Here is a 576,716-nt window from a genome sequence, read left to right as displayed (position 1 = left end):
TTCAGGGTGCGCCGTCTTCTTCATCCACGTCTCCTCTTCCTCCGATGTCCTCGGGTCCCGTCTTCCTTTCGGCGCTCGCGAACTGATATTGATAAAACAAATGGCCTGGGCACATGCGCAGTAGCATGCGGCTTCTACTATGGCTACTGCGCATGCGCCCAGGCCATTTTTTTTTTATCAATGTCAGTTAGCGAGCGCCGGAGGAGGACGGGACCCGAGGACATTGGAGGAAGAGGAGGCGTGGATGAAGACGAAGACACACCCTGAATGCCCGCCCAGCGTGCACGATGCGTAAGTAGATCATTCTTTTTTAGGTTTTGCTGATAGAGCCCCTCTAAAGTTTGTATAATGAAAAGTAATGCAATTTTTCAATATATTTCCTGTTTCAATTCCTTATGATTTTTAGATCTGTGCTTGCTATTATTTATTGTCTACTTCCAGTGTTTTTCATTGAGTTTATGCAATCTTTTTTCTTTATTTCTTAAATATATAGGGAAAGTCCTTGCACTTACACAACTAAAAATAACATGCTGTTTTACTTGTAAAATGCGTACACCTTTGAAAACGCAGTTTTTTTCTACCACACTGTGTGGATGAAATTATATCTCATTAAATCTCATTCACTTTGCTGGTACTATAAAATGCAGGAATATTTTCCCAGTCTTTTTACACGTGAGGCATCATCCCAAGTGTGTTTTTAACCACACCTACATATACATAGCTTATATTTGCAGGATGTATAGTAGTTTACATAATTAATACAGTAAATTACTGCACTGACTAACTTCAGATATGTAAAGTTGATTTTCTATTAACTTTGTATAAAATGCACCAAAATACAGTGTACTAATATTGCTGACATATATTAAATAGAGATGAGCGAGTAGTATTCAATCGAATACCTCGCTCCCATAGGAATGCGTGTAAGCGGCCAAACACCAAGGAGTTAAGCGCAGTGAATATTTGATGTGCTTAACCCCTTGGTGTTCTGCCGCTTACACGCATTCCTATAGGAGTGAGGTATTCGATCGAATACTACTCACTCATCTCTTATAGTAATACATGAATATGGTAAATTTATAATCACATTCACCAATCTCTTATAAATGAGAGGGCCTGCAAGATAGTACTCACTCACAAAAGGAATTTGAATATTTCTTGGATAAGCACCCCAGGGTAGCTCAATTTTACATGCTACTCAAGGTGCATAACAACTGTGAACATCCACCATGGAGGCCTATTGTTTTGAGCTTGGGGAACTATGCCAAAAATGAAACCAGCTGGACCAGGAATCGAGGGCAATGTACATCAGCTACCAGTGGTGTAACAAGTGACTTGTGGGCCCAGGTGCATACTTTTGTCCAGAGCCCCCCCTCACCAAGTGGTCACCCCCCACAGTATTACATGCCCAGCAGTGTCCCTTCCTTACAGTATAATATGCTCTCAACAGCTCCCCTCTGCTCTGAGGGAATTATTATAATCTGGGGTCTCCTCAGACCCCAGAGCATAATAATTGGAGGACCAAGGAAGGTGAATAAAAATAAACACTAATACTCACCTTGCCTCACCTGGACATCCTGTCTCCAGCTGTTTTCAGCATCTTCAGCCATCTCCCGACATCTCTGCTGAAGACTGTGATTGGTCCTCAGTGGTCACATGGAGGCGCACAGACGTCATTATGCCGCTATGCCCCAATAACAGGCTTCAGTCAAATGACGGAAGAGTGCCGAAGAGGACGCTGAGTCCAGGAGAGGAGAGTATATCTAGTTATTTATTTTAACTCACCTCCCTGAGCTAGTATCTATTGAAAAGGAGCCCGGCGATATAGTGAGGCCCCTTTTCATTTAAAACATATATATAAGTCAGGGAAGCAGGCTTTCCCCGACCACTGTGATAATGGTACCAGGCCCTGGCCATCTCCAGCTAGCCACGGTCTCTACCTTGCCGAAAGCATAGATCAGGCAGAAGGGGTTCAATAACCACCTCTGCACAAAAATACTTTAGTAGCATGCATAGAGCAAGCATACCTCTCGATAGAAGTTAGTGTCTTTCAAGGAGCCTTCCTCAGTGTAAGAAATAGCATGTAGAATCATAGGCTGCACGTGCAGTGTTCTATTTAAACTATTAAGCGCACGCATGCCTTAGACCAGACCTGGGCAATGTACAGCCCGCGGGCCACATCTGGCCCTCTGCCTTGTTCTGTCCGGCCTGCATAGCTTTTGGAACTTTGCTCAAGGACCTTTGATGACATCATCACAGCCTATCACTAGGATAGGCTGTGACTCGTTAGTGGGCGGAGCCACACAGGACAGTGTGAAACAGCAAGCTGTGTGACATTTGGAGGGGAACATTATAATGTGGGGACATATAATGTATGGGTGACTGTAGGAGGATTATACTGTGTGGGGGCACATGGAAAAATGATTGAGAATGGGCGGAGTCAGCGTAGAAGTGGGTGAAGCTAAATTTTCCACGGCGCGCATGGCCCTCTAGAACCATTACAATTTCTCATGTGGCCCCATGGGAAAATTAATTGCCTACCCCTGCCTTAGACTCACGCATGTTCCTTTGACATGCAGACACAACTTGGCCAAAATAGTAAAAATACCTCAAGAAGGGGTTGGGGCATCTAAATAATCTTTTAATCCAGCTTCTATTAAGTAATTAGAGGCATCGTCTTGAGTTTTTATGTGTGGGCGTGTCCCTAGTTGAGCACATGCAAATCCCGATACGGCCTCTTCAGGTAACTTTAGCAATGACGGGAGCCACTCAGCGCGCATGCACTCTAAACATTTACATGGCTCCGGGGCCAAGATGATGTCAGAGGGTTCGTACACCCTCAGCAAACCCCGGGGTTGGAATTTGCACATGCTCAGACTATTGAACCGCTGGTGGTTTAGTCTGTAGCTATTCATTAGTGTAGCGGTGACTTAGATGAATAGAGTATTGGCTCCATCAATCAGACTTCTTTGCAACCTAAAGTCTAAAGCAGGGGTAGGGAACCTTTGGCTCTCCAGCTGCTGTGAAACTACAACTCCCAGCATGCTCCATTCACTTCCATGGGAGTTCCCAGAACAGCAGAGCCAGTATGCATGCTGGGAGTTGTAGTTTTGCAACAGCTGGAGAGCCGTACGTTCCCTACCCCTGGTCTAAAATGTCTCTATATTTATTAAATGGCTTATTGGGTACTAAATCTGTATGACCAACCATGGCTTGATATAAAGAAATTACAATTGGTATAGTGTGTAAAATGAAATAAAATCATATATATAAAGCAAAAATAAAGATATAAATTGATCACATAAATACTAGAATACTAGAATGGTAAAAAAAAAATAGATAAGATATAGATAAGATACGATAATAAGAGCGCATCAAAATTATACAAAAGCAAATATACACACAATAAATATTAACATTTTATATTAACTTTATATTATTATATTATAATATTTAACTTTTATATTAAGAGCATTGTCTGAATGAAAAGAAAAAAAAATATCACTAATGGGCTCATTCTGGATAGATAAGGAAACATATGATGGGGTCTGACCATTATAGAATTAATTTGATATGTCCTCAAGTGCTTCATTCAAGCCTTCCAGGGTCAGCGTATTTAATTCGTAAATTCAGAACATTTCTTTATTTTTAAGTCGTTCAAGCCTAGAAGAGTTGATTGGTCTTTGTTCTAATGGAGTAATGCTGAAGTATGAAATGTTCCTATTATGTTTTAATTTGGCATGGTGAGAAACACTATGTATATCATACCCGTTAGTGACGTTGGATCTATCTTTATTGATTATCCGGCGGAGACACATTGGCCTACATACTGCAGGCTGCAAGGGCATGCAATAATGTAGACAACATAAGTAGATGAGCAATCTAATTTGTTTTTGATGGAGAACTTTTCCCTTGTTGCATAACTAGTAATCACTTTTTGTATGTTATATTATGACAGCATATGAATTTGCTATGCCCACACCTAAAACCTCCATTGTTGAGGGCCACCCTCTTTTTCTCCTTCTCAGTGGGTTTATTCTTCAGCTTGCTTGATGCAATTATATATATATTTTTTTACAGTTTTAGCTCTACGATAGGTGTTTCCAGAGTTTCTAGGTAACACCCTTTTCAAATGTTGGTCATTGAGCAATATATGCCAGTACCTCTGCAGAACCTGCCCAATCGAGTTATGTGCTACACTGTACGTGGTGGTGAAGTTATGTTTATAGTTATCACTGATCTTTTTCTCTCTTGGTATGAGGCACTCAACTTGTGAAACATTTTTTGCTCTTTCTTGGGCCGACTCAACCATGGAACCAGGGAAATTGTTTTATTTGAACCTCTGAGCCATGACCTTACTCTGTACCAAAAAAATCACTTTCTTTAGTGCAATTTCTCTTGATGGATAAGACGTGAATGCCTGGAAGGATTCCAGTGTCCCTTTCCATATAAATAAGGGTGATATATAGATGACCTTTTGTTTATGTGGAAAGGCACATTGAAATACTTCCATGCATTTACGTCTTATCTGAATGATAATGAATGGGGCTTAGAGTTCACAGGGAAAATGTTATGGTTTGGGGATCTCTGACCACGGACTGTCCCCCGACTGATAACTTCTCAGTCCAGTAAAGGAAAAACACACCAAAAAAAAAAAAAAAGGAAAAATCGGAAGTATGAGCAGTTTGGACTTCTAGTGTGGATCCTCCTACACCCTGCCTAGCACAACTAAAAGTAGCCGTGGGCCCAACTAGCTTGCCTGAATGGGCACTAGCACAGCCGGAGAATTAGCTAACCTATAAAGTGAAATAGAGCCCCTGTCTAGCTTCATGTTTATGAAGGCGAGGCAGATACAGAACAAGCCCCCCACGGATGTCCAGACTTGGACTAACGGTGAAAATGAGTAATGCAAAGCATAGGGAGAAATAAACGTGAAACACAGAATAACTGAACTAAGCAAGGAATAGGGAAAAAAACAGAACTTAGGATCACACACCAAAAACCCCTACCAAAAAAAAATTCCAAACCTTCAAACAGAAAAATACCTAGGGCTCACTGCGCCCGGAACACTATGCTTGGATAGGAGCTCAATACTTAATAAACCAGTACTGTGTGAACAGGAGCAAGAAACTGGATGGGCCGGGATGCAGATGGTAGCAGCTTCAGACAACAGGCCATTTCTGGAGCACAGGAACAGAAGTTTAAGACCGGCATCAGATAGCATGTACAACAGCCTTATGTAGTAACGAGAATGCCTTGCCCATAGCCTGTAAGGTATTCAGCACTGCGGAGAACTTAACCCCTTCAGAGGCCAAGACACACCAGGCACTGATCCACCAGGCAACTCACCACGTGATCCACGCCCGAGTGCCAGAGCAGAAACAGCATGTCTGGTGTGAACATTCCCCTGCCATGTATCAGGTGATTCATGCGCCGAATGCCATCCGGACACTCCGCGCCCGAACCCAACAGGCTGAGACTGCTGAGACCGGGTCATAACAGAAAATTCATCTTAGAGAAATAGAGTATTTAGATCTAGATTTAATGGGAAGTGTGGAAGGTATCCAGACAAAAACTTTCTATAAGAAAGTCGATTGCAATAGCTTGTTGAACTACAATAGCTTACACTACCATAAGTGGAAAAAAAACATCCCATTTAGTCCGTTCAAGAGACTATGGCATCACAGCCAGTCTTAGACTTTATGACACAGTCCCGTTTTTTAAATATGACAAGTGTCACTTTTTGTGGTAATAACTTTGAAACACTTTAACTCTTCCAGTTGATTGTCATGTTTCTTCTAAATTTGGGTCAATAGGTTTTGTGTTTATTTATGAAAAAGTAGGGAATTTGGTGAAAATTTAGAAACATTTGCAATTTTCAAAGTTTGAAATTATCCTCTTACTATGGAATCAAACCACTCAAATTAGTTAAACATAATTTACCATATCTCTGATTTAATTTGACATAAAATTTTAAACGTTCCGTTAATGGAGCTTGGAACAGGGAGAGCGCTATTTGGCTGTTGGAGGGCAGATTTTGCTTTGATCAGTTTCAGGTACCATTTCGCATTTGCAGAGCCACAATAGTGGAAACCCCCGAAATGTGACACTATTTTGAAAACTAGACCCCTCAAGAAATTTATCAAGGGGTATAATGAGTATTTTGACACCATAGATGTTTCACAGAATTGGGCTGTGAAAATAGAAGATGAAATTTTTTCCATTTAAATGTTGTTTTAACAACTCCAGCTTAACTTTTGTGTGTTATTTTTATGTTCTCTGACCCAAGGCTTCAGTAGTAATTATATTACTATATGGCAGCATATTGTATGCTTAAAAAAAAAAAAACTCTTACAATATTCTGGCATAGAGAGATATATCTCTATGTACCAGTATATTATTCAGGGAAGTAAATATCACTTTTGATGCATTGGATCACAAAAAATTCAGCTTGTTAAAATAGCAGAGTTGTGGCTCTGTTATTGTGTTGTTGCCTGCTATGCAAGAGGCAGTGGCTTCAAATCCTAAAGTAGAATTATATATTTATAGAAATATATAGTTATATAGGTATTGTACAGTTATGCAGCCTCCACGAATCTAAAAAAAAATAAATATATCTGTTATTTAAGCATTTTTTTGTTGTGTTCATTCAGTATATAGTCCAGCCTGATTTAATCTAAAAAAAAACCACTACAAAATGCTGTTGTTATTTAAGGCGGACCTTTCCTGAAATAGTTGTTTATAAAAAAAAAAAAAAAAAAGACATACACAGTGTCAAAATTGTTGCCAATCAATAAAATTAACTTGAGTGTTTGCAGTAAAAAAAAAAACAAAAAAAAACTGGGAAAAACAGAATAGTACAGGCAAGAACTAACAATAAGAATGTGGCTGGAAACTGGCTTAGCTACCCTGCCAGTATTAGCAGTGTTGTCGTCCCTAATGAAAATAAAGATGTTTTTAAAAGCAATGAACCACAAATATTTAGTGATGGTTCTGTGTGTTCCTCCTTAACATCTAATTTACCATGCTGTCTTTCTTTACTGTTAACCATGTCTTCTTCATTATCTTCACTAACACAGATCCCACTCTCTATTAGTCAAGTGGCATCTGCTGAGATATTTCTCATAGCCCAAGACTTCCTCCTCTTTTCTTTCTGGTGAGTTCCATGGGAACTCTACGCAGGCTGTAAAAGAAGTGCTGGTATTTTGGAATGCATTAGTTTAAAGACCACTAGGGGGGTCTAATAATTACAGTATAAAAAACAAATTAAAATTTCGAATCACTCCCCTTTCACTTGTGGAGGAGTAGGCTCAGCGGTAGCAGCAGTGGACCCAAACAGTCAGAGACAGACACACAAAAATCTGGTATAAACAGGTTTTACCCTGTACGTTTATTTTTCAAAAACTGGCAGAAACAAAAACAGGTCTTAACTTCAGACAAAAACAATAAAACAAAACCTGCTAACTTGAGTTGCTAACTAAACACTGGAACACTAACTATATGTGTGGCTTGCTCCAGCCACACGGAAAAAAACAAAACAGAGGCTGTGTTCACGCAGGACTCTCACCAGAGGTCAGGTTGTAACAGGACCCGGCACCTCCTCTCTCCCTGAGGAACTGCACAGGACTGAGGTCTTGACAGGGTTTTATAGGGCCTTGATGAGCCCCAGCTCCCACCTGTGCATGAGAGCTCCTTCTGCTGTAGGACAAGAAGTGGTTAAGTGCACAGGTGAGCTTTAGATACAGCCCTATGTAAACCTCACTCACCACACATACATGAGGAATCTGGGGGAGATATAGCGTCCTTCTAGAACTTTCCCTGTCGCCATCTCACACCCTATAATACATATAAAAGTAAAAAATTACTGTGAAACACATTGGGTATCCCTGTGTTTAGAAATGCCCGGTTTATAAACTTATAGAAATATTTTTCACCATACAATGAATGCTGTAGCAGGACAAAAAAAATCAAAAGTGCTCAACTGCTGCTATTTGCTGCTTCGTATCTGATAAAAATTTTAACAAAAAGTGATCAAAGCAATAGACGTTCCCCAAAATGGTATAACTATAAAGTACACCTGGTCCCGCAAAAAAAAAAAAAAAAAAAAATGCCCTATGCATCCCTGCACACGGAAATATAAAAAAAAGTTATGGGTTTCAGAATAAGTAAACTTTTAGAAAAATTTTATCTTTGAAAGTTCTGAGATTTTTGTTAAGGCGTTGAATGCAAATAAAACTCTATAGAGTATATAAATGCCTCCGACGGGAAGAGGTTAATCATAAAGCTTTCATTCAGTCCTATTGCTTCCTGTGTATAAAATCCAACACCCAGCCATGAAGCCTGCCTTTTCTTTCTGAAAGAATGGCTTGTTGTAAAGAGCTCACTGAATTCCAGTTTTGTTCTGTAATAGGATGTCACCACTGCAAGAAGTCACTGCATGGCATTTCATTACTGTTACATATTCCCCAAACATAAGCAATGTTGTTAAAGATTGGGATTATGTGGGAAACGCAATAACTCAGCCATGAAGTGCCAGACCCTGTAAAGTGAAATAGCTGGGTGCGAGCTTAGAGGTGCACACTGCTCAGTGACTGCAGATTTCCAAACATTCTCTCCTATTAATATCGGCAAATAAAACTGAAGGTAGAGAGCTTCATGACATGGGTTTGAATGGAAAAGCAGCTACATGCAAGCCAAACATCACTAAGCACAACACCAAGTGTACATTGGAGTTGTGTAAAATACCCTGTATGGACTCTGGAGCAGTGGCAAGTGTTCTGTGAATCATACTTGTCTATCTGGCACCGAGATTGACAAGTCTGGGTGTGACAAATGCCAAGGGAATGTTACCAGCCTGCCTTCAATATGACCGCTAGAAGAGGTAGTGGAGGATGGATAATGCTATGGGTTTATTTTGCAGGGGTTGACCTACACCCCATACTTCTAATGAAGGGAAATCTTAATGCTTTTATAATGGAAGACACTTTTTATGCTTCCAACTTTGTTGGAGTAGCTTGGAGAAGGTCTTTTTCCACCATGACTGTGTTCAGTGCACAAAGTAAGGCCCATAAAGGCCTGGCTGGTGAATTTGGTGTTACAGAGCATAATCAGCCCACATATAGCCTAGACCTAAATCACAAATCACCATTGGAATGAACCAGAACAGAGATTGTGGGCCAGGCCCTCTGGTCCAATACCAGTATTTGACTCCTCAAATGCTTTTCTGGATAAATGGGCAAAAGATCCCAAAATCTTGTAGACAGTCTTCCCAGAACAGTAGCAGTTGTTTTAGCTGCAGGAAGAGGTGCATGGACATGTCTATATTAATGCTTATGCTTTTGCCATGACATGTTTTAAATGTTTTAAATGTTCCTTTAAATGTAATGTGTAGGTGTAGTAATATTTTTGTCTATATATTATCATTTTTAATGATCAGTATGCTCTAATATAATGTCCCAATCTGAACACTACAAAAGGGAAAAGCTAACCACATTGCCTTATATGTGTTTGGGAAAGTGTGTGCTATCATATACATACTGTCATTGTGAATTTAAGTGTAATATGTTACAATTCCTTTCATGGGCCAAAAGTGAGATGATGATACAATCCTTGCTTTAGGAAGTGTGTGTGTGTGTGTGTGTGTGGGGTTTATAGGAAGGGGTTCCTTGGTTATAGGAAGAAGTGTGAGCTAGTGGTGTTAGACTGGATAGTTAGTCAGCAAAGTGTTATTCTGCATAGAGATGAGCGAGTAGTATTCGAATACTACGGTATTCAAAATACTCATACTCAATCGAGTACCACTCGCTATTCGAATGGAAAAATTCGATGCAGAACCAGCGTTGATTGGCCGAATGCTATACAGTCGGCCAATCAACGCTGGTTCTTCTCCTACCTTTCTCTGTGCAGCGTCCCCGCGGCATCTTCCGGCTCTGAATTCACTCTTCCATGCATCGGGCCTGGGCAGAGCCGATTGCGCATGCCCGCGCTACAAGACTGTAAGCGGCCATTTTCTTGTAGTGCGGGCATGCGTAGTCGGCTCTGCCCAGGCCCGATGCCTGGCAGAGTGAATTCATTTGTTGCTCATTTGGTGGATGTAGTGTGCAAGAAGAGACTATGAGGATTATGGTTATATGATCCTTCTAGCAGCTATAACCCTGCTTGTTAGCCTCCGGTCAGACATAACACCCCGCAGACAGAGCATTGCAGACATCTTTGTGGTTTGAAATAGAGACTGTGTGTACTCTTTATAGAAAGGAAGAGCGTCCCTGTAAGAAAGACTCTGGATGATCAAGGAGTATCAGGTCTCGGCTTCATGTGGAAGTTCCAAAGAATTGTGCCTCTGTGATATGGATGAAATTCTGCTGTTTGCTATCTGTTAACTATCAGTAACCTGTATCTGCAATTTGTAAAGTGCTGCGGAATATGTTGGCTATATAACTGAAATGTATTATTATTATTTGGAGAGGTGAAAGACTATTTAATCATTGGAGAAGATGAATAGAAGCTTCACAGGCTCGGTTCACATCTGCGTCTGGTATCTGTCTGCTTGCAAACTGTTTTAAGAGAAAAACTGTTTGGTACAAAAAGGATTTCCAAATGTTTAGGGCAAGTTCACACCTGCACCTGGTCTCCGCTTTCAGGTTTCTGTTTTCTGCCGAGAGAAACTGGACAGGAGATGGAAATCTGGCAGTCAGTTTTCAAACCCATTCACTTGAATGAGTTTGCAAAGTGACTGTCCGTGAGCATCTTCTGCCTCTCCGCAGCAAAACCATTTTTTTTTAACCGGACACAAAGTCGGACATGCAGGACTTTGTAAACCCATTCAAGTGAAAGAAAGAATTGCAATTTATTTACTGACTGTTGAAAAAGGACATACAAAGTCTGAGAGAGTAAATCAGACAGAATTTAAATACAAATAGGTGTCACATTATGAAAGAATTATTATAAGACTGGAGTCCATAAATAGGTCACGAAGTTCTTGCAGATGCCAGGTGACTAGTCTGTAGGAAAATTACCGTCAGGAACTGTTGCACGTGGTTAAAGCTCAAGTTTTCCAAAGCTTTTTGTCTATTTGTACAATATGTTTGTACATGGGATGGATATATAATATGTAAATATAGAGAGATAGATAAAGATACATTACTGTGGCTATATAATATATTTAACTGCTTTTATTGACTTTTAATGAATATCAATTTAGTTTGTTTTTGTAACGCAGATAGCAGGAAATAAAGAAAAAACGTGAAGATTCTTTGTGGGTTTGGAAAATCTATATCCATTTCAGCCAAATGTGCTTGGGTGGATTTTACAGTCCATTGCAGCACTATTTTTTAAAGAGAATTCTTACTTGCTTTTAAATTTTCTAAAAAAAATTAAATAAATAGCAAAACAAAATAAAAAAAATAATATGTATTTTAAAGGTCCAAGCACTTGTAAATAACTTGTAAAAACTTGGGTTTAAAACTAAACCTTTACTCTAAATCAGAGGTTCCCAAACTTTTTTTTCTTGTAGGCCACTTTCAGTGGACCCCCTGCTGCTACAATTCTACCATATTCCCAAAACTTGTCAAAAAATGCGAAGATTAGATCTAACGATGGAAATTTGCGTTGCGTCTGAGATCCCTGGGGGTCCACCTGGACCACTTTGGGAATCACTGCTCTAAATATACATAGGGGTTAATACCAAAAATTACTATCTATTAACATAGCATGTTGGGTTCAAAGAACACACACATCTATGAAGTCCAACCTATAACCTTATGGTTGTCCAGAAGAAGATAAAACATGCCTTTTCCCTCATGTCAGGGAAAAAAAATCCTTCCCGATTCCATATCTGGAAATCAGTATAAACCCTGGATCATGTTGTCATCTCCAAAATCTAATAGCCCTAACCTGTAATATATTTCCTTTCAAGAAAGGCACCCAGATCCCACATTTTTTGGATATATATAAAACCCGTTGAAGCTTATGACAGAGAAGAAAGCTGTAATGTACTGCAGGATGTTCCAGCACTGGAAGCGTGATTAAGAAAAGATAATCCTTTAATAGCCCCACCCTGTGGGAAATTAAAAAAAACATACAAAGCTCAGAATAGAAGATTGAAAAGAGTCATAACATCTAAGAAGAAAAAACTTCAGGATCATTTAGTTCTCTGTGCGAAGTGATCTTTGCTTAGCCTGATCGTGGTTTGGAAGAAGGACCTCTGATGGCATTCTCTCACACTTGGGTTGAAGCAGTCGGTCACTGACAGTACTGCCCAGTGCTGTCACAGTCTCATACATAGGATGGGAGTTGTTCTCCAGCATGGAACTCAGTATGGACAATATCCTTCTGTCACCTACCACTTGTACTGGGTCCAGGAGATTCCCCAGGACCGAGCTGGCCCTTCTAATCAGCCTGTCAAGTATATGTCTCTCCCGGCTGGTATGCTACTCCCCCAGCAGGTCACTCTGAAGAAGATGGTTGATACTACTACAGAGTTGAAAAAGGCCCTAAGAAGTGGCCCCTGAACTCCAAAGGCCCTCAGCCTCCTGAGCAGGTAGAGCCTGTTGTGACCCTTTCTGTGCAGCGCCTCCAGGTGATCAGTCCAGTCCAGCTTATTATTGAGGAGCACACCCATGTACTTATAGATCTTGTCTATCTCAATGCCTCTCCCCTAGATGTCCACCAGATTCAAGGAACGTCTCTGCTTACTAAGGTCCACCACAATCTCCTTGGTCTTCTTAGCATTAATCCTGTGGTCGTTCCACTGGCACCATTCCACAAAATCCCATTTTAAGTCTCTGTACTCCCTATCGTCTCCTTCTGTGATGAGGCCTACTATTGCAGAGTCGTTGAACTACTTTTGTAAGTTGCAGCTAGAAGAGTTGCACCTAAAATCTGCAGTGTACACTGTGAAGAGGAAAGGGGCAAGAACTATACCTTGTGGTGCCCCTGTACTACAGATCACTGTGTCAGACACACAGCCCCAGGCTCTCACATACTGAGGTCGGTTTGTGAGATAGTCTAGGATCCAGTTGAACAAGTGATGCTCCAGCAAGATTCAACTTGTCCATCAGTAGTCCTGGGTGAATGGTGTCAAAAGCTCTGGAAAAATCAAAGAGCATTATTCTTGCAGTGTTCCCTGGTTTCTCCAGGTGAGAATAGAATTACATCACTCTTCATCCATCAGATCTATATCAGAGTGTAACAGCAGATGGTCTCAGCTGTTCCATTCATTAAGGGATCATGGTAACATGACTACAAGATTTTTTTTTTTTTTAAAAAAGGGGGCACTTACTGCATTTGCTGCTGAGGGGTACTTATTTTAGAACAAGGACCTATTATTTGGCCTATAATTCAGCTTTTTCTCCAGATCACTTTTATACATGCATGGATTGCCTGAATCTGAATGTTTATTTTGAATAGGGTTAGGGCCCTGATGGCTAACCTATGACACGTGTATCACAGGTGACACGCTGAGGCGTTTTTGCTGATACGCAGCAAGCTGACAGCATCCGAAGGTGGGGAAACTCTCCTACTTCCTTCTGAGAGTCCGGCAGTTCTCCTGCTGAGAGCGCTGTGTGAACGGTGAATATTTTACCTCTGTTGGTGGAGTTTGTATTAGGCAGTGAAGCCAGAGCTTATATATAAAAAAAATATAACTTTTTGCTATTAGAGCTACAAATAATCACAAAATTATAGATTTTTCTAAAAGTGACACCATCCGAGTTATGTGTTTTTTTTTTTCTTCTTTTAATGAATTTAGACACAGTTGGCCATCACTGGGCTAGGGAAATAAGAACTCCATTTCTTCCAGGACGATGAAATGCTCTTCTGGATAAATACAAAGGTTCCCCAAATCTTGCAGAAAGCTTCCCCAGAAGAGTGGTTTAAGCTGCTTTAGCTACAAGAGGGGTGGATGAACAAGTCCATATTAATGCTTATTAATTTAGAATGGGATGGTATGAAAACCCTGCAATTGGACAAAAGCATGGATACATCTATATGTAACATATGGATGTAGCAATGGTTTATCCATATATTATAATTTTTAATGTGCAGTATTATCTAATGTAAAGTCCTAATGTGAGCACTACAAAAGGGAGTTGTTAACTACATTGTTGTATGTATGCTTGGGAAACTGTGTACTTCCATATTTATACAGTATTTGTGACTATGGGTAATATGTCACAATACCTTTAATGGAGCAAACCAATGGGCTGAAAGTTGAGCTGGTGATACAAGCCTTTATATAGTAGGGTGAAAGTTTCTTCCCTCCGCAGTTACACAGAGAAATGAGCTTGAGGCCAAGTTAGGCTGGCCCATAATAGTTAAAGTCAACAAAGTGTTATTTTTCAGTCAGATGAGACTGACTATAGGTGGCTTGTAAGTCTCAGGTCACAAAGGGCCCCCTTTTGGATCTCTACCCTATAGGCAGAGCATTGCATACACGTTTGTGGATTGAAAAAGAAAGACTTTGTGCACTCTTTATAAAAACGTAAAAACGCAGCTTTTTTTGTTGCAGATTTTGTTGCATTTTTTTTGAGTCAAAGCCAGGAGTGGCTACAAATGGAATGGGAAATATATAGAAAGCTCTTATACTTGTAACTTTCACTCACTCTAGTGCTGGCTTTGGCTAAAAAACTGCAACAAAAAAAAGCTGCATTTCAGCAACGTGGAGTCTCAGCCTAAAAGGGAGACACTTAATGTTTAAGGAGTAAGGTCGTCCGGTCTAAGCTTCAGACAAATGGAAGTTCCAAAGAACTGTGCCTCTGGATGGAATTTTGCTGTTTATCATCTGTTCCTTATCAGACATTTGTTAGTTATCACTTTCTGCAACAATGCCTCTGAGTCTTAATCCTGCACTGACCGTCAAGAGCATCCCAACCACCATCAGGCTCAGGAATGCTTACTACTAGGATATACCCAAGGAGATATTACTACCACCATCATATAACCTACAGGCCCATACTCCATGCACATTCCTTATGGAGCAAAGGAGGGTCTGGTTGAGATTCTAGCTACTGTAAATACTTGTCCCTTATAGCTTCTAGTGCATCCAAACTCCTTGGTCTCCTCTGCTAAACTGTTGCACTAGCAAGTTGCAGCAGCTTTGGGCAACATTCACACTAATTATTTATTTTGCAAATTAGAATGCAGTGGATGTTATACACCCTAGTGTTATTCCATGTGCCATCCATGCCTGATCCTCATGCTATCTGGGTGTAGTGTGCTATTCCTGTGTCATCTCTTTTCTTTTGCATTCACAAAAACAAGATGGTCTTTATTTTTCAGCATCACCTGGTAATGTATCTGTATTATATCAGCTGTGCTATCAATCCCATGTGTCTCAGCACATGGACATATTCTCCCAAATAATTGAAGAGACAAAAAACACACAGGCTATGTAGTAGGCTATAGTGTTATCTCCTTCATTATATGATATGAGCTGTCTTCTACAGTATCAGCTCCAAAAAAAGAGCTCTATTGGGAGGCATTTTTTGGAGGCTGATTTTGAGGCAGATTCCTGACCAAATTCCTGACCAAAAAACTCTGTGTACACTCAGCCTAAAACTAAACCTTTACTGTAATTATACAGACAGGTTAGTACCAAGAATAATCTAATATCAAAGTAGAAAGGTTTTTCTTCTTCAGACCAAATAAAGTCCAATTTATAGCCCTGCAGGGTTGTCCCAGAGGCAGGCAAAAAATTCCCATGAGACTGATGCCAATTGCCTCCTGTCAGGGGAAAAATTCCTTTCTGACTCTAAATCCAGCAATGAGTATAAAATCCTGGAACAAATTGTCATCAATCACAATCTTTTCTGCATTCACACAGAGTTTTTTGGTCAGGAATTTGGTCAGGAAACTGACTCCAATTCCTCCTCCAAAAAACACCTCACCATACAGTCCTATAGTGAGGCGTTTTTAGGAGGAGGAATTTGAATCAGTTTCCTGACCAAAAAACTCTGTGTGAATGATATATCTAACCTGTAGTATTTTTACTTTGGCAGCAAGTTCCATAGTCTCACTTGTCCTTCTATGTTGCTGATAAAATAGTCTTTTCATATGCCTAGTAAATACAGGTAGATCACTGGAAAGGTCTTTGTACTGTCTCTTCATGAAGTTGCCTTTTGTTAAAGGGAGTCTCTCAAAAGGAAAATCTGTATCAAATTAATTACAAAACTTTGGAGGGTTGTTTTTACACATAAGTGGTGACTACGGGGTACTAGTTATAAGGCAACACTATTATCTATTTCTGTAAAGGAGGGACTATTTATAAGGTAACCCTCTTATTTATAAGGGGGACGATTCCTGATAATGGGACTATTAAAGGATGTCAAGAACTGGAACAGGTGAAGGTGGTAGAGGGTTCTATTTAAGTTGTTTTTAACTTGTTCACAGTTTTACTTGCTCAAAGGCTTGGTTATTTGGGTGAAAGGTCTGACTGAGTATTACGGTTCTGTGTATATATGTGAAAATAATAATTTTTAACGTGAAAGAACCACTAGACTGCAAGACACTGCAGTGAGGTCCACGGGCCCCCTCAGGGGCAGCCGAGTGCCTGAAAGGCTAACTGTCAGTTAACTGCACTGGCTGTGGTGTTAGTGCGGTTCAAATGTGATCAGACTGCAAACAAACTCTCACCAGTTAACCTCAGAGGGAGAGTGCACCTGTGTAAGGCTGCTGGCTGAAGATGAATGAAGCCTTGCAACAGACCTCTGCTAAATCACAGCAGAGGAATAGGCGCTAGTAAAAGCTTCAGCCTGCTACACAGGAAAGGCTGCCAGGGGTTAAGCATCACCCCTGGTCAGCAGTATAAAGGGCTCCAACAGCAAGGATTTATAGAGTAACTAGACAGTTCAATAGGCTTTACAGATTCCCACTGGCAGAGCCAAGGAATCCTAACTAGATCCCTAGACTGCTCCTGCCTTTCACTGGAACCTAGCCCTGACCTCCTGTCTCAAAGTATTATAGTCAAAGTGTGAGCACCGGGCGGGTGTCGGCTCACACTATGTAAAGGCAAGTCCTTGCCCACAGGAGCGGTGGCATAACGTCACCGGACATGCTCAGTATGGGCAGAATGGGACTTAGTATGTGAGCGCCTCCAAAAGGTCTGAGCACGCTCAGTAGGGGAAGAACGGGACTAAGCCTTTGAGCGCCTCCAAAAGGTCCGAGCATGCTCAGTAGGCAGAAAGCTGGACTTAGAGTCCATACAGCTCACTGCACGACTCTGAGGGCGAGGGTTGGATTGGCCCGCAGGTGGCGTGGTGCACTGGACGGGGAACCTGCAGGACCCCATCCTAACACTGAGGTGCACACAGGATAAAGCTGCCCATACATAACAGATAACTGATTTGGCCAACAGCTTTTCTTCCAGATCACCTATGTACATGCACGGATCACCTGAATCTGAATGTTTATTTTAATAGGGCTGGTCGAATAGCAGCTCCAGCAGTGCCCATCTTCCAGGACGATGATAATTTGTGAATAAGCTGCTCAGTTTCCTTTCATTGTTAGGACTAGAAAGAAAAAGTCAAAAGCACCTTCTATTGTCTTGATAAAGAAAATTACAATCTACATAGTGGGAATTGGAAGATGGGAGTAGTAGTGGCAATAATTATGTGACTGGATAGGCCAAGTGCCCTCAACCAATCTCCTCCAGGCTGGAAACTAATGAGAGGGGCCTGCCTGCTACCGGAGGTTGCGGTAGTAGATCCCCAAGGGTGCTTCCAGATGGAGAGGGGAAGTGCTCTGATGGAAATCGCAGGAATGACTCAGGAGGCAGTAATACAGTAAAACTGAATAACTTTACTGTGAAAAGCTGCAGAACTGTGAACCAGGGCAGCTTCCCGAAGTGGGGTGTAGTCTGCCAATTGTTGGGTATGCCCAGACTTGAGAATGAGGGATGCTCAGACCAAATCGTAAGAAAGTGACTTGTTCTCAACTCCAACAAATTCCTGACAGATAGGACTCCTCTTCTCCTGGCATGATGTCTAGTGGTTAGACAGCACAGTATTCCCTGTCTCAGTGGAGCCTCTAAGCAGACTTGGGTTGTGTAATACCTCTTCCTCAGCGACATAGAGCTAACCCTCATTGTAATCGCCACCACTCTCACAAACTGTTCTTTAGAGGCTTTTGTCTCCCCAAATCCCACCCAATGGCCTGTGATTGGTTATGGCTGAACCAAGTGAAGGGGTACCCACAGTGAGGTAAACCAAGGGGAAAACACACGAGGGAAGCTACAAATACAGTCCTATGAAAAAGTTTGGGCACCCCTATTAATCTTAATCATTTTTAGTTCTAAATATTTTGGTGTTTGCAACAGCCATTTCAGTTTGATATATCTAATAACTGATGGACACAGTAATATTTCAGGATTGAAATGAGGTTTATTGTACTAACAGAAAATGCGCAATATGCATTAAACCAAAATTTGACCGGTGCAAAAGTATGGGCACCTCAACAGAAAAGTGACATTAATATTTAGTAGATCCTCCTTTTGCAAAGATAACAGCCTCTAGTTGCTTCCTGTAGCTTTTAATCAGTTCCTGGATCCTGGATGAAGGTATTTTGGACCATTTCTTTCTACAAAACAATTCAAGTTCAGTTAAGTTTGATGGTCGCCGAACATGGACAGCCCGCTCTCAAATGATCTGAAAACAAAGATTGTTCAACATAGTTGTTCAGGGGAAGGATACAAAACGTTGTCTCAGAGATTTAACCTGTCAGTTTCCACTGTGAAGAACATAGTAAGGAAATGGAAGACCACAGGGACAGTTCTTGTTAAGCCCAGAAGTGGCAGGCCAAGAAAAATATCAGAAAGGCAGAGAAGAAGAATGGTGAGAACAGTCAAGGACAATCCACAGACCACCTCCAAAGAGCTGCAGCATCATCTTGCTGCAGATGGTGTCACTGTGCATCGGTCAACTATACAGCGCACTTTGCACAAATAGAAGCTGTATGGGAGAGTGATGAGAAAGAAGCCGTTTCTGCATGTACGCATCAGCAGATTCTTGAGAATAATGTTCAAGAATCAGTGACGAAGTTGAAGTTACGCCGGGGATGGATATTTCAGCAAGACAATGATCCAAAATACTGCTCCAAATCAACTCAGGCATTCATGCAGAGGAACAATTACAATGTTCTGGAATGGCCATCCCAGTCCCCAGACCTGAATATCATTGAACATCTGTGGGATGATTTGAAGCGGGCTGTCCATGCTCGGCGACCATCTAACTTAACTGAACTTGAATTGTTTGTCCAAAATACCTTTATCCAGGATCCAGGAACTGATTAAAAGCTACAGGAAGCGACTAGAGGCTGTTATCTTTGCAAAAGGAGGATCTACTAAATATTAATGTCACTTTTCTGTTGAGTTGCCCATACTTTTGCACCGGTCAAATTTTGGTTTAATGCATATTGCACATTTTCTATTAGTACAATAAACCTCATTTCAATCCTGAAATATTACTGTGTCCATCAGTTATTAGATATATCAAACTGAAATGGCTGTTGCAAATACCAAAATATTTAGAACTAAAAATGATTAAGATTAATAGGGGTGCCCAAACTTTTTCATAGGACTGTACATACAATATACATATTCCATACACAGAGGCACATACAATAAAGACAATAGAAACACTACACAATATAAAGACAACGGACTCTCTGTGACGCAGCAGAGGGACACTGAAGTTTTTTTTTAGTCCAGGAGTTGTTGGACTCTGGTAGCCTGGTCACTCTGGTGCATGCCAGCTTGATAGCCGGGGACTTTATCCCGGACAAACGTATGAGTGTTTATTGCATCCATGGGGATGTCAAGGACTACCCCATGTCCAGGGTCACAATAGAGACTATAGTAGGATCTGTTTATTATGAAGTGGGTGTTGTAAAAAAACCTGATGCATAATGTGATTTTGGGAAGTGATTTCCCTTTGTTCTGGGATTTGTGGGGAAAAGGTACAACCACACAGCCAAAGAAAGAGTAAATTTAAAACTTAACTTTTAATTTTTAAGATAAAAAACAAAAACAAACAAAAAAAAAAAGCCCCAATGTGCGCTAAAAATTGAGAAATGATACACACTATACGGAATGATGGTGTCCGTGTGCGTTAATAAATTCCTCAATACATAACTGTAGTCACTGTATAGAAGGATAGTGACCCAATTAGGAGAATGTAGATAGGAGAGCCATGAGCAACTGCCCCTCAGTCATCCATATATATATAGCACCCTAACCTGTACTGGTTATAACAGTCACTCTAAACCCCTGTGATTAATTAAACACCTGGGGAAGGAAAGGGTATATGGATCTGGCATAAAATAGAGATTACTGCTCTCCTATTCTGACCTAATGTGGGCTATATACTCCTCATAGCTCCTCTACGCGTTTCGCCAATGTATATTGCATGGCTCCTCAGGAGGACGATATTAAATATATACAGCCGCTATTGTTTGCAGTTAAAACTGCAGTTCCTGCATCCTTGATGGTAGGAAGCAGTAATGTGCATAGCAAAGTTATTATATGTAGTATGTGTATTAGTTTACATATTTGCTGGTGTTTAAGTTACTGCACTGACTAGCTTCAACTACGTAAAGTTGATTTTGTATAAATTTTGTATAAAATGCACCTTGCAAACTGAGAACAAAATACACAAATAATGCCAACATACAGTAATGCCTCAATATGGTGCATGAATAATCAGACCGGTCCATATTAATAGGCATCATAAACATAATTAGATACTTTGGCTATGTGCCAGAGTTATGTATGAATTATCTGGTGCATCTTTACACTGCTACGCCTTCTCCAAGCACGCCATGTCCTCTTGGCAGGCTAGTTAGCAAATTGAACAAGAAAATCCACACAAATATTTTTTATAAAAAAGTATAAATAGATTCTTATTGAAATTTCATAAAAACATATACTTGACAATACAATACAGGGGGTACAAGGATTAAAGAGTCCATAAATAATACCAGAATACCACCAAAATAGTGATGCACTTGGGTATAGGGATATATAACTATAATCAACTGGTGTAATAGATTTTGTCAGAAGCAAAGAAATGTAATGTAATCAAATACCCAGGGGCGTAATGACAACCTGCCAGATGCTACTATAAAATATGTAATTAGCAGTATACCCATAAAGGGTTAAATCAATGAATAATATAGTAAAGCCCAAGATGGAAGTAAAAAATGCCACATTTCCAAAGGATATACTGACAGACATCTAAAACTACAAAAAAATGTAACAGCAGTAACATGTGCAGTAACTGTGCACCACCACACCGCCTGACGTGCGTTTCGCCTTGCTACAGTTGCAATCAGGTGGGTGAGGGATATGAATCTGTTTGAGCAACCTGAAAGTGGACATTATGAGGAGTATTAGAGGGCCACTAGGGAGGCATTAGCCACTAAGGGACATTATACTATGTGGGGACCATTGAGGGGGCATTAGAATTTGTACAGCTATGGTATTTCTAGGTGGTGGCGATGTTGGGGTGGGGGGTCACTTATGAAACCCTTGATGAGCATGCACAATGTGTTAAAACAGCCCTGGGTTTCACCATATGAAAGATTAATTACAAGACTGAATACATAAATAGATCACTGACTTCTTGCAAATGCAAAGTGACTAGTCTGTAGGAAAATTACAAGTAGAGACTGTTGTATGTAGTCAAATTATGGACATATAATTATATGTCTACAATAAAGTTAGGCGTTTGCCAAAGTTTTTTGGCTATTGAGACTTTTTTAAATTTGTGTATAATGTTAGATGGATAATATCTATCTATCTATCTATCTATCTATCTATCTATCTATCTATCTATCTATCTATCTATCTATCAAATTATACAGGTTTTATTTTACTTTTAGTTTTCAGGAATGAGAATTTAGTTTGTCTTTTTAATGCTGACCACGACCAAATATGCAGTTTGGTTCAAATATCAGTAGATAGGAATAGAGATGAGCGAACAGTGTTCTATCGAACTCATGTTCGATCGGATATTAGGCTGTTCGGCATGTTCGAATCGAATCGAACACCGCGTGGTAAAGTGCGCCATTACTCGATTCCCCTCCCACCTTCCCTGGCGCCTTTTTTGCTCCAATAACAGCGCAGGGTAGGTGGGACAGGAACTACGACACCGGTGACGTTGAAAAAAGTAGGCAAAACCCATTGGCTGCCGAAAACATGTGACCTCTAATTTAAAAGAACAGCGACGCCCAGCTTCGCGTCATTCTGAGCTTGCAATTCACCGAGGACGGAGGTTTCCGTCCAGCTAGCTAGGGCTTAGATTCTGGGTAGGCAGGGACAGGCTAGGATAGGAAGGAGAAGACAACCAACAGCTCTTGTAAGAGCTAAATTCCAGGGAGAAGCTTGTCAGTGTAACGTGGCACTGACGGGCTCAATCGCCGCAACCCAGCTTTCCCAGGATCCTGAATGGAATACACTGTCAGTGTATTCCCGTATACCCGATATATACCCCGATACCCGTTCCAACGGTGTGCCCCCCCACCTTCACCCCAGAAATACCCTGCAAGTCCCCTAGCAATAGAATTGGGGCTATATACACCCACAATTTTTACTACTGGTATACAGTGCCATTGTCTGACTGGGAATTCAAAGAATATATTGGGAATACAAATACCCTCATTTCTTGCTACTGCCATATAGTGCCAGTGTCTGACTGGGAATTCAAAGAATATATTGGGGTTACGTGCACCCACAATTTTTACTACTGGTATACAGTGCCATTGTCTGACTGGGAATTCAAAGAATATATTGGGAATACAAATACCCTCATTTCTTGCTACTGCCATATAGTGCCAGTTTCTGACTGGGAATTCAAAGAATATATTGGGGTTACGTGCACCCACAATTTTTACTACTGGTATACAGTGCCATTGTCTGACTGGGAATTCAAAGAATATATTGGGAATACAAATACCCTCATTTCTTGCTACTGCCATATAGTGCCAGTGTCTGACTGGGAATTCAAAGAATATATTGGGGTTACGTGCACCCACAATTTTTACTACTGGTATACAGTGCCATTGTCTGACTGGGAATTCAAAGAATATATTGGGAATACAAATACCCTCATTTCTTGCTACTGCCATATAGTGCCAGTGTCTGACTGGGAATTCAAAGAATATATTGGGGTTACGTGCACCCACAATTTTTACTACTGGTATACAGTGCCATTGTCTGACTGGGAATTCAAAGAATATATTGGGAATACAAATACCCTCATTTCTTGCTACTGCCATATAGTGCCAGTGTCTGACTGGTAATTCAAAGAATATATTGGGGTTACGTGCACCCACAATTTTTACTACTGGTATACAGTGCCATTGTCTGACTGGGAATTCAAAGAATATATTGGGAATACAAATACCCTCATTTCTTGCTACTGCCATATAGTGCCAGTGTCTGACTGGGAATTCAAAGAATATATTGGGGTTACGTGCACCCACAATTTTTACTACTGGTATACAGTGCCATTGTCTGACTGGGAATTCAAAGAATATATTGGGGTTATAAATACCCTCATTTCTTGCTACTGCCATATAGTGCCAGTTTCTGACTGGTAATTCAAAGAATATATTGGGGTTACGTGCACCCACAATTTTTACTACTGGTATACAGTGCCATTGTCTGACTGGGAATTCAAAGAGTATATTGGGAATACAAATACCCTCATTTCTTGCTACTGCCATATAGTGCCAGTTTCTGACTGGTAATTCAAAGAATATATTGGGGTTACGTGCACCCACAATTTTTACTACTGGTATACAGTGCCATTGTCTGACTGGGAATTCAAAGAATATATTGGGGTTATAAATACCCTCATTTCTTGCTACTGCCATATAGTGCCAGTTTCTGACTGGTAATTCAAAGAATATATTGGGGTTACGTGCACCCACAATTTTTACTACTGGTATACAGTGCCATTGTTTGACTGGGAATTCAAAGAGTATATTGGGAATACAAATACCCTCATTTCTTGCTACTGCCATATAGTGCCAGTTTCTGACTGGGAATTCAAAGAATATATTGGGGTTACGTGCACCCACAATTTTTACTACTGGTATACAGTGCCATTGTCTGACTGGGAATTCAAAGAATATATTGGGGTTATAAATACCCTCATTTCTTGCTACTGCCATATAGTGCCAGTTTCTGACTGGTAATTCAAAGAATATATTGGGGTTACGTGCACCCACAATTTTTACTACTGGTATACAGTGCCATTGTCTGACTGGGAATTCAAAGAATATATTGGGGTTATAAATACCCTCATTTCTTGCTACTGCCATATAGTGCCAGTTTCTGACTGGTAATTCAAAGAATATATTGGGGTTACGTGCACCCACAATTTTTACTACTGGTATACAGTGCCATTGTCTGACTGGGAATTCAAAGAGTATATTGGGAATACAAATACCCTCATTTCTTGCTACTGCCATATAGTGCCAGTTTCTGACTGGGAATTCAAAGAATATATTGGGGTTACGTGCACCCACAATTTTTACTACTGGTATACAGTGCCATTGTCTGACTGGGAATTCAAAGAATATATTGGGGTTATAAATACCCTCATTTCTTGCTACTGCCATATAGTGCCAGTTTCTGACTGGTAATTCAAAGAATATATTGGGGTTACGTGCACCCACAATTTTTACTACTGGTATACAGTGCCATTGTCTGACTGGGAATTCAAAGAGTATATTGGGAATACAAATACCCTGATTTCTTGCTACTGCCATATAGTGCCAGTGTCTGACTGGGAATTCAAAGAATATATTGGGGTTACGTGCACCCACAATTTTTACTACTGGTATACAGTGCCAATTTCTAACTAGGAATTCAAAATGCGCAAGGCTCCCGGAAAGGGACGTGGACGAGGCCGTGGGCGAGGTCGGGGGAATGGTTCTGGGGAGCAAGGTAGCAGTGAAGCCACAGGGCGTCCCGTGCCTACTCCTGTGGGGCAGCAAGCATTGCGCCACTCCACAGTGCCAGGGTTGCTTGCCACATTAACTAAACTGCAGGGTACAAACCTTAGTAGGCCCGAGAACCAGGAACAGGTCTTGCAATGGCTGTCAGAGAACGCTTACAGCACATTGTCCAGCAGCCAGTCAGACTCTGCCTCCTCTCCTCCTATTACCCAACAGTCTTGTCTTCCTTCCTCCCAAAATTCCGAAGCTTTACAGAACAATAACCCAAACTGTCCCTGCTCCCCAGAGCTGTTCTCCGCTCCTTTCATTGTCCCTCAACCTGCCTCTCCACGTCACGATTCCACGAACCTAACAGAGGAGCATCTGTGTCCAGATGCTCAAACACTAGAGTCTCCTCCATCTCCGTTCGATTTGGTGGTGGATGACCAGCAACCCACCCTCATCGACGATGATGTGACGCAGTTGCCGTCAGGGCATCCAGTTGACCGGCGCATTGTGCGGGAGGAGGAGATGAGACAGGAGTTGGAAGAGGAAGTGGTGGATGATGAGGACACTGACCCGACCTGGACAGGGGGGATGTCAAGCGGGGAAAGTAGTGTGGATGTTGAGGCAGGTGCAGCACCAAAAAGGGTAGCTAGAGGCAGAGGCAGAGGTCAGCAGCTTAGGCGAAGCCAGGCCACACCCGGAATCTCCCAAGATGTTCCAGTTCGTACCCAGCCCCGAAAAACTCCCACCTCGAGGGCACGTTTCTCGAAGGTGTGGAGTTTTTTCAAGGAATGCGCCGAGGACAGATATAGTGTTGTCTGCACAATTTGCCTCTCGAAATTGATTAGGGGCTCTGAGAAGAGCAACCTGTCCACCACTTCAATGCGCCGTCATTTGGAATCCAAGCACTGGAATCAGTGGCAGGCAGCAACGGCAGGACAAAGGCCGCCTGCCGTTCACGCCACTGCCACTGCCTCTGCCACTGCCTCTGCCTCTGCCACTGCCACTGCTGACTGTGCTGGCGATGCACTCCAGAGGACGAGCCAGGACACCACTTCATCTGCCTCCGCCACTTTGTTGACTTCTACCTCATCCTCCCCTGGTCCTGTCTTATCTCCTTCTCCTGCACCATCAAAGGCACCATCAGGCGTTTCTTTACAACAACCCACCATCTCTCAGACATTGGAGCGGCGGCAGAAATACACTGCTAACCACCCACACGCGCAAGCCTTGAACGCCAACATCGCTAAACTGCTGGACCAGGAGATGTTGGCGTTCCGGCTTGTTGAAACTCCCGCCTTCCTGGACCTGATGGCAACTGCGGCACCTCGCTATGCCGTCCCTAGCCGTCACTACTTCTCCCGGTGTGCCGTCCCCGCCTTGCACCAGCATGTGTCACTCAACATCAGGCGGGCCCTTAGTTCCGCGCTTTGCACAAAGGTCCACTTGACCACCGACGCGTGGACAAGTGCATGCGGACAGGGACGCTACATTTCACTGACGGCACACTGGGTGAATGTAGTTGAGGCTGGGACTGCTTCCCAAACTGGCCCGGTGTACCTCGTCTCCCCGCCTAACATTCCTGGCAGGGACACGAGAAGAACACCCCCCTCCTCCTCCTCCTCTACCGCCTCCTCCTCCGCCACCGCCTCCTCCTCCGCCACCGCCTCCTCCTCCGCTGTTAGATTGACCCCAGCTACGAGTTGGAAACGTTGCAGCACTGGCGTTGGTAGACGTCAGCAGGCTGTGCTGAAGCTGATCAGCTTGGGGGACAGACAGCACACTGCCTCCGAGGTGAGGGATGCCCTCCTCGATGAGACGGCAATATGGTTTGAGCCGCTGCACCTGGGCCCAGGCATGGTCGTTTGTGATAACGGCCGGAACCTGGTAGCAGCTCTGGAGCTTGCCGGACTCCAACATGTTCCATGCCTGGCCCACGTCTTCAACCTAGTGGTGCAACGTTTCCTAAAGAGCTACCCCAATGTTCCAGAGCTACTGGTGAAAGTGCGGCGCATGTGCGCCCACTTTCGCAAGTCGACAGTAGCCGCTGCTAGCTTAAAATCTCTCCAGCAACGCCTGCATGTGCCACAACACCGGCTTTTGTGCGACGTCCCCACACGCTGGAACTCAACGTTTCAGATGTTGAATAGAGTGGTTGAGCAGCAGAGACCTTTGATGGAATACCAGCTACAAAACCCTAGGGTGCCACAAAGTCAGCTGCCTCAGTTTCACATCCATGAGTGGCCATGGATGAGAGACCTTTGTGACATCCTACGGGTCTTTGAGGAGTCCACAAGGAGGGTGAGCTCTGAGGATGCGATGGTGAGCCTTACAATCCCGCTCTTGTGTGTTCTGAGAGAATCCCTGATTGACATCAGGGATAACTCAGATCACACAGAGGAGTTAGGGATAGCATCCGATCCGTCACAGCTGGAGAGTAGGTCCACACATCTGTCCGCTTCACTGCGTTTAATGGAGGAGGAGGAGGAGGAGGAGGAGGAAGAAGAGTTGTCCGATGATGTGATGGTGATACAGGAGGCTTCCGGGCAACTTCGAATCGTCCCATTGTTGCAGCGCGGATGGGTAGACATGGAGGATGAGGAGGAAATGGAGATTGAACTTTCCGGTGGGGCCAGAGGAGTCATGCCAACTAACACTGTGGCAGACATGGCTGAGTTCATGTTGGGGTGCTTTACAACCGACAAGCGTATTGTCAAAATCATGGAGGACAACCAGTACTGGATCTTTGCTATCCTTGACCCCCGGTATAAAAACAACATCTCGTCTTTTATTCCGGTAGAGGGGAGGGCCAATCGCATCAATGCTTGCCACAGGCAATTGGTGCAGAATATGATGGAGATGTTTCCAGCATGTGACGTTGGCGGCAGGGAGGGCAGTTCCTCCAGTAGGCAACCAAGTTCTCACCGGTCCACACAAACGAGGGGCACACTGTCTAAGGTCTGGGACACCTTGATGGCACCCCCTCGCCAAAGTGCCGCCACGGAGGGTCCTAGTGTCACCAGGCGTGAGAAGTATAGGCGCATGTTGCGGGAATACCTTTCCGACCACAGCCCTGTCCTCTCCGACCCCTCTGCGCCCTACACGTATTGGGTGTCGAAGTTGGACCTGTGGCTTGAACTTGCCCTATATGCCTTGGAGGTGCTGTCCTGTCCTGCCGCCAGCGTCCTATCTGAGAGGGTGTTCAGTGCAGCCGGTGGCATCATCACTGACAAGCGCACCCGTCTGTCAGCTGAGAGTGCCGACCGGCTCACTTTGATAAAAATGAACCACCACTGGATAGAGCCTTCATTTTTGTGCCCACCTGTGTAAAGCACCCCAACATGAAACTCCATGTCTGTACTCAACCTCTCCAATTCCTCCGCATCCTCATACTCATCCACCATAAGCGTTGCACAATTCTGCTAATACTAGGCTCCCTCCAACATGATTTCCCCCAACTCTGCTGGTTAGAGGCTCCCTCCACCCTGATTTCCACCAACTCTGCTGGTTAGAGGCTCCCTCCACCCTGCTTTCCCACAACTCTGCTGGTTAGAGGCTCCTTCCACCATGAATTTGCCCAAACTGGGCTGTTTAGAGGCTCCCTCCACCATGAATTGGTCCAAACTGGGCTGGTTAGAGGCTCCCTCCACCATTAATTGGTCCAAACTGGGCTGGTTAGAGGCTCCCTCCACCATGAATTTGCCCAAACTGGGCTGTTTAGAGGCTCCCTCCACCATGAATTGGTCCAAACTGGGTTTTTTAGAGGCTCCCTCCACCATGAATTGGTCCAAACTGGGCTGGTTAGAGGCTCCCTCCACCATGAATTGGTCCAAACTGGGGTGGTTAGAGGCTCCCTCCACCATTAATTGGTCCAAACTGGGCTGGTTAGAGGCTCCCTCCACCATTAATTGGTCCAAACTGGGCTGGTTAGAGGCTCCCTCCACCATTAATTGGTCCAAACTGGGCTGGTTAGAGGCTCCCTCCACCATGAATTTGCCCAAACTGGGCTGTTTAGAGGCTCCCTCCACCATGAATTTGCCCAAACTGGGCTGGTTAGAGGCTCCCTCCACCATGAATTGGTCCAAACTGGGGTTTTTAGAGGCTCCCTCCACCATGAATTGGTCCAAACTTGGCTGTTTAGAGGCTCCCTCCACCATGAATTGGTCCAAACTGGGGTGGTTAGAGGCTCCCTCCACCATTAATTGGTCCAAACTGGGCTGGTTAGAGGCTCCCTCCACCATTAATTGGTCCAAACTGGGCTGGTTAGAGGCTCCCTCCACCATGAATTGGTCCAAACTGGGTTTTTTAGAGGCTCCCTCCACCATGAATTTGCCCAAACTGGGCTGGTTAGAGGCTCCCTCCACCATGAATTGGTCCAAACGGGTTTTTAGAGGCTCCCTTCACCATGAATTGGTCCAAACTTGGCTGTTTAGAGGCTCCCTCCACCATGAATTGGTCCAAACTGGGGTGGTTAGAGGCTCCCTCCACCATTAATTGGTCCAAACTGGGCTGGTTAGAGGCTCCCTCCACCATTAATTGGTCCAAACTGGGCTGGTTAGAGGCTCCCTCCACCATGAATTGGTCCAAACTGGGGTTTTTAGAGGCTCCCTCCACCATGAATTGGTCCAAACTTGGCTGTTTAGAGGCTCCCTCCACCATTAATTGGTCCAAACTGGGCTGGTTAGAGGCTCCCTCCACCATGAATTGGTCCAAACTGGGTTTTTTAGAGGCTCCCTCCACCATGAATTTGCCCAAACTGGGCTGTTTAGAGGCTCCCTCCACCATGAATTTGCCCAAACTGGGCTGGTTAGAGGCTCCCTCCACCATGAATTGGTCCAAACTGGGGTTTTTAGAGGCTCCCTCCACCATGAATTGGTCCAAACTTGGCTGTTTAGAGGCTCCCTCCACCATTAATTGGTCCAAACTGGGGTTTTTAGAGGCTCCCTCCACCATGAATTGGTCCAAACTTGGCTGTTTAGAGGCTCCCTCCACCATTAATTGGTCCAAACTGGGCTGGTTAGAGGCTCCCTCCACCATGAATTGGTCCAAACTGGGTTTTTTAGAGGCTCCCTCCACCATGAATTTGCCCAAACTGGGCTGTTTAGAGGCTCCCTCCACCATTAATTGGTCCAAACTGGGCTGGTTAGAGGCTCCCTCCACCATGAATTGGTCCAAACTGGGGTTTTTAGAGGCTCCCTCCACCATGAATTGGTCCAAACTTGGCTGTTTAGAGGCTCCCTCCACCATGAATTGGTCCAAACTGGGGTGGTTAGAGGCTCCCTCCACCATTAATTGGTCCAAACTGGGCTGGTTAGAGGCTCCCTCCACCATTAATTGGTCCAAACTGGGCTGGTTAGAGGCTCCCTCCACCATGAATTTGCCCAAACTGGGCTGTTTAGAGGCTCCCTCCACCATGAATTTGCCCAAACTGGGCTGGTTAGAGGCTCCCTCCACCATGAATTGGTCCAAACGGGTTTTTAGAGGCTCCCTTCACCATGAATTGGTCCAAACTTGGCTGTTTAGAGGCTCCCTCCACCATGAATTGGTCCAAACTGGGGTGGTTAGAGGCTCCCTCCACCATTAATTGGTCCAAACTGGGCTGGTTAGAGGCTCCCTCCACCATTAATTGGTCCAAACTGGGCTGGTTAGAGGCTCCCTCCACCATGAATTGGTCCAAACTGGGGTTTTTAGAGGCTCCCTCCACCATGAATTGGTCCAAACTTGGCTGTTTAGAGGCTCCCTCCACCATGAATTGGTCCAAACTGGGGTGGTTAGAGGCTCCCTCCACCATTAATTGGTCCAAACTGGGCTGGTTAGAGGCTCCCTCCACCATTAATTGGTCCAAACTGGGCTGGTTAGAGGCTCCCTCCACCATGAATTTGCCCAAACTGGGCTGTTTAGAGGCTCCCTCCACCATGAATTTGCCCAAACTGGGCTGGTTAGAGGCTCCCTCCACCATGAATTGGTCCAAACGGGTTTTTAGAGGCTCCCTTCACCATGAATTGGTCCAAACTTGGCTGTTTAGAGGCTCCCTCCACCATGAATTGGTCCAAACTGGGGTGGTTAGAGGCTCCCTCCACCATCAATTGGTCCAAACTGGGCTGGTTAGAGGCTCCCTCCACCATTAATTGGTCCAAACTGGGCTGGTTAGAGGCTCCCTCCACCATGAATTGGTCCAAACTGGGGTTTTTAGAGGCTCCCTCCACCATGAATTGGTCCAAACTTGGCTGTTTAGAGGCTCCCTCCACCATTAATTGGTCCAAACTGGGCTGGTTAGAGGCTCCCTCCACCATGAATTGGTCCAAACTGGGTTTTTTAGAGGCTCCCTCCACCATGAATTTGCCCAAACTGGGCTGTTTAGAGGCTCTCTCCACCATGAATTGGTCCAAACTGGGTTTTTTAGAGGCTCCCTCCACCATGAATTGGTCCAAACTGGGCTGGTTAGAGGCTCCCTCCACCATGAATTGGTCCAAACTGGGGTGGTTAGAGGCTCCCTCCACCATTAATTGGTCCAAACTGGGCTGGTTAGAGGCTCCCTCCACCATTAATTGGTCCAAACTGGGCTGGTTAGAGGCTCCCTCCACCATGAATTTGCCCAAACTGGGCTGTTTAGAGGCTCCCTCCACCATGAATTTGCCCAAACTGGGCTGGTTAGAGGCTCCCTCCACCATGAATTGGTCCAAACTGGGGTTTTTAGAGGCTCCCTCCACCATGAATTGTTCCAAACTTGGCTGTTTAGAGGCTCCCTCCACCATTAATTGGTCCAAACTGGGCTGGTTAGAGGCTCCCTCCACCATGAATTGGTCCAAACTGGGTTTTTTAGAGGCTCCCTCCACCATGAATTTGCCCAAACTGGGCTGTTTAGAGGCTCCCTCCACCATGAATTGGTCCAAACTGGGGTGGTTAGAGGCTCCCTCCACCATTAATTGGTCCAAACTGGGCTGGTTAGAGGCTCCCTCCACCATTAATTGGTCCAAACTGGGCTGGTTAGAGGCTCCCTCCACCATGAATTGGTCCAAACTGGGCTGGTTAGAGGCTCCCTCCACCATGAATTGGTCCAAACTGGGGTGGTTAGAGGCTCCCTCCACCATTAATTGGTCCAAACTGGGCTGGTTAGAGGCTCCCTCCACCATTAATTGGTCCAAACTGGGCTGGTTAGAGGCTCCCTCCACCATTAATTGGTCCAAACTGGGCTGGTTAGAGGCTCCCTCCACCATGAATTTGCCCAAACTGGGCTGTTTAGAGGCTCCCTCCACCATGAATTTGCCCAAACTGGGCTGGTTAGAGGCTCCCTCCACCATGAATTGGTCCAAACTGGGGTTTTTAGAGGCTCCCTCCACCATGAATTGGTCCAAACTTGGCTGTTTAGAGGCTCCCTCCACCATTAATTGGTCCAAACTGGGCTGGTTAGAGGCTCCCTCCACCATGAATTGGTCCAAACTGGGTTTTTTAGAGGCTCCCTCCACCATGAATTTGCCCAAACTGGGCTGTTTAGAGGCTCCCTCCACCATGAATTGGTCCAAACTGGGGTGGTTAGAGGCTCCCTCCACCATTAATTGGTCCAAACTGGGCTGGTTAGAGGCTCCCTCCACCATTAATTGGTCCAAACTGGGCTGGTTAGAGGCTCCCTCCACCATGAATTTGCCCAAACTGGGCTGGTTAGAGGCTCCCTCCACCATGAATTGGTCCAAACTGGGTTTTTTAGAGGCTCCCTCCACCATGAATTTGCCCAAACTGGGCTGGTTAGAGGCTCCCTCCACCATGAATTGGTCCAAACTGGGGTTTTTAGAGGCTCCCTCCACCATGAATTTGCCCAAACTCTGCTGGTTAGAGGCTCAATCCACCCTGATTTTCAAAACAAATGTTGGTGCCAACCTCAACTTACTACAAGGGCCAAATTCACTGCTGGTGACAAGCTCTCCTCACTGCAAGTGCCAAATACACATGTTTCAAGGTGTTTTCCTACTGTCAGAGAGGTGGTATTGAGTGTGTAAAGTGTGTAGTTGTTAGGCTGTGATGTTGGGGTAATAGAGGGTCTTTGGTGTGTTAGATGCCCCCAGACATGCTTCCCCTGCTGTCCCAGTGTCATTCCAGAGGTGTTGGCATCATTTCCTGGGGTGTCATAGTGGACTTGGTGACCCTCCAGACACGGATTTGGGTTTCCCCCTTAACGAGTATCTGTTCCCCATAGACTATAATGGGGTTCGAAACCCGTTCGAACACACGAACATTGAGCGGCTGTTCGAATCGAATTTCGAACCTCGAACATTTTAGTGTTCGCTCATCTCTAGATAGGAAGACAAAAAAGAAAAAAAGAAAAAGCGTAAAGATTCTTTGTGGGTTTGGAAAACCTTCATTCATTTTACTAAAATGTGTTGGGGTGGGAGGGAATCCCTTGCAGCACTTTATTAAAGATAATTCCTTCTAATTTTTCAAAAATAGAAAACGAAGCAAAACAAAATAAAAGACAATCTAATGCATATTTTAAAGGTTGAAGCACTTATATAATTTAATAACTTTTATGTGCTTAAAACTGAACCTTTATTCTAAATATACAGAGGGGTTAATACCAAAAATGATCATTTAGTAACATAACAGATAAGATATGAAGAAAACACAAGCCTAGAAAGTCCAATCTATAAGTTATAACCCTACAGTGTTGATCCAGAAGCAGACAAAAAACCCAATGAGATGTAGGTGCATGGTGGTAGTTGGTAAGACAGCAGCTCCTGAGCATTTGGCCTAATAGCGGCATGAAAAGGATCCACATGGATCACCTGCACTCTGGAGCTTGGAGGAATAATGACATGCCACAAAATTAAGAAAGGCCCGATCAAACTGACATAAATTCTTCCGAAGTCTGGTAGAGCTATGCAGGATGGCATTGACATGCTTCACTTACCAGCTCCATTAGCAGCACCTACTCATAGTGGATCTACATCTACAGCAGAAGTGTGAGTGCTCGATTCGATGGGGATTTCTCCCTTGTAAAAGTGACAATAATTCTGTGCAGTGGCCTTCGGTGGAGTGGAACTGACCTCTATGTTCTCCTTGGTTAATGCCCATGATCTATAAGGTATTTGACATATTCAGCATCCCACTAAGCATGAGGATACCTTTTTCTCCCATCTGCATCAGATTTACACCAGAATTGATTATTTTTTGGTTAGTAAATCTTTCATTTCTAGAATGGATAAAACTACCATCAATGGTATACGCATTGCCCCATAGAATATAAAAAGTAATTTTTCACAGCCAAGTACATGGCACTTAGAAAACCCATTAAGTCAAAACAAAATAGTTTTTTACCGGAGGTCCAAAAATCTTACAACAGCCAATAGACCTTTGTTTTGCAGTATGGAAGTATGTAAAGTACACATGCCCCATGAAAAAAAAAAACTGTTGGGAGTGTTAAAAATATTTTAGTTATATCTTTATCTGTTTACACAGATCCATCAATAGATGTGTAATACTGTGTAAGCAGCCATTTTTCTTGTGGCAGGTGGGCATGCGCAGTCGGCTTTGGCCTAGGCCCGAGTCCTAGAAGTTTGAAGCCAACCCCCGGAAGAATACTCGGTGAAGAGGACGTTCCTGAAGAAGATGGAGGTGGTGCTGGAGAGTTCTCTTGCAGCATTGGGGATGCCCCCAGTGCTGCGAGAGAACTCATTTGCATACCGATGGAAAACGGGATTTTAACCGAACGGCGGGTGGAGAAGACATCTAAAGGTAGGATATGAATAGCCTTTCTTAAGGCTATTCTGACATGTTAGGGAGAAAAAAAAAGTTTTAAAAAACGATCTCTAGTTGGATGCAAAACAGCTGTGGAAAAAAATGTCATTTTTTTATGGCCATTACACTCCACAGTTATGTGAATATAGCCTTTTGCTTTTGTTTATGTATTTAGACTAGGTATCTAATGAGCGTAGATTACTCTTTTCAGTTTGTTTATGATTAGTATCAAGAAGCATAATTAAAACTCTTTGTAATATGTATAGGACAACCAAAATAGTCCAGGGAAACAAGTCTGCCTTTTTCTTAAGGCTTAAAGGGGTTGTCCCATCTCAAGGATCCTATCTATACTGCTAGCTTATGTGGATTTAAGACTTTTCCTAAATACATTGCTTCAGCAAAACTGCTTTGTTTGACTACTATCTGAGATTATTCACTTCATTGTTATCTCCATAACCACAGACCTGGGGATCGTCTTATCGCTCCACCCAGTACAAGTGACATAGCTCCCTGCTCTCAGGAGGGGAAGGGGAGCTGAGTGCTCGAAGCAAGCTTGTATTTCTGAGCTGTTTATCTCCTGCTCTTCCAGTTATCAGGTCCAGTTACAGTCATGAAGAGGACTCCACTGTTAAAGAAAATAATCACTATAGTCTTTTCTAATTAATTGCTAATATATTGTAATCTCATAGTGTACATGTATGCAGCTAGTTCAATTATTGCTGACTGTCATGTGGCCTTATTATATAAACAGGGATGTTCACCTATGATCTGGTTACATTGTTTTAGATAGATGACTCAAAATAGTTTGATAAGGGCTTCCTTGTAGTGGGATGGGCCTGATGTAGGCCACATAATGTTCTTTAAGTAAACTATAAGTCACATGTATAATGATGCTAATTATCCCATGAGAATGATGTTGGCTGTAAGAGGGTGTTGGTTGGCTGGTTGCCAGAAATCTGGGACATTTGGCAAACTTCTCTGCCCTATTGGAGGTCTCTATATTAGAGGTCTCTTTGTTTAGTATATTATCTCTATCTTTAATACTCTTTTTGCTGTAACCTCACTTCTAAATAAACTTTCATCTGCTTTATCCACCTGAGAAATGGTTTATATCTGGGTTTTATGTAAAAGTTTCCATAACACCACAACCTCGCCCAAAGTATGCATTATCACTCCATTAATCTCTCCAGTATGTGAAGTAACCTGTAGTCTAATCTTTTGTCCTTAGAGTCCCATATGAAGTGGCAATTGGGTGAGAGCAGCACAATTTGTGGCATCAGAATGGGATATCCAGGCGTGTGTCGACCACATCTCATTTAAAGTTTAGGCTCCTCATCCATGCTTCTTGTAGTATATTGCTTTCTAAAGCCTGATGGTATTGTTCAGTTTGACACCATATTCAATGACCGTAGGATGGGTGGCCCACAGCCAGTTTTAACAATTTCCTATCCTGTCCTATCTCAGAATAGGAATCAAAACTCCCCCTCCTATATTATTATCAGCAATTATTCCAAACAGTCAAACTTTCGGTTCCACTGTTAATGGGATACCGTAAACTCTATTGTTTAAAACGTAGAACTTCACGCCAAAAGGGTTCCAGGCTTTTAGTAGGAGCAGAAAAATACCATTGAGGGCACAAACTGATGTAGCAATATAGAGATAATCATCCTAATATAAATATGCAAATCAGATTACATCAGGGATGAGGCTTGATGTGCATGATTTTCATTGGCTTCTAGCCACAAAAGTACAGTATGTCCTCCTATTAAAGTCCTGACTATTATTGGTGTGGATTTATGACACAATTTATGTCAGGAAACTGATGTAAATGATGATAAACTTGATGGGACTGAGAGCCCTGTCCCCACCAGACCCCTCTCCCTGCCTAAAGTATAATTAAAAAAAACATTCCACACTGTATAAAAGTATGTATCAGATAATTAGGGAAGAGGGGGCCTTTAACCCCTTAAGGACACAGCCCAAAAGTATGTTAAGGACCAGGCCTATTTTTTCAAAATTGACATGTGTCACTTTAAATGCCAATCACTTTGAGACGCTTTAACTTACACAAGTGATTTTGAGAATGTTTTCTCGTAACACATTATACTTCATGTTAGTGGTAAACACTAATCAATATTTTTGTATTTACTTATTAAAAAAATAGGAAATTTGATGGAAATTTTGAAAAAATTGCAATTTTCAAAATGTGAAATTCTCTGCTTTTCAGGCAGATAGTTATACCACCCAAATACAGTAATAAATATTATCTCCCATATCTCTGCTTTATATCGGCATCATCTTTTGATTGTATTTTAATTTATTTTGGACGTTACAAGGCTTACAAGTGTAACAGCGATTTTCCAGATTTACAAGAAATGTAACTATGTTTGTTTTTTTGTTCGTTTTACACACTTTATTTTTTTTTTAAAAAAAAACTTTTTTACATTTTTTTATTTGTGCTGCAAGCACACTAGAACCAGCGATCAGAGAGGATCGCTGGTTCTATACTAACTACAGACTGCAATACACGTGTATTGCAGTCTATAGAGGAAGGTAGCTATGCAGATGCATAGACTAGCTTCCTCTCTTCCTGGCATCCAAGGGGTTAACCCTCCCCCCATCGGAGCTTGATCCGATGGGGGGAGGGATTAAGGAGCAGCATGTAGCTGTAAATTACAGCTAACACAGACTCCTTATGCAGCCGGCAGCATGCTTTATAGCCGGCCAAACCCCTAGGGTGCCATGATCACTATGGATCATGGCACCTTAAGGGTTAAACAGCGGGAGTCGGTGCAATCACCGTCCCTGCTGCTACAGGCAGGGCCGCCATCAGGAATTTTGGGGCCCCATACAGCCTAAGTGTCTGGGCCCCCCCCCCCTCCCCGCCATTTTAAAACTACCTTATTTTGCATCATACCAATTATGTATTACATTTCCCGTTATTTAGCAGCATTACGAGGCTTAATCAGATTCTATTTGCAGGTAAAATCTGCTACGTGTGACAGCGTCTATAGAGAGCCAGCACCATTTATAATAGCCCTCCTAATAAATCCTCAGGGCTTTTTCACATTGCGTTTTTGGCCTCCCTTGCCGGGATACGTTGGTAACCAGTCAGAATCAGCTGTCAACTTATCCCTGCACGAAGAACTGGCCATTAAAAAAAAAGGGGGGCCTGCAGTTCTCCGTGCAGGGATAAGTGGGTAGCTGATTGTGACTGGTTACCAACGTATCCCGGCAAGGGAGGCCAAAAACGCAATGTGAACACTCCTTTAAAGTGAAAGTCCCACCCCCAAACAGGCTGCTATGCTAGTAGTATAGCAGCCTACATCATTATTATTCTCCAGCTAAAAACTTATATATTATATATTATTGCCCCAGTTCCCTCTCCGCAGTGCCGCACACCCGATGTCCCAACAATCCCCCCTGTCCACCTTCTAACATCTTTCCATTGCCCCCTGTACCCATATCTCCCAACTTTTGAAGAACCAAAAGAGGGACAAAATGTTTGCACGCCATGGGAAATTTAGCCCCACCCACTGTTATGTTGACTCCACCCACTCATTAATTTTCCATTTGCCCACACACTGTATAATCCTCCTACATTCACCCGTAAATTATATGTCCCCCCTCCGTCTCTCCCCCAGCTTCATATACACCCTTCATCTGCCCCGAGATTCATGTCCCCCCCATCTCTGCCCCCAGATTCATGTCCTCACATCTCTGCCCCCAGATTCATGTCCCCCCATCTCTGCCCCCAGATTAATGTCCCCTCCATCTCTGCCCCCAGATTCATGTCCCCCCATCTCTGCCCCCAGATTCATGTCCCTCCATCTCTGCCCCCAGATCCATGTCCCCTCCATTTCTGCCCACAGATTCATGTCCTCACATCTCTGCCCCCAGATTCATGTCCCTCCATCTCTGCCCCCAGATCCGTGTCCCCTCCATTTCTGCCCACAGATTCATGTCCTCACATCTCTGCCCCCAGATTCATGTCCTCACATCTCTGCCCCCAGATTCATGTCCTCACATCTCTGCCCTCAGATTCATGTCCCTCCATCTCTGCCCCCAGATTCATGTCCCCTCCATCTCTGCCCCCAGATTCATGTCCCCTCCATCTCTGCCCCAGATTCATGTCTCTCCATCTCTGCCCCCAGTGTCATGCCGTCCTCTCCATCTGCCCCCAGTTTCACGTTCCACATTACACTTAGCTTCTCCTTCGTTCCCCCGCTGCTCTCTGCGCGCCTCTCTCTCTCTTACTGGCGCACAGTTGTAGACGCGATGTGACGTCATCACATCGCGTCTACACTGCCGGGTAGCCGGCGGCAGCGGCGAAGTGAGAAGCTGACACAGGTCAGCTCCTCGCTTCAGCGGCTGAAGCGAGCTGACCTGTGTCAGCTCCTCGCTTCGCCGCTGCCGCCTCTCTCGCTGACACATATGCGGCTGAAGCGAGGAGCTGACCTGTGTCAGCTCCTCGCTTCGCCGCTGCCGCCTCTCTCACTGACCCGGAACCCGGCTCAGCCGCATATGTGTCACCGAGAGAAGCGGCAGCGGCGAGGAGCTGACACAGGTCAGCTCCTCGCTTCTGCCGCGTATGTGTTCAACTCAGATCTGTGTCCTCTGGACGCAGATCTGAGTTGAAACAGGACATACAATGACTCCTGCCGGCGCCAGGGGGCCCGTGCCCCCCCATTTTTAAATTTGGCCGGGCCCCTGACGCCAGTAGCAGTAGTACTGGCCTATCGGCGGCCCTGGCTACAGGGGAAGCCTGGCTGTCAGATACAGCCGGCCTCCCATGGAGATCGCACGGGCTCTGCTTCTGAGCCCGTGCGATCTCCATCACGTACATGCACGTGGGAATGCGGGAACTAACCACATTCCCTGACGTACAGGTACGTGATTTAGCGTTAAGGGGTTAATTATAACTCCTGACCTGATTGAGTTGGACTAGTAGACACAACTTTATGGATGCATATGAACACTGGACAGTCTACCACCAGCCTGGTAGATACAACCTTAACAAATAGATCAACAACAATATTGAGGCTAGAATTGTACATTGTAAGAGTTTAGGTACGAGGGACACCTGAAAAGTTGTAACCCACCCATGAAATCTTTTTCACATGGTCTAGTTTTGTAATGCTTTATGTTATTTAGTTATTTGAAAGGTTTCATGAGCAATCTGGATGTATTTAGATTTTTTTTTTTTGTTTCAGGTACAGCATTTTAAAGTTAGGTAGTGAAGCTGAAATATGGAAATAGAGAATTGAGAAAGCTATCCATGACAGCTTTGTCAGAAGGAAAACAACTTCTAAAAAGGTGCCTTTTCATCTGTGGGAATAGGTGGTAGTCCAAAGGAGCCAAATCAGGGGAATAGGGCAGGTGCGGAAGCCACAGGAGTGTAGTAGTCTGAGCGGTTTCTGTTGTTTACATGTATATCAATATACAGGGTGTCTGGAAAGTAAGTATACAACATGAAAGGGCAGAATTTAGCTGGTATATGAAGCGTTTTTTATTAATGAACATGTGACTGGAAATGCACCGTGGCAGCGCTGCAGGTAGACCTTTGTTGCTCCGGCCCCCTCACTCGCCGGATTTTTCCCCACTTGATTTTTTTCTTGTAGGGACATCTCAAGTCCATTGTGTACTCAACGCCTGTGCCAACCCACAAAGAGCTTGTGAACCAGAACCAAGCTGCATTAATCACAGTGAGGGCCGCGCCAGGAGTCTGTGAACGTGTGCATCAATCCATCTCCCGTCGTTGCAATGCTTGCATCGAAGCAGGGGGCCAGCACTTCGAGCAATTCTTGTAAATAAGTAACAGTGATTAATCTGATTTCCCATTAAAGCGCTTTCTCTTCTTCGTTTCTCCTTTCACATGGTGCAGTGAGGGATAGAAAACTGACATCTCTGTCTACCTGTAGCTCCACAATGGTGCTTTTCCATTCACATGTTCATTAATAAAAAACTCTTCATGTACCACCTAAAGTCCACCCTTTCATTTTGTCTACTTTCCGGACACCCTGTATTTTGGGATACAGGGGTGGGGGTGTAGTCTGCCCAAACTTCCAGGCTTGTTTGGGAGTTTTCAATAGATTATTTGGGTGCATTACCATATGCACATTTGTAGATCCCGTGCTGCCATACCATTCTGCCTTGCCAGAGTCATAGTGCTTACTGGTGGGAATGTACCAACTTGTGAAGAGCTTATATTTATCGTAGTGGTATTTGCAGCACTGTCATACTAGATATCCTGCTGGGACTGCCTGTGTCCCCCAATGTGTTAATTTGGTGCTTTCCACTAGATTGTCAACCTAGGGACTCTGTGGTCTCCCTATATTTGAGCCCACTGAGAGACATTTTTGGATAGTGGAAATGACCTTCTATATACAGCCTAGAGAAAAATGTTATTGGCTCAGAATTGTTTGTAATTTATTTTTATGCAGTTATATTAAGTTAGGATTTACCTTCCACTTTAGTCCACTGGTTTAAAGGGATCCTATCATACAAACACATTTTTTTCTTAGTAACACATTGGAATAGCCTTAAGAAAGGCTATTCATCTCCTACCTTTCGTTGTCTTCTCCACGCCGCCATTCTGTAGGAATCCCGATTACAATACTGGGTAAACTGTGGCCCGCCCCTCAGTGCTGCGAGAGAACTAATTTGCATACCAACAAGAACCGGGATTCCTACGGAATGGCGGCGTGGAGAAAACAACGAAAGGTAGGAGAAGAATAAGGCTATTTCTTAAGGCTATTCCGACATGTTACTAAGAAAAAAATGTGTTTGTATGATAGGATCCCTTTAAATACCTCCCTATCCCTCAAACTGATGAGCTGCCCTAAAAAATTTTGAAATTAATCCCATAATTGCATATACCGTATTTTACGGACTATAAGGCGCACTGGACTATAAGCCGCATTGCCCATGAGCGCCTTATAGTCCGTCTCAGTTCATATATAAGGCGCACCGGACTATAAGGCGCAGTCCGGTGCGCATTATATGTTATTGAAAGCGGCGGCACGCAGACTTTGCCAGCGGCCGCTTAACCCCCGCGTGCCAGCCGCTTCTATTGGAAGCGCTCGGCAGGCGAGGAGTTAAGGGGCTCTATCAGCAAAATCATGCTGATAGAGCCCAACCGTAAAAGTTACATTAAACTACCCCCCCGTTTTAACATAAAACCCTGAAACAGAATGTGAAACTTACCGAGCGGTGCAGGGTGGGCGGGCATTCAGGCCTCCTCTTCCTCCGATGTTCCGTCCTCCTCCTCCGGCGCTCGCGAACTGATAATGGCCTGGGCGCATGCGCAGTAGCCGTAGTAGAAGTATTATGATATTGCGCATGCGCCCAGGCCATTATCAGTTAGCGAGCGCCGGAGGAAGTGGTCAGGACATCGGAGGAAGAGGAGGCCTGAATGCCCGCCCGCCCACCCTGCACCGGTCGTTAAGTTTCACATTCTGTTTCAGGGTTTTATTTTAGGGGGGGGTTAATATAACTTTTAAGGGTGCATTCACACTACGGAACGCCGGCGTGTATCACAGCCGTACACGCCGGCGTGACAGCAGGGCTGCCGGACACTTCCCATTCATTTCTATGGGAGCCGGCATGTGAGCGCTCCCCATAGAAATGAATTGAAAAAAGCAGTCCATTCATTTCTATGGGGAGCGCTCGCATGCCGGCTCCCATAGAAATGAATGGGAAGTGTCCGGCAGCCCTGCTGTCACGCCGGCGTGTACGGCTGTGATACACGCCGGCGTTCCGTAGTGTGAATGCACCCTTACGGTGCCTTTTATGTATGTATGGAAGCGGCACGCAGACTTTGCCGCCGCTTCCATCCATATATAAGGCGCACCGGACTATAAGGCGCACTTACGATTTCTGAGAAAATCGTAGGTTTTTATGTGCGCCTTATAGTCCGGAAAATACGGTATTCTATTATAATATTAAACACTTTTGTAAATACTTAAAATATAAATTAAAGCTGAACTTTTATTTGTAACTTATTTATCAGAGTAGGTTATATATACAGTATTTTCAAGCTACAGTGAACTTCATATATATAGTTTCCTAAAATGATAAGACTTTTTGATAACCTCTTAAGTGATGATGACCGCACCCCATAATATAAAATATATGACTAATGCTAGTGCATTTAAATATTGTATTTCTTCATGGTAGAGCTTCACATGTGGATTCTTGCCAAGTTTACATCTGTTAAATTCCATAAGGATATTGGCAATTGAAATTGCGTTGACTTGCCATATGGTTTAATTAGGAAGTTGCACCATAAATTTTGGAACTTGGTTATTTTCTGGTAATAGTATATAATTATGCAGATAAAATGCTATTTTCCTTAAGTCAACGGAACAGTGCGATCTGTATGTTACTTGCTGACGCAAGCTTAGCATACCCTCCCTCCTCCCAGCCCTCCTATAGCCTATAGGAGCTTCATTCTTAGAGCACAAACATGGGTGCAGCTTAACTACTTCATGATCAGGTTATTTTCCATGGTTCATGGCTGTAAACATTTTCAGTGTTTTTAGTACATATGGTTTTTTAAGGCTTTAACATTTTATTTCATTTGGTTTACTCAAATAATGTTATTTGTTTTTTTTTTTGTATTAAATACAGAGAGCAGAGTTGAAGAAAAAGTTGTATTCAAACCCAAGTGAGTCGACCAGTTGTTCTGTCCTTGCTTTTTTTTCCCGGCATTTATATATTTAAATAATTTTTGGAGGTTAGTTTTGCTTTTCCATAGTCACCTTCATTTCATTAAGTATTTTTGCAGATTGCAATTCTCAAAGGGTACAGTTGACCCTTCAGATTTATATTTTTAAAATGCCCTTTTTTAATGTTCATCTCTCTGATCCTAGTCTGAAGTGCAGCCCATAACCTGGGAAAATTGGCCTTTTTAAAATTAAGGAATTTTGTCCTCCCAACCTTTGTTTGTTTTTTACAATTTAAGTGGAAAATGATTAAATTATGATATTACCAAAGTTTTCACTAACAGTGACATTTCCAACAAGTCCCTGTTGGAGTAATTCTATAATCAATTTCATATAAACCAAGATTTGTATATTCTCTTTACTTAGTATATTCATTATAATATACACTCACCGGCCACTTTATTAGGTACACCATGCTAGTAACGGGTTGGACCCCCTTTTGCCTTCAGAACTGCCTCAATTCTTCGTGGCATAGATACAACAAGGTGCTGGAAGCATTCCTCAGAGATTTTGGTCCCTATTGACATGATGGCATCACACAGTTGCCGCAGATTTGTCGGCTGCACATCCATGATGCGAATCTCCCGTTCCACCACATCCCAAAGATGCTCTATTGGATTGAGATCTGGTGACTGTGGAGGCCATTGGAGTACAGTGAACTCATTGTCATGTTCAAGAAACCAGTCTGAGATGATTCCAGCTTTATGACATGGCGCATTATCCTGCTGAAAGTAGCCATCAGATGTTGGGTACATTGTGGTCATAAAGGGATGGACATGGTCAGCAACAATACTCAGGTAGGCTTTGGCGTTGCAACGATGCTCAATTGGTACCAAGGGGCCCAAAGAGTGCCAAGAAAATATTCCCCGCACCATGACACCACCACCACCAGCCTGAACCGTTGATACAAGGCAGGATGGATCCATGCTTTCATGTTGTTGACGCCAAATTCTGACCCTACCATCTGAATGTCACAGCAGAAATCGAGACTCATCAGACCAGGCAACGTTTTTCCAATCTTCAATTGTCCAATTTCGATGAGCTTGTGCAAATTGTAGCCTCAGTTTCCTGTTCTTAGCTGAAAGGAGTGGCACCCGGTGTGGTCTTCTGCTGCTGTAGCCCATCTGCCTCAAAGTTCGACGTACTGTGCATTCAGAGATGCTCTTCTGGCTACCTTGGTTGTAACGGGTGGCTATTTGAGTCACTGTTGCCTTTCTATCAGCTCGAACCAGTCTGGCCATTCTCCTCTGACCTCTGGCATCAACAACGCATTTCCGCCCACAGAACTGCCACTCACTGGATGTTTTTTCTTTTTTGGACCATTCTCTGTAAACCCTAGAGATGGTTGTGCGTGAAAATCCCAGTAGATCAGCAGTTTCTGAAATACTCAGACCAGCCCTTCTGGCACCAACAACCATGCCACGTTCAAAGGCACTCAAATCACCTTTCTTCCCCATACTGATGCTCGGTTTGAACTGCAGGAGATTGTCTTGACCATGTCTACATGCCTAAATGCACTGAGTTGCCGCCATGTGATTGGCTGATTAGAAATTAAGTGCTAACGAGCAGTTGGACAGGTGTACCTAATAAAGTGGCCGGTGAGTGTAGTAATTGTATATTAAGGAACGTTGAGAAATAAGAAAACGCATAATGACCTTTATACAGACTTTCTATTTTCAATGATTCATGCCTGTTAAAATTTTTGCAACTGATTTAATTACACAAAGCTTACACAATATTTCAAGGTCTGAAACATTACATGGATGGCGGGATATCACAAGGCATTGTTAAAAACAAGGAATTTTCAGAAATAGAAATACTCAGAATTAGCATACACTTACACCTATTTTATTCCAATAACCTATCTCAAGTGTATTATTTGGTTATTTTGTTTGTTGTATACTATCAAATAAAGCAAGAGGGCTTGGTTAATTTAGAGCTCTTGAGGTATAGGCCAATAAAATAATCTGCCTGGAGCAGGGGTGAACCTGGGCTTTCTGCCGACAGGGGCGTGGCCGAGTGGAGCGAGCGGTGTTCGCAGGCAGAGAGCAGGTAGGGAGAGTGTGAGTGTGAGGGGCGGCCGCTGGAGCAGCGCTGCGTCCAGCAGGGCCACCCCAATACACCGCTCACTTCCCGTGTCGGGCTGCAGACACGGTGACGCTAAGCCAGTCCAGGACAGCTTGTTCTGGACTGTCTTAGGTCAGCAAAAATGCCGCGCTCCCGAGGCCCTGGCATAGTGCCGCATGAAGCGGTCGCTTCAGGTCGCCTCATGGGAGGTGCGGCGCTGGCCTGGAGAAGCAACTTTATCATCTCACATTATTAGAAATACTCAGATCAGCAGAACATCTCTAGTTGGATCTTCTACAAGCTGGACCCTGCAATAAGTTGATGAATTTTCTCCCCTTTGCAGACAATGCAGAACCATGACCCTTGTCAATATGCAGGTAGTTAAAATTTCTAATTAAGACCACTGTACCTGCTTGTGACAAGCATTGTGCTTATACAACGGATCCTCTAACTCCTCAGTTATGTTTGAGGGGTCTATAGGTGAAAAAGTATTTTCTCAGTAGTCATCCTTATGCAAATCCGCCCACAAGGAATCCACATCCTCACAATCTTCACCTTCATTATTACCCAAATTTCCCTCTTTCACACTCACTTTCATGTCACTTCTAACATACAGTACATACACATTCCACCTCCCTTCCTTTTAGCCCGTTTTTTAATGAGAGAGTTTAAAACCCTGCATATTAACATCCCAGTCATGTGAATCTAGCCCCATTTCAGCCACACCAACTATACCAATGTTTTCCTCCTGGACCAGGGCCTCAAGCTCCCCCAGTTTGCTCACCAGGCTTCTTGCAATTGTGAACATAAACTTTAACTTCCCATCCAAATTCACATATTTATATGTTATAGGTATATGTTTTTTTACTGGTACACAAAATGAACCGTGCATAAATCCTAGGGTTTGATCGAACCCTGGTTAAGAACCACTGGTCTATACTGTTCAGTTGTAATAACTGGATCTTCTTATCAACTATTCTAATCCCCCTCCACAATCCATTTCTCCACCTACCACAATAGTCTAACCCCTTTCTGGCCTATCTACTCCTATATTGTCCTGGCAACTCTCCCCTTGTTACTAGTTTATGTGTACCACCCCTGCTAGAATTCTCTCCCCCAGCACAGCAGACCCCCTTCCAGTCTCCCCAGGACCTACATTGATCATGTTTTGAAATTCATGGGCATCACCGGTCACTTTCAGAGGGCCGTTTGCGCCCTCTATTGCGACCCCATCATGTACTTTCTCGATTTCCCAACACCTATCCGAATTTGTTATAGCACTCAACAGGGTTTCCCCCTGTCTCAAACCTTGTTTGTATTTGCAATAGAGCCCCTGGCAATTGCTATCTGTTCTCACCCTGATATTAAGTTAATGCAGATTGGAGATTACAAATAAAAAGTCTAACCTTTTCTGCAGATGACATGCTGTTAACTAGTTATGCTTCAAAACCTGATTAATAGAGATGAGCGAATACCGTTCGATCGAGTAGGTATTCGATCGAATATTAAGGTGTTCAACATATTCGATTTCAATCAAATACCACACAAAAAGCGCAGTCAAAATTTGTATCCCCTCCCACCTTCCCTGGTGCTTTTTTTGCACCAATAACTGTGCAGGGAAGGTGGGACAGGAAGCAGAAAAATGTAGGCATCAATAAAAAAATAGGAAAAAGTCAGATTTATAAGAACAGTGGCAGCCATATTCGTGTCAGATGCGGCTTAGTGAGATAGAGAGAGACATTATGCTGAGGGTCAGAGAGAATTTAGCTACTGCTAGGCAGGAAAAATTGAATCAACAGCTCTTTTCAGAGCTACACTGCAGGAAGAGTGTATATACTCAACTGTATATGCACTCAACCTGCCAAAATTTTACAGACGCCCTTTTTACAGCTCAAATTGATTACAAGTGGTATACACTATATACCTGTCCCATAGGGTTGAGAAGAAAGCTTTATATTGTCATCACCTGTACACATCTGAAAATGCATCAGGGTATCACAAAAGGACAGGGATGGGTACGAGGACGGGGACGTGAAAATCCAGCTGGGGATCCAGGCTGCAGTTGAGCTACTGCGGATCCAATGGCTACTGGAGAGGAGAGGGGCAGCCAGCAGTGCCCTCATCCACAACGTCAAGCAGGGTGCAGGGTACTCCCGCTGATGAGGCCCGAGCACCAGGAACCGATGTTACAGTAGATAACAGATATTGCTTCCAGTGGCATTTGCACCAGCCAGTCAGCCACTACCTCCAGGCGTGTAGTAACACAACAGTCTGCCTCTCCTGGTGATGTAGTGGCTGTGGACCTGCAACCAGCATGTCCCGTCAACAGTACTAATGATGAGACATAGTTCCATGTTTCTGTGCCAGCTCACAAGTTCCTCGTTCTACTCCTCGTCCTCCTCCTCCTCCTCCAACACTACCACCATCACCGTTAAAAACTACACCTGTGTTGCAGCGTTTCCAGCTCATAGCTGAGGTCGATTTAACGGCGGAGAAGGAGGAGGGTGGTATTTCAGCACTCCTGCCAGGAATATTGGGTGGGGAGACAAGGCAGGCCGCCACAGTTTGCGACCCAGTCCCAGCCTCAACTACATTCAGCCAGTGTGCCGCGATTGTGATGCAGCGTCCTTGTCCGCATGCACTTGTCCACGCGTCGGTGGTCAAGTGGAACTTTGTGCAACTTAACGCAGAACTTAGGGCCCGCCTGATGTTACTGGACACATGCTGGTGCAAGGCTCACCCTAAGGGCCAAAAACACTGCTGGTGAATTTTGTTCCATTCCAAAGGACTCTGTATTTAGATTTGGCTCAGTCGCAGCTCCAGAACATGCCTTTGAAGGCAAGGTTTCCTTTAGTGGCTCCATCTCAGCAGGATGATGATAGTGAAGCTTGGTTAAATCTGGTGTCAGAAGGGAAAGTGGTTTCTGATCTACATTTAAAGTACTGGAGCATGTTGTTTGGAATATTAACACCTGATCAGAACCCTGTAGAGGTAATGTAGAGTCCGATATTAGAGGACCATTACCGGTTGTAGTAGTTGCAGCCAATTACAATAAGTACAATGAAGTAATACTCACAGGAGACGTCTCCCCACATTTCCCGTCTCTTCCCTTTGGACCGCCATAACCACTTCTTTCAGCGGTGACTTGACTCTGTAAAGTTTGAAACACAGACATCTTTGACTCCTCACTTCTCTATGCACCCAACCCTATATAGATAGATAGATAGATAGATAGATAGATCCCACAGCGGCCCCTGCAGCCTATATTATGCCCCACAGACCCCAATAGACTGTGGGGCATAATAGAGATTGCAGGGGGGCCGCTGCGGGGCATAATAGAGGTTACAGGGGCCACAGTGGACCCTTCAAGCTCTATTATTATACTCGGGGGTCTTTTCAGACCCCCGAGTATAATAATTGGAGCCCATGGGGAGATGAGAGAACATAATAAACATTGTTACTCACCTGTCCGGGATTCAATGTTAAAGAGGACCTCTCAGGGGTTTGGCAAAGGCAGTTCTATATTCCGCTTGGAAAGCCTACGTTCTTCCCGGCTCACACAGTACAGCGCTATAGGTGCTGCTGGGAAGAAGGACGTTCCTGACAGACTATCAGGAAAGCCCTTCTGACTGTGAAGAGCTACAGTACCGGCACCGATAGCTCTTCACCTGGGGCACAGATCAGGAAAGCCAATAGTGCCCTGAATTCAGCGCACTGTCGGCTTTCCAGCGGTATATAAAAATGCCTTTGCCCAAACCCATGAATGGTCCTCTTTAATCCTAGAAAAGACCCCCGAGTATAATAATAGCGGCAGTGGGATCGCGGCCTGGCCCGGGCCTATTCATTGCCAGCCTCCGCGGTCTATAGTACAAGGGGAAGCGGGGGTGGCAGTGAGCAGGTTCGGGGAGGTTGGTAAATAGGCCGCTATACTGGAGATACTACAGCAGGTAGAGGCCTATTATAAAACAAATTTTTTTTTATTATACTTACCGATCGCGCTGCTGCTGCTCCCGCTGCCTCTGCGATGCTCTTCTCTCAGCAGACATCAGACGTCTACGTATCAGCATAGGCAGCGTGATGATGCCGCCTACGCTGATACGTAGAAGTCGGAACCAGCGGCAGCTCTCCTTGCGGTTCAAAGAAAAAAAAAAAAAAATGTTAAAAAAAAAAAAAAAAAATAGTCCGGGCTGCTGCCCCCTCCCGTGCGCCACCTGAAGTGAGCGCCTCATCTCGCCTCATTAGAGGTGCGGCACTGGCTGAGAGGCTATCAGCTGATGTTAAGTGGTGCCAGAACGTCACATTGACTCACAATACACGTGTCTCTTCTGTGTAAAAAACAATGCTGTATAAGATTAGCCAAATATAAATAACATATGCATATGTATTTATATTCCCAACAAAACATTGTATAAATCTCATGCATTATTCCTCCCACACAGTGAGCACAGTAGAAAAATCAGATGTAATTTAAAATAGTACAAATGAAAAGCACATCTAGTGTTGCAAACAATAAGCCCTCAACAATGATGGAGAAATATGGTTTGTAGAAGATGGTGATGCAAAAGCAAATAATTTTTTTTTTTAATAACATTAGAGCAATATAAAAATCTAATAATTTGTCGGAATTGTACCAATGTGTAGACTAAAGGAAACATGTTATTTCTACCATGTGAGGAAGTGCTTAAAATTTCAAATGGAAATTGGCTTTGCTACACGAACTACCAGATTGTAGAACACGGCGCCATGCAGAATATAGTGGTAAATTGGGCAAAGAAATAAATGATAGGCTACTGGCAAAGTGCAGCAAGTGATATTACGATGAATTTTATTATATTTTTGTGCTATTAATAAGCAGAAGGTGTGGCATTTTGCAATAATAAGATCAATGCCTAGCATTCTCATGTCGTAACTGAATTATACTTACATTTCACATTGACGAAAAGCAATGATGCAGTTAATTTCATCATAATGACATACCTTCTAGATGTCATAATTCTATTCTAATTTACATGGGAATAAAGTCGATTTTACTTTTCTTATATCTTCTTGCAAACCTACTAGTTTATGTATGACAATATGTAATTGAATCCGTGAGATATTGAGGTGTATTCATGAGATACTGATCTTTTCATGAGTAGGGACACAATACTTTTCCGGAAATGTGGTACTGTAATGCTACAGTAATATTCCAGCTAAGTGCTGATCCCCTGAACAGAACCAGACCCTGAAGTGTAATATAAATATGTAAAAAGGAAAAACCGCCAGACGCTCTTTCATACTATTGTTGACTGTAAATAACAAGACAAGCAATCAATGCACAAAGGATAAAGCACATATGGCAAGTAACTGCAGTTACCCGAAACTTACAGACATGAGCCAGCGGGCTTCATTCCAGTTTCCACAGGCAACACTCTCTACCTTATTCCAGGACTGACCTGGTGATGTAGTAGCTGCTTTATGGCACAACACAGACTGTACAACCTACACAAAAAGGCACATAGTTCTAATGCAGTGAACCTTTTCCCCGCCATAACTGAGGTCTCATGCTACAGCTAATGCAAGGTCATAACACATAAACATTTTATGTCTGCAAAGGAAATATAGCAATATGCACTTTGTCACAGTCAGAATATCTGGACACCAGTACAATTAAACACAAACTCAAATATACAATGTCACTCGTCTTCGGTGGAGACACTGTATATGGCCAACTATGGTCACCCAACTAAGGGAGCCTAACTATGAGGTTGATCTTTGGCTACTTACAGTACGACCGATGCTACTATTACTAATTATATAATTAATTGCAGAGACTTTGATGTTCAAAAATTTGCACTGCTGGTCAATTTCTCAAAGGAAAATTTCTACGTCATGAGGAGGAGGTTTGTTCTGTGTTCTGCTGTGACTTTCCATCCAAACTGTTGATGGAAAATAAGCAGCAAATTCTGGCACATGTGAATGTTTTCTAACTATTGCAGGACTCACCACAATGATGCTTAGTGACTGCCTCAGGTTTTGGGGGCCCTTGGGTGAAAATGGCCTCCTGTCAGTCATGGTAAGAGGCACGCTTAGTTAAATTCAGTGAGTGATGTGGTTCATACAGAACATTATACAGTATATACCCTTTCCAAGTGGACAAAGAAAGTTTCCATCTTTTTAACATTATTTTGAATGTATAAAACATTAAGTATCACTACACTTTTTAACAAACCTTCAATGGGTAAAAGACAATTTAAGATTTTATATAGCAAGAAAAAAGAACAAAAACGGGAGGGCACTCACCACATGGCAGAATATCTTCTTAAAAACACAGTCCTTTATTTAGAGTGCATTAAAAACATCTCCTGGGAGAGAGCAATAGCAAGCGCTTTAGAGAGTGTGAAACGGCTGTTGCCTCTTTGCCTACGATGCTATCGCTCCCTCCTAGGAGATGTTTTTAATGCACTCTAAATAAAGGACTGTGTTTTTAAGAAGATATTCTGCCATGTGGTGAGTGCCCTCCCCTTTTGGTACTTTTTTCTTGCTATGTTTACTTACACTTTGGATTGCTGAGCACCAGTGTAAACTGTTTAGTGTAAACCAGGACATAGTATCGGCTTTGTCTTCTGGCAGGCACCACCTTTCCCTAATAGATCTCATTGAATTACAATGAGTTTTATTATTTAGTGGATTTACATTTGATTTTTGTTGTAATGATTGCTCATGACAACTATAGATAGACATGCTTATTGATATTAGACAGCAGAGTAAGAATAGTGAGGAGCGCCAAGTCCAAGGGCAGGAAAAAAGGCACAGTGGACTATTTTATGAACTTGAACAAACAAATATACATTATTAAAACTTTCACTGCTTGTCTATCACTTATCTGCAGCCAATCACATACCAGTTGTTCAGCTCTGCGCATGTCAATTACAGAAGAAGTACTATATATCACTTGGAAAAGACAGCAGCTACAGAGACGTCATAGAGGAGAAACAAGGGATTGACAGAGGTTGTGGATGGACAACAGCAAGTATGTCAAGGGAATTGACAGACTATAAGGCTCTTTTGCTTTTCTCAGTTGAGCAGTGGTCCCCTTAAATTCAGTGAGCCCTGGTATCTGTCTTGGTTTTCTCGATGCAGATGCTAGCCTTGCTGATGCCCTACTGCTGACAACACAACCCGGTTCCCCACTACTTCGTGGTCTCTGTCTGAACTGAGAGAGAGCAATAGAGACTTGGTGGATTGGTGAGAGAGTCTCTACTCTTTTTTTTTTTGTCAGCTCATTTTATCCACTATTCAACCCAATTTGGCTATTCAAGTTTTCCCTTGTAAGTATATTATTATATGCATTTGCAGGGCTATTTGCAGGTTCAATCACAATTTTTCAGGGATGGACACTGACACAAATAGTATATGGAGGCTCTTATTTTCTATCTTCTAATCTGCTGACAATGGGTTGCTAGAGACATAAAACACCTAATTTATGGATTTATAGAAAAAACCTCACTGATGATCCAATTCACCAATTATTTTAATAAAGGAATGAGTGTAATCTGTTACATACTATGCAATAGACAGGGTGCACCTAATAAAGAATGCATGATCTACTAGAATCTACACAGGGTTGTTCAGTATAAATTATTATTATTTTTTTTTTCAAATTATATAAGACAGTGTCAAAAGAAGTTTTACTTGTATGTAATAATTTGCATGCATAATATGTGTCTTTATAGCTGCAGGTTTGGCATCAAATATAAAATAAACACCTATGTTGAGGAAGTATTTTGGCTGCTCTGGGACAGATCAGTAATTATAGCTGCGGAGATAATGAGGAGGTGTGCTAAAATTCTGAGGAGGATGCTAAACTAGTTCAGATACCATAGATGATTATATAAATAGGAATCCCGATCACTGATTATGTCTATTCTTTACTCTGCAAAGCATAAGGAGTGATTTTAGCCCTAAAACATGAAGTCCAAAGAACCCCAAGGCCACCGTGCAATGATTAATGAAGGCGAGGAGAATGAAATGGTGAGTTGTATATTCCATATAATATTTTGGAAATGTGTTTGCTCCATATCAGATCTGGATTAAAGTAACTCATATTTAAAATTTTTATTTTTATTGTCATTGTGAATGAAAAGGCAAATTAAAAATCCAACAAACTATTAGTCCTGTGACTTGTATAATATACCCCAGCATGTTTGGTACCAACCCTTATCCTATATGAATTCTCAGTTGCAGAAGTCATCAGTTATACATGTTATACCCATTACTGATACATCTCACATGGACTGCAAGGATTGTATTCATTTTAATAACAGCAACTGAATATCTCAGATATTTATAAATTATCAGTAAAATATTTGCAATATCTTTCCACAGTTGTCCATAAGACTCATGTAATACATGAAAAAACACATACTGGGAAACTTTTCCAAGCACTGCCTATTTGAGAAGTCTATAAGCTATCCAAACAAGATTTCTTATGACAGATGTAGAGATCCACCATACTCTATATAATGTACATTGACCATCTCCTTTCAGAAGACCACCATTGTAAAAGACAACTTTTTAAGACAGTTTTCATAGCAGAGACTTTATGATTATAAGTAAAAGGCTGATATTTGCAAAACATAAAACAATAGTTGATTTTATTGTTCTGCCTCCCTCGATCATAGCCCTGTAATGAGCATAGCTCATAATTCTCTTAGTGTATACTCCAGTATCTCTGATTTAGGATATAGTCTGACTACTTTTGCTGTTACATATGATATGTAATGGGGTCTTGGCATAATGACCTGGTAAACTGTATTGGCTTTAGCATTTAGTTATTACTGTTAGGGGTGCTGGTTTTATGCCACTGATATATTTGCCACACGTTTAGGGGGTTATTCAGTGAAACTGCACATCTGAATTGACTATTGATACATGATTCATACCACTTTCTAATGCAGTTATATACATTTCTCATAGCCATGGTTTGTGATCAATAAACTTAATGTAAAGTACACTAGATGTAATATTACATTAAATAGCATAACTTGGGGTGGATTGCCTCTGTTACCCACAGCATGACAACACAGCTTTCATGTTTTAACTGGAAATATGATATAAAAGCTGCGCCATGCTTGGTTGTTCTGGGCAACAATAGATTTTATTCTAGACAAGTAAATAAATCTACCCCATTGCATTAAATGGTTTGTTTTGTTCACATGAACAGTCCCCATATGATCAGGGGTTGTCACTGGGGGAACCAACTTATGACTGTTCATTTTTCTTGAAGTGATTCAGATGAGATGAGATGAGATGTTTAGATAAGTGGTCCATCAGCTGTAGATATTTGGGAAGGCTCTCCATTTTGGCTGATAGAGGGGTATCTTTACCAGAGCCCCCTCTTCTGATGCCTTAACATGGGTGGTCTAAGGTACACATCTCTCTAAAGAAACCCTGCAGGTCACACTAAACATTTTACAATAAATGCATAATGCATAGTAGAATATTTTCATTCTATTGGTGTGACTCCTCTGATTCTCAGTCCCCTCTTTCATTTCTGTGAAATCTCCCCTAGATTTCCATAATCAAAAATGTTTGCCCCAATCTTCCACATTGTAATCTAATTCAAAGGTTCTTTAATTCAGATACATTGGTTGGATTTTGATGCATTCATTGCTTTATTCATTTGCTGGTTGCCAATTAAATATTTGATATATTATATATGACAACATCTTTTAGATTTAAAGGGAGACTACCACCAATGATAACACTTCTAAACCACTTACATGCTGTGGTAGGGGGTATTAGTGGTAAAGTGAACATACCTTGTTGTGTCAAAGTCCAATAATACTACTGAATCTGAAAATCTACTTATAACCCAAATGCAAATGAGTTGTTTTAATGAAGCCTGGGCACTGCCCCTAACATAAAGAGTGACAGGTCATGATGTACAGGAACCATAGGTGAAAATGGGTGCTTCAGCAAATGCAGCTACACCCTGGGTGCACAAGTCATTTCCATGCTGATTAATAGTTGTCAGGAGGAAGATTGCAGTTTCACAGGGTTGCAGTAAAAGCACAGATAACAGCACTTAGGTGGTTTAGAAGCAGTTTTGGAGATGGTTGGCTTCATTTAAAAGAATGCTTAACACAGGAAACATTGGGAAAAAAAAGTATTCCAGTCAATCCTTCCCTAATCTCCATTCTCTTTTTCCTATTTTATTCTATGGTGCCAAACAAACTGAGAAATATAAAATCTCAAGATAAAATTTTTGTGTTCTCCAGGAACTCATTCATGTCCTCTCTCGTTCCCTACACAGTCTTACAACAGCATCCTTCTCCCTTTGCCCTGTTTCCCATAGGACAAAATATCAAGTTGTGCCCCTTTTCTAATTTCCACTCCCTCTTTCCAACCACAGCTAAAGATTTAACTGCGAGAGATTAACCCTGTTTAGTCTGCCACATAATCTATGCAATCTTAACCCCAAAAGTGTTTGTTCCATTCAAGTCATGACTTTGACTAAGAAATAGAGATGAACGAACAGTGTTCTATCGAACTCATGTTCGATCAGATATTAGGCTGTTCGGCATGTTCGAATCGAATCGAACACCGCGTGGAAAAGTGCGCCATTACTTGATTCCCCTCCCACATTCCCTGGCGCCTTTTTTGCTCCAATAACAGCGCAGGGTAGGTGGGACAGGAACTACGACACCGGTGACGTTGAAAAAAGTAGGCAAAACCCATTGGCTGCCGAAAACATGTGACCTCTAATTTAAAAGAACAGCAACGCCCAGCTTCGCGTCATTCTGAGCTTGCAATTCACCGGGGACGGAGGTTTCCGTCCAGTTAGCTAGGGGTTAGATTCTGGGTAGGCAGGGACAGGCTAGGATAGGAAGGAGAAGACAACCAACAGCTCTTGTAAGAGCTAAATTCCAGGGAGAAGCTTGTCAGTGTAACGTGGCACTGACGGGCTCAATCGCCGCAACCCAGCTTTCCCAGGATCCTGAATGGAATACACTGTCAGTGTATTCCCGTGTACCCGATATATACCCCGATACCCGTTCCAACGGTGTGCCCCCCCACCTTCACCCCAGAAATACCCTGCAAGTCCCCTAGCAATAGAATTGGGGCTATATACACCCACTATTTTTGCTACTGCCATATAGTGCCATTGTCTGACTGGGAATTCAAAGAATATATTGGGCTTACATATAACTTCAATTCCAGGGAGAAGCTTGTCAGTGTAACGTGGCACTGACGGGCTCAATCGCCGCAACCCAGCTTTCCCAGGATCCTGAATGGAACACACTGACAGTGTATTCCCGTATACCCCATATATACACCCCAAATCCCCATTCCAACGGTGTGCCCCCCCACCTTCACCTCAGAAATACCCTGCAAGTCCCCTAGCAATAGAATTGGGGCTATATACACCCACAATTTTTGCTACTGGTATATAGTGCCATTGTCTGACTGGGAATTCAAAGAATATATTGGGGTTACGTGCACCCACAATTTTTGCTACTGCTATATAGTGCCAGTTTCTGACTGGTAATTCAAAGAATATATTGGGGTTATGTGCACCCACAATTTTTACTACTGGTATACAGTGCCATTGTCTGACTGGGAATTCAAAGAATATATGGGGGTTACGTGCACCCACAATTTTTGCTACTGCTATACAGTGCCATTGTCTGACTGGGAATTCAAAGAATATATTGGGGTTATGTGCACCCACAATTTTTACTACTGGTATATAGTGCCATTGTCTGACTGGGAATTCAAAGAATATATTGGGGTTATGTGCACCCACAATTTTTACTACTGGTATATAGTGCCATTGTCTGACTGGGAATTCAAAGACTATATTGGGGTTATGTGCACCCACAATTTTTACTACTGGTATATAGTGCCATTGTCTGACTGGGAATTCAAAGAATATATGGGGGTTACGTGCACCCACAATTTTTGCTACTGCTATACAGTGCCATTGTCTCACTGGGAATTCAAAGATTATATTGGGGTTATATGCACCCACAATTTTTGCTACTGCTATATAGTGCCAGTTTCTGACTGGTAATTCAAAGAATATATTGGGGTTATGTGCACCCACAATTTTTACTACTGGTATACAGTGCCATTGTCTGACTGGGAATTCAAAGAATATATGGGGGTTATGTGCACCCACAATTTTTGCTACTGCTATACAGTGCCATTGTCTCACTGGGAATTCAAAGAATATATTGGGGTTATGTGCACCCACAATTTTTACTACTGGTATATAGTGCCATTGTCTGACTGGGAATTCAAAGAATATATGGGGGTTACGTGCACCCACAATTTTTGCTACTGCTATACAGTGCCATTGTCTCACTGGGAATTCAAAGAATATATTGGGGTTATGTGCACCCACAATTTTTACTACTGGTATATAGTGCCATTGTCTGACTGGGAATTCAAAGAATATATTGGGGTTATGTGCACCAACAATTTTTACTACTGGTATATAGTGCCATTGTCTGACTGGGAATTAAAAGAATATATTGGGGTTATGTGCACCCACAATTTTTACTACTGGTATATAGTGTCATTGTCTGACTGGGAATTCAAAGAATATATGGGGGTTACGTGCACCCACAATTTTTGCTACTGCTATACAGTGCCATTGTCTCACTGGGAATTCAAAGATTATATTGGGGTTATGTGCACCCACAATTTTTGCTACTGCTATATAGTGCCAGTTTCTGACTGGTAATTCAAAGAATATATTGGGGTTATGTGCACCCACAATTTTTACTACTGGTATACAGTGCCATTGTCTGACTGGGAATTCAAAGAATATATGGGGGTTACGTGCACCCACAATTTTTGCTACTGCTATACAGTGCCATTGTCTCACTGGGAATTCAAAGAATATATTGGGGTTATGTGCACCCACAATTTTTACTACTGGTATATAGTGCCATTGTCTGACTGGGAATTCAAAGAATATATTGGGGTTATGTGCACCCACAATTTTTACTACTGCTATACAGTGCCATTGTCTCACTGGGAATTCAAAGAATATATTGGGGTTACAAATACCCTCATTTCTTGCTACTGCCATATAGTGCCAGTTTCTGACTGGTAATTCAAAGAATATATTGGGGTTACGTGCACCCACAATTTTTGCTACTGGTAGATAGTGCCATTGTCTCACTGGGAATTCCACAAATAATTTGGGGATTCATTCACCCTACATCTCAGGCTCTTGCCATATTCACCCAGGTTGTCAGTGCTGCACCAGCTCGTTCCCAGACAGCTCGGCCCGAAAAACATGTTACCTATATAGAGGATTTGGACAATGAAGACAACATGTTCTAAATCTAATGTCTGCACCTTCTCCAGAATTAAAATAAAGGCAGCGTTTAACTTTCAAATAGCACTGCACAAAGGAAGAGCTTATCAGCTTGTCTCATGACATGCTACTGAAAAGTGTCATTTGTGTATCTTAATGTAAATATAGTTGTATAAGCTTTTTGGGTTTTAGGCACTGCCAAGTTATTTATTACCACCCGCTCCCTTATAATGATGATGACGCCAAAGTCACTGTGGGTGTTCAGAGCTCACAGCTTTGGTTGACATTTGTCTTGCTCTCTGTCGGTACCAGCTGTCTTTTTGGATACCGTAAAGTTATGTTGACTTTATTAACAGCTATAGAAGCTTTAGCCAGGTTGTGACGGTGTGTAACCCTAACAACACTAAGTGGGATACACATTAATAGTCAGTCTATGTACACTAAACGTATCACTGAAGTAATTTTTTTTCCCTCTCCCCTAATATAAGAAAGGAACAGACATTAGACCTAGACCGGGGTTCGAGGCTTGTAAAAATCCAGTATTATTTGTTCTTCATGATGTGAAATATGTGTTGAAAAGCAACTCAAGATGAAGTCAGCCATATGTGCCAGTGTGTTACTTGGCATGCCTTTGCTGGCCCCAACTGTAAGGGTCACTCTCCATTTCCTCCATTTTCCACTCCCCTTCACACCATTTGTGGTGAAGCAATGGGATGCACTGAAGTGCACCCTCTAGCCTCGTGTGGGACAGGGACATCAGATGCCACTCCAACCCCCTCGTCTTCCTCCGCCAGCCAACGGTGCGAAGATGAGAGGAGTGTGCTCTGAATGTTTTCTGCCTAGCAGAGGCTAGTTCTCACTTACGAAAATGGCCCCACTTTGACCTGTATATCAGGCACAATGGTGTAGGTTTCAAAGAAACATGGCACCAACAAGTTGGAAAACGTGGGCCATGCGTGGACCGTGTTTGAGTCTGGCAAGCTCCAGATCTCCTACCAGGTTCCAGCCATTATCACAGGCGCAAAAATGCCAGGCCCCAGGTGTAGCAGGGAAAAAAAAATGCCATCTCAGCCAGGATGGCATCCCTGACCTCGGAGGCACTGTGCTGTCTGTCCCCCAAGCTGATGAGCTTCAGCACCGCCTGCTGACGTCTCCCCACACCAGTGTTTTAGCGTTTGCCGCTAGTAGCTGGGGTGGAGGTTGCAGCGTCGTAGGGTTTCAGTCTACTCCTGCCATGAATTTTGGCCTGGGAGAGGAGATAGGCCACCCCAGTTTGCACCCGGGGAACAGACTCCACCACATTCACCCTGCCTGTCATTAAAGATAAGCACTGCAGCATCCCTGACCACAGGCGCTTGTCCATGTGTCGGTGGTCAAGTGGACCTTGCAGCAAAGCGCAGAGCTCTGGGCCCGACTGATGTTATGGGACACATGCAGGCGCAAGGCAGGGACAGCACACCAAGAGAAGTAGTAACGGCTAGGCCCAGCATAGGGAGGTGCCCCAGCTGCCATCTGCTGACGGAAGGCCAGAAGCATAAACAAACACCAACATCTCCAGGGCCAGCAGTTTATCGAAGAGGCTGTTAAAGGCTTGGGCATGGGGGTGGGTTGTGTTGTACTTCTGCCTGCAATGAAAAGCTTGGGAAATGTGGAGTGGCTGGGAAGAGGCGCATGATGGTGCAGGCCAAAAGGGCGCATGAGGGTGAACTCCCCAATGTGTCAGAGATAGGTGTGTAGGTGTCCTTGCATCATATACTTGCACCATATTTGGCTTTGGAAGTTAATTTTGTGCCAAAAAGTGGTTAAGACAGCGATCCCTCAGCTACTCCCGTTACACTGTCTATTGAAGTTACCATCTGTGGAAGTGGACCACCATTTCTAAGATCCCAAAGGAAGCAGGCAAGAGATGTGCAGTTCAGAAAAAAAGATGAGAAAATAAGTGTAGGCTGTAGAGCACAGAGGGATCGGAGAGGACAGAGCTGGTGTCGGCCAGGTATTCCCACAACATGCGCCTATACTTGTCCCTCCTGGTGACACTAGGCCCCTGAGTGGCAGTAATTTGTCCAGGGGGGCCATTAACGTGTTCCAGACCTAGGAATAAGTCTTCCAACAGGGTAGAGTTTTGCATGCCTTTGCTTCTACCCACTGTTTTTGCTGCTTAGCTTCCCTCCACATCTACACTGCTTTCACCCCTAAACATCACCCCAGTTTATGCCTTTGTTTCTACCCTGTTTTTTTTGTTGAATTAGCTTCCCTCCACATCTACACTGCTTTAGCCCCTAAACATCACCCCAGTTTATGCCTTTGCTTCTACCCTGTTTTTGTTGTTGAATTAGCTTCCCTCCACATCTACACTGCTTTAGCCCCTAGACATCACCCCTGTCCATGTGGGGTCGGTGGCCTCGTCATCCACCAACTCCTCTTCCAATTGCGCACTTCCCCCTTACTGCAAACCGCACATGACCACAGCTTGCCCTGATGGCAACTGTGTCTCATGATCCCCACTGAGGTCCAGACAAGTCGGTGGCGGGTCCAAAACCCCAAAATTGGAAGGAAATGGCGGATGCTGCAGTATTTCTAACACCTGTTCCTGGTGCTCGGGCCTGGTCTGTGTTGTACCCTGCACCCTGCTTAACGCAGCTGCCATATCCGAAGTTGTGCTGAGTGCATGCTAATGTTTCGTGTCCAGTGCAATGGATGGGATGGGATTTCACATAAGTCTGCCACCCATGGCCACTCATGGTTGAGCAACTGAGGGAGTTGACTTTGACGAACCCGAGGGTTTTGGAGTTGGAACTACATCAAAGGTCTGTGCTGCTCACACACTCTGCTCAACACATGATATGTTTAGTGCCAGCAGTGTGGAGACGTCGCACAACAGCCGTTGTTCCAGCAGGTACAGGCGTTGTAGGAGTGCATAGAGGCTAGCAGCGGCAACTATAGACTTTAAAAACTATCCGCACAAGCGCCACACTTTCACCAGTAGCTCAGGAACATTGGGGTACCTTTTTCAAAAGATTAGCAGCAATGAGTTAAAAACGTGGCCCAGGCATGGAATATGTTGCAGGCTGCCAAGCTACAGAGCCAATCCCAGGTTACGGCCATTATCACACATGACAACATGCCTGGGCCCAGGTGCAGTGGCAAAAACCACATTGCCGTCTCATCGAGGATGGCATGACTCACTTTGTAGGCAGTGTGCTGTCTGGCCCCCAAGCTGATGAGCTTCAGCACGGCCCGCTGACGTCTCCCCACACCAGTGTTGCAGCGTTTCCAGCTCGTAGCTGGGGTCAATTTAACAGCGGAGGAGGGTGGTGTTTCAGCCCTCCTCCCAGGAATGTTGTGTGGGGAGACAAGTCAGGCCACCACATTTTGCGACCCGGTCCACGCCTCAACTACATTCAACCACTGTGCCCAAATTGAAAGGTAGTGTCCCTGTCCGCATGCACTTGTCCATTCGTAACTGGTCACATGGAACTTTAGGGCTAAGCGCTGAATTTAGGGACCGCCTCATGTTTGGGGGAAAGTGCTGGTGTGGACGGCACAGTGTGGTGGCGCAGTAGACACTCTGCCCAAAAAGGGCAGAGTGTCCCCCAGCCGGGATTCCAACATCTCCTGGGCCAGATTTCTTGATATGAGGCCGTTGAAGCCTTGGGCATGTGGGTGGGTTGCGCTGTACTTTAGCATGAAATGAAAGGCTTGGGAGATGGGGAGTTGCTGGGAAGAGGCGCATGATGGCGCGGGCAAAAGGAGAAATGGCAGGAAAAGGTGAGGATAAGGGTGAACTCCCCAAAGTGTCAGAGGCAGATGTGGAGGTGTCCTGGCTGCTGGTCTGGACTGCAGCGCCAGCCCTGTCAACAGTGGGAGAGGCAGTGGCCGCCAGGCCAAACGACGATTATCCTGCGCTTGCTCTCACCCACTGAGCCCAGGGCTTGCCTTCCAAATGATGGCACCCGCAAGAGGTGGTGAGATTCCTCTCCGCAGATCTCCAACCCATCTTGGACTTGCAAATTGCACTAAATTTGTCATGTAACTGACATGTATATGATGAGTCTATCCATTGTCTGTTCATTTTGGTGAAAGTCAGCCTGTCAGCTGACAGACAGCTGTGCTTGTCAGTGATGATGCCACCGGCTGCTTGTACCCCCAGTTTTTGCTGCTTAGCTTGCCTCCACATCCACACTGCTTTTGCCCCTACACATCACCCCTATCCATGCCTGTGCCTCTAGCCATAAGTCTGCCACCCATGGAAACTCATGGTGCAGAAAGTGAGGGAGCTGACTCTGAGGAACCCTTGGGTTTTGTAGCTGGTACTCCATCAAAGGTCTCTGCTGCTCACACACCCTGCTGAACATACGGTATCTAGGGTTAGAGCGTGTGGTGACCTCGCACAACAGTAGGTGCTTCAGGCAGATGTAGGCCTTGCTGGAGTGTATTGCGGCTAGCTCCAGGTACTGTAGACTTGGGAAAGTGGGTGTCCAAGTGCTGCACTTTCACCCTTAGCTCAGCTAATTTGGGGTATGTTTTTAAAAATCATTGCACCACTACACTGAACACATTGGCCAGGCATGGAACGTGTTGGAGGCTGGCAAGCTCCAGAGCCCTCCAACAAGACAAAAAAGCCTGGCCCCAGGGGCAGCGGGGATAAACAAATTGCCATCTCATCCAGGATGGCATCCCTGACCTCAGAGGCAGTGTGCTGTCCGTCTCCCAAGCTGATGAGCTTCAGCCCAGCCTGCTGACGTCTCCCCACACCAGTGTTGCAGCGTTTTCAGCTCGTAGCTGGGGTCAATCTAACAGCGGAGGAGGAGGAGGGTGGTGTTTCAGCCCTCCTCCCAGGAATGTTTTGTGGGGAGACAAGTCAGGAAAATTCTTGAAACGGGAGAGTTTTGCATCTTTGCCCTTGCTGCCTATGGACATCCCTTTGCCTCTAGCCACCATTTTCCCTGCTTTGCTTGCCTCCACATCCACACTGCTTTTGCCCCTAGACATCACCCCAGTCCATGCCTTAGCTTGTACCCCCAGTTTTTCCTGCTTAGCTTGCCTCCACATCCACACTGCTTTTGCCCCTAGACATCACCCCAGTCCATGCCTTAGCTTGTACCCCCAGTTTTTCCTGCTTAGCTTACCTCCACATCCACACTGCTTTTGCCCCTAGACATCATCCCTATCCATGCCTCTGCCCCTAGCCATAACTCTGCCACCCCTGGAAACTCATGGTGCAGAAACTTTGGGAGCTGACTTTGAGGAACCCTTGGGTTTTGTAGATGGAACTCCATCAAAGGTCTGTGCAGCTCACACACCCTGCTCAAGATATGGTATTGTAGGGTTTCAGCGTGTGTGAATGACAGACAACAGCCTGTGTTTGGACAGATGTAGGCCTTGCTAGAGTGTTTTTAGGCTAGCAGCGACTCCTGTGCACTTGCAAAAGTGGGCGCACAAGCGCCGCATTTTCAACAGTAGCTTCGGTACATTTGGGTATGTTTTTAAAAAACTTTGCACCACTAGGTTAGACGTGGGCCAAACATGGAACGTGTTGGAGGCTGGCAAGCTCCAGAGCCGCTACCAGGTTCCAGCCATTATCACAGGCGTAAAAATGCCAGGCCCCAGGTGTAGCAGGGAAAAAAAAATGCCATCTCAGCCAGGATGGCATCCCTGACCTCGGAGGCTCTGTGCTGTCTGTCCCCCAAGCTGATGAGCTTCAGCACCGCCTGCTGACGTCTCCCCAGACCAGTGTTTTAGCGTTTGCCGCTAGTAGCTGTGGTGGAGGTTGCAGCGTCGTAGGGTTTCAGTCTACTCCTGCCATGAATTTTGGCCTGGGAGAGGAGATAGGCCACCCCAGTTTGCACTCGGGGAACAGACTCCACCACATTCACCCTGCCTGTCATTAAAGATAAGCACTGCAGCATCCCTGACCACAGGCGCTTGTCCAAGTGTCGGTGGTCAAGTGGACCTTGCAGCAAAGCGCGGAACTAAGGGCCCAGCTGATGTTGAGTGACACGTGCTGGTGCAAGGCGGGGACGCCACACCGGGAGAAGTTGAGACGGCCAGGAACGGCATAGTGAGGTGCCACAGTTGCCATCAGGTCCGGGAAGGCGGGAGTTTCAACAAGCCGGAACGCCAACCTCTCCTGGGCCAGCAGTTTAGCAATGTTGGCGTTCTAGGCTTGCGTGGGTGGGTGGTTAGCGGTGTATTTCTGCCGGCGCTCCAATGTCTGAGAGATGGTGGGTTGTTGTAAAGAAGCGCCTGATGGTGCCTTTGATGGTGCAGGAGAAGGAGATAAGACAGAAACAGGGGAGGATGAGGGAGAAGTCAACAAAGTGGCGGAGGCAGATGAAGTGATGTCCTGGCTCGTCCTCTGGAGTGCATCGCCAGCACTGTGAGCAGAGGCAGTGGCATGAACGGCGGGCGACGTTTGTCCTGCCGTTGCTGCCTGCCACTGATTCCATTGCTTGGATTCCAAATGACGGTGCATTGAAGTGGTGGACAGGTTGCTCTTCTCAGGGCCCCTACTCGATTTCGAGAGGCAAATTGTGTAGACGACACTATATCTGTCCTCGGCGCATTCCTTGAAAAAACTCTACACCTTCAAGAAACGTGCCCTCGATGGGGGAGTTTTTCTGGGCTGGGTACAAAAGGGAACATCTTCGGACATTCCGGGTCTGGTCTGGCTTCGGCAAAGCAGCTGACCTCTGCCTCTGGACATGTCTCTGCCTCTAGCTACCCTTTTTGGTGCTGCACCTGCCTCAACATCCACACTACTTTCCCAGCTTGACATCCGCCTTGTCCAGGTGGGGTCGGTGTCCTCGTCGTCCACCACCTCCTCTTCCAACTCCTGTCTTGCCTCCTCCTCCTGCACAATGTGCATGTCAACTGGCTGCCCTGACAGCAACTGCGTCTCATTGTCGTCGATGAGGGTGGGTTGCTGGTCATCCGCCACCAAATCGACCGGAGATGGAATGGAGGAGACTCTAGTGTTTGAGCATCTGGACACAGATACTCGTCTGTTAGGTCCATGGAATCGTGAAATGGAGGGGCAGGTTGCGGTACAGTCAAAGGAAGGGAGAACAGCTCTGGGGAGCAGGGACAGTTGGGGTTATTGTTCTGGGAAGATTGGGAATTTTGGGTGGAAGGAGGACAAGACTGTTGGGTAAGAGGAGGTAGAGGCTGACTGGCTGGTGGACAATGTGCTTTAAGCGTTATCCGACAGCCATTGCAAGACCTGTTCCTGGTTCTCGGGCCTACTAATCTTTGTACCATTCAGCCTAGTTAATGTGGAACTTTTGTGCAAAGCGCAGAACTTAGGGCCCGCCTGATGTTAAGGGACACACGCTGGTACAAGCCTCAACTCACCCTAAGTGCCAAAAACACTGCTGGTGCAAGGCTCTACTCATGCCAAGGGCCTCAATCTCTGCTGGTAGCTCAGCTTAAGGTCCTGTAACTTTGTTTGGAAGGGCTCATGTTAAGGGCTAGAAAAGTGAATTTTGGAAGGTCTTACCACATCACACACACACACACACACACACACACACACACTCAAAATGACAGTTAAGGGTGAGGGCTTTTGGAATTCCCATTGCCTATTTAATTTGTGGTTGTCATGGGGAACGTGATTTAAAGGGGTGGTTGTTACTGTTTGTTGAGCTTAAATTGGGGTTTGTGTCCATCCATTTGGGGAGTAAAGAAGGTTTCCAGGTATTTTCCCACTTTGATAGAGGTTTTTTTGAATGTGTAAAGTGTGTAGTTGTTAGGCAGTGATGTTGGGGTAATAGAGGGTCTTTGGTGTGTTAGATGCCCCCAGACATGCTTCCCCTGCTGTCCCAGTGTCATTCCAGAGGTGTTGGCATCATTTCCTGGGGTGTCATAGTGGACTTGGTGACCCTCCAGACACGGATTTGGGTTTCCCCCTTAACGAGTATATGTTCCCCATAGACTATAATGGGGTTCGAAACCCGTTTGAACACACGAACATTGAGCGGCTGTTCGAATCAAATTTCGAACCTCGAACATTTTAGTGTTCGCTCATCTCTACTAAGAAACCAAATAAATCATTGCTTTGATATCAGCAGAATGTTTAGCTTGTTTTTTGTGTTGTTTTAGATATGGTTACATCATTTCAATAATGAATTAATAGTTTAATGACTTCCTGGATGAAGTTATTAAACTGGGCATCATTATGAAGCATACATAGCTGAGCCTGGCTTTCTGTTAAGGCTGGGCTATCCAGGGTAAGGTGTGGCAGGCAGGACATATACCCAGGGAGCAAGTGAGAGGGCGTAAAGGGAGGCGCAAGCTCGCAGAAGAGAGGACCAGCCAAAAAGAAGAAATACTGCTATATAGCTTATTGCTACTGCAGCCTGAACACCAGAGTTCTGATACTTCCTGCCAATGTCAATGTTAATAACTAGAGATGAGCGAACACTAAAATGTTCGAGGTTCGAAATTCGATTCGAACAGCCGCTCAATGTTCGTGTGTTCGAACGGGTTTCGAACCCCATTATAGTCTATGGGGAACAGATACTCGTTAAGGGGGAAACCCAAATCCGTGTCTGGAGGGTCACCAAGTCCACTATGACACCCCAGGAAATGATGCCAACACCTCTGGAATGACACTGGGACAGCAGGGGAAGCATGCCTGGGGGCATCTAACACACCAAAGACCCTCTATTACCCCAACATCACTGCCTAACAACTACACACTTTCCACATTCAAAAAAACCTCTATCAAAGTGGGAAAATACCTGGAAACCTTCTTTACTCCCCAAATGGATGGACACAAACCCCAATTTAAGCTCAACAAACAGTAACAACCACCCCTTTAAATCACGTTCCCCATGACAACCACAAATGGAATAGGCAATGGGAATTCCAAAAGCCCTCACCCTTAACTGTCATTTTGAGTGTGTGTGTGTGTGTGTGTGTGTGTGTGTGTGTGTGTGTGATGTGGTAAGACCTTCCAAAATTCACTTTTCTAGCCCTTAACATGAGCCCTTCCAAACAAAGTTACATGACCTTAAGCTGAGCTACCAGCAGAGATTGAGGCCCTTGGCATGAGTAGAGCCTTGCACCAGCAGTGTTTTTGGCACTTAGGGTGAGTTGAGCCTTGTACCAGCGTGTGTCCCTTAACATCAGGCGGGCCCTAAGTTCTGCGCTTTGCACAAAAGTTCCACATTAACTAGGCTGAATGGTACAAAGATTAGTAGGCCCGAGAACCAGGAACAGGTCTTGCAATGGCTGTCGGATAACGCTTAAAGCACATTGTCCACCAGCCAGTCAGCCTCTACCTCCTCTTACCCAACAGTCTTGTCCTCCTTCCACCCAAAATTCCCAATCTTCTCAGAACAATAACCCCAACTGTCCCTGCTCCCCAGAGCTGTTCTCCCTTCCTTTGACTGTACCGCAACCTGCCCCTCCATTTCGCGATTCCACGGACCTAACAGACGAGTATCTGTGTCCAGATGCTCAAACACTAGAGTCTCCTCCATTCCATCTCCGGTCGATTTGGTGGCGGATGACCAGCAACCCACCCTCATCGACGACGATGAGACGCAGTTGCTGTCAGGGCAGCCAGTTGACATGCGCATTGTGCAGGAGGAGGAGGCGAGACAGGAGTTGGAAGAGGAGGTGGTGGACGACGAGGACACCGACCCCACCTGGACAAGGCAGATGTCAAGCTGGGAAAGTAGTGTGGATGTTGAGGCAGGTGCAGCACCAAAAAGGGTAGCTAGAGGCAGAGACATGTCCAGAGGCAGAGGTCAGCTGCTTTGCCGAAGCCAGGCCAGACCCGGAATGTCCGAAGATGTTCCCTTTTGTACCCAGCCCAGAAAAACTCCCCCATCGAGGGCACGTTTCTTGAAGGTGTAGAGTTTTTTCAAGGAATGCGCCGAGGACAGATATAGTGTCGTCTACACAATTTGCCTCTCGAAATCGAGTAGGGGCCCTGAGAAGAGCAACCTGTCCACCACTTCAATGCACCGTCATTTGGAATCCAAGCAATGGAATCAGTGGCAGGCAGCAACGGCAGGACAAACGTCGCCCGCCGTTCATGCCACTGCCTCTGCTCACAGTGCTGGCGATGCACTCCAGAGGACGAGCCAGGACATCACTTCATCTGCCTCCGCCACTTTGTTGACTTCTCCTTCATCCTCCCCTGTTTCTGTCTTATCTCCTTCTCCTGCACCATCAAAGGCACCATCAGGCGCTTCTTTACAACAACCCACCATCTCTCAGACATTGGAGCGCCGGCAGAAATACACCTCTAACCACCCACCCACGCAAGCCTAGAACGCCAACATCGCTAAACTGCTGGCCCAGGAGAGGTTGGCGTTCCGGCTTGTTGAAACTCCCGCCTTCCCGGACCTGATGGCAACTGTGGCACCTCACTATGCCGTCCCTAGCCGTCTCAACTTCTCCCGGTGTGGCGTCCCCGCCTTGCACCAGCACGTGTCACTCAACATCAGGTGGGCCCTTAGTTCCGCGCTTTGCTGCAAGGTCCACTTGACCACCGACACTTGGACAAGCGCCTGTGGTCAGGGATGCTGCAGTGCTTATCTTTAATGACAGGCAGGGTGAATGTGGTGGAGTCTGTTCCCCGGGTGCAAACTGGGGTGGCCTATCTCCTCTCCCAGGCCAAAATTCATGGCAGGAGTAGACTGAAACCCTACGACGCTGCAACCTCCACCACAGCTACTAGCGGCAAACGCTAAAACACTGGTGTGGGGAGACGTCAGCAGGCGGTGCTGAAGCTCATCAGCTTGGGGGACAGACAGCACAGTGCCTCCGAGGTCAGGGATGCCATCCTGGCTGAGATGGCATTTTTTTTTCCCTGCTACACCTGGGGCCTGGCATTTTTACGCCTGTGATAATGGCTGGAACCTGGTAGCGGCTCTGGAGCTTGCCAGCCTCCAACACGTTCCATGTTTGGCCCACGTCTAACCTAGTGGTGCAAAGTTTTTTAAAAACATACCCAAATGTACCGAAGCTACTGTTGAAAATGCGGCGCTTGTGCGCCCACTTTTGCAAGTGCACAGGAGTCGCTGCTAGCCTAAAAACACTCTAGCAAGGCCTACATCTGTCCAAACACAGGCTGTTGTCCGTCATTCACACACGCTGAAACCCTACAATACCATATCTTGAGCAGGGTGTGTGAGCTGCACAGACCTTTGATGGAGTTCCATCTACAAAACCCAAGGGTTCCTCAAAGTCAGCAACCAAAGTTTCTGCACCATGAGTTTCCAGGGGTGGCAGAGTTATGGCTAGGGGAAGAGGCATGGATAGGGATGATGTCTAGGGGCAAAAGCAGTGTGGATGTGGAGGCAAGCTAAGCAGGAAAAACTGGGGGTACAAGCTAAGGCATGGACTGGGGTGATGTCTAGGGGCAAAAGCAGTGTGGATGTGGAGGCAAGCTAAGCAGGAAAAACTGGGGATACAAGCTAAGGCATGGACTGGGGTGATGTCTAGGGGCAAAAGCAGTGTGGATGTGGAGGCAAGCTAAGCAGGAAAAACTGGGGGTACAAGCTAAGGCATGGACTGGGGTGATGTCTAGGGGCAAAAGCAGTGTGGATGTGGAGGCAAGCTAAGCAGGAAAAACTGGGGGTACAAGCTAAGGCATGGACTGGGGTGATGTCTAGGGGCAAAAGCAGTGTGGATGTGGAGGCAAGCTAAGCAGGAAAAACTGGGGGTACAAGCTAAGGCATGGACTGGGGTGATGTCTAGGGGCAAAAGCAGTGTGGATTTGGAGGCAAGCAAAGCAGGGAAAATGGTGGCTAGAGGCAAAGGGATGTCCATAGGCAGCAAGGGCAAAGATGCAAAACTCTCCCGTTTCAAGAATTTTCCTGACTTGTTTCCCCACAAAACATTCCTGGGAGGAGGGCTGAAACACCACCCTCCTCCTCCTCCGCTGTTAGATTTACCCCAGCTACGAGCTGAAAACGCTGCAACACTGGTGTGGGGAGACGTCAGCAGGCTGGGCTGAAGCTCATCAGCTTGGGAGACGGACAGCACACTGCCTCTGAGGTCAGGGATGCCATCCTGGATGAGATGTCAATTTGTTTATCCCCGCTGCCCCTGGGGCCAGGTTTTTTAGCTTGTTGGAGGGCTCTGGAGCTTGCCAGCCTCCAACACGTTCCATGCCTGGCCCACATGTTCAATGTAGTGGTGCAATGATTTTTAAAAACATACCCCAAATTAGCTGAGCTAAGGGTGAAAGTGCGGCACTTGGACACCCACTTTCCCAAGTCTACAGTACCTGGAGCTAGCCGCAATACACTCCAGCAAGGCCTACATCTGCCTGAAGCACCTACTGTTGTGCGAGGTCACCACACGCTCTAACCCTAGATACCGTATGTTCAGCAGGGTGTGTGAGCAGCAGAGACCTTTGATGGAGTACCAGCTACAAAACCCAAGGGTTCCTCAGAGTCAGCTCCCTCACTTTCTGCACCATGAGTTTCCATGGGTGGCAGACTTATGGCTAGAGGCACAGGCATGGATAGGGGTGATGTGTAGGGGCAAAAGCAGTGTGGATGTGGAGGCAAGCTAAGCAGCAAAAACTGGGGGTACAAGCAGCCGGTGACATCATCACTGACAAGCACAGCTGTCTGTCAGCTGACAGGCTGACTTTCACCAAAATGAACAGACAATGGATAGACTCATCATATACATGTCAGTTACATGACAAATTTAGTGCAATTTGCAAGTCCAAGATGGTTTGGAGATCTGCGGAGAGGAATCTCACCACCTCTTGCGGGTGCCATCATTTGGAAGGCAAGCCCTGGGCTCAGTGGGTGAGAGCAAGCGCAGGATAATCGTCGTTTGGCCTGGCGGCCACTGCCTCTTCCACTGTTGACAGGGCTGGCGCTGCAGTCCAGACCAGGAGCCAGGACACCTCCACATCTGCCTCTGACACTTTGGGGAGTTCACCCTTATCCTCACCTTTTCCTGCCATTTCTCCTTTTGCCCGCGCCATCATGCGCCTCTTCCCAGCAACTCCCCATCTCCCAAGCCTTTCATTTCATGCTAAAGTACAGCGCAACCCACCCACATGCCCAAGGCTTCAACGGCCTCATCTCAAGAAATCTGGCCCAGGAGATGTTGGAATCCCGGCTGGGGGACACTCTGCCCTTTTTGGGCAGAGTGTCTACTGCGCCACCGCACTGTGCCGTCCACACCAGCACTTTCCCCCAAACATGAGGCGGTCCCTAAATTCAGCGCTTAGCCCTAAAGTTCCATGTGACCAGTTACGAATGGACAAGTGCATGCGGACAGGGACGCTACCTTTCAATTTGGGCACAGTGGTTGAATGTAGTTGAGGCGTGGACCGGGTCGCAAAATGTGGTGGCCTGACTTGTCTCCCCACACAACATTCCTGGGAGGAGGGCTGAAACACCACCCTCCTCCGCTGTTAAATTGACCCCAGCTACGAGCTGGAAACGCTGCAACACTGGTGTGGGGAGACGTCAGCGGGCCGTGCTGAAGCTCATCAGCTTGGGGGCCAGACAGCACACTGCCTACAAAGTGAGTCATGCCATCCTCGATGAGACGGCAATGTGGTTTTTGCCACTGCACCTGGGCCCAGGCATGTTGTCATGTGTGATAATGGCCGTAACCTGGGATTGGCTCTGTAGCTTGGCAGCCTGCAACATATTCCATGCCTGGGCCACGTTTTTAACTCATTGCTGCTAATCTTTTGAAAAAGGTACCCCAATGTTCCTGAGCTACTGGTGAAAGTGTGGCGCTTGTGCGGATAGTTTTTAAAGTGTATAGTTGCCGCTGCTAGCCTCTATGCACTCCTACAACGCCTGTACCTGCTGGAACAACGGCTGTTGTGCGACGTCTCCACACTGCTGGCACTAAACATATCATGTGTTGAGCAGAGTGTGTGAGCAGCACAGACCTTTGATGTAGTTCCAACTCCAAAACCCTCGGGTTCGTCAAAGTCAACTCCCTCAGTTGCTCAACCATGAGTGGCCATGGGTGGCAGACTTATGTGAAATCCCATCCCATCCATTGCACTGGACACGAAACATTAGCATGCGCTCAGCACAACTTCGGATATGGCAGATGCGTTAAGCAGGGTGCAGGGTACAACACAGACCAGGCCCGAGCACCAGGAACAGGTGTTAGAAATACTGCAGCATCTGCCATTTCCTTCCAATTTTGGGGTTTTGGACCCGCCACCGACTTGTCTGGACCTAAGTGGGGATCATGAGACACAGTTGCCATCAAGGCAAGCTGTGGTCATGTGCGGTTTGCAGTAAGGGGGCAGTGCGCAATTGGAAGAGGAGTTGGTGGATGACGAGGCCACCGACCCCACATGGACAGGGGTGATGTCTAGGGGCTAAAGCAGTGTAGATGTAGAGGGAAGCTAAATCAACAAAAAACCTGGGTAGAAGCAAAGGCATAAACTGGGGTGATGTTTAGGGGTGAAAGCAGAGTAGATGTGGAGGGAAGCTAAGCAGCAAAAACAGTGGGTAGAAGCAAAGGCATGCAAAACTCTACCCTGTTGGAAGACTTATTCCTAGGTCTGGAACACGTTAATGGCCCCCCTGGACAAATTACTGCCACTCAGGGGCCTAGTGTCACCAGGAGGGACAAGTATAGGCGCATGTTGTGGGAATACCTGGCCGACACCAGCTCTGTCCTCTCCGATCCCTCTGTGCTCTACAGCCTAAACTTATTTTCTCATCTTTTTTTCTGAACTGCACATCTCTTGCCTGCTTCCTTTGGGATCTTAGAAATGGTGGTCCACTTCCACAGATGGTAACTTCAATAGACAGTGTAACGGGAGTAGCTGAGGGATCGCTGTCTTAACCACTTTTTGGCACAAAATTAACTTCCAAAGCCAAATATGGTGCAAGTATATGATGCAAGGACACCTACACACCTATCTCTGACACATTGGGGAGTTCACCCTCATGCGCCCTTTTGGCCTGCACCATCATGCGCCTCTTCCCAGCCACTCCACATTTCCCAAGCTTTTCATTGCAGGCAGAAGTACAATACAACCCACCCCCATGCCCAAGCCTGTAACAGCCTCATCGATAAACTGCTGGCCCTGGAGATGTTGGTGTTTGTTTATGCTTCTGGAGACCCAGGCCTTCCGTCAGCAGATGGCAGCTGGGGCACCTCCCTATGCTGGGCCTAGCCGTTACTACTTCTCTTGGTGTGCTGTCTCTGCCTTGTGCCTGCATGTGTCCCATAACATCAGTCGGGCCCAGAGCTCTGCGCTTTGCTGCAAGGTCCACTTGACCACCGACACATGGACAAGCGCCTGTGGTCAGGGATGCTGCAGTGCTTATCTTTAATGACAGGCAGGGTGAATGTGGTGGAGTCTGTTCCCCGGGTGCAAACTGGGGTGGCCTATCTCCTCTCCCAGGCCAAAATTCATGGCAGGAGTAGACTGAAACCCTACGAAGCTGCAACCTCCACCCCAGCTACTAGCGGAAAACACTGTAACACTGGCATGGGGAGATGTCAGTAGGCCGTGCTGAAACTGATCAGCTTGGGGGACAGACAGCACAGTGCCTCCGAGGTCAGGGATGCCATCCTGGCTGAGATGGCATTTTTTTTTCCCTGCTACACCTGGGGCCTGGCATTTTTGCGCCTGTGATAATGGCTGGAACCTGGTAGCAGATCTGGAGCTTGCCAGACTCAAACACGGTCCACGCATGGCCCACGTTTTCCAACTTGTTGGTGCCATGTTTCTTTGAAACCTACACCATTGTGCCTGATATACAGGTCAAAGTGGGGCCATTTTCGTAAGTGAGAACTAGCCTCTGCTAGGCAGAAAACATTCAGAGCACACTCCTCTCATCTTCGCACCGTTGGCTGGCGGAGGAAGACGAGGGGGTTGGAGTGGCATCTGATGTCCCTATCCCACACGAGGCTAGAGGGTGCACTTCAGTGCATCCCATTGCTTCACCACAAATGGTGTGAAGGGGAGTGGAAAATGGAGGAAATGGAGAGTGACCCTTACAGTTGGGGCCAGCAAAGGCATGCCAAGTAACACACTGGCACACATGGCTGACTTCATCTTGGGTTGCTTTTCAACACATATTTCACATCATGAAGAACAAATAATACTGGATTTTTTCAAGCCTCGAACCCCGGTCTAGGTCTAATGTCTGTTCCTTTCTTATATTAGGGGAGAGGGAAAAAAAATTACTTCAGTGATACGTTTAGCGTACATAGACTGACTATTAATGTGTATCCCACTTAGTGTTGTTAGGGTTACACACCGTCACAACCTGGCTAAAGCTTCTATAGCTGTTAATAAAGTCAACATAACTTTACGGTATCCAAAAAGACAGCTGGTACCGACAGAGAGCAAGACAAATGTCACCCAAAGCTGTGAGCTCTGAACACCCACAGTGACTTTGGCGTCATCATCATTATAAGGGAGTGGGTGGTAATAAATAACTTGGCAGTGCCTAAAACCCAAAAAGCTTATACAACTATATTTACATTAAGATACACAAATGAAACTTTTCAGTAGCATGTCATGAGACAAGCTGATAAGCTCTTCCTTTGTGCAGTGCTATTTGAAAGTTAAACGCTGCCTTTATTTTAATTCTGGAGAAGGTGCAGACATTAGATTTAGAACATGTTGTCTTCATTGTCCAAATCCTCTATATAGGTAACGCGTTTTTCGGGCCGAGCTGTCTGGGAACGAGCTGGTGCAGCACTGACAACCTGGGTGAATATGGCAAGAGCCTGAGATGTAGGGTGAATGAATCCCCAAATTATTTGTGGAATTCCCAGTGAGACAATGGCACTGTATACCAGTATTAAAAATTGTGGGTGCACATAACCCCCATATATTCTTTGAATTCCCAGTCAGACAATGGCACTGTATACCAGTATTAAAAATTGTGGGTGCACATAACCCCCATATATTCTTTGAATTCCCAGTCAGACAATGGCACTGTATACCAGTAGTAAAAATTGTGGGTGCACATAACCCCCATATATTCTTTGAATTCCCAGTCAGACAATGGCACTGTATACCAGTATTAAAAATTGTGGGTGCACATAACCCCCATATATTCTTTGAATTCCCAGTCAGACAATGGCACTGTATACCAGTATTAAAAATTGTGGGTGCACGTAACCCCCATATATTCTTTGAATTCCCAGTCAGACAATGGCACTATATACCAGTATTAAAAATTGTGGGTGCACATAACCCCCATATATTCTTTGAATTCCCAGTCAGACAATGGCACTGTATACCAGTATTAAAAATTGTGGGTGCACATAACCCCCATATATTCTTTGAATTCCCAGTCAGACAATGGAACTGTATAGCAGTATTAAAAATTGTGGGTGCACGTAACCCCCATATATTCTTTGAATTCCCAGTCAGACAATGGCACTGTATACCAGTATTAAAAATTGTGGGTGCACATAACCCCCATATATTCTTTGAATTCCCAGTCAGACAATGGCACTGTATACCAGTAGTAAAAATTGTGGGTGCACATAACCCCCATATATTCTTTGAATTCCCAGTCAGACAATGGCACTGTATACCAGTATTAAAAATTGTGGGTGCACATAACCCCCATATATTCTTTGAATTCCCAGTCAGACAATGGCACTGTATAGCAGTATTAAAAATTGTGGGTGCACGTAACCCCCATATATTCTTTGAATTCCCAGTCAGACAATGGCACTATATACCAGTATTAAAAATTGTGGGTGCACATAACCCCCATATATTCTTTGAATTCCCAGTCAGACAATGGCACTGTATACCAGTATTAAAAATTGTGGGTGCACATAACCCCCATATATTCTTTGAATTCCCAGTGAGACAAAGGAACTGTATAGCAGTATTAAAAATTGTGGGTGCACGTAACCCCCATATATTCTTTGAATTCCCAGTCAAACAATGGCACTGTATACCAGTATTAAAAATTGTGGGTGCACATAACCCCCATATATTCTTTGAATTCCCAGTCAGACAATGGCACTGTATACCAGTATTAAAAATTGTGGGTGCACGTAACCCCCATATATTCTTTGAATTCCCAGTCAGACAATGGCACTGTATACCAGTATTAAAAATTGTGGGTGCACGTAACCCCCATATATTCTTTGAATTCCCAGTCAGACAATGGCACTATATACCAGTATTAAAAATTGTGGGTGCACATAACCCCCATATATTCTTTGAATTCCCAGTCAGACAATGGCACTGTATACCAGTATTAAAAATTGTGGGTGCACATAACCCCCATATATTCTTTGAATTCCCAGTGAGACAATGGAACTGTATAGCAGTAGCAAAAATTGTGGGTGCACGTCACCCCAATATATTCTTTGAATTCCCAGTTAGACAATGGCACTGTATACCAGTAGTAAAAATTGTGGGTGCACATAACCCCCATATATTCTTTGAATTCCCAGTCAGACAATGGCACTGTATACCAGTATTAAAAATTGTGGGTGCACATAACCCCCATATATTCTTTGAATTCCCAGTCAGACAATGGCACTGTATACCAGTATTAAAAATTGTGGGTGCACATAACCCCCATATATTCTTTGAATTCCCAGTGAGACAAAGGAACTGTATAGCAGTATTAAAAATTGTGGGTGCACGTAACCCCCATATATTCTTTGAATTCCCAGTCAGACAATGGCACTGTATACCAGTATTAAAAATTGTGGGTGCACATAACCCCCATATATTCTTTGAATTCCCAGTGAGACAAAGGAACTGTATAGCAGTATTAAAAATTGTGGGTGCACGTAACCCCCATATATTCTTTGAATTCCCAGTCAGACAATGGCACTGTATACCAGTATTAAAAATTGTGGGTGCACATAACCCCCATATATTCTTTGAATTCCCAGTCAGACAATGGCACTGTATAGCAGTATTAAAAATTGTGGGTGCACGTAACCCCCATATATTCTTTGAATTCCCAGTCAGACAATGGCACTATATACCAGTATTAAAAATTGTGGGTGCACATAACCCCCATATATTCTTTGAATTCCCAGTCAGACAATGGCACTGTATACCAGTATTAAAAATTGTGGGTGCACATAACCCCCATATATTCTTTGAATTCCCAGTGAGACAAAGGAACTGTATAGCAGTATTAAAAATTGTGGGTGCACGTAACCCCCATATATTCTTTGAATTCCCAGTCAAACAATGGCACTGTATACCAGTATTAAAAATTGTGGGTGCACATAACCCCCATATATTCTTTGAATTCCCAGTCAGACAATGGCACTGTATACCAGTATTAAAAATTGTGGGTGCACGTAACCCCCATATATTCTTTGAATTCCCAGTCAGACAATGGCACTGTATACCAGTATTAAAAATTGTGGGTGCACGTAACCCCCATATATTCTTTGAATTCCCAGTCAGACAATGGCACTATATACCAGTATTAAAAATTGTGGGTGCACATAACCCCCATATATTCTTTGAATTCCCAGTCAGACAATGGCACTGTATACCAGTATTAAAAATTGTGGGTGCACATAACCCCCATATATTCTTTGAATTCCCAGTGAGACAATGGAACTGTATAGCAGTAGCAAAAATTGTGGGTGCACGTCACCCCAATATATTCTTTGAATTCCCAGTTAGACAATGGCACTGTATACCAGTAGTAAAAATTGTGGGTGCACATAACCCCCATATATTCTTTGAATTCCCAGTCAGACAATGGCACTGTATACCAGTATTAAAAATTGTGGGTGCACATAACCCCCATATATTCTTTGAATTCCCAGTCAGACAATGGCACTGTATACCAGTATTAAAAATTGTGGGTGCACATAACCCCCATATATTCTTTGAATTCCCAGTGAGACAAAGGAACTGTATAGCAGTATTAAAAATTGTGGGTGCACGTAACCCCCATATATTCTTTGAATTCCCAGTCAGACAATGGCACTGTATACCAGTATTAAAAATTGTGGGTGCACATAACCCCCATATATTCTTTGAATTCCCAGTGAGACAAAGGAACTGTATAGCAGTATTAAAAATTGTGGGTGCACGTAACCCCCATATATTCTTTGAATTCCCAGTCAAACAATGGCACTGTATACCAGTATTAAAAATTGTGGGTGCACATAACCCCCATATATTCTTTGAATTCCCAGTCAGACAATGGCACTGTATACCAGTATTAAAAATTGTGGGTGCACGTAACCCCCATATATTCTTTGAATTCCCAGTCAGACAATGGCACTGTATACCAGTATTAAAAATTGTGGGTGCACGTAACCCCCATATATTCTTTGAATTCCCAGTCAGACAATGGCACTATATACCAGTATTAAAAATTGTGGGTGCACATAACCCCCATATATTCTTTGAATTCCCAGTCAGACAATGGCACTGTATACCAGTATTAAAAATTGTGGGTGCACATAACCCCCATATATTCTTTGAATTCCCAGTGAGACAATGGAACTGTATAGCAGTAGCAAAAATTGTGGGTGCACGTCACCCCAATATATTCTTTGAATTCCCAGTTAGACAATGGCACTGTATACCAGTAGTAAAAATTGTGGGTGCACATAACCCCCATATATTCTTTGAATTCCCAGTCAGACAATGGCACTGTATACCAGTATTAAAAATTGTGGGTGCACATAACCCCCATATATTCTTTGAATTCCCAGTCAGACAATGGCACTGTATACCAGTATTAAAAATTGTGGGTGCACATAACCCCCATATATTCTTTGAATTCCCAGTGAGACAAAGGAACTGTATAGCAGTATTAAAAATTGTGGGTGCACGTAACCCCCATATATTCTTTGAATTCCCAGTCAGACAATGGCACTGTATACCAGTATTAAAAATTGTGGGTGCACATAACCCCCATATATTCTTTGAATTCCCAGTGAGACAAAGGAACTGTATAGCAGTATTAAAAATTGTGGGTGCACGTAACCCCCATATATTCTTTGAATTCCCAGTCAGACAATGGCACTGTATACCAGTATTAAAAATTGTGGGTGCACGTAACCCCCATATATTCTTTGAATTCCCAGTCAGACAATGGAACTGTATAGCAGTAGCAAAAATTGTGGGTGCACGTCACCCCAATATATTCTTTGAATTCCCAGTCAGACAATGGCACTGTATACCAGTAGTAAAAATTGTGGGTGCACATAACCCCCATATATTCTTTGAATTCCCAGTGAGACAAAGGAACTGTATAGCAGTATTAAAAATTGTGGGTGCACGTAACCCCCATATATTCTTTGAATTCCCAGTCAGACAATGGCACTGTATACCAGTATTAAAAATTGTGGGTGCACATAACCCCCATATATTCTTTGAATTCCCAGTCAGACAATGGCACTATATACCAGTATTAAAAATTGTGGGTGCACATAACCCCCATATATTCTTTGAATTCCCAGTCAGACAATGGCACTGTATACCAGTATTAAAAATTGTGGGTGCACATAACCCCCATATATTCTTTGAATTCCCAGTGAGACAATGGAACTGTATAGCAGTAGCAAAAATTGTGGGTGCACGTCACCCCAATATATTCTTTGAATTCCCAGTCAGACAATGGCACTGTATACCAGTATTAAAAATTGTGGGTGCACATAACCCCCATATATTCTTTGAATTCCCAGTCAGACAATGGCACTGTATACCAGTATTAAAAATTGTGGGTGCACGTAACCCCCATATATTCTTTGAATTCCCAGTCAGACAATGGCACTATATACCAGTATTAAAAATTGTGGGTGCACATAACCCCCATATATTCTTTGAATTCCCAGTCAGACAATGGCACTGTATAGCAGTATTAAAAATTGTGGGTGCACATAACCCCCATATATTCTTTGAATTCCCAGTGAGACAATGGCACTGTATACCAGTAGCAAAAATTGTGGGTGTATATAGCCCCAATTCTATTGCTAGGGGACTTGCAGGGTATTTCTGAGGTGAAGGTGGGGGGGCACACCGTTGGAACGGGGATTTGGGGTGTATATATGGGGTATACGGGAATACACTGTCAGTGTGTTCCATTCAGGATCCTGGGAAAGCTGGGTTGCGGCGATTGAGCCCGTCAGTGCCACGTTACACTGACAAGCTTCTCCCTGGAATTGAAGTTATATGTAAGCCCAATATATTCTTTGAATTCCCAGTGAGACAATGGCACTATATGGCAGTAGCAAAAATAGTGGGTGTATATAGCCCCAATTCTATTGCTAGGGGACTTGCAGGGTATTTCTGGGGTGAAGGTGGGGGGGCACACCGTTGGAACGGGTATCGGGGGTATATATCGGGTATACGGGAATACACTGACAGTGTATTCCATTCAGGATCCTGGGAAAGCTGGGTTGCGGCGATTGAGCCCGTCAGTGCCACATTACACTGACAAGCTTCTCCCTGGAATTTAGCTCTTATAAGAGCTGTTGGTTGTCTTCTCCTTCCTATCCTAGCCTGTCCCTGCCTACCCAGAATCTAACCCCTAGCTAACTGGACGGAAACCTCCGTCCTCGGTGAATTGCAAGCTCAGAATGACGCGAAGCTGGGCGGCGCTGTTCTTTTAAATTAGAGGTCACATGTTTTCGGCAGCCAATGGGTTTTGCCTACTTTTTTCAACGTCACCGGTGTCGTAGTTCCTGTCCCACCTACCCTGCGCTGTTATTGGAGCAAAAAAGGCGCCAGGGAAGGTGGGAGGGGAATCGAGTAATGGCGCACTTTACCACGCGGTGTTCGATTCGATTCGAACATGCCGAACAGCCTAATATCCGATCGAACATGAGTTCGATAGAACACTGTTCGCTCATCTCTATTAATAACTAGAGATGAGCGAGTACTATTCGAAACTCCCGTTTCGAATAGCACACACCCATAGGAATGAATGGATGCAGCCGACACTGAGGGGGTTAAGCGGCCGGCCGCCGGCAAAGTTGGCGCGTTGGCCGCTTCCATTCATTCCTATGGGTGTGTGCTATTTGAAACGGCCGTTTTGAATAGTGCTCGCTCATCTTTATTAATAACCCTTTAATGACACATGCTCTCTGCTGGTACTCTGTATCTATTTCTATATTTTTTTGGCAATCCAAAGGAAATGGTTTTATTCTGCTTGCAACAGGAACAAAAATAACAAACCAGTCTAGCACACACACAGGTCAATACCTCACTTCTTGTACCCTGACTACCTTCTGAGGGCAAGAACTTTTACTGGGGTTTCTCAGCAATCTGCCTCACACTAAGCTTAAACTTGGAATCCAGCCCTCTTGGGACAGACCCCCTGTCTGTCTCCCACTAGTCCACAAACCACCTGCTCCCTGCAAGTCACCAGCAGCATGGTCTATGGAGTTGGGTCCCTGGTATGTTATGGTCAAAGTCAACCCTGTTTCTGAGTCACTCTCCAGCGCTCTCTAGGTTCACACTCTCAGGGACCATTGACACTGAGGAAAATGGTGAGGAATTTGGTGTGGAATTTTCCACGCTGAAAAAAAGCCTTCCATTGATTTCAATGGCTTCTGCTAGCTTTTTTTCCACTAGCGGAATTTGAAATCAATCAATCATTGAAATCATTGGGAGGCTTTTTTTTCAGCGTGGAAAATTCCACATCAAATACCTCACCATTTTCCTCAGTGTCAATGGACCCTTACAGTTACACATATATCTACACTCTTGGAAGGATCATTCTGTGCTGAGCATAAATGTTTATGGAGGAGCCAGGAGGGAGAGGTCTAATGAGTATCTGACTTATGTATGTGGATAGTTTAAACATATGAGAAAATCCCACACATTTCTAAAAATCAAACATATTTATTAATACAAAATAAAATTACATAGAAAAAATGAATTACATAAATGCATATAATGGAGAAAGAAGCATAAATACAATTTCACTAGGGTTGAGCCGATCTTGACTTTTCAGGATCGATTTTGAAATTCAATTTCCGATCATTTTTCATTCGAACCCGATCTCGATCCCAATTCCGATCCCAATGCAAGTCAATGGGATTTTTTTTTACTAATCGGAGATCGGATTTTAAAAACAATCCTATTCACTATACAGCATGGAATCTAACAATTGAACGCTTTGTTAGAATCCACGCTGTGTAGTGAATTTTTTTAATCACTAAGTAGGCAGAGGATTTTTTTTTTTAATCCTCTGGCTACTTATTCCCCCCTGGTGTCCACTTACCTGCAGAGATGACTGGTCCAGTGCCCGGTGTTCTCGTTCTTCTTCGCCTCGCTGCCCCCTGCCTCCCAGGTTAGGAGAGTGTGGGCAGGTTAGGAGACTGTGGGCGGGTACTGGAAGGGGGGATGTCATGTCTCCCCACCCTGTACCCGCCCACCCACACTCTCTTAAGCCACAAGCCCCGCCTTCTTCCTAGCTCTTTAAACACTAACCTGGAAGGCGGGGCCAGCAAGGCGAAGAAGAACGAGAACACCGGGCACCAGACCAGCCATCTCTGCAGGTAAGTAACTACTAGAGATGTTAGCTAGTCTCCCATTAGAATGAATGTACGCAGCCGGCGCGCAGGGGGTTAAGGCTGTGTGTCGGCTGCTTCCATTCATTCCTATGGAACCGCAGCGGAGCCTTCACACTGAGTATAGACTCCGCTTAGAATTGAAGTAAATATCAATGTAGCTAACCAATGAAATCCTCCACGCAGGTGGAGGTGTCTGTGTCTTGGAGGATTTCATTGGTTAGCTACCTTGATAATTATCTCAGTTCTGTTTATTATCACGTATATGTGGCCTCTTATTTATGATGTTGTTGCTAGAAATGCTATGCTATATACTAATCCTTATTGGAGGCTTGTAAACAATTAACTACTATTAGGAGACTCTTTTTACATTCACGCATATACAGGATTCATATCATATAGTTAGTGTTTATACCTGGGTCAGTGACCACGGCTTCATTGTGGGCATTGCTGATATCTAGATTTTATTTATGGTTCTTTCCCCATTATTTTTTATTTATGTGATTATTTTTTCTATGTAATTTTATTATGTATTAATAAATATGTTTGATTTTTATAAATGTGTGAGATTTTCTCATATGTTTAAACTATGATTTCTAATCCCATTCTATTTGAGGAGATTGGCCTCACTATATAGTCTATTATGCATATGGATAGATTAAATGGGTTGTACTGGATTAAAAAAAAATATAGCAGCTTTTTTCAAAAACAGCACCACACCTGTCCATAGGTTGTATGTCATATTCCATTTAAGTGAACAGGGTGGGGCTGCCATACCACACATAACCTGTGGTCAGGTGTGCCCCTGGATTTTGTAAGAAAGTAACTTAAATTCTAATCCTGTAAAATTACCTACATGTCATATAGAGATTAAGATCTGTGCTACTGGTAATAACATTAATTATTAACATTTATTTATCATTAAAAGATTGTACATTTTACCTTTCTAAGCCATTTCTTTAGAATACAAATCCACAGGTGACTAGCATGTTTACATCCATACCAGCACCACTAGATAGCTAAATCAGCACTTCATTGGAAGAAGCAGACATAAAGCACAATTATATCTCAGCTTCCTAGACCTACGGAGGTAGGGAGTGTTGCTTAACTGTATAAATATGTGTCGTTTAGCTTATTATAATTGAGGTTACATAAGGTAAGGAAGAATAAAGCCACCATTCTATTTCTTTATTTGTATTGGTCACAGAGCTTTATTGTGTTAATGTAATACCTGGAATAAGAGCTTAGCAGTCGGGAGTGTGTCCAATATCATTAGAATGCGTCAGAAGACATCCTCAGATGACCCTTCTAACACCTGTAAAGGGTTATAACTTATGATCGTTTATGTGGTTGTGTATACCCTGACAGATACCCTCATGCCCATGACAAATGAAGCTTTAGTTCTGGTCCAATGCCTATTTTCTCTTGCCCTACTAAACTATACCGCTTTACTACACACTTTTGTGATACGTCCTTCTTTGAACAGCTTCTCTTTATGAAAAGCAGGGCTTATATTATTAATGATTCCAGGGCAGTAGTAACTAATCTGGGCCTAGAACATGTTAGCGTGCATTACCATATGTAATGTTCCATAGCTACAACGTCATGATAACAGCTATAAAAATCCTGCAGGTAAATTGTATATAGCTATTGTAACAGAGCAGGTATCGTAGTGCATAGAGACTGTAAGCTGCATACTAAAGATGTCATACAGGCATCATGCACTACCAGTTCCAGTAACCGCTCTACAGGCCCTTTGCCAATGTAGATGAGTCCTTAGCCTGAGGCGTTATATTATCCTTATTATCCTGATGCAGCATTATATTGCTAAATACCATTTGCATTGGACTATTGAATATACAGTAAATGATGACAGCTCCAGTTAGTCTATAAACTATCATGATAAAGGATACAAACTGACATTACAGCTATTCACAAATCAGTTTTGGACAGTATGCCTTACCTTAAATTTTTTCTGTATTCTGTTAACAGGAAATCTTTGGTTATAGAATAAGTGTGCCTTGGATTGTCTTGTGTGTGATCGGCTACTGTCTATCGGGTGGTATTCTTCTGCTTCTCTTTTATTGGAAACCTGAATGGAGTGTCTGGGCAAACTGTGTCCCTTCATCTTTGAAGGAAGCAAATGTGGTTTTACTAAGAACAACGGTAAGTATTGATTCTGTCTTTCGTGTTTACATCCAAACAGCTCAAAAATATTTTGAGTACCGAGAAACAGTATTAGGTCCAGCTCACATCTGCATTTGGGTTTCTGTTCAGGGAGTCTGCTTGGGGACCCCCCAAACGAAAACCTACGTGCATAAAATAGTGGTTACCTAAAGAAACCTGTGGACCCCATAGATTATAATAGGATTCATGTGGTTTCTGCTCGGTGTCCATATAAAACATGCGGAGAGAAAAAGTCCTGCAAGTAGCACTTTTCTCTCCACAGGATTTGTGTGGAAACCAAGCAGAAACCACATGGACCCCATTATAGTCTATGGGGTCTGCGAGTTTACTTAGGTAATCATTTTTATATGCGTATAAGTTTTCAGTCGGGGGATCCCCACGCAGACTCTGTGAACGGAAATCCGAATGCAGATGTGAAGCACGCCTTAAATTCGCAGTTATGTTTTTAATACTGCATCAGATATCGAACAAATATTTGCAATCAATTGAACAGCTATAAGTATTTGCTAACAGTTGTTACTGTTAGATTCAAGCACAGACCATAAAAGCCTGAAGTTTTAGCCAGCATTTACAATATTTAAGATAAAACAAATTGTCAGGATATTTATTTTAGTAATTGGAGTTCTCCTGCGGATCTAAATACAATGAGCTGTTAGAAGCACACTATATTTGTTCAGAGATGCCTGGTAAAAGTAACGTCCTTCAGTTATGATGGGCTTTGTAAAAATTTTAAGTGATACTATTCTATTTTATGGGAATTGTCATCAGTACAATATATGGTATTACATTTCATAGGCACTGCTGATAGCAATGTTCTCATATAAAATATATAATTGAATGTTAGTTCACATCTGCCTTGGTATCCCATCCAGGGGAGTCCGCATGGGGACCCCCTGAACAGAATACCAAACACAATTGCAGGCATTTTGCAGTAAAAGCACCCAGATCCCCATAGACTATAATGGGGTCCGTGTGCTTGTCACCAGATCTCCACAAAATCTACTTTCCAATCCACATGATTCATGCGGGCAGCGCATGACAAGCACAAGGACCCCATTATAGTCTATGGGAACCATATCCTTTTACTGCACAGCACTTGCAATTGTGTTTGGTATTCCGTTCGGGAGGTCCCCATGTGGACTTCCCTGGAAGGAATACCAGCGCAGATGTGAACGAGGGGTTAGTTGTCAGATATTGATGTTTGATTGTTGAAGGGGGTTACTGTTGTAGCAATGTCAAAAAGATATATATATATATAATGAATGCATTATATAATTACTGGGTATGCTTTTTATTTTGGGTGTCACTGTATTTTGATATTAAAAATGAAAGACTAATTAGAATATTTTAATCTCCTATAATTTAATAGGATGAACGAAAAAAATACACGAGGAAAAAGGTGCGGTACATTATTCTGGACCAATATAAAGATTCACTTTTATGTGACGCACAATGCTCTGTCATGTCTGATACAAATTCCATAGTGAATAGAGCAATAAGGAGGCCAGATCTTAAAGTAAGTCATTAATCTATTTTGGAGTGAAACTAATGTTATGAAAAATTTTTTATTGTATGACAAATGGTGCAGATTTTGGCAAACAAGCACACTGGGCTCACTCCATAGTGCCTATCTAGTTTAGTGGGCTATTAACACACATCCACCTCTCTGGAAGGATTGAGAAATCCTGTTCTTGGGATTAATAGTGGTCCTAGTGGTTGTTCTCTCACTAGATATACACTTATGGCCAGGTATAGGGGGTGCAGTTGTATCAGTCAATACCCGGTCCTGGACCTTGATCGGCCCCAAAAGTCCTTCTGATTCATCAAATATATCTCCATTTTAAATGGCACAAGGCAGGTAAGGCCCCACTACAGATTTTGCATCGAGGTCCAGGTGTTTTCTCTATTTATGGTAGATTCTATTGAAAATGCCTATGTTGACAAAAAACTCAGTGACAGAATCAGTTAAAGTAGTGTAGTATAGTAAAGTATATGGACATCACAGGCACAAGTTTTGTACTTTGTACTAAGTATGAATGCAAAGATGTGAACTTTTTTGGAAATTATGTCAATCTCTTATTAAATTTTGTCAAAAATATCAATTTCTTAATCTGCGCAATTCATTGCTCTTTGAAAAAGGGAATAATTTCTGGACATTCCTTTATTATTAAGGAGTACATGTTAATGACTTGTTAGACACCTCTTTCCTTAATTATATATCCATCTTTTATCCATTTTGTTTCTTAGAATTGCAATCTGTTAATAGTAGTGCTAACAGACACCAAGTTTAACATACTACACAGAGCTAAGAATAAGCAAAGAGAATACAGTGAGACTTGTAAGTGAGAAACTTGGCATGAGACGGATATGCAACAGGAAGCTACACAGATGTCAATTACCCTGGCCTCATTGACTTGGCACAAACAATAGCCTGATGCAAGCCCATATTATTATTGTCAGGTTAACCAAGTGTAAATGAATAGGTACATTATACAGTAAATTCTAAGAAATCTGGAAGAGCTATGTGACAGGAGTGAGAGCTTGGGAAATTCTTTTGCCATTTACCCACACATCAGAAGTTCTTAAATTGGTTTTGATAATGAAACAATATATAAATAACCTGTAATGGTATTATGATCATCATTCTATAGTATTACTCTAAATGAAATAATAATAACAATAAAACACGTACCTGTACAGCATTTGTAAGGTTCTTTGAAGTCATCTAAAAAAAAAAGAAATGTAGTGATATGTGAAAATTATTAGGTTTATTTTTTTTACTTCTGTGCTATATAGTAAATTTTTATTTGATTCTCAATAGTTTATATACAACAAAATCAGTTTGATATAGTTCCTGTTTATTTTCTTCATCTTTATTTTTAAGACAAATCTTTTGTTACAGGTAAAGTTTATACGGGTACAGAAAATTCGATATGTCTGGGATAACTCTAAAAATAAATATGAGAAAATTGGGTATGTGAATAGATACTAGTATAAGTGTAAGATATAGAATAGTGGAGTACAGTGTGAAGATCATTGGTATATTAATAAGAGTACTATAATGTAATAATGTTTTCATCCTTTGACATCATGTACACTCAGTACATACATTTTGGGAATATAAGAATAACAGAATTTTTAGCCACATCACAGTCCTTGCCATGTCTTGTAATAAATAGTATACTCATTGATTAGCTTTACCTTCTGTGATGTTATCACTGTAGTCACTAACTTTACATTTTAGTGATGTGTTATTTATTCCATAAATTCTGCACTTCCTAAGCAAGCAAATATATTTGTATAAGATATATATATATATATATATATATATATATATATATATATATATATATTTATATATATATATATATATATATATATATATATATATATACACATACTAGCATTATATGCACTTATTTCCTATTTTTAAACTATATATATATATATATATATATATATATATATATATATATGTATATATATCCTATTAATATTATAAATGTGAAAGTTTGTGGGTTTGTGGGTTTGTGTGTTTGGATGTTTGCATGTTCGGATGTTTGTTCCTCAATCACGGAAAAACCGCTTGACCGATTCGGCTGAAATTTTCCACAAACATAGTTAACACACCCGATTAAACAATAGGCCACTTTTCGTCACAATAGCGCACATACGTTTGTGCCAGGACCCCCACAAAACCCAAACTCACACCACCATCTCTGCAATCTCACACACTTTGGACCATAGCAAGCCACAAAATTCCTATTGCCCTCTGCAGCCTCGCCCCTAACCCCACACAATCTCATATACATAGACTTTACCACTTTGCCCTTCACCTTAACGATACTCCAGGAGGCTCTCTTTAATGCTCCGGAGCAGCCATGTTTGCCGACCCCCACCGCTCTGACAATCCGCGACACCCCCCACCCATGTCAATACCCCTAGGCAGTCTAAAAAATGCAAAAAAATTATTTTTTAAAAAGTAAAAAAAAATATAAAAAAAAAAATAAAAAGGATTAAAAATTCAAATCACCCCCTTTTCCCTAGAACACATATAAAAGTACTTAAAAACTGTGAAACACATACATGTTAGGTATCCCCGCGTCCAAAATCGCCCGCTCTACAAAGCTATACAAATATTTTTCCTGTTCGGTAAACGCTGTAGTGGGAAAAATGGTCAAAAGTGCCAAACCGCCATTTTTTCACTGTTTTGATTCTGATAAAAAATTGAATAAAAAGTGATCAAAGCAATAACATTTCCCGAAAATGGTAGAACTACAAAGTACACCCGGTCACGCAAAAAAAGACGCCCTATACATCCCCGTACACGCACGTATAAAAAAGTTACGGCTGTCGGAATATGGCGACTTTTCAAAAAAAAAATTTTAAACACAGTTTTGGATTTTTTTTTAAGGGGTCAAAATGTAAATAAAACCATATAAATTTGGTATCCCCGGAATCGTAACGAAACACAGAATACAGGGGACATGTCATTTTGGTTGCACAGTGAACGCCGTAAAACCAAAGCCCGTAAGAAAGTCGCAGAAATGCATTTTTTCTTCAAATCCACCCCATTCTGAATTTTTTCCCTGCTTCCCAGTACATTATATAGAATAAATAATGGTGGCATCAGGAAGAAAAATTTGTCCCAGGAAAAATTAAGACCTCATATGGCTCTGAGAGCGGAGAAATAAAAAAGTTATGGGGTTTAGAAGGAGGGGAGTCAAAAACGAAAATCAAAAAATGCCATTGGCGGGAAAGGGTTAACTTCAAATACTTCTGTCCCAAAGTCACTATGTAAAGTTTCTCACAACACCGTGTATATAGCAGCTCTAATACAAATTAACTTCAACACAAAAGTCTCACGTATTCTCTGAATTACAGAAACAACAAGATACAAAGTTACATTTCATATCCCATCCCTTATACACAATACGAAAACCTTACCCATGCCTGTATATACCCACTGCTACAATCACCGCAGACGAAGTCGCGGGTACCAGCTAGTATATATATATACAGTCCTATGAAAAAGTTTGGGCACCCCTATTAATCTTAATCATTTTTAGTTCTAAATATTTTGGTATTTGCAACAGCTATTTCAGTTTGATATATCTAATAACTGATGGACACAGTAATATATCAGGATTGAAATGAGGTTTATTGTACTAACAGAAAATGCGCAATATGTATTAAACCAAAATTTGACTGGTGCAAAAGTATGGGCACCTCAACAGAAAAATGACATTAATATTTAGTAGATCCTCCTTTTGCAAAGATAACAGCCTCTAGTCGCTTCCTGTAGCTTTTAATCAGTTCCTGGATCCTGGATAAAGGTATTTTGGACAAACAATTCAAGTTCAGTTAAGTTAGATGGTCGCCGAGCATGGACAGCCCGCTTCAAATCATCCCACAGATGTTCAATGATATTCAGGTCTGGGGACTGGGATGGCCATTCCAGAACATTGTAATTGTTCCTCTGCATGAATGCCTGAGGATTTGGAGCAGTGTTTTGGATCATTGTCTTGCTGAAATATCCATCCCCGGCGTAACTTCAACTTCGTCACTGATTCTTGAACATTATTCTCAAGAATCTGCTGATACTGAGTGGAATCCATGCGACCCTCAATTTTAACAAGATTCCCGGTGCCGGCATTGGCCACACAGCCCCAAAGCATGATGGAACCTCCACCAAATTTTACAGTGGGTAGCATGTGTTTTTCTTGGAATGCTGTTTCTTTTTGGACGCCATGCATAACGCCTTTTTTTATAACCAAACAACTCAATCTTTGTTTCCAAAATGAAGCTGCCTTGTCCAAATGTGCTTTTTCATACCTCAGGCAACTCTATTTGTGGCGTACGTGCAGAAACGGCTTCTTTCTCATCACTCTCCCTGACAGCTTCTCCTTGTGCAAAGTGCGCTGTATAGTTGACCGATGCACAGTGACACCATCTGCAGCAAGATGATGCTGCAGCTCTTTGGAGGTGGTCTGTGGATTGTCCTTGACTGTTCTCACCATTCTTCTTCTCTGCCTTTCTGATATTTTTCTTGGCCTGCCACTTCTGGGCTTAACAAGAACTGTCCCTGTGGTCTTCCATTTCCTTACTATGTTCCCACAGTGGAAACTGACAGGTTAAATCTCTGAGACAACGTTTTGTATCCTTCCCTTGAACAACTATGTTGAACAATCTTTGTTTTCAGATCATTTGAGAGCGGGCTGTCCATGTTCGGCGACCATCAAACTTAACTGAACTTGAATTGTTTTGTAGAAAGAAATGGTCCAAAATACCTTCATCCAGGATCCAGGAACTGATTAAAAGCTACAGGAAGCGACTAGAGGCTGTTATCTTTGCAAAAGGAGGATGTACTAAATATTAATGTCACTTTTCTGTTGAGGTGCCCATATTTTTGCACCGGTCAAATTTTGGTTTAATGCATATTGCGCATTTTCTGTTAGTACAATAAACCTCATTTCAATCCTGAAATATTACTGTGTCCATCAGTTATTAGATATATCAAACTGAAATGGCTGCTGCAAATACCAAAATATTTAGAACTAAAAATTATTAAGATTAATAGGGGTGCCCAAACTTTTTCATAGGATTGTATATATATATATATATATATATATATATATATATATATATATCTATACATATATATATATATATATATATATATATATATACTAGAGGGAGGACCCGGCTTCGCACGGGTATATTACATTTTATGTTTGTGTAGTGGCCCCATAAGAATTGTCCAATTTTGCACTTGTGTATTTTGTATGTTGTTTGTGTGTATGTCCATAAGTATCTCATTTTGAATGTCAGTGAAAAACCTGTGATCAGTTGTTATGGATACCTGGAGTAAAGCTGTATCTAATCCTTCCCCGTGTAGTACTGTGTTTAGATGCAAGTATCCAATCCTTGTTGGTGTGGTACTTTGTGCAGATGTACATATATAATCCTCCCCGTGTGGTATTGTGTGAAGAGGCGTGTATCTAATCCTCCAGTAAGTGAAACTGTGTGCAGACGCGCGTATCTAATGACTCTGGCGTGTGGTACTGTGTGCAGATGCGCGTATCTAATACTCTGGCGTGTGGTACTGTGTGCAGATGCGCGTATCTAATCCTCCCCATATGGAACTGGGTGCTGAGACGCATATCTAATTCTCTGGCATGTGGTACTGTGTGCAGAGGCCTGTATCTAATCCTCCAAAGTGTGGTACTGTGTTCAGATGCACGTATCTAATCCTCACCTGTGTGGTATTGTGTGAAGAGGCGCGTATCTAATCCTACGGCATGTGGAACTGTGTGTAGACACGCGTATCTTATCCTACAGCATGTGGTACTGTATGCAGATGTGTGTATCTAATCCTATGCTGTGTACAACTGTGTGAAGATGCATGTATTTATTCCTCTGGCGTGTGGATATGTAAGCAGACGCACATATCTAAACCTACGGCATGTGCTACTGTGTGCAGACCTGCTTATCTAATCCTCTGGTGTGTGGAAATGTGTGCAGATGCATGTATCCAATCCCCAGGCGTATGGTACTGTGTGCAGAGGCGCATATCTAATCCTCCGGCGTGTGAAACTGTGTGCAGACGCACGTATCTAATACTACGGCATGTGGTACAGTGTGCAGACGTGCATTTCTAATCCTCCGGCGTATGGAACTGTGTGCAGATGTGCATACCCAATCCTCTGGCATGTGGTACTGTGTGCAGATGCGCATATCTAATCCTTTCCTGTGTGATAATGTTTGTAGAAACGCGTATCTAATCCTCTGGCGGTGGTACTATGTGAAGACATGCGTATCTAATCCTCCAGCGTGTTGAACTGTGTGCAGATGTGCATATCTAATCCTCCCCGTGTGGTACTTAGAGCAGACACACATATCTAATCCTTCAGTGTGTGTAACTGTGTGCAGACCTAACCCTTGGTCGTGTGGTACTGTGTGCAGATGCACATATCTAATCCTCCCCTGTGTGGTATTGTGTGAAGAGGCGCGTATCTAATCCTACGGCATGTGGAACTGTGTGTAGACGTGGGTATCTAATCCTACGGCATGTGGTACTGTGTGCAGATGCGCGTATCTAATCCTACGGAATTTAGTACTGTGTGCAGATGCGCTTATCTAATCCTCTGGCGTGTGGTACTGTGTGCAGACGCGCGTATTTAATCCTCCCCTGTGTGGTATTGTGTGAAGAGGCACGTATCTAATCCTACGTCGTGTGGAACTGTGTATAGACGCACGTATCTAATCCTACAGCATGTGGTACAGTGTGCAGACACACGTATCTGATCCTACGGCATGTGGTACTGTGTGTAGACGCGCGTATCTAATCCTATGGCATGTGGTACTGTGTGCAGACACGTGTATCTAATCCTATGGCATGTACAACTGTGTGAAGACACATGTATCTAATCATCCCCTGTGTGGTATTGTGTGAAGAGGCACGTATCTAATCCTACGGCGTGTGGAACTGTGTGTAGACGCGCATATCCAATCCCCCAGCTTGTGGTACTGTGTGCAGATGCGCATATCTAATCCTATGGCATGTGGTACTGTGTGTAGACGCGCGTATCTAATCCTCCCCCGTGTGGAACTGTGTGCAGACGCGCGTATCTAATCCTCCCCCGTGTGATACTGTGTGCTGAGACGCGTATCTAATTCTCTGGCTTGTGGTACTGTGTGCAGAGGCATGTATCTAATCCTCCAAAGTGTGGTACTGTGTGCACACACACGTATCTAATCCTTCCCTGTGTGGTATTGTGTGAAGAGGCGCGTATCTAATCCTTCGGCGTGTGGAACTGTGTAGACGCGTGTATCTAATCCTACTGCATGTGGTACTGTGTGCAGACGCGTGTATCTAATCCTATGGCATGTACAACTGTGCAGACAGGTGTATCTAATCCTCTGGAGTGTGGAACTGTATGTAGATGCGTGTATTTAATCCTACAGCATGTGGTACTCTGTGCAGACGTGTGTATCTAATCCTATGGCGTGTACAAATGTGTGCAGACGCGCGTATCTAATCCTCTGGAGTGTGGAACTGTGTGTAGACGCCTGTATCTAATCCTTCGGCATGTGGAACCGTGTGAAGATGCACGTATCAAATCCTTCAGTGTGTGGAACTGTCTGCAGAAGCGCATATTTAATCCTCTGGTGTGTGGGATTGTGTGCAGACCCGTGTATCTAATCCTCTGGCGTGTGATACTGTGTGCTGATCTGTGTATCTAATCCTCTGATGCGTGTATCTCAGTTTGGATATCAGTGTTGTATTGTGCATGTGGAGTGACCATGTGTATTGCAGTTGGAATATGAGTGAAAGTCTTGCAGGTTTGTATTGGCTAAGGGGGGGGGCACTGTGTTTGGAATGCTTATCTCAGCAATGGTACGTCCGAGCGAGTTGGAGTCTCCTCTTAAACCTTCCCGGATATCTGAAGTATCTCTGTACCAAATTTGGTGAAGATCGGTCCAGTCGTTTGGTTCGCATTAGAGAACAGACAGACGGACAGACGGACAGACGGACAGACGGACAGACGGACAGACGGACAGACGGACAGACGGACAGACGGACAGACGGACAGACGGACAGACGGACGGACAGACGGACAGACAGACAGAAATTCATTTTTATAATATAGAGATATATAGTTTAAGTGTAAGAAACATATGCATAGTATCTATCTATCTATCTATCTATCTATCTATCTATCTATCTATCTATCTATTTAACTATTATCTTGTTTTTGCAATTCCAGAACTTTAGAAGATGAACACTCTTGTCATAGCATACATGCAAAGTATGGATCTGGTCTGAAAAAAGAAGAACAAGAAATCAGGTAAAAGGGCTGTAAAAGGTTTAACAAAGAGCAATTTATTTGGTTATATAAAAATTACTCTTCCTTAACAATATATTACTGTCTTTTGATTACAAAGTGATCATTCTTGAAAACTTTATTTGAAGACTATATTTTGAAGATATACTTATTCCTCCTCCACCATTTAGAAATATATAGTCTAGTTGAATACATTTTTTAAAGAATGATCTTGTGAGTTAACATAAGTTTTTGAAACTACTGAGTAGTTTTCTTCCAAAATACTAGAGAAAGTACCTGATGTTGCCAAGGTATAAAATGTCAGGGAGATCACCTTGAAACTGTCACCCCGAAAATTGAAGCTGAGGTAGTCAGTGTGCCAGACAATAATTGTAAGGTTGTCGATCCCTACATGAAAGTCATAACACAAACCATAAGATACGTATGAGTTATACTTACATTTCATTGTGATCCCTATCCCTAACTTTCTTTGCAAAGACGATGTATCTGTAGTCAATATGAGGGGACTTTTAGCTGAACTGAAGCCTTGGAATGTTATGCAGTAAGCCTGTGTCTTGAGGGGGCACAGGATACAATTAATGTGTGAGAAAATCTCAGTTATGTTGACCCAAACACTGATAGCATTGTAAATATATCTGTCATTCTGTGACAGATTACAGCAGTGATGGCGAACCTTTTAGAGACTGAGTGCCCAAACTACAACCCAAAACCCAATCATTTATCACAAAGTGTCAATAAAGCAATTTAACCTTAATACTGTGCGGATCCACAATTGTGGACAATGACAGACCCACAAAATACAGTCATGTGAATGGGGCTTTACAGAACTTCAATGATACAAAACAACTTTGTACTGAAAGGTAGAAGTTTGCACTTGGTACTTTTGAACAATTAATGTTCACTATTTACATCACACAGATCTATTTTATATTAACTGTGCAATGTAATTAAGGCCTGTAATAAAATCACATGTCTGCTTTAAAACAGATACTTTGTGACATAAATAGAGAAGTGCCCCCCACATAGTACAATATGCCCCTCAGTGGCCTCCAAACAGTACAATATCCAACACAGGGGCACCAACACAGTACAATCTGCTCCACAGTGGTTCCAACACAGTACAATCTGCAACACAGAGGCCTCCACACAGTACAGTCTGCTCCATAGTGATCCACACACAGTACAATCTGCTGCAAAGGGTATCCAGCCAACTACTACCAGATGACAATTGCATTTTGCTTATTTTTTATCACAGCTTTGTAGGCTGAGCAGAACTGATGTGATAAGCTAAACTATATTCTTAATTTTTAACTCTTCTAGGAGAATTGTATGTGGACACAACACTATAGAAGTTGAAGTGGCTCCCCTCTGGAAATTATTCATTAATAAAGTATGTATATGACAATTGTGCATTACTGCATTTTAACCCATTAAGGGCGCAGAATAGTTTGTACATGAATGCTTGGCGAATTTTTTCATATTTTCCATCTTCTCATCTTCTCCTTACAAAATGTAACTTTTTTTTATTGTTCTATCAACACAACTTAGCTTATTTTTTGCATGACAAGTTGTACTTTCATTTGACACCATTTTGGGGTACATATGATGATTAATTGGCTTTTATTAACATTTTTTTCTTGGTCCATTTGAAAAAAAAAACAATTCTACAGTTATTTTTGGTTGTTTTTTTATTAGGTGTATTATGTTTTACCAGTTTTGCTTAATAAAATATATATATATTTTTTTTTTGTAAATGAACGATTTTCCTGGGGTCACTGTGTTCTGACATCTATAGCTTCTTTTTACTGTTTAGTTGCTGGAAATGTGTCAGGATTCTTTACTTTGATTCCTTTTTATTGCTATTTTTTTGGGAAGTAAGATGGTTAAAATACAATAATTTATGCACTGTAGTATATGTTTTTTATGGCATTCAATGTACAGGATAAAAAATACTATTTTTGGATAGTGGGCACCTATACGCACATGATACGTAACATGCTTGTTTACTTTATTTTGCTTACATTATATGTGTTTTAAATTAAAAGATTTTTCCTAATTTATTTATTTTGTAACTTAATTTTGATCTGCTGAGCACCAGTGCAATGTACTGCAATATGTGTAATAGGGAAAGTCAATCAGAGCCATTGGCGGGCAGGATTGATCTTGCCCCTGAACTATCAGGATGCCATGATTGCTAATAAATGAGTATTTTCCAACATTGGTGGCTAATTATGTTATTATTTCTGTTGCAAACAGGTATTGAATCTATTCTATATATACCAGTTCTTTACTGTGGTCCTGTGGCTGGCAGAAGGGTACTTGGGCTATGCCATTGCTATCCTCCTCTTATGCATTTGTACGATTACCTTATCTCTCATGGAACTAAGACAGGTATTGTTTATTTACTAAGAAGAAAAGAGAAACCATAAAATTGCTAATATAAAGTATATATTGAAGGGTAGTCTTGGATTTTTGCAATCAGGAAAACGTGGGCTTCATGACCAACGTTGTTTCTTACAAAGGAAACTTCAGAATGTGACCAAGGGAATCTTCAGACTGTACATTTTTACCATGCTTAGTTAGTCCTATCACCTGAGAATAATATGAGCAAGAACAACATGTGAATTTGTTCTTCTTGAGCTATTGGGTTCCTTCCAAACTCCAAGTCATGATAAATTACCTGGAATTCTATGTCACCATTTTAAGTTGTGAGTTTCATTGGGGACAGGAACTGAAGTAAGTTATGACAATCTCTATGCAGAAATTAGGTATATTTTTACACTATGTAACATAAAACTAATAATAAATGCCCCCTATTATAATATACAGTGCTTGTGGTTGAACATGACTTTTATTTTCTCTGTTTTGTTTAATAGCAATCTTCAAAGCTTCACAATTTGGTCAAAGCTCATAACAACATGAAGGTGGATGTCTCTCGGAGAAATGAAGGTAGGATTACTTCGTAATTTTTTACTATATTCTATAAGTGTATATTAGCGGTGACATTATAAACTTTTTGTTTGTAAGTACAAATTAGATAAGCAAACATGTGGCAGAAGGATCTCACTGATAGGTGCATCACCCATGTAGGAGAATTTCATACAAGAATACAAGGTCCTGTTATGATGTGTCTCTGATTTTACAGAAATAAGGATCATGTATAGGGCATGCACCATTTTGCACATTACACAGTTTTATATTTTTACAGTATACTGTGATCACATTATGTTATTAATTTTGATGGATCAGAATGATTTTACAGGAGGAGCTGCCAGTTCTACGATCATATCTGTTTAGAAAATAATTGCTTTCCATATTGTAATTGTGGAGCCTGTTTCCTGATAACTGTGTTTACTTATTCCTATTAACATGTAAGAATAAATTGACAATAAATTGACAACAGGGTGTTAGCAGTTAAGGGAGTTTCTGAAACTCTACACTAAGTGGGGAGTTTGGTAGACTATGCAGCGACATACCCAGGGTTGGACTAAGTTTCTTGGAGTCACCAGATAAAATGATTCTAGGACCCATCCTCCAATAAAGAAATAGACTATAGTACCCTTCAAATTTGAGTGTTTTCTGCAGAAACATTATTTTTTTAGACCCTGAGGATCGTCTTGTACTCTGGTGGGCCAGTCTGACACTGAACACACTACAATGACAAAGTGAATGGTAACACGCAGTAGAACCAGAAGAAAAGATGGATGTATTTACTAAAACAAGATCCGATAGTGAATATAGAGTGCACATTCACAAGCGTTTGACAATGGCCCTTCTCCATTAACCTACTATTTGAAATTTCTGGTACCTGGAGCTCAAGTTCAATCCGCTTATCATACACTTTTCATTAACATGAACTTTGCATTCAATGCATTGAGCTTTATATTAGACTCATAGAATTTTAAAAATACTATCTATAAATTTAAGGTTTAATTCAATTTAGAAAGTAGGCTTAGCATAGAGCAGGTCTCTGTAAACTGAATGATAGCTGCAGTGAGGACTTTCCAATAGTGTGTGCTGTATGCCTGCTGCCAGAATGGAAATTTCTGGGGCTACTGGGTGGGTGAAGAATCACTCATCTGTACCATTTACTTTTGAGCAAAGTGGTTTTAAACATAGTAACACAATAGATAACTATTATACATAATATTAATAATTTTCATTTTCTGGAATGTATCCCTGTGGAATACCAAGCCTAAAATAATTTACATTTAATTTACATTTACGATATAATTAGTCCATGTGAATGTGACTGGCTCAGCAGTTTGGGCACAGCCTTGTCACATGCACATGCACAGAGTAGCATTGTGACATATGCTAAGCTGGCTATTGGGCTGCAGCAAGTTTAGAGTCTTTTTGCTATATTGTTTGTGGAGTCCTATGATTGAACATAAAGATAGATAATCAATATTACACTCAATGTAGTCTTTTCATATAACTTGGTTTACGTTTTAGCTTACTTTTGTGTTGTGTAATGTTTAGGCTACAAATTTACGTAAGAATAGGAAAAAGAGAAGAAAATCTTGAATTATGAATAACATGGACTTCTGTTTGTTGTTAATGGTACAAGGTTATAAGAACAAAATTAATGTGAATTCTCCATTTATTGCAGATTGCAGTGAAACCGAGTGTCAACAGCTAGTTCCAGGGGACATAATTGTTTTATCAGGCAAAAATTTTTTCATGTCATGTGATGCCATTTTGATCAATGGAACTTGTATTGTCAATGAAGGAATGTTAACAGGTAGGTAAAAGCATTGACTGTTAGGCTGGGTCCATATCTGCACACCCAGGTCAAATCCATCAGAAATTGCTGCAAGCCCTAATTTTTCAACAGGCTATGTCAATTGAAAAGAATGGATATTGGACAGACACTCTGTGGACCGCATTAAACTGAATGGGCTCCCTCAGGCTCTGTTTGCAGACCATTTTTCCATTCCTCTGGTCCTCCGGCAGATCAATAGAAGGGACTTCCTAGTGGAGAAGCCTTAGCAAGTACAGATTAGATATCTTACAAGCTCCTGTAATAATATATATATTTACCACCAGGTGAATGTATCCCTGTGACAAAAACACATTTACCACATGCAGATGACACAATGCCATGGAAACAGTACAGTGGAGAGGATTATAAGCGCCATGTCTTATTCTGTGGTACTGAAGTGATAAGGACAGAGTCCACTGCACAAGGCCCAGCCAGAGCTGTAGTCTTAAGGACTGGTGAGTTATAACTACAAATAAATTGCATTCTTCCACGGTTTTCCTGTACATAGCTAGATCCGAATTAGCAGTGCAGGCTCTTTGTATATTGGTTCGAAAAATGTAAATGGATCACTCTAGAGAAATGAAATACAATATCATGATTAATCCTGCATTTATTCTGCTTTGTCCATCAATTTACTATTTTTTTTATTTTTTTTTAGGCTTTAATACAACGAAAGGGGATATGGTGCGGTCCATATTGTATCCAAAACCCTTAAACTTTAAGCTGCACAGAGACGTTAAATGGTTTTTCATATTTTTAGGATTTCTAGCCGTTGTTGGCATTGTGTACTCAGTGATCATATTTGTACAGAGAAAGGTACATTTAATTTTCATTGTTTATATGAAATTGTAATAGTAATCACAAAATGATTGTTTGATCCGGTAGTCGCCATATCTGGTTACTGTAGGTCTGCCAGTCAAGTAAATGGGACCTGAGTTGCAGTAACCAGACATGAAGTGGCGTAACTAAAGTCTTGTAGGTCCTAGCGCAATCTTTTGTCTGGGGCCCCCTACTTCATCCCTACAGCGAATTCTTGATAGTCATGGTTACTGGTGTTAAGGAGTTTAATCAACCTTAGTGTGGTTAGGGTAATCTGTGGGTCTCCTTGGCTTATGGGCCAGATGGAAGCTGCAATCTCAGTACTGATGTTAGTGCTTATGGGTACCCCAAGGCTCCTGGGCCACAGTGTGACCGCCTTCTCCTAAATAAAATGACAACTTGATCAGTTACTAAGGACAACTGCTCCACTGATCAATCCTTCCTACATGTATAAAAACAATTCAGTTGTTACCCAATTTCTTTAGTTTCTTTTTAATCTTATTGATGCAAATTAATTATAAATCATTAATTACAAAGCCTCATTCTACTACTATATAGAATTATGATTTTTTTTCTATATCTTTTTTCTTATAGGTTTCTGCTTGGAGAATTATTGTGGAGGCCCTTGTGCTCTTGACATCTGCAATTTGTCCAATTATACCTGCTGCCTTAACAGTAGGGATTCTGTACGCACAAAGCAGATTGAAGAAAAAGACTATATTTTGTATTAGTCCAGACAGAATCAACATGTGTGGCCAGCTCAACCTCTTCTGTTTTGACAAAGTAAATATATTCACATTATTAATTATTTATTTTTTTAAGCCATGATTATGTTTACAATGTTTTATTATTCTTGTATATGGCCTGGTTCACATCTGCGTTCAGTATTCCATTTGGGGAATCTGCTTGGAGACCCCCCCCCCAATGGAATACCGAATGCATTAAAAAGCGGTTCTTAAGAAGCCACATGGACCCCATAAACTATAATGGGCTCTGTGTGTTTTCCATGCGATGTGCACATGAATCATGCAGAGAAAAAAGTGGTGCTTGCAGTTATAGTCTATGGAATCTGTGTGGTTTCTTAGGCTGGGTTCACACTAGCATCGGTGTCTGACAGCTAGTGTCCATAGGTAATGTCCGTGGAAGATGTTAGCATCAGACACTAGCTGTGTCCGTTTACAATTTCCATTATTTTAAATGGGATATTATATAGTGTCCTTTAGTGTCCGTGTGTGTCCTTAAGTGCCTGTTTACAAAGATGTCCGATTTTTCAAGTGGACAGAAAAATCCTACATGTGATCTTAAAGGGGTTGGCCACCTTCAGACCACTATTAAGAGACAAATGTTATTGTTTGTACAATAAAAGGATATACAATTTTGCAATATACTTTCTGTAACAACTCCACACAGTTTTCTAGATCTCTGCTTGTCATTCATTCTGTTACTTCTAGTGGATAGAAGTATGACCATGGTCATGTGATTTACGGTCCATGGTCATGTGATTTACGGTCCATGGTCATGTGGTAAACATAAACACACAGGTGCACAGCTGATTACCAGGCAGATGTCTGATTACTGTGCTGTGACTATAACGAGCGACACCTGTGTACTCATCACATGACCATGGACTGTAAATCACATGACCATGGTCAGGAACGAGCCCTGATAAAAAGACTTCCTGTACGATGGGCTGTACTACACAGACTCTCCATGGGGGTGTTTGGGGGTGTGGTGGGGGGACAGAAACTTCTCTCACTAACTACTGAAGAGTAGAGAGTTCATGTGACAAGGAGACGGCGCTCATAGCTCAGCCTCCCTATATACTTTTAGATTGTTAGATTACTGAGGAGAATATATAGAGAAGTATAATTACTCTGCCCCACAACTGCTATATATAGTACAGTCTACAACTGCCCATGCAATGCTGTCCGGAGACATTATAGTCATGGGAACGTCGGCTCTTTCTAGTGAGCTGGATCATTTGGATCTCTTCAGGTTCCCAAACTGCTAAATAACAAATAAATGCTCTCTACCACATGTACAATGTCATTAACTCCTCCTTACCCGAATGTTATGTCCTCCTGGATGCTGTTATCCACAGGACCAAATCATATTAGATTAAAATAAGACTGTGACCCATTCGGAGGCCAGATTAGCCCTGTAAGGGGCAGGGTTAGCCACATATAGGGTAGGGATTGTCATTATGGGGGCCAATTCCCCTAGTTCTCTTCAAAGAGCCGGCATATATAGCCAACTCCTTCGTAAATGACTCATCACTAATGAATCATGGGATTAAAAGCTGAGCGGAGATAAAGACAAATATAAAATACATAATGGTATCTGGTCAAGAGTGAGGAGAAGCTGACTTGTAGGGATATGAGGGCAGCATACACGAAGGAAGCTTGGCGAGTAACAGACTGGCAGGTGAGGGGTGTAGGGAGGGAAAAGGTTTTTGTGGGTTTTCTTCCTTAAGACAGGTTTAATAAATCATCCACAATATTTTTATTTTTCTAAATTATATATATTATACAAAACTATTATGATATTGCTATTTTTCTACCCCTCTCCAAATTATTAAAACTTATTAAATATATTATATGTACCTCAAAACAGTGTCATTAAAGAAATCCAACTTGTCTACACTGACAGAATTGTTTGAAAATGATAATTCTCAGAACATAAAGATGGAAAACAAAGCAAATCATTGGGCATGAAAATGTTTCATCCTTAAGAGGTTAAAGGGGCTCTATCACTGGGAAAAGTCATTTTTAACTAATCACATCCTTGCATAGGCTTTAGAAAGGCTATTCCACACCTACCTTTAGTATGTAGATTTATTCATATGCTAATGAGCCTCCACCAAGGACAGGAAGTTCCCAGCAGCACTCGTCTCTTTTATTATCTCCTATGTGTTTGTGCAAACAGGAAGCTGAGTCATCATCATCATCAGCAGCAGCAGCAGCAGCCTCCCATAGGAAACAATAGGAGAGGAGTGCACGATGTATTGTGCACCAGTCTAATTAGCATATGAATAAAAACTGACTTATTCAGAAACAACTGAGGCAATCTACATACTAAAGGTAGGTGTGGAATAGACTTTCTAAAGCCTATGCAAGGATGTGATTAGTTAAAAATGACTTTTCCTGATGATAGAGCCCCTTTAAAGTGCAAAGATAGATAAAAAGGAGATTGATACTGCAAACAGATATTATAATTTTACATGCCTGCTATATATACATTAGTAATTTCTACATGATTTGTGAAATATTTAATGCTGGTTTATGGTTTTCAATTTTCTTCTGTTTTCAGACTGGTACTTTAACAGAAGACGGACTTGACTTAATGGGCATAATACCAGCAGGAGAAACATGGTACTTTTTTTAGTTATTAACTTACATATCATATTTAATGTCCATCAAGAAATATTTTCAGTAGAAATACCAGTTATTTTTGTCTAAGATTCCCTAGAACCCTATGGTTCTTAGCAACCTGGATAGGCCTTCCCCAGAAGAAAATACTTTTTCTCCTTATTTAAACATGTATGTAAAATTCTGCGATTTTAAATACGTTGTGACAAGCTTTTTTTTTGGCATTTTTGTGGAATTTTTAATTTTATATTTTGTACAGGTGTTTTTTTTTTGTTGTTTATTAAAGCCCGATAGAAAAGTTATACCTAAAGAGGGCTATACCTAGAGTTTTCATGAAAGAGTCACTGACCTAAAAAAATGGCCAAGACCTCAAAAATAAAAAAATAAAACATTGTTTAATTTATATTTTATAAACTATACTATTTTCTATACCAAGAATACTCAACTGGCACACCACAGTCCAAAGCCTGTCTCAGGCAGTTTCATTATGACAGTGGGCAGTAGAGACCTTCATTACCCACAAGTTGTCTCATGGTCCAGTCCCTTGCACTAGTGGCAGCAGTGATCGGTAATCAAACCTGTTGCCTTCCCCCTTTTGCCCACAAACTTTATAATGCTCCTCAGTGGACCCACACACAGTATAATGTTCCTTAATGCCCCCACCTACCATAAAATACATCTCAGTGTCCCCATCCACCGTATAATGCTCCGTAGTTCCTTCACCCACTGTATAATGCTCCTTAGTGCCCACACCCACCATATAGTGCACCTTACTGCCCCCATGCACTGTATAATTCTCTTTAGTGCTCCCACCCTCTGTATAAAACTCCTTAACGCCCCACCCACTGTATAATACTCCTTAGTCCCCCACACATTGTATAAAACTCCTTAGCGCCCCCACTCATAATATAAAGTTCCTTAATGCCCCACCCACAGTATAATTCTTCTTAGTGTCCCTTACACAGTATAATGCCACATTAGGAAATATTGTTTTCCTAGTTTTTCCTGTGCTGGACATGTTCAGCTGTTGTCAATCTAGGACCTTTAATTGATAGTGTATCTGGTCAATGGACCTTTACTAAAAGTAGTTGAGTACCCCTGCTGTATGCTGTATATTTTATAGTGAAAACTGGTTGCAGCTTTTTAAGAATAAAAAGAAAAAAATACTTTTAAAATGCATGAAAAAGTGCTCAGATTTAGTGTTATAGTTAGACAGTCTAAAGATATTCCTGATTTATCATACAGTACCAGTTACTGTGATAATTCTTATGCACCTATCTAAATTCGCACTGTCTATTAGTAAATCTGGGCCACTGTATTTTAAACCACTATTAAAACAGGGTCAGCACACAGCCTACTGCCATGTGTACAAGTGAAATCATCCAAAATATAAATTTGTAAAATCTTTTACCCTTCTTTACACCAATATTTTTGGAGGGAGAAATGATTCCCAGGAAAAATCATTTCCAGGGTTTTCCCTGTGCTAATGAGTTGAGAATTGCTGTTGTATATATTGCACACCATGTATTTTAGGCATCTGGAAACTTACTGTAGCTGTATTTAGTTTTCAGGAAATGCTTAAGCATGACCAGATGAATGAAGTCACTTGGGGACCTATGTTTGGTGCTATGGCAAGCTGCCACTCAGTGATCATGGTAGATGGGAAATTACAAGGTGATCCTTTGGACCTGAAAATGTTTGAAGCAACAGGCTGGGTAATCTAATCTAATCTAATCTAATCTAATCTAATCTAATCTAATTCCATGTAGTCTACTATAGAAATCACAATCACCTATACTAAGGTGAACGCTTTATGAGTTTATTTAATTGATTTCTTCTTTTAGGTGTTAAAGGCTACAGATGAGGAAGTTAGTAAGGAACATTCTTCACAGAACATGGTTGTCCTTCCTGGGCCAAATGCATGGATTGTGAGTCTTTTAATATTGGGCAGCAAAACTATTGTTTATAATACTTGATAGACCATAGGTATAAAATGGAATAAAGACACAATTGTTAAGCTATTAAAAAGATTTTCTCTTTTCCTCACAGGATACAGTGCAAGGTATAACAGTTTTGTTCCAGTATCCCTTCTCCTCTGCCTTACAACGTATGACTGTAATCACTGAGGTTATAGAAGAGGATGAGCTGATTGTCTACATGAAGGGAGCTCCTGAGATGGTGGCCAGTTTTTGCCGGCCAGAAACAAGTAAGTTGATAAAATCTTAAACTGAATTTTGTAACTTAAATTATTTGCTAAACATTACATTCAGAAATATTAGGGACTTTGTTTTACCATTGGTAGGAAATAATAGGAAATTTGTTTATTTTTGTAAATTATTCAATTGTACTTAAAAATTTAATCCAATTCTTTAGTCCCAAAAGAATTTTCGGAAGTGCTGGAAATCTATACATTTCAGGGATTGCGAGTAATTGGAGTGGCATACAAAACTCTTACAAATGGAAATCGGGATGATTTAGAGAGCATTGAAAGGTAAAGAAATGATACAGTTAATGCGATTTACTAATACAAAATAAGTAACATAGATTTTAAAGATGGTCTGTTAGTTCTATTATTTTTATTTTCCATAATATAACATTGGGGAGCTCATGTCCTTCAAATATGAGTTGCACTGTTCTTCTGGAGGCAATCTGAAGGTTGTTGTTGTTGTCAACAGTGGCCAAACCTCTCAGCTGTCTCCTCCAGCCTACCTACTGTGTTGGTGCAGTGCTGAAGGGGCCTACAGGGTACCTGATGTTGGTGGTAGATTCCTCCGGGACGCTTTCTATGGTGATCTTCAGCACAACAGGAACCAGTGGAGCTTCCAATGTAATGCAGCAATACAATTCTCTGTGGGAGTTGCACTGTAGGTTGGGGGATGAGCCAGGCAATGGCTTTTAGCCAAGAAAGCCTAGTAATAAATATTAACAGTGCCTGATAACTTCAACTTCACTTCTACTCTTCTTTTCTTTTTTCTTTCTCTTTCTTTCTTTCTTTCTTTCTTTCTTTCTTTCTTTCTTTCTTTCTTTCTTTCTTTCTTTCTTTCTTTCTTTTTCTCTCTCTCTTTCTCTCTCTCTCTCTCTCTCTCTCTCTCTCTCTCTTTCTCTATCTCCCTCTCTCTATATGGAGCTGTAAAACTTTTTCCCAGGAAGGCTTTGTCTTTCCTAAGGGAAGCAAGATTTTTTCTCTTAGGCTCAGGAAAATCTCAGATTCTTCTCCACAATGGAACTTCTTTCTATCTACTTTCCTTTCTCAGGGCTGGTAGCAATATCTTTCCAGTCTCCTGTCTATACATATGGGCTAGTCTCTCTCTCTCTTCCCCTCTCTATCTCTCTTAGCAGAACATCTGACTTGGCTTGGTATCTGGATGTAGACTCTATTAAAAGGGCTCTGTCATTGGGAAAAGCCCTTTTTAGCAAAGCACATACATGCATAGCCTTTAGAAAGGCTATTTCACACGTACCTTTTGTATATAAATCGCCTCAGTAATTTTTGAATAAGTCCATTTTTATTCATATACTAATTAGCCTTCTCCATGCACTCCAGAAGTGTCTGTGTCTGCTATTCTGTATGTGTATGAGAGCAGAGAGATGGGTCATCAGCACAGCAGCCTCTGCTGTACATACACATAGAGAATAGCAGAGCGGAGTGCACAGTGAGCATATAAATAAAAAATGACTTCTGAGGCAATTTACATACAATAGGTACGTGTGAAATAGCCTTTCTAAAGGCTATGCAAGTATGTGCTTAGCAAAAAATGACTTTTCCCAATCTTAGAGCCTTTTTAATAGAGTCTTTATCCAAACTCACTGAGTCTCCTTCCCCCTATCTCAGCTAACTGTGGTTTGAGCTCAACCATGGCTTTTCCAAAAGTAGGGGTGTTCTATCAACCGCAGTGGAACAGCCCTTTTAATACGGGAATATATACAAATATTCATACAAACTATTATTATGTGGCATATCCACAATGTAAAACAGCACAACATGAAGCAATTTGTTTAGTAATGTCCATTGGAATGCTGTAGAAGGCTATATAGTCCAGAAATAACAGGCTTTATAGAAATTATAAATGCTTATGTTCATGATTTCCAAACTATCCATTTAATTTAAGACAGTTATCAAACCAGTTCATGAGTAACTCAGATACTACACAGTAAATTGAATTCATTCCCATATCTCTTTAAAGGGAAGACGTTGAAAAAGACATGTACTTTCTTGGTTTGCTTATACTTGAAAATCGTCTCAAGCCAGAGACTAAGCCTGTCCTGGAGGAAATGAATGCTGCCAACATCAGGACTGTTATGATAACAGGTAAGGATTAGAGATGAACGAACAGTGAAATATTCGAGATTCAATATGCGTTTTGAGTAGAGCCTCAATATTCAACTACTCGATTGAATATCGAATCCCATTATAGTCTATGGGAAAAAATGCTCGTTTCAAGGGAAACCACTATTCGACTAAAGGAGAGTCACCAAGTTCACGAGTAGCAGGAGGAGAGTGTTTAGGAGGAGCACTGTGCAGTTAAAGCACACGGACTGCATTATAGTCTATGGGGTCCGTGCGCTTTAACTGCACAGCACTTGCAGTTGCACTGATAAAAAGTAAGCTCCCTCATAACCTCAAGCTGCCAGCTCTCCCGACTAGCAAAGACGAGCAAATCAACGCTGGTTCTGCAGCAGGCTCGTCCTTGCTAGTCAGGAGAGCTGTCAGCTTGCTGTTACGAGGGAGCTGACTTTTTCTTATAGGAATGCATTTACCAGCGTTGATTGGCCAGTGTACAGCATTCGGCCAATCAACGCTGGTTCTACCGAAGGCTCGTCTGTGAGGAGGCGGAGTCTAAGATCGGACCACAATGGAGACTGCTGTGGTCCAATTTTAGACCCCGCCTCCTCACAGACGAGCCTCCGGCAGAACCAGCGTTGATTGGCCGGATGCTGTACACTGGTCAATCAACGTTGGTCAATGCATTCTTATGAGAAAAAGTCAGCTCCCTCGTAACAGCAAGCTGCCAGCTCTCCCGACTAGCAAAGACGAGCCTGCTGCAGAAAAAGTGTTGATTTGCCGAATGCTTTACACTGTATAGCATTTGGCCAATCAACGCTGGTTCTGAATCGAATATTTACTGTGAATAACTAGTAGTATTCGATCGAGTATGAATATTTCGAATACCGTAGTTTTCGATCGAATACCTACTCGATCGAATAATACTCGCTCATCTCCTGTAAGGATCAATAAAACAGACAAGTTTCATTGTAAATCTGATGATGAAACTGCATATTTGATTGATATCCCGATAAAAGTAAGAACATACAGTAGAACAAGGCTGTGGCTTTCTATTGTATACATGTGTCCTAGATTTATAAATGAATTTTTATACCATTATTATAGTTTAGGCAACTTGACCTGATTAATATATTGCTAATGTATAAAAGGATTTGGCACTCTCAATAGTACTTTAATCTTTTGGTGGTAGTACTGAATAAGTTACATGTTTTTTTCATTATTGTTGAATAGAGTAACAAGAAAAATCAGACTTCTACTTGACTGCTATACTTTCTATGAAGGTTTATACTGTTGTGTAATGTTTGTAAACATTCTTTAATAACTATATTATTAATATATTTATTTACTACATATATATATATATATATATATATATATATATATATATATATATATATATATAGTAAATAGTTGTCTCCTATCTCCCACACATAGCCAGGGCAGACAAGGGGAAACATTAGTCCTACATTACAGGGACACATCTTTCTCCTTCTCCATTTATGAAGCTGAGCTACTTTTTACATATTACTCTATAGAGAAGGGGTAGGGGAAGAGGAGGCTGTTAGGAATAGCACCCATACTGCAGCTGCTATTAACTGCTACAAGTAAAGTAACCCTTCTGACACTGCTGTATTTTCAAGATAAGACTCTATAACTGCACAGAGTGAGGCAATAAATCTCCCCACAGCCACCACCTTCTCCCCATTGCCTCTCCATAGACTTCTGTGTGTGAACTGGATACAGATGAGACTCTATGTAAACAAATAGACTAGTTAAAGTAAAGAGGCAGAGAGCAAGAAGAAGGAGCACTGGAGAAGGAAATATATTTCCTTAGTAAGATATAGTAAAATGTTTCTTATATTCACATGTACTATTGATTTATGAGAGGGGTTTTATAATTGGTGGTACACTTTAAATATTTTTTTCTATAGGTGACAACATACAAACAGCCACTACAGTTGCAAAGAACTGTGGAATGATTCCTGAAGGCAGCAAAATAGTTTTGGTGGAAGCTCAAGCTCCTGAAAGCAGTTGCCCTGCTTCTGTCACCTGGAAACTTCTCGAATATCCACAGAGTGCAAAATGCGATAAATTACAGGTAGGGCCAATTTTATTTATGTGGTTATACCATGTTTCAACAATTCTAACAAATTCTGTTGTTTTCAAATTCCTTCAGCGATGCTTGCTCTACAACAGTCATAATATATAAAAAAGTCTAAAATATTTTTTCCATAAATCGGTTAAAAAAATTTACACTTAGATTTTTACAGAAATGTCTCTTTCACCATCTATTAGGTTTCTATCTTCCTCCCCCTGCTTCTTGTTTACTCTCTTTTAACTCACTGGTAAAATCCATCTTCAGAGAGGAAACAGATTTACAGCTTCACTATGGCATCAGATTATAAATGGTGCCCTTAGAAGGCAAGAGAGGATATGGTGAGGGCAGCAGCAGAGATAGAGGTACAGACACTTACAGATGCTGAGCGTCTAGCAAATGTTTACTGTCTCACTCCAGTGCTAGATTTTTTTTATCAATATTGGTCTGTACTGCTTTATACAGTCCTCCATGCTGCTGCTCCTTCTCTATAGAGATGCCAGTTGTTTGTGCTGTCCATTTTTCACAAACATAAAGACATAGTAAAGGATAGTAAAAAAAAAAAAAGAAAAGTCTTTTTTTTTTGTTTTGTTTTGTTTGTTTTTTACAGAGAGCACGCAACCTGAAAATAAGCAGGGTTATCTGCTGGCCTTGATTCTCATAGACATCATTTTAGTCTTTAGTCACACGTCAGTGTTGTGGTCAGTGATTTGCATAAATGTTTGTAAGCCAGTTCCAGGAGTGGAGACTACACAGAGAAAAGGTATAACAATGTGAAATATACAGTTAGGGGTACAGAATCTCCTCTTCTCTCCAGTATGTGAGATATTATAAAATCTATTCTTTATCCATTCTCTAGATGACCTGTGGGAAAACTGACAATTAGAAATGGAATCTGCAAAATAATAAAATTGCTGATAAACTTAGTATATGATTCATATAATGTCCAGATGTTAATAGTGCTATTCCAGGTACACACATGACAGCTTATTCTGAAAAGTCCTAAAAAATGATAGGTTGTACACAGCACCGCACCGCACCTCCCATGAGGCAACCTGAAGTGACCGCTTCAGGCGGCGCTATGCCAGGGCCACAGGGAGGACGGCATTTTTGCTGACCTAAGCCAGTCCAGGACAAGCTATCCTGGACTGGCTTAGGGTCACCGTCACTGAGCGGTGGATTGGGGAGGCCGCTGGAGCAGCGCTGCTCCAGCAGCCGCCCCTCACGCTCAGGCAGAGAGCAGGTCCTCTCCGTGCCTGCTCTCTGCCTGCTAAAGACGCTCGCTCCGCTCGGCACCGCCCCCTTCTGATCGGCCCCTCCTCCGGGACGGGGGGGGGGTGGCTTTCTGACGTCTGCTTCAGGCAGCAGAAAGCCATGGTTCACCCCTGGTTGTACAGTATGTATCCTACACTTGACAAGTTATTTTGTTCCTACATTGCCAGTGTTCTGTGTGATGTTCACGCTTTGTAAAGTAATTTTCTAATTATACATATCAATAAATGTGTTATCAGGAAATATCCATCAATTTTGAAGATGTTTCGGATGCTAAAACACAACGTAGTGTTTATCATTTTTCATTGAGTGGGAAGACTTATGAAAATCTGGAGAAATATTTTAGTGATTTATTACCAAAAGTAAGTGACATACAGCAGCCATTTGTATGCATGTACATTGTTTAGCAAAGATTTTACCTGCTTGATTACTGGATTACTATTGGTTCTTGTTGTACTTTGTTTATTGATATTTTACACAAGATGTAGTGTCTTTAAATTTTGGAATTTGTCACCCACAAAACATTATTATACTTTGGAGGTCTCCTCAGATCCCAGAGTATAAGTGGATGCCAAGGTGAGAAGAGTAAAAATAACAAGTAATAATACTCACCATACCTCACCTCTCCTGGGTGTCTAGTGGACCCCACCACTCTCTTCAGGGTCCTTACAACCCAGTGTGTGGTGTAGAAGAGGTCTGAAGAGGATACTGGGGGACTGCCAAATGCCATGAGGATGCCCAAGATAAATAAGGCACCCCTAGGCCTCAACACATTCTTCACTAGGATCTGCTAAGATCCCAGAGTATAATAATACCACTTCTGGTCCATGCTAAACAAGTTCGGCCAAAAACAAACTAGAGGATCAAACCACACGAATGTTCCTCAAAATGAATCTCATAACGTCATCCATTTCTACTTAACTTATACAATGATAAACTTATCTGAATATGTCCAGCGAGTACTGCGGTTAAGGAAGGACAAATCTGTAGTTATTGTTGCTCTATCGTTATTCATTGTACATGGTTCTATATCTACTTATCACAGTTTATTTTGCTAAACCTTTCTCTGAACAGTCTTAATATATGAGTCCTTTAGACTAATAGGAAAACAACTAAGCCATAATGATAATTTAATTAATTCATTAATTAATCTTCAGTTTCAACAGTTTACCACAGTAAAAATAATATATTAATAAGTATTTTCTCTTTTTTACAGTACATACATTATAAAATTTATAAGTCATAAAATAGAATAATATGAAGAAATAGGCATTTTGGATCCTCTAAATGTTGGCAATTTTTGGTAACTATATTGCTTTTTTCTCCCCACAGATATTAATGAATGGCACCGTTTTTGCAAGAATGTCCCCTGGACAGAAATCAGCAATTATAGATGAATATCGAAAACTTGAGTAAGTATGATTGTGTGTAGCAAAATTTCATTAGACCAGGGTTGTTGAATGCAGAAGGAAGGGGTGAATTCAAGTTGTATTAGGGTAAGTTCACACCGGGTTTTTAGGAACGGAACCTCCGCTCCGGATTAGGCCCTATGAATGGGCCTAGTCGGGAGTGTCTTCAGGCAAATCGTGAGGCGAATCGCCCTGAAGAATGAGCATTTCACTTTTTTTTCCGGGAGCTGGAACATACCGACTCCTGGAAAAAAAGACCCGAGTGGCTCCCATTGATTTCAATGGGAGCTGTCTTTTTGGTCAGGATTTTGAGGTGGATACGGCCTCAAAATCCTGACCAAAAAACTCCATGTGAACTTACCCATATTGTTCTTCTGAACAAAATGAGTATTTTGCAAGTATGTAGAAAATGTGATGTTTCTCTAAATGCAAATGTTTATATATCAAAAGAAATGTATGCCGGATCAATACCAGAATATCAAAACAGAATTCTGCAGTACCCAAAAACTTCTGTAAATGCTTCAGTTGTGCTCAATGTGTACTACAATCTACACTGCAGTAATGTGACAGGCGCCTCATTCATACAAGGTTTTCAAGTGGAGCCACAAATTTGCTGTCAAAATCAACTTTGGCCAGGTTAACAATTGGATGCCCTTTGCTGTGAATCACTGTTTGCACCTTATTGATTTGTGGCAGGTAGTTGAATCCTATTCTACATCTCACAAATTTTTGTTCAATGCCAAATTAAGACAGTCATCGGTCTAAATATCTTCCACTGGCTTTCCTCTGTTCAGTGTGATCTTTTGCCCACTGTAGTTGTCTCTAGTGCTCCTGTAGATTCACACATTGCTTTTTCTTCATGGAATACTACTTCTTTAAGAATTCATAGCCGTCTTGTCTTTCTCAAACTGAATGCTCAATAATATTGCAAGTGGACTAGTAAGTCCATGCTCATTCACCAAATTATTAGTATACCAACTCCAAATTCATGAACAGAAAACTTAACGTTTATTAATAAGTACCTACAATTCATTTCTATGCGCACATACACACACCCTTCCTTATTAATACAAGACAGCATTATGTTTTATTTATACGTCAATGTTTGGTATGTAATTGGCATCAGTGTAAGGCCGGGTTCACACGATGTATTATGGCACGTAATGTGGTACGTAGACGGCACGGGAGCTTTTGCGGGCCGTATACGCTCCCATTGTTTTCACTGGGAGCCGGTACCGTATACGCGCCGCAAAATAGCGCCGAGTATACGGTACCGGCTCCTATCTACATACCACATTACGTGCCATAATACATTGTGTGAACCCGGTCTTAGGCCTTATTCACAATGTCCATGAAAAACATTGAAAGGGCTTATCGTTTTTTTGACGTCCATGATCTATTTGCTTTCATTATTACTAAATCTGCTTTGTATGGACTTCACATGGCCATTTTTCACTTGAATAAGACCTAAGCCCAATCCAGGAGTGGAGTCTACATGGAGACAATATTAAATAAATAGATTTGCACATGTTCTGTGTTTTCAGCCGGCTCCTGGTTTTAGCTTACAATGACTGACCACCTGGTGTGTGAATAAAGCCATATGGTAACATTTTTTGTAGGTCTTTTACATACCTCCCAACCGTCCCGATTTCCGCGGGACAGTCACGATTTGGGTGACATGTCCCGCGGTCCCGGTTGGAGGGAGGTATGTCCCGATTTCAACTCAGATCTGCGTCCAGAGGACGCAGATCTGAGTTGAACACATGGCTGAAGCAAGGAGCTGACACAGGTCAGCTCCTCGCTTCCCGCTGCCCGCCTTTCTCCCTGACACATGCGGCTGAAGCTGCTCGCGTGCTCGCTTCGCCGCTGCGTCTCTCTCTCGCTGACACATGCGGCTGAAGCGAGGAGCTGACCTGTGTCAGCTCCTCGCTTCGCTGCTGCCGCCGGCTCCTGGCTTGTAGACGTGATGTACAAGCCAGGAGCCAGCGGCAGCGGCGAAGCGAGGAGCTGACACAGGTCAGCTCCTCGCTTCAGCCGCATGTGTCAGCGAGAGAGAGACGCAGCGGCGAAGCCAGCACGTGAGCAGCATCAGCCGCATGTGTCAGGGAGAGAGGCGGGCAGCGGCGAAGCGAGGAGCTGACCTGTGTCAGCTCCTTCCTTCAGCCGCATGTGTCAGCGAGAGAGGCGGGCAGAGAGCGGCGAGGGAGCGGAGGAGAAGGTAAGTTTAATGTGGAGGTGGAACGTGAATCTGGGGGCAGATGAAGGAAAGGACGGCATGACACTGGGGGCAGAGATGGAGAGGACGGCATGACATTGGGGGCAGAGATGGAGAGGACATGAATCTGGGGGCAGAGATGGGGGACATGAATCTGGGGGCAGAGATGGAGGGACAGGAATCTGGGGGCAGAGATGTGGGACATGAATCTGGGGGCAGAGATGTGGGGACATGAATCTGGGGGCAGATATGGAGGGACATGAATCTGGGGGCAGAGATGGAGTGGACATGAAATGGGGGGCAGAGATGGGGGACATGAATCTGGGGGAGGAGATGGAGAGGACATGAATCTGAGGGCAGAGATGGGGGACATGAATCTGGGGGCAGAGATGGAGAGGACATGAATCTGGGGGCAGAGATGGGGGACATGAAACTGGGGGCAGATGAAGGGTGTATATGAAACTGGGGGGGAGATAGAGGGGGGGACATATAATTTACAGGTGACTGTAGGAGGATTATACTGTGTGCGGGCACATGAAAAATTAACGAGTGGGTGGAGTCAACACAAAAGTGGGTGGGGCTAAATTTGCCGCGGCACGCTACGCGCGCCGCACATTTTGTCCCTCTTTCGGTTCTTCAAAAGTTGGGAGGTATGCTTTTACTTGTGCATGTTTGACTATGGCAATACAATCCAATCTCCTTGTTTTCTAGCTACTATGTGGGCATGTGTGGAGATGGAGCCAATGACTGTGCGGTAAGTGCATTAATGTGGCAATTTTTGTAACTCAGATTTGTTTTTAACTTCCTTGACTGTAACAAAAATCCACAATTTACTGTCACTGAATTTACTATGTCACTTGTGCCGCATAATACAGGCACTGTACTTACATATAAGATAAGCTAAGATAAGATAATCCTTTAATAGTCCCACAGTGGGGAAATTTCAGTCTGACACATGTGATATGAGATGGAGAGTGAGTAACAGCAGAAGGGTGACATCTGTTTGACCAGAATACACAGCACAGCTTTATGATTGCAGTAGTGAGAGCCCATTCAGTCAGCATTGATATAGAGTACATATATAGTGAAGGTAGGGGGATCATCGGTATGGGAAGGATAGTACAGAGATTAAACACAATATCTCTCATTTACAGCTATAGCTGCCTTGAGAGAGGTTTTTTGTAGTGAACATGGTCTTAAATAATAACAAACCTTAAATGAACAATAATCATTAAATTGTTCTTTTGTAGGCTCTGAAAATGGCCAATGCTGGAATATCATTGTCAGTGGCGGAAGCCTCAGTGGCTGCTCCTTTTAATTCTCACGTCACCAATATTCAGTGTGTTCCAGAATTACTTAAGTAAGCATACAAGTTATAAGAAACCCTTAGTAATAAACATATATAATACTGTAGCATACAATGGTAAACTAGATTTTTTTCTTGGTTAATTTAACCATAATAATTATATACAGTAACTGTAAAATAATAGAATGAAAATAATTATGCTTGTTATTTTAGTGTATTTTATACTAGTGAGGGTCAGGAAGTAACAAGGAATTATTTTCAGCAGAGTATATTTTATTATTGTAGGACAAGAAAGAAGTAAAATACATAAAACATTTGTATGAAATTACACCGACAGTTAGAATAAAGTAATATCTGTTGAAAATAATTGCAATATTGTTATTAGTAAAAACATTGGCTATCTGGAAAGAAAAATGGTAAAAGGTGCTCCCTTGTGCAGAGCCTCACTATAACAGGGAAAGTAATACAACAGGGAGCCAGACACTCCCTCAAGATGGATTCACACCTTATATTGTTGTGCAAGTCTTAACGCCTTATCAGATCTTGTAATGCAGAGCTGTGTTGTTTTGTCATCTCTCGTCAACCAACAATGGGCAGAGATATAGCCACAAGTAGAAAAAACTGCAGGGCAGCATCCGTGCTCCCAAAGTAGAAACTTTAGATAAATGGATAGCCAGGCTGAAAAATGCTGAAAAACCTTTATTCACCAGATCAGTGATAACTAGAGATGAGCGAACAGTAAAATGTTCGAGGTTCGATATTTGTTTCGAGTAGCCCCTCAATATACGACTACTCGAATCGAATATCGAACCCTATTATAGTCTATGGGGGGGGAAATGCTCGTTTCAGGGGTAGGCAACGTTCAATCAAATTATACTTACCAAGTCCATGAGTGAGGGTCGGGCTGGATCCTCCGAGCAGTCTTCTCCTTGCAGCGTCCCCGCGGCGTCTTCCGGCTCTTCATTCACTTTGCCAGGCATCGGGCCTGGGCAGAGCCGAATGCGCATGCCCGCACTACAAGCGGACATGCGCAGTTGGCTCTGCCCAGGCGCGATGCCTGGCAGAGTGAATGAAGAGCTGGAAGACGCCGCGGGGAAGCTGCAGGGAGAAGACTTCTAAAGGTAGGAGAAGAACCAGTATTGATTGGCCGACTGTATTAGCATTCGACCAATCAATGCTGGTTCTGCATCGAACTTTTACATTCGAACAGCGAGTGGTACTCGATCGAGTACGAGTATTTAGAATACCGTAGTATTCGATCGAATACCTAATCGATCAAGTACTACTCGCTCATCTCTAGTGATTACGCATTTCAGAGTAGAGACTCCTCCAGACCTTACTGACATGTCATTTATACACACTATGGAAAGGCATGTGATAAAAGGTCGAATGTCATAATAAACAAACTTATAGGCAATAAAAATCATTATGAATCTATGTCAGAATAGATTTAGGTAACAAAATGTATATATAATAATATAATCTTTCCACTAGAAGGCTGCAGTTATTAGTGGCAATCATAGCCTTATGTAGGTTATGGGATACCTGTTATAGGCAATGAAAATAAAGGTAATTTCTTATTAACTGTATTTTTAGACAGAGGTACTCTTAAAACAGGATGCAACTAGAAAAACATGTCCTCATATGGCTGCATCATCAGAAAAAAATGAAAAAACATATAATGTGTGTAATGAAACTACAAAGACTCCAAATATGACCACAGGAAGGGAAATGCGTAAACTGTGCTAGCCTAGGATAGACACCAGATTTAGATAGTATGAGGGAAAAGACACCAGAAGGGACCACTCTGAATTCCCCCAACCCTAGCAAGTAGTGGGAAATAGTGGTGAATTCAGTGTACTCAATGTACTCCGCATAACTTACATATTCACTTTTCACCATGTGTCATATATTCAAATCTCTAAATAATAGTCTCACTATGTCCCAATTCCTAGGAATGTCACTTTACAGGCATCTCAGAGGCTCTGCAAACATGACGTGACATCTTAATCTGATCTCTAAAAGCTAAATAGTGTTCCTTCTCTTCTGCATCTGCCCAAACTGCAGTTTATGCCCACATATATGACACTGTTGTACCCCTTAAATGCTAGTAAAATGGTATCCCCTGACATTTGTAATCTGCACCCCTCAAGGAATTTATCCAGGGGTGTAATGAATTTCATGGCACCTGAAAACAAATCCAGCACACAGATCTGCTCTTTCAAAGCCCATTAGTGCTCCTTCCAAACACCAGTTTACAAATAGTATGCTGCATTTTCTTCTTTAACCCTTTGTGGGTGTGTAAATTTTATGGCTAAATGAACATATCATTGAAAAAAATGAATGTCTAAAGTTCACCTCCATATTGTTTTAATTCCACTGAAGCAGTCAAAGAGTTAACCTACTTCCCAAATGCAGTTTTCAGGGGTACAGTTTTGAAAATGAGGGTCTTGATGATAAAATAACAGATGATAAATATAAATCAGAGATCTCCATAATATGTATTAGCTAATTTCATAGAAATGACTGTCTCAAAGGCGGAGCATATCGCATATTGAAAGTTGCAAGTTAATGAAGTTACTCTATAATATACTGTATATTAACTGAAGGAAAAATATCAAAGTCAAAACAGGCTAGTCCCTTTAGTGACTAAAGGTTAAAGGTACTCTTTTTTAAAATTTTTAATCTTGAAAGAAGAAAGTAGTACCTTTCAACATGAGGCTAAAATATTTGTGACCCCAGCTTTATACGTTTTGTTTTCCAGGGAAGGACGGGCAGCTCTCGTCACATCTTTCTGCATGTTTAAGTACATGTCTATGTTTGGATTAATTGAATACATCAACACTTTACTCCTCTATTGGGTAGGTGATTTCACTTTTATCCTAAATATCTCTGTATCTATATGTTGTTTTAATGGATATTTATGTAATATAAGGAATAACATTTTACCACGCCTAAAATTTCTCTTGATTTGACATATTCTGAGATGAGTTATTCAAGATGTTCAATCTTATTTGATTACTGAAACAAACAGCAAAACATCATTTTCCAATACTTGCAAGATGTCTATCCTACATGTGTAACTGTAGGGACACCCAGTGGTTGAATTGTAAATTGCAGCTTTCCAAGAGATTTTTCAATATGTGATATTGAATTGATTTTATGAGAAATTGGAGGTCTTAGGGTTAAAGGCAGTGGCGTAACTACCACCATAGCAGCGGTAGCAGCTGCCACAGGGCCCGGGACATTAGGGGCCCGGTGACAGCTGCTACCGCTGCTCTCATTATGCTCGGAGGTCTTTTCGGACCCCCGAGTATAATGATCGGGGCCCCCTGTTGGTGGAATACTTTCCACCAACAGGGGGCCCCGAAGCTGCAGCAACGGCTGACACACAGGAGCTGCAGGTCTGGCTCCTGTCAGCGCTGCAGGACGATCCCCCTCTCTCCCCCCTCCCTTTCTCTGCTGTCCTCGGCCCACCAATGAGAGGAGGAGGCGGGGCTTATCCCTGCCGAGCTCCTGCACAGAAGAGAAGAGGAAGAAGCTGCTCCAGGAAAATGAAACTGAAGCTACACAGGTACGTACTGGGGTTACTATACTTATTACTATCAGGCATTTGGGGGGATTACTTGTGTTTTAGTAACTCCATGTGCCTCATAGTAATAGCAGTTAACCCCATCATCTCCCTCACATTAACCCCTGTTTGCCTCACCATAAGAGTTACTGATATGTGAGACATTTGGGGGTAATAGTAATGAAGATACTTTATTATTACCTCCATGTCTCTCACATATCAGTAACTCTTATGGTGAGGCAGACAGGGGTTAATGTGAGGGAGATGATGGGGTTAACTGCTATTAATATGAGGCACATGGAGTTACTAAATTGTAATGCACAGGACCAGATTTTTTTTTATCCACAATTTGTCCTGGTATAGCGGTCAGCGGTGACAGTATTTAGTCCTGTAGGGGCCACTAAGGGACATAATACTGTGTGCAGGGGCCACTATGGGACATAATAGAGCGCGCAGGAATGCGTAGGAGGGACTCAGTCGAGATCTTTGGTGTCGGGGGGGCCCCATGTCAAAAGTTCGCCACGGGGCCCCGCCATTCCTAGTTACGCCACTGGTTAAAGGGGTATTCCCATTAAAGGATTATATTCAGACTTGTAGCTTAAGCTAACTGGAGTGATTTATCCAATGCATTGCTTTATCCATCTTGCTCAGATACATTGAAACCTCTCTCCTCTGTGTTTACAGCAGGATGCTTAGTTTACAGTCCTATATTCTCTTCTCATTCACTTTCTGCATATAGGTTTCAATTTTTGAGACCTGATGAGGTCCAGATCAGTATTTTAGCCATTCTCTTATCTTTGTATGTAAATCAAGAGATAACTGTGCCATTTACAGCAAGGACAAGCTCAGTGTAAAAATGAGCCGATATCAGGAGGTGGAGGGAAGAAGAGACAGAAAAGCATCTACAATCCTGAGATGAGAAACGCTCTTTAAAGGGGTTGTCCGGGATCACTATAAAACTCTACACTAATCTAAACACCCTCCCCCGCCTACTTTCTAAATAACATAATTAATCAAAAATATATATTTACCCATATCCCTGGGGCAGTCATTTGACCACCCTAGGGACATTTTCTGATTATCCTATGATGATCCATTTCCTCATATCAGGAAACAGATCATCACAACTACTCCCTCCCCATCCACTCCATCATACTTACCTATCTTCGTCCTGTCAAAGCTTCCTTCTGTGAGGAATGGCATCTACTCCCTTGACATCAGCCCGCGCATGCGCAAAAGAGCCAGTGTCCTGGCTAAGTGCTGAAGCCAACACTACATCTCCATTTTGCAACCATGGAAGCCTGCACAATAGAGATGTATTGAAGCTAAGGCACAGAGCTGCGCGCTTGCAATCACAAAAGAGGAGGAGCCGTTCCCGCTGAAGGAAGACAGGAAGAAGACAAGTAAAATATTATAGGGTACTGGATGGGCTGAGTGAATTGGGAAGGGTTAGCAGAGGGGATGAACAGCTAGAGAGACAGGGAGGGAGTGTTAGAGAAGGAGGGGGAGGAGTGAGAGGGTGATAGTGTGAGAAACACTACAACTACCATGATGCATTGTATCAGCTGAGACAGCAGGAAGCTACACCTTGTAAACAAATGCAGAAGAAGCTAGGCGCTCCCAGAGAAACCCAGAAATCACTCAAAACACTATCAAAGTATTTGGGTGCACTTATTAACCCATTAATAACACTATCATAATGTTTTAAAATAATTATTTTTGCCTGGAAAACCCCTTTAAGGCTTAACCAAATTTGAGCTAAAGTAAGGCAGGGCACAGCTATAGAAAATGGTTTTCTGCTTCCACATGTCCATATACAGAAGTAGACATAAAAGCTGGGAGCTGTAACTATTGAAACAACCAAAAATTATACAAACACCAAATCAACATGTTTCTATGTGTCTTCCAGCAACGAAACATCTTTGGGAATAATCAGTTTCTTGTTCATGACTTTGCAATTATGTTTGTAATCTTCTTAACAAGTAAGTAAATATGTCATTGCTTTATATATACAGTCATACAATAGCAAAATCCTATAGAAACAATCTTTTGGCGGAAAAAAAAAAAAAAAAAAAAAAGATATATACTTGCCTATAGAATAGTCATTTTATACTTACACTAAATTTATGATTCCTTCAGTTTTAGACTATTAATAAAGGTATTTAATATGTGATGGTTTCCCAGTATGCTATACAGTTCCCAATATAGGCTGTTATTACTATTAGGACATAGCTATGTTAGGAAGAATTCACATAGGTTAACCTGTGGATTAAGAAAACACCCGTTAAATGTCCATTTTTAGAGTGCTTGGTCTAATGGATATTAAACACATGTTGCTGATAAGAAATAATGTTACTGTATACTAACAAGTAGTATTTGACGTATTTGTGTATTTAATAGTTTATTTTCTAATGGTATAATGATATTAGACATTTAGCCTCTAATGGTCATTCTTTCCATTTTCTGCAGTGAGTTCAACGCCTGCATATCATAAACTAGCGCCATACAGACCACCAGGACAACTGATTTCTCCATCTATGCTGTTTTCTGTGTTGTACAATGTTCTCTTTACAATAGCTATGCAGACATATGCATTTCTCATAGTCCAGGAACAGCCGTGGTACAGCAGAAGGGATGTTTTCAGGTAAATATTTGGAATTGGATAGAAATGTAAGACTTCTATTAGAAGGGATTCTTTTACAGCATGCTTGTCACTGATGCTTGTCACTGCTTTTGGAAAATGGTATTTTAGGTGATGAAAATCTGAGCATTTCTTTTGTGACATATAGGTATATTTAATAACTTATATCTTTATAGGAATTTAGGGTAAAGTACAGTATATAATGGAATCACCCCCTATGGAATCACACCCTACCACCCATATGCACCCACAATTCTTCACTCAATTCTCGTTTGGCCTTTTTGATGATGTCTCTACAATCAGTTTATGTTGTAATAGACTTTGTCCACCTTTGTATGGTACTCTTGCACTTAGAATAAATCCTTTACGGCCAAAATTCTTATCCCAGGCCTAGGTCATGGCCAAATTTCCTTGTATGCCCAGGAAATTGGATTATCATTATGATACTGATGAGACAATAGCTGTTTATTCCTAACCAGGTGTTATACTCATGAGTATTACTACTCACGCCAACTTCCCATATTGATGTCCATTTAACACACCCTTGTGACCTCCAATGACACATCTGACACCAAGTGTCTAACAAGACACAGATCAAAGGACAGACACTAATATCCTGCTAATGGCTGTGCATTCCACTGCTTTCCTTCTATAGATATATTTTATTATGAATGTTGCCATGTTGGCTTCCAACACCAGGATAGGGACTTGACACTGTGGGGGGCAACTTAAGGGGAACATTATAAGGGCAACTGCAGGAGGGCATTATAATGTGGGACATATCATATCAGGGTGACTGTAAGGTGTGTTATACCATGCTAGAGCACAAAGACAAAAGGATGAGCTGAGTCAAAGTGGAAGTGGCTGGAGCTAAATTTTCTGTACATTCTGTCCCATTCAGGTTTTTGGGAGGTTTACTCTTAGAGAGACTTATGGCAATGGATGAAGAATGTATAGAGTACATGCATCTACATTCTAGGAAGTCATATGGCTTCTTTGTACTGCCTTGTAGGCTTAGAGCCTACAGCTTTTCAGTATGATTTATTTATTTTTTGGTTGTTCATATTTAGCATAATAACAAAGAACCAATGATGGAAATGTGTATTATAACATATAACACTGGGTAATGGATTTTACTTATCTTTATTAGTGCCTGCTATCCAAATAACACAATCTTGAACATGAACCTTACCTATGAGCTAATCGAAAAAAGAACGAAGAAGAACTATGAAAGCTTTGAGAACTCCACGCTGTGGCTACTGACTGCTGTCCAGCTTGTGATCTTGGCCTTTATCTTTTCAAAAGGAAAACCCTTCCGGCAACCACTGTATAGAAACTGTGAGTTAATACGCAGACTAAATAGCATTTTTTATACTGTATAATTTGAGTCTCTAAATCTTTCCAATTATTTTTTAGATATTTTTGTGGCAACATTAATGGTAGAGGTTGCGCTCACTTTGTTCTTCATATTTGCTGATATTAAGAACATGTATGTTGCACTGGAGGTAAGGACATTTACAACAACATATCTGATGAATATTTTTCTATAATATATATTATGATTGTTATAAAAAGTTTTCATCATCTACATATTACTAATTTGTGGTTTTGTTTTACAGCTTGTCTGCACACCCACAAGCTGGAGGGTCCACATGTTAGTAATACTCATTATATGTCTTGTTGTGTCATTTGTGGTGGAGGTCAGTATATTTCTAAATATATAAACATATGTAATGCATTCATTTGATTTACTAAATTAGTGGTCATATAATTATGCTAATCATTATGTAACCCATTTAAGTTTTTTAACAGAGAAATTGCACCTAATTTTTTTGCTCATAGTGGGCCAGCATTCAATGCCTGACAAAATTTCTATTATTTACACAAAAGAAAAAAAATGGTGTAAATAAGAGCTGAAATATATGCCAGCTTCTATTTGGAAATTGACACATGGACATCCCAAGACAAGCCACAACTGTCAAGAGACATATGCTTTTGCAGATAATTAAGACTTAGACAGTCTTACCCTTGGTTAACATTAGTCCGCATGAGGACCCACCGAACGGAATACCAACGCAACTGCAAGCACTGTGCAGTTAAAGCACATGGACCCCATAGACTATAATGGGGTCCCTGTGCTTGCCGCACAATGCCCGCACGAATAATTCATGTGGGCAGTGTGCGGCAAGCACATGGACCCAATATAGTCTATGGAGTCGGTGTGCTTAACAGCACAGCTCTTGCAGTTGCGATTGTATTCCGTTTGGGGGGTGTCCATGCAGACTCTAACTGGATGGAATCCATATGCTAATGTGAACCGAACCTTAGGCTAAGGCCCCATTTTGTGGAAACATAGCTTTTTTTGTTGCAGATTTTGTGCATTTTTTTGAGCCAAAAGTTGTGACATGGGCCTTGCAAAGGCCAATGGAATAGAGCAGGATAAAAAAACACTCCGTTGTACAGTACCAGCAAAGTGAGTGAGATTTTGGCCAATCCCAACCACACATTGCAGGAAAAGAAAACGCTGCGGAAAAGCTGTGTTTTAAAAACTGCATGCATTTTCGAAAACCTCAGCTTGTCAGTTTCACTTGGGTAAATGTTCACATTTTCCCAATATAAAATGCAACAAAACCAATAATAATGTGATGTGCTTCTACCACTTTATCTGCATCTGCAACGTGAGGCCTTAGCATTATGGTGATTGTCTCAGTGTACACTATACACTTATCACCTGTCCAGAGGGTAGGGGCTAAATGTCTTATCGATAGGGATCCAACTGCAAAGACCCTATAAAAAAAAAAAAAAAAAAAAGAAATTTCCTATAAGTTGTCAATGTGAATGGAACAGCAGTATACATGTGTGGTCACTGCTTCACTCACTTCTATGGCGCTGTCAAAGATGGCCATCCCATAGAAGTGAGTGGAGGGCTGGTCATTAAGTCCCTGTTCTCATGATTGCTGGGGTCTTTACAATAGCACACACAGTGATTCCATACATACACTATCTTATTTATAGGGTACAAGTGTATACAATGCTAAAATCCCTTCAGTTCATCAGCCCTACTGAATTTATAGTGATCCTAAACTTTCAAACAACTGTTGATTTTCTGGCAGCATTTGTGACATTAATATATTTTCTAATATCCTTTATTAACTTATTTTGGTTCCTCTTTATGAAATCCTGTCTTGAAATCCACTTTCTGTCCCGTATTCTTTCCCCTGTTTCTCTGGTGACAACAGTAATTGTCTCACTTGATGCTTTTTTGAGTGCAGATGGGTGGGCTCATGTATAATACAGACAAGCTGAGGATAAAGTGGGTTAACGCAAACAATTATAACTTGGACATTATGAAACCTAGACCAGTGGTTAGAAAAATGGATGCAATTATGCATCTGTTTAAAAAAAAAAAAAAAAAAAACAGATTCATTTGGGGGGTTGCCAGATGCCCAGGATTGGTGTTGAAAGATGTGTACAACTGTTTGTTATTTTTACTTTCATACCTGGTCGTTCCCTGGCACTTTCTTCTGGCCTCTTCTGCTCCTTGGATGGCGTCACACTCCCCTTGGTCAAAGTATAAGGCTGGGGCCCCATGAGACGTAAATGCCGTGAATTGGCCACAGCGGAGATGCTGCGGGAAAAAGCGCAACGTTGTACAGTGCAAGCAAAGGGGTTGGGATTCATGCGACTCGCATCCCCACTTTGCGGAAAAAAAGCAGTGCGGACACGCTGCAATTTGCAAAGCTGTTGCGGCTTTGCAAAGCGTAGAATGTCAATTATATTTATGGAAACGCTGGTGGCTTTCCCGGAAATATAATGTTAACAGAAAGTCCGCAGAGGAAAACTCTCTTTCTAAACTTTCTCTTAAAATCACTGCAGAAAGAACCACAATGTGTTCACACAGCGGTTCTTTCTGCAGCGCTTTAGCGCTGCGAATACGGCCCGTGGGTCCTTAGCCTAATAGTGTTTTGGGTGTAAAAGTAAAATAGTTGCAAACAGACATTTTTGTTTGCACCCATTATACATTGACTCTAAAGTTAATGTTGGAAGACACAAAAGCTGGGCAGGATAAGCTTCTCTGTCCATCAAAAAGAGAGTCAAAAACAACAGTTTAAAAAAAAATAAATTATAGTCTATATGTTATGTAGATGAATATGTTTTTATAGCTATAGTTTTGTTTATTTTGATCTGTCATATGGAGTGCAATGATACAAATGCACCCAAATTCTGTATATACAAGGCTAAAAAGGGCAACAAAGAGAGCAAAGGGGCATGTGGTGAAGGCTGTAAGATAAGTTAGAAGGCCTGTTACTAGACATGATTTGTGTCTCTCCATTCAGTATGAATTATATAACTAGTAAGTTATATGATAAATAAATGCAATAAAAGTCATAACAATTTTACAATGCAGTAGATTTTCAAATATCAATAAAAAGTAAAGTAAGAAATAACTTTCATTGCCTGTGGATAATAGAAATAAGCTTCTACTGTAAAATAGGGAATTTACATTATTATTTTTCTTCTTTCCTTTAGGAATTCATTCTGGACAACAGAGCTCTCTGGTTGGCTTTAAAGAGATGCCTCAAGTTAAAACCTAGTAGCAACTATAAAAAGTTAAGGGCAATTTTAGAAGAGGACAACCAGTGGCCACCCATTGATGCTACAGTTTATGCCAAGAATGAGATGGCCAATGGAGATTCTAAAGCATATTCCAACCCGACATTTCAAAATGATGTTTAGATAAAGATGTACAAGAAGCAAAAATCTTAGTAACTAAGAGGGTCATTCTTTAAATGAATAATTCAGCTTTAGTATATGGTATTATTTATTATATAGTAAATGTTAGTACTGGGTTTTACAGGAAGTTTCAGACTGAAAGAAAAGAAAAAATATACATCAAATTTCCAGAAGATATAAAACAGTACCATATTACACTCGTTATAGATAGTACAAATAAAGAGGAGAAGAAAACTGAGGACAATGATGAGATGATCTTGTCATTTGTCACGTCATGAGATATTTATGGTCAAAGCTGAACCTAGAAAAATAAGTACAAACTTATGGATAAATAAACGTGGAAACCTCTGGAACATATTACAAAGCTAGAAGAGTGATCCAGTGTCTATGAGACTGACAGCTATGGTTGAAATATTCATCTGTGCAATATTTTAAGAAATTTATTTTTGCAATCTTGGTTGTTAAACTCTACCAGAATTATAAAAATCGCAAAAACCCAAATGTTGTTGGAAGTCTTGTAGCCACTGATGTCAAGTATTTTCTTGAAAGGTTTATTGTCATATTATGTCTGATTTTTCAATGTTGGAGGCCATCATAGATTCATAGACTTTAAGTGAGTATTATGTAAATAAAGTACCTAAGTTATGTAACTTATCTGTATACTTTGTTCTGTTAAGATGGTTATATGCACTGAATGGACAGTAACTACTGTTTATATATATAAGCTAAGAATATATGACTTGTCATGATTTCCTAGGTAAGGCTGGGATCATATCTGTAAAACGGTTAACCCACAGCAACCTCCATTATAGTCAATGGGGTCCGCGATCTCTGTGTGTAACTGCTGTTGTAGCGATCTTTTTGGGGGTCCACAGACATGCTTTTGCAAAATGGTACACTTAACTTTGTCATAATGTAAGATTGTAAATGATAAAAATTTATAATGTTACTGCAGTTTAGATAAAATTACAAAGGGTTAAATATAAAGGAATAAACTGCAGAGACAACCACAACCTTAAAATGGCAAATGAATGCTACCCAGAAGGTGTAAGCAGTTATGGTTGACAATTTGTTATAACATCTGGTATTGAAAATATTTCCAATCCCAATGATTTAACCCTTTAGATGCCATGATCAATGCTAACCATAGCAAAATAAGCAGACACAAATCATTTCTCCCTTACTGAAGAGACAGATAGCTGGCAAATGACAGGAATTTATGGCATAAGTTCAACCAATTAAAACCATAATAAACTTGGTCTACTTTGCACAAGAAAATCTGTGTCATATTCATTATTTTCTGCTTCATAAATGTGTTGTACAGTTAGACACTGTAAAACGTTAAAACAATCCAAAAATTAACTAGTTTTGACAAAGACAAGTGCCTTTTTTCCCTATAGAAAGTGGTTATATTGAAAAAAGCAATGGCATATACAAAAATTTGCCAATTTGTGGGACCTCTGGCTATTGAACTTCTGCAACTGGCTTGTTAATTTGACAAACAATTTGTGGCTATGTGGGACATGATACTGTGTGGAGGGGCCACAGTATGACATTATACTGTGTGGAGGGGTTACTATGGGACGCTATACTTTAACCCCTTCCCGCCGATGGCATTTTTTGATTTTCGTTTTTCGTTTTTGACTCCCCTCCTTCTAAACCCCATAACTTTTTTATTTCTCCGCTCCCAGAGCCATATGAGGTCTTAATTTTTGCGGGACAAATTTTTCTTCATGATGCTACCATTAATTATTCTATATAATGTACTGGGAAGCAGGAAAAAAAATTCAGAATGGGGTGGATTTGAAGAAAAAATGCATTTCTGCGACTTTCTTACGGGCTTTGGTTTTACGGCGTTCACTGTGCAGCCAAAATGACATGTCCCCTATATTCTGTGTTTCGGTACGGTTCCAGGGACACCAAATTTATATGGTTTTATTTACATTTTGACCCCTAAAAAAAATTCCAAAACTGTGTTAAAATTTTTTTTTCTAAAAGTCGCCATATACCAACGGCCGTAACTTTTTTATACGTAAGTGTACGGGGATGCATAGGGCGTCTTTTTTTGCGGGGCCAGGTGTACTTTTTAGTTCTACCATTTTCGGGAAATGTTATTGCTTTGATCACTTTTTATTCAAATTTTTATCAGAATCAAAACAGTGAAAAAATGGCGGTTTGGCACTTTCGACTATTTTTCCCGCTACGGCGTTTACCGAACAGGAAAAATATTTTTATAGATTTGTAGAGCGTGCGATTTTGGACGCAGGGATACCTAACATGTATATGTTTCACAGTTTTTAACTACTTTTATATGTGTTCTAGGGAAAGGGGGGTGATTTGAACTTTTAATTCTTTTTATATTTTTTTATATTTTTTTAAACTTTTTTTTTTGCATTTATTATACCCCCTAGGGGTGTTGAACCCTAGGGGGTCTGATCACTAATGCAATGCATTACAATGCTAATGCATTGCAATGCATTGCAAAAAAGCATCCTTTCTTTTGCAGGCTGCATAGACCAGCCTGCAAAAGAGAGGATTTGCAGACAAGCCTGGGAGCCTGTACAAGGCTCCCGGCTGTCATGGCAACGGGACGTCAGCCGGGGAGCATGCTCCAGGAGCCAGCGATCCCGGCCAAAATGGCGGCGCCCATGTGCCGCCGGGAAAATGGCGCCTCCGGGGCCTTTGACCGCGGCGCCGGAGGGGTTAATGCCTCCGATCGGTCCGGGGACCGATCGGAGGCATTAGAGCCGGTTGTCTACTGCTTAAAGCAGTAGACACCCGGCGGCTATGGCGGTCGCCATAGTTACAGACCCGACATGCGCCATACTATTACGGCGCATGTCGGGAAGGGGTTAAGGAAGGTTCATTGTATCTGGTTTCCTGCTACTATGCAGCACCAACTTGTGTTAGTGTTACTGAATGGCACTTGAAATAATTTCAAGGAAAATTTGGAGCGCACTATCAGAAGTGCCACTCAATGTGCACTTCATCTTACAACCATGAAATGAGGAAGGGGAATAGTAACCAATGACTTGCTCTGGTGAAGATTGAGTGGGAAATGGTCCATTGTGTAGTAACTAGAGGAGGTGGATGGGTGCTGCCTGGTGTTGAAACCGTAACTGCTGCACACCTGTCAAATGATGTCAGTACTAAAAAGCACCCGGTAGTGTGTCTAGACTATGGCCTCTGATGCTCAAAACATTGACCCAGTGGGCCATAACAGCTAATGTATTGTCCACTGTCCAGATTTTATGTACCACGTATTGAGGGTGGCATGAACTTTTCCCCACATGGACATTTACAAGGAGAGGCCCACATAGGCATCAAAGAGAGACAGCTTCCTTAGAAAAATAATGACATCTAGGTATTCTAGGTAGGAGTTAAACTTGCAGACCACCAACTGATTGCACTGGATTTTATTTAGGGGTATCAGAGTACAGTGGATGAATACTTTTACACGTCACACTTTTCAGATTTTTGTTTGATTAAAATTTTGAAAACCATGTATCATTTTCATTCCACTTCATAATTATCTACTACTTTGTGTTGGTCTATCACTTAAAATCTCAATCTCAATTTAAGTTTGTGGTTGTGGTTGTAAGGTGATAAAATGTGAAAACGTTCAATAGGTATGAATACTTTTTCAAGCCACTGTATGTCATGATCCAGGGGCGTAACTACCGTAGAGGCAGCAGAGGCGGCTGCCACAGGGCCCGGACCATTAGGGGCCCGGTGACAGCTGCTACCACTGCGTTTTTTTTTTTTTTTTAATAGGCCATTACGGGCCCTATTCACTTGCCGATCCTGGCTGGGCCGGGATCGGTAAGTGACACCGCGGGCCCCATAAATACTATCATTATACTCAGGGGTCTTTGCAGACCCCCGAGTATAATGATCGGAGGCCCGGGAGAGGTAAGGGAAAGTAACAAACACTGTTACTTACCTCTCCATGATCCTGCCAGGCCTCCTTCCTGATGTCTCTGACGTCACATGAACCCGGCCTGCGTCCTGGGTCATGTGACGTCTGACGTCATTTCAGAAGGACGGCAGCGGAGAAGACAGCGTAGGAGCTGGGGACAGGTAAGAAACAGTATTTTTTTATGTTTTTATTCCCCCGGGTCTCCGATTATTATGGGGGATGATACTGTGTGCAGGGGGCCAGTAAGGGACGTAATACTGTGTGCAGGGGCCACTATGGGGGATAATACTGTGTGCAGAGGCCACTAAGGGACATAATACTCTGTACTGGGGCCACTATGGGGCATAATACTGTGTGCAGGGGACACTATGGGGGATAATACTGTGTGCAGGGGGCCAGTAAGGGACATAATACTGTGTGCAGGGGCCACTATGGGGGATAATACTGTGTGCAAGGGCCACTAAGGGACATAATACTCTGTACTGGGGCCACTATGGGGGATAATACTGTGTGCAAGGGCCACTATGGGGCATAATACTGTGTGCAGGGGACACTATGGGGGATAATACTGTGTGCAAGGGCCACTATGGGGCATAATACTGTGTGCAGGGGACACTATGGGGGATAATACTGTGTGCAGGGGACACTATGGGGTATAATAGAGTGCGGAGGAGGAGGCCGGTCAAGGTCTTCGACATCGGTGTCGGTTGGGGGCCCCATGTCAAAAGTTCGCCACGGGGCCCCGCCATTCCTAGTTACGCCACTGATGTCATCAGTACTGTAAGTTCCACATACCACTGTCTATTGGCTGAGAGACTGTCAGATGTTGATCACATGATGAGTGAGTTACTGCACACATGGCATTGCCTGCTCTGTATTTCCTGGTGAAACATAGCAGTGGCTATTTTCTCATAGTGTGGCCATTTTTGTGCATCCGAAGTGAATTGCCATTTGCTCAAAAACAAACAATTTGGAACATGTGCGACGAACCTGGGTCGTTACAAACCAAGTCACCGATCTCTATTCATAATAACATAGAAACACAGTAGTTGAGGTTGGAAGATGATAGGTGTCCAACCTATAACCTTACAGCAGCGCCGCACCTCTAGTGAGTCAAAGATGTCTGTGTTTCAAACTTTACAGAGTCAAGTCACAGCTGAAAGAAGTGGTCATGGCGGTCCAAAGGGAAGAGATGGGAAGTGTGGGAAGATCAAAAGATGTTTTGATCGTCTGCCTCAGCTCAGGCAGCAGAGAGGCTAGGTTCACCACTGCGTTAGAGACATGTCTTGAACTCAATGTTGAACTGCAGTTCAACACTGGGACTGTCCTTGAATTGGCTTGGGCCAACCTAACCAGATCAGTCTACCCAGACTCTCATCCACACTCTCCTAGCTGGAAGAATTAACTAACTCTCCCCTTCTTGCTCAGGGAGGAAGAGACCAACTCAGCGTCTTCTCTCACATAGAAGAAGAAACAAAGTCACTGTCTACTAAACATAAGAAATACTGCTAAAAACTACTGCGTAATGGATCCCAGTGCAGAGCATTTGTATTACAACACACCCCACAGAGTAAGGGCAAAGCAGGTTTCATATATACAAATGCCCTTAGTCATAGCATCACTTACTAATTTTATTATACTGATTGAATTACATCCCAGCCATGTTTCTTAGAATTAGATAGCCTTCATAAAGCTGCTATGAACATATAATTGGGTTAAATGCTAGGTTACACCTTAGTGTTTTGATCCCTTGAACAAACCGTAGAACCAAGTTGCCAGGTTTAAAGTGTGCCTCAGCTTTCAGGTGACTTTCAGGATAAGCTGCCATGTGTGTACATTAGGAGTATCACTGTATCGGACTATCACATGACTTTCTGCATTTATTATTCATGTTATTAGTTCTCTCCTCTGCAGGCCTCGATTCTCACTTTTCGTGAGCTAGTGGGAGAAGGCTAGCTGCTTTGTCTTTTATGTAATGCAGACACAGATTTGAGAGGATTCTACTAACCCTCATAAGTAAAGACATCATGGAGTAAAGCACTACAGCATAACTAAACAGTATTAATGTGAGTGAAACACTTTGGATAAGATATAAAACTTACCATTGGTGCCATTGCCATCTGGTTTTAGTGCATTCCCTAAGTATGTGTTTGTTTTCCTTTTTTTGCGCTCAGCTTTGCCTCCCCACTCCATAGACTTCTATATAGTTTTATAGTTTTCAAATTCTATGTTATCCCAAACCAAAGCCACCAGGAGTGTATACTCCCGATGCTCAACCACACAGAGACACACTGAAGACAGCCTGTGGAGAAACGCTGGAGAAAACCCAGGTTTTCCGGTGGCTTATTGTTACGGTTCTGTCTATATATATATGAAAATAATATTTTAACAATGACAGAACCGCTGGACTGCAGACACTGCAGTGAGGTCCACAGGCCCCAGGGGAAAGGGGTGGCCATGTGCCTGAAAGGCTAACCACCAGTTAACTGCACCGGCAGTGGTGTTTATGCAGTTCTGGTGTGAAACGACAGCAATGAGGTTTACACCAGTTGACTTCATTGGGCAAGTCTGGTTGTGCAGCTTTAATGTGAACAGGCGGCAACAACGGTTCACTAGTAACTTGCTGGGAAACTGCACTCGAGTATAGGCTGCAACTTAGGCTGCCAATGGTTAAATATCACCCCTGGTCAGAAACACAAAGGGCTCCACAATAGCTTGGGAGCTACAATATTACTGGACAGAACCAACAGGCTATTCAGTTCCCTACCCGCAGTACCCAGGAATCCTAACTAGAATACCTGAACTGGCAACCTGGCATTAACAGGACCCTAGCCCTGACCTCCTGTCTCAAAGTAATAGTCAAAGTGTGAGCATCAGGCGGGCGTCGGCTCACACTATTTAAAGACTAGTCCCCGCCCAACAGGGGCGGTGGCATGATGTCACTGATCATGCTCAGTATGGCCAAAATGGGACTTAGCCTCTGAGCGGATCCAAAATGTCCGAGCATGCTCAGTGGGCCAAAAGCTGGACTTAGACTCCAGACACCTTACTGCACAACGCCGAGGGCGAGGGTTGGATTGGCCCGCAGGTGGCGCTGGACGCTGGATGGGAAGTCTGCGGGACCCAATCCTAACACTTATTCAGTCCCCGAAGTCAGTCTTGTAATACATTGCAAAACATCGGAGTACACCAGCTTTCTAAGCCAGGGAACAGAGGCTCCACACTATAGGGAAGCATAGATACTGATCATAGTGCGTGTGATCGGGAATAGTTTTAAGTGTTGTGGGCATGTATACCCTTAAGCACACATCCCAGTCAGATTGTGTACATTGATGTCATATAGCACAGTATTTGTGAACATGGAACCAGGAGAGGTATATAACGGGGTTTATAGTGAACTATCCCCAAATAGATTGTTCCTCTTACGTGTGTTTCACTGGTTAGAATGTCCGGCTTCTTCCGGTGGCGCGGTTCTACAAATCTGGAAACTTTTATCATCTAAAATTAACAGCTGAATTATTCAATCAGAGTTGACAGTGGCAAATTTAAGAGAATTGATACAGAATTGATATGCATTATTTACAATGTATTAGATATGATATGCAGAAATTATTTGTTCACATTCCTATTAATGATGGAAGAACCAGATTTTAGTTTTGGAGAATTAGTGATCCTATTGTGTGAATCCTAAATTGATAAACGTAATAATTTTGACATTTGTATCATACATTTGTTGCAGATATAATCTACAGTATGTGATGGTAATTATTATAAGTAACATCCAAAATTATAGGTATCATTTAATCCGAGCAGTTCAGTTTTACTGGATATACTCGTACTGTAATTTGAATATCTAGCAGCTTTCCTCCTATAATAGGAGGCTGTTCAAATCGCTACCACGGATATCCGTTTCAAGGTGACTAATACCCCAACCTATTTAGATACTGTCAGAAATTGAGTGTTTTTATGAAAATTGTCAGCATCCAGTTGATTGACATTTTTAATTCTCAAAATATGCTTACAAATTCTTTTTTTCATTTGTCATCAAGTTTTGCCCACATAGTATATGCTGTATGGGCACTGTAAGACATCTATTACACCCTCTGTAGTATGTGTGATATGGTCAAGAATTCTATGTTGATTGCCATTAGCATCTAAAAAAAATTTGTCATGTTTGCGCAAAATTTGACATGCAGTGCAAATGACACAAGGAAAAACCCAGGGAATTTGTTAGCACATTTATTAACATTAGCACATCTAAAATGACTACAAACCAAACTATTACCAATGGTCTTGGTCTTTTTATAGCCAACTGATAAATGTAGATCCAAAAATTTCTTGAGATCCTGATCCTGCAGTAATATGTCCCAGTATTAATTGAGAATATTTTGCAAATATATCCCATTGGTAGTGGAGTGTGGTAATAAATCTGAATGTCCTTTTAGCTCAATCAAATGCCACTTTAATGGCTTTATCCCAGTAAACATTGGGATATTATACTGTACCTGGAAAGAATATGGGAGAAATCTGGACTTGCAGCATTTAAAACATCTGAGCAAGCCCCGCGTCGGGTAAACCTGTAATGTGGTGCCAACTCCAACCTCACAGGCACGCCGGACCCTGCACTCCAAGATGTGGGCTGTGTCTTGTACCTCACTGGTCCTTTCACAACCATTACAGATGAGAAGCTATTTGGTCTTTAGGCTTCTTATTTGGCTCTACAATCATACTACACTATAAGGTTGCTCAGTGTCTGTACTTTCACTTTAATGGCTTTATTGGAATAGTGTCTTTCTTGTAATCTCTGTCATGCCGGCATGACAAAGGCAGCATGTGCTAATGTTGGATATGTTACCAAGTGATGGAGGGACAATAAGCTAGCGAACTATATTGGCTTTTTCTCTTCACTACGTAACAATTACCTACTATTGAGTTATGTGCAGACTAGGCTACACAGGGAGTACGATGAAACAATGAAACAAATACAGTATTGGTTTTCATCACCCAGTTAAGCTTTTAGAAACTACACAGTACAAGCGTTTTAGTATTTATTCACTTTGAGTGTAGCACAGGGTTATGTATAGAGATGAGCGAGTAGTGAAATATTCGAGATTCAATATTCATTTTGAGTAGAGCCTCAGTATTCGACTACTCAATTGAATATCGAATCTCATTACAGTCTATGGGAAAAAATGCTTGTTTCAGGGGAAACCACTAATCGACTAAAGGAGAGTCACCAAGTCCACGAGTAGCAGGAGGAGAGTGTTTAGGAGGAGTACTGTGCAGTTAAAGTACACAGACCCCATAGACTATAACGGATCCGTGTGCTTTAACTGCACAACGCTTGCAGTTTCACTGATATTCCATTTTGGGGTCCTCCTGCGGACTCCTTCCGGACGGGAAGCAAGCGCTAATGTAAACTTACTCATCCTGCAGAACCAGCATTGATTGGCCAAATGCTATATAGTGTATAGCATTTGGCCAATCAATGCTGGTTCTGCAGCAGGCTCTTCTTTGCTAGTCTGGAGAGCTGGCAGCTTGTGGTTATGCGGGAGCTGACTTTTTCTCATAGGAATGCATTGAACAGCGTTGATTGGCCGAATGCTATAGAGTGTACAGCATTCGGCCAATCAACCCTGGTTCTGCCGGAGGCTCGTCTGTGACCAGCAGTCTCCATTGTGGTCCGATCTTAGACTCCGCCTCATCACAGATGAGCCTCCGGCAGAACCAGCGTTTATTGGCCAAATGCTGTACACTGTATAGTATTCGGCCAATCAATGCTGGTCAATGCATTCCTATGAGAAAAAGTCAGCTCCCGTATAACCGAAAGCTGCCAGCTCATCCTGACTGCTGCAGTACCAGCGTTGATTTGCCGAATGCTATACAGTATAGCATTCGGCCAATCAATGCTGGTTCTGAATCGAATCTTTACTGCGAATAGCAAGTAGTATTCGAACAAGTATGAGTATTTTGAATACTGTAGTATTCTATCGAATATCTACTACTCGCTCATTTCTATTTATGTATCCAAAAAAAGGGTTTACATTTTAACAGTTCACAATTATTTTAAGTTGATTCAATTGATTTGTGAAATACACCAATATACATATTATACTTGGTGTTTTGGTTGAGATTACAACCTCCAATAGCACTACTGCCACCACATCACCATCTTGAACAGCTTTTACTTTCACCTACTGTTTCTATCCCCTCACCCTCATAGATTGTAAGCCCTTGTGGGCAGAGCCCTCTATCTTACTGTACCAATTGGCCACTGTTAGCATTGTACTTGTTTTGTGTATTCTGTGCATTGTAGTTAAGAATTCTCACATTTTGCTATATACCAAAAAAATGGCAAATACTGCATTTAGAAATTCTTTTTGGGTGCAGATTTTGTTGGAAAAATCATCACAACATTTTGAATTAAAAATCAAAATGTGGTGTATTAGATTGTTTTTTGAAACATTAATGGCACAAATACTGCCAGAAAATCAAAAGTTGTCCAAATGTTTAGTTAAAGTTTAACTGTGAGCACATTCATATCTTAATACTGACTACCAGCAAACAATGGGCAAAATACACTCTTTCCCTTAAAAAAGCATGATGAAAATGGAATGAAAAGAAACATATATTAAGTGTACAGATGTATTGCTACATTTTAATTTTTTTATGTATGACCAAGCTAACCCCTTAGCCAATTTGTAACTTCTCGAAAGAGCCATATTTTTTCAAATCTGTCATATATCACTTATGTGATAATAACTTTGAAATGTTTTAACTTAGCCAAGCGGTTTTGAGATTATTTTGGCTCATTGTGCTTCATGTTAGTGGTATATTTTTTCAACTTGTTTTAATTCATACATTCATTTCATTCATTTATGAAAAATTAGGAAATTTGGCAAAAATTTCTAAAAATTAGAAATTTTGTAAATGTTATTTTTTCTGCCTATCAGGCATGCATATCATTAAAATTAGTTATTAAATATTATTTATCATATTTCTGCTTTATCACTGCATCAGTTTTAAAATGTCTTCTATTAAGCAATGTTCCAAATTTTTTGAGAAATTTCCAAAACCAATTTCCCTATCACCCCATTTTTAACCTCACAAACGATTCAAAATAGCATTTAGGAAGTTTTTTAAAAAAAAAATATAAGTATTTCACAGGACGTAAAACAAAAGAGGTGATATTTAGAATTTTAAATTTTTTCAGTAATACATTTGTTTAGCCATAATATTGATACATTCAGTATTAAAGATGGACTACACAATCTGGTGTAATTGCAGATAAATATATCCAAAAGCATTGTTGTAGTGTATTGTAAACCCTACAGAGTATTATTACAAATAGAGAAAAAGGGTTTTCAGTCACAAAATGACCTTCTTCAGACTCTACAAAAAGCAAATATACAAAAATAAGATACAAAAAATAGAAAAAACAAATACATATAAATATAAATCAACAACTCAAAGTACACAAAACTGAATAAGTCTTGATCCAGGTCTAGCTAGTTCCCTGGGTCAATGGTGTTTCACACTTAAGGAAATTCAATGAATGTACATATGATTTATACATACTTTGTATGTTAGAAAATGTATTATCAGACTTAATGTAGGCATGCATCATTTTGACTTTTGTAAGCCGGTGGCTGGTCAGGTAATGGAGGGGGAGATGAGAAAACTCCAGAAAGAATGTTTCTCCGCAGATAATTTTGTCTGCTGAGTGTTATTTCAAAGTTCCAGTTACTGGGCTGTATTTTTAGGAATGATAGGTAGGTTGGTAGTGGGACTTGTCATTCTAACCCCTCCAGTCCACACTTTGGGGATGTTCCGACAGCGACTCAGCTGTTGAGAGTCTTCTCATCAAGGAGGCTTAAGAAATCAGCTCCAGCAGCAGACCTTTGGCAGAGCTTGGATGGAGAGCAAACAGAGAGGTCATATTTTTTGGAGCTGTGTCCTGAGGGATTCAACTGGATGTTTGATTTCTGTTATTCTAGGTGAGGTAACCTATTCTATGTTTGGTTAGAGCCTAGCCGGGCAGATATTTATTTTTGTATTGTTTCCTTATGTTGCTGTACTACCTTTTTGAGTGAAAATAAACTCTACCTTTGTTTTGGACTAAAAAAACTGGACTTGTGTGTCTATGCCACCCCACCTAGAAACCCCAGACCCTGACACTATGTATGGGATTAAGTCACTTTCTTGTATGTAATTGATAGGGAACATCTATCCAATACAATATGCGCATATTTATTTATGTTGGTGCAAGAGGATGCACAGGATAAACATAATATACATCCGGTGACACAACTTAAGCTCACTTAAAGAGGACCTTTCATGTTTTGAGGCACAGTCAGTTCTATATACTGCTGGAAAGCCAACAGCGCGCTGAATTCAGCGCACTGTTGGCTTTTCCGATCTGTGCCCCGGGTGAAGAGCTAGCGATCCCGGTAACATAGCTCTACACAGTCAGAAGGGCGTTTCTGACACTCTGTCAGGACCGTCCTTCTGTACAAGTAGCGCCAATAGTGCTGTGCTCTGAGATCAGGGAGGAATGCCCTCTCCCCTCCTGATAATACTCGTCTATGGACGAATACTGTGAGCTACGGTACCGGGACCAAAAACTCTTTACCCGGGGCACAGATCGTGAAAGCCGACAGTGCGCTGAATTCAGCGCACTGTTGGCTTCCCAGCAGTATATAGAACTGCCTGTGCTCCAAACCATGACAGGTCCTCTTTAAAGAAGGGATGCATCAGAAAGTCATTGCAGCTACCAGGGAATCCAGATACATACATAACATAGTTGTAGCAAAATTTCAATCATGGAACAGGATCCGTATAAGTGTCCCCAAACCCGGTCTTCTCAAACCTCAATCTCACTGATGACAGGTCCTCAAGAAAAAGTTGTATAGGTTATAAATGCGGCTTAAAGGGGCTCTATCATTGGATTTTCGCTATTTTAGATAAACATATGCCTGAATAGCCTTTAAAAATGCTATTCAAGTCCTGCAAATCGTTGGCTTGTCCCTGTAAATCGAAACCAGGAGGAGAGACTTACATACATGAACCAGAGGAGGGTGTGAACAGAGTATGACGTGAGGGGTGCACTGGAACGCCCACAGTGCACGGAGGGCTCATTTACATATACGTTTAAAAGGTAATTAATTAAAACGGTCATTTAACAAATGATTAGCAGGACTTGAATAGCCTTTTCAAAGGCTATTCAGGCATATGTTTTCTAAAATCCAGTGATAGAGCCCTTTTAATAGAATAGCGGGTGACTGTTGTGGAAGAAGTGCAGGGTGTTATATACCCTCTGTGCTTTAAATAGAGCCAAATGGTGCCGAAAATTAGGTCATGCCTCCAAAAGCTACCTGTCTGCCCACATAACCTAACACTATGCCAGTGGCCATCTTGTGCGTGTGCATAGGTGTCCTCCATAACAGTGTGATAAAGGACTGCCCATTGAAACCCATAGTGGCAGCAGCCATCTTGTGTATGCTCAGTATCAGTATCTTCAGTAGCAGATTAAAAACAGACTGCCCATTGAAGCCCATAGCGGTGGCGTCCATTTGCGCATGCTCAGTATCCGTCACAATGGCGGAAATAAGGCATTGCGGATCGGAAGGGCGTCATAATGTGCACAGTTAGTTAGAAATAATAGGTATAGTATAGCGACTCATGCTTGCTAATGATAGAAACACAAGGGAAGGGGGTGTTGCTATACTGGCCATACAAGCAGCAAATAATAATAGAAGAAATAAGAGGAAACCAGAAAGTGCAGTGCATAAAGCAAATAGTATGGCAAATCACAGAAAGGATAAGCAGAGAGACATGAAGAGAAATAAAATATGGAAAAATGAAAAGTAGAAAACAATCAGGAATAAAATAAATAAATAAATGTATAATAGCCAAATTCAAAAGAATATGATTTTTAGTATTGCCAATAGCTAGGAGACTGGTTAGCGTGTCCAGGGGTTAGTGAACCTAGTGAATAAAAGAGAAATTGGGGTTAATAGAGACCAACAATAGAACTGTGTTACATAGCATAAATTAATTCAAATGAATGCGGCCACGTGATAATCTCTGTGGAGGCCGTGAAGTTCAAAACTATTCAAAACAGCATTTAGGAAGGTTTTTTTTTAATATAAGTATTCCACAGGAAGTAAAACAAAAGAAGTGATACTTAGAATTTTCGATTTTTTCGGTAAAACATTTGTTCAGCCATAACATTGATTAATTCAATGGCAAGTTCAGTTGAAGCTTAATCTGTGTGTATGACAAAATATTGCTTTTTCACCAATTTCAAAATTTTTAAATAAAGCATAGTAAAAAAAAATATAAGCCAAAGTATTCACATGGATACAGCCGCCTAAATATTTATAATCCAATTAGCAAATTACCGGATCATCCCTAATGCACCAAAGTGACAACAAACACCTAATACAGTAAGTTATAAAACTGAAACTAATCTGAGCCAGACAAAACAGGATGCAATTGAAACCTGCAGATAGAAATCTGATATTAAAAACAATCAAGTGTTTGAGATTGTATTATTGTTGGATTATAAGGGTGTCATCGGGATAGATTATGCCTCTGTGGAAACCACCCAATATCATTTCTCATGTTATAATAAACAACAGCTTTACCAATTAATAATAAAGAATGGATAATTCTTACATCTGAAGGACACTACATAATAATTGCTTTGTGGATAACTTATGTTGTGCAATCTAAAACAAAACTATGTGTACAAAACCCGTACTGTATCACAAAGTAAGGTAACTATGGGCAAACCTAGTTACCAAAATTGTGCCCTTCATTTGAGATATACACACGTGGACAAAATTGTTGGTACCCCTTGTTTAATGAAGGAAACATCCACAATAGTCTTTTTGGCTAGGCACATCAGCTCTTTGTTCACAGATGGAAAAATGAAGCATATCTTGAATAGAATACTGTCCCTACTGTGAAACACGGAGGAGGCTCTGTTATGTTCTGGGGCTGCTTTGCTGCATCTGGCACAGGGTGTCTTGAATCTGTGCAGGGTACAATGAAATCTCAAGAGTATCAAGGGATTGTAGAGAGAAATGTCCATTGTCAGAAAGTTTGATCTCAGTCGCAGGTCATGGGTCTTACAACAGGATAATGACCCAAAATACACAGCTAAAAACACCCAAGAATGGCTAAGAGGAAACCATTGGACTATTCTGAAGTGACCTTCTATGAGCCCTGACCTAAATCCTATTGAGCATCTTTGGAAGGAGCTGAAACATGCCATCTGGAAAAGGCAGCCTTCAAACCTGAGACAGCTGGAGCAGTTTTCTCATGAGGAGAAATACCTCCTGGGAGGTGCAGAAGTCTCACTGACAGTTACAGGAATCGTGTGATTGCAGTGATTGCCTCAAAAGGCTGTGCAACAAAATATTAAGTTAAGGGAACCATCATTTCTGTCCAGGCCTGTTTCATGAGTTATATTTTTCAAAAAATTCTGTTGAAGCAAAAAGCAATGTCTGACTTTCATTTGCTTATTTTCATAGAATATTTATTTATTATTACTTTTGTCAGATTCAAGTTATTTCTGAGATCATTGTGGGTTTTTCTTTCATTAAATGAGGAGTACCAACAATTTTGTCCATGTATGGATTGAGAGGCTGCATAATGATTGTATTTTAATTCCTAACTGCAGGTGTTCACTGCAACTAATAATACATTTATTTAATGATATGTTATCCACCAATGCTATAGTCCTGCAGTCTGACTGCACTGGATGGGGAATCTTTCTTTGATCACTGTAATATTTGCGCTGACGAACATGCTGATTTTATCCACCTATTATGGTTATGCCATGCTATGTTTTCCTTACAATCTGAGGCTTTGGATCTCATTTGAGAAGTGGTCAATAAATGAATTCCTTCTGTACACATCATGAATGTATTTTTATGAATGAGTGACTTATCTTGGCCCATTTGGCAGTAGGTATGCATTATATGGGTGTAAGACCTCACTCTTTCTTTCAATAGTGTAAATTAATTAAAGGGGTTGGCCACTTTCAGACCAATATTGACAAACAAATGTACAATAAAGAGATATACAATTTTCCAATATACTTTCTGTATCAATTCCTCACGGTTTTCTAGATTTTGGCTTGCTGTGTGCTCATCACATGACCATGGACCGTAAATCACATGACCATGGTCAGACTTCTATCCTCTAGAAGTAACAGAATGAATGACAACAAGCCAAAATCTAGAAAACCGTGAGGAATTGATACAGAAAGTATATTGGAAAATTGTATATCTTTTTATTGTACATTTGTTTGTCAATATTGGTCTGAAAGTGGCCAACCCCTTTAATATCACTAAAACACTGTATACTACATAAATGCCAGTGGGTGTTGTATCTCATATTCTTTGTTCCTGAAATTGTATAGTGTCTATGGGCTTCAGAAATCACTTAGAGAACTTCAGTCACTATCGTTTTGTCTACTAAACCTCCCTGTTTTGTTCGTTACGTTGTTTTCTTCCTCCTGCCTACTTGAGGAATGTCTCACCTGCGTACAAACAACAAATACTTTACTGATGGCGTCTTTCACACTATTTTCCATTCCACAGATGCAGTTTATTGTGTATTATTGTTTTATGTGCCAAGTGACCTATTTTCCTTTTCTTTAGGTCAAATTATTGCCTAAAGATGTGACATTCAATTAAAAAAAATGAGATGCATAATAGAGGTATCCACCAAATGTGAGCAATAGGGTGCTCAACGGAGATAGATGAATATTATTGTAAATTCAGAAGTCTAGATAATTTGCCTGTATGGGGCCATATATTTTTGATGGTGGTAGTTCTGATGGACTATAACACAGATGTGAATGTACTAATACAAAATGATAAAAAGGTTTCATTTTTATTAAAAACACAATTATAAGATCAGATACAATGGAAAAGGCTTGAAGGAAAAGGTGCATGGGGGTTCAGCATTGGCCAGGTCAGGTAGTATTGGGGTTCACTGTGCTATTTTGCATTTACTTGTCATCCATTGCTTGTTTTGCATAACTTAGGCCTTTACTATGCATTCTGTTTACTATATGGCACTTTGCATTTATACTATGGATTGTACCTTATATTTTCTAGTGTGGTTCTTCCATGTACTTTAGTTTATTATGTATATTCTGTGATATATTTTTCCTTCTACTTCTCGCCTGGATGCATTATTATGTGGTAGTCCCCTTTCCATAGTTCTCCCATCTTTTCTATTGTATGTCGTCTTGTAATCGTGTATTTAATAAACATGAAACTATTTTTCCATTTTATGGCGATGTTCTTTTGTATTAGTAGGATTATACGTGATCCATAATTATTGTTATACATATGTAAAGGTAGCCTAAGCTGGTTTCTTATATGTTGTCTTTCCATTCCTGGGAAGATCTAGTTATGTCTGTGAGCATGTTCCTGGTGAATAATGCCAATGTCCCTCGTATCACTACTAGGGGTTACCGACTGTTGTATGCGATGGCTTCCCAGATCATTACACCAGCAGTTGGGGCAGTGTGCTTCAGTCACCACAAGTTCTTTAGACTTGATCCCAAACAGAACTTGGATTAATTGCTAAAGTTGATATGGTTCCAGTCTGCAGAAGACCATGTTTCTCATTGACAACACCACTGCGAATGAAGGTGATGGTGGCTGGCGGTCAAAGGAAGGAGACATAATGGGCACAGTAACACCAAATTTCCTTCTACTAAGCACCCGGAAATGATCCAAGTGGAGAAAGTGGTAGGTAATAAAAATACCACCTGTGTCTGGATGGTGGGCAACCTATAGTTAATGTTGGCCAATTTGCGGCCTTTATATTTCAATTTTTTTTTAGTTTTTACTGAAACTGAAGAACTTGGGATTCATCTTGGGCAAACTAAAATGGTTGCCATGACATGGTCTCCCTGGGAAGTGTAAAAAACAAAAAAACATTTATACTCATCTTCCCTCACCTCCTTCCGATGTTCAGCAATCTTTATCTTCCTCCTCCATGCACATATAAGAAGTGTATGTCTCTTCTGACACATCTTGTGCCCTGGATTGGGCCTCAGCAGTAACATGGGCATGCCAAGCGTCAAGACATCATGATAGCAGTCAAGAAGTACACTACCCAAAGGTAGCCATTAATAACCTTTTTATACGGCAATGCTTATATACTCTTTTGTGGGAAGATCCAGTGTCCAATTAGACAGTACTGACAATTTTTGCAGCAATCCGGCATTCTATCTGGGTGCATTATTATTTTTGTCAGTGAGTTTATCCTACTAATATTATAAGTGTGAAAGTTTGTGTGTTTGGATGTTTGGATGTTTGTGAGTTTGGATGTTTGTTCCTCAATCACGCTAAAACGCCTGGACGGATTTACGTGCAATTTTCCACAAACATAGTTTTCCCTTAGGATTGAGTCACAGGCTACTTTTGGTGCCACTAAACAACATGGCTTCCTAGCAGGAGACTCAGAAAAGCAGGACTCCTAGCCCCAGCTATAGACTCACACACACACTGCCTGGCATTTCCTGCCTCAACCTGCCTGCACACTCCTTACTGTCACCTCAGGAGTAGCCCTCACTCTACTCACTCACATAACACACATCACATTGTCTGTATCACTACATACACAACACATCACATTGTCTGTATCACTACATACACACTCACACACACTGCCTGGCATTTCTTGCCTCAACCTGCCTGCACACTCCTTACTGTCACCTCAGGAGTAGCCCTCACTCTACTCACTCACATTTTACATATAGCTTTCCACTATATAACACATCACATTGTCTGTATCACGACATACACAATACAACACATCACATTGTCTGACACAATACAACACATCACATTGTCTGACACAATACAACACATCACATTGTCTGTATCACGACATACACAATACAACACATCACATTGTCTGTATCACGACATACACAATACAACACATCACATTGTCTGTATCACGACATACACAATACAACACATCACATTGTCTGTATCACGACATACACAATACAACACATCACATTGTCTGTATCACGACATACACAATACAACACATCACATTGTCTGTATCACGACATACACAATACAACACATCACATTGTCTGTATCACGACATACACAATACAACACATCGCATTGTCTGTATCACGACATACACAATACAACACATCGCATTGTCTGTATCACGACATACACAATACAACACATCGCATTGTCTGTATCACGACATACACAATACAACACATCACATTGTCTGTATCACGACATACACAATATAACACATCACATTGTCTGACACAATACAACACATCACATTGTCTGACACAATACAACACATCACATTGTCTGACACAATACAACACATCACATTGTCTGACACAATACAACACATCACATTGTCTGACACAATACAACACATCACATTGTCTGTATCACGACATACACAATACAACACATCACATTGTCTGTATCACGACATACACAATACAACACATCACATTGTCTGTATCACGACATACACAATACAACACATCACATTGTCTGTATCACGACATACACAATACAACACATCACATTGTCTGTATCACGACATACACAATACAACACATCACATTGTCTGTATCACGACATACACAATACAACACATCACATTGTCTGTATCACGACATACACAATACAACACATCGCATTGTCTGTATCACGACATACACAATACAACACATCGCATTGTCTGTATCACGACATACACAATACAACACATCACATTGTCTGTATCACGACATACACAATACAACACATCACATTGTCTGTATCACGACATACACAATATAACACATCACATTGTCTGACACAATACAACACATCACATTGTCTGACACAATACAACACATCACATTGTCTGACACAATACAACACATCACATTGTCTGACACAATACAACACATCACATTGTCTGTATCACGACATACACAATACAACACATCACATTGTCTGTATCACGACATACACAATACAACACATCACATTGTCTGTATCACGACATACACAATACAACACATCACATTGTCTGTATCACGATATACACAATACAACACATCACATTGTCTGTATCACGACATACACAATATAACACATCACATTGTCTGTATCACGACATACACAATATAACACATCACATCACATTTGCTAGCCCACCAAACTTTTTAAAGCACTTTTACAGTTTCACACGTCTGTGTCCGCCCAATTCTCAAATCACCGCAGACGAAGTCGCGGGTAAAAGCTAGTTATGCATATTGGCATTCTTCTTTGAAAAGACACCATTCTAATGCAATTTTGGGAACTTGTCTCAAACAGATTTCACCTTATTTGTCGCTTCACTTATCTCCTTTGACCTTATTTAATCTTACTGTGCAATTTGGATCTGAGGACTTAATTAATTAACACCTAAGGCGTTTAGTATCAAGTCAAACTGGTTCTACCTTATTTAGGATTATAATTCTTGTCTAGCCCATAATTCTCACCTACTGTAATCAGGGCCCTCCTTTATTCTACTAAATAGCTTAGGTAACTCATGTTTATGAATGATTTATGAATTGGTATACCTTATGAGTTATTCATGTATATATAAATTTTGTATGTATATATATCTATTTAGCATGTAGTATTCTTGGGTGTTGAATTTGTTATTCAATAGTAAGTAGTGAGTAGTAGGTCAAGGTTTTTTTTTCTCTTGATTTTAAATTTGGATAAATTAACCCCTGTCCAGACATCCACCATTTTACACCACATAGATCGTGGCATTAATGCCTATGATCAGAGTCCTCTCCCCCATTGCACCTTGTGTTGTTCTTCTCCTACCCCTCACATTTAAGTGCTAGCATGGCTTGTTAGACTCATCACACTCATCTCTTTTTAATGTGAAAATGGATGGATTTTAAACAGGGTGATTTGGAACACTAAATCCCCAGTCTACAAGGACTTGTGGGTGGTTTAGTGTCCCAAATTGACCTAACAGGTTCCTTTTAAAGAGGAGCTTTCATTTCCTCTTGCACACATGGTTTTATATACCGCTAGAAAGCAGACAGTGTATTGAATTCAGCGCAGTGTCGGCTTTCCCAATATGTGCCTGGGGGCTGGAGATATCAGTGCTGAAACTAACTATCTCTGATCACTGTCAATCAATCAAAGAAGCTTTATTGGCACATCCAAAAAAATATTTGGCATTGCCAAAGCAAGTAAAGGGGGGAAGAGTTGGGGTTGTGACGGAGGATGGTGGGTATAGGGGGTGGGTGGTTTGGGGTATAATAGTCTTTGGGGTCTCATCTTCTCCTTAGTTCGTGGCAGGTGGAGACATACTGGGCAGCGATCTCCACAGTTGACTCCTCTTCTCCCAGTAGGCTGTAGAATTTTCTCTTCTCATCCAATCAAATTAAAATAAGTCAGAAGAGCTTTATTGGTGCCAGAAGGAATAGTTGGTATGGCGGGGGGAGGGGGGGAGGGTTGGGACGTCTGGAGGGGAAGGTTGGGACGTCTAGAGGGGAATGGATGATTATAAGGGGTGGTAGTGCGGTATAACAGTCCATGGGGTTTCATCTTCCCCTCAGTTGGTGGCAGGTGGACACATATTGGGCAGCGATCTCCACAGTAGAATCCTTTTCTCCCAGTAGGATGTAGAGTTTCCTCTTCTCGTCTACTGATGTGAAGTCTGGGATGTGGGCAGAAGGTCTTTGGAAGTACACAGCCCTCACAGCTGAGTATTTGGTGCAGTGTAGCAGGAAGTGGGCCTCGTCTTCTAGGGCCCCCTGGTCACATTCTGTTCTCCTGTGGCTTGTACGTCTGCCTGTGTCACCCCGTCTCCATCCCCAGGCTGTGGGTGCTCAGTCTGTACAGACTCGGGGTCTGTCTGTGTTTGGTGTACTTTCTCCAGGTAGGTGGCCATGGTGTAGTGCCTTTGCAGTGACTGGTACACGGTGAGTTTCTTGAAGTTGTTTATTGCATTTCTCCATTCCTCAATGTACCACTCTTTGTTGCTCTCAATGGCCCCTTTTATTTGAGCCTTGTTCAGGGCATGTTGGGTTTTTTTTTTCTTGGCAGGTGGCTGATGCTTGGTTGGGGGGCATCAGGTTTGCTCAGGGCTCTGTGGCTAAGCCAAGCTTGGTGGTGGTAAGAGCCGGGGCTGCTTCCCTGTAAGTGTGTCCAGAATTATAGTGCCCTCTTCTGCATGGTGAGCCATAGGGAGAGCCTGTCTAGCTCTGCCCGGCATCCCATGTTGGAGGTGCTGCAATGGACCTGGAGGAGGTACTTTCAGAACTCTAGGTGAAAGGTCTCTGTTGGGCTGCAATCTCACTTTGATTGATCTGGGTAGGTGGCTGGGCCCCAAACCTCACTGCCATGGAGAAGGATCAGAGCGATGACTGCATCAAATATCTTCAGCTAGACCCTCACCGGTGGTTTGAGTTGGTACAGTTGCCTTCTGATGGCATAGAAGGTTCTGCAGGATTTTCCTTTCAGGATTTCTATTGCTACTTTAAAGCTCCCTAATTGGTTGAGCTCCAGCCCTAGGTAGGTGTAGCTGCTGGTTTTCTCCAGTGTGGAGCCATATGAGCTTTGAGGAACGCCTCCACAGTACAAGTCTATGGATGAGTACTGTCAGGAAGGGCATTCCTCAGAGCCCAGCTAAACTGTCAGGAACGCCCTTCTGACAGTGGGGAGAGATCGGTGCCGAAACTAACAGCACCAATATCTCCAGCTCGGAGGCACCTAATGGGAAAGCCAACAGTATATAAAACTGCATAGAATCAAATCACCCTACTTTCTCTGGAATAAACAAAAATAAAAATATTAAGAATATTTATATCCAAAATGCCAGAACTATAGTAGTATGTAGTTCTGAGTAGGATAAATGATGCAGTTTTTATAATGTTGTTATAATTGTAGCAATGCCAAATATAGAGACTGGACAGTGTGATAATCTAATCAGAGATATCATACACTGCTTAGGGGTGGGGGCCAATCTAAGGGATTTAATTGTCAGGAACCTTTTAGATGCTTCTGTCATTTTTTAGTGTGACATCTAAGGGAATATGTGCTATTGTTATTATTATTATTATTATTATTATTATTATTATTATTATTTATATAGCACCATTAATTCCATGGTGCTTTACATTTTGGGGTTACATACAATACACAAAATATACAGGTAGATATAATACTAACAATGACCGACTGGCACAGTGGGGTAGAGGGCCCTGCCCGCAAGGGCTTACAATCTATGAGGGAAGGTGGTAGAGACAGAAGGAGAGGGGGAGACTGTACAGATGGCAGTGCGGTGATAGTGTTATTGGAGGTTGTAGGCCTTCCTGAATAGGTGAGTCTTCAGGGCCTTCTTGAAGCCTTTGATTGTGGGAGTCAGTCTTATGTGTCGTGGTAAGGAGTTCCAGAGTATGGGGGGATGCACGGGGGAAATCTTGGAGACGGTTGTGTGAGGAGCGGATGAGGGCAGAGCGGAGTAGGAGGTCATTGGAGGATCTGAGGTTACGTGTGGGCAGGTAGCGGGAGATTAAGTCAGAGATATATATAGGGGACAGGTTGTGTGCTATAATATGTTATCTCTCATCTATAGCACTGCAGTAGGTGTTTAGAGCTCTAGGCCACTGCTAAACTTTTCGGTCGGCACCATCTTCATGTTGTTAATGTATGGCATGCTACAATAAACCTGGTAGCAGCCATGACATATGTTTACAGCACGGTTTTATTAATCAGAACCAGGTAGTGAACCATATTATGCATTTTTATCATGATATTTTTTATTTTCTCATTGTAGTTTTTTTTTAATGATATTCACTGTGTACGATTCAGGGGACAGTCATCTTGTCTGAGCAAATTTGCTTTACACCATCTGATGCTGTCAGAGCAACGCTACTTACATGAGAAGCTCCAAACTTTTAAAACAAAAGTGAAATTTGACAGTCTGTGAAGCTTTGAAGATAAGAATATATTAATACGTTTCTCTATTTTACATTTGCGCATTTACTTTTCTTCTTGTCCAGTGCTCCTACTTTTATTAATACCCCTCTCTTAAATACTTTCATTAAATTCATTCCACAGCATATTAGCAGTAATCTCTGGCATGTGACTGAAATGGAATTTTTTTTTGTAGTTGCTCAAGGATGTGTAGTTGATACTCCCCGTGAAAAAGAATGTAGGTGTTGGCATACCAAATCTGGCAAGTAAAGGTTGGTAACCCTTCGTCAATTGTTATAAAGACTGAACATGAAATGTACCCTATATAATGTAATCTAATATCCCTAATATAGAGTAAGATCTCTGTACAATCAAATTGATTGTAAATCTTTGTTTTGAGCATTCAGACAATGGCATTCTACTTGTTCATTGGAAAATAATTTGACCTCTTTGAGCAATAAGACAACACCATATATCGCACAAGATAATTGTTTGCAACCAGATATCAATGGTCTATTAACACATCTGGGGTAACGTGGAAGTCACAACAGATGGTAAGAATTTATTTTTATAATCTACATATGTTTTGATAGGAAACTAAAGCTGTTTTGTGTAGGGATCATGAATTTAGCAAAATGAATATATCTTATAAATGTACATACCTGAATTAAAAATCTTCCCTTGTTATGGGAGTATTCTTGTACAGGATAGGATACAGAATTCTTAAGCATTATCAAAATGCCCATTGATGTAGCAATAAGTATTCTTGTGTAAATAAGCATTGTGTTTGGTAGTTTAGAGTCAAAGTTTATGTTATTTGTATGTAAGCTTTGAGCACAGAATGTCACTTTATATCTCTGTGATAAATGGCCATACATGTAATGGAGAATGGCACCCTGTCCTGGCACCACTTTATGCACTAATAAGGCATATGGATGGGATTTGTGTTAAGAAACAACACCTTTAAGTCTTTGGTTACAAATGGATATACAGTAACCTTACATCTGATAATGTACTATAAATTGTCGTATAATCTATTTTTGCTTACTTATACTGCACCATCATATTCCACAGCGCTTTACAGACATTGTCAGTCACTGTCCCATATGAGGCTCACAATTTACATTCCCTATCAGTAAGTCTTTGGAGTGTGGGGGGAAACCGACGCAAACACAGGGAGAACATACAAACTCCTTGCAGATGCTGTCCTTGGCAGGATTCCAACCCAGGACTCCACCGCTGCAAGGCTAACCAATGAGCCACTGTGATGCAATTTGTCACTTGTTTCCAGCATACACCAGACATGCACTATAAGGATATTTTGTAGATCTGAGAAATAAGGAAAAATTTATCCAACAAACCGACTTCACATAAATATACCTCAATGTGAAATGTTACATTCCTAAAACAGACAATGTATTAATAACGTTGCGATACTATCTTTCCGTGGCAGTAGATAGGACAGGTTGTAATCTACGGGAAGTCAGAGGAGCAATACAGACAGCAGGACACATAATTAAGTATAGTCTTCACTGGCTAACTTCCAGCAAGACTCTTCATCTTACAATAAATACAGAGTATCAATTAAACTGTCACAACCATACTGAAGGCTATATCCTCCTTCTCAGGAAGCCTTGTCCGTCTTAAAGGTTCAGAGGAATCACAGAGCTTGCTCCTTAATTTAAACAGTCAACTGCGCCACCTCATGGATCATATTCTCATTATTCGGTGAAGCTCGTACTTTTCCGGCTGAGTTTCTGGAGTCAATACAGTTGATGTTCTCATCACAACACAAGGGAACTTAACAGTTCAGCTGCCTTAAGGTTCAGAAGAAAATAAACTCTCATCACTTCTTCTTTCTACAACTGAGCTTGGTACATGGTTGTCATATGGTTCACAGCCACAACCAAAGACTCATGGGGTTCATTCACAAAGCCATTGAGGAGATGTTTTGAATAGCTGAAGATCTCTGCTGCATGAAGAGGCTGTCATACAAATAGATCTGAAGTAGAAACCCAAAGCCCTTTTTCCCATCCAAGTAGACAATGGTTCCTGTTTACTGATGCTGTAAAATGCTGATTCCAAATTGTCCATTTAATAACTCTCTCATGCGCCATTCCCTGTATCTCTCCAACTCTTGAACTGAGCCTTTCTCCTGTTCCTTGATGTTATGACACAATATAACATCTTATTGCCGTCTGTCTCCTGTATTCCTCTTCTACAACCTCCCTCTTCTTCAAACTTAGGTAAGGCAGGGTAAGGAACTCCAAAGCAGTAAACACAGCAAGACATGTTACGCTGGTTTCACACCAGCGTTCGGGTCTCCGTTATGAGGTTTCCGTCTTCTGCATGCAGAAGACGGAAACCTGTCAGGCCGAGCCGGCCGTGAGAGCCGGGGAGCATTTTGTGCTCTTCACTGCAAAATTGTTTTTTTTTTAAACCAGACACAAAGTCCTGCAAGTCCAACTCTGTGTCCGGTTAAAAACAAACCAGTTTCGCCGCAGAGAGCACAAAACGCTCACTGGCGCTCATGGGCACACACTTTTCAAACCCAAACAAATGAATGGGTTTGAAAAAAGCCTGCAGGTTTCCCTCTCCTGCCCTGTTTCGGGCAGGAAACAGAAACCTGCAGAACGGAGACCCAGGGCCAGTGCCACACCTCCCATGAGGTGACCTGAAGCAACCGCTTCAGGCGGCGCTATACCAGAGCCCCGGGGGAAGGTGGCATTTTTGCTGACCTAAGCCAGTCCAGGACAAGCTGTCCTGGACTGACTTAGCGTCACTGTCACCGAGTGGTGGATTGGGGCTGCCCTGTGGACGCAGCGCTGCTCCAGCGGCCGCCCCTCACACTCAGGCAGAGAGCAGGTCCTCCCCCTGCCTGCTCTCTGCCTGTTAATGCCGCTCGCTTGGCCCCGCCCCCTCCGCTCAGCCCCGCCCCCTCCACTTGGCCCTGTCCCCGCCCCCTCCGCTCGGCCCCCTCCTCAGGGGGGGGGGGGGCGGCTTTCTGACGTCCGCCTCAGGTGGCAGAAACCCTAGGTTCACCTCTGCCCAGGGTGCAGATGTGACCGAGCCCTTAGCAGATATAATCAGGCAATGCCTTTACTGGCTAACTTTGAGCTAACTTTGAATAATGCACATTCATGTAACTTACTTGAAATGTAAAGGTGCGAAAAAATTCCCTTTACTTATCTAGTATTATAATTCCAACAAATGGCAAAAAAAATATAAAAATAAAACTTTTATGCTATGCATTAAAATTATACCCCGGGTAAGGACCAAATAACAACAATAAAATGTCCCACAAATGTGATTTGCTTCAAAACAGTCCTGACCTATACAAATGAGAAAAATACTAATTCTCAATTGCTCTACATTATTTCTCAGGTATTTTCTCGGAGTTTCCTCCGTGCATCCCTCTGTTCATGCTGTTTATACTTACCTTGCTATGGTGGTTAAGCTTCACACTATTTTGTTTTGAATGAGACATATTCGTTACCTGACGAATAATGTAGAGCAATTGGAGGAGAATCATTGAGAATTAGTATTTTTCTCATTTGGATAGGTCAGGACTTTTTTGAAGCAATAGGGTTGAGCAGTCGGGATTAGAGATGAGCGAACAGTGTTCTATCGAACTCATGTTCGATCGGATATTAGGCTGTTCGGCATGTTCAAATCGAATCGAACACCGCGTGGTAAAGTGCGCCATTACTCGATTCCCCTCCCACCTTCCCTGGCGCCTTTTTTGCTCCAATAACAGCGCAGGGTAGGTGGGACAGGAACTACGACACCGGTGACGTTGAGAAAAGTAGGCAAAACCCATTGGCTGCCGAAAACATGTGACCTCTAATTTAAAAGAACAGCGCCGCCCAGGTTCGCGTCATTCTGAGCTTGCAATTCACCGAGGACGGAGGTTTCCGTCCAGTTAGCTAGGGCTTAGATTCTGGGTAGGCAGGGACAGGCTAGGATAGGTAGGAGAAGACAACCACAACAGCTCTTGTAAGAGCTAAATTCCAGGGAGAAGCTTGTCAGTGTAACGTGGCACTGACGGGCTCAATCGCCGCAACCCAGCTTTCCCAGGATCCTGAATGGAATACACTGTCAGTGTATTCCCGTATACCCGATATATACCCCTGATACCCGTTCCAACGGTGTGCCCCCCACCTTCACCCCAGAAATACCCTGCAAGTCCCCTAGCAATAGAATTGGGGCTATATACACCCACAATTTTTACTACTGGTATACAGTGCCATTGTCTGACTGGGAATTCAAAGAATATATTGGGGTTATAAATACCCTCATTTCTTGCTACTGCCATATAGTGCCAGTTTCTGACTGGTAATTCAAAGAATATATTGGGGTTACGTGCACCCACAATTTTTACTACTGGTATACAGTGCCATTGTCTGACTGGGAATTCAAAGAATATATTGGGAATACAAATACCCTCATTTCTTGCTACTGCCATATAGTGCCAGTTTCTGACTGGGAATTCAAAGAATATATTGGGGTTACGTGCACCCACAATTTTTACTACTGGTATACAGTGCCATTGTCTGACTGGGAATTCAAAGAATATATTGGGGTTATAAATACCCTCATTTCTTGCTACTGGTATATAGTGCCATTGTCTGACTGGGAATTCAAAGAATATATTGGGGTTACGTGCACCCACAATTTTTACTACTGGTATACAGTGCCAGTTTCTGACTGGGAATTCAAAGAATATATTGGGGTTACAAATACCCTCATTTCTTGCTACTGCCATATAGTGCCAGTTTCTGACTGGTAATTCAAAGAATATATTGGGGTTACGTGCACCCACAATTTTTACTACTGGTATACAGTGCCAGTTTCTGACTGGGAATTCAAAGAATATATTGGGGTTACAAATACCCTCATTTCTTGCTACTGCCATATAGTGCCAGTTTCTGACTGGTAATTCAAAGAATATATTGGGGTTATAAATACCCTCATTTCTTGCTACTGGTATATAGTGCCATTGTCTGACTGGGAATTCAAAGAATATATTGGGGTTACGTGCACCCACAATTTTTACTACTGGTATACAGTGCCAGTTTCTGACTGGGAATTCAAAGAATATATTGGGGTTACAAATACCCTCATTTCTTGCTACTGCCATATAGTGCCAGTTTCTGACTGGTAATTCAAAGAATATATTGGGGTTACGTGCACCCACAATTTTTACTACTGGTATACAGTGCCATTGTCTGACTGGGAATTCAAAGAATATATTGGGGTTATAAATACCCTCGTTTCTTGCTACTGCCATATAGTGCCAGTTTCTGACTGGGAATTCAAAGAATATATTGGGGTTACGTGCACCCACAATTTTTACTACTGGTATACAGTGCCATTGTCTGACTGGGAATTCAAAGAATATATTGGGGTTATAAATACCCTCATTTCTTGCTACTGGTATATAGTGCCATTGTCTGACTGGGAATTCAAAGAATATATTGGGGTTACGTGCACCCACAATTTTTACTACTGGTATACAGTGCCAGTTTCTGACTGGGAATTCAAAGAATATATTGGGGTTACAAATACCCTCATTTCTTGCTACTGCCATATAGTGCCAGTTTCTGACTGGTAATTCAAAGAATATATTGGGGTTACATGCACCCACAATTTTTACTACTGGTATACAGTGCCAGTTTCTGACTGGGAATTCAAAGAATATATTGGGGTTACAAATACCCTCATTTCTTGCTACTGCCATATAGTGCCAGTTTCTGACTGGTAATTCAAAGAATATATTGGGGTTATAAATACCCTCATTTCTTGCTACTGGTATATAGTGCCATTGTCTGACTGGGAATTCAAAGAATATATTGGGGTTACGTGCACCCACAATTTTTACTACTGGTATACAGTGCCAGTTTCTGACTGGGAATTCAAAGAATATATTGGGGTTACAAATACCCTCATTTCTTGCTACTGCCATATAGTGCCAGTTTCTGACTGGTAATTCAAAGAATATATTGGGGTTACGTGCACCCACAATTTTTACTACTGGTATACAGTGCCAGTTTCTGACTGGGAATTCAAAGAATATATTGGGGTTACAAATACCCTCATTTCTTGCTACTGCCATATAGTGCCAGTTTCTGACTGGTAATTCAAAGAATATATTGGGGTTATAAATACCCTCATTTCTTGCTACTGGTATATAGTGCCATTGTCTGACTGGGAATTCAAAGAATATATTGGGGTTACGTGCACCCACAATTTTTACTACTGGTATACAGTGCCAGTTTCTGACTGGGAATTCAAAGAATATATTGGGGTTACAAATACCCTCATTTCTTGCTACTGCCATATAGTGCCAGTTTCTGACTGGTAATTCAAAGAATATATTGGGGTTACAAATACCCTCATTTCTTGCTACTGCCATATAGTGCCAGTTTCTGACTGGTAATTCAAAGAATATATTGGGGTTACGTGCACCCACAATTTTTACTACTGGTATACAGTGCCAGTGTCTGACTGGGAATTCAAAGAATATATTGGGGTTACAAATACCCTCATTTCTTGCTACTGCCATATAGTGCCAGTTTCTGACTGGGAATTCAAAGAATATATTTGGGTTATAAATACCCTCATTTCTTGCTACTGGTATATAGTGCCATTGTCTGACTGGGAATTCAAAGAATATATTGGGGTTACGTGCACCCACAATTTTTGCTACTGGTATATAGTGCCAATTTCTAACTGGGAATTCAAAATGCTCAAGGCTCCCGGAAAGGGACGTGGACGAGGCCGTGGGCGAGGTCGGGGGAATGGTTCTGGGGAGCAAGGTAGCAGTGAAGCCACAGGGCATCCCGTGCCTACTCCTGTGGGGCAGCAAGCATTGCGCCACTCCACAGTGCCAGGGTTGCTTGCCACATTAACTAAACTGCAGGGTACAAACCTTAGTAGGCCCGAGAACCAGGAACAGGTCTTGCAATGGCTGTCAGAGAACGCTTACAGCACATTGTCCAGCAGCCAGTCAGACTCTGCCTCCTCTCCTCCTATTACCCAACAGTCTTGTCCTCCTTCCTCCCAAAATTCCCAAGCTTCACAGAACAATAACCCCAACTGTCCCTGCTCCCCAGAGCTGTTCTCCGCTCCTTTCATTGTCCCTCAACCTGCCTCTCCACGTCACGATTCCACGAACTTAACAGAGGAGCATCTGTGTCCAGATGCTCAAACACTAGAGTCTCCTCCATCTCCGTTCGATTTGGTGGTGGATGACCAGCAACCCACCCTCATCGACGATGATGTAACGCAGTTGCCGTCAGGGCATCCAGTTGACCGGCGCATTGTGCGGGAGGAGGAGATGAGACAGGAGTTGGAAGAGGAAGTGGTGGATGATGAGGACACTGACCCGACCTGGACAGGGGGGATGTCAAGCGGGGAAAGTAGTGTGGATGTTGAGGCAAGTGCAGCACCAAAAAGGGTAGCTAGAGGCAGAGGCAGAGGTCAGCAGCTTAGGCGAAGCCAGGCCACACCCGGAATCTCCCAAGATGTTCCAGTTCGTACCCAGCCCCGAAAAACTCCCACCTCGAGGGCACGTTTCTCGAAGGTGTGGAGTTTTTTCAAGGAATGCGCCGAGGACAGATATAGTGTTGTCTGCACAATTTGCCTCTCGAAATTGATTAGGGGCTCTGAGAAGAGCAACCTGTTCACCACTTCAATGCGCCGTCATTTGGAATCCAAGCACTGGAATCAGTGGCAGGCAGCAACGGCAGGACAAAGGCCGCCTGCCGTTCACGCCACTGCCACTGCCTCTGCCTCTGCCACTGCCACTGCTGACTGTGCTGGCGATGCACTCCAGAGGACAAGCCAGGACACCACTTCATCTGCCTCCGCCACTTTGTTGACTTCTCCCTCATCCTCCCCTGTTCCTGTCTTATCTCCTTCTCCTGCACCATCAAAGGCACCATCAGGCGCTTCTTTACAACAACCCACCATCTCTCAGACATTGGAGCGGCGGCAGAAATACACTGCTAACCACCCACACGCGCAAGCCTTGAACGCCAACATCGCTAAACTGCTGGCCCAGGAGATGTTGGCGTTCCGGCTTGTTGAAACTCCCGCCTTCCTGGACCTGATGGCAACTGCGGCACCTCGCTATGCCGTCCCTAGCCGTCACTACTTCTCCCGGTGTGCCGTCCCCGCCTTGCACCAGCACGTGTCACTCAACATCAGGCGGGCCCTTAGTTCCGCGCTTTGCACAAAGGTCCACTTAACCACCGACGCGTGGACAAGTGCATGCGGACAGGGACGCTACATTTCACTGACGGCACACTGGGTGAATGTAGTTGAGGCTGGGACTGCTTCCCAAACTGGCCCGGTGTACCTCGTCTCCCCGCCTAACATTCCTGGCAGGGACACGAGAAGAACACCCCCCTCCTCCTCCTCCTCTACCACCTCCTCCTCCGCCACCGCCTCCTCCTCCGCCACCGCCTCCTCCTCCGCTGTTAGATTGACCCCAGCTACGAGTTGGAAACGTTGCAGCACTGGCGTTGGTAGACGTCAGCAGGCTGTGCTGAAGCTGATCAGCTTGGGGGACAGACAGCACACTGCCTCCGAGGTGAGGGATGCCCTCCTCGATGAGACGGCAATATGGTTTGAGCCGCTGCACCTGGGCCCAGGCATGGTCGTTTGTGATAACGGCCGGAACCTTGTAGCAGCTCTGGAGCTTGCCGGACTCCAACATGTTCCATGCCTGGCCCACGTCTTCAACCTAGTGGTGCAACGTTTCCTAAAGAGCTACCCCAATGTTCCAGAGCTACTGGTGAAAGTGCGGCGCATATGCGCCCACTTTCGCAAGTCGACAGTAGCCGCTGCTAGCTTAAAATCTCTCCAGCAACGCCTGCATGTGCCACAACACCGGCTTTTGTGCGACGTCCCCACACGCTGGAACTCAACGTTTCAGATGTTGAATAGAGTGGTTGAGCAGCAGAGACCTTTGATGGAATACCAGCTACAAAACCCTAGGGTGCCACAAAGTCAGCTGCCTCAGTTTCACATCCATGAGTGGCCATGGATGAGAGACCTTTGTGACATCCTACGGGTCTTTGAGGAGTCCACAAGGAGGGTGAGCTCTGAGGATGCGATGGTGAGCCTTACAATCCCGCTCTTGTGTGTTCTGAGAGAATCCCTGATTGACATCAGGGATAACTCAGATCACACAGAGGAGTTAGGGATAGCATCCGATCCGTCACAGCTGGAGAGTAGGTCCACACATCTGTCCGCTTCACTGCGTTTAATGGAGGAGGAGGAGGAGGAGGAGGAGGAAGAAGAGTTGTCCGATGATGTGATGGTGATACAGGAGGCTTCCGGGCAACTTCGAATCGTCCCATTGTTGCAGCGCGGATGGGTAGACATGGAGGATGAGGAGGAAATGGAGATTGAACTTTCCGGTGGGGCCAGAGGAGTCATGCCAACTAACACTGTGGCAGACATGGCTGAGTTCATGTTGGGGTGCTTTACAACCGACAAGCGTATTGTCAAAATCATGGAGGACAACCAGTACTGGATCTTTGCTATCCTTGACCCCCGGTATAAAAACAACATCTCGTCTTTTATTCCGGTAGAGGGGAGGGCCAATCGCATCAATGCTTGCCACAGGCAATTGGTGCAGAATATGATGGAGATGTTTCCAGCATGTGACGTTGGCGGCAGGGAGGGCAGTTCCTCCAGTAGGCAACCAAGTTCTCACCGGTCCACACAAACGAGGGGCACACTGTCTAAGGTCTGGGACACCTTGATGGCACCCCCTCGCCAAAGTGCCGCCACGGAGGGTCCTAGTGTCACCAGGCGTGAGAAGTATAGGCGCATGTTGCGGGAATACCTTTCCGACCACAGCCCTGTCCTCTCCGACCCCTCTGCGCCGTACACGTATTGGGTGTCGAAGTTGGACCTGTGGCTTGAACTTGCCCTATATGCCTTGGAGGTGCTGTCCTGTCCTGCCGCCAGCGTCCTATCTGAGAGGGTGTTCAGTGCAGCCGGTGGCATCATCACTGACAAGCGCACCCGTCTGTCAGCTGAGAGTGCCGACCGGCTCACTTTGATAAAAATGAACCACCACTGGATAGAGCCTTCATTTTTGGGCCCACCTGTGTAAAGCACCCCAACATGAAACTCCATGTCTGTACTCAACCTCTCCAATTCCTCCGCATCCTCATACTCATCCACCATAAGCGTTGCACAATTCTGCTAATACTAGGCTCCCTCCACCCTGATTTCCCCAACTCTGCTGGTTAGAGGCTCCCTCCACCCTGATTTCCACCAACTCTGCTGGTTAGAGGCTCCCTCCACCCTGCTTTCCCACAACTCTGCTGGTTAGAGGCTCCCTCCACCCTGCTTTCCCACAACTCTGCTGGTTAGAGGCTCCCTCCACCCTGCTTTCCCACAACTCTGCTGGTTAGAGGCTCCCTCCACCCTGCTTTCCCACAACTCTGCTGGTTAGAGGCTCCCTCCACCCTGATTTCCACCAACTCTGCTGGTTAGAGGCTCCCTCCACCCTGATTTCCACCAACTCTGCTGGTTAGAGGCTCCCTCCACCATGAATTGGTCCAAACTGGGCTGTTTAGCGGCTCCCTCCACCATGAATTGGTCCAAACTGGGCTGTTTAGCGGCTCCCTCCACCATGAATTGGTCCAAACTGGGGTTTTTAGAGGCTCCCTCCACCATGAATTGGTCCAAACTGGGCTGTTTAGAGGCTCCCTCCACCATGAATTGGTCCAAACTGGGGTTTTTAGAGGCTCCCTCCACCATGAATTGGTCCAAACTGGGCTGGTTAGAGGCTCCCTCCACCATGAATTTGCCCAAACTGGGCTGTTTAGAGGCTCCCTCCACCATGAATTTGCCCAAACTGGCCTGTTTAGAGGCTCCCTCCACCATGAATTGGTCCAAACTGGGGTTTTTAGAGGCTCTCTCCACCATGAATTGGTCCAAACTGGGCTGTTTAGAGGCTCCCTCCATCATGAATTGGTCCAAACTGGGGTTTTTAGAGGCTCCCTCCACCATGAATTGGTCCAAACTGGGGTTTTTAGAGGCTCCCTCCACCATGAATTGGTCCAAACTGGGGTTTTTAGAGGCTCCCTCCACCATGAATTGGTCCAAACTGGGCTGTTTAGAGGCTCCCTCCACCATGAATTGGTCCAAACTGGGGTTTTTAGAGGCTCCCTCCACCATGAATTGGTCCAAACTGGGGTTTTTAGAGGCTCCCTCCACCATGAATTGGTCCAAACTGGGCTGTTTAGAGGCTCCCTCCACCATGAATTTGCCCAAACTGGGCTGTTTAGAGGCTCCCTCCATCATGAATTGGTTCAAACTGGGGTTTTTAGAGGCTCCCTCCACCATGAATTGGTCCAAACTGGGGTTTTTAGAGGCTCCCTCTACCATGAATTGGTCCAAACTGGGGTTTTTAGAGGCTCCCTCCACCATGAATTTGCCCAAACTGAGCTGTTTAGAGGCTCCCTCCACCATGAATTGGTCCAAACTGGGGTTTTTAGAGGCTCCCTCCACCATGAATTGGTCCAAACTGGGGGTTTTTAGAGGCTCCCTCCACCATGAATTTGCCCAAACTGGGCTGTTTAGAGGCTCCCTCCATCATGAATTGGTCCAAACTGGGGTTTTTAGAGGCTCCCTCCACCATGAATTGGTCCAAACTGGGGTTTTTAGAGGCTCCCTCCACCATGAATTGGTCCAAACTGGGCTGTTTAGAGGCTCCCTCCACCATGAATTGGTCCAAACTGGGGTTTTTAGAGGCTCCCTCCACCATGAATTGGTCCAAACTGGGCTGTTTAGAGGCTCCCTCCACCATGAATTGGTCCAAACTGGGGTTTTTAGAGGCTCCCTCCACCATGAATTGGTCCAAACTGGGGTTTTTAGAGGCTCCCTCCACCATGAATTGGTCCAAACTGGGGTTTTTAGAGGCTCCCTCCAGCATGAATTGGTCCAAACTGGGGTTTTTAGAGGCTCCCTCCACCATGAATTTGCCCAAACTCTGCTGGTTAGAGGCTCAATCCACCCTGATTTTCAAAACAAATGTTGGTGCCAACCTCAACTTACTACAAGGGCCAAATTCACTGCTGGTGACAAGCTCTCCTCACTGCAAGTGCCAAATACACATGTTTCAAGGTGTTTTCCTACTGTCAGAGAGGTGGTATTGAGTGTGTAAAGTGTGTAGTTGTTAGGCTGTGATGTTGGGGTAATAGAGGGTCTTTGGTGTGTTAGATGCCCCCAGACATGCTTCCCCTGCTGTCCCAGTGTCATTCCAGAGGTGTTGGCATCATTTCCTGTGGTGTCATAGTGGACTTGGTGACCCTCCAGACACGGATTTGGGTTTCCCCCTTAACGAGTATCTGTTCCCCATAGACTATAATGGGGTTCGAAACCCGTTCGAACACACGAACAGTGAGCGGCTGTTCGATTCGAATTTCGAACCTCGAACATTTTAGTTTTCGCTCATCTCTAGTCGGGATCGGAAATGTTCGGATTCCGATTGGAGATCGAGTAAATTTCACGATCGTGATCGGCATTCCGATCCCAATCTTTTCCAGCGGTATCGAGGTCGGAGGTTATTTCCCACAATGTTCGGCTACTGGCCAATCATTGTTGGAAAAGCTATAGTATCAGATGACCGAGTACTATTCAAAGCTCCTGTTTCGAATAGCACGCACACATAGGAATGAATGGAAGCGGCCAGCATGCAGACTTTGCCGGCATCTGGCCGCTTAACCTCCTGTGTGCCGGCTGCGTCCATTCATTCCTATGGATTTACCGCAGCCTGCCACTCTTCTGCTTTGTCTGGACTCTGCTACTTCTCCATAACTGTACATTGACTTGTCTATCTACTCTTCTGCTTTGTCCCTGCTTTACCGTATACTCAGCTCTGCTACATCTGAGATATAGCAGAGCCAAGTATATGGCACAGCAGGGAGGAATTGTCAATTCCTCTGAGATGTAGCAGAGCTGAGTATACGGTAAAGCAGAGACGAAGCAGAAGAGTAGATAGACAAGTCAATGTACAGTTATGGAGAAGTAGCAGAGTCCAGTATATGGCACAGCAGGGAGGAAACAGAAGAGTAAATAGTATCTATCTACTCGCGAACTTCGCTCATCTTACTTGCACAGATCCACTGCTGCTGCCGCTCCCCACTCTTCTCGCTCCTCTTCTCTCTGATTGACATGCCTTCAGAGCGCCCTGCGTGCCCCTGCCTCTCTAGACTAGTGTTAGAGATGCTGGGAGAAGGCGGGGCTTGTGGCTTAGGAGAGTAGTCGGGGGATTTTTTTTTAATCACTACACAGTGTGGAATTCAAAAATTGAAACAATTTTTGGAATTCATGCTGTGTAGCGAATAGGATCGGTTTTAAAATCCGATCTTCGATTATTAATAAAAATCCCATTGACTTGCATTGGGATCAGAATTGGGATCGGGATCAGGTTGGAATGGAAAATGATCGGAAATCGGATTTTAAAAACGATCCTGAAATTTCAAGATCGGCTCGACCCTATGAAGCAAATCACATTTTGTTTTTATATTTTTTTGCCATTTGTTGGATTATAATTGAAATGTAAAAGTAAATAGTGATGAGTTTTGGCATTTGGAACAAGGGTGACAACAGTGAAGTTTATGAACTGTTTGCATGCTGTTGTGGTATATTGAGAGTGGGTATATGACAGGAGAACTAAACTTCGGCTATAAAGGTGTGTGAGGCTTGACTGACACAGTACAGTGGAGCAACTCAATGTGAAAATAAACTAGGGGTTTACCAGATAAGTGTCTAAAACAACAGTTCAGTGAACTTTACTGCATAGGGTTAGCTATGATGTGGTAAGTAGACAGATGGTCATTGCAACTATACTAACAAAGGTGCATCAGAAAAAATGGCTTCAATTTGCATGGCAGTATGGAAATTGGACCACCACTGATTATCAAAGTGTTGTCTTCTAACATGAATCACGTTTTCTGCTTCATCGAAGAGATGGACATTGGTGTTTCAGGCGAGAAACTTCAGAGAACACACATCATGTAACCATGACTTGCTGCGGCAAGCTGGTGGCGGCAGCATTATGGTCCATGTGAAAGACAATCTACACTGATTTGGGTATGACTCAATCCTTGCAGAACATATACACCCATATGCTCTGATTGTCTTCTATAATCTTTCAGCAAGACAATGCACCATGTCAAATGGCTAGAAATATCCAATAGTGAATGAAAGAGTACAACTAAGGGCTAGTTCACACGTAAAAACCGCCTGGCTTATTTTGGTCCCCAAAAAAAACAGCTTCCTAATTTTTGGTAAAAACTGCTTCAGAAAACGCCAGGCGGTTCTCCCCTCCCCTAAAGTGGATGGACTGTAAAAAAACGCTAGGCGTTTTCGGTCACGTTTTTCGCCTCCCATTCGCCTCCTATTGCTTTGTTTAGGTGGAATCCGCCTGAAGAAAGGTCATGTCGCTTCTTTTTTCTGCTAGCAGCAAAAAACTGCTAGAAGAAATACGAAAGCTAGCAGTCTCCATAGACCACCATTGTATGAAGGCAGATTTTGGGGCGAAATCTTCTGTCAAAGTCTGCCTCATCACCCCCGTGTGAACTAGCCCTTATACTTCCAAGAAAAATTTAATGTCTACCTAATTCCCCAGGCTTTAACTCAATTGAGTATCTGTAGAACCAACTAAATCGTTGTGTTCACTCTATGGATCGTCTCCCACACACCCTCCAGCAAAGGAGGTGGGGGGAAGGGCTCACAAACGAGGCAGCTCCAACCTTCCCTCTAGCAGCATTTTCACCTCCATCTCCCATAGCAATGATGGCCCCACTGGTGATGCAGCGGTTGGAGGGATTACCAGTTCTCCATTGAGAGGCCCTAGATCTGTGTCCAACTCCTGCCAGGAGGCACAGACGACATTCAGCGTAAAGCAGCAGGCACAGACAGCCAAGTGGCATTGGCTGATGACAAATTCCAGGACCCAGATGGTGATGACCTCCAGGACTCTCTTTGGCGGGTAGTTTTGGGATCCACAGCTGGCGGGATCACAGCTTCTGCGCAGCCTGCTCAGTCTTGTTATGTGCTGGTGGTTTTTAGGTTGTAGGTGTCGGGTGCAGGGGAAGTTGGAGAGGTTGGCGATAGTTTGGAAGCGGGGGACTCCGCAGGGGGCCTAGGTGATGAATTGCGCTTGCTCTTGGATGGCCTATAGTAATAATAATAATAAATTTTATTTATATAGCGCCAACATATTCTGCAGCACTGTACAATTTGTAGGGTTCATGCACAGACAGAAAGATACATTACAAAGAAAGTCATTTCACACAATGGGACTGAGGGCCCTGCTCACAAGAGCTTACAATCTATGAGGTAGAGGGGGTGACACGAGGTAGCAGGGGTGGCATTGGTTATACAGTAGTCAGACAATGTTGTAATATAGGTTACTGTCATTACACAAACTTAAAATTTTATGAGCCGTCACTAGTCGTGTCCTTTAACATGTGGATGGAGCTTGGAAATATAAAGTTAGCCTGAAATGGCATCATATCATGTGGGGTAATGTGGGAGCAGGGACAGAGGAGGGTTATCCCACCTTTAAACTAGGCCGTCCTGGGGCAGAGGACCTACCCCCAGGAGACAACCACCACCATGGTCCACTATCACCTGAATGGGGCCAACGTTTCATTTGAGACCGTCCTATCCTTTCCATCAATATGAACAACATCCCACTGACTGCTCTCTTGGATACGGGATCACAAATGACCACCATGCCCCTTGCCCAGTTTGAAAAATATTGGTCTCAAGATCAGCTACAACCATGCAATCCTCATGAGCATGTGACTCTAATTGCCAGCAATGGACAAGAACTTAAACAGGTGGGATACTTCCTAGCCACCCTTAAGATTGGCAAAACCGAACTGAAGGATCAATGGATTGTCATTGTGGACATTGCCAAAGACAGAGACACTCCCTCCATCATTATTGGGACCAATGTCCTAGTTAATTGTTTTGATGAAGGCATTGCTGCCTTGTCTGACACTCTTCAAATAGTCGCTCCAAAAGAGAGACACATCTACCATAAGGCCATTAAGGTTTTGGTACAACAACAACAGGTCCAACTTTCCCAAGGTGAGATTGGAAAAGCTAGGGTGACTGACGCTAGACCCACCATCTTACCACCTGGTCATGTGATGATGGTCTGGTGCCGGGCCAGGTTTGGTGTCAAAGGCAGGGATTACTCCGTGCTCATCGAGTCAATGCCTACGGATCGTACAGTTATTGCTGCCCGTAGTTTGGCTAAGGTGACCCATGGACGAATCCCAGTACAATTGTTGAATTTTGGGGATTCTGAAGTTACATTACCTCGGTATACAGTGGTTGCCAAATTATCCAGAGTTCAGGATGCCGATTGCCTCCAGAGAGTCCATTGTGAAGCTCAGACCACCAATTCACAACCCACAGATAACCCCACTGGGGAGCAAAAAGAATGGTGGCAAGAGATTCACCTTGGAACCCCTGAGACACCTTCATCTCAGCTGGAAGGGGTGTTGCGGGTAGTTCACGAATTTGAACACATTTTCAGCAAGTCCCCTATGGACTTTGGGCATGTCATTGCAGTGGAACACACAATTCAAACTGGTGATCATCCTCCCATCAAGGAAAGACATAGGCCCATTCCCCCAGCACAATACCAACAAGTAAAAGGCTTACTCCAAAACATGAAGGATTCCGGTGTCATAAGGGACAGCCGAAGCCCTTGGGCTGCTCCCTTAGTACTCGTCAAAAAGAAGGACGGTACCATTCGCCTTTGCGTGGATTACCGCAAATTGAATGATATCACCCACAAGGTTGCGTATCCGCTGCCCCGGATAGAGGAGTCTCTTGCAGCTCTTCAGTCTGCAGCCTACTTCTCTGTCCTGGACTTTACCAGTGGATACTGGCAGGTCCCTATGTCCCCAGCTGATGCTGAAAAAACTGCCTTCACAACACCAATGGGTCTGTTTGAATTTGAGCGGATGCCATTTGGGTTGTGCAATGCGCCTGCCACATTCCAACGGCTCATGGAGTTCTGTTTAGGTCATCTAAACTTTGAGTCTGTCCTGTTATATCTGGATGATATAATTGTTTACTCCAGGACATATGCAGAGCATTTGGATCACCTTGCGAGAGTGTTTGAGTCTTTGGATCGCTATGGTCTGAAACTCAAGCCTTCCATCTCTTAAAATCTGAAATCCAATACCTGGGACACATTGTGAGTGCTGATGGGGTGTCGCCAGATCCTCAGTACACTGAATGGATACGCGACTGGCCAACTCCTGAAACGGTAAAAGACATCCGTAGATTCCTTGGGTTCGCTTGTTATTACCGCCGATTTGTAAAAAACTTTGCCCGGATTGCTGCACCCTTACAGGCTGTACTGGTAGGTCAGTCTACCACCCGATCTGATAAGAGTCCAACTATCCAATGGACCCCTGAAATGCAAAAAGCATTTGATGAGTTAAAAGCGGCCTTAGTCGGTCCAAATGTCCTTGCTTACCCTGATTACAGTAAACCATTCATTCTGCAAACAGATGCAAGTAAAACTGGACTTGGTGCTGTCCTTTCCCAGAAACAAGAAGGTTTGATTAGACCCATTGCATTTGCCAGTCGATCGCTTCGGGCGACTGAACATAATGACTCTAACTATAGCTCCTTTAAGTTGGAGTTTCTGGCCTTGGTTTGGGCGGTTACCGAAAAATTCCATCATTATCTCACCGCCACTCCTTTTGTTGCATACACAGATAATAATCCTCTGACCCATCTTAGCACTGCCAAATTGGGAGCAATTGAGCAGCGTTGGGCTTCACGCCTTGCCAATTATCAGTTTACCTTAAAATTCCGTGCAGGGAGAGAGAATGTTAATGCTGACATTTTGTCTCGGTTACCCCAAGAGTCAACTAATGACCTAGATGACCTTGACATATGGGAAGAAATTGAACTCCCTGACTTCTATGACAAAGTCACTCAACGTGTTAACCAAAATGCCCAGACCAAATATTGTAACCTTCAGACCGTGCGAGTTGAGTCCCTCCATCATATGGATTGGGAACAAGTCCAAAAACAAGATCCAACATTGCAAAGATTAAAAGACCTTTTAAAAGATTCTAACTCAATAGGTCCAGATAACAATGCAAGCCCTGAACTTCAAAATCTTTGGCGAGAGCGCGGTCGTTTAACCTATCTGCAGGGAAAACTTGTCCGCCGTTATGTGAATCCTCGTACCCATGAGCGAGTGTTTCAGATTGTGATACCAAGACAAGACGCTCCTTTGATCTTGCATGCGTATCATAATCAGTCAGGACATTTCAATGCCCAAAAGACAGAACGAACCATCAAGGATCGTTTCTACTGGGTGGGAATGCGCCCTCAAATTGAACAGTGGTGCCGGGATTGTGCACAATGTGCTTTGCGGAGAGGATCTAACCAACGGGCCCCTCTACAGGGCATTGTCACAGTCAGACCACTAGAGTTGGTAGCACTTGACCACGTCAAGTTGACACCAAGTCGGTCAGGTTACACTTATGCACTAACAATGATTGACCATTTTTCAAAATTCATGGTTGTTGTCCCAGTAAAAGATCTCACTGGTAAAACAGCAGCTCGGGAATTCCAAAGACATTTTGGGGCGACCCTACGGTTATCCTGAAAAGATCCTTACTGATCAAGGTCCTGCATTTGAGTCAGAGCTTTTTCAAGAGTTCTGCAACCTCTATGGGTGTCAAAAGATCCGCACTACAGCCTACCATCCCCAGGGTAATGGGCTTTGTGAAAAAGCCAATCAAATCATTATCAACATGCTGAGAACAGTTGCCTGTGAAAAACGATCTGAGTGGCCAGAGCTATTGCCAGAGATCACTGAGATCTATAATAACACCAGACAGGATTCCACAGGGTACACTCCTGCATACCTCCTTAGAGGACAGTTAGGACAGCTCCCTGCTGATCACCAAATGGGAGTGATTACAGAGGTTAGGTCCCCACCTTTACCAAATGACACTTGGGTAGCAGAAAGACTAAGGGTTAATAGAGAACTTCAGGAACTTGTGTGTAAATCTCTGGACCAGGCTAGACACAAACAGGCTCTCCAGTATGACAAAGGAGCAAATGCTCAACCCTTTCAACCTGGAGATAAGGTCCTAAAAAGGCGACATGTTAGGCATCATAAGTTAGAGGATCGTTGGGAAGACAAAGCCTATGTTGTCCAAGAGGCACCACATGATAACTCTAAAGTGTGTAAAATTGTTGAAGGTCCATCCCAGTTAGTGTCTCAAGATGATCTCAAAGTCTGTCCCTCCTCTTATACAAGTCCTAGAGTGACCCGTCGGTTACCGGCTACTCCACACGCTCTGTCACAACCAAGACGGACATTACCCTGTATACCCATTCCTGGCCAACATGGTAAAGAATTAGGACTTGCTCTGGCTTCCCCTAACTTATACTTCTTTATGAGACCTACGGTTACACCGTTGCAAAGAGAGATTCCTTCTGTGTTAAGGGAAACAAGTGACTCCATTTCCTTAGAGGACTTTGTATCAGAGACTCCAGACACTCAGGTACTCCCTGTTGACAGAGAGGAGGCCTCAGAGCCTGAAACAATTTCTCAAAGGAGATCCCAAAGGGTAAATAAGGGTAAACCCTCAGTTCGCTACAGCCCTTAAAGGAACTTGCCAAGCTCAGCCATAGTAGACTGTGCATTTCAGCTGATCATCTGCCTTGGAGACTGTTGTTTATCTTCAGTTCAACAAATAAGCCATATACCTGGTGCCATAGTGGTGACACCATGCTTGGACTGCCCAAAGTTCTACCTCAATTTTTCTTATTTGGTTCTAACCCATTTAATGTTTATTCCGTTTACTTTGGACTATGGGATATATAAGCCATTGACTGTTTTCTGTGTTATTGGTAGCCCGAGGACGTGCTACATTCAAGAAGGGAGGGATGTAACCCCCTCACAGTAGTTACTAATGGGTATTTGGCCATAAAAGTGCCTTACATTCTATGATTGTTTGTATATGTTGCCATGTTCATACTGTATTAATTTGTGTAATGTTTTCAAGCTGTTGTTCTCTGGTTTCACTTGTCCTAGTGAGCTGTGGTCTCCATAGCAACACACACTATAGTGAGTGGATCTGTAGCTGGAACAGGAAATAGTCATAGCAGAGAGGGGAAGTAGTATTCTGTAAGCAGCCAGGGAAGGAGAAGGAAGGAGAAGTGTGGCAGTGGCCATCTTGTGTTTCAGACACTGGGTGCTGTGAGGATTGCCACAGCAACAGCAGGGCAGAGAAGCTGTGTGACAGCGCCCTACATCACTATCAGTAAGAGGACAGGATTATATCAGGCTAAGCAGAGCTATAACCCTGGCAGCCTGCACCTACCTCTACAAGGTAACCGAACTCCTGCAATAAACCAGAATCTGGATCTGCAGACATCTAAGACTCTCTGCTAATACATGGGAAGGTGTCAGCCAGCTACAAGCCACTGTGCCACAGCTCGCTGCTACAGGACAAGTGAACCAGCAGATACCTGTTACAATAAAGTGTTGAGGTAGTGACCTCCGCCAGAATACGGGTCACTTCCAGTGGTCAGTCACGTGCTCCAAATCAATCATGCATGTGCGCGCTTGCTAAGAGAGACTCTGACACAAGGTGGTTCAGTTTCAATCTCAGGCCATGCTGGACGCTCTGGCTGCTCACACAGTACTGAGGTTTATTGAGGAAGTTACAGTTTTTATACAGGAATGCAAGAAAGATAAGATAACGGCAGGCTGTAAGCATATACGTCTTGTATCCGAATACACTGGCGATCAGTCATTGGCTCTTAAATTTCAACATCTCTTAGCTTTCGATTTCCCGAGAAATGATACTGTCTTTCTTGTAAACCACATGACGATCATGTGCGTCAGCATCTGGGTGCGGTACTGGATACAGGCGCCATCTTAATGTATAAACGTTGCACAAAGAAAAATATAATTTCTTAAGCAGTATAAAGCATGTATAAAAATAAGAATGGACATGGTCTACCTTCACATTCCCCCCTAAATTATATTTTTCTTTCCCTGAAATTTCTACACAGTGTTATCGGGAATGTGAGTACAACATTCTTCACCAATCATGGAGCAGACTCCACCTCTTTCTGCTGTGATCATATCTATAGCTAGTAGGTTTTGGAGAGAGGAGGAGGGTGTGGTAGAGTTTTTCATGCAGAAGTCAGAGCCAAATATACCTAGTTTGACTCCAGATGTTTCATTGGCAGTAAAACAGGTATAGTTACCAGCAGGTATATACACATGACCTTAATAGTCCCCCCTTGAAACAGCTCCAGACAAAGGGAATGCAGGGTGGGATGTCTGTCCCTATCTCTCACTACCGGACGGTAAGGAAATACCCTTCAGATCTTATAGAAAGCATATACATTGACTATTGTCAGACCTATAAGCAATATGGATATAATAACTATAGAAACATAACAGGAATATAAGTCCAGATAGATCCAACAGTCTTCAAATTTTCTCTTCTCAAGGTCCATATCCTCTAACAGTTTATTGTCCCATTTGTTTTCAAGAACATCATCAAGTGGGCAAAGGTTTAAGGTTTTCCTTATACTCTCACAGCTGTACTGGCGATCAACAGGAACCGGAAGTGACCATTGAATCTCATATATCTCCTTATCACCATCCAATCTTTGGGTTTTAGTTTATAAGTTCCTTCCACTGACTTAGAATCTGGAGGAAAAAGGGAAAAACTCGAGAATATACATTAATCATATGTCTTTGATGATTCGTCACATAGTCAGTCAGCACAACATATTACATCTGGAACATTTATAAAAAAATATAATCCAAAGACAGGGCTAAATATAAATTTTCCTATTTTCAACTTAGTGTGCAACACACTGCATACTTATGGACAATAGATTCAGGTAACCAATAATGACACGCGTAGACACGTCTGGCCCAGAACTAGTGGACTTTGTACACGGACTGTTTGTGATGGTTTTTCCTCACCAGATATGCCCCAAGCCATCCTGAAGGGAGACAACTACACCCAAGCACGTACTCATACCGTCTCACAAGGGCTTCAGGCCTGGCTCTCTGGCCTAGCACATGCCATGCGGGCTCACATATATATCTGACTATAGTGATGCTAAATCCTGCAGCTGCCCATCCTCCGCTCACCAGGTCACACATGGCTACTTCTAAACAGTACACTTAGTAATAATCTGCTTATGCCATCAATGGGGACAGTGCTTTCAGTACATACTCTCTTACCACCGGACACCAGGACTTGTACATCCTCTTTCCAAGTCTCCTTTCCTCCTGGACCATCTTCGGTGCATCAGATCAGTGTCATAAAACCTGAAAAGAGAGCTAAAAGGTTTAGGTCTTATCAGTAAAACATGTCCCCTAGGCTTCCACAGCTGGGCTAATGGCAGTGTCTGCCCACATGCTACCTCTACTTTCTTTCGTATCAGCCTTGGTGTGTGCCATGACTTCTGACTATACCACCCTATGAGCAGCCGCAGGGTCTCCATCACACAAATGTTCTTGCCCTCCAGATCGGACCATAATTCTACTATATCAACCACCTACCCTCAGACATTGTACCATGTTCAAGCGATGGCTTCAAGTTTAGCTGAGACCCGTGGAGTCCCATAATAGGTCTCCTTACGCTTGGTTTACCTCATATACGGTGACTGTGGCATATCTGATGCAGGATTCACCATCTTTCCCAAATATAAGACCATCTATAATAGAGCTCAATCAAAAAAGTTATCAACAGATTCATATCAGCCCATTTGAAGATATTGATAACATCATGGTTCGGTTGTGTCAATGCCCAAACAACCATATACTGAATGCTGCATGCACCTCTATGGGAATGGGGTAGGAAAACTCTCCCTAGCACTACTGGCTGACTAGGCCCTGCCTGCGGGTGTTGGTCAGCTGTTCCCAAGCTAAACTTGGCCCCGACAACTTCTGGCTCTCTAAACACGAAGACCTAACAGACAGGTGGGGTGAGAGCTGAAAGAGGCTAGGGACTGGGATACTAAAGATGGTCACCCCTAATGAAAGAGTAGGTGCAGCTGACAACGGTAACAAATAGGATGGGGCATGCTGGAAAACAAACAACAATGGCTGTGCTGTCTTTCCCCCCTGGAAAAAAAAAAAACAAAAACAAAAAAAAAAACCTTCCAATGCAGCAAGCAAATGTGACTTGTCAGAGAAATGAACTTTAACATAATCCTAATGTACGTGGACTGGACCTTTTTTTTTTTTTTTTTCCCAAAAGTACTTCATGTTCTGTGAGAGAGATATACACAGTCTCTGCAAGGTCAAAGCTAGACAATACAAGAAGAGCCAGTATTATCTTATCATGCTGCAACTCACATAGATGCCTATCCCACTCATAGCTGCGGCTGGGTTTCCCCCCCTGTATCTCATAGCTGTGTCTTGTGTAGGACTACAGACCTCAGCAATCTCTCTTAAAGAAACAGAAACACATTTATATAATCTCATAATATCAATACAATAAGGTTAGGTACATATTCAGAACACATATATATATATATATATATATATATATATATATATATATATATATATATATCAGCAGAGAAAGCAGAAACATTAACTGAGGGATCAAATCAATCTCCTGGTCACACAACAAAATCATACACACAGAACATTACACAACAGGTATGGGAGTGACTTCTAATTCTCTTAGTATAGACACAAAGGAATTTTTTCTCTCTCTTTTTCCTTTTTCCTAAAACCAAAACATCATTACAAAGATAATCTGTGCTACGTCTTTTTATCAATCAACATACACATACACGTTTTCAAATTCGGACACCTTACCGAGTTTCTAAGTTTCAATAACAGTTTTCCTATAATGGGGACAATCCTGGTTTCAATCAGCTTACCAACCTATGTTCACTTTCTTGCACAATCCTTTCCACTTGCTTCACCCTAAAATCAGATACCCATCCTATTATGTGCATATTATCACATCACTTTATGTTTCAACATTCCAAGTTCCATCTCTTTGACATCCTAAACTCAGGCAACATACTTAAACCTCCTGTTTCTTGCCACTTTCTGGCACCTCTTCATTACATCAACATTTTTCAACCATTCATTTCACGATTCACATAATCTAACACATTGTGACCACTCATTGACTAAGATACATGTTTAACACAATTTCACACTATATTCCGGATTATTGGATGGACGTCTCAAAATTCCAAATTATCAGAATTTTCCCTAAAATTTTACTTTTAAAGTCAAAATGTTGCTAACAACACAGTCCTAACAAGAAAAACCTTCTACCGTACCCCTCTTATAGCACTATATGTTTTTCCAACTATCTTAACTAACTAAGGGGTCGGGTACGGCTTTAAAGAAGGCAATACCAAATGCTTTACTAAGACAATTCTATGTCGGATCAGTGACTACATAAAAAGAGAACGGAAGCTAGTGTGATATTGTGCACACTTCTGTATGATACAAATTATAAAGAATAATATACAAAGATTAAAATACGGCACAGACCAGATGAGTTACCTTCCCTCATAACCGTGATCTGAGTCAGCTCAGGAAAAGGATTCTGGTCTCTTATGGTAAATTTTTAGACAAGAAGAAGACACGTTAGAATAATTAGCATAACATAACGGGGTATAAAATTCCAACATAGGTTTCAACACATAACTCTGGGATAAGACACAAAGAAGAAGTTTCATCTCATTATTTCCCATTCCCATAAATAAAACATAAACACATAGATATATAAACAAACAAGTAAAAGTCAGAATATTCTCTGTAATACATAGATGATACCAGTAATCCAATCTCTGTGTGCCTTGAACTTTTGCACAAAGATTTTAACTTGGGGTAAAACCCCAACTTGTAGGTTGGCGAGGCGACAGAGGGTGAGTGGCCGTCTCCCCTCCGTGACCTCCCATACCTACGCTGTGAAGATTCAAAACTTCTCACTATCACCTTTTTGCTCTTTTGTGGATACAACAGTTTGAAAGACAATACCAGACAAACAATAATTCAAAACATAACCATTACATCATATGCTTGGATATCCCTGTATGCACATTGTCATGATACGTTACTCAGGTTAACCCCCTTTTTTTTTTTTTTTTTTGTACTAAATCACTCCTTTGGATATAATACATAGACTGTGGACTGTGGTGCTGGCACAAAGCCAAGTTTCGTCTTCTCTGCGCGTCCTCCAGCATCTGGCAGTCTATGAGTTAAAACGACCTTGAAGCTCTTGGCAGTCAATTAAAATGCTTTGATTGCCCTCTACAGAAATAAAAATAGGAATAAAACTCAAACAGCAGTTAGTATACTGACACCAAAATTACACATTAATATTTTTGCACAATTTTTTATTTTCATAGCAAACCTCACTCTAGTAATTACCACAAGTGTTCAGAATCTCTTAAACTATACTTGACGTTAAGGGAAATTTCTTTCCTTCCCAATTTTCCTTTTCTTTACTAGATCCCAACCAAAGTTTTGAACGGATAATCCTCTAAACATCATAATAGTGGTATACAGTGAGGTCTTTTATAGCTGAACTGGGCATAGACACTCGGACACTCGGAAAGGGGGCTCCCGGGGGTTTGACCTCTTCCGGGCTTGAGGGTTTGTGATAGGAACTGGATGTGGCTATCACTGGAATCACCGGATAAAGGGGGCGTGATCTGAGGGGCGGTGAGGGCCGGAGATGTTGGTCTGGGTGTACTAACATGGCTGCCAGTGGGAACAGCCATAATCTCACTTCCGCCACCCCTGGGCGTGGGTCCGGAAGATGAGACAACAGGGGATGGGCGGGGAGCTCCACAGGCTACACAGACATCTTGCAAATCAGGATTAGCTGCCTACAGACGTCACAGATCCACCCATCTCCACTACTCTCGGCGCCATTTTGGGGCAGTGGCGCACAAGCAATTATACTCGGCATATTCTAGAGTCTGGAGTTCTAGAGTCCTTGCGACCCTGTAATGAGCTTGGGCGGCTTCCAGCAAACCTTTATCTTCTAACACTCCCCGTGACTCTTCTAACATTTTTCTCCATATACTAGGTTGCAATCGGCCCGTAGGAGGCACCTCAGCCAGTTTATACATTCTCGAAGCCTCCTTCACATATTTCTTGCCCTCCCTGACTCGAACCAAATCAACAGCAGTCTGTGCCCCGTCGGGCAAAACATGTTTCCTTTTGAACAACCGCAACATTCTCATGGTCCCAAATATTGCTTATCCGCCTGTGCACTGACGGATATGTGACCCCACAACCTCACCACCAACAAAGTCACCTTTACCGGTTTCAGACTCTTGTTGTCAGGTCCCTGACCATAGGTTGCAGTCACTGGGCAATATCAAAAAAATTAAACAATCCAACAACACCCGTCCTCCTCCCTAACGGCCTAATGCTACAAATCAACACTCAAATCACACCATAGCACCCGTCCTCCTCCCTGACGGCCTCATGCTATGGATCAACAATCAAATCACACAACAGCACCCGTCCTACTCCCTGATGGCCTCATGCCACAAATCAAATGTTGCAATCGTCCAAAAGATCACACGCACTACTCTACATCAAAGAGGGCAAGAAATTCACTTCCTGGAATCTGCAGCACCACAGGTGACTGAACACTCGGTGATACATACATATATATATATATATATATATATATATATATATATATATATATATATATATATATATATACCGGTGAGAAAAACAAGTTCAGACTACGGCTCTAGGACCCACCTATCCGTATCACTTGGACTGGACAATCGATCCAACTGGATCACCTGTCAGCCAGACAACGACACACCGACAGTCACAAGCAAATGACACATATTCATATGAATATGCATACACTTACCGTGACTCTAATGAGGGTGATCAGGCCTCGGGTCGGTGAGACGTCGTCCGGCATCCAGGGTCCGGCGCGGGTCGGTCATCCGCGGTGGTCCTATGGCTGTAGTCCCTGTTCAGGCGCCATTTGTTGAGGTAGTGACCTCCGCCAGAATATGGGTCACTTCCAGTGGTCAGTCACCTGCTCCAAATCAATCATGCATGTGCGCGCTTGCTAAGAGAGACTCTGACACAAGGTGGTTCAGTTTCAATCTCAGGCCATGCTGGACACTCTGGCTGCTCACACAGTACTGAGGTTTATTGAGGAAGTTACAGTTTTTATACAGGAATGCAAGAAAGATAAGATAACGGCAGGCTGTAAGCATATACGTCTTGTATCCGAATACACTGGCGATCAGTCATTGGCTCTTAAATTTCAACATCTCTTAGCTTTCGATTTCCCGAGAAATGATATTGTCTTTCTTGTAAACCACATGACGATCATGTGCGTCAGCATCTGGGTGCGGTACTGGATACAGGCGCCATCTTAATGTATAAACGTTGCACAAAGAAAAATATAATTTCTTAAGCAGTATAAAGCATGTATAAAAATAAGAATGGACATGGTCTACCTTCACAAAAGCAGTGAGCACTTCAACTGATCCTGGTCAGAACATTGCCTTCCTTGCAGCTAAGCCCTGGGCTAAAGCTCTTTGTTGGAGTAGAGCACTGGCACCCACATCACCATCTCCAGCCCAGGGACCAGCGGGTGTCTCAATACTCCAACTGGCGTCACATCTAACTGACTCTGCCTATTACCCTGTGCACCTCTCCTGGGAGTGCTGGTGCCTATAAGGTCACCGTGACAGTCCAGCCTCCTGCACGGTTCTCCCGGGGTGGTCACATGAATATGTTGAGATCTTTTCCTTGCTTCCCTTAGAGAAATTCAACCTCAATAAGGGGAAGAGGGATGAGTCTACAAAGGAGAAAGAGGTGAACCAGCAGTGGTGGTTAGTTCCGCAGACATTTACCAATTGGCTACAGGCATTTGCCATTTTGGTAAGTGTGATTGGTGAAAAGACCCCAAAACACAGCTCGAGGCTTTTCTGTTATTTGGATGCCATTGGGGAGGTGTACCAAGTCTACGGTGGGTAAATGTGGCTGTGGTACGACGAACAGTTTCAGCAGCATAGAGCGGTCCACCCATCTATCCTGTGGGACCAAAAGGATATTGGATTGTATTTGAGGGTCATGGCACCTTCACAGTTTGGGAAGCCCTTTCAGGGGCAGTCGGTTCATCCAGCCAATCAGGTACAGCCATATCTGGCCAAGGGATGAGGGGAACAGCTTGACTTTGTTGGAAATTCAATGAAGATCATTGTAAATTTAGCACATCATACAAGTTTAAGCATTAATGCTCCGTGTGTGAAGGAATCCTCCCATGGGTCGGCTAGGTGTTTCTGGAGGAGAAAGGGGAAGCAGTCAGTGGCTCAGCTGGTCATGGGGAAGAAACCAGTGATTCTGTGTGAGATGGTGTTGCATCTAATTCGGTATTGGGTCAAAGCTTGCTTGTTGCGGGAGGGGATTACAGAGGGTTTCTGGATCCGATCATTGCTGCAGGGTGCCTCCTTGTCCACTAGAAATCTGATGTCTGTGTACCAGAACCCTGTGGTGGTGTCAGACAAGCTGTTGAAGGAGTTGGCTCTGGGGCGCATAGGGGTGCACTCCCTTCGCTGCCAATAGCTGATTTGGTGGTTTTCCCATTAGGTGTGGTCCCCCCAAAAAAACGCTCAAGTTCCAATTGATCCATCATTAATCGCACCCAAAAGGGGATTTGGTCAATGAAAGCATCAATCTGGAGTTTAGCTTGGATGTGGACACCTCCTTTGATGCAATGGTAACCTGGGTACAATCGTCCGGGTGGGGTGCGCGTATCTTCTCCCTTTGCATCCTGAAAGCCCTCATCTACTGGGCTGTTATTGGGATGGGGTTTATTTTGTTCATCGGTGCCTCACTATGAGTTTCTCAATCTCATGTGCTTATTTTGAGGTGTTCAGCTCATTCCTGGAGTGGGTCGTCAAGTACTTAAAGGGTGTCGGGTCTCTGATATACTATTTGTTTGATATTTTGTTCCATGGCCCTGTCAAATCATCTGTTTGCTTGTCCTTGCTGTGTTTGCTCAAATGGGTGGTGGCTCGTTTTGGAGTTCCTTTGGTGCCAGATAAGACAGAGGGCCCATTGTTGTGTTTGAGTTTCCTTGGAATCACCATTGATACTGTTAAGAATCAGTGCAGGTTGCCTTATGACAAGTTGGTGGTACTACGGTAGGATGTTGGTAGAGAATCTTACGTGAAATTGTTCTTCAGGACTTGCAATCGTTGGGAAAACTCAATTTTGCGTGCAAAATCATGCCCATGGGGAGGGTATTTTCAAGCACTTAGCGAACGCAACGGCCGGGGTATCATCACCTCATCATTTTGTCCAGATTACTAAGGATGACAGGGATGACTTAAAGATGTGGGCCACATTTTTGGATCAGTATAACGGTTGCTCCTTTATTATGTCCTCTGTAGCTGATGTTTTTGATTGTGAGCTTTACACGGATGTGTTGGGGGCAGTGGGGGTTTGGTGCATTTTGTAGAGGGCAGTGGCATGTAGGTTGGTAGCTGGCAGACTGGGTGGAACAAGGCTTTAGGCGGAATTTGTGTCTTTTAGAGCTTTTTCCCATAGTGGAGATATGTGGTGAGAGATTCAGGGACAGGAAAGTGTGCTTCCACTGTGATAATAAGTCTGTAGTGTCGGCCATTAATTTGCTGTCAGCTTCCTCCCTGCCAGTTCTTTGGTTTTTGCAGCATTTAGTGTTATGTTGTTTGTCTCTTGGATGCTGGCGGTTCATGATCCAGGGGTGACTAATGTAATTGCCGATTTTCTCTCTCGTTTCCAGTGGGAGCAGTTTTGGCAGTTGGCCCTGCATGCGGACGCCACAGGGATCCCTTACCCAGAACACCTGTGGGGTGTGGTCTTGCGGTGACCAGTGACTTTATTCAGTCTTTGTTAGTGATTGACACTAGGGCAGCTTATGAGGCGGCATGATGGAAATTTGAATCGGTCGTGGGGGAATTGAGAGCAGTTAACTTAGATGCAGGCAGGCGTATGGCAATTTTGTTGTTGGTTGGGCGTGGGTTTTTGGCAGGTTGGTCGGTGTCCAGGATAGGGTGTTTGATAGCGGGGCTTGTCTTTGAGTTTAAATGTAGGGGATGGCGAGATGTTACAAAAGACTTATTAGTGTTGCAGGCTCTGCAGAGTTTCAAGAATAGGCGGTCCTGCCAGGATGGCCGCAAGCCTGTATCTTTTCATTTGTTGGGGCGGTTGGCTACAGTACTCGGCAAGGTATGTTCATCCCAGTTTGAGATGTTGTTTTGTTTGGCTTTTTTCATGGGCAGTTTTTGGGCCACTCAGGATTGGGGAATTTGTATGTATTTGCAAGTCTAGGGCATGAGGTATCTTGTTTCAGATATGTGTTGGTATGGGTGTTGCTTTGTAGTCATCCACAGGTCCAAGACGGATCAGCTAGGTAGAGGCAGGCGGGTTCAGTTGGGTAGTGTGTTGGGCTCGTTCATGTGTCCGATTCAGTGTTTTGAGGCATTTCAGGCTGACCTAGCAGTGTCCTGTATTGTGCCAGCTGGATGGTTCCTTTTTGTCTCAGTACCCGTTAACATGGGTCTTCTGCCGCTGTGTTAAGTTTCTGGATCTTGAACCATTGGTTTTTGCCCCTCACTCATTTAGGATAGGGGCTGCTATTGAGGTGTCGGTTTTGAGCTTGGGGCCAGAGGTGATGTTTGAGGTTGCATTGTTTCCTTTCTTATGTCCGCCGCCATATTTTGTGATTTTGCGAAGGGTCACCTGGTTTAAGATCCAGGGATGGGGGTTGTGGTGTCTGGGAGCTCTGTATTTTGATATTGAGTGAATATATTGTGATGTGTCATGATGGTGTTTGTGTGAGCGGTGGTGAACTTAGCCCCTCTGCTGCCTGAGGCGATCAATCAAAAGACGCCCCTCCGGACTAAAGACTGGGAGGGTCCGCATCAGGTAGTGGGGGGAAGGTGTGCGTCTATATATATTATGTCCCACAGTGGCCCCCTGAAACCTCTATTATGCCCCACAGTTGCCCACCCAACTCTATTATGCTCCATAGCCTCAGTGGTTGCAGAGGGACGCTGCTACAGTTTTTTTAAAGGAACCCCCTCGTTTTTATAATATACCAGTAAAACCGATATGTAAATGAGACTGTCTGTGCACCCTGGGCGTTCCTTCAAGCCACCGTGCACCCCCCTGTGTCATACCTTGAAACCGGCCCCTCTTTAGCTTGCATGCCGAAAATTCCTCCTCCTCTCCCCCTGTAACAGCCTCCAGTGTCTCTCATCTCACCCCTGTACATTGAAATCTCAGGCATGCGCAGTAACACTCCCTTCTGAGCACTACTGCACATGCCTGAGCGCCATTTTCTTGTGGACAGACGAAGAAAGCACGCAAGAAATGGTGATGAGAGACGCTGGAGGCAGTTACAGGGAGAGAGAAAGAGGAATTTTCGGAGCACAAGCAAGACGGGGCGGTTTGAAGGTATGACGCAAGGGGGTGCGTATAGGTCTCCCCGAACGGAAACCTGAACGCAGATGTGAACCAGGCCTAAGCGTCACATTATAAAATACAATTTTAGTATGTATAATGGTAGACATGTATAGAAACAAATACAGATAGATAGATAGATAGATAGATAGATAGATAGATAGATAGATAGATAAGATAATCCTTTAATAGTCCCACATTGGGGAAATTTCAGCATGTTACAGCAGCATACTAATACAGGTACAGGATAATACACAGTAATATAATACAGACGTAGACACACATATGCTGAGAAGAGAAGATATAGTAGGTGTCCATAGCAGCTAAGAAATGGAAGAGAAAGAAGGAAGACTTCATGGTCATCGGCATAATCATTAGTTCTCTGTGCGGAGTGATCTTTGCTTGGTTTGATGTAGATTATACAGCCTGGTCGCAGTTGGAAGGAAGGACCTGCGATAGCTCTCCTTCTCACACTTGGGGTGAAGCAGACGGTCACTTACAGTGCTGCCAAGTCCCGTCAAGGTCCCATACATGGGGTGGGATTTGTTCTCCTGCATGGAGGTCACCACAGACAGTATCCTTCCTGCTGTGGCCCTTTCTGTGCAGCGCTTCCAGGTGATCAGCCCAGTCTAGTTTATTATTGAGGAGCACGCCCAGATACTTATAGGTCCTGACTATCTCAATACATGTTCCTTGGATCTCCACCAGGGGATTGAAGCACCTCTCCATTTACTAAAGTCCACCACCATCTCCTTGGTCTTCCCAGCATTAATCCTGAGCTGGTTCCGCTGGCACCATTCAACAAAATCCCGGTTTAAGTCTCTGTATTCCCTATCATCGCCATCAGTGATAAGGCCGACTATAGCAGAGTCATCGGAGTACTTCTGTAAGTAACAGCTGGATGAGTTGTGCCTAAAGTCAGCAGGGTACAGTGTGAAGAGAAATGGGGCAAGAACTGTACCTTGTGGTGCCCCCCTACTACAGATCACAGTGTCAGACACACAGTCCTGGGCTCTCACATACTGAGGGCAGTTTGTCAGGTAGTGTAGGATCCAGTTGGACAGGTGATGGTCCACTCCACCAAGGTTCAGCTTTTCCCTCAGTAGCCCTGGCTGAATGGTGTTGAATGCACTGGAGAAGTCAAAGAACATTATTCTCACAGTGTTCCCGGGTTTCTCTAGGTGAGAGAGAGAGCTGTATGAAGAAGGTGGATGATGGTGTCATCTACCCCAATGCCCGGCCGGTCGGCAAACTGGAGGGGGTACAGAGCGGAGCTCACTAGGGGGCGTAGGTGTGTCAGGACCAGTTTCTCTGGGACCTTCATCAGGTGGTATGTCAGTGCTACAGGTCGGTAGTCATTGTAGCCCATCGGGTTGGGTTTCTTTGGGACTGGTACCACGCAAGATGTTTTCCACAGTTGAGGTACCACTCACAGCTTTAGACTCATATTGTACATGTGTGTAATAATACCACCTAGGTGGTCACTACACATTTAAGAACTCTTGCGCTTATACCATCAGGTCCTCCAGCCTTGTCTGCTTTAATCTTCTTGATTTCCCTACACACCTGAGACTCCTGCAGGATCAGATAGTCAGATTGCAGTTGACTGCAGGTCGGTGGGTGTTGGGTCTTAGTGTGTGAGGAGAGGGGGGTTGTCTGGCATGCTGGTGAAGGGAGCATTGGCTTGGAGTCAAATCTATTGAAGAATAGATTAAGCTTGTTAAGCCACTTCCTATCCCCTACTATCTGATTATAGATAGATAGATAGATAGATAGATATGAGATAGATGGATAGATAGCTAGATAGATGGATAGATAGTTGTATATACAGTACTTACACATATACCCATCTACTCACATGCATACAGTCATATACAACATACACACACACACCTATCTACACACATACAGGACTCACACAGTATATAAGACACATAATGCAATATATAATACATATATATTTTACCCAATAATATATACTTACCTTTGGCTGAATTGCTGGGTGCACAGGACATGGAGGAAACGCCTGTGCAGCTCTGCCCGGCAGTGGAGTAAGCTGTGACATCGCAAGAGACTTCTCCTCTCACATTCCGATGCTGAGGGGGAGGGGTGGCACAGCAAGCTGATGTGTGCAGGGAAACTTTTACAAACAGCTGTTATGTCAGTCCAGGTAGCTGCAACGGGGCTAAGGAATAGCAGTAGGGAATCTCGCCCTGCACTACTCCCACTAGCTATCCCGGTCCCTGCCTCACGGGTGTGGGTCGGCTGTACTCAGGCTAAGCCTGACCCCGACAGCTCCTCTCTCACTGATACCATAGGCCTAGAGGGAAGTGGGAGAAGGAATGCCCTATAAGATCTCTAGGGACTGGAGACTAAAGGGGGTCACCCCTAACGAACAAGTGAAGCTGCTACTGACAGGGACTGACAAGGGTGTGTGCTGACTAACAACACAAGCAGGACACAGGAAAAATGTGGGAAAGGATTCCCCCAAACCAATATGGGAAGGAACCTTACACTAGGAAACAAACACAGGGAAACTGAGTAGAAATCAAAGGATAAGGCAATTCACTCACACAGTCAATTATACACAGAGGGAGGATTGGTGAACACAGAAGGGAAAACACACAAACCAACTCGTTCACCCAAACCTCCCAAAAACCAACCACGGAACTTCCTCTATCCAAGATAACCACCTACTCCTCCTGCTAAGGCCTAGCTCTGTAAAAGCGACACTCAGCACAGAACCATGGGAGGCATGGGTTTAAATACAGAGTAGAGACCACTCCTCCCAAGTGCAAATGGGAGGACAGACGAATCAACCAGGAAATAAAGCTGCCTACCAGCAGTGCGAGCGTGCAAGTCAGAAGGTGTGCACCAATACCCACGACAGGACAACCCCGCAGCGCCAGGATGCCACCCCAGACACTGCGCAGCCAAAAACTCACCAGGTAAGAAAAATAGAAAGCAATGAACCTAAATACTCCTAACAACAGCGATTGGCAGTCCCTGCAAATGGCAGCGATTTATCGGCTGCCGATCTAGTCCTGATGGAAGATAAAGTATGAGGCCCCTGAGGATGTTTTCCCCTCCCCTTCCTAATGCAGACCCTGGATAGATGCCGAATTTCAAAATCATCACTGACATCATCAAAGGTCCTTTAACTTTAATACTGTTTAGGTAAAAAAAAAAAGTCCCATGGCTGTCCCCCCCTCCCAAACTGCCGCCCTGAGGCGGCTGTCTCACATCGCCTCATTAGATGTGGCCCTGTGAGATGTGGCTCTGATTAGATGTGGCCCTGTGTGTGAGGCATCATGAACTGGAAGACATTCAGGGGGTTGTTGGCTGGCTGATTGGATTGACCTCTGGGCCTTAGGCTTTCAGGGGGGCATTGAGCATGCCTTGATGTTGGTGGAGGGTGAGCATACTTGAGGGGTCAAGGTATGCTTACTATGGCGGGGTAGGAGTCCTTGGAGTTGGTTGAAATTCCGGGGGTAGGGAAATGGTGAGGTCAGTTTCCCCACTGGTTAAATATGGTTTGGGTCTGGCTGGTTTTTGGATTTCTGCTGGGTGGTGTCCTGGAGGAATGGTTATATTGTCAAGCTGCCATCTGTATTGGTGTGATGCCCTCAAGCCTATGGTTTGAGGCTGGGGGTAATCAGTGTGGGGAACAGATTGGCCGGCAGATTTTTGTAGATCCAAGGATCTCCCCACAAGGGGGCATTATAGCTCGGGAAAGTTGAGCTACGTTATATGTTTATAGGTTATTTTTTTAATTGTTTATTTAATTATTTATTTTTGGATAGCAATGTTGGTTGTTTAGTCATATACGTTTTGTATTGTATTTAATAAAATGGCTGCTGTGGCCAATTTATCTAATCCTAATGTTGTTTCGTCTTCATTATCATATTATGAGTGTGTTGGGGAGGGAAAGAATGCCTCAGCAGTGGTAAGTAAGGGGTTTTGGGTCTCCGCCATCATCCACAGTTCCAGTGTCACCTGTGGATGTAAAAAAGAAGGTCATAAAGTGTGTGTGAGCTATAAAAAGAGGGTCATAAATACAATGTGTGTGTGTGTGGGGGGGGGGGGGGTGTCAGGAAAATGGTGTTATATACTGTTTGGGGGCCAGAAAAAGGGGTTCATGTAACATGTGGTAGGCCAAAAAAAGAGGGTTGTATATCATGTAGGAGCAAATAAGGGGACTTTATGATCTGCCAATGGGGATATGTGTTTTAATTAGGGGGGGCATCACACAACCAAAGATATCCAGATTGGGTATCTTTTTTCAGGGGGCACCTTTCTATAGTTTGCCTAAGGCAGCAAAGAAGCTAGGTTCACCCCTGCCCAGGGTCTCTGTTGATCAGCTGTTTTAAGGGACCATGGTGCTTTTGAAAGCACTGTAATTCCTTCACTATTTACATTCCACAATATCTGTTTTATAGTGACTGTGTGATGTAATTATAGCCTGTAATAATGTCACGTCTGCTATAAAATAGTTTGAGCATGATGTAACTAGTTAAGGGGCAACACAAAATGTAATATCTTCCCCAAAGGTCTCCCGTAGTATAATGCTCCGCAGTGGCCCCCACACAGTATAATATGATCCAAAGTGGCTTCCCACAGTATAATATGCTCCCCACAGTGGCCTGCACAGTATAATATATTCCACAGTGGACTGCAAAGAATATAATAGGCTCCACTGTGGACCTCACACAGTATAATATGCTACACAATGGCCCCCACACAGTATTATATGCTCTACAGTGGTTCCACATGGTAATATATGCTTCACAGTGGCCCCACATGGTATAATGCTCTACAGTGGCCCCACCATATGCTCCACAATGTCCGTAAACTGTAAAATATGCTCCCCACGATGGACCAACACAGTGTGTAATATGCTTCACAATGGCCCCACAAAGTATAATATGCTCCCCACAGTGGGCCCATACAGTATAATATGCTCCACAGTAGCCCCACACAGTATAATATGCCCCCCCAGTGGTCCCACTTAGTATAATATGCTCCCATGGAGTTACTTAAGCCAAAACCCACAAAATTTGTTTTGTAGAATATTGTGAGATTCAGCCATCTGGTATGCTTCAGTGCTTTTATCATACACTGTGGTCTCCTCAGACTCCAGTTTATAATAAGTGGAGGCCCAGGGGAGGTGAAGGAAAACAACAAACACTTCTACTCACATTTCCTCACCTCTCTGTAATATGCTACATGATGGCCCTCACACAGTATTATATGCTCTACAGTGGTTCCTCCTGGTAATGTATGCTTCACAGTGGCCCCACTTGGTAAAATGCGCCACAGTAGCCCCACACACAGTATAATGTGCTCCACAATTTCCCCACACTGTATAACATGCTTCCCACAGTGCGTTCACACTGTATAATATGCTTAACAATGGCCCCACACAGTATAATATGCTCCCCACAGTGGGATTGCACAGTATAATATGCTTCACAATGGCCTCACACAGTATATTATGCTCCCCACAGTGCTCCCACACAGTATAATATGCTCCCATAGAGCCGCAAACCCCATGAAACTTGTTTTATAGAATATTGTGAGATTCGGCTCTCTGGTTTGTTTCAGTGCTATTATTACACACCGTGGTCGCCTCAGACTCCAGAGTATAAGTGGAGGCCCAGCAGAGGTGAAGGCAAATAACAAACACTTATATTCACCTTGCTTCACCTCTCCTGGGGTTCACCGCTCCATCCAAATCTTTCCAGCATCATCTTCATCAGCAGCATCATCTTCAGCATCTTCTTCTGACGCAGGCTCGTAACTTCTAGGCCTCGGGCCTTGGGCAGAGCAGACTTCGCAGGCGCACAGGCCACGGGAAAATGACCGCTTGCACAGTATTGTTAGCGGCCATTTTCCCGTGGCCTGCGGTGGAAGAAGACGCTAAAGATGACGCTGCTGATGAAGAAGGAGGTGTCGCTGCAGACACTTCTCTGGCAGCGGTGGGGATGCCCCCATCGCTGTTTGAGCGCTGGGGCCCGCCCTCATCGCTGCCAGAGAACTCATTTGCATAACGGTAAAAACCGGTATTTCTAAGGAACAGAGCAGAGACCATGTCTAAAGGTCAAAAGGCCGACGTCTTAACCACAAAAAAAAAGTTTAGTGGTAGAATCCTTTTAATTATCTTCCCTGGGCAGGCTTCTATTGGTAAAGGGCCTGGTGGCATGTAAAGACATCAAATAATTCCAGGCCCCTTTCCATTAACAATATATAGTGGTAAGACTTTCCATGACCGCTATCATGGTGCTGCAAGGCACCATGGTCAACTCCAGTTGGCTGCAGGCCCGGTACATCTCTGGTCTCGGTCGCAGTCTCATTCCCTGCAACTGTGATCAATATTCCCCTGTGCTGTGCTGTTACTTCAATGTGCTGACATTATAAGTTTTCCCTGTTAGTCAAGATTGTGCAAAGTGCCAGCCTTTTCATACGATGACGCGAATCAAGTCTCCCATTCTCCCATTGTTTCGTTCTGCAATACTATTTTAGGAAAAGAACTACCTTTTAAAAAAGACTTGTCGCCAATTGTAAAATACTAAATGACATTCCTCATTTGACTATCACTGTGCCTCTGACCTACCCACTTTTTCAAAATGTATAACCCACAGAAGACAACAAAAACCATGCAGAAGTATGTATAGGGTAGTCCAAAGTTAATGAGAGACCTGAATAAATGACTAGGAACACCATCCTGTGAGGAACATGGCAAATCTGAGTGACGTGGTTTCCTACACATTGACAATTTTGAAAGCTGCCATGTTGGAACAAAATAATTTTTTAAATGTAACATATGTATGCATGCAGAAGCAGCATACCTTTATTCTTGCCAAAGTTATTATCAATTTTTTCTTTGTTACAGACAAAAATATGACTGCAAGATTAATAGGTTAGGAGAGGGTAGAGATTGTGCTGATCGCCAAAACTGCCACAGGCAAAGCAACATCCAATTTTTGGCAGGTCTAACACAAAATCTGTTTGGCAAAGATTGGCAAGAAATCTGCCCCATAGTGGATGGGTAGTCTATTCGGGTGCCGAGCGTTGAAATCCACTGAAATTTCTTGGATACTGCACTCCTGGAGATCAGCACAATCTCTGTACTCTCCTTGTGTGCAACCATATCTGGATCGATCAATTTTTTTTGTTAGATAAGTATATATCACATACACCCCTTCCCATAATCAAACTTTAAGGATGCAGGGTCGTTTGCACATTAATGCTTGGTGACTTTTTTCATATTTTCCCTCTCCGTCACCCAAGATTCATAAATTTTTTTGACTACATAGTTATGTGAGGGCTTATTACGTGAAAAGTTCTACTTTCATTTGCCACCATTTTGGGGTACATATAAATTTTTAATTAGCTTTTATTTGCATTTATTGGGGTTCCATGTGACATAACACACAATTCTACCATACTTTTTTGCACTTTGTTTTTACGGCATTTGCACTACACTAAAAATGACATGGCAGCTTCATCCGGCGGCTCATTCGATTATGGCGATACCATATTTATATTTTTTTATTATACTTTACCGTTTTTACAAATGAAATGTCATTTTTTGAAAATTAATGAAGTTCCTGGGGTCATCATATTCTGACGCCTATAAATGTTTTACTGTACTGTTGACGGACAAATGTCAGGGCTCTCTATTTGCAGGACTGGCTATTGTTTGATAGGTCTATGTAATTGGTTACGCTACAGCCTCAGCACTTTTTGTCATGTGACCTTTCACCATTTTACTTCTTTTTAATTATATAGCTTATGTTTAATGTTTAAATAAAGATCTGTATTTTTATTATGGATTTTGTGTGTTATTTTTTGGTGTTTTATTTTTTATACTTTAGACAAAGCACACTTTCACACTACCACACTCGCTTAGCTGTTTGATATAAAAAGGTTTGTTGCCAAGTAAGCTGCTCTTGCACTGCAGATTTGTGTGATGGTAGCAACCCAGCTAGCAAGCTATACATGATATAGGTGAGGCTTCTGACCTTCCAAAGAAGTTTCAAGAGATTATTTGGGGTGGAAGAACAACTTTCAAACCCTCTAAGTATTGCAATCACTATAGACTGTTGCATCTAAAAGGTTAACCCTGCTGATCACCTCTCTTACCCGACACACACCTTGTTGCAGGGCTTGTACACATCTCAGGTAGTAGGCAGGATGAAAGGAGAAGGGTCCTAGCACTATAGTAATGGGGTTAAGATTCACTGTCTCTTCAAATCCCAACGCTGACTCACCAATTGGATGTATAAAAGCAGTGTTATGCATGAAAGCGCATTGCAAATGAACATTTATTGCACAACTTTTCAAATAATTTCCCCACTTCATCTATTGTATAACCTAAATATACAGTCATGGCCAAAAGTTTTGAGAACGATACAAATATTAATTTTTACAAAGTCTACTGCTTCAGTTTTTCTAATGGAAATTTGCATATACTCCAGAATGTTATAAAGAGTGATCAGCTTAACAGTAATTACTTGCAAAGTCAATATTTGCCTAGAAAATGAACTTTATCCCCCAAAACACATTTCAACATCATTGCAGCCCTGCCTTAAAAGGACCAGCTAACATCGTTTCAGTGATTGCTCCATTAACACAGGTGTGGGTGTTGATGAGGACAGGGCTGGAGATCAATCTGTCATGATTAAGTAAGAATGACACCACTGGACACTTTAAAAGGAGGCTGGTGCTTGGCATCATTGTTTCTCTTCTGTTAACCATGGTTATCTCTAAAGAAACACGTGCAGTCATCATTGCACTGCACAAAAATGGCCTAACAGGGAAGAGTATTGCAGCTAGAAAGATTGCACCTCAGTCAACAATCTATCGCATCATCAAGAACTTCAAGGAGAGAGGTTCCATTGTTGGCAAAAAGGCTCCAGTGCGCCCAAGAAAGACCAACAAGCGCCAGCAATACAGATAAAAAATTGAAGATCCAGCGTGTCCTTAAAAATTTTCTTTCACTTTATTCAGTGGCCCATAGCCATATTAAAACTGAATCACAGACAAAGATGGTATAGAACAAGGCAATAAAAACAGCATTAAGTCCAACTGACGCGTTTCGAGAGCGTAGCTCTCTTAGTCATAGTCAACTAATCCACTAAGCATGGAGTTTAAATACGTGTATAGCTTGCACTTGTCACATCTGTACAAAATAGAAACTAATCACTCCTAATACATACATACACATAAAAGGTTAAAAACAATGCTAGCAGAAACGTAATGCTGAAAAAATTATACATACACAAAAAATACAAACAACAAAACTACAATAAAGCAAATATACAAAAATTACACAGCCATATTAAAAACATTGAGAAATATTATGTGATGTCTTAGCACCCGATGTCCTTAAATGAACGGTTAAATGTCCATAAGATGTCGTTCCATTAGCTCTGGAAAAGCAAACACATGACCAAATGATTAAATAATTCAATAATTCCTAATGATTTTAATATAAATTCTTAACACTATAACACCCATACTAGACATGGTGCCCACACCATCATAAAATGTGAGGGGCATGCGCACCTCCCCTGCTCTCATAACCCGCGTGCCCATATCAAACATGGTGCCCATACAACCTATATATGATAATGGGATTGCGCATCTTAGTGGATTGCAGAAATCATCCTGCCCGTAATAAATATGGTGCTCGTGTTGTCAATAATTTATAGTGCGCACACGTCAGACACTGCTTACAAAGCGGATCACAGACCAAATCCATCTGGAAAATCTATAAGAGATTGTGGGCCCGAAAATAGGTATGAATTCGCAAGGTAACTATTCAATGACATAAACAAAAATTAGAATGGTAACATCATTATATAAACAGGTGAGTATGTTAAGCCCCCAAAAAGATGTACATGTATAAGCATAGTATACCCAGATGATATCCATAAAGTAAGGATGTACACCTTGTTACATATAATGAAAGCATATTTGATGGTGTCATAGCATCAGAAATAGATGTGATGATGCAATATACAGGAAGTTATATTTATTACATAACCTGTACTTGATAAATTGACTCCAACACTGGTTCTCAAAGTCAAATGAGGAAATGAAACTCGAGCGTGATGTATTCTGACAGAGGACACCCAGTTACATCAATAAATATACAACAAATCGTTCCTCTTATTTAAGCCAAATGGAGATCGAGTATTTAATCTAAATATCCACTTGGCTTCCAATAGTCTTAACTGGTGTTCCCGATCACCTCCTCGAGCAGATTTCCTCACTTGATCAATAGCTTTGAAAGAGAACGCACTGATGTCACTCTTGTGATTCGTAATAAAATTGTAAAAAAGTAGAAACGGGTGGGCACTCACCAATCATTCTTTTTTAAGTTATTATTTTAAAATGGGCGGGTAGTTTAATTTAACTTTTACAGTGCCTGAATAGCCTTTTTAAAGGCTATGCACGCATATGTGGGGCTCTATCAGCATGATTTTGCTGATAGAGCCCCTTTAAATGCTCTTCTCTATCTCTGTGAAATGATAATAAAGGTAAATATTTCCAATACTTCCATATCGCAGTCACAATAGGAATGACATTATACTTACATGTGTTAATTCATTAGTTGCACCTAATGTTTACCTCCAGGTATTGGATAACCTCGGAAACAACTATTAAATAGGTTTCTTTTGTTGCTGAAGAGTCTTTAACCTACAAATTAGTCTTAGTGTCCTAGATCTTTCAATCTTGAATATTTGATTATCTTGATCCTGTACACTCCCATTGATGCCAGATTTAAGGAATGCAGATGTGGTTTACTTTTAGCGAATTCGGAAAGCAGTTTACTTTATTTGCCATACAATGAAACAAGCAGATTGCAATGCAATATAAAATAGGACATGCTGATTTCCAAAAAGCAGGAAGCTGGAGTAGTTTAAGAGGCGTGTGTATCATTTACTTCTTAATAGGAATTTGATCTTCGAGAATCTGTGCTGCTTGGTGCTGTCAAGGTGAACTGATCTCTTCTTCCTGCATTCTGTGAAAAACAGCAGCGATCTGGGCTTTAATACTGGAAAATATGAAATCAAAAGAATGTAAAGATCATCATGCTATCATTAATGAAGGTCAAGAAAATGAGACGGTGAGTGTTTTCTACTGAACTGGTTGTCCAGCTAAAGAGAGTTGTCACCTGAATATTAAGTTTCCAGTTATATAAATGACACAGATGGTACATGCATTGTCTGTCAGAGTATGTATGTAAGGGCTTATTCTTTGTGTGATGAGTTGTGTTTTCTTTTTACACCATTTTGGGGGACATATAATGTTTGATTAGCCTTTGTTTTTTTACTGTTGTTGATGGAAATAAGTAAGTGCTTTTTATTTGCAAGGCAAGTTGTTTTTAGTGCTACCAATTTTTGGTATGTATGAATTTTTATTCACTTTTTACTGCAATATTTTAGATGAATCAAGGTGACCAAAATGTCAGTCTGCACATTGTGATATATTATTTGTTATGCCATTCACTAAATTTTGGGATAGTGCAGACATTTGTTTATGTTATGTATTTTTTTAAATGTAAACATGTTTTTTTTAAACCTTTTATTGATTGTTTATTTTTTATTCTTTATTTTTAACTTTTTTTGTTCTTTTAACTTTTCACTTGTTCCACAAGAGAACTTTAACCTGGGATCTCTACATTGTATTGCAGCACATCATATATAGGCTCCTTGTGTGTGATATATGGGGAAAAAACAGTCAGGAGGCTGGCTGTCATGGCATCCCCTCAGACCGAGGGGGGGGGGGCAAGGGGGAAAAACTTGCCCCTGGATACTCCGGATGCTATGACTGATATTGATCACAGCATCTGAGGGGTTAATCCAACATAGTGGGAGTATTTTCTTACTCTGGTTGGTAGTCTCGGACCTTGGCACTACACACTCAGCCTGATGTACTAAGAAGGTGTTCAATCCATATTACTACTCTGTGAATGAGGCCTTACAGTAATGACTCCTGTTACTATAGATATAATTATTATATAGATATAATTATTATAGATTCAGATCTCTTTCTTTTTTTAGGAACTTTTTGGTTACAGGATAAGTATTCCATGGATTATCTTGTGTGTGATCGGCTACTGTATATCGGGTGGTATTCTTCTGCTTCTCTTTTATTGGAAACCTGAATGGAGTGTCTGGGCAAACTGTGTCCCTTCATCTTTGGAGAAAGCAAATGTGGTTTTATTAAGAGCAACTGTAAGTACTGAATTTCCCCACGGTGGGACTATTAAAGGATTATCGTATCGTATCTTATCTTAACATCATTCTTTTTCAACAAAAAACATCGTATGAAGTATATTTATTTTAAAAGGGTTATCCAGCTTGTTAAAAATCATATAAACCCGTTTTTAGATGGGCAAGGGTTGCCCTGCACTGCTCACTCGCTGCCATCCTACAATAGCAGTTGTAGTCAGTATTACAAAGATTGTGACTTAAACTTAGACTTCTGTGGGGATTCCTACTATAAAATCAATGTCCTATTCTATGGATATCATGTACATATTAAAAAGCTCTTTAAGGTTTAATATTGTATATTATTAGTGATTTTACTGTAATGTACTGTATATAGGATGGAACAAAGAAATACACCAGGAAGAAGGTTCGTTGGTTAACCCTCGATGCATTTGCAAACTCATTTCAGAGTGGATCAGAATGTTCTGTCATCTCAGACAAAAATTCAGTTTTAAATAAAGCTATAAGAAAGCCTAATCTCAAAGTAAGTGAGTAAATGATTTTTTGTAAAGTTTGTACCACATCTGTAAAGATGTAAATTGTACATACCCATTAAATGATGCTCAGTAAAGTCATGTCCAATATTTCAAATATGAGCTATTTCTTTTTCTAGGTTAAATTCATTAGAATTCAGAAAATTCGATATGTATGGAATTTCATTGAAAAAAAGTTCCAAAACATAGGGTGAGTTTCAAGGCCAACACATGGTATACACTGTATACACACAGTATAGACTACAATATTACTACCATAATGAATACTTTTGAAGCTGAAAGGTTCTCATGGAATTCCAAAAAAAAAACAACAGCCTAATAATAAACTTAAAGTATAAAACTTAAAAATAAATCCATCCTTTAATCTTGACAAATTAACATCTGAGTTTTATAGACCCTGAGCTAAAAAAAAATGCAAAATATGAAAGAATATGGCGTGATACGTTTCAAATGCTGGACTAAAATCTAGTAATGCATTACTTACGCTGGGTTCACACCAGCGTCTGATTTGCGTTTCCAGGTTTCCATCTTCTGCCGACAGTCCGGTAAGCGTTTTGTACCCTCCGCGGCGAAACCTTTTTTTTTTTAACTGGACACAAAGCCCTGCATGTCCAACTTTGTGTCCTGTTAAAAAAAAAAAAACGGGTTCGCCACAGAGACCACAAAACGCTCACAGGCGCTCACGGCCAGACACATTTCAAACAAACTATTCAAATGAATGGGTTTGAAAAATGCCTGCAGGTTTCCTGTCCAGTTTTGGGCAGGAAACGGAAACCTACATAACGGAGACCCGAGTGTAGATGTGAATGAGCCCTTATGTGGACAGCTATATCAATAGTTCTTACCTATGGCTTCTTTTATTCCAGCACTTTGGAGGATGAACATTCCTGCTATAGCATACATTCCAACTATGCTTCTGGCTTGACAGAAGAGGAGCAAACTATAAGGTAATATTTCTAAATAATTTTGAACCCCTGGATTGAAACGGACCTAAAGAAGGTGCAGATGTAGCAGTACTAGTACTAGAATAGCACATGATAAGTGTGGGCCTGTAACATGAATTTTATTTCCCTTGAAATTTTTAGGAGGCTAGTATGTGGACATAACACCATTGAAGTTGAAGTTGCACCACTTTGGAAACTCTTCATTTTTAAGGTACCTCTTTTCAAAACTGCCCCTTGACCTGCATTGGCAGCACCACCATTTAGCTAGGTCACCATACAGGAGGTTAACGCTTTTGGTCTTTACATGACTTATACAATAAAGTGTATAACTGTGTATATAAGTGTATATGCTCCAGACTGAGAAATAATGGGGGCAAGATAATCTCCTATTTGCTTCTATCATTTATTTCTAGATTTAGTGTTCCTGAAGAAGGTTATCTCAAAAAGACCACCACTGTCAATATGCATTATTAAGGTATATGGAAGGCATATTGGGTCTGTAGCTTAATGCACTTAATTTTTGGAGCAATAAACAACTGTTCTCTCTCTGGCAGAACTGAACGATCCATATATTACATGAATGGTCAGTGGGTGGCGTGAAACAAAACATTTTTTTACAGTAGTTGTTCAGGGATTTGTATGGTTCATAATACTGTAAGTTGACCTGTGAGTTGTGAGAAGCCAGACCCTAAGCATTCAGTTGCTCACTACAATAGCTCCAATCCAAAAAGAGTTACCTTCCTCACATAAAGATTAGGACATTAGTAAATCTATAGGTGAAAAGCAAGTTTGTGTAGTGAGCACAACTAAGACGATTAGACGATTGTTCACTGTATAACCACAGTAATTTCAAATATTCTTTCTGTACACAGGTGTTAGATTTTGTATACATCTACCAGTTTGCTTCCATTATCCTTATGCTGGTAGAAGGATATCTGGGTTATGGCTTTGCCATTCTTGTGCTGTGTATCTGTAACATAACATTATCGCTGATTGAACTTCGAAAGGTAAAGTAATAAAATAAAATCTTTTAATTCATCCATTTGAAGACTAAGGACAACTTTGTATTGTTGATTTTATTCAATTGCTTGCTAAATGTAGCAATTTTCTCAATAGTGTTCATTTTTACAATTTCCTACCTTGTTGTTGGTGTAAAGCCTGTATAACTCCTTTACATATCAAGTTGTCCTTTTGCCTCTGATATAGATCTAATATCAAACTCTCTCTCTGTAGTTTCAGCTGTCTTTGCTCTCCTCTTCCATTTTCACGGTTTAAGGCTGCATCTGTTATTTATGAGCAAGGGGGTAGAACTCCTCTAAAGGTTGTGGTAGTAAAGAGATGGAATGAAACCGGACTTTGCTATATGACTGTAGGACAGTTAAAGAGGACCTGTCACCAAGTACAAAATGTAAGTTGACCCCAACACAGTTCCCCTGAACAATTTGGAGATTTTTTAATTTTTTTTGCTAAATCCATCTACCCCTTTAAAAAGACATGGCCCTTTGGGTGTTAACCTTTTGCTTGATCAGAGAAAATAAGAGGTTTCCATCCACTCAGAGTATGATCTAGTTTCCATATAACCTTCCAGAGGACATATCTTTTGAATCATTCAGGGAGCACATTGGCAATCACATTATGTACTATATGTCTTTTAGCATTTTGTACTTGGTGACAGGTCCTCCAGTTTTAGACTAATGTCCCATGATGTGGAAAAACTGCTTTATTGTTGCAGATTTTGCGGCATTTCTTTTAACAAAAGTCAGAGGTGGATTGAGCAGAAGCTAAAAGTATAAGTGTTTCCTATATATTTCCCATTCTTTTTGTAGCCACTCTTGGGTTTGGCTAAAAAAAAAAACGAAACAGCAAAATCTGCAACAAAAAAAACAACTTTCTGCAACCTGGGACCTTGTTCTAAAGATGGAAATAGATATTAATAAATTTATTAAAAATAAACAGATTGTTTATTGACTTTTTGATAAAGATGAGCTAGCAAAGACAGCAGCAGCCAATTTCGTAGAATTCACATTCAGTATGACTTTCTGTGAGGGATATGTACATGCATGAGAAAAATCTGAAATTACTGAAGGTGCAGGAGTCTGGATATGTTTACATGATGGAAATGGAGGAAGAATTTAAGGTAGACTTCTGCCTCACCCTCCTTTTCCATTTCCTGCGTTTTTCACTCACTGATTAGACTCAGATGAGTGGGATTAGTCAGCGGAGTGGCTCGCACCATGGACTCTACAGCTGAATCAGCTATGGATTCAGCAAGTGTGATCAGGAAGCTTTGACCTCTGCGTCCCATTGAAAACAATGGAGGGCAGACTGGAATGAAATGCCACTATATGCAAATATAAGGAGGTTATAAAGATCAAAGCCTTAAGCTTTTTAACTTAAATTTCCATGTCAAAGTTGTTCAGTTCCATAGCCTTAAACCATGTTCATTTCTGAACTAGTCACATGATTGAAATGTTACAATGTCAGCTTATGAGATAGTAAGGTTTTTTGTTTGCATTTTTTATTACTAATGATACTTAAATAGAAAATAATGTGACATTATAACTTTCCACTTATTTTGAATATTGTATATTTAATTTTTTTTTTAGCAATCTGCAAAACTTCACAATTTGGTCAAAGCTCATAATAACATGAAAGTGACAGTTTATAAAAGAAATGGTGGTATGTACATTGATTTTTGCTAAATATTAAGTAATAAATATTTGAGTTGAGATACCACATATTGCATCTTATCATTATAATAGAATCCAATGAACAGTTTTGTGATAGATTAAGATCCTTGAGGTTTAAGGGTACAAGTTACGAAATTCAAAGGTGAATTAATAGTAATTAATGGTAGGTAATATTATTTATAATATATAAACCAACTGCTGTGGAACTACTGTTTGACCCCTAGGCCACATTGGACATAATAGTATGGCCTAGCTGCCAATGCTTAAGGCAACTGGATGTACTATTAGGTCCGATGCCAGTCGACCAGTCAATGTGTGAGTGGGTGGCTTCTGGAGCAGTTGTTAACTCTAACTAACAGTTAACATCCTGCTCCAGCACCTGCGAGCTCCAAAAACCAAATAGCACTCCTTCCATTATGTGCCTGACTAGGTGCCCAAACAGCAGTTTATACCCACCTATGGCTTTGTTAATTACATTAGCCTTGGTACAACAGTGCCATACATGTGAGCATAAACTGCTGTTTGGGCACACAGAAGGGCGCAGATGTGAAGGAGCGCTATGTAGTTGTCACATTTGCAGAGACCCTAAAATAGCCCCTACAAAAAGGGGTCACTTCTTGGGGAATTCCAATTTATTGGCACCTCTGGGATGCTATAAAAACAACATGGCGTTCAGAAACCAGTCTCTAAATCTATACTCCAGAAGTTAAAAAGTGCAGCGCTCCTTCCTGCTGTGTTCCCAAACAACAGTTTACTCCCACATATACAACTTTTTTGTACATGGGATAACCCACTGAAAAGTTTTAGGTGCGTGTCTCTGTTGACACAAAGTGGGCAGAACATATAGGGCACTGAAAAGACATTTTTATGAAGCGTTCTTGGGCTCAGACTGATAATATTACTCCTTGAGAAATTCCTGTGTAGTTTTTAAAATGGGCTCATTTTTTGGGGATTTCTATTATACCGGTACTTTAGGGTCTCTGCAAATTTGACATAGCTCTCAAGTATTCCAGCAAAATCTGCCTTCCAAAATCAAAATAATGCTCTGTTCAGAATCCTACCATGTACCCATATAAAATTCCTTGAGAGGTGTAATTTTAAAAATGGGGTCACGTTGGAATGGCTTCCATTGTATTGGTAGTCTAGGGGCTCTGCAAATGAGACATGGCACCTGAAAACTATACCAGTAAAACCTGCTTTTCAAACATCCAGTGTCGCCCTGTCCCTTCCGTGCGCTCCTGAGTGCCCAAACATCACTTTTCACCCACATGCTCGGGAGAAATTGCATAACAAATTGTGAGTTGCACTTTCTCCTTAAACCCTTTGTGTAAATTTTAAGGCTTAATGAACAGATTATTGAAAATAAATAAAATGTCTAAATTTCACCCCCATATCATTTTAATTCCTTTGAAATGCTTAAAGTGTTAACGAACTTTCCAAATGCTGTTTTTAAAAGTTACAGTTTTGAAAATGATCTGATTTTTGGGGGGTGTTTAATACATAGGCCTTTAAAATCCCCTTCAGAACTGAAGTGGTTCCCAACAAATGGGTGTGGTAAATTTTTTTGTAAATCTTGAAAATCGCTGTTATACTTGTAACGTCCAACATAAATTAAAGGTCAATTAAAAAATTATGCTAATATAAAGCAGAGATATGATAAATAAGCATAGATATGACTAGATATGACTAGATATGAAAAGCAGAGCATTTCACATTTTGAAATGTTTACCAGTATCATGAAGTACAATATTTCATGAAAAATATTCTCACAATCACTTGGGTAAGTTAAAGAGTCTGAAAGTTATTGCCACATACACATGTCAGCTTTGAAAAATGGGTTCTCGTCCTTAAGGCTAAGGCCCCACTTGGTGGAACACAGCTAAAACATGCTAAGGAAGAAAACGCAGCAGAAACACAGTGTTTTTCTCTGTGGTTTTCCTTCCTTTACTAAATCCATAGGGAAAAAGCAAGGGTTTCCACAGGTAAAATAATATGTTTTGGCAAAGGGACAAGAGTGGAAAGCCGAAAGTGCCTGTGCCCTGAGAACTACAAGATAACAGGTAGTTTATGTACTGTAGTATTGAAGCGATAGACGAGGTTCAAAGGACATAAAACTCTTGATATGAGATGGTGGATTACACAGACACATTACTCTACAAGACACATCTAAGCTGGCCATGTAGCTGACTTTAATGGATGTGTTTATTACTTGTAGCTATTACGCTGTACCACACCCGGAACTTTGGCAGAATAAGCCATTTGAAGAAATAGTAAGAGGAAGAGATTACATGCTACATAAACCAGAAGGGGGTTTTATCTGTTTCACTACACTCTTAGATGTAGAGGGTCACATGATGATGACTTATGTAGTTTGAATGGTTAATTTTATTATGCATATTTCTGAAATTTTTTTTAGTCATCTTTCTTTATTGGGTAACTTCATGCTTGAAGACACAGGAAAATAAGGGAACCATATTGATCTGGGAAGAAAATTAAATGTTTAGACAGTCTATGGTTTTCTGACCTGGGTCCTAGCTGAGGAAAAAAATTTCTGGTCCCCTATACACAATAAATGACCTCCTTTGTCTGGCTCCCTCACATGGTATATAACTCCCTTTTTCTGTCCCCCACACTGTATATGACCTCCTTTTTCTGTCCCCCAAACTGTATATGACCTTTTTCTGTTCCCCCCACATGGTATATGACCTCCTTTTTCTTGCCCACCATGCAGTGTATGACCCCCTTTATTTGCCCCCCATAGTATATAACCATGCTTTTATGGTCCCCACCCACAGTATATGACCCTTTCTTATACCACCCCTTTCTTTTGGCCCCCTCACAGTATATGATCCCTTTATTATGGTCCCCCACAGTATATGACCCCCATTTTTACCCCCAAACCGTATATGATCCCCCTTTTTATGGCCCACACACAGTTATTTTTTTTATCACCCATAAAATATGACCCCCCTTTTAATGGCTTCCATGTAGTTTGACTCCCTTTTTTTTTACTCCCCACACAAGATATGATCTATCTTTTAATGGCCCCCGACACAGTTTATGACCCCTTTTTTTTTTTTACCTCCCAGCACACAGTATGCAATCCCCATTTTATGTCCCACACACAGTTTAGGACCCTTTTTGTTTCTTAACCTCCCATAGTACATGACTCCTTTTTTTTGGCCCCCAGGCTCTATATGACCATCCTTTTATGCCCTACACACAATATAATCCCCCTTTTTATGACCCACACACAGTATATGACCCCTTTTTATTACCAAACACACAGTATATGATCCCCCTTTTTATGTCCCCCGCACAATTTATGACTCACTTTTTTCCACCCCCTCCACATATATGGTATGGATAGGTGAGTAAAAATTATCAGTCACTACCTATTGCAATAATACAATGTGCCCTTAGAGACATAAAGAATGCTAAAGGGAGTCTATCACTTCCCCCAGCTACTTTAAATAGCTTCCATAGTGCTGTAGATTCTGTTAGCAGAGTAAAAACCATACCTTTCTTAAGTTTCAGAGCTCCAGGGATGCAGAGAAAAATCTATGGTTTTTATTCTGCTAACAGCAGCTACAGCACTATGGGTGCGGTTTAAAGTAGCTGGGGCAGTGATAATCTTCCTTTAAGTTTGAAAAACCATCACTTTTCCCAACAACGCAGCAAAATGCCAAAAAACAAAATGCTGCCATAGGAACTGACCATAAAGAAGGAAGAAATCTGTTACAATTAGAGATGAGCGAACACTGTTCGGATCAGCAGTTCCAAACAGCACGCTCCCATAGAAATGAATGGAAGCAGCTGGCACGTACACTTTGCCAGCGGCCGGTTGCTTAACTGCCCACGTGCCGGCTACGTCCATTCATTTCTATGGGAGCGTGCTGTTCGGAACGGCTATTCCGAACAGTGTTCGCTCATCTCTAGTTACGATGTAAGATAAACCAGTGATGTGGAAATGTCTTGTGCAATTGCGTTTATTACAAAGTATCCTGCCTTTTTCTTTGTCCTACAAGTGCCTTTATATACTGATAATTTCCAATCAAAACAGATAGTATCCGACTGTGTAGAGACACACCCTATTGACAAAAAGTATTATAAAACCTATTGCTATGAAATAAGAGTTCATAAGAAAAGAAACTTCGGCATTGTTAGTTTCTTGAGAAGAGTGTTCACAAATGCAAACATAACAAGTAGAGCTGAGATTTTATTCATTGGGCAACTGTGTTACATGCACGTTTTTCTATGCTTATATTGGCAGTGCATAATCACTGCATCAACAATTTGTGGCTAAAGAAACAGGGATATCGGATTGACTACAGTCAACCATGGAAACCATGATATCATGTTTATTATGGTATATAGTTTTTATATGTAGTGATGACTGTCACATACTATACAGCAGAAAGTTTTATCATATGAGAATTTTGATTTCTAGAAGATGTACAGTGGTTTTGTTTCAAATGTATTGAAAATTACATTATGTTTGATGAATTTGGAAAATCTTTAAGTTTAACATGAAACCACCTGCTACTGAAGTGAGATTGCAACACTCAAATCTATCATACAGAGGCTTTCGAGGCTACCCAAGCCTGCTTAACCCTTAAGTGCTATCATGGTGTCTATCATACACCACTAGCATACACATATCATTATGATAGACACCATGATAGTACTTAAGGGTTAACCAGCCATTTGTTCAAAATGGAGTGTGCAATGTAAGGCTGGGCCCCATGTGATGGAAATACGTGAATCCCATCCACACCTTGCAGAAAAACACACACCGCGGAAATGCTGCAATTTCCCAAACTGTTGCATTTTTGGAAATCACAGCATTTTAATTATAGCTACGGAAACATGGCCGGTTTCCCTATTGGTATAATCGAAGCAGAAAGTCTGCAGAGGATAACGCAGGTAAAGCATTTCTGCCGCGTTTTTTCTTGCAGCGCTTTTTTGCTGTGGCCTGCTACGTGGGGCCTTAGCCTAAAAATCGAAAATGTTGAAATTTTTTTTTGCAAAACCCAAAAAGTCACAATAACCTGTTCTTCAATTTTTTCATGCTCAAATTGTGATGTGCAGACCTTGATGAATTTGCCCCTTCACCTTATTGTGACTCTGGACATTGAATACTGTAGAATTATGCATTGTTCTGATCAAAGATCAGTGTTTTTACAGAGAGCTTTGCTAAACTTGTTTATCCAATATGTAACAAAAAAGCTTCTTCTTACAGATGCTTTGTGCTAATTTCTTTGCAGATAACAGTCAGGTTGAGTCTCGTCACTTAGTTCCAGGAGACGTTATTGTTTTATCTGGAAAAGGCTTTTATATGTCTTGTGATGCCATCTTAATCAATGGAACATGCGTTGTGAATGAAGGCATGTTAACAGGTGAGCTTTAGTCATAAGAAATGTAACCCATGTCTTAGTATATGACTCATATGTGATTCATTTAGGTTGCGAGAAAACCAGCATGTAAAAAATGCAAATCACTTCCCAGTAAAGATATCCTGAAAGCTTTAAGAATTCACTTTGCTATTATTGTGGGTGGTTGGAGAGTAACCAGTCCAGTGTACTACAGTGTACATAGGCCATGCTGATATAGAAGATGGAACCCAGTGAAGAATAATACTGGTTGACCTAACTCTGCACTTAGAAGTCATCTCTACTGCCCAGTGTGTCTACAGTATATAAAAACATACATTGGGCAGTTTCTTAATTATATTGATGCATGGCCTGGTTGAAATGTTGTGTAATGAGTATTAGTATGAAGTAGATTGAGTATGTTGTACCATGTCAAGGTGAACTGAGGGCCCACCTGGCTCGGGCACACCGGGATAGTTATCTGTTCACCCATAGGCCAGAAGAAGCCTGAATAGAGGCTCCATGGAGTGACTAATATAAAATGCTTCTGAGGGTGCATTCACACTTTGGATACGCTGACTGATTCTAAAAGTTAAAACAAGTTCAGAATCGGTGTGTATACAGCAGATCCCATTAATTTCAATGGGAGCCGGCATACGAGCGCTCCCCATTGAAATGAATGGGCTGCTTTTTTCTCTACGAGCGCTCCCATTGAAGTGAATGGGAAGTTAGAAGCGCTCGCGTGTACGGCTCGGAATGAGCTGAGCGCTTACGCCGTGTGAAGGGGCCCATAGAGAAAAAAAGCAGACCGTTCATTTCAATGGGGAGTGCTCGTATGCCGGCTCTCATTGAAATGAATGGGATCTGCTTTATACGTACTGATTCTGAACGGGTTTTAATGTTCATAATCAGTCAGCAAATCCGAAGTGTGAATGCACCCTGAGGGGGGAAACTTATGTATATAGAGTGAGGAATTTAAGTGAATAAATTACACATTACACTAAATGTTTTCCTGCAAAACTATATCAACACTGTCAATCTAATTCTATAGAGTACCAAAAGATTCTTCGCTGGGTCCAAGCTCTAATACAATAATGATCCAGTAAATTTGAAAGAGTCTGTTTCCTGGAAGTAGGATGGGGGTGGGTCTCCAGAATCATTTATTTGGTGGGCCAAGGAACTTCAGTCTTACAATGTATATCAAGATGCTTAGCTCCTCCTGCTCTATAACATGCTGCCTGCAAATTGGACTGTTCAACCTGACAGATTTCCTTAAAGAAACAGGCAAAATGAAATGACTTTTTGATAGGAATGTTGATCTACTTCAATCACATTTTCAGGAGAGTCAATCCCCGTGACAAAAACACATTTACCACATGGAGATGACACAATGCCATGGAAGAAGTACAGTGGAGAGGATTATAAGCGCCATGTCTTATTCTGTGGTACTGAAGTGATAAGGACAGAGTCCAGTGCACAAGGTCCAGCCAGAGCTGTAGTCTTAAGGACTGGTGAGTCTATCATTGCTCAGATTGCTATACATAAAAACCTTTAAAGGACATGTCCTGCTAATATGGTAATGTCTGTTTTCATCATAGGTTTCAACACCACTAAAGGTGACATGGTTAGGTCCATATTGTATCCTAAACCTTTAAACTTCAAGTGGCACAGAGATGTACGGTGGTTTTATATATTTTTGATGTGTCTAGGCTTCATTGGCCTTATCTATGCAGTTACCATATATGTGCAAAGAAAGGTAAGGCCTTCTTTTATTTTTGGATTATTATCAACATAACTGCTCCACTTCTCTAAAGCAAACACACTCAGGGCAGGATAAAGTATTGGTTTATTCCCGCATGTCTTGGAAAAATTATGAGGAATAGAATGCGTCAGGGCTATGGGAAAAATTACTTTAGGATTGTTATATAATGGGAAATACACCTATTTACTAAAATATATCAAGAAAGCTGACAGGTCCTCTTTAAGGGACTGTATTTCTTCACAGTCATAGAACCTGTAGTGAAAATTAGAGATGAACAAACCGATTTGGTTTGAACCAGATTCGATTTGGTCTTGTAAAAGTTTTGGGTTTGACCCAAACTCAAAACTTTGGGGGCTCGTCATCCCCAAACCAGATGTGAAATTATTATACTCTGGATTCGCTTTAGAATAAGAATAAATCCAGCAGTGGTGTTAGGTTTGATCAGTAACACTGAATTATACACTGTTTTTCATGCAGAAATGTATCTAGGAGTATTATTTGCAAAAGGAAAGTCTAATAAACTTGGAAATAATAAATGGGTGGGGGACTATTTTATTTAATATACCACAAATTTAGGTTAAACAAATCAATCTATGAGATATATTATTTATTAGATTCTTCCCTGCAGTAGTAAAAAAACAGAAAAGTAAAAACATAGTTACTATTTGGTATAACAAAAAACATAACTGTCCTGTGTTCAACAAATATTAACATTGCTTTCATTTTCAATGTATTTATGTTGATAGGTTCCTGCTGGGAGAATTATTATTGAGTCTGCCGTTCTTATAGTCTGTGCTGTCTCACCAGTTATACCTGCTGCTTTAATGGTTGGGGTCCTTTATGCAAAACGGAGATTGAGAAAGAAGCATATATATTGTATCAGTCCAGACAGAATCAACATGTGTGGTCAACTTAACCTCTTCTGTTTTGACAAGGTCAATTTATTTTATTTCCATGTTATACTTGATGTGATCTAATCTAAAGCAGGTTATAGACTTGAGACAATGTTAGGATGTTCCAGCAATATTATAATCATGGATCCAGAACTCAGCTGCCCAATGTATCTACAGTGCATACAAATAAACAGGTTAGTTTGGAAAAAATCTTGGATAACTGGAAAAACAAAACAAATCAAAACGTACAGATCATATGTTATAACTGGCAACTCACTGTAGAAAACGGGAGATGTGATCTAAGACATGAACTTTGTTTGTACTGTAGATAATCATGTTGCCATTGTTGCTTCCTACCACAAAGCTTCTGTTCATTTGGATAACAGGGTTCTACAGAGTTAGAAAAACAACAAAAGTAACCATTTGTAATGTGCTTTTCTCACAATAGACTCAAAGCACAGTCCAGTGATTAAATAATTTAAGGTGGATCCTCTGGAAGGACAGTTTATTTATACCTGCTGATCTGAGAGGTTTTCAGGAATTATGGGACTTCAAAAGTTTTTTAAGTAGTTAGGGCCTTAACTGTTAATGGATTTGAAGGTCATCAAGCAAATTTTAAAAGTTATTCTCTACTTTACAGGCAGCCAATGCAGTGAGCAAAGGATTGGGGTTATGAGGAGTATGGGGTATGGGAGTATGGGAGTTGTTTGGTTATTTAACTCTCTGCAGCATGTTGGATTAGCTGAAGGTGATGTATTCTTTTATCTTGAAGATCTACTTCTAGGGCATTACAGTAGTCCAGACACAGACCAGCACAGAAAGATCTTCTTTTGGAATAAATTGTTTGATTTTTACAGTGTTCCTTAGATGGAGGTATGAAGATTTGATAAGGAGGTTGACTGGTTCCTGAAAGACAGTTCACCAGCAAAATACCTAAGTTTCTTACATAGTTTCAGATTTGAAGACTTCAGTTTCTTAAGAAAAGAAGTGATGGATATACAAGTTGCCTGTTAGGATTCTTAGTGTGTATTCCCTTTAACTGTTACTAGCTAGATTCCTGCATATTGAACATATCTGTTGGTTTGCTGTACCCTTGACCTTGGCTCATTAACTGTCTACCACCACCATCACCCTACAACTTTCCCTTAGGTCTGTCCTGGGAAGGCTTTTCAGATATTGGCTAGAATAGTTGGAATTATTAATATCACCTCTGCCACCATCTACTGCCACATTACTATCACCACTGCCACCACCCTGTTCATCTGATATCACCATCTAACTTTGATCTGGTTGCCAGGTTCTATCCACAAAAGAATTATTCTCATTGACAATGTCATTGCCTTCTCGTTTTTCTGACACATTATTGCAATAGGATTCCTGTACACTCTCAGAGTTCCTACTTCTAGATTTTTCCCTATCTCCCCTTCCTGAATGATTACCAGTTGTAGTACCATATTCCGTGCCTCTACTACCTTCACCAACAATGCTTATGCCTTCCTCCTATGATTTCTCAGTGGGCACATCACTAGCAGGGATGTGTGCCAGTGAAGAATATGAAGGAGACATGGCTGACAGTCCAGAAAGGCCCTGTGGTAAATTATGTGTTATGTAGGAGGAAAAACACACAGAATCATGACTCAAGATCAGATCATTCTCAGATACAATATAATGGATGCAAAGTAATCAAAAACTTAATCTTCATTCTCAGGAAGTCCAACAATCCTGCAGCTACTGGTGGTGCCACCAAAACTAGAAGTGGTGTTTCTTTTTCAACCCACATTGTTATTGTTAGTACTTATGAAAGTAGTTTCTCATCCCAATCCCAATCCAAAAAACATTAAATAATGAGTATTTCTTTAGATTAGCACAAGCTAATTACTGTTAAACTGTATTTTAAAAAATATATATATATCAAAATTTTTGTTCCACTGCACTGCTACTTCATATTAAACATATTTATAGGTAATTTATGTATTGAAATTATAGACTGGAACGCTAACAGAAGATGGCCTTGATTTAATGGGTGTGATACCATCAGGAGGTGCAAGGTACAGCCTATTTATATTGTATTGTATTCTTGTCCAATTATTTTGTTTAGCTTTTACATTAAAACTGAAAAAAATAAATCCTCATGATGAGAACACCAGGGCGAGCATTTACTAAACTGGTCATGACAGTTTTCAGGAGCAAATCTACTGTATACTGTGTAGGTTATCAACGTAGGAGTGACCTATAGGGATTGTTTAGTCTTTCCCTTGATCAGTGTTAAAGATAAATAGATTGAAACCTATGAGCTTTGTTTCTTAACTTTACAGACTATATTATTATGTGACAACATTTCTTACATAATTTTTGTATTTATATATTTATTTATTAGTTTTCAGACAATGGTTACTCAAGAAAACATAAAAGAGCTATCAATGAGTCCTCTATTTGCTGCAATGACATGCTGTCACTCTATCATCATGCTTGATGGCAAATTAGAAGGTGATCCTTTGGATCTTAAAATGTTTGAAGCCACTGGCTGGGTAAAGTTTTTTTTTAATTAAATAGTTTTTATTTTTTAATAAACTATCATAAGATATTTTCTGTATACAGTATATGAATACACAGCAGTGCCATCTTATGGAATGTTATGTTTCCAGATTTTAGATGAGCCAAGCTCAGATGATGATGACGATGGACAAACTTGCCAAAATATTATTGTCAGACCTGGGCTCAACTCAGAAATGAAGGTTTGTGATCTTTATCCAACAATCACGATTAAAGTTTCATCACCTGGTCTTATATTTATGAAGAGTAATTGCTGCATCAATGTATGCATTGTTTGATACATTCACCAAAGTAGGCCCAATTTTGGATCAACCAGTTCAAAGAAAGAATTGGGGGAATTTATTAACACTGGTAATCCTCACACCAGTCTTAATTGACTCCTGACCAGGCACTTGGCTCGCCAGAGTTACTGAGAGGCCACTTTTGTATGTAGTTTGCAGATGTATATAAGTCATAGGTTATGGTGTATGTAGTTCGCAGATCTATGTCAGTCATAGGTTATGGTAAATCTGGCTGATCTGCCCACAATCTAAAAAAAATGGTGAGGGGCGCAGAGACTGAGCTCCACAACAATGCATCAAAATGCACCCAGGTGAGGCAAATTCTTGGTAGCTTTTGAGGTGCATCTGCCTTAATAAATGTGGTCCACTGTCTACTAAATGTTGGCCATAGCTACTAAATCAAAGCACATTTTTCATTTCTTATAGTGCTCCAGCAAAAGTTAAAGGGTCATGTGGGAAGATTAAAGAGGACCTTTCATGTCTCCACAAAAGTGCAGTTTTATGTACCGTTACAAAGCCAACAGTGTGTGGAGCCCAGTGCTTGGCTTTCCCGATATGTCCCATGGTGGTGGGGCATTCCTTACCACCCAGCGATGACATCGATGACAGTAGGATATATTGATGCCAAAACTAATGGCACCAATATCTCCACCATCAGGGCATATACTGGGAAAACTGACTGTGTGCTGAATTCAGATCACTGTTGGCTTACATATGGTATATAGAACCACACTTTGATGAGGACATGAAAGGTTCTCTTAAGATTGTTTTTGCAGTTCATTCAATGCATTGGATAAACATGTTTATTGTATAGATGAGGGACTTTTGACATCTTGAGTATTAATTTAGCTTGCTGTGATTGGTTGCTATGGGCAACAAAACCAATTTTTTTTATTTACATTTTTTATTCATAAGTGTGTTACCATTATAAATGTTTAACAGGATAATTAGTTTCCCTTTTTTAAACAGGATAATCTGGAAGAAATCAAAGTTATATTCCAATATCCCTTTTCTTCTGTCATGCAACGTATGGCTGTCATCACTGAGGTTACTGGAAGGGATGAGTTGGTTGTGTACATGAAGGGAGCTCCTGAGATGGTGGCCAGTTTTTGTAACGCAGAATCAGGTATCATGTTTATAAAACTGAATATCTAAATACAATTTTCATTGTAAAGTGCAACAGATTTACTAATACTCTAATTTTAGACAGTCCAAACTCAGGCTAAACAGTCTTAACATATTCACCTGTCCCTGGTGCTTCGGTGTCTTCTAGTGCACTCCGAACACATTGTTCTGATGTCTAGTTTCACCTTAAAGGGATTCTGGCATTGGAAACCCATTTTCCACAAACACCACATTAGAATAGCCTTTAGAAAGGCTATTCTTCTCCTACCTTTCTTTTTCAGCTCCGCACCACTGTTTCTGAGAGTTTTTGGTTTTCTTCTTTATGCAAAAGAGTCTTCAGAAAGCACAGGGGACATACACCCCTGCTCAGAAAGCAAAGGGAGTGTTTTTCCTGTGCTCAGAAAGAACAGGGGGTGTCCCCTCTGCTCAAAGAAGATGCTCTTCCAAAGATCCAGCATCGCCTCTCTCTTCTTATGCAGACGCCTCTCCACCGTGTCATCAGCCACCGAGTCTCAGTTCGGGATCCAAATCCTACACATGCTCAGTCAGGCAACTTTTGCGCCAGGATGGAAAGCTGCGCCATTTAGCAAGCTATGATGACTGCCATGGAGACACCACTGCTGCGGGCCTCCCTAACACACGCTCCACCCACATTCGCACAATGTTGCGAGTGAGGTGTGGTATCTGCCCCTGCATTGGAGGAAGTAATGCAAAATAATATCCAGCCATAAGACATTATTTTATTATTATCCTCCTACAATACATAATGGGGTTAGGTAATTAATATCTAAATGGTGTGGACCTCAATCCTGGGACCCCAACTGATCACTAGAAAGCGTATCAACTAGGGTTGAGCCAATCTTGAAATTTCAGGATTGTTTTTAAAATCCGATTTCCAATCATTTTCCATTCGAACTCGATCCCAATTCCAATCCCAATGCAAGTCAATGGGATTTTTTTTTAAATAATCAAAGATCGGATTTTAAAAACAATCCTATTCACTATACAGCATGGAGTCCAAAAGTTGTTTCACTCCTGCATGAAATTTACTCGATCGCCGATCGGAATCCGAACATTTCCGATCCCGATCGCTCAACCCTAGTATCAACCCTTCAATTCCTCCACATTGCATGACCAGAGTGAGGAGATGTAGCAGTGGTCAGGCACTTGAAGTAGTGATCCAGCAGGCGCACTGCGGCATCTTTCATCATCTAATGTAAATAGTGGAGCCTCCAGTGATCAGACATGCACTATAGACAGGTGAGAAACGCAGATTGTGATAAAAATGTTTTAAATAGATTTAGGTTACTGTTAGGGTTGAGTAATCGGAGTCAGAAATGTTCGGATTCTGATCGTTGATCGAGTAAATTTCAAGCAGGAGTGAAACAACTTTTGGACTCCATCTCCGATCTTTTCTGGCGGGATCGAGGTCGGAGGTTATTTCCCACAATGCTTGGCTACTGGCCAATTATTGTGGGAAAAGCTATAGTATCAGATGAGTGAGCACGCACCCATAGGAATGAATGGAAGCGGCCGGCATGCAGACTTTGCCGGCGTCCGGCCGCTTAACCCCCTGTGTGTCGGCTGAGGACTGAGAAGAATGGGGAGCGGCAGCGGATCTGTGCAGGTAAATGGACACCAGGGGGGCTAAGTAGCCAGGGGATTTTTTTTTATCACTACACAGCGTGGAGTCCAAAAATTGAAACACTTTTTGAACTACATGCTGTATAGTGAATAGGATCCTTTTTAAAATTCGATCTTCGATAATTAAAAAAAAAATCCCATTGACTTGCATTGGGATCGGGATCGGGTTCAAATGGAAAATGATCGGAAATCGGATTTTAAAAACGATCCTGAAATTTCAAGATCGGCTCAACCATAGTTATTGTACATGATGCACTTGGACACATAGACAATATAGTGATTTATTTTATAAGATCTGTGTAATCTAGAGGAAAATTGATATTATGAAAAAGTGATTGCAGAATCAAACCTGTATAATAAATAATGATATATAAAAATAATTGACCAACTGAAACCTATTGATGTAAGACATATTTATTATGTTCTGTTAAAGTTCCTTGTGAATTTTCAAAAGAACTGGAGCACTACACATTTCAAGGCTTACGAGTCATTGCTGTGGCCTGCAAGAATCTGAAGATTGACAACTATGAGGACTTACAAAGTATTGAAAGGTACAGAGCTGTTGAAAATGATGATCTATAAACAAAATACTTGAAAAAAGAAATATGAGGAGCAAATAGTTTGTTGCGGGATAGGATATCTGCTCAAAGTGAATTGTGAAGTTTTATAAATAAGTGGTAGACTGTTATCTATTAGAGATGAGCGAATAGTATTCGATCGAGTAGGTATTCGATCGAATACTACGGTATTCGAAATACTCGTACTCGATCGAGTACCACTCGCTGTTCGAATGGAAAAGTTCGATGCAGAACCAGCATTGATTGGCCGAATGCTATACAGTCGGCCAATCAACGCTGGTTCTTCTCCTACCTTTAGAAGTCTTCTCTGTGCAGCTTCCCCGCAGCGTCTTCCGGCTCTGAATTCACTCTGCCAGGCATCGGGCCTGGGCAGAGCCGACTGCGCTTGTCCGCTTGTAGTGTGGGCATGCGCAGTCGGCTCTGCCCAGGCCCGATGCCTGGCAGAGTGAATTCAGAGCCGGAAGATGCCACGGGGACGGACGCTGCACGGAGAAGACTTCTTGGAGGATCCAGCCCGAGCCTGACTCGTGGACTTGGTAAGTGTAATTTGAACGAATGTTGCCTACCCCTGAAACGAGCATTTTCCCCCCATAGACTATAATAGGGTTCAATATTCGATTCGAGTAGTTGAATATTGAGGGGCTACTCAAAACGAATATCGAACCTCGAACATTTTACTGTTCACTCATCTCTATTATCTATAAAACAATAAATAAATAGCAGATATCCACACCTAAAACCTAAATGGATGCCATAGACTGGCATGGTGATCAGTATGCCAATTTGCTACATAAGACTGGGGCTACACTGATAATTTGGCCATGACACCCATCTCATGATCAAAAATGCCACGCTGACCTGCAATTTCACAAATAATGTAACCCCAGTCACTTAAGTTGCTTACTATGTTGCAGGGCAATACGGCAATCTCTGGTCATGTCAAGGGTGCCAAAATTGTCATGTAGCCCCAACGTTAGTTCAGTGGAGCTAGTTAAAGACTTTCCAGCTGGCAATCTGCTTCAATAATGTACATGGGGGTAAATTATAAAATATCAAATCTGTGTCTAAATTTTGACAGAGCTCAAAATGTCCAAACATGTTCTAATTCATTAACGCAGTATGTTTATTTGTTTGTCTGAAGGGAAGAAGTTGAAAGGGATATGGAGTTCCTTGGTTTGCTGATATTAGAAAACCGCCTTAAACCAGAAACTTCAGGGGTAATAGAAGAACTGCGTGCAGCAAACATCAGAACTGTTATGATTACAGGTATGCATATGGAGAAGAAGCACAAACACTTGTATCACTATACATAAGTATCTATATGGAAGTGATTCCAATAGTAAAAGATTAAATTTGGAAAATATTAATAATATTAAAAGAGTGAAAGAATGAGTTGGAAACCCTGCTGTGATAGGTAACACATGTGGCTGCTGGATGTCCTGCACATATCGCTGAGCTGTTAGTGTCCTTTGTATGACTACTAGGGGTGACCAACTCTTATATACCATGGATCTCCGGATCATCACACCGGCAGTGTGTCACTCCATAGCAAAGGCAGCATTTAAGAACTCACCAAAAGGTCTCCATAATTAAACCAGACCATCGTCATCTACCAAATAGATCTTGGTTTCATTGCTATTTTTCCAGGCCGTAGCAGTCCAGGTTTCTCATTCAAGACAAATTCAGCAGTCCAGGTTTTTATGTACAATCGACAAATAGAAGTTAAAGCTACATTATGCAAAAAAGAAGCCATATATCAATCTTATATGAGCTTAAGCTAATTTAAAATGGACTATGGCATAATGGAAAACTGTGGTCCGATAAAACAAAACTTGGAATTTTTTATGGAAACCATGGATGTACCCTATGGTTTCAGGGGAAGAATAATAATCCAGGTTTGTTTGTCTGTTGCATCTCCTATGGTATTGGGCTGCATTAGTACCTATAACATAGGCAGCTTACACATCCTGAAAGACACCATCAACCCTGAGCAGTATTGTATATAGAGGTTTCACAATATATGCTCCCATCCAGACAATGTCTATTTCAGGGAAGACCTTGCATATTTGGGCAAGACAACGATCACATACTGTAATCATCACAATGGCATATCTTTGCAGAAGAAGGATCCAAGTTCTGAACTGGCCAACTTCCAGTTCAGATCTTTTACCCAAAGAAAACATTTGGTGTATTATAAAATGAAAAGCAAAGCAAATAAGACCCAGGACAGTTGTGTAGCCAGAAACTAACACAAATGACTGTCACCTTCAGGGGTTGTGATAGAATCATCCATCTTGTACACTTGACAAAGGAGCTTGCCTCTGTAACGCATGGTGTTTTATGGATTTGAAAACCGAATAAAGGAATTTGTTTATTATACCCTATGGTGTGACTGGCGCTGGTTCCATTGGATTTCTGAACAGTCTACCATCTGGTTTGGATCCGGTCCTGCATTCCTACAGAATTTGATATCAGACAAAAATGGGACAGCATTCCTGTCCCAAAACTCCAGCAACTGGCCTTCTCACTTCCGAGACCTTTACAGACTGTTCACAGACTTCAAAAAGAACAGGGAATGCTACACAATAGCAAACATGGCCCTGTCCCAGCTTTTTTGAGATGAGTTGCTGCCATAAATTTCTATGTTTACAGGTTGCAAAAAGAACAGAGGATGTTACACAATGGCAGACATGGCCCAGTCCCAGTTGTTTTTTTTTTTAGATCTGTTGCTGCCATACATTTTTAAACGAGGTCATTTTTTCAAATGAAATTGAAGTGTCTATCGCTTCTGACTTGTTCTATGATCTGTTGTGAATAGAGATGAGCGAACACTAAAATGTTCGAGGTTCGAAATTCGAATCGAACAGCCGCTCACTGTTCGTGTGTTCGAACGGGTTTCGAACCCCATTATAGTCTATGGGGAACATATACTCGTTAAGGGGGAAACCCAAATCCGTGTCTGGAGGGTCACCAAGTCCACTATGACACCACAGGAAATGATGCCAACACCTCTGGAATGACACTGGGACAGCAGGGGAAGCATGTCTGGGGGCATCTAACACACCAAAGACCCTCTATTACCCCAACATCACAGCCTAACAACTACACACTTTACACACTCAATACCACCTCTCTGACAGTAGGAAAACACCTTGAAACATGTGTATTTGGCACTTGCAGTGAGGAGAGCTTGTCACCAGCAGTGAATTTGGCCCTTGTAGTAAGTTGAGGTTGGCACCAACATTTGTTTTGAAAATCAGGGTGGATTGAGCCTCTAACCAGCAGAGTTTGGGCAAATTCATGGTGGAGGGAGCCTCTAAAAACCCCAGTTTGGACCAATTCATGGTGGAGGGAGCCTCTAAAAACCCCAGTTTGGACCAATTCATGGTGGAGGGAGCCTCTAAAAAACCCAGTTTGGACCAATTCATGGTGGAGGGAGCCTCTAAACAGCCCAGTTTGGACCAATTCATGGTGGAGGGAGCCTCTAAAAACCCCAGTTTGGACCAATTCATGGTGGAGGGAGCCTCTAAACAGCCCAGTTTGGACCAATTCATGGTGGAGGGAGCCTCTAAAAACCCCAATTTGGACCAATTCATGGTGGAGGGAGCCTCTAACCAGCCCAGTTCGGACCAATTCATGGTGGAGGGAGCCTCTAACCAGCCCAGTTTGGGCAAATTCATGGTGGAGGGAGCCTCTAAAAACCCCAATTTGGACCAATTCATGGTGGAGGGAGCCTCTAAACAGCCCAGTTTGGGCAAATTCATGGTGGAGGGAGCCTCTAAAAACCCCAGTTTGGACCAATTCATGGTGGAGGGAGCCTCTAAAAACCCCAGTTTGGACCAATTCATGGTGGAGGGAGCCTCTAAAAAACCCAGTTTGGACCAATTCATGGTGGAGGGAGCCTCTAAACAGCCCAGTTTGGGCAAATTCATGGTGGAGGGAGCCTCTAAAAACCCCAGTTTGGACCAATTCATGGTGGAGGGAGCCTCTAAAAACCCCAGTTTAGACCAATTCATGGTGGAGGGAGCCTCTAAAAAACCCAGTTTGGACCAATTCATGGTGGAGGGAGCCTCTAACCAGCCCAGTTTGGACCAATTCATGGTGGAGGGAGCCTCTAAACAGCCCAGTTTGGGCAAATTCATGGTGGAGGGAGCCTCTAACCAGCCCAGTTTGGACCAATTCATGGTGGAGGGAGCCTCTAAAAACCCCAGTTTGGACCAATTCATGGTGGAGGGAGCCTCTAAAAACCCCAGTTTGGACCAATTCATGGTGGAGGGAGCCTCTAAAAAACCCCAGTTTGGACCAATTCATGGTGGAGGGAGCCTCTAAACAGCCCAGTTTGGGCAAATTCATGGTGGAGGGAGCCTCTAAAAACCCCAGTTTGGACCAATTCATGGTGGAGGGAGCCTCTAAAAACCCCAGTTTGGACCAATTCATGGTGGAGGGAGCCTCTAAAAACCCCAGTTTGGACCAATTCATGGTGGAGGGAGCCTCTAAAAAACCCAGTTTGGACCAATTCATGGTGGAGGGAGCCTCTAACCAGCCCAGTTTGGACCAATTCATGGTGGAGGGAGCCTCTAAAAACCCCAGTTTGGACCAATTCATGGTGGAGGGAGCCTCTAAACAGCCCAGTTTGGACCAATTCATGGTGGAGGGAGCCTCTAAAAACCCCAATTTGGACCAATTCATGGTGAAGGGAGCCTCTAACCAGCCCAGTTTGGACCAATTCATGGTGGAGGGAGCCTCTAACCAGCCCAGTTTGGGCAAATTCATGGTGGAGGGAGCCTCTAAAAACCCCAATTTGGACCAATTCATGGTGGAGGGAGCCTCTAAACAGCCCAGTTTGGGCAAATTCATGGTGGAGGGAGCCTCTAAAAACCCCAGTTTGGACCAATTCATGGTGGAGGGAGCCTCTAAAAAACCCAGTTTGGACCAATTCATGGTGGAGGGAGCCTCTAAAAAACCCAGTTTGGACCAATTCATGGTGGAGGGAGCCTCTAAACAGCCCAGTTTGGGCAAATTCATGGTGGAGGGAGCCTCTAAAAACCCCAGTTTGGACCAATTCATGGTGGAGGGAGCCTCTAAAAACCCCAGTTTGGACCAATTCATGGTGGAGGGAGCCTCTAAAAACCCCAATTTGGACCAATTCATGGTGGAGGGAGCCTCTAACCAGCCCAGTTTGGACCAATTCATGGTGGAGGGAGCCTCTAACCAGCCCAGTTTGGGCAAATTCATGGTGGAGGGAGCCTCTAAAAACCCCAATTTGGACCAATTCATGGTGGAGGGAGCCTCTAAACAGCCCAGTTTGGGCAAATTCATGGTGGAGGGAGCCTCTAAAAACCCCAGTTTGGACCAATTCATGGTGGAGGGAGCCTCTAACCAGCCCAGTTTGGACCAATTCATGGTGGAGGGAGCCTCTAAAAACCCCAGTTTGGACCAATTCATGCTGGAGGGAGCCTCTAAACAGCCCAGTTTGGGCAAATTCATGGTGGAGGGAGCCTCTAAAAACCCCAGTTTGGACCAATTCATGGTGGAGGGAGCCTCTAAAAACCCCAATTTGGACCAATTCATGGTGGAGGGAGCCTCTAAACAGCCCAGTTTGGGCAAATTCATGGTGGAGGGAGCCTCTAAAAACCCCAGTTTGGACCAATTCATGGTGGAGGGAGCCTCTAAAAACCCCAGTTTGGACCAATTCATGGTGGAGGGAGCCTCTAAAAAACCCAGTTTGGACCAATTCATGGTGGAGGGAGCCTCTAAACAGCCCAGTTTGGGCAAATTCATGGTGGAGGGAGCCTCTAAAAACCCCAGTTTGGACCAATTCATGGTGGAGGGAGCCTCTAAAAACCCCAGTTTGGACCAATTCATGGTGGAGGGAGCCTCTAAAAACCCCAGTTTGGACCAATTCATGGTGGAGGGAGCCTCTAAAAAACCCAGTTTGGACCAATTCATGGTGGAGGGAGCCTCTAACCAGCCCAGTTTGGACCAATTCATGGTGGAGGGAGCCTCTAAAAACCCCAGTTTGGACCAATTCATGGTGGAGGGAGCCTCTAAACAGCCCAGTTTGGACCAATTCATGGTGGAGGGAGCCTCTAAAAACCCCAATTTGGACCAATTCATGGTGGAGGGAGCCTCTAACCAGCCCAGTTTGGACCAATTCATGGTGGAGGGAGCCTCTAACCAGCCCAGTTTGGGCAAATTCATGGTGGAGGGAGCCTCTAAAAACCCCAATTTGGACCAATTCATGGTGGAGGGAGCCTCTAAACAGCCCAGTTTTGGCAAATTCATGGTGGAGGGAGCCTCTAAAAACCCCAGTTTGGACCAATTCATGGTGGAGGGAGCCTCTAACCAGCCCAGTTTGGGCAAATTCATGGTGGAGGGAGCCTCTAACCAGCAGAGTTGTGGGAAAGCAGGGTGGAGGGAGCCTCTAACCAGCAGAGTTGGTGGAAATCAGGGTGGAGGGAGCCTCTAACCAGCAGAGTTGGGGGAAATCATGTTGGAGGGAGCCTAGTATTAGCAGAATTGTGCAACGCTTATGGTGGATGAGTATGAGGATGCGGAGGAATTGGAGAGGTTGAGTACAGACATGGAGTTTCATGTTGGGGTGCTTTACACAGGTGGGCACAAAAATGAAGGCTCTATCCAGTGGTGGTTCATTTTTATCAAAGTGAGCCGGTCGGCACTCTCAGCTGACAGACGGGTGCGCTTGTCAGTGATGATGCCACCGGCTGCACTGAACACCCTCTCAGATAGGACGCTGGCGGCAGGACAGTACAGCACCTCCAAGGCATATAGGGCAAGTTCAAGCCACAGGTCCAACTTCGACACCCAATACGTGTAGGGTGCAGAGGGGTCGGAGAGGACAGGGCTGTGGTCGGAAAGGTATTCCCGCAACATGCGCCTATACTTCTCACGCCTGGTGACACTAGGACCCTCTGTGGCGGCACTTTGGCGAGGGGGTGCCATCAAGGTGTCCCAGACCTTAGACAGTGTGCCCCTCGTTTGTGTGGACCGGTGAGAACTTGGTCGCCTACTGGAGGAACTGTCCTCCCTGCCGCCAACGTCACATGCTGGAAACATCTCCATCATATTCTGCACCAATTGCCTGTGGCAAGCATTGATGCGATTGGCCCTCCCCTCTACCGGAATAAAAGACGAGATGTTGTTTTTATACCGGGGGTCAAGGATAGCAAAGATCCAGTACTGGTTGTCCTCCATGATTTTGACAATACGCTTGTCGGTTGTAAAGCACCCCAACATGAACTCAGCCATGTCTGCCACAGTGTTAGTTGGCATGACTCCTCTGGCCCCACCGGAAAGTTCAATCTCCATTTCCTCCTCATCCTCCATGTCTACCCATCCGCGCTGCAACAATGGGACGATTCGAAGTTGCCCGGAAGCCTCCTGTATCACCATCACATCATCGGACAACTCTTCTTCCTCCTCCTCCTCCTCCTCCTCCTCCTCCTCCATTAAACGCGATGAAGCGGACAGATGTGTGGACCTACTCTCCAGCTGTGACGGATCGGATGCTATCCCTGACTCCTCTGTGTGATCTGAGTTATCCCTGATGTCAATCAGGGATTCTCTCAGAACACACAAGAGCGGGATTGTAAGGCTCACCATCGCATCCTCAGAGCTCACCCTCCTTGTGGACTCCTCAAACACCCGTAGGATGTCACAAAGGTCTCTCATCCATGGCCACTCATGGATGAGAAACTGAGGCAGCTGACTTTGTGGCACCCTAGGGTTTTGTAGCTGGTATTCCATCAAAGGTCTCTGCTGCTCAACCACTCTATTCAACATCTGAAACGTTGAGTTCCAGCGTGTGGGGACGTCGCACAAAAGCCGGTGTTGTGGCACATGCAGGCGTTGCTGGAGAGATTTTAAGCTAGCAGCGGCTACTGTCGACTTGCGAAAGTGGGCGCACATGCGCCGCACTTTCACCAGTAGCTCTGGAACATTGGGGTAGCTCTTTAGGAAACGTTGCACCACTAGGTTGAAGACGTGGGCCAGGCATGGAACATGTTGGAGTCCGGCAAGCTCCAGAGCTGCTACCAGGTTCCGGCCGTTATCACAAACGACCATGCCTGGGCCCAGGTGCAGCGGCTCAAACCATATTGCCGTCTCATCGAGGAGGGCATCCCTCACCTCGGAGGCAGTGTGCTGTCTGTCCCCCAAGCTGATCAGCTTCAGCACAGCCTGCTGACGTCTACCAACGCCAGTGCTGCAACGTTTCCAACTCGTAGCTGGGGTCAATCTAACAGCGGAGGAGGAGGCGGTGGCGGAGGAGGAGGCGGTAGAGGAGGAGGAGAAGGGGGGTGTTCTTCTCGTGTCCCTGCCAGGAATGTTAGGCGGGGAGACGAGGTACACCGGGCCAGTTTGGGAAGCAGTCCCAGCCTCAACTACATTCACCCAGTGTGCCGTCAGTGAAATGTAGCGTCCCTGTCCGCATGCACTTGTCCACGCGTCGGTGGTCAAGTGGACCTTTGTGCAAAGCGCGGAACTAAGGGCCCGCCTGATGTTGAGTGACACGTGCTGGTGCAAGGCGGGGACGGCACACCGGGAGAAGTAGTGACGGCTAGGGACGGCATAGCGAGGTGCCGCAGTTGCCATCAGGTCCAGGAAGGCGGGAGTTTCAACAAGCCGGAACGCCAACATCTCCTGGGCCAGCAGTTTAGCGATGTTGGCGTTCAAGGCTTGCGCGTGTGGGTGGTTAGCAGTGTATTTCTTCCGCCGCTCCAATGTCTGAGAGATGGTGGGTTGTTGTAAAGAAGCGCCTGATGGTGCCTTTGATGGTGCAGGAGAAGGAGATAAGACAGGAACAGGGGAGGATGAGGGAGAAGTCAACAAAGTGGCGGAGGCAGATGAAGTGGTGTCCTGGCTCGTCCTCTGGAGTGCATCGCCAGCACAGTCAGCAGTGGCAGTGGCAGAGGCAGAGGCAGTGGCAGAGGCAGTGGCAGTGGCGTGAACGGCAGGCGGCCTTTGTCCTGCCGTTGCTGCCTGCCACTGATTCCAGTGCTTGGATTCCAAATGACGGCGCATTGAAGTGGTGGACAGGTTGCTCTTCTCAGAGCCCCTAATCAATTTCGAGAGGCAAATTGTGCAGACAACACTATATCTGTCCTCGGCGCATTCCTTGAAAAAACTCCACACCTTCGAGAAACGTGCCCTCGAGGTGGGAGTTTTTCGGGGCTGGGTACGAACTGGAACATCTTGGGAGATTCCGGGTGTGGCCTGGCTTCGCCTAAGCTGCTGACCTCTGCCTCTGCCTCTAGCTACCCTTTTTGGTGCTGCACTTGCCTCAACATCCACACTACTTTCCCCGCTTGACATCCCCCCTGTCCAGGTCGGGTCAGTGTCCTCATCATCCACCACTTCCTCTTCCAACTCCTGTCTCATCTCCTCCTCCCGCACAATGCGCCGGTCAACTGGATGCCCTGACGGCAACTGCGTCACATCATCGTCGATGAGGGTGGGTTGCTGGTCATCCACCACCAAATTGAACGGAGATGGAGGAGACTCTAGTGTTTGAGCATCTGGACACAGATGCTCCTCTGTTAGGTTCGTGGAATCGTGACGTGGAGAGGCAGGTTGAGGGACAATGAAAGGAGCGGAGAACAGCTCTGGGGAGCAGGGACAGTTGGGGTTATTGTTCTGTGAAGCTTGGGAATTTTGGGAGGAAGGAGGACAAGACTGTTGGGTAATAGGAGGAGAGGAGGCAGAGTCTGACTGGCTGCTGGACAATGTGCTGTAAGCGTTCTCTGACAGCCATTGCAAGACCTGTTCCTGGTTCTCGGGCCTACTAAGGTTTGTACCCTGCAGTTTAGTTAATGTGGCAAGCAACCCTGGCACTGTGGAGTGGCGCAATGCTTGCTGCCCCACAGGAGTAGGCACGGGACGCCCTGTGGCTTCACTGCTACCTTGCTCCCCAGAACCATTCCCCCGACCTCGCCCATGGCCTCGTCCACGTCCCTTTCCGGGAGCCTTGCGCATTTTGAATTCCCAGTTAGAAATTGGCACTATATACCAGTAGCAAAAATTGTGGGTGCACGTAACCCCAATATATTCTTTGAATTCCCAGTCAGACAATGGCACTGTATACCAGTAGTAAAAATTGTGGGTGCACGTAACCCCAATATATTCTTTGAATTACCAGTCAGAAAATGGCACTATATGGCAGTAGCAAGAAATGAGGGTATTTGTAACCCCAATATATTCTTTGAATTCCCAGTCAGAAACTGGCACTGTATACCAGTAGTAAAAATTGTGGGTGCACGTAACCCCAATATATTCTTTGAATTACCAGTCAGAAACTGGCACTATATGGCAGTAGCAAGAAATGAGGGTATTTGTAACCCCAATATATTCTTTGAATTCCCAGTCAGAAACTGGCACTGTATACCAGTAGTAAAAATTGTGGGTGCACGTAACCCCAATATATTCTTTGAATTCCCAGTCAGACAATGGCACTATATACCAGTAGCAAGAAATGAGGGTATTTATAACCCCAATATATTCTTTGAATTCCCAGTCAGACAATGGCACTGTATACCAGTAGTAAAAATTGTGGGTGCACGTAACCCCAATATATTCTTTGAATTCCCAGTCAGAAACTGGCACTATATGGCAGTAGCAAGAAATGAGGGTATTTATAACCCCAATATATTCTTTGAATTCCCAGTCAGACAATGGCACTGTATACCAGTAGTAAAAATTGTGGGTGCACGTAACCCCAATATATTCTTTGAATTACCAGTCAGAAACTGGCACTATATGGCAGTAGCAAGAAATGAGGGTATTTGTAACCCCAATATATTCTTTGAATTCCCAGTCAGAAACTGGCACTGTATACCAGTAGTAAAAATTGTGGGTGCACGTAACCCCAATATATTCTTTGAATTACCAGTCAGAAACTGGCACTATATGGCAGTAGCAAGAAATGAGGGTATTTGTAACCCCAATATATTCTTTGAATTCCCAGTCAGAAACTGGCACTGTATACCAGTAGTAAAAATTGTGGGTGCACGTAACCCCAATATATTCTTTGAATTCCCAGTCAGACAATGGCACTATATACCAGTAGCAAGAAATGAGGGTATTTATAACCCCAATATATTCTTTGAATTCCCAGTCAGACAATGGCACTGTATACCAGTAGTAAAAATTGTGGGTGCACGTAACCCCAATATATTCTTTGAATTCCCAGTCAGAAACTGGCACTATATGGCAGTAGCAAGAAATGAGGGTATTTATAACCCCAATATATTCTTTGAATTCCCAGTCAGACAATGGCACTGTATACCAGTAGTAAAAATTGTGGGTGCACGTAACCCCAATATATTCTTTGAATTACCAGTCAGAAACTGGCACTATATACCAGTAGCAAGAAATGAGGGTATTTATAACCCCAATATATTCTTTGAATTACCAGTCAGAAACTGGCACTATATGGCAGTAGCAAGAAATGAGGGTATTTGTAACCCCAATATATTCTTTGAATTCCCAGTCAGAAACTGGCACTGTATACCAGTAGTAAAAATTGTGGGTGCACGTAACCCCAATATATTCTTTGAATTCCCAGTCAGACAATGGCACTATATACCAGTAGCAAGAAATGAGGGTATTTATAACCCCAATATATTCTTTGAATTACCAGTCAGAAACTGGCACTATATGGCAGTAGCAAGAAATGAGGGTATTTATAACCCCAATATATTCTTTGAATTCCCAGTCAGAAACTGGCACTGTATACCAGTAGTAAAAATTGTGGGTGCACGTAACCCCAATATATTCTTTGAATTCCCAGTCAGACAATGGCACTATATACCAGTAGCAAGAAATGAGGGTATTTATAACCCCAATATATTCTTTGAATTACCAGTCAGAAACTGGCACTATATGGCAGTAGCAAGAAATGAGGGTATTTATAACCCCAATATATTCTTTGAATTCCCAGTCAGAAACTGGCTCTGTATACCAGTAGTAAAAATTGTGGGTGCACGTAACCCCAATATATTCTTTGAATTCCCAGTCAGACAATGGCACTATATGGCAGTAGCAAAAATAGTGGGTGTATATAGCCCCAATTCTATTGCTAGGGGACTTGCAGGGTATTTCTGGGGTGAAGGTGGGGGGGCACACCGTTGGAACGGGTATCGGGGGTATATATCGGGTATACGGGAATACACTGACAGTGTATTCCATTCAGGATCCTGGGAAAGCTGGGTTGCGGCGATTGAGCCCGTCAGTGCCACGTTACACTGACAAGCTTCTCCCTGGAATTTAGCTCTTACAAGAGCTGTTGTGGTTGTTTTCTCCTTCCTATCCTAGCCTGTCCCTGCCTACCCAGAATCTAAGCCCTAGCTAGCTGGACGGAAACCTCCGTCCTCGGTGAATTGCAAGCTCAGAATGACGCGAACCTGGGCGGCGCTGTTCTTTTAAATTAGAGGTCACATGTTTTCGGCAGCCAATGGGTTTTGCCTACTTTTCTCAACGTCACCGGTGTCGTAGTTCCTGTCCCACCTACCCTGCGCTGTTATTGGAGCAAAAAAGGCGCCAGGGAAGGTGGGAGGGGAATCGAGTAATGGCGCACTTTACCACGCGGTGTTCGATTCGATTCGAACATGCCGAACAGCCTAATATCCGATCGAACATGAGTTCGATAGAACACTGTTCGCTCATCTCTAGTTGTGAATAATATATAATTATATGAGATCATTTCCAGATCATTGCAGTCTTGTTTCCTTACATTTTACACAATTTCCTGACTTTTTTTTTGGAATTTGGTAATGGGAAACAGTCTAGATTGGGAGTTAGTCTCCCTTTCCTCCACTATGTGTTCTGAGGGTCACCTTGATTATATCACTCCATAACTTTGGCCATACTCGAAATATATACAGTACACAGGCACTTCAGCAGTGACGCTAGGTTCATACCTGCGTTCGGCACTCCGTTCTGTGGTTTCCGTCTTCTGCATGCAAGAAGACGGAAACCACAGACCGGGTCTGGCCTTGAGCAGCGGTGAGCATTTTATGCTCTCCGCCGCGAAACCATTTTTTTTAATCCGGACACAGAGTACTGCATGTCCGACTCACCGGCGCTCACGGCCAGACTCACTGGCGCTCACAGCCAGACAGCTTTCTCACCCATTCAAATGTTTGGGTGAGAAAGAGTCCTGTGGGTTTCCATCTCCTGCCTCTGTTTTGTGCAGGAAACGGAAACCTGCAGAACGGAGACCGGGGCGCAGATGTGAATGAGCCCTAAGCAGCGTCTACAATTGGGTATCTCAGGATTGGCAAACTCTTGTTCTACTTCCCTCCAGGCACAAGGGAATACCCTTTAAATGGATTGCACCGTGGTGTGGTAGTTGAATGGTCTTAGGTCTACTACAAGCTTGTGTGATAATATAATATCTACATATTTATTTGTGGGTATAAATTTTGAAGATAGTGTTGATAGACTATGATGTATATAAAATAAACAATGCAAGTTAAACATTCACATCATTGTACTTATTGAGGCACATTTATCAATACTGTCAAACCATGTACTGTCTAAAACTATGAATCCCATTTGTAATGTTAGACATAATTATAAATCTGTAATACCAAACTTCATTAATCTGTCTCACTCTCCAAATTCTGACTCATTTTTCTGATGCTCAAAAAAATCTGCCTCTATTGCTTATTTGCCAAGATTGAAACTTTAAAAAAGTTTTGTATACCTTACATAAGATAATCTGAGCCATATTTATATTTTTCTGTTTCATAAATGAGTCTTAAAAGTTAGAGAGTTTTAAAGCACTCCCAGTGCTGTCAAGCCAGTTGTATTCTTCTGTTCTTTCTGGTGTATGCTGTTCATAGATATGTTGTGCATCATACATTTTGGCATACATGTAGACTGAAAAGTATTAGCCTTCTATTGATAAATATTCCCCATTGTGTTTTAGGTGACAACTTACAGACAGCGACAACTGTTGCAAAGAACTGTGGAATGATTCCAGAGGGGAAGAAAGTGGTTCTTGTTGAAGCCAGTGGACCTGAAGCCTCTTCTCCAGCTTCTCTCACCTGGAAGCTTCTAGAGTATCCAGAGGATGGAAAACAAGTCAAAGTAGATAGATTTTAAAATATCAGTTGGTTTCAATATTTTTTTCATTTATAACTAGCCTGTCAGTCTTCTCTGCGCCGAGTTGAAGAGATCCAAACAGATCGAAACAGCTGTCCTCAGCTGGGAGAGTGACTTGGTAAAATCCCACATCATTGCAGCAAAGGCCTCTAGGATGGTCAGGCATGATGTTAAAGGAAGCTCCCTCTAGTGGGCTGCATGACTGAGGCACTGTCTCCCTATATTAACATCGTGGGAGACAGTTTTGCATATTCTTCCCATGATCCCTCACAGTGCAGCGCAAATGGCTTAATAAGTCTCCACACACCTATACGGTGGTCTCTCCCTAAGGAGTGACAATATCCCCTTAACCTAAAATTGAAGTATTAACATTTGTCTTTCGACAAATACTTACCGTAGCTTAAAATAAGATATAAATAATTCCTAATAATAATTGTTACATTCTGAAGTGCAAGGGAATCATGAAACTTATTTTAGAATGGGCAACTCACTTTGGGTGAAGATAGCATGACAATAGACAGTGACAAAGCTTAGCCATTGAGAACATGCAGTCATGTGTATTATTGCTCTCTATAAAAGAAACAAAATTGTGGTGTGATACCTGTTAATGGGTAAAACACAGATTATATAGCAAGTTCTTGAGACTACTCAGGGCTTATCATCAGGCATAAGAAAGGATCTAAGGAACACAAATTTATACACAAAAGAACAGAGAAGTAGTTTTATAACATTAATAAAACATCACATTGAGCTTGGGGAATGAGTCCTCAATTACTTTGAGGATAAGCAATATTTTTTCATAGATTAATCTGAATGTCAGAGCCACCTGTACATACAATGTAACTAAAAACCAGATGGTGGCTTTTGGCATTTCACCAAACTACTATGTAGCACAGGGACATCATGGAGTTGGCCTGATGGTATTAGAAAGATCCCTACACTATGATTCCCTATGATATATCATGAGAAACAACATTTTTTGTCTATTCTACATGCTCTCACAACTAGAGATGAGCGAAAATGAGTAAAATGTTCGAGATTCGATATTCGTTTCGAGTAGCCCCTCAATATTCGACTACACTAATCGAATATTGAATCCTATTATACTCTATGGGGGGAAAATGCTCATTTCAGGGGTAGGCAACATTCGATCAAATTACACTTACCAAGTCCACGAGTGAGGGTCGGGCTGGATCCTCCGAGAAGTCTTCTCCGTGCAGCGTCCCCGCTGCGTCTTCCGTCTCTGAATTCACTCTGCCAGGCATCGGGCCTGGGCAGAGCTGACTGCGCATGCCCACACTACAAGCGGACATGCGCAGTCGGCTCTGCCCAGGCCCGATGCCTGGCAGAGTGAATGAAGAGCCGGAAGACGCCACCGGGAAGCTGCATGGAGAAGACTTCTAAAGGTAGGAGAAGAACCAGCGTTGATTGGCCGACTTTATAGCAGCCAATCAATGCTGGTTCTGCATCAAACTTTTCCATTCGAATAGCGAGTGGTACTCGATCGAGTACGAGTATTTCGAATACCATAGTATGCAATCGAATACCTACTCGATCGAGTACTACTCACTCATCTCTACTCACAACCTAAATGCGAATCAACATCTATATGTACAACTTCTCTATAATATGATGATGGCATTAATCATATACTGATTATGCAGAAGTTGCTACTATGTATCTAGAACATATGTACAACAAGTTACTGTAAAATATTATATTTATTCAAAGCTGTTTTACTTATTTTATTAACAGGATCTCTGTATCGATGTTGAAGATACATTGAATAACAAAAGTCATAAGAGTGATTGTCATTTTTCAATGAGTGGAAAGACGTATGAAAACCTCGAAAAATATTTTTCTGATCTATTGCCCAAAGTAAGTGATAATAAACATTGGTGAAACGTGCTACAAATGACATTCTGTTTTCGCAGGCCTCTATTCACACTTGTAATTACAGGTTTTTTTGTTTTTTTTTTAATTAAAAACTAGAGTGAATGTTAAAGGTATCTAAAACCAGAGTCCGGGATATTAACTCAGCCCTGCAAATAGACAACTTAAAGTCACCTAAATCAAACAATGTGTTCCCTTTGTGAATTGGTGTCTTATTTGCTGAGATTTCACTATTTTTTTCATTATGCAAATAAACTCCTTGGAGCAATGAGACCATTGGCGCCTATTACTTTGGAGCAACACTCTTGTTACTCCAAAGAGCTACTTGAATATTGACAAAAACAGCAATATCTTGGCACCGGAGGCAGCGATTCATAAGGTGCAAATATTGTTTGATTCAGGTGAACCTAAGCTATCTGCAGAACGGGGTTATTATGGTATGAGGAAGAAACAAAAGAAGATTCTGTGCCTCCTTTACTGGGAAGTGACACTGATATTCGTATGGTTGGTTGTGCGATTCCTCCTCTGGGGAACACGTACCTTCCACTTCACTTTTGTGGGTGTGACAATAGGGTTGTGAGGCTATATAGCATATTGTGGGATATCCTGATCCCACTAACCCTGCAGAGCTGGGTTGATATTTTAGTAGAGATGAGCGAACAGTGTTCTATCGAACACATGTTCGATCGGATATCAGGGTGTTCGCCATGTTCGAATCGAATCGAACACCACGTGGTAAAGTGCGCCAAAATTCGATTCCCCTCCCACCTTCCCTGGCGCCTTTTTTGCACCAATAACAGCGCAGGGGAGGTGGGACAGGAACTACGACACTGGGGGCATTGAAAAAAATTGGAAAAAGTCATTGGCTGCCGAAATCAGGTGACCTCCATTTTAGACGAATAGTGGATTTCAAATCCGGGTCATATGAGAATGTGAACTTTGTGACTATGAGACAGGGATAGCTGTACAGGCAGGGATAGCTAGGGATAACCTTTATTTAGGGGGGAATGTTATTAAAAATAACTTTTTGGGGCTCTATCGGGTGTGTAATTGTGATTTTTGTGAGATAAACTTTTTCCCATAGGGATGCATTGGCCAGCGCTGATTGGCCGAATTCCGTACTCTGGCCAATCAGTGCTGGCCAATGCATTCTATTAGCTTGATGAAGCAGAGTGTGCACAAGGGTTCAAGCGCACCCTCGGCTCTGATGTAGCAGAGCCGAGGCTGCACAAGGGTTCAAGCGCACCCTCGGCTCTGATGTAGGAGAGCCGAGGGTGCACTTGAACCCTTGTGCACCCTCAGCTCTGCTACATCAGAGCCGAGGGTGCGCTTGAACCCTTGTGCACACTCTGCTTCATCAAGCTAATAGAATGCATTGGCCAGCGCTGATTGGCCAATGTATTCTATTAGCCTGATGAAGTAGAGCTGAATGTGTGTGCTAAGCACACACATTCAGCTCTACTTCATCGGGCTAATAGAATGCATTGGCCAGCGCTGATTGGCCAGAGTACGGAACTCGACCAATCAGCGCTGGCTCTGCTGGAGGAGGCGGAGTCTAAGATCGCTCCACACCAGTCTCCATTCAGGTCCGACCTTAGACTCCGCCTCCTCCGGCAGAGCCAGCGCTGATTGGCCGAAGGCTGGCCAATGCATTCCTATGCGAATGCAGAGACTTAGCAGTGCTGAGTCAGTTTTGCTCAACTACACATCTGATGCACACTCGGCACTGCTACATCAGATGTAGCAATCTGATGTAGCAGAGCCGAGGGTGCACTAGAACCCCTGTGCAAACTCAGTTCACGCTAATAGAATGCATTGGCCAGCGCTGATTGGCCAATGCATTCTATTAGCCCGATGAAGTAGAGCTGAATGTGTGTGCTAAGCACACACATTCAGCACTGCTTCATCACGCCAATACAATGCATTAGCCAGTGCTGATTGGCCAGAGTACGGAATTCGGCCAATCAGCGCTGGCTCTGCTGGAGGAGGCGGAGTCTAAGGTCGGACCTGAATGGAGACTGGTGTGGAGCGATCTTAGACTCCGCCTCCTCCAGCAGAGCCAGCGCTGATTGGTCGAGTTCCGTACTCTGGCCAATCAGCACTGGCTAATGCATTGTATTGGCTTGATGAAGCAGTGCTGAATGTGTGTGCTTAGCACACACATTCAGCTCTACTTCATCGGGCTAATAGAATGCATTGGCCAATCAGCGCTGGCCAATGCATTCTATTAGCGTGAACTGAGTTTGCACAGGGGTTCTAGTGCACCCTCGGCTCTGCTACATCAGATTGCTACATCTGATGTAGCAGTGCCGAGTGTGCATCAGATGTGTAGTTGAGCAAAACTGACTCAGCACTGCTAAGTCTGCATTCGCATAGGAATGCATTGGCCAGCCTTCGGCCAATCAGCGCTGGCTCTGCCGGAGGAGGCGGAGTCTAAGGTCGGACCTGAATGGAGACTGGTGTGGAGCGATCTTAGACTCCGCCTCCTCCAGCAGAGCCAGCGCTGATTGGCCGAATTCCGTACTCTGGCCAATCAGCACTGGCTAATGCATTGTATTGGCTTGATGAAGCAGTGCTGAATGTGTGTGCTTAGCACACACATTCAGCTCTACTTCATCGGGCTAATAGAATGCATTGGCCAGCGCTGATTGGCCGAATTCCGTACTCTGGCCAATCAGCACTGGCTAATGCATTGTATTGGCTTGATGAAGCAGTGCTGAATGTGTGTGCTTAGCACACACATTCAGCTCTACTTCATCGGGCTAATAGAATGCATTGGCCAATCAGCGCTGGCCAATGCATTCTATTAGCGTGAACTGAGTTTGCACAGGGGTTCTAGTGCACCCTCGGCTCTGCTACATCAGATTGCTACATCTGATGTAGCAGTGCCGAGTGTGCATCAGATGTGTAGTTGAGCAAAACTGACTCAGCACTGCTAAGTCTGCATTCGCATAGGAATGCATTGGCCAGCCTTCGGCCAATCAGCGCTGGCTCTGCCGGAGGAGGCGGAGTCTAAGGTCGGACCTGAATGGAGACTGGTGTGGAGCTATCTTAGACTCCGCCTCCTCCAGCAGAGCCAGCGCTGATTGGTCGAGTTCCGTACTCTGGCCAATCAGCACTGGCTAATGCATTGTATTGGCTTGATGAAGCAGTGCTGAATGTGTGTGCTTAGCACACACATTCAGCTCTACTTCATCGGGCTAATAGAATGCATTGGCCAGCGCTGATTGGCCGAATTCCGTACTCTGGCCAATCAGCACTGGCTAATGCATTGTATTGGCTTGATGAAGCAGTGCTGAATGTGTGTGCTTAGCACACACATTCAGCTCTACTTCATCGGGCTAATAGAATGCATTGGCCAATCAGCGCTGGCCAATGCATTCTATTAGCGTGAACTGAGTTTGCACAGGGGTTCTAGTGCACCCTCGGCTCTGCTACATCAGATTGCTACATCTGATGTAGCAGTGCCGAGTGTGCATCAGATGTGTAGTTGAGCAAAACTGACTCAGCACTGCTAAGTCTGCATTCGCATAGGAATGCATTGGCCAGCCTTCGGCCAATCAGCGCTGGCTCTGCCGGAGGAGGCGGAGTCTAAGGTCGGACCTGAATGGAGACTGGTGTGGAGCTATCTTAGACTCCGCCTCCTCCAGCAGAGCCAGCGCTGATTGGTCGAGTTCCGTACTCTGGCCAATCAGCACTGGCCAATGCATTTCTATGGGGAAAAGTTAGCTTGCGAAAATCGCAAACTGACAGGGATTTCCATGAAATAAAGTGACTTTTATGCCCCCAGACATGCTTCCCCTGCTGTCCCAGTGTCATTCCAGGGTGTTGGTATCATTTCCTGGGGTGTCATAGTGGACTTGGTGACCCTCCAGACACGAATTTGGGTTTCCCCCTTAACGAGTTTATGTTCCCCATAGACTATAATGGGGTTCGAAACCCATTCGAACACTCGAACAGTGAGCGGCTGTTCGAATCGAATTTCGAACCTCGAACATTTTAGTGTTCGCTCATCTCTATATTTTAGGTACTGGTGACAGATTCTTTTTAAGTACAAGGAACTGAATAAAGTAGACTTGCTGTTTGTTTTTGATGCACTGAAAAGTGAATAGGTGAATCCAATCTCAGGCTCAAGTCACATATACCAAATTGAAGCTAATAAATGCTGATGAAAAAAAGCATAGCAAAAATGCTAAAATTTTTCACTGCTTTCAGCTATTTCCATATTTGCCGCCACCATTCATATAAATCTATGTTGCGAAATCAGTATTTTCCCTGCTAATATCTTTCATTTCTCAAAAGTGGTCATTTTTGAAAATGCACTTTATGCAGCATTTTTTCTGCAATATGGAGATGAGATTAAATAAAATCTCATTTTACTGAAACTGTAAAACACACCAATATTTTGCATCAGAATTTATAAGTCAAAGCCAGGAGTGGGTTGAAAACACAGAACATGTGCTACCCTATGCATTGTTTAATACATTATCACTGTGTAGTCTCTATTCCTGGGTTTGGCTTAAAACACTGATACAAACCACAGTGAAAAGGCCCAAGGCTTGTGCAAAAGAGCATTAGAAAATTTTCATATACAGCATGTTCCTGTAGCATCTCATCACCTATCAGTAAAAAGCTAAAAATCATACAGAATTAACATACAGTATTACAATATATGATATATTAAATCACATTAATCCCTTTGCATTACTGTACAGATATTAATGAATGGCACGGTTTTTGCACGAATGTCACCAGGACAGAAATCAACAATTATTGATGAATTTCGAAATCTCGAGTAAGTAAAGACCATACTGTACACTATACAGGTACAAAGTGTGAGAACCTAGAGTTAGGCCGAGGCTCCACGGGACGTAAACGCCGTGATATGTCCACAGCGCAGACACTGTGGGAAAAATCGCGGTGTTGTACAGTGCAGGCACAGTGGATGGGATTCATGCGAATACCATCCCCACTTTGTGGAAAAGATCGCAGCGCGGACACGCTGTGATTTGCAAAGCCGTTGCGGCTTTGCAAATCGCAGCATGTCAATTATATCTACGGAAACGCCAGCGGCTTTCCCGTAGATATAATGTTAAGAGAAAGTCTGCAGAGGAAAACTCTGTGAACTTTCTCTTAAAAGCGCTGCGGAAAGAACCGCAATGCGTTCATGTAGTGGTTTTTCCCGCAGCGCTTTAGTGCTGTGGATATGGCCTTAGCCTTAGAGAGCTAGAAATTGTAAAGATAGGTTCCTAGAAGCCCTAAGGGATTATTCAGATGGTGGAAATTTTACTAGCTGAAAATTCACCTAGATCCATTCAAACCAGAAACAAAATGGGCAGCTCAGTGGTTAGCACTGCAGTCTTGCTGTGCTTAAGTCCCAGAATTTAATCCTGCCAAGGGCAACATCTGCAAGGAGTTTGTATGTTCTTCCTGTGTTTGCATGGGTGTCTTCCCACACTCCAAAGGCATACTTATAGGAAATGTAGATTGTGTGCGCGATATGGGACAGTGATTGTCAATGGCTGTGGAATATGATGGTGCTATACAAATAAGATAGCTAAAAATGAATCCTGAAAGGTTTGGCAATCTCTAGTGTTAAGATCTTCTATTAATAGTTCTTAATTAATTACTTAATTATTAGTCATTAACTCTTCTGGGAATCAGAATGTATATGCAATAAGTGAAGTGACAAACTGCGAAACCTAACAATAGCTAACATATTACTTTATATTATTTCCATCTAAAGAGATGTATATGACTTCTGTTTCTTGTATTCTAGTTATTACGTGGGGATGTGTGGAGATGGAGCTAATGACTGTGCAGTAAGACAACACATTCCATATTATTTATAGATAGTATTTTCTACCATTAATAAAGAATAAAACTCTAAAAATACAGATGTATACAACACTACACAACATTCAGACTTGTGAAAAAGTAGATGATTTGGAATTGAGGATTGATATTGGATAATTATAAAAAAACATATACAGCGGAAAATAATAACTAAATGTATTAATATATTGCTAAAATATACACCTACTAAATAAGTTTGCATTTGATTATATCTTTTACCAAAGCTGTAAAAAGTAAATCCATAGATATCAGTAGCAAAATATTTTATCATTGATTTGCACAAGTCTGAGTTGCAAGTAATACTCCATTTTCCCAACATGTATGAAAATACAATAAGTATCAAAATAAATGTTTGGTTTATATATCTAGTGCTCAGGCTTGGAGCCATTTTTCTCAATGTCAGCTATGCCAGATGACATGTACAATTACATTGGGGTCTATTCCATATTGTCTTTTACTGCAGATCATTATATCAAGTCCGTTGCGTCAAAAACATTGCATTTTCACAATGTGGGTCTGCAAGCTTAGGCAGAAATTTTGGCTTCAACACAATACATGGCAAATACTAAACAGCATGCACCTCGACTGTAGAAAATATAGGTCATTAAATAGGATTTCGATGTCAGAAAATTAAAAACTTTTAGTAAATGTGCCCCTGTGTTGGTAAAACATGTCATTTACATGCAAACATTTTTCCAGGCTTTAAAAATGGCTAATGCAGGGATTTCCCTATCTGAACAAGAAGCTTCTGTAGCTGCAACATTTAATTCCTCAGTCACCAACATTTCTTGTGTTCCAGACTTGCTTAAGTAAGTGATGCATCTAGTAATTCTGACATTGCAACTTTTTCCTATTATATCCAGCCTAGACATGTACAAGACATTAAATATTGCGGAAGGAAAAACATAATTTGCTTTCAATGTGTTGACAAAGTGTTTGAAACACCAAGTAACCATAGTGGTTTTTCTTGCTGTGGATCTCATGCCACATATCTTCAGATATGTTAAGGCAAGAATAATTCTAGGGATGGACAAGTGTATAGTATATTATTATGTACAGGTTATACACGATCTATAGTTTCAGGACCAGACATGTCATAGATTTCTGCTTTAGGATTGTTGTAAACTGTTGTTTATTTAATGCAATATAACACATTACATGAATCAGTAAAGCTGGGTTCACACTAGCGTTGGTGCCCGACATCTAGTGTCCGATGCTAATGTCCACAGAAGATTTTAGCATCAGACACTAGCTGTGTCCGTTTGCAGTTTGCATGATTTTAAATGGGACATCATGTAGTGTCTTTAAGTGTCAGTGGGTATCCTTAAGTGACCATTTACAAAGATGTCCGATTTTTCAAGCGGACAGTTAACTCCTACATGTAAGGACACCCAGGGGCACTAAAGCCGATAGTGCGCTGAATTCTGTGCACTGTCGGCTTTCTAGTGGTATATAAAAGTGGTGAAAGGTCCTCTTTAAACTATGCCTTAGTGTATTGAAAGCAGCGACCCCTGTACATATTTAATGCAATTTTGTGTCTTTTGTGTCCCCAACAGAGAAGGACGAGCAGCTATTGTCACCTCATTCTGCATGTTTAAGTACATGGCAATGTTTGGGCTTATTGAATATATTAACACATTGCTGTTATATTGGGTAATATGGAACTTTGTACTTTTTCGATTTCATTTGCATGATAGTTTGCTAGATCAGAATATCAGTGCTGTTACTGTATGGCCATATGTATAAGCATTATCCTACTAATATTATAAATGTGAAAGTTTGTATGTTTGTGTGTTTGTATGTTTGTTAGTCAATCACGCAAAATGGATTTGGATGAAATTAGGCACATAGATAATTTGTAACCTGGATTAACACATAGGATACTTTTTATCCCAGTAAATGACATGGCTTCACAACTGTTATGAATTTATGTTCATATGCTATATTAAACGGCTCGTGCCTGCAGGACTATCAGCTAATTGGAGTTTGCTGGTAAAACCTGCTCTGTTATCTCTCCATGTAAACAAACAGATAACACTAAGTCCATTCTTATTATCTGATCTGGATAAGTGTTCTGTTCAGCCAGAGGAAGGAAGGGGAAGACAAACACACTATAGGCAGTGTGATGACACATGAGATGTGAAAACCCCTTTAATCCAAATTGTCAGTTTCCTAATTTTAAACATACCAGGAAAAATAAAATCTAATTGTCGCATATTCTCAAAAAACGAGAGCTATGAAGGTAGCCAGAGGTCAACAGACTTCTCATCAAGCGGAGCTGAGGAAGATTGAACAAGATAGGTGTCAAGTGGCTCTTAGAGCTGCTGAAACACTGGAACAGGCAGATCATCGACGCCAACATGTTCATTATATGGCGTCCCAGCAAACTGCTGAGATGCTGGGACAATCACAGGCACGGCGCGAGGAACAATTTTAGTGGCAGGCCTGCTTGAGAGCTGGTGAAACGCCGGAGCAAGCGGATCATCGACGGCAGCAACAAGCTCATTATATGGCGTCCCAGTGAGCTGCTGAGATGCCAGAACAATCACAGACACTACGCTAGGAACAAGTTCAGCAGCAGGCCAGCTTGACAGCTGCCGAAACGCCGGAGCAGGCGAACCATTGACGGCAGCAATTTGCTGAATATAGGCGGATCATCGACACCAACAACACGCAGACAAAGTCGTGGGAAGTAGCTAGTAGAGTATATATGTATGCATTCTAAATTGCATCGTAACATGCCTGACTTTGATTTTTTAAAGCTTTTTTATAGAGCTATTTTTTGTTGTGTTGTGGGGAGATTTTCATTAGTCCCTGTCTTCAGTGGCTTATTTCTTTACATCAAACACATTTGGGAATGTTTAGAGAAAGCCCACTGACCTATTAGAATGTTTCTGGCCATAACTAATTTTCCATAACTAGCTTTCCACAGGATGTGATCTGTGTGTGATGTGTGTGGGTCCAACACCCGAACCCCACAAGATTGGCTGTTCCAGAAACCTTCAGCTACTCAAAGCTGTTGCAGTGGATGGAGAGCGTGTTCTGCTGCACCATTATGCAGTGGATAAGGCAGCTGGTGTTACATCTATAACTTGAATGGGAGCAGCCTGTGTGCGATCCCTGTAAAAGGCTGTAACTTTCCACACCTAGAGATTGCTAAAACAGCTGATCTGTGTGGTGTCTAGGCGTTGGACCCCCACAGATCACTCACTTATGACTTATCCTGTGTATTCCCTTTTAGGGAATCCAGGTTATATACAAGAAACCCATATGAGTGCAAGATAAATAAATTTCATATGGTATGTTGCCCATGTTGTTAGTCTAACATAGAGTCCCAGTATTACATGTCTTATAGCCTCAGTTATATTATGTGTTTAATGTTTAAATAGAAGAAGCTGAACCAAACAATCGGCATATTCTTTTTCTGTGTCGCCTCTCATAACAGCTATCAACAAGTACCAAATTCACTTGGATTATGATTAAATGTAGGGTGGTCTGAAACGGTACTTTTATGCAGTTATGTGTTTTATATTTGGGATTGGGAAGACATTTTGCCCCTAATCTATTAAGGAGTTGTGCTACAATCGAAGTGTTTTACCTGTACTGTGGTACAATGCCACAAATATACAGTAGACTCTAACATAATATTGGGTTTGTCAGTCTTCATAAGATGACGTTTGCATACTAAATTGTATATTACTATACTTTATATTTCAGCAAAGAAACATTTTTGGAAACAACATGTGGCTCATACACGACTTTGCTATTGTGTTTATAATTTTCTTTACGAGTAAGTAGTGACAATTGTTTGCCATGTAATATATATATATTACTGTTTTAGAATGTAATCATGGATTTTTTGGCTTTTACAGTGAGTTCTACCCCTGCCTATCCAACACTGGCACCATACAGACCACCAGGCCAGATGATTTCTCCCCCCATGTTGTTTTCACTGATCTTCAATATTCTCTTTGCAATTGCCACACAAACATATGCATTCCTTATGGTTCAGAGACAGCCATGGTATAGTAATGATGACATTTACAGGTATATATGCGAATTCGCATAGTATTCACTTTTACTATACATTTGCTTTATAATGCTATATTTATGTTACTTACACTTCTGTAATAGGAAATGTTTTTATAACTACATAATACTGAAGGGGTTGTGTAGTCTAATATAGATAATGCGTAAACATTGTACGGTAATAGTTATGCATCTTTAGCAAATTTTTGACACTAAGGCCTAGTTCACATCTGCGTTCGGTAATCCGTTCGGGGAGTCCGCATCAGGACCCCCCTGAACAGACTACCAAATACAATGACAAGCAGTGTGCACGTAAAGCACACGGACCGTAGATTATAATGGGGTCCGTGTGCTTTCCGCGCAGTCTCCGCACAAGTCATGTGGACAGGAAAGTAGATTGTGAAGTACTTTTCTGTCCGCATGTTCCGTGCGGACACCTCTCGGAAAGCACACGGACCCCATTATAGTCAGTGCTTTCCCTGTACAATGCTTGCCAATGCGTTCGGTAGTCCGTTCGGGGGAGTCCCCATGTGGACACCCCGAACGGATTTCCAAATGCAGATGTGAACCAAGCCTAATACATAAAGAAAAACAAAATAATTAAATAAAAATAAGTTTAATGTAAAACGTAAGTGTTGCTGTGACAGCCAGTCAGTTTCAAGTATTGTAATATAATGGCAGAGTGAAAAATTATTGACCTTAAGTATTGCTGTAACTGCTCTGATACTTTTATAAAAAAAAATTTTTAAGGAAATGCCCATTTGTGTATTTTTAACTAAACTGATAAAACTTTGTTTTTCCAAGTGCCTGTTATCCTGGAAACAAAAGCTTGAACGTGAATCTTACCTATGCATTAATTCATGAAAGGACTAAAATAAACTATGAAAGCTTTGAAAGTTCGACATTATGGCTGATAACTTCTGTGCAGTTGGTGATCTTCGCTTTTATCTTCTCCAAAGGAAAACCTTTCCGAAAACCATTGTATACCAACTGTGAGTGCATTCTTTCTGTATCCCACATTTTTTTCTTCAAGACACTTGCCTAAAGACACCTGTATTTCCAATTGTAAATTTCTATCTTTAGGAAACTTATCAAAGAATTGTGCCATCTAGTAAAATCTTTTTGACGCTAGATATTTTTGTATTAGAAAATGATATGAAAAAAATATACAATACAATTGCAATTTTATGTATCATCTATGATTTGGTTTAATGCTATTATTACTGTTCAGTATTGATGAATTAATCGATCAAACAGGATTCAATCCAAATTTTCCAGAAGTTTCAGATTCAACTTAAACCTTAAACTTTTGGGGTTCACCAACGAAAACTATTATACTCTGTGGTCTCCTCATACCCTAGAGTATAATAATAGAGGCCAAGGGGACGTGAGTAAAATAGCAAATAAAATAACAAACTCATCTTGCTTCACCTCTCCTGGGCATCCAGTGTTCCTTGAGCATCCGCTTTCGGTCTCTTCCAGGCAGTGACGGCCATTCATGTTAATCACTGTGGTCCAGTCACAGGTCTCAGTGGTGACCGCAGAGCTTGTGATGTTAGCCAGAGGCTGAAGAGGCCTGAAAATGACACCAGGCTACCACTGGATACCCAACTGATGTGGAAGGGTCGCTATTGGACATTATACTGTGTGAAGGGGCCACTATGGGACATTATACTGTGTAGAGGGGACCCTATGGGTTATTATACTGTGTGGCGGAGCTATGGGACAATATACTGTGTGTAAATTGGGCATATTACTGAGTCAATAATCTAATAAGGGGAGAATGTAGTTACATTGGGTGGAAAACTGATTAAGGAACACAAAGCTCCAAACTGAACTTTCCATATACTGTACATTGAGACAGTCTGACAGTCTTGGGCACAGTTGCCATGATTACTCTACGCAATCTTTTAAACCAATATTCTAATATCTGTGATTAAGACATAACAATATTACTATAAAGTTGTCTTATATTGCAGATTTATTTGTGATTGTATTGGTAATAGAAACTGCCTTCAACATCTTCTTCATATTTGCTGACTTTCCACGAGTGTATCTTGATTTGGAAGTAAGTTATTTAATTATTCAATGGATTATGCTTATAATGTTCATCCATATAGTCTAACACAAGTATTCATGTGACTCTTCTTTATTTCTAGCTTGTCTGCACTCCCACGAGCTGGAGAATACACATGCTCGTTTTACTGGTTGTATGCCTAGTGGTAACGTTCCTAGTGGAGGTCAGTAGTGGTTGCAAACAACTAACAATTAAGTCATACGTAGACAAAGACACATTAGTGGCCTCCACATAGTATAATATCCTATTGGTGCCTCCACACAATACAATGGGGCATTATACTGTGTGAGGGCCCTAATGGGCATTATACTGAATGGGGGACAATAATGTGGTATTATACAGTTTGAGGGGGCAATAATGGGGTATTATACTGTATGTGGGAGACACACAGAGTATTGTACTATGTGAGGGGCATTTAAAAGCATTATACTGTGTAGGGGGAAATAATGAAGCCTTATAATATGTGTGTGGGTACTCCCAAGCATTACACTGGGTGGGGGCACTAATGGAGCATCAGTATAATTCCCCATTAATACCCCACACAATATAGTAATCCTGTGTCCTACCCACCAAAAGTATAATGTTTCTTAGTGTCCCCACAAAGAAGTCACCCTGACAGTGTTTTCTGCATATTCAGGAGCATTGTGATGCATGTAACAGGGACAATTTCTGACCCCTACTCATGTTATTATAATGTATTAATACTAAAAGGAGAGCAATTAGGAGGTGAGTGTTTCTCCCAAACAGTGTCTTTACTGAGAGAAGGGTCCCTATTCAGACCAGAGTCCACCAACTGCACTATGAAGAGGACAGCTACCTCTCACCTGTCCTGTACCAATCTTACAGACCAGCCCCAAAGCTCCATTTCCATTGCTTGGAAAAAGGGCTTTATTGGGGCTTCTTCTCATTTCAACGAAGCAGTCAGTGACACTACAGGACCCGCCAACTTCATACTATAAGAAGCAGGCATTATTTAGTAAGGTTTTTCCAAACTGACTTAGTTGGCCTGCATCTACCAGTAGTGAATATGGCCCTGTGGATATATATGATTGATGTGCCAAAACTTTTTGTGGAGAGCTCAAACCCAGCGTGCATTGGCTTAATTCATTTCACCTGTCAGTGGTTTTAATATTATAGCTAAACCATGTATTGATCTATTTGTTCTTATATACTGTATTATAGGCATGTGTTCTGTGTTCTTCAGTATGAGAACGAGGAAAATGTATTTACATGTGGTGTTTCTTCTGTTTTCATATATCTGGTAAATCCTAACTTTTACAGGTTTACTTATTATTATTATTATTATTATTTTATTTTCAGGAGTTCATTCTGGATAACAGAGCTCTCTGGTTGGCTTTAAGGAGATCTCTAAAGCTTAAACCAAGTAGTAAATATAAAAAGTTGCGTGAAATTTTGGAAGAGGACACAGAATGGCCACCTATTCAAACAACAATTTGTAGAGACAGCATGAGCCATAGAGATTCCAAAGTCTACATTAACCAAGGATATGAGCATGACAATGCTTTGAGTGATGGACAATGTCATGTCAATGGCCCTCAGAAGTGAAGAACAAAAACACATCTGATTTTCAGAACACAAGGATTCATTCAACTGCCAGTACATTACAGTAATAAGCAACATAGCTGTGTCATGCATGTCGCTTTGGAGAAAATAGCTTTGAAATGTTGTGCAAATAAGGCAATTGGTGCACTGGGTGCAGGCCATCAGACTTAGGAGCATTGCTCTAGCCCAGGGGTAGGGAACCTTTGGCTCTCCAGCTGCTGTGAAACTACAACTCCCAGCATGCTCCATTCACTTCCATGGGAGTTCCCAGAACAGCAGAGCCAGTATGCATGCTGGGAGTTGTAGTTTTGCAACAGCTGGAGAGCCGTACGTTCCCTACCCCTGCTCTAGCCTATCAAGTAAGATGGCTGATGTCATAGCAGTGGAAGGATCAACTCCCACTGTATAGAGTAGCACAGACTGGAGGTGATAGGGGTCTGTATGACAAGAGCAGTGCTCCAGGAGTTCAAGGCCCACCCCATTGCATCAATTGCCTAATTTCCTTAACAATTTAGGGGTATTGCCCCATGTAGTGAGTCACAGCCAAAGAAAGCAGCGTTTTTCACAGACACATTTTTTAACCTTTTCTGCTGCAATTTTTTTCTACAATGTGTGGATGAGATTAACCCATCCACTTTACAGATACTGTAAAAAGCAGTGTTTTTTGCCACAACCAAAATGTTGGGTGTTCGCAATGTGTGGCTCCCGGCCTAAAGTAGGTTTTTTGGGTTTTTTTTCAAAATTTTGCAAAGTGACATATATAACAAATATAAAAAACAAAAAAACTTTGCAAGTCTTCAGTAGGTGATACCTTTTTTAATGGCTAACTCATAATGATGACAGAATATGACGTTTCGAAGCTTTCCTCTGAGCTTCTTCTTCAGATATAACTCTACAGTTATATCTGAAGAAGAAGCTCAGAGGAAAGCTTCGAAACGTCATATTCTGTCATCATTATGAGTTAGCCATTAAAAAAGGTATCACCTACTGAAGACTTGCAAAGTTTTTTTTGTTTTTTATATTTTATAACCACTGGCTAACACGGTACCAAAACAAACATTTTCCTTTTATATATAACAAAGTTATGTTTATCTCTGTAATGTTCTCTGAGGTGAACATACGATAGGAGCACATAGTTCTAATTGTATAAAAATACATGCTAAAAGAAAGATGAATAAATTCACAAAAAATATAATATTTTAAATAGATTCTGTAAATAGATACCATTTTGAGTTTGTCACGTAGTGATAGTTATAGTGATAGAGAGTTTTTTTTTTATTTTTGCTTTCAAGCAAACATGTCATTGGATTACACTATATTACCACATGGCCAATTACTATATGTCTGAACAGTTTACAATGCCAGTAACATTCAGTCCATTTTGCACTTGAGCCTTCTTTTGGGAGTGTTTTCGATGCATACCTTCCACAAATGGTTGCTTTATACCGAATGCTACAATACAGGCATAATCTTTGACTGCAGAATAGTCTGTACTGTGAGCTATTGGATACTATAGTGATTAGTAGAATAGTGAAGGCTACAAAGCTATTCTGTGCACCCAAAACAAATGTAGACACATATTGTCAGGCATGTGCTAAAAGTAACCTGTGAGCTTTACTGGGACAGACATCAAATGTAGTTAACATGTATGATATTAATAGAGCCCTCTTTTAATCACATTTGTGGACAGTATGCAAATGTAAGATTAATAAATGTTTCAGTCTTTTTTGCCTATACTTCTGTATACCATAGGTCTATGCACTGATACTGTACCACACTTGTAAATGCAAAATCTTACTGTATCATGCACTCATCACTTTAAATAAATATCAGTTTCCCTTTCGCTCTGCTTATTGTCATGAGCTGCAACAATTGTCCCTTAACAGTGGCCACTGTGGGGTATATGTATAACTGTCAGTGAGTGACGGATTATAATGGCTGGTTTGGATGGCTGAGGTTCCGAGAGGGGTTTATGACTTTACAAGCCATTCATCATCATACAAGACAGAGATGGTAATCCAGCTAAGGGGCTAGGGGCTATCGACTTCTCAGGTATCTCCCTTCAGGTGGCAGACCCCGCTCTATATAAACTATAATGATTTGACCTGAATAAATTTCGAGGGGTTCATCTGAAGCATTTAGAGGCTCTCGAGAGTACAATATATTATGTAGGCCACTGTGGTGCATTATACTGGGGGTGCCCTCAGGATAGCATATTATATTGTGTCGGACCACTGTGGAGAATTATATTGGGGGCACTCTGGGGAACATATTATATTGTGTGCGGTCACTGTGGAGCATTATACTGGGGGGGTACTGTGGAGCATTATACTGGAGGCCCTTTGGAGATCATATTATATTGTGTGGAGACACAGTGGAGCGTTATACTGTGTGGGGCCACTGTGGAGCATTATACTGTGTGAGAACAATGTGAAGCATTATAATGAGGTGGGGGGCAGCGTGGGGAGCCTGTTATACTATAAGATTTATTCTTATGCACCATGGGGAACCTTTTATACTGTGTGGGATCACTGTGGAGCTTTATACGTGAGGAGGGAACTATGGAATACATATACTATATGGGGCTACTGTGAAGCATATACTGTGTGGGGACCACTATGAAGCATTATACTGTGTTGGAGGTGGGCTCTGGAGTGCATATTATACTATGTGGCACCATTGTGTGCCACATTATACAGTGAAGAGTCACTATGGAGCATTACACTGGGGGGAGGGGGCACTGTGGGGATCCATTTTTAACTGTTTGGGGCATATATTGTGTGAGACTACTGAGAGGCATATTACACTATGTGGGCCACTGTGGGGTATTATTCTGTGGGGGAGGGGGCACTGGGTAGCATAAGACTGTGGGGAGGGCAGGTTCTGTGGTGCATATTATACATATAGAGCTACAGTGGAGCTTTATACTTTGTTGGGGCTCTGAGTATATTATGCTGTATGGAGTGTTATATACCATGAGGGGCCAGACATGTGAAGTGCTCCATGGCCATGTCATTCCTGTACTGTACATAAAGCAGCCATTGAGCTAGTGGGGTGTACAAAGTATTATAGGGGATGAATATACTGGGAAAATAGTCAGCATATATGCAAGATTTTGGTGAAGGAGCTCTGGTGTAGGTTATTAGCAGAATGCTGTGGAGTGGGCCCCCAGAACAAGTTCCTGTGGTGGGCCCTAGTCCTTTAAATCCGACATTATATAAAGGAAAAATTTTATATATAAAGAGCTTATTATATATAAGGAAAAACTATTATATATAAAAGGGCTCTTATTTATAAGGGAGTAACTATTATAAATAAGAGGGCAACTGTTAAATATAAGAAGGGCTATTATAAGGGGATCTATTATATAAAAGGGGGCTATTGTAAAGGAAAATTATGTATATATGGCGGCTGATATTAGGGTGAACTATAAGGTGTGCTAGTATTTATAAGGAAGGAACTATTTATAAGAGGCTTATAAAAAGGAATAAACTATTATATAAAAGGCATCTATTATTAGAAGGAGCTATTATTTATAAGATGGAAATGATTTATAAGGGGTATAATTGTTAAGTGAGCTACTATTTATAAAGGGGGCAATTATTTATAAGGGGGAACTATTATTTATAAGGGGGTATTAGTGAAAATGGGGACTAGTATTTACAAGGTTAACTATTTGAGTGGGCTATTATTAATAAGGGTGAACTATAAGGGAACTGTATTATTTTTAAGGGTTGACTTACTGATAAAGGGGAACTATTACAGATAAGGGAGTTATTACTGCTAAAGGTGTAATATTATTTATAAGCAGGGACTATTATTTATAAGGAGGCGCTATAATAACTAATGAGTGGATGCAAAAAATCTATTAGGTGGTACAAAGGTGGTCATTTGAATTGTGTGTGGGAAAATGTTTATTAGTATTTTGTGAGCAGAATGGAGGCATTATTAAAGGGATTGTCACTGGAAGTGTTACTCTACCTTCTTAATTCAATAAATATGATTGCTTTTAATTTAGTCTAAAACCGGCCCTGACTATATGGTTTGTATTAATCCATTATGTAGTTACCAAGATCTCTGCTTGCAGTCATGCAATAAGAATCTTCATTCTATGCAACGCTACACAGGACACACTGGGGTTTGGCTCCTAAGAAGACAGTGACTGCAGACTGTAATGAGTGCATTACATGGCCATGGGCAGATTTTTTATCCTCTGCACGTTAACCTTGTAGGTTACATTTTCTATTGTTGTACAATGTACACTTGCACATGCTATGCATCTGTAGTAGTAAACTGTTTTCCCACTGTGTTTGTATCTTTTTGTTATACTTCGTAATGACAGATAAAAAACAATGTTGTCAAAGTTATTACAAATTCATCCCACTAGTGGGCACTGTTCTCATATATACATTATATATTTGCCGAAAGAAAGATTTGCAATCTCCATTTACACAGATAAGTTGTGGTTTTTACATACAACACTTGGCAGCATATATGGATTACAAAATGTTTTATTTAGTTTTATATTACATGTTAACCCTGTTATAGTGATACTAAATAGAGTATGTAGGGGTTAATGTCACAGAAATATAGATTCTATTCAAGTAATATGCATATATGCAGATGTAGCCAGCGCCGCACCTCCCATGAGGTGACCTGAAGCGACCGCTTCAGGCGGCGCTATGCCAGGGCCTCGGGAGGGCGGCATTTTTGCTGACCTAAGCCAGTCCAGGACAAGCTGTCCTGGACTGGCTTAGCGTCACCATGTCTGCAGCCTGACACGGGAAGTGAGCGGTGTATTGGGGCGGCCCTGCTGGATGCAGCGCTGCTCCAGTGGCTGCCCCTCACACTCAGGCAGAGAGCAGGTCCTCTCCCTGCCTGCTCTCTGCCTGCGAACGCCGCTCGCTCCGCTCGGCCACGTCCCCTTTCCGATCGACCCCGCCCCCTTCTGGCTCGGCTCCACCTCTTTCTCGCAACCCCGCCCCACAGCTCCGCCCCTCCTCCGGGGGGGGGGGGGGGCGGCTTTCTGACGCCGCTTCAGGCATAGCATGGATGTAGCATTCTATAACTGATCTTTAATATATTATAAAGAGTCATAAAGAGGACCTTTCATGTCCTCAGGCACATGTGGTTTTATATACCGCTAGAAAGCCGACAGTGCACTGAATTCAGTGCACTGTTGGCTTTCCTATTATGTTCCCTGAGGCAATAGATAACGGTGCATTTACCAGTATCTCTTCACTGTCAGAAGGCCGTTCCTCACCGTCTAGCTGGGCTGTGAGGAACGCCCCTCCTGACAGTACTCATCCAAAGCCCTGTACTGTCAGCGGGGGTGTTTCTTACCGCCCAGCCATGATGCTAAATGGTGAAGAACGCTCCCCAGTACTAGTTTATGGATGAGTACTGTCAGTAGGGTGGGGGGTTGTGGCTGCAACTGGCAGAGTTTGTCCTGGAAAAGCTGTCCTGCCCGGCCAGTAGTATGGCATCAGAGCAGGTGTTTAGTGCGGCGGGGTCCATAGTTACCTCAAGGAAAACTCGCCTATCCACCCAAAATGTGGAGAGACTGACCTCTGTCAAGATGATTCAGGCATAGATCAGCCAGTATTTCCACCCACTAATGCGTAATGCATCAGATTAAATTATCCATGCTGCCTCACCCAAACCTTGATGAAAGAGATGGGTTTCTTCTGGCTACCTGCCTCAGCTACTATTCTGTTGCTGCCACTCACCTGATGCCACACCTCTGATGCCAAGTGCTCCTTCTTAGCGCCACCATCATCAGCGGGTACTGTTTCTGCCACCCACCTCCACGCTCTGGCACCGGGTCACTCTATGGCCACCTCATGCTGCTGATTCCTCCACATTATGTCAAATGGCCACTCTGTGGCCTCTGCACGCTGCTGCCACCTCAACACTATGTGATGTCTCATGCTGTTCTCACCTTCCCCACTCCATGACTGGGCCACAATATTGCCTTTTTGGCCAGGCTGGCATCATCATTTATTTGACCCTTCTTCTGATCTGTCAGAAGGAAAGAATACTGAGACGCACAACGGATCCTGTCTGTGTAGCAGCTGTAAGGCCTGTATGGTGCCATCAGAATTGGCTTATGATTTGGCAGCCAAAAGCAGGAGTGGGTACAAAACACAGAAGACATGCAGATATTCCATTCACATGTCATCTCTGTTTTGGATCCACTCCTGCTTTTTTTGGCATTAGCAATACTGATGGATTACTGACCAAATCCTGTCCGGAATGAAGGCAGATGCTCAACAGACCGGATCCGTTTGTTGGGGGGTTATGTTCTGACAGATCAGAGGAAAGGCAAAATAATCAGTGACGTCAACTCAAACTTACTGTTGCACCTTGTCCACTCTGTCTGGTGGGCTGTACTTGTATAAGCGTTTACTAGAATAGGTTCTGTAGATATCTATGTGGAATCAGCAGACGACAATGTAAAAGGAGTGAACTCTTTCATGATACAGTAGGATCTTGGGCCTCTGCACAGTTGTTTATACCTGGCACTAACATTGACCTGTAAGGCTGAGTTCACACTTGAGTTAGTTGATCAGTTTAAATAAGTGAAGTGTGCAACGGTTCTAAGAGCAATGCCTGCCATGCACGTGTCATACTGACTCACTGTATTGTTTCACTACTACAGCAGACTCCTCATGTGTGTTACTGCAAGGCAGTGTTCTACACCATTATACAGGCTCTCTGCAGCCAGGAAATAGCTGTTTTTTATGCAATTTGCTGCAAATTAATTTGGATCAAATAATTTCAGAAAATTCTGCGATTGAGCCGAATCGAATTTTTGAAGAATTCGCTCATCTCTAGCAGGGCTGCACCTCTAACGATGCGAGGTGAGGTGGCGGCCTCAGGCGGCACTCTGGAGGGGGCGGCAGTTGCGGCAATTAGATTTTTTTCTTTTCTAAACTAGCACAGAAGAGGGCCGCTCTGAAAACAAACTGAGCAGCCTTCTCCTGCGCTGGTTTAGACCTCTGCGTCTCAGGGGAGGCAGCGTCATCACGCTGTCTGGGCTGAGATGCAGACATCTTATTGCCGGGTGCAGTGAAGAGGTGGTGGCAGCAGGAGCAGCGGTGAGGTTGGTAAGTATCATACTTTTTTATTTGTTCTATAATAGGCCACTACCTGCTGGAATATCCCTAGCAGGTAGCGGCCTATTTACCTACCTCCCCGGGCCTGCTCATAGGAACATAATAAACAGTGTTACTCACCTCTCCAGGATCCAGTGTTAATCCTAGCAGGCTTCGGGCCTGTATGGTAATGTTCCAGATGTCACATGGTTTGTCAGAAAGAAAGAAAACTGAGACACACAATGGTCTTTTGATCGTCTGCAGCAGAAAGGCTAGGTTCATCACTGATCTCTAGTCATAACAGAGCTGCCTGTCCATTCAAATGAGTTGCTGTCACAGTAAAGGGATGGTAATAAAAATCATTGGTGGCAAAAGTGAAAAAAGCAGAGCTTTGATTTTCTTTGTTTTTTTAATGTTTGAAGTAAAGACTATGAAAATAGAGAATTCATTTGAATCGGCTGTTTGTATAGAACTTCCCCTCTCCGATGACTGAAGTTTCTGAAGCTCATCTTGTGTCTGCAGCTCATTACAGATCTTCTTGGGCTCTGAGAATTGCCTGCAGCCTGTTTCAAGGGCTGAGCATCCCTTTTACATGCAGCACACACATCACCATACAGCGAGAAGAAGGGAGAAAATGTGTTTAGATCTTTCATGGGTTCTGATGTGTGGAGCTATGATAAACTTTTCAAAACTTTCCCTTATCCTGGAATCTTTTTTACTTTACTAAGTAGGGACAAGGAGAACCAAAGTGGGCAGAAGTATTATAATCTAAATGTACAGCAATGGTGGCAGGGGCATCAGCAGATACTCTTTTTTATATATTTTAAGCTGTAAATTTCAAATTAATCTAATAGTAAGTTTTTGGAGTGTGGGAACTTGGAAGACACCAAACTTGGAAGTATCTGTAGAAAATCAGCACAAACATGGGGACAGAGGTCTAGCAAGTTGATAAAAATTTAGCTCAAATTAGATGGGCCAAATTGTACCACTATGCGTTACATTAAGGCCAAAGTTTAGTCATAATCACAATAATAAACATGGACTGATATCTGAAAAGCACTGCAGAATATGTTGGAAATAGAGAAATAGATAAATACTCCTCTAGCAGAAGTATGGTCAGGGCTGCATCTCGCCTAAGGCAACAGATTTCCGAGTCCCTAGTGGGGCAGCATTTGGGCAAACTCACCCAGCGTTTTCGTTTAGATCAAACGTATTCCCCAAGACCCAAACAGTAGTTGATGACATCAGAGAGAAGCATCAAAGAGAATAGAGAGCCATGTTTGAGTCCAGGGAAGATGTGTGACATTGTTTTTTTTCTTGTTTAATCACCTCTCCTAGCCCTCTGCTTTTTATTTTCTGGGGTCTGAAGAGATGCTATGTGGAGGGACCACTATGGGACATTATACTGTAGGGAAGGACCACTATGGGACATTATAAAATGTGGAGGGACCACTATGGGACATTATATGTGGAGGAGCCACTATGGGACATTATAGTATGTGAAGGGCCATGTGGAGGCCACTAAAGTACATTATACTGTGTGAAGGGGCCACTAAGGGACATTATACTGTATGGAGGCCTCTATGAAAAATTATATCATGTATAGTGGCAACTGTGGATCATTATACTGTGTGGAGGTGCCACCATGGGATATTATTTTGTATGGAGAACACTATGGGACAGTATACTATATGCTCTATGGGCCATTATTGTTAAAGCATTTTCCAGGAATTGGATAACTCTGAAGGGGCTGGGGCAGTAACATTAAAAAAACAAACAACATGTACTCATCTGTTACTGGCACTCTGATCACATTGGGCGCAGGGCTTCTGGGGAACAAGACATGACCGAATGTCCTTTGGTGGGAGACACTGGGTGCTTGGGTCAGGTGAGTATGTTTTTTATTTATTTTATTTTTTTATGTTACATCTGCCCAGGGATCTACACACTACCAACTAGAGATTCTAACTTTGAGGGGGCAACATATCAATTTCCTCCTCAGAAAGGCCAGAATTGGCCCTGAGTATGATAAACATGTATTTATCAATTAGACACTACTGAGAATATCCAGGCGGAGGATTTCTAACCGCACACTACAATTAACTATTAACTATGAAACAAATGCTCATACAATAAAATAGGTCATAGATTTATTTACTTTCCTGTGAGTCATTTCTTACCATGTGTTGATTTTGGCTACTGACAACTGTGCAAGATTCAATCACGTAGCAATACATTTGCTAGCCAATATTTGGATTGAATCTGTTTCAATATCTGTGCTGCATAATATCCACAAAACTGCTATTTCTCATTTATAAATACACTCATATAGTGTTCACTATTTAAAAAGTGACTTCTGCCCCAGCACATATAGTATATAACAGGGATACTCAACTAGCAAACCACAGGCCAAACCTGGACCACAGCCACAAGCTTTCTGGGCTAATGCCTCCTGGCTCTTTGATTAGGATAGAGGCTGGGAGGCTGTACCCAAGTCCTGATCCCTTGCACAGACAGCAGCAGGGATCGGTAATCATACAACCTTCATATGGGAGAGCTCTTGCGCAAGGAGCACGGATGATTACTGCTTGGTTTAAGGAGTCGGGGCTTATAGACTGGGTGGGAGATGAATGTTCCTCCCGACCACTGTTAATATTAATTTTGTGTGGGGTACTAATTGGGAATTATACGGTGGGGGAACACTAAGGAGCTTTATACAGTGGGTGTGGGCACTAAGTAGTCATAGAAAGCGAATGTGAGTTAAGTTATAATGCTCTCAATACACATCTGAGAGGGCTGCAGCTGTCCACTGTAAAGTTGTAGTGCCTGACAGCAGCTAGAAATAGTTGACTCCCACAAGCTATTGATGGTGTACTATAAGACTCTCTTCCAACTACCCCTTACACTTTAGACACAAGGAAGAAGATAAACACAGAGACCAATCAACAAACATCATAGGTGTGCTCTCTCCCCACTGTCAAGGATAACCCCTTACTAGTCAAATCCTAGAAGAGTTATATCCCATTTAAAAGATAGGTCAGAGAAATGTGACATTTCAGAATCCTCTTCTGACAGATTATCATCCATATATACTGTATTTGGAAGACCAATTTTGCTTGTGTGCCTAGTTGAAAAGTGATTGGCTTTTCCACAAAAAGAAAAAGCCACCAAAAAATATCCCTTTATGGGAGTAGATGTTTTTTTTTGTGGATTGTGAAGGATCAGGCTACAAGACTGACGGAGTGGTGGTAGCTGTGTGAATATCACTGGCAGTATGGAATGGAATATGATGGACCAGACAGCTCACAGTACAGTTATCTGCATGTTACATTTGCTTTATTGCTCTACTAGCTGGTACCCGCGACTTCGTCTGCGGTGATTGTAGCAGTGGGTATATACAGGCGTGGGTAAGGTTTTCGTACTGTGTATAAGGTATGGGATATGAAATGTAACTTTGTATCTTGTTTTTGCTGTAATTCAGAGAATACGTCAGACTTTTGTGTTGAAGTTACTTTGTATTTGAGCTGCTATACGGTGTTGTGAGAAACTTTACATAGTGACTTTGGGACAGAGGTATTTGAAGTTAACCCCTTCCCGTCAATGGCATTTTTTGATTTTGTTTTTTCATTTTTGACTCCCCTCCTTCTAAACCCCATAACTTTTTTATTTCTCCGCTCCCAGAGTCATATGAGGTCTTAATTTTTCTTGGGACAAATTTTTCTTCATGATGCCACCATTAATTATTCTATATAATGTACTGGGAAGCAGGGAAAAAATTCTGAATGGGGTGGATTTGACAAAAAAATGCATTTTTGCGACTTTCTTAGGGGCTTTGGTTTTACGGCGTTCACTGTGCAACCAAAATGACATGTCCCCTGTATTCTGTGTTTCGTTACGATTCCGGGGATACCAAATTTATATGGTTTTATTTACATTTTGACCCCTTAAAAAAATCCATGTGTTAAAACATTTTTTTTTGAAAAGTCATCATATTCCGACAGCCGTAACTTTTTTATACTTCCGTGTACAGGGATGTACAGGGCGTCTTTTTTTGCGGGGTCGGGTGTACTTTTTAGTTCTACCATTTTCGGGAAATATTATTGCTTTGATCACTTTTTATTCAAATTTTTATCAGAATCAAAAGAGTGAAAAAACGGCAGTTTGGCACTTTTGACCATTTTTCCCGCTACGGCGTTTACCAAACAGAAAAAATATTTGTATAGCTTTGTAGAGCGGGCGATTTCGGACGCGGGGATACCTAACATGTATGTGTTTCACAGTTTTTAACTACTTTTATATGTGTTCTATGGAAAGGGGGGTGATTTGAATTTTTAATCCTTTTTATTTGTTTTTATATTGTTTTTACTTTTTTTAAAACTTTTTTTTTTGCATTTATTAGACTTCCTAGGGGTATTGACATGGGTGGGTGGTGTCGCGGATTGTCAGAGCGGGTCGGCAAACATGGCTGCTCCGGAGCGTTAAAGAGAGCCTCCTGGAGTATCGTTAAGGGGAGGGGCAAAGTGGTAAAGTATATGTATATGAGATTGTGTGGGGTTAGGGGCTAGGCTGCAGAGGGCAATATGAATTTTGTGGCTTGCTATGGTCCAGAGTGTGTGAGATTGCAGAGATGGTGGTGTGAGTTTGGGTTTTGTGGGGGTCCTGGCACAAATGTATGTGCGCTGTTGTGACGAAAAGTAGCCTATTGCGCAATCGAGTGTAGTGACTATGTTTGTGGAAACTTTCAGCCAAATCGGTCGAGCGGGTTTTGTGTGATTGAGGAACAAACATCCAAACATCCAAACACACAAACCCACAAACATCCAAACTCACAAACTTTCACATTTATAATATTAATAGGATTATGCTATACCAAATGTGTATAGTTTGTCATGATGTTTTTTTTTGTTTGTTTGTTTTTTTTGGACAGTAAAAACACTTTTCATGGCAAAAAGGGATTCATTTTTTTCCTTGGGGACTTTTTATTTTTAAACTTTATTCAACATGTGTTGGTTAGTCTTACAAGGAGGCCTGATTCAGACATGTCTTGATTGCATTTATTGTGTTTGGACTACTTAGTATTGAAAAAGCATCATTATAATTATAATCTAGTATGCCATGTCTCTCACCACCATAGTGACCTGACATTTAATGACACACTGAATATGTTGCTTATGAAAGTGTTGCAAAGTCATTTGTTCTTGGTTCACGATTCTAATATTTGCCTTTAAATACTGTTTCACATATTACAATAGTCACATATGTCAAACATTGAAACTTTTTCTTTTTAACATGTCTTGGTGCATAATACAATAAGAGAGAAGACAGGATAATCGTTGTAACAAAAAACAATATACAAACTTTCATTTATCTTGGTAGGAACATTTGAATATTCCTCCATGGGAACAAACTTTCACAATGAACCAAATGTGCCTCTGGCAGTTCCTGTGCAATTGACAACAGAAACAGTAGTTATTATTCTCAGTATTAGATTTATAAAGAATGGCATGTGCAGTTCCTCCACTATTAATGTAGCAACAAAAAATAACAATGGCTACAGTTTTGTACAGTTCTTTAACCCCTTCCCGACATCCGCCGTACTAGTATGGCAGCTGCCTGGTGTTTACCTATGGCGGCCGACCCTCTACTGGATGTCTACTGTGTTATACAGTAGACACCCAGCGCTAATGCCTCCAGTCAGTACCCGCAGTGATCGGAGGCATTAACCCTTCCGGCTACTCAGTCAAAGCTGACCAAGGCGCCATTTTCCGGGTCTGGGATCAGGTTGCCTTGACAGCAGAGAGCCTTGTCAAGGCTCCCCGGCCTGTCATTCACTGGCTACTATTGCAGGCTACTCTATGTAACCTGTAATAGAAGCCCCAGTATTTTTCAATGCAAAAAAATAAATAAATAATTATATATATATATATATATATATATATATATATATATATATATATATATATATAAAACATGATAATAAATAATAATCAACCCCTTTCCCTAGAACACATATAAATGAATAAATAAATACTGTGAGACACATACGTTAGGTATCCCTGTGTCCAAAAACGCCTGCTCTACAAATCTATAAAAATATTTTTCCTGTACGGTAAATGCCGTAGTGGAAAAAAAAGTCAAAAGTGCCAAACCACAATTTTTTCACAGTTTTGCCTCTGATGAAAATTTGAATAAAAAGTGATCAAAGCAAAAGCAATTTCTCAAAATGGTATAACTAAAAAGTACACCCGGCACCGCAAAAAAAAAAAAAAACGGCTTATGTATCTCCATACATGGAAGTATAAAAAATGTTACGGGTGTCAGAATATGGCGACATTTATAAATAAAAAAAAATTGGCACAGTTTTGGATTTTTGTTAAGGGGTTAAAACGTAAATAAAACCATATAAATTAGGTATCTCCAGAATTGTACCGAAACATAGAATGTCATGTGACATGTCATTTTGGCTGCACAGTGAACACTGTAAAAACTAAGCCAAAAGAAAATCGCAGAAATGAACTTTTTCTTCAAATTCACCCCATTCTGAATTTTTTTCCAGCTTCCCAGTAAATTGTACAGAATAATTAATGGCAGCATAATAAAGAACAATTTGTCTTGCAAACATTAAGACCTCATATGGCTCTGAGAGTGAAGAAATAGAAAAGTTATGGCGTTTGGAAGGGGGGAGTCAAAAACATAAAATGAAAATCAAAAAATGCCATAGGCAGGAAGGAGTTAATAAAATGAAACAACCCCTTTTCCATATTAGATTATATGGTTTTTATAAACGGGCCCCCTTCTATTAGCATAAACAAACACAGAGACTTCTGGTCAAGCTAATAAAGCCTTGCATGTAAGCTGTTTGTTTGCCATGCAGTGTATGATCATCACGTGATATACGTAATTGTAACTGTAATTGTAACTGTAAGTGTTCTTAGATCCTCATGCATGGCATAGTATCTTTAAGGAAATGTTTCTTTCAGCCATTTGTGTTGTAGGCTAGAGATGAGCAAACACTGTTCAAAACAGCCGTTTCAAATAGCACACTCCCATGCAAATGAATGGAAGCAGCTGGAACGCAGACTTTGTCGGCGGCCACCCGCTTAACACCCCACGTGCCGGCTACGTCCATTCATTTCTATGGGAATGTGCTATTCAAAACGGCTGTTTCGAATAGTGTTCGCTCATCTCTATTGTAGACCTCCTAATTAACTTAACTTAAGTTGTTGTCAGATATAATGAAGCTGCAGTCCGGTCATCCACAAGTCTAGTAGCTCACATTAAATATTTACAGTTTTTATTTACTGTGACTAAAGGTGTCATATGTCCAAGTGGGCCCCCAACTTAGGTATACCGATAGAGATGAGCGAACACTAAAATGTTCGAGGTTCGAAATTCGATTCGAACAGCCGCTCACTGTTCGAGTGTTCGAATGGGTTTCGAACCCCATTATAGTCTATGGGGAACATAAACTCGTTAAGGGGGAAACCCAAATTCGTGTCTGGAGGGTCACCAAGTCCACTATGACACCCCAGGAAATGATACCAACACCCTGGAATGACACTGGGACAGCAGGGGAAGCATGTCTGGGGGCATAAAAGTCACTTTATTTCATGGAAATCCCTGTCAGTTTGCGATTTTCGCAAGCTAACTTTTCCCCATAGAAATGCATTGGCCAGTGCTGATTGGCCAGAGTACGGAACTCGACCAATCAGCGCTGGCTCTGCTGGAGGAGGCGGAGTCTAAGATCGCTCCACACCAGTCTCCATTCAGGTCCGACCTTAGACTCCGCCTCCTCCGGCAGAGCCAGCGCTGATTGGCCGAAGGCTGGCCAATGCATTCCTATGCGAATGCAGAGACTTAGCAGTGCTGAGTCAGTTTTGCTCAACTACACATCTGATGCACACTCGGCACTGCTACATCAGATGTAGCAATCTGATGTAGCAGAGCCGAGGGTGCACTAGAACCCCTGTGCAAACTCAGTTCACGCTAATAGAATGCATTGGCCAGCGCTGATTGGCCAATGCATTCTATTAGCCCGATGAAGTAGAGCTGAATGTGTGTGCTAAGATCGCTCTCCTACATCAGAGCCGAGGGTGCGCTTGAACCCTTGTGCACACTCTGCTTCATCAAGCTAATAGAATGCATTGGCCAGCACTGATTGGCCAGAGTACGGAATTCGGCCAATCAGCGCTGGCCAATGCATCCCTATGGGAAAAAGTTTATCTCACAAAAATCACAATTACACACCCGATAGAGCCCCAAAAAGTTATTTTTAATAACATTCCCCCCTAAATAAAGGTTATCCCTAGCTATCCCTGCCTGTACAGCTATCCCTGTCTCATAGTCACAAAGTTCACATTCTCATATGACCCGGATTTGAAATCCACTATTCGTCTAAAATGGAGGTCACCTGTTTTCGGCAGCCAATGACTTTTTCCAATTTTTTTCAATGCCCCCGGTGTCGTAGTTCCTGTCCCACCTCCCCTGCACTGTTATTGGTGCAAAAAAGGCGCCAGGGAAGGTGGGAGGGGAATCGAATTTTGGCGCACTTTACCACGTGGTGTTCGATTCGATTCGAACATGGCGAACACCCTGATATCCGATCGAACATGTGTTCGATAGAACACTGTTCGCTCATCTCTATATACCGATATTATCACCATACGGTGACTGTATAGGGGTATATATCGTCTCTACACAGGGCTCTGCAGACCATTTAGGTGTATACAATGCAGTAACATTTAGTGAATTACATCTCTAATCATTCACATTGCCATTCCATTTCTCTTCCATCTGGACCACCATGACCACTTCTATCAATCTCTGTAAAGTTTACAGCACAGACATCGTTGGCTCCTTACTTTTCCAGGCACCCAACCCACGTTGTTCTCACCTGCACACCCATCCTAATGCTACCCCAATTATAAAATATATAATATAACCCTCCATGATGAATAATATCTCTAAGTACCTCTATAAATTAATAGCTTCTTTGTGCACCCCCTGTAAATAGTGCCCTTTATTATTAATGCCCCAAGTGTTTCCTTATGAAAAAGTAAAAAAAACAATTAGTGGGGTTGCAATATCCAGGACCCAAACCCCCAGGGTTTGAATGAACCATGGTAACTGTGTAAATGCTGTGACCCCTTCACTGTTTATATACATCTCATAGTGGCCATGTAATGTAACTACAGCCTCGCCCTATACACATCTGTGTGACAAGGCTATAACTACATCACACAGCTTTATACAGCTGATCAGCGGGGATCACTGATCTCTTATTGATTATCTATTCTGAGGAAAGATCATCAATAAAAATGAGGTGGAAATCTGCTTACGTGGCATAAGTGCCGTGATGTGGCCAGGGTGTAAATACCACAGAAATAATGCAGCATTTTGCAGGTCCTGTAAAGTGGATGGGAGACTAGCGAATTCCATCCACACATTGCAGAAAAATATGTGCAGTGGACATGCTGCAATTTCCAAAAATCCCAGCATGTCAAATATACCTATGGTATAAATATATAAATAAACACCGCCTGCTTCCCTATAGATATAATGGAAGCAGAAAGTACGCAGAAAAAACCTCTGTGAAAAGCACTGCAGGAAAAAACGCTATTTGTTACCGCCACGATTTTTTCTGCAGTGCTTTTTTGCTGTGACTTGCTATGTGGGGCTTTAGCCGTAATAAAGGTCAAATGCCACCTTAATTAAATGAATTTATTTCTTATATTATGTTCTTGATTCCCCCTGACAAAAATACTGAGCCCCTATTGACCCCTTATATAAATGACCTGCCCCCTAATAGCCCTTATATAAATGACCTCCCTATCCTCATAATGCCCCCTTATGAATCCTCCTTTATAGTTCCCCCTACTAACAACCCCTTACACTATTAAAACATCCACAACTGTGTTAAAAAAATAAATGTTATACTGATTTACTTGCGATGTTTTGGTGAATGGAGCCGCCGGCATTTCCTTTTCTTGGCCCTACGCTCTATGTGCAGGGTCCATGCATAGGACGTCTGCATCTCTGCACAGGAGGGATGATGCTATGATGCCGCGCGCCAGCCTGTGCCGAGAGTAGATGTGTTTTGTTTGGTTTCAGTTTCTTGTAAACCACAGGCCTGAAGTGGCTTGCGGTTTACAAGACAGGATGGATTTTAAGTAGATTGGAGTCTGCAGACAGAGATCTAGTTAAAAGTAAAACACTAATGGTGGCCCTAGGATGGGCCCCACAGAGTCAGTGGGCCCGGGACAGCTGCCTCCTCTGCCCCTTGCCTGCTACTCCTCTGATTGTGACCTAAACATATAAAAATTCACCGGTTTCAATGTTTCTTTGCATTAAAAGTATAAGCTTGTCTATCTGGCACATTTGGCGTTTTGCCTCATTATTACAAATGCTATAATTTGTAAGCAATAATGTCGATATATTTTCAACTTCCTTATGTTTGCTTGCCAATTCTTTGTGAATGCTCCTTTGTTCAGTCAGATCTTACATGGTTCTAGTTCTCATACAGATATGAAATGGTTCTCAGTAGTCTGGTTTCCTTTGTAAATATGTATTACTTGGTAACTATTTTCATATTGAAACTAATTCTGTTGGTTTTTATCTGAAGGTGCTTTTGCTACTGCTGTTGATTTTAAGGAATGATATCAAGGTGTAGAAGAATCAGTATTTAGTTACCATGTTCAAGAGTAGCTTGTGAGGGGTCACCAAGTTATTACAGTGCTGCGGAATATGTTGGCGATATATAAATTATTATTATTATTATTATTATTATTATCAGTAAGATTGTTGGCTGTGGACTATCTACACTTCATAGATGATAGAAAGTAATGACTGAAATATTGATATGATAATCCTCTGATGATATTGAGCCTCTTTTGTGCATAATACATTCTAGAAAAAAGGTTTGTGCTGAGCCAAAATGCATCATGGCCACCATCCTCTTCTATGTGGGTGGATGTTGGTTGTTTTTATTGTGGATTGTAACTACAAAACCAAGACGTACTACCACATAATGGAGTATCGACTGATAATACACACATGCTACTTTGTGGGGTTATCCCTTGACAACATGCAGATAAAAAAGGATTTACCTACTTGGATCCTAAGAAATAAGCTGTAAGTTGTGGGGAAAAGTGTTCAGTTCTCCTTTAGTGCTACCACAAGGAAAATGTATATTACTACTGAGCTGTTACTACTCCTCACTCTGGTATAGATTTTAATTGGAAACTTCTATATACATAAGCCCAGATTTACTACTACTTAGACAGAGTACTTTTAGACACACAGTCAGAAAATACACCAGATTTATCATAGTGGCTGATGCTGGATGTCAGTCTACTCTAGATTTTTACCGCCTTATAGTTGGCTCAGTTTGAGCCAGAATTTTACACATTTTGGCATATCTTGGTACGTTTAAGCCACACCATTTTCTAAGAAGCTACATCCACATGTCTAGCAAGTTGAGAAAAGGTAACTCGAGCTAAATGCACCAATATGTGCTATATTTATGCTCTATTCACATCATGTTTTCTACATCCGTTTTTTATATCTGTTTAAAGGATTCAAAAAACCAATGGCTATGAGTTTACATAGACATCAATGTTAAAAAAAAAAAAAAGATTTTCTGTCCGTTTCTTTTATACGGGCACAAAAGTATTTTTGCTTTTAAATATGTGAAGTAAAAGTTTAATTTTATTTTATATGCTGGAGAATCTTTTTTCAAAACTATATGCTTTGAAACTCTGTGCTGCAGTCCGGAGGTTTCTCCGAGCAACCCATAGCTCATGCTATTACAAAAAGTTCACGTATAAGTCTGGTGGTTGAGCTCCACAATCTTGTTGTATTGCAATTATGTTGGGGTCCGTGTGTTTTCTACGTGGTGTCCGTATGAATCATGCAGAGAAAAAGTACTTCAAGAACTACTTTCATGTCTGCATGACTCATGTGGACACCGTGCAGAAAACATATGGACTCCATTATATTTTATGAGGTCCATGTGCTTTCATTGCTCACCGCTTTTTAATGCGATTGGTATTCCAAACAGGTGGTCCCCAAGCGGACTCCCCGAATGGAATATCGAACACAGATGTGAACCAGGCCTAAGAGAAATAAAAGTAACATATATTTATTGCATGCAATCAATAGGATACAATGTATATAGTTTTTAGAAAAGACACCTAAAGGGAACATAAAAAATTGGTGCACATGAAAAGTATTAGACTCATGCCTCATAAAAAGCTATGGATGAACATAATTTTGATTCTCAAAAGCTGATGCTAAATTGTGACTTTGTCATTCATTTTATGCATAGACAGAAAAAAAAAAAAAACACAATGAGTAAGAAAAATAAGAAAAACACAATACTGAGAAGGTGCATAACAAACTAATGTATAGCCATATACTCTGATTTACTTTAATACAGGATAGAGATCATTTTACGGCATGCAAGCTTCTTTGTGTAATGACAGAGTTAGTTAATCTGCCAAGCAATTGCTATAGCCCCACAGTAGGGAACCTTCGGCTCTCCAGCTGCTGTGAAACTACAACTCCCAGCATGCTCCATTCACTTCCATGGGAGTTCCAAGAACAGCAGAGCAAGTATGCATGCTGGGAGTTGTAGTTTTGCAACAGCTGGAGAGCCGTACGTTCCCTACCCCTGCTATAGCCTATTCTTTCCCAGAGTACCTTCATAACAATGTTTGCCACAGATTCCAGCCACTTACCGTATGTTCTTTAAAAGACCCTACTGCCACAAGCTAACTCTGTACCAAAATCATTCAAAGGGAGTGTGTCACCATAAAATCATCTATTTTTGAATCAACTTTTTATGTTAAACACATTTTAAATTATTGCTGATTTTATTTTTAAACTTTCAATTCACTAACTTCATATTCTTCCATTTTCACTCTAGACGCTAATTTTAATAATAGACTGTCATTTGCCAACTCTGTAGGTCTTTGCAGCAGTCACCTCATTTACAGTACATCACAAACATAACAGTCAGGATCACAATAGAAGATCACATCGCTACAGATAATATCTACTGACAGTAGTGGATATTACAGCTTATATACTCCCCTTCCCTGCATGGAGTATGTCTGGAAAACTTACATTGAGTACGCACCAGTCTATTGCTGTCTACAGCCACAAGACTGCTGTAAAATATATCACTATATGCTGAGTATGGACAGAGCAATGTAAAAGTCTTGGTAAGATGGCATCTCTCTGCTCATAATCACGTGCTGAAAAAAGAAAAAAAAAAAAAACACAATCAGAAAATAAAAGCAGAATAGAAAAGGCATGTATTTCAATATCATGAACCACAAATTCACAGTTCTTATACTTTATCTAAAAAATTAACTCAAATTGTGTTTTTTGGGCTGTGTTTACACATGGGCCTAAAGTTTTAGAATATCTTAACGTTTGAGTTAAAATTGCATATTTATACATTATTTATCAGTGACACAACAGCGAATGGTTGTCACATGAAAAAGCCAAACTACTCAAAGGTAAATACAACAGGTTGCAAAATAAGCAAAGTATGAAAGGAGAATGCTGAGCACGCATAGTACCTAAAATGAAAAACATATTGCATATATACTTAGATTGGAAGATAAGTTTACACAATGCTATCTGTAAATACAAGTTAGTGTCTTTGTCATAATGTTAAATTGTCTAAATTCTATAGAAACTATAGAATTAACAAATTTGTTGTTATACGAGATAAGACTATACTGTAGCACACATCAATTGAAAAATTCCATTGTTGTGTCTATAAATTATACACTTGTGAGGTTTGCTAAGTTGACTCTGCTCATCATTTCTTAGTTTGATGCTATCGTTTGAAAAAAACAAAAACAAAACTATTATGCTTTATATGGTTGGCATGTACAATCCAATATTAGGCAAAAATGTTAAAAATATTAGGTGAAAGTGGCGAAAACCTTTGCAAACTGGTGATTTGTGACTATTTAATTCCATTTTTTTCTAAATTAGTCAAAAATTGCATTTTTGCATGGTCCTTGCCACTCTTCTGCTAGTCGTAAGAACCCATGGCTGGGACAAGGTGTAAGCGGGGCAACCACCTGCGCCATATTCATTATTATTTACTTCACGTATGTGAGGCTTCTATATATTTGCTCCTAAGCATAAGGTCGCTGGCAAAGGGGACATCAAGATTGATTTAAAATACAGAGGTCTTGATGAATTCCCACATTATGTGCAAAAAAAAGGTTAAAAAGAATAGGGAGTAGTATGTAATACTAGCTATTAGAGGTGGACAAACCTCCCAAGATTTGTTTTGTTTCTGGTGACTCGGGTCCAAGATTCATTTTGGATTTGTACTAATTCAGTACTAACCAAGGTTGGTTCACATTAGCGTATGTATTCTGTCCGGTTAGAGTCCGCATGGAGACCTCCCCCGGACAGAATACAATTGCAACTGCAAGTGCTGTGCAGTTAAAGCACACAGACCCCATAGACTATAATGGGGTCCGTGTGTTTGCCGCACACTACCAACACAGGCCACAAGAAAATGGCCTCTTACTTACTGCGTAAGCGGCCATTTTTCTTGTGGCCACGGGCATGTGCAGTCTGCTCTGCCCGAGGCCTAGAAGTTTGACCGCCAGCCCTGGAGGAAGAGCCCGTTCCTGAAGAAGATGGAGGCGGCGCTGGAGAGTTCTCTCGCAACATTGGGGATGCTCCCAGTGCTGTTTGAGCACTGAGGCCTGCCCCCAGTGCTGCGAGAGAACTCATTTGCATACCGACAAAAAACAGGATTTATTCCGAATGGTGGCTGGGAGAAGACATCTTAAGGTAGGAGAAAAATAGCATTTCTTAAGGCTATGCCTATATGTTAGTCACAAAAAATTGTGTTTTAATGATAGGATCCCTTTAATTTGGTGGCTTTGTACTGGTGCATGTAATGGTTTAAAGGGGTTTCTCTGACCCCAAATCAATTTTTCTTACTGACAACCTATCCACAGGATAGCTGTAAGAAACACACAGAACATATCTCTTAAGACACACACCAAATAAATTCAATGTAGTATAAAGTTTATTTAATAAAGAGACACATAAAGGTTAAAAAAAGAACTTGTAAAGTACACACATAATCAGACCAAAGATCCAAAGACCCCCATAGACCAAAGACCGAAAGACCAGTTGTGTGGCATTATATGTACAGTATGAGCCTGCAGCTGGGAATGGTATCACAACTGTGGAAATCATCTTGTACCAGTTCCAAAGAGACCTCATCTGACGGCCCTCAATGGCTGCAGACCTGTAGCACTGACATTCCACATGATGAAGGTCCTAGAGAGACTGGCCCTGATACATCTTTGAACTCTAGTGTGTTCTGCTCTGGACACCCCTCCAGTTTGCTGGGCATTGGGGTGGAGAATGCCATTATCCACCATCTTCACAGAGCTCTCTTTCACCTGGAGAAACCAGGAAACACTGAGAATAATGTTCTTTGATTTCTCCAGTGCTTTTAACACCATACAGCCAGGGCTACTGAGGAACAAGCTGGACCTTGTTGGAGTGGACCATCACCTGTCCAACTGGATCCTAGACTACCTCACAAACCGACCTCAGTATGTGAGAGCCCGGGGCTGTGTGTCTGACACTGTGATCTGTAGTATAGAAGCACCACTATGTACAGTTCTTGCCCATTTCCTCTTCACACCTCAAACAGAATAAATAATTCAACACAAAAATAATAAATGCAATATAAAAAGCAACACAACAAAAAGTTACCCTTTGGGCAGCAGCAAGAGAAAAACCTAAGGATTGGTCATCAGTATGTGATTTGTTGGGGTCCAGTACTCAGACTCTGCACACATCATCTGTTCTAGTAACCTCCGGATGACAGAAGCTGCTGGTGAACAGGCAGTGCAGGCAGCATAGCTTATACCAGTAATAGAAGCCCTGTTTACTGACTAGAAATGGATCTACTGAACTGCAGTGCAGCTCATAATACTTACCACCATCCACTAGCAGAGGCCACTAGAACAAGATAATCTGTGTGGGGTTCAGGCGTCAGAACTCAAAATATCACGTACTGCTGACCTATCCTGTGAGTAGGTCATCAGTATGAAAATTCCATTTGGAAATCCCTTTAATTGCTGAAATCTATGTTGGTGCCTGACATCTTTCAGTTTCTGGTGCTTAGACTACCTTAGATGTGCATACGTTATTAAGAAGTATATCTCTTTTAATACACTTGGTAAATGAGTCCCTTGGTGTTCAGAAAGGGCTCCATATTAAAGGGGTTGGCCACTTGTAGACCAATATTGAGAGACAAATGTTATGGTTTGTATAATAAAAAGTTGTACAATTTTCCAATATACTTTCTGTATAAATTTCTCACGGTTTTCTAGATTTCGGCTCTCTGTCATTCATTCTGTTATTTCTAGAGGATAAAACCATGGTCATGTGATTTACAGTCCATGGTCATGTGATGAGCACACAGGTGTACAGCTGATTACCAGGCAGATGTCTGATTACTGGGCTGTGACTATAACGAGCGGCACCTGTGTGCTCATCACATGACCATGGACCGTAAATCACATGACCATGGACTGTAAATCACATGACCATGGTCAGAGTTTTATCCACTAGAAGTAACAGAATGAATGACAAGCAGAGATCTAGATACAGAAAGTATATTGGAAAATTGTACTTTATTATACAAAATTATACAAACAATAACATGTGTCTCTCAATATTGGTCAGAAAGTGGCCAACCCTTTTAAGTAAGCATCTGAGTGATGAAGAGTATGATTTTCTTTTTTTCATTGAAAAAATTTCTTGACACATGATTGGTGGTCCTAACCCCTTTACTTCATTTTACCATGGGGGCTGTATAATATCTATAATATCTGTATAAGCCCCAGAGGAAACACATTATGAAGTTGGATGACTGTTATTTAGTTTATATATCAAAGTCCCCCAAACCCTTTATAAGGCATATATGGATGTTTCCGTTGGCATGCATTTGCTAAAAGTAATAAATTCTAAATTAATGACAGCAAGTTTCTTTATGAAAACAAGGAAATGCCGGAAATGCCCGGGTAGCATGCAATAAATGTCTGTACACATATTTCCAAACTATGAAGCAATTTATAAAACCTGAACAATGTCAGCATAATGGCAGGGGTGTGTTCTAGGGACTGAAGATACATAAGGCACATTGTCAATGAATGTGGTAAATATAGGCTGAAATTTAGGTCCAGAACTGTTACCTGCAGTGATTTCTTTTTATCTGAGCAATTTTTAGATAATAAAATTTTAATGAAGAGAAATGGCAATAAAAAGCATCAATCCATTCTTAATGAAGATGAAGAAAATGAGATGGTGAGCCTGTTTCATTGCCTTGTAATCTGTTGTGAGTGTATTATATAACTATCATGTTAATATGAGTTAATACTGAGTTTAACCAATTTTTTATTCACAGTTATTTTGGTGAGTAACCATATACTGTATTATAGAAATAAACCACCATACTTACTCATGCTACATGAAATATGGCAATATACAGTCTGTATAAACTACATGCAGAGGATAAGAATATTATACTGTAAATCTGATTATAAATACATTGTCTATTTTGTCTTCTACTTTGATCTTCAAAAAAAATTTTAATTTTTTTTCTGAATCAATGACCATTAAGCTTCAGATAAATGTAAGAGAACATTAATCTAGTCAGCTACAACGGTGTTAAATGTGTTTTAGGTATCATACATGTGTGACCTGTATTCTCCCATTTGTAATGTATTGTAAGTGCAACAATGCTTCATTGTTATGAATATAGATACCCATGCTTCTGGATAATATCAATAGAATGCCACCTTTCATTCATTCATTCATTCATTCATTGGCGCGTTCATGTAAATATCTCATTCATTCATTGTGTTAAATTGGTTCTGGGAGAAATAAAAGTTTGTATGCTTTATATTTATTTGTAGATATAATGCTTCACTGCTGATATTGTCACAATTTGCTGGTCAGAGAGTATCACCAGCATCACATCAGAGGTGTAACTAGTGATCATTGTGACCTATAGGTAAATTGTGAGATGCCTCTATGGCCACCACAACAGATAATTATATGTAATTGCACATTTACACTATACATATAAAACATGGCAATGCAACAAATATAAGCATATGTACAAAGATTAGATACACACCTACACATATCAATTCTGCATAGGTAGACTGCACAAAAGAGATGAAAGTCATCCTCAGAAAGAAAAAAAATACAATAACAAATACTATTGCAAAAGTTCACATATTATTTATTTACATAGAAAATATAAATATATGCACACAGAGTATGTAGAAAGGTACACACAACTACACACATTCATATATACTCACATATAGAATATACATACAAAAAACATGTAGATCTATTAACACAGATACACAAGAATTCAGAAACATAAAATACATGTGTATACAGATGAAGCAAAGCTTAACATTACAGTTGATGTGCTAAATTAACAGTTGCAGCACACTTTAACTTAACATTTTTCAATGGCTTTTGTTGCATGATATTTTGCCCCCTTTACTGGTACCACAGTATAATAATGGCTTTACTTGCTCCATATAGTATAACACATCCTTTATTGATGCTAATACAGTATAGTGTCCCTTTTTTCTAGTCCCCACACAGTATATTGCCTCCTTTATTGCTTTATTGGTCCCCTCACAGTATATTGCCCCCTTTTCTGACACCCACAGTATATTGTTCCCTTTGCTTTTCCCCACACAGTATATTGATCCCTTCACTGACCCCCCTCATCATATTGTCTCTATGGCTCCCACATGGTATATTGTCAATCCCCTTAGACCCTAGGGGTTCACGTGCCACCAGGGGAGGGGGGGGGGTCACCACTGAGGCCAAACACAGGCCTCAGCAGTGACCCGAGTTATGTGATGTCAGACACAGGCTGGAAGAGGCATGATGTGGATGCGAGGAGACCATTAGATGAACAGGAGAGGTGAGTATAACTGTTTGTTGTTTTCACTCACTCCAGGTGCAGCACAAGTTTGACAGCAATGGGTAGCAGCCAATGTTTTACTCATGATGCCTGTCGCATCTGGCCTTTGCTTCTGCCTCCAGGGTATGGACGCTGAAGAATTCTGCAGCACCCTCTGGAAGAAGAAGCAGAGGTTAGACTGCACAGGAGCAGGAATCTGTGATTAAAATTCCATAAATAGGGGGACCATATGCTGTGGAGGGGGTAAAAAAGGGGGTCATATATGTTGTGGGAGCCATAAAATGGGGTTGTATACTGTGGGGTGGCAAAAAAGGGTCATATATTGTGGGGGGCCATAAGAAAGGGGGACCCACCATGACATGGGGCATTTTTAGGAGGAATATAGTTGGATGGTGCAATACAGAGTCATAGGAAAAGATGTCATGAGGAATACAAGTATTTACTAATACAGACATGTCAGGAGAGATGACAAGTCTTCTTTAAGAAATATTTTTAAAAGATATTCAATAAAGTGGCACAAACTGATTTTCTTACAGCATACCATAAACAATTGCCTCATATAATGAGTTTTGACTTGAAAAAATACAAACTGATTTTCTTCCAGGAAATTTTTGGATATAAAGAACAACCGAAAAGAAGATTTCTCAGCGTTCTTGGATATATTTTCACCTGTGGATTCATGTGGTTGATTTTCTATTGGAAGCCAGAATGGCATGTATGGGCACATTGTATTCCATCCTACTTGGAAGATGCTGATACCATACTGCTGAAAACGACAGTAAGTACTGAGTATATGAGTAATGGTGGCCGTATACTTGTATTTAGCTAAAAATATTAATACTTTTCCTTTTATTTAATATTGTCTATAAAATAAAAAAAAGGGTCTGTAAACTGAATACTAAAATGTGCTAACAAATAGGAAGATATAGCCAGAAATACAATGGTGTGAGCTCTAAAGTCTGATGGCTTTTGTTATAACTCAGGATGAATTTGAGCAATATGTTAGGAAGAAGGTGTCATGGATCCAACTACAGAACCTGAATATATCACTGAATACAACATCCGCACAACCACTGATCGCTGAAGGCAAGTCTATCATAAACAAAGTCATCCGGAAGACAGATCTGAAGGTAATGTACCATATCCGGGATTCATTGGTATGTGGTTATAGCATTGTAATATTGTTCATATCGTATTATGCTGTACTTATACACATTTTGTTGGTTTTGAGCAATGCATTAGTATGGTATAACAGTATTCTGTGGGGTTTTGTAAACAGTCATTGGGAAAAGAAGCTACACATATACTATTTACCCATCATATGATTATGAAATTAATACAATTATTTTTTCATTTTTTTATGTTTATATTTCTATGACAGTTGTAAAGTAAGTCATACATTCTTAGTATAAGGAAATAAGCATTCTGACCAACTTGGAACCAATCACTTTTAGTATTGTGGATAAAATGATTTTTACTGAGTGTAAAATTGTACAAATCATTAATGTCTATGGCTATAGTAAAACAGCGAGATATTACATTTATTTTCTTACATTGTCAGTGCAAGTCTCAATACCATGTTATTCCACAGCGTTAGATTTTATACTGAATACCTCTACATTATCATAGTCGCTTGAAATGATACAGTTAAATTATACCAAACCTTGCAGAAAGAACTAGCTACTACTGGATCCATTAATCTCATTACTTAATTGTTTAATTACAGCATTTCCTTTCCAGATTGTCTCTTATGAAGACAACAATGGTGAAAGCTTAGAGTGCTTAGCAAGTATAGCAAGTTCCTCATGACAAAGTAGCTTTGAGCTGGGATGAAGTGTCTCAAAACAGAGGATTCATTCAGCAACCTTCCATAGCCTTAATTTGTTAGTCCATAACCACTTTTCTGTGTATGAATATTTTGCAGCTTTCATTCCTTAATATTTAGTAAATGAGCTGTACATTGAGCGACTTTCATGTGAATGTTAGATGAAAGTCACATTTCATTTGACAATTATAAGGAGAATATGTTAGTGTCAGTTATTGATATAGACTATGTAATGTGTATGGCCCTCCATTTCAACAGATATTATGTTGCATTAAATTTTATTGGTAAATAGAGATGAGCGAACAGTGAAATGTTCGAAGTTCGATTCGAGTAGCCGCTCAATACTTGACTGTTCGATCGAACATCGAACCCCATTATAGTCTATGGGGAATAAATACTCATTTAGGGGGAACCACTATTCGACTCAGGAGGGTCACCAAGTCCACTATGACACCCCAGGAAATGATGCCAACACCCTGGAATGCAACTGGGACAGCAGGGGAAGCATGCTTGGGGGCATCTAACATGCCCAAGTCACTGTATTACGTCAGAATCCCTGTCAGCTTGTGATATGCGGGAGCTGACTTTTTCCCATAGGAATGCATTGATCAGTGTTGATTGGCCGAATGCCATACAAGTACTTAATTTGGCCAATCAACATTGGTTCTGCCGGTTCTGCCAACAGCTCGGCTGCATCTCCGGTGTAGCCTAGCTGAGTGCACGGCCAGCACTGCTACATCTTGGCATAGGAATGCATTGACCAGCCGTACAGAGTACAGCATTTGGCCAATCAATACTGGTTCTGCTGGAGGAGGTGGAGTCTAAGAATGGTCCACAGCAGTCTCTATTCTAGTCTCCTCACAGATGAGCCTCCAGCAGAACCAGTGTTGATTGGCCGAATGCTGTACTCTGTATGGCATTTGGCCAATCAACGCTGGTCAATGCATTCCTATGGGAATAAGTCAGCTCGCGCATATCGCAAGCTGACAGGGATTCTGACCAGATAGAGCCCCAAAGAGCTGGGTGAGTGACATTCCCACCTAAATAAAGGTAATCCCTAGTTAACCCTGCCTGTACATCTATCCCTGTCTCACAGTCACATGGTTCACAGTGTCATATGCCCCGGATATTAAATCCACTATTCGTATAAATTGGAGGTCACCTGATTTAGCCAGCCAATTACTTTTTCAGATTTTTTTTCGATGCCTCAGTTGTTGTAGTTCGTGTCCCACCTCCCCTGCACAGTTATTGGTGCAAAAAAAGCGCCAGGGAAGGTGGGAGGGGAATCAAATTTTTAGCGAGTTTGCCACCTGATGTTCGTCTTGAATCGAACATCTTGAACAGCCTGATATCCAATCTAACATGTACTCGATCAAACGCTGTTTGCTCATCTCTATTGGTAAACCATACCGGGGGCATAATTAGGAATGTTATGTCCCTGTCATCCATGATTCCCCACAATCCTCCCTGATGCAGGAGGAACATACTTCTATACTTTCAGAGGACAGAAAGAGGGAAAAACCTTGTGGTCACACCCTAACCATTCCCATTCCACATCCATGGCTCCTATTACCATATCTAATCCCACCTAAAAGAAGCCTCCTTTGTGTCCTACACAATATGATACCCCTTGTAGAGTTATTTGCATAGTATAATTCCCCATACAGTGCCTCCTACACAGTATAATGTTTTTTAAGGTCCCCACACAGAATAGAAACATAGACATTGAAGAATTGATGGCATAAACATACCACATGACCACATGATCCATCTAGCCTGCCTTTGTGATATTACCATTTTTCTTAGGATGCACATGTTTTTTTATCCCAGGCATGCCTAAAGGGGTATTCCCATGTACATAATTATTTTTAAATTTGTAGATAATTAAAAGTTAAACATTTTTGCAAATATAGGTACCGTATTTTTCGGACTATAAGACGCACTTTTTTCCCCCCAAATTTGGGGGGAAAAGAAGGGTGCGTCTTATAGGCCGAATGTGGCGCCTGGCATCCGCTGTAATAGAGAGGCGGAAGCCGGCAAGTGATAGACGCCATTACAGGTGCCGGGGCCTGCGACATCGCTGCGATCCTCTGTCCTGCATGAAGCCAGCAGCGGGAGGAGTGATGCTATTCCGCTCCTCCGTCCCCCCGCCGCTGGCTTCATGCAGGACAGTGGAGCGCAGCGATGTCTCAGGCCCCGGCGTCTATCCCTCCCCGGCATCTGCCTCTCTAGTACAGCGGATGCCGGGTCAGTATCGGTGGCCTCTTCTCCCCCGGGGCCGGTCCCCACCGGCCCCGTACCTGTAAAGTTGCAGGCCGGCTCCTGCGCGGCGATATCGCAGGAGCCTACCTGTTCGGGTGACAGCCGGGAGCCTAATGAGGCTCCCAGGCCTGTCACTGCTATATTAGTATTGTGGCTGGTCTCTATGACCAGCCGTAATACTAATAGACAGAATGTCCCATAGACGGCAATACAGTTGTATAATAGTTGTATAATAGTTGTAAAATAGTAAAAAAAAAAAAAAAAAAAAAGCTTTAAAAATATATAATAAAAATATGAAATAAATAAAAGTTCTAAATCACCTCCTGTCCCTAGAATATATATAAAAGTAGAAAATCATATATCATAAACCACCGTTTTTTTTTTCAATAAAAGGTGATCTACGCAATAGATATTCCCCAAAATGGTATAACAAAAAGTACTTCTGGCCCCGCAAAAAAACCACTCTATGCATCCCCGTACAGCTGCAGGGTCACCTGTCAATGTGGCCTTGCAGCTGCTGCAAAACTACAACTCCCATATATTAAATATTTTACCAGTTTTTGCTTCAAAATTTTTTTCCCCTATTTTCCTCCTCTAAAACCTAGGTGCATCTTATAGTCCAGTGCGTCTTATAGTCCGAAAAATACGGTAATTAAACATTGTTCAGAGTTTTAAACATTTTCTCTAAATATCTTGTGGTCACAGTCTGTTATCTTGATCAGTTGCCAGTGGATACGACCATGAATGTAGGAACTTTCTAAGGTCAGAAAATCTGCCATGATTTCCTTATTGTGGCCAGGATATCTTCTCATACATGTAGTGTCCCTGCCTGATAGTCTAGCTACAATAAGAAAATCATGGCTGGGTTCCTGACAAGTCCCAGACCAGAGAAAGTTTCTGCATTTGTGGTCATATCCATTGGCAACCGATCAAGACAACAGACCATCACCACTAAGATAGTGAAAGAAAAGCTTTAAACCCCTTCCCGCCGATGGCATTTTTTGATTTTCGTTTTTGACTCCCCTCCTTCTAAACCCCATAACTTTTTTATTTCTCCGCTCCCAGAGCCATATGAGGCCTTAATTTTTGTGGGACAAATTTTTCTTCATGATGCCATCATTAATTATTCTGTATAATGTACTAGGAAGCAGGAAAAAAATTCAGAATGGGGTGGATTTGAAGAAAAAATGCATTTCTGCGACTTTTTTACGGGCTTTGGTTTTACGGCATTCACTGTGCAGCCAAAATTACATGTCCTGTATATTCTGTGTTTCGGTACGGTTCCAGGGATACCAAATTTATATGGTTTTATTTACATTTTGACCCCTAAAAAAAATTCCAAAACTGTGTTAATTTTTTTTTTTTTTAAAAGTCGCCATATTCCGACGGCCGTAACTTTTTTATACGTAAGTGTATGGGGATGCATAGGGCGTCTTTTTTTGCGGGGCCGGGTGTACTTTTTAGTTCTACCATTTTCGGGAAATTTTATTGCTTTGATCACTTTTTATTCAAATTTTTATCAGAATCAAAACAGTGAAAAAACGGCGGTTTGGCACTTTCGACTATTTTTCCTGCTATGGCGTTTACCGAACAGGAAAAATATTTTTATAGATTTGTAGAGCGGGCGATTTCGGACGCGGAGATACCTAACATGTATATGTTTCACAGTTTTTAACCACTTTTATATGTGTTCTAGGGAAAGGGGGGTGATTTGAACTTTTAATACTTTTTATATTTTTTTATATTTTTTTTTTTTACTTTTTTTTTTTTTGCATTTATTAGACCCCCTAGGGGTGTTGAACCCCAGGGGGTCTGATCACTAATGCAATGCATTACAATGCTAATGCATTGCAAAAAATCATCCTTTCTTTTGCAGGCTGCATAGACCAGCCTGCAAAAGAGAGGATTTGCAGACAAGCCTGGGAGCCTGTACAGGCTCCCGGCTGTCATGGCAATGGGACGTCGGCCCTGGAGCATGCTCCAGGAGCTGGCGATCCCGGGCAAAATGGCGGCGGGAAAATGGCGCCTCCGGCGCCTTTGACCGCGGCGCCGGAGGGGTTAATGCCTCCGATCGGTCCGGGGACTGATCGGAGGCATTAAAGCCGGTTGTCTACTGCTTAAAGCAGTAGACACCCGGCGGCTATGGCGGCCGCCCGGCTCCCGGGCGGTCGCCATAGTTACAGACCCGACATGCGCCGTACTATTACGGCACATGTCGGGAAGGGGTTAAAACCCTGCAGAATTTTTAACAACTTATATTTGCAAAAATCCTTAACTTTTAATTATCTACAAATATACATATGATTATGTTCATGGGAATACCCCCTTTAAATTCCATTAATGCAGATTTCCCAACCGCATCTGCTAGAAATTTGTTCCAAGCTTCGACTACACTATCAATGAAATAATATTTTCCCTTAGTGCCCATCAGTGCCCCCACCTTATAATTCTTGCAGGATACATTTCCCCCTTAGTTGCCCTACACAGTACAATGCCCCTTCAGTGTACCACTCCCACAATATAATGACCCACAATGGAGCCCTACACACTAATACCTCCTTATGTCCTACATAGTATAATGTCTACTCAGTGCCCCCCTTCCATACATGTTCCCTCAATGGGCTCCCCACACAGTATAATGTCCCCTCAGACAGTAGAACCTCCAAACAGTGTAATGTCTCTTCCATTCACCCACAGTAAAACACCCTCTCAGTGGACTCTCCATACAATAAAATGCCATCAATAAGAAGTTATACTCATCCCATTCCCTGGCGCAGGTTTCCTCTGGTCTGTGCTGTTTGTGGATTGGTGCGGCAGGCAAGATAATATTACATCATACCTACATCTAAGCCATCAGCAGCAGTGACAAGGGATGAATGGTGAAGCATTGTTCTAAACTCCACATGCATCATGAGTATGAACATAGAGCTGAAATCAGGACACAGAACATTGATGTGATGGGCCAGACAGCACAATCCTGCTCATGCCCCATAGCAAACACTATGACTGCTATAGCAATCGTTCTGCCCCTAAGACATAACATAAAGCTTTGATCTATTTCTCATTGGCATTGGCAGGTAAAGATTATCAAAGTTCAGAAAATCTGTTATGTTTGGGATGGAGAAGAGCAACAGTTTAAAAGAGCCGGGTAAGTACAAAGTCAGACAGTTCTCCTCTAGAGCCACCTTACAACCTGCACCAACCTACAAATGTAAAGCACCCCTGAATTAATGGTGCTATATAAGTAAATAATAATAATCATCATCATTATAAACCATGTATTTGGTTATAGAGTTCTTGAGGACAACCTTACCTGTCATGACATTCATACAAAATTTGCTTCTGGACTAACAAGTGGAGAGCAGAGTATCAGGTAACTACACATGCTTGCTCTTTACCATGTGTTGTATTATGTGTACCACAAATCAAGTACTGTGCTGGTTATGGCAATATGATATGCAAGTGATAATGATGAGCGTTATTATCAATATTGCAGTTCTCTTATTTTGACTGTAAAAAAAGGCTGCAAATTAAAGGGGTTGTCTAAAATTTTAATGTTTGCTCATATCCACGTACTATTATTTCTGGAAGTCCCCATAGACTGTGAATGGAGAATCTGTATGCGCAGCCTGCCATTATATTCAGAATGCTACCACTTACCCTGTAGATGAAGAATAATATTAAAACTTGGGCTAACCTATTTAATGACATGATAGCAATAACATTCATATTGGATGGGACTTATAGGTGTTTTGTCCATTTGGTGGGAAAAAAAATGATTTAATAAGCAGTGGACATTAAACAGGACAGGACTAGAGGTGAATACTGGTTATTTTTTAACCCATTGTGTGCTGGTTTGATTTTCTTTCCCGCTGGGCGGGCCCTTTCGGAAACAGAGTGAGGTAACATTGTAAAGAGATTATTACTCACCACCTGAAACACCTATCAAGATGCATAAAGAAAAACATGGTCTTCAATGGTCCTATTTTTTGAGGGTATAATAATCTAACTGTAAATATCTATTCTCTCCTCAAACCCTCATTTACAAAAAATTTTTTAGCACTTTTTATTGAATAATGTATTCAAAAATACAAATACCTACCACGTGATAATATGATGAATTGTTCTACCTTTACTATAATCACATTTTTCTCTGTAGACAGTCTATTTGTGGACCCAATGCTATTGAAGTTGATGTTGAGCCAATATGGAAATTACTGTTCAAAGAGGTACTGTTTGTTGTAATGTTTTTTTTATTAAAAGCTGTACATTGTCAGTGAGTAATAATTGGCACATGTGCAAAACCACAGAAGGGAAAAGGTATACAAAATAAGTACTACAATGTATATATATATATATATATATATATATATATATATATATATACCACATGTTCCATCATATTGGTACCGATCACCTTATAGCCCCCTTAGGCCTTATTAATGACAGTGAATAGCAGCTGTGTGACAGCCATTTTTAAAGCCATTAATGTCTATGGATATATTCACATGTCTGTTTTTGACAGACTGTTTTTCACAGCTGTCAATACTGACATTTTCATAGAACAATATGTCCTTGTGAATAGACGCATAGAGATTTATGGGTTTTGAAGCGGCTGTTTGTCAATCTCACAGTCATTATCCATTACACAGTCATTGTGTAAACTATTGTGTAAATTATTTTTACCTAGGTGCGACTGCACACTCTGCACTCAAGTTACACCCCTGCAGAAAATGTCATGTTACATGAAAATATTTGAAAAATATCTAAATAAATATGTTGCAATTTTATGGACTTGTTCTATAGGAATTTATTGTATAAGAAAGTTACCACAAAAAATCAAGGTGCCTGAAAATGTGCATAGCAAATGCGCCAATAGGTCTCTCATGTTCCTCTCCATTGTAGTCTGGCTCTATAACAACCTATCATTTGTTTGGTGATATACTAATGAGCTCAAAATACACTCTAGAGCAGTGAGCTGGAAAACATCCCAGAGTCTTTAATGGGTTATTACAAAACATGACTACTTTCTTTCACAAAGAGCTCCACTTACTCTTCTCAAGCAGTGACATCAACAGTGACATGGATCGTTTGAATGGGACTGAGCTGCCGCATGGGACTGAGCTGCCTTCTTTGTGAGATAAAGTGGTGCTCTTTCTGACTGAAATTGCCATGTTTTTAAATCTTGAATAACGTTAGGTTCACACTAGTGTTCGACCTTCTGTTCTTCAGGTTTGCTTGTGGCCCGAAAAACGAAAATTTAATCGGATCCATTGGGTCACAGCCCGAAAAATGCTGAAAAATGTGTAGAGAAAGGACTTGCAGGACTCTTCTCTACACATTTTTTAAGCAGGTTTGGGGATAGAAACACCAAACATATAGTGAGCACTATTGCCTAATACACACACAGGAAGACAGGGGTTGGCAGAATGAAGGTTAGCAGGTGAGCACAATAATCCTTAATGAAGGAGCATACCAGCGCCGCACCTCCCATGAGGCGACCTGAAGCGACCGCTTCAGGCGGCACTATGCCAGGGCCTCGGGAGGGCGGCTTTTTTTGCTGACCTAAGCCAGTCCAGGACAAGCTGTCCTGGACTGGCTTAGCGTCAGCGTGTCTGCAGCCTGACACGGGAAGCGAGCGGTTTTGGGGCGACCCTGCTAGACGCAGCGCTGCTCCAGCGGCCGCCCCTCACACTCAGGCAGAGAGCAGGTCCTCTCCCTGCCTTCTCTCTGCCTGCGAACGCCGCTCGCTCCACTCGGCCACGCCCCCTTCCGCTTGGCCCCGTCCCTTTCTTGCGACCCCCGCCCCTCCTCGGGAGGGGCGGCTTTCTGATGCCGCTTCAGGCGGCAGAAAGCCCAGGTTCACCCCTGGAGCATACTCACAGAGGTAACTAGAGGTGGTTTCGTATGATCAGAATGGTAAGCATAGAGAGCTGAAATTACAGTTAAGGCTCCGTTCAATAGGTGCTGGCTTACGTGCACTACACATTGAAATCAATGGGAGACTTTGTAACCCATTGATTTCACTGTGTTACGCGTGTAAGTCGGCACCCATTGAAATCAATGGGATCTGTTTTGAAGGGCCGCGCTCTGACACGTATATACATGTCTAAATGAGCGGCGCATTATTCCGCCTAAGGTGTAGAGATGAGCGAGTAGTGAAATATTCGAAAATACGAAATTCAATTTGAGTAGACCTCAATATTCGACTATTTGTTTGAATATTGATTCCCATTCTATGGGAAAAACATGCTCATTTCAATGACACTTCAGGAAATGATGCCAACACCTCTGGTATGCAACTGGGACAGCAGGGGAAGCATGCCTGGGTGCATCTAACATGCCCAAGTCACAGTATTATTATTAATAATAATAATAATAATTATTATTATTATTATTATTATTAATATTGCTGCTGCTACGACTGCTACTGATTTAGCCAGCCAATGACTGTATACGTTTTTTTTTCCAAAGCCTACGTTGTCCTAGTTCCTGTCCCCTGTTCCCTCCCCTGCATATTTATTGGTGTAAAAAAAGCGCCAGGGAAGGTGGTAGGGGAATCAAATTTTTACTGTGTTTACCGTGTGGTATTCCACCAAGTACGAGTATTTTGAATACCTTAGTATTTGAACAAATACCTACTCGATCGAATACTACTCACTCATCTCTATTAAGGTGAAAAAAGCAAAGGTTTTACTTTTTCTTTGATATTAATGGCATATTTGCTTGTAAAAAAGATCAAGATTTAAGGTTTAATAATTGTTTTGTGGTTTCCATTTTTTTTTAGGTCTTAAATCCTTTCTATGCATTTGAAATGTGTAGTTTGGCCCTTTGGTTGGCTGTGGGCTTTATAGCATATTCCATTGCTGTGATCATTATGACTCTCATATCCATCATTTTTACAGTGCATGATCTGAGAAAGGTAGGTAACACTCAAATATACTGTAAACCATGTTACAAATGAGCTGAGCATCTAAATACAGTAACTATAGTAGCATCTAAATCTGAGAAATTTCATTTAGTTATTGAAGCATACTTTACATACACCATTCATGTCAATAAATTGTTAGGTTTAAATATAAGTAATGGTGGTGCTATAAAAGAGCAATAATATTTCACACAAATATTTCTAGAGGTAAGTGGTGTACTGTTAAAGGAGTTGTTCTTGTGAAATATTATCAATATTTATCATTATGAATGATCTTAAAAAAAATTGAAAGTTATTTCTAGGAACCGAAATGTGGATCAGAATTGTTTTTCTGGAAACACTGACCCACTATTATGGCTATCTTTGGTATTGCACTTCTATGGGGATAAGCTGCAATTCCAGATACAGTCCATGGACAATTGCGGAGTGAGATTTGAGATAAACAAAATAATATATTTAAGCATTAAAAAATCTAATTTAGATGAACATCTGAAATATGTATGCTCTAGAGGCTCTCTTTTTAATTCAAGCCATGTGTGTGTCCAAAAAAGTCAAATAACTGCAAAAAACTCTTTTTTATGCTCATGGAGATCAGCATTGAAACTAAACATTATCAAGGACCTTTCACCACCTCCACCAATTCACGTTTTTAGCATTCCAGCACAGTTGGAATTTTTCTCTAGCCTCACCATTCCCGAGCAACGGGTAGCAGGTAGGGTTGAGCCGATCTTGAGATTTCAGGATCGATTTCAAAATCCGAATTCCGATTATTTTCCAGCCAATCCTGATCCCGATCGTGATTGTGAAATTTGCTTTTGCGATCCCGATCCTCAACCCTATTCAATACTTCTCTATGGGAAAAGTCACTTGAGCCGATCTTGAAATAATCTCTGACCTTGATCCCACTGGAAAAGATTGGGTTGGAATTCCGATGGCGATCATGAAATTTACTCAATCGCCGATTGGAATCCGATCTTTTCCGATCCCAATCGCTGAACCCTAGTAGCAGGTAGTTTTGTTGCCTTATGAGTTATTCAATTTATGAAGGGCAGTGTCGGAGGAGCTGTGAGGGGAGGGGGGAAGTTATTCAGAACTCCAAACAGTGGCAACTAGTGTCAGAGCTCAGAATCATACTCCTTGCCTGCTTCTGCCTGACACCACCCTCCTGACTGTGCAGAGCCTAAATAATGCACCAGACACCAAAATTAACAGCATTGATTTTCCTGGAATGTTGGGGACTAGAGAAAAAAATTCCAACTGTGCAAGAATCAATGGATCAGCAGCTATGAACTGGACCTCTTGTAGATGGTGAAAGGTCCTCTTTAATTCATAAATAAAGTCCAATAAGATAACAATATCTATGTTATGCTTCAGATACAAAAGTAATGTAACTGCCCATACTTGCTATGTTTCTCTACTTCAACCAATACTCTTTCACTAAAGAAACTATAAACTTAAAGGAGAACTATCAGAAGGTCTTCTATTCTATTTTCTGTGTTTTGATACTATGTTTTAAAGGGGTTCTCAAAGATTGGATATCAATAGCCTATAGTAGAAAAGATTATCAATATCAGATTGGTGGAGGTCTGACATCCAACCCCAACAGTAAGCTGAGTCAGAATCAAATGGCTCTCTATACTAGTGAGTGTGCGGTGCTATTGAAGCTCAGCTCCCATTTTCTTAGCAGGGGCAGAATAATGGTAACAAATGCGACAATTCAAAAAAAAAAAATAAAAGGGCAAAACAATTTAGTTTCACCCACATTAGTTGTCTCTAATATAAAAAGAAAAATATTGCATATCTTTGATTTTAGTATTATGCATATGTGCAAAATGTGGTATACTTTTGGTTTTCCAGTATCAAAATATAACTAATATATTTAACCCAAAGGAATCTGTAAAACTTCACAACCTGGTGGAATCAAACAACAGTATCAAGGTGACCATAAGACAAAAAAATGGAGGTATGCTATTTTAAGAATTACACAGTGCAAGAAGTTTCCGTTAAATAAAATTGTATTGTATGCTGTATATGTTATATAAAATGTATATATTATATGTAAATCTAATATACAGGCACTCATTCAGGAAAGGCTATCAATCACTGACTCCTAAGCCCAGAATGCAGAATGAGCAGAGATATAGATGAGTCTTTTCCCACAAAACTATATGTCTTGCTCTATAACATGGAGCTGGCATATTAGACTACATTTTCAATGTGACAAGCTCCACTTAAAGATCTGTATGGATCCCTACTATGGCACTGATAACCTTCAATGGGTCCATACTCTACCTCTCATGCACCTGGGATTTTACAGTTTTTGTGGCATTCTCCCCTATGTACTCCCCTAGAAAAATTGATTTTAGAGAAAAATATGGTGCTCAACTGAAATACCACATGGTTTCCGATGAAGATATGTCACAAAATCATATTTATAGGTAATTTCTCTATTGTAAGCGGAAGACCTTCTACTGGGGTTGCTCTAGAAACCATTTTTTTTTTATTATTATTATGTTATTAAAAGTTGAAAATCTGTTAGATAGTTTGGTCTATAAATGCTGTCATTCTGAGAGTGTCAATAAATCTATAGCATGAATTTAGACTGGAATTTCTAAATAATAGGTTTATAAAAGTTATGAAATTTTTATGCAAAGTTATGAAATTATACAACTTTTTTGCAGAATGCAAGGAAGTAGAATCCCGCTGCTTGGTACCAGGTGATGTGATTGTACTTACAGGGAAAAAGCTTTTCCTTCCATGTGATGCCATACTCCTCACTGGAGGATGCATTGTGAACGAAAGTATGCTAACAGGTACTGTATCATATAAGGTATACTGCACCCAATAATGGCAGAGAAATAAGGAGGGGTGTTCATTTATCAAAAACACTGGTGATGCATCCCTGCTGTAGATCACCATTAACTCCAAGTTTTATCAACTTTTATGTTGAAATAGTTTTCATGAGTATTTGTTGTAACAGGTGAAAGCATTCCGGTCTCTAAGACACCCCTGCCACACGCTGACCACAATATGCCATGGAAAGCACATAGTGGAGAAGACTTCAAAAGACATGTACTTTTTTGCGGAACAGAAGTAATTCAGACCAACTCCAAAGGCCAGGGGCAAGTAAAAGCTGTTGTTCTGAGAACTGGTAAGGAGAATATAATGATACACTATAGATATCTAAATATTATTAATTGTATGTAGGTCAAAGCCACTGTTATCCATCATGGGTTGGTTGATAGTTACAGTATTTACAATTTATTTATGTACAATATTTCATTTTGCAATCATATCAAATAAAAAATTCAAAAACACATTCAATTCTTTGCATGTGATCTAAGCGCTATACTTATTTCTATATTTTCTCATCTACAGGATTTAATACTGCTAAAGGTGATTTGGTCAGATCCATTTTATATCCAAAACCCATGAACTTCAAGTTATACCGAGATGCCTTCAGATTTCTTATGATTCTAGGAGCTGTAGCCGTCATTGGAACAATTTACACAGTGGCTATTTTTGTCCTAAAAGGGGTAAAATAAATAATTCTTACCTATCATTTCCCTTTATTTGTGAATAGACTTCTTTTCTATCTGAAAGCCCATAGAGCTCTAATAATTCTAAAAGTTTTGGTGTGCCTTATTTTACCCTACCTACTGTACCTGTGACATCTGCAGTAATTTCTCTCCTGTAGATTTGCTGTGTATTTCAGTGTCTACACAACATCAGTTGGAAACCTCACCAACTTAACTATTTAGGCATATGCTAGACCAGGCCAAAACACAATACTGTCATTTTTAGCACAACATGGAATATGTAAAGCATGTCTGATTCTAAAGTCCAATTCATTACTGATACAAGGGAATTTTCCATATTTTCCATTCTGATTTTTTTCATTCTCGCCAGAGTTCAAAGTTATAATAGATTATTGTACTTGTTTTGTAGGAATCTGTCACAGAAGTGTTGATAAAAGCCCTGATCATTATCACTACAGCTGTTCCCCCGGCCTTGTCCGCAGCCCTGTCTACAGGGATCATGTATGCGCAGCGGAGACTGAAAAATAAGGGCATTTTCTGCATTAGCCCTCAGAGAATAAATGTGTGTGGCAGGTTGAACATTGTCTGCTTTGATAAGGTGAGGACATTTCCATATCTGTTTTATTATAGTGCATTAGTTGAACTATGTCAATTATCGAGAGGGCATTCTACATTTGGATAATTGAATGTAAGTTGTATATAAAAAATATACAGGATTTTAAGTACAGTTTTCTTTTATTATAGACAGGAACTTTGACTGAAGATGGATTAGATCTATGGGGTGTTCTTCCTTCCCAGGGAAACTGGTATGCTTCATCATCAGAATGTAATATCCACATTTCTTGATGTTCAGTTTTGTTTAATTGTTCACATTTAGTACCCTAAAAGTAGTATGCCCCAAATTCCCCTAAAGTCTTCAAGGATTGTATCTGTTTTAAGGTCTATAAACCTAATATAGTCCTGATGGATGGCAAAAGATTGTTATTTAGTTATCCACAAGCAGGTATAGTGTGCATCAGTCTATCATTTATGGAGAATCACAGTTTGTAGTGTGATCCTATAAAGTTGGTCACTACCCAAAAAAACGTTTAATTTTTTAACATGGCAGTCTGGAAATTGTATGCCATGCATAGCTAAAAGCTGCATAGGTTGGTGGTTTAAGTTCTGCACATATGTCTGGTGCTTTTCTAGACATGTGCCCCAAACATAACATGGTGTGAAGAGACCCTTACGTTACACATTGGGATACATTGAAGTGTGTGTTCTATGTGAATTCATGTAAAATTAAACATTCCCTTTCTACAGTTTCCAAGAGGTTCATACCTTCACATCTGATAGCTTTTTACCCTGGGGCCCACTGCTTGGAGCTTTGACTAGTTGTCATTCATTAGTTTCTATTGATGGAACAATCCAAGGAGATCCATTGGATTTGAAGATGTTTGAAGCTACGCACTGGGTAAAATTAAGAATATTATTAAATATTATATCCTTAATCTCTCTTGCATGTTTATATTTTATGTAATACCTTATACATTGTATTTAATATCATTTCAGGAAGTGTTACAGTCAACTACAAAAAATAATGACATTTCATCGTCTAGCCTTATTGTCAAGCCAGGAAAAGGAAAATGTGTGGTGAGACTTAATTCTTAGCCCTTAGCATGTAATATTTATAGGAAGCTTGCCACTACTGCCTTGGCACCTCTAAAGCTTCACAACCAGCTGTTATGGCCGGGACAACTTCCTACAAATCAGCTTTTCATTCAGGATATTAAGCAGTGGTCCTGGGAAGATGACTATCATTACAGGTCATGGGTTGTTTTATGAGATAACCCCTGTAACTCTCAAAATACTGTACAGTCTATGTTTTATGTGGTTGGCATATATATGGCAATATAGTCCAGGCAACACATCTCATCCTCAAATAATTTTGTATGTAAAAAAAACCTACAGTGAACTTTATTAACATTATTTTTATCAATTTGTTAACCCTCTAGGGTCCAGCTGAAGGAATCTCCATAGTCCACCAGTTTCCATTTTCTTCCAGCCTACAGAGAATGTCTGTAATCACTCAAGAAATTGGTCAGGATAAACATGTTGTGTTTATGAAAGGAGCGCCTGAGATGGTGACAACGTTTTGCAAGAAAGAGAGTGGTAAGATATTGTGATGGTCAACTCTTCTCCTGAATAGAGTCACTTGGATTAGCAAAGTCTAATTAGCCACACGTTTTCACCCGTTTTAATACTGTACAAGGGATCTGACTGTTGTGCACCCCTGGGTTGCCTTGGCAGAGTATTCCCTAGCATAAGGACAAACAAGGTAAAGCATAACCATATGTAACAGCGTAAAGCCATAGTAATCCAAGTGCTTAAGTTTTATTTACAAACCTTTCCCCTGACTGGTTCACTAATTCCTCCTCTTAACTGGCCAACCAGCATGACTTCTGCTTTAGCTATGTTGGCAAGTTACAAGTGTATTAGAGATACTTTACCTTTTCTTTAGCTCATTTATTCACATATATATGTATAGTTTTCTGGCATGGGTTATAATATAAATCTATGCCAGATTTCCATTCTGGTGCAGGCCCGTCCAATTGATTTATGAAGAGTCTGCAGCCTCTTATAAATTTCTCCTTCCCTGCCCCAGTCAGGCTCTTTTTTAAGACTGGCCTACAATACACCAGTCTTAATCATTTTGATCTTTTATGTTCCTTACGCTACGTTCACACTAGTGTTCGGGTCTCCGTTCTCAGCTTTCCATCTTCTGCAGGCAGAAGACGGAAAGCTGTCAGAGAGGGTCTGGCCGTGAGCGGTGGTGAGTGTTTTATGCTCTCTGCCGTGAAACCAGTTTTTTAAAACCGGACACAGAGTACTGCATGTCCGACTCTGTGTTCAATTTAAAAAAAATGCTTTCGCGGTGGAGAGCATAAAACGCTCACCACCGTTCACGGCCGGACATCTTTCAAACCCATTCAAATGAATGGGCTTGAAAGAGTCCTGCAGGTTTCCATCTCCTGCCTCTGTTTTGTGCAGGAAACGGAAACCTGCAGAACGGAGACCGGGCGCAGATGTGAACGAGCCCTTAATATGACATTTTATGAAACATGCTGCATTTTTTTCTGTTGGATTTTGTATAAATGAGACAGAAAGAATTTATGCCATCAGTTCTACTCATAGCTTGTTTGGACTTGCAATATGGTTGTGTACACGTTCTGTTATTAGGAATTTTACCATAGGAACTGAAATGGAGAACGTCTTTAAAACAGAAATCTGTGTTCTTTTCTTTAATATAGTCCCAAAAGGCTTTTCTCAGGAACTTCAGGTTTACACACAGAAAGGCTTTCGAGTTATTGGCCTTGCCCACAAAACTTTAGATCAGAAGATTGTAGCAGACGGTAACTTTATTAGGTAAGGCATAACAATTTTCTCTGTGCTGTAGACTAACTATGATAACAAATGCAGAGAGACATAGTCATATACCATAAAATAGTGAAGTGTTATTGAGATGATTCAAAGAATTTCTTATGTTAAAATAACTTAATCCTTCCAGGGAGTCTAAACATGTTAATCTTATAATTGTTAATATGTAGATTTATGTAACAGAATAGTGTTGACTCATTTAAAGATAATCAATTTATTGAACTTTACAGGGAGGAGATTGAATCGGATCTGGAATTCCTTGGGTTACTTATATTGGAAAACCGACTGAAACCAGAAACCAAACCTGTTTTGCAAGAATTGAGCGCTGCCAACATCAGGACAGTCATGATCACAGGTGATTCACAGGCGTTTCCTGAGAATGTTTCTTGGAATGTTCTTTGCAAATATTGCTTGTTCATGAAATTATCTAAAATGCATTTTGTAATCCAGCATTCATTTATAACACATACAAGCAAACACCCATCCTAAGGTTAGTTTGCAATCCAATTTATCAAACAGTTTGGCTCATACCAAGAGTCATAAGAAATGGCGTGAAATCAGAAAATAGTCATATCATCAATTCCAGTGGTATCCCTGTCAAATTTATGAGGCACTGGGGCCAGCATATTGTTGTAAATACTGTACAGTTAATACTTTTTTATGATGTTATGATTGATCATGTCAGCCAGCATTTCTCAACCTTTTCAACTGAGTATTCCCACCGGACACTGTTGTCTCTGTCATGTGACGGGTCCTATTCGAAAAACTAGTGCACCAAGCGAATCCTTTTGATTGTGGGGGCACCTGTGGCGGACATATGCTAAAAATTGCTAAGGTCTTTTAGCTTCCAACAAAGTTTTCACCCATCAGATCATAGATCAGAAGCTAATTGTATATTCAGCACAGACTATCCGCTGCTGTAGAGAAGACCCATCTCCACAACTCTGACCGACATCTTCTAATGACTGCCTCTGTTTGGCTGCTGATGTGCCTCAGTATTTAACCCTTTCCCAGCATCCGCCGTAACAGTATGATGGTTCCCGGGTCTTTAAAGATGACAGTCACTCTGCTGAAGCATGGCTGCCATAGTTACCGGGTCTCGGCTGCAGTGGAGAACCTGTGCTAATGCCCGCAATTAGAGTTTACTTGATCGAGGGCATTGCAGGCTAGGACTCCTCCCAAATAATAAAAAAAATGGCCTCTGGGAGCCCCTAATGATAATGTTTTCCATGATTTTTCAGGCTATTTATATTTGTATAGTGTATGCAGATATAATGTTTTTATTTATTTTCTGAGAATTAACTGGCAATATAAATAAGAATTCCTTGAGCTGGGTCACAGTTTAGCATTACTTCCACAGGGGACAACTTACAAACTGCTATAACAGTAGCAAGAACATCTAGCTTAATTCCGGGGAACAGTAATGTCATTCTTGTAGAAGCTGAGGAGCCAACTGGAACGAGTTCAGCAAAGATTTACTGGCATCCAGTTGAAGGACTTGATCAAAATACAGAAGATACTAAAGTAAGATGTTTCTTTGATGGAGTTTTAGATTTGCCTATCCCTTTATGTTTATTATACAAATGTTTTATAAAATATATTCTGCAATTTTTATTAAATTATATGCATGTTACAGTTGTCAATCAACATTGATATGGATGGTAGAACAGTTCTAGAAGAGGCCCAGGGAAACTATCACTTTGCCATGAGTGGAAAGACATATGAAGTTGTTCTCCATCATTTCCAGAGTTTACTGCCAAAAGTAAGATGTTTTCAGACAAAATTCTAAAAGTTTGAAATTATTATTATTATTATTATTATTATTATTATTATTATTATTATTATTATTGTTGTTGTTGTTTTATATAACATAATTACCTACCCTACCCCTATACTATTTATATCTGTTGTTCTACACTACAAGTTTACACAATAGTGGATGTGTCCTTCCTGACCTGTCCTCTTGGCTTTACTTATCTAGAATTCCTGATATGTGTATCACAGGTTCAGCAGCTTTCCTGACATTCACATAATTCCATGATAAATCAACAAGAAGTGATAAGTGAACAATCACATTTTGTGATATTTTCATGGTTTCATGAAAAATTGGAGTTGTTAATAAATTTGCAGATCACATTAACGTTGGTCTGCTGCAATAATGTAACACTGAAAATTAATATTTACTACTGCTGTAGAAAATTACACATTGGTAAAATGGATCATCTGCTCTCAACACTCAAAAGACAACAACTACAAGGGGGTCTGCAGTTACTGTACAGGTTGCAACTAACAACCATCCAATCAGATCTTTTCTTACATTTTCATTATTGTAGTTAAGAGGTATAGGATTGTCTGCTCTGGAAGACTCGGTACACAAAATGCTTGGGCTACAGCAATATCAGGGTGTTTTATACTCTTTGCACTAAGGAACATCTGGTAGTTATCTTTAAAGAGTGAATGAATCCGGGAAGAAGTATTGACACACTAAACACAAAAAACCCTGAAGATCTACATTGTGAATCCTTGTGATCTCCTATACATGTAATTGCCTTTAAGAAGCTCCTCTAAAACGTGTCTAAAATCACTGAATCAGTTGAGAAACTGTATGTCTAACCAGCCTCATGTCCCAGGAAAAGTGAATCTAATCCTGTCCTCTACATATAGTAATAAAAACTGTGCTCCATTGAATTTTATGAAGAATAGAGAAATGTATATATGAAACAATGCATGTAAAGTCATTTAAACAGATCATTTTCTGACTTTATGTATTTACATTACCATACGTATGTTTTATTACAGCTTCTAGTAAATGGAGCCATCTTTGCTAGAATGTCACCAGGACAAAAATCCAGCCTGATTGAGGAATTCCAAAAACTTGAGTATGTTTCCTACAATGTGAAATATAGCTGGTTTACCCATAGTTATTAATAGCTATTTTAGGCTGAAGCCCTACGTTGCAGAAACAGAGCTTGTTTTGTTGCAGATTTTGTTGTGTTTTTGTTTTTTTTAGCCTAACCAGGAGTGGAATGAGCAGACAGGAAAAGTATAAGAACTTTCTATATATTTCCTATTCTCTCTCTAGCCATTCTTGGCTTTGGCTCCAAAAAAAACGCAGCAAAATCTGCAACAAAAGAAGTTGAGTTTCCGCAACGTGGGAGTTTAAACTGCTGCTGCTTGCAAGTGTAAATACTGTATTAATGTCTGTTCCTATCATCCAACATAGAATGAGGGCAACAGATATTAAGTGACGGATACAGACAGAGCTCGCTGCATGTGGTGTCTATCTGTATTTATTCTCATGTACAAATAAACATCAAGCTAAATTTTTGTTGTCATGGGTTTTTTTTTTTACTTTTCTGGTAGGAAACATTGTGCATGCAAGAGTTTTGTTGTTCATTAGTATGTTTTGTGATCGATCTGAGCTAATACAGTCAAGGACTACCTTGTTCTTCAAACATCTGCTTAAAATGCCCTACAGAAACTTTTGCTAGATATACACCTTAACATCATATATGTACTATACACACAGGGGTTAGTTAGTATCTGTTATTAATGCATTAGGAGCAAATAAAAATAATTTTGTAATATGCAATTTTCAGCAATTGCTGACTGCCATATGTAGAATAGGATTTGAAATTAAGATGCTGCATAGCAGAAAGAAAAAAGTTATTAAATACAGTAAGAAAAAAAACCTTGACATGATATACATTGGATTCTAAAGTCCACAACTAAATACTTGGATGTATCCTGCAAATTCTCTCTCATGCTTTACACCTTCCTTTAAGTGATGTACAGCATGGTATAGTACATGTATACTGTACACTAATTTTATTTTTGTCTTCAACAGTTACTATGTCTGCATGTGCGGTGATGGAGCCAATGATTGCGGAGTAAGTAACACATACATTGTTCCTCATAGTTAGTGTATAATAACTGGTCATCTTATAGACTGGAAAGGGTGGATTTTGTTGTGGATGACTGCCAGAAAGTAATAAATCTTCTAGGTGACCAAGCGACAGAACAATATCCCAATGAGAAATAATATGAGTGACAGTAGAAGTTTATACAGTTACTGCTTATCCCAAAACATAACAATATATTCTAATCAGGGACATTTATGTCATATCCTCATCTGGAGAATGGGGGTTACCAGAGAAAAGAGGTGGATACTTATGTGCAGTTCTCCGTATGTACTGCTATGACACTTCAGAGAATACGTGTGCCTACCTGCTTGTTCATTCTCAGAACTCCTATACCAGTGAATGGAGAGAAGCTTGCATATGCTGCTACCTCTTCTCTGTCTGCAGCCATGAAACAAGGTCAGGCGGCCCCACTGTTGATATATTCAGGCCTTACCACTTATTCCTGTCCATATCTACCTGTAATTATGCCATAAACAGAACAGGAATGCCCCTTTATGGCAGCAGAAGTATAAAGCACAACATCTCATCTGAGCTTACATTCTTGCTGCTGCAGTTTTGCTATTTGCATCACTTTTCCCAGCATATATTTTTAGTATTGGCTTCAATGGGTGAATAATATTCAGGCAGGGCATGCTGCTGTTACTGCATCTAGAATTCACAGAATATAATACACAGGGTCTAGGGAGATACTAATTATTCAAAAGAACACAAAAAGAAAAATCCCCTATTAAAATGTAACTTTTAATAATATCCATTAAAACGTAAATCCCCTTGGTAAAAAGATGTAGTGCTGTAAGGTAACTGGGGAATTTTGAATATCAGTGGGAGCTAACTAAGGGGTACAGGATAAGTGGGACTGATCCCTCCAAACAATCCTATGATCACCACTATTCCTACACCAATTTTAGTGCCCCTCTATGATAATAAGTTTGCTCCTATGAAATTCCTGCCCTTACAGACACTAAATTCTGGTTAAAGCCATATAGCTGCATAGATAGACAGCCAGTGAGTTAGGTCCTAAAGCCTCAGCTGATAAAGCCCTGTTCAGTCAATCCATAGGAACAGGGCTGCTAGACCTATACACCCTCACTGAGTAACACCCTATAAACTCAACATTTAACCTCAACGCGTTTCATTGCACCATTCATCAGGAGGTAGGTATGCGATTCGATAGATGTGCGGTGAAAACCGCAGTTCACGGGACCATGAGGGTTGACCCCGTTACTTAAAGGATTGACTTTAAGTAACGGGGCCAACCCTCATGGTCCCGTGAACTGCGGTTTTCACCGCACATCTATCGAATCGCATACCTACCTCCTGATGAATGGTGCAATGAAACGCGTTGAGGTTAAATGTTGAGTTTATAGGGTGTTACTCAGTGAGGGTGTATAGGTCTAGCAGCCCTGTTCCTATGGATTGACTGAACAGGGCTTTATCAGCTGAGGCTTTAGGACCTAACTCACTGGCTGTCTATCTATGCAGCTATATGGCTTTAACCAAAATTTAGTGTCTGTAAGGGCAGGAATTTCATAGGAGCAAACTTATTATCATAGAGGGGCACTAAAATTGGTGTAGGAATAGTGGTGATCATAGGATTGTTTGGAGGGATCAGTCCCACTTATCCTGTACCCCTTAGTTAGCTCCCACTGATATTCAAAATTCCCCAGTTACCTTACAGCACTACATCTTTTTACCAAGGGGATTTACGTTTTAATGGATATTATTAAAAGTTACATTAGAATTCACAGAACTATGACATACGCCGTGTGAGTTTCTGCCATTAAGCCTATAACAATGTAACATCTAATAAACTACAAAGGTAGTAGAAAAGCTATAAAATATTTATTCTTTCTTATTAGGCACTAAAAGTGGCCCATGCTGGTATATCTCTTTCTGAGCAAGAAGCATCTGTTGCGTCTCCATTTACATCACATACTCCTAACATAGGCTGCATTCCACAGTTGATCAAGTATGTAAAATAGCTATGTGTCAGATTTATATATGCATTTAGTTTTACTTTACTATATTGCTTATATATCGCTTGAGGTATGGGACTTATTTATAGTATACCTCAATATGCCTTGTCCTTGATCAGATTTGAATCTGGGACTCCAGCTCTGGAGGGCTACATTGCTAACCACTGGGCCACCGGAGCTGCCAAGAGAAGCTCCAGGGGACACATCTGTTACTATGTAGTATCTCTCCTTTAAATTAAACTGATGGATGAGCGGGACGTGTACATCAGGTGGATTTAAAGGGGTTCTGCAGGACTTTTAAAACATGGCTGCTTTCTTCTTCTCAGGAAGTAACATTATGTTTGTTGGTCATATGGCCATGCTGCAGCTCAGTCTTATTCATTTTAATGGGATGGAGATATAGCGTTTCCATGTGCCAAACAGAATTGAGGTTACTTCCTGTGAAGAAGAAAGCAGATATGTTTTCAAGTGCTTCATAACCCATTTAAGTTATATTGAATCAACAGAGCATATACAGTATAACATGCACAGTCAGGGTGTAAATCTTATTCCATGGTCTTATTCATAAGTATGTATCTAGGGTCTGACTGCTCAGTGTGATGAATTACTGACTTGCACATTTTTCTGTGTAGGGAAGGAAGAGCAGCTTTGGTCACATCTTTCTGCGTTTTCAAGTACATGACCCTTTATGCCATGATCCAGTTTGTTTGTCTACTGTTGCTATATTGGGTAAAGTCTCTTTATTTCTTTTGTTGATATATTATATGTTTTATATTTCTAAGTTCACAATATGTGAACGTGAAAATAGATGAATAGTATAAAATGCAGTAGAGATGCAAATCAAAGGGACATTCTGGTATATTGTTTTTATTGTGTTAAAGACCATTCCCCCAGTAGCAATAGTTGTATACTCACAGCATCCATTTTTATCCTGATTTAATCTTCTTCGGTAAGTCACATGCTCACAATATAAGATATTTTTTCCACCATGGGTTGCTCTACAAACAAGAGATCTCTCTGCCATGTGACCTCAGGTTCTTCAAAGTCCTGCCCCTCTTTTTTTAGTTTATTATTAGCTCTGTAGTGCTCAGGAAATAGGCATGGGTAGAGGTACTAGACATGGGTACAGAAACTTAGCATGGTTAGAGGTACTAGACATGGGTACAGGTACTTAGCATGGGTAGAGGTACTTAGCATGGGTAGAGGTACTAGACATGGGTACAGGTACTTAGCATGGGTAGAGGTACTTAGCATGGGTAGAGGTACTAGTCATGGGTACAGGTACTTAGCATGGGTAGAGGTACTTAGCATGGGTAGAGGTACTAGTCATGGGTACAGGTACTTAGCATGGGTAGAGGTACTAGACATGGGTACAGGTACTTAGCATGGGTAGACGTACTAGACATGGGTACAAGTACTAGGCATGGGTACAGGTACTAGGCATGGGTACAGGTACTAGGCATGGGCAACAGCCTCGGCAATAGCAGATTTGGAATCTACTTTGATGACTATATTATATGACAATCTTGCATTTCTCCAGTGCTTGATTTGTCCATTTGCATGATAGTGTTTCATGTGTTATATGTTTTGGTACAGTAATATGATATAAGAGAAACTTAGTGTCTATTAGTGTTACATGTGTAAGTTTATATCTATAGTCTCAATGACTGTTTGGACCATCAACCAGAATTACGATTCTAACTCTGGTCTAAAATATAGGATTTAGAACTAGTACATATACCAAATACTGTAACTTATCTATCATGCATAATATTTAGTTATGTATTTATTCACAAGAATTTTCCCCTTTTTTTAGCAAATAAATATCCTTTCCAACTATCAGCTCCTCGTTCAGGATGTGGCTGTGACTATAGTTGTCTGCTTAACAAGTAAGAAACATGCAAAAAAATGTCTTATACTATCTAACTTCCTATGTTATAAGTTGTATAAGAGGTTTCTACACATGTGAGTAATGGCATATCTCTAAGATATGACACCATTTTTTTTATTGTGGAGGTCTAACTGTCTAAACATAACTGATCTCCAGCTTAGTTAACCAACTTGCTTTCTCATTAAAACAATTCAGCACCATATCATGATATGCTATCAAAATCATTGAAAGTCTGCAAATCTCCTTCCCCATACGATAGCCACATGTGGACACAAATAGGATAGTTAGAATATCCCTTTGTGTTATCTTATTAGGAGACCATCTTTTAGAAAAGGTGCTTAACTTGTGACACACATATCTGGACAAGTCCAGCCAAGAGGAAAATTAAGAGAGACCATATCTATATCACTACCAGTCCTCAGAATATAGGAATAATAGTGCTAGTTAAGCATTGTAACAGGAACACTTCAGTACAGAGACCTTCAACAAAACCTTATTCATTTTAATTCTTCTGTGTTGCTGTACCCTGCACAAAGGACTCTATCATGACAAATAGATGTGACCAGACTTATATGGTTTACAGTTTGGTTAACTAATGAAGTTTCTTACAAAACTATTTTAATATAATAGCACTACATGCTAACAAAAACCTTGAAAGGCTTTAATGCATACCTTCCGTCTCCTGCCCACCAATAGATTGACCACACATAGACACAAATAGGATAGTTAGCATATACCTTTGTGTTAACTTATCAGGAGATCCTGTTTTAGAAAACATGTTTAACACATACATATTTGACACATCTATAGGTTTAAACAAAAAGATTCCATATAGTTAGCTCTTTATTGTTCTTAACTTGTACTTTTTCTGACCGTTGGCATCCAGTGTCTGACAGTTATTTCTGTATGTACATAACCTGTTATTTGCTAAGGAGAACCATCTTAAGCCCAGACTCCTAAGCCCAGAATGAGTAGAAATTTAAATAAATAAATAAAATCAATTTATACGGAACCTTTTTGCAAAAAAACAAAACAAAACTATATATATATATATATATATATATATATATATAATGCTCAGCTCCTCTTGCTGTATAAAATGCTGCAGATCATATACCTTATTCACAGTGTAATGCTCCCTTTAAGATGTGATGGAAATGCGCATAGCAAAAGTCATTGACTTTCATAGCTTTATATATATATATATATATATATATATATATATATATATTTATATATATATCTCCTCTGGATATTACATATGCTATTGTGAAAACAGCACTTAACAAACTTGAAAATCTGTACTTCAAAATAGTACAGTTTATAGTACAAGGTTAGAGTAACAATAGGCACTTCATCATCGAATGACATTTTCATTTGTCATGGAAGCTTAGCAAAGATGTTCCTTCAGGGCATTAATATGATCCGAGATTAAGAGACAGGCACTAAAGATCATATACTGTAGGTTTCATGTGGATAGCGTAGTAGGCGAGTGGTGCCATCTAGTGATTATATTGCTGCATAGAGTCCACAGAGAATATACAGCTATGACAAAAAACTAAATAAGATTATAGGTTAACTCTTTTTGTAGAAATTCCATATTTAATGTTACATTTCCTCCTCTGAGATAAATGTTACACCAGCCTTACATTCTTCTCAATGCTACATTCCGGACAAGGTAATAATAACAACACATGTTTTAGTCTGTTACAAATTGGGCCATGTAATGTATGTCGGAGATAACTAGCCCTTACATGGACTTACATGTTTGTCTTGTACTGTCTTGAAAGACATTATTAAATCAACCCTTTCCTTGGTCATTCCCAACTATCCCATATGCAAAGAATCCTTAATGTATGGGTCTTGCAAACATGTGCTAATATAAGTATTTCTTGGATGTTTTGGAAGTTGCTGGATAGAATAATGTGACTTAATAATGTTCTACAAATGGGTATTTAAATCTATTTGTACATTACATTTTACCTTTCACCTTGCTATGTATTTCCTGCCATTTTGCCCTTTTAAACCCTGTATTATTTTATTTTATTGTATGGTCACTATTATTTTCCTTACTTATATAGCACCATCATACTCTACAGCACTTCAGTGTCTAGTTATACAGGATGAAGGTCCAGCACCATAATATGTAGTATTAATAACTGAACTGGCCCTGCTTCTGTGAACTACCTACATATTACAGCATAGTACCTGCTCTTTTTATTATTCCCTGTCCATACTACCGTATGACAATGACTGTAAAATAGGAATAACTAGCTGGTACCCGCGACTTCGTCTGCGGTGATTGTAGCAGTGGGTATATACAGGCGTGGGTAAGGTTTTCGTACTGTGTATAAGGGATGGGATATGAAATGTAAGTTTGTATCTTGTTTTTGCTGTAATTCATAGAATACGTGAGACTTTTGTGTTGAAGTTAATTTGTATTTCAGCTGCTGTACGGTGTTGTGAGAAACTTTACATAGTGACTTTGAGACAGAAGTATTTGAAGTTAACCCTTTCCCGTCGATGGCATTTGTTGATTTAGGTTTTTAATTTTTGACTCCCCTCCTTCTAAACTCCATAACTTTTTTATTTCTCCGCTCCCAGAGTCATATGAGGTCTTAATTTTTCCTGGGACAAATTTTTCTTCATGATGCCACCATTATTTATTCTATATAATGTACTGGGAAGCAGAGAAAAAATTCTGAATGGGGTGGATTTGACAAAAAAATGCATTTCTGCGACTTTCTTAGGGGCTTTGGTTTTACGGCGTTCACTGTGCAACCAAAATGACATGTCCCCTGTATTCTGTGTTTCGTTACGATGCTGGGGATACCAAATTTATGTGGTTTTATTTACATTTTGACCCCTTAAAAAAATCCAAAACTGTGTTAAAACATTTTTTTTTTTAAAAGTCGTCATATTCCGACAGCCGTAACTTTTTTATACGTCCGTGTACGGGGATGTATAGGGCGTCTTTTTTTGCGGGGTCAGGTGTACTTTTTAGTTCTACCATTTTTGGGAAATGTTATTGCTTTGATCACTTTTTATTCAAATTTTTATCAGAATCAAAAGAGTGAAAAAACGGCGGTTTGGCACTTTTGACCATTTTTCCCGCTACGGTGTTTACCGAACAGGAAAAATATTTGTATAGCTTTGTAGAGCGGGCGATTTCGGACGTGGGGATAACTAACATGTATGTGTTTCACAGTTTTTAACTACTTTTATATGTGTTCTAGGGAAAGGGGGGTGATTTGAATTTTTAATCCTTTTTATTTGTTTTTATATGTTTTTTACTTTTTTTTTAAACTTTTTTTTGCATTTATTAGACTTCCTAGGGGTATTGACATGGGTGGGCAGTGTCGCGGATTGTCAGAGCGGTGGGGGTCGGCAAACATGGCTGCTCCGGAGCGTTAAAGAGAGCCTCCTGGAGTATCGTTAAGGGGAGGGGCAAAGTGGTAAAGTATATGTATATGTGATTGTGTGGGGTTAGGGGCTAGGCTGTAGAGGGTAATATGAATTTTGTGGCTTGCTATGGTCCAAAGTGGGTGAGATTGCAGAGATGGTGGTGTGAGTTTGGGTTTTGTGGGGGTCCTGGCACAAACGTATGTGCGCTGTTGTGACGAAAAGTAGCCTATTGCGCAATCGGGTGTATTAACTATGTTTGTGGAAACTTTCAGCCAAATTGGTCGAGCGGGTTTTGCGAGATTGAAGAACAAACATCCAAACATCCAAACACACAAACCCACAAACATCCAAACTCACAAACTTTCACATTTATAATATTAATAGGATTTATGGTAAATGTTTAGGATTACATGATAAAACATTAATTATAAGTGTTATATCCTATAATGAGTTTGTAATATACTGATTTTCATGGTTTCACAAAGGCCCATATGCACAAATAATTACTTACCATTTATACCAAATACCTGAAACAAATCACAAACACACCAAACTCTTCATTGGATAAAAATTGGCCGCAATGCCTTTATTAAGGGGTTACATGAAATAGTTAATTAATAACCATAAAATAAATATTTTACTAAATAATAAATAACTAATAATTAACCAAAATCAATATTAACCAATTAATGATCACCAAATCAATTAATTAAACACAGTCCCCCCAGCATTAGCTCCCACAATTCCCCACTAACAAAGCATCACGACAGGTAGGAAAATAGGATCCTCAAGGGAGGGCGGGTGGGTGCTGCTCCATCTGGATCCTGGGTAAGCTGCCACAGATCCCTCACAAACTGCTCCTTATAAAGCTCCAGTTTCCCGCCACTGAAACCAACAGATCAATCAGCTGGTGTATCCGCTACCAGGCAGAATACCCTCATAACCTGCTCATGCCTTAGAGCAGGGGTCCTCAAACTTTTTAAACAGTGGGCCGAAGGCAGAGCAGGTCGCACGGACATCGGGAGCAGTGCCCTCCAATAGGTAAAGTGAAGTGCGCTCCATGGCCTGGCCCGAGTTCCCCAGGAGCTTCCTTATAAATGCATGCCTTCCGCCGTTGTCGGCGGGGCCAGACAGAAGTGCTTGGAGGGCCTCATGTGGCCCTCGGGCCGCAGTTTGAGGACCCCTGCCTTAGAGACACAGCTGACCCAATCAAAACCTCTGCCACAGCTTCCAGCTGTCCAATCAGCTGATGCTCCTGCTGCTGGGCAAACTTCAAGAAACTTCTAGAACCTGCTCATGCCATGGCACAGCTGACCCGAAGATGACCTCCCATAAGGTAAAATCACTGTGAACATAAAATAGGGAGGGAGAACACACAGAACTACCATACCATATAATTAACAAATTCATCATTAAGACACCGTGCCAGGGCGTGTGAAACCATGGGGCCCATTCCTTATGATTCCATGGGCCCTAACATTCATATCAAGCAACCCTCGCTCTACGTGTTCATTGTTGAAATGAAAACAGTTTGTATAAAGAAAACTGATGATGTCGTATTGTCTTCTTCTTCTTTTGTTTGCAGTGAGTTTAAACCATGCATACCCCAAACTTGCTCCATACAGACCTCCAGCCCAGCTCATGTCACCCCCTCTCTTGTTGTCAGTTGTGTTGCATGTACTTTTCACTATAGCTATACAAGTGTATGGGTTCATTGTGGTCCAACAGCAACCCTGGTACACTGAAAACCCTGAAACGTAAGCATCTCTTTGTATATGTAATGTAAACCTCAAAATCATACTAGCTGATCCTCAGATGATTCATCAAATCTTAAATATTCATTCTGATTAAATATTGAAAAGAAATATGGAACTTTATTCTTTTAGCTTCTTCTGTGACAAGTAGAGATATTGTTGTACACGTTCCTCTCACATAATTCTGCCTTCTGTATGTTCTGAAATCCGTGGCTCACAAACTACATGTGACTTGCCGGCTTTGGCAAGCTCTAAAATTAGCGTGCTATCGGAGATTTCACAGCATTACTAATATACCATTGCACAGGCAGTTATCACTCAGATAGCTATAGGCCATATAATATGATTAGTTTGGCTAAACAGCATCTGCCATACTCACAAGGAGTTTAACCTATATAAGGATGGGGACTAGAGATGAGCGAACAGTAAAATGTTCGAGATTTGATATTCGTTTCGAGTAGCCCCTCAATGTTCGACTACTCAAATCGAATATTGAACCCTATTATAGTCTATGGGGGGAAAATGCTCGTTTCAGAGGTAGGCAACGTTCGATCAAATTATACTTACCAAGTCCACGAGTGAGGGTCGGGCTGGATCCTCTGAGAAGTCTTCTCCGTGCAGCGTCCCCGCAGCGTCTTCCGGCTCTGAATTCACTCTGCCAGGCATTGGGCCTGGGCAGAGCTGACTGCGCATGCCCTCACTACAAGCGGGCATGCGCAGTCGGCTCTGCCTAGGCCCGATGCCTGGCAGAGTGAATTCAGAGCCAGAAGATGCCGCGGGGAAGCTGCACGGAGAAGACTTCTAAAGGTAGGAGAAGAACCAGCGTTGAATGGCCGACTGTATAGCATTCGGCCAATCAATGCTGGTTCTGCATCGAACTTTTCCAATCGAATAGCGAGTGGTACTCGATCGAGTACGAGTATTTCGAATACCGTAGTATTTGATCGAATACCTACTCGATCGAATACTACTCACTCATCTCTAATGGGGACCTCTGCCCTATAGACAAGGCACAGTGGTCGAATTTATCAGTCTCTTTATGGCAGTTTTTGGGTGTATTTAGATGATATTGTGGTACACGTTTGGCACAAGCCTTTTCTTGTGCCAAATATACACCACAACCCCTGAAATGGCAGTCTTAATAGATCTGTCCCAATTTATGGAGTAGACAAAGAGAGAGGAAAATGTTAAGATCTTGACAAAAATAAACAGGGAAAATCCAGAAGACCTTTGTGAAAAAGATCTTCAGGAATAATGAGCGATACATTATTATTGTGGAATTTAATAAGAAATAAATAGAAGTAGGTTTTATCTAGGAATCGGTAGAATGCTCTTTGTAAGAAAAGATCAAAAGCAAAATGCAAGTTAAGTCATCTAAGTTCACCCATAACTAATCTAGAAAGCCATATTACAGTGCATTACTAGGAAAGCTATAACCTCATATTGGTACATTTTCAGAGCTTGCGTCTATGGGAATATTAGTCTTATGAATATCACTACGCTGAGTCCCAACATGACTGAAAATACACAACTCCAGCTGAATATGAGCCACAAAAGCTATGAGACGACAACCTTGTGGCCTCTGACTACTATCCATTGCATCATAGTGGCTTTTGTTTTCTCTAAAGGCAAGCCTTTCCGACAGCCCATATATACTAACTGTAAGTGTCATTTTCCATGTAAAGCTTAAACATCTGAATGGAAATTAAATAATACTAAAAAAATATTTCAACCTTAAACCTTATTTTTTAGATATATTTTCCGTGGTATTGTTGGTCCAGGTGGGAATCTGCATTTTCCTGTTATTTGCTGACATACATAGTATATATGATGTAATGGAGGTAAGTAAATGTTTTAGGCTTTAATGTATTGTACAGTCTAGATAATAATCTGCCAATTCAATATTGTGAATGCCAAGTATAATAATCCAAAAATAACACTACATACTTTACTCATCAAAATCCTTTCATCCATGACCTGCGTATATTTCATGCTTATACATGATACAGTCTCTTGAATACTTGTAATAACTTGCATTTATGCTGACTAAGCTTTACCTTAGTGTATCACAAATCTATGAAATGCAAATGTTACTCACTAACCTATTAGTAACCATCCACCTAATCCCATATAGTTCATGGCTTGTAAAATTAGTGAAATATTCATTATATATATAGTTGCCCTAAAAACATAAATGGGTTCCTCCACATGTGAACATTTTTCCCCGAGACTTGAATGAATGCTAATACCTAATCCACACACAATTGAAGACAACTGATACACTGGTCCACTATCCATAGCCAGTGTATATAATGTTTATTTATCCAGCTTATGCTAGGTTCACACCTGCACTCGGGTTTCCATTCTTTGGGTCCTCTTGGGGACCCAAAAAACAGAAAAACAATCTAGTTAAAAAGACTATAATGGAGTAAATGCTTGTAGGACTTTCCTTTCTGCCAGTGGCCTCCAGACAGTATAATGTCCCATAGTGGCCTCTCCACACAGTAGAATGTCTCATTGTGGCCCCTGCACATACGTTTGTGCCCCATAGTGGCCCCTACACAAATTATAGTGCCCGATAGTGGTCCCTGCTCACAGTATTATGCCCCATAGTGGCGCTTTACAGGCATCCGAGAGCAGAAACTGGGATCGGAAAGTAAATAAGGCCCGTTACCTGTTGGGGTTACTCCAGCAGGTAACAGCCAATTAAAAATAAGGATCAGGGGCCCTATGGCTAACCTGGTATTTACGACACTGCTCTCCATATTTTTCAAGTGGAATTGGAGAAGGAATCCCGGAACAGGGTGCAAGCGCAGATGTGAATCTAACCTAAGGGAAACAACTGATGCAACAAATACAATACTGCTTCTACTGAAAATAATGGGATCAGTACTATGCATACTGAGTGTGCAGCAGGGTTCAGCGCATCTCTGATGCAGCAGAGCTGAGTGTGCAGCAGGGTTCAGCGCATCTCTGATGCAGCAGAGCTGAGTGTGCAGCAGGGTTCACATCTCTAGTGTAGCAGTGCTGGCCGTGCGCTCAGCTTGGCTGCATCTCCGGTGTAGTCGAGCTGAGCACACGGCCAGCACTGCTACATCTTGGCATAGGAATGCATTGACCAGAGTTAATTGGCCGAATGCTGTACTCTGTATGGCATTCGGCCAATCAACGCTGGTCAATGCATTCCTAGGGGAAAAAGTCAGCTCGTGCATATCGCAAGCTGACAGGGATCACGACCAGATAGAGCCCCAAAGAGCTGGGTGAGTGACATTCCCACCTAAATAAAGGTAATCCCTAGCTAACCCTGCCTGTACATCTATCCCTGTCTCACAGTCACATGGTTCACAGTCTCATATGACCCAAATGTTAAATCCACTATTCGTATAAAGTGGAGGTCACCTGAATTAGCCAGCCAATTCCTTTTTCCGATGTTTTTTCGATGCCTCCGTTGTCGTAGTTCCTATCCCACCTCCCCTGCGCAGTTATTGGTCCAAAAATAGCGCCAGGGAAGGTGGGAGGGGAATCGAATTTTTAGCGAGTTTGCCACCTGGTGTTCGACTGGAATCGAACATCTCAAACAGCCTGATATCCGATCGAACATGTACTCGATCTAACGCTGTTCACTCATCTCTAATGGCTAGCCTAACTATTTAAGGGATCTGTAAGCTCAAGGGTTTCTCAGCAGTTGATATATTCAGATATGTCCTGGATTAAATGAATTTAAAAATAAGAATTAAAGTACAATGAGTAGGATTTAGAACAAATTAGGTAATATGCGGTAATGAATCTGAAGGATATGGGATAGCTAAGCTATTCCAGAGGGATACATTCATACAGCTGTTGCTGATATTATCATGCTTAGTTAGTGTGTACCTCCAGGTATGTGTTTAGAAGTGTACATATGCCAGTGGAAGACGATTTGGAATGGGTTGTACTAACATATGAAATCACTACACCTGTAATTCTTTTTTCAGATTGTCTGCACACCAACGTCTTGGAGAGTCATCATTTTTATCACCCTGGTTATCACAGTTGTTGTCTCAGTGTTGGCTGAAGTAAGTTTTATTTCATGAAATACATCTAGTGTGTTAATTGTTCACATGTTTAAACAATTCATCAATGAAGCTTCAAATAATAATAATGGTTTGCAATTTGCAACTAGGGTCCAAATCAGATAACAGATAGATAGATAGATAGATAGATAGATAGATAGATAGATAGATAGATAGATAGATAGATAGATAACTTGTATCATTGCTTTCATGTACATCACAGACATTGTAATGATATAATGTTTTTAATCATTTTTATGTTTTTACATTAGGAGTTAATTATAGAGAACAGAAAACTTTGGCTCTTCATCAAGAGAGTTTTCAATTATAAATCAAGAAGTCAATACCGTAAAATCATAAGAGCCGTCGAGATGGATCAAAACTGGCCACCGATCAAGCAAACATACCATACCAAACCTGTCATCAGGCACATGAATGAGAAAAGTGAACTCTACAGTAATCCAGCCTATGAACACAATGAAATGCCCAAGTAACTCAAATGGAAAAATTTGGTCTATTATCTATTATTCTAATTATTCTAAGCTCTATTGAATAATGTATATACACTTTCTAGATAACATTGTAACTATGTTTTTTTTCTGTAATTGTTTATTTTATTAAAATAACATTCAAGTGATATAGATATAAATACCATATATATATATATATATATATATATATATATATATATATATATATTAGTATTTAATAAAATAGTAATTTGTACTACTACTGAATGAAGTCTATTTTTGTTCTCCACCAGGGTTTTAGTTTACATTGCACTTAGATTGAAGCTTTAGTATTATGTATCGATTTACAGATGTAGGTATATGTAGCAGAGTTAACCTGATCTTTAGAAATCGGGTGACTGTTGCAGTGCAAAGACAAAAAGACAAAAAAAAAAAAAAAAAACACACTAAAACAATTTAACCAATTGTAGAATTTCGAGTTAGCTGAGTTAGCTGAATTAAGCTTTTAAATTCCATTGGGCCATTTCTTCTTTTATCTTTGTATACTAAAAACAGTGGCGTAACTACCGCCGTAGCAGCAGAGGCAGCTGACACAGGGTCCGGGACATTAGGGACCCAGTGGCAGCCGCTACCGCTGCGTTTTTTTTTTGTTTTGTTTTTTAAGAGGCTGTTACCAGCTGGAGTTACTCCAGCCGGTAACGGGCCCTATTTACTTGCCGATCCTGGCAGGGGCGGGATCGGTAAGTGATGCCGTGGGACCCACAGACACTATCATTATACTCGGGGGTCTGAAAAGACCCCCGAGTATAATGATCGGAGGCCAGGGATAGGTAAGGAACATATAGAACACTGTTACTTACCTCTCCACGATCCGGGCAGACTTCAGGCCTAGTCGTCTGACGTCACATGACCCCGGCCTGCGTCCCGGATCATATGACGTCTGATGTCATAGAAGATGGACTACAGCGGAGGACTGCAGCGGAGCCGGGAGATAGGTGAGTAACTGTTTTTTTTATTTTTTATCCCCCCTAGGTCTCCAATTATTATATCTTTTCAGACCCCAGAGTATAATAACTGTTTATGGGTGTCCACAGTGGAGCATAATACTGTATGTAGGGGCCACTAAGGGACATAATACTGTGTTCAGGGGCCACTGAGGGACATAATACTGTGTGCAGGGGCCACTATGGGGGATAATACTGTATGTAGGGGCCACTGAGAGACATAATACTATGTGTAGGGGCCACTAAGGGACATAATACTGTGTGCAGGGGCCACTAAGGGGCATAATAGTGTGTGCAGGGGCCACTATGGGGTATAATACTGTGTGCAGGGGAGACTATGGGGCATAATAGAGCGCGCAGGAATGTGGAAGAGGGGGGCGGTTTAGGTCTTTGGTGTCGGTTGGTTGGGGCCCCATGTCAAAAGTTTACCACGGGGCCCCACCATTCCTAGTTACGCCACTGCTAAAAATATAACATAAGTCGGGTGACAACCACTAATGGTGGCCAGAACTACAGTCATAATACTAGTCCTTTAAAATTTTTACAGAACTTGAACATCACATGAATCTGAATTGATTTTAAATATTGCTTGTATAAAAATACATGTCACTCGATGCTTTGAAAGTTAGGTGGTTTGTGGTTTTTTTCCCTTACCGAAATAGATTATCTAAGTATTTCTAAAACATTATAATGTTGAAATAAAATAAAATATTAGAGTATCCTCCCTTACCTGTCCACTTAGCTGGACATGTCGCTATATGTGTCTTTAAGTATTTCCTCTATCTTTACTTCTTATTTGATTCACTCTGTACACATTCAGTTTCACAATTAGTACCTTTAAGCAAGGTTCAAACGGGGTTTTTTGGTCCGAATTTTGATGTGGATGCCGCGTCAAAATCTGGCTCAAATACCTGCCTCCAATTCACTTCAATGGGAGCTGGTCATTTCCTTTCTCCGCAAGCATTTTTTTCCCGCTTGTGGAAATAAGAAGCGACATGCCCTATCTTCAGGCCGATTCTGCAGCTGATTTAGCCGCGGTCGTCTGCCTCACGACACCTCCCTCCCGACTAGGCCCATTCATTTGGGCCTAATCTGGAGCGGAATGCCACAACTGGTTGCCTCAAAATCCGGTCAAAAAAACTCCTGTGTGAACTACCCTTAGCATTACAGGCTGGCTCCCGCATGCCGAAATCATGGGAACCGACCTGTTCCTGTGACAGCCGGGAGTCTGTTGTAGGCTAAGACCCCACATTGTGGAAACACAGGGCACCAGTGGCGAATTTGCCAATCCTGGTGTTCTGTGGCAAAAGCCAAGCGTCCTGCACGGTGTTGGGCTGTGAGCACAACCCCTATCTGTGGACGCCAAGCCCTCATGCCATCCTCATGGAGTCGGTTTCTAACCAATTGTGCAGACACATGCTGGAGGTCATTTTGCAGGGCTCTGGCAGTGCTCCTCCTGTTCCTCCTTGCACAAAGGCGAAGGTAGCAGCCCTGCTGCTGGGTTGTTGCCCTCCTACGGCCCTCTGCATGTCTCCTGGTGTACTGGACTGTCTCCTGGTAGCGCCTCCAGCGTGTCACGTTGCACCACAGACTGTCCAGGAGTTGGCAGATGCTTGAATCCAGGTCTGGGAGGAGATCCCTCAGGAGACCATCCGCAACCTCATCAGGAGCAAGTCCAAGCGTTGTAGGGAGGTCATACAGGCACATGGAGGCCACAAACACTACTGAGCCTCATTTTGACATGTTTTAAGGACATTACATCAAAGTTGGATCAGCCTTTAGTGTGTTTTTCCACTTTAATTTTGGGGTTGACTCCTAATCCAGTCCTCCATTGGTTAATAAATTTGATTTCTATTGATGATTTTCATGTAATTTTGTTGTCATCACATTCAACTTTGTACAAAACAAAGTATTCAATGAGAATATTTCATTCATTCAGATCTAGGATGTGTTATTTGAGTGTTCCCTTTATTTTTTTGAGCAGTGTAGTTTGTATTGAGTTGCATTATGGTGGCTCCCATAGCTGTATACACAGTACTCATTGAGTTATAGCCAGCTCTCCATTTCAGAAACTGCACAATTTTGTGCAGCTACTTAACACTGCAAAGATGGATAAGTATGTATTTGCAGGGTTAAGAATTGACCACCTGGACATATAAAGTCACAGGGGCAGCCTGGAACTGGTTAAATGAGTTTTCCAGCTTCAGCAAATAACTGTTACTGTTTGCAAAATTAAGAGTTCTAAAATTATCCAATATACTTTCTGTATTAATTCCTCAAAGTTTTGTACACTTTTCTAGATCTCTTGCTTTCATCCATTCTTGTTACGGGGCATTCACACTTGCGCCCGTGTGCGCCCAGTGTCAGTCCGCCAGGTCTCTGTCCTATTCCCCAGAGAAACTGCATAGGGGACGGCTTCCCGGCGGTCAGTATTAAAACCCATTCATTTGACATGCAAGACTGCAAATTGCTTTTAAAATCCATTCAAATAAATGGGTTTTAATACTGACTGCTAGGAAGCCATCCCCTATGGAGTCTCTCTGGGGAATAGCATGGAGACCCAGCAGACTGACACAGGGCACAGCGGCGTAAATGTGCTACTACTGTGGTACTACTCGTGCACACAGATATCAATTTATTGAGAAAAATCACAAGGAGTGTAAGGTAGAAATACTGTATAAAAATAACAAGCAAATGGCATCACCAATGTGTGTCATCAGCATTATTATCTACAATGACGAAGCAACACAAATCTGCATAGTAATGTTTCTGCATGCAATAGAAAGACATAAGGTTAGCTTGAAGTGTGAATTAACAAATATATTTCTGTGGTAAAGTCAATAATATATGACTAATGTAGCCTTAAGAAAACTTTAATCATCTGGCGCAATACAAACACTGTAAAGGATGTCAGACAATTCTTATTCAAATGAAGGTTATGCAAGTCAAGAAACACCCCAGTATTCTGAATCATTCTCTGGGAAGGAGTGTAATAAGAGTTTATGTGCCTGCACTGTGATCCTGGTGAGGACAATACACTGAAGAACGCTGTCAACATTGTCACAAGACTATGGGAATAATGGTGCAGGATGACTCCAGAAGACTTCTCAATGAAGGACAAGACAATGAGATGGTAAAACTTCTGAAACTACTTCCCTATTTGTTTGACAGTAACTGTATTCAGCACATTCTTAGTCTAGTTTGGATACTTGCATCATAACATTGGCAGTGACATATATGTTGTGAATGGATTTGCAAATATAGCACATTAACTGTTGAAGTGCTGAGTAGCTCATGTGGACTGTTACCCCCAGTCATGTTTCTGGCAGGGATAACATTGCATACGTGTTTGATAAAAATAATAAGAATGAGAGACATCAAAGGTGTTATTTTTACTGGGTACATCCCTAGGATGCTTGTATTTCCTGCCAGATACTTGAGCCAGTTTCTAGTAGGCTGCCCTACTTTCTACTGACGAACATGTGATAAATTGGACTTGTCAGACCAAAACCATTTTATAAGTCGTGCACCCTTGGCTTCTGAATACGTACAGCTTTCTGAAATTAATGTACAAGATAATTTCCTTTCTTCTGTAGATAGTTAATCACATAAGTCCCAAGGGGTAAACCACACAACAGCTATGGGGTCTGAGTGTTTGGGGACCCTGGGTCAAGCCAGCCCATCTACTCCCTGTACCTTCTCTATTAAAGGACACGTGATGAAAAAGCACGGCAGGTATACAGTATATTAGCTTTTGTTTCTTAAATAAATCCTCCTTATAGATCGAGTTGTAGAACGTGTGAGGTTCTGACATAACCCACTAAGTACAGGTGCTGCATTCCCATGACGTGAAGCGGAAGATAATTTAGCTCTGCGGTTTCTAATTCTGAAGCCGTAACTAATTAATTCTTAATCTTTCTTCATTTCAGCACATTAGAAGAAAACAATGGCCTGTTGTGTTATCTTTCTTTGCTCAAAGCAATACATACCTGATAAATGGTTTTAATAAGATCACTATTGGGTTATTACATACTCTTGTGCCACATGCTGACATATTTTGTTGTGTAAAAGCTATAGGTGTGAACAGGGTGTGTACCCATGAAATGCTATTATCTTTTGTCTTGAAAGGGGAACATTGATGTATATAAAGTGGTTTGGGCCACAATAAATGCTGTTTTTTGTATCTGCATTATCTCTTTATCATCAGGGACTGTAGTTTGTATGTCTAACCTATATTGATAGATTATATCAATATTGTACATAAAGGATTATGTCTACATTGTATAGTGGACTCATGGGAATACCTTTTAAGAAGGTGTAATATCCTCTAGGCATGTGGGAGAAGCCATCCTCTCTATCTAGGGGTGACAGCGCAAATTAGCTTATAACCAAATTCAAAGGGAGCTACTTTAGGGTCAGTGCACACAGAGTTTTGACTGATTTTGACACTGAATACACCTCAAAATCAGCTTCCAAAAAAGCCTCCCAATAGAACACGATCCATATGCAGTGAGCCTCTCCATTGGCGGTTGCTCGGCATACCAACTATCTCATTTAAGGATGACTTGTCAGCTCTCTGACTTGGCTATTTTAGTAATCTGGAATATTTTTTTTATGAAAATGGTGTAATTCATCCTAATATTGATGAATAAACTGACAACTGGGTGGTACCATACTCCTTGTCAAAAGGGTGGGTTTGTATGCACTGAGTATCGCCTCAACAATGTCAGACTCTGTGAGGGGGCAACACGGTGGCTCAGTGGTTAGCATTGCAGCGCTGGAGTCTTGGGTTCGAATCCTGCCAGAAACAACATCTGTAAGAAGTTTGTATGTTCTCCCCGTGTTTGTGTGGATTTCCTCCCATTCTACAAAGACATACTGATAGGGGAAAAAAATGTACATTGTGATCCCTAAATGGGGCTCACAATCTACATTTAAAAAAAACAAAAAACACACCCCAACTGGTAACAACTAGATGTCAGGTTATTCATAGATTTCCAAGAGGAATAATAGAGGAATAGCACATAACAAAGGTACAATTAAACAAAAGCAAAATTGTACAAAAAGTGTTAGCATTATTATTTCTTTTCTTTTTTTTCATTCACATTTTTTTGAACAGGTGTGCAAATATCAAGTGGAACATATTGAAGTAAACTTCTTTTCCACTAACCCAATCCCCACAACCGCCGTACTATTACAGCGGATGTCAAGTCTTTAAAGATGGTGGCTGCTCTGTAATGTAATATACAGCGGAGAACCAGAGCTAATGCCCACGATCAGAGTTCACTCTGATTGTGGGTATTGCACTGCCCTGTGCACCCTCCCAATTAAAAAAATGTCCCTGGGGCCGGTCCCCACCAGCCCCATACCTTTAGAGTTGCAGGCTGGCTTCTGTGCAGCTAGATTGTGGGAACTGACCTGTTCCTGATTGCTGAATACTCTGAAGGCTCCCAGGCTTCTCATAAGGAAAACCAAAAGTTCATATCACCCCCTTTGCCTAGAATACATATAAAACAAAAAAATTACTGTGAAATACATACACATTAGGTATCCCTGTGTCTAAAAATGACCAGTCTACAAACTTATAAAAATGTATGGTGTACACCATAGTGGGGAAAGAAAAATCAAAAGTGTAAAGCCACCAGTTTTTCACTTTTTCACCTTTGATAAAAATTTTAATAAAAAGTGATCAAAGCAATAGACATTCCCCAAAATTGTATAACTAACAGATGCTCTATGCATCCCCGTACATGGAAATATAAAACAGTCACGGGTGTTAGAATATGGCGACTTTTAGAAAAAAAAATATTTTTTTTGCAAAGTTTTAGAATTGAAAAATAATGCTATTATGATAGATTCACGTGATAGAATTAGAGGCTAATTTTGAGGCAGATTTTGCCTCAAAATTAAAGGAAGATTTCGCCCTGATTCTGCCTCCCATTGTTTTCAGAGAACAAAACAGGACAATGAAAAAACAAGTATCCCGCTCAATCTTGCTGCAGTTTCAGCCACAGAATCCATGGCATAAGACTCCATCTTGATTAGACCCATTCAGCTGAGCCTATTCTACTTCCGAAGGCTAAAGCTCCAAGTGGCAATCCAGAGCATAAAAGCGCTACAGGAAAAACTGCGACGGCAATGCATCACGGTTCTTCTTGCAGCATTTTAGAAAGAAATTTGCAGAGGTTTCCTCTGTGGACTTTCTGTTTCAATTTTACCTATGGGGAAACTGCTGGTGGCGTTTCTGTAGGTATAATAAAGCATTCCAGTTTTGGAAATTGCTGTGTATTCGCACCACGTATATACTGTAAAGTGGTCATGGCATTCGCTAGAATCTCATTCACTTTTCTCTGACTGTAAAATGCTGTGACGCAAATCGCAGTGTTTATGTCATGTGGGGCCCTGGCCGAAGGGTGGAGAATGAAGAGAAATCTGAGGTAGGTGTCTGCACCAAATTTTTCTTTTTCTGCCATCTGACGGTAGTCTTACTGTAATAGTTCCCTAATAGCACCCCTTCACAGATAATAGTCTCCTGCCACAGATGTAATAGTGTCTCCCCAGGTCTATATATGTAATACTGCTATTTATATATTACCTGTGGCTAACTTTAATGGTGCCCTAATAGCGCAGGTATTAGTTCCCCCTCCACATAAATAATGTTATTACATATGGTTAGGGGACTTTTACTGTACTAATGCCCTAATAGTTACCCCTCCCCCACATACTGATCTCTGATGTACTGTACATAATACTCTTTTGCCTGGATAAAGAACCTTGATGTGACTGAGCAGTTGGGGCGCAGCCTGTGTGCACTGTCTATTCTCTTTCCAGCTCCTGTGGAATCATAGAATAGTAGTCAGGACCAGGAAAAAGCTGGATAACCCTTTACATCCTTCTCAGGGGTACTACATTACTACATTGTGAATGAAATAAATAAGAAAGAATTCAATTTTTTTTTTTTTTTTTTTGCTCTTTCATTTAGGAAATATTTGGATACATAACAGTCAGATGGAAAAAAGCCCTCTGCATTGCAGGATACATATTTTCCTTTGGATTGCTTTGGTTTTTGTTTGACTGGAAACCTGAATGGGAAGTCTGGGCTTGCTGCACCCCGTCTTCGCTGCAAGAAGCAGATACTGTACTACTTAGAGAAACGGTAAGCACCCCCATACTTACTCATATAAAATTGTACACAACGGGCTGGTTTACCAAGTCATGTCTTGTTCCCCTGCTGGACTTTGCACCTAATTTCTGACCCCGCATACCCCCTGCTGTGCTCCTCCAACAAACTGGAGTAAAAGCTGTGAAACACAAGTGTGCAGATTTATTATTATTATTATTATTATTATTAATAAATGTTCTAAAAACAAAACTTAGAAAGCAATCACAATTCAACTTTCAGGAGCAGAACGCAAAATGGCAGCAGAGCTGTGATTGGTTGCTGTAGGCAACTGGAACTGTTTCGTTTTTAGCATAGGCTTCACGTAGCGCAACGCTTTTTGCAGAGAGTCCAGGAAACATCTGCAGAATTCTACTTCAATTATACCTATAGAGAAACCAATGACGTTTCTGTAGGTGTAATTAACATGCTGCAATTTCCAAAACCGTATCTGTTTTGAAAATCGCAGTGTTTCCACTGCGCATATTTTTCTACATAAAGCTGTTTGTTTTTTCCCAGATTTTGCTGCTTTTTGAGCCAAAGTCAAGAGTGGCTTTAAGGCAAGGACACCATGTGGCGTATAAGTCCCCACTATCCAAAAATAGTGTTAATTATCCTGTAATTATCCTGTAAACCGAACACGGTATAAAAAAAGATACCGCAATGAGGAAATTAATGTATTTTGGTCACTTTGCTTTCCCAAAAACCTAGCAATAAATAGTATTCAGAAAGTCAAACATTTATACCAAAAACATAAAAAAATTATATCAAACATTAGTTATGTTTTTTTTATTTTTCCCGTCAGGATGAATTCAAACGATGTTCAAGAAAGAAGGTTCAGTGGACCCAGCTGTCTGAGCAGAGCTCATATGAATTCTTACATGCGGATGACAACTGTATTCTCAACAAGTCAATCATAAAGCCAGGGCTGAAGGTAAATGCTGGTTAGTTTCCTCACACTTTGTGGACAATTTTCTAAGACTGGTGTGTAGTATATCAGTCTCAACAAGCAGAGGTACCAGAGTAAGGGCCAAAATCGGGAAAAATTTTGGCATTTTACAGTATCTGCAAAATGTATAGGAATTTAATGTGAACCCCATGCCCACTTTGTGTTTCAAGCCGCAGCACAGACACGTTGTGATTTCCAAAACCGGTGCGGAGGAAAACCATGTGAACTTTCTGTTCAAAACGCTGCAGGAAGAACCCACGATGCATACCCGATGTGTTTTTTTCCGGGTAGCCGCGACTGAAAGCCAGTGCACTGCAACAACATCCAGTCGCACACTCTGCTCCAGATTAGGCCCAATGAATGGGCCAAGTCTGGAGGAGGGAGTGTCTTCAGGTAAATGTTGCGAAGGCTAATCCGCCTGAAAGAATGAGCATCTCGCTTCTTTTTTTCCGGGAGCGGGAAGAAACTGATTTCAATGGGAGCCGTCTTTTTGATCAGGATTTTGACGCGGGTACGGCCTCAAAATTCTGACCAAAAAACTACGTATGAACTTACTCTAAGGGAGAAGTATAAGAGCTTCCTTTGTATTTACCATTCCTTTTTTAGCCATTCCTGAGTTTGGCTCAAGACACTGAAGTAAAATCTGCACAAAAAAAGCAGCTTTTCCACAATGTGGGGCCTTAGCCTTAATGATTTTAAGGCATCTTCGTGTGGGCTTCATGCCAGACACTGAAATCTACATCAGCTATGTATTATTTGTGAGGCTCATTACTTCAACTCCACTTTTAGTAAAAGTTTGGTGAGTGCTGAAAAAACTGTGAAAAATTGTAAAAAAAAAAAATTATCCAAAATAAAAGGTGCCAAAATTGAGCATTTTCTACACCAAAAATGTGGCAGAAATACAAGGATACATTTTATCAGTGTGCTTACAACAAATTTAAGGTCCTATTTATTTTGAGGGGATAAACAAATTAAGATAATGGATATGCTTTTTTGATAAAACAATATGTTCCTACTCTATATTCTCTCTGCATCTGTCAGGTGTCAGTGACCTTAGAGTCTAGACCCATGATGGTGAACCTATGGCACCGTGTCAGAGATGGTACTGAAAGCCCTCTCTGCGGGCACCGTTCTGTGGAACACATTATACTGTGTGGGGCCAGTTTACAGCAGATTACACTGTGTGGGGCTCACTGTGGAGCAAATTGTACTGTGTATCGGCCACTGTGGATCAGATTTTACTGTGTGGGACCTTTCACTATTTTTATCACATGGTATTTGTTTTATAGCAGACAAGTGATATTACTACAGACTGCCCGTAACTGTCCACAATTGTGGATCCGCACAGTATTAAGGTTAAATTGCCATGCTGGCACTTTGTGATAAATTAGTGGGTTTTGGGTTGCAGTTTGGGCACTCAGTCTCTAAAAGGTTTGCAATCACTGGTCTAGACTCTTAAAGAGGACCTTTCATCAGATCGGGCACATGCAGTGTTATATACTGCTGGAAAGCTGACAGTGCGCTGAATTCAGCGCACTGTCGGCTTTCCCGATCTGTGCCCGGTGTAAAGCGCTATTGGTCCCGGGACCGTAGCGCTTTAGTGTCAGAAGGGCGTTTCTGACAGTTAGCCAGGGACGCCTTTCTGCCCAGCAGCGCCTATCGCGCTGTACTGTGGAGCGGGGAGGAACTCCCCCCTCCCGCTCCTGATAACACTCGTCTATGGACGGGGGGGGGGCGTTCCGCCCTGTTCACACTCTACAGCGCGATAGGCGCTGCTGGCAGAAGGGCGTCCCTAGCTAAGTGTCAGAAACGCCCTTCTGACTGTAAAGCGATACGGTCCCGGGACCGATAGCACTTTACACCGGGCACAGATCGGGAAAGCCGACAGTGCGCTGAATTCAGCGCACTGTCAGCTTTCCGGCAGTATATAACACTGCATGTGCCCGATCTGATGAAAGGTCCTCTTTAAAGGACTATTAAACCCAGAATCCAAGCCAATATAAAATAATTGCCTGTATGATGCCTTTCATAATTTCCTGATTTTTCTTGCTCTTGTTTTTTCTTATATCATAATTACAAAGCATGAGTACTGGGTAATATGCCAGGTAATGCTGTATTTTGACTGCTGAGTATTAAATATACCTAAGCAAACCTTCCTCATTGTTCCTTAACCACTTAAAGGGGTATTCCCAAGTACATAATCATATCTATATTTGTAGATAATGAAAAGTTAAACATTTTTTCAGATATAAGTAATTAAAAATTCTGCAAAGTTTTAAAGCTTTTCTTTCACTTTCTTAGTGGTGACAGTCTGTTGTCTTGATCAGTTGCCATGGATACGACCACTAATGCAGAAACTTTCTATGGTCTGGGACTTGTCAGGAACCCAGCCATGATTTCCTTATTGTAGCCGTGTTATCAGGTAGGGACACTACATGTATGAGAAGATATCCCAGCCACAATAAGGACATCATGGCTGATTTTCTGACCTTAGACAGTTCCTGCATTCATGGTCGTATCCACTGGCAACCGATCAAGACAACAGACTGTGACCACAAGATATTTAGAGAAAATCTTTAAAACTCTGCAAAATGTTTAATTACTTATATTTGCAAAAATGTTAAGTTTTAATTATCTACAAATGTAAAAATAATTATGTACATGAGAATACCCCTTTAAGGAAACAGGGTGGTTTGTACATTAATGCTCGGCGACTTTTTCATATTTTCTCTCTCCGCCTTTCAGAATTCATAACTAAGCATAAGTTTAACATAAGTTTTTTAAGGGTTCTTGTGAAAAAAAACCATACTAATTCTATCATAATTGTTTTAATTTTTTTTTTTTTTTTACGGCGTTCACTCTGCATTAAAAATGACTTGAATGTCATTGAAATGAATGTCATTTGCTTTGTCCAGCTGGTCATTACGATTATGGTAATACCATATTTATATTGGTTTTTATTATGTTTTACTGCTTTACATATAAAACGAATATGAATATGAATGATTTTCCTGGGTCACAGTATTCTGACTCCTATAACTTTTTTACTGTACTGTTGATGGAGATATGTCAAGGCTCTTTATTTGTGGGGCAAGTTATACTTTCTATTGGTACCAATGTTTGTCTTTCTGATCACTTTTTAATTGATTTTTTGGGAAAGCAAAGTGACCAAAATATGTTAATTTGCGCATTGCAGTATAATTTTTTATACCGTGTTCAGTTTACAGGATAATTAACACTTTTTTTGGATAGTGGAGACTTATATGTTCATGAAGGTCTCTAACATGTTTGTTTATTTATATTTGTTTACATTATATTTTTTAAATATAAAGTTTTTTAAAAACTTTTTATTATTTATTATTTTTATGTGTTTTTACTATGTGTATGTTTTTTTATTTTTTTTTTATTTTATTTTCTTACATGTCCCACAAGAAGACTTGGATCTGGGATCTCAGAACCCCTGTGCAATGTACGGCATTACATAGTATTGCAGAACATTGCATAATAGTTCCTATTGGCCCGGCATTCCTGGCTGATCCTGGACGTCATGTAAAACTCTGTTTTTCTGCTTCCTGTGACAGCACACCTTTTAACACATCAACAAAAAGACATAACAAAATATTGGGTTTCAGTGGAATCTGAAATTTTTGAAACATTCGGGTGGAATCTGGTTTATGATGAATTGATTTGCTATCCTACTAATATTATAAGTGTGAAAGTTTGTGTGTGTGGATGTTTGGATGTTTGTGAGTTTGGATGTTTGTGAGTTTGGATGTTTGTTCCTCAATCACGCTAAAACGCCCAGACGGATTTGCGTGCAATTTTCCACAAACATAGTTTTCCCTTAGGATTGAGTCACAGGCTACTTTTGGTGCCACTAAATAACATGGCTTCCTAGCAGGAGACTCACAAAAGCAGGACTCCTAGCCCCAGCTATAGACTCACACACACTGCCTGGCATTTCCTGCCTCAACCTGCCTGCACACTCCTTACTGTCACCTCAGGAGTAGCCCTCACTCTACTCACTCACATTTACATATAGATTTCCACTATATAACAGATCACATTGTCTGTATCACTACATACACAATATAACACATCACTTTGTCTGTATCACGACATACACAATATAACACATAACATTGTCTGACACAATACAACACATCACATTGTCTGTATCACGACATACACAATACAACACATCACATTGTCTGACACAATACAACACATCACATTGTCTGTATCACGACATACACAATACAACACATCACATTGTCTGTATCACGACATACACAATACAACACATCACATTGTCTGTATCACGACATACACAATACAACACATCACATTGTCTGTATCACTACATACACAATACAACACATCACATTGTCTGTATCACGACATACACAATACAACACATCACATTGTCTGTATCACGACATACACAATACAACACATCACATTGTCTGTATCACAACATACACAATACAACACATCACATTGTCTGTATCATGACATACACAATACAACACATCACATTGTCTGTATCACGACATACACAATACAACACATCACATTGTCTCTATCACTAGATACACAATATAACACATCACATCACATTTGCTAGCCCACCAAACTTTTTAAAGCACTTTTACAGTTTCACACGTCTGTGTCCGCCCAATTCTCACATCACCGCAGACGAAGTCGTGGGTAAAAGCTAGTACATTTATATAACTGGAGGCTGGTCCTTAAAGTGACCCTCCTGTCTAAAATAAAATTTAGCTATGAATAGCCAACGTATAGTAAACACAACTGGTGCTGTAAAAATACAACTGCTATAGTGTATCTCAGTTCTCAACCCCTGTTTTTCTGTCAGCATAATGGCAGCCACAATCTCAAGCTACCTTGTAAACATGTATTTAGACATGTACATCCTTCAGAAAGTAGAGACAGCACATAGTACGTTTTTTTGCTTATAAATGTAAAACATAATTGCTAATTTTGTGCAGATTTATGCCATTCAGTATTACTTTTTACTTATTTACAGTATTACTTATTAGTGCAAATACCCATCTAATCAGGCACCATTGTGGATTAGTTATACATTGTCTACCAATAAGTAATTGGACACCTGTGGTAGAATAGAAAACAACATTTATTCATATTCAATATTTGGTAGAACCCAGCAGATGCTTCCTTATGGATGGTATTGATTGACACAATACTCCTGCCTGTTGAAACTCCTGGTGTATGTGAGCCATCAGTTGGGTGCGGTTTCTCTGGCCAGCACTCGTATCCCTAGTATCTCTCAATTTCGGGGGTCTGCCGATTTAGGGCACATTCCGACAATTCACTTCGTAATCACATAGCCCACTGTTGATTTTGGGTAATTCAGTTCGCTTGCTATGTCCCTTAAGGATCGACCATTTCGGTGGTACCCCACAATTACCCCTTTCTTGAAATCGGACAACTCTGCACTTCGTGGCATCTTGCATGCGATTAATGCCAATGCTGTTTTCTATTTATTGGCAAAAGGTGTGACGTACATCACATCCACAGATATGTTCATATGCATGGGAGTCCAAATGCTTATGCAAATGTAGAACACATGTTGTAAAAGGTCTGTTGCTTATCTGGAACAATGTTAAAGTCTATTAGTTTTATTTAACACTTTATATCTCAACACGCTTAGATGTTTCTTCCTCATAAACAAGGAATAATACAGGAATAATGCAGCTAGGAAAATCACTATCGTACCCAGTCTCATTTCACTACTGAGTCACCTGGTAGGTTTCCATTGCTGCAAATGATATAGCCTTAGCTATACAAGGTGTGTGCTAATCCCATCAACTGTCATCTATAAAGGTGTTATAGCCTGCCACGTGAGACATTTAGCAGTGTTAGTGTCTTTGCCAACTTGGCAGGCAGAACGTTGACTTAGCTTGAATATAAATCCTTCATTAATCTAGAATATAAAAGATATTTCTGACTTGGCAGACACCAGTCATTGTTTCTTAGGATAATACCTCAGTTGTTAAATTCTCAGAAGTGACAAGGCACCAAACAATGTATAGTATTTTACTTTTCTGCAATACGGATAAATTCTAAATTAAAATGGTCTTAAACCCTTGGCAGGTGTATTATATTCATTGACTGGCCAAGACGACTTAGAAGAAGCCAGACCTGTAAAAGTTCCTGACTTCTGAACTGGTTATGAGCAAGTTCCATTTCATTTACAACTCGTCCTGAGATGACCTTTGTCAGCAGTACATGCCCAGTTATTACAGAGGGCCACTAATATAAAATATTACTAATGCTTTTGGGTCTGTAATTAACACGTTAAAGAAAAATGTGCTGCGTACAACAAATATTTTACACGTCTTCATACATATAATAAAACTATTGAGTAACTTTGTAAACACTTTTCATTTTATCTTAACCTCATCCTGAGTTAAAACCTGGTTTATAATACAGAGTTGTATTGCAAGCTTAGCCTTACTAGTTTATGCTCTGTTCTTATTCTTTTTGGTAACTGGGTTCTGTATATGCCTGGGGAAGATATGACTTTATGGCATATACTGGGAAGATGAACTTTGACATATGTTGCTTTTACGGTGTTATACTAGGGCATAGTAGACTATGCTATTTATAACATGGCAACACAAAATAATAGTACACCGTGGATTATGCATTTTTTTTTTTTTTTGTTAAATGTAGATTGTGAGCCCCACATAGGGCTCACAATGTACATTTTTCCCTATCAGTATGTCTTTGGAATATGGGATGGAAATCCACGCAAACACGGGGAGAACATACAAACTCCTTGCAGATGGTTTTCTGCCCTTGGCGGGATTTGAACACCAGGGCTCCAGCGCTGTCAAGGCTGCGGTGCTAACCACTGAGCCACCGTGTGGCCCCGATTATGCATTTTTTGCAATGAACCTGAATGGAGACAATTTGTAGCTTTTAGGATATGGCCTCACATTGTAGAAACACAGTGTTTTTGGCTGCTGGAGGAAACAAAATGATTAAAAAACAACAACAAAATGCTGTATTTTACAGAAGCAGAAAAATGAATGAGATTTAGTTTAATCGCATCCACTCATTCAGATCCATTTCATCTCTCACTTTTAGACTAGGACCTCACGTGGTGTAAACACCAGGATTTGCCCACGGCAGAAATGCCATTGGAAAAATCGGGCCATTTTACAGTCAGGGCAAAGTGGATGGGATTCTAGCAATTTCCATGCCCATTTTGCGGCAAAAACCGTGGTGAGGACACGTCAGTTTTGGAAATCTCAGCATGTCAATTATACCTACAGAAATGCCAGTGTTTTCCCCATAGTTATAATTGAATCAAAAAGTCTGCAGAGGAATCCTCTGCAAACTTTCTGACTAAAACTCTGCGGGAAGAACGCAATGTGTTGCCACTACGGTTTTTCCCACAGGAACGCAAAATTCGATACAATTATACTTACCAAGTCCACGAGTGATGGTCGAGCTGGATTCCCCTTGAAGTCTTCTCCCGGTGCAGCGCTGGGGCCGACTGCGCATGCGCGTGTATGCGCGTGCATGCCCGTGCATGCGCAGTTGGCTTTGCCTAGGCCGGATGCCTAGGCAGAGTGAATTCCAGCCGGAAGACGCCGCGGGGGCGCTGCACGGAGAAGACTTCTAAAGGTAAGAGAAGAACCAGCGTTGATTGGCAGAATGTATAGCATTCTGCCAGTCAACGCTGGTTCTGCATCGAACCTTAAACTTCGAACAGCTAGTAGTGTTCGATTGAGTACGAGTATTTCGAATACCGTAGTATTCGATCGGACACCTACTCGATCAAACACTACTCGCTCATCTCTAATGCTTATGGCCTACGGTGCCTCAGATAGTAGTGTACTAAAACAAGATATTAATTGTTAATGCAAAGAACTGTATGGGCTAAATAATACTTCAAGAAATCATTGTCTGTGAATACAGTTTGTCCACAAATGCAAACTATATCATCAAAGAAATCATCAGCACAATCCGTTCATTTAAAAAGGATTGAGACAAACTGGAAAATGTCTGCGGGCAGATGAATCAAAACTTGCATTTCTTTATGGAAACCATGGACACTATGGAGAGGGTCCATTCAGTTTAGCAGATTCCAGATCAAAATCTTGCATCTCTGATGGTATAGGGAACTGTAGAGTAAACAAGGTTTAAATAAATTCATTCCAAACAAATTCCCAGAAAATATATAATATATATCATACATAAACAGTGCAAGTAAAAATGTAAGTGTAGTGTTTATCAGTATTATAGATATTTGCAATAGCAGTGAACATTATTTGGAGGAATCAAGCAAGCAAACACAATAGCAAATCAACAAAGTAACATTTAAAACCAGAAGATCTAACAAATCCGATGATTACTAATGAAAAATAAAGAGATAAAAACAAAATATGCAAAATCCTATGTGTGTTGTACACAGAAATAAAAATCATTGAGTGGTATAAACATACGTACAAGAAACAGATCTGCCACTATAAACTCTATTGTGTAGTAGAAACCAATTGTAAGACCTTGACTTCATTCCAACAGCACAGACCATTAGATACGAGATGATTATATGGGCAGTTTATCCACCAGGCTGCATTGTCACATTATACTCATTTGTCATAACAGGTTAAAAGCATTTGGGTGCAGAAAATCAAGTATGTCTGGTTACATTCAGAGGAACACTTTCAGAAAGCTGGGTATGTGGCAATATTAAGGAATTGTTTGTGCAAGTTTTCCAGAAATTACAAGGAAGTCCAGTAAACTGATTTTCCTGTTTAATATTGAAGACATTTTTCTTTGATAGACAACTACAATCTACTGTGTGTGTTCTATAATATATGATTATCAGACCCCAATCACATATTTTCTAAGTCATCACTAAAATAATGGTTTTCCCATAGCATATCTGTAGGATCTGTAGTTTATTGTTGAAAGTTTGGCTTACAGTATGGCACCTGTATAACTACTGAAGGCTGTGGTTCCATGTCTCAGAAGAAAGGTGTCTACAGATGAATAGTAAGAAAGTGAAAGAGCCTATGCAACAAACTTTCTTCTGGGGGATGGAATTAACAATCAGATCTGAATTCCATGTAAAGTAATAGACTGACCATCACAAATCTAGACTGAAATATCAATCTGGTCAGCATGCTAACTCTGACCCTCTGCTACCATGTGCAACTTTTAAAAATTTTGACCGTGAGGAGGTGATCGGCCCCATTTTGAACTGGACCCGGATAGCTGCTCTGACACCGGTGTGCTGCCTACACGCAATTGTACAATTGCATGTAGGCAACACTCCGGTGTCAGAGCAGCTATCCGGGTCCAGTTCAAAATGGGGCTGATCACCTCACCACGGTCAAAATTTTTAAAAATGTAGAACATAACAGCACTCCAAAGTTGTGGTTATGCTTCATAAATAATTTCTTTATTATTATAGTGCAACGTTTCGGGTGTACCCCTTTATCAGGCACATAAGGAGCATATAGAACAGGTTCTGTAATGAAGTCCAGGTATCGAAGTCCATATGTTTTAGACAAACAAATCACTAGATCACCAGATCTATGTAGATGAGTATAGAAGGAGGGTATGAGGAATGGTCCATAAATCAGCTTGTTCCCAAAGCACATGGCGAGTAAGTAAATTCAGTGAAGTAAGCCGTTGGGTAAGCACGGACAACTATACTATGGTACCTAGCAGGAAACTGCACGCTGGACAACTGATTTAAATTTGGAAAGTTACTAGTCCAATAACAGCCCCTACAACAGAATATAAGATGTTCAGAAGATATTGTGGTGGTGGTAGACTTCCTTTATGAAAATATGAAAAAGAACTGAAATAACTGTATCCAATAGGCTATATTTTCTCTATGCATATCTGTTAGAGGCTCTTAACCTTGTTTCATGTATAATTTACTTTTTTTTTTTCAGAACACTGGATGACATGTACTCTTGTCCACAGATACACTCACGATTTGGATTAGGTTTAAGTAAAACAGAACAGGAGTTAAGGTACTGAATTATGTTTAACTTCATCACCTTCATCATCTGAAATAGATACAATATGTACAGTACCTATTACATGATCATTTTACTCATTACTTCACTTTAAATGAAAAGCCTGGTGCAGCTTCTCTAGGAAGTAATCTCTGCACGGAAATAAATTAATTCTGATTGTCCTCAAATGAACAGGATGCGTAATGACTCCCCATTACCCCCTATACAGTTCACAGGCAGTCTTAGGATAGAACAGAGAGTGCCCATCTTATAAACTATATGTCCAGTGTATTCCATAAGTAGCTAAATGGCAGAACACTTTGGCTTCCAGGAGTAGCTGTAGTATGCTGAGCTAAACTGACAAAACCACATTAATTGTGCTTAGTGGCCTCTATGTAGTAGTTTGTAGTAAATAAAGAAGGAAAACAAATCACATTATTATGTCATATCTCAATACCTGACTTTTGTTCACAAATTTGAATTGTGTTAAATATCTAATCTCTCTTTTTCAGGAGAATTGTTTGTGGTCCTAATGCCATAGAAGTTGAGATTACTCCAGTGTGGAAACTGCTATTCAAGGAGGTTAACTAACATTTATATTTTACTAGAGGGAGGACCCGGCTTCGCACGGGTATATTACATGTTTGTGTAGTGGCCCCATAAGAATTGTCCAATTTTGCACTGGTGTATTTTGTATGTGGTTTGTGTGTATGTCCATAAGCGTCATGTGATTATGTGTATCTCATTTTGGATGTCAGTGAAAAACCTGTGATCAGTTGTTATGGATACCTGGAGTAAAGCTGTATCTAATCCTTCCCCGTGTAGAACAAATGTGTGCCTACGCGCGTATCTAATCCTCTGGAGTGTGGAACTGTGTGTAGACGTGTGTATCTAATCCTACGGCATGTGGTACTCTGTGCAGACGTGTGTATCTAATCCTATGGCGTGTACAACTGTGTGCAGATGCGCGTATCTAATCCTCTGGAGTGTGGAACTGTGTGTAGACGCGCGTATCTAATTCTACGGCATGTGGTACTGTGTGCAGACGCGCGTATCTAATCCTCCCCATGTGGTACTGTGTGTAGACGCGCGTATCTAATCCTACGGCATGTGGTACTGTGTGCAGACGCGTGTATCTAATCCTATGGCGTGTACAACTGTGTGAAGACACGTGTATCTAATCCTCCCCTGTGTGGTATTATGTGAAGAGGTGCGTATCTAATCCTACAGTGTGTGGAACTGTGTGTAGAAGCATGTATCCAATCCCCCGGCATGTGGTACTGTGTGCAGACGTGCGTATATAATCCTATGGCATGTGGTACTGTGTGTAGATGAGCGTATCTAATCCTCCCCCGTGTGATACTGTGTGCTGAGATGCGTATCTAATTCTCTGGCTTGTGGTACTGTGTGCAGAGGCATGTAGCTAATCCTCCAAAGTGTGGTACTGTGTGCACACACACGTATCTAATCCTCCCCTGTGTGGTATTGTGTGAAGAGGCGCGTATCTAATCCTTCGGCGTGTGGAACTGTGTGTAGACGTGCGTATCTAATACTACTGCATGTGGTACTGTGTGAAGACGCTTGTATCTAATCCTATGGCGTGTACAACTGTGTGAAAACACGTGTATCTAATCCTCCCCTGTGTGGTATTGTGTGAAGAGGTGCGTATCTAATCCTACAGTGTGTGGAACTGTGTGTAGACGCATGTATCCAATCCCCCAGCATGTGGTACTGTGTGCAGACGCGCGTATATAATCCTATGGCATGTGGTACTGTGTGTAGACGCGTGTATCTAATCCTCCCCCATGTGGTACTGTGTGCTGAGACGCGTATCTAATTCTCTGGCTTGTGGTACTGTGTGCAGAGGCATGTATCTCATCCTCCAAAGTGTGGTACTGTGTGCACACACACGTATCTAATCTTTCCCTGTGTGGTATTGTGTGAAGAGGCGCGTATCTAATCCTTCGGCGTGTGGAACTGTGTGTAGACGCACGTATCTAATCCTACTGCATGTGGTACTGTGTGAAGACGCGTGTATCTAATCCTATGGCGTGTACAAATGTGTGCAGACGCGCGTATCTAATCCTCTGGAGTGTGGAACTGTGTGTAGACGCCTGTATCTAATCCTTCGGTATGTGGAACCGTGTGCAGACGTGTGTATCAAATCCTTCAGTGTGTGGAACTGTGTGCAGAAGTGCGTATTTAATTCTCTGGTTTGTGGGACTGTGTGCAGACCCGTGTATCTAATCCTCTGGTGTGTGATACTGTGTGCTGATCTGTGTATCTAATCCTCTGATGCGTGTATCTCAGTTTGGATATCAGTGTTGTATTGTGCATGTGGAGTGACCGTGTGTATTGCAGTTGGAATATGAGTGAAAGTCTTGCAGGTTTGTATTGGCTAAGGGGGGGGGGTGCACTGTGTTTGAAATGCTGTATCTCAGCAACGGTACCTCCGAGCGAGTTGGAGTCTCATCTTAAACCTTCCCGGATATCTGAAGTATCTTTGTACCAAATTTGGTGAAGATTGGTCCAGTCGTTTGGTTCGCATTAGAGCACAGACAGACAGACAGACAGACAGACAGAAATTCATTTTTATAATATAGAGAGATAATACATTTTATTTATATAGCGCCAACATATTCCGCAGCACTGTACAATTTATAGGGTTCAGATACAGACATACATAACAAAGAACGTCATTTCACACAATGGGACTTTCTAATGGTCTTCAATTCCACGTGACTATGAAACAACTGTCTGTTACTGTAATACTAAAGTTGGCTGTGTGTGCTGGTATAAATATATAGGCAAAAACAGTGGCTTATCCCCCCTTCCCCAGAAGAATTGTTCCACCAAATGTATTATGTGTTTTAGATTCTATTCTTTTGACTTCGAAGTTCTTATATTGCAACTCTATAGCAAAATGAGTGATGCTAAAGCTGACTACACATGTAAGATAGGTGTTGACTGTCCCACTGTATCAATCTCATCTGATTACCCCATACACATTCATGCCAAGAATTGCGTGTGTCTTAAATAGATAAAGAAGATAAAAACTACTACTAAGAAATGTCTGAGTGGCTTATCTCTCCAAAGATTGGCAGGTGAAAACTAAGGCTAGACTCACATTTGTGTTGGAGTCTCCGTGGGAGACTCTGATGCAAATCTGCCTAAAATTGGTGGAGAGAAAGTCCTTCAGGGAGGTGGACTCCATTTATAGTCTGCTTTTTAAGTGCACAGGGTCTCCATCTTTCGGTTCCCCATGCAGACCCAAGCGACAGAGACCCGAAAGCTAGTGTGAACCGATCAATTCTTATCTCCTCCAACATGCAACTGTCCAGTTCAGTCAATACTTCTTTATTAATTTACAATGTGTCAAGTATATTGACTTTTTGGTGAGCATAAACTATTATTTTGTAAAATACACCACCATATTTTTCCATCTGTATTAATTTGATTTTCCCTTGAGTAATACATTATAAGGGCCCCTTCACACGGCTGAAACGCGCGCATTTTTTGCACGTTTTTTTACGCGTGTAAAAATGAAAACGTCGCGTTTACACGACGTTTTAATAGACGGCGCGTAAACGCGACGTTTACGCGGTCAAAAGACGCACCGTAAACGCCGCGTTTATGCGCCGTCTATTAAAACGTCTTGTAAACGTGATGTTTTCATTTTTACACCCGTAAAAAAACGTGCAAAAAACGCGCGCGTTTCAGCCGTGTGAAGGGGCCCTAAACATGTTACACCGTAAATCTAAATATACCATTATACTAACATATGACAAATTCCCATTTCTTTCAGATAGTTTCATTCTCTAGTTAATCCCAAGAGCCCTCAGTACTTTTAATACAGATTTTGGTTATGAAACATAGGAAGTTCAGCTGCTCACAATAAACTGTATTCATGTTTGCATATTTTTGTTTTTCTAGGTATTTAATCCTTATTATCTCTTTCAAGCCGCTAGCCTTAGTTTATGGTTGGCAGAAGGATACATTGAATATTCTATAATTATCATATTGATTACTGTGCTGTCCATCATTCTGACAGTTTATGACCTTAGACAGGTATGGTATGTTTTATTTTATAGATATGCTGCAGGCAAGCACTAAATAACCATAGTATTATAATAACAGCTACAGCATATCATTAAAGTAATCTAAATGTAGTATATAATTTTGCTTTAAATAATAAAAAATTATAGATTTACTTTAATGTCTATATGAAGGGGCCTAAATCCAAAATGCCTGATTTGCAGCTTATTTCAGGAAAAACTTATTTTGTTTTCAAGGCATTTTCCAGGACAGAGACAGCCCCTGCTATTGGGGAAATTTATTATGAAGTAGCAGCCATTTACATAGAAGGCCATACTAGTAATACATAAGCAGATGAAGTACTCCTGGATGATATCTGCTCTTATGAGTGGCTTTCTATTTTGGCTCATGGGGATGTTCCAAGTGGAGGCCCTCCACCATGGCATCCATGTGCCCTAATAGCACATACGGACACATTAAGCTTATGTCCACATTTGCCATTTTTTCCTCTAATACAAATGAAATAAATAGTTATACAAACTTGAATTATCTTGCATTGTGAGGGGTATTTGTAGTCAGGGTATTTGTAGATTTGGAGAGGAACAGTTTTGATGTCTTATGCAAATGAAGCTATTGATGCACTCAGGGGAGGAGCAATGCTCCCAGAACTGAAGGCCCACCCCCAGTGCACCAATTGCCTCATTTGCATAAGACTTCAAAGTTGTCTTTCTCCACATCTAAAAAAAAGAAGTTGCATATATAAATGGTAGACTCCTTTTAATCTCAGATATTATTGATACTATTACTAAATACTACTGATATAGGTATATATAAGTTCCTGTAGCATAGAAAGACAGTTCTACTTGTGTCAGTGTTAATAATCCATCTGTATTTCTTCTGTGTTCCTTACTAACCTTATAAGGTTCATTGTTTTAGACATTTATTCTCTTCAGTTCATGTGAATAAAGTAATTTACACTATCTATGTACTTAACCTGTACAGCAATCTGTAAAACTGCACAAACTGGTGGAATCCAATAACAGCGCTGTGATCACTGTGCACACTAGTGACGGTGGTAAGTTTCTCCCAATATCCATTACTTGTATTGTAAGGTTCTGTTACTATCTACAGTAAATATCATTTATAGTACTTTCATTGTACAATAAAATAAATGTATCATGGCATTCTATATCTCTGTTTGCAGTTATTAAATAAAAGAAAAACTTCAAAGCTTACTTTTAAGAAATGAAAATGTAAAATTAGGGCTAGACAAAGCCACTAGTTTCCGCTGGAACAACTGCCTATCTACTGTATTTGGAAGCCTGATCATTCTTTTCGTAAAGGAACATGCCTGCTCCTTGTGTTCTTTTGGTGACAGAAGCTGCTGGGCAGAGCTGTCTTACAAGGTCTTACGCAAGCTTTTCCCATTTGTAACACGTACACGCTAAGGCTTGTTTGGTAAAATTTTAATACTCCTTGAAATTTTACAAATTACAAATGTTTATATAGTATTAAAATACTGCATAGCATTCCTGGAGAATTACTTGTTGTGATTGTGGGAAAACAGGATGATTTTTGGTTTGCTTAATTGATAAAGAATGGCAGATACGATCCCTCTTCCTAAAAGCTATAATACATTACACTTCTGTTCAATTGCTTTCTAAATATAATAAGTAACATTCTAAATAGTCGTCATTACAAATGATATACTATTTGATTGATGTAGAGTCTCTATAACTCCTTTATAACAATGGATGCGATGCTGCTTTTTACATAAATCTATTAAACCCAAAACAAAACCAAAATTATTGGAGCGGTCCCGAAACCACAACAACCATGAATATCATAACAACTCAAGACTCGCAGAATATAAAAAATAATCAATTTATTAACAATCATAATTAATAAACATCAATAAACAACATACACTCACCGGCCACTTTATTAGGTACACCATGCTAGTAACGGGTTGGACCCCCTTTTGCCTTCAGAACTGCCTCAATTCTTCGTGGCATAGATTCAACAAGGTGCTGGAAGCATTCCTCAGAGATTTTGGTCCATATTGACATGATGGCATCACACAGTTGCCGCAGATTTGTCGGCTGCACATCCATGATGCGAATCTCCCGTTCCACCACATCCCAAAGATGCTGTATTGGATTGAGATCTGGTGACTGTGGAGGCCATTGGAGTACAGTGAACTCATTGTCATGTTCAAGAAACCAGTCTGAGATGATTCCAGCTTTATGACATGGCGCATTATCCTGCTGAAAGTAGCCATCAGATGTTGGGTACATTGTGGTCATAAAGGGATGGACATGGTCAGCAACAATACTCAGGTAGGCTTTGGCGTTGCAACGATGCTCAATTGGTACCAAGGGGCCCAAAGAGTGCCAAGAAAATATTCCCCACACCATGACACCACCACCACCAGCCTGAACCGTTGATACAAAGCATGATGGATCCATGCTTTCATGTTGTTGACGCCAAATTCTGACCCTACCATCCGAATGTCACAGCAGAAATCGAGACTCATCAGACCAGGCAACGTTTTTCCAATCTTCAATTGTCCAATTTCGATGAGCTTGTGCAAATTGTAGCCTCAGTTTCCTGTTCTTAGCTGAAAGGAGTGGCACCCGGTGTGGTCTTCTGCTGCTGTAGCCCATCTGCCTCAAAGTTGGACGTACTGTGCGTTCAGAGATGCTCTTCTGGCTACCTTGGTTGTAACGGGTGGCTATTTGAGTCACTGTTGCCTTTCTATCAGCTCGAACCAGTCTGGCCATTCACCTCTGACCTCTGGCATCAACAACGCATTTCCGCCCACAGAACTGCCGCTCACTGGATGTTTTTTCTTTTTCGGACCATTCTCTGTAAACCCTAGAGATGGTTGTGCGTGAAAATCCCAGTAGATCAGCAGTTTCTGAAATACTCAGACCAGCCCTTCTGGCACCAACAACCATGCCACGTTCAAAGGCACTCAAATCACCTTTCTTCCCCATACTGATGCTCGGTTTGAACTGCAGGAGATTGTCTTGACCATGTCTACATGCCTAAATGCACTGAGTTGCCGCCATGTGATTGGCTGATTAGAAATTAAGTGTTAACGAGCAGTTGGACAGGTGTACCTAATAAAGTGGCCGGTGAGTGTATAAGATAGGGAAAACACACAAGGGGACAAAAAAACCCACACAATCGATGGCAGTATGACACCTAACCCTCCCACTAATGATGACTGAGAGAAATCCTATAATATGAATATAGTATCGCAGAACTGGATAGAATATCCGATATAATAATTTCTATCAAAAATATACACAATATAGAATAGATACTCTGAAGTGATGATAGGATATTCCAGCCAGAATGATAAATATATATCCGCATTCGTACTCCCACCACATGTCAATAAATACAGCTAAGAGGATAATGTAAATGCATACCCGTTGGTAGAGACATGACCAAATGTCAGCAATGCCACAGGGGGAGATACTCAGCAGAAGGAGACTCTCAGTACATCAGAAGATGGGACTTGTTGAAACGCCCGACGGCGTTTCGGCGACACCCGGCTTCGTCAGGAGGGTTTTGTCCCCTTGTGTGTTTTACATAAATCTAGACTGTATTGGGAGACAGAAAAGAACCAAGAGTCTGCAGGGGAAACGATCATACAGATAGCATTGATGTTTGTGCCAAAACAGGCTAAAACTGAAAGCAGAACAGGAATGTAGCTGTGTTAGAAGTGGAAGCTGTCGAGGAATGAAGTTTTACTAATTGATCAAGTCTGAAAAATATTTGTACGCATTCAGGAAGGATTTATTTTTTTACATAAATGGACATACAATATATGTCCAAAATAGGTTTTTTGAGATGTGTATAGTGACATCTCCATAACAAAGCAAATCTTTAATGGCTAACTCGAAGAAAAATAATCCTGCAGTATGTGAAACCTAACAAAACCTAAGATTGTGAGCAAAGATCAATCATATCAATGGGGCTATCAATGCTTATAAAATACTTGAGGCATAACTTGTGGAGATGCAGATCGTGTAGTTGCACCTAGACCCATGAGTCTTAGGGGTCCAATATGAAGAGATCAGTATTACTAATATATTACATGTAGTTGGGGGTCGGGTGTAGATTTTGCATTGGGCCTCAATGTTACACTTCTGGCCTGGAAATGTCAACTCAGCCATTCCCACAGCTGCAGCAGTGATCTATCTCAGCCAATGACTGTGATGGGAGCAGGAAGTAGAGACCGGGGTGACCGGGAAGCATCTGCGGGGGATGCTTGGTGGCAGCAGAGCATGCTTAAACTGTCACATAATGCAATTTTTACCCATTCTTTGACTTTACCCTGTTATACTGTGATTTTATAGGTAATGAAGATATGGAATCTAGGCATTTGGTCCCTGGAGATCTAATAGTTCTCACAGGAAAAAGGTTTTTTCTTCCTTGTGACTGTATTTTATTGAGGGGCAGCTGTATAGTGAATGAAGGCATGCTGACAGGTAAGTTATATTGCTATCCTTCATCTAAGTACTGATTGTTGTGCAATTCTGTACAGATATGTTAAGTGAGTAATCTGGTCCTTAAATAAAAATCCATAAGAAAATTCCATTGAAAAGTACTTAGGATAACTTAGAGAACATTTCATCATTATCCTGTCACCATTGAATAGTGTCCATTTGAACACCACTGTCTGGCGGTCTGTCATTTGCCACATGTGACAGATAATCTTTCCTACATGTAATGCAATGCTTTTGTATGGAATCCAACATAGAAAAAAAACACTACATAAAGAAAATCTAAGAAATTCGGATGTAGAGCAGTGTGTACTAAGTATATGAGTCGCCCCAGCTCGGCCTATGTAGATTCACGGTGCGAGCAGGCCCGACACCGGGGGCGGCAGCGCCTTGAAAAAGGGGAGTTTTAAGCAAAAATGGATTAAAGAAAAATAAAGAAAAATAAAAGTTTGTCGTGACGCCAGTTGGGGTTTCGGCTTGAGGTGAAGCCGGGCACTGTAGATAGGGCCTCTGGGAATAGGTGGTGATGCAGTGCCAGATGTTATACCCTCCCCAACTAGGGCAGGTCCCAGGGCCAGATGATATAGGTGAGGAAGGGATGATTTCCAGGAGGAGTAACAGAGGATCGATGAAAGAATACAGTCCAGACAGGGGTTAACCAAACACTTACAGTTTACTTCTGTAGTCAGCAGGAGATAACAGATGTTACAGGAGGATTCACCTTGCTCCAGTATAGTGAGATGCCAGTCTTCCCTTTTACCACTAGTATGATTCAGCCTTCCATTGCTGCTCAAACTCTCTAATAGATTTCCTCTGGTCCTGGGTTCCAGGAACTCAGAGGTTAATTACAACTGGGTAGATCCCCCTTCTGGACAGCAGGTAACGCGAGTTCTTTGGGATGCTGGATGCAGACACTCACCCCAACTCTGTATGTTACTGAGCCTCCAGGAATCTTGCAATCACTAGGCCTCGATCCAGTGAGTCTCTCAATGTTCTTAGTGTTTCTCACACTAGTTAGGAATTGATGGTCCTATAACTGCAGCTCCGTGCCTGTAAGGTCTCATCTCACCTCTGCAGGTCTCCGGCCTCCTGTGCTATCACACCATGCGGCTGCAGCATACCCTGCACCTCCACACACCTGCTCCTCTCTCCTACACACTCCTGCACCCTCTGAACTGGAACTGAAAAAGAGAGAGACCCTCTTCCAGTCTGTAGCTCCACCCCTTTTCTTAAAGAGATAATGGCTGTGGAACTTTGTGTATGCTAACAGGTTGACTGGATCTCACTATACCTTCACAGTACACAGTATAGATCACATAAGATGACATTTGTAGTGACCCACTCTGTGGGGCGCTACATTCCCCCCTTGTTAAAAGTAGCACGTCTCGGGCTACCCTTCCGATGAACTAAGAAGAGGGTTGGTAGACGGTAACATGAACACCATAGTGTTTGAAGAACATTACATACAAGTGTAAACTTCATATGTAAGTAAATTCCCTAAGGAGAAAAGTGCAACTTACTCAAGATCAATTTAAACTTTCACAAAAACGTTCAAGGAAACACAATTTCTGTAACCTGTTAGTCTCTGATTGTGTATTCCTTACAACCCAGCAACATTCACGGTTGCTTTCCTTGCGGATTACAGCCCCAAACCGCTTAGTCCACCTCCTTAACTCCGAGTGCAGCTGCGGAGTATTTTGGAACATTCAAAATTCTTCACTGCACAGGCTGTTTTGATGGCTCCTATCCGACAGGCCGCCATATTTGAAACATCCCCCAACCCCCGAGAGTGTTGGTGCACCTGCATAAATTACATTCCATGCACTTGAAGAGGTTGGTAGACAAATGCAAGTCTAAAAGTTTCAATCCCACAAGAAAGTTATTGTGATAGGAACCCTGAAAAACTAAACATGTTAAACACTGGCACAGTTCCTTTAGTCCATTCTCTCTTGGTAACGCCATGCTCAGGAGAGTAAGTATTAATGCACAGTTCATATTTCTGACTCACCTATTAGTGCAATCCATTAGGGAGTCGGCACTGCAATTAAACCTTTAACTTTGCATAAACTCAATTCAATATATACAAATACAACACAACTATCTGTAAACATATTGGGTTAGTATACCTTTACTGATTGTCCCTGTAACGTATGGAGAGTTGCTCCTCCGTCTGTCCGCATGGATAGACAGGTTCCCTCAGGATATGGATGGATCCGTCCTTGAATTCAATAAAGCTCATATCAGGATTCTGCAGCGCCATCATGCGCAGTTTGGCCTTACCGGATTCTGACAATAGGCCTTCTACAAACTGTTCTTTTAGCATCCTGTCCTCATCCTGAATACTTTCTGGATCTACTTGTTTAATAGCCCATAAGGCTTCTTGTAGATTAAGGGCAAAATCTCTCACAGTGTCCTGTGGTTTTTGCTTACAACTGAAAAACCGCATTTTTATCTCAGCTGTGGTGCGGGTGTCAAAAGTGATCCTGAGTTTGGTAAAAATGTCCTTTACAGTTCTTTTATCACTCAATGGCCAGGATTTCACTTCCCTTTCTGCTGCACCACCAAGTTGACTTATTAATATTGCGACCTTTTGCTCCTCTGTCATAGGGTATAGGTCAAACAGGCTACTCAGCTTTTCTTTAAAGTCTCTGAGGCTATGGGACTCGCCTGTATACTGGGGCAGCCAGGATGCACCTGGAATGTACGGCATTGTTAGCGGTAATATAGGTGCCATAGTTACTTGGTTGTGACCACGGTTAGAGTCTATGGGGGAATCAGAGGGGCCTGGGGCTGGAGATGAGGATCTATTTGCTTGATACATCACCCCCCCCCCTTCCCTTGTTAACCCCAGCAAGGCCACACTCACCGTACTTGATACTGTGAAGTGTTGATCCGGATGGATGGATGGATTGAGGATTTATCACTGCAGGGGATGCTGGTCTGGCTGCTACAGAGACTTCTACAGTTGGCAGGGGTAGACAGCAATTGGGGATGATGCAATCTGTATCTTTCACTGCTTCTTGCACAGGCATGTCACATGTTCTGCACTCAGTGTGGCTTGCAAGAAAAAGACACCAACCCTGCGGCTCAGTGTAACATGAATCATGCAACTGCTGCTGGTGGCTATTTTGGAAAGAGGGAAAATTTTGAAAAATGCAACAGTCTTTTTCAACAAAAATAAAAGTTTTGCGCACTTTCGCTATCCTGTTCGTGACACCAAAAAGGTGAGTCGCCCCAGCTCGGCCTATGTAGATTCACGGTGCGAGCAGGCCCGACACCGGGGGCGGCAGCGCCTTGAAAAAGGGGAGTTTTAAGCAAAAATGGATTAAAGAAAAATAAAGAAAAATAAAAGTTTGTCGTGACGCCAGTTGGGGTTTCGGCTTGAGGTGAAGCCGGGCACTGTAGATAGGGCCTCTGGGAATAGGTGGTGATGCAGTGCCAGATGTTATACCCTCCCCAACTAGGGCAGGTCCCAGGGCCAGATGATATAGGTGAGGAAGGGATGATTTCCAGGAGGAGTAACAGAGGATCGATGAAAGAATACAGTCCAGACAGGGGTTAACCAAACACTTACAGTTTACTTCTGTAGTCAGCAGGAGATAACAGATGTTACAGGAGGATTCACCTTGCTCCAGTATAGTGAGATGCCAGTCTTCCCTTTTACCACTAGTATGATTCAGCCTTCCATTGCTGCTCAAACTCTCTAATAGATTTCCTCTGGTCCTGGGTTCCAGGAACTCAGAGGTTAATTACAACTGGGTAGATCCCCCTTCTGGACAGCAGGTAACACGAGTTCTTTGGGATGCTGGATGCAGACACTCACCCCAACTCTGTATGTTACTGAGCCTCCAGGAATCTTGCAATCACTAGGCCTCGATCCAGTGAGTCTCTCAATGTTCTTAGTGTTTCTCACACTAGTTAGGAATTGATGGTCCTATAACTGCAGCTCCGTGCCTGTAAGGTCTCATCTCACCTCTGCAGGTCTCCGGCCTCCTGTGCTATCACACCATGCGGCTGCAGCATACCCTGCACCTCCACACACCTGCTCCTCTCTCCTACACACTCCTGCACCCTCTGAACTGGAACTGAAAAAGAGAGAGACCCTCTTCCAGTCTGTAGCTCCACCCCTTTTCTTAAAGAGATAATGGCTGTGGAACTTTGTGTATGCTAACAGGTTGACTGGATCTCACTATACCTTCACAGTACACAGTATAGATCACATAAGATGACATTTGTAGTGACCCACTCTGTGGGGCGCTACATATACATTTACATGTTAGACAAATTATAGTAGGTTTGACTATATCTCAATATGCTTATACTAATAATAATAAATGTGAATCCAAGGGTGATAATTTCTCTACCAAGTAACCACCCTGCTACATTACTCCTCTGAGTTATCGTGCAGAGCTCATTTTAGGACATTCTTTTGGGGATTGGATAGTGTCTACAAAGAGTCTGAGCTAGTCTGAGACATACCTCAAGTGTCTGCCCTCTCCCTCTTCTCTGCAGTTTTCCCTTTACAGATTGGCTACATATAATGCAAGTCTACTGTATCACGGGAAATCAGTACATGACTAATGCAATAATCTAGAAAAAGGGGTCTTATAAGTTGCTATAATCATATATATTGACTTCCTTTAGGAGAAAGTATTCCGGTCACTAAAACACCCCTTGATCAAGTTGTAAACTCCACGCCCTGGAAATTACATAGTGGAGAAGACTACAAAAGGCATGTTCTATTCTGTGGAACTGAAGTGATCCAGACAACGACATCTGGCTCTTTACCTGTAACTGCTGTCGTGCTGCAAACTGGTTGGTACATTGTCTTCTAATGTGTGTAAATATATAAGTAGTTCATGTTCATTATCACCAATCCAAACCTCAGATGTCGCCAATACATGACTTGAAACATGTGGCTGTGTTTACTGCCAAGGTTTTTAGTTTTACTGTACAGCTAAACAATCTGTTTCTCACAATCTACTAGGTAGAGGCTTGGTATTGTCTCTCTTGGCCTTATTCATAGGGATAAAAATTTTCAAAAATACATATAGATGAAAAGGTGTAACGTCAGACTCCTTGTCCAAGTGTAACAGCTACCTCTACTATGGCACTGTACAAGTGGAGAACTGCTATAAATATCAACCCCAACAGTATCATATAGAATGTTTCTGGAAGATTGTATGAAATGGATTGCCTGATTTACATATAACATCCTCAAAACTATTTTTGGAACTTCTGAGTAAAATAAGGGTGCTACCCAGTCCAGGGCCCTCATCTTTTTGCCAGAAATGAATATCTTCATAGATTTTAAGCCATTGCAGGCAGGGCCCTCTATCTCATTGTACCAATCGGTCACTGCTACTATTATATTTGTTTTGTATATTTTGTGTACCGTATGTAAACCCTCAAATGTAAAGCACCATGGAATTAATGGTGATATAATAATAATAATAATAATAATAATAATAATAATAATAATAATAATAATAATAATATCTTGTTCTGGAATGTCCAGATTTCTGTCTTGTTTCCCACACCAATTACTGTATATCTAAATACTACGAGTTCCAGGAACAGGACACCCTGTGATCAAATAGTAATAACCCCCAAAGGATTAGTGGTGCAGTATAGTCGTGTCACAAAGAACCAGCCAACAACCTGTATACCTCAAATTTCCGGGATGTGCCAAAAAATAACTTCCATGATACAATTTTTAGACATAACTACAGTTCCGCCCCTTCACTTGAACCTACCAAACAGTAGCCATCACATTACATGGTCAAGTGATTACACAGGATTTAGAATACCTGATCAAGCATTGGTCTGTACAACGAACATAATGCAGAGTACACTGTAACCAAACAGGGGTTGCCAACCTCTTTTCAGTATATAGCCATCAATAGTTACCTACCTAAGGTTGCTAAATAAGGAGATTGATCTTCACCCCTCTACAAACTTACAGTCGAGGGACTTTTCTAACAAATAAGTTTGTCTGAAATGGACAATCCCTTTGCACAGAAATAAACTCTTGACTCAAATCCTTCATATTTATCATGTGTCCAGTGCATTGTGTATCATTGATGTACAGTGTGTGGAAATAGCTTTAGAAAACAGTTTAGTAAAGTGCAACAAGCTTTTAGTTTAGAAATCAGTTCTGTTTGTTCCAAATAACAAATTTAGCAAACGTATTCTAACTTTCTTCTGAACATTTTCTTTTCCTGGGATTTGCATGTGAACACTTGATCATCACTTGTTCTTTCCATTCAGGTTTTAACACAGCAAAGGGAGATATGGTACGATCAATTCTGTATCCCAAGCCTATGAATTTCAGGTTGTACCAAGATGCATTTCGATTCCTGATGTGCCTGGTTGCTATAGCCGTAATTGGATTTATATATTCTGTTGTGTTATTTGCAGTTAAAGGGGTATGTATTAAAAAATGAAATTAAATAATAATTAGAGATGAGTGAACACCGTTCAATCAAATAGGTATTCGATCAAATATCAGTCCTTCGAGATATTCGTTCCCAATCGAATACCACGCAGCATACACAGTAAAAATTAGTGTCCCCTCCCACCTTCCCTGGCGCATTTTTTGCACCAATAACTATGCAGGGGAGGTGGGGCAGGAACTACGACAACGGAGACAGTGAAAAAAATTGAAAAAACCCATTGGCTGCCAAAAACATGTGACCTCCCATTTATAAGAACGGCTGCTGCCATATTCGCCATTTTTGCGGTCAGAGATAGGGAGAGAAACATATCTGCTGAGGGCTAGATAGTGATTAGCTTCAGATAGGCAGGGAAAAACAGAAGAACAACAACAGCTCTTCTCAAAGCTATACACTGCAGGGACAGGAGTCCAGCTTTCCACGGACGGTGGAAAACAGGGATACAGAACAGTTACTTGTTGCTATATACGTGCACAGCAGCTTTTGTTAGGGGTGTCCCCCCACAAAATAGCAGGAATCCACAGCAGTTACTTCTTGCTATATATGTGACAAACAGCTTTTCTTTGGGGTGTCCCCCACAAAATAGCAGGAAACCACAGCAGTTACTTCTTGCTATATACGTGAAAACCAGCTTTTATTAGGGGTGTCTCCCCAAAAATAGCAGGAAACCACAGCAGTTACTTCTTGCTATATACGTGACAAACAGCTTTTATCTGGGGTGTCCCCCACAAAATAGCAGGAGTCCACAGCAGTTACTTCTTGCTATATACGTGACAAACAGCTTTTCTCTGTGGTGTCCCCTCCAAAAAAATAGCAGGAATCCACAGCAGTTACTTCTTGCTATATACATGAAAAACAGCTTTAATTAGGGGTGTCTCCCCACAAAATAGCAGGAATCCACAGCAGTTACTTCTTTCTATATACGTGAAAAACAGCTTTTATTAGGGGTGTCCCCCCAAAAAATAGCAGGAATCCACAGCAGTTACTTCTTGCTATATATGTGAAAAACAGATTTTATTAGGGGTATCCCCCCAAAAAATTGCAGGAATCCACAGCAGTTACTTCTTGCTATATACGTTCAAACCAGCCTTTGTTAGGGGTGTCCCCCCACAAAATAGCAGGAATATAGAGCAGTTAGAACCGGCTATATACGTGCAAACCAGATTTTCTTAGGGGTGTCCCCACCACAAAATAGCAGGAATACAGAGCAGTTAGTTCTTGCTATATATACGTGCAAACCAGCTTTTCAGGCAGTGTGTAACCCCAAAACAGGGATACAGAGCAATTAGGTCCGGCTATGTACACTCAATCCAGATATCCAAGGTGTGTACCCCCAAAACCTAGGTGGGAGACACCGAAATTCAGTCAGGCTATGTATGCTCAAACCAGTTTTTCACGGTGTGTACCCCCAAAACCTACCTGGGAGACACAGAAATTCAGTCAGGCCATGTACGCTGAATCCAATTTTTAAGGGTCTACCCCCCAAAGCTAAGTGGGAGACAGCAATTCAATCAGGCTACATCAGCTCAATCCAATTTTTAAGGGTCTACCCCCCGAAGTTAAGTGGGAGACAGCCATTCATTCACTCAGGCCATGTATGGTCAAGCCTGTTTTTAATAGGGTTGAGCCGATCTTGACTTTTCAGGATCGATTTTGAAATCCGATTTCCGATCATTTTTCATTCAAACCCGATCTCGATCCCAATTTCAATCCCAATGAAAGTCAATGGGATTTTTTTTACTAATCGGAGATCGGATTTTAAAAACAATCCTATTCACTATACAGCATGGAATCTAACAATTGAACGCTTTAATTGTTGGAATCCATGCTGTGTAGTGATTTTCTTAAATCACTAAGTAGCCAGAGGATTTTTTTTTAATCCTCTGGCTACTTAGTCCCCCCTGGTGTCCACTTACTTGCAGAGATGTCTGGTCCGGTGCCCAGTGTTCTCGTTCTTCTTCGCCTCACTGCCTCCTAGGTTAGGAGAGTGTGGGCGGGTTAGGAGAGTGTTGGCGGGTACTGGGTGGGGAGACGCCCACACTCTCCTAAGCCAGGACAGGAGTGTGTTCTGAATGTTTTCAGCCTAGCAGAGGCTACTTCTCACTTAAGAAAATGGCCGCACTTTGACCAGTATATCAGGCACAATGGTGTAGGTTTCAAAGAACCTTTGCACCAACAAGTTGAAAACATGGGCCATGTGTGGATCATATTTGAGACTGGCAAGCTCCAGATCTGCTACCAGGTTCCGGCCATTATCACATATGCAAACATGCCTGGGCCCAGGTGCAGTGGGGAAAACCATATTGCCATATCATCCTGCATGTCATTCCTCACCTCGGAGGCAGTGTGCTGTTGTCCCCCAAGCTGATGAGCTTCAGCACGGCCTTCTGACATCTCCCCACGCCAGTGTTACAGTGTTTCCAGCTCGTAGTTGGGGTCGAGGTTGCAGCGCAGGAGTAGGCTTTCAGAGAAACCCTACCATGAATTTTGGGCTGGGAGAGGAGATAGGCCACCCCAGTTTGCACCCCGGGCCCAGACTCCACTACATTTACCCAGCCTGTCATTAAAGATAAGCAGCATCCCTGACTACAGGCGCTTGTCAATGCGTCGGTGGTCAAGTGCAGCAAAGTGCAGAACTCTGGGCCCGACTGATGTTATGGGGCACGTGCAGGCGCAAGGTGGGGACAGCACACCAAGAGAAGTAGTAACAGCTAGGCCCAGCATAGGGAGGTGCCCCAGCTGCCATCTGGTGATGGAAGGCCTGGGTATCCAGGCCGCAAAATCACGGCCGCAAAATAACGCGGCGTATACGATCCTATCTCCCAGTGAAATGAATGGGAGCTTTTACGGCGCGCGAACTCTGACACGCCGTATACATACCAGATCACGCTGCACGTTACATCGTGTGAATGCACCCTAAGGCTGTATTCACACAGAGTAACGCCAGGCGTTTTTTGTGTGTTTTTTTGCACATAGCGCCGCGTTAACGCCCCGTAGCACCGCGTTAACGCCGCGTATACGCCGCGTTAACGCCGGGCAACGCCACCGCAAAATAGCGCGGCGTTAACGCGGCGCTATATGCAAAAAGCACACAAAAAACGCCTGGCGTTACTCTATGTGAATACAGCCTTAAGGGCCAAAAACACTGTTGGTGAATTTTGTTCAGTTCCAAAGGACTCTGTGTTTAGATTTGGCTCAGTCGCAGCTCCAGAACATGCCTTTGAAGGCAAGGTTTCCTTTAGTGGCTCCATCTCAGCAGGATGATGATAGTGAAGCTTGGTTAAATCTGGTGCCAGAAGGGAAAGTGGTTTCTGATCTACAGTACATCTAAAGTACTGGAGCATGTTGTTTGGACTATTAACGCCTGATCAGAACCCTGTAGAGGTAATGTAGAGTCTGATATTAGAGGACCATTACTGCTAGTAGTAGTTGCAGCCAATTCTCCACCTTTGCGGTCCTCTAAATAAAAGTTACCCCCAGGACCTGATGTCAAAATGTTATCAATTTCACAATCAAAATCAAGGTCAATGTCTGGGTCCTCAGTCCAATCCACTGCATCAATCCAACACAATGAGAGTGATGGTTCTGGAACCACTGTTTTAGGGGCTAAGAATTTTAAAGGGGCTAACACTCCGCTGGTGCAAGGCTCAACTCACCCAAATGGCAAAAAACTCTGCTGGTGCAAGGCTGAACTAAGTTAAAGGGCCTAAAACTCTGCTGGTAAGTGACGGGCTGTCACTTTGCAAACCCATTCTCTTGAATGGGTTTGCAAAGTGACAGCCCGTGTTGTCCGCGCCAAAACAGTTTTTTTTAACCGAATACAAAGTCCTGCAAGTCCGACTTTGTGTCCAGCTAAAAAAACGGTTTCACCGTAGACAGGCAGAAAACGCACACGGGCGGTCACTTTTCAAACCCATTTAAGTGAATGGATTTGAAAACTGACCACTGGGTTTCTGTCCCCTGTCCAGTTTCTTGGGGCAGAAGATGGAAACCATCCAGATTGGCTAAACCGGAGACCGGGCGCAGATGTGAACCTGCCCTACTACCTTATGCTTTAATATTATTTTGATGAAAAATTTAAAAAGTTGCTTTGTTTTTCACCCCATCTTTGTCATAACATTATTGCATGCAAATCATTCAATTTAATATTTTTGAAATTTTATTACTATATACAATCTAACAATGTCCCATGGTTAATATTCAAGGGAACAGCTCGAGATGTTATTGTCAAATCATTGGTGGCGGTCACTGTTGCAATACCTCCAGTGCTTCCTGCTGCTGTAGCTACAGCTATAATGTATGCTCAGAAACGACTTAAGAAGAAAAATATATTTTGTATCAGTACTGAGAGGATCAATGTTTGTGGAAGAATAAACCTGGTTTGTTTTGATAAGGTAAGTGGCATTTGTCCCATTAAGGTCAACCTCTGTCCATATCTAGGGCTGCCTATGCCATGAGGCGAGAGGAGTATAGAGTTTCAGACTGAAGATTGCAGAGTCCCTGAGGGGGGCACACTGAGTATTTATTGTGCGAACCCTGTAAGATTTGTCTTGCAAAGTTTGCCAGAAGTTTTGTTTTAACTGACACGTCCAAAATGGAACTATTATTATTGTACTCTGGGGTGTCTTCAGACCCCCCAGAGTATAATGGGAGGAGCTTAGGGGAGGTAATTAAACGTAAAAAACTTTGTTACTCACTTCTTCTGGACTCTGGTGTCTCTCTGTGGGCCTCTCCCTGGTATAGAATGATGGCAGAGACCGGTGAGGCCTGTGGTTGGGCCTCAGCGTCGTTTGGGTTTGTCAGGGTCATTATGCATCATGACACAGACGTGACAACTGAGGCCCAGTCTCAGGCCTCAGCATTCTCTGTAATCATTCATGTTTCTAAGACCTGTAGAGACCCGTAGATCTGAAGGAGGTGAAAAACGCTGCGGAAAAGCTGTGTTTTTCAAAAATGTTTGTATTTTTGAAAAACGCAACATGTCAATTATAGTTGCGGAAATGCTGAGTTTTTCCCTCCATAGATTTCTATGGAGAGTGTGAAAACCGCAGCAAAAACACAACATGATAAACTCAGAAAAGCATCAAAATCCACAGACAAAACCTCACTGTTTTGCTTGGTTGAAGCTAAGGCCCCACTGGCCGGAACGACCGATTATTTCTGCAAAGTGGGCATGGGATTTTCATGAATCCCATCCACTTTGCAAGTACTGTAAAACGCCGTGATTTTTCCCATGGCGTTTCCGCTGTGGCCAAATCGCGGCTTATCCGTCACGTGGGGCCCTTGCCTATATAGCAGAGGACCATAATTCCTTAGGACTTTAAACATAGCCTTTCAATTACCTTCATTGCACATGAGAAACTTGAGCAAAAACGCGATGAAAACTCAACAGAAAACTCTTATGAATTTCTGCAGCACAAAACTGAAAAACGCAATGAAAAACACATGTACATGTGCGTTTTTTTCCGCGACAGAAAATGCAGCATTTTCTCTGCGTTTTTTTACGATGCGTTTTTTTTTTTTTTTTGCTGCGTTTCCGCCAAGTAGGGCCTTAGCCTAAGGCTGTGTTTGCATTTTGCGTACATGTATTGTCTGTGGTAATAATGGAGCGCATGCCACCCTTTTCTAAGGTCTATGTCAATGCTGTAAAACATGTTTGAATGTTGTTATTGGCAGCTTGGGCAAGACGGTTTCTACTATTAATCATGTTTGGAAAATAGAAACTAAATACAAAAAATAGTGTGAATCTATATCCAGTTTTACTTAGTAGAGATATAGACAATACTTTGCCTTTAAAATCTTGCCCAGTTGTATTAGCCATTTACAAGATTTCTGTGCGAATAAAATGAACAATGAACAAAAATATACTCAGCTCATATCTGATGGTTGTAAAGAATAGACACCAAGATACAAGCTGTCACCTATCCTATTAATATAATAATAATAATAATAATAATAATAATAATAATAATAATAATAATAATAATAAATAAATCCTATTAATATTATAAATGTGAAAGTTTGTGAGTTTGGATGTTTGTGGGTTTGTGTGTTCGGATGTTTGTTAGTCAATCACGCAAAACCCGCTCGACCGATTTGGCTGAAATTTTCCACAAACATAGTTAATACACCCCATTGCGCAATAGGCTACTTTTCGTCACAATAGCGCACATACGTTTTTCCCAGGACCCCCACAAACCCCAAACTCACACCACCATCTCTGCAATCTAACACACTTTGGACCATAGCAAGCCACAAAATTCATATTGCCCTCTACAGCCTCGCCCTTAACCCCACACAATCTCATATACATAGACTTTACCACTTTACCCCTCACTTTAACGATATTCCAGGAGGCTCTCTTTAACGCTCTGGAGCAGCCATGTTTGCCAACTCCCACTGCTCTGACAATCCGCAACACCGCCCACCCATGTCAATACCCCTAGGCGGTCTAATAAATGCAAAAAAAAAAGTTTAAAAAAAGTAAAAAAAATATTAAAAACAAAAAAAACAGATTAAAAATTCAAATCACCCCCCTTTCCCTAGAACACATATAAAAGTAGTTAAAATCTGTGAAACACATACATGTTAGGTATCCCCGCGTCCAAAATCGCCCGCTCTACAAAGGTATACAAATATTTTTCCTGTTCGGTAAACGCCGTAGCGGGAAAAATGGTCAAAAGTGCCAAACCGCCGTTTTTCACTGTTTTGATTCTGATAAAAATTTGAATAAAAAGTGATCAAAGCAATAACATTTCCCGAAAATGGTAGAACTACATAGTTCACCCAGTCCCGCAAAAAAAGACGCCCTATACATCCCTGTACACGCACGTATAAAAAAAGTTACGGCTGTTGGAATATGGTGACTTTTCAAAAAAAAATTTTTTTAACAGTTTTGGATTTGTTTTTAAGGGGTCAAAATGTAACTAAAACCATATAAATTTGGTATCCCCGGAATCGTAATGAAACACAGAATACAGGGGACATGTCATTTTCGTTGCACAGTGAACGCTGTAAAACCAAAGCCCGTAAGAAAGTCGCAGAAATGCATTTTTTCTTGAAATCCACCCCATTTAGATTTTTTCCCTGCTTCCCAGTACATTATATAGAATAATTAATGGTGGCATCATGAAGAAAAATTTGTCCCGCAAAAATTAAGACCTCATATGGCTCTGGGAGCGGAGAAATAAAAAAGTTATGGGGTTTAGAAGGAGGGGAGTCAAAAACGAAAATCAAAAAATGCCATCGGCGGGAAAGGGTTAACTTCAAATACCTCTGTCCAAAAGTCACTGTGTAAAGTTTCTCACAACACCGTATATATAGCAGCTCAAATACAAATTAACTTCAACACAAAAGTCTCACGTATTCTCTGAATTACAGCAAAAACAAGATACAAAGTTACATTTCATATCCCACACCTTATACACACTACGAAAACCTTACCCGCGCCTGTATATACCCACTTCTACAATCACCGCAGACGAAGTCGCGGGTACCAGCTAGTAATATTATAAATGTGAAAGTTTGTGAGTTTGTGGGTTTGTGAGTTTGTGTGTTTGGATGTTTGGATGTTCAGATGTTTGTTCCTCAATCACGCAAAACCCGCTCCACCGATTTGGCTGAAATTTTCTACAAACATAGTCACTACACTCGATTGCGCAATAGGCTACTTTTCGTCACAATAGCGCACATACGTTTGTGCCAGGACCCCCACAAAACCCAAACTCACACCACCATCTCTGCAATCTCACACACTTTGGACCATAGCAAGCCCCAAAATTCATATTGCCCTCTGCAGCCTAGCCCCTAACCCCACACAATCACATATACATATACTTTACCACTTTGTCCCTCACCTTAACGATACTCCAGGAGGCTCTCTTTAACGCTCCGGAGCAGCCATGTTTGCCGACCCCCACCGCTCTGACAATCCGCGACACCGCCCACCCATGTCAATACCCCTAGGCGGTCTAATAAATGCAAAAACAAAAACAAAAAAAAGGGAATAAAAAAAATACAAAATAAAAAGTATTACAAATTCAAATCCCCCCCCCCCCTTTCCCTAGAACACATATAAAAGTAGTTAAATACTGTGAAACACATACATGTTAGGTAAGCTGTGTCCGAAATCGCCCGCTCTACAAAGCTATACAAATATTTTTCCTGGACGCTTAACGCCGTAGCAGCAAACATACTGAAAAGTCCAAAACCGCTGTTTTTTCACTATTTTCATTATCATACAAATATCAATCAAAAGTGATCAAACCAATAGCATTTCCCGAAAATGCAACAACTAAAAACTACACCCGGCCCCGCAAAAAAAGACATCTGCCGACACAGACAAATAAAAAAGTGACTGCTGCCAGAATATGGCAACTTTTACAAACAAAAAAATGTCAACACACTACTGGCAGAAAATAACAAATCATACAATGTGGTATATCGATGTATATTAACTTGAAATACCTCTGTCCCAAAGACACTATGTAAAGTTTCTCACAACACCGTATAGCAGCTCAAATACAAAGTAACTTCAACACAAAAGTCTCACGTATTCTCTGAATTAGAGCAAAAACAAGATACAAAGTTACATTTCATATCCCATACCTTATACACACTACGAAAACCTTACCCGCGCCTGTATATACCCACTTCTATAATCACCGCAGACGAAGTCACGGGTACCAGCTAGTAGTATATAAAGCTGTACCAACCCTTTAACATTGTGTTATTGCTTTTTTCAGACAGGTACTTTAACTGAAGATGGCCTTGATTTATGGGGGGTCGTACCATCAATTGATAGCAGGTAATCATTTTACTTTCTATTGTATATTACTTATTTATAGGTAAATCTGGCAGTAAAACTTATGTACAAAAATTGTGTAGCAATTGTCTTTTGTGGAAAAAGTGTCTAACGTTTAGCATTTTCTAACATATTGCTAAGATGGGGACACAGCTTAGTGGGAGGGAAGCGTTCTCCCACAACTAGAAAGATTTAGGCTAGAAAAAAATTGCGGGGTTTAACAGTCAGAGCAAAGCAAACCCCATGCCCACTTTGTGGTAAAAATTACGCTGCGGACAGATATGGGCCACAGAGGAATCCATGCTGGATCAGTGGGTAAGTGAAGAGGAGAGAACCATGCAGCTAATATTACAAACATGCAGACAAGCCTGTATCACAGATGACTGGGAACTGGTACTTACACCTTTCCTTGCATCTAATGCAGAGTTTTTCTGATTCATTTTGTTTCTTTTAGATTTCAGAAAGTTCATATGTTTACAAATGGAAATAACTTATCCTGGTGTCCACTTCTAGCAGCAATGACATGTTGCCACTCGTTGATTATTTTGGACGGAAAAATACAGGGTGATCCTATGGACCTTAAGATGTTTGAAGGCACAAACTGGGTAATGCTGCCATCTAATGGGGAAACAACATACAGCTATCTAAAGTATTTCTTACCATGAAAGTGTCATAATAAATGTGTAAGCATTTTGATAAGATTTAAAATGCAGCATGCTTCTAACAGAGAGGCCGACTACACATAGGAACATTTACAACTACAAAATAAAACTTTTGTATAGACCAAGATAAATCTCAGGGGGGAGTTGCCTTCTAATAAAGTGATAGTATTTAATATTATTAGGATATAGTACAAATGCATGATTGGTGGGAGTCCTACATCTGGCACCTTCAACCCACAGTAATCCTAACAGTGAAAGGGCCACTGGAGTAGAGTAGTGTCCCCTTGTTTGTTTTTCCTCCGTAGAAGTGATCCTGGCCATTAGGCTGGTCAGGAGAATACTGTGACGGAAATGCAGCTCTCCACTCATGTCACAGTACTTTCATTTCCAGGATCTTTGAGATTTGAAAAGGTTGGATCCCTCTAATAAGAGCCATAGCTATAGAAAGGGGGGGGGGGGGTAGAAGTAGCAATCACTACCGTGCCCTGGAACCTTAAGGGGCCCAAATTTCTCTGTATAACATAAGAAGTTACAACATGTATTATAGATAAGTTACAGCCCCATTACAGATTTTGCATTGAGAACTTCACGTTACAGTATCAATTTAATTGAGATCAATATGGATTTCAATCATGATTTACACCAGGTACATCAGGTACGTCCTTCTCCACAGCAGCGCCTATAGCGCTGTATAGTGTGAGTGGGGAGGAACCCCTCCTCCCCTCCTGATAATACTCGTCTATGGAGGAGTACTGTGTGAGCAGAGGGAGGTGTTCCTCCCCGCTCACACGGTACAGCGCGATAGGCGCTGCTGTGGAGAAGGACGTTTCTGACTGACTGTCAGAAACACCCTTCTGACTGTAAAGCGCTACGGTACCGGGACCGATAGTGCTTTACCCGGGGCACAGATCGGGAAAGCTGACAGTGCACTGAATTCAGCACACTGTCAGCTTTCCAGCAGTATATAGAACTGCCTGTGCCCAATCTGATGAAAGGTCCTCTTTAATATACATTACATCACAGTAAATGTAAATTCTATGAAAAGAGTGGTTATTTTTTTCTTGACTCATGATGTTGACAGTAGTAGTAGATTTCTACTCACTGTATGTATCCTTATGCAGCTTTCATCTTCTTCAAAAAGTCTTATGACCACAGTGTGACTTCTTTTTTCTAGCACTGACTGCTGAGCCAATGCTAGGCCTGCAGACAGTAGTGGATTATTATAGGATCTTTTTGTGCTTCTGCTGAGTCCCAAGACTCCTAGGAGGCCCATAGCCACCCAACTTTCTCACTGGCTTTAAAGGGGTTGTCCCATCTCAAGGATCCTATCTACACTGGTAGATTATGTAAATTGAAGACTTTTCTTAAATATATTGCTTTTGAAATGCTGCTTTGTTTTCTTGCTATGTGAAATTATTCCTCCTATTGCTTACACAGTTTCCATAGTGCTGGACCTGTGTGATAGGACAGGACAAGTGACATCACTCACTGCTCTCACTGTTATCTACAGTTATCTTGCAGTTTGCAATTAGCTGAACTGATTATCTCTCTATGTAAACACACAGATAACACTGAGTCAGTTCTCTAGAAGCATGTGCATCTGCACACCTGTTATAATATTCTAATTTCTGCTGGTTGCTATAGAGCTGTCTTAGATTGTTAACATTTTTGTTACATACATTTGCATGCATGAAACATTTTATTGAATTATTTTATAGGAAATTGACCAATCCTATCAAGTGGACAATAATGAAAACATGCCAAGAAAACACCATCTTGTTGTAAAGCCTGGAATTCATTCTACTGCAGTAAGTATATTAAACCATTTATGTATGCAAAACAATAATAGAAATAGTCGAGAATGGATTGTGATGATATGCAGCTATGTCTCCAGCATATATGATAAATGATCACAAGTGTGATCTGGTCTTGCTACAAGAAGGCATAAAAGTGATTTCCCTACTACTCTATTAAAATGCTCTCAGAGGTTACTTTTAAGTAGTGAACCTCTTGATGAGAGATCATTGACTGATAGACAAGTCTCTACAACCTGCTCAAAGACATTTTGCAGATCTGACAGACTTTTAGTGGGGGGCGCATCCTTGGACTTCACCTTTTTCAGGCAACCACTTTAGACTTGTGTAAAGCGCATAAAGTGCTTGCATGGATATGTGTGATTTCCCTATTATGAAGCATATGAGCCACCTCTACTGCTGTGTCAGTCTCACCAGAACTAATAGACCTTGTGATGAGCCAACTTGTCGACTCCAGTATTTTTCCTGAATATCCATATCTTAGCTTTTGCATGGATGGACAGGGTTAAATTCGTATTTTTCTAACTATCATGGAACTCGCATGATGCAATTAGACGATTAGACAATTTTCTTAGCCAAGATACCCCTATCAATGAGCTGAATGTTGCTGTTCCTCTGTTCTTGGGAAATCTTCTTCATGGCTGGTCCTCAATTTGAACCAGCAACCTTTTGCTTGTAAATGAACCTAACACACAATTTGAAAGCAGGTTGTAATTTGTAGTATACAAGAAGAAAAAGATTTTTCCAACACCAGGAGCAAAATAATGTAGTTACATAACAAGAATCTTCGTAACTAATCATATGCTAAATAGTGGAGAGTCGAATTTATATATGTGATAGCCAAGGTGATTATGTATAAAATGATGGTAGTCTCACATTCGAAGCCGTAGTGGATGATGAGATATGGAGCCTGAAAGTCAAAAGTTGAAAACATTGTTACCCTTTTGCACATATGTATATGCATATGCCTTCAAACTACATTTCTAAACTTTTCTGTTATTTTCCTATGACTGGACTGTTTGTAGACTACAGTGGATGGACTTATCATACTACAACAATTTCCATTTTCCTCAAGCCTCCAGCGTATGTCTGTTATATCCCAAGCTATAGGAAGTGAAGAGCACATGGTTTTCATGAAGGGAGCACCTGAAATGGTAACAAACTATTGCACTCCTGAGTCAGGTAATGCATAATATTTGATTTGATATAGAGGAGATTGGGGGATATTCATAGGGTGTCAGTTATTCGGTGGGTTGTAAAGTTTCTCTTATAAACATAGGCTAGAAAATGTGGGCTTTTTGTGCATCTACACAATAGTTACACTCTACTGATTCTGGCATGGTTGAAATGTTTTCTCTAGCACACACCGTTCCTAAACAATCATTTGTTAGTTTCAGAATCCAATGTACTAACTACACTCTCTGTCAGGTGGGCAGTCCCTGGTTTTCTGCTCCAGATTAGAACCACCCACATGACAGTAGAGACTCTAATTAGTATATTTGGTGCCGAAACAGTAACAGTACTATCAGTACAGATTACCCAGGAATGACGAGTGCTTCTGAATTAGCAAAGAGGATTCTATTAAAGGGTGCAAAGAATTGAAGTTGGTCGAGGTGGCGAAAGGTCCTCTTTAACTTGTTAAAATATACCTTAGAGTTGATTGGATTTATTTGCGAAAATATATGCGTGGTCAGTCCAAAATAACTAGAATATGGGTAAGTTGTTTCCAAAAACTGTACAAAGGACCAGGGGACATACGTGTAGTAACAGTGTCTAAAACATTTGATACATGTGACACAAAGCATGTTTGATAGTTTTTCGGCATGAATTGAGCATCTTGCTTAGTTAATCTCTCCCACTTTGTCGTAATTTAAAAGGGCTAGGTGTTAATTTATAGAACATAAAAGGACTAGATGCTTATCTAATAAAAATAATGGCATTAACAATAATAAAACAATTAATTTTGAATGTGTTCTGTTAGGATACTTTTGTTATAAATTATGGGAATTAAATTTAAAGGGATTCTACCATTAAAAATCTTTTTTCTGTGGCTAACACGTCGGAATAGCCTTTGGAAAGGATATTCGTCTCTTACCTTTAGATGGGATCTCCGCCACTCCGTTCCTTAGTAATACCGGTTTTTACCGGTATGTAAATTAGTTCTCTGGCAGCGATGTGGGCGGGCCCCAGCACTGAAAATGCGATGAGGGCGTCCCCACCGCTGCCCGAGAACAGGATCCTGCACCGCCTCTATCTTCTGCTGGATCCTCCCCTTCTTTCTTCGTCTTTCTTCTGACACCTGCGCAGTTGGCTCTGCCACTGAGACACTAATAGAGCCGACTGCGCATGCACACAAATTGCGGCCTCGGAACTATAGCCACGCATGCGCAGTCGGTTCTACTAGTGTCAGAGCCGACAGAGGTGAAGCCGCCGAAGAAAGACGAAGAAAGAAGGGGAAGATCCAGCAGAAGATAGAGGCGGCGCAGGATCCTGTTCTCAGGCAGCGGTGGGGACGCCTTCATCGCATTTTCAGCACTGGGGCCCGCCCCCATCACTGCCAGAGAACTAATTTACATACCGGTAAAAACCAGTATTACTAAGGAACGGCGCAGCGGAGATCCCATCTAAAGGTAAGAGACGAATAGCCTTTCTAAAGGCTATTCCGACGTGTTAGCCACAGAAAAAAGATTTTTAATGGTAGAATCCCTTTAAAGAGATGAGAGGTTGATCCAGGCATTTATTCCTACATATTAATTGAGGAAAGAATTTTTCCCCTGATATTAGGAAATTATCACCCTTGATTTCCTCTGAATCAGCAAAGATTATAGGTTGAACTTAATGGACCTATAACTTTTTTTTTTTTTTTGAAGTTTATAAACTATGTAGCATAGTCATTTAGTGCCCACATAGCAGCATAATCTGCCATTGTGCAACAAGCAGGGTGATCTGTCAAGTTGTGTTTTTCCAAAATAGACTATGAGAATAAGCCTGCTAAATCTAAGTATTATATTATACATATATAATATTACATTGTAAAAAAAAAACTGTAATATGTGCCAGGAAATTATTAAAAATATTAGGAATTATAATATGTTTCTCTTCCCAGTCCCTGAAAATTTTTCCAGTGAACTTCAGTTATACACACTCCAGGGTTTCAGAGTGATCGGCCTAGCATATAAAACAGTACAATATATAAAAGATATGACTATAGAAAGTTACACAAGGTAAGTATGTTATATGAATACAAAAATGACAGATGAGCATTTTAGCTTTTTCAGGATTCTTTGGCATTTACCTATAAAATGCTTTAAATTAATATATATTCCTAATCATGTCACATAATCAAACTCAATTTATCTAGGGAGGAGGTGGAATCAAACCTTACATTTCTAGGTCTACTGATACTTGAAAATCGATTAAAACCAGAAACCATTCCAGTTTTAACAGAGATGAACAGTGCATTAATACGGACGGTTATGATTACAGGTAAATATCATGCATTGCCTACTAGTTAAAGAAAAATTACCCAAATACTAACTTTTCTAATAAGTATAATGTATAGGAATTGGTTCTCAGTGGAAGAAACAAATACGATAAGGTGTCTAATTTACTGAAAACTGGGATAATTTAAAGGGGATGTCTAGGACTTGGGCTCCGACTCCAAGCACAGCCACCAATCGTGGCCTTCATAGTCATACTGTGCACTTCATTTACCAGGCACAGTGTTGTACATTCTGTAGAAGCCTGGTAGGACAGAGTTACGTGTAGAACCAGGTGCAAGCATTATAGAATAGACTTCACTGTGCCTGTTAGCACTGTGGCCTCTCTAACCAGCTGATTGGTGTGTGTGATCCGAAATTGTTGGCCACTGTTAAATATAGAACATTAATATTAAATGGTTACTACTAGAGATGAGCGAACACTAAAATGTTCGAGGTTCGAAATTCGATTCGAACAGCCGCTCACTGTTCGAGTGTTCGAATGGGTTTCGAACCCCATTATAGTCTATGGGGAACATAAACTCGTTAAGGGGGAAACCCAAATTCGTGTCTGGAGGGTCACCAAGTCCACTATGACACCCCAGGAAATGATACCAACACCCTGGAATGACACTGGGACAGCAGGGGAAGCATGTCTGGGGGCATAAAAGTCACTTTATTTCATGGAAATCCCTGTCAGTTTGCGAATTTCGCAAGCTAACTTTTCCCCATAGAAATGCATTGGCCAGTGCTGATTGGCCAGAGTACAGAACTCGACCAATCAGCGCTGGCTCTGCTGGAGGAGGCGGAGTCTAAGATCGCTCCACACCAGTCTCCATTCAGGTCCGACCTTAGACTCCGCCTCCTCCGGCAGAGCCAGCGCTGATTGGCCGAAGGCTGGCCAATGCATTCCTATGCGAATGCAGAGACTTAGCAGTGCTGAGTCAGTTTTGCTCAACTACACATCTGATGCACACTCGGCACTGCTACATCAGATGTAGCAATCTGATGTAGCAGAGCCGAGGGTGCACTAGAACCCCTGTGCAAACTCAGTTCACGCTAATAGAATGCATTGGCCAGCGCTGATTGGCCAATGCATTCTATTAGCCCGATGAAGTAGAGCTGAATTGTGTGTGTTAAGCACACACATTCAGCACTGCTTCATCACGCCAATACAATGCATTAGCCAGTGCTGATTGGCCAGAGTACGGAATTCGGCCAATCAGCGCTGGCTCTGCTGGAGGAGGCGGAGTCTAAGGTCGGACCTGAATGGAGACTGGTGTGGAGCGATCTTAGACTCCGCCTCCTCCAGCAGAGCCAGCGCTGATTGGCCGAATTCCGTACTCTGGCCAATCAGCGCTGGCCAATGCATTCTATTAGCCCGATGAAGTAGAGCTGAATGTGTGTGCTAAGCACACACATTCAGCACTGCTTCATCACGCCAATACAATGCATTAGCCAGTGCTGATTGGCCAGAGTACAGAATTCGGCCAATCAGCGCTGGCTCTGCTGGAGGAGGCGGAGTCTAAGGTCGGACCTGAATGGAGACTGGTGTGGAGCGATCTTAGACTCCGCCTCCTCCAGCAGAGCCAGCGCTGATTGGTCGAATTCCGTACTCTGGCCAATCAGCGCTGGCCAATGCATTCTATTAGCCCGATGAAGTAGAGCTGAATGTGTGTGCTTAGCACACACATTCAGCTCTACTTCATCGGGCTAATAGAATGCATTGGCCAATCAGCGCTGGCCAATGCATTCTATTAGCTTGATGAAGCAGAGTGTGCACAAGGGTTCAAGCGCACCCTCGGCTCTGATGTAGCAGAGCCGAGGGTGCACAAGGGTTCAAGTGCACCCTCAGCTCTCCTACATCAGAGCCGAGGGTGCGCTTGAACCCTTGTGCAGCCTCAGCTCTGCTACATCAGAGCCGAGGGTGCGCTTGAACCCTTGTGCACACTCTGCTTCATCAAGCTAATAGAATGCATTGGCCAGCACTGATTGGCCAGAGTACGGAATTCGGCCAATCAGCGCTGGCCAATGCATCCCTATGGGAAAAAGTTTCTCACAAAAATCACAATTACACACCCGATAGAGCCCCAAAAAGTTATTTTTAATAACATTCCCCCCTAAATAAAGGTTATCCCTAGCTATCCCTGCCTGTACAGCTATCCCTGTCTCATAGTCACAAAGTTCACATTCTCATATGACCCGGATTTGAAATCCACTATTCGTCTAAAATGGAGGTCACCTGATTTCGGCAGCCAATGACTTTTTCCAATTTTTTTCAATGCCCCCAGTGTCGTAGTTCCTGTCCCACCTCCACTGCGCTGTTATTGGTGCAAAAAAGGCGCCAGGGAAGGTGGGAGGGGAATCGAATTTTGGCACACTTTACCACGCGGTGTTCGATTCGATTCGAACATGGCGAACACCCTGATATCCGATCGAACATGTGTTCGATAGAACACTGTTCGCTCATCTCTAGTTACTACCTTTAAAAAAACAAAAACAAAAGAAAAAACTTAAATCAATAGTTTGACCATATACAGTCCTATGAAAAAGTTTGGGCACCCCTATTAATCTTAATCATTTTTTGTTCTAAATATTTTGGTGTTTGCAACAGCCATTTCAGTTTGATATATCTAATAACTGATGGACACAGTAATATTTCAGGATTGAAATGAGGTTTATTGTACTAACAGAAAATGTGCAATATGCATTAAACCAAAATTTGACCGGTGCAAAAGTATGGGCACCCTTATCATTTTATTGATTTGAATTCCCCTAACTACTTTTTACTGACTTACTGAAGCACAAAATTGGTTTTGTAACCTCAGTGAGCTTTGAACTTCATAGCCAGATGTATCCAATCATAAGAAAAGGTATTTAAGGTGGCCAATTGCAAGTTGATCTCCTATTTGAATCTCCTCTGAAGAGTGGCATCATGGGCTACTCAAAACAACTCTCAAATGATCTGAAAACAAAGATTGTTCAACATAGTTGTTCAGGGGAAGGATACAAAAAGTTGTCTCAGAGATTTAACCTGTCAGTTTCCACTGTGAGGAACATAGTAAGGAAATGGAAGACCACAGGGACAGTTCTTGTTAAGCCCAGAAGTGGCAGGCCAAGAAAAATATCAGAAAGGCAGAGAAGAAGAATGGTGAGAACAGTCAAGGAAAATCCACAGACCACCTCCAAAGAGCTGCAGCATCATCTTGCTGCAGATGGTGTCACTGTGCATCGGTCAACTATACAGCGCACTTTGCACAAATAGAAGCTGTATGGGAGAGTGATGAGAAAGAAGCCGTTTCTGCACGTACGCCACAAATAGAGTTGCCTGAGGTATGAAAAAGTACATTTGGACAAGGCAGCTTCATTTTGGAAACAAAAATTGAGTTGTTTGGTTATAAAAAAAGGCGTTATGCATGGCGTCCAAAAAGAAACAGCATTCCAAGAAAAACACATGCTACCCACTGTAAAATTTGGTGGAGGTTCCATCATGCTTTGGGGCTGTGTGGCCAATGCCGGCATCGGGAATCTTGTTAAAGTTGAGAGTCGCATGGATTCCACTCAGTATCAGCAGATTCTTGAGAATAATGTTCAAGAATCAGTGACGAAGTTGAAGTTATGCCGGGGATGGATATTTCAGCAAGACAATGATCCAAAACACCGCTCCAAATCCTCAGGCATTCATGCAGAGGAACAATTACAATGTTCTGGAATGGCCATCCCAGTCCCCAGACCTGAATATCATTGAACATCTGTGGGATGATTTGAAGCGAGCTGTCCATGCTCGGCGACCATCTAACTTAACTGAACTTGAATTGTTTGTCCAAAATACCTTTATCCAGGATCCAGGAACTGATTAAAAGCTACAGGAAGCGACTAGAGGCTGTTATCTTTGCAAAAGGAGGATCTACTAAATATTAATGTCACTTTTCTGTTGAGGTGCCCATACTTTTGCACCGGTCAAATTTTGGTTTAATGCATATTGCACATTTTCTGTTAGTACAATAAATCTCATTTCAATCCTGAAATATTACTGTGTCCATCAGTTATTAGATATATCAAACTGAAATGGCTGTTGCAAATACCAAAATATTTAGAACTAAAAATGATTAAGATTAATAGGGGTGCCCAAACTTTTTCATAGGACTGTATATATATATATATATATATATATATATATATATATATATATATATATATATATATATATACACTCACCGGCCACTTTATTAGGTACACCATGCTAGTAACGGGTTGGACCCCCTTTTGCCTTCAGAACTGCCTCAATTCTTCGTGGCATAGATACAACAAGGTGCTGGAAGCATTCCTCAGAGATTTTGGTCCATATTGACATGATGGCATCACACAGTTGCCGCAGATTTGTCGGCTGCACATCCATGATGCGAATCTCCCGTTCCACCACATCCCAAAGATGCTGTATTGGATTGAGATCTGGTGACTGTGGAGGCCATTGGAGTACAGTGAACTCATTGTCATGTTCAAGAAACCAGTCTGAGATGATTCCAGCTTTATGACATGGCGCATTATCCTGCTGAAAGTAGCCATCAGATGTTGGGTACATTCTGGTCATAAAGGGATGGACATGGTCAGCAACAATACTCAGGTAGGCTTTGGCGTTGCAACGATGCTCAATTGGTACCAAGGGGCCCAAAGAGTGCCAAGAAAATATTCCCCACACCATGACACCACCACCACCAGCCTGAACCGTTGATACAAGGCAGGATGGATCCATGCTATCATGTTGTTGACACCAAATTCTGACCCTACCATCCGAATGTCGCAGCAGAAATCGAGACTCATCAGACCAGGCAACGTTTTTCCAATCTTCAATTGTCCAATTTCGATGAGCTTGTGCAAATTGTAGCCTCAGTTTCCTGTTCTTAGCTGAAAGGAGTGGCACCCGGTGTGGTCTTCTGCTGCTGTAGCCCATCTGCCTCAAAGTTCGATGTACTGTGCGTTCAGAGATGCTCTTCTGGCTACCTTGGTTGTAACGGGTGGCTATTTGAGTCACTGTTGCCTTTCTATCAGCTCGAACCAGTCTGGCCATTCTCCTCTGACCTCTGGCATCAACAACGCATTTCCGCCCACAGAACTGCCGCTCACTGGATGTTTTTTCTTTTTCGGACCATTCTCTGTAAACCCTAGAGATGGTTGTGCGTGAAAATCCCAGTAGATCAGCAGTTTCTGAAATACTCAGACCAGCCCTTCTGGCACCAACAACCATGCCACGTTCAAAGGCACTCAAATCACCTTTCTTCCCCATACTGATGCTCGGTTTGAACTGCAGGAGATTGTCTTGACCATGTCTACATGCCTAAATGCACTGAGTTGCCGCCATGTGATTGGCTGATTAGAAATTAAGTGTTAACGAGCAGTTGGACAGGTGTACCTAATAAAGTGGCCGGTGAGTGTATATATATATATATATATATATATATATATATATATATATATATATATAATTTGTAATATATGTTAGTGACAAAATAGGCTTTTTCTCAGAATCCCCTCCCCCCACTTCCTTGAACTGGCATTTACTCTTAATTCTTTGCTAATTCAGTGTTGATCCTCAATGATGGAAGACCAAAGGAAGTGTCAAGGGAGGTAGAAGTAGAAACACAGGCAAATTTAATCTATTGGAGTTAATAGGAAGTTTTCTATTCATATCAACACTGTTCAGTATTGCAGTGCTTTGTCCTCCATAATGCTGATACTTATAAGAATGTGGGAGACATCACAGCAGCTAGTCTCCATCCACTAGCTCAGGGACAAGTCACAATTAGAAATAGAGTCTGCATAGGGGAAAACTGCTAAAAATTAAAAGTGATATAATGGTATAATGGCCAGCAATAGCATTGCTTTCCATGTATACAGGAGCGTAACTAGGAATGGTGGGGCCCCGTGGCAAACTTTTGACATGGGGCCCCCTCCAAGAGGGGTACATGGGCTTGCAGGCTGTTTGTGAATAAGAGGGTGATGTGGGGTGCAGGGTGTGTATAAGCAAGAGGGGAAATAGGGGTGCAAGCTGTGTGCGAGCAAGAGGGTGATCTGGAGGGGGGGACTCCCCATTCCACCACACTGTTGCTCACACATAGCCTGCACCCCCATTCCTTCTTCTTTCTCACACACAGCCTGTGCCCCCAGGTCACCCTCTTTTCTCAAACACAGCCTGCATGCCCATGTACCCCTCTTGCTCACACACAGCCTGCATGCCCATGTACCCCTCTTGATCACTTAGGGCAGAATGGGGGGTGCAGAATGTGAGTAGGAGGGGTACATGGGTGTGCAGGCTGTATGTGAGAAAGGAAAGAATGGGGGTGCAGATTTTCCCACACACAGCCTGCACACCCATGTACCCCTCTTCCTCACAGCCTATAACCCATTCCCCCCATTGTACACTGACCTGTACAATCCGGGTAGTTCCGCCCACAAAAGACACTGAGTCTATGTTAGTAGATTAAAGGACCTTTGATGACATCATGATGACCTCATGTCTCAGGTCCTTCAATCTACTAGTATAGATGCCGGCACATCTGGGGACAGCGGGTAAGAGATAGAAGTTTCTCCTGCCCGCTGTCATTATACAAGTGCTGGGAGGCAGCAGGGGCCCGGACAACAGGCGGCCCCTGCTTGGGTGCAGTAGTAAAGGCAGCAATTGCTGACTTTACTACTGTTTAAAGATGGACTGTGGAGCAGGCAGCTACTCTCCATCTTCAGGCAGCCCCTGGTAGTAAATAGGGCCCCTTATGTGCTGGAGTTACTCCAGCAGGTAACGGCCTATTAAAAAAAAACAACAACAAAAAAAAAAACCTGCAACGGTAGCAGCTGTCACTGGCCCCTAGTATCCCAGTAGTTATGCCCTTGCATGTATATATATACTGGTTTATCATGAAAAGTCATCCACAAGATTTCATGCTTTGAAGTCCCAAAAAACCCCTTTAAGATGTGATTTGTTCACTCGTTTGAAAGTCTTTTACAACTGAGAAAATTCACTTGCCACCATTTATTTCCTATAGTCCAGAGACAGCTCACAAATTAGTTAATTAATTAATTAATTAATTAATTAATTAATCATGGACCATCTATATAAGGCTGGGGAGACCACACCACAATCGTAATTGTAATATTTGCTATTTCTAATTAATCTTTCTGTTACTAAGTTTGTGTTTGAAATGGTCATAGCCACTAATGTAGTCATATACATGATTTTGGCATGTAACAAATGGTTACCAAAGGTAACTAATCAAGACAACACTAAGATGGTTAGGGAAAATCTTTAAAATGTGCTTTTAATTTTTTAATTTATTATTTTAATTTAATTAGCAAAAATGTTTTACTTTGTCTACAAATCTACAAGGGAAGACTATTGAAAAGGAGAACAATAGAAAAAATCTGTTTCAGCAAACTTGTTTTATTTTTCCACTGTAGGCGACAATCTTCAGACAGCAATAACTGTTGCAAGAAATTCTGGCATAGTCCAAAAATATACCAAAGTGATTCTTACTGAAACAAGTGAACCAACCTCTAGCTGCCCTGCATCTGTTACATGGAGCCTAATGGAAAACGCTGATGCTGGTGAAATGGCAGTAAGACATTGTGGGAGTTCCTGAGTTTTAGTATTGTTTCTACTTCATCCTCTATGTCTAGGTTATAGCATATATAGAGAGAAATGACCTAGGTTTGGTGACATATGTCAATGTTCCCTGTACAATATTAAGAACTACAGTATATAATTTGGCATCATGTGGGGAACCAAATGTAAATAGTTTATGTAGTTTTCTGCTCCCTTTTCCCTGCTTTGGGTCTGGTGATCATAGACCTAATGTACATTTGATCTTTTGTTCCTCCTCTTGAAGTCATAGTTCAAGCGTCTAAATACTGTTAGATCTTGCCTCAGGGTAGACTGTAATTTAAGATTTCCTCCCCTCCCCCCTTTTTGTAATTTACACCAAATACACTTGCCTACATGCTTTGTATGACATTATATATATGCTGTAGAAACTTTTTCAGCCTTGTCCCAGAAGGAGAAAATGCTTAGTGGAAAGAGGTGGGACAGGGGTTGAAACAGTATGTGCTAGAGTTACTAAGCCAACTTATAGGTAGTATAAACTGATCCTAGACAGTCTAAGGCTAGGTTCAAATTTCTGCCGGATTCTTACTATGACCCTACATGCCTAGCTCAGGGACATTGCTCTAGTAGCAAAATGCCCTAACAGGAACCTGTCCCTAAAATAAGGCCACCCAAAAAAAAAAGAGGCTCCCCCAAAAGCAAGCACCCAAATAGTGAGTAATCAATGATAAATGTAAAAACAAATATATTGAGCATGCCTACCCGACATGCATGTTTCGTCAGAATGACAGTTATACACCACTCTGACTCATCAGGGGTTAAAATTGCTCAGAATTAAGCCCAGTTAGGGCAGAAGACAGGCAGTGCGTTAGGTGAGATAATCAATCACACTGTACCAAATCTGAGTCACTCCACAATCTCAATGAAGAGAAGAGAATAGAGGTAGATGGACAATCCCAGCCATGCTGCTAAATAGCTGTATAGGTATTTTACCTCTAAAATGAGAATTATCATTTTTTTAAATATTTTAAGGAATCATTTTTTTTAGTAAACAGCCAAAAATAGATATTAAGGCTTTTAATTACCAAAGTCATGGTAACTAGAAAGAATATTATATTACTAGTGGAGTATAAGAAGATGTAGAGGGTAGGCCATAATCTGCTTTTCTATAGGAGCACCTTAGTTGTTAACTTATGTCGGCTCCTGACTATCAGGCCACAAAAATCATGGCAAAACTAATTTGGTGTTGCTTTTTCCCATACAGTCTTTATAGACACAGTTCCTATTGCATTCCTATCCATGAGCACATGATTTTTGCAATGTGAATTCTATCTTCATTTTTGCCGTTCCCCTCATGAATTTCGTGTTTTTCTTTTTTAAATCTGTCCAACTATTGTACAGATATGGCCCCTGGGAGACTATATGTAAACTAGCTCTGATTCTCCAAGTGGGCGGTAACCCTATGTTTTTCTATGACATAATAAGATTCCTGCACCCAACATGGAGAATGAAAGCTAGTACACATATAATCTTCCCGGAGCCGTATCTTTACAATAATTGGATGGATTTTAAAAAGAAAAATGTGAAATTGTCCAGGGAAAAGGCAAAAGACAAACTATCACCTCACTGCCATCTGAACTGTCTCCTCCTCGCCTTCTGTCTCTACCACCTTCCCTCATAGATTGTAAGCCCTCGCGGGCAGGGCCCTCTACCCCACTGTGCCAGTCGGTCACTGTTAGTTTTATATCTACCTGTATATTTTGTGTATTGTATGTAACCCCCAAATGTAAAGCACCATGGAATTAATGGTGCTATATAAATAAATAAATAAATAAATAAATAATAATAATAATAATAATAATAATAATAATATGATATGTGTTATATAGTATTTTCTACTTGATGACAGATCTTCTTTGACACTGTTCACCATTTCAGATTTGCATGCAAATACACTTTTTTCTCATTGTCTTAATACACTTTATCTTTTCCATCAGGTGATTGATGTTGATAAATGTAATAAATCCCAAGAAAATACCAGCTATTGTTTTGCCATGACTGGGAAGTCTTACCAAGTTTTAGTACAACACTTTTACAACTTATTGCCAAAGGTACTATGAAGTCATTTTTGACAATCCCATATCTGGAAATGTTTAATATAGGAGTATCCCAGGCTAAAAATACTGATGATCTGTACTAAGGAAAAGTAATCAATTGCAGATCGGTAGTGGTCTCACATCACCATATAAAAGAATGGAGTAGGAAGCAGACAGCTCCATTCTTTGTGTAGCTTAGTTACCTTTCAATTAAAGGGGATGTGATCTGCAGTAACCTGGTCTGGCCACTGCACAGAGAACGGAGCTATCTGCTTCCTTACAACAGCTGAACAATGAGGGCGCCGGGTGTCAGACCCCCATTGATCTGATATTATTGACTGAACCTTCGTATAGGTCATCAACATTTTTAACCTTTAACATTACACTATTATTAGGGTCAGATTTTCCACTAGACACAAAAGACAAAACCTATAAGAGCCCTCCAGGAGAGAGCGTTTCTTCCTTAGGGTCAAAGCTAGATTGTAGCTATTATAGAAGGTACTGGTGCAGTTATCTCCATTTATTATTTATACAATGAATATTCTATATAGCCCTATTCTATAATTATTGCTAGACAGATACTTAGTTGTAGTGTTTTACACTACTCTGTCTGAATCTTACTAGACAGCACACTGTGCTACAAGCTCTTCAGATGTAAATCCTGTACAGACTTTTCTTAATATTTCGTTAATATATTTCCATTTTCCAGTCACTGAATATTTCACTCAAATGTATATATGTTTTTTCTTTTACTTTTCTTCTATATTTACAATAGCTGTTGCTGAATGGTGCCATTTTTGCAAGAATGTCTCCAGGCCAGAAATCCAATCTAATAGAAGAGTTTCAAAAAATGGAGTAAGTTGTAAAACATCAATCCCAAGGGAGCTGTATTGCACAATTTGCTTGACTTCTATCCTTACTATGAAGCTGTTTGTCACCAGACTGGCCATAGACATAACATTTAAAGGGGCTCTATCAGCAAAATTATACTGTATGAGCCTCACATATGCGTGAATAGCCTTTAAAAAGGCTATTCAGGCGCTGCTAATCTTATTTTAAACCCCCGTCCCGTTTTCAAATAATTCTTTAAAAACATATATGTAAATAATACCTTTGCATGCACACTGGGCGGTCGTGCATGATCCAATGTCATCTTCGGTCTCGCCTTCCTCTTCTTTCTTCTTCCAGCGACGTCCTACTGTCCTGGCTCTTCTCTGCCTTCATCTTCAGGCGGACGTCGCTGCAACTGTTCACTTAACTCATTAGCTGTCAAGTAAAATTTGGCTATATGTGTATTTTCTGTAATGTAAATAAACAGCATCATACTGTATATAATAACTCTCTGAACTACACTCTTACAGTTACTATGTGGCTATGTGTGGAGATGGAGCCAATGACTGTGGGGTGAGTAATCATAAGGCTTCTATTTGTTTATATTTTATTTATTGGAGGTTTAAATCCTTCAAAAATATTTAGAATAAAAATTGCTAAATATTTCTACTTACAGTTACAGTGTATTGACTGCACTGGCTAAAGACCGTCCCCTGGAACCCTGTGCTAATTGTGCAGTACCCTTAGCCTCACAGAGTGCAGTAGGGGTTGGAGGTCTTAGTCTTATACCTTAGCCTCCCCTGCTACTGCCCTTTGCTCTTTCCTGGCTGCAGGTCCATAGGGTAGAGCACACTTTGTAAAGCTGATCACCATGGTGCCAGGATCAATCTTCTATACAATACTGTAAAAGATTTTACATGTACACATAACCCCATAAAACTAAACATTTAGCTACATTTTATTGAAACTTCAAAACAGCAGCTCAATATTTCATGTAATGTACAGTATGTAGTGCTATGCCAAAGCGCTGGTGATAGATACAGTCCTATGAAAAAGTTTGGGCACCCCTATTAATCTTAATCATTTTTAGTTCTAAATATTTTGGTGTTTATAACAGCCATTTCAGTTTGATATATCTAATAACTGATGGACACAGTAATATTTCAGGATTGAAATGAGGTTTATTGTACTAACAGAAAATGTGCAATATGCATTAAACCAAAATTTGACCGGTGCAAAAGTATGGGCACCTCAACAGAAAAGTGACATTAATATTTAGTAGATCCTCCTTTTGCAAAGATAACAGCCTCTAGTCGCTTCCTGTAGCTTTTAATCAGTTTCTGGATCCTGGATAAAGGTATTTTGGACAAACAATTCAAGTTCAGTTAAGTTAGATGGTCGCCGAGCATGGACAGCCCGCTTCAAATCATCCCACAGATGTTCAATGATATTCAGGTCTGGGGACTGGGATGGCCATTCCAGAACATTGTAATTGTTCCTCTGCATGAATGCCTGAGGATTTGGAGCGGTGTTTTGGATCATTGTCTTGCTGAAATATCCATCCCCGGCGTAACTTCAACTTCGTCACTGATTCTTGAACATTATTCTCAAGAATCTGCTGATACTGAGTGGAATCCATGCGACTCTCAACTTTAACAAGATTCCCAATGCCGGCATTGGCCACACAGCCCCAAAGCATGATGGAACCTCCACCAAATTTTACAGTGGGTAGCATGTGTTTTTCTTGGAATGCTGTTTCTTTTTGGACGCCATGCATAACGCCTTTTTTTATAACCAAACAACTCAATTTTTGTTTCCAAAATGAAGCTGCCTTGTCCAAATGTGCTTTTTCATACCTCAGGCAACTCTATTTGTGGCGTACGTGCAGAAACGGCTTCTTTCTCATCACTCTCCCATACAGCTTCTATTTGTGCAAAGTGCGCTGTATAGTTGACCGATGCACAGTGACACCATCTGCAGCAAGATGATGCTGCAGCTCTTTGGAGGTGGTCTGTGGATTGTCCTTGACTGTTCTCACCATTCTTCTTCTCTGCCTTTCTGATATTTTTCTTGGCCTGCCACTTCTGGGCTTAACAAGAACTGTCCCTGTGGTCTTCCATTTCCTTACTATGTTCCTCACAGTGGAAACTGACAGGTTAAATCTCTGAGACAACTTTTTGTATCCTTCCCCTGAACAACTATGTTGAACAATCTTTGTTTTCAGATCATTTGAGAGTTGTTTTGAGTAGCCCATGATGCCACTCTTCAGAGGAGATTCAAATAGGAGATCAACTTGCAATTGGCCACCTTAAATACCTTTTCTTATGATTGGATACATCTGGCTATGAAGTTCAAAGCTCACTGAGGTTACAAAACCAATTTTGTGCTTCAGTAAGTCAGTAAAAAGTAGTTAGGGGAATTCAAATCAATAAAATGATAAGGGTGCCCATACTTTTGCACCGGTCAAATTTTGGTTTAATGCATATTGCACATTTTCTGTTAGTACAATAAACCTCATTTCAATCCTGAAATATTACTGTGTCCATCAGTTATTAGATATATCAAACTGAAATGGCTGTTGCAAACACCAAAATATTTAGAACAAAAAATGATTAAGATTAATAGGGGTGCCCAAACTTTTTCATAGGACTGTATATGCCTTTGTGTGTGGGCTGAGAAACTGCCATATAATCTGTAGAGCAGTAAATTCAATGTCTGATCCCTCTTGCCAGTTTAAAGTAATGGAGCTAGTTTAATCTTCAACAGATTATCTTCAGTGGTGACAAAATATTTTCACGTTGATATTCAGGGGAGTTGGAAAGCCCCATACACATGATATTGATGACCAATCCTGTAATATATGCACTATAGGTGTATAGTGCAGTATAGTGTCACATGCTTGGCCAACTCTTCGCTGTGTATTGTTAAGGTTATATATGAGGCAATATAATTACAAATGATCTGGGACACTTTTGGACAATTACTAAACATACAGAACTTGTTATACTCAACATCATATGAAACTGCAGTATCTACTAAACCATCAGGTGTGGATACTAAAACTGGTTTTGACTGTAACTTCTGTGATTTCATTGGTTTTCAAGGGCATGTATCTGTGAAATCCTTTCTTCCTCAGGATGATAAGTGAGCAGATTTTCTCCCTATCCCTAGGAGTCAGTATAGCTGTTAGTCCAAAGTAAATAGGAACTAGAGGATGGGTGTAATGGATTTTGCATTATACCATTAGAATACCAGACGACAGGGGTCTTCCAACTGTTTCCAATGGAGATTTTGGGGAGACAACGGTTAAGCACTTTTTTAAAAAACTGTCCAAACCTTTTTTTTGGGAGGTAAGTTACCATAAGATGAGCCTAGCAGATGCCTTCTCACTTATCCTATCTTTCTTGGCCCACCAAGCATCTATGTTGAGCAAGTCAGATATTACCTGATTTAGGGGCCACACAGTGGCTCAGTAGTTAGCCTTGCAGCGCTGGAGTCCTGGTGTTCAAATCTTGCCAAGGGCAGAAAAAAAAAAACCATCTGCAAGGAGTTTGTATGTTCTCCCTGTGTTTGCATGGATTTCCATCCCATATTCCAAAGACATACTGATAGGGAAAAATGTACATTGTGAGCTCTATGTGGGGCTCACAATCTACATAAAAAAAAAAAAAAAAGATATTGCCTGATTTTCTGTTCAGATGACAGCTATCTCAAGTTGTATGGGTCTAGTAGTAAGGACTGAATTAAAATAGAGGTGGCTACAGTCCATGAAAAATACTGGATTCAGTGAAATCTCTGATTAGGATGATAGATAATCATTTGATAAGGCATGTTAATATTGTACATGTGGCTAGTATTTCCATACATTTCATTCTTTTATTGAAAGATACTCAGATAACAAAATGCTTAGAAGTCTACATGACTATAGAACCTTCCTTTATAAACTTTGTGCTTACAGTATGATCCAGAATTTACTGTACCTATCATCTTCTATAGATATACTGTATTTTCAAGGTGTTGTTTTTTATTTTAGGCTTTAAAAGTGGCACATGCTGGGATATCTCTGTCTGAGCAAGAGGCGTCTGTGGCTTCACCATTCACATCTCAAACAACAAATATTCAATGCGTTCCTGATCTCATTAAGTAAGTGATTTATCTCTTGTTCTACTGGACATACTTCTCGTATTGTTTCCTCGACTCTTGGTGTACATTTCTTTAGTCATGTTAAATCTTTATGAGATCCACCTTTTTAATGTCCAATTATGTTTTACATATATTTTGACAACCATGATTTTTTTGCCAGAAATAAATGAGATGTCACGGCCCTGCCCAGTCCCTTGTAGTAAGGATTAGAGATGAGCGAACACTAAAATGTTCGAGGTTCGAAATTCGATTCGAACAGCCGCTCACTGTTCGAGTGTTCGAATGGGTTTCGAACCCCATTATAGTCTATGGGGAACATAAACTCGTTAAGGGGGAAACCCAAATTCGTGTCTGGAGGGTCACCAAGTCCACTATGACACCCCAGGAAATGATACCAACACCCTGGAATGACACTGGGACAGCAGGGGAAGCATGTCTGGGGGCATAAAAGTCACTTTATTTCATGGAAATCCCTGTCAGTTTGCGATTTTCGCAAGCTAACTTTTCCCCATAGAAATGCATTGGCCAGTGCTGATTGGCCAGAGTACGGAACTCGACCAATCAGCGCTGGCTCTGCTGGAGGAGGCGGAGTCTAAGATAGCTCCACACCAGTCTCCATTCAGGTCCGACCTTAGACTCCGCCTCCTCCGGCAGAGCCAGCGCTGATTGGCCGAAGGCTGGCCAATGCATTCCTATGCGAATGCAGACTTAGCAGTGCTGAGTCAGTTTTGCTCAACTACACATCTGATGCACACTCGGCACTGCTACATCAGATGTAGCAATCTGATGTAGCAGAGCCGAGGGTGCACTAGAACCCCTGTGCAAACTCAGTTCACGCTAATAGAATGCATTGGCCAGCGCTGATTGGCCAATGCATTCTATTAGCCCGATGAAGTAGAGCTGAATGTGTGTGCTAAGCACACACATTCAGCACTGCTTCATCAAGCCAATACAATGCATTAGCCAGTGCTGATTGGCCAGAGTACGGAATTCGGCCAATCAGCGCTGGCCAATGCATTCTATTAGCCCGATGAAGTAGAGCTGAATGTGTGTGCTAAGCACACACATTCAGCACTGCTTCATCAAGCCAATACAATGCATTAGCCAGTGCTGATTGGCCAGAGTACGGAATTCGGCCAATCAGCGCTGGCTCTGCCGGAGGAGGCGGAGTCTAAGGTCGGACCTGAATGGAGACTGGTGTGGAGCGATCTTAGACTCCGCCTCCTCCAGCAGAGCCAGCGCTGATTGGTCGAGTTCCGTACTCTGGCCAATCAGCGCTGGCCAATGCATTCTATTAGCCCGATGAAGTAGAGCTGAATGTGTGTGCTTAGCACACACATTCAGCTCTACTTCATCAGGCTAATAGAATACATTGGCCAATCAGCGCTGGCCAATGCATTCTATTAGCTTGATGAAGCAGAGTGTGCACAAGGGTTCAAGCGCACCCTCGGCTCTGATGTAGCAGAGCTGAGGGTGCACAAGGGTTCAAGTGCACCCTCGGCTCTCCTACATCAGAGCCGAGGGTGCGCTTGAACCCTTGTGCAGCCTCGGCTCTGCTACATCAGAGCCGAGGGTGCGCTTGAACCCTTGTGCACACTCTGCTTCATCAAGCTAATAGAATGCATTGGCCAGCACTGATTGGCCAGAGTACGGAATTCGGCCAATCAGCGCTGGCCAATGCATCCCTATGGGAAAAAGTTTATCTCACAAAAATCACAATTACACACCCGATAGAGCCCCAAAAAGTTATTTTTAATAACATTCCCCCCTAAATAAAGGTTATCCCTAGCTATCCCTGCCTGTACAGCTATCCCTGTCTCATAGTCACAAAGTTCACATTCTCATATGACCCGGATTTGAAATCCACTATTCGTCTAAAATGGAGGTCACCTGATTTCGGCAGCCAATGACTTTTTCCAATTTTTTTCAATGCCCCCAGTGTCGTAGTTCCTGTCCCACCTCCCCTGCGCTGTTATTGGTGCAAAAAAGGCGCCAGGGAAGGTGGGAGGGGAATCGAATTTTGGCGCACTTTACCACGTGGTGTTCGATTCGATTCGAACATGGCGAACACCCTGATATCCGATCGAACATGTGTTCGATAGAACACTGTTCGCTCATCTCTAGTAAGGATCACTGAAGAGTTTTGTAATAGCTTGTTGTGTAATGCAATGAGAAACCTGTGGCTTCTATACTTGATATACTTAATACTTCAAGTGATGCTAGCAACATAAAGCACTTCCGCTATCATTATATATTGCCAATCTTAGGGATCCCATTTGTATCCGCTGCTATGGAATTTTGAGTTCAGGTTTCTCATTTTTGACCACCGTGGGGATCATTTCCAAAGAGCATCTATTGCTGTAGAGGACCCATCCTGTCATTTATTTGAATAGCGTGCGCAGTGTCTCTTGTTATTTTAATGCAGGTAAATTTATTTTGCTTAGGCTGGTCTTACACGACCGTAATGCATTTGCGGTCCGCAAGTTGCTGATCAGCAACACTAGTTACTGATCATCAACTTCCACTCCGCAGATGTCCGTGAGCTGCCGCACTCGCCCATAGAATCCGTGCAGTGCCGTGAATTGCGGCCATTGTTCCAAAAAGTGCAGACCTCGGTTGCGGCCCGGCACACCACAGATAAAATATCCGGTGGTGTACGAGGCTGCATTGACTATAATGTGTCCGCAAATGGTCCGCAATTGAAAACCCTCAATTGCGGACCATTTGCGGACTTAAACTACGGTCGTGTAAGACCAGCCTTACTTGAATAGCATCATCATATTCCGCAGTGCTTTACAGATATTGTCATTATATTTTTTATTGACAGGGGACAAGCAGGGGATACTTTGTGATCAATTTTAAGTTAAGGATCCGAAATGGAAAACCCCTTTAGGCCGGCGCTCATGTGGCGTAAACGCAGCGGAAAAAAACACAGCATTTTACAGTCACTGCATTATGGATGGAATTCTAACAAATCCCATTCACCTCTTACGAAAAAATATGTGCTGGGGACACACTGCGATTTCCAAATCCGTTTCTGTTGTGGAAATTACAGCATGTCGATTGTACCTATGGAAACACCAGAAGTTCCCCTATAGGTATAATAAAAACAAAAAGTCTGTAGAGGAAGCTTCTGTAAACTTCCCGTGAAAAGCTCTACAGGAAAAATTGTGATGTGTTGCTGCCACGGTTTTCCCACATTGCTTTGTTGCTGTGGCCCGCTACGTGGGGCCTTAGCATCAAATGGTAAATCAGGGAACTGATAGACGAAGAGGTAAACGAGTGTCAAGTGTTGCAGTTTTTCTAACACAATGAACTTATGTGCGTCTTTCATTGTATAGGGAAGGTCGGGCTGCCCTGGTCAGTTCTTTTGCTGTCTTCAAATATGTAACTTTATATGCAATGATACAATTTGTTTGCCTGCTTCTGCTCTACTGGGTAAGTGACCCTTTCGTTTTCGTAATGATGTACTGTATGCAAACAATATATGTTGAATTGTGTGGTTGTCTAACAGAAATATTGCCGTTACATTAATTCATGTGTCCTCATCATTACCTTTCTTTTTTGTAGCAACTGAAATCAGTGGGACTTTATCAATATCTTATTCAGGATGTTGGAATCACAGTGCTGGTCTGTTTGACAAGTATGTTAGTCACTTGCAAATTTAGTATTTCTTTTATGGATTAGGCATTCTGTTTGTATAGACCTTTTCTTTCCTTGGATCATAAGAATATGGTCTGCTGAAAACACTGGGACAGATTTACTAAATGCAAAAAAATTCTGGGATATTTTGTGCCAAACAAGTTGTAATAAATGCCTTTCACTGCATCGGTTATGTATTTTAGATTCTTTATTTGCCTCATCCAACAAGGGGCATGATTAAGGGTGGTCTAACATGACAGTAGGTTTAATCCGCAAATGGTCCACAATTGAGGGTTTTCAATTGTGGACCATTTGTGGACACATTGTATTCAGTGCGGCCTCTTACACCACCAGATATTTTTTCTGTGGTGTGCCATGCCGTGACCGAGGTCCGCACTGAATACCGGAGGTCCGCAAAGTCATGGACATCACGGCACTGCACGGACTGACCCATAGAACTCTATGGGTGCGTGCAGCTGGATACGGACGTCTGCAGAATGACTATTTGGAATGAAATTTAGAGTTGCTGATCAGCAATTTGCGAACTGCAAAACCACTACGGTCGTGTAAGACCAGCCTTAGTGGAACGGAATGTTGTATGTTGAAAAGAGACATGGATTAAGATGCAACAAAGTACACCAGATTTGTATCAATTACACAAAATAAGTCAAGTAGTAGGTGGTGTTTAAGTCTAGACTATGGCAGGATGCACCACATACAGTATATCATTATCATCCTACCAAATCTGGTACATTTTCAGACTGTCTAAATAGTGTAAGGCGATGGCTGGCCAGGTAATGGAGGGGGTGTACATCTCACCCAGACTACTAAGGTGGGTGAGATGAGAAAACTCCAGAAAGAACATTTCTCAGCAGAGTTCTGGTTACTGGGCTGGATTTTTAGGAATGGCAGGTAGGTTTTTTAGTGGGACCTATCATTCTACCCTCCTCCAGTCCACACTTTGGGGATGTTCCGGCAGTGACTCAGCTGCAGAGAGTCTGCTCATCAAGGGAGGCTTAAGAAGTCAGCTCCAGCAACAGACTTTGGGCAGAGCTTGGCTGGAGAGCCCACGGAGAGGTCATATTTTTGGAGCTGTGTCCTGAATGATTCTACTGGCTTTTGATTTCTGTTATTCTAGGTGAAGTAACCTATTCTATGTTTAGTTAGAGCCTAGCCAGGCAGGTATTTATTTTTGTATTGTTTCCTTTTGTTGCTGCACTACCTTTTTGAGTGAAAATAAACTCTACCTTTGTTTTGGACTAAAAAATCTGGACTTTTGTGTCTATACCACCCCACCTAGCAACCCCAGACCATATATATATCCAATATGCAAAGATGTATACTATGTGAGAAGTATTTTTGTGATTAGACTATAGTAATATAAAGATTACTAAAAGACTTAAAAGTATTCTGTAATGTTACATCTGAGACTTTCTTCCATATTAACTGGATATTCTGTTTTCACAATATATATTTAATATTATATGGTTACAGCAGGTTGATCTTGTTACCTTCCAGTTCTACCAATACAAAACTAGTCATGCAGGTTTACAAAGTGTTAGAATCAATTGTGTGAAGAACTGCTTAAGCCTTACTGAAACAAATGAGCTTAGCTTTTATTTATATTGCTGTATGGGGACAATAACATTGTAGGACATTGTGCCAGTGGTCCTGATTCAATGGTTACTTTGTTATACAGCTCCCTTGTTGTCATATACCTTTTGTCAACCAGTAAAACTAGAACGCTGTAATAACACATATTGATTTGTGAATTGATAAGATCTTAAGGGAAGGTCTATAATGAGATTATAATAATAGCCATGGTAAGACAATTGGTTCTTTGTGAGGTATTGGGTATTTCAGGTGTACACTCTTTCACTAGGATAATTTTACTGTAGAGCAGTTTATAAGTAGTTTAATCTGAAAACAAAGCAAACACTTTCTGTCTGATGGATTACGTATGGTGAAATCATATGGTTTCATAGGTAATTGACTTGCAATTAGGTTAAATGTTCCTAATGTTCCTTTTCTCCATGTGTCTTTCAATAGTGAGTTTAACACAAGCATATCCAAAACTGGCTCCATACAGACCTCCAGCACAATTGATATCGCCTCCTCTCCTCTTATCCGTGATTTTTAATATTCTTCTTCAGATGTCCGTTCAGATCTGTGCCTTTGTACTGGTACAGAAGCAGCCATGGTACAGCACATCTAACTTCAGGTATAATCACATTAAATTACATTGATATTTCAATTACCAACATGTATTCCTGCGTCATGTCAACCAACTTGGGCCACTTTTTCTGTTATCTTAAAGAATTATATTGTGAACGCTTTAAGTGGTCATTTCTGATGATAATTCAAACCATAGGGGTAAAATCAGATGTCCTGCAGAAGTATATAAACAGCAGAATTGTGCAGAACAAGTATGTATGTCTGTTACCTCTCAACAGATGATTATTCAAGAACTTGGGGGCTAAATCCTTTAAGTAATAACATTTTCCTGCCTTCATATGCCACTAAGGTGAGGATAGGATATATGTAGGTATCAAAAGAATGTAGATCTGATGTCTATTGTACAACAGATTTAGGCAGCTGTGGAAAAATGCTGCAAAATAAGAATGCTTTCAGAATTAGAATTAATGATTTATTTTTATCAATTAACAAAATTAAGTAATGAGCAAAAGAGAAATATAAATCATATCAATATTTGGTTTGACCAGCCTTGGCCTTCAAAACAGCATCCATTTCTCTAGATACACTTGCACACAGTTTTTGAAGGAACTTGGCAGGGACATTGCTCAAAATATCATGAAGGACTAGCTACAGCTCACTGTGGATATTGGGTTGCTATCTCTTCATATAAACCTAGAGAGACTCTATGATATTGTGATCATAACTTCCTCCTCCAAAGGGTGGTCACACCAAATATTTATTTGCTTGTCTAAATAGACAATTAAAAGTTACACATTTTCCTCTAACCATCCTAGTAATGAGTCTTTTGTCCTCATAGGTTACCAATGGATACGACCATGATTGCAGAAACTTTCTATGGTCTGTCACTTGTCAGAAACCCAACTATGATTTCCTTGTGCTTGTCTTATCTTCTCATGCATGTAGTGTTGTTGCCTGATCGCCTGTGCATGATAAAAATAAAAACATTGCTGCGTTTCTGACAAATCCAAAACTATAGAACAATTTATAGAACTTTTTAAATTACTTATATGTACAAAAATGTTTAAAGGGAACCAGTTACATTAATATATATTGTGAGCAAATATTCAGCATAACTTTATCTATTTATCCATTAAAGTCTTAGCTCTTTTTGTGTTGCGAATTCGAGGAATCGTTCTTATCAATGAATGTCAGCTATGTGTGTATGCACAGTCATAGAAGGGAGACTGTCAATCTCTGACATGACCACTTTCAATCACTAATTAAGACCACCTCCCTTTGGCTTGGAATCTAGAGCTGAGACCAAAGCTAGTATATACTCGAGTATAAGCCAAATGTTTCAGACCAGTTTTTGTGCTGAAACAGCCCCCCTCGGCTTATACTAGAGTCAGCAAAAAAAAAAAAATTCTTTTTTTTTTTTTAGGAGGGGGGTCTATGACCAGCCACAATATTAATGTATATAATTTTCCATAAAATAGTGCAAAAAAGAAGATTTTAAAAAAAATAAAAAAAATAAAAGTTCTAAATCACTCCTTTCCCTAGAATACATACAAAGGTAGAAAATTACTGTGAAACACATACACATTAGGTATCCCTGTGTCTGACAGTGTTCGGTCTACTGAATAGAGGGTATCTGCAGTGCTCCTGTTCCGTTGGGAAGGGGTTAATAGGAGCACTGCAGCCTATATTCAGCCAGACTGAATTCCAAGTGGGGGAAGAAAAAACCCAGTCCTCAAGCTCAGGGAAGGGGCAGACAGACAACCAAAACACCCCCTCCCCCTTCCCAGCATCTACTGCACCCAAAAACTCTGACTATTTTAATTTTTGAAATTTTCCAGTAGCTGCTGCATTTCTCCCCTAGGCTTATACTTGAGTCAATAAGTTTTCCCAGTTTTTTGTGGTAAAATTAGGGGCCTCGGCTTATATTCGGGTCGGCTTATACTCGAGTATATACGGTATGTCCCCAAAACAATTTAAGGCTAAGGCTCCACATTGCGGAAATACAGCTTTTTTCGTTGCAGTTTTTGACTCAGAAATGTTGCATTTACACAATGTAAGGAAAACTAAATGTTTAACTGTATCAAACAAATGGATGCACTTCCTTACACATCGCATGTTTTGGGAGTTCAGGCCATCCACTCACTTTTGTATTGGACATTTTTTGTCATAAAACACAATAACTTGTATAATTCATATTTATAGTGTACTTTCCTGTTCTGATTTTAGTGCTTGTGGAATCACTGCTATTAATGTCAGCTTTGAAAATGGGAGCGCTGTAGAATTTCCGGAATATTCTGAGTATGAAAATTTTGAAACAACAACATTGTGGTCGGTGACTACAATAAGCTGTATAATTGTTGCCTTTGTGTTCTCCAAAGGCAAGCCATTCCGAAAACCTATCTATACTAACTGTAAGTATGCTGTTTGTTAGGAAGGTAAAACAACAAATGCTTTTTTATTGGCTTGAGATTCACAACAAACAAAAAGTTTTACTTAATATAAATATACCTGTATGTTGAGGATTAGCTGTAGATACCCAAATTAACCACCATTAAATGTGTAGACAATAAACAGCCTTATAAATATAAATCATTACACATTTTGCAGAGTTTTAAAGATTTTCTCTAACCGTCTTGCTGACAGTCTTCTATCTTGGTTGGTTGTCAATGAATGCAGAAACTTTCTATATTCTGAAACAAAGCCATGATTTTCTTTCTGTGGCCAGTTATCTTTTCAAGCATGTACTGTCCCTGTCTGATAACTTGTCCACTTTAAGGAAATCATCCCTGGGTATCTGACACGTGCAAGACCATACAAAGTTTCTGCAATCATGGTCAATCAATTAAACAATTTTTTAAATAATGTATATTTGCAAAAATGTTTAACTTTTAATTGTCTAGATATCTAAATATGGTTGTTTCATGGGAATACCTCTTTAAGTTTTAGTACTTTATAACATATATACAAATGAGACCCGTAGAATGTGTTACCAGTTTAGACTCCTATACTATATGGCATTTTCCATTATAGCTATTGAAGTTGTACTAGCACATTTACACCCAATATGAAATGTAGAAAAAATTGACTTGTTTGTAGGGGAAATTTATCATTACTTGTTTGCCAGTTTGTTAGCATACAAGACATGAGAAAGTCACAATTTTTTTTTTCAAAAGTTGGGTTCTTGCACTAAAAAAATTGCAACTTTTTTGTCTTTTTCATTTTCCTCAACACTTTCCTAAAAGGGACATGGCATGGACTGCACCACTGGCACCCTTAGATTTATGCTGTAAATGATTCCAGAAATCTACACCAGCTAGGACACTTTAGAGTACTAGATATTGTGTGCCAATGCACCAACTAACTTAAAAGGGTTACCCCATCTCTGCAATACCTGCCCTAATGCGCTATAGAAGTTCATATGGCCAATTACATGTGATCCCACTACAAACCCTGCCATATAACACAACAGTTTTGTTCTAGATGTATGCTTTATCGTAACACTATTGTCTTCCTGATTTTTGACAGATATTTTTGCCATTCTGCTGCCAATACAATTAGCGGTGTGTCTATTTATTCTGTTTGCTGATATTGAGCGCATATACAGGGGTTTACAAGTGAGTATAGTATTCATCAATGTTACTATATACAGAGTTCATTTACAGCACAACTTGCGTTTTCAATGCATAACATCATATGATTAGAATCCTATGACAGTCAAAATGAATCTTACCTTTTACATTTGATCATAAAATCGTAGGTACTGACTGCTTTAATGTGTAAAATTTAGTAGATCACAAGATTTTACTCTGTAATATCAGTCAATTTCAGTGATTTCAGCGAGACAGACCACCCAGTCATTCAATGTGTATGGGGGTGCCTCAACTTTTCCTGTAATGCAGATGTCTGTTCAGAGCCAGCGTCAGCACCTGGCAAATCCAGACAGATGCCAGAGCCCACTGGGTTCAAGGAGCACACTGCTCAATTGAGAATTGAAAACATCAGTTTTATTGATAAAACAGCCTTAGGGGGCATTCACACGGAGTAACGCCGGGCGTGTATTACAGCCGTACACGCCGGCGTTACAGCAGACTGCCGAACACTTCCCATTCACTTCAATGGGAGCGCTCGTAAACGCCGCTGTTACGAGCACTCCCATTGAAATGAATGGGAAGTGTTCGGCAGTCTGCCGTAACGCCGGTGTGTACAGCTGTGATACATGCCCAACGTTACTCCCTGTGAATGCCCCCTTATAGTCAGTGTCTTCCCTTGTTAATCTTGTTATTGCCTGTCTGCAACCCCCTGTCTCCTCTGTTGGATGCCTCTGTGGCTGCTGTCCTCTCCAAGTGATATGTATTGTTTCTGTAACTGACCTGGACAGCTGCTATGTAAGTGGCTTCAGATAAATAGGCAGGAAAGTTTTAATTATGATAATTTGCTGTTCACCACCTCCACTTCCTTGTATCCTTTAATAGACACTGCTCCACTAATCTGTAACAGATTGAATTTTTCTCTAGCCCCATCATCCCAAGCAACCAATGCAGTTAATTTAGGTGCCTGATATGATAATTAAGTTCTGAATAAACAAGTGTGATTATGAACTATTTTACCCTGCTGCTGCCTGAGATCTCCCACTTGACAGTATAGAACGTAATCGGCATATATATCAGTCACCAAAAATAGCTGCACTAATTGCTCAGGAATGGTGGGATCTAGTGACAAAGATCCGGCTGTGAAGGAATCACTGGAGCAATGCCTATTAAACGATGTAAAGAACTGGAGTAGCTGGAGGTTGATCTGTTTTTAAATTGTACTTAGTTGTATTTTTTAAAAATGCCAAGGCATGCATCTAATGCCAAGGCAAAAGGCAACTCAATGTACAAACTGAATACAATGTATTATCATGCAATACACACTTACATAGAGAAGACTATATATTTAGGTTGATACACAGATATGAAAATTACATTTGCATAATACAAGTCAGTAATGTGTAAAAGCTTGTGTCTCTTTTCTTATTCTAGCTTGTCTGTACTCCCACTATTTGGAGGGTAGCAATCCTTATACTGTTGATCATCTTTTTTCTTATATCTTTCATTGTGGAGGTAAGAAAATCTATAATAAAAATAATATCGTTTCATATACTGTACAATTCCCATAGGGTGCTTAAAGGGATTCTATCATTAAATTGCTATTTTTTCTCACTAACATGTATGAATAGCCTTAAGAAAGGCTATTCTTCTCCTACCTTTAGATCTATTCTCCGCGCTGCCATTTGGTAGAAATCCCGGTTTTCTTTGGTATGCAAATGAGTTATCTCGCAGTACCATACCTCCCAACTTTTGAAGAGCAGAAAGAGGGACAAAATGTGCAGTGCACCGCGAAAAACTAAGCTCCACCCACTTTTATATTGACTCCGCCCATTCTCATTCATTTTTCTTGTGCCCCCACACAGTATTATCCTCCTACAGTCACTCATAAATTATATGTCCCCCCTCCATTTCTCCCCCAGTTTCATATAACCCCTTCATCTGCCTCAGTTTCATATCTCCCCTCCATCTCTGTCCCCAGTTTCATGTCTCCCCATCTCTGCCCCAAGTTTCATGTCACCCTTCCATTTTCCCCCAGTTTCATGTCCCTCCTCTATATCTGTCCCCAGTTTTATGTCCCCCCATCTCTACCCACAGTTTCATGTCCCACCAATCTCTGCCCAGAATTTCATGTCCCCCCATCTCTGCCCACTGTTTCATGCCGTTCTCCCCCCTTCATCTGATCAGTGTCATGCTGTTCACCCCCCCTTCATCTGCCCCAAGCATTATGTTCCCCTCAATGGTTAACGCAAAAAGAATTACTTATACTCACCCTTCCAAGGCTCCCCTGCAGCTCTCTCCGCAGTCTCACTCACATAGTTGTAGGCGCGATGTGACGTCATCACATCGTGCCTAAACATGAAGGAGCCGGAGCGCAGCGTTAAAGCAGGAGCTGAGCTGTGGCAGCTCCTGCTTTAATCGCATATGTATTCAACTCATTGGCGTCCGGACGCCGATGAATTGAAACCGGGACGGAATCCGGAACGCCTGGGAGATATGCAGTACTGTGAGCGGTCCCCAGCACTCAAACAGCACTGGGTTTGTCCACAATGCTGCGAGAGAAATCTCCAGCGCCGTCTCCATCTTTGTCTGGAACGACCTCTCTCCGCGTCTGCACAGTCGCTCTGCCATCGGGCCTCGAGCAGAGCCGACTGCACATGCCTGCGGCCATTTTTTTGTGGCCGCGAGCATAAACGTAAACTACAATTCCCATCATGCTTCATTCACTTCCATGGGAGTCCCAAGAACAGCAGAGCAACTATGCATGCTGAGAGTCGCAGTTTTACAACAGCTGGAGTGATAAAGGTTGCCTACCCATGTGCTATCAGCTGCAGTACAAGACACAGAAATATTATTCACTTATTACTCAGTTTTGCATCATTGAAAATTTATCAAAAAGTTACTTACCATTTAATACATATTACAATTATTTCCCAGTATTCAATCCAATTTCCAATGATCAAGTTTATCTCAGGTCATCGTATATGCTGAACCTGAATTAATTTCTCCTAGTTTAAGTAGCACTCCTTGGCTCTCTGTAGTAATTATTTGTTATATTTACTTTTTTTTATTCTTTAAGGAATCAGTTATTGAAAATAGAAGACTTTGGTTGTTTCTAAAAAGAATGTTCAAGTATCGGTCTCCCAGCAAGTACAGGGAATTATACAGAGCTCTACAGAATGACACCAGCTGGCCTCCAGGCAATATAACACAGTATGCGAACGTTATGGATGAAGCCTCCTATACTAACCCATGTTACAAGTCTGATGAAAATGGAATATGTGGATGATAAATGAACTGTAAAATGTCATGTAACATAAGTGTGGATGTTTCTTACAACAATAAGTCATCACATACACTGCACATGCAAGTCTTCTGAAGATGCCCTTAGCTATGCACAAAGATTGCGATATTTGTTCTGCTCATTGTTCAGGGCTACAGTTATTCTTATATGTATGTATATTACTAGCTCATAAAGAGCTGCTGTGCAAAATGCTAAATTATTTTCTGTACACTTCAGAAACGGTTTCATGTTACAAATGTGTAGTAATGTCCTATAATTGTCAATTCTTTTTATTTTTTACTACATTGTACATCTTGAAAAAACAAAATAAAATGACAGAACAATCATAAAGCAACATCCCCTCATAAAGAAATAAATTATTCCAAAGTATGGAGATGGATGTAAGTGAATAAAAGATTAACTATTAGAGTGGCATGAAAGAAAATGGAATCTTAAAGGGGCTCTATCATTGGGAAGAGTCATTTTTATATAAGCACATCCTTGCATAGCCTTTAGAAAGGTTACTTCACATGTACCTTTTGTATGTAAATTGCCTCAGTAGACTTGGAATAAGTCCGTTTTTATTAATATGCTAATGAACTTGCCACCAGAAGTGTCCCTGTGCACTGTCTGCTCTATGTATATGTATAGCAGAGGCATAGTGCAGACAGTCACAGACACTTCCGGTGCACGGTGGAAGCTCATTAGGGCTCGTTCACACAGGGGGTGGGTTTTGACCATATTTTGACTCGGGGAGTCAAGTCATAATGTAGTCAAAACCCGCCTGCCACGATGTCGCTATCGGCAGTTGCCAATAGCGGAAAAAAGAATGCCAGTGGTCTCCATAGACCACCATTGTAAAGGGGCGGATTTTGACAGCGGAATCCACGCCCCGTGTGAACTATCCCTTAACATGTAGATTAAAACTGACTTATCCAAAATCTGCTGAGGCAATTTACATACAAAAGGTAGGTGTGAAATAGCTTTTCTAAAGGCTATGCAAGGATGTGCTTATCTAAAAATAACTTTTCCCAATGATAGAGCCCCTTTACTATTAGTTATTCATACAGGTCATCAATATCTTAGTCTCAGAAAATCACTTTAAGGTAAGGCCTCAAGTATTGAGCGGCAGCCAAAAAGCATTGCGAGAAAACCCGCAGAATTTTCCTCTGTTGACTTTCTGTTTCATTTATAAGCTATATGGAAAATGCCAACGTTACTGTAGGTATAACTGACATGCTGCGATTTACAAAATGCAATGGTCAATGGTTTTTGAAATCACAGCATGCCTGCTGAGGATATTTTTCTGCAATGTGCATGGGATTAGCCAGAATCCATCCACTTTGCAGGTATTGTGAAAGGGGGCATCAATGTGTCGCACGTAACACATTGAAATCAATCGGTAAAAAAGCCTCCCATTGAGTTCAATGTGTAGCGCGCGTAAGAGGGAACCCATTGAATTCAATGGGATTCTGTTTTACAGCGTTGCTTCTTTACACAGGTTTTGTGGCAAAAACACCGCCACAAAACTCTGTGTGAATGCACCCTTTGCCACTGCAGCAAAACATGTTGTTTATTCTATGTGGATCCCCGACCTTTAAACCAAAATAGTTTCAGTCCAGGTATGGATGGCAAAAAGCAAATAAAGTATTTATTACTTACAAAATTTCTCAACATATGTTTGTTAGCAGTATATCTGGCATATTGAATGCTTCATGTCCCTAAGGCCTCATGTGTGCTCAGTATGCTAGCTGTGTTTTTCATGGCTAGCACATTGACCCATTCATTTCTATGATCTATGACTGTGTATTTTCATGGTCTGGTGAATGGGGCCATGAGCGAGCCTCAGGACAGGTCCCATTTTGTCCATTTTGAGGGCTGAGCTCACTGACCCCAATGAATGGGGGCGCAGAAGCACGGCCGGTGGACGGGCAGCACACGGATGACATCTGTGTGCCACCCATGCTGTTCAATCATGGCAGAGCGAAACAAACAGTTGTGTGCATATCACCACTGTGGAGCACATTAGACTGTGTGAGGGCCACTGTGGAGTACATTATACTGAGTGGGGGCTACTGTGGAGCACTTTATACTGTGTGGAGGCCATTGTGTAGCATATTATACTATGTGGGGGCTACTATGGCACATATTGTACTGTGTGGGACTATTTTATAGCATATTATAAAAATGTGAGGCTACTGTGCAGCATATTATACTGCGTGGGGGCTACTGTGAAGCATTATACGGTGTGGGGTCCATCATGGAGCATTATACTGTGTGGGGGCCATCATGGAACATAATATACTGTGTGGGGTCTACAGTAAAGGATATTACCCTGTGTGAGCTCCCTTCATTATTTACACCATACACAATCTATTTTATAGCAGACAAGTGATGTTATCACTGGTTGTAATTGCATTGCATAGTCATTATAAAACAGATCTGTGCAATATAAATAGCGAAGGCATGAGGGTGCTCGCAAAAGCACTACAGTCTTTCAAACAGTTCATTAACAGGGGCTCTGGGTGTTAAGTCCCCACTGATCTCTTAGATCTTAGACTGTTAGAATCCCACAGATCAGAGGTTTACCAGCTCCCAGTATTGTTTCCATGCTGGGTGCTGTGCTGCTCACTGACCAAATTCTTGATAACTGCAGTTGTGGGTATTATAGTGGTATGGGCCATGTTAGTGTTAACAATTCCAGGAGCCATGCTGCTCGCTTGCCATACATGTCATACCTAGTGTAGAGGTGTGTTTTGGTAGTGTAGTGGTGCACATCGAATGGCGTGTGAGCAGCATGGCATTGTTATTACCTGTAACCACACTATGTCGGTACAACTGATCTGCAGAGGTCCCATAGACACAATTCCACTGGTGGGCCCTAAACATCCCAGTCTGACACTGCCCCTACATGAATGAACACTGGCCATGTATCCACACCAGTGTTTCATTCGCTTTCAGAGGAACCTTCTGGCTCTCATTCTCCTGATCTCCAGGGGATCCAGCAGTGGGACTCTCCAGCAATATGACATTTATTACCTATCCTATGGGTGGAGGATAAGTGTCTGTAGTGAAACAACCCCTGTAAATTAGAAAAAAAAAACATGAACATCTGAAGAGCAAAGCCCCATACAAGTCTTTATAGGAACAAAAATGACCTGGAATTAAAGGGCCTAAGGAATATTCACTGTTAAGAATTATATAATCTAAGAAAAGTCACACAAAGCCCTTCATTAATAAACATTGTTATTGGCAACTAAAACATTACTGAATTTATTCAAAGGACCTTTTAACTGAATATAATGCTTCACTGCAAGTAGACGTGCTAGTAATGATCTGTAAACTAAAGACATCACTTTAAGAGTTACTGTCATGGGGCAACATGATGGCTCGGTGGTTAGCACTGCAGCCTTGCAACCCTGGAGTCCTGGGTTCAAATCCTGCCAGAGACAACATCTGCAAGTAGTTTGTATGCTCTCCTTGTGTTTGCATTCTACAAAGACGTACTTAAATGCAAAAAAACATAAAATGTGCATTGTGATCCCTATATGGGGCTCACAATCTACGTTTAAAAAGAAAAAAAAAGAGTGACTGTCATTTCTATATTTTTGTAAATGAACAGTTCAGATGAATATATGAAACTTTCTTTCCCAACGATCTTATGAGAGAAAATACTACCATCTTCTCTATCAGTAAATCTCATGTCTGCTAAATTGCGCAATTCACTGCCAGATTTGCCTACACTGAAGACAGATTGCAGTAAGTAGAAATCTATGGGGGGAGTGAATAAGAAGCAGGAAACACAGACATCCTGGAGCAGATTCAGTAACATTTCTATCTTACCAGGTTTACTTGTATTTATATCTATATTGCTCAGTACCGTTAAAACCTGTTGGAAAATGTCTATAGAACTGCTAGAAATCTGCTATACATTTCCTCTTACCTTAAGGAGCATGTGACTGTCCTCATTTCTCCATTACTGGGCGGGCTTTCCCCCCCTTTATAGACTGCCAGGTAACTTGGTCTGTCTGGTATCTCTAACCATCTTCAGTGACAAGGGATGTGGCTGTGAAGTAACCAGTTTAGGAAGCAGGATCATCATGTTGTCATCATGTGCCCCAGGGCCATCACTAAGGCCCAATCACAGTCTTGGGTGATAAATACATCTTAGGAAATGAGATGAAACATCATGCTAAAGAGTGATCAGATTACATGTACCATGAGAAGTCTATGAAGAAGGAAAGGGGAATGAAGAGCTGAGTGAGTAAGAAGCAGAGATATGCACAGACATGCTGCTGCTGCTGATAGCACCGATACGTTTTCCCAAGTGCTTTATTTATATCAGCATTGCTCAATACTTCTCTGTGATGTATTTGATGATGATGCTGTTTCTCTGCATATGAGAGATAGTGACAAGGGAGTGGAGGCTTCTATTTTCTAAATGTACTGAGAATAAAAGAAAACATTCAAAGGGGAAAATTGGTAAAAAAAAAAAAAAAAGGAAGACCCTAGACCAGTGATGGCGGACCTTTTTGAGACCGAGTGCCCAAACTGCAACCCAAAACCTAATAAATTATCGCAAAGTGCCAACATGGCAAGTTAACCTTAAAACTCTGTGGATCCACAATTGCAGACAATTATGGACCCACAAAAAACAGTCGTGTGACTGGGGCTTTACAGAGCTTGTACTGAAGGTAAAGGTCTCTGTATTTGGTACTTTTAAACAATTAATGTTCACTATTTACATCACACAGGATCTGTTTTATAATGAAGTGACCGTGCAATGTTATTACAGCCTTTACTAATATCATGTCTGCTATAAAACAGATTCTGTGTGATATAAATAGTGAAGGAACCCCAAACAGTACAATTTGCCCCGCATTGGTCCCCACACATAGTTCAATCTGCCCCACAGTGGCCCCCACACAGTACAATTTACCCCGCAGTGGCCCCCACACACACTCTAATCTGCCCAGCAGTGGCCCCAACACACAGTACAATCTGCCCCGCAGTGGCCCCCACAATGGATTATACTTGTATACTTCACAGTAGTCCCCCTCCCACACAGCATTCAATGGTCCACAGTAGTCCCCTCCTCACACAGCATTCAATGGACCACAGTAGCCTCCTCCCCAGACAGTACACACACAAATATACTTGACTGAAGAGCTGCCGGGCATCCTCTCTTCTGTTCACTACGGGCATTGATGACTTACGTCATCATGCCTGCGCCGGTGCAGAGGTCACACTCTGTACCGCACAGCCTACACTGACAGCTTTGAGCTGGATGTGAATTTGTACAACTAGCTGAAGGCAGCGATCGCTCACTAATGGGGAATCCTGTACCGAATTCCCCGTTAGTGAGCGATCCGGGCGGCTGCACGCGTGCCAGCAGTGGGGGCTCTGCATGCCCTCTCTGACATGCATGCCATAGCTTCGCCATCACTGCCCTAGAGTATAATAATGTTTTGTGGGTGACGAATCTCGCTTACGTGTTTCAGGGCAATGAGTCCCTTAGTCATAGCATAACATATACCATTAGCACAGTCTGTCAGTAACACTGAATCACAGAGGGTGTAACCCATTCAAAGTAGTAAATTCACCTCACAGAGTGAAACTGAGCACACTAATGAATTGTTTGGGTAATAAATGATGCAAAATGTGAAACAAAGGGAAACACAAAAAAAACGAAACTCCAATTTCCACCTGAACAATAGACAATAGATAATGGCTTTTGAACAAGCCATTTTAATACGTTAGTTCACCCACAGGAATGGATCCGATGGTGTGTTTAGGATGTTGGCTGGCTGCATGCAAAATAGTATTCCCTGATTCTTTTTTTATGAAACATGGAAGTATGGACAATCTCCTTGTCTATCTATATTACCGGTAAAGGTTACATCTAAGAAATCAACTGAAATGCCCTCCACATTAAATGTAAACTTCAAATTGTAGTTGTTATCATTTATGTATTCCACAAACTGTGGTATGGCCGCCACATCGCCCGACTTCAGAAGGAGCAGGTAGTCGATGTAGCCACCATACCACTGACTATAACTCAAAAAAGGATTATTACATGAGTAAATGAATTGTTATTACCACCAATAGGGCTGGTGTTGGGAAGGAAGGGGCAAACTGGACAATTGCCCAGGGCCCCAAAATACACAGGGGCCCCTTGCTAGTGGCAGACTTTCCCTATTATGGAGAATAAATATCAGGAAGACACCATTGGCAGCCACAGCTTCCCAATCTTATAAAGACCTGTCTGTCCTGCCTTAACTCTCCCCCCTCCCCCTTCTCCTCATAAGCAGGGACTCATTCATTAGATCTTAGTGTGTGGGGACGGTGAGAAGTCTGCTACAATGTCACAGCTTCACTTCTGACAAATGTGAGTGCATTTTTTGTAAAATATGTATAATTAATATGTGTACATTTGCTTACAGTATGTGTCTTGTATACTGTGTGAGTACTGTATGTTTGTATACAGGTATGTGTGAGTATAAATGCTGTAAGAATGTATATGTATACAAATGTATATACGTGGGTATATATATTGTATGTTTGTATACGGGTATGTGTGAGTATAAATGCTGTAAGAATGTATATGTGTGAGTATATGTATACAATTGTATATATGTGAGTATATGTAGTATTTGTGTAAGTATATAAATGTATATGTGTGACTTATATATTATATATGAATGTATATAAATGCATATATGATATACCAATGTATTAGTGTGACTATTTACAGTATATAAATGAGTCTCTGAGTATATATAATATATGAATGTATATCTGTGAGTATATATGGTATATAGTGTATGGTATATGTGTGGGTATATACTACAAATCCATCCACACATTGCAGAAAAATGCACGCATCAGACACACTGCGATTTCCAAAACGGTTGTGGTTTTGTAAATCACAGCATGTCAATTATACCTACGGAAACGCTGGCGATTTCCCTATAGGTATAATGGAAGCAGAAAGTTCTGTAGAGGAAACGCTTGCAGACTTTCCTGTGAAAAGCACTGTGGGAAAAACGTTTCATTGTCACTGCAGTTTTCGCCTTACAGTGTGATGTACAGTATATTGAGATGAAAAGGATTAGACCCAACAGCGAGATGTAGCTAAAAAACAATGTAGAAAAAGTAGCAGTGAATCACAATGTTTTTTTTTCAAAGTGTTTTTATTGAGCTTTTGATGCATTTTCCCTGCACTTTCTCCCCCTATTAAACGTATGTGGAAATGCTCGCGATTGTGCGGCTAGAATTACCCTGCCATAATTTAAGCACATGCATTTTATAATTTGCAGCATCTTTCACATCTTTTTTTCTCTACAATGTGTGGATGATGTAAATTGATTTCATTTCATTCACTTTGCTGATGCTATAAAACATTATTTTATTTTTATTTATTTATTTTTTTGCAGTAGCCAAAAACACTGTGTTTCTGCAGTGTGAGGCTTCAGCCTAAAGCCGAGGTCTCACATTGCTGAAAAGCATTTTTTTTTTGTTGCAGATTTTGCTGCGGTTTTCTGAACCAATGTCAAGAGTGGATTGAACAGAAGGTAGAAGTATAAGAGTTTCCTATATATTTCTCACTCCTTTTGCAGCCACTCCTGGGTTTGTGTCATAAAAACACAGCAAAATCTGCAACAATGAAAAAAAAAGCTGCCTTTCTGTAACTTGGGGCCTCTGCCTAAATTTTTAAATTTTTTTTTTTTTTAAAAATCAAAATGTATAAATTAAAATAATTGTCCAACTCTTGTGTCGTGAGAACAGGTGTCCTGTTTTCTTCCTTTTGAATAGTTTGGTGGGTGAGTGAAGGCACTGCTCATCTGTGCAACATGTATGGAACCGGTGGAGGTCAGCTGTTGTCATCTGTCCAATAAACTTTGAATGGAATGGCAATGCGCATGAATCCATTCCATCCAATCCATTCAGACAGGAGAACATGGGAACTTGTGTTTGCGATTGATAGCAGTCATAGGGTCCATTCATAATGAGTTTTTTGGCGAGGAAAATATCCACTTGCTTCAGGAATTAGGAATTTTTTTTCCTCCAGCACACTGTATGGACCTTGAAAAAAATCGCTAGCGGTTTTTCAACGCAGTTTTTGCAGATTCCATGTGGATTTTCCACCTCCCATTGGTTATGTTGGTTTTTGCAGACAGAATGTGCCTGAAGGAAACCATAAAGCTAGCGGAACCCATAGAACTCTATGGGGAGACGTTTTTTCCACGTGGATTCTGACACTGATTCAGCGCCAAAATCCTCGCCAAAAGACCCATAGAACCCCCACAGATCAAACACATATGACCACTTCTGTGGACAGATAGATATGGTTATAGGAAAGCCCTTTTAGAGAAAGGCTAGGTTCACATGAAGGAGGTGGAAGATGGCCATGAAAAAAGTCAATTATTCATAAGCGCCTTGACAGACCTGTCAGCGGCTTATTTGCTGTATTGTACAGTAGCAGCAAAGTAGATGAGATTTAAACAAACCTTGCAGCATAATCGGACCTAAGGTGCAGACTGTCTTGCAGCGGCCTCATGTCCGCTTACAGTGTTGTCCAAAAGTATTGACACCCCTGCAATTCTGTCAGATAATACTCATTTTCTTCTAGAAAATCACAAATTCTTTGGTATTATTACCTTCATTTAATTTGTCTTCAATGGAAAACCACAAAAAGAATTGTCAAAAAGCCAAATTGGATATAATTCCACACCAAACATAAAAAAGGGGGTGGACAAAAGTATTGACACTGTTTGAAAAATCATGTGATGCTTCTCTGATTTGTGTAATTAATAACACCTATTACTTACCTGAGGCACCTAACAGGTGGTGGCAATAACTAAATCACACTTGCAGCCAGTTGAAATGGATTAAAGTTGACTCAACCTCTGTCCTGTGTCCTTGTGTGTACCACATTGAGCATGGAGAAAAGAAAGAAGACCAAAGAACTGTCTGAGGACTTGAGAAGCAAAATTGTGAGAAAGCATGAGAAATCTCAAGGCGACAAGTCCATCTCCAAAGACCTGAATGTTCCTGTGTCTACCGTGCTCAGTGTCATCAAGAAGTTTAAAGCCCATGGCACTGTGGCTAACCTCCCTAGATGTGAAAGGAAAAGAAAAATTGACGAGAGATTTCAATGCAAGATTGTGCGGATGGTGGATAAAGAACCTCGACTAACATCCAAACAAGTTCAAGCTGCCCTGCAGTCCGAGGGTACAACAGTGTCAACCCGTACTATACGTCGGCGTCTAAATGAAAAGGGTATGGTAGGATACCCAGGAAGACCCCACTTCTTACCCAGAGACATAAAAAAGCCAGGCTGGAGTTTGCCAAAACTTACCTGAGAAAGCCAAAAACATTTTAGAAGAATGTTCTCTGGTCAGATGAGACAAAAGTAGGAAAAGGCATCAACATAGAGTTTACAGGAAAAAAAAAGAGGCCTTCAAAGAAAAGAACACGGTCCCTACAGTCAAACATGGCAGAGGTTCCCTGATGTTTTGGGGTTGCTTTGCTGCCTCTGGCACTGGACTGCTTGACCGTGTGCATGGCATTATGAAGTCTGAAGAATACCAACAAATTTTGCAGCATAATGTAGGGCCTAGTGTGAGAAAGCTGGGTCTCCCTCAGAGGTCATGGGTCTTCCAGCAGGACAATGACCCAAAACACACTTCAAAAAGCACTAGAAAATGGATTGAGAGAAAGCACTGGAGACTTCTAAAGTGGCCAGCAATGAGTCCAGACCTGAATCCCATAGAACACCTATGGAGAGATCTCAGAATGGCAGTTTGGAGAAGGCCCCCTTCAAATCTCAGGGACCTGGAGCAGTTTGCCAAAGAAGAATGGTCTAAAATTCCAGCAGAGCCTTGTAAGAAACTCATTGATGGTTAGCGGAAGTGGTTGTTCGCAGTTATTTTGTCTAAAGGTTGTGCTACCAAGTATTAGGCTGAGGGTGCCAATACTTTTGTCCGGCCCATTTTTGGAGTTTTGTGTAAAATAATCAATGATTTGACTTTTTTTTCATTCTCTTTTGTGTTTTTTCATTGCAAGCAAAATAAATGAAGATATTAATACCAAAGAGTTTGTGATTGCAATCATTTTTCTGGAAGAACATGAGTATTATCTGACAGAATTGCAGGGGTGCCAATACTTTTTGCCAACACTGTATACTGCAGGTCATTTTGAGTGGTTTATGTTGTGAAGCAGTTGAGGAAAATCCTCTGCTGATTTCCTGCAATGGCATATCAATAGGATCAGCAGCGAACACTTATCCTATGTGGAAGTATCTGCAACGTGTACAGAAGACTAGGTATGGACACGTCAGCAGTTTACTAATATATTCTCTCTACAAGTTATCTTGTTGAATCTCATTGCGAAGTGTCAGCCTTGGCAAACTGAAAAAGGGTGATGTAATGCGGCAGCGCCCACCACCACAACCTATTTAAAGAGAACCTTTCATATCCTCTAGTGGTTTTACATACCACTAGAAAGCCGACTGAATTATTATTATGTTTTTTTTTAAACGAAACATGGAAGTATGTACAATGTCCTTGTCTATGTCACCTAAAAAGGTTACATCTAAGAAATTGAAATACCATCCACGTTAAATTTAAACTTCATGAATTCAACTGTTAGTGACAATCCTGCGAAAGTTTCTGTAGATTTGTTATATTTCTATTGATACCTCCTGATCATGATGGGAGGGAAAAGAAAGGGAAAGAGGGGGTAGGGGAAAGGGAAAAAAAAGAAAGAAATGATTATTTTTTTCATCCTTGGTATTTGAGAACTTTTCATAGGTATTAATTTGCATATCTATATACATTCAACTGGTATACTAATAGTGACACTAGACCTCTGGTGCAGTTTTTCTCATTGTTGGCACATTGTTAGTGTCTTGATTTTGTTTTTGTCGCTTGTGTTGTAGATGGAGATCAGGAACCAATTTGAGCTTTGATCTAGTCACATGACTCCATTATATCGTGCCATGCTCTGGATTGATTGATTCATTCAGTTCCCTGGTACATCAAGTCATCTTTTGATCACATGACTGATCATTATATAAACACAGCCACAATCTGACATTTTGAGACGGTTTTACTTTCACCAGAGAACAATGTTCTTTAGTCTCTGGTAGGATATGAAAGGTAATTTTATTAGCTCTTGCCACCCTCTGCTTTCTGATATTTTTCAGACATACACTCACTGGCCACTTTATTAGGTACACCTGTCCAACTGCTCGTTAACACTTAATTTCTAATCAGCCAATCACATGGCGGCAACTCAGTGCATTTAGGCATGTAGACATGGTCAAGACAATCTCCTGCAGTTCAAACCGAGCATCAGTATGGGGAAGAAAGGTGATTTGAGTGCCTTTGAACGTGGCATGGTTGTTGGTGCCAGAAGGGCTGGTCTGAGTATTTCAGAAACTGCTGATCTACTGGGATTTTCACGCACAACCATCTCTAGGGTTTACAGAGAATGGTCCGAAAAAGAAAAAACATCCAGTGAGTGGCAGTTCTGTGGGCGGAAATACGTTGTTGATGCCAGAGGTCAGAGGAGAATGGCCAGACTGGTTCGAGCTGATAGAAAGGCAACAGTGACTCAAATAGCCACCCGTTACAACCAAGGTAGCCAGAAGAGCATCTCTGAACGCACAGTACGTCGAACTTTGAGGCAGATGGGCTACAGCAGCAGAAGACCACACCGGGTGCCACTCCTTTCAGCTAAGAACAGGAAACTGAGGCTACAATTTGCACAAGCTCATCGAAATTGGACAATTGAAGATTGGAAAAACGTTGCCTGGTCTGATGAGTCTCGATTTCTGCTGCGACATTCGGATGGTAGGGTCAGAATTTGGCGTCAACAACATGAAAGCATGGATCCATCCTGCCTTGTATCAACGGTTCAGGCTGGTGGTGGTGGTGTCATGGTGTGGGGAATATTTTCTTGCCACTCTTTGGGCCCCTTGGTACCAATTGAGCATCGTTGCAACGCCAAAGCCTACCTGAGTATTGTTGCTGACCATGTCCATCCCTTTATGACCACAATGTACCCAACATCTGATGGCTACTTTCAGCAGGATAATGCGCCATGTCATAAAGCTGGAATCATCTCAGACTGGTTTCTTGAACATGACAATGAGTTCACTGTACTCCAATGGCCTCCACAGTCACCAGATCTCAATCCAATACAGCATCTTTGGGATGCGGTGGAACGGGACATTCGCATCATGGATGTGCAGCCGACAAATCTGCGGCAACTGTGTGATGCCATCATGTCAATATGGACCAAAATCTCTGAGGAATGCTTCCAGCACCTTGTTGAATCTATGCCACGAAGAATTGAGGCAGTTCTGAAGGCAAAAGGGGGTCCAACCCGTTACTAGCATGGTGTACCTAATAAAGTGGCCGGTGAGTGTATATAACATTGCTGGTTAATGTCGTGAGTATGGTTTTTTGGGCAATGATCTATAGCTATGAGTTGGAGGTCATTTGTTTTATTTTCTATTCTATTGTCATTTCATATATGTATATACAGTATGTGGATCCATATTTGGTACAATCCTAATGCTTGTTTAATAGAATGAACAGATTGATTGTTCTTTCTATATCTCCGATCATTCAGTAATTGTTTTTTGTTTTTTTATATTTATATTTGTTTTTTCTTCCTCATTGTAGTAATGTTATTACATTTTAACCCTGAGGTGTATCGTTGTCTAAAGTGATAATTGTCCATTGTAGCAAACGATATATTGTAAGGGGTCAAGCAGAGAGATAACAGAATAAACGAGAATAGACCAGGCGTTCCAAGATTTTGGAGATGAAGGGGAGGTTAGAGACGGGTCAATAGTTAGTAGCACAGGACGGGTCCAGGGAGGATTTTTTCAATAGCGGTGTTATGACAGCATGTTTGAAAGAGGATGGGAAAATTCCAGAAGAGAGAGGTTAAATATTTTAGTAAGGTAAATTGTGACAGCAGGTGACAGAGATTGAAGAATGTGTGAGGTGAAAGGGTCACTACTGCAGGTCATAGGGCGAGATGACAGAAGTAGCTAAGATACTTCCTCTTCTGTAAAAGGTTCAAAAGAAGCAGAAATATGCACAGACATGCTGCTGATGATAGTTTGTTTTTTTCACGTGTTTTATTTATGTCGGCATTGCTCAGTACTTCTCTGTAATGTATTTGATGCTGCTGCTGTGTCTCTTCATATGAGAGATAGTGACAAGGGAGTAGATTCATCTGTTTTCTAAATGTACTGAGAATTAAAAAAAAGCATATGAAGGGGAAAACCCTAGAGTATAATAATGTTTTGGGGGTGACAAATCTCAAAACTTTCAGGTTCAAGCCAAACCTGAAACTTTTTGAAAATTTGGGTTGAATCTGGTTCAGTCGGACAAGCTTTGCTCATCTATACTCAAGTGGTGCAAACGTATTATATTAGACTTTTTTTTCTGTTTATGTTACATTCCTAATTTTGACTTACAACTGCAAAGAACTTATTAAAATACATCCAGCAATGGTGGACTTATGGTTGTCAGTAGTATTTTTTTTATTTAAGCAATTCCACTCACTTGTTCTATGTTTTAGTATGTTTTAGTATCTTACAATGACCAATGTATTTACTTTTGTAGGTTGTTGTCTCTAAATTACCATGTTCAAAGAATTAAGAAGTTTCCACTAAGCATAAAATAGCCGGATCAAATATTTGCCATACGTATTTGTAAAGACGTCTGCACATTCTAGCCTCACAGCAACATTTCTTTATTTACATTACTTCAGTAATTTGGATGCAACACCGAAACCTATTGGTTATGAAGGTGGAGATGATTTAATTAAGAGGGTGTGTTCTTAATGGTGAAGTAATATTAGCTTGTATTCTTTCAGCACTAAGAACATTCACACTGAAGGCTGCAAGAAAACCACACATACTGTACCTATATCTAGAAGACATTAGAAATGGATGCCAAGAAGTCTGACACATGTGCACTGCTGAACCCAGGAGAAGAGAATGAAATGGTAAGATAATATGTAAGAAGAAAACATAATACCTTTATAAGAAGTGTGTGAAACTGCATCAAAGGAGCACAATCTATTAACCAATTGTAATACCAGTCTCCAGTTTATCAGTTATAAGTGGCTTCAAAGAAATAAGTAAGATGGTAACTCTCATAATCATGTATTACACAGATGTACTGTATTATATCTATAGTGAACCACCCCAAGGTACTGTGAAATATGGTCTTCTACATAGGAAGTCCAAAGGGGTTTTATGGTCCAAAATTGATTTTTTAATAATGATTACCTATCCAAAGGATAGGCCTTTAGTATGTGATCTGTAGAGGTCTGACCCTGCACAGATCAGCTGTTCCAGAAGCCTCCAGGTGCTGGAAGTTTCTAGGATTACTTGAATAGGAGCAGAACTGTATGCGCTCATGTTTTGCCAACTATTTTAAGGGGTCGGGTACAGCTTTAAAGAAGGCAACTCCGGATGCTTTACTAATTTTATTATATGAAGAATCAGTGATTATATAAAATAAAGGCAGATAGTGTGATATTGCGTACACTTTTGTATAATGGTAGTTACAAAGATTAAGTACTTACATTACACTTCTATACAGGTTAAAGCTTCACCAGGAATTATTAGCATCATCTATCCGGCATCAGCTGGGAGAAGCGGGCCAACGAAGATAGAGAGTTCCTGGGATCCACACTGCGTCACGGGTGTCCCCTATAGCACGCAGGTCCAGAGACTTCTAACTTCGCAGCAAACTTTCTCAGCTTATATCTTATTGAAAACAAATGCTTGCGTAACCCAGTGCTACGCAAACTAACAGATCAGTACTTTTCCAGTATAAGGCCTCCCCCCTCCGAATGGCCAGTTCTTCAGAGGTTAACCTGACACTGGGAAAATCCTTCATCGGATGTTGAATACTCCTGGTAAACACCTGCATTCCCATCAACCAGAGTTATATGGTACAGCGTTCTCATAACAATATTCTGTGAGAAAGATTGATAAGAGAGCTATGCGTAAATATGCAGCGTTTCTCACGAAACATTACCAAGTGTTAGGAACTTAAGGCTACAGAACTTACAGGCTAACTGTTACCATCTTAAAGGGATACTGTCAATATGGATTCCGGATGGTCAATTAATACCTTAGCACTACAGCTCACCATCCACTAGTAGCTTCTGGTACCCGGAGGCTGCTGGAACAGTTGATCTGTGTGTGATCAGGGTGTCTGACCCCCACAGATCACATGCTGATGTCCTATCTTGTGGATAGGTAATCAGTAGGAAAAATAATTTGAGACAGGAAAACTCTTTAAAGATAGAGGATCAAAATACATACCGTATATATTATGTAAGGATTTGAAAAGGTGGTCTAAATTAAGGGTGGTTGTCTAAAAGAGGTGGCCTTTTGGAGAAGTTTTACTGCATCATACATGAATAGAGTAGTAAGTCAGAAATGTTTGCGCTGCTCCATTCATTTCAGAGGGAACTGCCAGAGATAGCTACTGTTTTTAATGCATCTTGTATTTGTCTTGTTTCATTAAAAGGAGTCATTAAAGGGATTTCCAAAACTTTACAGGATAAGTCATCAGTATATGATCTGTGTGTGCACTCACGCCAATAAGCTGGAAGTAACTCTGCTTCTATTCCAGATAAGATAAGATAAAATAAGATAATCCTTTAATAGTGCCATCATGGGAAATTCAGTGTGTTACAGCAGCACAGATAATACAGTAATATATTACAAGAAAGAACACATACAAGCTCATAACAGATAGAAAAGATACTAGGAGTCATAACAACTAAAAAGAAAAGAAAAACTTCAGGATCATTCTGTTCTCTGTGCGGAGTGATCTTCGCTTAGTCTGATGTTGATTAGACAGTCTGAACACGGTTGCGAGAAAGGATCTCCGATAGCGTTCTCTCTCACATTTGGGGTGAAGCAGTCGGTCACTGACAATGCTGCCCAGTGCTGTCACGGTCTCATGCATGGGATGGGAGTTGTTTTCTAGCATGGAGCTCACCATGGACAGTATCCTTCTGTCACCCACCACCTGCACTGGGTCCAGGGGCTCCCCAGGACAGAGCTGGAACATCTAACCAGCCTGTCAAGCCTCTTTCTGTCCCTAGCTAGTATACTACTCACCTAGCAGGCCACTCTGAAGAAGATGACTGATGCTACCACATCATATACTGTAGATTATAGCTATACCCAGATAGAAAGGGCTGCCTTCACAGGGGTGTGGGGTCTAAGCTGAATAGGGCTTACTAGACACACAAGTGCTGAGCATCAGCTGACTTAGTGCTGGTACTTGCATTGAAGGCTAGATAAGTCAGTGAGACCTACACTAGAATTAACCCTGTCAGTAACTAGGCAGACTTCTTGCATGGGTGAGGGTGATATATATATAGAGAGAGTGAAGCAATATATGTGACACATAGGTACAGATAGAGCTATTTCTATCTAAATTGAGCATGCACTAGTATGTAACCTCTCTATCTGTCTGTGGAACACTGAGTATAGTAAATTGATCCTATTGTGACATATACTCACCCATATTTTGAAATAGTGTTGTTTGAACAATTTAGTCGTGGCAGATGGGCGACTTGTGTTAGCAAGCTGACAGTCCGGATTTTAAGATATTTATTAAAAGTTATGTTTTACTGTGTATATATCACTTTCCTGGGACTGACACTGTGATTCAGTCTTGGATAACCCCTTTAATAAACAGTGTAACAATTGTCCTGTAGAAGATGATCCAGCAGCAAATAGTTAATGTGTATGGGCATATTTAAATAAAAAATTCATTTCCACTATGTCTGTGCTAGGTGCTCAAAAATGTCCTTAGTAATACAGTAACTTGTGGTGTATGTGCTGTATTTAATTTTGCCTTAATGACAGTTTTTAGCAACATTAAATACCCATAGATGAAAATAAGAACAGACAATGGAGCAGATTTTCTAATTTTGTCTAATAGTTGGACAATGTAAACAATGCACCAGATTTACTATTTCGCCATTGCTAAAGTTCGATGATAACTTTGGTGAATCTTTTGGTGCTGTGTAGTCTAAGTTTATACCAGCTATTACCTAGCCTACTTCTCTCATAGATTTCAGATATAATTTACACCAGTTTTCTATTATAAATTACAATAAATGTCAGCCACAAAGAATCTGCCCATCCTTGTCCTGCTTCTACCCACTTTGTAGAAAAGTGGTGAGAGCCATGCAAAATCCTCATGAAGTCACAATATTTTGCACAACCCCTGCCATGTGATAAAAGGTATGACTTTTTGATGCTATAAGACTCACATGTGGAGTTTCATTGGTTTTCCCCAATGTCCATAACTGCTTTTAGCAGTTCCCATTTTCCATTAGTTTGTTCTTGCCATTATAAAGTAAAAAAAAACCTCATTGGAATCCTGACTGTTTGGGCAACATTTTTTCAATTAAGAGACATCTAACTGGCAGCATATACTGATGTAGAGTAGAATGAGTGACAAAGAAGTGTAAAAGAATGTATATTGGGTCATTAAGACCCAAAGGGAAATATTGTTCTAAGTGATACGAAGGAACGAAGGACAAATCGGTTCAGCACAAATTCAAGCAGCCAACTGTTCGAACAGGTTTCGAACCCCATTATAGTCTATGGGGGGGAAATGCTCGTTTCAGGAGTAGGCAACATTCGATCAAATTCTACTTACCAAGTCCATGAGTAAGGGTCAGGCTGGATTCTTCTCCCTGTGCAGCGTTCCCGCGTCCTCTTTCGGCTCTGCATTCACTCTGCCAGGCATCAGGCCTGGGCAAAGCCAACTGCGCATGCCCGCACTATAAGCCTGGCAGAGTGAATGCAGAGCCGGAAGAGGATGCGGGAGTGCTGCGCAGGGAGAAGACTTCTAATAAGGTAAGAGAAGAACCAGCGTTGATTGGCAATGTATAGCATTCTGCCAATCAACGCTGGTTCTGCATCGAATCTTAACTTCGAACAGCTAGTAGTACTCAATCGAGTACGAGTAATTCGAATACCGTAGTATTCGATTGAACACCTACTCGATCGAGTACTACTCGCTCATCTCTAGAAATAGTCACTAGAATTGAGACCCATATCCTATGGATCCTGAGTACTGTCCAGTACTTGAGTTCCTGTTTTTGTTCAAAAACTAAAGTTTCTTATGTTATAGTCTTCCAAACATTAAGAATTCATTACATGATTATTTTCTATAATAAATATGATGATGACATGGTCTCTAAACTTAATTTTTATTAACCCCTTAGCAACTCATGATGTACCGGTACATCATGGTTTTGCTAAGGCAGTATGGAGAGGGCTCAGCATCTGAGCCATCTCAATACCTGGCGGGTACTGGCTGTGTTATACAACAGGCACCTGCTGTAACAGCGTCTGTTAATCTTTTTAGATGCCTCAGTCAAATTCGATCAAGGTACCTAATCTCCAAAACTCATTAATGGAAGTGTGCATAATGTAGAAAAGTGAGAGGAGTGTCTGGAAGGAAGTCACTCAGCTGCTCCCTGCTTAACAGAGCATTCTCAACATAACAAAAAGTTATGGGTGTCACAATATGGTGACAGAAAGAAAGTTTTAAATTTTTTAATTTCTGTAAAGAATTTAAAACTTTAAAAAAAACATACATTTGGTATCACCATGATCATGCGGACCCACACACAGAATATAGGTAACATGTCACTTTTACCAAACAGTGAATGCTGTAAATGAAGCCTGTAAGAAAATTGTGCAATTGTGTTTTTTTTTTCCAATTACACTCTATTCTGAATTTTTCCGGCACCCCAGTACGGTGTATGTATGGAGAATTAAATGGTACTAATATAAAAGATAATTTGTCCTGCAAAAAATAAGCCCTTATATGACTCTGTGAACCAAAAAATTAAAAAGTCATAGCTTTTGGAAAGTGAAGAGGGAAACAACGAAATGCATAATCAGAAGATCAATATGGCTTAAGGGATTAATATTAAAATAAATTTAGTATAACTCAGCGAACCTAAAGCAATATTTGCATGAATGCATGACTATAAGCTGACTTGCAGAACCTACCTGGTAAGATTCTGTAATACTGTTTTCATAGGATATCATATAACCTGCCAAGACAATATTTAAACAAATATTCCATGTGAGATGATTCTCAGTGTTAATGTGTGCCAATAACTACAGGGTTTCTCCTAAATTTTATGGGCAGGAATCTATAATTAAAAATTAGGACATGTCACCTAGGCCATAAAATACTTTACAATTAGATGAATTAATATTTGTTCCTTTAATGCCTTTGGGCCATATGGCTTTGAGCAGCCATATCATAATGCTATCATTAATTTATTCATGTTATTCATATGCCTCTAACCTCATTAGAGTTTTACAATAAGCCAATATCTGGTCTCACTAGATTATTATTAGATAAATAAGGCAACATTGTAAGTCAAGACACACAGCATTTGTGCCAAATTTCATTAGCAAGCACAGGTTGAGGCAAGCATTCATAAGTAGCAAGGTCAGGGAGCAACATACATAGTCGGTAACCTTATAGAGCAAGCACCAAAGTGATCTTATTAGTATTATTTTTCAAGAGAACGATAAAAGAAATAACAATGCAAGTGTGAGCATCCGGTAGACAAATGTTTATAAGTACAAAGTATACACAAATTAGAAATGAATACATCTTGTGGCATCATAAAGTCATTGTCACATATTAAAGTATATTAGAGTACAAATTACTTTTCTAGACTAAGTAATAATAAGAAAATGTAAAGCAATATATAGTACCATCTACCAATAGCATGATGAATACATAGTCCAAGAAACAAGTAATGTTTCTTGGATTATGTATAGCATAATAGTACATATAGGCTTCCCATAAAACAACTGACACTTGCTCATAGTGCCAACATAGTAATCAGACATCATCCTGATAGTGAGTCTTGCACCTGTGTGTCCATCACATGACCATGGTCTGATTTCTATCCACTGGAAGCAAACAGAATGAATGAAAGCAAGCAGAGATCTAGAAAATGGTGAGGAGTTGATACAGAAGTCTATTGGAGAAATATTTAACATTTCATTATACAAATAATAATATGTGTCTCTCAATATTGGTATGAAACTTGACAACCCCTTTAAAGGACATGTCCTCTATACTAAACCCTCTCCCCCTGCCCAACTTCTAATTTACTTGTATTACCATATGTATGGAAACTGCTATTGTTAGTGAATTGTACCTTCTTGCTGATCTGCCACTAGCGTTGAGCCGATCTTGACTTTTCAGGATCGATTTTGAAATCCGATTTCTGATCATTTTTCATTCGAACCCGATCTTGATCCCAATTCCGATCCCAATGCAAGTCAATGGGATTTTTTTTACTAATCAGAGATTGGATTTTAAAAACAATCCTATTCACTATATAGCATAGAATCTAACAATTGAATGCTTTAATTGTTAGAATCCACGCTGTGTAGTGATTTTTTTTTAAATCACTAAGTAGCCAGAGGATTTATTTTTTTTTAATCCTCTGGCTACTTAGTCCTCCCTGGTGTCCACTTACCTGCAGAGATGGCTGGTCCGGTGCCCAGTGTTCTCATTCTTATTCACCTCGCTACCCCCTGCCTCCCAAGTTAGGAGAGTGTGGGCGGGTACTGGGAGTGGAGACACCACGTCTCCCCGCCCTGTACCCGCCCACACTCCCCTAAGCCACAAGCCCCGCCTTCTTCCTAGCTCTTTAACACTAGCCTGGGAGGCGGGGGTAGCGAGGCGAAGAAGACCGAGAACATCGGGCACCGGACCAGCCATCTCTGCAGGTAAGTAGCTACTAGAGATGTTGGCTAGTCTCCCATTAGAATGAATTGACGCAGCCGGCGCGCAGGGGGGTTAAGGCTGTGTGTCGGCTGCTTCCATTCATGCCTTTGGCCAGTAGCAAAGCATTGTGGGAAATAATCACCGATCTCAATCCCACCTAAAAAGATCGTGTTCAAAATTCCGATCGCAATCGTGAAATTTTCTCGATCGCCGATCGGAATCCGATCTTTTCCAACACGATCGCTCAACCCTATCTGCCACTAGATGATTCTCAGTAACTAGGATTTAACCAAGAGCTATGCCTGTTTTAACTAGGGCCCCTGCAGTGTGATTGAGAAGATAGGGCCCATTTACCCATTGTGTCTACAATATATGAAAAATACTGGGCAATTTCTTTAATAATCTACCCAGTAAGTTATTTGGAGGAGATGGTATACAATGAGTATCTGTATCAAGAACAGTGAATGTACTGTGCCATGCCAGGGTGAGCTTTTGGTCCACCTGACTGAGTGGCGCACTGGAGATTCATGTGTTCACCTGTGGGTCAGTCCAAGCCTGACTACAGGTGAAGGGTCTGTCTTCCCAGCTGCAGTCAATTACTATCAGAAGCATAGGGTAGGTCTCACTAAGGCTCCATTCCCACGGAGTAACGCGCTGCTCATTCTGACACGTAAACACGTGTTAGAGTGAGGCGCTTCAAATCAGATCCTTTTAACCCAGAGGCCTTTTAACCCATTGATTTCAATGTGTAGCGCACGTAAGCCGGCACCCATCGAAGTCAATGGGGTCTGTTTTGAAGCGCCTCACTCTGACACGTGTATACATGTCAGAATGAGCGCTGCGTTACTCCGTTGGAATGGATCCTAACTGCAGTCACATAGTATCAGAGGCACAAGGTCTGCCTAACCAACTGCAGTCACATATTATCAGAGGTGTAGGGTTTGTCTCGCAAGCTACAGTCACATATTATCAGGAGCAAAGGGTGTATCTCACCATCTGCAGCCACGTATTATCAGAGATGCCTGGACGGTCCATGACCATGGACTGATTTTTATCAACTGGACATAAACAATAAATGACAGCAAGCAGAGATCTAGAAAAACTGTGAGGAATCAATACAGAAAGTATATTGGACAATTGTAGAACTTTTTATTATACATTTATTTGCTGAAACTGGACAACCTCTTTAATTCTATAGAATTATTCAGATTTATAGACACTGAAAGAAAGATATCCAATGTCAACAAATTATCTACACCATATTTTTTTTTCTCTGCGTTAGTGCAATGGACAAGGCATTAACATGTTTTGTGACTCAGTCTCCAGTGTCGACCATCTTAATGCTACAACAAAAACTGTTAAAAAAGTGCACTTTCTAACACAATACTACTTTCTATGATAATCTACTTCTGCACTGTGCATTGTAAAAGAAGTTAGAAAACCCAGTAATCCAATTCACTCAAGTACAATACGTATAAGAAAACAACCGTAAGCTATATACTTAAGAAGATAATAGCACAATATTAAGAGCTATTAAAATTGTCACAGTAGAGCTGTAGTCATTACATGAGCCACTAAACAACTGAGGGAGAAAGTAATTTACAATGTTCTATATTAATAATAATTAGAGATGAGCGAGTACTATTAGGAACGGTAGTTTCGAATAGCACGCTCCCATAGGAATGAATGGACGCAGCCGGCACGCAGCTGGGGCCGGCGTTCTGCCGCTTAACCCCCTGCAAGCCAGCCGCTCCCATTCATTCCTATGGGACCGTGCTATTCGAAACTACCCTTTCGAATAGTACTCGCTCATCTCTAATAATAATTACTCTGAATTGACATCAGTAAAATCAGAGGTATAATTTGAAGAGCTGGAACAAAAAAATATTAAATAACCACATTTAAAAAGTGAAAATACAAAAAGAGCACATACTGTGTTTCTGTCAAAATGGCGCATGTGTCTCTAACTCTTATGGAAGTACAGGTACCTCGAGAGGGAAGTATTGGGATCTCCTACTCCCTTCCTATACCATATTCTTGATAGTGATGGTTATAGGTGCTGCTGCTCACATACTTCAAAGGAATACAGCTTTAATGTCCACAACTGCAGTTATCAAGACTACAGTGAGTGAGCAGGGCAGTGCTCGGCATGTAAACAATACTGGGAGCTGCATGCTCCACAGTGTCCCTCACACAGTATCATATGCTCCTCACAGTGGCCCCACACCGTATAAAAGAAACCCCCTAGAGCAGCATCAGGTGACCCTCACAAAATTTGACAAATATTCAAGAGGTTCGGCCTTCCGCTTCAGTGCTATTATTATACTCTGGGGTCTCCTCAGATCCCAGATATAGTAAGTAGAGGCCCAGGGGAAGTATTTAAAAATCACAAATACATATAGTCACCTTGTCTTAACTCACTGGAAGAGCCCCAGAGAGGATGCTGAGGACTGTCAGAAACCCAGAAGAGGTGAGTATAAGTACAATTAACATCTGCTATTATAAAGGACGGTGTGCGTTCTGACCACCGGCAGGACCGCTGAATGTGAGCGGCGGTCCTGCCAGCGGTCAGAACGCACACCGTCCTTTGTAATAGCGGATGTTACCGCTTCCTTTTGTGAGGAATGTTACTTGACCCCTGATGAATCTCCTATGTAGAGGAAACGCGCAGGGTCTTTCCTAAGCTAGTGGTGGTCTTGCTTTTCCTGGTACTGCCTCTGAAAACACCTGGCCTTGTAGACCATTTCCCTCTCTGTTGGCGTGGCATTAGGCCAGTAACCTCAGAGGGGGGGGGGGGGGGTCGGATCCTAGAGCCTCTGATAGGTGTTTTTTATTTGACAAGCAGTATTTGGAGCAAGCCACTTATTGATTATTAGGGAGTGAGGGTTTTCCCAAGTGGAGTGAATCAATTTACCCTATCCCTTTTATTTATCTCACAAATCAGATACACTGAGCACGGTGTGTAATATTCATGTTATATTTTAGTTGTTCTATGAGCGGTTTATGTGTTAAACGAGGTTACAATCTATCTATGTGCCAAATTTCATTCAAATCCGTTCAGCTATTTTTGCGTGACTGAATAACAAACACAAACTTTCACATTTATAATATTAGTAGGATAGGATACTTTGCAAGTCCTCTTGCGTTTAATTCCACATTGTAGCATTCTTAACCTGAGATACATACAGTGGGGCAAAAAAGTATTTAGTCAGTCACCAATAATGCAAGTTCCACCACTTAAAAAGATGAGAGGCGTCTGTAATTTACATCATAGGTAGACCTCAACTATGAGAGACAAAATGAGAAAACAAATCCAGAAAATCACATTGTCTGATTTTGTAAGAATTTTTTTTCAAATTATGGTGGAAAATATGTATTTGATCAGTAACAAAATTTCATCTCAATACTTTGTTATATATTCTTTGTTGGCAATGACAGAGGTCAAACGTTTTCTGTAAGTCTTCACAAGGTTGGCACACACTGTTTTTGGTATGTTGGCCCATTCCTCCATGCAGATCTCCTCTAGAGCAGTGATGTTTTGGGGCTGTCGCTTGGCAACACGGACTTTCAACTCCCTCCAAAGGTTTTCTATAGGGTTGAGATCTGGAGACTGGCTAGGCCACTCCAGGACCTTGAAATGCTTCTTACAAAGCCACTCCTTTGTTGCCCTGGCGGTGTGCTTTGGATCATTGTCATGTTGAAAGACCCAGCCACGTTTCATCTTCAATGCCCTTGCTGATGGAAGGAGGTTTGCACTCAAAATCTCACAATACATGGCCCCATTCATTCTTTCATATACCCGGATCAGTCGTCCTGGCCCCTTTGCAGAGAAACAGCCCCAAAGCATGATGTTTCCACCCCCATGCTTTACAGTAGGTATGGTGTTTGATGGATGCAACTCAGTATTCTTTTTCCTCCAAACACGAAAAGTTGTGTTTCTACCAAACAGTTCCAGTTTGGTTTCATCAGACCATAGGACATTCTTCCAATACTCTTCTGGATCATCCAAATGCTCTCTAGCAAACTTCAGACGGGCCCGGACATGTACTGGCTTAAGCAGTGGGACACGTCTGGCACTGCAGGATCTGAGTCCCTGGCGGTGTAGTGTGTTACTGATGGTAGGCTTTGTTACATTGGTCCCAGCTCTCTGCAGTTCATTCACTAGGTCCCCCTGCATGGTTCTGGGATTTTTGCTCACCGTTCTTGTGATCATTTTGACCCCACGGGGTGAGATTTTGCGTGGAGCTCCAGATCGAGGGAGATTATCAGTGGTCTTGTATGTCTTCCATTTTCCAATTATTGCTCCCACAGTTGATTTCTTCAATCCAAGCTGGTTGCCTATTGCAGATTCAGTCTTCCCAGCCTGGTGCAGGGCTACAATTTTGTTTCTGTTGTCCTTTGACAGCTCTTTGGTGTTCACCATAGTGGAGTTTGGAGTCTGACTGTTTGAGGGTGTGCACAGGTGTCTTTTTATACTGATAACAAGTTTAAACAGGTGCCATTACTACAGGTAATGAGTGGAGGAAAGAGGAGACTCTTAAAGAAGAAGTTACAGGTCTGTGAGAGCCAGAAATCTTGATTGTTTGTAGGTGACCAAATACTTATTTTCCACCATAATTTGCAAATAAATTCTTAAAAAATCAGACAATGTGATTTTCTGGATTTGTTTTCTCATTTTGTCTCTCATAGTTGAGGTCTACCTATGATGTAAATTACAGACGCCTCATCTTTTTAAGTGGTGGAACTTGCACTATTGGTGACTGACTAAATACTTTTTTGCCCCACTGTATATCCATAGTCCATACTCTAAATCAATGTTTAACTCTGGCCCTTAATTGTACTCTCATCAGGTCATGTTTTAAGGATTCCCTTAATAATACATAAGTGCTGGAGATACTTCAGGAGTAGATGTGAGACACATATTGCAAATATTTTTTGCAGACCTTAATTTTTAGCTCCTAATAATGATTCTACCTTTTCTAGGCTGAATAATTTATTAGGATTAGATATATAATATCTTTATATAACACGTACTATTTGATATGTTTTTATTTTTATTTTCTTGGGCAATTCTGTGAGTCAAGAGCCATAATTAAGAGATTATCTTTTGCAATTATTATAATATTGGTCTGACTCAGCTAAAGTTTTTACAACCCCAAATAAACTGCACTAGTTGTATAACAATTATATGTAATTCTTTCCCATACGGCTATGTCTGTCACTATTGTACAATGCATCAAACTGGCAAAATCCACCCTTAAAGAAAATGCATTCAGAAACTATGACACAACCAAGTCATATCATAGTAAAAATGATTCACATATTAGGATTACACTTTTAATCTGTTTTGCAATCCATTTTTAATCTTTATATACTGTAAGAAAGGAATAGAATAGACATAGAGCGGTACAGATATACAAGTCCCACCATGGCCGTGATGCCTGAGGTGGCCTTAAGACCGATCAAAACTGCACATGATAGGTGGGAACACTTTGGCATTAGTCTGCAGGAACTTCAAGTGTGATAAAGACTAGAGATGAGCGAACACTAAAATGTTCGAGGTTCGAAATTCGATTCGAACAGCCGCTCAATGTTCGTGTGTTCGAACGGGTTTCGAACCCCATTATAGTCTATGGGGAACAGATACTCGTTAAGGGGGAAACCCAAATCCGTGTCTGGAGGGTCACCAAGTCCACTATGACACCCCAGGAAATGATGCCAACACCTCTGGAATGACACTGGGACAGCAGGGGAAGCATGTCTGGGGGCATCTAACACACCAAAGACCCTCTATTACCCCAACATCACAGCCTAACAACTACACACTTTACACACTCAATACCACCTCTCTGACAGTAGGAAAACACCTTGAAACATGTGTATTTGGCACTTGCAGTGAGGAGAGCTTGTCACCAGCAGTGAATTTGGCCCTTGTAGTAAGTTGAGGTTGGCACCAACATTTGTTTTGAAAATCAGGGTGGATTGAGCCTCTAACCAGCAGAGTTTGGGCAAATTCATGGTGGAGGGAGCCTCTAAAAACCCCAGTTTGGACCAATTCATGGTGGAGGGAGCCTCTAAAAACCCCAGTTTAGACCAATTCATGGTGGAGGGAGCCTCTAACCAGCCCAGTGTGGGCAAATTCATGGTGGAGGGAGCCTCTAAAAAACCCAGTTTGGACCAATTCATGGTGGAGGGAGCCTCTAACCAGCAGAGTTTGGGCAAATTCATGGTGGAGGGAGCCTCTAAACACCCCAGTTTGGGCAAATTCATGGTGGAGGGAGCCTCTAAAAACCCCAGTTTGGACCAATTCATGGTGGAGGGAGCCTCTAACCAGCCCAGTTTGGGCAAATTCATGGTGGAGGGAGCCTCTAACCAGCCCAGTTTGGACCAATTAATGGTGGAGGGAGCCTCTAACCAGCCCAGTTTGGACCAATTAATGGTGGAGGGAGCCTCTAACCAGCCCAGTTTGGACCAATTAATGGTGGAGGGAGCCTCTAACCAGCCCAGTTTGGACCAATTAATGGTGGAGGGAGCCTCTAACCACCCCAGTTTGGACCAATTCATGGTGGAGGGAGCCTCTAAACAGCCAAGTTTGGACCAATTCATGGTGGAGGGAGCCTCTAAAAACCCCAGTTTGGACCAATTCATGGTGGAGGGAGCCTCTAACCAGCCCAGTTTGGGCAAATTCATGGTGGAGGGAGCCTCTAAACAGCCCAGTTTGGACCAATTAATGGTGGAGGGAGCCTCTAACCAGCCCAGTTTGGACCAATTAATGGTGGAGGGAGCCTCTAACCAGCCCAGTTTGGACCAATTAATGGTGGAGGGAGCCTCTAACCACCCCAGTTTGGACCAATTCATGGTGGAGGGAGCCTCTAAACAGCCAAGTTTGGACCAATTCATGGTGGAGGGAGCCTCTAAAAACCCCAGTTTGGACCAATTCATGGTGGAGGGAGCCTCTAACCAGCCCAGTTTGGGCAAATTCATGGTGGAGGGAGCCTCTAAACAGCCCAGTTTGGGCAAATTCATGGTGGAGGGAGCCTCTAACCAGCCCAGTTTGGACCAATTAATGGTGGAGGGAGCCGCTAAACAGCCCAGTTTGGGCAAATTCATGGTGGAGGGAGCCTCTAAACAGCCCAGTTTGGACCAATTCATGGTGGAGGGAGCCTCTAAAAAACCCAGTTTGGACCAATTCATGGTGGAGGGAGCCTCTAAACAGCCCAGTTTGGGCAAATTCATGGTGGAGGGAGCCTCTAAACAGCCCAGTTTGGACCAATTCATGGTGGAGGGAGCCTCTAAAAAACCCAGTTTGGACCAATTCATGGTGGAGGGAGCCTCTAAACAGCCCAGTTTGGGCAAATTCATGGTGGAGGGAGCCTCTAACCAGCCCAGTTTGGACCAATTAATGGTGGAGGGAGCCTCTAAACAGCCAAGTTTTGGGAAATTCATGGTGGAGGGAGCCTCTAACCAGCCCAGTTTGGACCAATTAATGGTGGAGGGAGCCTCTAAACAGCCCAGTTTGGACCAATTCATGGTGGAGGGAGCCTCTAAACAGCCCAGTTTGGGCAAATTCATGGTGGAGGGAGCCTCTAAAAAACCCAGTTTGGACCAATTCATGGTGGAGGGAGCCTCTAACCAGCCCAGTTTGGGCAAATTCATGGTGGAGGGAGCCTCTAAACAGCCCAGTTTGGGCAAATTCATGGTGGAGGGAGCCTCTAACCAGCCCAGTTTGGACCAATTAATGGTGGAGGGAGCCGCTAAACAGCCCAGTTTGGACCAATTCATGGTGGAGGGAGCCTCTAAAAACCCCAGTTTGGACCAATTCATGGTGGAGGGAGCCTCTAAAAAACCCAGTTTGGACCAATTCATGGTGGAGGGAGCCTCTAACCAGCCCAGTTTGGACCAATTAATGGTGGAGGGAGCCTCTAAACAGCCAAGTTTGGACCAATTCATGGTGGAGGGAGCCTCTAAAAACCCCAGTTTGGACCAATTCATGGTGGAGGGAGCCTCTAACCACCCCAGTTTGGACCAATTCATGGTGGAGGGAGCCTCTAAACAGCCAAGTTTGGACCAATTCATGGTGGAGGGAGCCTCTAAAAACCCCAGTTTGGACCAATTCATGGTGGAGGGAGCCTCTAACCAGCCCAGTTTGGGCAAATTCATGGTGGAGGGAGCCTCTAAACAGCCCAGTTTGGGCAAATTCATGGTGGAGGGAGCCTCTAACCAGCCCAGTTTGGACCAATTAATGGTGGAGGGAGCCGCTAAACAGCCCAGTTTGGGCAAATTCATGGTGGAGGGAGCCTCTAAACAGCCCAGTTTGGACCAATTCATGGTGGAGGGAGCCTCTAAAAAACCCAGTTTGGACCAATTCATGGTGGAGGGAGCCTCTAAACAGCCCAGTTTGGGCAAATTCATGGTGGAGGGAGCCTCTAACCAGCCCAGTTTGGACCAATTAATGGTGGAGGGAGCCGCTAAACAGCCCAGTTTGGGCAAATTCATGGTGGAGGGAGCCTCTAAACAGCCCAGTTTGGACCAATTCATGGTGGAGGGAGCCTCTAAAAAACCCAGTTTGGACCAATTCATGGTGGAGGGAGCCTCTAAACAGCCCAGTTTGGGCAAATTCATGGTGGAGGGAGCCTCTAACCAGCCCAGTTTGGACCAATTAATGGTGGAGGGAGCCTCTAAACAGCCAAGTTTTGGGAAATTCATGGTGGAGGGAGCCTCTAACCAGCCCAGTTTGGACCAATTAATGGTGGAGGGAGCCTCTAAACAGCCCAGTTTGGACCAATTCATGGTGGAGGGAGCCTCTAAACAGCCCAGTTTGGGCAAATTCATGGTGGAGGGAGCCTCTAAAAAACCCAGTTTGGACCAATTCATGGTGGAGGGAGCCTCTAACCAGCCCAGTTTGGGCAAATTCATGGTGGAGGGAGCCTCTAAACAGCCCAGTTTGGGCAAATTCATGGTGGAGGGAGCCTCTAACCAGCCCAGTTTGGACCAATTAATGGTGGAGGGAGCCGCTAAACAGCCCAGTTTGGGCAAATTCATGGTGGAGGGAGCCTCTAAACAGCCCAGTTTGGACCAATTCATGGTGGAGGGAGCCTCTAAAAAACCCAGTTTGGACCAATTCATGGTGGAGGGAGCCTCTAAACAGCCCAGTTTGGGCAAATTCATGGTGGAGGGAGCCTCTAACCAGCAGAGTTGTGGGAAAGCAGGGTGGAGGGAGCCTCTAACCAGCAGAGTTGGTGGAAATCAGGGTGGAGGGAGCCTCTAACCAGCAGAGTTGGGGGAAATCATGTTGGAGGGAGCCTAGTATTAGCAGAATTGTGCAACGCTTATGGTGGATGAGTATGAGGATGCGGAGGAATTGGAGAGGTTGAGTACAGACATGGAGTTTCATGTTGGGGTGCTTTACACAGGTGGGCACAAAAATGAAGGCTCTATCCAGTGGTGGTTCATTTTTATCAAAGTGAGCCGGTCGGCACTCTCAGCTGACAGACGGGTGCGCTTGTCAGTGATGATGCCACCGGCTGCACTGAACACCCTCTCAGATAGGACGCTGGCGGCAGGACAGGACAGCACCTCCAAGGCATATAGGGCAAGTTCAAGCCACAGGTCCAACTTCGACACCCAATACGTGTAGGGCGCAGAGGGGTCGGAGAGGACAGGGCTGTGGTCGGAAAGGTATTCCCGCAACATGCGCCTATACTTCTCACGCCTGGTGACACTAGGACCCTCCGTGGCGGCACTTTGGCGAGGGGGTGCCATCAAGGTGTCCCAGACCTTAGACAGTGTGCCCCTCGTTTGTGTGGACCGGTGAGAACTTGGTTGCCTACTGGAGGAACTGCCCTCCCTGCCGCCAACGTCACATGCTGGAAACATCTCCATCATATTCTGCACCAATTGCCTGTGGCAAGCATTGATGCGATTGGCCCTCCCCTCTACCGGAATAAAAGACGAGATGTTGTTTTTATACCGGGGGTCAAGGATAGCAAAGATCCAGTACTGGTTGTCCTCCATGATTTTGACAATACGCTTGTCGGTTGTAAAGCACCCCAACATGAACTCAGCCATGTCTGCCACAGTGTTAGTTGGCATGACTCCTCTGGCCCCACCGGAAAGTTCAATCTCCATTTCCTCCTCATCCTCCATGTCTACCCATCCGCGCTGCAACAATGGGACGATTCGAAGTTGCCCGGAAGCCTCCTGTATCACCATCACATCATCGGACAACTCTTCTTCCTCCTCCTCCTCCTCCATTAAACGCAGTGAAGCGGACAGATGTGTGGACCTACTCTCCAGCTGTGATGGATCGGATGCTATCCCTAACTCCTCTGTGTGATCTGAGTTATCCCTGATGTCAATCAGGGATTCTCTCAGAACACACAAGAGCGGGATTGTAAGGCTCACCATCGCATCCTCAGAGCTCACCCTCCTTGTGGACTCCTCAAAGACCCGTAGGATGTCACAAAGGTCTCTCATCCATGGCCACTCATGGATGTGAAACTGAGGCAGCTGACTTTGTGGCACCCTAGGGTTTTGTAGCTGGTATTCCATCAAAGGTCTCTGCTGCTCAACCACTCTATTCAACATCTGAAACGTTGAGTTCCAGCGTGTGGGGACGTCGCACAAAAGCCGGTGTTGTGGCACATGCAGGCGTTGCTGGAGAGATTTTAAGCTAGCAGCGGCTACTGTCGACTTGCGAAAGTGGGCGCACATGCGCCGCACTTTCACCAGTAGCTCTGGAACATTGGGGTAGCTCTTTAGGAAACGTTGCACCACTAGGTTGAAGACGTGGGCCAGGCATGGAACATGTTGGAGTCCGGCAAGCTCCAGAGCTGCTACCAGGTTCCGGCCGTTATCACAAACGACCATGCCTGGGCCCAGGTGCAGCGGCTCAAACCATATTGCCGTCTCATCGAGGAGGGCATCCCTCACCTCGGAGGCAGTGTGCTGTCTGTCCCCCAAGCTGATCAGCTTCAGCACAGCCTGCTGACGTCTACCAACGCCAGTGCTGCAACGTTTCCAACTCGTAGCTGGGGTCAATCTAACAGCGGAGGAGGAGGCGGTGGCGGAGGAGGAGGCGGTGGCGGAGGAGGAGGCGGTAGAGGAGGAGGAGGAGGGGGGTGTTCTTCTCGTGTCCCTGCCAGGAATGTTAGGCGGGGAGACGAGGTACACCGGGCCAGTTTGGGAAGCAGTCCCAGCCTCAACTACATTCACCCAGTGTGCCGTCAGTGAAATGTAGCGTCCCTGTCCGCATGCACTTGTCCACGCGTCGGTGGTCAAGTGGACCTTTGTGCAAAGCGCGGAACTAAGGGCCCGCCTGATGTTGAGTGACACGTGCTGGTGCAAAGCGGGGACGGCACACCGGGAGAAGTAGTGACGGCTAGGGACGGCATAGCGAGGTGCCGCAGTTGCCATCAGGTCCAGGAAGGCGGGAGTTTCAACAAGCCGGAACGCCAACATCTCCTGGGCCAGCAGTTTAGCGATGTTGGCGTTCAAGGCTTGCGCGTGTGGGTGGTTAGCAGTGTATTTCTGCCGCCGCTCCAATGTCTGAGAGATGGTGGGTTGTTGTAAAGAAACGCCTGATGGTGCCTTTGATGGTGCAGGAGAAGGAGATAAGACAGGACCAGGGGAGGATGAGGTAGAAGTCAACAAAGTGGCGGAGGCAGATGAAGTGGTGTCCTGGCTCGTCCTCTGGAGTGCATCGCCAGCACAGTCAGCAGTGGCAGTGGCAGAGGCAGAGGCAGTGGCAGAGGCAGTGGCAGTGGCGTGAACGGCAGGCGGCCTTTGTCCTGCCGTTGCTGCCTGCCACTGATTCCAGTGCTTGGATTCCAAATGACGGCGCATTGAAGTGGTGGACAGGTTGCTCTTCTCAGAGCCCCTAATCAATTTCGAGAGGCAAATTGTGCAGACAACACTATATCTGTCCTCGGCGCATTCCTTGAAAAAACTCCACACCTTCGAGAAACGTGCCCTCGAGGTGGGAGTTTTTCGGGGCTGGGTACGAACTGGAACATCTTGGGAGATTCCGGGTGTGGCCTGGCTTCGCCTAAGCTGCTGACCTCTGCCTCTGCCTCTAGCTACCCTTTTTGGTGCTGCACCTGCCTCAACATCCACACTACTTTCCCCGCTTGACATCCCCCCTGTCCAGGTCGGGTCAGTGTCCTCATCATCCACCACTTCCTCTTCCAACTCCTGTCTCATCTCCTCCTCCCGCACAATGCGCCGGTCAACTGGATGCCCTGACGGCAACTGCGTCACATCATCGTCGATGAGGGTGGGTTGCTGGTCATCCACCACCAAATCGAACGGAGATGGAGGAGACTCTAGTGTTTGAGCATCTGGACACAGATGCTCCTCTGTTAGGTTCGTGGAATCGTGACGTGGAGAGGCAGGTTGAGGGACAATGAAAGGAGCGGAGAACAGCTCTGGGGAGCAGGGACAGTTTGGGTTATTGTTCTGTAAAGCTTCGGAATTTTGGGAGGAAGGAAGACAAGACTGTTGGGTAATAGGAGGAGAGGAGGCAGAGTCTGACTGGCTGCTGGACAATGTGCTGTAAGCGTTCTCTGACAGCCATTGCAAGACCTGTTCCTGGTTCTCGGGCCTACTAAGGTTTGTACCCTGCAGTTTAGTTAATGTGGCAAGCAACCCTGGCACTGTGGAGTGGCGCAATGCTTGCTGCCCCACAGGAGTAGGCACGGGACGCCCTGTGGCTTCACTGCTACCTTGCTCCCCAGAACCATTCCCCCGACCTCGCCCACGGCCTCGTCCACGTCCCTTTCCGGGAGCCTTGCGCATTTTGAATTCCTAGTTAGAAATTGGCACTGTATACCAGTAGTAAAAATTGTGGGTGCACGTAACCCCAATATATTCTTTGAATTCCCAGTCAGACACTGGCACTATATGGCAGTAGCAAGAAATGAGGGTATTTGTATTCCCAATATATTCTTTGAATTCCCAGTCAGACAATGGCACTGTATACCAGTAGTAAAAATTGTGGGTGCACGTAACCCCAATATATTCTTTGAGTTACCAGTCAGAAACTGGCACTATATGGCAGTAGCAAGAAATGAGGGTATTTATAACCCCAATATATTCTTTGAATTCCCAGTCAGACAATGGCACTGTATACCAGTAGTAAAAATTGTGGGTGCACGTAACCCCAATATATTCTTTGAATTACCAGTCAGAAACTGGCACTATATGGCAGTAGCAAGAAATGAGGGTATTTGTATTCCCAATATATTCTTTGAATTCCCAGTCAGACAATGGCACTGTATACCAGTAGTAAAAATTGTGGGTGCACGTAACCACAATATATTCTTTGAATTACCAGTCAGAAACTGGCACTATATGGCAGTAGCAAGAAATGAGGGTATTTATAACCCCAATATATTCTTTGAATTCCCAGTCAGACAATGGCACTGTATACCAGTAGTAAAAATTGTGGGTGCACGTAACCCCAATATATTCTTTGAATTACCAGTCAGAAACTGGCACTATATGGCAGTAGCAAGAAATGAGGGTATTTGTATTCCCAATATATTCTTTGAATTCCCAGTCAGACACTGGCACTATATGGCAGTAGCAAGAAATGAGGGTATTTGTATTCCCAATATATTCTTTGAATTCCCAGTCAGACAATGGCACTGTATACCAGTAGTAAAAATTGTGGGTGCACGTAACCCCAATATATTCTTTGAATTACCAGTCAGAAACTGGCACTATATGGCAGTAGCAAGAAATGAGGGTATTTGTATTCCCAATATATTCTTTGAATTCCCAGTCAGACAATGGCACTGTATACCAGTAGTAAAAATTGTGGGTGCACGTAACCCCAATATATTCTTTGAATTACCAGTCAGACACTGGCACTATATGGCAGTAACAAGAAATGAGGGTATTTGTATTCCCAATATATTCTTTGAATTCCCAGTCAGACAATGGCACTGTATACCAGTAGTAAAAATTGTGGGTGCACGTAACCCCAATATATTCTTTGAATTCCCAGTCAGACACTGGCACTATATGGCAGTAGCAAGAAATGAGGGTATTTGTATTCCCAATATATTCTTTGAATTCCCAGTCAGACAATGGCACTGTATACCAGTAGTAAAAATTGTGGGTGCACGTAACCCCAATATATTCTTTGAATTCCCAGTCAGACACTGGCACTATATGGCAGTAGCAAGAAATGAGGGTATTTGTATTCCCAATATATTCTTTGAATTCCCAGTCAGACAATGGCACTGTATACCAGTAGTAAAAATTGTGGGTGCACGTAACCCCAATATATTCTTTGAATTACCAGTCAGAAACTGGCACTATATGGCAGTAGCAAGAAATGAGGGTATTTGTATTCCCAATATATTCTTTGAATTACCAGTCAGAAACTGGCACTATATGGCAGTAGCAAGAAATGAGGGTATTTGTATTCCCAATATATTCTTTGAATTCCCAGTCAGACAATGGCACTGTATACCAGTAGTAAAAATTGTGGGTGCACGTAACCACAATATATTCTTTGAATTACCAGTCAGAAACTGGCACTATATGGCAGTAGCAAGAAATGAGGGTATTTATAACCCCAATATATTCTTTGAATTCCCAGTCAGACAATGGCACTGTATACCAGTAGTAAAAATTGTGGGTGCACGTAACCCCAATATATTCTTTGAATTCCCAGTCAGACACTGGCACTATATGGCAGTATCAAGAAATGAGGGTATTTGTATTCCCAATATATTCTTTGAATTCCCAGTCAGACAATGGCACTGTATACCAGTAGTAAAAATTGTGGGTGCACGTAACCCCAATATATTCTTTGAATTCCCAGTCAGACACTGGCACTATATGGCAGTAGCAAGAAATGAGGGTATTTGTATTCCCAATATATTCTTTGAATTCCCAGTCAGACAATGGCACTGTATACCAGTAGTAAAAATTGTGGGTGCACGTAACCCCAATATATTCTTTGAATTCCCAGTCAGACAATGGCACTGTATACCAGTAGTAAAAATTGTGGGTGTATATAGCCCCAATTCTATTGCTAGGGGACTTGCAGGGTATTTCTGGGGTGAAGGTGGGGGGGCACACCGTTGGAACGGGTATCGGGGTATATATCGGGTATACGGGAATACACTGACAGTGTATTCCATTCAGGATCCTGGGAAAGCTGGGTTGCGGCGATTGAGCCCGTCAGTGCCACGTTACACTGACAAGCTTCTCCCTGGAATTTAGCTCTTATAAGAGCTGTTGGTTGTCTTCTCCTTCCTATCCTAGCCTGTCCCTGCCTTCCCAGAATCTAAGCCCTAGCTAGCTGGACGGAAACCTCCGTCTTCGGTGAATTGCAAGCTCAGAATGACGCGAACCTGGGCGGCGCTGTTCTTTTAAATTAGAGGTCACATGTTTTCGGCAGCCAATGGGTTTTGCCTACTTTTCTCAACGTCACCGGTGTCGTAGTTCCTGTCCCACCTACCCTGCGCTGTTATTGGAGCAAAAAAGGCGCCAGGGAAGGTGGGAGGGGAATCGAGTAATGGCGCACTTTACCACGCGGTGTTCGATTCGATTCGAACATGCCGAACAGCCTAATATCCGATCGAACATGAGTTCGATAGAACACTGTTCGCTCATCTCTAATAAAGACCTGTATTACTATTCATCCTGAGATCAAGGGCTCATACAGTATGACTGGCTAACACACAAGCAGAACAATGGATAATAGGAAGTGGGAGGAGGATTTCATTGTTTCGTAACAAGATTCATATTACATTTGGATGTTTATTACGTTAGGTGACACAGACCTATGTTAAACAGCTGATCCTATCTGGTAAACAGAGGACTCCTTTATACCAAATACAATGGCTAGCCAAATGTGAAAAGATGTGAAAAAAGCGCCTGCTGTCACTGTAGACATCATTCTACACACCTCCACTTTTGAACTCTTTTACAGCATTTATAAAGAATATACCATATCTTCAAGTTACTATGGCATCTTAAAGGGTTCACTGCACTACTGTGACATTTTAATCTACCAATTTGAGTCCAGAACTTTAGCCTTTTATGTTACACTAGTAAATAGTATGCTACTTCTTTCCCAACACAGCACTTTATGTAAAAAACTGTCAATTGAATAGTTGCTGTTTATTTGTTACACACAAAATAGAGTATATAAAAAAATAAGAGTGAAATAAGAAAGGTTGCTGACTGCACTGAGAATAATGCAACACGCTAGAGATAATAAAACTGACAGCATTGCCCCCTTCTATGGGGGATATGTCAGTATGCTCTGTACCCTAAACTCAATCCATCCTTTTGTTCACAGGAACTGTTTGGATACAGAACACAGAGATGGAGACAAACATTGTGCATTATTGGGTATATCTTTTCATTAGGGTTTCTTCTGCTCCTATTTTATTGGAAACCAGAATGGGATGTCTGGTGTCAATGCATTCCATGTACCCTGGAGAAAGCTAATATTATATTACTTAGAACCACGGTAAGTATTTTTGTTTTTCTGTCTATTTGTTTGGCTATGAACTTATTCACTTCTTAGTATACTTGTTTGAAAGACTGTAATCAAAGATCTTCAAGATTTCTACAGTGAATTCCCAATACTCTGGAACTTACTACTCCAACATATCAGGCTGTCTCCCATGATTTTATTTCTGCCTTCTCATATAGTGTAGCATCCAGTGGTGAACCTAGCCTTTCTGCTGCCTGAGGCAGATGACAGAAAGGGGCACCCCGCCGGACTGAATACCCGGGTGGGGGGGGGGTAACATTACAGTGGTGCCGTGCGTAACATTTTGTGGTGACTTACCGGAGACGTCCCTGACTAATCGCTCACATTTCCCATCTCTTCCCTCTGGACCGCCATGACCACTTCTTCCAGTTGTGATTTGTCTCTGTAAGGGTATGGTCACACATCAGTATGCCATCTGTCCATTTGAATTCAGTTTGACACTTCAAAACGGACTGATACACATACTGATTGTATACTGACACCTTTTAATGCTGATAACAAACGCTGTCCCTCCCCTAGAGGACAGATAAGGGGATTAAAAGTAGCAATTGTAAACAAAGTAGAGATAAGGAGACATAATAAATGTCCTTATGTCCTCCTTATCTCTACTCTGTATACAATTGCTACTTTTAATCCCCTTATCTGTCCTCTAGGGGATGGACAGCATTTGCTATAGCATAAAAAGGTGTCAGTATACAATCAGTATGTGCATCAGTCCGTTTTGAAGTGTCAAACTGAATTCAAACGGACGGATGGCATACTGATGTGTGAACACACCATAAGGTTTGCAACCCAGACATCTTTGACTCCTCATTTCTCCAGGCACCTGACCCATATTGTCCTCACCTACACAAAGCCCCTTAAAGAGGACCTTTCATGGGTTGGGGCACCTGCGGTTTTATATACCGCTGGAAAGCCGACAGTGCACTGAATTCAGCTCACTGTCAGCTTTCACGATCTGTGCCCCCTGTAAAGAGCTATTGGTACAAGGTACCGTAGCTCTTCACTGTCAGAAATGCATTCCTGACAGTTTGTCAGGGACATCCTTCCTCACAGCAGCACCTATAGCGCAGTACTGTGTGAGCGGGGAGGAACGTCCCCCCAGTTCTCGTCTATGGACGAGTACTAGCAGGAGGGGAAACTTACTTCTGCTTACTTCTGCTCTTTAGCCTGCGCAGTGGTCTTGTGACTGGAGACCGCATAGGAGAGCAGGCACATGTTGGGAGGCACATATCCCCGGCGTTTGAGATGGAGGGGGAGGAGGGAGAGAGCAGGCAGAGAGCAAGCAGGGAGACGACCTGCTCTCTGGTAAGGATGAGGGGCAGCCGCTGGAGCAGTGCTGCTGCTAATAGGTGAGAGTTAAAGCAGCGCTGCGTCCATAGGGCCGCCCCAATCCACCGCTCGCTTCCCCTGCTGGGCTGCCGTAATGCTAAGTCAGTACAGGACAGTTCTCATGCAGCTTGTCTTGGACTGGCTTAGGGTCAGTAAAAATGCTGCTGCCTCAGGTCGCCTCATTAGAGGTGCGGCGCTGGTAGCATCTGATATATTTAGCAGTGCTTTCTAGTGTTTTCATCACTCACTGCCCCAAGAAAGGCTCATGCTCTAAATTGCCTACTGGCATGTCATTGGGCTGTGGGAGAAAAACCGAGTACCCCATGGAAATTATGAAAACACATGGAGAACAGACAAACTCCACTTTCTACCATCACCTATTCTACCATCCATCTTCCTTTGTAGATTGTGATCCAGGTAGGGCCATCTCTCCCACCTTACCCATTCAGTTATCTAGTTCTTTCCGTGATTTGTTGTACATATGTTTGTAGTAGGTGTTTAAATCATTGCAATAATCATTACATCAAGAATAACCTTTATTTGCTGAAACCTTTAACTTACATTCACTGATGGCATTATTCTCATTATACTGTACCTTTCCTTTCCCTTTAGGATGATTTTAAAAAATACACCAAGAAGAAAGTATTTTGGGTAGAACCTTTCAAAGCTACAGATAAAAGATCCTATGAAATGACCTCTGATGAGAAATGTCTATTCAACAAGTCTTTGCTGAAGCCTGATCACAAGGTCTGTTAATTTCTTTATCCCCATATTAAAGTAGGATGCTAAAACACTATGGCGCAATGGCATAGTCCAATAACCTGGAGCATAACTTTACAGAACAGTAATATTCCTTTGATGGGATGTAAATCAACATGTTTTGCAAATTTTAGCAGTGGCGTAATTATTGTGGTCGTAGGGGCCGCGAACAGGCTCGATGGGGTACGGGGCCTGCAGCCAACTGTAGATGGCCGGGGCCCTGGACCACTATGATAATGATCGGGGAATACCTGGTTCCCCAACCATTATAACTATTGTAAATGAATAGGGGAACTGGACAGTCTCCAGGCCCCTTTCCAATAGATGCTAGCCCAGGGAATGTGACTCAAAATAATAAATATACTGTGATTAGGCCACAGTGGTCACATGGGGCACAGCAGTGTAATGACGTCAGTGTGCTCCCACGTGACTGCTGAGGACCAATTACAGGCCTCAGCAGGGATGTCTGTACATAACCAAAAATGCTGAAGATAGCCTGACTGAGCCAGGATGCCCAGAAAAAGTGAGGAAAGATGAATATCAGTTTTTGTTACTTTTATTCACCTTCACCTGGGCCTTCGATTATTATACCAGATTCCTCACCTCACCTTAGGTTCCGTTCCAAAAAAACCCATCTGAACTTACCCTAAGGGTGTAATAGAAGTTATTATTTACAGGCCTGGGAGCCTTCAATAGGTTCCTCATTGTGATGACAACTGATCGCCATGCCCTATAATATCACTGAGGTGCAGATCGGTCCAAAGATGGATGCTCAGGTAATGTAACTGCTTATGTGCAATAAGTTGCTATTTACCATAACATCTAAGAGGTTAAACAGATGTAAACTATAGTGGATTCAGCTCAAAAATATCATCCTTCACACTCCCAAAGTCTTCATTTTACATTAGCTGTGAAGTTTCTAACCAGTTTCATTAAAATTTTGTCAGGTGCGATGCTTAAGAGTACAGAAAATTAGATATGTTTGGAACACATTAGAAGGAAATTTTCAAAAAATTGGGTGAGTTTAATATGTATTTCTACATTTTTTATATACTATACATTCAAATATGTTGAAGAGGGAAATATATCCGCATAGTTCGACCTCTCTTATATCTAGCTATTTGGTTTACAAGAACCCTTGTTGGTAATGTTTCATGATCATAGTCATTTTTTTTCATCTAATTTTACTTACCAAAATGTTATGCATATTTATTATTAACACGTTTTCCTTGTATGATTGTGATTCAGGGCTCTAGAAGATGAGTACTCGTGCTCAGATATACACACAAGGTTTGGTTCTGGCTTCACTCAAGAAGAGAAAGAAATGCGGTATGTAGGGACAAGTCACCTTTACTTGCTAATATGGTTACAAACATTAATTTCTGGGCAATGTCCTGCAGTAGTGATAAAGTGTAATGAGAATAATGATTTGCTGTAGCAGTTACATGTTCCTTTGTCAACACATCATTACTACAGAAGGATATAGAATCTGGCATGGGATCAGGCAGTATCAGAAAAGGAGAAGCAAGGTTCAGTAAGATGATTTTGTCTTTTGCATGTTTGTCCACCATTCTCCACTGTTTGCAGCTAATTATTATTCTGTGGACTACCCCTTTAAGTGTAGTGACATATGCACACTGGCACAGAACCTATTTGGTAGAATATGAAGCACGTAAGGCTATATTAGTAAGGAGATACCATGTATACTCGAGTATAAGCTGACCCAAATATAAGCCGAGGCACCTAATTTTAGCACAAAAAACTGTGAAAACTTATTGACTCAAGTATAAGCCTAAGGGGGAAATGCAGCAGCTACTGGAAAATTTCAAAAATTAAAATGGTCGGAGTTTTTGGGTGCAGTAGATGCTGGGGAAGGGGAGGGGGTGTTTTGGTTGTCTGTCTGCCCCTTCCCTGAGCCTGAGGACTGTTTTTTTCCCCCCACTTGGAATTCAGTCTGGCTGAATATAGGGTACCTTCAGTGCTCCTATTAACACCTTCCCAACGGAACAGGAGCACTGCAGATACCCTATATTCAGTAGACCGGGCACTTTCAGACACAGGGATACCTAATGTGTTTGTGTTTCATAATAATTTTCTACTTTTGTGTGTATTCTAGGGAAAGGAGTGATTTACAACTTTTTAAAAAAATTTTATTAAAGCTTTTTTTTTCCCCCACTATGTTATGGGAGATACTATTCATTGATATTGGTCATAGACACCCTCCCCCCCCCCCAGCCTTAAAAAAAAAAAAAATATATATATATATATATATATTTATTTATTTATTTTTTTTTTTGCTGACTCGAGTATAAGCCCAAGGGGGGCTTTTTCAGCACAAAAACTGTGCTGGAAATTTGGCTTATACTCAAGTATATTCTTCCCTATGAACATTATTTCATTATTAACACTATTCTGAACCGTTGATTTACTAACATGTTATTGTAATTCATTTTAAAATGCAGAAAACAAGTATGTGGACTGAACACAATTGAAGTAGAAGTTACACCTATCTGGAAGCTGCTTTTCAAAGAGGTGAGAATGTTATTTTTTTTTCCTCATACTGGTGTAGAGCACAAAAAATTGGTTCATAATGAACCCATATTTCTGAATTGAATCAACATTTTTGAGATTTGTTTGGGGAGAACATTGGGAGAATATTTGTACAGTCATTAGTTAGGACTACCATACAGATATTGTATAACCCTAACATTTGTACTGTGTCTCTGTATTGTATAGATTTAAAAACTAAATAAATTGATTTGGACCAAAATGAAACTTGGGACCAGATCTGCTGTACCTGAAAAGAAATGAAACTCAAAAGGGTTTCATACCTCAAAAATAGTACTAAAATGCTATAAATGTATGCCTTTTATGCTTGTGTAGTAGATCACTGGAAAATGGCCGCCTAGGCAAGCGCAATCGGCTCTGCCCGAACCAGAGGTGGCAGAAACGATTGCACATGCACAAGATTTTACATACGTACATACGTACCGTGTCGGATGCCTATGAAAGGCAGAAGTTTGGGTGAAGAGGAGGAGGGGAGTGAACATAACCAAAAAAGGGGCAGTGCAGAGTTATGAAGCAGGGGAGGGTAACGCCCCTGGTGTGCAATGAAGTTTGGGCGAAGAGGAGGAGGGGAGTGAACATAGCCAGCTAAGGGGCAGTGGAGAGTTATGAAGCAGGGGAGGGTAACGCCCCTGGTGTGCCACGATGCCAATTAGCATAACAGAAGAAACGTATTGTATCAGAAACAGTGGGGAGAAACAAGGAAGGTAGGAGTAGAAGGTAGGAAGGTAGGAGTAGAATAGCCTTTTTAAATGCTATTTCAACATGCCACTGGTTAAAAAAGGTGTTTTTCTAATGATAGACTCCCTTTAAAGGATACTAGCATGAAGTGCAATTTATCCCACATAAATTAAGTCCTCATATGGCTCTGCGGATAGAAGTTAGGACTTTTGGTAGAGTATTTTGTACAATATGGGAATTCCTGATAAAAAGTTTTGAAAGGGTCAGTGCCACCCCTGCCCCCATTCTATTTTCTCTCATATGGTAAAATTAGGGTATTGTTACACATATGCATTTTATTATTATTATTATTATTATTAATAAGCATTGCTCTTTTGTATGTTATTGAGTTGATGTACATATGTGGTTATATTATTTTATTTCTGTAATTTGATAAATATTTAGTAATTGATTTATATTGAGATGAAATGGTATATATGTTCTGACACTAGTAAATTGCTTGATAATGGATCCAAGAAGGAGCTTAAAAGTTGCTGTGTTTGCTATGGTTGAATAAATACAGTATATCCTTCTGGTATTCACTATATTTATAGCAGTTACAAAATGGTTTAAATGAAAATGACTTAAAATTGTGAAATTTAATGAATGACGATCTGAGATCTGAAATTATATGGTGTCTGAATATATATTCAGCTATTTAGCTGTGATCTGCGACTCATATACCATCTGTGAAGGATTCTCCCATGTCTGATGTTTAATATCCAAGACATGGGCAGAGTATCCACAAAAATTGCCTGAATGGGCACAAGATTCCTGATGGTAGCCCTGGCTCTAATAATGTGTTCCCTGCAGGATACTGAAAAAAATGTTTGTAATAATAGTATTATAGTAGTGTATTGTTAGTTGTACAGATCCATAATATACTCATTGCAGTCCATTTTAAATTTATTGAGGTCATAAACTCAAATTTATTTGTTGAGTGGAACATGATGATCTTTTTTCTTTATCTGCAGTATACAGCATGTCATTGCAATGCTTTAGCTAATTCTGGTATTTTACATAGGTTTTGAATCCATTTTACATTTTTCAAGCCTTCTCTTTGAGTCTCTGGTTTGCTACTGGTTACATTGAGTTCGCTGCTGTTCTCGTTGCAATAACCTTGCTTTCCATGGCAGCTACAGTATACAATCTGCGGATGGTAAGTGACCACAGTGATAACAGTGTGAATGAGAGTATAGGCGTGCATGTGTGCATGTATATTTTAAATATTTTTTGTCTTTTCATGTATTTCTTATCAGCAATCTGTTAAATTGCATAAGATGGTCTCATCCAATAACAGCATGAAGGTTACCATTCTTGACAATAATGGAGGTAGGTGACGTAAATACATGATCTTCTGAATTTAGCAAAAGCTGAAATGTATACGGAATATGCACATATTCATCTAAAATGTGTGCTTCTCTACACTACAGTAATATGTCATTTTGGTCACACAGCGACAAATTTTTCTCTACTTCCATCCCATTCAAAAAAAATTTGCCGAGGACATTGCATAAATTATAAAGTACAATTTCACCTGCAAAAAATTAAAGAGGTATACCCATCTCAAGGATTCATTCAAGAGTTTTCCTATATTATGCTTTAGCAATGCTGCTTCATTGGCCTTCTATGTGAAATTATTCTTCCTATTGTTTACACTAAGTTTCCTTGGCTAATGGCTGGCTTGCTATTTGATCCAGGATGTGAGGGGAAGGGGGCTGAGTTCTCAGGATAACACATCAGCTAAACTGCATTTTGCTGATAAGGGCTCAGCCAGGAAATTCACTCAGTTCCTGTTATCTCACACAGATCAGTATTAAGATTAATGCAATCCAACCCTCTCTCCTTGGTATTGGCAGCATGAAAGACTTTTTACTCCCCAAACTGTGCAATGTAAGATACTCTTACTTTGCATATTTAATCTACATTATTATAGATTTCTAGTAATTATAATAAATTATCTTTCATGGTAAAGGAAATATATCAGTCTATATATGCTGATGTACTTCACAGTAACCGGCATATCAAACAGTCAAAGCCCAAAGGATACAAGAATTGAGAAGAAGTGAGAGCAGGCAAAGATGATGAGAGATCAAGATGTGATTTTGATCCAGAAAGTTATTCTGAGGCCCAATTTACATCTATGTATGGGTTTCCATTCAGGGGATCTGCTTAGGGACCCCCCCCCCAGTGGCGTAACTAATAATGGCGGGGCCCCGTGGCGAACATTTGACATGGGGCCCCCCGGACACTGAAGATCTCGACCGAGTCCCTCCTACGCATTCCTGCATGCTTTATTATGACCAATAGTGGACCCTGCACACAGTATTGTGTCCCTTAGAGGCCCCTGCACACCGTATTATACCCAATAGTGGCCCCTGCACACAGTATTATGCCCCATAGTGGCCCCTGCACACAGTATTATGTCCCATAGTGGCCCCTACAGGACTAAATACTGTCACGTCACCGCTGACCGCTATAGCAGGACAATTGTGGATAAAAAATCTGGTCATGTGCATTACAATTTAGTAACTCCATGTGCCTCATATTAATAGAAGTTAACCCCATCATGTCCCTCATATTAACCCTTGTGTACCTCACATAAGAGTTACTGATATGTGAGAGACATGGAGGTAATAATAAAGTATCTTCATTATTATTACCCCCATAAAACAAAAGTAATCACCCCAAATGCCTGATATTAATAAGTATAGTAACCCCAGTATGTACCTGTGTACCTGATATGAATAAGCATAGTAACCCCAGTATGTACCTGTGTACCTGATATTAATAAGTATAGTAACCCCAGTATGTACCTGTGTACCTGATATTAATAAGCATAGTAACCCCAGTATGTACCTGTGTACCTGATATGAATAATCATAGTAACCCCAGTATGTACCTGTGTACCTGATATTAATAAGTATAGTAACCCCAGTATGTACCTGTGTACCTGATATTAATAAGTATAGTAACCCCAGTATGTACCTGTATACCTGATATTAATAAGTATAGTAACCCCAGTATGTACCTGTGTACCTGATATTAATAAGTATAGTAACCCCAGTATGTACCTGTGTACCTGATATTAATAAGTATAGTAACCCCAGTATGTACCTGTGTACCTGATATTAATAAGTATAGTAACCCCAGTATGTACCTGTGTACCTGATATGAATAATCATAGTAACCCCAGTATGTACCTGTGTACCTGATATTAATAAGTATAGTAACCCCAGTATGTACCTGTGTACCTGATATTAATAAGTATAGTAACCCCAGTATGTACCTGTATACCTGATATTAATAAGTATAGTAACCCCAGTATGTACCTGTGTACCTGATATTAATAAGTATAGTAACCCCAGTATGTACCTGTTTTCTTTCTTTAGTTTCATTTTCCTGGAGCAGCTTCTTCTTCTTCTTCTCTTGTGTGCAGCTCGGCAGGGATAAGCCCTGCCTCCTGGGCTCTCCTCAGCCCTCTCATTGGTGGGCAGAGGATAGGCAGAGAAAGGGAGGGGGGAGAGAGAGGGAGCGTCCTAAAGCACTGAGAGGAGCCAGAGCTGCAGCTCCTGTGTCTCAGCCGTTGCTGCAGCTTCGGGGCCCCCTGTTGGTGGAAAGTATTCCACCAACAGGGGGCCCCGATCAATATACTCGGGGGTCCGAAAAGACCTTCGAGTATAATGATAGCAGCGGTAGCAGCTGTCACCGGGCCCCTGATGTCCCGGGCCCTGTGGCAGCTGCCTCTGCTGCTATGGTGGTAGTTACGCCACTGCCCCCCCGAACGGAAACCTAATCCGCATAAAAAAAGTGGTTGCCTTAGGAAAACCTCAGATCCCATAGACTATAATGGAGTCCATGTGGTTTTTGCTCAGATTCTCATGACAAATGAGAAGAGAGGAATGGAATCCCCGAACTCAGATGTGGAGCGGGCCTGATTGCCGAATTAGGTACAAATTTTTCCCCTGATATGGTGTAATTGGCTCCTGCTTCATAGAGATTTTGCCTTCTTCTGAATTCTACTGTGGTGTAGGGTTATAGGTTGAACTTAATAAACCTGTATCTTCATTCAGCATTAACTATTTAACTATGTCCACTGCACATGTATGGAAAATGTCAGTAAGGGATTAATTGTTATTTCTAGTTCACCATTATGTTGTATTACTGTGTCTTAATGTTTAAGGAGGATATTACTTACCACTAGAGATGAGCGAACACTAAAATGTTCGAGGTTCGAAATTCGATTCGAACAGCCGCTCACTGTTCGAGTGTTCGAATGGGTTTCGAACCCCATTATAGTCTATGGGGAACATAAACTCGTTAAGGGGGAAACCCAAATTCGTGTCTGGAGGGTCACCAAGTCCACTATGACACCCCAGGAAATGATACCAACACCCTGGAATGACACTGGGACAGCAGGGGAAGCATGTCTGGGGGCATAAAAGTCACTTTATTTCATGGAAATCCCTGTCAGTTTGCGATTTTCGCAAGCTAACTTTTCCCCATAGAAATGCATTGGCCAGTGCTGATTGGCCAGAGTACGGAACTCGACCAATCAGCGCTGGCTCTGCTGGAGGAGGCGGAGTCTAAGATAGCTCCACACCAGTCTCCATTCAGGTCCGACCTTAGACTCCGCCTCCTCCGGCAGAGCCAGCGCTGATTGGCCGAAGGCTGGCCAATGCATTCCTATGCGAATGCAGACTTAGCAGTGCTGAGTCAGTTTTGCTCAACTACACATCTGATGCACACTCGGCACTGCTACATCAGATGTAGCAATCTGATGTAGCAGAGCCGAGGGTGCACTAGAACCCCTGTGCAAACTCAGTTCACGCTAATAGAATGCATTGGCCAGCGCTGATTGGCCAATGCATTCTATTAGCCCGATGAAGTAGAGCTGAATGTGTGTGCTAAGCACACACATTCAGCACTGCTTCATCAAGCCAATACAATGCATTAGCCAGTGCTGATTGGCCAGAGTACGGAATTCGGCCAATCAGCGCTGGCTCTGCTGGAGGAGGCGGAGTCTAAGATCGCTCCACACCAGTCTCCATTCAGGTCCGACCTTAGACTCCGCCTCCTCCGGCAGAGTCAGCGCTGATTGGCCGAAGGCTGGCCAATGCATTCCTATGCGAATGCAGACTTAGCAGTGCTGAGTCAGTTTTGCTCAACTACACATCTGATGCACACTCGGCACTGCTACATCAGATGTAGCAATCTGATGTAGCAGAGCCGAGGGTGCACTAGAACCCCTGTGCAAACTCAGTTCACGCTAATAGAATGCATTGGCCAGCGCTGATTGGCCAATGCATTCTATTAGCCCGATGAAGTAGAGCTGAATGTGTGTGCTAAGCACACACATTCAGCACTGCTTCATCAAGCCAATACAATGCATTAGCCAGTGCTGATTGGCCAGAGTACGGAATTCGGCCAATCAGCGCTGGCCAATGCATTCTATTAGCCCGATGAAGTAGAGCTGAATGTGTGTGCTAAGCACACACATTCAACACTGCTTCATCAAGCCAATACAATGCATTAGCCAGTGCTGATTGGCCAGAGTACGGAATTCGGCCAATCAGCGCTGGCTCTGCTGGAGGAGGCGGAGTCTAAGATCGCTCCACACCAGTCTCCATTCAGGTCCGACCTTAGACTCCGCCTCCTCCGGCAGAGCCAGCGCTGATTGGCCGAAGGCTGGCCAATGCATTCCTATGCGAATGCAGACTTAGCAGTGCTGAGTCAGTTTTGCTCAACTACACATCTGATGCACACTCGGCACTGCTACATCAGATGTAGCAATCTGATGTAGCAGAGCCGAGGGTGCACTAGAACCCCTGTGCAAACTCAGTTCACGCTAATAGAATGCATTGGCCAGCGCTGATTGGCCAATGCATTCTATTAGCCCGATGAAGTAGAGCTGAATGTGTGTGCTAAGCACACACATTCAGCACTGCTTCATCAAGCCAATACAATGCATTAGCCAGTGCTGATTGGCCAGAGTACGGAATTCGGCCAATCAGCGCTGGCCAATGCATTCTATTAGCCCGATGAAGTAGAGCTGAATGTGTGTGCTAAGCACACACATTCAGCACTGCTTCATCAAGCCAATACAATGCATTAGCCAGTGCTGATTGGCCAGAGTACGGAATTCGGCCAATCAGCGCTGGCTCTGCTGGAGGAGGCGGAATCTAAGGTCGGACCTGAATGGAGACTGGTGTGGAGCGATCTTAGACTCCGCCTCCTCCAGCAGAGCCAGCGCTGATTGGCCGAATTCCGTACTCTGGCCAATCAGCACTGGCTAATGCATTGTATTGGCGTGATGAAGCAGTGCTGAATGTGTGTGCTTAGCACACACATTCAGCTCTACTTCATCGGGCTAATAGAATGCATTGGCCAATCAGCGCTGGCCAATGCATTCTATTAGCGTGAACTGAGTTTGCACAGGGGTTCTAGTGCACCCTCGGCTCTGCTACATCAGATTGCTACATCTGATGTAGCAGTGCCGAGTGTGCATCAGATGTGTAGTTGAGCAAAACTGACTCAGCACTGCTAAGTCTCTGCATTCGCATAGGAATGCATTGGCCAGCCTTCGGCCAATCAGCGCTGGCTCTGCCGGAGGAGGCGGAGTCTAAGGTCGGACCTGAATGGAGACTGGTGTGGAGCGATCTTAGACTCCGCCTCCTCCAGCAGAGCCAGCGCTGATTGGTCGAGTTCCGTACTCTGGCCAATCAGCGCTGGCCAATGCATTCTATTAGCCCGATGAAGTAGAGCTGAATGTGTGTGCTTAGCACACACATTCAGCTCTACTTCATCAGGCTAATAGAATACATTGGCCAATCAGCGCTGGCCAATGCATTCTATTAGCTTGATGAAGCAGAGTGTGCACAAGGGTTCAAGCGCACCCTCGGCTCTGATGTAGCAGAGCTGAGGGTGCACAAGGGTTCAAGTGCACCCTCGGCTCTCCTACATCAGAGCCGAGGGTGCGCTTGAACCCTTGTGCACACTCTGCTTCATCAAGCTAATAGAATGCATTGGCCAGCACTGATTGGCCAGAGTACGGAATTCGGCCAATCAGCGCTGGCCAATGCATCCCTATGGGAAAAAGTTTATCTCACAAAAATCACAATTACACACCCGATAGAGCCCCAAAAAGTTATTTTTAATAACATTCCCCCCTAAATAAAGGTTATCCCTAGCTATCCCTGCCTGTACAGCTATCCCTGTCTCATAGTCACAAAGTTCACATTCTCATATGACCCGGATTTGAAATCCACTATTCGTCTAAAATGGAGGTCACCTGATTTCGGCAGCCAATGACTTTTTCCAATTTTTTTCAATGCCCCCAGTGTCGTAGTTCCTGTCCCACCTCCCCTGCGCTGTTATTGGTGCAAAAAAGGCGCCAGGGAAGGTGGGAGGGGAATCGAATTTTGGCGCACTTTACCACGTGGTGTTCGATTCGATTCGAACATGGCGAACACCCTGATATCCGATCGAACATGTGTTCGATAGAACACTGTTCGCTCATCTCTACTTACCACTAATGATGATTTTGTTTCAGATATCCAAGAAGTAGAATCTCAGTATTTGGTTCCAGGAGATGCCTTGATTTTAACAGGGAGGAGATTTTACTTACCTTGCGATTCCATATTAATAACAGGAAGCTGTGTTGTAAATGAAGGAATGTTAACAGGTATATCGCTCTTTGTCCCTTGCTTTTTTTGCAATGTCACATTGAAGGCCGTGTTCCCACTAGCTAATTCCATCCCTACTTTGCAGTAAAATACACGCAGCGACAACACAGTGATTTCTAAAAGTGTTGCGGATTTGGAATTCCTCTGCAGAGGAAAACTCTATGAAGTTTGTGTGCAAAGCTCTACAAGAAGAACCGCAATGCATTGCTGCCACAGTTTTTCCCACAGTGCTTTTTTGCCGCAGGATGCTAACATGGGGCCTTAGACGAAGGCAGATATAATTTTCACTTTGAGTGGTATGCCCCCTTTGCCACTGCTCCACATTCACTTTATCATACACATAGACACAGACTAAATGCTTTACAACTGATTTTACCTACATTACTTCCTTTGCTGTAGTACCCTCCAGCACAGACATCATAAGCGTCATTTGGTCTACAAACTTTCTTTCTTTTCTTTTTTTTTGTAAACCATACTAACTGTGGCTGGTATTTTTAGGTGAAAGTGTTCCAGTGACAAAGACACCATTGCCAAACATTGACAATTCTATTCCATGGAAGATACATAGTGGTGAAGATTACAAGAGACATGTGCTCTTCTGTGGCACAGAAGTTATCCAGACTCAAGCTTCTAACAAGAGTCTAGTGAAAGCTGTTGTATTGCGAACAGGTATGTAAATATAACCAGTTTCATGCTCCAGCGACAGCTTGCAATGTTCTCTATGGAAAAATAGCGCTGGAGCGTGCACAGTAGCGCGCTGGAGGGAGTGCTATTGTGCACGCTCATGATTTCAATAGAAACCGCCGACAATGAAGACGGTGAATAAGCAGGAGGAGGAGGACTTGGAGGAAGTGGTGGGCGTCCAGAACATATGACGCAAGGGGGTGCACGGAACTGATCTGCATATCGATTTCCACGGTATTTAACAAAAACGGGGCGGGGGGTCTTTCTACAAACGACTATCAGCACCTGATATAAGGCTATATATATATAACAATGTACAGATACGTAAATAATTCAAATAGTTCTCTATTTACCAAATATATATATATTTTCTATTTTTAGGATTCAATACAGCAAAAGGTGACCTTGTGAGGTCTATCCTCTATCCCAAACCAGTTAACTTTAAACTGCACAGAGATGCAATCCGATTTCTCATGGGGCTTGTGGCTGTTACAGTGGTTGGAGTAATTTACACACCTATTGTCTATACCAAAAATGGGGTATGTTTCCTTACACTATTAGGAAGAACTTTTTTTTTTATAGAAGATACAGATTTAGCAAAGCTTAACTTGACCTTCAATAACTTTTCAGTGGGTTTTGTTGTCTTTTTTGATAAGCACGGCCCAGCAAGTTAAACTTTGCACCTTTATAGTAACTGAAAGGTGATTTAACATTAGTAAACTACTTGATTATTAAGGTAACCTTACTTATGTGTCACAATATGTACCTAGTATGTAAAATCTGGAAGAAAAGAAAAAGAACAAAATGCCGCGGTAAAAACCGCAGTGTTTTACAATCCCTACAAAGTGAAAGGATTTGTTGCAAATCTTATCCACACATTGCAGAAAAAACCTGCAGTGGAAATTCTGAGATTTCCACAACCGTTGCAGTATTGGAAATCATGGTTTTTCTCACACTCTATTTGCTTCTTTTGGATTGAACATAATGCTTATTAAAATATCAATTCTTAAATAGCGTCTCCAGTAGAAAGAGATGTTTCCCATCTCAATTGTTCCATAATCATATAGTAAGTGCCAGTGGCGTAGCTAGGAATGGCAGGGCCTTGTGGCGGTCTTTTGACATGGGGCCCCCCGACTGACCCGTCCGCAGACCTCGACCCCCCTGAAGACCTTGTCCGACTGACTCCCCCGCATTCCTGCAAGCATAGTGTCCCCTGCACACAGTATTATGCCTCATAGTGGCCCATGCACACATTATTATGCCCAATAGTGGCCACTGCACACAGTATTATGTCCCATAGTGGCACCTGCACAAAGTATTATGCCCCATAGTGGCCCCTGCACACAGTATTATGTCCCATAGTTAAAGAGTTCTCTTTACTGGATATAAAGTGGGCTACTGTATGACAGCAATGCTTGGTTAATCACTGTCCAAGTAGTCATAATTCATAAACAATAAGACAATAAGATACAGATATGATGTGAAATATTTACTATATTGATTAGTATTCATTTCCCTGACTTTATGGCCTTCTACAGATCAGCTGCTTGAGGTGCAAGGAGCCAGAAGCAGAGATAGCTCTATGCCATGTATAGTGCCCAAATGCTGTTCCTGCAGTTCAGTTTCCTTGGAAATCCTTCAATAGCTGATCTGTTTGGGTGCCTGCTGTCATTTCCCCACGGCTCAGATGTTAATGGATTATCCTAAGGACAGGACATGAAAAGAAAATATGAACAACCCCTTTAACAGAAATATGAAATGGTTATTTAGCTGTTTTTTATAACTTGAGTGTCATATTTGTGATTTGAAACACTTCAGGCTTCCACAACAGACACCGTGCTCTGGTCATTGCTTATCATCACTGTCAGCATTCCCGCAGCTCTACCAGCCGCAGTCACAGTCTGTATATTGTACTCCCAAACAAGGCTTCAGAGGAACGGCATATTCTGTCTCAGTGCGCAGAGGATTAATATGTGCGGACAACTAAATATTATCTGTTTTGATAAGGTAAATTAACCTTAACCTTTTTTTTTTAACAGTTTGTGTTCATCGCTTGAAACGTGATGAACCAGAGTTGTGTGTTTGGTGATTCTCCAATAACCTATAACCACCCATGCATGTTAACCATCATAAGGTGTTATCTATAGCTATGTAACTTCTACTACACATTAGTAAACAGTGTGAGTGAATGGCTACATCACTGCAACAGTACTCGTATTGGCAAGTTGGATTCACATTATATCTAGTTTTCCAAATAACATTATATGAGCTGCAGTCATTAGGGCACATTTACTAATGAGTTTGTGTCTACAATGTGCTGTAAAATATTCTAGAAGTTGGAGCCTTTCTGGCACAAAAAGTCACATCTCATTTTAGTCAAAGTAAAGAAATGTGAAGACACCTAGCATCCATTCTTCTGATACTTAATAGTAGGGGATGTTTTTAAGCAGCAGGTACTAAAGCATCCTCTTCTGAAGGATGAAAACATGCAGGATAAGATGAACAAATGGTATACCTCTTGTAACCATGATAAGGAACCGCACTCACCCCACACTTTTCACAACGCACGTTTCTTTATTGAAAACCATATACATCGAAGTACCCTGTCCTACCACGAAGGACAGGGGAAGTGTGGTTTTCACCGCATTCATCTATCTGCATTTGCTTTCTTTTTTTTAAAAAAAACTCCTCCAGATGAACGGCCTGTATTAGGGCTAGCGAAACCGCATTGAGGAGATAGAAGCTATTCCTAATTTGGCAGTAAGATTAGCTATGCTATTTAGGCAGCTAATATGATAGGAATTGAGATAGAACCCGTTTTTCATTAACTATGTGGAGCCTGGATATTTTTCTTGCTGGTTAGTCAGTAAGCCCGTCTATCTTAGGGCACCTGATTAGTGTTATGTATAATGCACATATTTTGAAGCATAGAAATTGATATTGAAGCTTCTAAGTGTGAGGTCTTGTTGAGACCTATGGGTTTATTCAGGCGATGTGACATTATACACCGCATGCCTATTATTTAAGGTCCAACTACCGAAACACATTTTTTTAGGCCTTTACATTTTCTCCTATAATATTTTAATGTATTTAATAAAAGTTAATTTTTAGTCACTCCATCAGTGAAATATATTTATAGAGTGGTAACCGTCAGTGAAATTTATTGAAAACCAGTAACAACCATCACGTGTGTTGTGAAAAATCTACGATGAGCACGGTTCCTTATCTCGACTATACTTCAAGGTTACAAGAGGGATACCCTTTGGTCTTCTTATTCTACATCTCATTTTAGGTCATTCTCTTTGGGTCATCTGCCATGTCTTCTGGCCCCCAGAACACCGTTGTGAATTTTAGCATTAAGTAGTTACAGAGACTTCCTTTTTATATGTTCTTATATGTCCTTGCCTTATGTTGCAAGTTATATTTAATACACGCATAAGGTGGGTCTCCTGTCTGTATTGGTATATAGTGATTAAGAATGGCTGATCGCCCACCTATATAGTGTTGATTTAATGACACTCACAAGGTAGATCCATGATTTAACCAGCTGTTCTTTGTCTTCACTTCTTGAAAAAGGTTTTTAGAGGCCAAAAAGCTGCTTACTGTGTGATATATGGGAAAATAAAGTTTCAGATTTGAGTGCTGGCGGCATCCTTTGGTTCCTGAGGATTGAGTTGTGTCTGACCTTTGGAGACTGTCTGTTGCATTTGCATTTGCCTCATATTTGGAACTAAAAGACTGTGGTTGCTACTTACATGTATTCTACAATAGACCCTAACTCCATCTATGTATAACTTACTGGTGTTCCTACAGTAGTTTAGTACCCACAGTTGGAGAGACCATCACTGAATTCTACTATTCACAAGCAGCATGCTCCCATGCCTCACCACACCACTGATAATGCTGCTCCCTTAGATTGGACAGCATAAACCTGGTAACAAATTTCATTCACTTCATAATTATATTCTTTTTAGACAGGTACCTTAACTGAAGATGGAATGGAATTATGGGGCATTGTTCCTTCACATGAGAGAACGTAAGTTTACACTGCATAATAGCACTTAATAAGAGAAATAATCCATATATAGGACTAATATATCACACAAACCAGACAGTTCTGTAACAGGAGTTGGTGAAATAATATTCATACTATTACTATTCCAATAACGTTACTTAGTAAGTTAGATAATCTATGTCATGTGTAATATTAAAGAGGATCTTTCATGTCCTCATCAATGTGCGGTTTTATATGCAATTCAGGTCACTGTCTGCTTTCCTAGTATAGACCTGGGGGGGTGTAGATATCGGTGCCGTTACCTTTGTCTCCGTAGTCCAACATACAGTCCTATGAAAAAGTTTGGGCACCCCTATTAATCTTAATCATTTTTAGTTCTAAATATTTTGGTGTTTGCAACAGCCATTTCAGTTTGATATATCTAATAACTGATGGACACAGTAATATTTCAGGATTGAAATGAGGTTTATTGTACTAACAGAAAATGCGCAATATGCATTAAACCAAAATTTGACCGGTGCAAAAATATGGGCACCTCAACAGAAAAGTGACATTAATATTTAGTACATCCTCCTTTTGCAAAGATAACAGCCTCTAGTCGCTTCCTGTAGCTTTTAATCAGTTCCTGGATCCTGGATGAAGGTATTTTGGACCATTTCTTTCTACAAAACAATTCAAGTTCAGTTAAGTTTGATGGTCGCCGAACATGGACAGCCCGCTCTCAAATGATCTGAAAACAAAGATTGTTCAACATAGTTGTTCAGGGGAAGGATACAAAACGTTGTCTCAGAGATTTAACCTGTCAGTTTCCACTGTGAGGAACATAGTAAGGAAATGGAAGACCACAGGGACAGTTCTTGTTAAGCCCAGAAGTGGCAGGCCAAGAAAAATATCAGAAAGGCAGAGAAGAAGAATGGTGAGAACAGTCAAGGACAATCCACAGACCACCTCCAAAGAGCTGCAGCATCATCTTGCTGCAGATGGTGTCACTGTGCATCGGTCAACAATACAGCGCACTTTGCACAAATAGAAGCTGTATGGGAGAGTGATGAGAAAGAAGCCGTTTCTGCACGTACGCCACAAATAGAGTTGCCTGAGGTATGAAAAAGCACATTTGGACAAGGCAGCTTCATTTTGGAAACAAAAATTGAGTTGTTTGGTTATAAAAAAAAGGCGTTATGCATGGCGTCCAAAAAGAAACAGCATTCCAAGAAAAACACATGCTACCCACTGTAAAATTTGGTGGAGGTTCCATCATGCTTTGGGGCTGTGTGGCCAATGCCGGCATCGGGAATCTTGTTAAAGTTGAGAGTCGCATGGATTCCACTCAGTATCAGCAGATTCTTGAGAATAATGTTCAAGAATCAGTGACGAAGTTGAAGTTACGCCGGGGATGGATATTTCAGCAAGACAATGATCCAAAACACCGCTCCAAATCCTCAGGCATTCATGCAGAGGAACAATTACAATGTTCTGGAATGGCCATCCCAGTCCCCAGACCTGAATATCATTGAACATCTGTGGGATGATTTGAAACGGGCTGTCCATGCTCGGCGACCATCTAACTTAACTGAACTTGAATTGTTTGTCCAAAATACCTTTATCCAGGATCCAGGAACTGATTAAAAGCTACAGGAAGCGACTAGAGGCTGTTATCTTTGCAAAAGGAGGATCTACTAAATATTAATGTCACTTTTCTGTTGAGGTGCCCATACTTTTGCACCGGTCAAATTTTGGTTTAATGCATATTGCACATTTTCTGTTAGTACAATAAACCTCATTTCAATCCTGAAATATTACTGTGTCCATCAGTTATTAGATATATCAAACTGAAATGGCTGTTGCAAATACCAAAATATTTAGAACTAAAAATGATTAAGATTAATAGGGCTGCCCAAACTTTTTCATAGGACTGTAGATTGTACTGTCAGAGGGGGTGTTCCTCACAGCCCAGCAATAACACTATGCTGTAAGGCCTATTCTTCTGACAGTGGGGAGATATCGGCTTTCTAGCAGGTATATAAAACCGCACATTGATGAGGACATGAAAGGTCCTCTTTAACTTCTCAAAGCAGTAACTTTACTGCACCAAAATTCGAAACATCAAAATTCAAAGGAAGCAAAATGTCCAAACATTCTCTCATTCCATTAAAGAGATTGTTTTGGGACTTAAATAATCATGGCTTATTCCAAGTGCTCCATCCATATTAGGGTATGTGCCTAGTGATGCAGCTCAGTCTCCTTTGTGCTGGATGATGGTGGTCCTCTGGGTCAGAGCCCCTCCCCCCACCAATCAATAAATTGCTAGCCTATCCATTTACCGGCCATTTATATTTGCATTCCAGAAACCTCTTTCAATCTTTATTGGTCATTTTATTGGTTAAGTAGGCCGTTAGCATATAACATAACCAGAAATAATAATTGTAGTATTGTATTGCTATAGTTATACTTGTTTACCCTTATATATATTATTGTATTTTTTCAGTTTCCAGGAAGAATATAGCTTCACACCAGAGAGTAGTTTGCCTTGGACTCCATTTCTGGGAGGAATGGTCAGTTGTCACTCACTGATTATCCTGGATGGCAAAATACAAGGAGACCCACTGGACCTAAAAATGTTCCAGGGTACAGGCTGGGTAAGTTCTGCAAAAAATACAAAAAATCATTTTTATGGAGAAGCTTCTTGATAGGCCCATTCTTGCCCTGTAACTAGAAATAAAAAATATGGTTTAATAAACAACCTGGTAAAGGCAAGAGGTGCTTACTAGTGTCTTTCCTGGCACCTATGGTCAAGTGCTATGTCCCACCAGCACCATACATGCTATGTCACTTTATAAACAAGTAACTGATTAGGACAAAAAGCTGATTCCGGCAACTTTAACCCCTTCCCGCCGATGGCATTTTTTGATTTTCGTTTTTTGTTTTTGACTCCCCTCCTTCTACACCCCATAACTTTTTTATTTCTCCGCTCCCAGAGCCATATGAGGTCTTAATTTTTGCGGGACAAATTTTTCTTCATGATGCTACCATTAATTATTCTATATATAATATATAAACAGGAAAAAAATTCAGAATGGGGTGGATTTGAAGAAAAAATGCATTTCTGCGACTTTCTTACGGGCTTTGGTTTTACGGCGTTCACTGTGCAGCCAAAATGACATGTCCCCTATATTCTGTGTTTCGGTACGGTTCCAGGGATACCAAATTTATATGGTTTTATTTACATTTTGACCCCTAAAAAAAATTCCAAAACTGTGTTAAAAAATTTTTTTTCTAAAAGTCGCCATATTCCGACGGCCGTAACTTTTTTATACGTAAGTGTACGGGGATGCATAGGGCGTCTTTTTTTGCGGGGCCGGGTGTACTTTTTAGTTCTACCATTTTCGGGAAATGTTATTGCTTTGATCACTTTTTATTCAAATTTTTATCAGAATCAAAACAGTGAAAAAACGGCGGTTTGGCACTTTTGACTATTTTTCCTGCTACGGCGTTTACCGAACAGGAAAAATATTTTTATAGATTTGTAGAGCGGGCGATTTCGGACGCGGGGATACCTAACATGTATATGTTTCAGTTTTTAACTACTTTTATATGTGTTCTAGGGAAAGGGGGGTGATTTGAACTTTTAATTCTTTTTATATTTTTTTATATTTTTTTATATTTTTTTTAACTTTTTTTTTGCATTTATTAGACCCCCTAGGGGTGTTGAACCCCAGGGGGTCTGATCACTAATGCAATGCATTACAATGCTAATGCATTGCAATGCAAAAAAGCATCCTTTCTTTTGCAGGCTGCATAGACCAGCCTGCAAAAGAAAGGATTTGCAGACAAGCCTGGGAGCCTGTACAAGGCTCCTGGCTGTCATGGCAATGGGACGTCAGCCCTGGAGCATGCTCCAGGAGCCGGCGATCCCGGCCAAAATGGCGGCGCCCATGCGCCGCCGGGAAAATGGCGCCTCCGGCCCCTTTGACCGCAGCGCCGGAGGGGTTAATGCCTCAGATCGGTCCGGGGACCGATCGGAGGCATTAGAGCCGGTTGTCTACTGCTTAAAGCAGTAGACACCCGGAGGCTATGGCGGCCGCCCGGCTCCCGGGCGGTCGCCATAGTTACAGACCCGACATGCGCCGTACTATTACGGCGAATGTCGGGAAGGGGTTAATAATGCTGTCTAAGTTGCCAGTGTATCAATGCTGTCTGATATATCTGGGTTAGACTTTCTAGTCTAACTTGACTCTGTTTTAGGTTGAGGCCCCACAATGCAGAAACGCTGTGGTTTTTCTTTAGTCAAAGCAAGGAGTGGATTGAGTAGAAGGTAGAAGTATAAGCACGTCCTATATATTTCTCACTCCTTTCATACCCACTTTTGGCTTTGAATCAATGAAAGGCAGCAATATCTGCAACAATAAAATGCTGCATTTTCACAACATGGGGCCTCACCCTTAAAGCCAAGACAGTGTTTTATCCACCTTATTTGGCTTAGAATAAAAAAAATGTAAATCTTAGGACACACCATTATAGCTTGGAATATTGCCTCATGTCTGTATCAGGTATTTTAACGCAAAATGGGGATGGAATTTGCTAGAATCCCATCCACTTTGCTGTGACTGTAAAATGCAGCGGAAAAAAAACACATGGGGCCCCCCAGCCTTGCAGAATTGTTTTTGTCCAAAATGATGCCAGAATTCTGGCTGATTGTGTTTAGCTCACTCATTAATTTTTGCTATAGAAAGTCAAATTAAATTCAGATATTAATCTTAATAAGTAAGAGCAAGTTATTGCTTACATTTATTATATAAAGATTTCAAAAATAAAGATTTTTTTTAAGCTCATGAATTTTTGCTTTTAAATTTCAATTTTACATTTTTTGTTAAAAATATGATGCAGAAATTACTGTATATACTCGATTATAAGCCGACCCGAATATAAGCTGAGGCACCTAATTTTACCACAAAAAAATGGGAAAACTTATTGACTCGAGTATAAGCATAGGGGGGAAATGCAGCAGCTGCTGGAAAATTTTAAAAATAAAATGGTCGGAGTTTTTGGGTGCAGTAGTTGCTGGGTGCTGGGGAAGGGGAGGGGGTGTTTTGGTTGTCTGTCTGCCCGTTCCCTGAGCTTGAGGACAAAAACTGTGCTGAAAAATTTGGCTTATACTCAAGTATATCCAGTAGATCACGACAGATTCCAAGCCAAGTGCATCATGAAATGCTGTATATATATATATATATATATATTATAAAAATGAATTTCTGTCTGTCTGTTCTTTATGCGCAACCAAACGACTGGACTGATCTTCACCAAATTTGGCACACAGATACTTCAGGTGTCCGGAAAGGTTTAAGATGAGAACCCAACTCACTCGAACGTACTGTTCCGGAGATACAGCTTTCCCAAAACCCTGACCCTCCATTAGCCAAAACAAACCTGCAAGTCTTTCACTCATATTCCAACTGCCATACACACGGTCACTCCACATGTACAATCCAACACTGATATCCAAGCTGAGATACACGCATCAAAGGATTAGACACACACAGGTCAGCACACAGTATCACATGTCAGAGGATTAGATACATGTGTCTGCACACAGTTTCACAAGATGAAAGATTAAATACTCACGTCTGCACACATTTCCACAAGGCGAAGGATTAGATATGTACATCTGTGCACAGTTCCACATGCCAGAGGATTAGATACATGCGTCTGCACAAAGTACCACACGCTGGAGGATTAGATACACAGGTCAGCACACATTATCACATGCCAGAGGACTAGATACTTGTGTCTGCACAAAGTACCACACTATGGAGGATTAGATATGCACGTCTTCACAAAGTACCACATGCTGAAAGATTAGATATGTGCATCTGCACACAGTTCCACATGCCAGAGGATTAGATATGCACGTCTGCACAAAGTACCACATGCTGGAGGATTAGATACACAGCGTCTGCACACAGTTCCATACGCCAGAGGATTAGATACACGCATCTAAACAAAGAAGCACACGCCAGAGGATTAGATACACAAGTCAGCACATAGTATCACACATCAGAGGATTAGATACGTGCATCTGCACACTGTACCACCAGCCAGAGGATTAGATATGCATGTCTTCACACAATACCACACGCCAGAGGATTAGATACACGCCACTGCACACAATACCACATGCTGTAGGATTAGATACGTGCCACTGCACACAATACCACATTCTGGAGGATTAGATACGCATGTCTGCACACAGTACCACACATGAGAGGATTAGATACACAAGTCAGCACACAGTAACACATGCCAGAAGATTAGATATGTGCGTCGGCACACAGTTCCACATGCCAGATGATTAGATACACGCATCTACACCACAACACCATACGCTGGAGGATTAGATGCACAAGTCAGCACACAGTACCACATGCCAGAGGATTAGATACATGTGTCTGCACACAGTTCCACATACCAAAGGATTAGATACGAGCGTCTGCACACAGTTCCACATGCCAGAAGATTAGATATGCGCGTCTGCACAAAATACCACACGCCAGAGGATTAAATACATAAGTCAGCACACAGTATCACATGCCAGAAGATTAGATACACGTGTCTTCACACAGTACCAGAAGATTAGATACACATCACTGCACACAATACCACATGCAGGAGGATTAGATACGCACATCTGCACACAGTTCCACACGCCACAGGATTAGCTATGCGCAACTGCACACAATACCACATGCCGGAGAATTTGATACACGCCAATGCACACAGTTACACACACCACAGGATTAGATACGCGCATCTACACACAATTCCACATGCCGGAGCATTAGATACGCACGTCTTCACACAGTTTTACACAGGTCCTTTTACAGGGTCCTCCTGCTAGTATATATATAATTTCTAATTAATGTTTCCTAATTTATAGGTTTTACAAGACACTGACATAGAAAATAATGAAGATGAGGGCTCGCAGTCATGTAAATTTGTTAAACCTGGACCAGAGATTGAAAGGGTAAATAAGTCTATCTTTACTTAAAGGGTTATTCCCATCTCAAGGATCCTATCTATACTGATAGTTTGTGTAAATTGAAGAGTTTTCCTCAATATATTGCTTTAGCAATGGTGCTTTGTTTGCCTGATATGTAAAATTATATCTCCCATTGTTTATACAGCATTTCCATAGCACTGGACATGTGTGAGATGACAGGACAGATGATGTCACTCACTGCTCTCACTGTTATCTACAGCTCTGCAGGACAATCAGTTCAGTTAATTGCAGTTAATTGCAGTTTGCTGATAACACTGAGTCTGTTATCTCTCTATGTAAACACACAAATAACACTGAGTCAGTTCTCTAGAAGCATGTGCATATTATCTGATCTGAAGCTAGAAGAAGAGACAGCAGGCAAAGCTGCTGAAACAGGGAGATGAGAAACCCCCTTTAATATGAAGAAAAACTATGAATAATATAATTATTCTATCAACCTTAGCGTGAGGAGATGTAGAAAAGTATCATCAGATAGTATGATAAGTCTGCCTGGAAAAAAAAATGTTGTAGGCCATCTGGTCACTGCTTGATTTTATTTTTTTCACTAGAAGTTGAGGTTGCAACAACCTCATGTTTTTAAAGCGACTTTATTCACTTATATTAGTGAAGCAGTCGGAGCCAAAGTCACAGTGCAGCCCTTGCCTTATAATCTGCTAGCAGCTTGTTGCTGCTCAAAGTAATGGTAATGGGTTCACATTACCTTTGCTAATGTCCGTTGCTGTTTTCCATCATAGGATGACAGCAATGGACATTAACTATTGCAGAGAATGGACACAGACTATATTTGTCTATTACCATTGACGCTAATGTGAACAACCTGGGCGCTCACTACTGTCATGTTTCTTTACAATTGTAAAGGAAGGAAAAGTCCTGCATGTACAACTTTTTTTTCCCATTTTATTTTTACTGGGTAGATAAAGCACATCATATTACACTATTCCTTTTGTCAAAATGGAACTATCAGAACAGAAGTGTGAACAGAGCCTTAAGCCATATAAGACTAATACATCTCGTGACATAACTTTTTATCTTCATTCAGGTTCCAGTGGAAGGGATAGCGATACTGCATCAGTTTCCTTTCTCATCCAGCCTACAGCGCATGTCCGTCATTGTTGAGGTCATAGGAGATGATGAATTTCTTGTTTTTATGAAAGGAGCTCCAGAAATGGTAGAAAAATTTTGTACACCAGAAACAGGTATTATTATGAGAACATAAAATATTAGCTTTGATGTCTGGCTGTTTTGTGGATTCTGTACAATGTTTCAAGAGCACGTGGTTCCTTCTGTTTGAAAGTTGATTTTCAAAAATATAGTGAATAAAAAGTAGTAATACTAAAGTAGTACAGTATTAGTCTCGGTTCACACTGGCAATGTAATTATATAGAGAAATATCATTACAGGATTCTGCATGGATAGGTTGGATCAGTTATGATTCAGTCTCCCCTATTGACTTACAGTATAATGGGTTTGTGATAATAATATACATTATTCTGATTTATAACAGAAACTGGAAAGTCGGACTGCCGGACCAAGTATATATCAATGTGCACAAATAATATGGGGCCTATCACTGGCTTGATTAGTATGATGTATCAATAGGATTTCCGGTACTCCAGTGGGTGCCTCAGTAAGGTGCCTCATGGGTACCCACTCCATGAACATATACAGTACAACTGAGCAGTCCAAACAGGATACAGTGAATAATTCTTTTGTTTTTGAATTTAGCAATTAAACAAAGCATAAAGTTTCTGTTCATACATACAGGGATCTTTATCAAACACAATGGCTGCTTGAAAAGCAGAGAAGTACCTGTGTATAACACTAAGGAATGTGATCCAAGCTAGAAATGTTGCAGTCTCCAGTATGTGGATCATGTTGTTTAAGTGTTTCAATGAACTTCCAATAGCGAGAATTAAAGTTCTTGCCACCATGTAGTTAATGCATTAAGGGCTAAGTTAGACATTGTTATAGTACTGTACTTCTGTAGTGGTTTATGCCTTAATAAACCACACATACGATCTTTTGTGTCATTAACTCACTTATTTTTCCTTGTTGTGCAGTGCCATTAAATTTCTCCAAAAAACTTGAGCACTATACTTTACAAGGTTTCCGGGTGATTGCTCTGGCATATAAGAAATTGGCTACAAATGATGTCCAGGTCATAGAAAGCTTGGAGAGGTACTGTAATACCATGCATGTTACTATTAACGTGTCATAACTGATCATCATAAAAACTAGAGATGAGCGAACAGTGTTCTATCGAACACATGTTCGATCGGATATCAGGGTGTTCGCCATGTTCGAATCGAATCGAACACCACGTGGTAAAGTGCGCCAAAATTTGATTCCCCTCCCACCTTCCCTGGCGCCTTTTTTGCACCAATAACAGCGCAGGGGAGGTGGGACAGGAACTACGACACCGGGGGCATTGAAAAAAATTGGAAAAAGTCATTGGCTGCCGAAATCAGGTGACCTCCATTTTAGACGAATAGTGGATTTCAAATCCGGGTCATATGAGAATGTGAACTTTGTGACTATGAGACAGGGATAGCTGTACAGGCAGGGATAGCTAGGGATAACCTTTATTTAGGGGGGAATGTTATTAAAAATAACTTTTTGGGGCTCTATCGGGTGTGTAATTGTGATTTTTGTGAGATAAACTTTTTCCCATAGGGATGCATTGGCCAGCGCTGATTGGCCGAATTCCGTACTCTGGCCAATCAGTGCTGGCCAATGCATTCTATTAGCTTGATGAAGCAGAGTGTGCACAAGGGTTCAAGCGCACCCTCGGCTCTGATGTAGCAGAGCCGAGGCTGCACAAGGGTTCAAGCGCACCCTCGGCTCTGATGTAGGAGAGCCGAGGGTGCACTTGAACCCTTGTGCACCCTCAGCTCTGCTACATCAGAGCCGAGGGTGCGCTTGAACCCTTGTGCACACTCTGCTTCATCAAGCTAATAGAATGCATTGGCCAGCGCTGATTGGCCAGAGTACGGAATTCGACCAATCAGCGCTGGCTCTGCTGGAGGAGGCGGAGTCTAAGATCGCTCCACACCAGTCTCCATTCAGGTCCGACCTTAGACTCCGCCTCCTCCGGCAGAGCCAGCGCTGATTGGCCGAAGGCTGGCCAATGCATTCCTATGCGAATGCAGACTTAGCAGTGCTGAGTCAGTTTTGCTCAACTACACATCTGATGCACACTCGGCACTGCTACATCAGATGTAGCAATCTGATGTAGCAGAGCCGAGGGTGCACTAGAACCCCTGTGCAAACTCAGTTCACGCTAATAGAATGCATTGGCCAGCGCTGATTGGCCAATGCATTCTATTAGCCCGATGAAGTAGAGCTGAATGTGTGTGCTAAGCACACACATTCAGCACTGCTTCATCACGCCAATACAATGCATTAGCCAGTGCTGATTGGCCAGAGTACGGAATTCGGCCAATCAGCGCTGGCTCTGCTGGAGGAGGCGGAGTCTAAGGTCGGACCTGAATGGAGACTGGTGTGGAGCGATCTTAGACTCCGCCTCCTCCAGCAGAGCCAGCGCTGATTGGCCGAATTCCGTACTCTGGCCAATCAGCACTGGCTAATGCATTGTATTGGCGTGATGAAGCAGTGCTGAATGTGTGTGCTTAGCACACACATTCAGCTCTACTTCATCGGGCTAATAGAATGCATTGGCCAGCGCTGATTGGCCGAATTCTGTACTCTGGCCAATCAGCACTGGCTAATGCATTGTATTGGCGTGATGAAGCAGTGCTGAATGAGTGTGCTTAGCACACACATTCAGCTCTACTTCATCGGGCTAATAGAATGCATTGGCCAATCAGCGCTGGCCAATGCATTCTATTAGCGTGAACTGAGTTTGCACAGGGGTTCTAGTGCACCCTCGGCTCTGCTACATCAGATTGCTACATCTGATGTAGCAGTGCCGAGTGTGCATCAGATGTGTAGTTGAGCAAAACTGACTCAGCACTGCTAAGTCTGCATTCGCATAGGAATGCATTGGCCAGCCTTCGGCCAATCAGCGCTTGCTCTGCCGGAGGAGGCGGAGTCTAAGGTCGGACCTGAATGGAGACTGGTGTGGAGCTATCTTAGACTCCGCCTCCTCCAGCAGAGCCAGCGCTGATTGGTCGAGTTCCGTACTCTGGCCAATCAGCACTGGCCAATGCATTTCTATGGGGAAAAGTTAGCTTGCGAAAATCGCAAACTGACAGGGATTTCCATGAAATAAAGTGACTTTTATGCCCCCAGACATGCTTCCCCTGCTGTCCCAGTGTCATTCCAGGGTGTTGGTATCATTTCCTGGGGTGTCATAGTGGACTTGGTGACCCTCCAGACACGAATTTGGGTTTCCCCCTTAACGAGTTTATGTTCCCCATAGACTATAATGGGGTTCGAAACCCATTCGAACACTCGAACAGTGAGCGGCTGTTCGAATCGAATTTCGAACCTCGAACATTTTAGTGTTCGCTCATCTCTAATAAAAACTCATTATTATTTTATAACCACTATATTTACTCATTCTTAGCTTTGTGTTTTACTAGAGAAGAAATAGAATCAGATCTAGTGTTTCTTGGATTTCTTATAATGGAGAATAAACTCAAACCTGAGACAAAACCTGTGCTGCAGGAACTTATGGAAGCAAAAATAAGGACTGTCATGATAACTGGTGTGTACAAATGGAATACAAATATAACTAATGCAACAAAGATAAAGCAGCAGCTCACCATTTTTTTAGAGTTATCCCACTATAATATTTTAAGGGAGTGCAGATGGTCACAAAGAAAAGCTTGTATATAGGAAGATGATTGGATAAAATGTTATTTTGTAGACACGTAAAATGTCACGTAGACACGCTGCCCTAGCCTAAAGGATATAAGATATGTCAAAGTAAACATAGTTGATAATAGGGCAATGGAAGGCAGAAAGCAGGCAGCTACAATGCCTTGTAAATCAATGCCCAACTCATTAAAGAGTCTTTAAATCTGACTAAGAATCCAGATATCGAAATAATCTAAAATCCTAAAGCTCATGAGAGCAATGCAGAGTGCTGGTTGGCTGGATGAGGTGCACTTGACACAACTATGACACAAGCTCTGTACTGGTTATGTGCAAGAACTCTGAAACTGCCCCAATATTTACAGATAAGTGTCTGGTTTATCTACAACCCGTAGTAGTGCGTCAAAGAATCAGTTGGACTTACAAGATTAGCAAAATATAGTTTTTCTTCTATTGTAGATATTTTCAGTTTTTTTTTCCCTGGAAGCATTGCCTGTAAGGTCTCCCCCAGTAGCTGGATCTCTGCAAGGCGAACCAGTACCCCTCAACAGAGACAGGCTTGTAGTGCTATGGGAGAACCAACCTTTTACTTACTGTAATGTTTTCCTTAGGTGACAATCTTCAGACTGCTTGCACAGTTGGAAAAACTTCTGGGATGATTCCTCCAGGCAGTAACTTGATTGTCATAGAAACCAGTGATCCAGATGGTTGTTCTCCTGCATCAATTACTTGGAGAAGTACTGAAGAAAACCAAGAAAATGGCCATGTACCAAAGGTACCAAAGGTATATTGAAGTAGTTTACATTTAACAATCATAGAAAAGAAGCAACAAGTAAAGACTCTTCTATGGAATCTTAATGTACTGACACAGTGAGTGTTAGAGAAAAAATTCAACTACATCAAAACCAGTGGAGTGGCATCTATTAAAGGATACATTAGACTTGGTAGTGGTTAAATAATCCTCTTCAACTACATGTAATACCATCAAAGACTTTGGACCCCAATTTATTAACCCCTTCCCGCCGATGGCATTTTTTGATTTTCGTTTTTCGTTTTTGACTCCCCTCCTTCTAAACCCCATAACTTTTTTATTTCTCCGCTCCCAGAGTCATATGAGGTCTTAATTTTTGCGGGACAATTTTTTCTTCATGATGCCACCATTAATTATTCTATATAATGTACTGGGAAGCAGGAAAAAAATTCAGAATGGGGTGGATTTGAAGAAAAAATGCATTTCTGCGACTTTCTTACGGGCTTTGGTTTTACGGCGTTCACTGTGCAGCCAAAATGACATGTCCCCTATATTCTGTGTTTCGGTACGGTTCCAGGGATACCAAATTTATATGGTTTTATTTACATTTTGACCCCTAAAAAAAATTCCAAAACGGTGTTAAAAATTTTTTTTTCTAAAAGTCGCCATATTCCGACGGCCGTAACTTTTTTATACATAGGTGTACGGGGATGCATAGGGCGTCTTTTTTTGCGGGGCCGGGTGTACTTTTTAGTTCTACCATTTTCGGGAAATGTTATTGCTTTGATCACTTTTTATTCAAATTTTTATCAGAATTAAAACAGTGAAAAAACGGCAGTTTGGCACTTTTGACTATTTTTCCTGCTACGGCGTTTACCGAACAGGAAAAATATTTGTATAGATTTGTAGAGCGGGCGATTTCGGACGCGGGGATACCTAACATGTATATGTTTCACAGTTTTTAACTACTTTTATATCTGTTCTAGGGAAAGGGGGGTGATTTGAACTTTTAATACTTTTTATATTTTTTTATATTTTTTTTTACTTTTTTTTTAATTTTTTTTTTGCATTTATTAGACCCCCTAGGGGTGTTGAACCCCAGGGGGTCTGATCACTAATTCAATGCATTACAATGCTAATGCATTGCAATGCATTGCAAAAAAGCATCATCTCTTTTGCAGGCTGTATACACCAGCCTGCAAAAGAGAGAATTTGCAGACCGGCTGGGAGCCTTTAACAAGGCTCCCGGCTGTCATGGCAATGGGGGGTCGGCCCTGGATCATGCTCCAGGAGCCGGCGATCCCTGCCAAAATGGCGGCGCCCATGCGCCCCTTGGGAAAATGGCGCCTCCGGCGGCTTTGACAGCAGCGCCAGAGGGGTTAATGCCTCTGATCGGTCCGGGGACCGATCGGAGGCATTAGAGCCATTTGTCTACTGCTTGAAGCACTAGACACCCGGCGGCTATGGCGGCCGCCCGGCTCCCGGGCGGTCGCCATAGTTACAGACCCGACACGCGCCGTACTATTACGGCGCATGTCGGGAAGGGGTTAAAGGAACTGATGATGAACTTCAGCTGATGTACATACAGACCAAATGGACATACAGTATCCCCATTCAGCGTAAATAGGGGGAGAGAAAAGTCTGGCATGCAGGACTTTTCTCTCTACCGATTTGATACTGAAACCAGGCAGATACTCAGTGAATCCCATTATAGTCTATGGAGCCTGCGGGTTTTCCACAGGTAACCAATTTTTAACCAAGTAAGTTTATCTGCTGCTAAAACTCCTGAGTCTTATTGAGACTGTACACTCTTATTGTATTAAAAGTTTTACTCACCAAAGGACACTAATTCTCCATTTGTTCACTTTAATCCCTATTTGTCACAACAATCCCTTTACATCATTATATAATTTATATCAATCCTCTTAGGCCAAATGCAGCTTTCTTCAGTTGCAGATTTTGCTGCGGTGTTTTGAGTCAAAGTCAGGAGTGACTATAAAATGAATGGGAAATATATAGGAAGTTCTTATACTTCTTTTTTCTTTTTAATCAACAAAACTTTATTAAAGGATCAAAGAAAGTACATAAGACATCAAAAATAGGAGGCCTCACAGGGCCCCAAATAGACAGGGTCCGGCCAATGCAGTACAGATTGGAAATTGATACAAAAGCCAGACCCCAGGAGAGACTGGTGTCAACTGTCCATAAAGAATAGGTCTGGGCTAGGGTTGAGCGATCGAGATTGGAAAAGATCAAATTCTGATCCCGATCTTTTTAGGCGGGATCGAGGTCGGAGGTTATTTCCACAATGCTTTGCTACTGGACAAGCATTGTGGGAAAAGCTAAAAATGTTAGCTAGGTCCCTTAGGAATGAATGGATGCAGCCAGCACACAGCCTATGCCGGCGTCCAGCCGCTTAACCTCCTGCGCCGGCTGCATCCATTCATTCTAATGGGAGAAAAGCTAACATCTCTAGTAGCTAAGGCTTGGTTCACATATGCTGATGTGTTCCGCCAGTAAGGGTCCGCATGAGGATCCCTACGGACGGAACACAAGCACAGCTACAAGCGCTGTGCAGTTCAAGCGCACGGGCCCTATAAACTATAATAGGGTCTGAAGTGCTTGAACTGCACAGTGCTTGCAGTTGCACTTGTGTTCCATCCGTAGGGGTCCTCATGCAGACCCTTATGGACGGAACACATCAGCATGTGTGAATCGGGCATTATACTTACCTGCACAGAAGCGCTGCCTCTGGTCCGGTCCCCGCTGTTCTCACTCCTCTTCTCGCCTTGCTGCCTCCGCCTCCCAGGTTAGTGTTACAGACCTAGAAAGAAGGCTGGGCTGGTGGCTTAGGAGAGTGTGGGCGGGTACTGGGAGGGGAGCACTCACATCATCCCACCCTGTACCCACCCACGCTCTCCTAAGCCACAAGCCCTGCCTTCTTCTTAGGTCTGTAACACTAACCTTGGAGGCGAGGGCAGTGAGGCGAGAAGAGGAGCAAGAACAGCGGGGACCAGACCAGCGGCAGCACTTCTGTGCAGGTAAGTGGACAGCAGGGGGGACTATGTAGCCAGGGAATTTTTTTTAATCACTACACAACGTGGAGTCTAACAATTAAAGCGTTCAATTTTTAGACTCCATGCTGTGTACTGAATAGGATCGTTTTTAGAATCCGATCTTCGATTATTAAAATCCCATTGACTTGCATTGGAATCGGGATCGAGTTCGAATGGAAAATGATTTAAAATCGGATTTTAAAAACAATCCTGAAATCTCAAGATCATCTCAACCCTAGTCCGGCTAAAGTCCTAATGGCTACATGAAAAGAAGGATTAAAAAAAAAAAATAAAAATGGGAAAAACACAAGAAAAAGTAACAAGAAATGGACAATACAAGCCCAGGCAATACCCACATTCTAAATTAAGATCATATAAGAATTCCTTGTGAAAAAGGAATTATACCAAAACATCGAAAAATAGTGCACACTAAACCATTCACAACCGAAGCACCCCCCTCCCCCCACAGGACCACCCCTGGAAACTCCACAAGTTTTTATACTTCTACCTTCTGCTCAATCCACTCCTCCCTTTGGCTCAAAAACTTCAGCAAAATCTGATACCATAAAAGCTTTGTTTCTGTAACGTAGGGCCTGACCCTCAAAAGATTTGGGTATACCAAGCCAAATCATGTTTACTGTAACTAATCCACAAATATAACTAAAACTCTTTCCTATTTCATGGCAAATCGTGTGACATTCTATATTGTGGTAGTGTTAATATTTGTTTTTATTCTTAATGCACAGGACTCATGCATTGACATCTGTGATCCAGATAACAAAGCCAAAAAAGTTCATTTTGCTATGACTGGAAAATCATATCAAGTTATTGTAAATCATTTCTATGAATTACTTCCCAAAGTGAGTATAATAATATTAGTATATGACCTCGTATCACTTGCATACCCTTGATATCTTAACTTATACTTGTTATCAGTAGAGGTAACCAATATTTACTAACTTGGACTGTAAGAATCCAAATGTAATTGACCCATATCTCAATGACTTTATGGCAGTTTTTGGCAATATATATATATATATATATATATATATATATATATATATATATATATATATATATATATATTGTAAGCCGATGGGATGGCTGTTCAGGTAATGGAGGGGGTGTACATCTCACCCAGACTACTAGGGTGGGTGAGATGAGAAAACTCCAGGAATGTTAGTTCTCAGCAGACAACTTTCATCTGCTGAGCATTTTGGTAAATGCTCAGTATTGGGCTGGATTTTTAGGAATGACAGGTAGGTTGGTAGTGGGACCTGTCATTCCACCCCCCTCCTGTCCACACTTTGGGGATGTTCCGGCAGCGACTGTGGCATAGACACAAAAGTCCAGATTCTTTAGTCCAAAAACAAAGGTAGAGTTTATTTTCACTCAAAAAGGTAGTGCAGCAACAAAAGGAAACAATACAAAAATAAATACCTGCCCGGCTAGGCTCTAACTAAACATAGAATAGGTTACCTCACCTAGAATCACAGAAATCAGAAGCCAGTAGACTCATTCAGGACACAGCTCCAAAAATATGACGTCTCTCTTTCACTCTCCAGCCAAGCTCTGCCAAAGTGTTGCTGCTGGAGCAACTTCTTAAGCTTCCTTGACCAGGAGACTCTCTGCAGCTGAGTCGCTAAGGCCCCACTTAGTGGGCCAAAGTGAAAAAAGCACTGCAGGAAAAACTAAAGTGGAAAATTGCTGTTTTTCCTGCAGTGCCTTTCACAGATAGTCTTCTTTAATTATACCTATAGAGAAACTGTCGGCATTTCCATAGGTATAATTGACATGCTACGATTTCCAAAACCTAAACAGCTTTCCGGGTTTATAGGTAACATATCTTGATAATGTTTCCTTACAGATCCTACTTAATGCAACAATTTTTGCTAGAATGAGTCCAGGACAAAAATCCAGTCTTATTGAAGAATTTCAGAAAATAGAGTAAGTATTCTCAGTAACGGTAATGTGGCTACATGTTTAAAGGGGTTGTACAGTTCTTTTTTATCGATTTGTCTATCCTGAAATCATCAATAAAAGGATCAGAGGGGTCAGACACTCAGGACACCCACTGATCAGCTGATAGAAAGTGCGGCAGCATTTATGTCAGGGCTCGTTCATATCTGTGCCCTTACTCAGTTCTGCAGGTTTATGTTTCCTACACAAAACAGGGGCAGGAGACGGAAACCTGCTGGCATGTTTCAAGCCCATTCATTAGAATGGGCTTGAAAAGTGTCTGGCCGTGAGCGGCGGTGAGCGTTTTATGCGAAACCGGGTTTTTTAAACCAGACACAAAGTCGGACATGCAGTACTCTGTGTCCGGTTTAAAAAAACGGTTTCGCCGCGGAGCGCATAAAATGCTCACTGGTGCTCACGGCCGGACTCGGCATGACAGGTTTCAGTCTTCTGCATGCAGTTCAGGCGCTGGTGTGAACCTAGCGTAAGCGCCCTCTCCCCATTACTGTTTACTTTGCGCACTGTAAGGGAATTGCTAAGACAGCAATTCCCAGAACTGTTAAACCCTGGGAGGGGCACAAGAGACAGTGAGCCCTAAGCTGAAGCCCCCCGCTCTCCCTTCCTATTGCCAGGCCCTCTCCTAGGTAATAGGCGACAACCACGAGGACAGTCCCTCCCTGAGTATGTGACACACAAAACGCAGACAAGACGAAACAACAACAATGGGAAGTCAACTTAGCCAAGGGTTCGTTAACAGGAGAGCGATGCAGTGCCAAATCGGAGTCAAGAGAGAAGTCAGTGAGGAAAGCCAAAGGTCAAGTAATATAGAGTAATCAGAACAGACAATAAAGAGCAAGTATACGCACGGCAATAACAAGCACTGGTGTGAATGGGAACCAAGGCTAAATAGGGAGGAAGAACCCGCCCATGGAGTTCACAGGAAGGCAGGCTGTCAATCAAAGGGCAAGGCCAGATTAACCACTTAATGGACAGAGGCAACCTTGGCAGAAGACGGGTGTGGTGCAAATCCAATTAAGGACTAGAGCCATGTTCACACAGTGCAACTAAAAACTTTAAGCAGATTATCAAACTGCACGCGCCTCCTGCGCCGCAGCACACGAGCAGAGGGTGGTGCAGGGGCCCAAACAGGCAGAGATGTTACAGTACCCCCCCCTTTTATGAGGGGCCACCGGACCCTCACCAGACAAACCAGTTCTAGAGGGATTATGAGTTTTCCCTGCCTTGTATTTTGGTTCTGCTTGAACCACAGACACTTGAGAACCAGGCAAACATTTTTTATTCATCCAGCGTTTCTGATACCACCAGGTTTTAATACCGGAGGGACTCTCCCAACTTTTAGTAGCTGAGACCTTCTCCTCAGTGACACAATCTACAGAATGTAAAGCAATACAGTGGGATGAGCACTGATCTCCCCACTTTACCAATTCCTTTTTACCCCAATCCAAAATAGGGTTATGGAGCTTCAGCCAGGGGAACCCCAAAATAACATCAGCAGAGAGATTCTCCACAACAAAAAGGCTTATGACCTCTGAATGTGTAGAACCCACTTGCAAATAGATCAAGGGGGTTTTAAAACTGACTTTACCCCTGGCCAGTGGAGTAGAATCCGCTCCAGTAACAGACATAGGCGAGTCCAGTGGCAAAAGCTCAATGCCCAAAGATTCAACAACTGAATATTTAACAAAATTTGCTGCAGACCCAGAGTCAACTAGGGCCTTGCCAGAAACAGATCTGTCCCCAGAGGACAAAGACACAGATAACATCTTATTGTTATTCCCCCCAAATACCTGGTTGCCTGAGTGGTTCTTCTGATTACCACTCAGGCACTGAAGTTTTTTCGCAGGTGACAAGGGTCTGATCAAGCAGTCTCGGATGACATGACCAGAGGAACCACAGTACAGGCACAGGTTATTCCTGAGACGATGTTCTCGTCGTGTCTTGGCGTCCACAGCTCCCAGTTGCATGGGTTCCTCACCAGAAGTGATGGGAGGAAAGGTAGGTTTTTCAGAGGAGAGAGAGGAAGAGACAGAAAACTTGGAGGCAACAGGCCCTACTCTCTCTTTTAAATTTTCTCGGATCTTACGGTCAATACGGACCGCCAAAGTCATGGCCTTCTCAAGAGTCGGGGGATCTGGGTGACCAACCCAGAGCTCCTTAACACGATCACATAGCCCTTTTTTAAAGTGAGCTTTTAGCGCTGACTCACACCAACCTGCCGTTACACTGTACTTACGGAACTCAGAGCAATACTCCTCTGCAGAGCGTTTTCCCTGCCGCATGGTGAGGAGTTGAGATTCCGCACAGCGCAATGTGGTCTGGCTCAGCATAGATAGAGCCCAGGGACTTAAAAAATTTTTCCACATCAACCCACTCCTCAGCCTCAGCAGGGAGTTTAAGGGCCCAAGCTTGTGGGTCCCCCTGTAGCAGAGATATAACCACTCCCACCATTTGGGCCTGAGTTGCATGTGGATTAATCCGAAAATACAAGCGACAAGACTCCCTGAACGTCTCAAATTTTTCACGGTCCCCTGAGAAACGATCCGGGAGTAACATCTTGACCTTATAAGGTGCCAAAACAGCTGGGGATGATGCAGCAGCCTCAGTTAGGGTCTGAACCTGTTTAGCTAGCTCAGCTACCAGGCCTGTCAGTCCCTCCAACTTGGCTACAAAGCACTGAATAGGATCCATGCTGTCTTTAGGGAAGCAATGGATGTAGGTTTTTGGCTTGTTATTATGTAAGGGAATTGCTAAGACAGCAATTCCCAGAACTGTTAAACCCTGGGAGGGGCACAAGAGACAGTGAGCCCTAAGCTGAAGCCCCCCGCTCTCCCTTCCTATTGCTAGGCCCTATCCTAGGTAATAGGCGACAACCATGAGGACAGTCCCTCCCTGAGTATGTGACACACAAAACGCAGACAAGACGAAACAACAACAATGGGAAGTCAACTTAGCCAAGGGTTCGGTAACAGGAGAGCGATGCAGTGCCAAATCGGAGTCAAGAGAGAAGTCAGTGAGGAAAGCCAAAGGTCAAGTAATATAGAGTAATCAGAACAGACAGTAAAGAGCAAGTATACGCATGGCAATAACAAGCACTGGTGTGAGTGGGAACCAAGGCTAAATAGGGAGGAAGAACCCGCCCATGGAGTTCACAGGAAGGCAGGCTGTCAATCAAAGGGCAAGGCCAGATTAACCACTTAATGGACAGAGGCAACCTTGGCAGAAGACGGGTGTGGTGCAAATCCAATTAAGGACTAGAGCCATGTTCACACAATGCAACTAAAAACTTTAAGCAGATTATCAAACTGCACGCGCCTCCTGCGCCGCAGCACACGAGCAGAGGGTGGCGCAGGGGCCCGAACAGGCAGAGATGTTACACGCACTGTTTGTTTCATGTTTTGTGCACTGTTACAGTCTCATTCTACTCATTTCTATAAAGCAAGGCTCTATTTACATTACATGAGCACTAAAAATAACATGACCTGAATGTAAACATTGTTGGACCCCCACCAATCTTTAACCCCTTCCCGCCGATGGCATTTTTTGATTTTCGTTTTTCGTTTTTGACTCCCCTCCTTCTAAACCCCATAACTTTTTTATTTCTCCGCTCCCAGAGTCATATGAGGTCTTAATTTTTGCGGGACAATTTATTCTTCATGTTGCCACCATTAATTATTCTATATAATGTACTGGGAAGCAGGAAAAAAAATCAGAATGGGGTGGATTTGAAGAAAAAATGCATTTCTGCGACTTTCTTACGGGCTTTGGTTTTACGGCGTTCACTGTGCAGCCAAAATGACATGTCCCCTGTATTCTGTGTTTCGGTACGGTTCCAGGGATACCAAATTTATATGGTTTTAATTACATTTTGACCCCTAAAAAAAATTCCAAAACGGTGTTAAAATTTTTTTTTTTCTAAAAGTCGCCATATTCCGACGGCCGTAACTTTTTTATACATAAGTGTACGGGGATGCATAGGGCGTCTTTTTTTGCGGGGCCGGGTGTACTTTTTAGTTCTACCATTTTCGGGAAATGTTATTGCTTTGATCACTTTTTATTCAAATTTTTATCAGAATTAAAACAGTGAAAAAACGGCGGTTTGGCACTTTTGACTATTTTTCCTGCTACGGCGTTTACCGAACAGGAAAAATATTTTTATAGATTTGTAGAGCGGGCGATTTCGGACGCGGGGATACCTAACATGTATATGTTTCACAGTTTTTAACTACTTTTATATGTGTTCTAGGGAAAGGGGGGTGATTTGAACTTTTAATACTTTTTATATTTTTTTATATTTTTTTTTACTTTTTTTTTTTTTTTTTTTTTTTTGCATTTATTAGACCCCCTAGGGGTGTTGAACCCCAGGGGGTCTGATCACTAATGCAATGCATTACAATGCTAATGCATTGCAATGCATTGCAAAAAATCATCATCTCTTTTGCAGGCTGTATACACCAGCCTGCAAAAGAGAGAATTTGCAGACCGGCTGGGAGCCTTTAACAAGGCTCCCGGCTGTCATGGCAACGGGGGGTCGGCCCTGGAGCATGCTCCAGGAGCCGGCGATCCCTGCCAAAATCGCTGCCTTTGACAGCAGCGCCGGAGGGGTTAATGCCTGCATTAGAGCCGGTTGTCTACTGCTTAAAGCAGTAGACACCCGGCGGCTATGGCGGCCGCCCGGCTCCCGGGCGGTCGCCATAGTTACAGACCCGACACGCGCCGTACTATTACGGCGCATGTCGGGAAGGGGTTAAGCAATTTGTGTTTCAATACATAAAGTATTAAGAATCAGCAAGACTTTCATTTTTGGAAAGCTTGTCAAAAAATATAATTTGTGGTTTGGCATGGTGAGAAAATGTGACATATATACAGACTAGTATAGAATCACATGACCTATAAATACAAATAAACCTCTTCACTGCATGTTGGTATTTTCTTATATTTGCAGTTTTAAGTATTTGGTCAGTTTTCTTAACTTGACAGAACCCCAGGCTTTATCAGAGGAATGAGACTCAGCAAATGATTGATAGCAAATGTGTAGAATGTATGAGAAAGTATAGTACATTGCACGAATATTAATAATAACATAATTTTCTATGTACTTTCCTTAGTTACTATGCAGGAATGTGCGGTGATGGAGCAAATGACTGTGGGGTAAGGTTTGATGGTTTGTCACATATGTTTTCATTTATTATTTTCATTCCTTTATGAATCTAAACAGTTTTCTAAAGATCATTATGCATAGGTTAAATATTCAGATCTTATGGGATGACAGACGATGCCTGATTTATGAGGAGGTGCACACCGCTGCAATGAAATCTTCGCCAAATCATGACTGTCATAGATTTTAGGCATGATTTATGTCAGTAAACAGCCGCAAATGATCATAAATCTTGTGTCCCCAACCAATATTAACCCCTTAGCGACCCTTGACGTAACTGTACGTCATGGGTCGCATGGGGATGTATAGAGCGAGCTCACACGCTGAGCTCGCTCCATACACGGCAGATGCCGGCTGTATAATACAGCCAGGACCTGCCAATAACAGCAGCGGTCGGTGCCCGAGCCGATCGCTGCTGTTAACCCTTTACACACTGCGGTCAAACGCGACCGCAGCGTGTAAACAGCGCAGGCGGCATGGGCGCCGCCATGTTTCCCCGATCGCCGCCCTCCTGAACGTCACATGAGGGCGGTGATCGGTTGCTATGACAGCCGGAAGCCTATTGAAGGCTTCCAGGCTTGTCTCTGCCCGAGATATATTAGACGATGCCAGAGGCATCGTCTAATAGAAGTGCTGGGATTCTGCTATTCACTGCAGTACTGTAGTATTGCAGTGAATAGTATGAGCGATCAGACTCCCTAGGTTTCAAGGTACCTAAGGGGTCTGATCATAAATGTAACAGAAGAAAAAAAAAAGTTTTTAAAAGTATTAAAAAAATAAAAAAAATATAAAAGTTCAAATCACCCCCCTTTCCCTAGATTAGCTATAAAAGTAATTAAAGAACATTAAACATAAACATATTAAAAAATTGAATAAAAAGTGATCAAACCATCAGATCTTTCATCAAATGGTATCAATAGAAACGTCATCTTGTCCCGCATAAAAAGACACCACAACCAGCTCCATACATGGAAATATGAAAAAGTTACAGGTGTTAGAACATGATGACACAAAATTTTTTTTCTATTTTGCAAAGTTTATCATTTTTTTAAAAGTATCAAAACATTTCAAATACTATATAAATTTGGTATCACCGCGTTCGAACTGACACGTAGAACACAGGTAACATGTCATTTGTACCAAACAGTGAACGCTGTAAAAATTAAACCCATACGAAAATGGCGCAAATGCATTTTTTCTCCAATTGCACCTCATTCTGAATTTTTTTCCAGCTTCCCAGTACATTGCACAGCATATTGAATGGTGCCATTACAAAGTACAATTTGTCCCGCAAACAATAAGCTATCATGTGACTCTGTGAACTGAAAAATGAAAAAGTTATGGCTCTTGAAATGTGAGGAGGGAAAAACGAAAATGCGAAACCAAAAAATGGCCTGGTCCTTAAGGGGTTAATATTTTATTGTGCAATAACTGTACAAGATCTTTATATACATATGTGAGTACTGACCCCTATGGTGTCCCACTAATAATAGTGAATCCTATCTAAGTATGTAATGTTAAAAGACACCCTGTTTCTATCATTGAACCAGTTATAATTAGAGATGAGCGAACACTAAAATGTTCGAGCCGCTCACTGTTCGAGTGTTCGAATGGGTTTCGAACCCCATTATAGTCTATGGGGAACATAAACTCGTTAAGGGGGAAACCCAAATTCGTGTCTGGAGGGTCACCAAGTCCACTATGACACCCCAGGAAATGATACCAACACCCTGGAATGACACTGGGACAGCAGGGGAAGCATGTCTGGGGGCATAAAAGTCACTTTATTTCATGGAAATCCCTGTCAGTTTGCGATTTTCGCAAGCTAACTTTTCCCCATAGAAATGCATTGGCCAGTGCTGATTGGCCAGAGTACGGAACTCGACCAATCAGCGCTGGCTCTGCTGGAGGAGGCGGAGTCTAAGATCGCTCCACACCAGTCTCCATTCAGGTCCGACCTTAGACTCCGCCTCCTCCGGCAGAGCCAGCGCTGATTGGCCGAAGGCTGGCCAATGCATTCCTATGCGAATGCAGAGACTTAGCAGTGCTGAGTCAGTTTTGCTCAACTACACATCTGATGCACACTCGGCACTGCTACATCAGATGTAGCAATCTGATGTAGCAGAGCCGAGGGTGCACTAGAACCCCTGTGCAAACTCAGTTCACGCTAATAGAATGCATTGGCCAGCGCTGATTGGCCAATGCATTCTATTAGCCCGATGAAGTAGAGCTGAATGTGTGTGTTAAGCACACACATTCAGCACTGCTTCATCACGCCAATACAATGCATTAGCCAGTGCTGATTGGCCAGAGTACGGAATTCGGCCAATCAGCGCTGGCTCTGCTGGAGGAGGCGGAGTCTAAGGTCGGACCTGAATGGAGACTGGTGTGGAGCGATCTTAGACTCCGCCTCCTCCAGCAGAGCCAGCGCTGATTGGCCGAATTCCGTACTCTGGCCAATCAGCGCTGGCCAATGCATTCTATTAGCCCGATGAAGTAGAGCTGAATGTGTGTGCTAAGCACACACATTCAGCACTGCTTCATCACGCCAATACAATGCATTAGCCAGTGCTGATTGGCCAGAGTACGGAATTTGGCCAATCAGCGCTGGCTCTGCTGGAGGAGGCGGAGTCTAAGGTCGGACCTGAATGGAGACTGGTGTGGAGTGATCTTAGACTCCGCCTCCTCCAGCAGAGCCAGCGCTGATTGGCCGAATTCCGTACTCTGGCCAATCAGCGCTGGCCAATGCATTCTATTAGCCCGATGAAGTAGAGCTGAATGTGTGTGCTAAGCACACACATTCAGCACTGCTTCATCACGCCAATACAATGCATTAGCCAGTGCTGATTGGCCAGAGTACGGAATTCGGCCAATCAGCGCTGGCTCTGCTGGAGGAGGCGGAGTCTAAGGTCGGACCTGAATGGAGACTGGTGTGGAGCGATCTTAGACTCCGCCTCCTCCAGCAGAGCCAGCGCTGATTGGCCGAATTCCGTACTCTGGCCAATCAGCGCTGGCCAATGCATTCTATTAGCCCGATGAAGTAGAGCTGAATGTGTGTGCTAAGCACACACATTCAGCACTGCTTCATCACGCCAATACAATGCATTAGCCAGTGCTGATTGGCCAGAGTACGGAATTCGGCCAATCAGCGCTGGCTCTGCTGGAGGAGGCGGAGTCTAAGGTCGGACCTGAATGGAGACTGGTGTGGAGCGATCTTAGACTCCGCCTCCTCCAGCAGAGCCAGCGCTGATTGGCCGAATTCCGTACCCTGGCCAATCAGCGCTGGCCAATGCATTCTATTAGCCCGATGAAGTAGAGCTGAATGTGTGTGCTTAGCACACACATTCAGCTCTACTTCATCGGGCTAATAGAATGCATTGGCCAATCAGCGCTGGCCAATGCATTCTATTAGCTTGATGAAGCAGAGTGTGCACAAGGGTTCAAGCGCACCCTCGGCTCTGATGTAGCAGAGCCGAGGGTGCACAAGGGTTCAAGTGCACCCTCGGCTCTCCTACATCAGAGCCGAGGGTGCGCTTGAACCCTTGTGCAGCCTCAGCTCTGCTACATCAGAGCCGAGGGTGCGCTTGAACCCTTGTGCACACTCTGCTTCATCAAGCTAATAGAATGCATTGGCCAGCACTGATTGGCCAGAGTACGGAATTCGGCCAATCAGCGCTGGCCAATGCATCCCTATGGGAAAAAGTTTATCTCACAAAAATCACAATTACACACCCGATAGAGCCCCAAAAAGTTATTTTTAATAACATTCCCCCCTAAATAAAGGTTATCCCTAGCTATCCCTGCCTGTACAGCTATCCCTGTCTCATAGTCACAAAGTTCACATTCTCATATGACCCGGATTTGAAATCCACTATTCGTCTAAAATGGAGGTCACCTGATTTCGGCAGCCAATGACTTTTTCCAATTTTTTTCAATGCCCCCAGTGTCGTAGTTCCTGTCCCACCTCCCCTGCGCTGTTATTGGTGCAAAAAAGGCGCCAGGGAAGGTGGGAGGGGAATCGAATTTTGGCGCACTTTACCACGCGGTGTTCGATTCGATTCGAACATGGCGAACACCCTGATATCCGATCGAACATGTGTTCGATAGAACACTGTTCGCTCATCTCTAGTTATAATCATTTCCATCTAGTTCTACTATTATCATGTCATGCACCACCTTCTAAGCAGTACAGTATCACATGCTTTAGACAATGAAGTGTTTTACCCAATACACTGTCTTGCTCCTTATGTCAGATACTCATGAGTATGCCTCCACAGCGCTTATAGCTCAGTCCCTAAGTTTCAAACCACATCTGCTATCTACAGTCCTATGAAAAAGTTTGGGCACCCCTATTAATCTTAATCATTTTTAGTTCTAAATATTTTGGTGTTTGCAACAGCCATTTCAGTTTGATATATCTAATAACTGATGGACACAGTAATATTTCAGGATTGAAATGAGGTTTATTGTACTAACAGAAAATGCGCAATATGCATTAAACCAAAATTTGACCGGTGCAAAAATATGGGCACCTCAACAGAAAAGTGACATTAATATTTAGTACATCCTCCTTTTGCAAAGATAACAGCCTCTAGTCGCTTCCTGTAGCTTTTAATCAGTTCCTGGATCCTGGATGAAGGTATTTTGGACCATTTCTTTCTACAAAACAATTCAAGTTCAGTTAAGTTTGATGGTCGCCGAACATGGACAGCCCGCTCTCAAATGATCTGAAAACAAAGATTGTTCAACATAGTTGTTCAGGGGAGGGATACAAAACGTTGTCTCAGAGATTTAACCTGTCAGTTTCCACTGTGAGGAACATAGTAAGGAAATGGAAGACCACAGGGACAGTTCTTGTTAAGCCCAGAAGTGGCAGGCCAAGAAAAATATCAGAAAGGCAGAGAAGAAGAATGGTGAGAACAGTCAAGGACAATCCACAGACCACCTCCAAAGAGCTGCAGCATCATCTTGCTGCAGATGGTGTCACTGTGCATCGGTCAACTATACAGCGCACTTTGCACAAATAGAAGCTGTATGGGAGAGTGATGAGAAAGAAGCCGTTTCTGCACGTACGCCACAAATAGAGTTGCCTGAGGTATGCAGAAGCACATTTGGACAAGGCAGCTTCATTTTGGAAACAAAAATTGAGTTGTTTGGTTATAAAAAAAGGCATTATGCATGGCGTCCAAAAAGAAACAGCATTCCAAGAAAAACACATGCTACCCACTGTAAAATTTGGTGGAGGTTCCATCATGCTTTGGGGCTGTGTGGCCAATGCCGGCATCGGGAATCTTGTTAAAGTTGAGGGTCGCATGGATTCCACTCAGTATCAGCAGATTCTTGAGAATAATGTTCAAGAATCAGTGACGAAGTTGAAGTTACGCCGGGGATGGATATTTCAGCAAGACAATGATCCAAAACACCGCTCCAAATCCTCAGGCATTCATGCAGAGGAACAATTACAATGTTCTGGAATGGCCATCCCAGTCCCCAGACCTGAATATCATTGAACATCTGTGGGATGATTTGAAGCGGGCTGTCCATGCTCGGCGACCATCTAACTTAACTGAACTTGAATTGTTTGTCCAAAATACCTTTATCCAGGATCCAGAAACTGATTAAAAGCTACAGGAAGCGACTAGAGGCTGTTATCTTTGCAAAAGGAGGATGTACTAAATATTAATGTCACTTTTCTGTTGAGGTGCCCATACTTTTGCACCGGTCAAATTTTGGTTTAATGCATATTGCGCATTTTCTGTTAGTACAATAAACCTCATTTCAATCCTGAAATATTACTGTGTCCATCAGTTATTAGATATATCAAACTGAAATGGCTGTTGCAAATACCAAAATATTTAGAACTAAAAATGATTAAGATTAATAGGGGTGCCCAAACTTTTTCATAGGACTGTATAAGCTGTGACAGTCCATGTTCCCAGCCACCTCTATTCTCTGTAAATGATGGCTAATGGAGTCTTCTGTCATCTATGCAAAGTGTATTTATACACCACTAAAGGCTACACTAGTGCTTTGATGTGTCTCTGTTGTCTCTCTATGTAAATCTAGAGATGTCAGACAGGAGAAAAACAGGTTTATTTTGTTGTTACAGATTTTGATGCAGTTTTTTGAGTCAAAGTGAAAAGGGACTCAGAAAAGAATGAGGAATATAAATGAAGCAATTATACTTCTCCATTCCACTAAATTCACTTCTTTTGTTAAAAAAAAAAAAAAAAAGTACAGTGAAATTTGCAACAAAAAATAGCTTTTCCGCAATCTGGGGCCTCCGCCTTATATGGGAGAATCATTAAAGACATATGAGATCTCATTGAGATATGCATCCACAATACATTGGTGGGGTTCCTAGGTGTGAGACCACCACCTATTCAAGAATATTAACCTAAGGAAAGGGCATCTATAGTGAGACTGAGCAACTCCCTTCAAGAAGCTCCAGGATATTGTCTCTTCAAAACTTTTACCCACAATAGAGATTAACATTACACATCATTTTTCAACACTTTTTTCTATATAGTCCCCACATTTGTTTTTTACCAGTTCTGCACCTGATTCCCTTAGAACACAATGAATGTGAATGTGATCTGTATTCAGTGACTTGTCTATTTGTATGCCTTTAAGGCTGCCCCTCACTTCCTCCAGGACAGGAATTACACAGTTATTGGCAGCAAAAAAGCTTTACATTTCACTTGAAATTTCATTACCTTTCAAAAGGCCAAGGCATTTAGATTTTAACCTTTTTAGATTGGAATCTGTAACACTGAAGAAGATTTTAGGGTTAATTTACTTTATATTAAATACAGAGATCACTTACTACAAAAGAAATTGAGGTTCATATATCGATTAATGTTAATTTTAGTATCCTTTAACATCCAGCATGAATTTCATATCTATAAAAACATTGTATAAATTATAAGTAAATGAATATGATATTTTCCTTGCTTTAATGCTGAATGTCACTATAATATTTTCCAGGCCTTAAAGATGGCTCATGCTGGAATCTCTTTGTCAGAATTGGAGGCGTCTGTAGCCTCTCCATTTACATCAAAAACCCCAAATATTGAATGTGTGCCAAAACTTATCAAGTGAGTTCATTTTAACCATAATTCATGATCTTACAGGATTAATAATTATGTAAATTCTAATAAGTATATAAAATAATAATGTTTTTGACAGATGTATCCATTCTACAGTCTTATTTTATTCCAGCTGAATATATGTTTACAAATTGTGGGGTTGGTAGGTAAAAGAAAAGATGGCTGAAGGATGACAATGCACTAATTATGTAACACAAGTTTTGTTCCCAGCTTTTAAATGTTATATTCCAATTGCTTATATCTAAAACAAATTAAAAATTGCTTACTTTCATCATAAACTTCGCTTTTGTGACCACGGCAACGAAAATTATGCATTTTTACTAAAGAAACAGACGATTTTGCATCTTCTCATTTATACAGTCAGACTAAGAACACTATATGCATTGCAGATTTACACAGATTACCAAAAACCGTTCAGAAGTGTGCAGTTTTCCGAGATTTACGACTATACTGCAAATCAGTTTCACAAAGCAATCCCCAAATATAGTTGCCAATCATGTTTTTGTTATATTTTCCTTGGTAACGGCATTCAAAGTTCATAATGTCCTGGTGAAAGCGCTCGCCTTGCTCCTCTGAATAAGCTCCCATGTTCTCTTTGAACTTATCGAGATGAGCATCAAGGATATGGATTTTGAGTGACATTCTGCAGCCCATTGCAGCATACTTCTTTATCAGAGTCTGAACCAGTTGTACATAGTTTTCATCTTTATGATTGCCTAGGAAGCCGCAAACCACTGCGACAAAACTGTTCCAAGCTGCTCTCTCCTTCCTATTCAGCTTCTTGGGAAATTCACTGCACTCTATGATCTTCTTGATTTCTGGTCCGACGAAGACACCAGCATTGATCTTTGCTTCAGACAGCTTAGGGAATAGATCTTGGAGGTAATTGAAAGCTCTCGACCCTTTATCTAGAGCATTTATCCACTTACCTTCAAGAGATTTCTTGCAGTGCTCACATGTGAAATGAGGAGCCCATGGTTTGTCTTGGTCACCAACAGGCATGCCGAAGTATGCTTTGTAGGCCTCACACATCTTAGCAGATGCTTCCACAGAGTACTTTTTCACTCTTGTCTTTATAAACTGACCACATACGTAGCAAAATGCGTCTGCTGGATGTATGCAACCTCTTGATGCCATCTAAATTGACTAAGTTGCTGTGTACTGTAAGGAAAAAGGATGTCTCTCCAAACTTGATAAAATTGTCTTTATTCCATGCAGTATTAAAGTATAAGAGTGTACTGAGGATTCAGCAGAGCAAGATTGAACACCCGGTACCAGAGTAACACACAATATATACATTTACATTCCTAAACTCCTCCTGTAATGGGTGTGGGGTGAAGTGTGAATACTGTCGTTATCAGAATCTTAATAGATATTGAATTCACACCTGTCTGTCTAGGTCAATTCCCCTTTGTCTGTGATGGCGATTACCCACTTACTATGCAATCCCAATCAATTAGATCCTGTCTCTCCGTCTCTCAGAAAGGGCTATAGTGACCCTATATAACTGTAGTTATACAGCTACCTACAATTCTGTACAGTCCCAGAAATTTCTAGATAATTCTGGACAGTTCTAGAAACTTCTTGATAGTTCTCACAATTCCAGAAGCTTCTTAAGAATCTTGAAATATTGTGAATATCCTTAAAAATGGATCAATTTCAAAATATCATTGTGCTGACCACAAAAGAAAAATTTACAGGGAATAATAACTTTTTTCTAATCATTTAAGGTACAAACAATCAGGAAAACACACTTAACAACTGGGAACAAAATTTTTTTTGAAAATTGTTACATGGTGTAATCAGAAAACACCCCATAGAATGAAATTCTGTACCCTCTCTCTATGTTCCCATCCCTAGCTCTGTGATGTACTATAGTTGACACAAGCTGAGGAAACCTGTGGTTCATTTGATATTCAAATATTTTAGATTCTTCAAAAAGCAGATAAACATGTTTTCCTCTAGAAAGCTTTAGGCTATGAGTAAAAGAATGTTGTTAAAATGACAACATAATAATGCATTTGAAGCTTATCTGCCTATCTTTCTGGGGGAAAGACAGAATAATCCATCATATATTTACTTAAAGGGGTTATGCCATGAAAGTATAGAAAACTGCTCACCAGAACAGGTTGTACATATACAGGTACAACATTGGGATGGGCAGAGAAAGGCATAGCGAAGCTGCTGCCCCCAACCACTTAGTAATTCCAATAGGAAACCAAGAAGACTGCAAACAAACTGGGAACCAGAGAAAAGAAGCATGGAATGGAGCCTTGCTTCAGAAGAAACCTCTTTAAGGAAGACAGAGTATGGCATGCACTTTTTGGAACCCAGTCCACTTCCTCAGGCACATAATAGAAGGCCTTATAAAGGGAAACTATAGTTAAAACTGTGTCTCTAATAAAATCTGGTCAGGATTAAAAACTCAAAACATATGATCCATGGAATAGCAGAAATAGTAGCAATACAAATCTACAAAAAAAAAAAACCCTGTAAAATGATCCAAGCATATAAAAAGCCGGGCACTATTACAAAATAGAGAATAATATTGACAAACAATCAATCAATAAATAAATAAATATTAAAGCTATAACAATACATATATTTTAAATATATAGGTATAAAGTACATAAAATAAATGAAAATTCTCCTAGGATGCTCCTTTAATTAGTACTTCTGTCTGATATTAGTAAAAGGCTACATACCATTTATGGTATTATAAAATTATACAAATAGAATAAAAAATAGAAATATACACATGCTATACATTTCAAGAGCAGGCTGCTCTCTTCCTTCTACGTTTTTAACCCCTTCCCGACATGCGCCGTAATAGTACGGCGCGTGTCGGGTCTGTAACTATGGCGACCGCCCGGGAGCCGGGCGGCCGTCATAGCCGCCGGGTGTCTACTGCTTTAAGCAGTAGAGAACCGGCTCTAATACCTACGATCGGTCCCCGGACCGATCGGAGGCATTAACCCCTCCGGCGCTGCTGTCAAAGGCGCCGGAGGCGCCATTTTCCCAGCGGCGCATGGGCGCCGCCATTTTGGCAGGGATCACCGGCTCCTGGAGCATGCTCCAGGGCCGACGTCACGTTGCCATGACAGCCGGGAGCCTTGTTAAAGGCTCCCAGCCGGTCTGCAAATTCTGATGATTTTTTGCAATGCATTGCAATGCATTAGCATTGTAATGCATTGCATTAGTGATCAGACCCCCTGGGGTTCAACACCCCTAGGGGGTCTAATAAATGCAAAAAAAAAAAAAAAAAAGTAAAAAAAAATATAAAAAAATATAAAAAGTATTAAAAGTTCAAATCACCCCCCTTTCCCTAGAACAAATATAAAAGTAGTTAAAAACTGTGAAACATATACATGTTAGGTACCCCCACGTCCAAAATCGCCCGCTCTACAAATCTATAAAAATATTTTTCCTGTTCAGTAAACGCCGCAGCAGGAAAAATAGTCGAAAGTGCCAAACTGCCGTTTTTTCACTGTTTTGATTCTGATAAAAATTTGAATAAAAAGTGATCAAAGCAATAACAGTTCCCGAAAATGGTAGAACTAAAAAGTACACCTGGCCCCGCAAAAAAAAACGCCCTATGCATCCCCGTACACCTATGTATAAAAAAGTTACGGCCGTCGGAATATGGCGAGTTTTAGAAAAAAAAATTTTTAACACCGTTTTGGAATTTTTTTTAGGGGTCAAAATGTAAATAAAACCATATAAATTTGGTATCCCTGGAACCGTACCGAAACACAGAATATAGGGGACATGTCATTTTGGCTGCACAGTGAACGCCGTAAAACCAAAGCCCGTAAGAAAGTCGCAGAAATGCATTTTTTCTTCAAATCCACCCCATTCTGAATTTTTTTCCTGCTTCCCAGTACATTATATAGAATAATTAATGGTGGCATCATGAAGAAAAAATTGTCCCGCAAAAATTAAGACCTCATATGGCTCTGGGAGCGGAGAAATAAAAAAGTTATGGGGTTTAGAAGGAGGGGAGTCAAAAACGAAAAACGAAAATCAAAAAATGCCATCGGTGGGAAGGGGTTAATCAGGTGGGGCAGACGGCTAGTCAAAGTCCAAGACCAGAATTGGGAATCAATAAATTCTCTGTGAAAACAAGATTAGTAACAAAGCCCAATTATTCTCCATCTACATAATTATAACATACGAGTACACATATATTATTCCATATTTACATAGTGCTGAAAGACAAGTGAAATATTATCTGAAGACCATATCATATTATATAGGAACATGCTACCAATACATAGAATAACAAATAGCAGATATAAAAAAGGTAGATATAGAAATGTAAATACACTAAACTATAAATGTATTTACACAAAAAATCTTTCACGTGCAATAACAATGATACTACTATATCAGGAAAATAGCGTATTACACGGTTTGCTTCAATGCTCTTTCATTCAAATGACTGTTGCTAGTGTGAATACGTGTAGAAATTGTGGATTATCATGAGTAAAAACTAATAGCAAAGTAAACCTACTGGTTCAAAGTTGCCTCATGTAGCCAGCATATGGTACTTGGTTAATAAAGAGTCTTATCTTAATTAGAGATGAGCGAACAGTGTTCTATCGAACTCATGTTCGATCGGATATTAGGCTGTTCGGCATGTTCGAATCGAATCGAACACCGCGTGGTAAAGTGCGCCATTACTCGATTCCCCTCCCACCTTCCCTGGCGCCTTTTTTGCTCCAATAACAGCGCAGGGTAGGTGGGACAGGAACTACGACACCGGTGACGTTGAAAAAAGTAGGCAAAACCCATTGGCTGCCGAAAACATGTGACCTCTAATTTAAAAGAACAGCGCCGCCCAGCTTCGCGTCATTCTGAGCTTGCAATTCACCGAGGACGGAGGTTTCCGTCCAGCTAGCTAGGGCTTAGATTCTGGGTAGGCAGGGACAGGCTAGGATAGGAAGGAGAAGACAACCAACAGCTCTTGTAAGAGCTAAATTCCAGGGAGAAGCTTGTCAGTGTAACGTGGCACTGACGGGCTCAATCGCCGCAACCCAGCTTTCCCAGGATCCTGAATGGAATACACTGTCAGTGTATTCCCGTATACCCGATATATACCCCGATACCCGTTCCAACGGTGTGCCCCCCCACCTTCACCCCAGAAATACCCTGCAAGTCCCCTAGCAATAGAATTGGGGCTATATACACCCACAATTTTTACTACTGGTATACAGTGCCATTGTCTGACTGGGAATTCAAAGAATATATTGGGAATACAAATACCCTCATTTCTTGCTACTGCCATATAGTGCCAGTGTCTGACTGGGAATTCAAAGAATATATTGGGGTTACGTGCACCCACAATTTTTACTACTGGTATACAGTGCCATTGTCTGACTGGGAATTCAAAGAATATATTGGGGTTATAAATACCCTCATTTCTTGCTACTGCCATATAGTGCCAGTTTCTGACTGGTAATTCAAAGAATATATTGGGGTTACGTGCACCCACAATTTTTACTACTGGTATACAGTGCCATTGTCTGACTGGGAATTCAAAGAATATATTGGGGTTATAAATACCCTCATTTCTTGCTACTGCCATATAGTGCCAGTTTCTGACTGGTAATTCAAAGAATATATTGGGGTTACGTGCAACCACAATTTTTACTACTGGTATACAGTGCCATTGTCTGACTGGGAATTCAAAGAATATATTGGGGTTATAAATACCCTCATTTCTTGCTACTGCCATATAGTGCCATTGTCTGACTGGGAATTCAAAGAATATATTGGGGTTACGTGCACCCACAATTTTTACTACTGGTATACAGTGCCATTGTCTGACTGGGAATTCAAAGAGTATATTGGGAATACAAATACCCTCATTTCTTGCTACTGCCATATAGTGCCAGTTTCTGACTGGTAATTCAAAGAATATATTGGGGTTACGTGCACCCACAATTTTTACTACTGGTATACAGTGCCATTGTCTGACTGGGAATTCAAAGAATATATTGGGGTTATAAATACCCTCATTTCTTGCTACTGCCATATAGTGCCAGTTTCTGACTGGTAATTCAAAGAATATATTGGGGTTACGTGCACCCACAATTTTTACTACTGGTATACAGTGCCATTGTCTGACTGGGAATTCAAAGAGTATATTGGGAATACAAATACCCTCATTTCTTGCTACTGCCATATAGTGCCAGTTTCTGACTGGGAATTCAAAGAATATATTGGGGTTACGTGCACCCACAATTTTTACTACTGGTATACAGTGCCATTGTCTGACTGGGAATTCAAAGAATATATTGGGGTTACGTGCACCCACAATTTTTACTACTGGTATACAGTGCCATTGTCTGACTGGGAATTCAAAGAGTATATTGGGAATACAAATACCCTCATTTCTTGCTACTGCCATATAGTGCCAGTGTCTGACTGGTAATTCAAAGAATATATTGGGGTTACGTGCACCCACAATTTTTACTACTGGTATACAGTGCCATTGTCTGACTGGGAATTCAAAGAATATATTGGGGTTATAAATACCCTCATTTCTTGCTACTGCCATATAGTGCCAGTTTCTGACTGGTAATTCAAAGAATATATTGGGGTTACGTGCACCCACAATTTTTACTACTGGTATACAGTGCCATTGTCTGACTGGGAATTCAAAGAGTATATTGGGAATACAAATACCCTCATTTCTTGCTACTGCCATATAGTGCCAGTTTCTGACTGGTAATTCAAAGAATATATTGGGGTTACGTGCACCCACAATTTTTACTACTGGTATACAGTGCCATTGTCTGACTGGGAATTCAAAGAATATATTGGGGTTATAAATACCCTCATTTCTTGCTACTGCCATATAGTGCCAGTTTCTGACTGGTAATTCAAAGAATATATTGGGGTTACGTGCACCCACAATTTTTACTACTGGTATACAGTGCCATTGTCTGACTGGGAATTCAAAGAATATATTGGGGTTACGTGCACCCACAATTTTTACTACTGGTATACAGTGCCATTGTCTGACTGGGAATTCAAAGAATATATTAGGGTTATAAATACCCTCATTCCTTGCTACTGCCATATAGTGCCAGTTTCTGACTGGTAATTCAAAGAATATATTGGGGTTACGTGCACCCACAATTTTTACTACTGGTATACAGTGCCATTGTCTGACTGGGAATTCAAAGAGTATATTGGGAATACAAATACCCTCATTTCTTGCTACTGCCATATAGTGCCAGTTTCTGACTGGGAATTCAAAGAATATATTGGGGTTACGTGCACCCACAATTTTTACTACTGGTATACAGTGCCATTGTCTGACTGGGAATTCAAAGAATATATTGGGGTTACGTGCACCCACAATTTTTACTACTGGTATACAGTGCCATTGTCTGACTGGGAATTCAAAGAGTATATTGGGAATACAAATACCCTCATTTCTTGCTACTGCCATATAGTGCCAGTGTCTGACTGGTAATTCAAAGAATATATTGGGGTTACGTGCACCCACAATTTTTACTACTGGTATACAGTGCCATTGTCTGACTGGGAATTCAAAGAATATATTGGGGTTATAAATACCCTCATTTCTTGCTACTGCCATATAGTGCCAGTTTCTGACTGGTAATTCAAAGAATATATTGGGGTTACGTGCACCCACAATTTTTACTACTGGTATACAGTGCCATTGTCTGACTGGGAATTCAAAGAGTATATTGGGAATACAAATACCCTCATTTCTTGCTACTGCCATATAGTGCCAGTTTCTGACTGGTAATTCAAAGAATATATTGGGGTTACGTGCACCCACAATTTTTACTACTGGTATACAGTGCCATTGTCTGACTGGGAATTCAAAGAATATATTGGGGTTATAAATACCCTCATTTCTTGCTACTGCCATATAGTGCCAGTTTCTGACTGGTAATTCAAAGAATATATTGGGGTTACGTGCACCCACAATTTTTACTACTGGTATACAGTGCCATTGTCTGACTGGGAATTCAAAGAATATATTGGGGTTACGTGCACCCACAATTTTTACTACTGGTATACAGTGCCATTGTCTGACTGGGAATTCAAAGAATATATTAGGGTTATAAATACCCTCATTCCTTGCTACTGCCATATAGTGCCAGTTTCTGACTGGTAATTCAAAGAATATATTGGGGTTACGTGCACCCACAATTTTTACTACTGGTATACAGTGCCATTGTCTGACTGGGAATTCAAAGAGTATATTGGGAATACAAATACCCTCATTTCTTGCTACTGCCATATAGTGCCAGTTTCTGACTGGGAATTCAAAGAATATATTGGGATTACGTGCACCCACAATTTTTACTACTGGTATACAGTGCCATTGTCTGACTGGGAATTCAAAGAGTATATTGGGAATACAAATACCCTCATTTCTTGCTACTGCCATATAGTGCCAGTTTCTGACTGGTAATTCAAAGAATATATTGGGGTTACGTGCACCCACAATTTTTACTACTAGTATACAGTGCCATTGTCTGACTGGGAATTCAAAGAATATATTGGGGTTATAAATACCCTCATTTCTTGCTACTGCCATATAGTGCCAGTTTCTGACTGGTAATTCAAAGAATATATTGGGGTTACGTGCACCCACAATTTTTACTACTGGTATACAGTGCCATTGTCTGACTGGGAATTCAAAGAATATATTGGGGTTACGTGCACCCACAATTTTTACTACTGGTATACAGTGCCATTGTCTGACTGGGAATTCAAAGAATATATTGGGGTTATAAATACCCTCATTTCTTGCTACTGCCATATAGTGCCAGTTTCTGACTGGTAATTCAAAGAATATATTGGGGTTACGTGCACCCACAATTTTTACTACTGGTATACAGTGCCATTGTCTGACTGGGAATTCAAAGAGTATATTGGGAATACAAATACCCTCATTTCTTGCTACTGCCATATAGTGCCAGTTTCTGACTGGGAATTCAAAGAATATATTGGGGTTACGTGCACCCACAATTTTTACTACTGGTATACAGTGCCATTGTCTGACTGGGAATTCAAAGAGTATATTGGGAATACAAATACCCTCATTTCTTGCTACTGCCATATAGTGCCAGTTTCTGACTGGTAATTCAAAGAATATATTGGGGTTACGTGCACCCACAATTTTAACTACTGGTATACAGTGCCATTGTCTGACTGGGAATTCAAAGAATATATTGGGGTTATAAATACCCTCATTTCTTGCTACTGCCATATAGTGCCAGTTTCTGACTGGTAATTCAAAGAATATATTGGGGTTACGTGCACCCACAATTTTTACTACTGGTATACAGTGCCATTGTCTGACTGGGAATTCAAAGAATATATTGGGGTTATAAATACCCTCATTTCTTGCTACTGCCATATAGTGCCAGTTTCTGACTGGTAATTCAAAGAATATATTGGGGTTACGTGCACCCACAATTTTTACTACTGGTATACAGTGCCATTGTCTGACTGGGAATTCAAAGAGTATATTGGGAATACAAATACCCTCATTTCTTGCTACTGCCATATAGTGCCAGTTTCTGACTGGGAATTCAAAGAATATATTGGGGTTACGTGCACCCACAATTTTTACTACTGGTATACAGTGCCATTGTCTGACTGGGAATTCAAAGAATATATTGGGGTTACGTGCACCCACAATTTTTACTACTGGTATACAGTGCCATTGTCTGACTGGGAATTCAAAGAGTATATTGGGAATACAAATACCCTCATTTCTTGCTACTGCCATATAGTGCCAGTGTCTGACTGGGAATTCAAAGAATATATTGGGGTTACGTGCACCCACAATTTTTACTACTGGTATACAGTGCCATTGTCTGACTGGGAATTCAAAGAGTATATTGGGAATACAAATACCCTCATTTCTTGCTACTGCCATATAGTGCCAGTTTCTGACTGGGAATTCAAAGAATATATTGGGGTTACGTGCACCCACAATTTTTACTACTGGTATACAGTGCCATTGTCTGACTGGGAATTCAAAGAGTATATTGGGAATACAAATACCCTCATTTCTTGCTACTGCCATATAGTGCCAGTGTCTGACTGGGAATTCAAAGAATATATTGGGGTTACGTGCACCCACAATTTTTACTACTGGTATACAGTGCCAATTTCTAACTAGGAATTCAAAATGCGCAAGGCTCCCGGAAAGGGACGTGGACGAGGCCGTGGGCGAGGTCGGGGGAATGGTTCTGGGGAGCAAGGTAGCAGTGAAGCCACAGGGCGTCCCGTGCCTACTCCTGTGGGGCAGCAAGCATTGCGCCACTCCACAGTGCCAGGGTTGCTTGCCACATTAACTAAACTGCAGGGTACAAACCTTAGTAGGCCCGAGAACCAGGAACAGGTCTTGCAATGGCTGTCAGAGAACGCTTACAGCACATTGTCCAGCAGCCAGTCAGACTCTGCCTCCTCTCCTCCTATTACCCAACAGTCTTGTCTTCCTTCCTCCCAAAATTCCGAAGCTTTACAGAACAATAACCCAAACTGTCCCTGCTCCCCAGAGCTGTTCTCCGCTCCTTTCATTGTCCCTCAACCTGCCTCTCCACGTCACGATTCCACGAACCTAACAGAGGAGCATCTGTGTCCAGATGCTCAAACACTAGAGTCTCCTCCATCTCTGTTCGATTTGGTGGTGGATGACCAGCAACCCACCCTCATCGACGATGATGTGACGCAGTTGCCGTCAGGGCATCCAGTTGACCGGCGCATTGTGCGGGAGGAGGAGATGAGACAGGAGTTGGAAGAGGAAGTGGTGGATGATGAGGACACTGACCCGACCTGGACAGGGGGGATGTCAAGCGGGGAAAGTAGTGTGGATGTTGAGGCAGGTGCAGCACCAAAAAGGGTAGCTAGAGGCAGAGGCAGAGGTCAGCAGCTTAGGCGAAGCCAGGCCACACCCGGAATCTCCCAAGATGTTCCAGTTCGTACCCAGCCCTGAAAAACTCCCACCTCGAGGGCACGTTTCTCGAAGGTGTGGAGTTTTTTCAAGGAATGCGCCGAGGACAGATATAGTGTTGTCTGCACAATTTGCCTCTCGAAATTGATTAGGGGCTCTGAGAAGAGCAACCTGTCCACCACTTCAATGCGCCGTCATTTGGAATCCAAGCACTGGAATCAGTGGCAGGCAGCAACGGCAGGACAAAGGCCGCCTGCCGTTCACGCCACTGCCACTGCCTCTGCCACTGCCTCTGCCACTGCCACTGCTGACTGTGCTGGCGATGCACTCCAGAGGACGAGCCAGGACACCACTTCATCTGCCTCCGCCACTTTGTTGACTTCTACCTCATCCTCCCCTGGTCCTGTCTTATCTCCTTCTCCTGCACCATCAAAGGCACCATCAGGCGTTTCTTTACAACAACCCACCATCTCTCAGACATTGGAGCGGCGGCAGAAATACACTGCTAACCACCCACACGCGCAAGCCTTGAACGCCAACATCGCTAAACTGCTGGCCCAGGAGATGTTGGCGTTCCGGCTTGTTGAAACTCCCGCCTTCCTGGACCTGATGGCAACTGCGGCACCTCGCTATGCCGTCCCTAGCCGTCACTACTTCTCCCGGTGTGCCGTCCCCGCCTTGCACCAGCACGTGTCACTCAACATCAGGCGGGCCCTTAGTTCCGCGCTTTGCACAAAGGTCCACTTGACCACCGACGCGTGGACAAGTGCATGCGGACAGGGACGCTACATTTCACTGACGGCACACTGGGTGAATGTAGTTGAGGCTGGGACTGCTTCCCAAACTGGCCCGGTGTACCTCGTCTCCCCGCCTAACATTCCTGGCAGGGACACGAGAAGAACACCCCCCTCCTCCTCCTCCTCTACCGCCTCCTCCTCCGCCACCGCCTCCTCCTCCGCCACCGCCTCCTCCTCCGCTGTTAGATTGACCCCAGCTACGAGTTGGAAACGTTGCAGCACTGGCGTTGGTAGACGTCAGCAGGCTGTGCTGAAGCTGATCAGCTTGGGGGACAGACAGCACACTGCCTCCGAGGTGAGGGATGCCCTCCTCGATGAGACGGCAATATGGTTTGAGCCGCTGCACCTGGGCCCAGGCATGGTCGTTTGTGATAACGGCCGGAACCTGGTAGCAGCTCTGGAGCTTGCCGGACTCCAACATGTTCCATGCCTGGCCCACGTCTTCAACCTAGTGGTGCAACGTTTCCTAAAGAGCTACCCCAATGTTCCAGAGCTACTGGTGAAAGTGCGGCGCATGTGCGCCCACTTTCGCAAGTCGACAGTAGCCGCTGCTAGCTTAAAATCTCTCCAGCAACGCCTGCATGTGCCACAACACCGGCTTTTGTGCGACGTCCCCACACGCTGGAACTCAACGTTTCAGATGTTGAATAGAGTGGTTGAGCAGCAGAGACCTTTGATGGAATACCAGCTACAAAACCCTAGGGTGCCACAAAGTCAGCTGCCTCAGTTTCACATCCATGAGTGGCCATGGATGAGAGACCTTTGTGACATCCTACGGGTCTTTGAGGAGTCCACAAGGAGGGTGAGCTCTGAGGATGCGATGGTGAGCCTTACAATCCCGCTCTTGTGTGTTCTGAGAGAATCCCTGATTGACATCAGGGATAACTCAGATCACACAGAGGAGTTAGGGATAGCATCCGATCCGTCACAGCTGGAGAGTAGGTCCACACATCTGTCCGCTTCACTGCGTTTAATGGAGGAGGAGGAGGAGGAGGAGGAGGAAGAAGAGTTGTCCGATGATGTGATGGTGATACAGGAGGCTTCCGGGCAACTTCGAATCGTCCCATTGTTGCAGCGCGGATGGGTAGACATGGAGGATGAGGAGGAAATGGAGATTGAACTTTCCGGTGGGGCCAGAGGAGTCATGCCAACTAACACTGTGGCAGACATGGCTGAGTTCATGTTGGGGTGCTTTACAACCGACAAGCGTATTGTCAAAATCATGGAGGACAACCAGTACTGGATCTTTGCTATCCTTGACCCCCGGTATAAAAACAACATCTCGTCTTTTATTCCGGTAGAGGGGAGGGCCAATCGCATCAATGCTTGCCACAGGCAATTGGTGCAGAATATGATGGAGATGTTTCCAGCATGTGACGTTGGCGGCAGGGAGGGCAGTTCCTCCAGTAGGCAACCAAGTTCTCACCGGTCCACACAAACGAGGGGCACACTGTCTAAGGTCTGGGACACCTTGATGGCACCCCCTCGCCAAAGTGCCGCCACGGAGGGTCCTAGTGTCACCAGGCGTGAGAAGTATAGGCGCATGTTGCGGGAATACCTTTCCGACCACAGCCCTGTCCTCTCCGACCCCTCTGCGCCCTACACGTATTGGGTGTCGAAGTTGGACCTGTGGCTTGAACTTGCCCTATATGCCTTGGAGGTGCTGTCCTGTCCTGCCGCCAGCGTCCTATCTGAGAGGGTGTTCAGTGCAGCCGGTGGCATCATCACTGACAAGCGCACCCGTCTGTCAGCTGAGAGTGCCGACCGGCTCACTTTGATAAAAATGAACCACCACTGGGTAGAGCCGTCATTTTTGTGCCCACCTGTGTAAAGCACCCCAACATGAAACTCCATGTCTACTCAACCTCTCCAATTCCTCCGCATCCTCATACTCATCCACCATAAGCGTTGCACAATTCTGCTAATACTAGGCTCCCTCCACCCTGATTTCCCCCAACTCTGCTGGTTAGAGGCTCCCTCCACCCTGATTTCCACCAACTCTGCTGGTTAGAGGCTCCCTCCACCATGAATTTGCCCAAACTGGGCTGTTTAGAGGCTCCCTCCACCATGAATTTGCCCAAACTGGGCTGTTTAGAGGCTCCCTCCACCATGAATTGGTCCAAACTGGGTTTTTTAGAGGCTCCCTCCACCATGAATTGGTCCAAACTGGGCTGGTTAGAGGCTCCCTCCACCATGAATTTGCCCAAACTGGACTGTTTAGAGGCTCCCTCCACCATGAATTGGTCCAAACTGGGCTGGTTAGAGGCTCCCTCCACCATAAATTGGTCCAAACTGGGCTGGTTAGAGGCTCCCTCCACCATTAATTGGTCCAAACTGGGCTGGTTAGAGGCTCCCTCCACCATGAATTGGTCCAAACTGGGTTTTTTAGAGGCTCCCTCCACCATGAATTGGTCCAAACTTGGCTGTTTAGAGGCTCCCTCCACCATGAATTGGTCCAAACTGGGCTGGTTAGAGGCTCCCTCCACCATTAATTGGTCCAAACTGGGCTGGTTAGAGGCTCCCTCCACCATGAATTTGCCCAAACTGGGCTGTTTAGAGGCTCCCTCCACCATGAATTGGTCCAAACTGGGTTTTTTAGAGGCTCCCTCCACCATGAATTTCCCAAAACTTGGCTGTTTAGAGGCTCCCTCCACCATGAATTTGCCCAAACTGGGCTGTTTAGAGGCTCCCTCCACCATGAATTGGTCCAAACTGGGCTGGTTAGAGGCTCCCTCCACCATGAATTGGTCCAAACTGGGCTGGTTAGAGGCTCCCTCCACCATTAATTGGTCCAAACTGGGCTGGTTAGAGGCTCCCTCCACCATGAATTGGTCCAAACTGGGTTTTTTAGAGGCTCCCTCCACCATGAATTTGCCCAAACTGGGCTGTTTAGAGGCTCCCTCCACCATGAATTGGTCCAAACTGGGCTGGTTAGAGGCTCCCTCCACCATTAATTGGTCCAAACTGGGCTGGTTAGAGGCTCCCTCCACCATGAATTGGTCCAAGCTGGGTTTTTTAGAGGCTCCCTCCACCATGAATTTGCCCAAACTGGGCTGGTTAGAGGCTCCCTCCACCATGAATTGGTCCAAGCTGGGTTTTTTAGAGGCTCCCTCCACCATGAATTTGCCCAAACTGGGCTGGTTAGAGGCTCCCTCCACCATGAATTGGTCCAAACTGGGCTGGTTAGAGGCTCCCTCCACCATGAATTTGCCCAAACTGGGCTGTTTAGAGGCTCCCTCCACCATTAATTGGTCCAAACTGGGCTGGTTAGAGGCTTCCTCCACCATGAATTTGCCCAAACTGGGCTGTTTAGATACTCCCTCCACCATGAATTGGTCCAAACTGGGTTTTTTAGAGGCTCCCTCCACCATGAATTGGTCCAAACTGGGTTTTTTAGAGGCTCCCTCCACCATGAATTGGTCCAAACTGGGCTGGTTAGAGGCTCCCTCCACCATGAATTGGTCCAAACTGGGCTGGTTAGAGGCTCCCTCCACCATTAATTGGTCCAAACTGGGCTGGTTAGAGGCTCCCTCCACCATGAATTGGTCCAAACTGGGTTTTTTAGAGGCTCCCTCCACCATGAATTTGCCCAAACTGGGCTGTTTAGAGGCTCCCTCCACCATGAATTGGTCCAAACTGGGCTGGTTAGAGGCTCCCTCCACCATTAATTGGTCCAAACTGGGCTGGTTAGAGGCTCCCTCCACCATGAATTGGTCCAAACTGGGCTGGTTAGAGGCTCCCTCCACCATGAATTTGCCCAAACTGGGCTGTTTAGAGGCTCCCTCCACCATTAATTGGTCCAAACTGGGCTGGTTAGAGGCTCCCTCCACCATGAATTTGCCCAAACTGGGCTGTTTAGAGGCTCCCTCCACCATGAATTGGTCCAAACTGGGTTTTTTAGAGGCTCCCTCCACCATTAATTGGTCCAAACTGGGCTGGTTAGAGGCTCCCTCCACCATGAATTGGTCCAAACTGGGCTGGTTAGAGGCTCCCTCCACCATGAATTTGCCCAAACTGGGCTGTTTAGAGGCTCCCTCCACCATTAATTGGTCCAAACTGGGCTGGTTAGAGGCTCCCTCCACCATGAATTTGCCCAAACTGGGCTGTTTAGAGGCTCCCTCCACCATGAATTGGTCCAAACTGGGTTTTTTAGAGGCTCCCTCCACCATGAATTGGTCCAAACTGGGCTGGTTAGAGGCTCCCTCCACCATGAATTTCCCAAAACTTGGCTGTTTAGAGGCTCCCTCCACCATGAATTTGCCCAAACTGGGCTGTTTAGAGGCTCCCTCCACCATGAATTGGTCCAAACTGGGCTGGTTAGAGGCTCCCTCCACCATGAATTGGTCCAAACTGGGCTGGTTAGAGGCTCCCTCCACCATTAATTGGTCCAAACTGGGCTGGTTAGAGGCTCCCTCCACCATGAATTGGTCCAAACTGGGTTTTTTAGAGGCTCCCTCCACCATGAATTTGCCCAAACTGGGCTGTTTAGAGGCTCCCTCCACCATGAATTGGTCCAAACTGGGCTGGTTAGAGGCTCCCTCCACCATTAATTGGTCCAAACTGGGCTGGTTAGAGGCTCCCTCCACCATGAATTGGTCCAAACTGGGCTGGTTAGAGGCTCCCTCCACCATGAATTTGCCCAAACTGGGCTGTTTAGAGGCTCCCTCCACCATTAATTGGTCCAAACTGGGCTGGTTAGAGGCTCCCTCCACCATGAATTTGCCCAAACTGGGCTGTTTAGAGGCTCCCTCCACCATGAATTGGTCCAAACTGGGTTTTTTAGAGGCTCCCTCCACCATTAATTGGTCCAAACTGGGCTGGTTAGAGGCTCCCTCCACCATGAATTGGTCCAAACTGGGCTGGTTAGAGGCTCCCTCCACCATGAATTTGCCCAAACTGGGCTGTTTAGAGGCTCCCTCCACCATTAATTGGTCCAAACTGGGCTGGTTAGAGGCTCCCTCCACCATGAATTTGCCCAAACTGGGCTGTTTAGAGGCTCCCTCCACCATGAATTGGTCCAAACTGGGTTTTTTAGAGGCTCCCTCCACCATGAATTGGTCCAAACTGGGCTGGTTAGAGGCTCCCTCCACCATGAATTTCCCAAAACTTGGCTTTTTAGAGGCTCCCTCCACCATGAATTGGTCCAAACTGGGCTGGTTAGAGGCTCCCTCCACCATGAATTTCCCAAAACGTGGCTGTTTAGAGGCTCCCTCCACCATGAATTGGTCCAAACTGGGCTGGTTAGAGGCTCCCTCCACCATTAATTGGTCCAAACTGGGCTGGTTAGAGGCTCCCTCCACCATGAATTGGTCCAAACTGGGTTTTTTAGAGGCTCCCTCCACCATGAATTTGCCCAAACTGGGCTGTTTAGAGGCTCCCTCCACCATGAATTGGTCCAAACTGGGCTGGTTAGAGGCTCCCTCCACCATTAATTGGTCCAAACTGGGCTGGTTAGAGGCTCCCTCCACCATTAATTGGTCCAAACTGGGCTGGTTAGAGGCTCCCTCCACCATGAATTTGCCCAAACTGGGCTGGTTAGAGGCTCCCTCCACCATGAATTGGTCCAAACTGGGTTTTTTAGAGGCTCCCTCCACCATGAATTTGCCCAAACTGGGCTGGTTAGAGGCTCCCTCCACCATGAATTGGTCCAAACTGGGGTTTTTAGAGGCTCCCTCCACCATGAATTTGCCCAAACTGGGGTGTTTAGAGGCTCCCTCCACCATGAATTTGCCCAAACTCTGCTGGTTAGAGGCTCAATCCACCCTGATTTTCAAAACAAATGTTGGTGCCAACCTCAACTTACTACAAGGGCCAAATTCACTGCTGGTGACAAGCTCTCCTCACTGCAAGTGCCAAATACACATGTTTCAAGGTGTTTTCCTACTGTCAGAGAGGTGGTATTGAGTGTGTAAAGTGTGTAGTTGTTAGGCTGTGATGTTGGGGTAATAGAGGGTCTTTGGTGTGTTAGATGCCCCCAGACATGCTTCCCCTGCTGTCCCAGTGTCATTCCAGAGGTGTTGGCATCATTTCCTGGGGTGTCATAGTGGACTTGGTGACCCTCCAGACACGGATTTGGGTTTCCCCCTTAACGAGTATCTGTTCCCCATAGACTATAATGGGGTTCGAAACCCGTCGAACACACGAACATTGAGCGGCTGTTCGAATCGAATTTCGAACCTCGAACATTTTAGTGTTCGCTCATCTCTAATCTTAATCTGTTATCCCTTAGTCCTAACAGCAGCACATTTGCTTGTATTTTCTGTCCCTTTTGACTTGTTGGTACAGATATGCCTTTTAATAATAAAGAAACCAATTATCAAACGTGTATAATTATAGAACCCCTTCTAGCCTATAAGAGGGTTGTAAACCCCACCCCATGTGTTATTATAAAGAAGGACCCAAAGAAAATTAACTAAGGGCAGGAGAATTGTGCTGCTCTTAGGACAGATAAAAATAAAAAACAGAACTTTCCTTATGTCCTACAGCAGCAAAATATGAGGATTTGGAAAGATGTATCCGCAATGGAAGGGTTCACAAACAGAATTTATAATTGACTGCCCAAAGGCCGTTTGATCTCATGAAGTAGATACTAAACGGGTAAAGTGGGTTTTTACAAATGAAGGTGGGTCTATGCCCTATGAATGAAATGTAATCTTCTTAATCCATTTTACGGTTGATTTTGAATCCTTTAACCCAGTCATTTTGGTAGGCAGAGTTTAGTAGGATAGTACCTTTCTGCAGATGCTTAAATTACGGTAACCAGATTATAAAGGAGACTATTCATTTTACTTCTACATAAAGCTTCATAAGATGTACTAATGGCACATGTAATCGCTTTAAGGAGCAGACCGACCATGTTGAACAATATCAGGCACGTGATTATATTTCTCAATATATTTATACTGTTCATACAGAAATGAGGAACTATTATCTATAATCAGCTTTATGTCTTGGCATAGCTCTAATTTCTAATATTTTTCAAAGTAAGAATGTTTACTAGCATTCAGATAAAATGCTGCGCATGTTTTAACTGGTAAATCACATTTCCAGGTTAATAATGTAATTTATTTTTTTATTTTATTTTTTTTACTTTTCAGGGAAGGACGAAACTGTCTTGTCACCTCATTCTGCATGTTCAAGTATATAGCAATGTATGCTATGATTGAACTAATATGTTTGATGCTTCTGTTTTGGGTATGATCATAAAATCTGTTGAATATGTCTGTGCTATTAAAAAGTGTTAGAAAACATAAATATCTTGACTGCCTTTACTTTAATGTAGCAAGATTAAAATTGGCCTTTAAATAAACATTATTAGTTTAACTAATACTGCAAATATATATATATTATATGAGTTATATGATGGCTTATTTTTGCAAAGAAAAGTATAGGTTTTATAATACTATTTAAGGTTATATATAACTTTTGATTATATTTTCATCCATTTTTTAAGAGGTGCAAAGTGACCAAAAAGCAGCAATTTTGCATTTTAAGTTCACTCTACAGAGCATATCACTTGATATTTTTGTACATTTTCAGATATTTCAGTATTATTTACAGGGTTTAATGGGACTGCTAAGATGGGAGGCCTGAGGGTCTCCATTAGACCCCTGGCTGCCATGACAATCCCTTGTCAATCTAAGCCACATTTGTTGCTGAAATGTATCTGAAAATGGCTTTTATTAGTCTAAATAAGGTTGTTTTTCCTACAAGCAAATGGTTTCCACTTGTAAATTTACCATAAATCTTTAGGCTTTTCATCCATCCTTTCTTTTTATTTTGTGTTTGAAAATTCTACTTTTTCCTTTTCCTTTTTATGCAGAAACAAAGGCTTCTTGGAACTCGTCATTATCTAATGCAAGATATGGCTATAACCATCACTGTCACATTAACAAGTAGGTATTTCATGAATTTTATGTGCATGACATTTTCATTATACTTCATGCTAAGACTGTGTTTGCACCTGCTGCATTGTACCTTGACACTTCTCTCATACAGTGTGTCCTTTTCACATACAATTGACAAATTTACATCTGGGTTCCTTGTTTTGATGGTGCTGAAGAGTAAACATGAGACATATGGAGGAAGAAGGGGATGGATGTGTTATTCTGCACTGCATGGGATGAGGGAGAACACATATGCTGCGTACATCTAATTACAGTTAACCTTTTATTGGCCAACAATCTAATTTTGTCTAAGTCTGTTTTGAAATTGAGCAATTCCTATTAGTGAAATATCTTTTGCTAAACGTACTGGTGCTTTCTTACAGTTTTCAGCAGCAGCACAAAATCGTGCAATAATTTTGACAAACTACTTAGCCTAGCTGTTAGTAGGTGTTGGGAGCAGTAGTTATGTAAGTGTATTCATACATGGAAAATGGGCTCCAGAGGGTCCATAGAGACCACCAGGATGTGCAGGTCCCGCAGTTTCCTTGGTCCCCACCTGACACAAGTAGAGAGCGCCTTCATTACACATCACTGTCTCTCCTCCTCCATTCATTTAGCATAATGTTCCGCTCTTAATAGTCATCCACTATCACCATCATTTGCAATGGTGTTGTGAACAAGAAACTTGAACCACTATGGACATCTTTAGCTACAAATCTGGGTTCTATTTGGGATCCTAGCCAGGTTTGAATATGGAGACCTTGTGACAAGTACTTCGATCCTGACTTTTCTGTGAAGTGACACACTGCCACAATTGCTGGTGTTATGATCCAGGAAGCCATTGCATACGACAGTCGGTTACCCTTAGTAGTGATACGAGGGACACATATAGCTCAGTGATATGTGCAGAACATCCTGCAGCCAACATGTGTTGCTTTTGTGTCAGGGATGGTAGCTGGCATTTTTCAGCAGGATAATGTTTGCCCGCACATAGCATGGGCTTCCCAGCAAAGTCTCAATTACACTTTCTTATCTTGTCAGTTGCCAGATTTATTGGCAATTGAACATTATTTGACCAGCTAAGACACCATCTACGTCAGTCTATGAGTTTGCAGGATTTTCAGGCCCAGTTGCTACATCGGTGGGTAAATGTGCTGCAGGATACCATATCCATAAGCCTCCTTTCAAGTTTTCTATTAAAAAAAAATGTATCCTTTATCTGATTATTATCACTTAGTAAAGGGAAATGTTCGTTGTTGTACCGTGTTAGCCAGTGGGTTGGAAATATAAAAAAACACGAAAACTTGGTAATCTTCAGTAGTTGATACCTTTTTAATGGCTAACTCATAATGATGACAAATGGCTAACGTTTCGAAGCGCAAGGCTCCTTTGTCAAAGCAAATTTAAAAACATTTTTGAAGGATGCATATATATATATATATATATATATATATATATATATATACACAGAGCAGGCACAAAGGGTGTTAGATTTCAGGAGGAGGGGGGGGTTGTTAGTAGTTGGTGAGACAATGTAAGCAATTGGTGGAGACATTTGCTAGAGACAATGTGGTAATTGGTGGAGACAATATAAACACTTACAGGTCCTTGTCAGATCACACACTACTGTAAAAAGACATGAACCCCTGTGATGCATTAATCCCACACTCTAGTGTCCGAAACAATGTCATGAATTTATATTCATGTATGCGTCTTTCTCTCTTAGATCTGAAATTCCCTCTCAAAATCAGAATTTTCATGTCATTGGTAATGTTGTGGTCCCCCCTGCAAAAATGTTTTGACACGGGAAGGTCAGATCTTTGTTCTTTAATAGTATGGCGATGTGAGTTCATGCGCAGTCTAAGTTGCTGTCCGGTCTCTCCAACATACAGATTATCAGTGGAGCATTTGGTACACATAATTAAATACACTACATTGGATGTGCTGCAGGTGAAGGTACCTGGAATGTTATATTCCTTGTTCGAGTTTGGTATCTCTATCCTGTCAGTGGTCAGTATGTGGGGGCAGGTTTTGCACCTCTTATTCCCACATGGAAATGTTCCTGCGTTGGTTGGGGATGTTAGTGAGCTACTGACCATCATATTCCTGAGGTTTGGTGGCTGTCTATAGCACAGGAGAGGGGGGTCCGGAAATATGGATGTTAGACGGTTGTCTTTTTGTAGTAGTGGATGTAGTTTGCGTGTGATTCCTCTCAGCGTCTCCAGGTGGGGGTTATAAGTGACAACCAGGGGCACTCGGTTGTTCTCCTGTTTGGTATTGTATCTTAATAACTCCGATCTTGGTATCCTGGTGGCTCTGGTGATTTGGTTATCAATCGTTCTTGGATGGTAACCCTGCTTCAAGAATGTGTCTCTGAGGACTCCGAGGTGTTCTTCTCTATCTGCAGGGTTAGAGCATATGCGATGGTATCTGATGGCCTGGCTGTACACAATAGAGTTCTTTATGTGTTTCGGATGAAAGCTGTCCCATCCTAGGTAGGTTGGTCGGTCAATCGGCTTCCGATACAGTGATGTCTCAATTTTGTTGTCCTGTATCTTGATGACTGTGTCTAGGAAGTTTATTTCCGAGAAGGAGTGATTGAGCGTCAGGTTGATGGTGGGATGGAATTGGTTGAATAGTTCATGGAAGGTTTTCAGCTGTTGTTCAGACCCAGTCCAAATGATTAGGATATCGTCAATGAATCGGTAGTAGGCCAGGGGCCTAATGGTGCAGGTGGAGAGGAAGTCACTCTCAAGCTTGGCCATGAAGAGATTAGCGTACTGTGGCGCCATTTTGCTCCCCATTGCGGTGCCAGTCTGCTGTAGATAGATACAGTCACCAAAAGAAAAGTAATTGTGGGTGAGGATGAATTTCGTGAGTTTCACCACTGATTCAGCGCTCATACCTCGCTTTTCCATGAAAAACTGGCAGGCGTTTACACCATCCTGGTGTGGGATGTTGGAGTACAGGGATTCTACATCCATGGTGGCCAGGATGGTTCCATCTGGAAGGGGACCTATAGTGGATAGCTTATTTAATAGGTCTGTGGTGTCCTGAAGGTAGCTGGCTGTATCCTTCACTAGGGGTTTCAGAGTGCCCTCCACCCATCCAGAGATCTGTTCAGTGAGTGTCCCCACACATGAGATGATCGGTCTCCCTGGGTTCCCAGGTTTGTGTAGTTTAGGGAGCATATAAAAAGTTCCCATTCTTGGGCTTGTTGGTATGAGGCTGCTTAGGCCTTTGGCTCCATCAGTTAGGCCCGAGATAACTTTTTTCAGTTTTTTAGAGTACTCCACTGTGGGGTCTGAATCTAATTTAGAGTAGTAGTGCGTGTCATTCAGCTGTCTGTGTGCCTCCTGTATGTAGTCTGATGTGTTCATCATGACTATAGCGCCACCCTTGTCCGCTGGTTTAATGATGATGTCGTTATTATTTCTCAGAGATTTTATAGCCCTTCTTTCCTGGGCAGTGATGTTAGACGGCAGGGCTTTATTTGTATCCAGTATAGTTGATTTGACCATGTGTCTAAAACAGTCTATATAATTATCCAGAACAAAATTTCGTCCAGTTGCTCCCTAAACTACACAAACCTGGGAACCCAGGGAGACCGATCATCTCATGTGTGGGGACACTCACTGAACAGATCTCTGGATGGGTGGAGGGCACTCTGAAACCCCTAGTGAAGGATACAGCCAGCTACCTTCAGGACACCACAGACCTATTAAATAAGCTATCCACTATAGGTCCCCTTCCAGATGGAACCATCCTGGCCACCATGGATGTAGAATCCCTGTACCCCAACATCCCACACCAGGATGGTGTAAACGCCTGCCAGTTTTTCATGGAAAAGCGAGGTATGAGCGCTGAATCAGTGGTGAAACTCACGAAATTCATCCTCACCCACAATTACTTTTCTTTTGGTGACTGTATCTATCTACAGCAGACTGGCACCGCAATGGGGAGCAAAATGGCGCCACAGTACGCTAATCTCTTCATGGCCAAGCTTGAGAGTGACTTCCTCTCCACCTGCACCATTAGGCCCCTGGCCTACTACCGATTCATTGACGATATCCTAATCATTTGGACTGGGTCTGAACAACAGCTGAAAACCTTCCATGAACTATTCAACCAATTCCATCCCACCATCAACCTGACGCTCAATCACTCCTTCTCGGAAATAAACTTCCTAGACACAGTCATCAAGATACAGGACAACAAAATTGAGACATCACTGTATCGGAAGCCGATTGACCGACCAACCTACCTAGGATGGGACAGCTTTCATCCGAAACACATAAAGAACTCTATTGTGTACAGCCAGGCCATCAGATACCATCGCATATGCTCTAACCCTGCAGATAGAGAAGAACACCTCGGAGTCCTCAGAGACACATTCTTGAAGCAGGGTTACCATCCAAGAACGATTGATAACCAAATCACCAGAGCCACCAGGATACCAAGATCGGAGTTATTAAGATACAATACCAAACAGGAGAACAACCGAGTGCCCCTGGTTGTCACTTATAACCCCCACCTGGAGACGCTGAGAGGAATCACACGCAAACTACATCCACTACTACAAAAAGACAACCGTCTAACATCCATATTTCCGGACCCCCCTCTCCTGTGCTATAGACAGCCACCAAACCTCAGGAATATGATGGTCAGTAGCTCACTAACATCCCCAACCAACGCAGGAACATTTCCATGTGGGAATAAGAGGTGCAAAACCTGCCCCCACATACTGACCACTGACAGGATAGAGATACCAAACTCGAACAAGGAATATAACATTCCAGGTACCTTCACCTGCAGCACATCCAATGTAGTGTATTTAATTATGTGTACCAAATGCTCCACTGATAATCTGTATGTTGGAGAGACCGGACAGCAACTTAGACTGCGCATGAACTCACATCGCCATACTATTAAAGAACAAAGATCTGACCTTCCCGTGTCAAAACATTTTTGCAGGGGGGACCACAACATTACCAATGACATGAAAATTCTGATTTTGAGAGGGAATTTCAGATCTAAGAGAGAAAGACGCATACATGAATATAAATTCATGACATTGTTTCGGACACTAGAGTGTGGGATTAATGCATCACAGGGGTTCATGTCTTTTTACAGTAGTGTGTGATCTGACAAGGACCTGTAAGTGTTTATATTGTCTCCACCAATTACCACATTGTCTCTAGCAAATGTCTCCACCAATTGCTTACATTGTCTCACCAACTACTAACAACCCCCCCCTCCTCCTGAAATCTAACACCCTTTGTGCCTGCTCTGTGTATATATATATATATATATATATATATATATATATATATATATATATATATATATATATGCATCCTTCAAAAATGTTTTTAAATTTGCTTTGACAAAGGAGCCTTGCGCTTCGAAACGTTAGCCATTTGTCATCATTATGAGTTAGCCATTAAAAAGGTATCAACTACTGAAGATTACCAAGTTTTCGTGTTTTTTTATATTATCACTTACATATATAATCATTACATTCACACATCTACAGTTTTTTCCATTCCAACAATTTGTTCTTGGTGTGTTATTTTTTTTGTAAATTAGCTTTTAAACAAATAAGTTGTAAAACTTGATGAAAAATATCAATAACATTATATGGGACATTAACAAAAATCAACTCAAATACATTTACTAACAGTACAGTATTCTTTTTCAGTGAGTTTAACTGGACCAGCTCTGAAACTGGCTCCTTACCGGCCCTCAGGACAGCTCATTTCTCCACCTTTGTTGTTGTCAATGATTCTGCACATCACGTTTAGTCTGATTGTACAAACAATTGCATTCACGGTGGTCCAGCAGCAGCCATGGTACCATGACACCGATGTCTTAAGGTAATTTTAATTTCCCTCCGTTCAAATATTCAGATATAAGATAGTATTTGATAGAAATCTAGACAAATTATGCAGGATATAGACAAAATTGGGTTTTACCTGAAATGTTTCAAATGTTTTGAGTCCAGGGCAGCACAGTGGGTCTGCATCCCCGCCTTCAATTTATTTTAGGATAATTAATTATATAATTATAAGAACCCCCTCCTTTTTTTACTATTTTCTTGTGTTTTTATTGGGAAAGGTTTTTTTTTTGTTGTTTTTTTTAGCTATTTTTAAGTTGGGAGAGTATGCTTTGTACTCAAGACAAGTAAATTTCAGGTAAAACACAATATTGTCTTGATTATTCATCCTGTGGCAGCACAGATGAGACCTAGCTAGCTACCTGGGGTGGATCATCATTTGGCAACCACATTAAGTACTGCAGTGCTGAGTGAACTTCCAGTGCTCGTTGATGGCTAATTAGCATATCAATAAAAGCAGGCTAATTCAAAAACAGTTGAGAGGATTAACAAATAAAAGGTATGTGTAGAATAGCCTTTCTATGAAAATATATGCTTAGTTAAAAATGAGTTTTCCCAATCACAGAATCCCTTGAAAGGGGGGATACATATATATATATATATATATATATATATATATATATATATATATATATATATATATATATATATGTTTATACACCTGATATATTTATTTATACCATGATAACACTATTTGTTTTGATATCTTTTCTCCCTTGCAGTGGATGTCTTCCATTGAATCACAGTTCACAGAACAATACAATAGATGATACACTCTTGGTTAATCGAAATTTTTTAACAACCACCATGTGGTTCATAAGTGGGATGAATCTCATTATTGTAGAATTTGTGTTTTGTAAGGGAAGACCTTTCAGAAAGCCAATCTATACTAATTGTAAGTATGAAATGTAGGCACATAATGTCACAATTTAATCAAACTCTAATAAATAATAACTTTTTCTATATAGCACCAACATATTCCATAGCACTTTACAAATCAACAGGTACATGATTAGACAATATTTGACATTACAAGGTGACAAAAAAAATTATTATATCAAACAATAGGGATGAGGACTCTGTTTGCAAGAGTTTGCAATCTATGAAGAAATATAAGGACACAAGAGGCAAAAGGGCTTATTTGGTAAAATGGTATAGCCATCTATTAATACATAGGCTCATATAAATGAAGCTGTATGAGCTGTTACCAGCTGGTGTCTGTGAATATATGGATACTAAGCGCATGAAGTTCAAGGTAACGTCAGTATGGAGGGTTCAGGTTCTGAGGAATGCTAGAATTTTTTTCATTGTTGTGGGATTTTCGATGAACTTGCTTGGAGGAGTCTACAAAGTGTTCCCTTGCATTCCAACACGTGAGTCAACCTATATGCATAGATATTTTTTTCACGTGATATGTGACAAGTCTGCCTAAACAGATAAGACTGTAGTGCATGTTTAAAGCTGCTGTAGTTGGGTATTATTGATTGTCCAGAGTAGAGCATTCCAGAGCACTCGTGCAGCTCAATTAGTAGAGAATTGCTATAGTCAAGACGAGAGAGTCAGAGCAACAATGAGCGTACTATCTAGAATTTTAGAATGCCCTTAGATGTTGCATCTTGGCCACATCCATCATGTGCTAATTGCACCTGTGTTTTCCCATTTTAAGCAATAGCAAGTAGAGGTACAGCCTTGGAGATACCACATGATGGATGCACCCGGATGTACCAGCTTAAGGTTCCATTCACACAGAGGAAAATGGTGAGGAATTTGGTGTGGAATGTCAGCGCTGAAAAAAAAGCCTGATATTGACTTCAATGGGTTCCTTTTTATGCTAGCAGAAAAAGAAACCCATTGAAGTCAATGGGAGGCTTTTTTTCAGCGTTGAAATTCCACACAAATTCCTCACCATTTTCCTCCATTTGAATGGACCCAAAGCACCTTCACCCATTTTATGCTCTTCACTTTTACAATTCTTTTAGAATTTTTTTCCTATGGCACCACAGTCATATCTTCAGTCAATTACTAAAATTATGCCATGTACACAGGGCAATAGAAAGACTTCACAATTTGATTTATTGAGCAAATAAATTAAGTCAAGTATAAATCACTAATGATATATTTGCTTAGGGTGACCACACTTGCCTATGTTAAGGGGATATTGTCACTCCTTAAGGAGAGACCACCATATAGGTGTGTGGAGACTTGTTAAGTCTCCACACACCTATATGGTGGTCTCTCCCTAAGGAGTGACAATATCCCCTTAACCCTGTCTAAGCCTCTCACCTCTACCAGGTTATAGTCCTCTCTAGATCGAGCTGAAGAGATCCAAGTAGATCGAAACAGCTGTCCTCGATTGAGAGACTATACCTGGTAATAATCCCAGCGTCATTGCAAAACAAAGGCCTCTTGGAAAGTCGGGCTTGATGCTAAAGAGAGCAGCCATTATTGGGTTATTTCACTGGAATCCTGTCATAAGACAGGCTTGCACATTCCAGTGAGCGCCCGCTATTGATTTGCAATACTGAGGCAGCAACTGTCTTCCTGATTACATCATGGAAGGCAGATTTGCATATTCTTCCCATAGCACACTTGCCTATGACAGATATCTATGAACTACCAAACTTTGTGATTTTTAGTGCTGTTTGCAGCACAAATTGCCATATATTTTCAGGAGTCCTGCCTTGTTGTGACTTCAGATTATGCGCCTTCTCTCACAAAGACTTGGATTTATAGCAGCATAAAGTGGCAGGTTCACTATTGTGGTTGCATCTCTAAGGCTTAGTTCACACATAAATAATGTGTGGCTTATTTTGGCACCGGAAAAAAACGCTTCCTAATTAGGAAGCATTTTTTTGACCTTGGCACGCTTTTTGTGGAGCGTTTTTTTGTAAAAAACCGCTTCCATGCGGTTATCCCATCCTTTAAGAGAACGGGCCGCAAAAAACGCGTCATGTTTTTTACCGCGCATTTTTTTGCATAAAAACGTGCGGTAAAAAATGCTTCCCATTCACTTCTATTGCTTTCTTCAGGTGGAAAACGCCTGAAGAAAGGTCATGTCGCTTCTTATTCTCTGCTAGCAGAAAAAAAAAAAGCTAGCAGTCTACATAGACTAACATTGTATGGAGGAGGATTATGACATGGATTCCGCTGTCAAAATCCTCCTCCATGTCCCCGTGTGAACTAGCCCTAAGCAAAATGCACCAATATTTGTATATTGCATATATGCAGTTTAGAATGGGCAGAAGAATGGGGTCATGTACAATACTTAAAGCTGCATAAGCCAGTAACTCAACTAGTATATATGTATACCCAGATATGAAGTCATATGTAAGTGTTTGGAGCATATGGATTAGTGTTGCATAAATGGATCAGGCTCTCACTACCGAACTGGCAATTCACCTCAACATGGTGGAGGCTTTAGGTAAGCTGATGCCAGTGATAAGTTTGGGAGCTGATCGCAGGCATTGATGTTGGTCTCTGCTGTGTGATAGAGGAGCTGAGTGACTGTGATATTTAAATACATGACATCCATCCTAATAGTAAGGCAGAGGTTGGGAAACGTTGGGTTAAATTGAAAGAAGGACAAGCAACCTGTGAAAACATTGCCACAGAGTATTAGGATCATAGTAGAAGCTGGACAGAAAGATTAACCTGGTTATTACATTCAGGACGCATTGAAGAGAGGACGGAAGTGAGCTACAGTATGATAGCTAAGATCGTATCAGGGCAGCCCTCCAACTATTGTAGTGATTGAACATGTAAATAACCTTGTGTTTTTATAGAATCTATAGCAATCTGTATTACAACATTTCTTGTACATCTTTTATTCGTAGATGTGTTTACCATAATACTCATTGCACAAGTGGCTGCCTATTTATTTGTCTATTTTGCAAATATTGAATCAGTGTATCAAATTATGGAGGTAAGAACCATTAGTGAATATATGTACTCGATATAGGATAACGCAATCTCTTAGTTTGTTTACTCTACCAAAGGTTAGCTTGGCACACAGGCCTTTTTTCACCAAAGATGCAGAGAAGCTTCTCATCTGACAAATTTACTATAACTCATATCAGCATACTAACATAAGTTATATAGGAAATCTTGTGATGAGGACGCACAATGTGGTACTGCCTTTACTCTGGTCTTTTCTGCCTGCATTTTTAATGACATTGCGAAAAATTAGTGATTATTAGAGATGAGCTAGTAGTATTCGATCGAGTAGGTATTCGATCGAATACTACGGTATTCGAAATATTCGTACTCGATCGAATACTACTAGCTATTCGCAGTAAATACTCGATTCAGAGCCAGCGTTGATTGGCTGAATGCTATACAGTGTTTAGCATTTGGCAAATCAATGCTGGATTTGCAGCAATCTCGTCCTTGCTAGTCGGGAGAGCTGGCAGCTTGCTGTTACGAGGGAGCTGACTCTATTTCTCATAGGAATTAATTGACCAGTGTTGATTGACCAGGGTACAGTATTCGGCCAATCAACGCTGCTTCTCCCGGAGGCTCGTCTGTGAGGAGGCGGAGTCTAAGATCGGACCACATCAGATTTGCCCTAGGCTCGTCTTTGCTAATCGGGAGAGCTGACAGCTTGCTCTTACGAGGGAGCTTACTTTTTATCATTGCAACTGCAAGCGCTGTACAGTTAAAGCGCACGGATCCCATAGACTATAATGGGGTCCGTGCTCTTTAACTGCACAGCGCACCTCCTAAACACTCTCCTCCTGCTATTCGTGGACTTGGTGACTCTCCTTTATTGGAATAGTGGTTCCCCTGAAACGAACATTTTTTCCCATAGTCTATAATGGGATTTGATATTCGATCGAGCAGTCGAATATTGAGGCTCTACTCGAAACAAATATCAAATCTCGAATACTTCACTATTTGCTCATCTCTAGTGATTATTGCTTTTTCTTCTGGCCACAGATTTCCCTGCAAATATGATAACAATTAACAAGGATTGATGAATAAATTAGTGACAACACCGGTGACATGAACCCATACAACTGGTCTTCACCCTTACAGCTGTAGAATCCTGTCATGGGAATCCTGTAAATTACTCTAGCACCTGCTTTGTACAATTGTGGTTGGTGCTAGAAATATATGTCTTATAACCTTGTTTATTTTCTTACACAGCTTGTCTGCACACCGTATTACTGGAGGTGGAATACCATTATTATGGTGGCCGTTCTTTTTGTTGTTTCATATTTAGTTGAGGTATTTATTTTTATATATTTTTAAACTCAGCTCATGAGGAATGAGGAAACTGTTACTACATTGGTTATTACAGAATTATACAGTCCACTTACACAGATACATTTACAGTAAATTATAACAGTACATTGTAATAAGGCATTCAGCTGAATTTTTATGATACAGTCTACAGACTTCCTACAAACATAAATTTCTGCAGCTCACAAGTACAACTAGGGAGTACGCTGATGTCAGGTTTATACATGCTTACACAGTTGAATGTACAAATATATATATATATATATCTTCAGTATGGCAGTGTCAATCTTACCCTAAGATGTAAATATATGTAACAAATCTGTACATATATAGTATAGAATCAATCTATGGATATGCACAATTTTCAAGCAGTAACAATAATATTCCTAACTATCTTACAGGAAGGATTTATTGAAAACCGAAGACTGTGGTTACTGATGAAGTCATGCTTTAACTACCGATCAAGCAGTCAGTATAGAGTATTGGAAAGAGCTATGTGTAGTGACTCAACCTGGCCCCCTCAGGGTCAAACACAATATTCCAGTCAAATAGAACTTGGAACTGATGTACAAAAATACACATATGACAATCCAACTTTTGATACTGGGACAGAGAATGTTGTTTGTAATGCGTCTGAGTGTCAACCATAATTGTGCCTACAGTACTACACAGTCCAGTCACATTAATGTGACCACCTGTCAAAATCCAGAATAACCACTTTTCGCAGAGCAGACCGCTGCAAGACGTGCAGGAAGAGAGGGGATGTTGTGATGATGTTCACTGGGATGTTGAGCCATGCCAACTCCAATGCCGTGGCCAGCTGCGCTAGGTTACGCAGTTGAGCATCCATGGCGCGAACAACCCGATCGAGGTGGTCCCACAGATTCAAGTCCAGGGAATTTGCTGGCCAAGGGAGTACAGTAAACTCATCCTGGTGCTTCTTGAACCACGCACATACACTGTGAGCTTTATGACACGATGCATTGTCCTGCTGGTAGATGCCATCATCCCGAGGAAAAACAATTCGCATGTAGGGGTGAACATGGTCCGCAAGGATAGATGCATACTTGTGCATACTTGCATACAGCTTTCCGCAATGATGAGTGCACCCAGATGGCTGATGACACGTGCCTTCTGCGATTGGTTATTTAACGTTGACGTTAAAAGTAAGCGGTGGTCACATTAATATGACTGGACTGTGTACGTAGAACAAAAGCAGTGGCAAAAACAGTCCACAGAAAGTGACCCTGTGGATCTTAGTATGACATAATATGGTACAATGGGACCTTGTCAGATGCAGAAACATTGAAGGGAAAATCTCAAGTAGAGATATTCCATAAATGCAACCTATTGTATACAGCTGCACAGTGTTCTAGTATGTGGAGAGCAACTAAAACTAAAAATTAAGAAATACAGTTAGCCAAAGACAGCTGTACTCACCCTCTTGAGTAAGGCACTCGCATTCTCTGTGTAATTATATGTGGGATGTTATGCAAAAAACAAACAAAAAAAACCCCTGCAATTCTTATCTTCACTTCTGGCCTCACGATTACTCCCTCTCTAGCTTTGATATTTCTAAATATCGACACTTACCCCATGGAAATCCCTGAATATCCCATTGATGAAGGACTTACATGACATTGTTGACCGAACATTCTAATATGAAAAGATACTATCCTATGGTGTGTATAGTGACACACTTCGATATTACTCTTTCTCGCTCTGTTATTTTGCTGTCTTCCTTTATTTTCTCTGCAGCATTCCAACAGTTGGAGATTTCCCTCTCATGGACTACAGACAGTGTTGAAAATCCCATAATTATGCTTCTCATATTATATTATATTTGTTGTCACTGTCTTTGTATTGCTATATGTATATTTTTGTTCTTTATATAACTTTTGAAAAAATATTAAAAACCCTTGAATAGAAATTCTGCAATTCTTTTTTTTTTCTTTTTTTTTTTTTGGATGAGGGAAGTCATTTGTACAGTGTATCTGATAATAAATGTATAGATTTATATTATTTTTTTTTTTTCCTTTACTATTGTAAAAAAAAATAAAAAAAAAGGAAAGTTTAAGGTTAAGGTCTCCTGCAGCAAATCACTGCATTTTTTTCCACCCTGTTTTTCACAGAAAGTCTGCAGCATTTTCCTCTATGTACTTTCTGCTCCTATTATAGCTAGACAAAAAAAAACCCAGCATTTCCATAAGTGTAACTGACATGCTGCGATTTTTCAAACCGCAAGTGTTTTTGAAATTGCAACTGCAGATTTTTTTAATGCAATGTATAGACAGGATTAGCCAGAATCTCATCCACTTTGCAGGTACTGTAAAATGCAGCATTTTTGTAACATGGGGTCCTGGCCTAAACACCCTCTCTGTAAACTGTAACTTGCTGCCTGAGGCAAAAGGCTCATTTCAGGAAGTGACAGATGCTACCCTGGTGGAGAGACTACCTGCCACTTTAAAATAAGTTTTGATGAATTTATGGTACTGAAGCAATAGATCTACTGATGTACTGAATTGTTATAAAGACATGTTGTGTTCTCTATGTAACCCCCACTGTTGACCTGCAGACTGTAGCAGGTTTACCAGGGAGGTTGAAAACTGCAATCTTGGGTACAGAGCTGTGAGGAGGAGTGGGGGATAAAGAAGGAAGAATCCTCTGTCTGATTTTGGAGCGGATTCTGAGACACTGTTTCAACATATCTGAGGGGAAAGAGAAAAGACCCCAATTCACTTGAAGCAGAGAGAGAGAGAGAGGGGAACAAGAGCAAGTCAGGCTCCTACATTGTCATCTGAGGTACAGTGAGAAAGCACATTCACCATTTTACCTCAGGTACCTCCAGATATACAGCCGCCTCCATTTTGTTTTTGAAACACTTGCTATTAAGCCACAGAGATCTCCCCTCAGGATCTCTGACCAGAGCTGATATAACACTGAGATAAGCACTGCTGGACATCTCCATTATTCTATCTGTGTGGAGAACTTCCAGAACAAAATTTTGCTATCACAATTTTACATATCACAACACATTACATTAAAGAGGACATTGCAGCTGGTTAATCCTGTTAAGACTAAGACCTGCTTCTAAGAGGACATTTTTTTCCCCTCTCTCCTGAACTCAGGCTTTTTCTAACAATCCCTCCTGGCCAGTGATGTGAATAGTATTCATTTGTTTATCTTGTACTTCCATTCTGAGAGTTAATAAAGGTCGTAGTGTGAATGGGGCCTGTGTGCAAGTGGAAGCCTCTAAACGTTGAATTTAACAAAATGTTTTTGCATACCTATTCGTCTAGAGCAGTGGTTCTCAACCTTTCTAATGCCACGACCCCGCAATACAGTTCCTCATGTTGCGGTGACCCAATTCAGTTTGGAATGTGCGTCCATAACGGCGTGCGTTCCAGCTGAATAGCATTGCTGCAGACAGTAGTGCGGCTTCTGAGTGGCTAAAGCCATCGAATATATGTATATTCTGATGGCTTTAGGCATACCTCCCAACTTTTGAAGATTAGAAAGAGGGAGAAAATATGCTGCAAAGTTAGCTCCGCCCACTTTTATGTTGACTCCGCCCATTCTCATTCATTTTTCATGTGCTCCCACACAGTATAATCCTCCTACAGTCAACCGTACATTAAATGTCCCCTCACCATCTCTCCCCCAGTTTCATATAACCCCTTCATCTGCCCCCAGTTACATGTCCCCCCCTCCATCTCTGCCCGCAGTTTCATGTCCCCCATCTCTTCCCCAGTTTCATGTCCCCCCATCTCTGCCCCCAGTGTCATGCTGTACCCCCCTTCATCTACCCACAGTTTCATGTCCCCCATCTCTGCTGCCAGTGTCATGCCGTACCCCCCTTCATCTGCCCACAGTTTCATGTCCCCATCTGTTCCCCAGTTTCATGTTCCCCCATCTCTGCCCAGAGCTTCATGTCCCTCCATCTCTGCCCCCAGTGTCATGCCGTCCCCCCCTTCATCTGCCCACAGTTTCATGTTCCTCCATCTCTGTCCCCAGTGTCATGCCATTCCCTCCCTACACTCGAGAACTGCCATTAAGTAAAATGGTGAGTGAGTCTGCGCAGTAGCGCTCCAGAGGGAAGCGCTACTACGCAGGCGCAGGATTTGAAGACAAGAAGACGGACGAAGACACAGAACCAGAGGGCGTCACTACAAGAAGACAGAAGAGGTAGGTGTGCCCGAAGCTGACGTCGCACCGTGCATCCCCGCCCATGGTGCACGTTCAGGTACGATTAGCATATATGTTTTAATGCTTTTATTTAAAAATGGGACCGGCATTTAATATAACATTTACGGTACCTGAATAGCCTTTTTAAAGGCTATTCACGCATGTGTGGGGCTCTATTAGCATAATTTTGCTGATAGAGCCCCTTTAAATCTAAAGTGCAGATTAACCAAAGTGCACTTATACATGCCACTTAAAAAGGGCACAAAACAGGCTTCCCATGGCAGAACACCAGGTAAACTTCAGCCTAAAATTACAAGCTTTAACATATGGTATCATGGAGCTGACTTACACTTACTATCTTAGGCTGCATTCACACAGAGTAACGCCAGGCGTCATTTGTGTGTAATTTGTGTGTCTTTTACGGCCGTCATAAAACGTTTACATAGAGTTCTATAGGAAAAGACGTCTGAACTCTATGTAAACGTTTTATGACGGCCGTAAAAGACACACAAATTACACACAAATGACGCCTGGCGTTACTCTGTGTGAATAGAGCCTTAGCCATTGTCTTCCTGCAGACCTTCCCTCCATCTCTGCCACCAGTACACACCATTCATGTCAGTCCCACTCTTCTTCCTTTTCCCATGTACAGCTCTCACACACTTTTCACACTCTTTAATCGCCCCTTTACTACTTTTAGTAGTGAAACCAAACATAAGCGCCCACACAAATCACTGAACCACCTTCTGTCTCTGTCCATTTTACTCCTCCTAGCTGCTGGGGACATCTCTCCAAACCCCGACCCTTCTTCTTTCACTAACTCTTCTTGTTGCACACATAGGCCTACAAACCTCATCAATATTTACCGTGTTCCTTCTCCTCATCTTTCCCCTGTCTCTTTTAACTGCTCTCTCTGGAATGCCCACTCAGTGTGTAACAAACTAGAATATATTAATGACTTATTCCTTAGTAAATCCCTCAGCCTGCTCGCCCTTACTGAAACTTAGATCCAGCAGTCAGATACGGCCTCCCCTGCTGATCTGCCTCATGGTGGCCTCCAATTCTTACATACTTATAGGCCTGACAACAGGCAGGGTGGGGGGTAGGCTTACTTCTGTCACCACAGTGCATTTTATAGTCCATTCCACTGGTACCCTCACTCACATTCTCCTCATTTGAAGTCCATGCTATCAGACTTTTCCGCCCATCTCCTTATGTGTAGCCGTGATCTACCGTCCACCTGGCTCACCCTATCAATTTTTGGACCAGTTTGTTTCTTGGCTTCCCCACTTTTTATCCAGTGAAATTCCTACCCTCATCATGGGTGACTTTAACATTCCTATTGACACCCCTGTCTCCCCAGCTGCCTCACAGTTTCTCTCAATAACCACTTATTTTGGTCTTTCACAATGCTCTTCTTCCACCACACATGTAGATGGCAACACGGTTGATCTTGTCTTCCATCGACTCCTAACAGTTTCTAAATTTACTAACTCTGCCACCCCTGCTACCTCTTGTGTCACCCCCTCTACCTCATAGATTGTAAGCTCTTGCGAGCAGGGCCCTCAGTCCCATTGTGTGAAATGACGTTCTTTGTTATGTATCTGTCTGTATTTGAACCCTATAAATTGTACATTGCTGCGGAATATGTTGGCGCTATATAAATAAAATTTATTATTATTATTATTATTATTATTATTAACTCTTCGCTGCCGCTCTCTGATCATAATCTTCTATCTCTCACCATCAGTGGCCTCTCCTCTTCACAAGATACACCTACCCATCACACATATAGGAATTTGCGTGCTATTGACACCCAGCACCTCTCAGATACTCTAGAGTCCTGTCTGTCCCTCATCTCCTCAATCTCCTGTACCAATCTGGCCACCAGTCACTATAATGAAACCCTTAAAAATGCATTGGATGAGGTGGCTCCCTCCTCCACGTTTTCTTCAGCGGTGCTCTAGGTGTGCCGAACGTCTGTGGAAAAAATCACGTTCACCTGCAGATTTCCTCGACTTCAAATTTATGCTTAAAACATATAGTTCTGCCCTTTACCTCGCCAAACATGCCTATTTCACCACCCTCATCTCCTCTCTCCAGCAACCCTAAAAGGGTTTTTGAAACTTTTCACTCCTTACCAACACCCAAGGTTCAGACGCCATTCACGGACCTTAGGGCTGATGACCTGGCCACTTATTTCCATGATAAAATTGATAACATCCGTCAGGAAATAACTGCCCAATCCCCAGGTGGCATTGATTCCCACACCTACTATAGTACCAATCCCCTCACCAACCGCATTTAAGACTGTCCATTCTCATCTTTTAAACATGTTAAAGAAGAGTAAGTCTCCCAGTTACTTTCGTCATCTCGCCCTACAACCTGCAGTAGTGACCCCTTCCCCTCACACCTTCTCCAATCTCTGTCGCCTGCTGTCACGACTTACCTTACTAAAATATTTAACCTCTCTCTCTCTTCTGGAATTTTTCTATTCTCCTTCAAGCATGCTGTTATTACCCCGCTATTGAAAAAACCCTCCCTGGACCCATCCTGTGCTGCTAACTATAGACCCATCTCCAACTTCCCCTTCATCTCTATTCATTATAGAGTAAAATATAAAGTTATCACCCTCATCCACAAGGCTCTCCATAATGCTGCACCTCCCTACATTTCCTCCCTCATCTCTGTCTACTGCCCAACCCGTGTTCTCCGTTCACTCAATGACCTAACACTTACATCCTTTATTATCAGAACTTACCATGCTCGTATACAAGACTTTTCCCAAGCTGCACCACTTCTATGGAATGCTCTATCCCGGACAATCAGATTAAGGGCCCCTTCACACGGCGTATATACACGCGCTTCCCATTGAAATCAATGCGCTCTGTTTTGAAGCGCCGCAATCGGACACGTGTATACGTGTCTAAATGAGCGGAGCTCTTACGCCGTGTGAAGGGGCCCTAACTCCCAATTTTTACAGCTTCAAGCACAAACTAAAGACACATCTTTTCAGACAGGACTATCACAATTCCTAATGTAAACCCTTCCGTACCATAATTAGAATCCCCAAAATTTAACCCTGCTCTGTCCCCACTCCCACATTACCCCAAATGATATGATGCCATTTCAGGCTAACTTTATATGTCCAAGCTCCATCCACATGTTGAAGGACATGACTGGTGACAGCTCATCAAGTTTTATGTTTGTGTAATGACAGTAACCTCTATTACAAAATTGTCTGACCTCTGCATAAGCAATACCGCCCCTGCTACCTCTTGTGTCACCTCCTCTACCTCATAGATTGTAAGCTCTTGTGAGCAGGGCCCTCAGTCCCAGTGTGTGAAATGACTTTATCTGTAATGTATCTTTCTGTCTGTATTTGAACAAATTGTACAGCGCTGCGGAATATGTTGGCGCTATATAAATACATATTATTATTATTATTATTTATTTCAGTATTATATGCATTGTATCTTTGATTCCATTTATTAATACCCTTTTAAAGAAAAGGTTAAATCTTCTGAGTGTGGTTTGTTTTTGACTTACTACGGTCATTTGTAAAAATGAAATTACAGGTCGGCTATAGTGGTTCTCCCGAATCGACCCCTGGTGGAGGAGTCTAACCAATACTGTGTTCACAAACTTGGTGAAAATTCGGGTGGAGGTACTGCGTGATCAAGCTGGTGAAGAGGTCACTAATATAAACATTTCTGTAATCTTTGTTGCCCCCCAGTGGATTCCCTCAGAGGGGGTGTTACATTTATAATGAATGAGAGGGACCTATATCATTTTCTTGCATAAAACATAGAGGCAGAAAAATGAAAACAGAGAAGCACGGGAAGGAACATTACACCTCATTATTTTAGTGCATTTAAAAAAAAATTGTAGTGTCATTAAAGTTAGTAACATCATTATTGTACACTGCTGAGTGATAGCTACCATTTATTGGATCAGGTCAAGCTAACAGATGACAACTGCTTTCAGGAACCACTTTGGAACCTGAGAAGAAATGCGTGTTTAAAAAGATTCTTAATAACCACACTTTTTTTTTCAGGTACAGACTGGTTCAAAGCAGATATTAAGATAGTAAAAAAGTGCATCAATGTGTTTTATATCTGTATGTCCATGTGCTTTTTCATAGCACTTCAGTGGAACATTGCTTGAGAAGATGTGTTTCTGCAGAAGCGCCTCTAGATGGTGCCACTTACAGCAATGACATGAGACCAGAAGACCAGATCTGTCTGTGTAATATAAAAAGGAAACATGAGAACTGCACTAAGACTATATAAACCAAATACATGATTTATGATTGTTTTAGTGTAACAAATGTTACAGATTAATGATTAGAATTACAGGACAAATTTATTAATGCAGTCTGAAATTAAAAAAAACAACTAAAGCTAGGCGAGAGAAGCAAAAGAAGTGCCAAATTTATTACAGCAGTATTCACTACTAGAGATGAGCGAACAGTAAAATGTTCAAGGTTCAATATTCGTTTCGAGTAGCCCCTCAATATTCGACTACTCGAATCGAATATCGAACCCTATTATAGTCTATGGGGGGAAAATGCTCATTTCAGGGGTAGGCAACGTTCAATCAAATCATACTTACCAAGTCCACGAGTGAGGGTCGGGCTGGATCCTCCGAGCAGTTTTCTCCTTGCAGCGACCCCGCGGCGTCTTCCGGCTCTTCATTCACTCTGCCAGGCATCGGGCCTGGGCAGAGCCGACTGTGCATGCCCGCACTACCAGGCCCGATGCCTAGCAGAGTGAATGAAGAGCCAGAAGACGCCGCGGGGAAGCTGCACAGAGAAGACATCTAAAGGTAGGAGAAGAACCAGCGTTGATTGGCCGACTGTATAGCATTCGGCCAATCAATGCTGGTTCTGCATCGAACTTTTCCATTCGAATAGCGAGTGGTACTCGATCGAGTATGAGTATTTCGAATACCGTAGTATTCGATCGAATACCTACTTGAACGAGTACTACTCGCTCATCTCTATTCACTACACTACCGTGCCTTGCAAAAGTATTCATACTCCATTGTAACCTTACAACCATAAATTTAAATTTTATTGTACTGGGATTTTAAGTGATAGACCAACACAAAGTAGAAGATAATTGTAAAGTGAAAGGAAAATGATACATAGTTTTCAATATTTTAATCAAATAAAAACATACAAAGTGAGACGTGCAAAAGTATTCAATTACAGCTGCACGTTTTTTGGGATTTGTCTCTCCCAGCTTTGTGCATCTAGAGACTGAGATTTTTGTCCACTTCTCTTTGCAAAATAGCTCAAGCTCAGCCAGATTGGATGGAGAGCGTCTGTGAACAGAAATGTTCATGTCTTGCCACAGAGGCTCAATGGGATTTAGGTTTGGACTTTCTAACACATGAATATTCTTTGCTCTAAACCATCCCACTGTAGCTCTGGCTGTATGTTTAAGGTCATTGTCTTGCTGGAAGTTGAATCTCCTTCCCAGTCTCAAGTCTTTTGCAGCCTCTGACAGGTTTCCTTCCAGGATTGCCCTGTATTTAGCTCCATCCATCTTCCCATCAACTCTGACCAGCTTAACTGTTCCTGCTGAAGAAAATCCTCCCCACAGCACAATGCTGTCACCACCATATTTCACAGTGGGGTTGGTGTGTTCAGGGAAATGAGCAGTGTTACTTTCCTGCCATACATAGCGCTTTGCATTTTAGCCAAAAAGTTTAACTTTGGTTTCATCTTTCTTTCAGCAATGGTCTTCTTCTTACCACTTCTTCCGTAAAGACCAGATTTGTCGAGTGCATGAATTTTATAGTTGTCCTATGGACAGATACTCCTCAGGGTGACCATGGGCCTCTTGGTTACTTATCTGACCAGTTCTCTGGTTGCTTGATCTGTCAGTTTAGGTGGACGGAAATGTCTTGGTAGGTTTGGAGTTGTAGAATACTCCATTCCATTTTTGGATGATGGATTGAACAATGCTCCTTGGGATGCTCAAAGCTTGGGATATGTTTTTATAACCTAACCCTGCTTTAAACTTCTCCATAACTTTATCTCTGACCTGTCTGGTAAGTTCCTTGGTCTTGGTTTGTTCACTAGTGTTCACTAAAAAAAACAAAACAAAACACTGAGGCCTTCACAGAACAGTGCAAAGCCACTATACGCGATAACATGTTTTATACATTTGGCATTTCTTTATATGCTAGACAATATTTTCTCTTACATAATTATGGTTTCACCTTCTTTAGATCAATAAAGTACATCACAATTGTTTTGCACATCATTGATAAATCTAGTATGTTTTGCGTATCACTTAAAGAGGTTTTCCAGACAAAAAAGTAGTTTTTTTGTTTTGTTTACTTAAATACACCCATATACCTTTAGCAGTGTTTTGAGCAATTTCTGGGTGTCTATGGAAGCTCCTCGTATCTTCTGCATTTGTTTACAAGGTTCAGCTTCCTACTATGTAACTTCCACGCTAGCTACCTCTCACCTCACTCCCCCGTTCCTCTCTTCCTTCCTGCTCTCTCCCTCCCTCCCATACACCCCTTCCCTGCCTCTATCTATCCTGCTCACAACTACTAGCCCTTCCCTACCTACTCAGCTCATCCCCAGACCCCATTATATACTTACCCCTCTTCTTTCCTTCTGCAGGACTCCCATCCTTTTTTTTTCTGAATGCCATTGCATGCTTTAGACCCAGCGCTGCTCTCTAGCCAACGATCCACCTCTATTGTGCAGGTCTCTGATGCGGCTCCCATGCCTGAGCAGTAAAGGTGAATTATCGACTGCACAGAGCAGGGCTGGGTCTATAGTGCAGGAAGACGTCACAGAAGGAGCAGGAGCTGCCCCGCAGGAAGAAGCCTGGAAGGAAGAAGCTAGGTAAATATGATGGAGTGGATGGGGGGAGTAGTAGTGACATTTCCAGATATGGGGAAACGGATCATCACCGAATAACCAGCAACTCTCCCTAGGGCAGTCACATGACCGCCCCAGGGATATGAGTAAATATACATTTTTGATAAATAATATTATTTAGAAAGTAGGCTGGGGAAGGGTGTTTAGACTAGTGTAGCATTTAATTATATCCTGGACAAGCCTTTTAATTTTAGACATTTTTCAAAACTATCTACATTGTCTACATGCAAATGAAGATATCTGCGGTCATGATGTACGTCACGCCTTCCACTGTTAAATAGGAAACAGCATTGGCATTAGTGCATGGCATTAGTCGCATGCAAGATGCCACAAAGTGCATAGTTGTGCGATTTCGAGAAAGGGGTAACTATGGGGTGCCACAGAAATGGTCGATTCTTAAGGGACATAGCAAGTGAACTGAATTACCCAAAATCGATGGGTGGCCTATGTGATTACGAAGTGGAAGGTGAACGGTGATTGACCCCCCAAAACTGGGAGATAGAGACCAAGGAGTGCTGGCCAGAGAAACTGCACCCAACCGATGGCTCACATACACCAGGAGTTTCACCAGCCATCCGGGAGTATTGTGTCAATCAATACCATCCGTAAGGAAGCATCTGCTGGGCTCTACCAACTACTGAATATGAATAAATGTTGTTTTTCTATCTACAGGTGTCCAAATACTTACTGGTAGACAGTGTAGAAAGTTGCAAAGAATATCTACATTACATTTCAGTTCTGGCACATAACTAGAATTCAGATTATTATTTTATTTGCAACAGGTTGTCCCCCAAATTCAATGCCACTCCTGTCTTTGGGGCATGCTTAGGAGAATACCTCATACACCTCATAATGCACTATTAATGGGAATTATTTTTTTTTCCACGATTATATAACATGTCCGTTTTCTTCTCAGGAGGTTACATAATGTCTAATGGTTACATGGCTAATTTATTTTTTTACATTGAAATTTTTTGCTGTTGCTGTATGTTTGCTTTTCTAAAAGCATCTGATGTATCATTCTTCAGCACGATCCTTGTTAAGGCTGGTGAATGAATTGCAAGCCTTAATAAATTTCTGCTTTGTTCATTCTGAAGCAGTGTATGATATTATGCACGGTAAATGGTGACTCTGTTATTCTAGCTTACCATTGGATTGTTCTTTTGTGACTGATTCTAATGTGCGTGTAGGTCTCTGGACTGTCTGAGGTTTTAAAGAAAACACAATGTTGGATACCTCATCCTTCCTTCTGCCAGAAGATAAGCTGCTGCCAAAGGTTTTCAGCAGAGGCTTTTCTTTCAGTGAAATAAATATACAAGCTCAGATAAACTTACATGTAGGGAAGTTGGAGAGATGCTGTCAGCTGTATGAGCGGAGTGCTAACAACTCTCTTACGTTTACAGCCATCTTTGATCACAATAGTTTTATGATTAGGAATTCATACAAAACATTGACCAATATTCAGCAGATTTCTTGTTTTCATCTTATATTCAATGGTATTAGTAAAAGTTTTATTATTTTTTATTGTGATTAATAGAGATGAGCGAACACTAAAATGTTCGAGGTTCGAAATCCGATTCGAACAGCCGCTCACTGTTCGAGTGTTCGAACGGGTTTCGAACCCCATTATAGTCTATGGGGAACATATACTCGTTAAGGGGGAAACCCAAATCCGTCTCAGGAGGGTCACCAAGTCCACTATGACACCCCAGGAAATTATACCAACACCCTGGAATGACACTGGGACAGCAGGGGAAGCATGTCTGGGGGCATAAAAGTCACTTTATTTCATGGAAATCCCTGTCAGCTTGCGATTTTCGCAAGCTAACTTTTTCCCATAAGAATGCATTGGACAGCGCTGATTGGCCAGAGTACGGAATTCGACCAATCAGCGCTGGCTCTGCTGGAGGAGGCGGAGTCTAAGATCGCTCCACACCAGTCTCCATTCAGGTCCGACCTTAGACTCTGCCTCCTCCGGCAGAGCCAGCACTGATTGGCCAAAGGCTGGCCAATGCATTCCTATGGGTATGCAGAGACTCAGCAGTGTTGAGCCAGTTCTGCTCAACTACACCGTGTGCCGGTCAGCCCTGCTGTGCGAGCTCGGCACACACTCAGCTCTGCATCACTGCTGGCGTTGGCCAGCATTGATTGGCCAGTATACAGAATCAGTATACAGAATCAGCAGAACCCTTGTGCACCCTCGGCTCTGCTACATCTGAGCCGAGGGTGCACTAGAACCCTTGTGCACACTCGGCTCTGCTACATCAGAGCCGAGGGTGCACTAGAACCCTTGTGCACACTCGGCTCTGTTACATCAGAGCTGAGGGTGCACTAGAACCCTTGTGCACACTCAGCTCTGCTACATCAGAGCCGAGGGTGCACTAGAACCCTTGTGCACACTCGGCTCTGCTACATCAGATGTAGCAGAGCCGAGGGTGCACTAGAACCCTTGTGCACACTCGGCTCTGCTACATCAGAGCCAAGGGTGCACTAGAACCCTTGTGCACACTCGGCTCTGCTACATCAGATGTAGCAGAGCCGAGGGTGCACTAGAACCCTTGTGCACACTCGGCTCTGCTACATCAGAGCCGAGGGTGCACTAGAACCCTTGTGCACACTCGGCTCTGCTACATCAGAGCCGAGGGTGCACTGGAACCCTTGTGCACACTCAGCTCACGCTAATAGAATGCATTGGCCAGCGCTGATTGGCCAATGCATTCTATTAGCCTGATGAAGCAGAGCTGAATGTGTGTGCTTAGCTCAACTACTCCACTGGCGTAGTTGAGCTAAACACACACATTCAGCTCTACTTCATTATGCTAATAGAATGCATTGGCCAGCGCTGATTGGCCAGAGTACGGAATTCGACCAATCAGCGCTGGCTCTGCTAGAGGAGGCGGAGTCTAAGGTCGGACCAGAATGGAGACTGGTGTGGAGCGATCTTAGACTCTGCCTCCTCCAGCCGAACCAGCGCTGATTGGTTGAATTCCGTACTCTGGCCAATCAGCGCTGTCCAATGCATTCCTATGGGAAAAAGTTTATCTCACAAAAATCACAATTACACACCCGATAGAGCCCCAAAAAGTTATTTTTAATAACATTCCTACCTAAATAAAGGTTATCCCTAGCTATCCCTGCCTGTACAGCTATCCCTGTCTCATAGTCACAAAGTTCACATTCTCATATGACCCGGATTTGAAATCCACTATTCGTCTAAAATGGAGGTCACCTGATTTCGGCAGCCAATGACTTTTTCCAATTTTTTTCAATGCCCCCATTGTCGTAGTTCCTGTCCCACCTCCCCTGCGCTGTTATTGGTGCAAAAAAAAGCGCCAGGGAAGGTGGGAGGGGAATCAATTTTTTTTGGAGTTTGCCACGTGATGTTCGATTCGAATCGAACACATCGAACACCCTGATATCCGATCGAACATGTGTTCGATAGAACACTGTTCGCTCATCTCTAGTAATTAAGCCAAATTTTGTATAAAAAAGACATTTGATGTGAGAGGCAAAAATGTAGACCTGAAAAAAATGTATCATCTAATAATGTATAATCCTGATTTTAGTCCTAAACAACAGAGAATGGAAGTGGCTATTTTAGTTCAATGAAGTTTGAGCAGAATCATGTGCAGTGTTTCTGACCTTTAACCCCTTTCCTTGGGGCATTCTAGCATTTCAAGCAATATTTGTTTTTCATTTTTCCAAGAATATTTTTTTATTTTTCTGGCAAAATAGCTGTAGCTTGGTTTTTTGTGGGGTGATTTATAGTGCTACATAAATATATCTCATTGATTGAAGGACCCCATGTGACCCAAAGTGGCATTTAGCCTCCTGTTTGCTCCCTCCCTCTTCCACCAATCTCACAGGTTATAAATTATCTATGTTATGGGGGCTTGCATTAGTATATTCAGCCAAACCCCCATAGTACAGTTAATGGAGCAACTTGGGAGGTGGGGTTATGATGTGGCCAGAACTCCAAGGTCTAATTTCCAGTCCAGTGTTCTGAGTCATTATCCTGTTGCAAGACCCATGACCTGCAACTGAGACCAAGCTTTCTGACACTATGCAGAACATTTCTCTCTAGAATACCTTGATAGTCTTGAGATTTCATTGTACCCCGCACAGATTGAAGACATCCTGTGCCAGATGTAGCACAGCAGCCCTAGAACATAACATAGCCTCTTCCATGTTTCACAGTAGGGATTGTGTTCTTTTCAGGATATGCTTCATTTTTCTGTCTGTTAACATAGAGCTGATGTGCCTTGCCAAAAAGTTTGATTTTTGTCTCATCTGCCCATAATACATTCTCCCAGAACCTTTGTGGCTTGTCAACATGTAGTTTGGTTTTTATTACTTTTGTCAGAACTCAAGTCCAGTTATCAAGTTATTGTCAAGTTATTTCTGTGACCACTGTGGGTTTTTCTTTCATTAAACGAGGAGTACCAATAATTTTTGTCCATGTGTGTAATGCTTATGGACACACACACAAACAACATACAATATACAGTAGACCAGTGCAAAACTGGGCAATTCTTATGAGGTTACTACACAAACAAAAAAATTTAATATACCCATGCAAAGCTGGGTCCTCCTGCTAGTTATGTTATAAATAATATAAAATTTACCATACTGCATAAAACAACCTAAATGTATTCTCTGGAACAATATGAATACAGCTGTACCAAATTTAAATACATTTTTTTGTAATATTTACTAAGTAGCTTTTGCAATGGTATAGTGTTACGTCTCTTTTAATGGATATATCTGCAGTTTTTATTGTTGGCATTTTGGGATAAGACTTTTTTTTCACTTTTTTACATTTTTTTTGGTGGCAGATGGGTAAAATCGAGGAAAAAACACAATGGAAGCGCATTGCTTTTTACAGAAAGACAGTAGAGATTGCAAACATACTACTTCAATTATACCAATAGAGAAACCACTGGAATTTCTGTAGGTGTAATTGACATGCTGAAATTCTCAAAAATGCATCAGTTTTGGAAATGTCAGCTTTTCATTCTACACAGATTTTTTTTTGCAATGTTTGAATGGAATTCACTTTGCAGAGACCATTACGCCACATTAGGCCCTGGCTTCTAGATATATTTTTATGGAGCTCACCATACAGAATAAATAACATTTATGATTTTTGTTGGTATGGAAATTAGTTATTTCGCAGCACTGGGGGCAGGCCCCAGTGCTCAAATAGCACTATGGGCATCCCCAATGCTGCGAGAGAACTCTCTCCAGCGCTTCCTCCATCTTCATCAGCAACGGCCATTTCATCTTCTTCTTCCTGTGCGTGGTAGGTAAAACTGCAGGTGGCCACTTTTTTGTGGCCACTTATGCGAGCAGGCGCAGTAAGAACTCCATAGAACTACAGGATCATACTGCATCTGCGAGCATAAGCAGCCACAAAAAAATGGCCATCTGCATGTGAAGTCGGCTCTGCCCAAGGCCTGCTGGCAGAGCCGACTTGCACATGCGTTGAATTTTGACCCACCGCGCCGGAAGAAGAAGATGAAGAGGCCATTGCTGTCGAAGATGGAGGCGGCACTGGAGAGAGTTCTCACACAGCATTGGGGACGTCCCCAGTGCAGTTTGAATGCTGGGGCCTGCCCCCAGTGCTGTGAGAGAACTCATTTGCATACCAACAAAAACCGGAAATTCAGTCGAACAGTGGCGCGGGGAAAATTGAATAGGTTCCAGGCTGTCATACACATGGATTGCCGACTCTGGATCTTACTACTTTGGGCAGCGATCCACCCCAAAATGGTGACAGGAGAATGGTATCTTGTCAGCTTTGATAAAGGTGTTAGGAGAGTTAATGCATGAGATCAGTGCAGCACTGATTGTGAGCATTGCCACTGGGTTTCTGCTGTATGTTACAATAGAGACCTGACCGCTCACCTCCTGATATCCGATATCGACCGTAATAGAATGGAATTGGTTAAACATCCAAGAAATGACAGTTTCATAATTCTGTAAAAAGGTGTGGCTGTAGTCATTAAAAAGGGTTTTAAAAAAGTATGATTGTAACAACCTCTAGAATCCCCAGTGATTACCTGATATTGCTCGAGAAACGGCTTCTTCATAACTGTTTAACCACATGAGGACCGCCGTACGTAAATTTACGGCCTCATGTGCTGGTACCTAAAGACCGGACTATTGCCGAAATACGTCCGGCCTTTAGGTACCTTTATGGCGGGGGGAGGGGTGCGGGGGGGACAGGGGTTAGGTGTTACTAACACCTAACCCCTTCCTCCATAACGTCCAGTCGGAACTGAGTCCGACTGGAAGTTTTAACCCTTTCGATCGCGCCGTGAAACATCACGGCGCGATCGAAAGGCATCCGCCGACAATTGAAGCTGATCGGCAACCCCCGCGGCGAGATCGGAGGGTGCCGATAGCAGTAAAAGGTAGTCTGGGGTCTGGCCAGTGACCCCAGACTGCCCGAAGCCCCCACATACCTGGTGATCCTGCCAGGACCTTCTGATGTCAGGCTGTGCGTCTACACAGCCTGACATCCTGCTACGGAATGCTATGTGGGACACCTGCAGGCTGTGTCTCACATGGCATTCTATATCAGCAAAGTATTGCTGATTGAAGTGTCCTAAATGGACACATGAAAAAGTAAAAAAAATGTAAAAAAAAATAAAATGAAGTGTATGAAAAAAATTAATAAAGTTATAAAGCCCAAAAATCCCTTTTTCTCAATAGAAAATGAATTATATAAAAAAAGAACTCAAAAGTAATAAAAACAATGCATATTTGGTATTGTCGCGTCCGTAACAATCTGTACAATAAAACTGAAATAATATTTAATGTACACGGCGAACGCCGGAAAAAAAAAACGGAAAAAACTCGCCGGAAGTAATGATTTTTCGCCATCTCACCATACAAAATATGCTATAAAAAGTGATCAAAAAGTCATATGCATCCGACAACAGTACCAATAAAAAGCGCAGGTTGTCCCGCAAAAAATAAGCCCTCAACCAACTCTGTCAACCGAAAAATAAAAATGTTACGCCTCTTAGAAGATGCGATGCAAAAAACATTGATTTATGTCCCCAAATGTGTTTTTCCTCTGCAGAACTAGTAACACATAAAAAAATAATATAAATGAGGTATCGCCGTAACCGTACCGACCCGCAGAATAAAGGGAACATGTTACTTATACTGTACGCTGCATGGCGCAAAATTAAAAAAGTAAAACTCAATGCCAGGATTGATTTTTTTTTTTAAATCCAGCAAAAAAGGGTTAATAAAATGTATTCAATAAGATGTAGACACTAGAGATGAGCGAACACTAAAATGTTCGAGGTTCGAAATTCGATTCGAACAGCCGCTCACTGTTCGAGTGTTCGAATGGGTTTCGAACCCCATTATAGTCTATGGGGAACATAAACTCGTTAAGGGGGAAACCCAAATTCGTGTCTGGAGGGTCACCAAGTCCACTATGACACCCCAGGAAATGATACCAACACCCTGGAATGACACTGGGACAGCAGGGGAAGCATGTCTGGGGGCATAAAAGTCACTTTATTTCATGGAAATCCCTGTCAGTTTGCGATTTTCGCAAGCTAACTTTTCCCCATAGAAATGCATTGGCCAGTGCTGATTGGCCAGAGTACGGAACTCGACCAATCAGCGCTGGCTCTGCTGGAGGAGGCGGAGTCTAAGATCGCTCCACACCAGTCTCCATTCAGGTCCGACCTTAGACTCCGCCTCCTCCAGCAGAGCCAGCGCTGATTGGCCGAATTCCGTACTCTGGCCAATCAGCACTGGCTAATGCATTGTATTGGCTTGATGAAGCAGTGCTGAATGTGTGTGCTTAGCACACACATTCAGCTCTACTTCATCGGGCTAATAGAATGCATTGGCCAGGGCTGATTGGCCGAATTCCGTACTCTGGCCAATCAGTGCTGGCCAATGCATTCTATTAGCTTGATGAAGCAGAGTGTGCACAAGGGTTCAAGCGCACCCTCGGCTCTGATGTAGCAGAGCCGAGGCTGCACAAGGGTTCAAGCGCACCCTCGGCTCTGATGTAGGAGAGCCGAGGGTGCACTTGAACCCTTGTGCAGCCTCGGCTCTGCTACATCAGAGCCGAGGGTGCGCTTGAACCCTTGTGCACACTCTGCTTCATCAAGCTAATAGAATGCATTGGCCAGCGCTGATTGGCCAATGTATTCTATTAGCCTGATGAAGTAGAGCTGAATGTGTGTGCTAAGCACACACATTCAGCTCTACTTCATCGGGCTAATAGAATGCATTGGCCAGCGCTGATTGGCCAGAGTACGGAACTCGACCAATCAGCGCTGGCTCTGCTGGAGGAGGCGGAGTCTAAGATCGCTCCACACCAGTCTCCATTCAGGTCCGACCTTAGACTCCGCCTCCTCCAGCAGAGCCAGCGCTGATTGGCCGAATTCCGTACTCTGGCCAATCAGCACTGGCTAATGCATTGTATTGGCGTGATGAAGCAGTGCTGAATGTGTGTGCTTAGCACACACATTCAGCTCTACTTCATCGGGCTAATAGAATGCATTGGCCAATCAGCGCTGGCCAATGCATTCTATTAGCGTGAACTGAGTTTGCACAGGGGTTCTAGTGCACCCTCGGCTCTGCTACATCAGATTGCTACATCTGATGTAGCAGTGCCGAGTGTGCATCAGATGTGTAGTTGAGCAAAACTGACTCAGCACTGCTAAGTCTCTGCATTCGCATAGGAATGCATTGGCCAGCCTTCGGCCAATCAGCGCTGGCTCTGCCGGAGGAGGCGGAGTCTAAGGTCGGACCTGAATGGAGACTGGTGTGGAGCGATCTTAGACTCCGCCTCCTCCAGCAGAGCCAGCGCTGATTGGTCGAGTTCCGTACTCTGGCCAATCAGCGCTGGCCAATGCATTCTATTAGCCCGATGAAGTAGAGCTGAATGTGTGTGCTTAGCACACACATTCAGCTCTACTTCATCAGGCTAATAGAATACATTGGCCAATCAGCGCTGGCCAATGCATTCTATTAGCTTGATGAAGCAGAGTGTGCACAAGGGTTCAAGCGCACCCTCGGCTCTGATGTAGCAGAGCTGAGGGTGCACAAGGGTTCAAGTGCACCCTCGGCTCTCCTACATCAGAGCCGAGGGTGCGCTTGAACCCTTGTGCAGCCTCGGCTCTGCTACATCAGAGCCGAGGGTGCGCTTGAACCCTTGTGCACACTCTGCTTCATCAAGCTAATAGAATGCATTGGCCAGCACTGATTGGCCAGAGTACGGAATTCGGCCAATCAGCGCTGGCCAATGCATCCCTATGGGAAAAAGTTTATCTCACAAAAATCACAATTACACACCCGATAGAGCCCCAAAAAGTTATTTTTAATAACATTCCCCCCTAAATAAAGGTTATCCCTAGCTATCCCTGCCTGTACAGCTATCCCTGTCTCATAGTCACAAAGTTCACATTCTCATATGACCCGGATTTGAAATCCACTATTCGTCTAAAATGGAGGTCACCTGATTTCGGCAGCCAATGACTTTTTCCAATTTTTTTCAATGCCCCCAGTGTCGTAGTTCCTGTCCCACCTCCCCTGCGCTGTTATTGGTGCAAAAAAGGCGCCAGGGAAGGTGGGAGGGGAATCGAATTTTGGCGCACTTTACCACGTGGTGTTCGATTCGATTCGAACATGGCGAACACCCTGATATCCGATCGAACATGTGTTCGATAGAACACTGTTCGCTCATCTCTAGTAGACACCCAAAAATGGTGTCATTACGAAATGCATCTCATCCCGCAAAGAATAAGCCCTTATATGGCTGCGTCACCAGAAACATAAAGAAAATATAGCATCTCACAATGTGAAGACAAAAACCCTCAAAAATCGCCAAATTATTAGAACACAACTGGGTGCCTCATGTAGGGAATATATAAGCTGTGTGAGCGGATATCAGGGGACACCCCAGATTTACAGCTTATGAGGGAACAGACACCAGAAGTGACCCCTAAAGTGACCCCCAGAGTGACTCCCCCAATCATAGGAGCTACGGGGACATAGTAGGGAATTTGGTGTTTGCAATGTCCTCCGCACAGCTTATACATTCCCTCTTCGCCATCCGCTGTGCAGTCACGTCCGGGATACTAATACTCACTACACCCCCTGATAAATTCTTTGAGGGGTGCAGTTTTCAAAATGGGGTCACTCCTGGTACCCCATGGAATCCACTTTTCTGGTACCTTACAGGCTCTACAAACATGACATGGCGTCCAGATACCAAACATCTGAATCTGTACTCCAAAAGCCGCATAGCGCTCCTTCCCTTCTGCACCCTGCTGTACGTCCAAACTGCAGTTTATGACACATGTATGACACATGTATGACACTGGTGTACCCCCGGATAACGGACATAATGTCATATGTGGGTATAAACTGATACTAGGGCACAGCCGGACACAGAAGGGAAGAAGGGTCATTTGGTTTTTGGAGCACAGACGGTTTGGTTTTTGGATGCCATGACACTTTTGTAGAGCTGAAACGCCAGTAATTTGGAATCCCCTGATAAATTACCTTATTTTGGAAAGTACACCCCTGAAGGATTTATCCAGGGGTACAGACAGCATTTTTAACCCCCAAGTGTTGCTATAACTTTATATATATAACTATAACTGTAGTGGATTGTGAGAGGTGAAAATGACCATTTTTCCAGGAATACGTCCTTTCAGTGCGTAATATGTTGTGCCCACCTTGTATCAGAGATGAACGCTCTAAAAGCTGTTGTGCCTGGGATACCCATTTAACAGTTTTTGGAGTGTCTCTGCTGACATAAGTCGGGCACAACATGTTGCACACTGAAATGGCAAATCTGTAAAATTTTCATTTTTAACTTCTCTATCAGTTGCGATTTCATTTCTGGAAACTAAATAAATGCAACACTCAAGGGTTAAAAATTCTCGCTACACCACTTGATAAATCCCATCAGTGGGGTAGTGTCCAAAATAGGGTGACATGTCTGCGGATTCCACTTTATTGGCAATTCAGGGGCTTTGCAAAAGTGGCAAAAAAAACCAAACTGTGCTCCAAAAACCAAAATAGCGCTCCTTCCCTTCTGTCCCCGGTTGTGCCCAAACAGCCGATTCTACCCACATATGGCATTAAGTACGTTATCCGGGGTACACCAGTGTCATACATGTGGGCATACACTGCTATTTGGGTACCCAGCAGGGTGCAGATGTGAAGGAGCAATATGTGCTTTTGGAGTGCAGATTTAGATTCTTCGTTTTTGGACACCACGTCACATTTGCAGAGACCCTAAAATTGCCCCTACAAAATGGGGTCACTTCTTGGTGAATTCCAGTTTACTGGAACCTCCAGGGCTCTGCAAAAACATCATGGCGCCCAGAGGGTCCCTCTAAATCTGTATCCCAAAAGCTAAAACGCACAGTGGTCCTTCCCTTCTGAGCCCTGCTGTGTGCCCAAGCAGCAGTTTACACCCACATATATAATTTTTTGACCCCCGGGATGGCCCACTTAATAGTTTTAGGAGTGCAGGTCTCTGACAACACAAAGTGGGTGCAACGTATTGGGCACCGAAATGGCATATTTTTAAAAATTTCAATTTTCATTTTGTACATTAATTTTTGGGAAGCATTTTAGGCTCAAAATGATAATACCCCTTGATACATTCCTTGACAGGTGTAGTTTCTAAAATGGGGTCACTTTTGAGGGGTTTCCATTGTATTGATACTTTAGGGGCTCTGCAAATGCGACATGGCACCTCAAAACTATTCCAGCAATATATGCCCTCCAAAATCCAAATAGCGCTCTTTCCATTCTGAGCCCCAGCATGTACCCATACAGCAGATTTTGGCCACATATGGGGTATTGCCGTGTTCAGAAGAAATTGTGTAACAAACTGTGGGGGGCTTTTAATTCTTAAACTATTTGCAAAATTAAAACTATGGCGCTAAATGGACGATTTATTGGGAAAAAAAGTAATTTTTCATTTTCACGTCCCAATGTTAATAAAATCTGTGAAACACCTGTGAGGCCAAAATACTCACTCTACCCCTAGACAAATTCTATGAGGGGTGTAGTTTCCAAAATGGGGTCACTTATAGGGGGTTTCCACTGTATTGGTACTTTAGGGGCTCTGCAAATGCGACATGGGACCTGAAAAATATTCCAGCAAAATCTGCCCTCCAAAAGCCAAATAGCCCTCTTTCCATTCTGAGCCCCGCCATGTTCCCATACAGCAGATTATGGCCACATATGGGGCATTTCTGTGTTCAGCAGAATTTGTGTAACGAACTTTATGGAGCTTTTTCTCCTTTATCCTCTTGTGAAAATTAAAATTTTGGGGCTAAATTGACAGTTTGTTGGAAAAAAAGTAATTTTTCATTTTCATGGCCCAATGTTAATAAAATCTGTGAAACAGCTGTAGGGTCAAAATGCTCACTCTACCCTTTAATATGTTCTGTGGGGGGTATAGTTTCCCAAATGGGGTCACTTTTAGGGGGTTTCCACTGTATTGGTACTCTAGGGGCTCTGCTAATGCGACATGGCACCTAAAATTATTCCAGCAAAATCTGCCATCCAAAAGCCAAATAGCGCTCCTTCCATTCTGAGCCCCGCCATGTTCCCATACAGCAGATTATAGCCACATATGGGGTATTGCCGTGTTCAGGAGAAATTGTTTAACAAACTGTGGGGGGCTTTTACTCCTTTAACCCCTTGTGAAAATGAAAACTTTGGAGATAAAGTGACATTTTAGTAATTTTTCATTTACACATCCCAATGTTAGTAAAATCTGTGAAACAACTGTAGGGTCTAAATGCTGACTATACCCCTTGATGAATTCTGTGAGGGGTGTGGATTCTAAAATGGGGTCACTTTTGGGGGGTTTCCATTGTTTTGGTACTCTAGGGTCTCTGCAAATAAGGCATGGCGCTGAAAATTATTCCAGCAAAATCTGCTGTTCAAACACCCAGTGTCGCTCCTTCCCTTCCATGCACTGCCGTGTGCCCAAAAATCAGTTTACACCCACATGTGGGGTATTTCTGTGCACGGGAGAAATTGCACAATAAACTGTCAGATGCATTTTCTCCTTCAACCCTTTGGGAATGTGTTAATTTTGGGTCTAAATGAATGTATTAGTGAAAAAAAATGAAATGTCTAAATTTCACTGCCATATTATTTTTATTCTTATGAAATGCTTAAAGGGTTAACAAACATCCCAAATGCTGTTTTGAATAATTTGAGGGGTGCAGTTTTGAAAATGGGGTAATTTATGGGGGTTTCTATTATACAGGCCTTTATAATTACTTTCAGAACTGAAGTGGTCCCTAAAAAATTGGTTTGGAGAATTTTCTTGTAAATCTGGAAAATTGCTGTTACACTTGTAAGCCTTGTGACGTCCAAAATAAATTAAAAGACAATCAAAATATGATGCCAATATAAAGCAGAGATATGGGAGATAATATTTATTCATGTATTTGGATGGTATGACTATCTGCCTGAAAAGCAGATAATTTCACATTTTGAAAATTGCAATTTTTTTCAAATTTCCATCAAATTTCCTAGTTTTTTTATAAATAAATGCAAAAATATTGATTAGTGTTTACCACTAACATGAAGTATAATGTGTTACAAGAAAACAATCTCAAATTCATTTGTGTAAGTTAAAGCGTCTCAAAGTTATTGCCATTTAAAGTGACACATGTCAGTTTTGAAAAAAGAGGCCTGGTCTTTAACATACTTTTGGGCCTGGTCCTTAACCGGTTAAGTCAATGTGTAGACCATGTAATACAAGAAAAGTTGGAGATGCTCTTTATAGTGGCGAGAGGTGGAGAGGAGGTCTTCAACAGGGCACAATGTTTATGGGCTCAGAAACAACGGCATGTCAAAATTCTTCAGCAGAAAGTTGGAAAGTTATTTTACTCCCCACAAAATCTATACATGCAAGTTAAAGTTCATCATAAGAGCTCAAGACAAACCCTTTACAATGGTGCGTATATTTTATTAGAGTATGCTGGATAGAATACTGGTCAGAAGGCGATGACACAGAAATTGACCTCAATGTCCTTTCCAAATGGGGTTGGGTGTCTACAAAGGAACTGCAATTTTAGCGAATAATTCAAATAACCTAAACATTATTATACTACATTTTCTTAACAGAGACTAAAGACATGGTTTGGGTAGTAAAATCTTTTATAAAATAAAGGCATAGAAAATAAGAAGAAAATAATATTAACCTCATCAGTTTTCTGCTGCTCCCGTTCTACTGCTTCTGTCTTTATCAACCAACCATCATTCTTAGATTCATCTATCTATCTATCTATCTATCTATCTATCTATCTATCTATCTATCACAGTAGCCACACAACTCAAAACTAAATATAACCTTGTTATGTATTAGGATTGGGAAGTGGTGACGATAGGCACCACCATTACAGGTGTCAAAGGAGTATATTATTATAAATGGTGTAAACTTATAGTATGAGTAATTGTAACATACAGTTGCTTGCAAAAGTATTCATACTCCTTAAACTTTTTCACATTTTGTCACCATACAACCATAAACTTAAAGGGGTTGTCCCATCACAAGGATCCTATCTATACCTCTTGTTAATGTGGATATAAGACTTTTTCTAAATACACTGCTTCAGCAAAATTGCTTTGTTTGTCCACTATCTTACTTTATTCAATTCATTGTTGACACAGCCCTTGACTTATCTGCTCAAAAGTCAAGTGATGTATCTGCCTGCTCTCAGGGGGGAGGGAGGAGGGGCTAAGTGCACGGGAGGGAGCCTGTGTTTCTAGCTATTCCTGTGTCTGCACCATGCGACCTAGCTTCCTGCTCTCAGATAGGGGAGAGGAGCTGCTTTCATTTCTGAACTCGTCTTCTGTTCTCCCAGTTATCAGGATAGCTAATTCAATTGTGTTCATTATGGCAGAGACAGGCAGTCTCTGTATGTAACACAGAATGGGGTTGCTCCTGCCTGTACTTCATAGTCCAATATTGTGCATTGTGTTTGAGGACCTTTGATGACATCACAGGCCCTTCAGCCACCCCATAGGATCACGCTATGCGGTGGGCGGATCTACACGCTAATTTGGGGGGCGGGGCTAAACGGCAACCCCATCCACTAAATGACGCAAGAAACCAGGAAGAAAGAAGATTTTACAGCAGTGAAGACTGGTGAGTATACAACTTGGGAATACCCCTTTAAATGTATTTTTATTGAGATTTTAAAGGGAGTCTACCATTAAAAACCTCGGAACGTCGGAATAGATTTTAGAAAGGCTATTTGTCTCTTACCTTTAGATGGGATCTCTGCTGCACCGTTCCTTAGAAATACCATTTTTACCAGTATGTAAATTAGTTCTCTGGCAGCGATGGGGGCGGGCCCCAGTGCTGAAAATGTGATGAGGGTGTGCCCACTGCTGCTCGAGAACAGGATCCTGCGCCGCCTCTATCTTCTGCTGGATCCTCCCCTTCTTTCTTCGGCTGCGTCACCTCTGTCAGCTCTGACACTAGTAGAGCCGACTGTGCATGCGCACAATTGCGGCCTTGGAACTATGGCCGTGCATGCTCAGTCGGCTCTACTAGTGTAAGAGCCGACAGAGGTGATGTCGCCGAAGAAAGACGAAGAAAGAAGGGGAGGATCCAGCAGAAGATAGAGGCAGCGCAGGATCCTGTTCTCGAGCAGCAGTGGGGACGCCCTCATCACATTTTCAGCACTGGGGCCCACCCCCATCGCTGCCAGAGAACTAATTTATATACCGCTAAAAACTGGTATTTCTAAGGAACGGCGCGGCGGAGATCACATCTAAAGGTAAGAGACAAATAGCCTTTCTAAAGGCTATTTCGACGTGTTATCCACAGAAAAAAGGTTTTTAATGGTAAAATTCCTTTAAGTGAAAGACATAAAAATTGCTGTTCACAGACGCTCTCCATCCAATCTGGCTGAACTTGAGCTATTTTGCAAAGAAGAATGGGCAAAAATCTCAGTCTCTAAATGTGCAAAGCTGGTATAGTCATACCCCAAAAGACTTGCAACTGTAATTGCACCAAAAGGTGGCGCTAAAAGTATTGATATGGGTGTGGGGGGGGGGCTGAATACTTTTCAAACTCACTCATTTTAGATTTTTATTTGATTAAAATATTGAAAACCATGTATCATTTTCCTTCCACTTCACAACTATCTGCTACTTTGTGTTGGTCTATCACTTAAAATCTCAATAAAATACATTTAAGTTTGTGATTGTAAGGTGACAGAATGTGAAAAACTTCAAGGGGTATGAATACTTTTGCAAGCCACTATATATAGTGTATTTGATTCAATCATTTAAGTTCTCCTTCGAATATGAAGTAAAAATCTTTATGTAATACCAACATGGCAGATTTTCAGATAATGTAAAGACCATCAGATGCATCAGACTGAAAACGTTAGTGATCTCCACTGTGCTTTCTAGCTGTACAAAAGTGATGAGTATGGATGGTTATCAAAAATCTTGATTCAAAGAAGGAAATTCATTGTTGCATTTATTGACCGTTGTTCCTTATTTCTTTGTTCTATGTCAATACTGTCCTTGTCTTGATTTATTCTGAAATATACCAAGAAGCGAGAAAGCTCCAGCAGCTGCAGTTACAAACCCAATGGCACTTATAGCTCTGTTGGCCTGCAAAAGAACACATGTGCAAGTAAGAAAATGTGAGTCTATGATGTTTAGTAGAGATGAGCGAACACTATTCGAAACAGCCATTTCGAATAGCACCCTCCCATAGAAATGAATGGAAGCGGCCAGGACGCAGACTTAGCCGGCAGCTGGCCGCTTAACCCCCCGCGTGCCAGCTACGTCCATTCGTTTCTATGGGAGCGTGCTATTCGAAACAGCTGTTTCGAATAGTGTTCGCTCATCTCTATTGTTTAGTAATATCTACACATACTAAATAGATGAGATTCCATAGAAATTGGGGACACTTTAATACACTGGTGGGCCCAGTGCAAAGGTTTTTCATGAGTGGGCCCCCCTCCTGGACAATGTTGGTTTCTTTTTTCTTTTAAATCAATAAATTTTTTATTGTGTTTTTACAGAGCTATAGAACAAGGAATCATGATGATCCCAAACAGGAAAAACAGAATAAAATAACAGTATGACTTATGATGGTTAAAAAGCGGCAATCACATTGTACAGCAAAGAGTTACATACATGAATAAAATACATGACAAAATAACATTATTATGGCGAAGCCTTGGTCATGGAGTATTAAGCAGAAAGCAGGATAATCAACTAAGCACAAGGGAAAAGCAAATATTTATTCATTCCTATGTACAATCACCATTGGTGCCAGTGATCATAGAATCTCTTAAGGGAACATGATCTAGTTGCAATCGCTTTTTCTGTAAAATAGGTAGAATTAATTTGGTTCAACAGTTGGTCATAGTAGGATGATGGATGACTTCCATTCATGAGCTATAGTAAGTTTTGAAGACAGAATGATTTGGGAGAGGATGAATCTAACAGAACTAAGAACAAGGTCCATATAGTGAGAGATTGGCATATGCAGTTTTGTGAACATTCTCGCTAACTGGAAGGCAACCTTCCAAAGAAGGAAAATATGGAACATTCCCACCAGTCATGTAGGTAAGAATTCATGCAGATACAAAATCTCTAGCACAAATTAAAAACACCAGGGGACATTCTAGTCAGTTGAACGGGTGTAAGGTACCATTTATTATTTTCAGGTACTATTTTTTAAGGTTCAGTGCTGGGTACTCTGTTATAAGTGGTGTACCCCAAGGTTTAGTGCTGGGTCCTCTGTTATAAGTGGTGTATCCCAGCTGAAACACTTAAAAGAATGAAACTGTCCACAGGTAGGATGGAAAAAATTAACTTTATCCAAATGCATTAGGCATGGATCAGAGAGGATTTTCAACCCCTCCGTGATACCTTTCTATACTTGTGTCACTGTCTCCCTTCCTTTATCATCCATGATTTTCCTTTTACTGTGCTGCTGCAGATGCTACACCTAAACAGCTACCACCTCTGCCACCACTCAGGCATGCTTATCCTGTGGCCTGGCCCATTATATTATGCCCTGCTGCACTGCCATACATGTTACCACAGTTGCCTAGTGCCTACCACCACTCAGGGAGACATGTCCTGTGGCCTAGTTCATTATATTAGGCCCGTCCATATATTATTTTCTCATCCCTGGAATCTGGAGATCCTGATTTTGCTGTGAGCGAGACAAAGGAAAGAGAACCATTGTAGGTCTGTTAGCGGGTGAAGGATCAGTGCAATGTAGTTGATTGAGATGTTGCTGTACGGAGAGGGTCTGTTCACACGATGTAACACGCCGTTGATTCTGACATGTAAACTTGTGTCAGAGTCAGCGCTGCAAAACAGAATCCTGTTGACTTCAATGGGTTCTGTTTAGCGTGTGTAACACATTGAAATCAATGGGTTAAAAGGCCTCCCAATGGAGAATTAAGCTGCATGGGAACCACTGCAATCATAGGTCTCAGCACTGACCTGTAACTGACTAGGAAACAGACAAATTGAGCTGTCACTGTTAGAAATGGTCCCAGAGAGAAGTGAGTACTAGTTTGTTATTTTTATGGCACAACCCCTTTACGTTTAGTTGGATAATGGTGTGAATGGTCTAAAAAAATAATTTTAGCATGGTAGATGAAAGTCCAAATATGTTAAACTACATAAGAATATATTAGCAGATTATTTTTTAATCTAACATTTTTTTATTCGCTGAGTTAGTGTCAGTGGTAAAGACAAATAATCAATATAGCTCTGCCCAATAACCAGTTGTTAAAATATTGTGTTTTATAGTCTATATATGTATATAAAGAGATTTTCTTCATTTTATTTTGTTTAGATGTTCTAGAATGGATTTTAGGCTACTCTATCTATGCAGATAGTGGATAAGCATAAGGTCAATAGAGAGTACAGACTTGTGGCTTAGACAATATAATCCATGTAGGAATTGATTATGCAAATACATAAATAAATAAAACCAAATAAAAAACTTCAATTTACATTGCAAAGAACTAAGATGCAGTGTGTGTATTTAGAGAGAGAGAGAGAGATGACAGGTAAAGTTCTGGAAGGTCGCTATATCGCCCCAAGATACCTCACTTATGTATGGTAAGTGAGTTTACAACAAAGATATCTGTTATAAAACCTCAGCTGTGAGAAGGCTTTTCTGTTAATCACTTCTTGTCCTACTAGGGAGGGGCCTTCAAGCACAGATGGGAGTTGGGCTTTATTAAAGGCCTATAAAAGGTTATCAAGTCCTCAGTCCTGGGGAGAGAGGAGGAGCAGGGTTCTGTCCCAACACTGTGAAGACTGGTCAGGCTTCATTGTGAACTGCTGCCACTGTTTTTGTCCTGTCTGTCGCCTGTGTGACTGAAGCAAGTCACATGTACAGTTAGGATATTCTCTGTGTTAGTAGCTCAGACAAGCAGGATTTTTGTTATAGTTTTGTTTTGCCTGAAAGTGAAGGCTTATTTTGTTTTGCCGTTTTTGTAAAATAAAACTACAGGGTAAAACCTGTGTGAATCTGAATTTTTGTGTCTGTCTCTGACTGGGTCTGCTGCTACTATCACTTAGCCTATCCTCCTATATATATATATATACAGTGGGGCAAAAAAGTATTTAGTCAGTCACCAATAGTGCAAGTTCCACCACTTAAAAAGATGAGAGGCGTCTGTAATTTACATCATAGGTAGACCTCAACTATGAGAGACAAAATGAGAAAACAAATTCAGAAAATCACATTATCTGATTTTGTAAGAATTTATTTGCAAATTATGGTGGAAAATAAGTATTTGGTCACCTACAAGCAATCAAGATTTCTGGCTCTCACAGACCTGTAACTTCTTCTTTAAGAGTCTCCTCTTTCCTCCACTCATTACCTGTAGTAATGGCACCTGTTTAAACCTGTTATCACTATAAAAAGACACCTGTGCACACCCTCAAACAGTCAGACTCCAAACTCCACTATGGTGAAGACCAAAGAGCTGTCAAAGGACACCAGAAACAAAATTGTAGCCCTGCACCAGGCTGGGAAGACTGAATCTGCAATAGGCAACCAGCTTGGATTGAAGAAATCAACTGTGGGAGCAATAATTAGAAAATGGAAGACATACAAGACCACTGATAATCTCCCTCGCTCTGGGGCTCCACGCAAAATCTCACCCCGTGGGGTCAAAATGATCACAAGAACGGTGAGCAAAAATCCCTGAACAACGCGGGGGGACCTAGTGAATGAACTGCAGAGAGCTGGGACCAATGTAACAAAGCCTACCATCAGTAACACACTACGCCGCCAGGGACTCAGATCCTGCAGTGCCAGACGTGTCCCACTGCTTAAGCCAGTACATGTCTGGGCCCGTCTGAAGTTTGCTAGAGAGCATTTGGATGATCCAGAAGAGTATTGGGAGAATGTCCTATGGTCTGATGAAACCAAACTGGAACTGTTTGGTAGAAACACCACTTTACGTGTTTGGAGGAAAAAGAATACTGAGTTGCATCCATCAAACACCATACCTACTGTAAAGCATGGGGGTGGAAACATCATGCTTTAGGGCTGTTTCTCTGCAAAGGGGCCAGGACGACTGATCCGGGTACATGAAAGAATGAATGGGGCCATGTATCGTGAGATTTTGAGTGCAAACCTCCTTCCATCAGCAAGGGCATTGAAGATGAAACGTGGCTGGGTCTTTCAACATGACAATGATCCAAAGCACACCGCCAGGGCAACGAAGGAGTGGCTTTGTAAGAAGCATTTCAAGGTCCTGGAGTGGCCTAGCCAGTCTTCAGATCTCAACCCTATAGAAAACCTTTGGAGGGAGTTGAAAGTCCGTGTTGCCAAGCGACAGCCCCAAAACGTCACTGCTCTAGAGGAGATCTGCATGGAGGAATGGGCCAACATACCAACAACAGTGTGTGCCAACCTTGTGAAGACTTACAGAAAACGTTTGACCTCTGTCATTGCCAACAAAGGATATATAACAACGTATTGAGATGAAATTTTGTTACTGACCAAATACTTATTTTCCACCATAATTTGCAAATAAATTCTTACAAAATCAGACAATGTGATTTTCTGGATTTGTTTTCTCATTTTGTCTCTCATAGTTGAGGTCTACCTATGATGTAAATTACAGACGCCTCTCATCTTTTTAAGTGGTGGAACTTGCACTATTGGTGACTGACTAAATACTTTTTTGCCCCACTGTATACTAAACTAGTCTACACAAACACATTGTATTCTGATTTGTTTTCTCTCTGTTATATGTGGTTGCATTGCTTCTCTATTTGTGGATTGCGCCACATGTTCAGATTTTCTCTCCCTAGTGAAGTGAAAATGCAAAAATGAAGAATGGTTGTGACAGATAGGTGTTAATATACCTGAAAAGAGGTTTTATATAGCTCCTTAAAGGATCTGCTTTGCTATTTTGATATTTTTGTAGCATTAATAATAATATGCTTTGTAACCATCTAGTTTTATACAACTATCTGACATCTTCAATTTTTTTTTTTTCGCTTATAGGCTAAATCCTCAGTCTGGGAGAAAAAATGTGTTTTACAGTACTAGCAAAGTGAATGAGATTTTTTAAATTAATCTTATCCACAAATTGCAGTTATATAGAGCTATATATTTAATAGTGGATGAAAAATACAGAGAGGAAAAATGCAGTGGGGCCTATGCCATAGACAGAGAGATCTTTTTGTTGTTAACAGGTTTTTTTTCTTATTTTTTTTACTATAGTGGTTAATCGTCTAGCAAATTATAGTGTCTTCTTCCTTTGATGTTTGCTAATGTTTAACTAATTATATTTTTAGTTTACATGATTTTAATAGTGTCCACTGGGCACTTCTGCCTATTGTTTTAGTCCACTCTTTTATATATTTTTTAAACATTTACACATTCCCTTGAAATTGCCCTCTCTTAAATATAATACCTTAGTATATATTGTCTAATTGGTATAGTATAGGATTATAGATGGCAGTGTATGCAGGGCCGCCATCAGGAATTTTGGGGCCCCATACAGCCTAAGTGTCTGGGCTCCCCCCCGGCTGCCGCCATTTTAAAACTACTTTATTTTGCGACATACCAATTCTGTATTACATTTCCCTTTATTTAGCAGCATTACAAGGCTTCATCAGATTCTACTGTATTTGCAGGTATAATCTGCTACGTGTGACAGCGCCTATAGAGAGCCAACACCATCTATAAGAGCCCTCCTAATAAATCCTCAGGGCTTATTCACATTGCGTTTTTGGCCTCCCTTGCCGGGATACGTTGGTAACCAGTCAGAATCAGCTGTCAACTTATCCCTGCACAAAGAACTGGCCATTAAAAAAAAAGGGGGACCCTGCAGTTCTCCGTGCAGGGATAAGTGGGGAGCTGATTGTGACTGGTTACCAACGTATCCCGGCAAGGGAGGCCAAAAACGCAATGTGAACACTCCTTTAAAGTGAAAGTCCCACCCCCAAACAGGCTGCTGTGCTAGTAGCATAGCCGCCTACATCATTATTAATACAAAGCACACATACCTTTGGAGGTCTTGTGTGCTTTGTAGTTCTCCAGCTAAAAACTTATATATTATATATTATTGCCCCAGTTCCCTCTCCGCAGTGCCGCACACCCGATGCCCCAACAATGCCCCCCCCCCCGTCCACCTTCTAACATCTTTCCACTGCCCCCTGTACCCATACCTCCCAACTTTTGAAGAACCAAAAGAGGGACAAAATGTGTGGCACGCTTTGCGCACCGTGGCAAATTTAGCCCCACCCACCGTTATGTTGACTCCACCCATTCTCATTAATTTTTCATGTGCCCGCACACAGTATAATCCTCCTACAGTCACCCATACATTATATGTCCCCCCTCTATCTCTCCCCCAGCTTCATATACACCCTTCATCTGCACCCAGTTTCATGTCTCCCACCCAATCTCTGCCCCCAGATTCATGTCCGCTCATCCATTTCTGCCCCCAGTTTCATGTTCCCCCCCTCCATCTCTGCCCCCAGTTTCATGTCCCCTCCATCTCTACCCCAAGATTCATGCCCTCCATCTCTGCCCCCATATTCATGTCCCCTCCATCTCTGTTCCCATATTCATATCCCCTCCATCTCTGCCCCCATATTCATGTCCCCTCCATCTCTGCCCCCATATTCATGCCCCCTCCATCTCTGCCCCCATATTCATGTCCCCTCCATCTCTGCCCCCATTGTCATGCCGTCCTCTCCATCTCTGCCCCCATATTCATGTCCCCTCCATCTCTGCCCCATATTCATGTCCCTCCATCTCTGCCCCCATTGTCATGTCGTCTTCTCCATCTCTGCCCCCAGTGTCATGCCGTCCTCTCCATCTCTGCCCCCATATTCATGTCCCCTCCATCTCTGCCCCCATTGTCATGTCGTCCTCTCCATCTCTGCCCCCAGTGTCATGCCGTCCTCTCCATCTCTGCCCCCATATTCATGTCCCCTCCATCTCTGCCCCCATTGTCATGTCGTCCTCTCCATCTCTGCCCCCAGTGTCATGCCGTCCTCTCTCTGCCCCCAGTTTCACGTTTCACATTACACTGACTGACTTACCTTCTCCTTCGTTCCCTCGCAGCTCTCTGCGCGCCTCTCTGTCACACTGGGGCACAGTTATAGACGCGATGTGACGTCACCACATCGCGTCTACAAGCCAGTAGCGGAGGCGGCGAAGCGAGTTGCTGACACAGGTCAGCTCCTCGCTTCAGCCGCATATGTGACAGCGAGAGAGGCGCACAGCGGCGAAGCAAGGAGCTGACCTGTGTCAGCTCCTCGCTTCGCCGCCGGCTACTGGCTTGTAGACGCGATGGCTGAAGCGAGGAGCTGACCTGTGTCAGCTCCTCGCTTCACCGCTGCCGCCGGCTACTGGCTTTTAGACGCGATGTGATCACATTGCGTCTACAAGCCAGTAGCAGCGGCGGCGGCGAAGCGAGGAGCTGATACATGTCAGCTCCTCGCTTCAGCTGCATATGTGTCAGGGAGAGAGGCACGCAGTGGCGAAGCGAGAAGCTGACCTGTGTCAGCTCCTTGCTTCAGCCGCGTATGTCTTCAACTCAGATCTGCGTCCTCTGGATGCAGATCTGAGTTGAAATAGGACATATAATGACTGCTACGGGCGCCAGGGGGCCGGCACACGGTGGCGGGCCAAAACCGGGCCCCCCCATTTTTCAATTTGGCCGGGCCCCTGACGCCAGTATCAGTAGTACTGCCCTATCGGCGGCCCTGAGTGTATGTCAGTGTCAAGCCACAAACATTGGTGGGCGGTTACTGGAGCTTAAATTTACTCCAAGCTTTGGTCAGTTATTTGCATCAATTTTCAATGTAAAAGTCAGGAATTTCAGCACAAATTGGAAGTGTAAATGGTTCCATAAAATTTTGTTTGGCATAACAAATATAACATGTAGACAACATTGATCTCACATTGATATATGTTTGTTTGGCATAACATATAAATGTTGTAGATAACATTGATTTCTTTGAGATGTCTTCGGATAAAGCATACTTCAAACATGTAGATGTGATGTTCTAACAAGATGGCAGCACATTACCTGATCAGATACACCTTCTCCATAACGAAGTAGTGTCACAAAATGTTCACAGTTATTTCCTAGAAGGTCATAGCATATTTCTTGTCCAATAAGAATCTCTGCCCGCTGAATAATTTCTTCTGCTGGGAGTGGAGTATATTTATCATCATATTTATTGTTCACCTTGTATGTATCGTTTCCCACAACTTCTTTAAGGAGCTGCATTTTTACAAGGGCCTTTCTACTAAAGACAGACTTTGCACTTGAAAATGAAGCAACTGTGTTTTCGTCTGTGAATATAATAGCAAACAAAGTATTGAGCTTATGTTCATATAATTCTGTTTAAAGGTACAATTGCATTATGTGATGCATTTATACTGTCAAGTACCACTAGCTAACCAAGAAAAGATACACGCTTGAGAAAGAGACCTGTTTCCCGAAATGTCTTGTGTTTAATAAAGGATTTACATTTGGACCAGTGTGCCCGCTGCCTCCTTTTTCTCTTCACTGGATGTACCAGTAATTGTCCTTTAGAACAATCAGAAGAAAGAGGACAGTACACAGTATCAAATCTCCTGTCCTGTAAACTGGATGTAATTCTCAGAATTTACTCTTAATCTGTATATATGGATGGTGAATAGTATCAATTCTCTTGCCCTGTAAACTGTATATAATTCTCAATTTCTGCCCTAATTCTGTATATTTGGACAATGTACAGTAGCTGTTTTCCTGTCTTCTAAGCTGGATGTAAATCTCTAAGCCAGATGGTACCATAAGGTTCTGCAATGATTTCCTGAAAGATGAATGAAATTTCAAAATTTGATGCCTACCCAATGCCCAGAGCCGATGAATTAATTGAGAAGTTGGGACATGCCAGATATTTCTCCACCACCGACTTAACTAAAGAGTACTGGCTGCTGCTCACTAAAGAGGCCAGGAAAAAAACTGCATTTGTCCCCCCAGATGGTTTATTTCAGTATGTGACTATGCTGTTTGGGTTACATGGGGCTCCAGCAACCTTCCAGAGATTGATGGACAAAGTCCTTAAGCCCCATCAAGAATACATTTCAGCTTACCTAGATGACAGTGTCATCTTTAGTATGGACTAGGAAAGTCACTTGCCAAAAGGTCTGGCTATACTAAATTCCCTTCGAGCAGCGGATTTAACAGCCAATTAAAAAAGTAAGGTTTGGGCCTGGAAGAGGCCAGATACCTTGTTTATGTAATAGGAAGAGGAGTGACAAAACCCTTGATTAATAAAGTGGAGGCCATTCAAAATTGGCCTCGGCCTTTAAATAAAAAGCAAGAGCTTTACTGGGAATTGTTGGCTATTATCACAGGTTCATCCCAAGTTTTGCAACAATATTATTATTATTATTATTATTATTATTATTTATTTATTTATATAGCACCATTAATTCCATGGTGCTTTACATTTGGGGGTTACATACAATACACAGAATATACAGGTAGATATAATACTAACAATGACTGACTGGCACAGTGGGGTAGAGGGCCCTGCCCGCGAGGGCTTACAATCTATGAGGGAAGGGGGTAGAGACAGAAGGAGAGGGGGAGACTGTACAGATGGGGGTGCGGTGATAGTGTTATTGGAGGTTGTAGGCCTTCCTGAATAGATGAGTCTTCAGCGCCTTCTTGAATCCTGTGATTGTGGGGGTCAGTCTTATGTGTCGTGGTAAGGAGTTCCAGAGTATGGGGGATGCACGAGAGAAATCTTGGAGACGGTTGTGTGAGGAGCGGATGAGGGCAGAGCGGAGTAGGAGGTCATTGGAGGATCTGAGGTTACGTGTGGGCAGGTAGCGGGAGATGAGGTCAGAGATATATGGAGGGGACAGGGTGTGGATGGCTTTGTATGTTAGCGTTAGTAGCTTGAACTCAATTCGCTGGGCTATTGGTAGCCAGTGGAGGGACTGGCAGAGGGGAGCAGCTGATGAAGATGGGGGGGTGAGGTGGATTAAGCGAGCAGCGCAGTTTAGGGTGGACTGGAGGGGGGCGAGGGTGTTAGCTGGGAGTCCATGGAGAAGGGTGTTGCAGTAGTCTAGGCGGGAGATTATGAGGGCCTGGACGAGCATCTTGGTAGTTTCCTGGGTGAGGAAGGGGCGAATTCAGTGGATGTTCTTGAGTTGGAGGCGGCAGGAGGTGTTGAGGGCTTGAATATGTGGCTTGAAGGATAGTTCAGAGTCCAGGGTTACCCCAAGGCATCGGGCCTGTGGGACAGGGGTAATTGTGGTTCCATTAACTTTGATAGATGGATCAGGTGGTGGGGCCATACAGGATGGGCTGAAGATGATAAACTAGATGATGAAAAATAGCAGCCCCACTGACGCATGACTACGGGAACGAGTTCCGTAATGGTCAAGTGGATGGAAGAGGCTGAGGGGGCATTCCAGGTGTTGAAATGAATCCTCTGTAAACAGTCGGTTTTGGTCTCACCTGACTTTAAAAAGGAATTTGTGGTACAGAATGACTCCTCTGTTGTAGGGTTAGGTGCAGTGCTGGCCTAAATGGTCGGTAATGAAGAGCACTCAGTCACTTACCTGAGTAGGAAGCTTACAACACCTCAGAAAAATTACAGCATTGTGAAGAGGGAGGGTTTAGCCATTAAGTTGGATGTAAAGTCCCTAAGGTACCACCTACTGAGCCAGCACTTTAAACTGGTCACTGATCACTCCCTCTAACATGGATGTGCCATGCCAAGGAGATCATGTGGTTCCTGATTCTACAAAATCTTGAATTTACTGTGGAACACAGGGCAGCAGGGGATGCTGATGCCCTATCCAAGACCCATTGAAGTTGACAGGCGGAATGCTTGAGTCCCGCTTGTATCACCCACAGGTTTCTGACCTATGTATAGTCCAGTTCTAGAGTAGGCTTTAGCCCAGGTGTGGTTATAGGCTCATTACTGACCCATAAAAGGTTAAAGAGTCTGCACTTCAGGGAGTGATAGGAGGCGTCTGGGTCTGTCCTGATAAGTCTGGTGAGACTGCATCATGCTAATTTGTTTGTTCATGCTGCTGGTAGTAAGCCACACGTATATTTAGTTTATTGTTTCTGTTTAGTTAAGAGCTCGGATGAGCAGGATTTTGTTTCACATCGTTTTTTACCTGAAGTAAAGGCTGTATTTTATCTTGCTCATTTTGTGCCTGAAGTGAAAGTTTATTTATTTTCCTATTTTTTCTAAATAAACCTGTTTGCTGAATATTTTGTGTCCTTATCTCTGACTCCGCACCATTGCCGCTACCAAGCTACCACCCTTTTCTAGCATCCATTTTAGCAGTGTCTGTGGTTATTGTTCGTATAAGATTTTAGCAATGGACACTAGCTGGTCCGTTTGTAATTTCCATTTATTTCAATGGGATTTTATCTTGGGTCCTTTAGTGTACGTTTACAACCATGTCCATTTTTTCAAATAAACAAAAAAATCCTACATGCAGGACTTTTCTGTCCGTTTGAAAAACGGACAATAAGTGTCGTTTTTTTTTAACATTGATGTCTAAGGGCAACGGACATATAACGGACAGTCTAATAGATACAGTCCCAAAGAAGCAAGTGACACTATTGCTTGAAGTCAAAAAGTTATATGTATATCTTGCAATTAAACATCATGCTCGTATATTCAGTTAAATGTGAATCTTCAAGGTGGTGCTCAACATCCCAAAAAAGACGAACAATGCCAGATTTTTGGAAGAAAAAAAGCAGGGGGGCACTCACTGTCCACTGGGAGGAAGAAATGACATACAAGCCCTTGTTTTAACTACAATGTTATAATAAAGGAAAAAGAGTTTTAAGAAATATCTTCAGATGGGTGAGTGCCCCCCTGTTTTTTTCTTCCTAAAATTTGGCATATAACGGAAGTAACTGATAGCCATCAGTTACTGTCTGTTATGATAATTGTCAGTTTTTTTTTTTTTTTTTAAAGGACACTTTCTGAGTGGACACCAACGGTAGTGTGAACCCTACCTTAGAGATTTTCAAAGGTGAAGCTTAATATTAAAATAGAAAAGGGTTAAAGTTAAAGGGATTCTATCATTAAAAACTGTTTTTTTTTTTCTAACTAAGGGTGCATTCACACTGAGTAAACGCTAGCTTATTCTGAACGTAAAACACGTTCAGAATAAGCGGCGTCTAAAGCAGCTCCATTCATTTCTATGGGAGCGGGGATACGAGCGCTCCCCATAGAAATGAATGGGCTGCTTCTTTCACTCCGTGCAGTCCCATTGAAGTGAATGGGGAGTGCCGGCGTGTACGCTCCGGCATGAGCAGAGCTTGCCGTATACGCCGGCACTCCCCATTCACTTCAATGGGACTGCACGGAGTGAAAGAAGCAGCCCATTCATTTCTATGGGGAGCGCTCGTATCCCCGCTCCCATAGAAATGAATGGAGCTGCTTTAGACGCCGCTTATTCTGAACGTGTTTTACGTTCAGAATAAGCTAGCGTTTACTCAGTGTGAATGCACCCTAACATGTTGAAATAGCCTTAAGAAAGGCTATTCTTCTCCTACCTTTAGATGTCTTCCTTGCCCCGCCGTTCGGCTAAAAATCCTTTTTCGTCGGTATGCAAATTAGTTCTCTCACAGCTCTGGGGTCGGGCCCCAGTGCTCAAACAGCACTGGAGGTGTCCCCAATGCTGCGAGAGAACTCTCTCCAGCGCAGCCTCCATCTTCGCCAGCAACGGCCTTTTCATCTACTTCTTCAGGGGGTCACATTTGTGCACCTGCGCAGGAATGTACTACGCATGCTCAAAAAAATTGCTGCCAGCATGTGCACTCGGCTCTGCCTGTAGCCCATTGGCAGAATCAACTGCGCAGGCGCACAAGTGTGACCCCTAGCGCCGGAAGAAGAAGATGAAGAGGCCGTTGCTGAGGAAGATGGAGCTTGGACTGGAGAGAGTTCTCTCACAGCATTGGGGACGCCTCCAGTGTTTGAGCGCTGGGGCCCACCCCCAGTGCTGTGAGAGAACTAATTTGCTTACCGACAAAAAAGGATTTTTAACCGAACGGCGGGGCGAGGAAGACATCTAAAGGTAGTAGAAGAATATCTTTCTTAAGGCTATTCCGACATGTTAGTTAGAAAAAAAGTTTTTAATGATAGAATGCCTTTAAGCTAAGACTTTCCTTAGTAGCAGCTCAGTTAGAGGGTTGCTAAGGAGAATACAGTATTACAGCCTGCTTTATTAAAAAAAGGAATTTAGATAGGATAATAAAGAATATTAATTAATAATATTATTAGAATACATTTATTATTTAATCAAGAGCATGTAACAATAAGAGGATTATCAATACACATACCCATTGGTGCAACATTGATGACATAACCATCACCAAGATACAGTGCCCAGTGCTGGTATGCTGGGCGAAATATTTCAATCAGGTCCCCAGGCTGGAGATCATTGGGAACCTCTTCATTGTATTTGTCATTTGAAGCCATCTGAAAAACAAGAATAACAAACTTTCTCTCAAGTTGCACATATTTAGTGAACCTTAAACATACTACCAATCTACCATCCTCTGGAGTGTCAAAGTCTAATATTATGGAAAGATTCTGAGCATTAAAAGAGGCTGTGCCACAAATGACATATCTGCTTCACAGTATAAAGGAAATGGATATCAGGGCTGCAATTTCATGAGGATATAAAGGAATCTTGTGTAATTTGCAGCACAACCTCTGTAAGAGTTTGGCTGTGACACAAACATACATATTTAAAAGCAGGTATATATAAATACTATGTCATGCCACTGATGTTCACATTTTGTGCGCTTTTATAGACTCAGCGCAGGAAGAAAAAGTATTGGTGTAAGGTCTATAGAACAGGCTTTGAGATCCACACCCCTGCTGGTGGCCCCCAACCCACCTTTGCCTTAGACTCTAGTGTGTAAATACTAGAATCCCTAATCACAGGTCTCAGCAATGATGTCCAAAATGCGTGACATCAGGCTCAGATCTGAAAAAGCCGGCAAGGACAGCGGAGCAGCACAAAGATACCCAGGAGAGTTGAGGCAAGATGAATATAACTTTTTATTTTCCCTTATCTCCCCTGGGATGTTGATTATTATAATCTGTGTTCTGAAGAAACCCCAGAGTATAATAATAGCACTGAAATTAGCAGACTTATGAATATTCATCAAAGCTAATTTCGAAGGGTTCATCTGAAGCGACTTGAGGCTCTGGAGAGTATATTATAATGTGTGGGGCATTGTACTGGGGGGGAATGGTCTGGGGAGCATATTATATTGTGTAGGGAAACTGTGGAGCATTATACTGGGGGACATTGTAAAGTATTATACTAGGGGGGAGCTCTGGAGAGCATATTATATTGTGTGAGACCACTGTGGGGAACATAATATACTGGGGGCCTCCAGGCAGCATATTATATTGTGTGGAGCCACTGTGCAGCATTGGGATACTGGGAAGGGCCTCTGGAGAGCATATTATATTGTGTGTGACCACTATGCACTGATATAATGTATGAGGCCACTGTGGAGTGTTATACCAGGTCATAGTCAATACATAATGAATGAACCATGGAGACTGCAATCTGCCACTCAGTTGTCTAGTATAGATGAGCGAGTACTGAAATATTCAATATTCGTTTCGAGTAGCCCCTCAATATTTGACTATTTGACTGAATATCGAATCCCATTATAGTCTATGGGGAAAAACTGGGGAAACCACAATTCGACTAAGGAGAGTCACAAAGTCCACAATGACACCTCAGCAAATGATGCCAACACCTCTGGACTGCAACGGGGACAGCAGGGGAAGCATGCCTGGAGGCATCTAAAATGCCCAAGTCCCAGTATTACCCCACTATCACAGCCTATCAACTAGATACTCCAAACTCAATATAACCTCTATGGAAAGTGGAAAAATCCTTGGAAAACTTCTTTCCTCTACATTAATATGGAGAGAAACACAAATTTAAAGCTAAAGAAACATTAGCATGTGCTCATTACAATCCCTGGCTTGATGGCATTGTTAAGCAGGGTGCAGGGTACAACACTGATGAGGCCTGAGCACTAAGAATAGGTGTTACAATGGCTAGCGGATAATGCTTCCAGCGGCTTTTCCACCAGCCAGTCAGCCACTACCTCCAGTCGTGTTCCTACCCAAGAGTCTGCCCCTCCTTCCTCCCAACATGCTCAATCTTTCCAGCAGAGTCATCCCACCCTTGCCCCCTCCCAGGAGCTGTTTTCAGGTCCTTTTCCACTCTTCGACTCTGTTCAACCACTTCCCGAATCCCAGGAGCTAACAGACGAATTTCTCTGTCCTGATGCCCAAACCTGGAGCATCCGCCATCTCCTACCAATTTTGTGGTTGTGAACCCACAACCAGCATTTCTTGGCCCCAATGATGATGACAAGACACAGTTGCCATCAGGGTAGGCTGTGGTTATGTACAGTGTGCAGGAGGAGGAGCATATGAAGGAATTAGAAGAGGAGGTGGTGGACGACGAGGCCACCGACCCGACCTGGATAGCGGGGAAAACAGTGTAGATGTGGAGGCAAGTGGAGCACCAAAAAAGGTGGCTAGGGGCAGAGGCATGTCCAGAGGCACAGGACAGCTGCTTCACAGAAGCCAGGCCAGAGCAAACAAGGCCCAAGATTTTCCCTGTACTAGCCACTCGCCCAAAATTCGCCCATCAAGGCAACGTCCCTCAATGGTGGTTATATTATTCAATATATGTGAGGAGGACAAACTGAGTGTGGTTTGTATACTGTGCAACTCAAAACTGAATAGGGGCTCTGAGAAAAGCAACCTGATCACCTCAGTCATGCGCCGTCATTTGGAAGGCAAGCACTGGGTTCAGTGGGAGAGAGCAATCTCAGGACAATCATCATAAGGCGTTGCCGCCAATGACTCTTCCACTGTGTCCCATAACATCAGGTGGGCCCTGAGTTCCACGCTTTGCTCTAAGGTCCACTTGACCACCAACGCCTGGACAAGCGCATGCGGTCAGGGACGCTGCATCTCTGTAATGACAGGCTGGGTGAATGTAGTGGAGGCTGGGACCAGGTCACAAACTGGGGCAGCCTATCTCCTCTCCCCGCCCAAGATTCCTGGCAGGGGTTCTCACAAAGATTCCTCCTCCGCCATAACATCGACCCCAGCTGTGAGCTGGAAACGCTGAAGCACTGGTATGGGAGACGTCAGCAGGTCGTGATGAAGCTAATCAGCTGGGGCGACAGAAAACACACTGACCCTGAGGTGAGGGATACCATCCTAGAGGAGACGGCAATGTGATTTTCACAGATGCACCTGGGCTCACGCATGGAGCTTGCCAGACTGTAAAAACTTTCCATGCCTGGCCCAAGTTTTCAACTTGGTGGTGCAAAGGTTTTTAAAAACCTACATCAATATGCCTGAGATACTGGTGAAAGTACGGCAACTTTCGTAAGTCTACAGTAGCCGCTGCTAACCTGAAAACCCTCAGAGCACACTCCTGTCAGCTTCTCACCGTTGAATGACGGAGGAAGAGGAGGAGGATGAAGTGGCAAATGATGTCACTGTCACAAACGAAGCTAGCGGGGAAGTTCAGTGCATCCCATTGCTTCAGTGCGGATGGGGTGAAGGGGAGGAGGAAGAGGAGGAAATGGAGAGTGACCCTTCCGGTGGGGGCACACATGGCTGACTTCAAGTTGTGCTGCTTTTCCAGTGACAAACACATCGTACACATCATGAAGAGCAAACAATACTGGATTTTTGCAATCCTCGACCCCCGGTATAAAAATAATATCTCATCTTTCATTCTGGTAGAGGGAATTGATTGGGAATTGGTGAGTTTGGAGAGGGGGTGCCAGTACGCCCACATGTTAGCATTTTTGGTGGGAGAGAGTTTTGCCCCTTTAAGTGACTTCAGCCTTACACCAGCAGAGTGTCAGGCCCTTGGGGTGATTTGAGAATTGTACCAGCAGAGTTTTAGGCCCCTGGGTTGAGTGGAGGCTTGCACCAGCAGAGTTTTTAGTGAGTTTGTCGAGGGGGTGCCAGTACGCCCATATTTTAGCCTTTTTGGTGGGAGAGAGTGTACACAAAGAACCACAACTGTCACTTGCTGAGCGACTCTTCTACTTCTAACTTCATAATAGAACCTATGTTTTCTTTTGAGTTCAAGTTTTACTTCTGCACCTGCATTTTTAGTTTTTGCCAGCAGAGTTTAGAGTGTCAGGCCCTTTAAGTGACTTCAGCCTTACACCAGCAGAGTTTTGTTTTTTGGCCCCTTCTGTGAGTTCAGCCTTGCACCAGCAGTTTTAGTTTTTGCCCCTTTCTGTGAGTTCAGATTTGCACCAGAAGAGTTTAGAGCAGCGGTGCTCAACCTGTAGGTCGCGACCCCGGCGGGGGTCGAAAGACCAAAACACAGGGGTTGCCACATACCCCCAACCGTCCCGGTCGGTATGTCCTGGTTTCAACTGATCGGCGCCCAGAGGGCCGCTGTGCTGCGGCTTCTGTATGTGTAGCCACAATGTGAAGACGTCACATCGCAGCTACAACTATATGAGTGAGCAAGACTGAGCGGGCAGCGGGGGAGCGTGGAGCGTTGGAAGGTGAGTGTGTTTTTTTTTGTTTGTTTTAAACATTAAGATGGAACATAATGAAGGGGCAGATGAAGGGGGGGGACGGCATGACACTGGGGGCAGAGATGGAGGGACATGAAGCTCTGGGCAGATATGGGGGAACATGAAACCGGGGAACAGATGGGGACATGAAACTGGGGGAAGAGATGGGGGGACTTGAAACTGGGGGAAGAGATGGGGGACATGAAACTGTGGGCAGATGAAGGTGGGTACGGCTTGACACTGGAGGCAGAGATGGGGGGACATGAAACTGGGGAAGAGATGGGGGACATGAAACTGGGGGCAGAGATGGGGGGACATGAAACTGGGGGCAGAGATGGAGGGGGGACATGAAACTGGGGGCAGATGAAGGGGTTATATGAAACTGGGGGAGAGATGGCGGGGGGACATATAATGTACGGGTGACTGTAGGAGGATTATACAGTGTGGGAGCACATTAAAAATGAATGAGAATGGGCGGAGTCAACATAAAAGTTGGCAGAGCTAAATCGTCGCGTCGCGCTGCGCGTGCCACATATTTTGTCCCTATTGCTAATCTTCAAAAGTTGGGAGGTAAGCCTAAAGCCATCAGAAAATACATATTTCTGATGGCTTTAGCCACTGAGAAGCCACGCTACTGTCTGCAGCAACGCTATTCAGCTGGGACGCACGCTGTTATGGACACGTGTTCCAAATTGAATGGGGTCACCGCAACATGAGGAACTGTATTGCGGGGTCATGGCATTACAAAAGTTGAGAACCACTGGTTTAGAGTGTCAGGCCCTTTAAATGACTTCAGCCTTACATCAGCAGAGTTTTGTTTTTTGTCCCTTTCTGTGAGTTCAGCCTTGCACTAGCAGTTTAAATTTTTTGCCCCTTTCTGTCAGTTCACACTTGCACCAGCAGAGTTTTAGTATTTGGCCCTTTAATTGAGTTCAGTCTTGCACCAGCAGATATATGGCATTTATCTACTACCGTATATACCGGATGACAGTATACAAGTTTCTTCTCACCCCTATGGGACAGGTATATACTGTATACCAGTGGTAGGGAATTTGAGCCCTTTGCGAAATTTCTGTAGGATGAGTGTATATGCTGATGGTGTATATGCACTCTTCAAGCAGTAGTGCTGTTTTTGGAATATTTCCTGCCTAGCAGTAGCTAATCGCTCTCTGACCCTCACCATACGTTTCTCCCGGTCTCAATCCAAACCGCATCTATGACGAATATGGCTGACACTATTCTCATAAATCCGAGGTCACCTGATTTAGCCAGCCAATGACTTTTTCCTATTTTTTTTTTTTTTTTTTTATGCCTACGTTTTCCTGCTTCCTGTCCCACTTCCCCTGCATAGTTATTGGTGCAAAAAAAAAAAGCGCCAGGGAAGGTGGAAAGGGATACAAATTTTTACTGCGTTTACCACGTGGTATTCGATCGGAATCGAATATGTCAAATACCTTAATATTCAATGAAATACCTACTCGATCGAACGGTATTCGGTCATCTCTAATGCCTGGCATACATGCCACCAATCCCAATTTATTCAAAATTTTCCAGGAACTGGTCCACAGAGGGGACATGTTTTATGTATACCTTACTCCAAAATCAGTATTCCTGGGATGTGTCCAGGTGGACCTAAAAGTTAAGATTTTTGCCTACAAAATGTCAGAAAGTATTGTCAAAGTTAGCCGAGAAGGCATAAAATGGAGAAGAAAACCATGTTGGGGGTCTAAGAATGAGAGAGAAGCCATGCTAGGGACCAGGAATGACAGGAGTAGCCATTCTGAGACCAAAATTTAAAGGGGCATTATACTATTGACTAGGAATAAGAAAGGGAACTTGTTGAGAACAAGAATTTAAAGGAATACCATGATGGGGATTAAGAATGAGAGAGGAGCCGGCCTAAGCACTATGATTTAGAGGGATAGCATGCTAGAGAATAGAAATAAGAGGCAAACAATGCCGAGGATCACAATTTAATTTATGCTAGGGACGAGGAATGAGAGGAGGAGCCATGTTGTGACTAGGAACAGGAGGAAAGCCATGCTAGAGACCAAGAATGATGAAGCTATTGAACTAAATAATGTGCAGGTCACCAGGGGACTAAGAGTCGAGGACCCCTTTAGTTATGCCTTGTGCAAAGTACCATGGCTGTTTTATTAGTCTTAGTCTAGACCTGGTACTGTGTAACACACTGATGTGATAACTGGTAATGTAATATGTAATGTAATATGCTGATACGATACCTGGTGCAGTGTAATAAATTAATGTGATTTCTGTTTCTGTTTAATATGCTGATGTGATACCTGGTTCTGGGTAATATTCTGATATGATGCCTGGTTCTGTGTAATATTCTGATAGGATGCCTGGTTCTGTGTAATATTCTGATATGATGCCTGGTTCTGTGTAATATTCTGATAGGATGCCTGGTTCTGTGTAATATTCTGATATGATGCCTGGTTCTGTGTGTGTGTGTTTTTTTTTATAATTATTTGAGGGTTTGGAGGGGGGGTGTAGATATTTGATGACTCCATTAGCCACTTTAACCTGCATTCTGTTTTGCAGCAGCACCCCTATTTTCTGTGAAAATTTTGGTGGTTTTCTCAAAGAGATTTCACTGTAAATTTTAAGTATTTGGTGTATGTACTTTTTCTTGGGTTCTTGCTCCGTGACAGTGTGTACCTGTTAATTAAATTAAAAATAAGGAAAAGACCATGTGTTAATTTTTTTTGTGTGTTTTACAATATTTTATAGCATTGTATTTGTGACCATTGATATTTATGTACAGTATATTGGGGCAGATTCACACTACCGTTTTTTTATGTCTATTGCATTCATCCATCGTGATAAGGGTGACGGACATTAGCGACTGATGCAAAAGGAGACCCTTCGGTCTGATGTTTGTCTCCATTTACCCTCACATAAAGAAGATGACAGAAGTATTGCAATGAATTGTTTACAAAAGTAAACAGACATGTCAGAAGAAAGTATCCATCATGTTTTTATATTATAGTCAATGAGAACGGCCACAAATAGAGGGAGATTCATCTGCATATATCACTGTACTATTGTTACTGTCCTGTATTCTCATCCTATGAGAAATGACAGCAATGAATGTTCACAATGGCAGTGTGAACATCTTACAGAATATTTGAGTGTACTTCTTTAATGCCTGAGGAATCATACAATTGGGGACATTTGTCTTTATACTTATATATCTTTAATAGAGATGAGCGAACAGTGTTCTATCGAACTCATGTTCGATCGGATATTAGGCTGTTCGGCATGTTCGAATCGAATCGAACACCGTGTGGTAAAGTGCGCCATTACTCGATTCCCCTCCCACCTTCCCTGGCGCCTTTTTTGCTCCAATAACAGCGCAGGGTAGGTGGGACAGGAACTACGACACCGGTGACGTTGAGAAAAGTAGGCAAAACCCATTGGCTGCCGAAAACATGTGACCTCTAATTTAAAAGAACAGCGCCGCCCAGGTTCGCGTCATTCTGAGCTTGCAATTCACCGAGGACGGAGGTTTCCGTCCAGCTAGCTAGGGCTTAGATTCTGGGTAGGCAGGGACAGGCTAGGATAGGAAGGAGAAGACAACCAACAGCTCTTGTAAGAGCTAAATTCCAGGGAGAAGCTTGTCAGTGTAACGTGGCACTGACGGGCTCAATCGCCGCAACCCAGCTTTCCCAGGATCCTGAATGGAATACACTGTCAGTGTATTCCTGTATACCCGATATATACCCCCGATACCCGTTCGAACGGTGTGCCCCCCCACCTTCACCCCAGAAATACCCTGCAAGTCCCCTAGCAATAGAATTGGGGCTATATACACCCACTATTTTTGCTACTGCCATATAGTGCCATTGTCTGACTGGGAATTCAAAGAATATATTGGGGTTACGTGCACCCACAATTTTTACTACTGGTATACAGTGCCAGTTTCTGACTGGGAATTCAAAGAATATATTGGGGTTATAAATACCCTCATTTCTTGCTACTGCCATATAGTGCCAGTTTCTGACTGGTAATTCAAAGAATATATTGGGGTTATAAATACCCTCATTTCTTGCTACTGGTATATAGTGCCATTGTCTGACTGGGAATTCAAAGAATATATTGGGGTTACGTGCACCCACAATTTTTACTACTGGTATACAGTGCCAGTTTCTGACTGGGAATTCAAAGAATATATTGGGGTTACAAATACCCTCATTTCTTGCTACTGCCATATAGTGCCAGTTTCTGACTGGTAATTCAAAGAATATATTGGGGTTACGTGCACCCACAATTTTTACTACTGGTATACAGTGCCATTGTCTGACTGGGAATTCAAAGAATATATTGGGGTTATAAATACCCTCATTTCTTGCTACTGCCATATAGTGCCAGTTTCTGACTGGGAATTCAAAGAATATATTGGGGTTACGTGCACCCACAATTTTTACTACTGGTATACAGTGCCATTGTCTGACTGGGAATTCAAAGAATATATTGGGGTTATAAATACCCTCATTTCTTGCTATTGGTATATAGTGCCATTGTCTGACTGGTAATTCAAAGAATATATTGGGGTTACGTGCACCCACAATTTTTACTACTGGTATACAGTGCCATTGTCTGACTGGGAATTCAAAGAATATATTGGGGTTATAAATACCCTCATTTCTTGCTACTGCCATATAGTGCCAGTTTCTGACTGGGAATTCAAAGAATATATTGGGGTTATAAATACCCTCATTTCTTGCTACTGGTATATAGTGCCATTGTCTGACTGGGAATTCAAAGAATATATTGGGGTTACGTGCACCCACAATTTTTACTACTGGTATACAGTGCCATTGTCTGACTGGGAATTCAAAGAATATATTGGGGTTATAAATACCCTCATTTCTTGCTACTGCCATATAGTGCCAGTTTCTGACTGGGAATTCAAAGAATATATTGGGGTTATAAATACCCTCATTTCTTGCTACTGCCATATAGTGCCAGTTTCTGACTGGTAATTCAAAGAATATATTGGGGTTACGTGCACCCACAATTTTTACTACTGGTATACAGTGCCATTGTCTGACTGGGAATTCAAAGAATATATTGGGGTTATAAATACCCTCATTTCTTGCTACTGCCATATAGTGCCAGTTTCTGACTGGGAATTCAAAGAATATATTGGGGTTACGTGCACCCACAATTTTTACTACTGGTATACAGTGCCATTGTCTGACTGGGAATTCAAAGAATATATTGGGGTTATAAATACCCTCATTTCTTGCTATTGGTATATAGTGCCATTGTCTGACTGGTAATTCAAAGAATATATTGGGGTTACGTGCACCCACAATTTTTACTACTGGTATACAGTGCCATTGTCTGACTGGGAATTCAAAGAATATATTGGGGTTATAAATACCCTCATTTCTTGCTACTGCCATATAGTGCCAGTTTCTGACTGGGAATTCAAAGAATATATTGGGGTTATAAATACCCTCATTTCTTGCTACTGGTATATAGTGCCATTGTCTGACTGGGAATTCAAAGAATATATTGGGGTTACGTGCACCCACAATTTTTACTACTGGTATACAGTGCCATTGTCTGACTGGGAATTCAAAGAATATATTGGGGTTATAAATACCCTCATTTCTTGCTACTGCCATATAGTGCCAGTTTCTGACTGGGAATTCAAAGAATATATTGGGGTTATAAATACCCTCATTTCTTGCTACTGGTATATAGTGCCATTGTCTGACTGGGAATTCAAAGAATATATTGGGGTTACGTGCACCCACAATTTTTACTACTGGTATACAGTGCCAGTTTCTGACTGGGAATTCAAAGAATATATTGGGGTTATAAATACCCTCATTTCTTGCTACTGGTATATAGTGCCATTGTCTGACTGGGAATTCAAAGAATATATTGGGGTTACGTGCACCCACAATTTTTACTACTGGTATACAGTGCCAGTTTCTGACTGGGAATTCAAAGAATATATTGGGGTTACAAATACCCTCATTTCTTGCTACTGCCATATAGTGCCAGTTTCTGACTGGTAATTCAAAGAATATATTGGGGTTACGTGCACCCACAATTTTTACTACTGGTATACAGTGCCATTGTCTGACTGGGAATTCAAAGAATATATTGGGGTTATAAATACCCTCATTTCTTGCTACTGCCATATAGTGCCAGTTTCTGACTGGGAATTCAAAGAATATATTGGGGTTATAAATACCCTCATTTCTTGCTACTGGTATATAGTGCCATTGTCTGACTGGGAATTCAAAGAATATATTGGGGTTACGTGCACCCACAATTTTTACTACTGGTATACAGTGCCAGTTTCTGACTGGGAATTCAAAGAATATATTGGGGTTACAAATACCCTCATTTCTTGCTACTGCCATATAGTGCCAGTTTCTGACTGGTAATTCAAAGAATATATTGGGGTTACGTGCACCCACAATTTTTACTACTGGTATACAGTGCCATTGTCTGACTGGGAATTCAAAGAATATATTGGGGTTATAAATACCCTCATTTCTTGCTACTGCCATATAGTGCCAGTTTCTGACTGGTAATTCAAAGAATATATTGGGGTTATAAATACCCTCATTTCTTGCTACTGGTATATAGTGCCATTGTCTGACTGGGAATTCAAAGAATATATTGGAGTTACGTGCACCCACAATTTTTGCTACTGGTATATAGTGCCAATTTCTAACTGGGAATTCAAAATGCGCAAGGCTCCCGGAAAGGAACGTGGACGAGGCCGTGGGCGAGGTCGGGGGAATGGTTCTGGGGAGCAAGGTAGCAGTGAAGCCACAGGGCGTCCCGTGCCTACTCCTGTGGGGCAGCAAGCATTGCGCCACTCCACAGTGCCAGGGTTGCTTGCCACATTAACTAAACTGCAGGGTACAAACCTTAGTAGGCCCGAGAACCAGGAACAGGTCTTGCAATGGCTGTCAGAGAACGCTTACAGCACATTGTCCAGCAGCCAGTCAGACTCTGCCTCCTCTCCTCCTATTACCCAACAGTCTTGTCCTCCTTCCTCCCAAAATTCCCAAGCTTCACAGAACAATAACCCCAACTGTCCCTGCTCCCCAGAGCTGTTCTCCGCTCCTTTCATTGTCCCTCAACCTGCCTCTCCACGTCACGATTCCACGAACCTAACAGAGGAGCATCTGTGTCCAGATGCTCAAACACTAGAGTCTCCTCCATCTCCGTTCGATTTGGTGGTGGATGACCAGCAACCCACCCTCATCGACGATGATGTGACGCAGTTGCCGTCAGGGCATCCAGTTGACCGGCGCATTGTGCGGGAGGAGGAGATGAGACAGGAGTTGGAAGAGGAAGTGGTGGATGATGAGGACACTGACCCGACCTGGACAGGGGGGATGTCAAGCGGGGAAAGTAATGTGGATGTTGAGGCAAGTGCAGCACCAAAAAGGGTAGCTAGAGGCAGAGGCAGAGGTCAGCAGCTTAGGCGAAGCCAGGCCACACCCGGAATCTCCCAAGATGTTCCAGTTCGTACCCAGCCCCGAAAAACTCCCACCTCGAGGGCACGTTTCTCGAAGGTGAGGAGTTTTTTCAAGGAATGCGCCGAGGACAGATATAGTGTTGTCTGCACAATTTGCCTCTCGAAATTGATTAGGGGCTCTGAGAAGAGCAACCTGTCCACCACTTCAATGCGCCGTCATTTGGAATCCAAGCACTGGAATCAGTGGCAGGCAGCAACGGCAGGACAAAGGCCGCCTGCCGTTCACGCCACTGCCACTGCCTCTGCCACTGCCTCTGCCTCTGCCACTGCCACTGCTGACTGTGCTGGCGATGCACTCCAGAGGACGAGCCAGGACACCACTTCATCTGCCTCCGCCACTTTGTTGACTTCTCCCTCATCCTCCCCTGTTCCTGTCTTATCTCCTTCTCCTGCACCATCAAAGGCACCATCAGGCGCTTCTTTACAACAACCCACCATCTCTCAGACATTGGAGCGGCGGCAGAAATACACTGCTAACCACCCACACGCGCAAGCCTTGAACGCCAACATCGCTAAACTGCTGGCCCAGGAGATGTTGGCGTTTTGGCTTGTTGAAACTCCCGCCTTCCTGGACCTGATGGCAACTGTGGCACCTCGCTATGCCGTCCCTAGCCGTCACTACTTCTCCCGGTGTGCCGTCCCCGCCTTGCACCAGCACGTGACACTCAACATCAGGCGGGCCCTTAGTTCCGCGCTTTGCACAAAGGTCCACTTGACCACCGACGCGTGGACAAGTGCATGCGGACAGGGACGCTACATTTCACTGACGGCACACTGGGTGAATGTAGTTGAGGCTGGGACTGCTTCCCAAACTGGCCCGGTGTACCTCGTCTCCCCGCCTAACATTCCTGGCAGGGACACGAGAAGAACACCCCCCTCCTCCTCCTCCTCTACCGCCTCCTCCTCCGCCACCGCCTCCTCCTCCGCCACCGCCTCCTCCTCCGCTGTTAGATTGACCCCAGCTACGAGTTGGAAACGTTGCAGCACTGGCGTTGGTAGACGTCAGCAGGCTGTGCTGAAGCTGATCAGCTTGGGGGACAGACAGCACACTGCCTCCGAGGTGAGGGATGCCCTCCTCGATGAGACGGCAATATGGTTTGAGCCGCTGCACCTGGGCCCAGGCATGGTCGTTTGTGATAACGGCCGGAACCTGGTAGCAGCTCTGGAGCTTGCCGGACTCCAACATGTTCCATGCCTGGCCCACGTCTTCAACCTAGTGGTGCAACGTTTCCTAAAGAGCTACCCCAATGTTCCAGAGCTACTGGTGAAAGTGCGGCGCATGTGCGCCCACTTTCGCAAGTCGACAGTAGCCGCTGCTAGCTTAAAATCTCTCCAGCAACGCCTGCATGTGCCACAACACCGGCTTTTGTGCGACGTCCCCACACGCTGGAACTCAACGTTTCAGATGTTGAATAGAGTGGTTGAGCAGCAGAGACCTTTGATGGAATACCAGCTACAAAACCCTAGGGTGCCACAAAGTCAGCTGCCTCAGTTTCTCATCCATGAGTGGCCATGGATGAGAGACCTTTGTGACATCCTACGGGTGTTTGAGGAGTCCACAAGGAGGGTGAGCTCTGAGGATGCGATGGTGAGCCTTACAATCCCGCTCTTGTGTGTTCTGAGAGAATCCCTGATTGACATCAGGGATAACTCAGATCACACAGAGGAGTCAGGGATAGCATCCGATCCGTCACAGCTGGAGAGTAGGTCCACACATCTGTCCGCTTCATCGCGTTTAATGGAGGAGGAGGAGGAGGAGGAGGAGGAGGAGGAGGAAGAAGAGTTGTCCGATGATGTGATGGTGATACAGGAGGCTTCCGGGCAACTTCGAATCGTCCCATTGTTGCAGCGTGGATGGGTAGACATGGAGGATGAGGAGGAAATGGAGATTGAACTTTCCGGTGGGGCCAGAGGAGTCATGCCAACTAACACTGTGGCAGACATGGCTGAGTTCATGTTGGGGTGCTTTACAACCGACAAGCGTATTGTCAAAATCATGGAGGACAACCAGTACTGGATCTTTGCTATCCTTGACCCCCGGTATAAAAACAACATCTCGTCTTTTATTCCGGTAGAGGGGAGGGCCAATCGCATCAATGCTTGCCACAGGCAATTGGTGCAGAATATGATGGAGATGTTTCCAGCATGTGACGTTGGCGGCAGGGAGGACAGTTCCTCCAGTAGGCGACCAAGTTCTCACCGGTCCACACAAACGAGGGGCACACTGTCTAAGGTCTGGGACACCTTGATGGCACCCCCTCGCCAAAGTGCCGCCACAGAGGGTCCTAGTGTCACCAGGCGTGAGAAGTATAGGCGCATGTTGCGGGAATACCTTTCTGACCACAGCCCTGTCCTCTCCGACCCCTCTGCGCCCTACACGTATTGGGTGTCGAAGTTGGACCTGTGGCTTGAACTTGCCCTATATGCCTTGGAGGTGCTGTCCTGTCCTGCCGCCAGCGTCCTATCTGAGAGGGTGTTCAGTGCAGCCGGTGGCATCATCACTGACAAGCGCACCCGTCTGTCAGCTGAGAGTGCCGACCGGCTCACTTTGATAAAAATGAACCACCACTGGATAGAGCCTTCATTTTTGTGCCCACCTGTGAAAAGCACCCCAACATGAAACTCCATGTCTGTACTCAACCTCTCCAATTCCTCCGCATCCTCATACTCATCCACCATAAGCGTTGCACAATTCTGCTAATAGTAGGCTCCCTCCAACATGATTTCCCCCAACTCTGCTGGTTAGAGGCTCCCTCCACCCTGATTTCCACCAACTCTGCTGGTTAGAGGCTCCCTCCACCCTGCTTTCCCACAACTCTGCTGGTTAGAGGCTCCCTCCACCATGAATTTGCCCAAACTGGGCTGGTTAGAGGCTCCCTCCACCATGAATTGGTCCAAACTGGGGTTTTTAGAGGCTCCCTCCACCATGAATTTGCCAAAACTGGGCTGTTTAGAGGCTCCCTCCACCATGAATTGGTCCAAATTGGGGTTTTTAGAGGCTCCCTCCACCATGAATTTTCCCAAACTGGGCTGGTTAGAGGCTCCCTCCACCAAGAATTGGTCCAAACTGGGCTGGTTAGAGGCTCCCTCCACCATGAATTGGTCCAAATTGGGGTTTTTAGAGGCTCCCTCCACCATGAATTGGTCCAAACTGGGCTGTTTAGAGGCTCCCTCCACCATGAATTGGTCCAAACTGGGGTTTTTAGAGGCTCCCTCCACCATGAATTGGTCCAAACTGGGCTGGTTAGAGGCTCCCTCCACCATGAATTGGTCCAAACTGGGTTTTTTAGAGGCTCCCTCCACCATGAATTGGTCCAAACTGGGGTTTTTAGAGGCTCCCTCCACCATGAATTGGTCCAAACTGGGGATTTTAGAGGCTCCCTCCACCATGAATTGGTCCAAACTGGGGTTTTTAGAGGCTCCCTCCACCATGAATTTGCCCAAACTGGGCTGTTTAGAGGCTCCCTCCACCATGAATTGGTCCAAACTGGGTTTTTTAGAGGCTCCCTCCACCATGAATTGGTCCAAACTGGGGTTTTTAGAGGCTCCCTCCACCATGAATTGGTCCAAACTGGGGTTTTTAGAGGCTCCCTCCACCATGAATTTGCCCAAACTGGGCTGTTTAGAGGCTCCCTCCACCATGAATTGGTCCAAATTGGGGTTTTTAGAGGCTCCCTCCACCATGAATTGGTCCAAACTGGGGTTTTTAGAGGCTCCCTCCACCATGAATTTGCCCAAACTGGGCTGTTTAGAGGCTCCCTCCAGCATGAATTGGTCCAAACTGGGGTTTTTAGAGGCTCCCTCCACCATGAATTGGTCCAAACTGGGGTTTTTAGAGGCTCCCTCCACCATGAATTGGTCCAAACTGGGGTTTTTAGAGGCTCCCTCCACCATGAATTGGTCCAAACTGGGCTGGTTAGAGGCTCCCTCCACCATGAATTTGCCCAAACTGGGCTGTTTAGAGGCTCCCTCCACCATGAATTGGTCCAAACTGGGCTGGTTAGAGGCTCCCTCCACCATGAATTGGTCCAAACTGGGTTTTTTAGAGGCTCCCTCCACCATGAATTGGTCCAAACTGGGGTTTTTAGAGGCTCCCTCCACCATGAATTGGTCCAAACTGGGGTTTTTAGAGGCTCCCTCCACCATGAATTGGTCCAAACTGGGGTTTTTAGAGGCTCCCTCCACCATGAATTTGCCCAAACTGGGCTGTTTAGAGGCTCCCTCCACCATGAATTGGTCCAAACTGGGTTTTTTAGAGGCTCCCTCCACCATGAATTGGTCCAAACTGGGGTTTTTAGAGGCTCCCTCCACCATGAATTGGTCCAAACTGGGGTTTTTAGAGGCTCCCTCCACCATGAATTTGCCCAAACTGGGCTGTTTAGAGGCTCCCTCCACCATGAATTGGTCCAAATTGGGGTTTTTAGAGGCTCCCTCCACCATGAATTTGCCCAAACTGGGCTGGTTAGAGGCTCCCTCCACCATGAATTGGTCCAAACTGGGCTGGTTAGAGGCTCCCTCCACCATGAATTTGCCCAAACTGGGGTTTTTAGAGGCTCCCTCTACCATGAATTGGTCCAAACTGGGCTGGTTAGAGGCTCCCTCCACCATGAATTGGTCCAAACTGGGTTTTTTAGAGGCTCCCTCCACCATGAATTGGTCCAAACTGGGGTTTTTAGAGGCTCCCTCCACCATGAATTGGTCCAAACTGGGGTTTTTAGAGGCTCCCTCCACCATGAATTTGCCCAAACTGGGCTGTTTAGAGGCTCCCTCCACCATGAATTGGTCCAAATTGGGGTTTTTAGAGGCTCCCTCCACCATGAATTGGTCCAAACTGGGCTGGTTAGAGGCTCCCTCCACCATGAATTGGTCCAAATTGGGGTTTTTAGAGGCTCCTTCCACCATGAATTGGTCCAAACTGGGCTGTTTAGAGGCTCCCTCCACCATGAATTGGTCCAAACTGGGGTTTTTAGGGGCTCCCTCCACCATGAATTGGTCCAAACTGGGCTGGTTAGAGGCTCCCTCCACCATGAATTGGTCCAAACTGGGTTTTTTAGAGGCTCCCTCCACCATGAATTGGTCCAAACTGGGGTTTTTAGAGGCTCCCTCCACCATGAATTTGCCCAAACTGGGCTGTTTAGAGGCTCCCTCCACCATGAATTGGTCCAAATTGGGGTTTTTAGAGGCTCCCTCCACCATGAATTTGCCCAAACTGGGCTGGTTAGAGGCTCCCTCCACCATGAATTGGTCCAAACTGGGCTGGTTAGAGGCTCCCTCCACCATGAATTGGTCCAAATTGGGGTTTTTAGAGGCTCCCTCCACCATGAATTGGTCCAAACTGGGCTGGTTAGAGGCTCCCTCCACCATGAATTGGTCCAAACTGGGTTTTTTAGAGGCTCCCTCCACCATGAATTGGTCCAAACTGGGGTTTTTAGAGGCTCCCTCCACCATGAATTGGTCCAAACTGGGGTTTTTAGAGGCTCCCTCCACCATGAATTGGTCCAAACTGGGGTTTTTAGAGGCTCCCTCCACCATGAATTTGCCCAAACTGGGCTGTTTAGAGGCTCCCTCCACCATGAATTGGTCCAAACTGGGTTTTTTAGAGGCTCCCTCCACCATGAATTGGTCCAAACTGGGGTTTTTAGAGGCTCCCTCCACCATGAATTGGTCCAAACTGGGGTTTTTAGAGGCTCCCTCCACCATGAATTTGCCCAAACTGGGCTGTTTAGAGGCTCCCTCCACCATGAATTGGTCCAAATTGGGGTTTTTAGAGGCTCCCTCCACCATGAATTGGTCCAAACTGGGGTTTTTAGAGGCTCCCTCCACCATGAATTTGCCCAAACTGGGCTGTTTAGAGGCTCCCTCCAGCATGAATTGGTCCAAACTGGGGTTTTTAGAGGCTCCCTCCACCATGAATTGGTCCAAACTGGGGTTTTTAGAGGCTCCCTCCACCATGAATTGGTCCAAACTGGGGTTTTTAGAGGCTCCCTCCACCATGAATTGGTCCAAACTGGGCTGGTTAGAGGCTCCCTCCACCATGAATTTGCCCAAACTGGGCTGTTTAGAGGCTCCCTCCACCATGAATTGGTCCAAACTGGGCTGGTTAGAGGCTCCCTCCACCATGAATTGGTCCAAACTGGGTTTTTTAGAGGCTCCCTCCACCATGAATTGGTCCAAACTGGGGTTTTTAGAGGCTCCCTCCACCATGAATTGGTCCAAACTGGGGTTTTTAGAGGCTCCCTCCACCATGAATTGGTCCAAACTGGGGTTTTTAGAGGCTCCCTCCACCATGAATTTGCCCAAACTGGGCTGTTTAGAGGCTCCCTCCACCATGAATTGGTCCAAACTGGGTTTTTTAGAGGCTCCCTCCACCATGAATTGGTCCAAACTGGGGTTTTTAGAGGCTCCCTCCACCATGAATTGGTCCAAACTGGGGTTTTTAGAGGCTCCCTCCACCATGAATTTGCCCAAACTGGGCTGTTTAGAGGCTCCCTCCACCATGAATTGGTCCAAATTGGGGTTTTTAGAGGCTCCCTCCACCATGAATTTGCCCAAACTGGGCTGGTTAGAGGCTCCCTCCACCATGAATTGGTCCAAACTGGGCTGGTTAGAGGCTCCCTCCACCATGAATTTGCCCAAACTGGGGTTTTTAGAGGCTCCCTCTACCATGAATTGGTCCAAACTGGGCTGGTTAGAGGCTCCCTCCACCATGAATTGGTCCAAACTGGGTTTTTTAGAGGCTCCCTCCACCATGAATTGGTCCAAACTGGGGTTTTTAGAGGCTCCCTCCACCATGAATTGGTCCAAACTGGGGTTTTTAGAGGCTCCCTCCACCATGAATTTGCCCAAACTGGGCTGTTTAGAGGCTCCCTCCACCATGAATTGGTCCAAATTGGGGTTTTTAGAGGCTCCCTCCACCATGAATTGGTCCAAACTGGGCTGGTTAGAGGCTCCCTCCACCATGAATTGGTCCAAATTGGGGTTTTTAGAGGCTCCTTCCACCATGAATTGGTCCAAACTGGGCTGTTTAGAGGCTCCCTCCACCATGAATTGGTCCAAACTGGGGTTTTTAGGGGCTCCCTCCACCATGAATTGGTCCAAACTGGGCTGGTTAGAGGCTCCCTCCACCATGAATTGGTCCAAACTGGGTTTTTTAGAGGCTCCCTCCACCATGAATTGGTCCAAACTGGGGTTTTTAGAGGCTCCCTCCACCATGAATTTGCCCAAACTGGGCTGTTTAGAGGCTCCCTCCACCATGAATTGGTCCAAATTGGGGTTTTTAGAGGCTCCCTCCACCATGAATTTGCCCAAACTGGGCTGGTTAGAGGCTCCCTCCACCATGAATTGGTCCAAACTGGGCTGGTTAGAGGCTCCCTCCACCATGAATTGGTCCAAATTGGGGTTTTTAGAGGCTCCCTCCACCATGAATTGGTCCAAACTGGGCTGGTTAGAGGCTCCCTCCACCATGAATTGGTCCAAACTGGGTTTTTTAGAGGCTCCCTCCACCATGAATTGGTCCAAACTGGGGTTTTTAGAGGCTCCCTCCACCATGAATTGGTCCAAACTGGGGTTTTTAGAGGCTCCCTCCACCATGAATTGGTCCAAACTGGGGTTTTTAGAGGCTCCCTCCACCATGAATTTGCCCAAACTGGGCTGTTTAGAGGCTCCCTCCACCATGAATTGGTCCAAACTGGGTTTTTTAGAGGCTCCCTCCACCATGAATTGGTCCAAACTGGGGTTTTTAGAGGCTCCCTCCACCATGAATTGGTCCAAACTGGGGTTTTTAGAGGCTCCCTCCACCATGAATTGGTCCAAACTGGGGTTTTTAGAGGCTCCCTCCACCATGAATTGGTCCAAACTGGGGTTTTTAGAGGCTCCCTCCACCATGAATTTGCCCAAACTGGGCTGTTTAGAGGCTCCCTCCACCATGAATTGGTCCAAATTGGGGTTTTTAGAGGCTCCCTCCACCATGAATTTGCCCAAACTGGGCTGGTTAGAGGCTCCCTCCACCATGAATTGGTCCAAACTGGGCTGGTTAGAGGCTCCCTCCACCATGAATTTGCCCAAACTGGGGTTTTTAGAGGCTCCCTCTACCATGAATTGGTCCAAACTGGGCTGGTTAGAGGCTCCCTCCACCATGAATTGGTCCAAACTGGGTTTTTTAGAGGCTCCCTCCACCATGAATTGGTCCAAACTGGGGTTTTTAGAGGCTCCCTCCACCATGAATTGGTCCAAACTGGGGTTTTTAGAGGCTCCCTCCACCATGAATTTGCCCAAACTGGGCTGTTTAGAGGCTCCCTCCACCATGAATTGGTCCAAATTGGGGTTTTTAGAGGCTCCCTCCACCATGAATTGGTCCAAACTGGGCTGGTTAGAGGCTCCCTCCACCATGAATTGGTCCAAATTGGGGTTTTTAGAGGCTCCTTCCACCATGAATTGGTCCAAACTGGGCTGTTTAGAGGCTCCCTCCACCATGAATTGGTCCAAACTGGGGTTTTTAGGGGCTCCCTCCACCATGAATTGGTCCAAACTGGGCTGGTTAGAGGCTCCCTCCACCATGAATTGGTCCAAACTGGGTTTTTTAGAGGCTCCCTCCACCATGAATTGGTCCAAACTGGGGTTTTTAGAGGCTCCCTCCACCATGAATTTGCCCAAACTGGGCTGTTTAGAGGCTCCCTCCACCATGAATTGGTCCAAATTGGGGTTTTTAGAGGCTCCCTCCACCATGAATTTGCCCAAACTGGGCTGGTTAGAGGCTCCCTCCACCATGAATTGGTCCAAACTGGGCTGGTTAGAGGCTCCCTCCACCATGAATTGGTCCAAATTGGGGTTTTTAGAGGCTCCCTCCACCATGAATTGGTCCAAACTGGGCTGGTTAGAGGCTCCCTCCACCATGAATTGGTCCAAACTGGGTTTTTTAGAGGCTCCCTCCACCATGAATTGGTCCAAACTGGGGTTTTTAGAGGCTCCCTCCACCATGAATTGGTCCAAACTGGGGTTTTTAGAGGCTCCCTCCACCATGAATTGGTCCAAACTGGGGTTTTTAGAGGCTCCCTCCACCATGAATTTGCCCAAACTGGGCTGTTTAGAGGCTCCCTCCACCATGAATTGGTCCAAACTGGGTTTTTTAGAGGCTCCCTCCACCATGAATTGGTCCAAACTGGGGTTTTTAGAGGCTCCCTCCACCATGAATTGGTCCAAACTGGGGTTTTTAGAGGCTCCCTCCACCATGAATTTGCCCAAACTGGGCTGTTTAGAGGCTCCCTCCACCATGAATTGGTCCAAATTGGGGTTTTTAGAGGCTCCCTCCACCATGAATTTGCCCAAACTGGGCTGGTTAGAGGCTCCCTCCACCATGAATTGGTCCAAACTGGGCTGGTTAGAGGCTCCCTCCACCATGAATTGGTCCAAACTGGGTTTTTTAGAGGCTCCCTCCACCATGAATTGGTCCAAACTGGGGTTTTTAGAGGCTCCCTCCACCATGAATTGGTCCAAACTGGGGTTTTTAGAGGCTCCCTCCACCATGAATTGGTCCAAACTGGGGTTTTTAGAGGCTCCCTCCACCATGAATTGGTCCAAACTGGGGTTTTTAGAGGCTCTCTCCACCATGAATTGGTCCAAACTGGGGTTTTTAGAGGCTCCCTCCACCATGAATTTGCCCAAACTGGGCTGTTTAGAGGCTCCCTCCACCATGAATTGGTCCAAATTGGGGTTTTTAGAGGCTCCCTCCACCATGAATTGGTCCAAACTGGGGTTTTTAGAGGCTCCCTCCACCATGAATTGGTCCAAACTGGGCTGGTTAGAGGCTCCCTCCACCATGAATTTGCCCAAACTGGGCTGTTTAGAGGCTCCCTCCACCATGAATTGGTCCAAACGGGGGTTTTTAGAGGCTCCCTCCACCATGAATTTGCCCAAACTGGGCTGGTTAGAGGCTCCCTCCACCATGAATTTGCCCAAACTGGGCTGTTTAGAGGCTCCCTCCACCATGAATTGGTCCAAACTGGGCTGTTTAGAGGCTCCCTCCACCATGAATTGGTCCAAACTGGGTTTTTTAGAGGCTCCCTCCACCATGAATTGGTCCAAACTGGGGTTTTTAGAGGCTCCCTCCACCATGAATTGGTCCAAACTGGGGTTTTTAGAGGCTCCCTCCACCATGAATTTGCCCAAACTCTGCTGGTTAGAGGCTCAATCCACCCTGATTTTCAAAACAAATGTTGGTGCCAACCTCAACTTACTACAAGGGCCAAATTCACTGCTGGTGACAAGCTCTCCTCACTGCAAGTGCCAAATACACATGTTTCAAGGTGTTTTCCTACTGTCAGAGAGGTGGTATTGAGTGTGTAAAGTGTGTAGTTGTTAGGCTGTGATGTTGGGGTAATAGAGGGTCTTTGGTGTGTTAGATGCCCCCAGACATGCTTCCCCTGCTGTCCCAGTGTCATTCCAGAGGTGTTGGCATCATTTCCTGTGGTGTCATAGTGGACTTGGTGACCCTCCAGACACGGATTTGGGTTTCCCCCTTAACGAGTATATGTTCCCCATAGACTATAATGGGGTTCGAAACCCGTTCGAACACACGAACAGTGAGCGGCTGTTCGATTCGAATTTCGAACCTCGAACATTTTAGTGTTCGCTCATCTCTAATCTTTAACTTTTTTTTATTTACTTCTGAGTCACAAAAGTATATTTGAACAAATGTGTCATTTCTGCGTAGAATCAGTGTTTAGTTTACTTGTGTCCTTTTTTCAATAAAGATGGCAGTATACTTGAAGTGCTTGTAATATGGGTATCAAACAACTATCTAGCCCCACATAGCATCTTACATGCCTAGTTTACCGTACACTATGTAACAGAAATGTGTTGAAAAAAGAATGTACATAAACAGAAGTTTTCTGCCTTTCACCTCTTCAGTGCAAGTGATCAGAGACTGAATGAGTAACAGATTAATACATGTTTGCATTTCTGTTCTTAACATAATGTACCCTTGTCGTGTGTCTCTTTACAAAACTTGTACTAGTTTTTGCTTTGATCTCTAAAGAGGTCATAGTGTGCTTGGATCTGAAACAGCATGGTGGCCTTATTGAGTTCCTCCATTAGAAATATTTGTATTATTCCTGGCCAAAGTTTCCAGATGCTAAAAAAAATATGTTGAATGCTACATAAGCATTTGTAAAAGGCAGCTGTGGTTGTTCTAGTGGACCTTTATGGATGAGCCAAGGGAACTGCTGAAAACAAAATTACCATAACTAGGCTTGTCTTTAATCTCTTGTCAATTAACAAAATTAAGTGAATAAAAAAAAAAAAAAGTAAATAAATTGAATATTTGGTGTGACCACCCTTTAGGAGGAGGCGTTCTGGAGGTGATTATATGGCCCCCACAGAACCTTGATCTCAACATTATCTGAAGAGACAGTAAGAATTGAACAAGCCTACATCCAAAAAACATCTGTGGTTAGTTCTCCAAGATGCTTGGAACAACCTCCCTGCCGAGTTCCTTCAAAAACTGTGTGCAAGTACACCTAGAAGAACCGACTCTGTGTTGAAAGCAAAGGTTGGTCCTACCACATATTGATTTGATTTAGAGTTTCTTTTTGTTTGTCACTTTGGTTTTGTTAATTAACAAATAGTTGACATCGCTATTTCTAATGGCAATCTTACTTTGTAGCATTCCCCGTGCCTAAAACTTTTGCACATCTATGCACATGTACAAATGCTTCTCATCCAGCTGACTGGTACTCTGTACTGATGTGTGTCCACACTTTCTTTTGGAGGAAACACTGCTTTGTTTGATTCATTGGTTGGACATTGACTTGCGTAATAGTTATCTAGAGGTAAATTTAGAGAGACAGTTCCATTCTATTCTCTTAGGCCATCTGGAGTCTCCACAAGGAGAAACATTACATGTCTTGTCTCCAGTAAAGCATGCATACTGGAACTTGTGCACAGCCACCTAATCTATACTGATCAGACTTTTGTGGACGTCCACAGATCATGACAGTGATGCCAGTGGCAACATGTGGAGGGTGTACAGCTCAGTTCCATTCAGACTGCAATTCCAAGTATCACGTGTTTTTTATAGAGTTTTTGGAGAGTTTTCTTCTGCAGACTTTTTTTTTTAATGTAGATTGTGAGCTCCATTTAGGGTTCACAATGTACATTTTTTTTAATCTATCAGTATGTCTTTGTAGAATGGGAGGAAAACCACGCACACACAGGGAGAACATACAAACGCCTTGCAGATATTCTACCTGGCGCGATTCGAACCCAGGACTCCAGTGCTACAAGGCTGCAGTGCTAACTACTGAGCCACCGTGTTGCCCCACCTCTCCAGACTTTCTACCCTTATTATACTAATATGGAAAACACCAGTGCTTCTGTTGGTAGATATGTCATTTTGCGATCTTCAAAAAAGTTTCTAAAACACAGCTTTTCTGTTGCAAGTTGTATCTAAGGTTGACTTATGTTTTGTTATTCAGTGTTATTATAATGAAGGTCTCGAGATACACATCATGTTGCATGTACTAACTCCATCCTCAGCGGGACTGAGCCATCTGCAGTACATTTCTCAGCATGTGTTTGCTGGCATACAGCAGATCTAGATTTTACTTCAAAGCAGCTGGAAAAATCATAGGTTGCCTAAACCAGAGAGTTGAAATGGATCTTAAGGCCTTATGTCTTGTTAGCATCTTTTTAAAAAGGCTGAGCATAAGCTTTGCAATATTTAGACTTGAGTCTTGAAGGAGTTGACAGTGAGAAACCTATCCCAAGCATCAGAATGAAAAAGGTCTTTGATCCTGGGCAGCTTCATAATTCTTTAAAGGGCCTCTATCAGCAAAATCAAGCCGATAGAGCCCCACACATGTGTGAATAGCCTTTAAAAAGGCTATTCAGGCACCGTAAATGTTATATTAAACTACCCCCCCCCCCCATTTTAAAATAAAACCCTAAAAAAAAATGTTATCTACTTACGCATCGTGCACGCTGGGCGGGCATTCAGGGTGTGTCTTCATCTTCATCCACTCCTCTTCTTCCTGCGATGTCCTCCGGGCCCGTCCTCCTCCGGCGCTCGCAAGCAGACACTGATATAAAAAAAATGGCCTGGGCGCATGCGCAGTAGCATGCGGCTGCTACTACAGCTAATGCGCAGGCGCTCAGGCCATTTTTTTATATCAGTGTCCGCTCGCGAGCGCCGGAGGAGGACGGGACTGGAGGACGTCAGAGGAAGAAGAGGCGGGGATGAAGAAGACGGCGGACCCTGAATGCCCGCCCAGCGTGCACGATCCGTAAGTAGATAATATTCTGTTTTAGGGTTTTATTTTAAAACTGGGGGGTAGTTTAATATAACATTTACGGTGCCTGAATAGCCTTTTTAAAGGCTATTCACGCATATGTGGGGCTCTATCAGCATGATTTTGCTGATAGAGCCCCTTTAAGGTTTTTTCCCCTGCAAGTCTCTGTACTGAACAGCAAGGACTTCTGTGCTATTCCATTCAGTATGAAAAAAATGAAACCCTTATGGAAGAAGGCCTCTGTTAGTGTAATAGGGACCTATGGGGCATACAATGATCTTGCACTGCAGATGTGAAAAGAACCTAGTAAAGAAGTTGAGCTATAAGTCCTGCTTGGCCAGAAAAGAGGATGAAATACTTCCAATAAACGTAGCTCTTGTAAATATAAGTTAATATGGCAACCATTAAAATTGGTGGCACCTGTATTCATAGTGAAGTGGTCAGACATAAATATATTATTGCAGCATATTTTCACATTTCTGCTTTTTTTTTTTTTTTTTTTTTTTTTTTTTAATATATAGAATAGAAAGAACAAGGACTAGAAAAAAATAGACTGAAGGTGGAAAGAAAAAAAAAGAGCAAGTGCAGGTTCAGCTAATAAATCTGTATTTTTGCAGCTAGGTGTGTGTGGAAATGCAACTGTTGAATTTACATAGTAAGAAAAAGCCTTGCCTTTCATTTTCTGCGTATTTGCTAAATGTATATAGAATTTGCTAGAGAATGAACACGAGGGGGTCAAAAAGAAAATGTAAAATGAGGACACGTTGTGGGAGGTTCTGGAATCTTACAGTTGCCATGTGACTTTTTCCAACAAAGATAAAGGCAAAGAATAACAGATCCACATACCTGTCAACTTGAACATTCTCTATGCATTAACAGGGGCCTAAACAATTGAAGCAGAACATCCCCATGGAAACACTGTTCACTATACTCGAACTGATCATACTGAGTACTGATGGCAAATACAACACAGATTCTGCAAAATGCATAGAAATCATCTGACATATCACATTTATTTACTATCGGCTGTTTTTCTAGAACCTACTATATGTTGTGGACTCTCAGTTAAAGGACAATTAATTTTTATAAAACAGTACATTTTATACATACAGATTCCATATTCTATGTACTAACAGATATATTGACACTTGATTGCCTTGTTTGATCTTTTTACACGGTAACATTCACATACTATTTAGAAATTGGAATGAAATGTAGCATAAAAGTCAGATCAGTGATAGTCTCGCTGCAAGGATATCCACGGATCTGCATGAGTGGTCCTTAATTTATTATAGATGTATGGCTTTTGGGAAAGCTGGGTGGGAATCCTACTCCTGTATGGCATTACTCGATAATAGATGTGCCATTCAGCAAGTTTATTGTCAGTCTATTCGTCTTCATCCAGTTTTTCCCAGAAACAAATATAATTAAGAAACATGAGATATACATTTTAACTATGTAATATGTGGTGAGGATCTTTGTGCGCATTCTAAATACTGTTATGATAATATTTGTAGTCTAGCCTGTAATGTGAAGCACAGAAATCCGGGAAATCCTCTAGTTTTCGAGTCCTGGTGAATGAAGACTCACATAGGTAACCTAGCCTGTTCTACATTTGTAGTTCTTCAGCAGCTGACATGCAGGAGGCTGAGCTCTGCTGTAGTGAAACATCTCACATACTGGTTGGCAGAAGGCCTGACAGTGTTACTCACCGGCGTATGGCGAGCATCTCATCCCTGTGGTCCATGTACAGGAGCTTCACTCTCCTGAGAGACAGGTGCTTGTTCACACCTTATGGCCACAGCACCTCCTTGTCATGCGCAGCAGCAGAAATTGTCATGCAAAATAGATGCTGCCCAACAGCCAATCAGAAGCCATGGATGCTTATACATCCAGGCAAAAGAGCTGCTTCTGGATATAGCGTGGTCCCCTGTCATGTGAGGAGGGGTACATATTAAAACAGATAGTCAGCTCACCACCTTGTTTGGCATGCATCCAAACAGCAGAGCTTCTCTTTCGGTGCACGGACTGATCTGTCAATGGTTTCCGACATAATACAGCTACGGAGGAGAAAAGCTTCAGTATCCTTTATGCAGCCCAGTACAAACACATACAGAGAGCGCTAACGCACTTTGAGCTGATGAATGCCTCTCAGTCATAGCGTTCATAATGTGCACAAACCTTTAAATAGACAAAAAGCGGTGAACTTTCCACCTACTAAGATCAATTGTTTCACACATCTCAATGACAGCAGATGCATATTTTACCCAGACTTGTATTGGCTCAATGCTCCTTACTTTATTGGATAATTAATCAAGTTTTTTTATTATTATTATTATTATTATTATTATTATTATTATTATTATATTTTTTATTCCGAACATTTTTGTCAGTTATACAAACATAATCCCCAAAACAAAACCCCCACCTCTGTCCCTCTCGTGCACTGAAAATAGATTCCATAGAGTCCAGGCACAATGAATAATTAGTAGTCCATCTCCCATGTCACCTATAGTGGAAAGGGTCTAGTATGCAATTCATCACAAGGATATAATGTGAATTTCAGTCATATACAGGAAACCTAAGAAGCTCAAAATTCTCTAGTGATGGAACCCTTGTCATCGAGCCAATATTGGGCAGTTAATTTATGGGCCTTATGATGGATTCTAACACCTGCTAGCTTACCAGAAATATTGACCGCCAGGTCTTTCACATACTCCAATACACAGGAGAAAAATCAATAGAACCTCATATCAATATTGATAGTGGCAACTACATACCTCCAGAACTGTTTCTGTCACATGTAGTAAATCTGCTTGAAGGACTGACATCTTGGGCATAAAGAGGCCGAATGTACCCCATCATCATAAAGAAATGTAGATGGTGGAAATAACTTTTCAGGTCCACTATACTGACCACTTTCTTTGTGAAGACCCCCCCCCCCAGGACCAGTTTTTAAATGCAATTTGGGTTATTGGCATATATATTTACTGCATTATAGAATTGTCATTATAGTGTTACTGGCACATGGTGGCTTCAATATTTGCCTCAGATTATTAGCAGGGATGAGTGGTTCCAGACACCATTACTAAAGTGAGGTAGTTTATTAGCATGGAGCCTTACCCACGAGGGAGTCTTGCACTCTTATGTAAGAAATGTCATACTTAAAAATTAAAAAATGAGAAAAAAGAATGTTTTAATGCCAAATGTTCGGTGTAGTCTGTTGCTTGACTGAACCAGAGAGGTTCCTGGTTCAGTCAAGCAGAACACTGCAACAATGAAATGGGCACCAAGATATCAGTAAGAGCTGGGCCCACAATATAGCTGAATGCAACAGAGAAGCTTGAAAGAGATTCCAATTCTGTTTTTCAGTGACAGTATAGGTTGTGATAGGTGCCATACTACCTGAGCAGACTGGAGAGATAGAGGGAACTGCAGAATAGGAGGTATACAGTACAACAGCAGTACGATGTGGAGAGTGACCTAAATGGATGAAGACAGAGGGAAAATTCCCTGGGGATTATTAGAGAGCACCACAGGTAGTGCAGTGAGTAGTGGGACAGAACAGAGCTGGGTAGAGAAACATCAGACTAAGTGACAAAAAGTTACACAAGAAGTGTGAGATTGGTAGGAAGTTGGTGGCAGTCTCCTGGTCCTGCAGCAGAAGACTCAAGAAAGTGGAGTCTGTCAGTTGTTTGTATCACTCCTCGTTCACTTGGTGCCTTAGTGGGTCTCTGAGAGGCAGATATTGGACAAACAGTATTACAGCTAGCAAGATACGAAGTGTAACTCATTGGCAGTGACCACCACTTTGGCAAAGAGACCCCCTGATGTACTGATGCCATGTATTTAGGACAAACTCATTGTAATCCCTTAACTTGCGAGACCTATGTGCATCTGTTAAAACTGAGACAACAATAAAAGACTGTTACTGGAAGTTATTTAGTGATCTGTTGACCTGATGAAATACAGTTACAGTAACCTTTGTTGGTGCAGAGATAGTTATTAGCAGCAATGGCTGGCTATCAGTTATATCTATGTTCTGAGCTCACTTTGGAACTAGAGATCATGAAATCTGGTGCTTAGCTTCATAAGGGCTCTGTGCTGGTGGAGTGAAGGCACCTCAGTGACCCACAGAGGCACTTTAACTATGTCTCGTAGATGAACTGTAATTCCTCGTTTACATTGCCCCTGTTGTATAATTAAGGACAATGTAATTGCAAATGTTGTGGGATGGTGGCAATATGGCTGCCCTCTATAACCAGCACCTCACTCTTCCATGGCCGATATGCCTCTATATAACCTTCCTCTCTTGAGCTGACACCCAAACACTGAGCCCTGAAGGACACAGACATTCCACTCTTAATAAAAATCCTGTTTTCTGAGGTAGATGTCGTGTATACAAGCAGTACAATACTTTAGTGGCAGCTGATAACAGATGACATATTACAGTTGGTAGGTGTGATTAGGCCTAGTGTGAAAAATTGCAGCTCAGTGCAACAGACAGCACATTGCTGATGTTACAAGGTATGCACTGCACATCACCGGATCACTTGTCCTCTTATGCACGAGTGTCCTGAGAGTTGTGTGTTCACCTGATGTAATCTATCTGGCAAAGAGAAGGTTTTCCTCTTGAACAATGCAAAGTTCATTGAAGTTGGTCACATTCCCAGCTATCCTCCACTCATTGTTGGACTGGACTGCCTAGGGCCCACCAAAGAATTCCTTATGGGGGCACTCTGTACAGCTAAATGCAAAGATTACCTGCTTCCCATTCACAATTATCTAAAACTGCACCTTTGCCCTTTTTTTTCAGTCGTAACGTAGCCTTACTTTTAAATGTTTCTGTAATGTGGCCCTCTCAGTAGTCTACTGACTCTAGGGCCCCCTTAGATGATTGGTGACAGTAAGGTGATTGGGTCTATTATCATTCCGGCCACTTGTATATAATTCACTGTTTTTATTAAATATTCTGCCCCGTTTATTATATGGGAGCATAGGTTGTGTAAGATGCTGTACACTGCATATCTGTATGTAGCACAGTGAATGTACTGTGCCATGCACAACTGTTGCAGGGGTTGGAGGCTAGGAGCCAACTAGTCCCTTTGATCCAGGGGCCCACATAACCCTGGAGTCGGTCCTGGTAGACGGATCTTACTATGGCTTATTATAGATAAGGTCAAAGTATCAGCTATTGCCACTTGACTGTCTAAGTTGGGAGCACCTGAGGATGTGCCACTACACACTGTTATGTAGTATCCACAGGATAATAGTTCACTTGAAGTCCAAACACATGCACCCAAGCAGGGCTGGTTCCAGGGTTATGTGGGGCCTGGGGCTACAGAGTCTCAGTACGACCCTTTGTGGCTTGGTAAAAACATGATGTAAGCTTTCATCATCTTTCTTTACTTTTGTAACAGAAGAAATAGTCCTGAACACACTTTTTTTTTTTCTATCAAAAAGTTAAAAAAAATGATAAAGCTATAGCCAGAAGTTACAGCTGGAGACGGGGAGTGCTTGCAGCTGTTCCTATTCAAATAATGTGAATGGCTGCATGCACTCTCTGTTTACAGCTGTAACTTCTAGTGCTCAAAGAATACAACAGCTGATCTGTATCAGGCCCAGGTATTAGACCCCCACAGATCACATACTGATTATCTAGCTTGTGTAAAAGTATGAAAAATCATTATGGGGCTGGAAACCCCTTTACCCAGAGCAAGACGTCAGGTGAGGAGACAGCTGTCAGCCCAGACATTTGTCACAGTGCATTGCTCAGTTAGGGTCATTAGCAGTAGGATTCTGAATGACTTGTGTAACAGCAGGGGTCTCTGAAGTGAATGGGGGGGGGGGGTACCTACAGGGAGATTTGAAAAAAAGGTGCACCAGCAGGTGTTAGTTGATGATTAGGAATGCCTACAGGAAGATTTGAGAAAGGGGTGCACCAGCAGGGACCTCTGGTTACTGAAGATGCCACTGTGAGGTCAGAAGTGAGTCAGCACCATTTTATGCTACCATGTCTTCTTGCTCCTCAGTGCCTCCTGTTGGTGCAACCCCCTTTCAAACCCCCCTACAGGTGTCTAACATCACAACATGGCAGTTCTTAAGGAGGAGCGGGCCGAATACCAAGGGGCAGCCTGGTGATAGAGGATTCAGCCGCAAAGCATAAGACTGGAGGTGCAGGTGAAGCCATGCTGGAAGTTTTAATTGCATAGATGCCCCAAGAGTCCATGAATTAAAGCTGTCTGCCACGCCCAGAAGATAAAGTGATGCAATCAGCACCTGGCTGAGTGGGCCCCCTCAGGAGCACAGGGCCTCAGCACTTGCCCAGGTCTGCCGAGTGCTGACACTGACCCTGCACTTGGGTTTTCCAGTTTGCATGGAAAACCCCTTTATTGTTTCCTTTTAATTCATTTTTCTAGTGACAATGACAAAGGTCTAGAACAATAAGGCTAGGACCACATTGCAACTTTGAATGCAACTTATGTTAGTGAATGGAGTCACGTTGTGAGGCTGTTGCAATTGCAACTTTTTTAGAACTAGAAGTTGTAGCTGCAAAAAAGTCACAATTGTATGACCCTAGAGACTAAGGCTTTGGAGGAACAGCTGGCTCCTAAGGGCCATCATCTTAGAATAAACTGGTCCACATTATAAATGAATATAAATTAGAAATGAAAGGAAACAGGAACTCACCAGGATGGAAGGAAGGGTGCTAAAATGTGTCAAATTAAAGTCTGAGCCAGGTTTGCTAAGGACACCTACCTACAGTATATCCTGTAAGTCAATTGGGCTTAAATCATATGGTAGTAACTGTTAATTCAGGAATTACATAGAGAAATGCATATACTTTAAATCTTTATTATTTATTATCCCTTATCAAAAAACAATTCTTCTTATATCACTAAGGCCTTACTTACATGGGGCCCTGGTTTAAGGGATATTATGCAGAGTGTCCTCACTACCTTTAGATATTGCAACCGATGCCCTATTTACATGAAGAAAAAAAAAACGCTTTTATTAATGAATTTGCAAATGAGGCACACTTACAATGTGCTGGAGTCTCTAAGCCCTCTCTGCTGAGGTTTGCAAATCTGCTGAGTTACTCAGTTGTGTCATAGGCAGATTCACAGAATAAAAATACAGCTCAAGTTCAATGCAATGTGAAAAAGGGAAATTCGAGGCTCAATCTCAAACATAAAACATTAAAAATAAAATTGGCTTCAGCTACAGTCATATGATCACTGGGTTTGGCAGCAAATCAAGTACACGTTGTACCTATTGCACGTGCAATGTGTAAACACAAAATAATCCTGGGAATTGATTGACAATGAGAATTCCTACAAATGGTCATTTAGCTGATACTCAATTCATTCAAAAGCCCCTCAAAATTTTATCCTGGCCAGGGGTTCACAATCTTCATACAGTCTAGTACACATCTGGTGCTTTATTTTACTTGAGAGCTATGGATCGTGCAGCTGGTCAATGAGGTTAGGTGGCCAGACATTTAGTTCAGCTGTTGAATACAATAAACTCATGAGCTCTCTTAGCCTAAGAGTTGGTTCACATCTGCATATGAATTCCACCCGGTTAGAGTCCGCATGGAGACCCCCCGAATGGAATACAAATGCAATTGCAAGCACTGTGCAGTTACAGCACATGGACCCCATAGACTATAATGGGGTCCGTGTGCTTTAACTGCACAGCGCTTGCAGTTGCGTTGGTGTTCCATTCAGGGGGGTCCTCAGGAAGATTCTGACTAGACAGAATCTAAACGCTAATGTGAACCAGAGGTAAGGCCCCACATGGTGTTCTGCAGAAAAAAAAGTGCTCCAGGAAAAACAGAGGCAGCAACGCATCACAGCATTTCCCACAGCTCTTTGGACAGAAAGTTTGCAGATGTTTCCTCTGCGGACTTTTTGCTTCAATTATACTGATAGGTAAACGGCCTACATTGCCATAGGTATAAGTGACATGCTACAATTCCCAAAACTGTAACAGTTTTGGAGATCACAACGTGTCCGATACCTGTATTTTATCACAATGTGGGGATGGGATTTGCCATCCACCTTGCTTTGACTGTAAAACGTTGCGTGATGGTGCAGTCAATACGGGACATTTACTATTTGACAAAGAGGGGCACAAAATGCTACCTTTAAACACACAAATTCTAACTAGCATAAAATATAACTTTTATTTTGATCAGCTAAAAATAATATAGCCAGGGCTATTAAAACAAACAAATAAACACACCAGCAGACGTGATTAGGACAACTCCCAATACACTCTTTCAGTATGTGTCCCCACAGACTGCTGGCGCAATTATATTGATTTAAATGAGCATCCAGGGAATAGTAAACTAACTCTCTGGCACATGCTAGTAAACACCACTTTATAGGTTCAAGAATAAGAGGTTGTTACTCTAGCTGCTGCCGTAGCTGTATAGGATAATCATCCCCCCATTATCCTGCTCTGATATCTTGCATAGAGCCCTGGAGCCTATTGACACTCATGCACACTTACACACATGCCACCCTATGTAAGCTAGGTGCGGCTTTTTTACAGATTAAGTGTGCATACCAAATGCTGGTCTTAGTAATTTACTGACATTTATGCTCTTTCACTATGTCCCTGCCTGTTCAAAATAAACTACAGGTATCCAGGTTTAAGATGCGCATAATAAAATCTCTCAACGCGTTTCAAAGTTAAACTTATCATCAGGAGAGGATGTAACAATCAAAAAAATATAATAAAGATGTAGTTGCGGTTAAAACCGCATTTCCCGGTCCCTGATGGTGGGAGCCGGTACGGAGTGTCTGACGCTGACTGCTGCAGCGCTGGGGTTTAAATAGAACCCAGACTGCTTCTAAGGATACGCCCCCTCGACATCATTCGGGTCTCCGCCAATCAGATTGCAGAGTCTCCGTGCGGAGGATAGCTCCTCCTTCTATGGGCGTATGTTTGCCTCCGAAGCGTCCAAAATAAACAGCGCTGTTACTGTCTATGGAAGAGGAACCCGAAGGTAGGTATGTATCATATCTGACAGATATTGGGAATGAATCGCTCCACACCAAAACTCTTTATTGCCATTAATACGCAAACACACAACTCCCTGCATTTATTGGCAGGTGAAAAAGATCGTGTAGCATATAGATAGGTCTGAAAAGTGGGCAATACCCTGCGTTTATTGACGGGTAAAAATACCCGCCTAGCATACATATTCATTTAGCGGAAGTTCAAAAGGAACCATGATAGGGGGACATTTCTGAGAATCAGTCCCATCATCACTTCTGTACACTATCGATGCGAATAAAAAATAAAAAAATGTTTAATCTAATCATTTACAAGATTACTGCTACGGTAAAAGGACTTAATATGGAATTAACCCTATCCCTACCATAGTGTACTAAGAGGAGCTATAGTGAAAGGACTTAATATGGAGTTAACCCTATCCTTACCATAGTGTACTAAGAGGGACTCAAGACATGCCTTTCCCTCATTGTTCCTATTTCCTGGGTTTTTATAGATTAGAGAAGATATCAAAATTAGTGGAGTATATCCAGCCCTACTGTCTATTTAGTCTCAAATAAATGGGGCAAAGGAAATTTGATCGTTAAGACCTTTTGGTCTTACACATTGGAATTTAAAGATCCACCTCGCCTCGTGTTGTAACAAAAGGCGATCCCAGTCACCTCCCCTTGTGGGTTCGGGTACATGTTCAATACCCTGAAACTTCAAAGTTTCAGGGTTGCCACCATGGTACTGCCACACGTGGTTCGATAAAGTTTTATCCTCTTTCCTGTTGATATAACCAATATGTTCCAACACTCTCTTTTTGAACTCACGTCGGGTCTTTCCGACATAGTTGAGTGGACACGGACATGTGACACAGTAGATCACTCCTGCCGTCCGGCAGTTGATAAATTGTCTCGTATCATAATGGATGTTAGTCGTTACGCACAGTACTTGATTCCCTTTCTGTATGTGTTCACATGCCTTACATGTACCACACTTGAATGTGCCGTGTGGAATACTGCGATTTAACCACGTTTTCTCAGGTGCAGCAGGTCTAAGATGGCTATGTATCAATAGGTCACGTAGGTTCCTACCTCTCCTGTACGTGACACTAGGTCTTTCACTCACAAGGGGTCTAACCTCTGAATCCATTGTGAGAATGTCCCAATATGATCTTAAGATATCCAGTACATTCTTATATCCCCGGTCATAATTGCCTATTAATCTGACAATTTTATTGTCACTAATCGAACGTTGTTTTGGTGTAAGTAATTCTGTTCTATCTCTACTCTTTGCATCTTTTCTTGCTTTGAGTAGTAATGGGTTAGGGTAACCTCGTTGCCTAAATCTGGCTCCTAATTCTTCTGATTTTTCTTCAAAGTCCTCCAAGTCCGAACAATTCCTGCGAACGCGCAGAAACTGTCCCTTGGGTATGCCTCTCCTCAGGGGTGCTGGGTGATAACTATCCCACCTGAGGAGAGAATTGGTCGCTGTATCTTTACGAAATAGGTTGGTTTTCAACTTGCCAGATTCGTCGACTGTGACAGTGATGTCTAGAAAGGTGATGGTGACCGGGTCTATAGTCGAGGTGAATCTCATGTTGATGTCATTATCATTCAACTTTTCCACAAAAGTGTTAAAGCTCTCCACTGTACCTGTCCACAGAATCAGCACGTCATCAATATAACGTAGCTAGAGCGAGATATATGGAGTCCATTGTTCGTGCTCTTCTGTAAAGACGAGGCGCTCCTCCCACCAGCCCAAAAATAAATTAGCATAAGTCGGGGCTGCAGAGCTCCCCATAGCGGTCCCCCGCTGCTGGTGGAAGAAGCGCCCGTCAAACGTAAAGTAGTTTCTAGTCAGCACGAATTCTAGGAGCTCCAAAATAAACTCGCCATGGTCTGTTAGCTGAGTTCTCCTACTCTGTAGGAAGTATCTAATCGCCGCACACCCCTTGTCATGCGGGATCGAACTATATAATGCTTCAACGTCTAGAGACGCTAGAAACGAACCTGGTGGAAGATGGACGTCCTGTAATTGTCTCAGGACGTCCATCGTGTCTCGGGCATAGGAGGAAAGAGATGACACGAAAGGGCGAAGCACCCTATCTAAATAGATGCCCGCCCCCTGCGTCAGTCCCCCTATGCCCGAGACAATGGGTCTTCCTTTAAGGGGAGATACCCCTTTGTGGAGCTTCGGAAGGCTGTAGAAAGTAGGCACAGTGGGAGTTCTATTTTCCATGAACGCCAGTTCTTTTTTGTCAATGAGGCCAATTTCAAGGGCCCTTTTGAGGATGGAGTCTAATTCCCTTTTGAAAATACTTGTAGGGTTGCTATCAAGGACTCGATAAGTCTCTTGATCTTCTAACAGTGACAAACACATTTTTACGTATGTATCTCTATCTCTATCTCTTTTACGTATGTGAACAGGGGGTTTTTTTATCAAGGGGTCCCCCGATCACACAGTATTTTTTACGGGGTCGGGGAGAACCAAATCCACCTCAAAAATAATAAAGAGCAATCCCCTTTGTGAAACACTAAATAGAACTAACGAAATGCAGGTGGTTAATCTTTCAAGCCATGAATTAACATCGGAGGAACATAATGTACTCAAAAAAGGCCTGTCATTTGTGCCAACAGTGCAATTTGATTTATTTTCATGGGTAAAGGACATTTCATTATTCACACGAAAGCTAAAATGGATGAAATACATGAACGCAATTAATAAGAAAAAATGTGAGGAGTTGGGGATAGACCCTGAGGATTTTGAAAATCTTAAACTGTTGGAAGAACTATGGAGGGAGGGGGAGGGCATAGAGGAGACAAAGTCACTCACAAGCCTCCAACCAAAGAGCACTAGCGTACCCCCGGTCTTTGAAAATAGCTCCATTGAAATCTTTGAACAGTTGGTGATCAGGGACCTGACTAGGGTAGAAACATCTGACCTAATGAAAGGCAACAACCTGACACGTACAGAAATGATGGCGCTAAAGGATCTATCAAATAACGATAAAATTGTTATTAAACCGTCAGATAAAGGCGGGAACGTTATATTGATGGATAGAGATACATACGTAAAAATGTGTTTGTCACTGTTAGAAGATCAAGAGACTTATCGAGTCCTTGATAGCAACCCTACAAGTATTTTCAAAAGGGAATTAGACTCCATCCTCAAAAGGGCCCTTGAAATTGGCCTCATTGACAAAAAAGAACTGGCGTTCATGGAAAATAGAACTCCCACTGTGCCTACTTTCTACAGCCTTCCGAAGCTCCACAAAGGGGTATCTCCCCTTAAAGGAAGACCCATTGTCTCGGGCATAGGGGGACTGACGCAGGGGGCGGGCATCTATTTAGATAGGGTGCTTCGCCCTTTCGTGTCATCTCTTTCCTCCTATGCCCGAGACACGATGGACGTCCTGAGACAATTACAGGACGTCCATCTTCCACCAGGTTCGTTTCTAGCGTCTCTAGACGTTGAAGCATTATATAGTTCGATCCCGCATGACAAGGGGTGTGCGGCGATTAGATACTTCCTACAGAGTAGGAGAACTCAGCTAACAGACCATGGCGAGTTTATTTTGGAGCTCCTAGAATTCGTGCTGACTAGAAACTACTTTACGTTTGACGGGCGCTTCTTCCACCAGCAGCGGGGGACCGCTATGGGGAGCTCTGCAGCCCCGACTTATGCTAATTTATTTTTGGGCTGGTGGGAGGAGCGCCTCGTCTTTACAGAAGAGCACGAACAATGGACTCCATATATATTGATGACGTGCTGATTCTGTGGACAGGTACAGTGGAGAGCTTTAAGGCTGCATTCACATGGAGTAAACGCTGGCGTTTTTTGTGTGTTTTTTGCACATAGCGCCGCGTTTACGCCACGTAGCGTCGCGTTAACGCCGCGTATACGCCGCGTTAACGCCGCGCTATTTAGCGGTGGCGTTGCCCGGCGTTAACGCGGCGTATACGCGGCGTTAACGCGACGCTACGCGGCGTAAACGCGGCGCTATGTGCAAAAAACACACAAAAAACGCCAGCGTTTACTCCATGTGAATGCAGCCTAACACTTTTGTGGAAAAGTTTAATGATAATGACATCAACATGAGATTCACCTCGACTATAGACCCGGTCACCATCACCTTTCTAGACATCACTGTCACAGTCGACGAATCTGGCAAGTTGAAAACCAACCTATTTCGTAAAGATACAGCGACCAATTCTCTCCTCAGGTGGGATAGTTATCACCCAGCACCCCTGAGGAGAGGCATACCCAAGGGACAGTTTCTGCGCGTTCGCAGGAATTGTTCGGACTTGGAGGACTTTGAAGAAAAATCAGAAGAATTAGGAGCCAGATTTAGGCAACGAGGTTACCCTAACCCATTACTACTCAAAGCAAGAAAAGATGCAAAGAGTAGAGATAGAACAGAATTACTTACACCAAAACAACGTTCGATTAGTGACAATAAAATTGTCAGATTAATAGGCAATTATGACCGGGGATATAAGAATGTACTGGATATCTTAAGATCATATTGGGACATTCTCACAATGGATTCAGAGGTTAGACCCCTTGTGAGTGAAAGACCTAGTGTCACGTACAGGAGAGGTAGGAACCTACGTGACCTATTGATACATA

The 576,716-nt window shown here is 42.2% G+C and overlaps 6 protein-coding genes across 6 annotated transcripts; 5 read left to right on the top strand and 1 right to left on the bottom strand.

Annotated features, from left to right (window-relative positions):
* Positions 1 to 53,385: 53,385 nt before the first annotated feature.
* Positions 53,386 to 127,795, top strand: LOC142197905 (putative cation-transporting ATPase 13A4). Its single transcript, XM_075268583.1, has 30 exons — positions 53,386 to 53,474; positions 85,234 to 85,407; positions 86,798 to 86,944; positions 88,331 to 88,401; positions 95,199 to 95,279; positions 96,597 to 96,666; positions 97,533 to 97,667; positions 98,153 to 98,225; positions 99,889 to 100,020; positions 100,326 to 100,496; positions 100,700 to 100,857; positions 101,455 to 101,643; positions 104,170 to 104,231; positions 105,793 to 105,943; positions 106,073 to 106,156; positions 106,278 to 106,434; positions 106,602 to 106,719; positions 108,413 to 108,537; positions 110,445 to 110,611; positions 112,120 to 112,242; positions 113,213 to 113,292; positions 116,216 to 116,258; positions 116,755 to 116,864; positions 119,575 to 119,671; positions 122,291 to 122,363; positions 122,851 to 123,025; positions 124,173 to 124,360; positions 124,439 to 124,527; positions 124,642 to 124,722; positions 127,553 to 127,795. The coding sequence occupies exons 1-30, from the start codon at positions 53,412 to 53,414 to the stop codon at positions 127,757 to 127,759; spliced, it is 3,594 nt and encodes a 1,197-aa protein (XP_075124684.1). The 5' UTR covers positions 53,386 to 53,411; the 3' UTR covers positions 127,760 to 127,795.
* Positions 127,796 to 194,222: 66,427 nt separating this feature from the next.
* Positions 194,223 to 243,430, top strand: LOC142197903 (putative cation-transporting ATPase 13A4). Its single transcript, XM_075268582.1, has 30 exons — positions 194,223 to 194,370; positions 195,308 to 195,481; positions 195,855 to 196,001; positions 196,131 to 196,201; positions 196,878 to 196,958; positions 197,097 to 197,166; positions 197,828 to 197,962; positions 199,562 to 199,634; positions 204,913 to 205,044; positions 206,358 to 206,528; positions 206,616 to 206,773; positions 207,526 to 207,714; positions 209,659 to 209,720; positions 210,050 to 210,200; positions 210,318 to 210,407; positions 211,476 to 211,632; positions 213,709 to 213,826; positions 214,995 to 215,119; positions 227,802 to 227,962; positions 229,733 to 229,855; positions 234,586 to 234,665; positions 235,650 to 235,692; positions 236,426 to 236,535; positions 237,283 to 237,379; positions 239,444 to 239,516; positions 239,599 to 239,773; positions 240,560 to 240,747; positions 241,735 to 241,823; positions 241,915 to 241,995; positions 243,153 to 243,430. The coding sequence occupies exons 1-30, from the start codon at positions 194,308 to 194,310 to the stop codon at positions 243,396 to 243,398; spliced, it is 3,633 nt and encodes a 1,210-aa protein (XP_075124683.1). The 5' UTR covers positions 194,223 to 194,307; the 3' UTR covers positions 243,399 to 243,430.
* A 24,369-nt stretch (positions 243,431 to 267,799) lies between these two features.
* On the top strand, positions 267,800 to 304,982 carry LOC142197896 (putative cation-transporting ATPase 13A4). The gene is made up of 30 exons (XM_075268567.1): positions 267,800 to 267,862; positions 270,118 to 270,291; positions 270,497 to 270,643; positions 276,678 to 276,748; positions 276,893 to 276,973; positions 277,760 to 277,829; positions 280,388 to 280,522; positions 282,419 to 282,491; positions 283,210 to 283,341; positions 283,509 to 283,679; positions 283,907 to 284,064; positions 284,477 to 284,665; positions 284,812 to 284,873; positions 285,373 to 285,523; positions 285,622 to 285,702; positions 286,065 to 286,221; positions 287,361 to 287,475; positions 287,718 to 287,842; positions 288,848 to 289,011; positions 289,124 to 289,249; positions 290,287 to 290,366; positions 291,335 to 291,377; positions 293,270 to 293,379; positions 294,019 to 294,115; positions 295,203 to 295,275; positions 300,268 to 300,439; positions 301,895 to 302,097; positions 302,189 to 302,277; positions 304,411 to 304,491; positions 304,761 to 304,982. The coding sequence occupies exons 1-30, from the start codon at positions 267,800 to 267,802 to the stop codon at positions 304,980 to 304,982; spliced, it is 3,615 nt and encodes a 1,204-aa protein (XP_075124668.1).
* Positions 304,983 to 308,947: 3,965 nt separating this feature from the next.
* LOC142197895 (putative cation-transporting ATPase 13A4) lies at positions 308,948 to 381,220 on the top strand. Its single transcript, XM_075268566.1, has 30 exons — positions 308,948 to 309,095; positions 312,945 to 313,118; positions 313,927 to 314,055; positions 322,732 to 322,802; positions 324,033 to 324,113; positions 324,611 to 324,680; positions 328,032 to 328,166; positions 329,136 to 329,208; positions 332,507 to 332,638; positions 337,298 to 337,468; positions 338,924 to 339,081; positions 343,314 to 343,502; positions 347,853 to 347,914; positions 348,366 to 348,516; positions 350,292 to 350,381; positions 351,413 to 351,569; positions 353,494 to 353,611; positions 353,749 to 353,873; positions 361,316 to 361,473; positions 363,455 to 363,568; positions 364,329 to 364,408; positions 364,915 to 364,957; positions 368,418 to 368,527; positions 371,869 to 371,965; positions 372,098 to 372,170; positions 374,219 to 374,390; positions 376,571 to 376,755; positions 377,870 to 377,958; positions 379,366 to 379,446; positions 381,011 to 381,220. Exons 1-30 carry the CDS (start codon positions 309,033 to 309,035, stop codon positions 381,218 to 381,220), a joined length of 3,561 nt encoding a protein of 1,186 aa, XP_075124667.1. The 5' UTR covers positions 308,948 to 309,032.
* Positions 381,221 to 395,134: 13,914 nt separating this feature from the next.
* LOC142198520 (putative cation-transporting ATPase 13A4) lies at positions 395,135 to 497,656 on the top strand. The gene is made up of 30 exons (XM_075269552.1): positions 395,135 to 395,248; positions 418,385 to 418,558; positions 420,530 to 420,664; positions 421,624 to 421,694; positions 421,925 to 422,005; positions 423,139 to 423,208; positions 424,986 to 425,120; positions 425,221 to 425,293; positions 431,514 to 431,645; positions 432,145 to 432,315; positions 432,712 to 432,869; positions 434,149 to 434,337; positions 436,305 to 436,366; positions 438,831 to 438,981; positions 443,277 to 443,363; positions 444,439 to 444,595; positions 445,460 to 445,577; positions 447,944 to 448,068; positions 448,790 to 448,962; positions 452,732 to 452,845; positions 453,853 to 453,932; positions 459,071 to 459,113; positions 466,108 to 466,217; positions 485,081 to 485,177; positions 485,806 to 485,878; positions 491,571 to 491,745; positions 492,488 to 492,660; positions 495,599 to 495,687; positions 496,911 to 496,991; positions 497,408 to 497,656. Exons 1-30 carry the CDS (start codon positions 395,189 to 395,191, stop codon positions 497,654 to 497,656), a joined length of 3,606 nt encoding a protein of 1,201 aa, XP_075125653.1. The 5' UTR covers positions 395,135 to 395,188.
* A 26,540-nt stretch (positions 497,657 to 524,196) lies between these two features.
* LOC142196722 (phospholipase A and acyltransferase 1-like) lies at positions 524,197 to 564,892 on the bottom strand. The gene is made up of 4 exons (XM_075266695.1): positions 564,788 to 564,892; positions 537,990 to 538,128; positions 532,701 to 532,969; positions 524,197 to 524,763 (listed from the first exon to the last, which is right to left on the bottom strand). Exons 2-4 carry the CDS (start codon positions 538,126 to 538,128, stop codon positions 524,662 to 524,664), a joined length of 510 nt encoding a protein of 169 aa, XP_075122796.1. The 5' UTR covers positions 564,788 to 564,892; the 3' UTR covers positions 524,197 to 524,661.
* Positions 564,893 to 576,716: the final 11,824 nt, after the last annotated feature.

Source organism: Leptodactylus fuscus, chromosome 3, assembly GCF_031893055.1.
Source record: "Leptodactylus fuscus isolate aLepFus1 chromosome 3, aLepFus1.hap2, whole genome shotgun sequence".
Taxonomy (NCBI): domain Eukaryota; kingdom Metazoa; phylum Chordata; class Amphibia; order Anura; family Leptodactylidae; genus Leptodactylus; species Leptodactylus fuscus.
Note: the sequence above shows the minus strand (reverse complement) of the source record. Positions and strands in the feature narration are given on the sequence as shown.

Bases quoted from the DNA above. Each gene is read 5' to 3' on its own strand.
- LOC142197905 (XM_075268583.1), top strand. From the start codon at position 53,412: ATGAAGTCCAAAGAACCCCAAGGCCACCGTGCAATGATTAATGAAGGC. The intron at 96,667-97,532 runs GTATGTATATGA...TGTTGCAAACAG, and splicing joins GGAAATTATTCATTAATAAA to GTATTGAATCTATTCTATAT. The intron at 104,232-105,792 runs GTACTTTTTTTA...AGCTGTATTTAG, and splicing joins ATACCAGCAGGAGAAACATG to TTTTCAGGAAATGCTTAAGC.
- LOC142197903 (XM_075268582.1), top strand. From the start codon at position 194,308: ATGAAATCAAAAGAATGTAAAGATCATCATGCTATCATTAATGAAGGT. The intron at 197,963-199,561 runs GTAAAGTAATAA...TTTTTTTTTTAG, and splicing joins CGCTGATTGAACTTCGAAAG to CAATCTGCAAAACTTCACAA. The intron at 239,517-239,598 runs GTAAGTAGTGAC...TGGCTTTTACAG, and splicing joins GTTTATAATTTTCTTTACGA to TGAGTTCTACCCCTGCCTAT.
- LOC142197896 (XM_075268567.1), top strand. From the start codon at position 267,800: ATGAAGAGAAATGGCAATAAAAAGCATCAATCCATTCTTAATGAAGAT. The intron at 283,342-283,508 runs GTACTGTATCAT...TTGTTGTAACAG, and splicing joins GAACGAAAGTATGCTAACAG to GTGAAAGCATTCCGGTCTCT. The intron at 286,222-287,360 runs GTAAGATATTGT...TCTTTAATATAG, and splicing joins GTTTTGCAAGAAAGAGAGTG to TCCCAAAAGGCTTTTCTCAG.
- LOC142197895 (XM_075268566.1), top strand. From the start codon at position 309,033: ATGGGAATAATGGTGCAGGATGACTCCAGAAGACTTCTCAATGAAGGA. The intron at 343,503-347,852 runs GTAAGTGGCATT...TGCTTTTTTCAG, and splicing joins ACCTGGTTTGTTTTGATAAG to ACAGGTACTTTAACTGAAGA. The intron at 353,874-361,315 runs GTAAATATCATG...TTTCCACTGTAG, and splicing joins ACGGACGGTTATGATTACAG to GCGACAATCTTCAGACAGCA.
- LOC142198520 (XM_075269552.1), top strand. From the start codon at position 395,189: ATGGATGCCAAGAAGTCTGACACATGTGCACTGCTGAACCCAGGAGAA. The intron at 434,338-436,304 runs GTAAATTAACCT...TATTCTTTTTAG, and splicing joins ATATTATCTGTTTTGATAAG to ACAGGTACCTTAACTGAAGA. The intron at 496,992-497,407 runs GTATTTATTTTT...ACTATCTTACAG, and splicing joins TTGTTTCATATTTAGTTGAG to GAAGGATTTATTGAAAACCG.
- LOC142196722 (XM_075266695.1), bottom strand. From the start codon at position 538,128: ATGGCTTCAAATGACAAATACAATGAAGAGGTTCCCAATGATCTCCAG. The intron at 532,970-537,989 runs GTATGTGTATTG...TTATATTCACAG, and splicing joins CATCAATGTTGCACCAATGG to ACGAAAACACAGTTGCTTCA. The intron at 524,764-532,700 runs GTAATGTGCTGC...GTTCTTTTGCAG, and splicing joins GAGAAGGTGTATCTGATCAG to GCCAACAGAGCTATAAGTGC.